The sequence below is a fragment of the Onychostruthus taczanowskii genome, unplaced genomic scaffold, assembly GCF_017590055.1.
Source record: "Onychostruthus taczanowskii isolate IOZ18803 unplaced genomic scaffold, ASM1759005v1 scaffold8, whole genome shotgun sequence".
NCBI lineage: Eukaryota > Metazoa > Chordata > Aves > Passeriformes > Passeridae > Onychostruthus > Onychostruthus taczanowskii.
The window spans coordinates 14,738,564-15,238,299 of NW_024505892.1; the positions used below are offsets into that span (position 1 = coordinate 14,738,564).

At 41.1% G+C, this 499,736-nt stretch overlaps 6 protein-coding genes across 14 annotated transcripts; 3 read left to right on the forward strand and 3 right to left on the reverse strand.

Moving 5' to 3' along the window:
* Positions 1 to 58,209: 58,209 nt before the first annotated feature.
* Positions 58,210 to 69,919, forward strand: FUCA2 (alpha-L-fucosidase 2). Its single transcript, XM_041423697.1, has 7 exons — positions 58,210 to 60,042; positions 62,526 to 62,713; positions 64,387 to 64,726; positions 65,343 to 65,553; positions 66,911 to 67,101; positions 68,233 to 68,341; positions 69,691 to 69,919. Exons 1-7 carry the CDS (start codon positions 59,840 to 59,842, stop codon positions 69,829 to 69,831), a joined length of 1,383 nt encoding a protein of 460 aa, XP_041279631.1. The 5' UTR covers positions 58,210 to 59,839; the 3' UTR covers positions 69,832 to 69,919.
* Positions 69,920 to 70,998: 1,079 nt separating this feature from the next.
* On the reverse strand, positions 70,999 to 91,765 carry PEX3 (peroxisomal biogenesis factor 3). The gene is made up of 12 exons (XM_041423698.1): positions 91,583 to 91,765; positions 83,484 to 83,615; positions 82,095 to 82,176; positions 78,492 to 78,535; positions 77,265 to 77,389; positions 75,864 to 75,930; positions 75,711 to 75,765; positions 75,290 to 75,446; positions 74,332 to 74,402; positions 73,412 to 73,534; positions 72,159 to 72,255; positions 70,999 to 71,785 (listed from the first exon to the last, which is right to left on the reverse strand). Exons 1-12 carry the CDS (start codon positions 91,653 to 91,655, stop codon positions 71,702 to 71,704), a joined length of 1,110 nt encoding a protein of 369 aa, XP_041279632.1. The 5' UTR covers positions 91,656 to 91,765; the 3' UTR covers positions 70,999 to 71,701.
* ADAT2 (adenosine deaminase tRNA specific 2) lies at positions 91,633 to 102,471 on the forward strand. The gene is made up of 6 exons (XM_041423699.1): positions 91,633 to 91,828; positions 91,984 to 92,088; positions 97,617 to 97,767; positions 98,304 to 98,410; positions 100,085 to 100,157; positions 100,273 to 102,471. The coding sequence occupies exons 1-6, from the start codon at positions 91,772 to 91,774 to the stop codon at positions 100,311 to 100,313; spliced, it is 534 nt and encodes a 177-aa protein (XP_041279633.1). The 5' UTR covers positions 91,633 to 91,771; the 3' UTR covers positions 100,314 to 102,471.
* Positions 102,472 to 133,392: 30,921 nt separating this feature from the next.
* Positions 133,393 to 255,908, reverse strand: AIG1 (androgen induced 1). 2 transcript variants are annotated; one of them, XM_041423998.1, is made up of 6 exons: positions 255,607 to 255,904; positions 219,488 to 219,643; positions 208,273 to 208,374; positions 146,791 to 146,906; positions 137,062 to 137,225; positions 133,393 to 134,034 (listed from the first exon to the last, which is right to left on the reverse strand). In XM_041423998.1, the coding sequence occupies exons 1-6, from the start codon at positions 255,745 to 255,747 to the stop codon at positions 133,997 to 133,999; spliced, it is 717 nt and encodes a 238-aa protein (XP_041279932.1). In that variant the 5' UTR covers positions 255,748 to 255,904; the 3' UTR covers positions 133,393 to 133,996. The 2 variants fall into 2 exon arrangements, with proteins under 2 accessions (XP_041279932.1, XP_041279933.1); XM_041423999.1 differs by lacking the exons at positions 133,393 to 134,034; positions 137,062 to 137,225; positions 146,791 to 146,906; positions 208,273 to 208,374; positions 219,488 to 219,643 and adding an exon at positions 255,063 to 255,194 and having other exon boundaries at positions 255,607 to 255,908.
* Positions 255,909 to 278,594: 22,686 nt separating this feature from the next.
* Positions 278,595 to 284,495, reverse strand: LOC121346173 (collagen alpha-1(I) chain-like). 2 transcript variants are annotated; one of them, XM_041423722.1, is made up of 2 exons: positions 283,301 to 284,495; positions 278,595 to 278,714 (listed from the first exon to the last, which is right to left on the reverse strand). In XM_041423722.1, the coding sequence occupies exon 1, from the start codon at positions 284,419 to 284,421 to the stop codon at positions 283,525 to 283,527; it is 897 nt and encodes a 298-aa protein (XP_041279656.1). In that variant the 5' UTR covers positions 284,422 to 284,495; the 3' UTR covers positions 278,595 to 278,714; positions 283,301 to 283,524. The 2 variants fall into 2 exon arrangements, with proteins under 2 accessions (XP_041279656.1, XP_041279657.1); XM_041423723.1 differs by lacking the exon at positions 278,595 to 278,714 and adding an exon at positions 281,250 to 281,280.
* On the forward strand, positions 282,748 to 418,675 carry HIVEP2 (HIVEP zinc finger 2). 7 transcript variants are annotated; one of them, XM_041423714.1, is made up of 12 exons: positions 282,748 to 283,014; positions 315,578 to 315,683; positions 344,641 to 344,702; positions 345,813 to 345,874; positions 367,521 to 367,618; positions 393,088 to 393,132; positions 394,385 to 400,007; positions 400,754 to 400,908; positions 406,025 to 406,200; positions 408,842 to 408,943; positions 409,456 to 410,366; positions 417,078 to 418,675. In XM_041423714.1, the coding sequence occupies exons 7-12, from the start codon at positions 394,596 to 394,598 to the stop codon at positions 417,894 to 417,896; spliced, it is 7,575 nt and encodes a 2,524-aa protein (XP_041279648.1). In that variant the 5' UTR covers positions 282,748 to 283,014; positions 315,578 to 315,683; positions 344,641 to 344,702; positions 345,813 to 345,874; positions 367,521 to 367,618; positions 393,088 to 393,132; positions 394,385 to 394,595; the 3' UTR covers positions 417,897 to 418,675. The 7 variants fall into 7 exon arrangements, with proteins under 7 accessions (XP_041279648.1, XP_041279654.1, XP_041279655.1 ...); XM_041423720.1 differs by lacking the exons at positions 345,813 to 345,874; positions 367,521 to 367,618; XM_041423716.1 differs by lacking the exons at positions 282,748 to 283,014; positions 344,641 to 344,702; positions 345,813 to 345,874 and having other exon boundaries at positions 315,652 to 315,683.
* The last annotated feature ends 81,061 nt before the right edge of the window (positions 418,676 to 499,736 follow it).

Consider the following 499,736-nt stretch of genomic DNA (forward strand, 5'->3'; position numbering starts at 1 on the left):
GACCTGGCTCATTTGGCTGTGGCTGAGATCTGGAAAAGTGCCCGACGCTCGCCACGCTCACAGGTACATAATCGAAGATAGGACTCTTAGTTTTGAAAGAAAGAAGATAGTCAAAGACAGCGATATCCAGACTGCTGTAACGGGTGACAAGAAGGGACAGAATCAATGGGAAAAACTTATGAGAAAGATGGGGGGAAACAGACGTTGCGCATATAGCTCCAGGGCAAAACGAACAAATTATTAATTTGTCTTCCTTAAAGCATAAGCATCATCCAAGCAGTGATACAAGCTTAATGCTAGGGCAAAGAAGTAACTGTTACCACTGGTGAAAAAATAAAATAAAAGCCCCCCAAAACCTGAGCACCTAATAGCTATTTCTATGCATATCTAGAAATAAGCAGGGAGATGGATATTTATATCAGGGGGACACTTAACCTCACCTAAAGAACATCTGTTAGCAAGACTTGGTGAAATACAATTTCCTAGTGGTCTGGAAATCCTAGAGGAAAATCCTAGAGGGGTTGAAGTGATGTCTGGCTATCTGATCTTTGCATGTGTTGGCACTGTGGTGGTGTTTCAAGGATGGACAAGTGTGTTAGTGTGGGGCCCATACCAAGGACACAAAAGGGGCACAAGAAGTTGTTGCTGCCTGTGTGGTAGGCAGAAGAATTGTGATTGCCAGCTAATACACAGAAAATACAACTAATGCTAGTCTTCATGTTTTGTATAGAAAATAGGTCCTGGTAAACAGCTCTTTTATTTCCTCATTTTAAATGATTATGCATTAAATTGCCAGAGGCTTGAGTGTAATGACTTCTGCTAGGTACTTGATTTAGTAAGAGAAAAAAAGTGAGTACAGCACAAAATTAATAAAGAACAAACAAATGAAGAGCTAAATGAAAAGCAGATCAATTGCCCAAGCAGCAGTAGCATTTGATGAAGATGTTGGTGAGCTTCAGGGAGGCTCTTCAGAGTTTTCATCAGGAATCTAGAGTATTTTTTCAAACAGCTTTAAAAAGACTAAATAAATCGCCACTGGCAGCAATTTTAGACAGTCAATATTAGCAGAGTGATAATGAGAACAAAGCAGTCACAGAGTTATCTGGATTATTTAACAAACTCAGGTCTTTCAAACAAGTTTTAATAGGGTCAAAATAAGAAAAAAGTCAGACTTGGAGGATGGAACAACACAACCTACATGGCTAAGGAATGTATCTTCGAAAGTCACTCCATACAGGAGCTTGGAGAAATTCAACATGAGCTCCTAGTGAGCTAGTACTGGTGGAAAAGGGATTGCTATGTACATACAGCTGTGCAAGTAGAAAAGGGTAGGTAGAAATCCCATTGCATCGCTGTGCTTTCTATCAGACAAAAAGAGCTGTCCCATATCCACTGTTGTTGTCTTTCCCTAAAAAAGATGCTGTGTGATGTGAGAGAGCTGGAAAGAGATCCACAGGATAAGATGGAAATCGCAGAAAGTGGTCTCCAACAAAAGGTGTGGGAAAAGCCAATGCACTTGGGAAAGACAGACATGTTGCATTTTAACTTAACAGTGCCCTTGCAAGGAAAGAACAGCACTGCAACACTCCTAGATGTTCAAGCACTGAAGGAAGGACTCTGTCTGACACCCCCAAATCCAGGTTCCATACAAAGCACAGCGCTGAAGACAACTTCGTGGGGCTTATGCAGAGAACCAGGCTAAACTGTGCAGTGGGAGCCAAGGGCAAGGTAGATGGACTAATGGTCCCTTTATCAACCCAAGGAAAGGCTTCCAGAAGGGCGGCTTATTGTATTAGACAGCTTCTGTCATTAATTTATCAGGACTTTTTTTGCATGCAATTTGGCATGCTCATTTTTCTTACCTTGAAAAGTTATTTTTAAAGGGTTTGTTTTGAGAAACTCGAGTTACCTCTTTGGAGTCACTTGTAAACAGGAACATAAAAGTTTTCCTGTCTGCCTCTGGTGAATCTCATTAATTTTATCAAAGGAAATTGTGTTCCCCTCCTGCGTAAAGGCCCAGTTTACAATGCAAAAGTGTATACCATCTGTCTGCAATGATTCACATGACGTAATGAAGTCCTCAAAGTCAATTCATGAGCTAAATAAATGAAATTTAGTTACCACATCCTTCATGTAATTGAAGTAGTTGCCAATTTCTTTTGGTTTAGTTGTTGTGTTTGTTTCTGGTTTTTTCTTCCTAAGTTAACTGATGGTGACGACTTTCTTTTCTATGAATGGTAAGGGAAACTGGGCTGTTGAAAGATATGTTACATTTCTCATATGCAGGGCTGTATTTATGTAACTGCCTCCACACAGAGGGGATTCTAACGTCCTACTGACATTCACACGTGAGCATCCACACAAAATACACACATTTAATATGTACTTGTCTGTAGACTTTAATTCTGCAGTACGATAGAAGTGTTCTCATCTGTGCATTAGATTTCTTGCCATGTTGATAGTTGGCATGTAGAACAGTTGAAAGTTTAAGGATATAACAAATTATTCTAGCAGAGATGTTAGATTACAATTATGTAGATAAAAAATGCTTCTATTTGGTATCCTTATTTTTAAGGGTGTAGATGATCCTATGATATCTTAAGCTGTATATTCCACTTTGCACCTAAACATCTAAGAAGACAAGACACACAAACAGACTTCTAAGCATTTTGCAGTATTTTAGTCTTCTGGGGTTTCTGGAAATCCACAATTGCAAGCAAAGCAAAAACAGGCAGGGGAAGATTAAAGTGAGAATTTCAGAATTAAAATTTCCATGATCACTTTATCCAAGGCTAGTTTTGTACTGAAGGAAATTTGCAAAAAGATGCTAAAATATGTGTGTCTTCCATCAGGTGGTGAAGCAGCAAGCTAATGGGTACAAGAGGTGCCAGTAGTCACGCCAGACTGTTCTGACACAGCAGCATCAATGGGGTTCCTGGAACCAGTGTCCCAGTTAGATTTGAGATTCCATTGTGAGTAATAATGTCTGATTGCTTCGTGCTACACACAAAGCTCTTCTCTTCTTGCCCGAAGTTACTGTGTTGAGTACTGTGGAGAGTGCTTCTAAAGAGACACACTGCTGACCCTCAAGAACTGAAATATTCCCCAAAAGGGAAAAAATTAGCTTCTTCCTGAATTTCAGAAGTATTTGTAAAACTAGAACGTCTCAATTGTTGAAATGGCTGGTACGAGATCTCTTCATGGAAGATGATGTAAAACTTCCAAATGTTGCCAAAGTCGGAGTGAGATAATACACACAATAATCTATCTCACATATGAAAGGGTAAATTCCTTCCCCTCAATAAAAGATCAAAGACAGGTCTATTTCAGTGTGTTTACTGTACTGGGATGGCAATAGATGACTTACAACTTCTAGGATGTTGTTGCCTGGTCTTTATAGTTCTGTAGGCTCATGTAAAAAGGCATTTTAGAAAGAGGAAATCGTATTACTATTCTCTCAATTACCAAGATTAATTTATGGCCCTAAAGATAACAGAAGCCATGAGGAGGGTCTGTCACATTTTATCCCAGGATTTGTAATGCAGGACTGGCAAATGTAACAGGAAAAGACTGTTTTCCAGGAGCTTAAGACAAACCAAGAGGATGACACTGAGTCCAGGGCAGAAATGATCCAAACAGGTAATTTCTTATGTGTTCCACCCACTCACAACTCCTGCCAGTGTGCAGAACTGCTGAAAGATGATCAGCACAGTGTCTGGTAGGCTGCAGAGCTGAATGATACAACAAACAAAGCAAAGGTCATGGCATGGAGCAAACACAAGCAAGAAGCTAGGTCACTTTTTTAGCCATGGTCACAGTAATGTTTGTAACAATGACATTGAATTTGTACCTACCTGTGGAGAACCTGCAGTTATTTGGGGAGGGTACCTCCAGTCTCTTTCCCTGAGACTGAAAATCAGCTGTGGTTGAGCAAAAAGCTAGCTGTGTTTTTTGTGAAACTGAATGCAGTTCTTAAACAGGCACCATCAAAACAAAACCACAGGTCATATTCATGGATTATACAAGCAGCGTATTGGGCATTTAGGCCATTTCCTTGTAATAACCAGAGACTTTTTCAATAACCCCAAAATATTCTCAAATTTTAAAATATTTAAAAATATTTTTATGTGTACTTTTTTTACTTTTAATGGTTTAGCAATGTTGTGCCTTCACCAGCGCCATTTATCATTTTCAGTGCCCAAGTGTAAGGGAAAAAAAAAAACTTGAAATCTTCCTTAAAAGAGAGGCTTTTGTTTTTGTGAGTGATCATCACCAGTCTTTCTCCCACAAAAATCCCCATTGCATACTGTCTACAAAGTGGAATGGAAGGCAGCTGTACAGAACTGAGAGAAGCTTCTGTAGTTCACTCTCTAAATTTGGAAGCTAAGGGTTCACAACTTTAGATCACAGGAGTGATCTATGCCAATGTGCATAACATGGGTTATTCTGATCTGGGTTATTTAATATGCAAATATAGGTTATTCTGATCAAAACACATAGCAAAATTTTTTTGGATGAGATTTGCTTGCTCACATTAAGATTGCACTGGGTGATGGGTAGCAAGACCGTCACCTATAGAAGATCTGAGGGGCTCAGACTTGTTTAGTATTCAACTCCTGTTTCAATGTCTGTTCTTATTTATCCTTACTAGATCTTTGTCATCAGAGGCAGGAAAAACAGCACAGTTGGGCAAACCCATTCCTGGTGATTTGGCACAGACAGATTTTCTTTCTGCTCACAAATTGTCTCCAAATAGGTTCTGCACTTGCAAACCAGTTTGCTACTCTAAATTATTCACCATAACTGTTTGCAAGCCAGTTTTGAACACTGGGAAGCAGGTAAAAAATTCATGGCAACAAGAGTTCAATAATTTATTACCCAGGCTGTGTGCTGGGTGCCCTCAGCCATGGGCATCTCTGTGCTCTCTGACTCAGGGGTTTTACCTGTGCCTGGAGGAAACTTGCATAAAAACACATCAATATGGTTTTAAATGGTTAGTAATGAATGCTTATGGATCTGCTTGTGTCGTTTTATCTTCTGATCTGTGACTTTCTTATGTTGCACCCTTTAACTTAACATTGTTCTTTCCCATATTAAGCAGCTGCTTAGCAAGTTGTTCTAGGAATGACTTCTACAGACTTGAAGAATGCAAGTACACTGAAAAATCTCCATTGTCATTTTAATAACAGATTGCAGTTTCTCTGGTACTGTACACACTGGACTTTTAAAGTATATTTACATACTGTGTGTGGTTGAAAGGCAGAAAATAGAAAGAAAATGGTCCCAACACAAATATTTAGTGAGTCGTGAAGAGCAGATTTACTTCTCTCCTGTGCATATTCCTCAGCTTCAGAAACTGCCCTACACCCCCACTGCTTTCTTCCTACATTTCCATTTCTACATGCTTCATCCCCTGCCAGTGCTGTTCCACAATATCTTTCAAAGGTGTTTTCTTTCCCTAATGTTCTTTAAAGGCAAATTCCAAAACTTTAAATCCCTCTGAGATTTTAGACCTTTGCCTCAATCACACACTTGCTGCTAATGTTTGTTTACTTTGCTTGTGATGATCTGGAGTCAGTTCCCTTGCTTCACTTCATTAAGCCTGGCCTATGCAGGAACCTTCATTTTCTCACAGACTCAGAGTATTTCACTAATTATTTGGAGTACTATTATGTTCACATCTATTGTTTCAAATATTATCAGCTGCCTAAAGACTTCTGATATAAGTAGTAGAAGTGATTTTGGAGAACTACTTGTGTAATATTATGAAAGTGAAACAAAGAGAGATTAATCAGACCCATCTGACAGAAGTGCTGGAGTTTTTAAATTTGAATTTACTGAAAATTAATAAGTTATAAGGAATGCGCGCTCTCCAGGACAAGACTCTTGCCTTCTTTTAAGAAGGGCTAAGTAGTGTTCACTTGATGCTGGAAAAAGCTACCTTGTGTCTTTGTTTAAAGCATCAAGGAGGAGCTGGCATACTGGATCACATGATGTCCCTAAGCCTAAATCAGATATTCCTGAAAAAAAGGTGAAGAACTCTCCAGTAGGTGACATGACATATTACCCAAAATCTGTAAGGTCACACTCTAACACTTAATAATATAATGCCACAGACCTGGTTTAAATTTTAAACCTTGAATTTTCAAAAACTCTTCTACATATTTATGACTGTTAGTTGCAAGAACTCTTGATATTAATGTACTTCATGCATGATAATTTCCTTTGTGCCTCATTCGACTCCTGCATCCCAGCACCTCCTGTTGTGTGGCAGTACTGTGACAGCACAGGACAGAATTTCCTTTCCAGGCAGAAAATAACCATCAGACATTTTCTAATCAACAGTGTGTTTGTCACCAGATTTCAATTTTGTCCAGGGTTCCAGATTTATGATGAAAGACAAAAAAGGACTACATTAGAAATTATAAATAGCATTCTGCCTGTCCTAGTTCAAGCCACTGGGGAAGAAGAAAACAGTGGCGTAACAATGACACGTTGGAGTGTAGAGTTCCTCAATAGTCAGGTTTCTGTTAGGTTTTCAGGTTTTCAAATTTTAGCTGCTGCTAAAATTTGTATCAGTAGCTACAATAAACAGAATGAACTGATACAAGTTGGCATGTCCCCAGCTGAGAAAATGAAGTAGGGCAGCTAAAGGCAGCTGGAGACCTATTCTTGCTGCAGGTCACCACCTTTCCTCCTCCACCTCTTCTCTCAAGGCCTGTTGCACCTTTCATTGTGTTCCCCATAGCAAAGGCACAGTACTGGAGGTCCCTAATTCATCTTTTCAAGGAAAGGCTGCTATGAGCTGGACCAATTCCCCTTGGGCATTTTGCATTTTTGCTCTCTCCCGTCTGGGCCAAACAGCAGCTTCTGGCTGCTCAGCAAAGCCCAGCTATCCAGGAGAATTCCTGTGCTCTCCAGCCTGTCCACTTGGGAGAGAGAAGCAGCCATGATACTGATTCAGCTGCACTAACCATTTTCCTTAGGAAAACACAGCTTTCTGCTCTTCAGGGCATGTGTGGTGGTTGCTGGCTGTGGCTTTTCCTCTGTGTTTCCAAGCTCCTTAATGAATCACTGCTTTCTGGCACTGAAGCAAAATAAACACATCGTTTTGGATGCCTTTGCCAAACGTATGTACACTTGGAGCAGGTTTTGAATGATAGAAAGCAAAAGGTTTAATGAAATGTGCAGGCTGCATAGTCAAAGTTTCAAAAGAGCCAGAAAATATGAAACTGAGGGTCACAACAGTATCATCAGTCCCCAAGTTGTTCAGATCTCGTGGATTTTCTGGAACACATGGAAGGGACTTACCAGTAATGTATCCACTACAACTCTCAATGGGAGAAAACAGTAACAGAAAGCAGCACCGGGGTGCAGGATCACTCATCAGCATGATGGTTAGATACCTGCCTCTTTCCTTTCCGTTCCCCTTCCCCTTTCCATTTTTCTTTTCTGCTTTTTAACCAATTCAGTGTAGCTACACGTAGCACAGCAGAGTTTTGCACAGATGCTTCCTAGCCTATGTGAAGGGGAAGAGACATCCAACAAAAAATTTGGCAGCCGTACTGAATGAAGTTTCTCATTTGCTCAAGCCAGTCGTGTGTACATACTTTGCTGTGCACTTTGGCCCTTTTGAACTGCATCAGCCTGCCCATGATTTCAACAAGATCCATGTGCTCTTGCTGACTTGAGTGAGAATTGAGAAAAAGTTTCGAAAATGTTTGGCACCAGTGTTCTTCTAGTTCCTCTCCACTCAATTAGATTTTAGAATGAATTCAAATGTATTGCTGGACTATAATTAGCTCTGAAGGACAGAAGTCCACTGAGGAATGGCTCTTTTCTTTTTAAATGGCCAACTGTAAAGACACTACCTTGAACAATATCCTGAATGTCAGCAAAGTTTTAAACCTGGACCCATGCCTCATTAACTGCCAAAAATCAGAATCATCTCTGCCTTTGGCAAATCAAAGTCCTTCCCTATGAAGCTGCTTTACTACAGAAATATCTGGACCAAAATGCAAGTTTCAACCTTCAGTTTCCTTTCCCTGTATGTTTCTACTACTGTGAAAATGTGGACTTTTTTTTCATCCTACTGGGAAAATGCATTTTTTCCACTCTCCCATGACTCAAAAACATCTGAAAGATTCTCCCTCCAAGCTGAAGAAAAAGAAGGGGGGAAAACTTCACCTTTTGGCAAAGATACAGATGGAAATTTTTGACTCAAAAGAGGATTTTCAAAATAAAATAAAAGAAGCATGTGAAAACAAGGGGTTATAGTGGAAACTATTTTCATAGCCAGCTCTAAAGTAAGCAGTGCCGTTCCAGAGACACATGGTACTGATGCAAACATTGGTTTGAAGCCAAAACCCCTAGCATGCTAGTGGAATCCGGAAACACTACAATATTAAATACACCTCAAAATATATGTCAGACATCTCCCCGTGTCTGTTCCACTTATTCTTCACAGCAAGATGCCATGCACTTAATTCATCAGTGGCTGCAGAGTAGCAGAATAAAGAGCTGGTGGTGGACATTCTTTCCTGCACCACACTCACCAGTCTTCTGGAAGACTTGGGCTTATTATTCCCATTTTGCAAATACTGAGCCAATATCCACTTTCCATCTGCAGCACTTACACAGCATCTATTATTATAGCATGTGAGCACCTCTTGCTGGTCCTAGGGAAGTGTTATTATCCCCAAGGTACCATTTCCATGTTTCATTTGGGGTGATGGTAGGAGGGAGTGTGCTACAAAAGGTGTGAGGGCATCCTGCTCAGCTGCACTCCTCATTGGCAGACTCTTTCTCCTATCTTTTGTCTGCTTCTTTCAGATGCTATAAAGCAGTTGTCCTGGCCCTGGACAGTTTTCTATCATGGAAAATCCCCTTTGTCTGCTCTGGTGAGACCCCACCTGGATTACTGTGACTCACTTAGCACATGGAAGACATGGACCTGTTCGAACAGTCCAGAGGAGAGCTACGTAGGTGATTACAGGAATGGAGCCCCCTCCTCTGAATACAGGCTGAGAAAGCTGGGGTCAGTCAACCTGGATAGGAGAAAGTTCAGGGACCTTATAGCACCTTCCAGTACATTAAAGGGGGCCTACAAAAGCCCTGAGAGGGACTTTTCACAAGAGTATGTGGAGATGGGACAAGAGGGGCGTGGCTTGAACCTGAAAGGAAGTAGGTTTTGATTCCATATTGGGAAGATGTCCAGGTGGGACACTGGAACAGGTAGCCTGGAGAGCTGTCATGTACATGTCCTGTCCCTGGAAATACTTAAGGCTGGACAGAGCTCTGAGCAACCTGATCCAGCTGAAGATGGCTCTGCTCATTGCAGGGGGGTTGGACTAAATTGCCTTTCAGAGGTCCTTTCCAGTCCAACCCATTCCATGGTTATTTTTGCACCTACCATGATTACAGCTGTGGTGCTGGACCTACATCTTTGCTGATCTGTAAGAAAGCCCACAACCAGTTACAAATGCCCAAAACAAAGGCATAAAATGAATCTCCTGCTCTTGTGCTGACTGTCTTTCTTGCAGATTTGAGGCTTTTGCTCTCAGTCCTTGCCTCTCAATGAAATACAAACACTAATTGATATTTTCCCCAGGAGTAGGGCTGGTGGAGCATCCCCCTTTCCACTTGTATTCCTTAGAGGTTTAACAGGGAAGTGATGTCTCCTCCCTGCCTGATCTGTCCTGGTCTGGGTGGCTGCAGAGGCACACCAGCACTAGCAGAGCACTGACTGGGGCTGTTTCTTCTCTGCCTGTCTGGCCCCAGCTCCCCACAAGGCTCTTCATAGACAGGATCCACAGGGGTCCCAAAGAGCAGCCAGAGGCAAGAAGTGGGGCTGGCAAAGCTCACAGCCTGCTCTGCCAGGGATTCATAGCACCTCTGGAAAGGGAATGTGCTCTGTGGGCGTTGGCCTTGGTACCTTGGCCCTGTACTTTGAGCAGCACTGTCAGAAAGGTGTGGCTGGTTCAAAGATACCATCAGATCCAATTTCATGCTGACATGCACACCATGCACCTCTCTCCTCTCCCAGGCACTTGTTTGGGGTTTTGTTTTGAACCTTCAGAATCAGCCACTTTCATTTTCCTAACTGGAGGTAGCTGTCTTGGCAGTAGGTTTTACACACCACTTGTTTCTAAAGCCACCCTTGATGTTGGGAAACACATCATCCCTTTTGAACTTCTGTATGACCAAGTGTGCATGGCTGTGCATAGGGAGGGCTAAAAAGGGTCGGGTTTGGCACTCTTGCCAGTGTGCTGTAGCAGAATTCTGGTCTGGAAACCTGCTGGCGTCTCCCTGCCGAGGGTTGCTTTTATGAGGCAGAGAGCCTGGTGAGCTTTGCCTCCAGCTCCTCCTACATGAGTGGCATTTGGTCTTTACATGGTGATTGTATAAATCAAGTGTCAACCTGTGAGTCTCATTTTGCTATTTAAATCCTTGTGTGTCATTCATTGACTTGCCGGTGGCCAGAGGAATGCTTTAACCACGCTGGTCCTGGGGGGTCTTTTTTGTCCTGATTTATTTTGGGTTCATTCAGTTGCAAACCCACACATAAGTAAACTAACACAATTGTATCGAATAAGCCATGAGTAGTTCTTGGGGAAAGTGCTTTTACTAAGACTAAACATCAATATTACACATTTTTTTCTCACTACTTTTTAATAGAGAAGATTGTTAATGCACCACATTTAGTCAGTTCAAATTAAAAAAAATCATTAAATTAAAATTCAGAAACATTAGAGCCAGATGGGCTACAGGGGCAAAAATACAGAGACTTTTAAAGCTAATGTAAATGTAATATTATTGTTTTCATCTACAATCCAGCTAAATTGGGCTGACAGAAGAAATGCCCAGGAAGAGAGCTTCTCTGTAAGGAAAATCCATTAAAAAAATAGTACATCAGAGGTTTTCATGGTGCTGTGGCTCACTGAATTACATTCCAGTATAGATACAGCAAAGCTGATGCGGGAGAGCCAGTAATAAGACCTTTACTGGTATGTCACCTACGAGGAGAAAAAGGACTTAATTTTACAGTGCTTTTTGCAAGTATTTAACTGCAGAAAACATTAACCCAAAAAGACCCCTTGTGAAAGGAAGAAAATGCACATTTCTGAAAGCACAACCTACTTGGGGAGCTCTTGTGGCCCTTTCCACGCTCCCTGGTAGCACTGGGAACCTGGCAACAATGCCAAACTCCCTCTAAAACCTCGTGTGGGTGTAAGGCACAGCCCATGCCATGCAGAAATGCCTTCATGTGCACTGCAGATAGCTTGTACTGGGCTCTCTGGGTGGAAGACAAATGCTTTTGATTTTGGGGTATGATCCTCAAAATCCAGCTTGGCATTATTTTCTGTAAAGTGACTTGGAGAACTGTGCTAGCTGGGGATAAAAGAAAAGGTACCCTGCATAAGACACCCACAAGCACTCCACTTCTCTTTTTAAACAGTTCCCCTTTCCAGAATACCTGAGACATTTCCTTGTATGTTAGCTGAGTGGCACAGTAAACAGTTGCTTCCCACAAAATCAGTAAGCAAGATTCTATATAGAGTCACACCTACACAGGTGATGGAGCAGGATGAGGGGCACTCCAAAGCATTCTCAAGCACAGATCCCACTCACTTAAATTGCTAAAATACAACACAAGGTGTCTTCAGGGTTTTCCCATGATCCAATTCACTTGAACTACTAAAATACAGCACAAGATGTCTTTAGGGTTTTCCCATGAACTGCACAGTAATTATGAACCAAAACCTTGACTCACACATGGTGATAAAACCCAGTGCCTGTAAATCTGTGAATGTAGCTGGCAGTCATAAAGTAAATTATGCAGAGCTCAGGTCAATGGTCCCTTCTGTGTTTATTCCTCTTATTAAATGGTCCATTGCTGGAGACAGACTGAGAACTTTCAGAATGTTTTACAATGTTTTTATGCGACCAAGAAGTGTGCCCTGTGCTTTCCATCCCCATTATCCTGACATGTTGAACATAAATCAGAGTGCAGTGTGCAGATTAACATTTGAGGAGAGCACAGAGCACTTTTTAGGTTTTTTAATAATGTATACAGAGAAAAAATGTCTTTCTTTCTGGAGTAGCCCTTAAGAGAGGTTACCTTTTGGTTAAGGGACAAAATATGGCCACCTTCATTTTGTGCGGTTGAATTTCACAAAAGTTCAATGTCCCAGTATGGGGATCCAGGCAGAGATCCATTCAATTCAGAGATCCAAGACAAAGGGTGGTTAAAATAACATTACATTGTCAGGGGTCAGATCCTTGCAGCTCAAGCTAATAAAAATCAGTTTTTTTAAAGGTACAGAGACTTAACCCTCAGCACTCAGCACTAACTCCTGGCCTCACACAGCAGGTTGTGTCTAAGTAAAATAATTCTTTAAGTGAATTGTATTTATGGTTATGCATAAATCCATGTATAGGTATGTGAAACTGATGCAAGTCAGTTGCATGCGCTCTCAGGTAAAAAAATCACAAATTTTCCTGAGTGGCCAACATCACTGAAAACCTTCTCAATGCATAGACATTTGTGTTAAACCATCCTATTAATCCTACAAAATTTTTAGAAGTCCGAATAGGAGTTCCAGCAGTGAGACTTCCTGCCATTCATATTTATGAACTGTAAGAAGTATAGAAAGGAAGACATATTAAAGATGTCTATTTACCAGTCTAATAGAAAAAAAAAATCTGCATTTTAAGGTATTTCATTATTAAACTAGTAAATGAAACACTTTAATAAAACTAGTAGCGTTATTAAACTAGTATGGTGCTAGTAACCTACTCAAATCTGGAATTTCCTTATAATATGATAAATATTAGGTGGTTTTATAAATAATTTGGCCCATCAAATTAAGTAATATGAGACAACTGGATCCACAATTCATGCAAGGCATTTTTTGTTTGTATAAGTTGTCTAGCAGCATTGGTTAACTGATGGACCATAGCACATAAGAAAAATGCATATATTTTCGAAAGTTTTTTCAGTCTTGTGTGTTAATTTTTACACTGAACATAATTTGTCTGACTGCAAACTGTTCCAAACAACATGACACTACGTAGGTCTCAGGTTATTGCTTGTTAGAAACTGAGTCAGTCTAAAGGACAAAAGACAACCCAGAATATGGGGGAGGGTGACCTTCTCCATGGACAGAACATTTCTGTGCACGGATCAGGAGGCTGCTGCCAACAGCCTGTACTGAACTGCCAAGCACAGTCACCATTCTGCTCCTCTCTGGGGCTGTTTCACTCACGGTTTTTCACTGACAATAAGTTTTATACCTAACATACTACAAATTTGCTGGTGCAGTAAAGACCTCTAATGCTCAAGCACATGTGCAATGCAGCAGCCACATAGGAGCTCTGGGACTCCTTGTTTTTCCCTGGCAAGGCACTCAATCAGCATTTGTAGCCTCAAATACCATGCAAGGCCCAGGTCATGAATTTTTCACACACACGAAAACCCTTTCCCCCCATTACAATTGCAATCAAGCCTTTATGAAAGCTCTACTATCTACATCAGGCTATGCATTTTTAGAGAAGAGATGTGTCAATATAATTGACAAGTTACAAAATAGCAGAAAAGAAAGCAAACATTGTGTGTTCTTAGGTATAAAATCCATTTCTTCCAGGAAGCTTCCATGTTTTGAGAGTTACAGCAAAGTTCCTCGTGCTCCATCATATCCAACTCTCTTTCTTGTGCATTTTTATCAACCCTTAGAAAGCCGGCATGTTTTATCACATTAGAATTCAATGTAAGAAACCTGAACACATGCTCATGCTTCACTGCTCAGTGGTTATTAGAATAATCTGCAGGAAATGACACCACAATAGGGCATTGTTTGTGAATGTGAGCAAAAGGTTACAAGGAAAGCCTGCACCCAGAGCTGACTCCTTGACTCCCATCCTCTTTGCTGTGATGAATGCACATGTTGTGTGTGGTGGCTATCTCCATCACAGCCAGTCTCTTCTGCATCCCAGGAGAGGAGAAGGTACAGCAAGAGAACATTTATCCTGAAAACACAGAGTAGCTGAACAGTGTGCTCAGTGAGAGGTGACCAGCTGTGGCATAGAGCAAACCTCAGGCTCCTCCTCACTGTAATATTTGAGTACCCCACAGTACCCAGCAAGCAGATCTGCAACAGGCATAATATAGGCACAGCTTTGTGAGAAATTATTTCCTATAATTCAAATTTGCTTGGATCTCTCAGTTCCACAGTCCTCAACCCTATCCTTCATTGCTGCCCAGCCACACAGGCACCACAATGACCTGTATACTGGAGCTTTCCTCAGTGGTAGCTAAACATCCCCCTGGGAGTACGACCACAGCAATGCCCTGCTAGCGCTCACACTGGTGGAGAAATAGTGCCCAGTCCCTTTTGAAGAGCCCTGGAGAGAAGACTCTGCTTGTTGAGGAGCCTTTTCAAGTGACATGGGGCTGTCCGAAGAAGGCATGCTTGGGGAACAAGCTTTTCTTCTCTCCTAGGGTCCCCATTCCCAAGAGATGACCTTAGATATCACAGTGGTGGGTAGTGAGTTGTCTGTCATCTGTGTTACAGGGACTCTATTTCCAGCCTAAATCCCACACAACACCATCATTTACATGGAAAGACCCTTTCTGTCCATCCATGCAATAGCTTGGGCAGGACATAGAACAGTTTAGGGGATGGTTCTTGACTCAATATTGTTTTCTGCTTGAAGGCATTAATTCCTGCTTCTCTGACTTTCCAGTGACAGAAATAGCCTGATCTTTTTGCTGCTATAGTACCAGTATTTCAGGACTTTTATCCTACCAGCTGGGATTAGGGGGAAATACTGGCTGTGTTTCTGCATGGAGAATAAAGTACTGTTAGCATAGTGGCATAGGGCTAGGCTCTTTTTTCTACTTCTTCTTCCAAAAAAAGCCCACAAAACCAGCAAAACAACCCCAAAACAAACAAAAACAAAACAAAAAGCCCAGCAAAACAACAACAACAACAACAAAACTTCTGCATTTTAAGTAGGTGCAGAGAAGGACAGATGAGGGCCCTCATCAGCAGGCTGTATTATCATATACATAGTCTATTTAAGGCAAAATGAACTCCTTGTTATTTTAGGCACTATGCAGTTTGCAGACACTGCCTGTGTGCTCCAACAACTGCGTTCACCCTCACCACAACCCACTCTGCTGCTTCCAGCTCTTTTGTCTCAGGAGGCCTCTTCTGGCAGGGGTGCCCTGTGGTGTAGGATTCTTAGCAGCCACACAGAGAATGACGTCAAAAACTGAGGATTTAAATTACTTGATTAAGAAATAAAAAAGTTAAGAAAACAATCTCTCTCTGGAGTACACAGAAGAAAGCCACAGCACCTGCACAAAGCAATGGCATTAAGACTGTAAAGTGTTGCCTTGTAGTTTGAAGAGCAGCACCAGGAACCTAGAAGTCAGGTTCAGCCACTGAAACCTTCCTGCCTGGTGTAACACCCAGGCAGTGTTTAACCATGGTTTCTCTGCAGCTGTGCAAGAGTTCCAGCTCCATTGCCAGGCTGACAGCAACACTGAGAAACAAGGACAGTGCCTGATTTCAGAGATGCTGGAATAATGCCAGAATCTACCCCTCCATTGGTGTGAGTGGATATAAAGGACTTAATTGGTTCTGGCTTACCCCCACCTGCCCCTCTCACGAGCAGTAACCACCTGAAAGAATTAAACATCTTTCATTTAACTACCTGCACTGAAAAGCAGTACAATGGACATAATTTCAGCAAGCTTTCCTGGTGCTGAGAAGGCAGGATAGCCAGGGCTCGTGTGTGCCAGCGATGCTGTTCTGTTGTGTTCTACAGGTGGCAATTAAGGCAGAAGCAGCAAGATCCAGGGGAAACAAAGCCTTTATTAAAACTGGAAGGAGAAATTCTGAGTGTTGATTAGGAAGCATCCTGCTGGAGGCTTTCTAACACCTGGGACCCCTCATTTCCAGCCTTCTTAGCAGTCTGTCTGATGCAAGTTGTGCAGTACTGTTTTTTTCTTGTGCTACTTACTAGTCACCTTTTTCAAACTTTAAATAGATTCAGCATCACCAATGACCAATATTTTAATCTTATATAGATACACACAGACATGTTAAAGTAGACATGTATTGTTGTTGCCAACAATACACCTCTACAGAGAGATCTTTGTGATATTTATTCATAGATGGGAACTAAGAGGTCCAAATTAGTATTGTTGAGTAAGAAGTCATGGAACAATGTGTAGGATTATTACAGTTAGAAAGCTGCAAAGGGATTTTAGGGCTAGGTGCAAAGGAGACTCAGAATTAAAAAAGTGTCTTTCACAGTAGCTCACATGGCATTGTTGCAAGGCTTCCTGAACCCTCCTCAGATTTTTGTGTTTCAAGGAAGACGTGGGACACGAAAGATTTCTTAATATCCCAGAAGCAGTCGCTCCAGTGCTCCAACTAGAGCAAGACAGTGCCTTTCAGTGTTGCAAATACATGTGAGGAGTGTCTCAGCGCTCTGAGACAGAGCTCATCAGCTGCACATGTGCCTCCAGCATAATGTTATTATGCAACTATTTTTGAAAATCACTGCCTCTCAACACTGAGCCTCCCAATATGTAACTATAATCTAATTAGTCTTGTCCCTGATTATATGGCCTTTCCTTCATCCATACTGAATGCATTAGTTTCTTACCTGAATATAATTTTGTATTTTCTTGCTTGTCAGCACCAGTAGCACCATACAGCTGGAGCAAAGGAGCAGTTCTTGCTGGATACCTCCTGAATCACACCCGATGAGTGAAAACAATTCCCAAAATACTCTTGTATTTTGAAACCTGGCATTTGGGCACAGAAGAACCCATTTGATACATAGTGTATGGGTTTTGCATCATTTTAGGTTCTACAATTCAGAACCAGGCCAAGCATCATTGCATGCAGCAAGATAGATGTATGAAACATTTCCCTTAAACCTGTTTTTCCTCCAACCCATGTTAATTGAAATTATTTGTATTCAATCCCTTAATTCTTTCTGGCTCAGTCTCTGTATCATGTGTTTCACTTTTTTGCCTGGGACTGATGTCAAACTCATTAGCTAATGCTTATGAGTCTACCTCATTTACTCTCTCTAAAAATTGTTGCAAGGCAAATTAACAATCATTTCTTCAAGAGCATCCAGTTGTCTCACAAGGGAGACCAAGGACCAAGGGGATACATCGTGAACCTTACCTGCTTAACTTCAGAATGTTTCTGAGCCCAGGCTGGGGCCTCCCTGCCTCCCTACCATACTTGCACCCCTCCTATACACACAGGAAAGATGCACCTAGCCCAGCATTCCACCTCTGAGAGTCTCTGAGCACTGCAAACTCTCTATAGGCTCCATGCAGTGGCTTCACCCATGCAAGTCAGTCCTCCACATGCTGAGGAGTGCGTGGGTGTGCTTGGGAATCATCTTTGTTCCTTTGTGTTTGCAGTGTCTCTTGACCTGCATAAAGCACATGATGCAGCCATCCATAAATATCATGAGAACACAGCTTGTTCTATAAATGAACACGTAATGGAATCTGATTTAGTATCATGAAATAGGAGGAAAATATTGGGAGCAAAGTGGAAATGTTCATATGCTTAAGAATGGTAAATGTCTTGGACTAGTCACCTTTGACAGAGCAAAAGCTGAAATAGGTTAAGAGCCACTTCTCAGCTATAGGAAATCCTTTCATACCTGTGTAAAGGATGTCTAATTTCTCACATTTGGGTCGAGCTGATGTGACCAGGGAGCTGGCAAGCAGGCAAATCATGGAGCATGGGAAAATTTTCTTTACTTTTTTCCTTAGCTGAGAAAAAGCCCAGTTGATACAGGTGTTTCCTTATAATTTTGTTTCTGTTCCTAGAAACCAAGCTACTTCTTGTATCTCCCCTACACCCCCTTCCAAATAGTATGTGACAGCCAACGGGTGATTCCTGTTGGAAGCAATCTAAATTAGCAATGCATACACTGAACTGACTCAGAAAAACCCTGGATTTGAGCACAGCAACCTACTTTCATGGCATCAGTTGCAGAACTGGAGCTCTGGTGCACAGTGCATAGCAAGATAAAGGGAAGTACAGGACGTAAGCACTCCAAATTCCTCTGCAAAGCCACGGGAAAGCTTTATGGTTGCCAAGCTACTAATATCGTCAAAATACTTTTTTCCTTTTTCATTCTGCCCAAAATACACTGTGACTGTGAAAATGAGGAGAAGGAAAAAAAATTAAAATAAAATAAAATAAAATAAAATAAAATAAAATAAAATAAACCCAGTCATGCAGATTCACACAGAGCATGCAGACCAGCATGAAAATGTGAAAGTGAAGGGGACCACAGTAGCTATAGGGACTAATCCAATATGGTAGCAGGCAATAGGTTCTTTGCTGTGGGAAGCACCACTTTTGCATCCTGTGGACACTTGGGTGCTTTCCTGGAAAGCTGTAAAATGCAAAGGTGTAAAAGACTAGTATGGCGTGCCAGAAGCAGAGAAAAGGAAAGCCTGAGGTCACAACTCCATCCAGCCTGTGCTGAGAAGTTTATTTGTGGTGCTTTTTCAGGCAAGCACTTATCAGCTGTCATGGTGGCAACCCCCTTCTCCAGTAGCAGTCTGATCAGTACGAGGTTGCACTTATTGCCCTGAGGGAAAAGCCTTAAAGACAGAGCAGAGGAAAAGCAGATCATGGCAAGAGACAGCAATGACACTAAAATGTAGTTAAATGCTGATCTGGGAAGGATTTTGGCTCCTGCTTTCACCTTGCTCACCCTGAGAGTGCTCCTTTGAAATGGATGCACATCCTATCTACATCTGAAAGTAGTACACAAAATTTAACATTTGGGACCATGTGCTCTACAAGGGGAAAAAAGCTGAATTTGCCCTCAGAATTTCAAATTTTGCTTAAAAAACCCTGAAGAAGTCTAGCTTTGTTTGCAAGCAGTGATGAGGGAACTTATGACGGTGTTCTTAAACCATAGCTGCACAAACTGCCCCCTTGGCTTAAGTGTCACATCACTGGCTTCTTCACCTGCAGCACAGAGTAAAGCAGTAGGCAGGCTACAACCTGAGAGAGGAAGGGGACCCCACAATCATCCTTCTTATTCCTCCCTGGGAGAAGATAACACCTTGGGAAATAACACTGACTCTACTACTTCTCCTCCAAAGAAAGACTCTAATGGTGCTGAGCAGTATGTCTGCTTTGCCAGTTTTATACCTCCCTGCTCTTCTTTGCAGCCAGGCTTCCTGAGATACAGTATAAGAGAATATACACAACACTTAGAGAACTTGAGGGTTTGCAAACACGACGGAAACTTGTGTGAAAACGAAGAGCTTTGTGTAGAGCTACTTCATCTCCTCTAGTATTTGAGTTAAAGAATTATCTTGGGATGACAACACCCACAGCTGAAACAAGGAACATTGATAGATATTACATTATTTTGGAGAAAAACCCATAGATGTAGCAAAGCAAATTGTTCATCTTCAGGGACCTCAAAATCTTGCTCAAGACTTCATCACATTTACTTTTGCCCTAGAACCCCCCACTTGCACGTTAAAAAAAAGTATTTTTTTCCCCACTACCTAGACTATCTAACCTCAGAAACTGCCAAGATACCCTCACATGGCACTGTGTAACCTTCCCCAGCTTCTAAATAAGACAGGAAATTCATCAGGGTGGGTGGCACATCCAAAACCAGGGCAGGGGTAGCTCTGAGTCCTGTCTGCATCAGTTAACAGCACAGTGGTGAAAGATCCTCCAGCCTGAACTAGAAGAGCTGTGTCCTGAGCAGGATGCTGTGCAGGTGGAAGACCCTGCATCCCCTCTCACCCCAGCTGGATCACCAGTCGTGGTCCAGCCCCCAGTGTTGATGTGGCTGTGCTGTTCACGTGCTCAGATTAATGTCTCTGGGCAAAAGGCACCACACCACACCAACGTGCTCAGAGGTGCCCAAGGACCTCCTGTCACCCAGAGCAGACATGGCTTTCACCAGGTACCAACGGAGAGAAGAAACACACAAAACACACCCCATTGCCGAGTTTTGCAGGAGGGCTGAGAAAAGCAGACTCTACCATGGCTTCCCATTTCCCTTTCCAACCCCAAAGCCATCATTGTTCCTAAATTCTGTGGTGCTTTATGCCTCTTGAAGCCACTCATGCCAAAGTAAACAGCTACTTCAACCTCTTGCGGGCTTCTGAAGCTGTTTTGTAGGAAATGCATGTTTATGCCTTACAGAAGGCATATAATACATTACAATCACTGTGCTAAGTGATACAAACTGGGGGATTTTAAAGTTACATTTGGCAACCTGCCCTCACTGTGCTCTAATTATTCCTTAATATCCCAATTTAAGGGCAGCATATTGGCCCCATTTATAAATTGCCTGGCTTTTATGAGTTTGTGTCACGGAATTAATGTTGAACTGTTTTCAGATTCCTTATTGAAAACTGCTGATTGTGTATTGCCTGACAAAGCAAAATGTCTCCATTACAATAATGATTTATTGTAAATATGGTAGTATTAAGGCTGACTATTCTGGGTATTAAAAATGCATGGAAAAAAACCATTGTAAAAAGTGTTATGTGAGCTGTCATAATTTGTCAGTTTAATATCTTTGTCATTTGCATTTCTCTTTAAAATGCCAAGAGCAATTAAACCTTATCTCACCAGTAGAAGATGCCAAATTCCACTTGAAATTAAACCAGAATAATGTGTCATGTTAGTTATTTTAATAGTATTAAAAAATAAAAACAGAAACAGAAAAGAGAAGAAAAAGGAGACATACAACAACTGCAGCTACAAAAAAAAGCAGCTAAAATAGATAGCCTGTTTCTGTGATAAAATCACAGTCATGAACTCCATGGGCTTCTTCCATCAACAAACCATTTTCTCTGACAGTAAGGCTATAACAAAGTCTTGCTGAACTATGATTTAAATGTCAATAAACAGCTCCCAGCAGCACAAATTTTATGCCTGAGATCGCCATATTTTCAGTTCATCTCTCCACATGGTTTCCAGGCAAGCCTCCATAATGAAATACCCCTTGTTTTTTGGACTGACTCAAGTCCCAGTGAGAAAGACAGAAGGGACTTGTGAGTCAGCAGGAGCTGGAGCTAGGACGAATTGATCACAACTTTGTCTCCTGTGGAAATACCAGCTGCTGTCATATTTCTGTTGGAACTACATTGTGCATGCCTTCTAACAATGGTCAAGCCATGGGTGGAAAAAAAATGTTTCTGGGATTGTCCCCCACTGTGCCTGCCTCTCTACAGAGACATAGGCTTGCCTTTATCATTGTCATGAAATATTCTGTTGCTTTTCAGAAATACATTTATAGGGGATTTCCCATAAAATAAGTTGTAAAATAAGCAATTTCTAGTAGTTACATTACAGGAAAGGTGCTGCGGAGAAAATTAAGATTAAGCAAATATTTGGCCCTGGCCAATTCAGTTTCTTGTAGACTTTTGCTTTCTTTGAAAATTGGATGTTAAGAGGGTCCTAATTCTTCACTCAAGTCCACTATTTGACTCGTATATTTCCAGCAATTCAGTACCTAATTGCTGATAAGCCTGGGTTAAGTTTGTCTCCTCTGGGAGGAAAGCAGACAATCGCCCCTTCTTGTTTTCTTTGCAGGAAGTGCTTGTGCTGGTACCACTGCCCCCAGGGTGCTTGGAGAGGATGCTTCTGTACAGGTATCCATACAAACTGAAGTAGTCTCAGCCTCCCAGAATCTGCAGTCAAGGTGCTAGGTCTGTCCAAATGGATGTGGCCATTTCCTTCTTCTTGCATCTCCAGCAGCGAATGGGACATCCCTCCTGGTGTGGAGCTGTGCCCAGAGTCAGGCACACACAGCTCCCTGGGTGTAGGACAACAAATCCAGTCGCGCAGTCTTCTCCAACATGCTCCCTCTCCCTGGGGCACGGAGTGGGGACACTCACTTTGACCTGGGGACCTCCACACTCACCCAGGGATGGCCAGGCCCCACTTGTCAGCAAGAATAATTAGACACAAACTCAGCAGTTTTATTCAGGATTTGCTCCTGTCTGCTGGGACAAGGTTGCTAGGTATTCTTATAGTCCTAAGCTACTTACATTTTCCAATTATACTTCAGGAAGAAGTCTTGTAAACGTTTTATGTGAAAATATAAAAAAGGCTTAAATAGTGAGACAAAGGGGGAAAAAATAGGGAAAGTAAGAATTTTTTTTGGTAAAATTCCATCCAGTCTACTTTTTGAGCCCAAAGAAATACCCCCACAATTCACCCCACAATTAAGTATCACCTTTCATAAAAGACTCACTGCTAGAGACACTGAATGATGGTGAAACAGCAGCAGACTAGATCCTTATTACCAGCTCTTTGGTCATGCAATCTTGCTTTCCCCCTTGTCACTCACTTCCAGCCCCCTCAGTTTTGGGGTTCAAAGCCCCTGCTGGGGCCCAGGCTGGTTTTCTTGGAACAATTTGTGCCAATGCCTCTTAACACAACCTTTCCTTGTCTGGACTGATTTCTTGTACTGTCAAAATAATTGGCTCCTGCAATTTTGGTTTCATCCTTGCTAGAAGCATATGGAGAAGTGCTGCCTCTCAAATTTGGATTACTACTCCTGTACACAGCACTTGCTTCTTCACCATAGGTGGCAGTGATGATCCAGAGTGCAGAAGAGAGGTCTGAAAGCAGCAGGCCAAAAACGCCACATGACCAGCAGATGTAAACATAAGGCATGAACTCAGAACCAGACAGTTTGATGCTTGCCAGCTTTTACCAGAAAAAAAGAACCATAAATTATTTGTAAGTAAAATCAGTGTTATACCATCTCTCTAAACCAGCTTGAGTTCATGCTGGTTCTCCATAAGAAGCACTGCAGCAACTGGAATCATTGCTTAAAATACCATGAGTGTGTGTCAGCACAGTGGAACCACAGCATTTCTAGCTAAAGAGAGCCATTTGAAGGAGGCTGGGTGGACTATCTCCACATTAGAAGATGCTCCATCATTTTAGTGCTACGTGGTGTTTGGCTACCTCTAGTGCAAGTTCTATGTAGTCATTCTATGTGCTATGTGTATAGAGACCTGAAAATAACACAGGGAGCAGCAGCATCACAAGGAAGTTTAATCCTCACAGAAATGTTTTCCAAGGTCATGGATTTATAAGCACACTGTGCCAACTCCTGGGTAAAGGGGCAATAAGCCATGAATAATATTCTAAAATTACAACAAGATGAAATTCAACTTTCCAGCAGACAGTGACCTGTGGCACACTAGAGTGTTCACTTCAGCCAGGGGCATAGGTGAAAATAGGAGGCAAATTAGAATACACGGTGTAGTATAAAGCAGCTGCTTATTGCTTTTTATTCTATTGTTCATGAGCAAACAATTTTGTGATCTATAGAACATGCCAAGTGGACCCAACAAAAGAAACATGGCATGGACAGGCCTATTTTCATAAGAGTGGGACAGAGAAAGGAGGTGCTGTTGTCCCTTTAAAAGACACCTTCACACTTGGGGAGAACATGGACAAAGTACCATCAAAGATCAAAACAGAAGCTGCCAAAGGATGTGACTGATTTTGCTGCTGGAGTTGGGAATTGTCTCAAGGGCTCACAAACCTGTGGTGACACTGCTGCCATCTCCATTGCAAGTGGTTTTTTGTTAATGGGTTTCCTAATTCATAGGGACAATCCAGACAGCTTAAGCCTTAAATGGCCAAAAGATTTCAGAGCCCTTTATGGGCAACAAATGAACCTTACAAATCACTGAGATTGTTATCTGGTCTAGTTCTGCACACAGATCAGCTCAGCTACATCAGAGGTTTTTGAACACTATGAATTGATGAGAAATCAGAATCATAAACTGAAATCCTCCTCCTAGTTTTATTCTTCTTCCTGTTTTTTTTTAACCTCTGTATTTTAGAAAGACGCCTTGAAATAACAGGTAAGACATAACAAAGTGTCTGTAACGTCAAATCCTCAACCAGCATTCAATCCCAGCAGTCTTACATTTAAAGAGTGATAAATAAGTTCTATCGACTTACAGAAAGACAAAAATGACCACTTACTTCAAAAGCAAGGGAATTTCCATCCTCAAATGGTTTCCTGTGTCTCTTACCCTTCCTGTCATGATGTCATGCAGATGGCCAAACTGATCACTTGCTATCCTCCCCATCCCACAGCATTTCAGGCTTCAAGTTAAAGTCTCACCTCAATGGAAAGCTCAAAGTTTCACTTTAGGTCAAATATAAAGTTTGATGTTGCTATTGGATATTCCTCAGAGATAGGCTGTACAACAGATGAGACCTCCAGTCCCTTTAAAACACATTTTTTACTGGAAGGCATAGCCTGCAGCCACAGCTGCAGAACCTACATAATTCAGGGTAACAATTAACCACAGCTAGCTCATTACTGCTAAAATAATACTTCAAGTGCAAAGAAGTCATATAAATCCCCAAGAAACATGAAACAAGGCCTCCTGGTTTTGCTCACTACTGGCATGGTATGCATGACACAGGACCTCACTACGGTGCCATTCACCCCCCTGAGATTCTTCCCCCGGCCTTTGGCACTTCTCATTGGCATTCTTCTTGGTAAGAATGAGTGTACAAGACTTGTCTGATTTAAGGTGAGATGCCTGTCCAAGCAGGACACAGCTGACTAGGAGCTCTGACTAGGGGAAAGAGATGTTGCTGATCTCACTCCTTAAAGGAAATCCCCCGAAAATGCATCACGTGGGAGCACTTCTGTTTCCACAGCTTCTTTCTTCCTTCTACTCCATGTTTCTTGCTGTTTTTATACTTGCTTTCCAGCCCCCTCCCCCCCGCTCCACCCCACAAGTTATTTCCAAACCTTCTTATTTTTCAAAAATGAGTTTTGTTACATCACTGCTGTCTCCAGGCTTGATGTGTTTGGCCCAAAGTAGATGTGTGCAGCAAAGCTGGAGCCCAGGACCTGCCAGTGGAGGCTGCTGGCTGTCCTCCCCTGCCCAGAGCAGCAGGCAGCCTTGCAGCTGAATACCTACAGACAGCCTGTCACAAACAACTGATGCCAAAATAGGCAAAAAAACCAACTAGAACTGTCCTGTTGTGCCCTACACAGATGGATGAATATTTTATTGTTATTCCAGGAAAGGCTTTTAAAAGAATACACGAGACAACAATTATGTGGAGTTGTCTCAGCACACCGAATAAAAGTAAGAACAATTTAACACTTAAAGGACAGGTCTTTTAAAATGAAAACATTGTTTCTAAACCCCACAAAATGGCATCAACCATAACAGCTAAAAGAGTACGCAGGTGACCTATTAGCAATACCGATCTTTTTAAATGACAGTTTTGGCCAGAGGAGAAGAGTGATGAATTACAGAGATATTTCTGTTATGCGGAGCAGAAGATGGAGTTTTGCCCAACAATTATCCATGGTCTGACTTTGAAAGTCTCTTCAGCAGCATGATGAATTTAATAACAGAGGCCTGATTCACTGACACTGCTACTAAATTGTTATTTCTAACACTCAGTAGCTAAAACACGCAGCTTTGCTAATATTCTGCCGTTCTGTATTGCCAGGAATAGCATCTCTCCAGGAAGAATTCGGGCAGGTATCCAGTTTATATACATCAGTGTGTTTACATTTTAGTTGGCAGACTGCTGAAGAACAAATTAATCAGGCAGTTTGGCTTAGGGATGCAAATAATCCTGCTGCTCTCTGATCTCATAAGTGTCCAGATGACACCACAAGGGTTTTCAGAGGTGCTCTCCCATCCCTCCAGATGTCAGAGGTACAGGCCAGGTATACAGGGCATTGAGCTGCACAGTCCCCACGCTGGCATCCCAATTAAGGATCATGAGCCCTAAACATTCCTCTGCAGACCTGGCTGTGTTTACCCAGCACCCTGTAGGCTCTTTGGAGATGGATAGATTCCCAACACCACCCAAAGCTGGAAGTGGCTGGACTCTTAGAAGAGCTGCCTGGAGAAGGGAGTGTGTCCATACCCCACATGGGGCTGAAGCCCTCTGAGGATTTGGAGCAAAATGACCACAGGCAGCAGGAAGATCACTGGAAACCATGGAAGAACCTGGATCACAGCCTTATCCTCTGCCGTAATGTCTTCAATATGGCTTAGTTCATCTGTTGTTGGGTTAGTTTGGGCTTTTTTTTTTTTTTTTACCAATTATATTTTTAGTTATTGTCCAAAAGGATTATTTTAACCAATTTTAAAATATTGGTATATAGGTTGTTTTCTAAAAATGGCAAGCATCAGTCACTGTTTCTGCATGAGAAAAAAAATCTGGAGCTATTCAGCAAACTAATGTTATAAGAAGTGTTGAGAATAGCTGGTAAGTTGTGCAGACATAAGTCTTACTTATTTTAACTTTTTGGAGATAGTAACCAATCTGGATTCTTCCTTAGGACAAAAAACAAGCAAACAAAACAACCAACCAACCAAACAATAACCCTTACAAACCCCCAAAGAAAAAAAACCCTCACACAAAGGAAAATCTGTTTCTATGGTTTTCAGACACTAGCTTCCCTCTTCATCCCCCCAAAACTGGCCTTTAAATAAGTATGACTCATTCTAGAACAGATTCTTATAGCTGGATTAAAGTGGTATCTCCATCAAGTCTTCAATAGTGTTAGTTGTTGATGCTGAAGAGTGTAAAAACCTGGAGAAATTAGCAGCTCTGCCTGCCAGGGTATCTCTTGCCCACAGACATTCTGTGTCAGAGAGAAGGAATCCTTCTCCTCCAGCAGAAAATTCTGCCTTGTCATGCAATATCAAGCTTAAGTCATTATCATTTATTAAGTTAAGGCTTCTTAAAAGCTAGCCAAAGCACCAAGTGCAAAGAGTATTGCTAATCTTATTTATTTCCAAAAATTAACATTTTACTAGGACCATGCCAGGTTTTTTATATGCTGGCAATGTAATTTTCCATGATGTTACATTTTAAATTCTAGAATTTTTAATTTATTTTTTTTTTTAAATCCTGGACTTTATAGAAATTAAGGCAGCAAGACCATTTTATCTGTTTGTCACAGAAGTTAATAATGATACTTGTGAGATGAGAATGACCTGGACAGCTTAGCAGACATAAGCAAGAGTTTTGCTTCTACTATTAAAAAAATCAAACCAAACAACCCACAACCTCCCCAAAATCACTGAAACCTACCGTAGAATAATACATACTGTAGAGGTGATTGTCACTTTTAAGGTCAATATTAGACAAATCTGATGAGCTGAGCAGGTTTCAAAGGGCACTGAATCTACTGCTGATTGTGTCTCCTAATATGTATTGCAGCAAGTAGTACTAATAAATCTGTGAGATCTTGACATGTTCAAGTTTCACAGCAGCCAAAGCAGCGCGCAAAATACCTGTCCCAAAAAGCTCTCTTTTTTCTCTGCCTCGTGATACAAGGTAATGCAAACGGGGAATGCAAATAATGCATTTCATCACCGATGTAATGATGTGTGCTCCCCCTTAGAAACCGTGAAGTGTATTATTTGGGATGAAAATGCATGATCTAAAGTAGGAACATCAAAGAAAATAAAAAGTGCAAATATATTCAGTATTTTATGCACCAAATATGAAAGAGAATAAGACATTATTCAGAGAAAACAGAGCTAGCTTAAAATAAGACAGATGGGAGCTAAACCTTATCTACTTTTTGTCAGCTTTATTAGTTACCTATCCACACCTATTTCAAACTGTGAGAGATATTTCTCTCTGAAGTACACACATTTTCCCTTCCTGCCACATTTCCTGCATATAGCTTCCAAAATAACACTGAATACCTTAAAAAGGCAGATCCTACATTACAGTTTAGGTACACATTTCCAGGAAACAGAGCAGAAAAAAAACCAGACTGTTAAGGGGTTAACAACTTAAGTGTGTCACATTTTAGACATAAAAATTTGCTTTAATAAAGGACATTTAAAAGGAAGAAGCCACAGAGGCTAAAGAAACACATCTCCTGCAGCGAGGGAGGATGCAAACGAACCCCGTAGCTCCACTAAGAATGAAGATCTGTTTTATTCCACTTACCGGTATTGTCCATTATTCCCTCTCGGTACTCAGAAAGCACAGTTCCCCAGAAAAGCAGCCGGCACAGTCTCAGGCTCACTAATGAAGCTGGCTGCCCTTCTCCTGGTTATTAGACCTTGCTGGCAGTCAGAGCATACTTCATGTACTGACTGCAGTAGACATCACCAGGAAATTTATATCTCCAAGGATGACAAACAGCCATTAGCTCCATTATAGGCTGATTAAGATTGTGTGAGCCTATCAAGTAGATACGTAAATCCCCCAGGGTTTTACATCTATGGGGGGAAAACAAAAGAACTCCTAGCCTATAATACTGAACATTTGTTTCTGAAAAGTAAAAGTAATGCCTGTCAGGAGAGGTTTAATGGGTAGGAAGGCAAAACCTTAAATACAAAAGGGATTTATTACTGAGCAAAAGGCTGTTATTTATCAGTGACGCAACAGCAAAAGTTTTAGGGGAAAAAAAAAGGGGGAGGAATCTGTGGCTGAGAAAGTGTTAGGTTAGGCTACAATTTAGCCATTAGCTTTGGCTGTGCTCTAAATCCTGCAAGTTCTGTGCCTGATGTTCTCTACATCAGGCGTTCTCCTTTTTGTGAGAAACACAGTAGATGTGCTTACCTGTGAATGCATATCAATATATTAATTGCCTGGAAACATTCATTATTATAGTGATCATAGCTGAATGTAAGGAAAGGGTGAAAAGTAACTACAGGGCTTTACTTCTTTTAAAGTCAAAGTAAAAAACACTGGATGATGGAGAGATTTGGCTCAGCAAAATCTGAGTGACATGCTGAAATGAAGAGGTATTAATTCTAAATTTCCCATATCACCTGAGACTCTGAAGAATAGGCTTTTCCTCCACAGAAGTAAACAAACAAACAAACAAACTCAGTTTAGACTAATAAAAATGTCCTTGTACCAGGATATTAGGGTTCCATCCCCTGTTTTGGAACTGATTTGCTGTGTAACCCTAAACCAGGCATTTTGTGCCACAGTGTTTGCTCGTTGGTGACAGGGGCACCATCACACACATGGCCTTTAGTGAAAGAGAATGCCACAAAGTACTGACACTTCATAAATGCTGCACAGTATTTTCTCAGTATTTGTACCTCCCATTAGATAATTCACTCCAATCCTCTTTATTGCAATGGGGAAGGAATACAGGTTTTTTATGTCTCCGTTATATTGACCCTCTGCCTCACAGCATAACATGAGCAACAAAATATATTTTCAATTCACCACACCTTAAATGTCCCTTTGACGTAATCTGTCTTCTAAAAATTTTAAATAAAAAGACTGTTTGCAGCCCTGATCTATTTACACTGATTAAGAAGGGGAAAGAATCAATGGCTGAGAGCTAAAGTCATCAGCAAGAATGGAGAATATCTACGGCACACTGGATATATTTTGTATTTCCAGAAAGTAAGCGCTTGGAGGGCTAAGGAGAGACTAAAGATTAGAGATCTGTCACACTTCATATTAAGCTTCTATTTATAAGTGGCTTATGAAGAGCTTATAAAAAATAGAAGTTAGCATAAGCATGTTGCATTAGTACATGTCACAGATAGCTACAACTACATAATACAAAGGGTTAAAGATGGCCAGTAAGGAGCTTATTCATTTGCTAGATCCTGTATCAGTTAATGACAATTGATTAATGTGCCAATTTGGGTAATTGGTTAATGTGCATTTGGTGAAATCTAGTTGCAGAGGAGCACTAAACTGGAGGCTGACCGTCTGATAAAGGCAATCACTTTTCTCCAGCTCCTCTGTGGGAAAGAGCTGCCTGTAGAGTGCTGGGTTCCTGCAGAAAAGAGAAAAAACACAGGCTCTTGGTGTGTCTTTAAAGCCCTGCGTGTCCTGGAGAGAGCTGGGGGATGTACTGCAGTGCTGGCAGAGTGCTCAGGAGAGAAAGGCAGAGGAGTGTGCCTTTGTGCTAGGATGATACTGCTCTACTATGGAGCCAACCAAGGGAACAGCAAGCTGCCTGTGTGAAAAGAAGAGATGGCTTAGTTTTGAGATGGGGCTCTGCAGAACTGCAAATCCTACAGGTGCCTGAGCTCAAACAGCACTGCAGGATGGTGACAAAGCCACTGCAGGGCAGGACAGATATCTTCAATCCCACCAAGTATGCAAATATCCTGTGCTGACTAAAACTAAGAGAGATTGGTTTTGGATCCAACTTGTTTGCTTTGAGTTTCACTGGAAGCTGGAAATGGGGAGCTCTGCACTTGAGAGGCCACCAGGCAGTGGTGCAGCTATAGGAAACCAGTCCTAATCCTGGTGTCTGCGGAATACAGGTGGGTAACTCCCCCTGCCAGAGACCCCAAAGGAAGATGCAAAGCTGCACCTACACAGACCTCAAGGAAGTGAAGAGCTCCAGACAGTGACTATTTCTATGTGCAGAGCAGTCCTAGTGTGAGTGCCATGGCTGAACCTCAGCTGCAGGTTGGGTGGGATTCATGGTGTCCTTCAGGGTGCTTGTCCCGCAGTCACACAGATGAGAAGACCTAGAGGAGCACACCACAGCTCCCTTCCTGCCCACATGCACAGGTTTCCTTCCAAGGATGCCCTGGAAGAGGAGAATATGTACCCAGGCCTAACATGCAATTCAGATTCACAGCTCCGAGTCAGCTAAGGATCAGGATTTTAAGGTGCTAGCTAGAGTATGGGAAGTCCCAATTGCAACAGCTTGATAAAGCATTGACTTTGGGTGCTTCATCATGGCTGTGTGACAGAACTGTTAATGAAATTAACTGTTATTGGAATTTATTAACTCTTGAAAACTAACTATAAATGGATTTTTCATATGGTGGAGCTATAGGAAATTTCACATGACCTGATGTAAATCTCCTCCATTTGAACTGAAAGTATCTCACCGGGAAACTTCAAAAAAGAGAAAGATTTACAGAGTATGTGAATTGGGGTGAATTTTTTTAAAAATGATAAGTAATTAGATTATTGCATAGAAATCAACAGATATATATGGTCAGATGCCATTGTTACAGGATTAAAGTGATGTTGGCCTGACTGAACATGGAAGAAGAGAAAGATTATAGATAATAGAAGGAATTCAACAAGGAGAATGTGATTGTTATTTAGAAGTAAAATATACACATATTCCAGGCATACATTTACTTAATTTGTGACTACAGATCAATCCCATCATAATACACAATTGCATGACACAAAAATTACTCTGTCTTTTTAAGGACAATTTTAGGTAAGGGCTAAGAAGATCAGATCTGCACAGATTCAAAGCTCTTTGTCTTGCAAAAATCTCACACTCCACAAGACTGTATCCTGGTTTTCTTCACCTGTGAGATGGTCCTGTTTAACAATCCATTTCAGCCATAGGCACTGAAGACCTGGGCGCAATTCCTTGTTCATCCTGACTTTGTGCAAGCTCCTCCAACATCTGACCGAGGAACATCTTGTACCATGCTGGCTTCCCACACCTCATCTGTGTGAGGATAAACACACTGGAGGTTGTGTGAGACCCCAGTGCAGAGCTAGGAGCCGATGAAGTCACTAACCCAGATAACCAGGGCCAACCCCTGGAGAAGAAAGCATTACAGAGTACATTAGTAGCACTACTAATTACACAGAACCCTAACGATCCTGCTCTCCAATATACCTGATGTACACAGCCTGCTGCAGCAATGACATTTCACTCCCAGGAAAATCAATGGGGATTCACAGAGGCACAGAAATCTGCCCAGGTAAGCAGCAAATAGAGAAACCAGGGTAAACAGAGACCTCAATGCCCAGACATCAAAAACACTTAGAGCTGACAAACCTGCAGAATCGATGGACAACTTCAGTTGTGGTGTTTCCAATAATGACAGAGATGCCTAAGAACACATTTAGAAAATGTGAAATCTGGCTCTGTTCAGTGCACATTTGTCACTGCAAAGATCTGATTCTGTGAGATGCCATTTTGGGCAAAATGTTTCACTTCCCTTTCACTGTGTCTGTTTCTTCCCACAGAGAAATCATCAGGCAGGTGTCTCTGGGATAAGCTACACTTGTTTTTAGATGCTGTGGGTTTGAGTAGTCATCATCAATACTCTAAATAGACAACTTCATGCAGTTCTTGTAAGTATCCACCAAGCTGCAGGGCAACAGCTGTGCTGAGTACAATGGGTCTGTAGCTCTCCAGAAGGTATTTCCTTCTCTGAAGGGCCTGTCCATCCACCAATGGCGAGGTGGTTTCACTGGGAGGGAAGGAAGGACACTTTGAGAAAGTAAGGGAATGACAGCAAAAGATCTGCACTCTGCTACAGACATATCCCAGTATTTCAGTCAGTAACAGAGATTGATGCTTGTCACAAAGTGGCTTTGAACTGCACCAAAATCTGGAATTAGTAACATGTCTATAAATACAAAGTTGCTAGATACACATTCTTCAGGCTTTATGTATATGAAAACCATCTCTGGCACATTCTTGAAAATTGCAAGGCAAAAGGGAAAACCTCTTGAGGATATGCTGGGCAGTACGCATGGAATAGGCTTCCCTGGGTAGGGGCTGAGGATTTGGCAAAGTGCAGAAGCAACCTCTAGCAGAAGCCTTCCCTAAGCCTCACTAACAATTCCCAGCATTGCTGGGAAAAGGTTTTGTCAAATGCCTTTTCCGTGCCTTAGAGAGGCAGAAGAGTTTGAGAGCAGGACAGTTAGAAGGACGCTCTTTTCCCAGGAAGAAGCTCCAGTTCAACCTGGAAACGTTGTTAATACCAGCTGTAAGTGCAGAGAGTGCTCTGTTTTGCTGAGCAAACAGCAGGAGCCTCTTGTTCCCCAGGAAGACTTTATCCTTGAACAGCCTGGGCAGATGCAGTGGTTCTGGCTCTTGCTGAAAGCTGCAAGGGGAGCAGCAACACCTCTGAAGTCAACAGATTTAAACTGAGAAAACAAGTAGAGTGTGGGATCCAGACAGCAATATGGGGTCGTTGTAGGAGGGGAGTTTCACAGCACAGATGGGTTTTCAGAGTGCAGGAAGGGGCTGGGCGTGTGCTGAGCTCAGTGCAGAGAGGGTGGCAGGGCTGAGGGAGAGGAGAGACAGGGGAAGTGGGAGGGGAAAGCAGGGACATGGGGACAGGTCAAGAAAGAGGTTTAAGGATATCATAAAGAGGGCAGCTCAGCAGGAGATAAAAGCACGGACAAGAAAAACATCTCTAAGTACTTCATTATTTAAGAAAATTGTAACTGTTTTGCTGAATCCTGGATTTTAGTGAATTCATGTCTACAAAGCAGCATAGTATGTGTTCAGTTTGAAATACCTGGAAAAATAAACACAAGGTTTTCCTCTTTAGCTTTCTCAACTCATTCCTTGACGGAGGATTTGCATGTGCCTAACTGCCTACCCAGCCCTGGAAATCTCAAGAGGATTTCTTGGATTTGGATATGCTTGAATGAATTTTGGCATGGCCAAAAGTAAATATATATTAACTATGTGCTGGTGTCACCATGAGCACAGCTGCATGGCTGGTGATGGGGGCCTCACAAACAAGATGTCTAATGGCTTCAAGCATTTTTACTACTATTAAACCAGCTCAAAATTATTGGCAGGCTGTCTGCCTTCAAAAAACAATTTCATCTACTCAGAGTCAGGTCTAATTGACATGCTGGTAAAAGTGCCTCAAGTCTCAGACTTGTCTGTGCTCCATCCTCCCTCGTAGGCAGCCATTACTTCTGCATCACTTGCCCTTCTTCCCTCGTCTTGCCCTCTCATGAGCGCACGTCCACACACAACCTAGGCTGTGGTTATTCCTCTGTGTCCTGCCCTTACTGTAAGGCAGTCCCTCAGACTGTGCCATGTACTAGGTTGTACAGAGCCAAGGGTGGCTGCTACAGAGGGAAGTTCTGTAGATCTGAAAGTGCCACACGTCTTCCACCAAACTGCCAAGCATTTGCTGTCAGAATCAAAATATGCCCTTCTGTTTGATTTTTACAGTCTCCCAAAATTGGAAATTACTTTGAAAAGCAAATGGCTGCCAAAGGGGTTAGGGCTATGATTTGGGAGGGTCCAGAAGATGTATTTTCCCCACTGTCACAGAAAACTGGGTAAGTGTTCCAGGTGAAAGGCTACAAGACCTGGGCAGCCATTTACAGTGCTTGGCGTGGGTGTTCATGCATTAATATAACATATTGCTCACATAAATGAATTCTGTCAAGCAAACTGAAATAACCTCTCTCCCTTTCTCTTTAAATATCACAAACAAATGCTTTGAAACAAGTTACTATTCCTATGGAAACAGAGATGAGCTCCAATCAAAACCTTACCTCATGGCATGGCCTTTGCTACCCAGACTGCTAAGCTAAATCAGGTATAGAAAACAGGGAAAATCCATTCAAAATAAAAACTTTTAAGTGTAATTTTAAGGTATCAGACTGCTATAATCCTCATTATTATATTATTATAACAAGGGATAAAATATTTGCTTCCACGTGTCAACAGAAATAGTTCCACACTCAAACTCCATCTTATGAGCTGTGGGCTTTTCACACCTGAGCCAGACAGTTAAAGAGCTGTTACAAAATGTTCTGACTTTGGAAATCTAGTAACATCTTTAACAGTTCTGAAACCATTATGATATTTGACCAGATCGAGTATTTGCCTCAGAACAGATTTGCTGCAAAGAGGCCAGGCTGCAGCTCTGCGTCCAGGGACAGCCAGTTTTGGATCCCATTTTCTCTGTCTCGGTCACCCTGAGGCTGCTGTGGCAACACCCCCATCTCAGCATTTGGCTTCATCAGAATGGTAATGCAAGCAAAAATACTTCAGCCTTCTACTGCAATGTGAAAAGTGAGTATACTTTTGAATCACTGGGGCCAGGGCACCAAGAAGAAACAAAATGCCTTTTACTCTGTCAGTGGAAGTTCCAATAAAAAACTGGTTGAAAACTGAGACTAAGCATGTTCAAGTAAAAACATGCATCTATTGCAACAGCAAATGTGATTAAATTACCAAGGCTATCAGTGGATTTTCTGTCTCTGGAGGTCATCACATCAGGACTAGATGTCTTCTGGATGAAACACAAATCACTGAGCTCAACAAAAGTGTTAATGGGCATAATTTAAGGGCTTGCATCACACAAGTCAGACCTAATAACCCCTCTAGCATTAGTGCCATGAATCCATGTAAAAAGGTCAGTTTTCATTATCCTTGCTTAAGTGAAATGTCAGACCTTTATCATGCCTAAATGACTGCATACAATAGATTTATAGAACATTTTACCCTGTTCCTTATCTTGGGACCTTATTCTTACCTTCTGCCTCCCACTTTTCCTCTTGTGTCATCTGCAGATTTTTCTGTTGCAATCTTATGTACAATAAAAAGAGAGGGAATGTAACCTCACTGAAAGGCACAAACATAGCTCTCATTCTATTTTCCCTTAAAATCTGCTAACAGATAATCCAGTAAAGAATAAAAAAGGAAAAACAATATATCCTGGTCTGAGGATCTGAAGGGATACCAACTTACAGTGAAGCCAACAGCAAAACTTCCACTTAGTCAGGCCAGGACTTTGGACATAAAACATGCAGCCACATTTATGTTAAAGATAGGGAAGATTCTGGGTGTTTCAGTTTGTTTTAAGTAGTGTGAGTGAAAATACGTCAATAAAGTCTTAGGCAATGGAATAGAAGACTGCATTTAAGAAATTTATTGGCATTTGTCTTAACCCTGTCTCCCAGCTGAAGTAAAATTTAGGCAAGAAGGAGCTAGATAATGATCGCTTAAATGTCAAATGCCACCCTTAGGAAAATGAACAAATAAATACCAAGGAAAAAAAAGGTTTTCAAACTCCAAAGGCTGACAAACAATTGCTAGTGTGCAGTGATGTGCTGTACATGATGCACTGTACATTTAGCCAGACAAACTTGACCGTCTCTTTGGAGGTCAATGTTTTGTAACTTGATTTGTGAGACACAAATCTGAGCAGACATAAACTGGAAACAGAGGACACACTTGACAAGATGCACTAGAGAGAGGTATAACTTCAGCTTGTTACCTTGCTGTCTCTTCCCTCCTGGCACTGCTAGTTATCATACAGATCTTGCCACTAACCTGTGTTGCTTTTGAACTCCATAGTGCACATTATTGAAGTAAAATCCATCATCCAGAAGTGACCATCAAATAAAGGACCACTTCTCAGTTGCAGTCAGATATTCTGCAATAGTTGGAAAGGAAAATGGCAGGAGAGCCTAACTAAAGCAGAGTGAAAAACACTGCTTGAGCATGATTTCCTAAATCACTTTAAAAATTATCTCTTTATTCATATTTATCTATTAATTTACTCTATATTTTACCATATTGGGACTGCATTCTCACTTAATTAATCACAACTTGTGTTCCACATAGAAGGGACTTGCTTTACATACCCATAGCCCAAGCAATGTTACGCACATGAGCAATCAGTATCTGTACAAGGTCTCATGGAATTATGTCTCAACTCTTCAAGCTCAGGGTTACTATTACTTCAGTCCATGGGTTTCCATGGAGTTGCAATGATTGCTTTTCTCCTTCACTGGCAGGAGCTCAAGCTGAATGGGCTGTGTAACTCTAAAGAGTGCCCAGCATGCCTGAGTGGCATCTGTCCATCTGTGTTCTGCCAGTAGAGGCCCCTGAAACAAAACATCTTTTTTTCCCATATCTATTTCTCCTGCTCTTTCCTGACTCAAAGGGAGAGATTTATGATTGAGAACTTTGTCTGCATCATCAACCCCCTCAAGGGATCCAGCTGGACTAGAATCACAGCTCCAGATATTGTACAAGGTGCCTCACACTCGCACCAAAGGATATTTCTTTTAAATGACTAACAGTCAGAGATTGACTTCACGTATTCAAGTGCAAAAAGTGTGGTGAATTGATTGCTGGTGTGTGTGCAATTTAACTCTTAGCACTCTGGTCAGTTACAGGAATGTCTGATCAATTTGACTTCTGCTCAGCTCCTGTCCTGAACTGCTTTAGGTATAGAGGACCACGTCAGCTTGTGCAGCTTAATGATATTCTAATACCAGCAACAAAACAGGTCCAAATGCACCTCAAAGGTACTGAAAGGATGGGTATATTTTAATTACTATAAAACACATATTTTACCTGCAGAAGCTCATTAACAACACCAGTTATTTTAATCTTATTTGGTAGCTAGTGTGCTTGCCAGAACTTACTGCAAAACATGTGTGACAAACACAGAGCCTAGCTGATATCAGCAAAGTACATCAGGAAAACTGGCAAGCTGGAGGTGTGCCACATGCAGGTGTTGGGAAAACATGCATTAGAAAGAGTTTGCTTCCACAGAATGAATAGACAAAGCAAATATTTTCCATTTCAGGATGTTACTGTGTCACCATAGGCTGTACTTTTGTTAGGTCACAGCTAGCCAGTAGAGCAGAAGTGAAACCCTGGAGTAGTTTCAGGTAATAATGCTAATAATTCAGCATCCCAAACCTTTTTATTCTGAGTCAAAACTCCAGCTGTACTCCACTGTAACATGGAGCCAGAGGATAAACTACTGTTTATACAACGACACGAAAACTTCCAGTGCTGGAAGGTGTACTACAATGAAATCAACAACTTGCTGTAAATCTGGTTCAGACTGCTTGGTTGCTTTGCACAGAAGATATGCTTTGCATATTTGGGGAAGAAAGGCAGGAAGACCAGAGAATTTGCCCAAAGACGCAAGAAGGAAGCCAGGGGAACATTAGAAATACACCCCAAGGAAAACCTATGAGCAAACACCAGCTGAAAAAGCCTGTGCTGCTAACACTGAAATTATGCCCTTTTGTTTGACTCTCGCTGTTTTTGGGAAACAGACTTGGTGTACTGACAGATGAAGAAATTGAAAACATTTCTGTTTCTATTATCAGTTTGTCATCCTAAGCAAAACAGCACATAAAGTTGTGTGAAAGTTCAAAAAGGGGTCAGATCCACATGGCAAATTGGTTTTTGAAGTTTCTCTCCATCCTTAGCTGTTACCCAAACCACCCTGTTTATTGTAACTTGCCTTTCACCTAGGCATCCCTTCCCAGGGTGTCATGCAAGGCCATTTAATCCCTTTTGTGGCAAGCAAGTCAGCACTCTTTTCCTGGAGTGGTAATAAGATGTAAAAAGAACTCCAAAGTGACATTTGTATGGCATGGTTCCTTTTCTTTTCCCCTTACAATAGCGCCCACTGGCAGTTGCAGTGCCTATTTTGTGCACAATCTGGGATGCTGCAATTACCTTCTGAACACAGGTCTTTCCATAAAAGCATCAACAAAGGGGTAGGAAAGGAAATTATGTGTCCTGCTTCATTTAGTTCTAAAAATAACAACATTTCATCAAGAACATGATGCTTGAATTTGCCTGGAGAGCATATTTAGATACGGCAGGGAAAGGTGCCCTCTTGAGAGCAAGAAGAAAAAGCTCACTAAAGCTGGTGGCTGAGTATTTCAGAGCTATGTTGCCCTTCTCTTTGCAAGGTGGTGAGAAGTTTAAGCTTCTTTCCTTCAATAAGAAAGAGAATATATAGAAGGATGCTGACAAAAAAAAGTATTTGAAATATTTTTATTTACCTTATTAATAGTGGTTTGATTATAAAATGCAATTAATTTGAAATAGCTAATTATTTTACTACTATTGTATTTTTCTTTTTTTACTGAGGTCAGCCTGGACAATGGGATTACAATGAAGATTGTATCCTCTTTGATTCCCCATTTTCCATCATGGTTTTAAAGCACAGGTGTGCTGTCTTTCAACAATTTCCTTCCTCCAATTTGCATTCAGTTTAGCAGTGTGGATAAATGGCACAATCATATGCAGCCTTAATCTCACAACTCTTCTGTTCTCTACTTCTTCTCTCAGGTCTGACAAGCCCCCCAAACTACAAGTATTTTGATGAAGCCTTGAAATGGTACATTACTTGTGGTAGTTTCAGCATTTCTCCAAAGCAGTTTTTCAAATATCTTTAAATCCTTTGCAAAAACTTAGTATTGGACATAAATGACTTGACAGTGACCAACTTCTCAAGTGCCTTGGAATTTCACCAGGATTTTGATAATGTTTTCTTTGTGCACCCTAGTTATATTAAAATCAAAATAAAGGAGGAGTATGTCAATTGACAGAAAGCTGTATTCCCTCTTTGCTTGTATTGGTCAAGGGCATTTTGACTCCCAGTGCTACCCTATCCAGTGCTTGTTCCTTTTCCTGGCTTGGCAATAGCTACAAAATTTGCAAGGATATTGTGTAGTCTTACATTCAAATCAGAACTGAAGCATTGAGTAAGAGCTGGGCCAGGGACTGCCCCATGAAAGATCCAGCAGGAGATGCCTTTTTGGACTGACAGAAAACTACAGATACATATTTTTGAGATCAATTTATCAAACTGTTGTACACCTACTTCATGAAGATAACATCTAGGCCATGTTTCCATGACAGTGATTTCTGAACTAGACCTGTCCACAAATACAGGACAAGTTTAATAATTACATTATATTTTATAAAGGAAGTGTCAATTGAAATAGATAAACATTAATGTGCTTAGCCAGAACAGGAAGATTCTCTGCTATATATCTCCCACAGCTTTTTAAGTCCAAATCAGGAATGAAACCCCTTTGTAAGTAGGCCAAACAGTTCATCTAAAAGGAAGAATTTGGGTATTATGTTTTTCTAAGGTTGCAACAAGCAATGTAGTAGACCACCCTATTGATTGTATCTTTAGGTCAATGTTTTATGTAAATCCAAACCAGATTAGAGCATAATTTTAAAATTAATTTAAAAACACAGATCAAAAAAATCAACCAATCAACAAAAAAGCCTAAACAAAACAAACAACCCAAAACAAAACAAGAACAAAAACCCCACACAAAATTAAAAAAACACACCAAAACCAACCAAACAAACAAAAAAAAACCCAACCAAAAAAACGTGTTTTTCGTCCTGACATAAGAGTATGATCAATTACACATTTCAAGACCTAGATGGAATTACACAATGCTATCTCCCCCAGAAGAATGAAGAATTTCTACTGCTCTATTCTAGCAACTGAGCCTGCCTCAAAGCTTTCAGAAAACCTGCAACAATCCCAGATATTCCTGAGCCACTGGAGCTAAAACACACCAAAAATTTCTTGTGGATGCTGTGCAGTGAAGGAGCTTCAGCTCCTTAGTCTTGCAGGTGCTGCAATGGATGCTCAGGCACGGCAGGAAGAGTGTGACAGCTCAAGACTTGTACTCACCTGGAACCTGGCTAAGAAAAGATATTTAAAGCCTTTTTAAAATTTTTCTAAGTTCCTCCCTCTCTCTCCTTATTCATCTGCATATATATGTGGGAGATGGCCAGGACTTACAGATGTAATTTTCCGACATGGATTACATTCTACCAAATGACACAGTCATTTTTCACTGAGTCACTTTTTATGATCGTTTCAGGCAGTATGGAATAAATAACAGATAAATGTTTTGGTAAGTGGGTAAGAGTGCTCTTTTCATGTTTCATTTGGTGATATGTTATGGGAAAACTGCTTTAGCTTACTTTTAGTCATCTATCTACTATCTCTAATCTTTATTATTTCATGTAGAAAAAATTTTCTGTTGCAGATGGACTGGTATACATGAAAACTTTGATGATATCTTTGATACTTATCAATTGTATATGAACCACTTAACATTACTGTGGGGTTATTTTTCATTAAATACAGTCTAAAAGTAAAAATCTACCAGGCCCTCCTCCTCCAAGAATAAAAGAAAATAAATTGAAAAAAGGAAAAAGGAAAACAAAAGATTTTCCCTGCCATAAAACTGTTTTGATGTTGGAAAGAATGAGTGGTGTCTCTCTTTTAGGCTTCTGGGGAAAGTCTTTCCAATGTTAGAATTTCCAGGCTGTGAGAAGGAATTACTATTTTCAGCCTCATTCAGTCTAGTCAAGGGATTCTGCATCTGCCCTTGGAGCTGCATACAGCAAATCTAAATGTCCACCAGGCCAGGAAGACATCAGGGTGCTTAAGTGCACAATGCTAATGGAGGCCTAGATGTATTTCTGAACACATTCTATATAGATCCAGCTGAATTTTGATTTAGAAAATAGTACTTCATGTTCTGCACACACAAAAGTTTTAGTCCAATTATTTTAATGATTTCTTTTTCAGAAGACTACGTAATAAAGGTGCAGCTCAGCCTGAGAGTCTGCCTTTGCAAACTGGCTGTGGGCTGGGGTCAAAGCACTCTGCACAAATACTGGAAAACCTGGTGCTAATTAAAGCCAGATTCCCTCATAGTGAATCAATATCCAAGTGTGCAACAGGCTGCTGGCAAAAACAAGAGCTTCTGTTAGTTCCCAAACAACACAGACAACAGACCTTGCTGCCCCACTCCTCAGCAGTTTCTTTGACAGATCAATGCAGAGCCCACAATCCCTGACCAAAGCACATCAGAATGAATACCGCAGGGAGATCCGATTTCCCCAGCACAACTGATAATGCCAAGCTTGCAGCATTACCTTGGCTGAGGGAAGAGCAACTGCTGATAATAATATTTTGTGTTGTTTAAATAGACTTTTATGGATTTAAAAAAAAAGGGGGGGGGGCATAAAGGAGCATTAGGAAATTTAAAACGCTGACACACCCCCATCCCATCCCATCCCATCCCATCCCATCCCATCCCATCCCACTCCAGCTTTGTGCCTTTAAAGACACTTAAGGCATAGAAACTAATGATGACCCTACTGTGACTCCTCTGGGAAGGAGCAGAAACCAGCAAAACCAGCTCGGGGCAATCTGCTGCTGATCACTCCCTACAAACAAGCCCATATTGCAGTCCTGTCTGCCGGCAGGTGCCTGATCCAGGCAAAAATCCAGCGCAGAGAGGCAGGTTGTGCAGCTCGGCATCACCACCGCTCCATCTAGCGTATGAGCCTCGCAGAGCAGCAGCTCCTCCCGGAGAGCTGAGCCTCTCCCCGGCAGCCCCGGCCGGGCAGCGGCTGCTGGAGGCACCCAGCCGGGCTGAGCAGGTGAGAGATGACGGGAGGCACAGCAAATGGGTCTGGAGGCACAGGGGGGATTTGGGAGCTCACGGTGTGAGGTATTCAGTGAGTGTGGCTGGGCTCAGGGGAAGCTCTTTGGGTGGGGACAAGACAAGATTACAGTAATTACATTAAGGGTGCTCTTAGCCCTGAAGTCCAATCAAAAATGAGTAAGGAAGATGTAACAAAACAGGAGGCATAAGGGGGTTAATTCTACTTTGTTGCTGGGCAGTATATTCTGGTTTGACCACATATTGATGAGCATAAGCATACTCACAAAACCCAAAAATCTTGGCTTTTCCACATTTGTCCCATTTCCCTCCTCCTGTAGGAAGGTCACTGAAGGTGTTGGGCCTTGTAGGACAGGAAATAGCACAAACAATAGCAGAAGAAAGCTCCATTACTTTACACCTTCATCACACAGGTTAAAAATGAAAAAGATTGCTCACATAAGTGATGCTTTCTTCAGGCAGTTACTACAATACAAACAAATTGTTTAAAGCCACCAACCTCGTCATTTGCTCTTTTCTGTCAATATTTTCAGATTCCTCCACAGTCCTGTTGGAAAATCTCAGTCCATGGACAATTGTCCTCATATGTATAGCAGAGCAGAGCTGGAACTGGTAAGAGTCCAGTCCTGCTGGCCACCACAGGCAGATGGACTCCTACAGTAATTGTTGCTAGATGGAGAGCATCCCTACTTTTCCCACACATGGTGGACATCATAATACAAAAGACCTGGAGAATAAAGAATTTCCACTGAACAGGAATCAGAGATGCTAAGCCAAAAGTTCATTTGTTGGAGATAAAGTGAAAGAAATAGAGCAGAATCAATGGATTTTTCTAGATAAAGAAATAATTTGCTCTGTTTGTGGACATAAGGACAGACTAACATGAAAAAAGGTATAAAACTTTTCAGTGAAGTAATTTCTTCTGTTTCTGATGGGGACCTTTTACATTTTAAACCATTTCAATTTTACTTTGCTATATGAGTCATCTTGATTTCTCCTGGCCCTTCCTACTCCTCTTGGTGCTACAATAAAAGGCCTAGCTGTGAGGAGGGAGATAGTACTGCTCACACCACAGAAGAAAAGCTAGTACACTCCTCTCTCCCACTCACATGCAGCAGAGGAAGCGAGTCACAGATAACCATGGACGTCATCTTTCTGTCCTTACCTGAGTAAAAAGGAGCCAAAGCAGGGCTCTCCTCCCATGAGGAGATCCTCTTCTCTGAAGGCTGGCTGCCTGCACACTCCCACATCACCAAGTGGACCTTCATAGGGCTTTCACAGGATAAAGGTAGAGGCTGCTGTGTGTTTTTACCTACTGTGGAATTGCTGTAGATGCTTTGTACTTGCTCTTTGTCTAATTTCCTTTGGAAAACAATCTCACATTTATTTTGATCCTTATTGACCCTGGTCAATCACAAAACCTGTTAATGCATCTCATCCCTGTTAATGCATCTTATCCCTGCTTACATCAGGATTTCCTTAAGAGGCTGGAATTGAAAAATACCAGTCTGCTCCCAAAGGGACTTTTGCCTTCTACAGGACTGTGATATTTAACTTCAGGTCACCTCATCTTTGTAAAGTGTTGTAAAGTATCCTTCCTGGGATAAAAGCTGCAGCAATCCATTCCAGCCCAAACCTTTGCTTTGACCCTTTGAAGTCAATAGCTGCACTGCCAACCACAAGTGCACCAAAATCACGAATCAAGCCTCCAGGAACATGGGGATGCAGTGGAAAGGATATTATAACTTCCCTTGGAGTAAAAAAAAGAACAGTAGTTTTTCTGCCTCTTTCTCCAAACCTCTGAATGCCCAGGCACGGGAGGATTGTTGTTCAACACCAAAGAAGTCCAGCAGCCATTGGAGGGAAAAAAACCTACAACTGAGAATGTGACTGTGAGAGCCAAACCAAAACAATGTTAAGCACTGGGAAGTCACAATGAAGTGACAAGGCCAGACCCATGGCAGCAGCCTTCACTGGCAGTGCACACCTGCATTCAAAGGGGGCTGCACAGCACCTGATGGTGATGCCTGGGTGGGATGCAGCCACAGGGATGGCTTGGCTGGAACTCTCTGGCTTAGCCTGGGTGGTATCCTCCACTGAAGGATGCTCGGTCTACTGGAATTGCTGCATCTCCTCCTGTTCTCAAAGCCAATGCATTTGCAGAGAGATCAAAAGGTCTGTATTATTTACTCACACTACCTCAAATCATACAAATGGGAGGGAAAGATGACAGCATAGATTCACAAGGGAAAGGAAAGGGGTGCCCAAGCCTTTCTCCTTCCATGCCAATCTCAAAGTGCGGTGCCTGTTTCCCTGTTCACAGCAAGGGTCCCTGTGGCCAGTCTTCAGCATTTCTCTTGGAGATACTCAAAATCTATCGAGCAGTTCCTTCCTTCCCTGTGGCTGTGTACCTGTATTTTCTAGCAGAGGAAGTAAGGCTCCATCATCTGATGTTTACATTTCAGTGGTTTAGAAAAATGTCATTTAAATGAACTGGACTGAACTGAAGCTGGGTAGCTATTTTTTCATACATACACACGTTATCCTACCCAAGAGTTCTTCATTGCCTATGTACAGGGCAGCCTTGGCATGCTCTTCTTCCTCGTGTGCTGTGAATTCCCAGCAGAAGAATCTACTGCAATTTTACAGAAAACAAAAACAAAAACGAAAACAAAAACAAAAACAAAAACAAAACAAACAAAAAAAAATCCAATAAAAACTGTCCTGCAGTTCTGTGGCAGCATTTATTTCAGTGCCTGCTACTCACATGACTCAGCCAGTGTTCAGTGCTATTATAGAAATGCCAGGGCTCAGAGAAATCCACTTCAGGATGTTACACCCCTCAGACTGGCACAGAGGGGAAGTATTTCATTAAAAGACAAACAAGGAATTTTGGTTCCTTGAACCATACCAGCCTTTATCCTACAGGAGTCTTCAGCATCAGAGTGAATCCCACAGACATCTGGCATCTACAAAATTCCATTTAACTTGGCTTCTGACTTTCCCCAGGTATAATTATTAGACTGGCCAAATTACAGGAATCCCAAATTGTCGCAAAAAAAGTCACTCTTGCAACTTTACTTCCATAGATTATGCTCACATTAACAAATGGATTTTAGGACTACTGCAAAGTGCATATATTTTGATAGCTGTTATTGACATGTAAAATGATTAGAATCAGAAAACATTTGAATGTATTTTTAAAAATCCAGTCGTTCTTATAAATGTGCATAATTTGAAGGATCTAACTCTGAGTCTGAGAGAGATGCATATTGCCATTTGCACAGTTCTTTCTGGATTGTTTTTACCCTCGACATTATTATGATAATCAATATTTGTATGAAGTTTTATCCAAAGATTTATCTCTTCATACATGATATGCATGTGGTTTAGTTTTCTGGGATTTATTTTCTCTGTGGGCCATATATAACTGAGACAAGTTCATTGAACCAGAAGTATGGAGTTCTAATAAATACTAGAATTCACTTCATTAATTAGCACTTTAATCAAAATCTCTTTGATATCTTTTCCTAAAAGAAGGTGATTGTCTTAGAAAGCAGACTAATCTTGTTTATTTAAAGTACTTCTCATTGTCAAAACCCCATTGCCTAGAATTCATCTAAATATTCTAAATATTCACCCAAAATCATCTAAATATATATTTATCTTAAGCTTAGGATAAAACTCTGTGTAACAGAACTCCTCATCCAAATACTAAGGGCGGATTTGGCTTTGCCCTTTCATTTTGCTTATCTAGTTGTCAATTATTTATTTGCTGCTTGGGAGAATTCCTTTCCATCTTTTCGCTTCTGTCTGCTTTTAAAGGAGGTAGAGAGGACACCCTGCCACTGAGGGTGGGTCATGGATGTGGCTCTTCCAACCACTAACAAAGCAAGATCCATCTTTATTTCCTTTGCCCAGCGAGTCTGGCAGATGGATGGCTTGTGCACGCAGTCCTCTGTCCCTCTGCTGTCATTCCTGACTTGGCCTAAATGCAGCAATAAAAAAACAAGCCAAAAAAATCCAAACAAAACACTCATGACTGTAAAAGACCCTGCTCATTGTTGCTGCAAAAAGTTTATTTTCATTTACTTTTTAGTATGTTTCCAGCTCTGGTTTTAAGTGCTTCCAGAATTTAAGGGAGAGCAACTTTCACTGTTCCTCCTGGGAGGCCATTCCCCAGCCCAATAAATCTCACTCCCAAGAAATTTTACACATCCCCTCCTGTGCTTACAGCACTTTTCCAATCTTGGCCTATCATGAGTGGAACAAATATCTTTTTCCCCACAGAGTTTATATAATAAAGCAATAAAGTTGCAAAAGCTGTGCACTCCACTGAGTTACTTCCACTCACCAGAAATTTATGGGATAACAACTTCTGTGTTGCCAGCAAGACATAATTTAAAATTTCAATAAATTACAAATTTTTACTGAAACGCAAAGCCATCAGAAACAGCCAATATTATTACAAACATCATAGAAGACATAGAAAAAGAAGCATGGAAATTCTTTAAACTGCTGACACCAAGATAAAGTCTGAGGGGTTGCTCTCCCCCTGTATTCAGTAGACTGGTTACAAAATCTTGCCAGCACTTACTCTGTGATGTTTTCTTTCTCTTTTTAAAAGACTAGTAACTGAGTTATTTCAGAAATTATAAAAAGAAGTGCTTTGGTTGCATTTAACTTAACCCAGCTTGAATTTAGAGTGATTTCAAAGTAACGCCTTAGCTGCTGGTAGGCAATCACCTTGCTATTTGAGATGGTGTGCCATCTTCCCTCACCCAAGGACTGGCAAACCTGTGGAGCTTCCTGGCACTGCCTCCACGGCAGGTGCTGAGTGAAGGGCAAAAAAAAAAAAAAATCCTCATGGAAATTTCAAGGGGGGAAACTTTCTTCCAGGATATGGTGATCATCAGGACAGCCATTTGATACAGTGCCAAAAAAGCAAAAAAGGGGCAGGCAGCACATCTGAAGTCCTGAAGTCCTTTGCCCCTGAAGCTGAAAGGAAGTCATTCACTCTGCTGATTCCCTCCAGGCCTGGAGTGCTGCACTGCAAGGGTGCAGCCTTCAGAGCTTCTTTCAGGTAGACCACTAAATGCTCTCATTTGCCATGTGGGCACAGATAAACATCTGCGCCACAGAGAGGCTTGTGGCTTGCAAGCTGAAATCACCTACAAAATTGCACACACGTTCACCAGTTTGCTTCAGGAAGGTCCCATTAGACAAATCCCAAGATGACCAGATAAATATGAGAAAGCTCTGAAAATTACTGCATCAATTTTTTTGAAATCTTTCCCCAAAACGATTTTTGCTATTTGTAGATCAAAAGCCATTGTTTATCTCAACTTCTGAAGAAAGGCAAAATTCATAGCAGATTTGTCTCCAAATACTTAAATAGCTGGGTGCCAGATTATTTTTTATTTGCTATTCACTAAAATAAACATGATGTGAAATTTGCCACTCGGTTTTGTTTGCAGGAAGGCATAACAGGAAGGTACCATGATTTTTTAAAAACTGTTAAGGGCTCAAAAGTCAGATGGCTGGAAGAAAGATGCCATGCCCCTGGGGAGGAGTAATTCTCTCTCTTGGCTCACTCCCAAGAATATAGAGTCAAGAGTCTACTCAGAAATAGAGGCAGAGGTACTATAAAACTAAGCAACAAAGGCAGCTTTGCCATGCTACATCCTTGGAACTGGAGCAGTTCTTACCCTGGTTTGGGATGTCCACTAGTACCTGATCAATTACTCTGGCTCTGGCTGTGCAAGCAAAATAACATATTTCAAATCCAACCCTTCTGAGCTTGCCAAAACTGCTTTAAATCAGAATAAAAATCAGAATTATGTCCTGCAGACTCTGCCTTTTTGTGCTACGCCTTGATATTACTAATCTTTTTTCAGATAAAAAGTCACAGTTTCATTGGTGGTTTAAACCACTAACATTTACTGGCAGCCCTGACACTGGGCAAGAGAGGACTTAAATTAAAAAGTGGCAAGCAGATGACTGCTAATTATCCTTTCACTCATAAAGTTTAAATATAGCTGCCTGTGTTTGAACACAAAGAAGGCCTGCAATTAGAGTACATTCAATTGCAAATACACCACAACCCCTCTTTACTGTGCTTGTTGAGGATGCAAAACAATACCTCAGTACCAATTCTACTTAGTGGCTGTAATTTTCTTCAGTAATGTGTGTATTAGTTAGTCACAGATATATGTTAAAAGCTGTGATTCTACCCCCAAAAACAAGAAAAGCAAACACATATGCTCTGGAGGGAGAGCTTTGCTCAACATGCTCTTTACAGTCTGGTTCTCTGATATATTCAACATCCTTATTCTGTCAAGAAGGCATTTGAACCTTTTGATATCCAATAATTTGTAAAGGAATCTGTCAGCGGTTACCCTTGCCTTGGAAGGGTGTGCACTTGATGGACAGGATCCCTTAGGATAATCACATTTCTGTGATGGGGAAATTATGGCACTTCTCTGCTGCTTCAATTCCTCTTCCTGATCCCCGAACTAGAAGGAAAATACCCCTACACCAAAAATCTGTATGATGAAAAGTTATGGAAACCTCAGTTAATTTTTTGAAGTGACAATTTACCATTTACAAATATTTTGTCTAATATTTCTCCTGAAAATTAAGAAATATGCCTGAAATCAGCATCTAAAGAAAAAAGGAAAAGTTGATTTTCACAAAACTCTTATTTTATCAGGAAAAAACTGTATTCAAGGAAACTTAAGTTAACTTAATAACTTTAAATAAAGTAAGGATGATGCCAGAGTCAATGTTTCCTGATCCTTGCCACTGTGCCAAGCTTTATCTCAGAAAAAGAAGCACTCTTTTTCTAAGAGCTCTGAAGCACTATTCCTTCATTCCTAATACTCAGCAACTCTTCCTTTTAGAATTTTTAGGAGATATTTTACCCTTTCCCAATGAATTCTTAACAGTGAAGGAATCTCTGCTTGGCCTGTACAAATTCTGACCTTTATCTCTCTGTGACAGACAGAAAATAAACTGTGTACTTACTTGATGTTATTAATTGCAGGTGATTGCATTATTATTTTACAAACTTAATGTCATTAATTGGAGGTTCCTAGTCCCTTCATATCTCAGTGCCTTAGACCCAGATGGGCAGGATACAATAACCTCACATGTGCCCAACCAGATTCTCAACAGAGAATCACCAAAGTGATGTGTAGGCTATCAACACAATATAAATGACATTAACTGGAAGCTATGGGGAATGCAGAAAAGAAGTTAGTGGGGAAGAAGGGAGTGAAAGACAGGGCAGAAGGTGAAAGCAAGAAAGAGATGAAAGGAGGAAAGATGAAAGGAAGAAAGGAATAAAGACTCTTATTTCCAGTATAGTTTGGGTAGGAGCTACCTGGTAAAGGTGTCAAGACAGAGCTACTGACTGATGCATCCATCTAGGTAGAAATAGTGTGTGGTGCCGTGCAAATTCCCCAAGTGGGACCACCACAATTTGTGTGTGATACTGAGGACATGCCTGATGTTAAACGGAAACAAAAAGCAACTGCTTTTTATGAGAGTCCAACCTCTCTAAACAAATTTTCTTCTGGGTACTGTAAATTGTACAAACATTAGAAAATGTGAGCCAAGCTACAATGCATATATTTAATTCAAAAAATCTGTTAAATGCTACATTGTCTGGAAAAAAAAATGGTAACAATATTATCATTATTTTGACAAGATTTTAAAAAATATTTTATCTTGTGTGAAGTGTCGCCACACTTCCATCTGTGGTTGAATGTTTCCTCTTCCACACTTCCCTCCCAGCCCCACTCTGCTAGGTCCTGTATTTCTCTGAATAGAGCCAAGCGTGAGAAATGTGAAGGGCAATGCAAGATGTGTCAGAAACATGTATGGAATGTGAGAGGAATGGGAGAGGGTACAAAAGTATCTCATCAGCAAAGGATGCAGTGGTTTAAGGTGCTCTTTAGCTCCTCTGTGGAGCGCTCCCTCCACCTGAGAGCGCGGCCGACTGCGGCTCTGCAGCTTCAGGCTGAATTAAAGCAGGGCCAACACTTCTGAGTCCATGATACTAAATACTTGATACTGATGAAATTTACTGATATTTCATGGTCTCAAAACTCAAAAATCAGGACAACATCTAAGGCACAAACAGAGTTTATACAGCACACCATCTTGAAAGTCCAGTTCTGCATCAAAACCTCACAATGGGGAACAAGTTTTCTCAGCTCCCCACCAAGGGAAGTATTGACTGCCTAAAAACTCTGCCTGCATTTCAGGAAAATCACAGTGCTTTCCACATGAGTGAAGAGCAAGGGTAGCCCTTGTTATAGTGGGGTTTAAGACTGACAATTTCAAAGATAAAGTGAGAAGTGAATGAACTCAGAACACTGATGTCAGGATTTTCTATTTTCTTCTGGATACTTTTCCTCTTGTGCCACTCGGTTTGTACCTGAGAAAAAACAATTTCTGCATTTGTTAAAAGTAGCAACATACTAGGTAAAATGCTAGGGGAAAAGGAAGAAAAATAAAGGATTATCACTAAAAATATATTTGCTTTACGATAAAGGCTATTCAATGAGAGTGAAAATTCAGAAACATAACTAGTATTGGTGTTATTGAAAGCTGAAATCTCACAGGATTTCTGGCACTGGAAAGATTATGATTTCAAAAAGCCTATTTTAATTTTTAAAAATAAATTCTTCACAAACCTTTAAAAAACCTGCTAATTTTCCCCAGCCTTTTGACCATAAGTTGTGTCTGCTTTTTCAGGAAACAATGGCAAAAAGAGAAGGACATGCAGGAGTGGGGTAGGAAAGAAAGATAAACTATTTATGCTAATGATGGATTTAGCTAATTAAACATTTGCTTTTAAAACCAAAACAAAAGCTTCTTTAGAACAAGTTGCTTACATTCAGTAAGAGAAGAAGAACAATATTTCTTCAGCTACTCTTTGAATCACTTCTTCAGCCTACATATTAGACATGTGGTCTGATATTAAGTGGTTACTTGCTAGGAGCCACAGAGCAGCAGGAAGTGCTAAATGCCAAAGGGCCTTGAGAAACTAAAACACACTCAGCAGCAAACCACTGAGCAGATCTCATCATCAGCTATTGGTCTAGAAGCTGCAAAATATGCATTAAATACTCTGCTGCAGTTGTTTGGAGTTGATTTTCTACTTAGCCAACCATGAAGATTATCATCATGTGTCATTTCTTTTTTTTTTTTTTTTTAAGCCTGAGCCCAAGTCTGAATATATTATTATAAAGCTTTTGTGTCAGAAACTATATAATGTGTAAATGACATTTAGAACACATGGTTTTTATTTGTAAACCATGGTATTCCCAGGGTTTCCCCTTTCATGCTTAATCAGGCTGGGCTAATAATAAGAACCTACTCCAGTTATTCTGCAAGAGTTGGTGGGGAATAATGTCTTTTAATCCAGTATAAAACAAGCAGGTTCTTATTTTGTGTATATTTTGGTATAAACTCACATTAGAAATGGCTGACTGTATTCTGACACATGCTTCTTCCCTATATGCCCATCTATTTTATAAACGGAACTGTTTTTCAGGCAGACTTGAACTTTGTCAGTGTATGCAGTACAAATGATTCCTAAATTTTTCCTCAGCATCATTCTGAAACTACAAGTTACATGTAAGGTTGACTAGGATGGGATTTAACATTATGACATGATGGCCTAAATTGATTATTACAAAGTAGCTGTTTCAGTTCTATAAGCATAAGTCAAATTTCATTTGGTTATGCTTGTTGCCTCTTCCTGATAGTTTGAATTTTAAAATTGATGCAAAAATATTAATGTGAACTTCAGACAGGATACACTAACTCTTGGTAATGACCTAGTCATGCTGAGTTGAGTTTCTAAATCCCTCCAAATTATTATTTGTCTTAACTTGTACTAATGATTTCTACCAAAAATTGTCTGCCTTGGACTTACTGCAAAATTCTGTACTTCAATTTATGTTGTAAACAAGTCCTGCTTAATATGATGGAGAATCATGTTTTTCCATAACTCCCATATTTTCATAACATGTATCAAAAGCAGCTGCTTTGTTTATCACGTTCTCCCACAGCATGAATATTCTCCCTCATCAACCCCATCTTAGGACTGAAAAACAGCATTTTCCTAGCTACCAGACAGCTTGGTAGGGCTCTTTGTCTGTATGGAAACAGGAATCTGTAGGTTTTTTGGGAAATACGAGTACAAGTGCAGAAGGAAATACAGGCCCATTTTAACAGCTACCTATTTACTCACCCAAAATTTACCTTTTCCCCTAGATTCCACACTCCCAGAAAATCAGGTCAGTGTCTAGAGCGTATTCTGGGTTTCACCCTTTCTATATGCTCAGATACCTTCAGCTGTCAAAAATGTGTCCTTTGCATCAACCAGAGAATTTTTTTCAATAAAAATAGAATCTGCCATTTGTTAAGTTTGAAAAGTGGGTTACTCTAATCATGAAAAGCTTAAGTATGTCCAAAAATCATAAATTTTCTTCTCATATAGCATCAGCCACTTTGATGCTCTGAGCACTACAAGAAAGCTTCCCCAGTTTTTCACTTAACTGGGGGATTTTAAGCAATCTTTGCACTCACCCTAATTTGGAGTTAGCAGCAGATGGCATCATAGATGTCACTTATTATCATTTTGAATAAATTAACCCACAAAAATAGCCAAAAGCATCCTGGGATGTACAAGTTTTGAGACAGGACTACCATTTGCAGTCAGGCTTCATTTTCTTCTTCAATGCAACCTCTGGGCTAAAGCCTGAGGTACTGATGAATTGCTGTCTGAATTCTTAGGTAGGTTTTTTTTGTCTGTCCTCAGAAGGGCTCAAAGAACCCCATGAGAGAATCAGAAAGTTGCGTGAGGAGCTCAGCCCTCCACCTAAAAGGTGAATTTCACACTAATGGAACAAATTATCTGAAACTTCTTGCTGCCAAAGAGCAAGACCTCAAGAGGAACTGCAACATTTCAAGAGCATCAATCCCAGAGCAGAGACATGGGTGGTTTTCTGACTTCTGATCTGAGCAGTAAAGTTCCCTTTTCACCAAGATGTACCTCACCACAGACCTCACCACCTTCGGAACAAAGTGCAAGGCTGTACAATAAAACCCACAACACTAAAAAGAGAGCGAACTGGAAACTGCACAGACATGCAGATCAATGCAGATAAAGAGCAGCACCGTAGCAGCAGAGACTGGTGCCTGAGGGCTGTCACAAAGAGAGCCACTGCCACTGCTTTGCCATCGGATGTGATGTGAAACAGCACCTCTTCCACCCTGCAACCCAGGACCCACAGCTCGTGCTGAGAGCTTCCTTCAGCCCCACAACCACCAAATCTAGGTTTTGGATGAGTTATGGGAAAGCACTTGAGCAGGGTCTTTTTTTTTCCAATTGCAGTTCCGTCCCCATCTGTGCTGGACACATTAAGAAACTCGACTAAATTGATCCACCTTTAAGGTGGGTTTAAATCTAGTCACTAAACATGGAAGACTGCTTAAAGGTACATAATTCAAGCAGCTTTCTGCAAGTGGCTCTGGTGTTGGCCTGAAATTTTAGAAGAGTAATTTTTTCCTTCACTCATCTCCTTCAGATGCTCTGACAGACCAGCCAGCTGTCAGCTGGGGCATACCACAATGTTAAAGTGATGCACAAGCTATGCCTGCCACAGAGGTTTTGAACTTTGCTAACATTACACTTTTTCAGGGTCTAAATCAAAATTCTAGATCATGCCACCCATACTTGTGGTGAGTATCACTTAATTCCTCCTAGAAGCTTACCACAAATAGAAAGGCCTGACAAAACAGTGGATGGAGGTGACAGCCCAGAAAGAGAAATGAAATCATCTTCTACCACTAGAACTAAAAGAAAAGGTCAGCTTTAAGAAGAAAATCCTGAAAACATATTGTCCTCACGTACTGGATGGCAGCTAATGAAGTGAGATGCTGTGAAGGGACACCAGGAAGTTGCTTGTGTCAGTGTGTAAGAGCAGCAGAAGAAGGAGTGGGGCTAAGAAAGCACAGGCAGCATAAACATGGGGACCACCTGAGCAGCCTCACTGCTCTATCAGGATACATACAGTACTGACCTAGAATAATAAACAGATAGATGCATTTCATGAACCACTGCCAAAGCTGCTTTATAAAAAGCCATTATATTTCCCCTAGCTAGAAGGGTCTCTAAAAATACTGCCTTTTAACAGATTCTGCATTGAGAATGGTGGATCAGGAGGTGGTAAAATAAATGACAGTGTGAACCTCTACAGGGGTACCAACCCATCACTGAAAGAGTGTGAGGAGAAAACATCTCAGCACAACTCATGTCAGGTTCTAGAAAATGAAAACAAGCATGCAGCAGAAGCTGCCAGCAGTTGCAAGTTATTCAGTCTTGGAACAGGCATAAAGCAAACATTTTGCAGGCAATTTAAAATGCAAATTGTTCTTCTATACATGCAGCTGTTGGAGCACAGGTAACATCATGTTAATCAAATGATATGGCTTTAATCAAATGATATGGCTAGAGAAAAAGGTAGAGGCAAAAATAATGACTCATATTGTTTCTTCACATTTCTGTCCCCATTACAGTTGTTCTCCAGGTTACTAGGGGAATGAAAAAGCAGGTTATTTTAATGGCACCTCAGTATACAACCCATTCTCTAACCACCATATTAAAAATTAAACAGCTTTGCATCTTTAATGCATACTTTCCTTTTTGAAGACAGAATCAACAGTTGTGTGGCCATATGTAAGTGTTTTTGTTGTGTCCAATGAGCAACTGGAAAAAAATATACAGGAAGCAGCAAGGGAGAAAATACACAATTAAAGAAAATATGACAAAAAAAAAAAAAAAACCAAAACAAAAAAAAAAAAACCAAAGAAAGCAACACTTGTTCCTTACTGGCAGGAAGCACATCCTCAAAATTAAAATAAAAAATCAAGTCAGGCAACAAGGATGCTAAAATGTCGTGTGTAAGAAACTACAAATAACAACACATCTTTGAAAACATTGTCATTTCACCTCCACTATATTTACCAGAATCTCATAATGAACCCATCTCGTTGTCAGGTGTCTTTGTAGTTAAACCACCAACAAACACAGTCTACATTGACATGGTCTCAGTCTTGTCAGCCTCTGTGGGGATCCCTGTGTGGGGATCTCTCTGGATCCAGGGGTGCTCACATCCAGTCACAGGGCATTGTTCATGCAGCATTCTCCAGGCGGTGCTGAAATACACCTTATTCCTAAAAGTAGTCCTTTGTGAAGCACTAGAACCTTCTCCCTCCTCCCTGTCCCAAATATCTTTCACCATAAATTTTAAGCAGAAAAAGGTAAAACAGAAAATTATACAGAAAATGGCACAGAGTTGTTTTTGCTAGCAGCCTCTGGCTCCATAAGCTGAATCTACTTGCTCCTATGTGACTAAGTAAATTTTCATTCCCTCTCTCCTCATCAGGCAGGCATAGCTGTATACCTGATCTTCCCCAAGCAAATGTTCTGCTTCATCTTAAGATTCCCTGAGGAACAAACATAAGAGAACATTGTGGTCCATTGCAGGCCCAACCATGCACTGCACTGTCCTGTGCTGCAGCAGAGCAGGTCCCTCAGTGCACTCTGGAGCTTCCCTGATGGTGTTTCACGGGTACCTCTGTGCAGCAGTGTGTGAGTGCATCCAAAATACCAACATCCCCAGGGTGTGTGTGCCTACAGACTTCTAGTCAACAGAGCAGGGCTGATTTGCAACTCGGCAAGAACATATTTTCAAAATGTGCTCAGCCCTATGGAGACCGGAATTTCATTTTCCTTAGTGCCCTACCTCTGGAGACACACTGAGTAAAGCACAGCCCAGCCACTTTGGTGGGTTTTGAGTCTCTGCACTGTAAATTAGGACCCTCACTTCCTCTTATTTTATACAGCAAAGCTTCTCCAAATCCTGCAGGAAGCCTACTCTGTCCCAAAGGGCCAGCTTCCACCCCCAGTCTTCCTGTGTGCACTAGCAGGGATTGACTCCTGAAGGAAGATGGTGGGATTCTGACTTACACATTGGCTTTTCTCACCTATTAAAATCTCTAAGCAGATAAAAGGGCACGAGGTAAAATTCTGACATGCAGTTGAAGTGTAATGTGTGAAGCAGCAAGGTGAGGGGTTTTGATGTCTTGGCAATACACCCTGAAGGTTTCCTGAGACTTTTCTGCCCTTGCAGTCGGAGATGCTTTGGCAAATGGATGTGCAGGCACGATGCTACCAGGATTCATTCATTCATGTGTGTGAACATGGGTATAAAAACTGGAACTCTCCAAACATCTTATCAAGGAGAAGATCAAGCACCACGTACCCCAGAAATCCACACCACTGGCCACCGAGAGTAGTCCTACATCTGGGAGAGCAGGACAGGCTATCGGCGAGGATGTCTTTCCCCAGATTCCCAAATTTAGCTCGGCTCCGAGGTGTCGGACACAAGGACCCTTCCCTCCCTCGCCCTTACCTGAGCCGCCCACGTTGGACCGCAGCAGGCAGGTCCTCCGGGAGGAGAAGGAGGAGATGTCGCTTTGGGAGCGGCCGCGGGGACCGGGCAAGGACCAGACGGGCAGCGGTGCTGTCCCGCTGCTCCCTGGCCTCTCATCCATCGTCGACGGGCAGCCGAGAACGGCAGGGAGGAGAGAAGAGGACGGAGAGAGGCGGCGAGGGAGGGGACAGGAAAAGTTTGCAGAGGAAGAGCCGCCCCTCTCCTCCGACCGCCCCGCCGGGACGCCGGCGGCGATTTTGGGTCTCTGGGAACATAAATTTTGTGTTTGCACAAGAGCAAAGCAAAGCGGGGGGCTGGGTGCGCAGATGCACCATCCCCCAGGGTGCCTTCATGCTCCCGCCATTGCCATCTCTCGGGGAAAATAAACGGAAAAAAAGGAAAACAGAATCGGTTAAAAAGAGCCGAGTAACCCACAGCACCACTTCTGTTTTGTGTAACAGGGTGCCCTCTCCCCCGCAAAGCCGGAAGGTTGCACAAGGCACCGCATCCCTGCAGAAGAGCCGCGAGAGACACGAGTCAAATATCCTCCACAACCATCAACTCCCTCCCCATCTTTCTTAAGGATTGGGTTGCATGTCAGAGACTTAACTAACTTCGGCAGGAAGGTACTGCCTTTCAGATCGGTCGCACAGACCTAGGCAGAAGCAAAATCAAGCTTCATGGTTTCGTTTCCTGGTGTTTTACAGAAACCCTTTTACAACAAGATGCATCTTTAAAAGGACATTTAATGCTCACACTGCTTCTTACAGGCAAGTCATATTACATTCTACCTTGAATAAAATCCTCTCTGCCCTGCAGCCACAATGACAAACACAGAAAAGACTGCGCCCTGTATTTTTAATGCATCCAGAGTTGCATTATCTAGTTATCCAATGTGAAATTTGCTTTCAGGGTGCATTTAACAACTACGACTCTCCAGGTCTGAATCAAAACCTATCAAGCCTGAAATTTGTCCACGTGAAATTCAGTTTCTGTTTTCTGCTTCCACCCAGGCAAGGGAGTGCCTTCATCTCAATGCCGAACCGGTGCAGTTCCCCGGGCTCAGGGGTTTTGTGATCTTCCCAGCAGTCACCCTCCGCATTAGTCGAAGCAATTGATCTGGCACAGGAGTCTCGTATGTCAGCCATTAGCCAGGTCGAAAGGTCTTTTCTGCTCAGCTTCCCTCAGGGGATTGCCTTCATTATTTCCTCTTCTTCTTCCCTCTGCTGACAGAGCAGCCTGCTCCTTCCCCAGCTTTCCCAGCGGGACTGTGCTGTGAGAGGGAGAGGCACGGGCTTCTCGCAGGGCAGGGCAGCGAGCTCCACGCTTACAGCCGCTCTCACGGGGCTCCATGGCCACACAGGCAGGAACGTTGTGCCCACGCTTGGAGAGCTTTTTGCAGCTGTGCACACCAGCCCTGTGTTATTTACAAAATCTGACAATCTGCTATTTTTATTATTCACCCTTTACAGCTTGCATCATTACAACTGTGATTGTACACCAAAGACCTTTTTCCCCAACAGGGATTTCTGTACCTGGGTGTGTGTGGGCTGGTGACATTTTCTGGACCTGTTTATGCCTTAATCAGAAGTGCACTCATCACTGCTGTTTACTGAAATGTTTGCCACTTTTCTTTCCCCCCCCTTTTTTTTTTTTTTTTTTTTTTTTTTTTTTTTTAAGAGATGTGTTCCAGATCAATATTGAAATACAGTCCCTGCTCCAAACCTCACCAAAGTTTATGGCAGGTCAGCGAGACTTGGCTCAGACCATGACTTTTTTAACATCATTTTTTCTTCCAAACATTTTGAGCTACAGAGCAATTGTAACTTTCTTACGCTGTACAGAATGTATACTTCAAAATTACCACATTAAGGAGCTGCTGAGTGTCTGCAATCCTTTGGTGCGATCAAAAAGGAGAACACGAAGAAATCGAAAGATAAACTAGAAAGGATACCATACAAGAAGTCAAAGGCATCTAAAGATTTCTTTTGAGAAGCAAAGTGACACCTAAAGTGGTGAGGGAAAAAGAAGACATAAAGTAGGTCAACGGTGAATGTAAAAGAGATATGAAGAGGCTCCTGTTGTAATATCAAAGTGCTTTGGTAAATCAGAGTAATGTGAACAGTCAGAAAGAATAATGTGCTGGAAATCACAAAATGTTTTTTATCTGCCTGCAACTTACATTAATCAAGGTATAGAAATGAAAATATTACAAAATCATGTTCATCTTGTTTTCACAGCCCTTTAAATATTTTAATTAGAGGTAGGTAACAGCTGTGGTTAATGGCTCTAGAAACTGGAGCTCTATTTCCATAGAACAGTAAAGTATGCGTCCTTTCCAGTTGGAGAGAGATTCATTCAGCTGCCTGCTCATTTATTTTTGACTGTTCTAATGAGATTGCCAAAGGAATTTCTCTTTGTGGTGCTGATTATAAAAAGTTAGTATTTGCTGATTAAACCAAATTATTTCACAAAGTCTGTCCCATGGCAGCTGGGGGCTGAAGTAAAACCAGAAAATTCAGGCATCAGGAAAGACTGGAGAAGCACCAGCGTGGGCAGCAAATTGCTGGAAGATGTATCTTTTAAAGGATGTGCCTGCCACCCCTGATCCGTAGCACAAACGCCAAGTGTCATCTACTGAGTTCAGGCAGCTTCTGCACAGGCCATGCTAATGATGGGAGAGAAATGTTTCCTTGACAGGCTTTGGGCCGCCTCTCTGCCCGGGATGCCTCCACGTCCAAGTCGGCTGGAAGGAGCTGCAGAGCGATGCTACACCCTGTTTTTCTTGGGAGGGCGAGGGAAGCTGAGCCTGTGGTCGGAGTAGGCGGGAAGGACAAACCCAGCAGGCTGCCGAGGTCACCTCTGGCTGCAGATCCAAGGCTCGGGCCCGGGTCCGGCAGCAGATCCAGCAGAGCCGTCCGGCCGCTCTCGGGCGAGGCCGACCGGGCGGGCGGGGGAGGAGCCGGCGGAGCGGGGGAAAGCACGGCGGGATGTCGGCCGAGGCAATAGCCAACTACTTCATTTTCTTAAAATCCTTAAAATCCAGAGGGCAGTTTGTGGTCGAGCAGCTAGATGGAGCGGCTCCCATGGGGAAGAGCCCCCGGGAGGCGGGCGGCGCGGGGGAGGAGCGAAGGGGCAGCGGTGCCGGCTGGGCGCCGCGGGGCCCGCCCTGCCCGTGTCCCGCTTCTTTTCCCTTCCTTTCCGCGGCCCGGCCCAACCCAGCCCGGCCGCGCAGCGCCGTGAGTCCCGTCCCACAGAGCCCCGTCCGGCCCCGCCGCCGCCGCCATGTCGGGCGCGGGCGGGCGCGCCGCGCTGGCGCTGCTGCTGCTGGGGCTGCCCGGGCTGCCGCAGGCCCGGCCTCGCTACGAGCCCACCTGGGGCTCGCTGGACGCCCGGCCACTGCCCGCCTGGTTTGACGAGGCGAAGTTCGGCGTCTTCATCCACTGGGGCGTGTTCTCGGTGCCCAGCTTCGGCAGCGAGTGGTTCTGGTGAGCTGCAGCCAGAGCGTTCTGCTCGCACCCGAAGCGCTGCGGCGGACGGGCCGTGCCGGCGGCCCCCGGGCTCCGCTGGGGAAGCAGCTCTCGGGGCAGGCGGGGATGGTGTGGTGTGCCCCTGTACAGCCCTGGTTTGGGTTGGAGGCCCTCGGCAGGCTGACCGTGGAGCTCAGGCGTGTGGGAAGAGCTCTGTGTCCGGCCGACCTCACGGACTCCATGGCGCAGTTTTCAGAGGAGGTGGAGTTTGAAGTGCTTCTGGTGTGTCTGAGCACCTGCCGAGCCCCAAAAACTGCTGAATACCTAGGCTGAAGTGACTAAATTAAGCAGAGAGCCGGTAGAGCTGAGAGAAGTGCCTTGCCCCACAGAGAGGTGGTTGGTGGAGGGGCCGAAAGACACCTCCCCAGGACCACCATGGAGGGATGGTGAAGGCGGTCTCCCAGGGTATTTCTGTTTGGGATCTCCCAGCCTCTGGAGCAGCCTTGTGCACCTGCTGGAGCGCTGTGGGGAGCCAGGAGCCCATCGCTACCCTTACTTGGCAAGCTGCCTTGCTGTTTTCTTGTGCACATTTTGTGCTGCTGATGGTTTTCTTTTTTTTTTTTTTTTTTTTTTTTTTTTTTTACCGTTATTACTATTATTCGAGAATGCTTTGCACTTAAGAGAATCTAAAGCTCTGATCCTTCAGATAATTTTAGTTCAATGAAATCTTTGTTCTGTGAGTGTTCACTGGTTCAGGCCCTTTGACTGTAAGCATGTTTTTGCTGTCACCTTTCCATGCTCTACCAAGTACTTCCTGTAAGACTTCAAGTGAGACACATTATTATTTACAATATGAAGATAAGGGTAGCTTTGTGGCAGAGCAACGGTGAACCTTAATTACAATATTTACAAAACAAACCAACATGTATCTAATCAAACCAATGTTTTCTGACACCTTTCTTTTCAGAATTAAGGTCAAGCGTTTCAGCAGGTTTTAATGCGGAGTACATTTACTAATAAAGTACTTTTAGAGAGGTGGGACAGAACTAGGTTTGGATTCAAGCCTCACTCAGAGTGCTGTGCTCTGATAGTGGTGTACAGGCTCAGGATGGAGCATTTCATTTTTGACCCCACAACTCTAATTGCTTGTTATATTTCTGTATTTTCCTATCCCATGGCAGGTGTGGGTCTAGAGCTGCTTCAGGGCCTTTGACAGCTTGTGCAGTCAGATGACTGAGGTCCTGTATTAGCAGCATCAAATGGAAGGTCACACACTGTGTTCACCCGTCCTGTGTGCCTTCCCTCAGAGCTCCACAGCTTTGGTAAGGATGTTTCTAGAACCTAATCCTGTCAGCATAGAAGTGTTCATGTTAGCAAACCATGTGGCTATGGGAGAGAAGCAAGGTTGTTACTTTTTAATTTAAGAAATTACATACTTTGAAGTCAGAGAGGTTTTTTGTTTGTTTTTATTTTTTAAAATTTGTTTGTTTTGCTTTATTGTTGTTATTTCCTCTGCTCCGGCTCTTTCAATGAGGAAAGCTGTCTCAGCCTCTTTCTTCTAAGTTTTTTTTTTCCTTTTGGCTGCCACAGATTGTGTTGGTTTATGCTGAAGTGTTTTTGGGAAGCTTACAACAATATTCACACTATGGTCTTAGAGAACTGAGGTCAGAGTCCAGCACAGGACAGGAGAGAGAAATTAATTTCAAACATTAAAATTCTGGCCTGTTTTATTCGTTCACTTACAATCTATTTTCATATAAGTCTAAATTTGACAAGAGGATTTTTGCTGCTTGGTTTCATTCATAGGAAGGTGAGAGGTGCATTTGTAAGTGTGTGGTGTTCTTGCAGGGGCAGGTTTTGGTTGGAGGATGTGCTTTCATCTAGCAGGGTGCCTTTGCTTGCAAGCCTCGGGTGTGCAGAGTCTGCAGTGACCTGGTCACAGCTCTCTCTGGCCCTGGGGTCATGGACATTGGGTCACTCAGCTGCAGATGTGTAGAGGGCTTGGGACTGTCAGAGAGGTAAAGCTGACGATCCCCGTATTTGTGAGTGGCAGGGTTTGCAATGTTGGGGGCAGAGCAGAAATGCCTGATGGCTGAGGTGTGAGACTTGAGGAGGTGAGACGTGCAAGTCCAGGAAAAATGCATTTCTTGTGCCTCCTGAGCTGCTTACACAGACTGTCTGTGGTCTCTAGTACAGTTTTGGGATTTGGGTATTGACCAAGACTTAATTTTTCCATTCTCAAAGTGTAGCTGCTTTTTTCATTGCTTCAGGTGAAATTCTGAGACCTTTCCAAAGTGGAGTGCAAAGATGTATAACATGGACAAATAAGATAGAAAAAAGGAAATCTTTGCTAATCAATACTCTTCTGGAGCAATTTCGTCTTATTGTCATGTACCTTCAATGCCTCTACCTCTCAGTGTTAAATAGGAGCTGATCATTTAAATTCTCTTTTCTTTATCTAAAAATGCATCAGCAGACATGCTTTGTTCTGTATTTTGTAGGTGGTACTGGCAGAAGGAAAAGAGAGAACCCTATGTGAAATTTATGGACACAAATTACCCACCTGGCTTCAGCTATGAAGATTTTGGTCCTCTGTTTACAGCAGAATTCTTTGATCCCAACCAGTGGGCAGATATTCTGAAGGCTTCAGGTGCAAAATATGTTGTCTTAACTTCAAAACATCATGAGGGTAAGTGGAAGCTTTGTGAATGTTAGTAATTGCTGCATTTCTGTCAAGAGATGTAAAAAGCATGTGGCTTTTCTACCTTCTAAGAGACATATAGAGAAAACCAGGCAGGCTTAGCTGCCCTACCACAGCCAAAGAGGAAACAAAAACTTCCCAAGAAATCTGCAGGTGTTTTCCTGACTCTTACACAAAAGCTGTAGCCATGGAGTATCTATTGCATAGGAGGAGCAATAGATTGTGCCACTGTTCTCTTGCTGTAGGTAAGACACCCCAAAGTGGTGCTGGCAGCTGAGCTTCCTGCAGTGGCCATAGTTTATTTTTTATTTCTGTGCAGTATGTTGCTGAAGGAACCATAAAAGTGAATTCTGCACTCTTTAACATTTGGAGAGGTGCAGGGAGCAGACAGTTAACAAACTTCTTTGGTTTCTCCAAGGAATTTAGGAATATGTTCCAGGAGTCAACTAGGATGGTATATCTCTTCCTGATGTAGTGTACAGAAGCCAAAACCTTGAACCAGATCTGTAGTTTTACAGGCACAATTTTTTTTTAGCACTGTAATTCTAAGGTACTTTGCAGAGAAAAGTAAAGAAAAAGAAAGCTTTTGGAAGGAAATACAGTAGCATAGAAAGTATAAAGCATTAAGATATTCTACAATACATCTAGTGAATGTTGTTGGTCTTTGTGGGATGTAGGTTTAAGGCTGGCAACTTGTGATGTGTCAATTTTAATCTCAGCTCTGACACACATAATTCTTGATCTTGAATTTCACTTGGGGTGAAATTCCAAGTGACTTCAAAAGAAGTCACTTCATTTAGTCTGTCCAGTAGCTTTGTGCACGAATTTTTGGTTGTTTAGTCAGTACAGTTGCATGTATCCAGTTCACGGAAATAGCACAAGATTGATTAGACAGTGAGTATAAAGGGGTTACAAGGTGAGAGTCGAGCTCCTCTGGCAGTGGTCTGAGTCTGTAGTGCAGTTTTATTTGTAAGTGGTTGTGCTGGACTGATGGATGTCTGAAAGGTCAAATCCCTTCTGATATTTAATCTTGATGTTTTAACAGCTGTTTCAGGAGTTTTTGCCTTCTCCTTATACATATACACAGCAGTTGATTGAGCTGTTGTAAATATCAAGGCAAACAAAAAGTGAACATTTGCATAAGATGGAAACAGAAAAGAGGAGAACAGTCTTTGAATGCAAATGATAGCTTGGACTTTCTGCAGCTGAGAAACAGTTCTATCTTTCACTTGCTGATTGTGTATTTACAGTTCACATTTGATGTAGATGCCTCAAAAGCTGGTGTATTTTTGGTTAATTTTGCAGTCGTAGAGTTAGAGAATGCCTTGTGTTGGAAGGGGTCTTAAAAGCCATCTAGTTTATTTAATTGGCATGTATGAATAGACTGAATAATTAAAGAGAAGGAATAATTCTCCTAAGCAGTACACAACTGGAAAATATAAATGTATATGTATAAAAAAATACATGGTGTTCTGATATTAAAACTTCTACCATTGTGCATAAACAGGTTATAGGCACACTTTGTACCATGACAGCAATATTATTACATATTTAATTTTTATTATTTTATTTTTTGCAACACTTCCAACCACTTTCCAGAAGGAACTGTAATGTCCTCTCTTCTTCTTTTCTTTCATACCTTCTGATTTTTCTCTTTTTAGGCTTTACTTTATGGGGGTCCAAATATTCTTGGAACTGGAATGCTGTTGATGTGGGACCAAAGCGAGATCTTGTTGCTGAACTAGCAGCATCTGTTAGAAACAGGACTGACTTGCATTTTGGGTTATACCATTCCCTGTTTGAATGGTTCAATCCTCTCTTCCTTGAGGATGCCACCAATGCCTTTAACACAAGCAAGTTTCCAACCAGCAAATCATTACCAGAACTCTATGAAATTGTGACCAAGTACCAGCCAGAAATAATTTGGTCTGATGGGGATGGAAATGCTCCAGATACTTACTGGAACAGCACTGGTTTCTTGGCTTGGCTGTATAATGACAGGTACATAATAATGCCGGTTCAGCTCCTTATTTGAAATTCTGCTGCGTCTAGTTTGTTTCATTTTCTGTTTGTTTTTTGGAACCTGCTACTTCTGCTTAAGAGGACTTTACAAAATATTAATTCTCCTGAAATATAGAATCCAGATTTTTCCTACAAGTATCAAAGCTGGTTTTAGAAAAAGACTGGTTTGTATTTTTAAAATACATTTGCAAATTAATCATTTAAGATGGTGTTGGCTATTCTGCTTAATCATAGTCTTCCCTAAGTATTTGCTGTTGCACAAAACCAAAGAATAGCAGGACAATTTGAGAATATGGATACATTGTTGCCATCACAGACTGAGCATCTGGCAGTAGTTATGAAGTGCAGAGTGATTTCTGGCAGAGCTCCTGTAAAAGTCTGGAGCTTATTTCCCCAAGAAATTCTGATCTGGAACTTTTATTAGCAAAGCATGAGAATAAAATTCCTGACATTGCACTTAATCTTATTGTAATAAATTAACAGTACAGAAGTCATCCAAAATGTTAGTTCCTGGGAGGGATGTGTGTGGGAAGGGATTACGCTGGCTGTGACCGCGTTTCATAGAATAAGAATAATAAAACTCCTCTTTTCCCAGCCCTGTCCAGGACACGGTAGTGACCAATGACCGCTGGGGAGCTGGCAGCATCTGCGCCCACGGCGGCTTCTACACGTGCAGCGACCGCTACAACCCCGGGCACCTCCTGCCCCGCAAGTGGGAGAACTGCATGACCATGGACCGCAGCTCCTGGGGCTACCGCAGGGACGCGCGCCTCCGGGACTACCTCCCCATCGAGGACTTGGTGAAGGTACCGCGGGCCACAGCAGCTGCTGCTGCCCCACGTTCTCTCTCCTGACTGTTACGTTGTGCTGTTTAACTGCTCGATTATGTATCTATTTTTGTGAATAAGATGATTTTAATTCAGTAGTGAATCTGTGAAACAATAAATAATTTTGTTAATTTCCAGCCTTAATGCTGGCAGGATGGAAAATCCATGTAATTTTTTATCTTTCTCTTAGTCATTTCTATAGAATTAATTTCTAGTAAAAATTCAGTCAGTGTCTCAGAAGCCATTTTCCGTGTGAGTAACTGGCCAAGGACTGATCTTCACAGTCTCATTATTACCTTTTCGACTAAGTTTCTCTGGTAACTGCACATGCAAGCTGATGAGAAGCAAACAGTTGCAGTTTCACAGCTTCTGTTTAGGAACTCCTGCTGGAAGGCTACATCTTTTCCCTGTACAGATAGAAACAGTTTATGACTCAGCAGTAGTTTTACTTTGTAGTGAGACACTTTCCTTACAGACATACAGGTAAACACTACCAGAAGCAGACAGCTGATATTATTAGAACATTGATTCTCTTACTAGGCTGAGGTATTAAAAAAGATCTGAAGCTTAGGAGACCGGAATGGAAGGAAGACGGATCAGTCTTCCAGAATAATGCATTCAGTTGCAGAATTCAGCCAGTAAGGGAAATATTGTTACTGTTGCTTAATATTGTTGCTGTTTCTAGTGCTGTCCTCACAAAAGACAATTTGAATTTGAAGTAACCTCTTTTCAGAGGCAAAAGGTTTGAATTAATTCAGCAACATGTCTGCAGATGTCTATTTCTCAGACTTATGCATCTCAGTCTGTGATCTCTGGAGGGCAGTGTGGATGTGAACACAAATTTTGTAGGCTTTGTAGGAGGCTTCCTTGTGTTTTACAGGTGGTTCTATAAAGTAGGAAAGGCATCAAACAGGAGGAAGGAGGAAGCTGCTTTTCTAAGATTCAATAAAGATGAAGTAGCAAGTATTTGCCTTATTCTGCTCTGGTGCAGAGAAGTCATCTCTCCTATTGGTAAAACCCTCAATATATTCTTGCAGAAGTTGAAATGCTAAAGAGTAGCAGAATCTGATTCTAATGTGGATTGAGGCAGACATGTTGGTGCAAGAAGATATTTGGGGCTGGTTTTGGACGTAAAAATTGACAGTAGAGCTTTGTTTTATGGGAGCTAAAATTTTGTATTAACTTCTGAGATGAATCCCAAAGTCTCAGCATGCAGCAGTAGCATAACTCTTGTGGTTCATCATTCTGAAGCAGTACAGCAGACTTCAGAAAGTGCTTCAAGTATGTGATGTCAGTTCTCATAACCATATGCTCTATGTGTTTAAAAACACTTCAGCAACTTGCAGAAACTGTGTCTTATGGAGGAAATCTCCTGATGAACATCGGGCCCACCCACGACGGCCGCATCGCTGTTGTGTTTGAGGAGCGCCTGAGGCAGGTGGGCTCTTGGCTGAAGGTCAATGGAGAGGCCATCTATGGAACGAAACCATGGAGAGCACAGAACGACACTGTCACACCTGGAGTCTGGTAAGTCTCCTGAACCAAAATGCAGGCTCTGGAAAGGAGTGCTAATGTTATGTGAAGCTTTGAAATCCCTAATGACTTGATGCTACAGAAATTACTGTCTTAGTTTGTGTGTGGTGAAGGAATGAATGCTTTTGTTAGTGCAAGTAATTGCATCTAAAATGTGTATAAAGCTGTAGGTGGAGACTAGTTTTGGGATGATGCTGAGGCTGAAAAGAAAGCTGCAAGCATTTCTTTGGTCGTCTTTTGCTTCTTGGTGTAGGCTAATCTGTTAGGTAATTCTGTTGGCTTCTAGCAGGCAACAGAAATGAAAAAAATCTGGAAATACAAGACTGCTATGAAGTGTTTATCTGAACAAAGGAATACTCAATGTCACTTGATGTTTAGATAGAAAGTGGGAAGATAACAGCAATTATTTGGTCGCTAAATACAGTCAGTCTCTGGCCTTCCCTCTGCCCTTTTTACTTGTAGCTTCTCTTAACACCTTCATGATCCATCAGGGGTTTGGTCTTGGCCCTCTTGTCTCAGATGGTGTTTGGCCATCTGGCTTTAGCCTGGAGATGCTGAACTGTTGACTGTTTAGTAAAATCCCTTCTAAGAGGAATAAAAAACTGTAACTAAATAGGAAGGAGGGAGGGATGTTTCAGAGGTATGCCACAAGATTTACAATGGCATAGTGATGAAAATAGTATTTTTAAAAACTAGCTATGCAAAGTGGAAACTCTGTTGCTCATACTATTATTAAATGCTTCTAGTCTGCATGTTAGTGTATAGATGGGAGTTACCATGTTTTCCTGAATGTAACAGTTATCTGTTAATGATTCCCCATCCTGCAAGTATCTCCTTCCTATATGGCTGAGTTGATACAGTGAACCAAAGCTACAACAGATATTTACCTCTGAATTCAGTTCTTTAATAGTTTTCATTACCTCTAGTTTGTTGAAACAAATTTTCAAGGAACAGCACTTTATTAAAGAGCATAATTCATCTGACCAGGTGGTTATGTGTGTGAAAATGCAATTAATCCTGACTTTTCTAATCCATTTTTCCAGTCTTGAAAGCACTCTTATGTATCACTTCTAAAGATTTACAAGGAAAAGCTGACATGCCTTTTTGGTCCCCATTTCCAACCAGGTACACTTTCACCCCTAAAGAAGGGAAAGTCAATGCTATCTTCCTTAACTGGCCAATCTCTGGGATTCTGGAGCTTGGTGAGCCACGGGCTAAGCTTGGAGAAACACAGGTAAAAGAGAGTGCACACACACACCCCTCCCTTCCTTCTAGGATGTGTCATATTCCATCTTGTTTATTTAAGTTTCTGGCATCTTTGGGAATGCATAGCTCTTAGGACAGAGTACTTTGGAAGAGAGTCAGCAAAATGTTTGTTTTCTTTCTGGGACCTCCTGGTCATAGTCCTCTCAGTGGTATGTTTCTTATCCAACAAAGTTAGACCGAGATGTTGCTGGGATATGTTTTATCTTGTAAAATAAGAATCACAAAGAGGCCAAGGAGCAGGGGAAAAAACTGTGCCACCCCTCCTGTTTCCTGTGTAGACTCCTAACTCAGCATGACTTTTCTTTAGAAGTGGCTGTCCTCATGACTTTGGTGATACCGGAGTTGCTGTAGTGGTGCAGTTGTTTGTCAAAGTCTTGCAGGAGGGGAATGTACACAGAGGTTTTTGTTGCCCAGAGAGGCTGGAGAGCAATCAGTGTTACCCTAGATGTGCATCTTATACCAAGTGGAGGTCAGAAGATGAGGACAGTGATAGCACACCTACACTGGCAAGTAGCAAGTAACCCAATGGAAGCAGAAGTTGGTATCAACTCTGTGCATTTAAGGAGAGATTCACTTTGGCTTAACTCTGCTCTGGTCTCACGCACTGCACATCCATTAGCTGCTGAACTGCATTAGGAGTGTTTCCTGGACTGCCCCCTCTGGTCTAGTTCCATATGAAAGTAGTCTGACTGGTGCCAAGACAGCTCTGTGATAGGGGAGAAGGAGTCATTTCAGAAGTGATGGAGATGCCTCTGGAATTTTAGGGGGGCAGGTAGACTCTGTGTGTACTAGAAAGTACTGTTCCCCAGCAGCAGAGACTGGTCTGCAGCCACTCCAGCAGGTCACCAGCTGCTGTAAGTGACAAGATCAACCTATTTGTGGTTTTTAGTTCTTCAGATCAGCTTTCTCTGAGATACCTGGCTGCCCTCTGTAACAAAGTCATGCTCATTCAAGACTAGAAGTTTCACCACGGGAAGCAGGCCGTTTGGGAACAGGAAATGCAAAGCTCTATACTGTGGCTGCTACATCTCTGCTTAGACCTAAATCCTACTCCAAATGCTTCCAAGAGGTGTTTATTCACTTTCTACAGCCCTAAGTCCTTCTCACAACCCAACATGAGTAGCTTTTTCACTTGCAAACTACTTACAAATGTTTTCCCTTTATCTTTAATAATTATCACTCATTTGTTGGTAAGTGGCATTTTTAGGATACTTGGTGAGTAAGGTAGCTATGGATCAATAATTATTTTGTCAATATTGCACTTATATGTACTTTGAAAAGGCGCTGTTCTGACTATAGTGTGTGTTTCTATTTTAGGTGAAGCTGGCTGGATACAGGGAGCTGCTGAAATGGGTTGCCCTGGGAGAAAAGGGAATGGTTATTGCTCTACCTCAATTGACTCCTCAGCAAATGCCATGTCAGTGGGGCTGGACCTTACAACTGACTCATGTAGACTGAGCCAATACTCTGCTGGAGTCCTGGCTAGCAGGGAGTGCTAATGCTTTGCTCTTTCCTATCACTGGTTTTAAACTTGTTTGACTGAGAAAGACCAATAAATTCATTTTTTCTATGAGAGGTGGGCTGTTATTAAAGGATGGACTGGAACAAACCTCACAAAGTCTAGCACTAGATAACCTCACTAGTCTAGCACTTGATCCTCTGCACAGAGTTTGTTTCTCTGAACTTGTGTGAAACACTGAGCAGCTACCCTTGACCTTTACACTTGGTTTAGTCAGTTTCTGGCCAAGTTATGTGAAGAATGAGGTGGGGGGAAACAGGCATAGATTTTCAGAGACAAAAGAAAGAATAAAGCTCAAGCCGGTAATCAAGGCACCTAAGTCAGTTGTACACCCTCTTTAATGCAAGAAATTTACCTTCCACAAAACTGCACAGTAAAACCTGACAGTTTTAGAGAAAATAATGTACTTTTTCCAGGTGTGTTTAGCTAGTGGCAGCTGGCAGTTTCAGCTGAATAGGGTAATGTCTGCAAGAAGCCTGTAAGGGTTAGGAATTCATCATAAATGCATACAGGCAATGCATATGTACATCATAACTTCTTATCATGGAAGTAATTAATTTTACATGTTCCTATTCTTGAGCAACTCCATCCATTATTGGGACACAGGTAAACTGGGAGAGGGTTGGGTTTTATATTTTGTATAATTTTACATGGCATAAAACTTGCCTCTTGTTTACAGCCTTTGTTTATACACAGTTACCAGGGTGCCTTCTGTGGCCTATTAAGCAAAATATATACTTCAGTGACTAACTCTTGAAAAAGAGAAATAATCAGGAGTTGCTAGGGATCTTCAGCTTTGGCAAAGAGACAACATTTTAAGCAGAGAGTAGACTGCATCCAACTTGAAAAATTTCCAAACTCATCATGTGTCATGATTTGTAGGGACAGACACACAAGGTGAAACTTGCAAAGAGGAGGACAACAAAAAGCATGAATTATTTCTGTTTCAGTGTAGAGATTGAAGGTTTATTTTCCCTGAGTAATGTTTGTGAGTGCAACATTAGTACTGTATAAGTTAAATTTATTCTTTCAACTCTGTCAGGATTTTGAGTTCATTTGATAGGTCAGGTTATTCTCTTCCCTAGTAATGTTAATACACACACAAATTATACATTAAAATATTTTATTACAATACAGACAATTGGGCTCAAAATTAATACAAATTAAGATAAAATATTTACAAGGTAATGTGTACAGTGTAGCTGTTTGAACAGCATAAACGAGAGTATGTCTAAAAAACCACATTCCTTTAGTATTAAGTAACAGAGAGAGCAGACTCCCAGCTTATTCAAGGGGAACATGCATCCATTGCTAAAGGCTTTCTGAAGAATGAGAGACTTTGGAGCAAGATTTGTAAAGTTAAGGGCAAAAATATTTACTTCATAGAAAGAAAAATCTGGGGGAAGAAGAAGAAAAAAGCATTACTTCATTTTGCTGCTCTGTGCTATTCTTAGATCACTATCATTAGTTCTTCCCCAAACTTACACAGCCCAGGCAAAAAAATGGCTTTTTTAGTAACTTGCTGTAATACTGCCACCAGATGCCTTTTAGATGCAATAAAAAATAATCCAAGGAATTACACAATTTAAATAGAAATATCTTCACTTACAATGTTTCTTTCAACAAGAACATTTTTAATGGGTGAAGTATGATTTGGTTAGAAGAAAATATGGGCTCACTCCCACCTTCCTCAGAGTGCTCTTTCTGCTGGTCTGCCACTCCTACACCATTATAAAATTAACCCAAGTCTCATCAGTAGTCACCAGAGATTTGTTATAAATACATCATCCATTTGTAAAAATGTGCAGGTCATTTCTCTAGTTGCTGAGGGGTACTAAAAGCTTCATAAACATTAGCAGCAAAATCTTTCACTTGTTCCATCATCAACAGGTCCTGGAAGAAATGTAAAATAAACTTCCTTAATCAAACACATTCCCCACTATTCTGCCTGTACTGCAGTACAGAATTCCTAAGAAAGGCACCTGGCACTCCCACAGGCACAGCTCGAACTTCTTGCTTTAGAAAGGTTTAGGAGCAGACCTGCAGGTAGAACCAAGGCCAAAAGTTTGTGCTTCTGCATGGTTCAGCAGAAGGAAGTTTTAGAAAAACTGTATTTTTGGAAGGTACCAATTGACAAAGTTTGTTACGGCAACTGTTTTCAATTTATTTTTTAAAGCCACTGAAATGAAACAAATCATTAAAAAGAAATTTACAACATTAATTTCAAGATTTTACTTGGGATACTGTAAATAAGGCAGATTCTTACCTGAACAAAGTGACTGGGTGTTTCACTGCATACTGAATGGATCTGTCCATTTATTATTGGAATTATCTTGGCTAAAGGAAGACTGACACTGGAAAGACTAGGAAAGAATAAAAAATACTGACCTGCTCAGACACAGATGAAGCCACTAAACTGTGACTATATAATTCTAAGTAATTAGAATTACTTAAAAAGTTAAGAATTGAAAGACTGCAAACTAAAAGGTATGGATGAAGGGTTTTTTCTCCATATCAAGGTTTTCCTTTAATATAGAGAAGTACCAATTCAATTCCAGTCCATGTTCCTATTGCAGTTTCACACTTGCTTCTCATGCAAGAGTATTATGGTTTAGTCAGAGTGATTGCATGTGTATGTAAGTACACAGGTCATAGACGTGCCTGTCTACAATTTCATTATTTCAAACTAAACCAGACTTAGGCAGATAGCCAAACTACAGACTCTGGGGTATTTTAAGTGATGTAAATAGTATATATTTAAATTAAAACATAACTCTCTGAAAGCCAAGTTACTATAATAAACACACATAAACCCAGTTATCATTCCAGGTTTTAATTTTAATATTTGAGAAAGATAATTTCAATTATTTGAACTCAGCTTTTGGATTTGTAATGCTCTCACCGCACTGCTTAAAACACAAGTTAACTTCAGTTTAAAAGCTATTTTTAAACATTCTTGTAGGAGGATGTAGAAAATCCTACATGTTACTGTATTTTATCTGCATACCAGTGAAACCTAAAGCTCCATGGCAGCTTTGGCTCCCTGTCACCGGAGGATCAAGGAAATGCCCATCCCCCTTCCCTGAGAACCACAGGAACTGATGGAGGCTGGGGTGCTTGGAGCTCATGGGCTGCAGGGGAGGGAGGGTTCTCCTTCTCACAGCCTCACTGGGCACATTGGTCAGGAGGTGAAACCTCCCAAGCCCAAAATGCAGCCTGCCTGTACTGTGCTCAGGCAAGAAGTGGGTACAGGTCATCTGATCTCTACTTCTAGGAATGCAAGTAAAGGTGGGAAAGAACATCACCCAATTCTAGTGATTTCATGGACGGGAGGAAACATGAATCCTCCTAGCTGCCTACTTGGCCACAGTGAGGAGAACCCAGTGATCCTTGAAGAAGCAGAAAAATATTTCCAGTAAAAGAACTCCAAGTAGGCAGGAAAATCAAGAGCCTTTTTGGAATTCACTATGAACCCAAAGCTTTACTGACAAAAGAACCACAACAAATGAAAACATTTACCTATTTACAGAGCTGTTTTGAGAAAGGTCCTTTTCAGTAGGTCTAAAGAATTCTGCCATATTGTCCAGCAGTCGACTGAATCCTCTATTTAAACATGTGCTCAAAACTGTACTGAAGTCTGGACTGAAAAGAAAGAATAATAGAAAAAAAGGTTTTATTCCTGGGTTTAGTTTTTTTGAAACTAAAAAGCCCTGTAAGTGTTCAGTGCTACAGGTGTGCCTCCCCTCATGGGTGATGTGTGAGCCAGACAAATGCCACTAGCACTGTCACCTCATGAAACACCAGCACCATCACCACTCTGTGCTAAGGTTACTAAAACCCCGTTAAACCTGAAGCATTCCTCACTTCTATTTCTTACTAAGCAATAACATAGAAGTGACTTAACCTTGAAGTGCTCCACATCCCTAGCAGCTAAAGTCTTAAGAATAGTTTGACATTTGTCTCAATTCCCTCATATCCTATTTTTATTACAGGAGCCTCACATTTACCAGCTCTCTGGTATATACATACAACCACCCTCAAAACCATGCATTAAAAATAAATTCCAGTAAGCCAAAACTGGTGTTCACTTTATCAAAGCAAGTAAATTCAATAAAATTACTCTCAATTTACCCTGCTTTAGCAGAAGAGAAGTACTCCTCTGTTCTTACATTACTACAGAGTGGGTAAGGAAGAGATAATAGGTCTGATTGCCAAGGACATCCTGGGTATCTCATTAAGACAGCATTATTTCTTTAAAAGTTTCAGAGCTCACAAATTTTGAAAATCCCAGCCTACAACTGATAAATAGAAAAATTTAATGCAGAATGGTCACATTTCTCAAATGAAAAGTTGGCAGCTTTTCGTATGGAAGTAATTGTCTTACATAAACAATAGTTTTGAAGAGGAGTTTAATGTGAATACAGCATATTTCTCTATACCTTTCTAGCATATCTCTAGTTTCATTCAGTAATTTAATTGTAGCAATGTCTCTTTCTGTGAGTCCACAGGCCTGGAAAAACCAAAGACAGATACTATTAGCAAGTGCCATCAGCAACCATAACAGCAGAAATAGGAAAGCTGAGTACCATGGAATTAAGTCAAGATAAAAGTACAAGTCAAATATAAAAGAAAATATTGTTGTAAATTAGAGTCTTTATAATTTATTTTTTAAATGGTCACTGTAGGACTTTTAACTAAAAACAATACTAGCTGGAAATACCAGACTGTTTGAGGAAGTAATTTTTCCAATTCTGACCTTCAGTACTCAAATCATCCCAGGGTATCAGATAAAGTTAAAGCAGTAAGTGCATGTAGCCACATGCTGAAGCCCAGGTTTCCTCATTACACCAGTGTAACACCAAGTGAAGAATGAGTTTTCTCCAGCCTGTGGTGTGGATGGAGAAAACACACCTTCACAAAATTCAAGAAATTAATGTTGCAACTGAGATTAGCTACACTTTTCTCTTGACTCCTGTTCATTTTTCAGCCCAAAGGACTCCAGCACAGCATTCTCTTGTGCATCAGCCGAGATGCTCCAACACTCCATGAATACTGCTGGTACACAAGTGTGGACAACACAATTTATCTTAGGGCTGAGTTAAGCTGTGCTGTGTCACAGCTTCATTCACAGGCTAAAGGCAGTAAATGGGATGCATTTCTGAGCACAAAGCTGACATTCTGAGGGTGAAACTTGTTTTCTATCAAATCTGAATAAAATACAACTGTGCCTAGGTTAAAATGATAAGGACATTTGATTTATGATGGAAGAGGCTTCGCCATTTATTGAAGACACAGATGTCATGGTATACTAGAGGACTGTTATGCACCCTTCCTTCTCCAAAAAAGCTCCAAAAAAAAAGCAGAATGAAAAAAGGTGAAAGGAACTGAGTCAAGTACCTGGCTGGCCAAAGGGTTTTCTTCATCTGGCATCAGATAATGACATAAGGGAGAATAAGATGCAATCTGATCTGAATCTTTATGTTCCACTACTTCCCTGATATCTTTAAGTTTCTGTTCCAGTTCCAGAAGAGACAGGGTCTGCTTAAGGGAAATACTGGAAAGGAAAATGATCACGGTTTTGATTGCAAAATAAGTAATGCTGCTTTCTCTTTCTACCAATAACATGTTTCCAAGTAACAAAATTCCAATCAGCTATGTGGGTTTGCACTGGCAGACACAGCCTGCTATAATAAAAGCATTGTTTTAAAAAAGTCAATATGCCTGCTTTTGTTTCCCAATTCTTATAAAACTCTTTATTTTGGGAACAGTCATCACAATAAAACTTAGGAGCTAACCATAGAGAAATGCAGGCTCTTACCTTCCAAAAACTTTATGCACAGCTTGTTTAACAATAGTTATTAACTCAGTCAGTCCTAAAAGGAAGAAAGTAAAAATTATTCTAATGATTTGTTCAAGTCCCAAAAAAAAGCAGAATTTTTTAAGTGTAGTTAGGTCTTAATAAGCACCATACCATCTCCTAAAAGGTGCTGAATGCTTGATAAATATTGCTGCTGGACTTCAGGGGGTGCTAGTGGCGTCTGTGGGGGGAAAAAAGCCAACAGGTCTGTAACATGTCAACAGTAGAGAACAATGCAAAAATAGTTTCAACAATCATTTCCCTAATCTTTTTAATGCTCTTCAGCAAACAGATTGCCCCACTCTCTTCAACTTTGTACTGACTCTTCCTGCCCATCAACCGTTGGATCTGTCATAAGTCTTCTGGAATTCTTTTCTTCAAACCTATACAGATTTCTCTTCCATCTTCAGTGGCACAGAAAAATCTTTCCCTTTTCATTCACCTAAAGGAAACTCTCTTAAAAACCTGCATTGCAGGTGAAACTGGACTCTCCACAACCCCAGAAATTAAATCTAGTGGAGTAAGTTATTTATGCTGAAATCTATTAAAAGTTTATGTGACAGAAAATAAGCTTTCAGAAACCAAGACAGGATTCCAGTTAGTCCCAAAGTAATGCCTCAGAGTTAGCCCTGTCAACCCACTTCTGTATGAGAAACTAACAGAGACGGAACATTTCTAGCTCAGACTCATTCTGCCCTTCTAAAACAGCTTTTTCAGGTTTTACAAAATGAAGCACTACCTCAGTCAACTCTGGCCTTCCTATTGAAAGCTCTTCTCCATCCTGCATTGACATGCTGTTCCTTGACTCTCAGCAGGAGCTATCACAGGGGGGCAGATGAGAACTAATCAGCTTGTATCCATTATTTTTAGATGAGCCATTCAGCAATTTGCAGGACCCACTCTCTACAACGGGCGTTTGCTTACTGTGGGAGTGATCTATTTTTACTGAGCAGTGATACACTATATCAACAGAAACCAGCTCTTCTACCTTGCTTGACCCCACCAACAGACATTTAGGTAGATGATCTTTTGGAGTGAAACCAAACAGTTAAAATTTCAAAGACAATATTTTTCTTCTTCAATCTCAGAAAAAGTTCAGTGGAGAAATTAATGTATGTACTAGGAAGACCTTATATTATATATACCTTTGCTTACACATCTTGAATCATTCATATGGTATTACCATTTCACAAAAAAATCAAAGCAAAGAAATAATTTCATGTTGGTGTTTAGACAGAAAGCAGCCTTCTTTAGGCAAGACAAATGCAGACAAAAGGCATTCTCCAATATTGCTGGTATTCAGGTAAGCAACAGTATCACATCATCCAAATTTAGATGCTATTAAAGGACATCAATATATCGTACTGCCAGTAATGCTCCTATGTATCCCACTCTTGCAAGGATCCTTGGTTTCATTCCAACAGCCCTAAGCTATGCCCATCTCATCTCACCAAATAATCCTTTCCCTTCCAAGGAAGTACAAGTCCTACCTTTGAAGCAAAGCAAGACACTTACTGTGCCATTCTTGCCGAGCGCGGCGTTATCCAGGTAGATGTAACCGCCAATGATGTTCAACTGGACCCGCAAGAGAACCACCAGCATGCAGGTGCTGTACACAGCCACAATGCTGCGTGTGAAACCTTGGGGAGACAGAAGAGAGGCACTGCCAAGTCTGGGAAATAAGGGTGAGTCAAGGGGAAAAAGTGCTCTCCAAGACTCAGAAGTGCTGATTACTTTTAAATATGCAGTCACATTTCTCTCACTTGTTATCATAACATGTTTGCACAACACATACCCAAGATGGTCATGAGTCTAACGTGCTGGATCTACATCGAAGTGTCCCATTTAAAGTCCTATATTAATATCACTTTACACACTACACAAGTTATTTTTGAGAAAATAAAAATCATACAAGTTGTTCCAAAAGGAAAATGTTTGGTGTCAAATCATCTTTCTTCATTAGGCCAGGAAATACTCAGTCTATATATTAGCCCTCATCATGCAATTCAGACACAACTGCAGCTTGTCAAAAGAGTTACTTAAGACAGAAGCAGCTAAGATCTAAAGAAGGAAAATGAAAATGAGCATCAGCTACCAGCCAGTAGGCAATGAAGGTGTATAGAATAAGCATCATTAACAGATACAGAATGGAAGAAAGGAGTCAGATCAAAAGTAGTTTCTGTAAAGGTGTTATGAAAAAGAGAAAAAAACAAAAGGAAGCAAAGAAGTAATGGTAGAATTTCACTGCATAATTATCTGAGTTTATTTTTTTCTTCGCTTCCACTGCTTCCATCAGCCAATAAATAAGATGATCCAAAGGCTTCACTACTATAGTGGTTCTCTCCAACAGGCTCAAAAAGAGGGAACTGCTGGATACATAAAGGCTGACCTACATTTCTGATTGAATTTCCACTACATTCACCATACAATTTTTGGGACTAGTTTCATTCTATTGCAATGACACAGAAAGGACACACAAAGTTTTATTGAGCAGAGCAGCAGAAAGGCCAACAGAATTCTGCATCTTGGTCTCTGAGCTTCTAACTTCCCATGGGGCTAAAAAAAGTTCCTTCATGAAAAGCCTTTGGGGGTGCAGGGACAGGGAGGGGGTTTGCCATGTGTGTTACACTATCTTCATATCTACTGAAACAACCCAGTGTAAAGTTTGTTTTAAATGGTGTGAAAGACATTATAAATCTACACTAAATAATTATCCAGATGTAATCTTTCATTTCCACTTACTTATTATCTTTAAATCCTCCCAGATTTCTAACTTGTTTGCTGGCCTGTGGGAAAAATAAATGGAAATATTAAGAATTGCATTTTACTTGGAAATTAACAAGTATGTTAAATGACATAGTAGTGCTCTAGGGCAAACTTATTTAGCTACCATGATTACTCAAATCATATCCAGGTCTATATCTCATTCAAGAAAGCAGTATATAAACCACACACTATAAAGGCACAGAAAAGATATTCAAACATTAATGTCTAAATGTAGCATTTAGTGATGCATGCAGTCAGAAGAAGCCACTGATGGTACAAAGTGGTCTTTTCTGGGGCCTTGAAATACTCTCTGTATTTAATGTTGACTCATTCAGTAGGACTTTCTGCTTGTAAAAAATGCAGGATCAGAATTTCATTGTCCTACTTTCTTGCAAGATTTACCATTGCCTGGTGTGTTTAAAGTTCATATTTGATCATCAAAACCAAAGAAATCACAACCATCCATGGAAAATAAGTCTTGCACCATCCACATCAATACATGTTGATTTTTTTTCTTTTGTTGAGGCGTGTTCACTTTTTGACCTGACCAGCTCCTAGAAATTTATATTCTGCAGTCAACAAAGCAAGACTGTAGAATGCATAGATACATCTGAACTGCCTGAAGTACACTGCATATTTATAACTACCATTCAGAGGTAATCTTAGCAATACAGCAGCAGTAGCAGGAATAAGAGCAAGCTAACCATCCAAAATTTTCACCAGCCATTCTCACCTGTTAAGCACTGTCAGTAAAGAATGGCTACTGTATGTCTAGTGTGGAAGATAGATACTGTAAAAGTCACTTAGGGAAACATTTAGTAATTTCTTAGGATCAGAATTAACATTTAAATATTTAGAACCAAGAGTTCAAATTAACCAATACTTTACAGTAACCCAGTTTATTTAAAAAAACCACCCAAACCCCAGCACTTCTCACCAGAAATCATTTCTCTTTACAGGCACAACATGTGCACTTTGGCATTAGTTTGAACATGCAGTCATTTACATAAATGAAAATTTTTATGTTCACCATTATCAAATAATGGAAATAAACTGATACAATAAACTATTAAATCTACAACTCTGAAAACTAAAGAGACATTAAATAAACAGTAGCTGAAAGAGATACATGGATCCATGGCAAACATAACCAACCCACATACTTTTTGCAAGCTACTCTATACAAGTTCTTAAAGCTTTGCTAAAACAAAACAAAGGAAGGACTTTGTAAAAAAATACTGTAATATTTCTATATATAAAAAGAATATAATGGAACTCAAAGCAACTTATCAGGGCTAAGTTCTTCATGCAGAATGAAGAGATACAGAGAAGCCAATATATCATCAGCCAACTACACTTGCACATACTACATCAAAACATTTTCTAGAGCTCCTGCTTACAACGTAAGGCAGCAGCCAGATAACAGTTAAAGTCTGCAAGTATTAAGCCTAATAGTAGAAATTCATTTTTCATCTCCTGCAATTCATCTCCTGCAATTTACTAAGACTCAGCTGCTACTCAAAACTCAACTTTTACTTCATAATTGTTTATTTGGAAGGCCATTCTTGCTATGGAAGCAAAGGGCAATGCAAACAGAAAACAGAGGTTTGGAATAAAGCTAAGTGCTGAAGAGGTTGGAGATGTGCAACATCTGCAAGGCTGCAGAAGGAGGGACTACACCTTATCCAATCACTGGGCTTTAAAAAGAGGAAGGACAGATCAAGCAAGAACATCTGTGGTCTTGACTGCTGTCCCTCTTCAAAAATTTCTCTGAAGGTCTGAAGACTTCAGCCTCCTTACACCCCCAGCGTACCACTGGCCACCTCAAATTTAAGGAAGTGAGTGGATTTTTACTTAAAGGAGATTACCTAAGGCATAATATGATGTGCAACATATGATAACATAGATCCATAACGTGTCATGTTAAGCCACAACACAAATTATGTGAGAAAACCAGTACATCTTCAGGGACATGAAAGAAAGGTAAATCTCCACATCTGCTCTTTTGTATAGTCAACAACAGCATTCAAGGGTCTGGAGCTGTTTGTTTGATCTTCTCAAATGGAAGTGGAAAGCAAAGAAATCTATACCTCCGTGCATAGCAGACCTTCTTCAAAGAATCACTTCAAAGTGGAGCGAGCTTTGATGGCTGATTCCATTATCTGTGCCTTCACAACCCCTTCCCTACATTTCAGTTAAAAACTTTCAAGCATCCAGTTAAAACTTCCTTGGTGTTAGTAAAATAAGAATTATTAAGACACAAATTCCACTAAATGGCTATCCATGCTTACAGAATGTTGCATGTAGCAAGCATTAAAAAAATTTTTGTTTTCACAAGTGCATACCAATGACAACAAAAAAGCCTATCTCTATTTTCAGTAGGATTGTTGGAACTCAGAGGTGCATCAATGTACCCCTACATTGTTTCAACTGGTCAGACAATTTAGAGACAGCAGGTGTATCTTGATAAAAGAATGCTTGTTACAGAGGACAAACTAAGGTATTATTTGTGTTCACCACTGAACAAAGGATTACAAATGGTTTCAGACTATTTGCTGCACAGTTCAGATGACATATCTGGTGATCTATAATTTTTCATTGAATAAGACTGCTATTATGACAAATACATTTATTTATCATAATAAAATTAATAAAATTTACTTTTCCCAATTTCTTGTTGTTTGGGGTAAATAATATTCAATAACAGTTGCAAATACCCAAAGTTTATTATAAAAACATCATTGAGGCTGCAATTCCCCCTTTAAATTAGGCTGCTCTGTTGTGGAAGTTTTTGGACTGAAAAAAGCAGTGATTGAACAGGTAACCTATTAAATGCTGGACAGCTGAAGCTATAATTGTATAAATAAACTAGCTGGAGGTAAACTAGAAAGGCAGTCTAGAGTGACTCAGAAATCCTGTGGTTAATTGCCTACATAACACTTTTACTCTGTGCCATATGCCAACCAATTTAGGTTTAAGATATTCTATTATGCACTTTATGTATTTAAAAACAGGCTATTTGTCCCTGCAGTTGTAAGGAATTCCGAGGTGTTTTCTGACAGGGAAGCATTTCTGTTAATGAATGACATGTCCCTATTTGTTCAACTTCAAAAATAAAATTTAAAAAACTGCTTCTCATCACTTACATGCACTTATAATCTCATCTTGGATACTTTCCACTACTACTCATGTCTGAACTTGGTAAGATTACATAAACATTTTTAAAAACACAGCATCAACAACTCAGTCATACTCAGTCATAATATACTGTTCTGTTTAAGAGAGAACTAGATCTTCCAGGTACTTTTATCTACCTATCTTATAACCATTTCAACAAAAAACAAGGCTCTCATTGCAGCACCTGAATGGAAATATTATTTCCTGTAATTCTTGGAAAATGCCATACCTATCAAAATACATGTAACATGACAAAATATTTACACAGTGATTTCAAAATACCTTAAGACTAATGATTCAATGGGAGACTAAACCAAAATTCTGCATACTTCCTACCTTATATAATTTGAAAAAACCTGTCATCAAAACAAGTGGAATTCGACACATTTAAGACAGTCTTACCTATTTTTAAGAAGAGATGTGAGACTCTCAGAGTTTAACTGATGCATTAAGGCATCCCTCAGTGTTGGAAGCATTGACAGTACTGTTATTAAAATGAAAAAAAAACAAACAACAAAACCTGTTAACATCAACCAAAAAAACATTATAAACCCATCCTCAGCTCACACTCAATAGCTGCTATAGGATGTACATCCCACTGCTCAACAGGCAACGCTGGGAGGACAAGCAAAATAGGAATCCCAGGGAGTACTCAGAAGGGCAATAACCTGTGTGCCTCTCAGGAGCTGGGGCACAATGCTGCCCTTATGTGACCGTGTGGTTTTACTGGCTCCAGCTGCAGATGAGTATTCACATCCTGCATATACATGCCTCCAACTCCCCAGAAGAAAATCTGGCAACAACCTACACTGCTGCATTTCTCCCAGTGAGAAGAAAAAGATCTGACGTTTGTTTTTTCTAACAAGAGAACCTGAGAAAGGTAGGTTACAAATGAGAGAAAGATAGTGGAAAAAAATCCTTTATTTTCAGAACAATGTCTGATCTGCTGTTACTTCACAGGAACAGGAAATGGAAAACATGACAAATACTAAGGACAAAGTATGAAAAATCTTGTCAGGAATGCATGCTGCCAAACATAAGATACTTTGTACAAAGAAGGACAAAGAAAAACCTAATCCTTGCAGTAAGATCACTCCCAGCAGTACAAAACGGAAAAGATGAAAATAAAATACCAACTGGTCAGGGTAAACAGGTTAGACTTAGAGCCACCCAAGAAGCCATTACAATCTTCAATGATTTATTTAATAAAAATAGTTTTGAATGGCCTGTATTTACTATGACAAGGAATTTGTTAAAATTCTTCTCTGTCATCACCTTTGCAAAAATCCTAAGGCTGGTGCAGTAAGAAGAAGTACTTTTGCTTTTTGCTCTCCAGCTAGTCAGGTACCTTCTAACTGTGTAGGGAACTGATGGGCTGATATACTTCTTATTAAAATTTGCCCACCAAGTTCTCCACGCAGCTTACTAACAATGTGATATAATTAATAAAATAATCCCGCTGTAAATTCAGTATTGTTGGAAGCTAAATGCTGTTTCACACCTCAATACCACATGCAGTTTAAGGCAAAAGGGTCCTGGAGTGACAAGAAATTGTAACCTGCATGTACACTTGTAGACTTATTGATGATAAAGGTTCAGATGCCCCCTAAAATCCCTTTAATCCTCTACTCTTCAGACTCTTTATTTGCAAAACAACTCCATTTATGCACCAGTAAAAATAGATTTTGAATTTATCTATATTTCTTATTCCTCTTCCATCCTGACAATATGTAGCATAAATCCCCAAATATCTCCCCCTTATCTAAACGAGTAGCTATTTCCTTATCTTACCTGTCATATTGCACGTCCTCTGATTACTCTCAAAATGGTACTGCCTTCGTGCTTGGGCAATGTACTCAGCTGCCTCTCGTTCCTGGATTTCTCTGATTTTCTTCTGCCCATATTTTCCCAGTAAATAGACTCCTAGAGAGAAATAGCCATATTAGAAGATGCTTTTAAAAAGTGAGAAAGGTCCTTTAACCCCTTTATTTGATTTTAAAGCATAAGGGCGCATAGTGGGTTTTTTTTTTGATATCGGGGTCTTGAATATTTTAATAAATATTGGCAAAGCAATACTCAGAAGGAATGTTTTCAAAATTAATTAAAATGTCAAGGATTATGACTTGAATCAGGAGAAGAAACTTTCCTGAGAAGAGGTATCTTGCCATTCATGGTACTACTGCAATGTGAACAACTAGTACTGGAGACTGAAACAAAAAGAGAAGCAATGCAGGGTAAGAAAAGAAAAGAAGAGAGAAAACCAGAAATGCATAGGTCTAGAGATGGATGAAAACTTAAATTTTTAAAAGATATATTTCTAAAATTAGTGGAAGTAAGAAATAAAATTCAAGTACTAAAGATCACATATGAGAAAAATGTTAATCAACACTTCCTCCATTTGGTCCTGAAACTTCTGTAGGAAGAACCTTATTTCAATGGGGCTTGACTGTGCCTCTTCTATTTTTACCACACCTGGTTCCTACTTTCCAGCCACACTCTTCTCTTGAGGGTCTGACCATCCCTCATCACTCTCACTATGAATCTTCATTTCCATTAAGACACACCACAAATCTTTGTTTTGCATTTTCACCTCTTCCAACATCCATCCATCCCTCTGAACTGCTTGTCCCATGCCACCAGGGGCTCAGGTATCTATCCAGGCTGCCCAAAGCCCTCTTCCTATCTTTCCTCATCTCTGCCCCCTTTCGTAAGCCTATTCCTCAAGATGCCACTACACCTGCTAGGCTTATCCTCAGCACCTTTGCCCACTGTAAGCTGCTTTCCATGCATTCCTCCCCCTCCACCCAGGGCTTCTTACAGCACCTACCACGTGTCAGGCTCATCTGCTGCCTCCTGTATCCAATGGCAGCAGCAGTTTCCTACTTAGGTGTGTACTCAGCGCTTCCCGTGTTCTCTCATGAAAGATTTGGAAGCGGCTCAGAGATAAGGGAGGAACAAACCCATGCACAAAGCTATTGTACAAGTTAATCATCTGCTGTCTGTGTGGACTAATACTTTAATTACTGAAGTTCCTCTTCAGAGAGCCAGCTCCAAATCTGTCAGGTCAATAACAGCACACAGAAGAAATGCAAGTAACAAATCCAGTATTTTTAATTTTTTTCCTCAAAGTACTTCCTAAAGTGGTAAACACAAAGTTTTCTTCAAAGTCCAATTTTCACACTTTGAAGCCAATATTGGAACAAATGAGGCATTTAACAGTTGCTGAAAGCTGAAAGTTTCAAAACTAATTTCATAAACCAAATATACAAAAACTAAAAAAAAGAAATCAAAAAACAAAAAAAACCCAACTGAAAACAAACACACAAACCCCATAAACAAACCCAAACTTCCCAAGATTTTGAATTCAGCTGCATTTTAGGTTATTAAAACCTTCCAAAATATTCCCCAAAACTATAATCAGTGTTTGAAAGGCCTGGTCAACTTTGTGCTCCAATGTTCATAGCTGTAAAAAAAAATTGAGTTATTTATACTGGCATTATGTTTGCTCACAGGCAACTGCAAGTCAGACCAGTCTGGAACAACCACAGTCACTTCCATTTCCCAAAAGCCTCATCAAACAGAAATGGGTAAGTCTCTCCCTCACTTCACAGCCTTTAGGCAGACTGCCCATTTGCTATATGAAATATTAACTTCATTAGATGCAAACTTAAATATTATGGGTCCATATACAAAAAATGCAATTCCACCAATTAATTGTTAATCAAAAAAGAGACTTTACAATCAAGATTATTTTCATCTAAAATGTTATCAATTCCTGCTGATGATATATATTTAGAATACAACTGTCAGGTTACTGATTTTTTTTTCAGCTAACACACTGAAACAGAAACAATTTTTTCAGCATTAGTGATCAATTCTTGAACACAAGATTTTTCCAATCATTTTACCCCACTATATTTTTCACATTCTATTAACATATAGTCATTTGTCCAAATTTCTACTTTTGTTTACTTTCCCTGCACCCCAAAATAAAACTTTTTTAACTCCAGGTTTTGTAGCAGAAAAGTCATAAGTGCAAAAAAGACCCTCCCCGAATGCAGACAGACATGAGTGTCACAGCAGACATGCAAACAGTTCAAGAAGGATGACGCGTGTGCCCTGGAGGGATGTACAGGAGCAGCAGCTCCGAGATGGAGACAGCGGATTGCTCAACACCGGCTTGTCAGGGCTGTGCGCCTACTCTGCGCTAAGAGCTGCCCTGGCCTGGGAGGGTACAGAGTTGCAGTAGCTGTCACCCAGGTTTAACAAGGAGTCTCCAGATAAAAACACTTGTCCAAAACAATGCAACACATCCTTCACACAATACGATGCAACATCGTTTCTCCATCCTTTCCCTGAATTAAGTATAACTTTGACCCACTGTTAACAGATGTTGCTTGATCCAGGATTATCCTCTCCTCTGGAATGTGATGCATTAACCAATGGAAAAGCTGCTGGGCACCACCCACCCGCCCACCTTAAGCAAACCCAGCACACAGCAGAAGCTTGAGGTCTGGTTGCCAGCAGCAGACTCTCTGTCACTAGCTGCAGGGCTGGTGAGCGCCTTTAAGTCACCTGGAGGACACAGCATGTCACTTGTGAAACTCAAGTCTCAGCTGTGACAATGAACTTCTGCCCACTGCACTCATTCCTGAGAACAGCAGTGGAGCCTCTGCAAGTCTCTGGCTTATGAGGCATTTCAAGGAGCTGCCAGCTGGAGGGTGGGCTTGCAGGGGTGTTTGCATTTTTCTTCAGGACAACCATGTGTATCTATATTAACATGTTGCATTAATTCAGAGGACTTGACAATAATACAGACTCTACGTCCAGACTCATTCTGGACTTAGAAGTCCAGAATAAATACATCACACAAAATCATAATGTGGAGTTGGAAGCACGACCAGAGAAAGCCACATCCAAAAACTGCCGTGATGTCGAGTCAGCTAACAAACCTGTAAAAAACTAAGCTGAGGTTTTAAAAGTCTCTTGTTATAAATATGCAAAGCCAATATAAGCTTTTTATAATAACTAATATAACTTAGTTGTACCGCTCAGTATAGGATAGGAGGTCTGCAAAAAGCTGCAGCAGCAAGATTTATTCATGTCTAATGAGCTAAACTGTTGCACAGATGGAACTTCATGCTGTATCTTCCCATACGTTTCATATAAACCCAGAAATTAAGAAAATTCAGAAATACTGAGGCCGTGCAGGAGATAATTCCTATGGAAACTTTTTTCTATCTTCGTCAAAATATGAACTACAGAAAATAATATAGTCCCAACACATCTGATTTGGAGGGTTCAGAAACAGATGAGTGATAAAAAAACCTCATCACCTGATGGCAGATCCTTCAAGAACAGGAACTTCAGTAAGGATCTCAAACCACAATTGATACTGTTTTACAACTGATCTAGAAAGTGAAATGTATTTACATACACACTGGCTGTCTGTGCTGCATTTGGCTGGGATGGAGTCAATTTTCTTCGCAGTAGCTGGGAACAGTGTTGGTAGTAGAGAGCTGTTTTTGTAGCTGCTGAACAGGCCTCACACAAAGCCAAGGCCTTTTCTGCCTCTCACACCACCCCATCAGCAAGGAGGCTGCAGGTCAGAAGGAGTGGGGAGCACACACAGCCAGGACAGCTGATCCCAGAAGGTCAAAGGGACATACCACATCATAGGATGTCATCTGAGCAGTAAAATTAGGGGAGAATACAGAGGGAGGGAGGAGCACTGTTCAGGGGTTGCTGAGCATTGGTCAGGCCTGATTCTCTCCCTCATCCCACCGAAGAAGTGGTGTGTGTGTGTGTGAATGGCACCCTGGTGCTTTAGCTGGGAAGCACCCTGGGGTCTACAGCACCTATATCCTGTGGAAGCAACACTTTGATTTGAGATAAATATGCTCTGATTTGTCTCCATATCCCTCTTTGGCTGTAGCACTGTATAGTCTCTTCCCACCTAAATGTACGTAATGCAAGAAGTTTACAAAGTCTGCAGGCTCTTACATGTTCACTCTAGTGGTCTCCAAGAGGTAGGGTATTTCTCACATCACAAAAGTTATGGCTTCCCTCTCCCTCAGCCCTTGCCTTTCTTCACAGGTGGATTGGAGGGCTGAGCAGAAAAATGGGATAGGTAATTAGGAGGCATCAAGTTTTCAGGAAGTCTCTTTCACAACCCTAAGTAACCTTTGCCCTCACTGCCATACTTACTTCAGAAAAGAAAAAAAAAAAAAAAAAAAAAAAAAAAAAAAAAAAAAAAAAAAAAAAAAGGGAAAATTTCAGTTTTAAGAATTGTATTATATAGAAATTGTGCTGACACACAGAAGCCTGAATCCTTCCAGGACACAAACAGCTCTGTAAGCTGTGGTTTGTCCTTATGTTCCAGCAAGCCATGCATCAAGGGACGTACAAGTGTCCTGTGGTGATTGAAAACCATCTTTAAAGCATGCAGGCACGAAAACCTTATTCTCTTGGTAACACTGAGTCTCACCAGAACACATTCAGTGCCCCTGTGCTTACTTACAAACCAACCCAACTTTCTCTTCTTTCTCACAGAGATTTCTGAACTGAAATGCTTTCTGCAAGCCAAAGGTTGCAACAGATTAAATTCAGCAATAATTAATGCACCACTGAAACCAGAACCATACATTCCAGACACACCCTGAGCTGGTTCTTCCACTGTAGCAACAGAATTTCAATGGTGAATCATTTTGCAATATCTACTGAAATCTACCTTGAATTCTGAGCACTGAGATAAAAACTACTTTAATCAAACTATCCAATAAACATGTGAACCTAATGTCCTTGCAGCTCCTTCATGTTCTCTCTCTCTCTACTTTCCATATTTCTAGTGGGTTTTATCCCAGACCACTAGATTTTGCTTGCTAGAAGAGATTTAAGTATTTTTAGTATGCAAAGTATCTTATATTGTTAAAGAAAGAACTCCTAAAGAAAGGGTTTGTACAGGGTCTTTGCTGAGGCCCTCTCAACCCCACTCTGTGGTTAAGGGGGAGTTACAAATATTTTTCAGTTGCTTTTCCCCTCAATTTGAGCTCTTATTTAATGAGATTTTTATCTCCATAAGCAGTAAAATCTGTTGGAGTGTTGGGATTGAGAGAAATTGCATGAAGAATGACAGCCACTGATAACACACATGGGATCCACTTCATAAAGAGAGAAAAAGTTATCGACCAACTCTGATTTTGGGGCAGTAATTCAGTAACACAACACTGATACAATACTGTATCAGTAACAACGTAGAAACTCTTCTGTACTGTCTAATGAATCATTAAATATTCACACTAATCTCTGACCATGTGCCAGTTAAGGCATTAAAATCACTAAATTTTGTGATGTCCCATTTTCCTTGTTATACCCTCCTTCCCAGAATATGCACCTGCAGCTCTTAAAAAAAACACCACAGAAATGTAGATTCCAGGCTCTGCTATTAAATCAGCAGATTTGGATGCTTTCCTTAAATCATTCAGCCACTCCCAAATATTCTGTCTTCATTTAAAAGCAGTGTGTAAAGTTGCATTCCATCTTTCAAGATTCAGCAGTATGTTTTGGCGAGTTCACCACAGATCTCAGAGCTTTGATTCACTGGTGGTGGCATTACTGTAGCTCGTGGGGTTTTTTTTAAGATCTGATCCATACCTATGAAGATGACCAAAGCACTCAAGATTCAGCTGCTGACCAGCTGTAAAGCAGCACTCTGCAGTAATTCACTCCAACTCCCTGCCTCCCTTAAAATACCATGGTGCAAAGTTGCTGCTGGTGGCAGCTAATGATGTTCACCTGCTGGTGCAAGCCCAGATTTACTTCAGTCTCAAATGCATAAAAAACAATTCTCTACAGTCCTCAAATACTACATGGCCTGAAGAAATAGATAATTGATCCATGCTGCAGAAAATGATAGCATAGTTTAACATTTTCAGTCAGAAGTTGACATGATTAGAGGAAGAGCATCTTGGTTGCTTTTCTTTGTTTGGTTTTTTTTTTTTTTTTTTTTTTTTTGTTTGGTTTGGTAATTCTTTAAATGACATTATTTTAGTCTATAATTATTACTTTAAGCGCACTTCATCCAGTCAGTAGCATTTTAGTGAAAGGGACACTGAGTTGTATATAAACAACACCAATCATAAGGAAAAAACTGCAAACTCAGTTATGCTAGGTTGTTTTGCAGGCTGGCAGAAGGCTGTTCATGCATGAGGAATTTAAGATTTCAGGCTATGAGAGCCACAAATTACCAGATACCTGCTTTCCCACTTGGGAATTGATCCATGTTTACCCACTGAAATTGGGAGAAGTGATTTTTTACTATCCCACCACTCTCACACAGACAGTTGAAGGGGAGAGAGAACATCTTCCAGGTGACAGCCTGGTGTGTGAAAGCATATTTGTTTACTTAACATGGTGGGCTGCAAGTGTGGTGGTAAACATGACAGTGTGCTGCACTCACAGAGCCACAAAACCTGCAGGTGAGAGGGTGAACTGGAGGAGCAGTCTGACCAGTACGGCACTAACCATCACCCAGCCTGTTATCATGGATTAATTGGCACTCTTTGGAAAACTCCAGAAGGAATGAATGATGAAAGAATGCAGACAACACAAGAACCACAGCAATCCAGAAGTAAATACAATTCATCTTCACAGGGGACTTCACCTGAATATGACAAAATATAGTACAAAAGCCCTGCAGCCCTCAGAACATTCAACTGTTCAGGCAAGTTCCAGTTCTGTGTCATCTACGCTGGATACAAGAACATTTGAAGACTGAGTGCACAAAGACATGGCTGTGCCTTTTGAGGAGTATCTAATCTCCAGCTGCACAACCATGCACTTCATCATTAAACAGAGAGACAGATTCATTGTGCTCTTTCAAATTTATTTCCTACTAAAAACAACCCAAAAATAACTTCAAGGGAAGGCGGAGCTTACTATACCATAACCACCCTACAGGTTCAACAAGAGCCTTAAGGGAGAAATTGCTTGAATAATTAATGCAAATCCTCTCTGTGAAAGTTTTGTGTCTGCAACTGATCTATATTTGTCCAGAGAAGGGCAACTACGCTGGTGAAGCTGCTATAAAGAGCGGCTGGTTGGGGGTGTTCAGCCTGGAGAAAAGTAGGCTCAGGGGGAACCTTATCACTCTCTACAAATACCTGAAAGGAAATTGTAGCCAGGTGGGGTCGGTCGCTTCTCCCAGGTAACAAGTGACAGAACAAGAGCACAAAGTCTTACCGTGCTCAGGGGAGGTTCAGGTATGACATTAGGGATTAGGCATTGGAATGGGCTGCCCAGGGAGGTGGTGGAGTTGCCGTCCCTGGAGGCGTGCAAGGAAAGACTGGACGTGGCACTGAGTGCCATGGTCTAACTGGCAAGGCGGTGTTCAGTCAAAGGTTTGACTCCTTGATCTTTTTTCCAACTTAGTTTGATTCTGTGATATTTGACGATTCACCTCAGTGCACAAGTCACATAGGAAAAGCGCAGGTTTTCAGCCTTCGTCCCAAAAACACCACCAGTGTCACCCACGCTTTGCGCGCTTCAGCGTTGTTTCAAAGTAACCCCAACACCCCCCGTAGGAGCATCCGGGCAGCCCGAGCTCCTGTCCTTTAGGGCTTAAGGGACGGCGCGAAGGTTCCCTCCCAGCCTCGGCGGACAGTCCTGCTGGCACCCGGGCTCTCCCGGCGGCGGGATCACTCCGGTGTCCCCCGGCGGGCGCAGGGCCGCGGCCCGGGGGCACAGCGCCTCCCCGCCTGCCCGCGGGGGGACACCGGGGCCCAGCGCCAGCTCCGAGGGGGCCGCTCCGGCGGGAGCTCCGCGGGGAGGCCCCACGGCCAGCACCGCGTTTCGCCCGTATCACCGCCCCCGCCCCTCGACCGGGCACTCACCGCCAAGGACGGTGCCAAGGACGAGGCATTTCTTCTTGTGCCGCTTAAGGAAACTCCAGAGCGACCGGAGCATCCTGCGAGCCCGGCCCGCCCCGGCCCGGCCGCCCCTCGGGTCCCCGCAGCGGCGGAAGGGGCGGAGGCGGCAGCGGCACCGCCCGCGGTGCCCCGGAACCAGCGCCCGGGCCCGATATGGCGGAGGCGGGGGAGGCGGCCGTGCTGGCGTGGATGGACCAGGCGCTAGAAGTGGTCAGTGCGGGCCGGGGCTCCCGCTGTCCCGCGGGGGAAACCTCGGGGAGCCGCGGGGCCCTCACGGCAGCGGGGAGGGGCCGGCGGAAGCTCCTCCCGCTGCCGTAACGCTGTCCTGTGCATCTCGTGAGCCTGTCTGTCCGTCTGTCCCGCAGGCTAAGGAGGCGCTGGAGAAAGGGGAGGTTCCCGTGGGCTGCCTGCTGGTCTACAACGGCGAGGTCATAGGCAGGGGCAGGAACGAGGTGAACGAGACGAAGAACGTGAGTCCCGCGGGCCGGGGACGCCGTGGCTTTGCCGGCCCTGCCCTGCGCCTGTCCCGTTGCTGGGTCTCCAGCGTGCTCCCCTAAAGTCATCGGGGATTAAGAGTGAAAATGAGTGTGCAGCCTCTCCTGATGAAGTTCTGTCCACAGGCTAGAACAATAAGATATTTCCTGTGCATTTTAGACCTGTTGCTACTTTAACCATCAAATTAGCTATAAGATATGGTGCTGAGAGACCCATTAATGCCAACAGCGATTTTGTACAAATGTAAATTGTGTATAAATTAATCTGACTGCAGGATCTGGCCGTAATTTATATTAGGTGTCTCAAATCTGAAAACATAATAAAAAGTTAAAATTAGTCTTCTAAGCTGAAAAAATGTAACAGTAAAGATGAATCATAATAGTAATTTGTGCTGCAGGACAATCTGTAATGTATCAAGAGGATTCTAATACAGCTTTAAGAAAGCCATGTGACAGAAAAGTTAGGTGTCTCATGTTACACCATGGTAAACACCATGGGGAAGCAGACACTTCTTGGGAAAATCATGCTAGAGATAGTAATATTCTGTAGAAATCACGTGTTAATGAACAGACAGGACATAATTGACAAGACTGGTAACAAAATCAACTTAAAAACGTCAGGGAAGCTTTCACGCATTTTTGGTGTCAGGGCTGTCTGAAGGTACATACTAAAATGCGAATAGCCTGATTTAAAAAAAAAAAATCAGCTGGATTTTGGAAACAGTAATCTGTCAATATCTCTGAAACCCAAGCTTTTTTGAATTGTTGCTCAGCTCAAGTTTCAGTTCTTTTGTGTCTCAATTTTCATAAATGTTTATATTATAGTGATTGGAAGTGCTGGGTACTTAGTGCTTCTAAATTTTTTATCAGATACATAATTGCTCCATGTAGTCTGAAAAAAAAAATCTAAGCTTGAAAGCAGTTCTTATTATGAAATGTGAATGTAGGAAATTGTTTTCAGTTTTCTCCTAACGATTTCTGGCATTATTTAGGGACCATCCTGGAGAAAAAAACCCAATGCTCTTGAGCCATTGAGGCAGTTCCAGCAGACATCATAAATTAAAACTAATTTATTGTCTCATCTTATACTGAAGGACTTCTCCAGAACATCGTTCCTCAGATGGCTAAAAAATGTCTGATTTCCAGTTTCAAACTTTTTATATTCTCCTTATATCTCCCTGTTCTTGTGCCAGCACCATCCATTATTTTACATAGCTTGGATGTATTTAAAGTCTTATTCCTTTTCAGCTTTGTTTTTCTCAAGCCAGCTGTTTAATTTCCTCTCAGAAGACAGGCTGACTTTCTGTGTTCATTAGAATAATTCTTTCACATAGCCGTTCCAGCTTTGATTCATTTGTTCTTGAATTCACTTAACCAGAACTCTTAAGAACACTTAACTGGAATTTTATTCCAGATGAACTTGTGCTTTGTTTGATTAAAATAGTACTTCACATTCTCCCTGGAAGAGAGTCCACCCATGTTTTCTGGAGATTCCTTGGTCTTCTATGCTGTTTTGTTATTCTTCGTTTGTTATTTTGAAATTTTTTTACTCCTGTCTAGAAGGCCATCTACCTCCTGAATGACACTCTCACCCTGTCACTTCTTGTGATGTCTTTCATCATAGAAAAGATACCACATCATCGGCTGTTTTCTGTTGAGGTTTTTCTAGTTAATGCCAGTGACACAACTGAAAACATTTAAGCCACATGATCTTTGAGTGTCTAGGGTAATGAGTTCCCTCCGGACAAATATTTCCCCTGTCAATGCAATGTCTCTTCTTTTCTTGCTCACCTTACATTCCTTGCATTAGGCTGTTTTCCCCACTCATAGGTTGTGCTGTGCCAGATGCACTGGAGATGTCCAGAGAGACTAATGTTTCTCTTGCCTAGAAAAACATTTGTCAAATAAAGTTTCTAGGTTAATTTAGTCTCAGCTATCTTAATGTCTTTTTGTTTAATTTACCTTTTATAAGGACTAGCCCTTTTAACACTACTTTTAAAGGTTTGTTATCTTCCCTGCTTTACTACTGTGACTCTTCTGGATCTATAGGTGTCAGGATTGTATGACACCTATGTTTCCTGGTTTTTATTGCAGTGACTCTGTTTGCTCTGAAGGTTTCACTCATGTAACACTCTGCCTTGATGCACTAAAGCGTTGCTATGAGACTGGCAACTTTTTAACATACTGACTTTTTAACTTCACAAAAACTTAGTTCCTGCTTTGAAGAAGTGATCATTTATCCAATTAGATCTTCAGTCCTTCTCTGCAATTCTGCCTTTGGTCAGGAATCAGCTTGCCTCTGAGCCTTTATTCAATAATTCAATAATTTCTGTCTTCAATTTTATTCAATAAATTCTGTCTTCTCCTTAAGCAGGTCTCTGCATCCTCTGATGTAATGGACTGAAGGTAGGAGCAGGTAGTGTCTTCTTTATGCCCTCTTTCATTATGTGCCTAAACTGCTCATTTTGGCAAAAAAAAATTTAGGTGCCAAAAACTCCGGTGTTTTCAGGCTATCTCTTGCCACCCTGCATATTTGTTTTTGTTTTGTTAGTTTGCTTGTTTTGGTTTGTTTGTTTGTGGGGGCTTTTTTTGTTTTAGTGTTTGTTTGGGGGTTTTTTGCCTGCCATGTCCACAGCAGAACACATTAATGTCAGAAATACTGCTGCTTACTCTGTGGAAGTTATTTGCAAAATTTCTGATCGTTGCATTCTTCTGGGAGAAGTTGCTTTTGGGAGAAGGGGGTTCGTCTACAGCTGTGTTTGGATTATTTTATTTTTTTAGGAGCATGGCTGAGGCATCAGCATTTCAAAATAGACGTGACACTACTTGTCTTCATTGGGCAACAGTGCAGCAAATGTCTGTGTAAGACATTGGGTTTAGACAGCCTGGTGATGTGCCAGTGCTGTGTTCCCTCTGGCAGCTCCCACACTTGCTTCTTCACAGTCTTGCCTCAGACCAACCTGAAAATTTTCTCCCTTACAGCATATGTGACGCTTCCCATCTAGAAATGGTTTTTTGGTGTCTTTATTCCAACATCTGATCAAATCATTCACTTCCCAGTAAAATGCTCTCTGTCTTAGGTGCTTTGTTGATGCACACAGACATCTCCTCTTTGTTCTGTCTGTTTGGGTCATTGTAGCAAGTGTCTTGCAGGCACAGTAGGGGATAACTGAAAATGAAGTATTGTTTGTGTAGCGAAACCACAAAATAACAGAGAAATTTGAGCTTTGGATCTCTTTACTCTCACTTGTAAATTATGGTCTAAAATTTAGAAAGTAAGCTTTTTAGGGCAGTCTGTGAAATGTTTGCCACAGTTTGGGGCACTGTCAAGGCTTTTACCCCACTGAGTCAGCTTTTTTCCCTTGATATACCATTTGCCACTCTGTAGCAATTCTCATTTTCCCTTGCTACTCTTAACCTGCTTTTGCTTTCTTGGCTTTAAAATAGTGTGAAATATTTGGCAAGTTAAGCTTATGAATTGAGTCAGTGATTCAAACTTACAATAATCCTTCTTGTCTGTTACTTTATACACAGCAAGTCAAAAAAGGCTATCTAGTCATAGCTTAATACAAAACAAAATCTTAAGACAGACCTAGAAGGTCAGTTTTTCCCTTTTATCTTGTCTTTAAGATGGACTTTTCATAGGTTGTGTAAGGAGGGGGCTCAGGAAACAAGTGTAAACCTTCCCCTTGCACATCTTTCCAGTTCTGAAAGTGAATAGCTTAGGGACTTCCAGAGTCCAAGACTATATCTGGATCATTGTTTCTGATAGCTATCCATGTACATATCCTCCATGAATTTGTCTAAACCTTTTTTGAACTCATTTATGTTTTTGGCTTCCATAGCATCCTGTGGCAATGAGTTTCACAATATAATTATGTAATTTATGAAACAATACTTCCTTTTGTTTGTTTTATATCTGCTGCCTGATAATTTCATTGGGTGCTCACTTGTTATGAGAAATAATAAATCACAGTTATAACTGTGATTTTTCCACATTTTTCTTGATTATTTTAGAAACCTCTATTGTAGTCCTCTTAGCTTGGAAAATTTAATGACTGTATCTCTTAAGAGCCACAGTCTAATTAGTCTCTTAAGTGGAGACTGTTCTGTAACTTGGATAATCCTTTCTCACCCTGAGGTGAACTTGTCCTGATGTTCCTGTGTGTTCAGGACATGACATGACCAAAACAGTGCATTTTTTTTGAGATATGGGTACACAGGTGTGTAGTAATGTTCCATATTAGTGTAATCTCGTTTGTGTAGCTGTCTTTCTATTACTGCAGAAGCTGGTAGGACCTGCAGCAGCTGCATGGCCTTTCTAGGAGTTTTTAAATGTTTTTGAACAGTATTAAACATAGCAGTAAGTTATGAGTCCTTTACCATGTATTGCAGAGCATCTCAGTGTTATCACCACAGATCTTCAAAGTGCTAAAATATTAACCCAAGTTCATGTTTTGAGAGGAAGCTATCAGGGGTCATATAAGGACATACAAAACAGAAGTACAAATACAATCTGGATTGATTAAGTCTTACTCTAATGCTTGTGTCAAAAACATCCTTTTTTCAGAATAGATATAAAAGGAAGGAAAAATCTAACAGTCTTAATTTAAATAAGCATGAGGGTCTAACTGAAGAGTCCTCTCAAAACTAGTACTTCTGAAATTTTTGCTGTGACATTTCATTGGTGTAACGCAGTGCTGCAGACATTTCAGAGTGGTACTGTGATATTACTGATTGTTTTGTTCTCTCTTCTATTAAAGTCTGTTCACTGACACTTCTGTTCAGGTTTTTGTGCCATAGATATTGAGATACTAATCATTCAGTTATCTTGAATAAAAAAAAGAGAAATTAATATTCCTTTGTCTTTTTGTAATCAGTCATATGCTGAAATCCCAGCCTATTACATGGGGACTTACTGTACATGTATCCCCAGGCAGAATTAAACCTGAGGCAAACTGAAAATGTTGTGCGTACAGAGCACACCAGGCAGTTGTAGAAACATGCTGAAATTGTTGCATGTTCACAGTGTATTCATTCCTTGTGAGCACAGGAATATTGTCAGAGAGAGGAAAAGATACCAGCGAGGAGCACTTTGTTAATATTTCCAGAGAAAGTAATCCAGCCTGTATTCTTGCTTTTGGAAGTAGAGCAGGCTATGGCTACATCAGTTGTGCCAGTGAGCTTTGCATGTCCCTTAGGCCTCAAGCAGATCTTTCATGTCTTGCCTCACTGTGCTGCCATTACTGAGAGAGGAGAACTTCTGAGCATCCTCTTCTGCCTTGGAAAAAGTAGAAGAAAAAACTGTCACTTGTAGATCTTGTGTGCTACACACAAAAGGTTGGGGTTAAATATTTTCTTTCTTGGATTGAGTATTTTTTTCTGCAGTCTGGGTGCTGTAAAATTTCTTTTGCAACTTGAACCAGCAAAGAGCATTATATTACTTCTATAACAAAAGTGAATAAATGCAAACTTTTAAGAAAATACTTATTTTTATCTTCTAGGCTACTCGACATGCAGAAATGGTGGCAATCGACCAGGTCCTTGACTGGTGCAAGCAACACAAGAGGGATTACAGGGAAGTGTTTCCGCAGCTGGTGCTGTACGTAACTGTAGAGCCCTGTATCATGTGTGCAGCTGCTCTGCGCTTGATGAGTATCCTTTCATGCTGACTCACCCTGGGAAACTCTGTAAAACCATTGCTCCTTCCACAGTGAGCCCACAAAGAAAGGCTGGGCAGTGTCAGGGAAAGCCAGGAGGGCTGGTTTGAGGGTCTGCACCCACCTCCATGCTGAACAGCAAGGGACTCGAGTGAAAGAGAGATGGTGCAGTTATGGCAAACAACTGTTAGAGATTAAAAAAACATTTCAGAGATGTTTGTTAGGATGTAAAATGAGCTAAGTGCAGTTCAGTGTTCAGTTTTGAATGTTGTGTCAATCAGTAAACCATGTCTTTGTATGTCCTGCTTTGGGATTCATGCTTCAGCCTTTCTGACAAAGGCTGGATGTGCATCTTCAGCAATACATCTTACATCATTCAAAAGTAAGTTCTGATTTTATGAGTGAGGAATTGTAGCTCATGCTAATTTAGTTTGAAGAGTACAAGCACATTTTAGGAAATCTGATGACTGCCTAGATCAGGCTTCTGTACTTCCTGCTTGCTTTTTGCTTAATACCTTGACTCACTCCCATAAATTCCACGTGTCGTGTATGGCTGTCGAAATGAGCGATTTGGAGGCTGTGGCTCCGTTTTGAGCATCTCGTCTGATGATATGGTGGACTCAGGAGACCCATTTGAAGTAGGCTGTAAAATGTTTCGCTTTGTTTTCCAGCTAGGGTACTGTGACTGGCTTTGCTACCAGGCTTTTAGAATGTTATGCATCACTTTAAGAGGACACAGATGGAAGATGATCAAAGTCAAGTAAACTTGGCCTAATCAGAAAATAATGTAAAAAACGTTAGGTCCTAAAAGAAAACTGAGGAAACCCTGATGACAGTATTAAATTATTTAAAAGGATGTGTCAAAGGGTAAGGGAAAGAATTATGCTTGTGGAACAAGGTAAGAATTAAATATATCTAAAATACATGTAATACTTAGAACAGTAAGTTCTACAGGAAGAGATCAGAGAAAATTATTTTAAGCTGCTGAGTGTACAAACACATAATCAATAAATATCAAGTAACAGCAACTTATAAAATTACTGGGTTTTAGCTGAGCCACTGGAAATGATTGTATTTTTGTTTTCAGTCTGTGTGTTTATGAGGTAAAATGTATTAGCTTAGACTTACTTTGTGTAGTTCAAATCCCAAAATAAATCTGAACTGCAACAGTAGCAGAGGGAATTCAGTTTAGGTATTAAGAAACTTTTTGAATAGTAGAGATACAGAAAGACTGAACAGTGTCTGGGGTGATTTAGGCATCTTTGTTATGTGAGAAAGGCTGGATAAGCATTCACTGGAGGTAGTGTATAAATAAATCTAGGTGCTTTACAACATGATACTACCTATGTGCCTATACCTACATGTAGAGAGTATTTATAGTATTTTATTTATTACATTATTCACAGCTGTACATGATCTTGCCTTATACAGTGATACTGATTCCTGGAGTTCTCTTCCACATTTCACATTAATGATTTAATGAATGCAAAAACAAATAAAGTATTTCAGCATTGTAAATAAGCACTAAAGGCTCAAGGCTCAAAGAATTTTAGTCAGGAAAACAATACTGTTTGGTACTCCAGTGTAAACATATTAGGCATCTTTCTGTCAGTGTGTCAGTGAGACCAACATCTGAATTAATTGGTGTAGTCAGTACTGGAAGAGTGTTCATTTGCTAACACTGGCATGTGGTATTTCATTATTTTATACATTCAGAAGACAGAAAGAAGTTTCTTGATGCTGTGAATCTTTTGTTTCTGTAGGCAACTGTGGAATGTATAGGAGTAAATACTTATTTTCTAGCATAGGTGGAGATTTATTTAGTGTGAGTGACATTTAAAAGCTTTGTCATTAGTGTTCATGGCATAGGAAAGTATTTTAGAAGGACCCAAAAGATCTGAAAGGTGACTGTTAGGAATAAAGAATAGATATCTGGATAAGTGTTTTCTGTCAGGAATCTTATCTGCAAATACCTAGATGTATCTCTTATGTTTCCAAGTGCTTGAGGAGTATAGGAGGCTGGAAACACATTAATACGAAAGAAATTGTAGATTGCATAAAAAATTTACATAATTTACTAAGAAAGTTTGTTTTACCTACTACTAAGTTATTAGGGAAATTACTTATTCTATTAAGCCACAACATAGTGTTTTTAAAATATATTAGGTATTAAACCTGAAAAGAAGATTTTTTTTTTACCCCTAAGTTGACAGTACAGTTGTTTAAAATTATTCTGTACTCAAGGCATTATTGTGAAGCATGGAATACGTTATTCTCAGATGTGCTCACTAACATCATTCTGATTTGAACAGTGCTCTTCTGGCTATCGTGCTGAAGAAGCAGTGGAATTGTTAAAAGCTTTTTACAGACAAGAAAATCCCAATGGTAGGTTTTACATTAATGCATCCATTTTGATCCCAGCCTAATTTAAAAGAATGTTGGCAGTGGAATTACTGTAATTCACTTCTGATGATTCTTTTCCTTTCCTGTTTCTTGGCAGCACCAAAATCCAAAGTACGGAAAAAGGATCGTCGTCAGTAGCCCTACCCTGGTGGGACACAGAAGCTTACCAAAAAATTATATGTAAAGGTTTCTTCAGCATGCTGCTTTTTTGAAATGTGCAGTTCAAACAAACTATCTTTAATTTTCTCAACAGAGTTTTTACTAATAGAATACTTAGTACCTGTTCCTGCATTTCTATATTTATGATTTCTTGTTATCATGACAAAACAAAAGAGTAAATGGCTGTTATTAGAAAGAGGAAAATTGGTGGTTCAAGTCCACTTGTTTACAGACAGACCCATTAAAATGGTGCTTTTGTACATCACATTCTAGAATATTTTTTTCCTTCTATGTGTGGAGAAGCAACTTGCTTTTCAATAGCAAATGTTTGCTTAGGCAAGCAAGTAACTCTTTTGGAAGGTTACATTTGTAAGTCCTTTACAGTGTGTGTGTATATTTATTCAAAAGGCATATAAAGGAATTGTACAGTCCTTAAAGACTTAGGACAATTGCAAATGTTTCCTCATTTTTTTCTACCTTAGCATAAGCTAGATTTTCAAAGGTAATTTTTGAAAGTCACATATCTGTGTAGACAGGGTCATACACACAATCACGTGTCTGTTTGTGTCTGCTGTTGCTTAACAAGGATAAACAAATATCACTTGGCTGCACAGCACCTTCATACAAAGTTGTGGAGAAACTCTCCACAACTCTCTTTAGACTGTCTACTCCTCTTGTGAATATCAGTATAAGAAATACTTTATTTTTAAGAATCCACTAAGAAGTTGTTCTGAGCTCCTAAATTCTAAAAATTATATACTAAATATATATATAATATATATATTATATATATAAAAATAATTATGTACTAAATTATAGTAACCAAAATTCGCAAATACAAGTGAAAACCTGGAAATGAAGTTGGTAATAACATGAATAAAATACATTTGAGACACTTATCTTTTCATAGTGCTGGTTGGCTTTGTCATTTCTGTGTACTTTGCTTGGCCATGCAGTAATTTATAATCCAGAAGAGGGCCTTCAAGTTCCACTAATGAATTAGAATACAAGTACGGTTCAATCTTGATTGTGTACCTCTTAGTGGATACTTACATGAAAGATGAAATTGTTAGTAGTTTATTTTATGCAGAAGAGTGTTCAAAATTTTGTAGCTATAAAAACTGAATACAGTTAATTTTTTTAGATATTTCAAATAAATACTTTCGAAATGTTTTTAAGGAGAATATTAAAAGCATTACTTTGTCACCATTGCTCTTAATAACTTTCAATTTGTATTTCATGTTTTTACTTAATGTTTACAAAATTAAATGGGAAAGAAGTGTTTTTACCATAATAGCTATTTTCAGAGTTTAGAAATTATATTTTTGCCTTAAGCCCTTTAACTGATGTCAGTAGCCTGTCCTATTCTCCTGACCATTACTTAGAGCTATCTTTGAGTCCTTGCCATTCCATAAACAAAAGTTATGACTGTGTTTGTAGATTTAATCTGCCTCAGAGCTCGAAGGGCTTGTGAACCAGACAGCTAAGCTGGAAAAGCTATTTAGGAAAAGACCATTTTGAATGACTGGGATGGCTTTATTGGAAAGAAACAGGCATGCTTGTGTTTATGGTATTTGGCTTGTGATAGAATATGGCAATTTATCACTATAGATATATTCACATCTCAGCTGGATCATGATTTTCTTATACCTTGAAGAAATCACTGAAGTCCAAATTAAAGACATCAGACATCTGGCTCATCACTGACATCAGTGACAGTAGGAATCAGAGCCTTCATTCTGTTTTGAACCAGGACCTAAATCTCTCAACATTGTTTCTATTTCAAAGGGGCTATGAACACTTTCCTTCCCCATTGCCTTCTTTCAAAGAAGGATGTTGTTATTGGAACATGTGTGACAGTAGGAGCCATGTAAATAAGTAGAAAGATTACTGGTAGTAGGACAAAACACATTTTAAAAGCTTTGTCCAATTTTTCAACCCTTAAGTTGGAACAGGATTTTTTTTGTCAATGGTAACCTGTCACTTAATAAACAGTTTGAGTCTTGTGCAAAGCCAAAAGAGGCTGAAGAGGATGAGAAAAATAAAAATTCCTTTTGAGAGCAATCAAGGCTAATAATGTGCATCTTGGAATAGAGGCATGGAAGAAAAATAGTGTAGCACAATAAAAACTGTCATTTTCCAGAAAGGTTATAAAGGATACTTCTGTTTACTGTAATGTGTAATCAAAAGAAAAATGGTCTAGTATTGAGGCAGATTTGGATGGGGGGAGGGGTTTGTTTTGACTCTTTTGGTTGGTTGGTTGGCTTTGTGTTATTTTACCATAATAATTAGCTTGAGGAGCAAACTGCTGAAAGATTACACTGGAAGAAAAATGGAACCCATTCACCTGAAAATCCTGCTACTTAGCCAAGTAAGAACAAATGCAGATACACAGGTATTTTTATAAAATAAACAAATCAGCTGCTGTGTGAACACCAGGCACTCCTCAGAGCCATGCAGCTGGCTGCTCCTTGCTCCCCAGGCAGTGCTCTCCTCCCTCCCTGCCAATGGCCACGCCACCGTGCAGCAGGAGCCCGGGAGGCTCCTCCTGTGCACTGCCCTTAGAGGTGTGCCTCAAGCAGGTGTCCCAGCCTGCTGTGCCACAGCTCTTCCTAACCATGACTTTTGACCTTGTCATCGTGTTTTAGAGTCACATTTGCAAACTTGAGAGATCCACAAGAAATTACAGAGCTCCTGGGTAGAAGGTTCTAAGTTCAGGCTCAGAGAAACCTCTCTGTGACTAAGCTCACACAGGGGCTGGAAAGAAGGCAAGAGGAAGCCATGACAATTATAATCTGATGAGCTGGCTGGTTTCAGTGCTTTGCATCAGAAAGTGAACTTAACAAAAGAATTAGAGAATACAGAAAGAATGTTAGGAACAGAATCAAACCGTTCTTGGAGGCTAATTCAATGAGAAGATGCTTGCTCATGGCTGCAGAAGCATAGGCTGGGTTTGGAACTGCTGCTACCAGGTGCAATCCAGCAGCAAATTGGGTTGCACATCCTGGAAGAAGTATTGCTGTCTGTTTGCCGGGGACCTGGTGTCAGGCTTTGGCTCTAGCTTTAGAGGAGTGTGAAGAGCAACAAATTTAATTGTTACTGACACCTGGAGAACTCAAGAACAGCAGCATATAAATGGTGCTATTCATTTTCACAGTGCTTTTATTTATTTTTATCTATTTGTTTGTTGGTTGCCACATAGCAGGACTCAAGAGCAGCAGTAAATAGATTCAGCTGGTTGGTTTATTTAAAGAAAGTTTAAATGCTTCACCATTTTCCCCTTGCTGCTTGATAAATAAGCGTTTGTGCTTCAGGGTTACATTTACTTTGGACTGCATTTTTGCCAGTTCATTACAGGTAAACATGATTTTATTTCAGCCTTTGGTTTGCTTGTCAATAGTCTGACATCAAAATATATTGAACCAGCTAGGAGGGTAGGAAGCAAAACAATACAGCTTTGTCTCTGCTAAACCGATTACAATTGACAATCCAAGGCTATAATAAATATGTCTTGTGACTTGCACACTAGAGGAGAGCCTGAATTTAAATTATAGCTTTGGGTTTTGAAATGCTCACTGATCCATTCCATTCCCATTAAGAGTGCCTTCCGCTCTGCAAAATTAAGTGATATCTTTACATGACAGTTTAATTTAATTAATTTGTTTTTCGATACGTACATTTATGGAGTTTCTCCATTAGGCTTTTGAAATGTCTGTAGGTCCTATGCATTAATGTAAATGCGCCATGGCCCATAATTACCTTTGGCAGGCTTAGGGCACTGATAAAAAGATTATATTTTTAAAAACTAAAGTCTTCAAACTTCCTCGGTGCTTGGCAGGAAATCTGTTTCTGTGTTTTATTTGGAGCAAGGCTGTGGAGCCTGCAGCCAACAACTCCAGTGTAGGCAGTAACTGTTACATTTTAGAAGAAAATGCATTTGAGGCTAAATGAGAGAAAGGGAGAGGACAACAATTAGTGCAAGAGTACTAGAAGCAGCTGTTTGTGTGTTTTGCCTTGTGGCTGCCAATATATACTCTTATCATTAAAGTGCATCTAGAAACAAGGTATTTTCTATGAAATTAGTTCACAAAACATGGATCTTTGTCTTTTTAAGAGGCTGCTCCAAAGTGAGTTTATCTTCCTTTTTCACAATAGCTCTGCACTAGCCAAGAATACTGGATTCTCCCTTTGCCTCCTCCTCCCTCCTTTCTAAAAATGAACTTTTCAGGAAAATATGGAATTCAGAGAAGTTTGAAGGAGAGCAGATGGCCAACAGTGATCCAATAGGATGTAAAACTTCAGTTAGGTAGTTGCTTGGCAGGCAAGTGCAAGCGAGCCTGTGATGTTTCCATAGTGATGTTTTCACATGGTGCCTTCCTTTTGTCTTTTAAAAATCTAAGTGATTTAAAAAAAGAAACAGGGGGCGTGGGGGTAGGGGAGGGGTGGGGAATAAAATAAAATTAAGGGCTCTGCCAAGGGCAGAAACTTGGGCTAATCTCTGATTTCTGCCTGAGCAGTGATATACTGTCCTCACTTGCTGTGGTGCCTGTGTGTGCTGTCTTGCTGGATAAAGCAGGAACAGCTTCTGAAATTAGGAGTGAGATTGTAGTGTTCTTGGAAGGGGCACTGATTTTTCTGGTGTCAGCATTTCACATTTACCTGTGGGGCAAGGTTTGCCATGGCACTTTAACCCTGAGAGCTTTCTCTGCATGCAAGGAGGCAGTGCAGTAAAAATGAACGCTTTCCATTACTCAATTCCTACTTTCTCCTTTCAAGCCTCAGAGGTAGCCATCACAGCCACATTAGTTTGGGAGGATATAAACAACAGCCATTGTCTGTGCAGTCACATTGCGAAAGAAAAACAAGGTTTGTAGGGAGGGGCAACGTCTTCTATTAAGCCAAATGACAGTCAGAAAAAAACAGGCAAGATTTTCAACATCCAGCCGTAGGGACACCGAGTTCAAAAGCTTGCCAACTTTTTCCACACAGTTAAAGTAAAATGAAGACAAGTAACTGTGTTCCATCTCCCTGCAAAACCTGTTTTTAGTGAAAGAAAAAAAAAAAAAAAAAAGGGGGCAATATGATTATTAGCTAGTTCGAGAAGGAGAGGTTTGGTAGGAGGCTGGACTCCTGGTAAACTTTAACTCTCCAGCAGAACCCTCCACTGCCTATGCACAGATGTGTCAGCACTTGTGCCAGCACTCCGTGAGGATCCAACACAATTTTCCCCTCTCAAAAGCTTCCCAGCAAGGTGCTGAATGCAGCAGCTCATTTGCTGAGCTCCTCACCCTTAAGCAAGCAAGTCTCTTCTGAGGAGAAGCAGATTCCTAGTGGGAATGCTGTGGGATGGGGGAGAGTGGTTCACAATGCCCATGGTGTATGAATCCCAGCATGAACTGCCCTTGATGCTGAGGTACAAGCAAACAAAGTCAGTTTATCCTGTGAACAAAGTTACCTCGGTGCCCTTCTGTGCTCTGCCTCACCTGTGCATTCAGAGCTGCTTGGCAAGGGAGCCCCCTGGTCCTGTATTGAGCAGCCTGCTATTGCCTGGCCCTGGAGACAGAAAATAAGTCCTTTCTGGAGACAGAAAATAAGTCCTTTTTTGCTCTCTGAAAGCTCTTTGCAGCCATGCTGTGCAGCACTTGCACTGGCAGCAGCCTGAATGAGTCGTTCAAAACTATACCTGTTTATTGCACTTTTAAATATTCCAATGTGTTCATCCTGTCAGGGTGCTCCATAAGGATCCTTGAGCTACCAGTAATAAGGGGGAGGGCTGAAGGCTCTCAGACATGGTAGCCACAAAACTTTGATTACTTATAAAGTAGGACACTTCAGAAGCATTTCTACTGCACGGGAAATCTGACATCTTTGGTGTGGGCAACTGCAGCTCAGGGAGAGTCAACCTATGGATTGATCTATAGATGCAGAGAGTCCTTGCAGTGCTGCTGTGCCACAGAGGACAGTTTGGAAATGGCACTGCAGCGGGTCGGAGCTGGGCAAAGCTCAGGCTCCTGCCCATCTTTACCTTCACCCTGTGCTATGGCTGTTCCCTCAGCACTCACTCACTTCAGCATATTGCGCTGGGAGTTTATCTGCTCGCTCCTGCGAGCCTTTGCTCTGCCTTTATCCTCTGCGACAGAGCTACAGAGCGCTCCGTTTGGAGCCCCCCGCCTGCTCCCTTCAGCTTTCAGACCACCCTCGGGCCCGCAGCCCTCAGCGCCTGCCGGCGTGCCGAGGCTGCAGCACACGCCGAGCTCCAAGGTATCCCTGTGTCCGCTCCTGTCACCAGCTGAACTCGGCTGTACCGCGGAACAGCCCCGCTGCTGTTCTCCCCTGGCGTATTTTCATTTTGTGCCCTCATCCCTCTCCTGCTGCCCCCTGGAAAGCAGCCAGGAGCTGCTCTGCATCGCAGTGGCAAGGAGCTTCTTCCCTCCTGCCTTTCTGCTGCTCCAGCTAGAATAATGCCAGCTACCAAGAAGGAATAACTCACAAGGAGCCTAATGAAACAGCAATCTGGCATTAAGACGTGTATATAGTTGCCATTTGTTAAATTGACAGATGACATTTGGAACATGCAGCCCCTATTCATTTTTTGAAGCTAAATACTCTCTTGAAATAAAGTTGTTGCCATTAGTGTTAAAGCTGATTTGCAGCCCAGACAGGGCCAGCTGTGCTTTTACACATTTCTGGGCACCAGGTCAGATTCCTAGCAGCTGTAAGAGTTCTTTTGTATTGAACTGGACAATTCATGAACAAGATACCCCAAATTACCTCAACCTCTACCTTTATTTCTCCCTTCCTACCTTTTCATGTAGAATTCCTTCTACAAGGGAAAAAACACGGTTTTGACAAACAGATTTTAATCAACTTTAATTTCATCATCTGCTACCTAGTCCCACTCGTCTACATTTTATGTGCCTATAATAACAAGGTGCCAAAGAGAAGTTCCAAACACCTTCAGCAGCAGTTCAAAATTTATTCTTAAACAACAAAAACTCAGCTTTCTTAGAGACAAATACCTCAGACACTGTATTTTAGGAACAGTTAAGAGTGTGAAGGGCTCAGCTCATCCAATTCAAAAAACATAGAAATCATGGTAAAGATGCAGTATTCCTTTACACCTTCAAATTGCTGTCAACACTTTCATGATGACTTCCATTTCCAGCTCCAGAAATACTCAGAAGAAATAGGTGCCCAAACTTTATTAAAGTTGTACTTTTAGACAAGAACTTGGCTGTTACCTCATACACTGCTTCATCAGTTTTATCAATAAAGGCCCAGAGAAGTCATCCGACATGTTTAATGTCTTTTCAGTGTCATTCCATTTTAACACTAGGATGTCATTCCACCACTACCACTTCAACTTATTTTTGCACACAAAAGAGCAAAAATTAAGCCTTCCAATACGCAGAAAAGCTGGTAATTATATGGCCTCTATTGGCTGAAGGGAGTGAAGCACCTTCCATGGGTGTATGCCAGCTAGAAGAGTGTAGAAGAGAGCAGAGCTCCACCTCACATCCCTTCAATGACTGACCCAAGGCTGGAAAAAGATAAAGTCTCTTGACAGGAGGCACTTTCTCCAGCTGCTAAGGCAAGAGAAGGTGAGAGCCTAGCCGGCAACCTTCTTATAATCACTCTGATTTGCCAGGAGGCACAGATTTCCTAGGAGTCACAGCCATACAGGAGCCACAAGAGGAGCAAGAGCCTGCAGAATGTTTGAGTCACAGGAATGTTTTCTTTCTTTAAATTTAAAAAAAATCTTAAATGATTTACATATGAATTGCTTCTAATGAGGACACATAAGATCAGTTTTCCAGCAGACTTTCAACAAGACCAAAATTAAGGGTACAATTACATGGCAGAATACTAGACTGAGATCTTCATGGATTTTATGTCAACAGTGAAGTCAGCCACTGCTGGTGGGTGGGAAGCAGCTCTCTTTAGGGATGTTGAGCTGGTTGATTTTCTGATTACTTCAGAGAATTTTAAAAATAGCAAATTATAATAACAGGCCTATAAGACTCTCTAGCAGCTTTCTGATTAATGTCAACCTCAAGCTATATGCTGAGTTCTTGTCCATAAGGTACACTGCTCAGACATTTTCTAGATGCTGTTTTAACCTGTGTCTTCTGAGTCACATTAGTCAGAAGAATTGGCCTGTAATTCAATTATTGAGAATGGTGCATTGGTGAGTTATTTCCTAGGAGAGAGAGTTAAGAAAACCCAACACTGCAATTAATGCTGAAATGGGACCCTTTTGCTTTGGCCTTTCAAAATTTTTGCCATATGTCAGAAGCCAAGTGAGACTGAGAGAGTTTAGAAAATTCTATTAGAAAGTCATCTTCACCCAGAACTTTCCCAGAGACCAGAGGTTTTATGACTCCTTTTTATTTCTTCCTCTGCTTTGGGACTACATAACTCTTCCCTAATTTTCTGAAGAATTACAGGTATTTCCAATTTACTTCAGAGACCTTGAGTCTGTTCAGCTGTTCAAGTGACTCAGACTAGTTAAGGGATTTTAGACTTCAAGAGAGATGTCTTTAAGGTCCACAGTGTTTGTAGCTTGTAGAGCAGATGACCATCAAGCAATCATATAACACCCTGTGCTTGCTTTCCTTCCTGAACTGTACACCCAGCACTTCACAGACCTTGGCTCTTAATAAGACAAATGGCTCTTATTTTCTGTTTTTCCCTATTTTCTAAGCAAAGGATTCTCTACTTTTAATTCCTATAGAATTGGAATTATGATCTGAGCCCAAATAAGCAAGAGACCCTCACTCTATTGCTTCTGCATAACCACACAGCTTGAAAATTTAGAACAGAAACATTTAGGACCTGAGCAGATTAAACAACAAAATCAGCAGTATAAGGGATTCTCAGGTGGAGTTCAGAGACTCTCCCAAACTAAAGCAAGAATTCTGGAAAGGTTTTTAAGTGCTATGAATCCAAAAGTACCATGAGGTGAAAAGCACAGCAAGTCCTGTGACCTACGCCTCCAACCTTCCTTCTGTACCACCATCTTCCAACTCCACTGGGCAACTTCTGGGTGCTTTGGGCCATCCACACTGTACAGATGAAGAGCAGGCCTTGCTGCCCCTCCTGGTGGGCTGAGATGTGTTCTGAGCATGCCTGGCTGATCCAGACAATCTGGGACACTAAGCTGGCAGTGCGCCTGTGCTTCTCCCTTCAGAGATGCAGCGCAGGTGCCCTGAGCTGTGCAGGTGGCACACGGAGTTTGAACAGGAATCAACTCGAGACCCCCCTTACAGACACCTGTGTGGGAGGACTCTGCTCCTCAGCAACGTGGCTGAACTGGGCTGAACCATTGCCTTAACTCTCTTCAGTTACTGCTCTCCAGGGATAGCATCTCATGCAACCCACGAAATATCTGTGATGCTTCTTTTTGGACTGTAGAGTGTGTTTGTCTTCTGTCTGACAAAACAAAAAGATCAGAAATAGAAGTGAATAGGAAAAAAATCACAGAATAGAAAAATTCTCATAAATGCAAAAGATAGGGCAAGTCAGAGTGCCACAATGCAAAATGCTAATATCCAACATCTCTGAAGCCTTGATCCTGTGAAATGTGTAGGACATACATGGGACTCTGCTTTACTCACAGGGAAAGAAAACAGTCCTATTTTCAATACATTGATTTTCTAACTTCCTTTTGCTAAAAACATATTTGTTTTTAAATTAATTATACTGGGAAAAGGCAAGAGAAACTGGATTTGGAGGAAAAATAAATTCCAATTGGAAAAAATGAATTGTGCACCTACAGAACATGGTGGACACCAGGTTTCTGCTCTTCAGATATTTCTGTAGCTGAAGGAGAACAAATGGGCTGAACTGGTTCTTCCCTTCATAGCGGGTTACACCAGAGGATCTGCACCCTTTATGCTCGAAAGTACAAAGCAAGACACAAGGAGATGTAAACATAATGAGCCACACAATCTACACACACCAGGTTTTACACTTCATCTTTAAAACATGCTGCATTTGGAAGACTTGAAGCCTGGCATGCCAAAGCTTGGGGTTGGGCTGGAGCAATCTTTCTGCTGTGGCAGGGCTAGCTGTTGAAAACTATGTCCAGCAAGCTCTGCTCTCCACCCCTTCTAGCCACTGCCTAGAAACTGGTGAGCTGGTGCCTGTGTTGGCAAAGTGGCTTTGCTACTGCAGGTCGACTCACAGTGGGAAACCCCCCCAGCTCTAAAATTCCCTTCTCTCACCCCACCGTTCCCTTCTCTCTCCCCGTAGAAGTCCTGCTGGCTCAATGTATCTTCAGCCCACTGGAGCCAGACATATTTCTGTGGCTGCATCCTCAGCTCCCTCCAGTGAGTGTCCGGCAGCCAGGCTGGGCTCTGGCGGTCCCACTGTGCCTGTTCTGCTCTGCACAGACCGGCCCAGAGCCTCAGAGGTTCTGACCACCACACATGTGTTTAGATTTATGAGCAATTCAGACTTGTGCTTGACTCATCTAGCAGACATACCTTTTGTTTCCACATTTTCAGTGTGTCCTACCTGGCCACAGTTCTCAGATCAGGCTGTTCCTGTGTTGCAGTATAATAAGCGAAGGCAGACGATCCAGTCCTCAGTGGTTTGGCCTGGAGAGATATAAATCACATTGTTGGGATTATTTCTTCACATGTTGTGTCATTTGCTGAACAATTAAGTGCGTGCTACTGAAGGATTAATAAGTGAGCCAAGGCTAAAGAACATAATGCAACTTCACAGGAGGAGATGACAATGCAATTTTTTAATACTGTATTATTATTTAATGTAAAACCAGCTGATGCAAAAATCAATTCCATGCTAAATTGTGTTTTCCTCTTTGATCCTTTTAAACTAATTTTAAAAAATGGGAAAGATACCAACTGCCCATAGACAATCTCTAAATAATTTGTTACAGACTGATGGTAAGTGGCACTCTCACAGACCCATATTTATATTAAAAAACCTCATATGTGTACATTATATAGACCATTAATTATAACAGCTGAAAGTAAAATAAATGTCATGACTGTACATCTACTTTACTATGCATTACATCTCATCTTGAGACAATGGTATTGTTATTCTAAGCTATATACCTCATAAAGTTAACACAAACAAACTGTACACATCAATATCAAAATCTAAATACCTACATACAAAACACGCACAATTACAAAAAAGTGTGTTATAAACTATATATAAATTAATAAAACCCATTTGTTTTAGGCCTTTTCTCAGTGTAATGCTATTTATCATGTTTTGGCAGGTAAATTAATAGATTCATTCACACTAAACTGCATTTCTTTCAATAAAGAGGAGTCTCTGGGGTGTGATTTTGGATGGTATGTTTATAATCTAGGGCAGCTCAACATTAAGACCACTGGAACCCAGAGTGGATAAAAAACCAATCAGACAGTTCAAAGGTTTGCACTCGTGGCTCTCTTTTCAGTAAGTGCATGAGGGCCAAAGGGTGCTGGTCCTTCCCAGCTCCCAGGGTGGAATCATGAGGAGCCCATCTCTGCAGCCAGCACTGGCTCTGGCAGCCCCTGCTTGATAGAACAGAGCAAATGTCTGTGTAACAGCATGTGGGTGACACGGACAGTGGGATCGAGGGCACCCCCAGTGAGTTTGCCAATGACACAAAGCTGTGCAGTGCAGCTGACAACAGAGAGAGGGGATGGCATCCAGAGGGACCTGGGCAGGCTTCAGAGTGGGACTGTGTGAGCCTCAGGAAGTTCAGTAAGGCCAAGTAGAAGGTCCAGCACCTGGGTCAGGGCAATCCCAACAGATACAGACTGGGCAGAGAATGGATTGAGAGCAGCCCTGAGGAGAAGGACTTGGGGGTGTTGGCAGAGATGTTCAACATGACCCAGCAATGTGCACTTGCAGCCCAGAGAGCCAACCTTGACCTGGGCTGCATCAAAACCAGCATGGCCAGCAAGGTGAGGGGAGGCGATTCTGCCCCTCTGCTCTGGTGAGGCATCACCTGGGCCCCCCAGCATAAGAAGGACATGAGACCTCTTGGAGCAAGTCCAGAGGAGGGTCACAAACATGAGGGTCATCAGAGAGCTGGGCATCTCTCCTGTGAAAACATGGTGAGAAAGGGGAGATTGTTCATTCTAGAGAAGAAAGAGAAGGCTCTGGGGAGACCTTAGAGCAGCTTTCCAGTATCTAAAGGGAGCTACACAACAGATGGAGAGGGATTTTTTGCAAGGGCATGTAGTGAGAGGACAATAGAGAATGGCTTGGGGTAGGTTTAAATCAGCTATTAGAAAGAAATTCTTTACTATGAGGGTGGTGAAGTACTGGAACATGGTGTCCAGAGAAATTGTGGATGCCCCATCCCAGGCTGGATGGGGCTCTGAGCAACCTGGTCTAGAGAAACACGTCCCTGCCCATGGCAGGAGGTTAGAACTAGATGATCTTTAAAGGTCCCCTGCAACCCAAACCATTCTACGATTGCATGAAATCACCGTTCCCTCCTGGCAGAGAGTGTTGCTCCCTTCATCTATGGAATATCCTCGGCTGCTGCCAGCACAATTACACTGCAGGAAAATCCTGTTCCAACTAATTTAGCCTTTGTTTACGCAGAAGAAAAAACTAAAAAGCTAGAAGGTAAAGGCTATTGAAATACCTGTATGGGAATTATTTTACATGAATAAAATACTTGGCATGTTTCTATGGGCACAACATCATACACAGGTCCTGAGAGAGTCCTTCACAGCAGGGAAGTGAGTGATTTCCTGAGGACCTTGTATGTGTTCACATAACTTTGTAGTGGGAAAGATGCTCGTCCATCATCATGTCCCATCACAATAATAAGGCAGGGTACAAGTAAATTGAACATGACACAGCATGTGGAACTGGGGAAAGCAAGCAGGCGGAGAAAACTAATAAGTGCCTTTTGTTTTCATGTTAAAAGATTACATGCAAAATGAGTTTTGAACCTGAGGTTGAAAACTGTTCCATATTCCATCTCTGTGGTCCCACTGTTTGTCTAGTTTACAAAGCTCCTTCTCACATACTTGCAATGTTTCTCATTTGGCTGCATTTTAAATTAGTATCTTCATATATAAATAAGCTAAACTAGGATATGCCTTATCATGTAACTGGCACAGTGAACTGGGGAATAAGCATGCTTGCCAAGTAGTACCAGGAGCACAGATCATGCTCCTGGCAACAGAGACTTTGGCTATTCATTGTGATGACACCTAGGAAAGGAATGATGCAATACAGAGCTCGAGGCTTTCATGAGTTGCCTCCGCCACCATCCCTCTCAGACAGGGTGAGAGATACTCAGTGTCTTCATTTGCTCCTCTGAATTACATCACAGTCAGTAACATATCATCTGAGGGGTTTGAGGCTAAACTCTTGTAAACCAGTTTTGATTCCTTCCATCATGTCTCTCATTAAGTGTAAAGCACCTCCAGGGAAAGGCAGCTGATTAAACAGATTCCTCAGTGACATAATGAATTTACAAAGCCCTCCAGTTTTGCTGGGGATGTTTTGGGATTAATATCTTCAGCCACCAAGGGCAAAGTCCACTGAGAGGGAAAATCTTTATTTCCTCTGCCTTGGGGCCTGAGAAACATTCCCCACCCAGCCTGGGGGCTGAGAGGGCTTCATTGTTGAGCACTGGAAGGGAGGAGAAGGGGCAGGGACATGGCTATCCATCCATCCGTCCCTCCAGCACAGCACACTCCTCCTGTCATCACACAGGAGGGGGTGGGGGTCACAGCCTCCTTGCTTTCCTTGGCAGCCCAGCTCCATCACCCTTCTCCCAGCAAAGCTCTCCAAGGCAAGCTCTGCTCACAGAGAGGTATTGCCTCCAGGCACAGGAAAGGAGTATGAGGCTTTTTCCAGCATTTAGATCCTGTTTTTAGTGTGACTCAGCTCTGCAGAGTCCATAAGGAAGACACGGGTTGTGCTTTATTAGCACTTAGGTTAATGTTTGGAAATAACAAGACTGATGGTTTTATCTGTTTAATCACTTGGTGCTGCCAAGAGCAACCATAAGCACAGCCCAATGGCGCATGAAGGGAGTACAGCCTGACATTAGTTTCCCACCACTAAAATCCAAACATTAGCACACAAGTTGTGTAGCAGGCTGGCAGGGGCAGGCAGCCAGATCACTGCTATTGCAGTGACTCAATGATTGTAATTTCTCTTCATGGAGATTTTGAACCTCCTTGCAATGGAAGGAAATAGGGACAGATTAGGTGGGCTGATTTTGAAGTTTGGAAGTCCATTTGTGTTTGCCCAGCTTTCCTATGCCCTCAGCTGAACTAGGTTACAGAGCTAAGGACTGAAAGACTTCTCTAGATTTCCCTGATATTATTTCATGTGTCTTTCAGTCCTCCCCCTCTTTTTTCTGAACTCCCCTCAGGTACATTCTTTAGCAAGCAGCAGCTGCAGTGCAGATTCCCCACATGTAACCAGGCAATGCTACTGAACTGCCATATGCAGCCAGCAGCAGCTGTAGCCATTCATCACTGAAAAGCAATCGGAGGGCTGGATCATGCGGTCAGCTGGCACCCAGACAACACTGGATGTGGCAGATGCCATCAGTGCAGAGTGCAGAATAAGAGACAACAGGAGTCAACAGACACAGGGATGTTTCCTTAACAGAGGATAGCTACCTCAGCTAGTGTTTATCACCATTCATCACTAAAAAAGTGCAGCTGTTAGACCCACTAATCCTTTGAAACATATGTGGAGCAGAGTGTGGCAAATTTTGGCAGAGTTACTCAGAACACCTCTCCTTCTGTACACAAAATCAAGGGGGAGAAAAGCCACTGAAATAATCACAGTGGCGTTGCGCTCCAAGTAAATCTTCCTTGGATGTGCAAAGCCACGCCTCAGCCACTGCTGGGAAGGCGTGTGGCTGCACAGACCATGGTCTGGCTGCCCAATGCTTCCAGGAGCAAGAGCTGCACTGCTGCCATGGCCCCACAGAGCTCAGAGCTGGCCACGTGAAGTGATTTTTGTAAAAGCTCCTTAGAAGCCACACAGGTGGGCTGTCATGTAGGGGACTGGCTAAAAGAGGGTCCGCAGGGCTGGCAAACCTCAAGGACCTGAGACTCTTAAAGCTTCCACATCAGATGCACTGCATCTGATTTCTTTCTCCTGTTTGTATTCTGTTGGTATTTACTCTTTCCAGTAAAAAAGGGCAGTAGCAGCCCATGCCCTAGACCACCTCATACATCTGAAGATGCTGTCAGGAGCTGCCCATAGCTTTAGCATGTCAGATCAACACTTTAAATCCTTTTTCATCTGCCAGAGCTATGCTGTTTGCTAGCACAAAAATAAGCAGAGCTTCAGCTCTGCCTACTCTTCCTGCTTTTCCTCAAATACATACCAGAAAAATAGCTGGAGCATAACTCCCACTCACTGTACAAGATCCAGACTTTAGCAGTCCTAAAACAAGCTTTTTCCTGTCCCAAGCCTATGCTAGAACTAGTCAAAATTTAACACTTGCAAGATCATAACATTTTTAGAGCAGAGGAGGTAAGGGTGGGAAATCCAAATAAGCCTGAACACACCCAAAACATGCTGCCACTTCCATAACTAACAGAATCCCACAATACTAAGCTAAAATAAAAATAGAATAGACTTATCAGCTCCTCTTTAACCCTAACCTCAATACCACCTCTGCTCCACAACTACATAGTTTCCCTCCAGGTTCACATTTTCAGCCTTGCCATCTTAATGAGAAACGCCTGCCAGCTGGATCCAGCTCCCAAAGCACAATCTGTAAAGAGGACAGGCACCTGGGGACCTACCTGCCTATCTCAGGAGAAGAATTTGGTTTGTCTTTCCAATCCCCCGCACTGCAGAGTCCTTTGAGGCTGCGATAAGGGAATGCCAGACCACCTGGCAGCAAGAGTAGATGAAAAGGGAGGGGACTGATGAAGTTGAGATGTGGGTGGTAGCCAGGTTGGAGGAAAGGGTTAGAATTAGAGAATTGTTTATCAGAAGGGATGTCTGAAATTATCAAGTTCAGCTGTTTACTGCCAAGTCCACCACTAAGCCACATCCCCAAGCACCACATCTACTTATCTTTTAAATACCTCCAGAGAGGGGACTTAATCACTTCTCTGTACAGCCCGTTCCAATGCTTAACAAGCATTTTAGTGAAGAAATTTTTTCCTAATATCTAATCTAAACCTCTCCTAGGGCGATTTGAGGCCATTTCCTCTCATCCTGTCTCTTGTTACCTGGGAGAAGAGGCTGACTCCTACCTGCTGCAACCTCCTTTACATCGTTCTAGAGAGTGATAAGATCTCCCCTGCACTTCCTTTTCTCCAGACTGAACACTCCCAGCTCCCTCAGCTGCTCCTCACAGGACTTGTGCTCCAGATGCTTCCCCAGCCCTTCTCTGGACATGCTCCAGCCCCTCAAGATCCTTCCTGTAGCGACAGGCCCAGAGCTGATCACAGGATTTGAGGTGCAGCCTCACCAGTGCCGAGTACAGGGGGACAATCCCTGCCCTGCTCCTGCTGGCCACACCATTGCTGATCCAGGCCAGGATGCCATCGGCCTTCTTGGCTACCTGGGCACAGCTGGCTCATGTTCAGCTGCTGTTGACCAGCACCCCCAGGTCCTTTTCTGCCAGGCTACTTTCCAGCCTCTCTTCCCCAGCCTGTAGCCCTGCCTGGTGTTGTGGTGACCCAAGGACAGGACCCAGCACTTGGCCTTACTGAACCTCGTACCACTGGTCCAGCCTGTCCAGATCCCTCTGCAGAGCCTTCCTGCCCTCCAGCAGACCAACACTCCCACCCAACTTGGTGTCTCAGTCCCCTCATCCACATCATCAATGCACACACTAAACTGGCCCCAACACTGATCCCTGGGGAACACCACAAGCGACAGATCGCCAGCTGGGTGCAACATCATTCACCAGCACTCCCTCGGTCCTGCCACCCAGCCTGCTTTTAACCCAGTGAACAGTGCACCAGACCGAGGCATGAGCAGCCAGTTTCTCCAGGAAAATGCTGTAGGAAATGGTGTCAAAGCATTTACTAAAGTCTAGGTAAACTTTATTCACAGCTTTCTCCTCAGCCACTAAGCAGGGTCACCTTATTGTAAACTTCAATTAGGTTGTTCAAGCAGGACCCACCTTTCATAAACCCACCCTGGCTGTGCCTAGGTTTCCCAGCTGTCCTATAGGTACCCTGTGATGGCACTCATAACCTGCTCTATAACCTTCTCTAGGACCAAGGTCAGACTTACAGGCCTGTAGTTCCCTCGATCCTCATCCCTACCATTCTTGTAGATAGATTTCATATTTGGTAGCTGGCACATCCTCAGTTAGCCAGGACTGCTAGTAAATGATGGAAAGTAGATTGGTAAGCACTTCTGTCAGCTCCCTCAGGACCCTTGGGTGGATCCCATCCAGCCCTATAAATTTGTGTGTATCTAAATCATGTTGCAGGTCACTGACCAATATCCCTTTGATCATGGGGGCTTCATTCTGTTCCCCACCCCTGTCTTCCAGCTCAGGGCACTGGGTGCCCCAACAACCACTGGTTGTATTAAAGACTAAGGCAAAGAAGGCATTAAACACCTCAATCTTCTTCTCACTCTGTCACTTCCCCTCACATTTAATAAAGGATGCAAATTCTCCTTAGCCCTCCTGTTTTTGAAGATGTATCTATACAAACATAATTTATTATCTTTTACTGCAATAGCCAGATTAATTTCTACTTGGGCTTTGGTCCTTCTCATTTTCTTCCTGCATAACCTCACAGCATCTCTGCAGTCCTCCTGAGTTTCTTGCCTCTTCTTCTAAGGTCATAAATGCTCTTTTCATCCCCAAATTCCAGCCAAAACTCTCTGTTCAGCCAAGCTGGTCTTCTTTCCCACCGGTTCATCTTTCAAGCCTACCCCCACACCTTTAGAATTTCCTTCTTGAACAATGTCCAGCCTTCCTGGACCCCTTTGCTCTTGAGGACTCACTGCCATGGGTCTCTGTCAACCAGTCTCCTAGACAGGTCAAAGTCTGCCTTTCAAAAACCCAGTGCCTTGTTGGCATTTACACAGATTCTTGTCCATAAACACTCAACCCTATTGTCACCATCAGTAAGCTTCAGAAAATCAAAACACTCCCTAACATACAGGCTTACTGCACTGTCCCTTCTTCCTTGCTTATTCCTTCTGATCTGTGCCCTCAAATATGAGAATCTAGTTTGCTCCCAAGCTTGAGAAGAGGATGTAGGGTGCTGGTGCCCATTTGGAAAGACCACCTTTTTTTTTTTTAATGTTTTTGTTTCTTCATTATACCTTTGATGTTTTTCCTCTTTCACTTGCTGCCTTTAAGTCACAGCTTGCTGGGAAAGGAAGGCTTCAGCTTCTCATGAAGTAAAGACTGTTCAGTCAAAGCCCAACTTTAAAAATACATTTTCTAAATATGCACTATTCACTGTTGTCCTCAGTGATTTGATTGGCAGAAATAAAAACTGCAAAAGTGGATCTTGTCAGTCATTCTTAAGGCTTCCTTAATATGGAAACAATCACCTGCCATTTAAACCATTTTCTGCAAGGGACACAGTGGGCTTAATGAAATGCACATACCTGCAGTCTCAACTTCTTTTTATTTTCTGGTAAAGTTTCTTTTGTGGGGATTGCAGATGTGCATGGGCAAGATAAGAGACCCTGTGATACCCAAAAACCCACCCTGGCCTAAATTCCATCATTTTCTGGAAATGCTCTGCATATCTGCACACTGACCCAGCTCTGAGTGTCTGCCTCATGAGATTCAAAGGACGAGGGCGACACAAGCCCTATGTCATGCAACTTGCTCACTTCAGACTCATCTTTCAGAAGTGGTGAACAACTGTTGCCGTAGCCCATGGGAATCCAGACTAGCTCTGTACACTCCAGTAGCCACAACAGGAGTGGGGGAACAGTGGGGGACTGGGGTTTCTCCACAGCTGAACTTGAAGAGCCACAAGCTCTACAGTGCACGGTGTTACAGCCACAGCAGGGACCACGTGAAGAAGGCAATTCTTTGTCTTCAGGTTCCACGGTGAAAGCTTATTCCAGGTGAAGAGCTAAGACAGAAGAGCCCCAAACACTTCAGTGCAAGGGGTTAAATACAGCTACAAACCAAGGGGTGGATACAGAAAATCAACAAATAGGGGGACTTCAAGGGTGGAGCAAGGAGATAACATCAACACTGTGGGACCTATCAGGATAGGGGGAGGAGAGGGAAAGTATTGGAATGTTACCAATATTGCTGAAGTGGAGGTGCCTTGGCTTGTCTGGCCCCTGCTGCTGAACCCAATAGTGGCAACTGTGGGTTCAGCACCTCTGGCTAGCTGTGAGTCGCAGCTGAGCACGCAGAGACAAGTCCGGGCACGCAAGAGCTCTGGTGGCAGCAGGATAGAACTTCTTGGAGCTTACTCTCGTAGAGGGTTTCTCCCCAGGGTTCCCTGTGCCGGAGAAGCTTTAGGGCGATGGTGATGGAAGGAGTTGATTCTGATGGAGGGTTTTAATCCAGGGATTTCATTCTGGCCCGTGGGCACCTGGATCTAGCAATAGCTCCAACAGAACTCTCAGCACGTGGTATCCTTGCCCTTTTAACCCGGGGGAGAGGGGGAGGGAAGGAATCCAAGGACCACCAATCAGGTACAGGGCGGGCAGGTCTCAGGTGAAAGGGACACCTGGATGGGCCAATGCCTCCCAGGGGTGGAGAGCATCTTTTGAATCTGCCCAATCACTCAATGGTCCTCTGGAATTCCTGGACTGATAGACAGTACCCAGCAGGATTCAGGGTGAGGGAAAGGAGAGGTGATTGACACACCTGGGGAAGGAAACTTCGGGGAGAAACCCGGGGTAACTGAGGCAAACCATGCCATCCCACCACAACAGGAAAGGTCACGCGGGCCAATGAAGCATGGTGGATTAGGGGATTTCCAAGTGGGTGTTTCAATCAGGGATTGGCCCAGGGGGTGAGTGGCAGGTGACACTCAGGGAAAAGGGCCAGGGTCGCCTTGACAGGCAGGGAAGTGACTAGGACAAAGGGAGGGGAATAGCTTGAGGGACAGCTTTAAGTGAGGGCACAATTTAGGAATAAACCAGCTTGGGGAAAACATGGGGGGCTAACAGGAAGAACCATTTAACAATAACTTAATGAAATAAACATAAACCGCAACAATCCATGGGACTGTTGGTACTCTGAGATACACAGAGACACTCAGCAACTTTTAAAGAAGACCAAGGTGGCCTGATACTGAGGTCCCAAATTATGTTTAGAGAATGGTTCCAGAACAATCAAAACCTTTTTTTTTTTTTTCATTAAAAGATCTCCTAAGGAAGAATTAAACTCATAGTGTTCTATGATAAATTTAGCTACAGAGTTTCTGGGACAAGATGTCCATAGAACAAGCATCTCTCATTTATCACCAGAACATCTCAATTCTGACCTGAAACACAAATTTGGTGCCACATGTAGCAATGTGTTTGTGGTCTGTTGCAAATGCCAACCAGCGAGGGAATATGTTGGTTTAAGGCACACAAGTAAAAAGCACAGCTTTTAAAAGCTCAGCTTCATTTTCCTTTGCTGGGAAAGGAAATAATTATTCTATTTATTTTGCTTTCAAGATGGGAATAGTAAATGTATTTCTCACCTCACTGAGAGGAAAAAAAAATCACACCCAATATGGTTAAGGTGCACCCCCTTTTACAGAGCAATGTGACAACCTTGCAACTTCAACACAATATTTTTTTCTTTAGCTCCTGCCTTCTGGATTTTTTCTTTTTAATGTGGTTTATTCTTGAGAGATCCCTCATGCATGAGCATCTTGGATTGTTTCCTACAGAACAGCAGAGCTCCTAAATAAAAGGAATGGGTAGGGCAGAAGTGAAGCTTGTTTCAAACAGGGCTTTAGAGGAGCTGATTTTGCTGCCATGTGGAGGCAAATATTTGGCCATGGAGAATGAACATCTTAAAATGAGCTATGCTTCAGGAGTGAGCAGATCAGTCCTTCCTAGAGGCCCATGGTAATTCATTTCTTGGATGATGTGAGCTGTGATTCTGCTGAGGCTGCTGCTTTGTTTGTTTGCTCTTGCAGTGAACATGTTGCAGTTGAGATCACCTTTTCCACAGCTCAGAGGCACCTTCTGGAAAGCCAGGGCCCAGATGAGCATTTTGATATTTGTGTCCCATGACCAAGGACAGGGCTCTGGGAGGAAAACTGGAGCACAGCAGATGTTCAGACCAGGAATGCACACAGCACTGCACCTTTTTGAGATGCTCTGTGACTCTTTTAGGGATGCTCCCTTGTTTTTCAGCTACTGGATGCTGTGACACAAATTTCTGTGTGTGTAGTGTGGCTTCCTATGACCGAAAGCCCTGTGAAAGGGGAGCCATTTGGGACAACTCCTGCACAAGTTTCCCCCACCCCTCTCCAGCTCCAGTGACAGCAACCTGTGTCTTCACACTGCTTCTTGGCCTCAGCTCTCTCACAGTAAAGTGATCCACAAAGTGAACATTAGAAGGCATTTTCTGAGCCAAGGGTTTTCCCCCAGCAGCTTGCAGAAAGGCCCATCTGCCTTTCTCAGGGCTGGTGTTGTCTCCATCCAGCCTCCACAGCTGTTTGCAGCTTTTGCTTTGACCACAGTGGTGCTGGTGATAGGAGAGAAAACCTGGCTCTAGGTAGAGATATGCTGAAAAAAAGTTGCATTACACGTAAGTCCTAAGACTTGTCTGACTGGACAAGGACTCCAAGGCACACAGTGGGATTGTTGTTCCCGGGGTGGTGAGACCTCAGTCGAGGTGCAGCCTGTTTCCTCCCTGGAGCAGCGATGGGAGTATGGCTCAGCTGGAGGCAGTGGGGCCAACACACCGCCCGGGCGGCCACACTGGGCACACAGTGGGTGAGTTAAGGACATACTTTCAGCCTTAATTCTGAGTTTCCTAGGTTTTGTCAGTTTAAGCCAGATTCCTAATGTTATTTTAATGCAGTTGTTTTGTGTGTGAATAATATGCTTTCTATGCCAAACCACAAGCCCTGGAACTAATATCTCATAAAAATGCCTAGAGTCCAAAGCTAATAGCTGTAATTCAGCTGATCAAGTGATGCCTAAAAAGTTCCGGATTAACGCTATTCTCCAAGGGGAAGTAAAATTAAACTCGCCTTCTGAGGGCTGGGTGCTGCTTTGCACAGCGCCTTAGCCTGGGCTGAGGGATGCAGCTTGCTGCAGACCCTGGCCACCCATGGCAGGGCTCAGTGCCCTGTGGGCAGAGTTGGAGGTGCCGACCGAAGGGGTGGGGGTGGGGGTGAGGGATTTGCATAATTTTTTCCCTTAAAAAAGCTCCCACCCTTCCATCAACACCGCACCCAGCGCTGTGTCACTACGGCTCCTGCTCGCACAGCCCTGATGCTGCGGACAGTGATTCGGACGCCAAGAAGGGGCGGCGGCCGGTCCCGCACTCCCAGGCGGGTGGTGGCTGGATGAGTGGCAGCTGAGGTGACATCAGGAGCTGTGCCTGCCAGGCACAGTGGGCAGGAGCTGGCGCTTGGCACGTGCCCCTTCCCCTCCCGAGGGGCTTGGATGAGGCAAGAGTGATTTGCAGAGAGGGGATGGAGGGGCAAAACTGTCCCTTGACGCTCTTTCCAGGCGGGGAATCGTGCCACAGGATGTCAGTGCAGCCTGTGAGAAAGGACTGTCGCCTCTCAAAAACACACAGGAAGATATCTTTCCCAGAATATCTTCTTTAGGAAACTTGCATCACAACAGCAAAGCAGAATGCTTATTTGGGAAAAGAAAATGAGATGTGGCCCCAAGTCAGCGCTTGCCTGTAGGCTCCGTAGCAGAAAGTTTGAGGAGGCACCAGAGGCAGCTGCTGGCTCGCAGCACCAAAGGCAGAGCTGGGTGGGCTGGGGGCCCAGCTGCTGTTCACTGCCTGTGCCGTGTCCTGCAGTACTGGAGCCGTGAGGTATCAGGGATTTTCCTGTTACAACACAAAGGGATCAGCTAGATTAGCTTCTGCAGAGGTGAGAAGGAAATGTGTCATGTTGACTGTTTATTTTGCTCTAATTGGACTCAGATCCTCTTTCTGAATAAATCTCGGTTTGCTCCATCTCCTGTGGTTTTTCATGGCTGTGAATGCAGAGGAGCTGTTCCAGTGATTCTCGGCTTCGGTGGGGAAAGCAAAGGGATCACACTGTGGTCACTAGAGGCAGGCAGCCTGCAAACAGCACGGCTGTTTCAGAAAGCTCCCATAATCACATCCCAGATGAGGCTTTGTGGTCATGGACAGCTTGTGGCAGCACGAGGTAAAAGCTGCTCTTTGAGCAGGGAATTTTAAGCTTTTCAATCTTTCAGACATGACATCTACAGCTGCTCTGGGCAAGCTGCAGCAGCACAACACTCTGACCTGGGGGCAATCCTGCCTGTAAGAAAGCAGCACATGCCGGTCCCCTTCAACAGAGAGAGCTGCACTGTCAGCAAATCTTCTGCACTTCATCATCCTTCCCTAGCTGGTGTAGAACTCTGTAAGAAAATTATCTTGGTCTGCTGTTTTTCTTGGCCTGCTTGCTCAGAAACACGGAAAGTACCTGCAGCAGGAGTGGCTTCTCAAGTTCGTCCCTTAAATCTCTGGAAACAAAATAGGCTCAGATGGAAAAGAAAGAAGAAAGAGCATAGTTTAAGAATCCTAGGTCTGGGCAGCTGCAAGTTGCTAATCGACCTCTCTGAGTTAATCCCTCTAAACCAGCAAATACTTTTCATTTCTGTGTCCCTTGCACTATGGAAACTTTTTGACATCTCTGTACTGGCCAATGTGGTTTGAATCCCTGCCTCTGAGTCACATGGGTATCAAAATCCTCAGACCAGCTGGACTAAGTAATGCTCTCTTGATGAGCACAGCAGAAACAAGACATAAAATAAATCATTAAGTCATTGACATTTTTGGGCGATCCAAATTATGTGTTACAGAGTCATATGCATTACAGAGTCAAGGCTTGATTTTGAAATTCTGCCACTTATTTCTTGTTCTTACAGGTGCAAATGTATGCTATATCAAGAAGACACATTTCTCTGGAGAGCATCTGCTCCTGCAGTTTCCAAAGATGTCCTGTATTTGCAAATGTCTCTTCTTATACATGAACCTGTGACTTGTCTGAGAGTTTTGTTGTCTTACTGGAATTGGACATTAAAAATTATCTTTTATTGTTCTTTTCGTCACACTGCTCTGTAAAGATTATTGTATTTTCTGTTGGCTTTGCTGTTCTTTAATTGATTACTGAAGGATCAAATCCAGATGCTGGGTACATTCTCTCTTTGAGGTGGGTATTGGAGTATTTTGGTATACAGATTGTCATCATTTTCAATGGCACCTTTGCCTTAATCATTTGCTCTTGCAGAGCTCATTTGTTTTAGTGCTTTTAGAACCCGTGGGAGGTGCTAAATAAACACTTCAAACTATAAAAAAAGGTACTGGTCAACTCTGAGTTGGTAAAATTAAGTAAAATACCCAGCATCACACAGGTAAGCAGAACAACTGTTTTTCTCTTCCTGTGTTGTCCTGATGCCCTGATTAATTTACAGCACATCAGATCAGGATTTTACATTCTGCCTACCTGCAGGATTTCTTACAGCAGTATCCATCCTGATTAAAAAAAAAAAAAAAAAAAACCAAAACCAAAAAACCACCAAAAAAACCTCAAGATAAAACCAATATGATCAACTAATTTGAAGGATTTTTTTTTTAAATATGGACAATACAGTCTGTTGCTGCTTATCTTTGGTTTCGGAGAGCCTGAGCAATCTTAGAAAATTTAGCCTGAATCAGACATGTAGAATTTCCTAGTGAGGAATATTCCAATCTACAAAATGAAACTTAGATTAAGGGAAAATAGCTGAAAACAGAGACTGCTACCAGAAAATATGATACAACATGGACATTGGCAGACACTGTAATACAGGAATCCCTGCATCTACTGAAGTTTGCCACCTCTACAACAAAGCTGCTTTGCTTCCACGAAGCAGTGCTTCAGGTTTTTAGGGAAAGAAGCAGACCAGAGCATTATTTCTAAGGGAAATCACAGGTGCAGTGGGAGAGCTGTCAGTAAAGGCATCCCTTTCCCATGGCAGTACCCACACAGCACAGTGGGAATGGCTCGATAGCAGAAGCAAGGACAGGATGGGCTCTAAGTGTCACCCAGTGAAAAAATTGGTAGAGGGCACTTAACAGGCTGCCAGTCCCTCTCCTGCTGTCCTGCCAGGGTGAAGCTTTAGTGAGAACAGGCTACTCCTCTGCAGACTGAAAGTAAAGATTAATTAATTACTCAATCCAGAACTTTATGAAAACAGCAAGATGACTTTTGGAAATGCAGAAAGACCCATCCGTCTGTTGCCTTCTTAGCAAGATGAAAATTGAAGGACACTGTATAAGCCGAGGGAAAACCCCAACACTCTCCAGCACAAAATTCAGTTAAATCTCTGCCCTCAGCAGCTTCCAAATCACATAAACATCAGGAATATTGGAGGGCTGGGGCACAGGGCCTTAAGAGGCCAGGGCAGAAAACAATGTTGTCTCCTTGCAAGAGAAGATATAAATAGTATTTAGCATCTTCAAGCAGGCAAGTTCATAAGTGAGCCTGCCTGACTGTGAACTGGCTTCTTCAACAACTTAGTATTCAGGAGACAGAAGAATTGCCATAGCAACATTCCCATCTTCTGACATGTATCATGCAGATCATGTAGTCAAGGCAGCGCAGCACCCTCTCACACATGTGCTCTGTGAACTTTTGTGTTCCTGACAATATTAAAGAGAGAACTGTGTCTCATGATTGACACACTTGCCTGTGTGTCTTTATGATTCCTTAAAAAATATATGGAAATGTTTCCCTTCCCCCATCCTCCTCCTTTGAACTGTTTTCTCTTTTCCATCCCACTGAAATGATGAGAACAGTGCCTGCCCCAGATCTGTAGATATATGTTTCTGACAGTAGTCCTACGCTATGCAAATGTGTAAACTGCAAAATGTAGAGGGCTTTAAAAAATTAAGTATATCCAGCAGAATCTAAATTCTGAGTGCTGAAAGGGACTAGAAATCTTTCGGTACCTGCATAATTAATGCTCTATTAAGCAAAGCCTTACATCTCTTTTCTTTTGGGTTTTATATTTATTTATTTTTTGCTTTGAGTTAGCCTGAAATCTCCAGACACACACATCAACCATTCCTATGGCACATGCCAGTATATATGCCACCCTGTGTGGGAGCTGAGCTCACAAGCAGATTAGAATACCTGTTTGCAGGCAGGGTCTGGCTAACCCCTGGGGTGGCTTTGGCTGTCCCACTGTAGGAAAAGCACTACATATCACACAGGGCTGAGCTGTGGGCCACTACAAACGGGATGCTGCAACACTGTGCAGTGACACCCATGTCTGTAACCCTGATAGCAGTGACAGCCAGATGCTTGACTTTACAAATGCTCTTGGTTTAATTGTGTGATAGGTCCATCCAGTGGACCTCTTTCCAAGGGGTCAGTATTGTGGCTCCTTTCAAAACCTCTGTAATGCTAGAAAGAGTTGCAATATAATTATACCAATGTATTTATGTGTGTCTCTAACTACAGCTATCCCACCAGTGGTTCTGACATTAAGAGTACCACAATATACTGTCACGTGCCTGCATACTGTCTCCTCAGACCTGGGATTTTACACACTCTGCCGTCCTTGGCAGGATGTCTATTGCACCATTTCTGCATACAGGTTGGCCTCAGTAAACTCCTTCTCCAAGGAAGGGGCTCAAAATCCTTAGCAGAAAGAGACCAAAACCCATTTTGACTGAGGGCTCTCTCTGGACTGTGTGCACCTAACTGGGGGCTACACCTGAGTGAGGTGTAATTTTCCTAACCAGGTTGTTTTATCCTCTCTTGGCTGTCTTCTTACACAACTCCTCAGAGCTGCCTAATAAGAATTCACTGCAAAATATTCCCACTGGATGGCAAAAGCTCCCATTGTTTGTGCCAAGGGGACTCCTTTGTACAACTGTCTTCTGGAGGCAGGTAACCTTTGGATGGTAAAAGCTTCTTCTTTCTGTCCTCTGCCTGCATTCCTGTCCTCTCCACCACTTTCCCCCAATGTTTAGAGTTACTGTACAAAGCTTGGTACCTTACGTGGTACCAAAGGAGCCAGGACCTCATCATGCCCCAGGCAGGGTGAATGTAATTATGTTGTGGTCAGTGGCTCAGCTAGGTTTACATCTCCAATGAGCCATCTCCTGAGCTTCACCCATGTTTGAAAGCCCTCCCTGCCTTGGTGTACTCCACACCTGCCCATTCCAAGATATGAAGATTCTAGAAATTCCTTCTTCATAACTTGCTCCATGGTAACTCTTGTCCAGAATACACACAGGTAGCTGAGGTCCTCCATTATTGTAATTTTGCTGCCTCACTAAGTATTGTGTGACTAAGTGCCTCGTCCTACTCTATGACTAATAGCACTCCTGTTAAGCCACTCCATTCTCTAGAGAAAGGTTTTTCAGCTTAATACCAGTCATAGTAGAAGGGTGACCTCCCTCTTTTATCCCGTTTCATCTGTCAGGTGTAAACTTCAGAGCCAAACTGAGAACCATTATTATAGTTGAACAACTTATTTTATTGTACATAGTAAAGAAACTAAGACAATTATATATAGACAGCTAGCCAGGCACTATTGTGCCTGCAGAAATGCAGGAACTACAGAGTCCTGCAGACACAGACTGTTCCTGTTGCTTCAGGCAGGGTGGCCAGTAGCTGACCAGGCTTATTCCCAGGAGAAAAGTAGGAGGACAAGGGTCAGTTTGGAGTTATGGTGGCATTACTGCCCCTGTCAAGAATGATATCTTCCACAGTGCCTGACTTCTTCCCATGTAAAGTAACTGCCCTTTAACATCCGACTGTCATCATTTGTTTCTGCAGAAGATCCTGTGTGTATACATGTGTATATATATGTGTTCATGTGCGTGTTGAACTTCTGTCTACACAATGCACATACAGAGGGGCCTATCTGCTTAATAGAAAGCAAAGAGAAATTCAGTCCTAGAACTGACTGCACTACAGCAATCTCTACATTTAGAATGCACACTGCAGAGATACTTCTCCAGCCTAATGGTAGATGTTTATTTTTTAATTCACAAGCTATATATAAAATGCTGAATTTGAATACCACGGCTAGTTACGACATTAATAACATGAAAAAGATCCTATTTCATTTCTGTCTCATTTTACACAACTCTGAGGAACAGCAGACACCTTCTCCAGTGGGCCACAAAGTCTGTGGCCTACCTTTCAAATTTCTGTACTGGCATTTATTGTGATGAGGTTCAAATCCCTTTACAGCTGTGGTCTGAACAACAAAGGGGCACTTAAGGGAATAAGACTACAACTTGCTCTTCTGGGTTACATTAAAACCCATTGATTTCCATCTGCTACTTGAACAAAACAGAGTGCATTTTTGATAAAAATAAAATTGCTCATTTTGGAGAATACACACTAAATATATTTCACGTTTGTGGTCTGCAAATTGGGCAGTTCTGTTCTTCCTAGTTACTTAAATAATACAAGCAAGAGGAAGTAGCTATGCTCAAAATGCGTATTTTCACTCTAAGCCCAAACCCCTGTCATGAAGTCATTAGAAGCACTACACAAAATGCCCCACCTGCCAGTCCACTTGCTCCCTCATTCAACAAATGCAATCAAAAGCACCAGTGCAAGTGCTGTGAGCTCAGGATGCGCCCAAGAACTTTTCTAAACAGACCTCAACAACTACATCCTTTTACTTTCCAGTTTAGTTTCATCTCTCTTTGTTCTTGCTTTAAAAAGAGAGAGATCATGGCTACTGTAGAGAGCTGACCAGCCAAACCTCCAGTTGTTCTTTTCTTCCCTGTGACTTTGGCAGCAGTCAAACTCCCAGGTTTCTGTCCTTCCCAGCAAGACCTGTGACCCCAGTTTAACCAGCTGGCCACAGCAGCAGGTGAAGCTCTGAACCACAGGAATATAGCACTGGGGTACCCTAGTGGAGATTACCTCCTCTTCTAGGATGCACTAGGCTTTGATCAGGAGCTTTCTTGTGCTGCTGTGGACAGAAGACACCTGTCACCAACATTTGACCCTACTCACATGAGAACAGAGAGCATTAAAAGATAGTATTAGTAGTACTTCTCTAAGTCTTCATTCAGAGGTGACCTCACCTGCACCTCTTCTATTGCTTGCTCCTTTACCAGGGCAGGAAAACCTGCCTTGGTGATGCTCGTCTGAGGCTGATGGTCTCTTCAGGACTATACATCAGCTCACGTTTTAGATGATGAATCTTTTCAGTGTTCAGTCTAATGGTATCTGAGTCTTCAGTGTTCAGTCTAATGGTATCTGAGTCTTCAAAGGCTACTGAAGTGCAAATCAGTGCAGACAGACCAATCCTTATAGAAAATAAAAGGCAAAGAATAAATTATTGTTAGGATTTGAAGTAGTAGTCTTTGAAAAGCAAATTCAATAGGAAAATGAACTGAGAAGTGCCTGAGTTGTACACTGCCACCACAAACTGTCCCCTGGAGCCTGCAGAATGGTGGGCCATTTGTCAGTCTACTCAGTGTCCAAGTGGCTTTGACATGCACTGGTGGTGATTTTGCTAATATCACTTCAGTGGGCAGAGAAGAAAAGACTAGGGAAAATTAGGGAAAATATTTGTAATTTTCCTTTAAAATAAGGCAATGGTTGCTATACAAAGACATCAAATTAGTTTTATCCCACACACGCCAAATCACAGACTGAAATAATTTAATCTGGACATTGTGGCACAAGTTTGCAAATTATGGCAAAGCCTTTGTAACAGAGTGGTATGGGAACTATGAATATGTATTTTTGGGGCAGCTACATACAGGCAGAAAGTAAGGATGAGCTTTCTAAAACCAAATAGGGGACATAGTCACAATGAAATTCATGACAACATGGTGGCTAGACTTTCTAACCAGCCTTTTTTTCTAACCCCCTATTTTATATTCTATTACTAAAAAAAGAGATTACTAAGTTTGAAAAGTTGGGTATTGAAGAGTGAGGTAATGTCAGAATTTAGGCCATCTGTTCAACCTTAATTTGGCCCCTTGTGAGTATGAATAATGATATTGCCTTTAATTAGATGATCACACAGTGTTTTTTCCTGTGCTTCATTCGTAACACTTGATGGATGGTGCTCACTGAATGATGAAACTGTATTTTGTTTTTTCCACATGGTTCAAGGTGTGGCAGCCTTCCTTATTTACTGCACACTGTGCTCTTCTCCGACAACAAAACTAATGATTCCTTCACAGAGTTTTAGTTTTCTATGTGGTTTATCAGTACAGCTACAACATAACAAACACTACTAATTTCATTTTATTGCAGTCCTCAAGGGAAAAACTAGAGTTTTTTTCACTTAGTTCATCTATCTCGAACCTATTCTCATTGCTCAGGTTGTCATCAAAGGTTGGCTTCCCTCATTTTCTATGCAGCTTTATTTGCATCAGCTCTGGGTAAGTATTGACAATACATGGGAAGCAAGTGGCTTCCCCATTCTGGTCTGTGTCTTGGGTAGTCAAGGCATGGAGAGGATCAACAGACCAGGGATGGCACAACTTTAATTATTCCCAAAGTTGATAATCACTCTGGAGAATTACCTGTGCACTACAGGGCAATGCAGGCTTACTATTTTTCCTAAAATTTGGACAAAGACAAATAGATATTCCCCATAAATTCAGAAATGCTGCAAACATAAATGCTGTCCTCAGGCTGAGTTCCACAGCAAAACTAGAGAAAAGTTTTCTGACTTTTTTTTTTAAATAGACTTTCACTGGGAAATAAATTACTTGTTCTGACAAAAAGCTTTCCACCAAAAAATTAGTTCCCCCAAGAGAAATACCTTTCAGGGACAATTTCAGCCAAGATGGTTGAAATTTGGCAAGTTTACAAGTGACTTTTATTTTAGTCATCATTCATCCATCATCTTTCTTAAGAATGATGGATTGTGTAATCCTAAAGGGAATGAACACAGTCTAGAAGAGTGCTCTCCGGGTACACAGGCCCCCAAGTTATTTATATCATGGTTCATACATCAGAGGCTGGATTTAATGCTCTAAAATGTTTTTGACTTTAAGTACGATGATTCAAAGCTCACAGGAGGTGGAGAACTTTTTGAGATGTGAGAAGACAAATGGAGTTCAAACCTTCTTGGAATACCATAAATTTTCTTAAACTAAATGGAACCCACCACGTTTTGTGTCACATATATTGCCTTTGGCTAACATTGCCAACCTCAGGGGCTTAACTGAGATCTGAGCTTGGTGTCTATTTTTTTCAGGTGTGGAACAGTCACAAATTCAGAGATATGAGGGATGACAACTTTAAACATGCCTATGCTATACCTCTGAAAGGGAGCTTTCTTTCACTTGGACACCTACCTATGGATTCATCTATGCAATCTTGATCTCTGACAGCTCTGTTCTCTTCATATTCTTACTACATTTCCTATATTACATATAATGACATGGTATTAGAAGAAAAATCTATCTTGAGCAGGTACAAAACTTGCTGAGAAGGAGGAATCTTTCCATCAATGTCAGTTTTTGAGATCTCAGACATTCAGTACTCAGTGGTGCCATATACACAGCAGACATGATCAGAGTGTGCTCTAGGAGAATGGGTACAGCTGTGTGGCATTTTGGCACTTCTTATTTTTACTTAACACATTCTTCCCATCAGAATGAATTCCAGAATTCTGCGAAGGAAACAATACCCGTGAAATAAAATTTAAAAAAAAATAAAAATGTCCTAAACTTAACAGCAGAGTATAGGTTATGCAAATTCTTCATATGACAGAAAGTCAACAGTATTTGTGCTTTGGGCTTCCTGCCCTAAGCCACGGTTGCTGCTGTTGGAAAGTACAGCCAGATCCCCCAGAACATTCATTGTCCACCACTGCTTTCATGTGCTACCACAGCTTTCAGAAGCAGTGATTTTAAACAGTTCCTAGCTCACTGAACATGACTGAATCCATGCCTACTTTCCTTCCTGAGTTTTAAAAGCCTATTGCAAGTAACATTGTGCACATGTAATGGGGAATTCAGGAGCAGATGAACATGATATCCTTAATGCAAGGCCACATGGCTATGGCCATTTGCTTCCAAATTCTACTGGTTTTGTGTGTCCTGTCCTCTCCCTCTGTAGGATCATTAGAGGAGCTCCTTCTTTATCTGGCCACTTATTTCCATGAAATTTCTAGTCATTTGCTTAGCTTTGAAATCTTTGCAACTCTTGATCAGCAAGTTAAAAATAATCTAGCAGATGGACAGACAAAGTATCATTACTGAGTCTTATTTTTGAAGGAAACAAACAAAAAGCACATTGTTGAACTTGTGCTGTTTTGTATGATAGTGTGTATATACATTCATTTAAAAAGTATTGTGGAGGCATGTAATGATCAGTTTTCCCCAGAACTGTTTCAGAACAGAAACATTGTTAAACAGTATTAAAACTCTGCACAAATCCTGTTACTAAAAACACATTAACACAATACATACTAAAAGTGCTCTGCATGTGTTAAAATAAATTACTGAATACACTAATGAAAAAATATGTGATATGAATACCAATACTTGGATTGTAAAGCTACTTTTAAATAAATATTCTTTTGCCAAAAATTATTCTGTTCACTTTATTTTAGTTCTAGACAATTTTTTCTGCCTACTAGAGATACTTCTTGATTGTCTAATAATTAAACAGAATCATGTTAAACTTAAACAATCACTAGTATTTTGCAATTGAATTCCTTATACAAACAGGCATACGCTTAACTTCAAAAATTTATTATGTGCCTTCCTGAGGTAAGACTTACATGCTCTCTCTTGTACAACACAAACAGCCCCCCTATTGAGAACTTACAACTTGAAAATGAAGGATTTGTTATTTTAATATGAAAATAAGAAGAAAAATCCTCATGTAGAAATGGTATCATCTACAGTTGACACTGGAAAACCTGAAAATGTATCATTCAAATGCCATCAAATCCATCTAACATTTCAAGAATCAGCATGAAATAACAGAAATGCAAGGATAATTTAATCTTTATTTAGGTCTTAAGATCTTAACACTGCAAGTAAGATTTCACGGGACTGGTAAAATTAATAACATAACAAATTTAAGGCAACTGTTACATAGTGTTACATTAATATTTCAGTCAGACCGAACTCTTCTGTAGATACATTAATGCAATTAACTTCTATGCTGTAATTTGAAATATATGGGATTGCTTTGTTTCCCTGTATTAGACCTAGCTGGTTAAACTTTTCTCAAACAGTACAGAGAATGGACTCATTGTTTTTCTTGGCAGAAGTAAAAAGATCTAAGGACTTAATGGTTAAATGACTTATTTGATTCAAGAAATGCATGTTGAGAATGCCTTGGAGATAAATATACGTCTTATATGTGTATGTCACATGCAAGCATGGAGAAATTGAAGGTTGAAACATTAATATTATTCTTAGCTAAAATCATTTCCCCCCCCTAGAAAATCCAAAAATATCCTTGCACTGAGAAGTGGGCCCATGAAATTTCCTCCTTTCCAAAAGATTCCTCTCCAGGCCAAACTCTGTTGGGGATGAGAAATCTTCCATGCAGCCATAAACAATCCTCTGTGTTGCCTCTTATGGTTCATTCCAATTTTGGCTTTTCTTTTCCTTCTTCAGTACCTGAAAACATACGAGAGCAGCTTTTAAAAACCTCTCAATGAATACAATGGAAGGCTTTGCTTAGAGAGGTTCCTCTAATGCATTAATCTTTCTTTTCCCTTTATCCATGTTGTTTCTCCTGAACTTGCTCACATGTTTCACCTCACCTGCTGTGAAGGAAAAGAGCAGCTGCACACCTGATGGCAGCTCTCTGTCCAGCAATGAGCTGCACAATCCTCCCTCCCTCACTCCCATTTTCAGATCAGCCTGACCCCCTGCCGCACGCCCAGCCTTTGACGTCTGCAGGGGTCTGGGAACACTTAGTTCCCTCACGTGCTCTGCTTACCTACTAGCAAACTAAAACAGATGCTACTATAGCTGAATCTAAGCAAACAACTTTGTTTGAAAGAAAATTTTAATAACTGTGTTTCAGAATTCAATAATTGAAAGCCCCTCTCCATTTCAACATTGGATTTTTAAATATTTGCAGGTGCATCTCCCTTTTTCAAAAGTACAAGAATGAATAAACAATTACTACTGAGAGGGTGCCTTTCTCTTCTTGTAGTGGCCATTTCTTTCAGTAATATCACGAGGGCTGAGTTGAGTGTTCAGCTCCTTAAAGAAATTATTCTAACTGCAGGACTCTTCTCTTTTCTATGCTGGGCCGGGCAGCAGACTGTGTTTTTTCTGGCAATGGAAACATTCAGCCATTTCATATGCCTGTTCCTGGACAATGAATTACTACTGGTATCCGACAAAAGTATTGTTCTTCTGACTAAGCCCTCTCTGCCAGACATCTCAAATACAAATATTTCTTTTGGAGGTTTTCAGGCCTGCTGCATGCTGGAAAAGAAAGACTTGTGATAACCAAAGGCAAAAAAGAAGCAATGCTTGAGAATGCTGAGAGGAAAATGCAGTCACAAGTAAAATCACCTGCTAGTGCAATATATGCACAGGCGGTAAGTACACTGTAAATCACTTTAAAACATAGTTAATGAATTCCAATATGGGAAACAATAAGATTCATCTGCACTTAGAAAGCACAACTGCAGAGCTGCCTTGAGAAAGAAACATCACCAAGACAAATGGGTCTGCATGTTGCTGGCAGACCAAGTGCAATGGCCCTGGGTGTTGCTGGCACAGCGGTGTAACGGGAGAGCCACAGTTGAAGTTTTAACAACCAAAACAAGAGACGGGGACCAAAAGATTACAGACAGTTTACAGTGTTGCTCCAGAGCCAATCTTATGTCTTCTGCTTTCTCCTAGAAGGAATTTCTCCAATAATTTTAAAAGCTGTTTTATTTGCTTTTTTGAAAGCACCTCTTTCCTTTCTTCTGAAGCACTCTACTGCAGATGCATCAAATAGTTTGGCAATAATGCAGATATCCTCAAAATTGTGGACAGGCGCTGGCTTGTACAAAGGGCAAATTTTTCCTTCCCTACCATGTTTGTGGTTTAACTTGGAAAAACTAACTGCAAATCATTTTGTCAGTAGTGAGGTTCTATTTAATGTATCTCCAGAGGCAAATAAAAAAACTCCAAACCCAAAACAACCCCTTCTCACCCCAGAAATCTTCTCATGGCAGACTGTTTTGATTTGCAGTCTTACTGCTCAAAAGCCCCTTTTAAGTGTACAGTTTTCAAATAATATTTTCCCAGGTCTCGCATGGTGACAGACTGTCATAATTTTACATCTCTGCTGCTTGTGGCGTTCCTGCCACACACTTTGGATTAAGTTTGTGCAAAGTGTTTCAAGCTCAGCAAACCAGCACGTGACTCACAGCATTTTCTGTTTTGCTAGTGCTTGAGCCACAAAGGACTTGGGATCAACATTCCTTATCTACATGAAAGAAATGATGGAGAGGACAATAATGCCAGGGTAAACCTTGAAAGGAGTTGGGAGAATGACGAAACTGAGTTAGCCCCTCTAGGGCAGCAGGCTGCAAGGAGCAGGGATTTTGTTATGTATTCTTTGGAATAGTGCAGGAGATTTTCCACCATCTACTTATTCATGCACTTGCTAAGAATATGTGATCCTTTACCACACTATTATTCTTCATACAGGACTTAGGTCAAGTGAAATTATTCCTTGCAGCTGCCTTTTTTGGAAACATCTTTCCTGAATTAACTTAAAGATGTTAAATAAATGTGAATTTGACATCAAACTGAGGACTGAATACCTGTCTTGAATACTATGACCAGTGATTGACGGTCCTAGAGGAAAAACAAAAAGGCATTTTACACCTGGATGCTAATATGGGCAAACAGAAAGTAAAACTGCTTTGAGCCTATAGCGTTAGATTCTACCTGGTATTAAAGGACTTTTTAAAGAGAGTTGTGTGTGCCATTAACTACCATGTGAATTTATTTCCCTCCAGCTGTGATTTGCCACAGCAGCTATTATGAATGTTGTTTGCTTATTTCATTTGATTTGATAAATGAAAACCATCTTTCATAGATAAAAGGAACCTACTTTTAATCTTGTGTTTGTCTTATTTTCCCTTTTCCTCTCCTCAGCAATGGGTGGCCTAGGCAGGATAGATGATGTAGAGTCTGCACAGTTAAGTTTACCCTGCACTAAAGTGATCTTTCATTCCTGTTATTTCACTGACAAGAACATGTTCATTTTCCCTGAGTAAATTTATATGGTGAGACAATACCTTATACCTGAAAATACTAAAAGTATATTTTCATTTCTCAGTATAAGCCTACCATTATTGGCATTCACACAGAATGATACCTTTTTCTAGCTGCATTTAATGGGTTCATCAGCTAATAAGTGGGTTGTAAACATCTCAGGTAATTGCCAAGAGCTCTTAAATTAGTACTGTAAGTTATAAAAGAGAATACATATTCATAGCTCATCAGGCTCTCCAGCAGACATTCTGTTCATCCGTCTGTTTTTAAGGGCAGGCAAGCAAGATGTTTCAGTGGAACTTCTGTCATTTTCCTTTGTTTTAGTCAGCTTAAAACTTCTACACTTTCAGAGAAACATACTCATGTCCTGATGGTGTATTTCACGAGATAATATTCCTAAAACATACTCACATTTTTGCGTATCCCAGATGTAGTTGTTCAGGACTTCTCCCACCAAGTAGAATACGTTAATTATTATGGTAACAGCTGCAAAGAAGATTATTTTGACACCTGGGCTGAGGTGCTCAAGAAGCGGGTACACCCACACTCCTGTAACGTGGTGAATCCAGCACACCCTGAAACAAAACAAAAATAATAAGCACTGACTCTTACAGATCTCTTTTACAAAAGTAGCTTGGCCTGTAAGCTTAGCTGCTGTAACCCAAAAAGCAATTATCTTAAAGGCCTGCAAGTTGCAGGTGAACTGGAGCATGTGGATGACATCCATCCCAAACAGACATCACAAATGATGAAACTATGGCTGATTTCCCACATTCTTACTGCTTTGCTTTCAATTTATTATGAGCAGTTGGCTCGTTTTCATTTCTGATGTAGGCAGGTATTTCTTTGCTCACTTATATTTCCGAGGAAACCCCTGTTTTGTGCCAAAGATGGAAACTGCAGCAGCCTCTGTTCCAAGCAGGTTCTTTATCCCAAAAGCATTCAGGGTTCTACAGGCTCTCCTACCATCTCTCTCTGCTTTCTGCAGTATCCTGCTTTCACTTCATACACATTTGTGTTTTTCTTTTGCTTTTCCTCGCTACACATGGTAATCAGTTTTTGGGCTTGCCAGTAGCATATGGTTTAGATTCTCTTTGAGAGAGTAATTTCTTCAGCAACTGTGTTTTAGATTGGTCCTCCTTTCAGTTACCTGCTATAATTTGGAATCTAGTAATTTTTCTCTAGGTAAGATACATATTTTTTTTAAAAGACCAAACAAAACCACACCTCAAAAGTAGTGCCCAGCCCCACAGCCAATATACAGTAAAGGAAAAGAATTGATGGTGGTTTGCTGGTGACACAGAGATTTTTAGCATTCAACTACAGAGGACATTGTTGGTACACTAACTCAAGAGACAGACCATCAGCTTTACTGCAGTGCAGCCTGAAGAAGCACTCCAGGTGTGTGGTTTTGCTGTGTGTGGCTGCAGTGGACACCTGTATCCTCTGATGGGAACACTTTTGTGTTGAGATCTGATGCTGTGAGTGGTGAAGTCAGAGCGAGCAGAAAGCCCATACATTCCAGTAGGTGGAAGTTAAGAAAAGCAAATACTGGCAAACAACTGAGCAAACATCTCAGAGGCTAACTGGGTAAAGTGCTCAGTGAAGGTAAGCCAGGGCTTTGCTGGGTTCTCTTCAAGACTGTAAATCTTTTCCTTTGTGACCTGAAAATTTGAGTGAAAAGCTCACGGTGAAGCACAGCTAGAACAGCTGCACACTCTTATAGATGGGGATTTCCATGTCCACATGATTTGATTCACTTGCTGATTTTTCTATTTGCTTAAGGAAGATTTTTGATCACTAGATCAACAGTCAAAGGCTCCTAAAGGGCAGAGATAGAGAAGTCCACAGAAAACTGTTACCATAAAATTCTGTCACACAGGGAGTACAGAATCCCTGTTTAACAATCACCCTGGAAATGTACATGGTTGTCACAGCTTCCCTCCTCCTTGGAAAAGCTTTTATTACAGCCCAACCCTTAACAGCTGGACACTTCACTTGGGAAACTACGTGTCAGTAAATTAATCTGCATGATCTAAATGCAATTAAACCCCCTTCTCCAAATCAGTTCACATATGGGAAATTATCTCTGTACTTTACAGTTATTTTCCCCAGTATTCTTCTGTGATAGAATTAACCTGACAAGATAAAATTATCTATGAAAAAACGAACGGTTCCTGCGTAACCCATGGTAACAGGGGACACCATGTTCCTTTTGATGAAAGAAAAAGATGAGAGAGTTGGGCTGAAGGTAGTGGGATGTCCCCTGGTAGCAGGTTTGCTTAGCAGGGAATGTCTATTACCACCTAACAATTTTCAGTTTCATTTACTTTTTTCAGTTTTCATTTGCTTTTTTTTCTAATGATCATTCTGTGTAAAACAAACTCCAAGGAAAAAGACTGAAAAAGAGCCAGTCTCTTTTTCCACTTATTTTCTCTGGTGTGATGAAACTTCCCAGGATTACAAAGTACCTTTACAGAGGGACTTTTCAAGGGACTTTCTTAACAGCATCTACGTAGCCAGCTTCATGAACCAAGTAGAAGTGGCTTTTACTAGAACACATTTATGCTAGAAAGAGGAAGCATTTTCTAAATCCAACCAATGAGTCACTGATGAGCTCCTGCATGTCAGCAATCTCTGGTTAGTTCAGGCTTTGCAGACAGCTCACACACTCTGCTCCCTGCTGCCCAGCACAGGAGCCCCTGCGTGGTGATGCTGCTCGTGCCTTCAGTGTTTGCCTGTCCCCAGGGTGGCCACACTGTCAAAACTGCTTTGAGCACAAGAGGGACCAAGCACCACTCTGGAGACAACAGTCACAAACTCACCTGATCCTTCTAAAAATGAGCTGCAGCACGCTGCTGGCTATGCTGGGGTGGAGCAATATTAGCCTCCTCTCCACTGAGCAGTGACACACTGACTGCTCCAGCATTGCCTGTACTACAAACTGGAGCAGCAAATGGACAACTGCTGCCATGGAAACCTCACCTGGTGGCCATTCCTAGTGGGTTTGCTCCTGCTGGAATACAGGCATTCTCGAGGCTGCACTATAAAGGGCTGATCAACCATTCGCATAAAGCTTCCACACAAGAGTGCTGATTGCCAACATTAATGAATGCCTTCAGTGTTGCCACTCCAGTAGCCATTACTCCTATCCAACCTCATTATTAGGTAAGCACAGGGAAGCATGCATTAAGATTTACTTAGGAGCGTAAAAACTAGATCAAATTGAAGACTTTGTTATTGAAAAGGTGTAAAAATGTGTTGTTTAGATAGAAATAAACTGAGGAGAAAAGGAAAAGGAGAAAAGGAGAAAAAGGAGAAAAAGAGGAGTAAAACTGGACTGGCTATTTCTGAGAAGATAAAATTAACCTGAACCTCCCTGTGATTTGGAACAGTAGCAGCTGTATGTAGACATAACTGTATATTTTCAATGAATGTGTTACAGGTCAGGGAGTTCATCTAGCCATTTGTTAGAAACAGTAAAAAGAGAAGGAACGGAAACATTCACACATTGTATTCAAATTAAAATGTCTGTTAAAAAAAAAGGGTTGTTTTTAGAAATTTTCTACCAGTTGGTGTAGAAATCAGGAAAAGCTATTTGAAAATGCACAGTATTGCTTGTTTTTAACAAATCTGTCAAAAAATGTGACTTTGTAGCTAGTTTTCACTTCTACTATACAGTAGATGTTGTATATCTCTCCTATCAAAGTAATCAGGAGAAAATAAAAAGTATGCAAGGAACATACATTTACATTTTTTCTTTGGATATAGATCTTTTGTTAATGAGGAAAACTAAGAACAAAAATTTGTTGGAACCTTGTGGTTTATGTGTATTCTGTCAGTTTAAATGATACAGCTGTAACAATAGCATGTGTAAGACCTTAGTCCTGGAGAATCAAGCTCAACAAGTGAGTATAATGGTAGCTGATAACCATGACACCTCATGAATTTTGTAATGGGAGATGTTGCAGAAGATGGTTGTTCCTTCATGGTGGCTGCTCTCAGCTATTATAGCTTGGCAGCACTTTGTGGTCTGGACTCTCAGAGAGAGTCTCCACCCATTTCCTGCCCAGCTTGAGTCCTTAATCATAATCTGTATTCATCAACAACCAGTACTATGAGTTCTGGAAAAAGGGGCTGCTAGATGAGGGGCTGTGTAACTTCTCAAGAGCAGCAAATGAAAGGACACAGAATAATAATGCATGACATAAAATGGGTGAAGAGCTTCCAGTTCTCTTCCTTGTGACAGAAGAATCACCTCAATGCAACTCAGAGACAAGAAATTCAAATCTGATACTGGAAATATCTTTCTGAATGATACCTAATTAATCTCTGGAATGTTCTACCCTACCTTTCAGTGATACATCACCAGCTATTCAAAAAAGTTTTGAAGTATGAATGTCTGGAAGCCTACTTAGTCCACCCATCTTCTCTAGGCCCTATCATGCAACTCTAGCAAGATTGTGAAATCAGGAGATTGTACAAGCAATAAGAATGCGCACAATTATGCCTAAGTTTAAAGAGTACAAGATGTATAAACTATCCAGACCAAAGGATCTAAGCACCTACGTTTTGACATAAATTTTGGAAGAAAACTCCCCCTTGAAAGCTGGTTGTTTCATAATGGTTTGCTAAGCTCTCCTGAAGCATCTGACATTAGCTCTACCTGGAGCGTGGGTACATGACAATTCTCATCTGTGAACGGCAGTTCCTTTCTGGTTACTTCTTGCAGCAGCAAATCCTCTCCCAGATCTTCAGTGCTCTTATTATTTCCAGTGACTGGCTCAAAGGAAGGCTGAATCCTTGGTTCCAGACAAATTGTAGAGGAGCTCCCAGTGGCTACTCTTTAGCAAACAGAACATGCGTATTTTGTACCCTTTATTTCATGATCTTTTCCAGGATCACTCTCTTCCTTTTCCACCAAGAGTGATAACTTTACCCAGAGCTATTAAAATGTGGAATGTCTTCCAAACAAGGTGATGATCTTAGAGCAGCTGAGGCATTCAAAACAAACAAACAAATAATTTGTGGTTGTAGTGCAGGTCCAATCTTGTGCTTTCAGGGACAGGAGCACAATGACCCACACTAAATTTGTTCTACTTTTGGTTTCTAATACTGATTTATGAGAGACACATCTTCAAAACGCCCCCCAAAACACAGGAGAGTTTGTTCTGCATCTAATCAGATTTCTTAAGATCTCAGCTATATTAAAATGCTGGACTTTTTATATTAAGAGCCAGCCAGACCTAATACACCTACACCAGGAATGTATATAGTTTAGGAATTTTAAAGACTAAAAGGTAAGTTCAATAAACAGTCATCATTTAGGAAATAACAGCAATCATCCATTCTTGTTCCATTTTCTTATTGCTGGATTCTTCTCCATTCATCTGAGTGGATGGACTACATGGGAATACATGGGTCACAGGACTGTGCTACTGGTGTGGCGTGGCTTATGCAGTCAGAAGCAGACAAGTCCTGAGAAACTGCAGCTGCAAATAATGTCACATCCAGAATGTACTCAGCATGACATGGTGCTGGCATCTGGGAGGAACAAAACTTAGCAGAAATTTGTGTTTATGTACAGGTAGCTACAATGACAGAAATTTAACAGATTCACTGCAAAGTGCTGTCATCTCTGGAAGTCATCTATTTTGATAAATAATTTTTCATTTTAAATATAGTAGTGGTTGCTATGCCTTCTTGAGCTATATTTTAAGGAGCTGCACAAGGAAGTGAGAACATATTACCGATGCTTGTCATCTGTGATTGTGCTGTTGCTTTGACTGAAACATTTGAGGATGTGGAGGTGGAGGCAAGCCAGAAAGCAACAGTCCAAAATGGCTATGTCAGACCTACCAGGCTGGGGATCCATACAGCCTTCTCTTGCTGAAGGCACTTCTGCCCTCCCACCCTCCTTCTGGGTCAGGTACAAGGGACGCTAATCCTCCCCTGGCCTATTTCTGCTGCTTCTGTTTCTTCCTACTCTTTACTCTTCGGGGCAGCTCCAGCTCCAACTCTCTTCTCCTTCTCTGTGTCGTCTCATCTATCATCCACTTCTACATCAGCCTTCCACTCCGATTTCAAAGTCTGTTTCTCTCTCCCTCTCCCAGCATTCCTCACTTACTTTCACGATTTCAGCTTTGAAGCTGCTGACCTGTGAGCTGTGTTTCCTTATCCACTTCTCTTTAAACCCATTATTTTAGTTAATTTCTTTTACTTGCCCCCAGAACATTTTACTCTTTTTTTTTCTCTAACCATGGACTCATCTGATCTTTATTGAACTTTTATCCCCAGTGCTCATTTCCAAAAGCATGCATGGTGCCCTTCCTACATACAAACCCTCAGCACAGCTTAGCAAAGCCCTGTTGTGTCTCTCCTGCTCCATTGGCACCACCAACCTCAAAAATCCTTCTGGTTTCTCAATCTTGTCCTTCTTTATCAACATGACTGTCAATTCTCACCAAGTTTCACACTCTTAACCCACCACCCCTCTCTTCTGAATGTCAAGGTTTGTCCTAGCAGTCTGTGCCAACATCTGCTCTTTCTGATCCTCCTCTCCTTCTATGGAGATTCGCTAGTGGAAATCCTACAGCAAGCCTGATAGAATCAATCTCAAATTCATTCCAAATCCTCAGTGTACATTCCTTTCTTAAATTTGTTCAAGAAGAATTCAGCAACTTACCCCATCTAAATGCTCTCCCTCAGCATATCTAAGGAACTCTCCTGAAGTCACTTCAAGAGAAACTTTATTTTCAAATCAAAGTTTAGAAGCTCTTTAAATAGATTTATAAAAGAATGAGAGAATGAATCAAGTCCAAGCTTGGCACATGTGGAGGCAGCTCCTAGTGGATTTGAGATAGCTATAAGAAAGTAGGTAAGTCTTTTGCTCCCAAACATGCAGCCCAGCATGACTACAGCAGTAGAGTCAGATTCTTAGGGTCTGTTTTTTTGGCATCTTGAAGTGCTCAAAAGTAGAGGGAAAAAGAAAACCATTTAAAATAAACGTATTTGTCTCAGTTTATTTTAGGGACATATTAGGCTCTGATATTAGTTACTATGAGGTCATTCTTGTTACAAGGAGCAACACATTTCTGGCTCTTTTCTGTTCCTTGACAACTAACTCCATACACTCATTGGCAGAATTTTCTGGTAGTACTGGCAAATGCTCTGGTTTTCTTAGCACTGTCTAGATTTAATAATTCAATACAAACTGTGACCTTTTCAAGCCATGCTAAATAAAGCCAATAGGCTTTTCCCATCTTATCCCATGGCCTCGATCCTGAAAGTCCATGTATGGTCTGCAACATGCAATGTAAGTCTGTGGATGCTCTGCCTGGGCACAGTTCCTTGCAAGCTCTCTCTCACAGAGAGTGCATGAGCTAAGTGTGCCTACTCAAAAACTCTTTGACTGAAGGGAGAGAATGCAAGAAAAATACAGAGAAAAACAGAAAAAGCTTTTACTCTTCAAGAAAGGATGTTTCTCAGAAAACAAATCTCTGAATCATGCTCAGGAGATATCAAGTTATTTAGCTATGTTCTTTCAATTTCAGTGATGCTACTCAGAATTGTTTGCCAGTTTTCTGATTTACCAATTATACATTAAAAAGCACTTGCTATTCTACCACCTCTTTCATACATGACAGATTCAGTCACATACAAAATAAAACAAGCTTTCCTCTACTTGGAGTTGAAAAAAGCATTCACAGAATCAAACCTAAACAACATCCTCCTGTATGTTCCTTTCCTGTAAAAAGTGCAACACAATACATAAAACATGTAGGATGGTAAGAAAGTTTCAGCTGAGATTGGAAGAGAATTCAAAATTCAAGAACAAAACATAGAGAACATCTGATTAGCGGCTGTCTTCACTTTATTCTGAGAGCTGCAGTGAAAACACTTCTGCTGAGGGAAAAACGGAATAGGCAAAATAACAAATTCTCAAGTGGCAGATCCCTAAATTCTAGTTAAAAATACATAAACCACAAAGTAAGCCTCAGAACAGGACCCACGGTCAACCCTAGGTACAAAGGAAGTTCCACCAGGCTGTATGGACCTAGGTAATTTGCAGGTCTAGTATCATTTTAATACACTGTGCTAACCTTGAGGGTGCTGCCAACAAGGACAACAAATCTGAATTCAGCAATTCCAAGCCCCCTGAGTGATTAAGGTCTCTACTGTAAAGTGGTCACTTGGCAACAGGAAAACAGTGGATTTAAGCTGTGAAAAGAAGCCACACCCTGAATGAGAGGGATGACAAACTCCTCACTTTTCATACTTTCTGGTATATTTTTCCAACCTGTGAATACGATATATCATATTGATGTAATGGGACCAAGATTTGGCTTGGAGCCTCAAGCACATCTTGGCTAGAGTCTTCAATAGCACCTGCAGGCTGAGGACATGCAGAACTTGCAAGTGATGGCACAGTGTAGACTTTGTCTGCCTCCACTAACCTGCAAAGGCCTCCTTCCATAACAGGAGACAGAGAAATGGGTTGTATGTGCATAATTTAGCAGGATGAACTTTTAAGATTGCCTCATCTCATTTAAAGAGAAATCACCACTTGGAAGATGGCAAATCACTTGAGAGTAGCCCTATCTGTTTTGGAAATAATATACGTGTAGGCAAAACCAATAAACAGCAAAAGCAAAGGGAGATAAACACAGTCTGTGCCTGGGTGATTTTAATGCAGTACTTATTTAATGCAGAATCTGCTTCTCCTGCTTTACTTGTCCTACAATTTTCTTTAACCTTGTAGCTGCAGGATACAGATGCACTGTAGTAGGTAGGATCAAGCCAGATGAGCATCACACTGATACTGTAACAGATTCTTAAAAGATTTTAAGACACATCTGGTTTGTTTTCACTTGTATAACTGGATTGTTTAAATTTTGAATTCTCATTAAATACTATTGCATGTGTCTACTTAGATGATTTTAGGAGGTGCCAGAGGAGGTCAAGCCATAGGTACCTGCCAATCTGTCTCCAGGCACCATTAGAGGAAGGTCAAGAACTATCACAGTTGAGCATTACTGTATATGGGTTAAGAATATAATCACTTTTTCCTGAGGGAATAATCATATGCCTTTTTGCGTGTGGCTGCTCTTATCTTACAATTACAAATATTATTCTTTTTTAAGAAGGGTATGTATGTTTATAAAAGCAAATGGCAGAATGTGGCTGTTGTCCTGGGACACAACATCCCATTTCAGCTGGATTAACAGCATTGTGTGATCACTGAGTGTGTGTGGATATGTATGAATAATGACCTCTCTTTCACTGGATCAAAGGGACAAATTGCATAGTTGAAGCAGTGTGATAGTACTGCCTCGAGACCATGTTACTCTCACATTAGTTTTATCTCTCTTGGTTGGCAGAAATTTTGGAAAATACCTTCTCAGCTGAGAGAAACATGTTGTGAAGTAAAAAGAAAGAATATGAAATGGGGGCCATGAAATGCAGAAAGGATAAAGGATAGATGGCATCAAAGGAGAAATATAAATAAAACAAAGGTTTAGTGAAAAATAAATACTAGGGTAACCAAAGTATATTAACTCTGTCATGCAAGTCAGGTGCTTAATTAGAAACTGCCTGAAGACTTATTTTAATGTTGTATAAGAAAGATTATTTCTGTTTTAGTTTAATTTCTCACCAACATTTGCATTTCTTAAACTTTAGAGTGTTTGGATTACTGACTTATTCTGTAATCAATTTTACAGAAAGAATTTATGAACCAGTAAAGAAAAAAGACAGTGTTCTACCTTTTCTCTTGCTGCTTAAATACTGATGCAGGAAATCATTTGCCTAGTCTCAATTTTATTTGATAGAACAAAAACCCCAAGCAATAAAACTAAGATCCAAGAAAAACATTTAGCTTGAAAAAAGGTTGAAAAATGTACCCTTGGAAAGACCACTGCTTACATGGGATTGTTCAACAAATTCCTGTTGTGTGAGGTTTGGCATATACTTTCTAAAAATATAAGCATCTGGGGAAACCAGACAAAGCCCAGGTCTTGGACCAAACGAGGCATGCGGCGTGAATCTGTTAGCGATTATATCCATAATGAAATATGTGCCCAAATTTAGCAGTACAAAACCCCCAATACAATGTGAAAACACAGCATGTACAGCCCTTACCATAAAATATAGCCAACAGCGAAGGTGCACACTGCAGCCAGTCCACAGCTCCTGCTGGGATACTGATGATGTGTTGTTCTCATCTCGATTAATACAAAGGGCAAAACTGTTGTGTGCTGGAAAAAAACCAAAACAATGTGGAAAAGCAGGTGATACAAATGGTTCTCTATATTTTAATTTCAATTCTACAATAAGCCACTTAATTGCAGACACCTGAAGACAATTCTTGATGGCTAGAAAGACAAGGTAAAGTAACTATAAAATTGATCAATAATCCAACCAGTATCATCTCTCTAATGTCCAATTGTTTGAGAGAGCAGAGGAAAACTGAGTAACCAGAATGTACTTTTGTTCAGGAATCCAAGGCAGATACTCAGTGAGTAAAAAGGAAATGTGTCATGAAGGGACACAGTTCCCAACCCCAGTCTGGCCCTGAAGTTACTCTGTGATCTCTGCCATGTCACTTCAGTTTTTGTGACCATTCTAGTTGGAAGGCAATAGATCTGGTTTTCAGAGACTAAGTACAAACAATGCCAAGTGAATGAATATAAATGGAGGTATTTAATGCTTCTGAGAATTAGGTTTAAATGTATCTCAATCTGGGGACTTGAAAACAGGGGACATATTTTAAAATTATAGCATCAATACCTCTGTTCCTCCATCTGCAAGACAAGCAATTACATTCAGAAAGGTGTTGTGAATCTTAATTTTTCAGTTGCACAAAATAGTTTTAGATTCCTAATTGAATCATATGAAAGCCAAAGCAGCAAAAACCATTTTCAGCCACTTGTCTTTATTTAGCTGCGAAACATCTTATTTTGTTATTTTCCCATACACATTCCCTATACTGCCCCTTCTGAGAAGGCCTGTTTATCCAATTAACGTCAGCAGCTTGAAAAACTGCATCCAGCCTGCCCCCAACATTCAATGTCTACATTTCAGAGTTCTGGCAAGGATGAAAATACACATAGGCAAAGAACAAATGTGCCAGGAAATAAACCCCATAATTTCTGAATATACAGCTCACTTAAGACCAGCATTAGTGGTGACTCCAGAAATATACCCTGCCTTGCCTCCATGGGGCCAAGATTTTGCTGGCACCTAAAGGGAATTACTTCAGTTGAGAGGTTAGCTCTAGGGTTTGGTAAGACTGACTGTGAATTCTTCTGCCCTCTCCACAAGAAGGCCTGGAGATGTAAGGATTGCAAGGGCAGCCTAAGTCCTAATGCAAATTCAGTCCTTCCCCAAGTGCTTCATCACCAGATGGAAAGGAAAGTTATGGCACACACTGGCCACATTCTGCTATCATGTAGTTCTGGGGGATGCTGGAGGGTTGGATTTCTAAGTTTACAATAATTACAATGTAAACCCACACTGATGTTCACCTGCGTGCAGATAGGAGAGGCATGGAGTAGAAATACGTTTGTGTAGATTACAGGTTAAACTGAGAAGAAACACAGTGGGGTCTAAGCCTTTAAAAACTGCAAAGACGAATGGTTTGAATGGAAAATGGTAAGATAATGGAAATGCTCCTGCTGAGAGATGTAACATAATTGAATTGGATATCTGCTCTGATTTTCAAGGCATTGGTAATTAATGACCAGCATTTGGAGAATGTCAGGTAGATAATACAGCAGTTAGGGGAGCTTTCAATTTCTTCATCTTTTAACAACTTGTTCCACCCCCATCCCTTTAAACTATATAAATCAGCATCAAGGGAATGCAGAGATGTTTTATAGCAGTGTGGTCTGCTATAAAGGTGCCCACCATTAGATGAGGAGGTCTATGAGCTGCAGAGGACCTTCAGAATCCATGATCAGGGACTGACAGCAAAGCAAGCCCTGGAGATTCACCTGCACATCTTGTGTCTGTATGGAAAAGGTCTCCAGGAAGAGAGAGATCAGTGCCTCACTCTGCAGAGCCCCCAAAGCAGAGCTGGAGGCTGTGCAGATGTCCCTGCCCTGCACTTATAACTTATTCAGAGAAAAAAAAAACCAGAAGAAAACAACAACTATTAATACCAAACTCCACCCTTGATACTCCTTGTACAATGTACTCTTGTAATCCAGTCACTTAGTTTTAACTCCACACTCCATGGATGATTGTTACAGAGCTTGTGAGCTCGGTTTCTCCATGTAAATGTTTACTGCTTTCGATACTGCTTGTTGATGAGTTCCTCATTGATGATAACAACTCAACAGCTTGCCAATTAAAAAGTAGTTAAAATAATTTCAGCAATCAAGCCTTAATCTTGAATACTCTTCTCCTTTCTCTCCTCCCAATTCTTGTGCTTATATAATAAAATAGGTTATTATTTTCCTAAATTCTCACTTCTGCTCTTCTCTAAATGTAACGGTGGAGAGAAAAGCAGATAATGAGCTGTGCCACTAAAACATTTCTGTACAAAATCCCATTAAAAGTACAGTGGAATTAGAAGTCTAAGGAGAAAATCAGAGATATGTATCTTTAATCTCAGTCTGTTAGAGCGAATGTCAATGCTACATGCAAACACTGAAGTTTTACAAATTTGGAGTATGAACATTGGCTTAAAATGCTTTTGTGAAAGTGCCACTCTAAAAAGCTGCTTCAGATCCTTTACCAAACCACAACCAAGACAAAATTTCCTTTCTCTACATTTCAGCTCCTCCAAAAACCTTGATTTAAAAAACATGAAATTCTGTAGTCTGGGATGCCTTCTATCCAACAGTCTCAGTTAAAACTCTACACTGAAGCATAGTGAAGATGATCAGGGGTCAAATGTGCTTGTAGTGGGATCCATCAGGGCTGGGTATTCTGCAGTGGGCCCAAGATTTCATATCCTCTAATATTTTTGCCACCTGATTTCTGAATAAACAGGCCAGTGGGAATCTGAGGCTTAGAGAGAAAATAGCATTGATATTTCCCTGACCTGCCTAAAGATCACGCTGTGCCGATCAAACATACCTGGCTGGTACCTCTGGGACTGATCCCTTTTACTGACTGGCACGCGGGGGGACAAAACCACATTTCTCGCCTTGTTTGCCAAAGTATCTCCTGGGGCTTGCTTACTTCAGAGAAGACTGAGGAAAGAGGAAGTTCAAACAACAAGGAGGTTTAAATAGTAAGGATGATTAGCTGCTCTAACAGCTTTCCAGTAGTTGCCATTTTGCACCATTAAAAGTTTTTTAAAAAAGAACAAATATATAATTCGAGTATAATGACTGGTATCATATTATAATAGTAGTAAACTATGCTGAACTACTAATTAATGCTATATTGATATATAGCACTTTTAATATGGACTAATTAGTTACAAGCAAAACTGTATTTTTACCTGGACATCCTATCTTCTCCCACTGAGACCAGCTGCTCCTGTGAGATAGTTTTTCCTGTACGACTGTGCTGACACAAAAGACTTGGCTGAGCACTGTTGTGGCCACACTGATGTGGGAGCACCACTTCCAGCGTCCCAGTAAGGCAACCCTTTCTGCACATATTCTCTGTGGTGACCACAGGCTCAGCCTCCAGCTCAGCCCAGGCAGCAGTGCGTGAGATATCAACCCCTGTATCATTAGCAGGAGGAGCTCTTAGACTTGAGTTTTTTCAGGGCTCAGTAACTGCATCTACTTGCAAAAAAATGCACGCTGTCAGCTTCTCCAGTTGTGACTGTGGTGCTAGCTGCAAGGTGTCCTCACAGCCACAAATCCTTTTTTCCTCTGGAGTGCCAAGACAGCAGCCCTCAGACCTATTATTCACCCCTCTCTGAAGGATTCATCTGCCAAGACCACTTTGTGGACTGAAGAGTTGACCATAAGCCCCCTTACCCAGCCACAGCATTGCCCTGCTCAGACCTCTCACTGCCTGCCCCTGCTGCAGGAAAGGTAAACCTTTTTGCTAGGAAGTGCTGGTCTCAGCAGAGTAGAAAGCTGCAACTTCCTCTTATTTTGTGTCTACCACATGGTATTGCTTTCCACGGACCCATACCAACAAGTGGTGAAGAAATACGGCTTGCCAAATCTCCAATTGCTAGAAAACAGAGAAACGAGCACAATGCACAGAGCCTGGATGAAATGTGCAGGAAGGTTATCATATGGAGAATCTGATCCACAAGAAACTGTGGAGACTAACTCCAAAGAAGCGACCTGTGAATGAAGCTGAATTAGCACACACTATAAAGCAAGCCATCCTGGGATCTCATAGGTGGAGTACTTCCTAGAGCCACTGTCACAGCATCCTGAGAGAAACTCTGCTCATTAATAACTCTTTCAAAGATATTACGAAAATATGTACCACTCCCCTCATATGGCATATATGTGCCTAATGACATTTGAGACCAGAAAATCACATTACAAATATGCACCACAGCTGAAGTGCTCGCTTGGGAAGCTGAACTTTGATGGAGGACTGTGCTTCCCCATGGTAGGTGTGCTCTGCAACAGTTACTTGGAAAAAAAAATTATGCAAAACAGGTACATTAACAATGAGTTCTGTAATAGTCTTTAGGCAATTAAGTGTTCATTCTTGAAAGCCTGATTATATATTTTATCTTTCAACCAGTAAGTGCTGCTTTTTATAACACTGGTTTCAACAGTACCTTACTTGGCCTTTTCTCCCTCCCTTAACTGTGTTTTAAATGGAATCTTAAAACTTTTCAAAAGGTGCTAAATTGACTGCTTTATGTATTGTATCATCAGCATAAACATGGCAGTGATGTCTTCCCAAATCATCCTCCTGATCTGCACTGACTGTCCAGAACTACCTTTATGACAAGGAGCTCAGTCTACCGAGGCATCTCAGATGCCCACGTAACTCCCAGAAGTTCTGTAGGAATGGTTAAACTGAGGATCAGAAAAATTGTGATTATAATTCACTTCAACCAACAGACTGTGACTCATTACTCAATTTGATCAGACTGAAAACTACAAGGTATAGGACATTTTAGCTCAGTGAAATACTGTGCACCTCTGAGGCCTACATCATGACATTCAGCCCAAGTTCTTAAGAGTCAGCAAAAGTCCAGTGACAAGAAAGGAGGCCTTGCAGTTTTGTTGTCAACCAACATTTTAACTGATGGACTGGGAGCCTTCTGGGAGTGCTGGTGTGTCCTGCAACAAGGAGGCTGCAGATAGGTTTTCACGCACAGAACTTGTGCAGCCCAGGACCTGGAGGGCTACATCTGCCACCCAAAGCCATGTCCATGTCAAAGCCTCTGCCCTGGCAAGGACAGCTGCTTCAACATCTGCTAGGGAAACTACCCTGCAGCACACTGCCTCTGTGCCTGAGACTTATGCAGGTGTAAATCTGGCAGTGTCCCCCTTCTTTACACCCTTCTGTGCAAACTGCTGCATTTTCTGGTTGCCTCTGCTTTCTTTTAAAATTTGCCTATAAAACATAGTTTCCATCAGCAGGATGTTATCCTTCCCCTTTTTCTTGTACTTGAACTCACAACAAGATTATGACGTTAAACAGCTGCTCCATGTCAAAATGAATGGAACAGTCTGTCTGCCACTCTTTCTTCCCTCTCAGGGGTTTGTGCAACACCTTGAGATAAAGAGAACAGAAACCAGCAGCAAACTGACCTATGCCTATTCCTCAATTTAAAATCACTGCTAGTGTGTTCATCCTGGAAACCAATACAAATAGGCCTAAAAATCCCGACAGTTGTAGTCATTGCCATTTGTAGAGTAACAGTAGCAATAAAGCTCATTTTTCTGCATGCTCCTAGCAGAGTACCATGGAAAACCAGATCAGGAACTAGTAAAATAGGGGCATGATTATGATTTACTCCTTGAGAAAATTCTGAGAAAGGAACAGCTGGCAAGAGAGTATTTATGTGCTGTCTGAAGGATGATACCTTCTACCAAGGCAGCCTAATCCATAAAGAGACCAGCAGGATATCAGATCTGGGTGCATAATAAATTGGAATCCTTGAGTGAGTCTGAGCCCTTATTAGACTGAAAGTGCTGGTAGCACTTTTCCTCTTACAAATGAGAAATTATGACTATTAAATGAGACATGCTGATGCACAGGATGCACTCCAAGGCAGCCACAGACGGCTCACTAATTGTTATGGTAGGTTGGAGGGAGGAAGAAGTATTATATGATCTAAACGAAGACCAGTACCTTATAATGCCACAAAACACACAAGAGCCAAAGATAACAATTTTCAATCAATATGAGAGTGTGGAGTTCTTTGAAAAGAAAATTAATACTTCCTCTTTTTAATGTTACCCCTTTTCCTTTTTTTCTGTAGAAAAACACAGTGGACATGGCATTCCTGACTTAAGAGGATTTGTATCACTTTATCCACACATACCTGACGTTGACAGCTTTGTTCTTGTTTCTTCAGACAAATGCAGTATATACTATATATTGAAATAGCAGTGTCAATCTGATCTCACCCTATGACTGTACTAGTGTCAGGAAGGTTATATATAGGTGTTTATCTATAGAATTTCCACAGTGCCAATCACTAAAGCACTTCAGTGCCTCAAAAGCGTTACTAAACACCCTCACAGCAGCCCTGATCTGTAGGAGCAGGATATCCTATCCTAATTTTGAATAAGGGCAAGACGGAGACAGCATGCCTCACTCAAGGTCACGTAGGGTAGCTATGGAGCAATGAAGAACCAAATCACATTCCTCAGTTCCATTCCTGGGTGTTAGCCTAAGACGAGCAAACATGTATAGAGAAATAACAAAAAATTTGGTATGAAAGCCAATCTAATCCTTCAAGTTTACAGCTTGAGACATCTTGGCCCTTTCAGCATCTATCAGTTGTTACCCTGATTGACCCCCTGTCCTGGTTCCCCTCTGCTTTTGGAGGCTTCTTCAGTTGCCTCCCTGTGAGCTGTCTGTCTCTCTTTCATCTCAGCTCCTGCTGCTCCAAGCTGCTTTCTTGCAGCTCCCATCCTTAATACCTTAACATGATACATAAAATCTTGGTACTTGGACTTGAAACAAGATGAGGGTAGGGACCAGACACAGATAAACAGTAAAAAACTGTGTAATACCAGTGCCATGTTGCTAAATGGAACAGTATTGCTACATGTTTCATTTTCTTTAACTTTTTAAATTCAACATAACTACTTTTAATGCTTTTCCTGTATGCAGATATCATTAAACGCATGCCAAGTGCAATGTCACATAAATCAACTCTCTCCTTTTGCTGGGATCCCTTAGCCAGGCTTTCTTGTTCATTCTGTGCCATGCCCAAACTCCCCAGTCTGCTCCTGCCAGCAGGCACTGCTTGACCCTTAGCAGACCTTTAAAATACAAGACAATCAACAAAGTCCTGGTTCTGTGCACTTGGCCACAGCTGAGCAAACCCTCAGACCCTAATTTACTTTCAACCTCAAGTCCTTATTTTTGCCATGAAATCCTTAGAAAAAACATGCTACTAACAACTTGGAATATACACACAGATATATCCTGTGCAAGGAGCACTCATTTATCACAGTGTTATGCAAAATAATTTTCCTACATATTTCTCTCAGTTTATTTGCTAGTTGAACCACCTGCCCTAGAATTTCTCAAGCTACTATTTGCAAAAAGGCTGATCTAGGCAAAGAAATATATTGTTGTCCCTTAAAATTATCCTTAAAATTAAGCACACACACACACACACACACACACACACACACACACACACAAACACACACATGCTCTTTTACACGCGTTACCAAGATTTAATTTGCATGAATGAATATTTGACTGTTTTTGCAGGTCATGCTGGAAAAGTGCTTGTAAGTCATTGAGCCTCATGTATTCCAAGCAAAAAAATTACTAAAGAGAGCTTGAAGATGTATTTTACCAATGGTTTAAATGAGATTACTCATATGGAAAATAGTATTCCTCTCCCTGAAAAGTGAACTCTTTCCATACTTGAAGGCCTGAGAAGGGAGAAAATAATTTGTATCAGTATGTTTTCTAAATGTCTTTAACTAACTCGAAAAGTTTATCAGTACATAAAATATTCTATATTAAATTCTAACATCTGGCAATCTCCCAGGACTAGTACTAAGGCTTTCACAGAGGAATATATTTTGGCTTCATGATAGCCAAAGTATCCTTTTTCCAACCTGAAAACATTGGACTCTGAATCTGCCAGTGGTCCAGGACCAAATATTGCTTGTCCTGGGCTTTGGGCCAGTATATCTGGGGAAAGAAATATCACATTTGGGAAAATAAAAAACCCCATTATTTCTCGGTTTCTTTTTCTAGTGGTGACTCTTTGATGCTATTCGGAAACCTAAAATCTTGGAAGTGGTTACTGAGGGACTGGATTTATTGGGTGTTGTGTAGGTGAGGTAGCCAAAGGTCAAACTTTGGTCTATCACATGGTGATTGTAACTATCTGCAATGTGGTTCCAACAATTTATCTCACAGATATTGTTATTATCTTTATTTCATTATTTCTTTACATTGTACATGCAAACTCCTTTAACAAATAGCTCTAGAGGATGTAAGCTCCTAAGAAAGCAGTAGCAGACTAAGGTGAAAATAGTCTTACTGCTGCACCCAACACTCTGTCTGTCTGCCCAGTTTTACTGGACGTGCATTGCCCTGAGTCTTCTAAACAGCACAAACTCCACTGCAAGGCAGAGGTGCATGCCTGTGCAGCAGCACAGGGCAAAGCTGTGTGACAGCAGGGGCACACGAGCAGCTACTACCAAGTCACCCAACAGATGGTGACGAGCCATGGCCAGGCACCAAGGCAGCTGCTGGTCTCACACTCTGTGCTCAGGATGCAGAAGGCCAAGGCTGGGTTTAGTGGCATCACAGATCACTAAGACCAGAAGTGACTAAGGCACTAGCATGTGCTGAGGTGCACAGAAGAGAGGGTATGTGTGGGGGTGTAGGGAAGCCAAGAGGCATGGACTGGGTTCCTGCATTGTTTGAAAGGCAGGTAGAATAACAGGTATGGTTAAAAAACTTATTGAGGGTGAGAACGAGTTTGTGGAGGAAGGCAGGGGAAGGAAGGAGATGCAGGCAGCCCTGCTTGTGGGTCTGCTAGAGCTGCTTCTCCTCTGCAAAGAAGGCACATGAGCAAACATGCCTGGGGAACATCCTGAATGAACACCTGCCATGAAAAGACACTGACATTCCCTACTTATTTTACCCACTGTATGACACACTTTATTTAGGAGATTCATTTTGATTCAAATGCAATTAGTTGTAAATGCTATTGTTCATCTTAAAACACCTGTTATTTTGATCGATAGTAAAAGCCGACACACCATAGTAAAGATAGCAATGTCGGGCACAAAGACATTACAAAATCTATAGCCTGACCCTTTAAAACCCAACTTGAACCATCAGATTTGACTTATGAGACTAGTAACAATAGTGCTTCATGCAAAAAGCATTAGGTTAAGGCTGGATCAGGCTAAGTTGCCAAACACATCCTGGCATAATTAATCAAGAATATTTCAAAAGCAGATCGCCTCCAAGAGGTTATTGATCTCCTGTCATGACACGTTTTCTTCATGAGGTGCTACAATGCTATGTATCTGAGATGTGCTGGCGTGTATTTTTCAGTGACTAAGCCTTGATCTATCTTCCTGGATTCCTGCCACTGGTGCACTGACATCTGCAACTACTCATGTTTGACAGTCTCATGCATGAGCTATGTGGCTTCCAACTTGGATGGGATTAGTATAGGAGACTTTCAGAATACTTCAAATGTAATTGAAAGCAGATAAATACAAGGGTCTCAAGAGTGTGGCATGCTTTTTACAAACGGAATCACATTAAATCATGTGTATAAATGCTTGGACTAAGAAAGATCTCAGTGCTAACCAGTATAGTATGCAAGAGAAAGTGTTTGTCCTTGCTCTTAAATATGTATGAATCCTGATAACGTCACTTCTTTCTAAAATCCAAATACAGGGCATGGCTGAAGTGCAGTTTAGACAAGCATAAAGGTACACATTTGGGGAGAAGGGCAGGAGAAGAGGAACATATTCAGAGACTGACAGGTGCTCTGCCTTTCACCCATGCCTGCACTAAGGCATTCATATCTTCTGTGAACCATCCCTGCCAACAGATGAGAGCTGAAAACAATATACATCATGTAACTACAGGTTATACTGTTATAGTGTCAAATAACAGTAAATTACAAGTGATGTTTTCTTTTAGAGCAAAATCCAACCTCATTCCTTACACAGAACACATTTCTATGTATCTGGGGTTTTTTTTCAGAAAATGTGGACATTGATATTGTAATCTGCAAATGTATTCTACACATATTTATTGAATACTATAAAATAGAAGATGCAAATAAAACTGATGTTAACACTGCTGTAAAGAGTTTATCTTTCACATTTCATTACTTTTTTAGACTCTGAACTCTGTAAACATAAGTAATCTTGCTTTGACACAGAGCTTGATAAGAAAAAACAAAAAAACCCCTTTCAGTGGGAAATGGCCTTTCTTGCTGTCAAATACCTTTTTGAGGATTACAGTGATGGGCAATATACAAACATGAGAGGACAGTGATACTGAACATACATAGTATCAAAGGGCTCCAAGATGATCAGGATGCAGTGGAGCTGTGACATCCACAGTATTAAACCTATGAGCTTCTCTGTGTTCTCTTGCAGACTCTGGCCTGATTTTTTCTCTTCAGTTTAATGTTGGTATGCCTGTTTCTGCTCTCTGCTTCACCTACTTGCAGCTCTGTCTCAAGCCAGGCTGATCTCACTGAGCTGTCAGTGACCTGCATGGCTTTTCTATTTTAAATGTGAAAAAGGAAGGAGAGCTGGGGAAAAAAAAGTGATTCTTCTCATCACACAGTAGCATTTTTCCTAGCAAGCAGAGGAGCAGAACAACAGCAGTCACCATGTTGCTGGGAGAGCAGTGTGTGCACAGCAGGGCTGCAATGAGATGAATGGCTTCTCACTCTGCTTGGTATCATAGATCCTATCATGGAGTAAAGTCCTCAAGAACTTCTGCTCCATCCTCCCAGACCAGGTCCAAGGTAGTTAAAGTGAAGTGACCCTTTGTTTCCTTTCCATGATGCTGATAAATGTGGCCTAAAAAATTCATTACTTTGGTGATAATTATAGTATCATAATGCATTTTTTTGGTACTAGAAATTTTATCTGTATTCCCCTGTTGCCACAGGGATTCCAGACAGAACTTCCTTTGCAGCACCTGCTCATAAAGCTGCGCTATCAGTCTTCTGTGAAGTTCTGTCATGTATACTCCAGCTGGTCTGAACTCTTCTGTGCTGTGGGATGGATGCCAGCACTGGGACAGAGGTCACCCACACATGCAAATGGTACATGGAAAATCTTCTTTAAACATAAGAAACACTTGGTTTTTTTACTCTGAAGGTGATCAAACACAGAAAGTGGTTGCCCAGAGAGGTTGTGGATTCTCCATCCTTGATGGTACTCAAAACCTGACTGGACACTATCCAAGGCCACTGGCTCCAGCTGACTGTGCCTGAGCAGGGGGCTTGGACAAAACAATCTTCATGGGTACCTTCCCACCTCAGCAATCCTTTGTTTCTATAACCCTAATGGCTTGACTGTTACGGTCACTGGCCTTTATAGCCAGTCTTTTCACCCTCTCAGTGTCTCTTGTACATCTCCTGGACAGTACTGGCTCTGAGAGAAATTGCTGCATCAGAAAAGGAAGGAGAGATGAACCAAGTTGACCTGCAGTATTTCTGCCCTCTGCCCTTCAGAAGTGTCTCTTGAATGCTTTCTCTCTTGAAGACTCTCGGCATTTTCTTAATAGAAATGTTACTCACCATTTTTTAACTGGGGAGCAGAAAGATGTCAAAAATCCCCAGTTCTACATGTTTGCCTCATTGTTAATGGTCACATTAGTGGTGTATGAATGAGAGTTTGAGCAGAAGATTATTAGGATTATTAGGAAATGCCTTTGAGGTGGGAATGGACTAACCAGTCACTAGATGTATTTCACAATGTTAGCTATAAAATTGTTCTGTTGCAGTCCCCAAGTGCAAGAATTGCAGCATAAACCCTTTTAAACAAGGAAGATCACTACAAATGTGTAACTGAAGAATAACTGTGATCCCAAGTTGCCTGAGAGTGATTGACCTTGTACTGGGGAATGGTGTCTTGTTGGGAATAGGAAAATGCACACTTAATTAGGATCACTTGAACTCCATAGCAGTGATATTTTCCACTGGGAAGATGCACTAAGCTAAGAGAAAGACCTGACAACCATCTCAAGTCCATCAGGCTGCAGTGTAGGTGTGGGAGCCAGCATGGTGGGCTAGATTGTACACAGGAAGCTGGGTGAGAGAAGGGAGACCTCCCAAACAGCAGGCTAGCTGAGAAAGGCTGGTTAGAGCCTCTCTCTCCAGAACTGGAGCTGCAGCCACCTCAGCTATGCTGGCTGAAGAATGACTGGCTGAGATTTGGGTCTGTGCCAAGCCAAGCCAACAAGGTATGAGGAGCCCATGGTGGAGACTGGAAGGATGGCAGCTACTCTCCTAGAACAGAGGAGGAGGAGTGAATTAATAGCACTGCAAAGGCAGGCCAAAAGAAGAGGAGACATACCTAATACTGTTGGTTTGTTGTACCTCCCCCCCACAAATAAGCCTGTATTTGCATTAAGACCTTGGAGCCACTGCTAGCTAGTAGTTAAGCACTGCTGCTCAGGGGCACCCACGTGTGTAATTCACTTCTGCAAGCTTCTAGGCAGGGTCTTGTGCCAGTGTTATTTTCAGCGAGAACACCTAAGTGATCAGAGCCGGCCTGTGTGAGTGGCAGCAGCGCTGGGCAGAGAGGGTACACAATGTACACACACGCGGCACTCTTGTTTCGCCTTTGCTGCTGCTGTTGCTGTAGGGCATTCTTAACAGGTTACTCAACTCTGTACTGGCACTTCTGCAGAAGGGACTTGGCAGTAGAGTAATTTTTGTATTTTAATTACTTGACCTATTGGACTGTCTTGTTGGGCAGGTTTCTTCAGCCCTATAACCAACTTCTTAATGAAGCTATTAAACAATAACTTCTTAATGAAGTTATTAAACAATAACTTCATTAAGAAGTTGGTTAACTATCAAACAAAATCAAAATAATAGGAAAAGCTTGCTGCTCTGCTGTAATGTCCACGGGCAGAGGAATCACTAAAAAAAGACTTAATATTACCTTATGGTCCTTAAATAAATCTTAAACTTTAAACAGCTATCTCTTACACGTTCTCCAGTGCATGAGACTGCTTTGTCATCTCAGGAATATCAATTACCACTTTACCATTTTACTGCAAAACAAAAGAGAAATAAACCAAAGAGAAATAAACCAAAACTCCAACTATTTAGCAAACTGGGACAAGAAGTGGAATGAGACACTTGACAATGCTATGGGACCAGCTGTTAGGATTACCAGATCATAATTCTTTGTAATGGTCTTATTAATTAAAATAACTTCTGACTGTCAGCATGCTTTATAAAAATTCCAATTGACACTTACAATACTTCTGTGAGACAGCAGGGAAGAGAAATAAAAGCATGTTATCAGATAAGATGTGCATACAGAGAAAGAAAAAAAACCATCTTGACTAAACCAAAGCAAAAGGCCAACAGTGAGGGATTGTGAACTGGAATGCAGGTGCTGGCAATGCCTTCCACTGGGCTCAGCCCACTATAACACTCCCTAGTCAGAAGGTCAAAGTCAGAACAATATTGGTGGGAAGTGCACAGCTACTTAGGGGCATCAGTGTACTGACCTCTTGCATTCATGGCAGCAGAAGAATATCATGTGGATAAAATCCAATAGTTTAGGCACCCAATCAAAGCCGATTATTTCAAAACTTTTAATTGAATGTGAGCATCTGCCTCTCTAAATGTCAATGTAAACAAGCTAGAGGGAACACAAAAAGGCCAGAGGAATACTTGGGCCATTGCCTGTTAAATTTATTCTTGTTCTGACCCCTCTCTTCTAGTGAAAGCAGAGAGCTACTGGGGGTTTAAAACCAGTGGACTTCAGCTTCAGGGCAACTTAGGTTCCATGAACCTGAGCCCAGGCTTAGCAGCATGCATCTTAGTGACTCATATGATTCAAGGATTGAGATTCAAGGATTCATGGCAAGTCTTCAGTTAGGCACATCTCAGAATGGAGAAAGGATGCAGCTCCCTGACTAGAGAGCCACAAACATCATCATAGTATTTGTGAAGGAGTTTCTATACTTTTTCCCATCTCCCCTTTCCAGGAAAAGTCAACACCACCTTTAGGAATAACCATGAGTCTACAGAAGCTAATAGAAACAGTATGTTTTAGAAACAGAACTGAGTTTTTGTAACTATAAATTATTTACATGCAGTGTGTCAGTGGCAGCACTAACACCTATGCCTTGATCCTTCAGGAAACCCCTACTGATCCTTCCTCTCTGCTGGAAGCTGAGACACAAGCTCCTATCCCAGGAAGAAGGACTGAAGGAGATCTCTACTGTACTTCCCCCAGGGTACTTCACACATGATGGACTATTTTGGCCAACAAGTGGAGAGGCCTTCTCACTCAGCATCTGGGAGAAGTCAACAGCCCTTTTGACCAGCAAACCCTTTCCTAAGTGTTGAGAATTGCAGAAAATAAACTGCTTACAGCTCTTTTTGTGGTGCAAGGGTTAATACAAAAATATTTTATTTCTGTGAAATGCAAACAATGTGGATTTAGTCCTTTTTTTTTTTTTAATTTTAAAGTGAAAACAACTCTACTTTTCCACTCCAAAATAAAAAAAAAATATTGAAGTATTTATTTGAGTCAATCAGAAACACCTTTTTGCATTAAGAAGTATAGAAACATAGAATATCCTGAATTGGAAAGGACCCACAAAGATCACTGAAGTCCAACTCCTAACCCTGCAAAGGACACCCCAAGGTCATACCATGTTCCTAAGAGCCTTGTTCAAACACTCCTTAACTCTGTCAGGCTTGGTGCTGTGGGCACTTCCCAGGGAAGCCTGTTCCAGTGCCCAACCATCCTCTCCATGAAGAACCTTTTCCTAATATCCAACTTAAACCTGCCCTAACACAACTTCATGCCATTCTCTTGGGTCCTGTCACTGGTCACCACAGAGATCAGGGCCTGCTCCTCCTCTTCCCCTCACCAGGGAGTTGTAAAGGAAATGAGGCCTCTCCTCAGTGTCCTCTTCCCCAGGCTGAACAAACCAAGTGATCTCAGCTACTCTTCCTATGGCTTCCCCTCAGTCCATCATCATGGGTGCTCCTGATCAGAAAGGTGTGAAGGCTAAAGGCAGCGATGTTGGTGCTGTGCCATAACTCCTTTGGCATAACTTTTCCAGCTCCTGTGTCCCTTGAGCTGAACTGCCTTTCTGAACTCTAACCCAAATCCTAACAATAATGGAACCTTGGTGCTAAGGCTGAGGTCTGTATCACCATGGGTGACCCAGATTAGAAAGGTGTGAAGGCAGAAATGTTGGTGCTCTGCAGTGATCCCTTTGGCATGACTTCTGCAGACACAGTATCCCTGGACCTTTACGATTTCTGAACTCTCTGAACCTTAACACTAACTGTAATGAAATCTTGGTGCTGCTTCTGAGATCTCCAGCACAACAGTGGCCCAGATTAGAAAAGTGGGGAGGCAAAAAATGATGGTGCCATGCTGTGATTCTTTTGGCATGACTTTTCCAGTCCCAGTGTTCACAAAGCAGACTTTCTGTCTCTGTGAACCATAACTTTTTTGAATTTGTGACCAGCCCTGGTGGTAATGTAATTGACCAATGATGTTGAAAAATGTCCCAATGTCTGCTAGAATTCCTTTAAGAAGAACAGATGCATGTAGTGGGACTGAAATATAGTTGAAATTGGAGGAAATATTTGGAAGATCTTGCTAAAAGTCATTTTTCATCAAGGCCATTAGCACTCTATTTGTCAAAGCATTCAGAAAGCCCCTTAATTTTGTTGGATTCATTGCTAATGCTGCTGCCTATGTTGGGACAGTAATAACCTCCCATTTAACAGGAAGCCACATTCTTTCATTTTGGGTGAGGATTTGTAAATGGCAGTCTATTCATTCATTTATCAATTCCAGATGTATTTAATAGCCCTTCAAACTGAAAGTGAGAAAACAAAAATTAGATTAATTGTAATATGGCAGAAGTCTTCAGTATTTGATACCACGCTTTCTGCCCTCTAAGGACTCTTAAATCACTTCAACTACTGTTTTGGTGCCTTGGTTGTACTGAGAGCAGGGAAACCTCCAGCCAACTTCATTCAGATAAGCCACCACGAGCTGGAATGTTCTTTCTCCTCCCACCTTTCACCTCTTTCTCTATAAAATCCCTTTTCCCCTTTCTGCTTCCAGCTTCACATTGCCTGGACGCTGCTCAGCTTCTCCCTTCTCTCTCCACCTGTGCTAAGCAGTGTGAATATGGGTGTTAACAAAGTCTTTATCAGTGGAAGATCTGTCTGGCTTTTGATAGGAAAGAAATTCCCTGTCCTATCTTTTTCTTCTTTATGCTCTGTTCTGGTATCACTCACAAGACAAGGTGGTGCTGCTTCATTCACAGCCACAGCAACTGTTTAAGGATGTTCTGGTTTAAAATGTGGAATGGGAGAAAAGAAATGACCCACATCATTGGTATTTTTAACATTGCAAAAATCTTTCAAGGATGGGAAAAAAAAAAAAAGGAAAGCAGTGGCAAAAACCTAGCCAACTGGACATCCAGAGCTCAGGGAACATGAGGGTAGGCAAGGTGCAGAGGTCACTAGAGACAATGCAATGCACTTCCTAAGTGCAAGTTCTTGTTATTAATGTGGTAAAAAATATTTATACTCTCTGCTTATTTCTCAGTGAGAGATGGGCAACTTACCTTGCATCTCAAGCAGATGTATGCATGGCAAAAGCACAGACAGGCGGAACAGAACAGATGGAGAACATGTGAGTCAAAGCACACTCCATGAACATATTGATATTACAGAAGTAGATAGGTAAAATACTTTTTTATTAAGTGCTCTTAGAAATTCCTTAGAAACCTATTCCTTTAGCATAAGATTCTTTCTTGTAAGGAAAAAAAAAATTTGCTTTACTGATTGTTTTTGTGCAGATATAAGTTTTGGGAATCAGACCTACTGATGGAAGCTCAGCGTTGCTAATGATATTTTTGGAGGATGCATGTATCTGCAGTTGGTTGACCTTGGCTGGACATCAGTTGCCCACCAAGCTGCTCTAGCATTCCCCTTCCCAGGGGGACAGGGGAGAGAAAACAAGATGGAAAACAACCTGTAGGTTGAGATAAAGCATTTTACTAAAGCAAAAGTTTTCACGTGCATAAGTAAAGGAGAAAAAAGTTTAATCTCTACTTCCTATTGGCAAGTGATGTTCAGCCACTTCCTAGGAAGCAGGTCTTCAGCACAGACAGGGGTTGCTATGGAAGGTGAACATTGTAAAATAACAAATGCTCCATATTCCTCCTCCCTCCCTTGGCTTTTATATGAGCTGACATCATATGGTATGGAACATCCCTTTGGTTAATTTGGCTCAGCTGGCCTGGTTGTGTCCCCTTCCAGGAACTTACCCCTAATGGGGGGGTAAACGTTAAACAGACAGTGCTGATGCTGTGCCAGTGCTGCTCAGGGAGATGTTTTGTATTTATATAATTCCTTCCATTTTCAGCCTAAGATACCAGCAATTTTGAAGTGTCATGCACCTTCAAAATAACACATTGTTTTCACCCATTAGCATGTGTCTGTGAGAACTACATGGATCTCCTTTAAATGCTGATGAAGTATTCTGGTTTCTTGAGGCACACCACCTCTTTGTAATATTTTCAGAAAGAAATCTATTGTAAGCTTTTCCTAAAGCCTACATGCAACTACCCAGTAAGTATATGTCTCCTTGCAGGTCAATTATTTTCAAGGTTTCCACTCAAAAGATTAAGTCCTCCAAGATTCACTAATTTCCCTCCTCTCTCTTTGCCATGTTTGAATTCTGACATTTGCTTGCTGAAAGGATGAATGAAGTCAAAAGCAATGCTGCTATATTTTATCTGTCTAAAGAATGACCAGCAAGGAGGCTTGCTTTATTTTCCTCAGAGCCACACTGCCATAGTATCATATGCATCTGCCCATGTCAGATAACTCTGAAGAGTCCACACACAAATGGAAATGATCTTTCCACTTCTTTGTCACAAATAATGTTTTTCACAATTACTGGATTACCTAAAACCACTTAGATAACCTTGGTGCTGTTTAGATACACAGGAAAATTTAGCATAACCAGGGTTTCTTTCCAAATGTTATTTTTTAACACTTCCTCCTAAGAATCCAAAACAACTTTTTGTTATTCATCTCACTAACCATTCATGGATGAATGACAATTACTGAATGTCTTAGAAACAACACCTTGAAAATGTCATTCAAATCAATTTTTCAACAGCATGAGAGGCTAGGAGGTAATTCACACTTCGTTTATAATAATATTCTATAAGAGGTACTGCAGTCATCTGCCTTCCTGCCACCTCCTCCAGAAGTAAAAGATTATAAATTCACTCTGATTTAGTGCAGCCAAATGTACCAGGCAGAGAAAAACACTGCAGACAGAATATGCAATTAAGACTGGTACATTATGAAAAAAGCCATCTCCATTATTGCCCCAAAACTAACTTGTCCTCCCAGTTGAGCAAAAGCATGGAAGAATTCTGTAAGGCAGAGCTGGAAAATGCCTTTCCTTCTTTAAGAGCATTTATCCATGGACAGCAACTCCAGAAGCATATAAGCCTGGTATCTTGAACCCTGCCTCTTTCTAATGAGAGAAGCTCAGAACCCTGCTTTGTCCTCCTAAATATCAGCTGCTTATTAAAATCCAGAGTTCCTCTTCCTAAAGTGGTGCAATATACCTTAGGGATCCACTGAACCCTGAATCCACAAGTATCAAGACATCATTATTCTAGCATTTGCTCATATCTAATTCTGTCATGATTCTAAAACTACCAGCAACTCAAGCCCCAAAGCCAGGACAAAGGAACTAGAGACCTTCTGGCTAAAAGATTGTTTCATCCTTTCAAAGGGCCACTGAGGAATGAGGAGATGCCACCTAAGAAGTTCATGCCACAATATCTGTCACACATCCAACACTTGAGATCAGTTTCTGCTGTTGGCACAACATCCCCAGACCCCTAAGCCAAAGCAACAACAGACTTGAACCACAGCTGAGGAATGTGTGAAGCAATGAAACCCAAACCATCTACTCTCAAAGTCTGCCTGTATTACTGAATGCAGATGTAAAAAAAAGTATTGCTACTGCTAAGCTAATTTCCACAGTATATTCTACATACACACAAAGATTAAGCCAGAGGAATAAAAATTACAGGAAATATTGCCTATTTCCCCTAAAAAGATATGCAGATCAGGCATCTTCCTGTAAGCCAGTTCCTTTCAGGCAAAACCTCTGATAAATCTTACAGTTAAGAGTGAATCCGCTTTTTAGTGTAACATTTGAACCCAAGCTCGTTGCTTCTGATGACTTCATATGAAGGATGCTGGCACCACACAGTCAAGGACACTAGGTTCAAACTTCTCTCAAGGTGGATGCTGCATAATCTCTCTTTCATTTGATGGACAGAACAGCATGTACTTGCCATGAGCCTTACAGGGCTGCTAGAAAGGCAGCAATTATTCTGCTGTCTTCTCCAGTTCTCCTGGTCAAAACAGTTTATCAGTCTGGCAGTCTGACCAGTGTTAGTGCCTCAAGCAGGGAATGATTCCTCTTCCTGTCCATCATACCTGGAAGCAACAAAGCTGTCTTGCAGGCCAAAAAGAAAAACCCTAACCTGTTTCAATCCTTCTGTTTTTCAGCATGTTCCAGAACAATATCTGATCTCTATCACGGGGTAAGAAACTCGTCACACGCTCACCCGATGTAATATCCTCTTCCCCACAGTTCACCTGCAATCACTGCTGAGCACAACCACCTCTCTGTGCAGCATCTCCCACATGATGGAAAGCAGAGAGAATGAACTTCTGTGAGGCCTAGTTCCTGGGCTGCTGCAGTGCCAAGCAGGTCCCACAGGCAGATCAGGGGACTTCAGAGACTGCCCACCCTGAGAATGAAGATGTGATGTTTTGGTATAATTTTTAAAGTGACTTCTTCATGTTGTTCACAGGTTTGAACCTTTCTGTTATCAAAGCAGCTGAAGATTTAACCTCCCTGTGGTGCTCCCTAGCAGCACTGCAGCTTTTGAGCTGATCACACATTGTCTGTCTGTCCCATTGAAGAACATTTCCTGTAAAAAAAATTTTTGGCACGGCTGCTTCATTCTCTGCCAGGAGCAGAAAGTCAATGCAGAGATTAGCAATCGATTTTCTAAGAAGTACCCCACAAATCAGGTCTCCTCTCTCTGTTTGCCTTCACATTTCTGCTGGAGCCTCTATAATTAATTTAAACAGATACAAGCACTTCTCCTCTTCTCCTTTTTGATGCGAGCTGTTCCAACATTCTGTGCAGCGAAGCTGCAGCAATTTCAAAGGCTTCCGCTCCCTGCGCAGAAGGGAGCAGCTGCAGGAACAGCTCTTTGAAGAGGAAATGGCACCCAATGGGACTGGCAGGCGGCTCCGAGCTGAGCTCAAAAAGCCCCCAAAGTCCTTGGGAGCATCTGAGGACATCAAAAGAGGAAAGAACTAGGCTGGGAGAAGCCTGAAGGATGACTTCCCCTCAACCCTGAAGTTTTTTTTTTAGTGCAAGCAGCAGGGCCTGAGAGGAAGAGTCTTCCTCATATTTGGCAAGATGATCCCGCTTATATTGAAAGACTGGAAGTAAGTGCTGAACACAATTTCAGTCCTGGATTATTCATTAAACTGTAAATGTATAAATATGTATACAAACACAAACATATCTAAAAAAATTCTGGATTCCTGTATATTGTTTAAAAAGCCATTATATTTCTATTAATGTAAGTAAGTATGCAACCATATTTCAAAATTACTATAAAGTACTCATGGGGCTTCACGCATGTTTAATTGGTTAACTGATAAACTCACTGATGTGATTTATCTCAGTGAAATGGTACTTTTTTATGATGATTGCCAGTACACTCTGTTATTTACAGCACAGAACACACTTTCCTACTGGCCCATTTAAGTGATTTATAGCAAATTCAATAGACAAAACAAAGAAATCTTTGTTTCATATATATGCATTTGTGTACAGGTACATACATACCGTCTCTGCCCTGAAGTGGGTAACATCACTGACTCACTGCTGAACTTTATAACTGATGGAAATTTCTAGTGCTGATTTAACATGCTTCAGGCCTAAAAGGACAGTATTCATTAAAGCCCTTTGGCCTGAGCAACTCCTGAAGGACTACTCCACCTGAGGGGTAGTTCAAACAGCAGCCAGTTTTTAGTGGCATGCTCACGAAAGCAGTATTACACCAAATGAATGTTCTTTTATGAAAGCTGCATCCTTCCCTAAGTATTTATGTATAAATAAATGCCATTTTACTACACTGCTACTGCGTGTAACCAACATGTTGTCTAGAAAAAGAACTGACACAACACATCCTGTAAATGCCTCTTCCTTGTCAGATTGCACTAATTATACACTGCATCAAACTTCTCCATCTTTGTCCTCCTAAACGGCAAATTCTGACTTTCCCAATCAATTTCACACTGCTCTTCTCTCTTCACTTTTCAATTTTACTTTTGGAACAACTTAAGTTCATGGACATACAAACCTGAGATAAGTGGTGCACAGAGCTACTGCACATATATTTATGCCCACACTTCTGCACATCCTTTGGCACAGATGTGGACAACCTTTATCTGAGACCATACTGAGTTTGCCAGGACAACCCTGCATCCTGGCAGGAATTGCCCTCAAACAATTTTTCTCTAAACAATTTTTCTCTATAAACAGGCTTGCTTGGCTATTAACATTAGGCCTTATTGTTCTGATATCGCCCAACAAATTATGATAAAACATTACACTGTGACTATTTTATTACATGTTGCAATTAATTGGCTAGTGAACTCCATTAAAAACACTTCTCTCTTCCTAAGTGTATAGGCTGCTTAACTGAGTTACTAGATGATGTGGAAAAATGTAAGAAACTAAGTTGAGATCAGTGGAATAATTGTAATTTCCACTTCTCTCTGAAGTGAAAGTTTTGTGGATACTCCTTGACACCTCATATCTTAGCTGTATTTTCAATGTCTGACAGGGTCAGCTGTTGAGAGACAAAAACTCTACAGCCAGTTGTTTATACTTCTGAAAACAAAATTAGAATGCAGAACAGGAAATAAACTGAAATGGTCTCATACTGGAATGGAATATAAACATTCTGCTTAATTAGGTCACTAAGCATATGTTTGTTTACTTGGATATTTTCTCTCTAGCAGTTCATCTCTGGGTAACACAACTATCTCACTGGAGAGTGTGGAATTCCCATGGCAGACAACATGAGGCTTGCAATTTGGGGGTCAGAAAAATATGCTTATTAGCATACTCCCACATAATGAAGGGAGTTAGAGTGTGAACAATACATGCCTCGCTGCCTTCTGTGTCAGGCTGGTGTCCACACAAAGGACAGCAGGGCCATTAGGGAGCTGGGTATAGCTCTCTGAATTTCTGCCTAACCCTGACTTACCTTCTTGACTGATTATGAAGCAGAGAATGGTATAGCTGCTAGTGATGCCTATTTCATAGACACGGAAAATCTTCCCTTCTTGCAAACCAAAGGGCAATATTGCCGCCTACATTCATCTCTATCACTCTGTAATTTTTTTATATTTTATTTTTATAATTTTCTTCTACATCCATCTATGCATTGCATTTCTTCTTTGTTTTACAGCTATTTGGAACATATACCTAGCCTTTTTGTCTTCAGAAGTACAAGCAGACTTCTGGTGGTACATGTAAAACCCAGGAATTTCTGTTTCTCTTTGCATTACAGGCCCAAGCCACAACTGAGACTAAAGGAAATCCTTCAGAGACAGTCCCACTGCAGCCTCGAGTCCACTCAAGCACTGTGGAGAGAGCAGATCCCCTCACTACCACCAACACCTCCTTTTATGGGCCTGTGTTGAAAGCAGGACAGGGCTTACAGAAAACCATGTGTGCTGTTCCCTCCAGACCACAGTTCCAGGGCATGGTGCTTTATGGACAGGCGTGTTTTACACAATGAGCCAGTATTTTCTGGACGTAGCACCTCGGCAGTTGTTCCTCCACTATCAGTCTCACGTCAGTTCCTGGGATGAGTTCTTCTGATTTCTCGATAGAGATTACTTACACCTGGATGGGAATGATGGGGTGTTGGCAGGGACACTGAGCAGATGAGAGGAGAGGGGAGAAACCTTGCCAGCCTTTGTGTGTACAACTGCTGAGTCAGTTCAACTGAATCAGAAATCCCCACCCCCACAAACACAGGTGCAGATGGCCATGTAAAAGTAATCTGAATTTGGCTGCTGCCCAAATTCCACATTCCTCTTGGCTCCACTGGAGCCTTTTTCCCACATGACCTCATCTCCCATACCCTTGCAGCGGACAGCCAGGCAAGCAAAGTGCAGTTTTTCCCAAAACATCCAGGAGTTTTTGCGGAAGTGGGAAGGAGATGGGAGTCCGATACAGGCCAGAGGAAGAGCATATAGGCATGCCTGGGTCTGGGCCTTTGACCCTCAGACCTCCCACACAGCCACTGAAGTCTGGAATCCAGATCCTTGGAACTACCAGGCTGCCTTTGTGTCCTTCCACTCCAGCAATAATGCACAGGCTGCAGGAAATCCTTCCATGCGAAGGACTCTGCCAGTGTAAAGCTGCTCTGCACGGAGCCTGGCAGTTCGTGCTCTGTCCCCCTCTAGGACAGGATTAGAGGGCATCAGGATGCCCTTGTGGGAGACTCAAGCTGCTGCAAACCAGCTTCAGCTGGTCTGGCCCCTGCCCCTCTCCGTACACAGCTCCAAGCAGCTGAGGACTGACATGCAGCTACGTGAACAACTCCAGTGCCAGCTGGAGGGCTGAGGGCTAATTCCCACACCCACCTCAACGCCTGAGTTAATACTGAGTACAGCTACAGCATATGGAGCTCACGGACTTACTGAAACACAGCCACTGAAGATTCAGAAAGTTAAGATTAAGCTACAAAAGCTTTATGCATACTCTTAACAACTGTGGAAGCTTTACCTGAAAGTGACAATATTCATCTGTCTGCAAAAAAAAGAGTAAACTCCTTATTTTAACTTAAATAATTAGCAAATCCACAGATTCACCACTTGCCAGGGAGACTAATGAAGCTAAAGCCAGTGGCAACGAAATACATCATGTCTGACCAAAGACTGCTTCCACGCTGTGTTTCAGTTTCCAGAATGAAGCCACTTTGTGTGCACAGCTAACAAACTTTGTAACTTGTCTGAGTTGATTTTGAGTGAGTCTTCAATCACTTTTCAGAAAAAGTGAAAGAAAATTGGTTGACTTTGAGTAAAGTAAAAGAGAGACAAAGCCTGGAGTAGTTCAGATAGCAAAAGTTTCAGAAATACACAAGCAGTTTCAAAAAGAAAACTGGACTAGAAATCATGATGCAACTTCACTGTAGGGACCAGTGCTTCAGCTGCTACAATTGGTAAAGGAAAATCAAAATCTGTAGCACTCAGATACGTATCATATTTCATGATGGATAGCTAAGAACCACCCATTCCTTCATCTCATGTTTAGCATATCCCATGTGTTAGGGCAAAAAATAAAAACTTGAGCAGTAGGCATGAGAATGACAACACCATCGGGAGCCTCCTGCTGTTGGAGGCTTTATTGAAGGGAACTTTGACTGTCAGCTTGGCCGAGCTTCAAATCTGCCCTAAATATGGTGCAACTGGCTGAGAAGAGCTGGGACAACAGGGTGAGAACGCTTGCCACCACAGAACTATCAACATAAGAGGGTGGCTACCTTCCTGTTTGCTGGGTTCTCACAGAGACTGATCAAAAAGGGAACGCTAACACAAACGGCACGCATTGAGTACAGCGTGTGCCAGGCTCAAGCAAGGCTGCTAATGCGGGGCAGAGGCTGCGGCTGCGTGCAGAGGGGGCACGGAGCAGCGCACAGGGGTTTGCACAGGCACCGGGGGGCTTGTGCTGGGAAGGAAAAAGTGAATTGCAAGTGGAATTCCCTTGTTAACAAGTTGTTAGGAGGTGCTATGCGCCTATTTAAATCTGAATTGTGCAAACAGTGGAAACAGAAAAGGAATGGTGAGCAAAGTTAGGATTGGCCATTAAATTTCCTGAACTGGCTAGGAAAAAGTCCTGTCTGGCATCTGAATATGCTGCAGGAAGCATTCTTGATGTTGTGTCTGTCTTTAGTCTCCTTTAGGGCTATTGCTATATGTCACAGAGCTTCTCACGGTAGCCATGAAGATGCTTCACAAAAGTGGAAAGCTTTATTCTTTCTGTCAGTCTCAATCATGGTCACTGCAACTCCCCGTGGCTGCAAACTGCTCCGCTCGAGCTCTGGGTTAGGCTCTAAGCTGTAATCATGCTGTGAACCTGGGACAAGGGAGGTGTGTGGGAAGGAAGAAACAAGAACAGAAGGAAATGACACTGCAAGAGCTGACAGCAGGATGGAAAAATGGAGATACACAAGGAATTTGTCCTTATAAGAAATGCAGAACAGAAAACTGTTGACATGACACCCTACACGAAACAGCTACATGAAATACTATTAGCATCTTTGGAGGTGTGCATGATCAGAACAGCAAGGAAGAAGAAATCCTGAATCTGAATCAGTCTCTGTCCCCAAAACACACAGATAATTAATTTCTGATTTTAAAAGCTGTAAGAGATCACTGATCGTTTGAGTCTTTTTCAGCATAATTGAAAACAAGTAAGGAAAAACCTAGCTTACAAATACCAGCAAGCCATGTTTGGGATGCTTTGTTTTTATTAGGATTTTTTTTAGAAAGAGCATTTAAGAAAACCCAACTACAGATTTGTGGCTCCATATGTACGGTAGAAAGAACATTTGGTTGCACTGTGGTCATCTCAGTGGTATTAATCTGCAGTCTCGTCATTCATTATTTATAACATCACTGTCTTTATGAAGTACCAGGTCACAATCACCATAAATCTCAGATACTTCACTTAAGTACTAAAATTTTAATCAGTCTTTAAGAGTGAAAAAGAAAGAGAAATTAAGTCACCCAAACAGGCAGAATAATCAGATTCTGTGGAAACATACAAGAGGACAAGAAGGTCACACCAAGAATTTTAGCTCTAATATGCTAAAATGTGAATAAAAGCTCTTGTGCATGCTTGTCAAAAGACCACATGCAACAGCTTGGCCAAAATGTAGGCAATTACCACAACCTTCTGTAGACCTGTAAAGTATTCCAGAAGTGAACCAACATTACTGATCTCAGCTAGTAAAATTCAGCCCTGCTCCTACTTCTACAAATTGTAGCAGTCCATACTCTCATTAGACAGCAAGAATTCAGGGCAAGGATCATCCTCTAGAATGTGCTTTGTACAGTGCCAAGCACAAAGGGTGGAGGACTCTAGCTGTCACACAATATAAATAACAGTGATTAATCTTTCTGATGCCTCCCAATTAGCTTGATTACCTGGCTTGATTCACTCGAGGTCTGTAACAGCTTCCATGGGCTGTCAGAAATCTTATTTCCTCAAGCTGTTGTTGTTGGTGAACAAGACATCAACACACCTGTCTCCTGAGAGGATGGATTTGAGACTAAGCACAACACAGTCTACCTTCTTCATGCCTGAAATCAAGCTGGCCTGAGCTGCTCTTAAGGTGATCACAAAGAATGGGAATCCAGGCTCTGTATCTGCAGCCAAGAATAGCTTATCTGTAGCTCAGGTGAGACTTATGCTTTGGGGGAAACATGATCCCCCAAATTGTGTTACACCTTCTCACTCACCCCAGCAAGGGACTGGAGGTTCTTTTTGCTCCCTGAGCACACTGGGGCATGTGCAGGAAACAGGTCCTGCTGCCCCTACTCAGCACTATACCATGTCCTTGGCACACTTGTTGGTGTAGCAATTTTAGGGAAGCAGATATTTTTAATTTCAAGAAAGGCTTTTCTCTATTAATCAATCCTGTCCACATTCTCATCAAGATCCAGACTCTCGCTACGTCTGGGACTCAAATGTCCCAGACATTTGGAACAAAAAGCAGTGCTTTCTTGCTCCAGCCATATTTATCTATTGTTTGTTTGCACAATGACCATGCCACCTCTTTTGTTTCTTTATAAGCCCACTGTCACAGCTTCATCAATCTACTACCTATTTCTACGTGCCCTTTTTTTTTTAAATTTGCATTTAGGAATTGTGCTTTTACCTGTATTGGACTAGAATTCAGCAATTTTTAGCTCGGGGCCAGGGTCTTTCCAGGTTTTATTTTTTTAGGCTACAGTCTAGCCATGTGGTTATTCATCATGTCCCCCTCCCTGCAGCTCTTACTTCCAAGAGCTAATGATTGCACTGAAACAGCACCCTCAGTCTAAGAGTACTGTTCTTTTCAGTAGAAAGAACAGGTTGGTGAGGAAAAAAGTAAAAATACAAAAAAAAATGGTATTATTTTGATACATTCTTCATGTCTGACTCTTTGACTGAAATGCTAACAAAGTCACTACTTACCATTGCAGGTCTAAGTTTTGAAAGGGTTGGTGTTTTTTCAGTAACCAGGATTTCACTGAGTAAATCCTTCATATAAAGACAGGATTCCCTTCTAATTCCTATATCACTTCAGTGCATGATTTTCTCCTCATCCCTTCCTGCCATTGTCCTTTAAACATACTTATGAAAAAATACTTGTGGAAAAATCACACTTGTCTTTGGCCTCCACTATTTTCCTCCTCTTCTGTCCAAAGCCCATGACCAAACCCCTCCTAATCATTGAGAAGGTTTCTAAAAGGTACAAATACTCAAAGAAAGACAGATACCCTTTCAAGTGCGTCACAAAATTAAATTGTAATCCACAGCAATTACACATATACTATCAACCTCAGCAAATTATTTAGCTGTGAGCTGTTTCAAATGCTTTCGTCTCACCCTCCAGCTAAAGCAGGGGAAAACCTATGAAATTAAATACTTGCAACTTCTAAAAAAAATGTCACATCTCCTCCTGTTGAAATGTGATCAGCCACTCAAAATGCAACTCCAAACACCTGCTGAACATTGGCAATGTGGGGTAGACATTACATTGTACGCTCTTGAAGAGTAAAGACTATAAATCTCTCCTACCTAGCCAGTGAGAAGCAATTCCCTGTCAGCAGATGCAGAAGAGGAGACATGAAGATAACCTTTCCCTATCTGTGTTGTCGAGGCTCCAAAGGCTGTAAATCTCTCCAGAGCAGCCACTACAGTGATGGTTCTGCATGTTGTGCTTGAAGAACAGTGACATTTCATCAGCTGCCTACAAGAGATGCAGAATCAATGGAGAAGAATTTTACAGTTTTCCAAGGGCACACAGGCTCAGGAAAACATACTGCTATTTCATCTGCTAAAGCTTTTGCACTGCCTATTCACAAGTTATTAGGAATTTCCCCTGTGCTTGTAATGGACTTATCCTGACACCTCTGTCACAGGTACCTTTGCTACTATCTCGCTATGCTGCCAAACCTCTGCTCAAATAAACAGGTCAATAAATGCACACTTCAGCTTCTTGCTTTCCTGGGCTTGCAATGAGGGCTTGCAATGATCTACTTCTCAAACTGGAAAATAGCAAAAGCCAAATGGCAGCATTTTAGGCCATATGCAGTCAAGCAAAGTCCACCTGAATCAGGACTGATGATAGCTGCTGCTTTGTTCTATGTCTGAAAGATTAATTTCCTAAGTTGCTAAGCATAGGATAGACTTTTCCAAAGCTGGGGTGTGAAGGGACCTCTGGAGATCCCCTAGTCCAAGCTTGATGTTCAGACAAGGTTTTACCAGTACAAATTGCAGCATCCAGCTGAATTTTGATTATCAGTGTGGATGGAGACTTCACAGCCTCTCTGGGCAGCCTGATCTAGTGTTCAGTAACCTTCACAGTAAAAAAGGTTTTTCTTATATGACCTTAGCTCAGTATACCATCTGAATATTTTTTCTCCCCACTCCAAGGAACTGTGAAGTTGCATACACATTTGAGAGAAACTTTCTGCAAAACAAAGTATGAGCAGGAGGGGTCAGTTCCCTGTCTTCCATAGATCATTGTGAAGTTTTTAAGACAAGAATTCACACCATAGGTTGCTGACTTTGAAAAGGGCTATTATCATATCTATATTCTAACTCACAGAGCAGAAGTTAAACATCACGAAGTCAAGCTACCTAAAAAGCCTACTTGACAGCAGTCACCTTTGTCTCTCTCTTTGCCAGTTTCCTGTGGTGGAAGAAGATTTATATATGATCTGATGATGCCACCTGTCTCTGAGTTTCTCGAGCAGGATGAAAATGATGCATTTAATTTACCCATCCTTTGGTACCTTAGTTCAGTACCTCAGTTCAGGACATCATACCCCAATGTCTATGTTCTGCACATCTGAAGAGGAACCAGGGCTTTCAAATGGGTATTAGCCACCAGAGATGGCCTTGCTGCCAGCCACCAGGGTCAGCGGGATTTTTCACCAGCTTGTCCATCACATTTCCACCCTTATCCTCTGAAGATATTTTTGCAGCATGCTGACTATTATCAGGACTGGATGAGGAATCTTCCACATCCTATCTAGCATTTTTTTCACTTACTGTGTGAACTTCAGGGGCTTGTTGCTCCATTTTATGATACTTAGATACACATTATGGGTCTTAGTTATGTTTCACGGTCAAATCAAACCAAACCACACCAAAGAGGTGGGACAGAAGTCTTCTGAAGTTTGGAAGCAAACCTCATGGCTATATACAGGATTACTGCTAAAGATCTAACTGATGTGATCTGTACACAGGTAGGGCTGTCTGTTTGAAGTTGTACTACCTGTGCCAACCATATTCTCTGCACCCTAAAAAATACCTAATTATGAAGAAAGCATAGGGACTAATGGGCTGACATGAACATAACCAACTGCCAAAGAGTACTTAAGGCAATGCTACAGGATAAGCTATGGTCAGGGAGGGACTTACAGGATTTTCTTTGGTAAAACCAAGAAGCAGACATGTTGGATAAGCCATAAAGAACAGAAATAAGACAGCTTCCAAAGTACAAACCACAATACTGTTTGCAAAGGTTGAAGGCATCTGGGGAGGATAGGATTCTTTTCCCTGAAATTTTATATCAAAATAAAAAAAAGTCAGCTGAAGACAGCCTTGTCTGTATCACAAAATTACTGCCCATTAATATGTATAAAATATCTCATAATTAAAAGATTAGGGCAGACAAAGACTAGTACATTTAAAGGAGCTTGATGCTAACCAGAACAACAGATGATGATACAAAGTTAAGGATGACAGTGCTACATGTCATGTCAAATTTAGCTCCTGTAAACTAACATGATAGTTAAAGGATGTTCACATATAGTTTCCAGAAGGAGGAGAGAAGAAAAGTCAGAAAAAACCTAGCTTAAGATGATTTCTGATGACTTTTTTACTGGAAGGACACAATCCGCCAGTTAAGACTATGGTAAAGAGAGAATGTAGTGTCTTGTAGAAATATTATCCCACTAAACAAACTTTACCTATACGCACAGACCTGGTGACAGCTATTGTGACAGAATAAATATAAATAGAGAAAATTGCCCCAGATTTCTACCACTTTTAAAAATTCTGGAAAATTCAACTGAGGGATGGACATAACTGAAGTAAAGCACAACATGCCAGTTTCTCAGTCCAAATAGCAGTTATTTCTGACTTCATGTGCTTTCACTATTTACTATTGCTGTTTGGATAAGGTTGTGTTCCGTACTGCTTTTCAAGTAGAGATTCCCAAAATTTCTAATTGCAATAGATACATTAATAGTGTGTCTTAGTAAAATAAAATAAAAAAAATTAAAACATCTAGCAGTAGGTTATTAACATCTGAGGTACAAAACTCAGTTAAAGAGCTGTACTTGTTAATCAATGGATACATGCTTTCATTACAGACAATTATACCTATGTCAGAGTCTTTAAGCAGAATTTATTAGATTCCTATGGTAATTGACATACAATAATACCATTATTAAATATATAATCAATTAAAGTATGTATATGAAAAACAGAGAAACAGTCTGACTCTATCCTCTAACAGTGTCTATTCATATTGAGAAAAAAAGGTGTGGGCAAACAGAGAAACAGTCTGATTTCCACAGTGTAAGTACAGCATTCACTCCTTAAGCAGGACAAAGTGGTCCTTAAGCACATCAAGTACTAGAAATGGGTATTAGGTAATAATTTCTGTCTTGGAGTATGGGTAGCAGCTTATTTCAGATAACAGCTTTTCACTGATAAATACAACAACTGTACCATTACCATCATGACAAAGTAGGAATGTAAAGGGAGGGCAAGACCTATGCTGGAGCAGAATTGAAACACTGCAGTGCCTAACCTTCTCTCAACAGGAAAGAGACATGTTTCAAGGCTGTCCATGTTGGGGCCAAGAACCCATACTGAAGGTGAGAGCAAAACTGCTGAACCGAATTTAAAGGTGACAGTAAGGACCCAGTGCCTCATCATACCCATGCTCTTGTCAGCATAAACCCAGAGCAAGTGCTGGCCTCAGAACATACAAACCCTTCACCTTTTGCACTACCTGGTCCCAACTAAAGCCACTGGTGTCAGTCTCCCAAAATATAATGCAGACTATGAGATGTATCTACACAGACACTCCATGTAACCCCAACTCTGCACAGGCAGTTTATGTTGGCAGAAAATTCCTTGACCAAAATAGGCTACAGTGACAAAAATACTTTTAGACTATAACCACATCCACTTTGGTATAGAAAGGAAGCAACACTGGGCAACCTAAACCAACACTGCCACAGCATCAAGAGTTTCATAAAGAGCCAGCTTTCACATATGTTAGCTATCACATTTCTTCTAAATCAGTCTCAGATGCAGATGATGGAAGGGGCTGGAAAATGGTGGCTGTAGAAGAAGAAAAGGACTTCATTATATTCTGTTGCAAATTATTTCCTTGCTGCAGTAGAAATGCTCCAGCAGCCTTGTCCATGTTCAGATTCTCCCACTGTCTGGCCACTACAGGTAAAAATGGGAGATCAAACTGGAGAATGTCATTTACACTCTCTTCTTTCTTTTTTTCTCAACAAGCTTTAGCTGGGGGCACTAGGGAAAGAACAAATGAAATAGAGGAGCTATAAAAACTACAATACTAACAGTAGCATTTTGTTAAAACTGCTTAGGAGAAAAGGTAAAGGGGAGCATTGATTTTACACTCTTCTTCATATTCCTTTCCCACACACCCTGTCTCCAAATACATGACACAGCAGAGCAGCATCAGTGAGCTCCAGCTCCCTTCTGGCTGCCACACAGCCCTGTACTGACGCACTTGAAACTCTTGCAGCTTGGTGAATTGCTCAAGGCTCAGGGAGGCAATGCAAGTCCTTAACAAGCACTAGGTATAGGACATTATAAAGGCAATGGTTTAAATGTACTGTATAGGTATGTTAAGTCCTATTTTCTTTTTCAGAAGATACAGAACTGCAATATTATGATCTCTCTTTGTAGAATTCTATGTGCTTCTCTTTTTTCAGATTCTTACACATTTTCAAAATCCTCTAATGCAGTTGATTTGAGGAAGAACTTGAAATGTGACAATTTTATCAATTAATTTAATCAATTATCAGGAGAAACTGCAAGTTAGACAAAGGTTTTTGTTCTTGTTGTGTTTTGATTGGTTTCTCTGTGTGGTTTTGTTTTCACACACGATGGGAATAAAATAACTTATTTCTATAATTGGCCAGCATTTCTCTATCACATCAGAAAATATTTTTGAAACCTGGATAAAGAGTGAGGGAGCGAATGACTAAATGTGCTCCACACACACACCCCCCCCCATAAAAATAAAAAAAGGTGTGGGCAAACCTTTTCATGCAATTTTATGAAAATATTAACCCTTGATAAAACACTATGCCAAAACAAAAGCAGCAATAATGTGGTTGATGTAAAAGGAATGGTTGAGTTGTTTAAGCATTAACTGATTCCATGCTTCCTGAGTATGGATGGTTTGGTTTCTGGGATAATAGCAATTTGGATAGTTATTTCATTATTTCATCTCAACTGGGTTTTTGAGGAAATGTTGGTTGATTTGTGGGTATGTTGTTCTTATTTACCAATGAAATACTATACTCAAATACAGCACAGAGTTCTTCCCATTTGTTTTATATAAAAATAATAACAATTCAGCTGTACTCCTGGAGGAGTAACTGAAAAACTCCTTCTAAGGGTTACTTTATCTTCCTTTTTTGTTCATGCTTCCAGTTTGTCAGCAACTGAAATAGTAATTAACTTGGACTGTCTGTTTTCTGTACCATAAATAGAACTTTTAAACAACCCTGAAAAGCCCTATTTTCTTTAGGTTACACAACATCTCAAAAAAAGCAAGTGACTGAAAACCACCACACAATGGATGTTAATGTTTTGAGTTCCAAGAGAAAGTCAGCTGCAGGACATCCATGTCTGTTTTTCAAGCCTCAGGCTGAATGAAAAGTCAGCACTTTTCACAGGTTTTTTAAACAAATGTATGACAGTGCTCTTTGCTTTTTCACTGCCTATGGAAGTGGTGGGTTATTCCTAGTCTTACAAACACCTTTGAAGGATCGTTGAGGACCCCACAAAGAATCTGCTTTCTTAGGGCTCAAAAAAGATGACAACAGACAAGTCTGCAGATAAGTCAGCCAAAATTACCAATCCATGTGATTGCTACTTTTAGAGACAAATGCATAAACTATTAAATAAATAAAATAAAGAAAAAGTCCTTGCTCATGCCCTCCCTCCAAATCTCTGCAGCTATAGTAGTTGTGCTGTTTCTTAGAGAGTTGGGACAGCATATTTCTTATTATTTTAACAAGAAGGAGAAAGCAGTAACATGACATCAATGGATATAAATGTGGTTGTAAGAGAAGTTTATTGTAGTTTAAGACTGTCAAAAATATCTTGTTTTATGAAAACATTTCTCCTTAGTTTCAGAAGGGTTGAATTATTATGCCTCATCATGTCTGATATATTTTGTTGAGGGAAAATACATTGAGAATAAGGAATCTGCCAGAAATATTAACCACAGTGTACTGCATTGAAGTACACAGTGAGATGTGATCTTATTTTGGGACACATCCTCTATTATTTGGACTAAAACAACCACGTACCACTGTCAAAAAGACAATGGAATATAACTGAGGAGGCTCTTTTGCAAAGGATCACATGAAGACAACATAAAATCATAAACCTATTATTAGAGTTTTGTCACTATGGGCTTTCTTGTACATAAGTTAATTTACTGCAATTTTTCTCCCTCCGTGGTTTCTCAAAAAAGTGGGGTGAAACCCGTGAAAGAAACCCCACATTTCTAAACTAGGAGATAAACAGCACACGACACTACAAAAACTCCAGTCTGGTTCTAATAGTTTAATAATCCCTTCCCCAGGGGAAAACTAACACTCTAAAAATACCAAAACACAAACAACACTCTGATCCAGCTTGGGTTAAAGATTTTTCTATTCATTTTAAATGTAGAAGAATCAGTTTAGGGAAACCACCTTTTTATGAAGTAAATGTTTAATAAACAGTAAAGAACATTCCCTGCTGGCACTACCTATGCAAATATACACTTAAGACTTCAGTATCTACACTATGCTGTCCTCACTACTGGGGACCTGACTGCCCTCTCCACTCCCATATCACAAGAAGCAGCTATGCAGCAAGTAATTTCATGAAGCTCTTTCTCATGACATTCTGGAAAATTATTCAGCTAATGGCTTGGTGGACAGGTCCAATTTTTTGCCTCATTGTCTGTGTTCTGACTCCAACTCTGTATAATATTTTGGAGAAAGTTCGCCTTCTTTGCACTGTGCCGAGTAAATATTTTGTCAGTTGTTAAGGATGAGCTACAAAGTAAGTCCCAGCAATGTATCCAAATTCAGCAGCAAGACTTGGAACCATATTAGAACTTTTTCCAGATTGTGATTTGTAATGTATTTCAGAAGCCAGAAGAAAACCAACCACTTGAACTATTATGGAAAGGCTGAATGAACCTTTTTCAGAGCTGTGAAAATGTTTTCCCCCACAGTTAAAAAAAATTAAAAATCATTAGTGCCAGGAGAAAGGGCTTGGTAATGAAGGGGGAAGTTTCCTTTCAGTGCAGCATGTTCTCCAAGGAAGAACCAAACTGTGACACCAAAGTGTCCATGTCAAAGACACATCCATGCCACCGGCTGGTGACCAGGAAAACACTTAAAAGAGGCTGCCCTCCATCCTGCCTCCACAGTGGAGCTACAGAGAAGGAGGCATAAATGAACACTAAACAAAGACTTGCTTCAGGAACATAATTATTTGATCTCTGCTGAAGCCAGGCAATTAGTAGAAATGATGATCACCGAAACTGAATTCCACTAATTAACTAAGTAAACATCCAGCTTATAAATTACTAAATAAAAAGAAGCAACTTGAACACAATATAGGGCACCACACACATCTATAACAATGTCATGGTAACCACTTGTTTATAATTCTAGTGTTATGTCTAACATAAAATGTCTTCAGCAATAATCTGGGGGGAGACCCCACAGACAGGTGCTGTTGTTTGGACCAATTAAGAAGAAAAATAAAAAAGCATCTTCCTTTCCAATAGAACAATCCTTCTTCATACGATTTTGGACTAAAATAATCTGTATCTTGAGGTTAGTATGCCAGAGATTCTGTCTCTCTTACACTATTATGACTGGTGCCAGAAAAATATTTTTTCTGTCTGCAAGGCAAAGTACAAAACACCCAAATTGGTGAAAAGAATGCAAAGGATGAAGAGGGTCACAAGGAATGCAGAGATAGAGCGAGAAGACAGAATCTGAAAAAATGATGCTGTATATCTGAATGTTTATCTGAGGAAATTTCTCTCCCTACCCCAGCTACAGAACACTGATATAAATGGCAAGCAGTTCCCTTCCCTTCCCTTCCCTTCCCTTCCCTTCCCTTCCCTCTGTCCTCTCCCTGCTTCCTCTGCTTCTCCATTTTTGGTGCTTTTTTTGAGGTAAAGACTTTATGTGGGAGAAATTAGTAGGCTTTTTATAGAGAAGAGAATACCACTTATTTAAGCAGGAAATTTTTTTGGACAGCATTTACAATCAAGCCCAGCTAATGGTTCTAGTCCCTGATTGACCTCTGCTACATCTGGCATGCTCACAGCAAAGAACACCAGTCCTTCAGGAAAAGCCATACCAGAAAGCTAGTAGAAGGCCAGAAGGATTTAATTTGTGTGTCAGCTACACTTTGCTATTGGCAGCAGCATCCAAAATGTCTCATCAAATCATGAGGCAATAAATTGAGGCATAAATTGATAACATCTACCAAGTTCAATTTATAAAAGAGTAATTCTTGACTATATTTACTATTTGCACTGAGAAGAACTTCTCCAGTTTTGTTTCTTTGGCACATTCATAAGCTACTATTCAGCTTCAGGGATATCACATCAAACAAACATAAACACTGGTTTCCCCTCCTCCAGACCAACACGTTTAAATCGATTTAGCCCATAAGTCCTTTATGTAGCATCCTCCCATTTGATTTTAGAACCTTCCTGTCACGGTCTTAGGCCAATGGCTCCTCTGTATCATCACTGTCTTCATCCCCACCCGCTGGGCTGGACATGTCCTCTGCACAGCTCTTCCCTGCCATTCCCTGAGCCTTGGCTCTCCTTTCCCTGCCATGTCACAGCTCTCTCCTCCTTGCTTCCCTTGCCTGTGTCCTCCCTATGCTCTTCTCCCTCACTCTTTTTCCTTTTCTTTTCCTCCAGATAACTGCTCACATATCAGTTTTTTCAAATTTATCAGAAGTGAAGCAGAAGTGACACAACCAGCAGAAGAAGCCACAACCAGGTGTTTGGTTGTGTCCTGCTTTTCTGATGCATCTTGTGCATTGGTGCCAAAGTGCAACCAGCCAAGCTTCAGAGAAACCCAGCCACTGGTCAGGCATGGAGATGCACGATGCACAGCTCTGTCAGTGCTGGACAGCAAGGAGAAATAGAAGACTTCTAGGGCAAGACTAGAGAAAAACAGTTGTGTGCCTCACCGCACATGCTGGCTTCTGGTATAAGAACAGCTTTTTGATCACCTTTTAAAAGCAGTCAAAACTACAGATAAAAAGGGAAAGAATAAGATTCTGAGCAGGCATTCCCTTTTTTTTACCCTTGTGTTCTTTTCTGGCTCAGAACTTTTACAAGTCCACTACAGACCAACAAGAGACCAGAAAGTTAACAGAGATGGAAGATCCACCTAGGCCTCATGGTACTTCAGCTCAGGACAAACCCCACTGGGTGCAGGGATAGAACAATGAAAATGAATTTCATTTCTGAAAATGCTAACCCAATTAAGTCACAGAATTACAGAATGGTTGGGGTTGGGAGGGACCTCTGGAGATCATGCAGTGAAATGACTCTGCTAAAGCAGGTTCATGTACAGCAGGCTGCAGAGGATCATATCCGGGCTGGTTTTGAATGTCTCCAGAGAAAGAGACTTCACAACTTCTCTGGGCAATGTGTCCAAATGCTCTGTTACCCTCAAAGTGACTGTGTAAGTGAAGGAGCTCTCCCTCACAATCAGATGGAATTTCCTGTATTTCAGTTTGGGTCTGCTGCCCCTTGTTTTGTTCCTGGACAGTGCTGGCTGGTCCTTTCATCTTGTCATCCACCCTTAAGATACTTGTGTGCATGTGCCCTCTCAATTATCTCTTCTCCAAGATAAACAGGCCCAGTTCCCTCAGCCTACTTCACAAGAGAGATGGTGCAGACTCCTAATAAGCTTCATCATCTTCTGATGGATCAGGGAATGAAGTTCTAAGAATGTACTTAAATACTTAAAAAATTATAGCTCACTTATACATATTTATTTTCAGATAAAGACAGCAATTATTCTTAAAAAGTAAGTACAGTCCAAATAAAAGTCATTGTTTCAACAGCAACAAAAAAGTTATTGCTCTCCTCAGCAGCCTCTCTCCATAAGGTATTCCATGTATTTAACAACTATAAAACTTCACTGAGGCCAAGTGAATGAGGGGACAGAGCAGTGACTGAGTGAGGAGACAGCAGCTAACAGGATCAGGAAATAAGGTATATGCCAGCAGAGAAGTATAACTATATAGACACAGTCCTCTGAGCTGCTCTGTTTGGCACCTGACCCAGAGGAATGCACAGCGTGCACACTCACCACTTATGTCCAATTTCAGCTATGAACATGCACTGCCTGTCCCTTCAGTTCTGCCCCATTTCTGAAAACTTGTCCTTTTCTTGGCACATGCCATGTTCAAGACACTTGGTTAGAAGCAATACACCACTTTTGGTGTATCTGGCAATTCAGACTGCAGTACATAATTTTTTAAGCCCAGATAATGTGACCAAGTTTCTGCAGTTTTGTTTACTGCAGTGAAATTCACACAGAAATCACACTGCATCTTGACAGCATGTAAGATGTCATATGATGAGGAAAGGCCTTGATAAGATAGGTAAATAGCAAACAACAATTCAGTTCAACTCCAGAAAAACATTTTAACATTTTGCTTAAAAAAATTAGTTATATGTAAAGTCTGTGAATGTGTTTCTTACGAAGCAAACCACTGGGCAATACCTTGCTGCACTGAAAGGAATGGCCTAACTTGTATCAGTGTCAAAGGGGTGAGGAAAGTTGCAAGACAGCCTTTAGAAAACCTAACACCTCTGTTGTTTCTCTGTTCTCTGGGACAAGTTGAACCCTTCAGAAGCATTTGCCCACAGCTCCTACACCTGTGAAGTATGTATTTCTTAATTTTTATTTTTTAGGTATCTTTCATATTGCCATCTTCCAAAGACCTAGTCAAGTCTACTTCTCCCAGTAATCTGGAAGGACTGGAGTGTTGTGATTCAAGCTTTGGCTACGTCTTTCATCTAGATATGCTCTTGATTTTGTTAGAAGATTGCATTTAGGAAAGCTGAGAAAAATTAAGTTAACAATGCCATGGACTTAAAAGAAAAATTACTTGTATAGCTATTTTCTGTCCTAAATCTTAAGAATTATACTGAATTTTAAAAATCTATGAAGGGAAACTGATGAATTTTTAATGATTTTATTCCTTTCAAAGTATAATTTAATATTGTTTCCAAAATTATCTTCCACAGAGTACTACAACCACACCAGTCCATGCTGATCAGAACACCATCTCACTGGCTGATCTGATCTCACTGAGAGAAAGGAAGCTTATAAAAAATGTTTTAAGACTAAACAGTACAACTAGTGCCAAGTTTCATTTGACTCACACTGTATGGAAGCTGAGGCCTAAATAGCCAATATTCTTCTCTGCCAGATGCCCATGTTCTCAAATTTAAATAGATTTTATATTTACCAGTAATACTTACAGTAATCACCAAGCTCTACTAAAGAAGACATGTAATAATTTGTATGAAACCATATGCTATATTTAAATTTCTCTTTAAAATGTATTAAGAAATATTTTGCAAAAAAATCAAATTCCTTATAAACAAAATGTAATCAGTATGGGTGTGTGTACCCAGATGTCTGTGTGTGAAAGAGATTTTGGAAACTAAACGCTCTAATTTCTCTTTTCTGAAAGGCCCTAGATTTTACAAGGTCAGAACAGGAACTTTCAAATAAAGGAAAAAAGCATGAATGCACAGAAGGAACTCACATCTGTTATGCTGCCATTCATAGTGCAATCCAAAAACAACACAAGGAGAGGCATGCAAACAACATAACAATTTTGGTGTCCTGGTGGGATTTTAAATAACCAGTAAATTTTTGGTTAAGAGCGAACTAGAAAAGGTATGAAAACTCAGCATATCCCAGATCTAGCCTCTATGTCTACATTCCTCTAAAGACGCTGCTGAAAAAAAGGACAGAAACCTCTGACATTTCTATTTCTCCTTCAAGAGGGAAGCAGAGAGTCTGTGAGTCTTCCTTGTCTCAGTTTGCAGGCTGTACAAGTGCACAATTATGTTTTAAGACAGAATAGGGAGGTACCAGAGGTCAGAAAATCCCTTTCCATGAGCTGTTTTAAACAAAGCAGAGCCATGGGACAACGGTGAGGAAAAGTGGTCTCAGGTGGAAGCCCATGGTTTAGGAAGAGTCCAGGTTGCACCTGAGATGCCCTAGAGCAAGGACCAGGACTTGCACAGGCTACATCCTCACTTGATCTCATCTAAATGGAATCCTGGAAAATGTAATCCCAATATCTGCTGGGATTTGCAGACATCCACAGAAAGACATATTTGGAAAGAGTTCAAGATAGATGCAGCTTCCTTTCTAGTAACTTAGGAAAATGTGAAAGAAATTAAAGACCACACTCATCTCCCCTGTAAGCAGGGAAAAAACTTTCTTGTTTTACCTGGTATGTCAAAGTCAAGGAGGCAGACATTAATTTAACTACAGCAACACTTGGTACAGTTTTAGCACAGTGAACAGGCCTTTTTATTTTGTTAAACCTACTAAAAGTGGTTTTACTTGCTTGTTTAGACTTTGCCTCTGGTCTTGTTTAGACTTAGAACTCCGCGGAGAAATGTCTCTTCAGAGAGAAGCTGTTTGTTTGCAAAACAACTTGATAGGCAAAACCCGTGGGGAAAATTGGCCTCTAACACATAGGAAAAACAAACAAGAGTGGTAATGGATTCAAAGGTTAATGTAGAGACAATGAAGAAATTAATTAGGTTAATGAACACATCCTGCTACCCACCCCTGCATCAAAATATGATGGCATAGCTGCACCCCAGCTCCGGGCCCATCCTCAAGAAGGATGAGAATCAGATACTGCAGACAGTGTGAGATGCAACACGTATGCAAGCTCCCAGAGTGTCACCCAGGAGAGGTGACACTTTCACCTGCCGGGCTGCAACACCGATACCTTGCAGACTCCTGCCTCCAGGCCGGGAGGGCCCTGCTGACAGCTGTTTTACTTCCATCTGTGCACAAACTCCAGAACTTTTCTCTGCAAGTGATGGAAACAATTCTTTTCAAACATGTGCATTGCTGTGCCCACTGTGATATGGCTGAACTACAGACCTCTGTGGAGGTGCAAGACTTATCCATTTCCCAACCCATCTTTATAACTGGATTTTCTCACACTAGCTCCTGAAAAGCTTAAAAGCAGCTAAATTAACTTCCCAGTGCAGCTTAAATTCAGGCAATATTTCTGAAGTGACTCTCCAACCTTCTTTTCCCCCATGTGGGATTTAACAAACTCCACCCAAAATTCCACAACACATCTGGCAAACAAGTTATTGTGACTGGCTTATTTAACATCATCCCTTCTGTACTTCCCTGTTACCTCCATAAACTACCTTGAAACTGTAAGATGCCATAAAAAACTGTTTATGTAAATTTAAAAAAATAATAACATTCTGCCAATAAATTCTATAACACGATACCAAAATCAAACCTCAAGGTAATTAAGGTATCCCCAAAGCTAAGGCTGAAAAAAGCATCACACTTAGAATAGTCACAAAATTGCATGTTGGAGTTAGAAAACATCTTTCAAAACAAATTTTTGACAGGAAATGTTGTTTGGTATAGCTGAAATTTTGTCATTTTGTTATTTTAAAAAATTGTCCATGCTTATAAACAATCTAAAAGATCCATCAGGCTACTTCAGTATGGCTGCACTGGTGGCGTTCTGCCTTCTCCCAGCAGTTCTCCAGAACAACGTAGACTTGGAAAAATTTACTTTTCAAGCACCTGACACAACAGTTCTGGGCTGTGGGTTTAGCTTCTGGCTCTCATAACAGTTTTTCCTTCTCTCAACCCAATCATGAAGTACCAGTATGAAGATGCTCTTCAGGTTTACACTAACTCAGAGGAAATTATGTTGTGACTTACAGATTTAAAATGTACAAAATAATGGAGAAAACCTGATCCTACAACAACAACGAAAAGCAACCAACCAAAGGAAAAAAAAAAAAGAAAAAGACAACCATTACAATTTTTTGCCTCCATTAATCATATAAAGATTAAATACAATCTATAAATGTATGAACAACTGGTGAATAATGGCTATGCAGACTGCTCGGTGTCTATAGAAGTGGTGTGTTTGGTTTTGTCAGTGGTGAGACCTTGGAAACCCTACCTGTTCTGCATTTATGAGTAGGTACAACATATTTTTGGTAAGCTCTATCATTCTATCCAAGTAAGAGAGAAACAAGATGCTGGCTTATTTCAGGCTGCATTAAAAAAAAAAAAAAAAAAAAAAAAAAAAAGAGAGGAATAATTAATACAAACTGACAGATAAACTAAAGTGCAGAGTTTGCTGCATGCAATTCCCTCACGTGGGAGATGTTTTTAGCATGCAACAAGAATAATGGACTGGGAGAGCCTTAAAATTAGTTTAAAGCAAAGGAACTGCATGCAGACATAAAGTGGCATCAACAAGTGACAAACTCACATCTGTCTGTAAAAGCAGCAATAGCAGCTGAAGCATTACAGCTGGTACTTAGGTCAACCACATGTAAACAGTTTACCATATATAACTCATTTTCTCTGTCAGGCATTACTCCTAAAATAAACAACACTGCTTTATTAAAGATTATTAGGTGGTGACCATCTTACCTTGCGTGTGTGCTGATTTGCTAGGGATGATCAAAATGACCTGCAAGGGGACATCAGACCCATGGATTCATGTAGCTCACAACGTAAGGATAGCTCAGGTGCCATCCATTAAAAGAGGGTATGGGAAGAGGGGTAATAAGAGATATTGGTGCCTGGGAGATTGTAGATCATCTCCTGAGATGACACTTTCAAGGGTCTTAACCTGATCAGCTTCTCCAAAAGGAGACATAAGATCTCTCCTCATATGGAAAACCATGATACAAGATGAGGGATAAAAGACTCTGTTAAAAGAGCAGTGGAAAGCATAACAAGCTGAAGCTGGACAAGACAGAAATTTGGAAAAGAATTAGCAGTGACAGAGAATAATGACAGGAGCAAGCTGCTAAGGAAAATAAGATTGCTATCTTTTCAGATCATGACCAAATGCCTTTCTGGAGACAAACTTCAGCTCAATGAATATTACTGGGGCTCACTACAGGTGCAAGTGAAAAGTTATGGTTTGTGTTAAGTAGAAGGTCAGACAAAAACATCTAATATTCTTTTCAGACCTTACATGCCATGGATGTCTGAGTTTGTCTGTATGTATTTTGCTGGTAGGTGAGGACTCACCCTCTTTCTGAGTCTGGATGAATCCTTGCCAACAATGAACGAGGAGTGTGTAGCTGTGGTTAGCATAATGCACAACCAACCTAATAACTTGCTCCTGACTGGGTATCAGCAAGCTCACAACAGAATCAAGTTGCATCTGTCTGCAAAATACCATCCGGACACACCTACCCCTAAGTTTGCAAGTTGACAAGCTACCCAACCTGGAGCATTTTTACAGATAAGGAGACAGGAGGCATGTCTGTGCCATGCCCTGAATCGTACTGCAAGGATTTCTGAGATAGCACCCATGGTGTTCACACTGGAGCTGGCAGCAGTACAGCCATCTCAGCCACCAAAAAAGCCTGGCCAAAGGGAAGACTAATTTGGATGCAGTGCCTTCAAGACCAGGAGCTGTACCACATGGGAACAGGCCAGGCCAAAGAAAACCCCAGTGATTACCCTGCCACAGGGTAGGTGGGCATTAGGTCCTCTTGCTGCATGTGGCACTAAGAGGCAAATTGTGTAATGGATTCTGTTCTTCTGGAGCAAGAATGAGGGCTCAAGATCAGCTCATTGGTCATAACTGGAGTTTAAGTGCCCTGAAAGGACAACATGCATTCCCTTCCATCAAACTCTCAGCACCTGCTTGGTGACCTGTCTCTTTTTTCTCAGTGTAAAATGAATGAAAGCAACTCCAAGTGCAAAACAAATGATGTAGTCACAGTTTTCTATGCTTGGAATCTAAAGAGTAGAAAAATGAACAAGGTGCTAAGAATATGCACTGGACATACAAAGCGGGCAAATAGTGATAATGGTGATAATATCATTGCCACCACATAGTTTGTCTTTACAGGAAATACAGCGAGCAACACACTGAAAGATCTTGGTTTCGCAGCACAGACCTCTGCACTGACAAGTAAAACACAGCTTGAGGAAAGAAGACAGAACATGGTCCTGAGGGAATAATGTTGTCCTAAAGGGCTTATGCCACAGGATTGAATGCTGTGAAGAAGTATTGAAGTAAAAGGGCAAACCAAAAGTGAAATTCAAATGTTTACTCTGCCCTCCTCTTTGTATCAGATACTCAATTTACTCAGTTGATAATTATGCTCTAATTAGTTGATAATCTCAGGTTTTATTGAATAAAAAAGGTTTTCCAGTCCTTCATGGTGTGAAGAAGAGCTTCAAACTGAGACCATAAGGATTAACCTATGAAGATACAATTCACAAACTTGCATAATTCTGGGCCTCTGCTATTTTTAATCCTGACCACTCATACCTTAATGTTTGCAAGCGTACACCTCAAAACCACTGACACCTGGTGAAGAGCCCCAAAACAATGATACCAGCATAGGATGCTCAGGATTAATCTCTATATTTCATGGAAAGAAATGCCCAAGTAGGACTGGTGCATGAGCAGTACAAGCGCAAGCATATGATGCATTCCAAAGGATAGCTCCTGAAAGCATCCTGAGTCACTGCTTTTGTGGGAGGATAGTTCCTTGAAAGAATAATGTCCATCTGGAGGGGCAGGGTAATTGGAAAGAGGCACTGGGGATAGGATTTAAACAGTATCACAGCTACTGGATATCAACTACAAAACATGGTAAACGTTTCAAAAACACTTAATAATTGCAAACCAGAAAACGTTAGCATTATAATAGTGTCCTTAAAGTTGAGTTTTTCTGTAATCATAGAGCCTTAAAAGTTGAAAACTCTCCTCTCTCTATTGTGTACCAGTATGATTTCCACAAACACATCACTTCAGTTGCTGTACTAGGAACAAAAACAGGATGGGTATTAGACATTGGAAACACTCCATCTGCGTTTACCACAAGGGTAGTTTTTCCCATGGATCATAAGAAGGGCAGACGGGCATTCCCTCGAGGCAAACAGAGATGTTTTCAGAACATTGTGCAACAGGAATACTCCTTGACAACATGTCTATAATATTATGTTCTAAATACAGCTTTCTGTACTGCACCTTAGGCTGTTTGGTGGTGGACATATTTTTCTGCCCATTCATTTTCCTTGAACTTGTGTAGAGACCAGCTGAGATAAACAGCCTTTTACAAGCAGGACATCTCATTTAGCCACAAAGATGTTCCTTACAAGTCAATAGGTCCATAAAATTTTCTGAAAAACTATCTGTGTATCATCATTACCCAGTTTCTCAATCAGCAAGGTGGAAAAGGTTATGATGAAAGAAATGCACTTAGTCACAGAGTATCTTGTGAGCAGACAGATTCCAACCCACTCCTTGTCCCAGCATCCAGTTTCCTTACAGAGCCTCTATGTGGCCAGAGTTTGACAAAGACGTGAAAAGTGAGACAGTGTCAAATGTCATCCAAGGCTTCCTTGTGGACAGACTTGCAAAAGAAAGGAAAGAAGAGTCTGTGTTCATTTCAGTCCCATAAGACTTCAGTCAACACACAGCGCATTTAAATGCCACCCCAGGAGGCAATTCCCCAAGCACTAAAAACAGGCAAACATCGATCCCTGCCTCGAGGAGCGTGCTAGAGAGCTCAGCTTGGCTCTCCCTGGGTAGCTCACCAGCCCCTTCTTTGCCCCTCTAGTAGCACAGCAGGTTTGGTAAATGCCCTGCCATGAAGACAGCAAGTGGAAGAAGATTGTCTCATGATCTGAGCAGCTAGCTTCCTTTTGCATCTCCATGAAATCCAGTTGCAGTAGCCCTCCTCACTGAGAAAATTTTTTTCTGTGCTGCTGATACTCCTTTCCATTTCACAATCTGGAGATTGTTAACCATATCCCATGGGGTCTGAGTTTTAGCAGTAAAAACACTCCAACAAATTCTAGTAAAACTGATTTATTTATATTAACTGGACACTGGATACCCAGATAATACTATATAGAATCATAGAATATCCTGAGTTGGAAGGAACCCATGGGGAACTATATTTTCCTTCCTTTTCACATTGACATTTAACCTTGACCTGTCCTTTGAAATCAATACTAAAGAAACCTCACATTTTAGTGGTTGGAAGTTCAGAACTGAAGAGGTCAGAAGACGAAAATAATTTAAGCACGACATCTCCTCTGCTTAGGAGTGCTTAAGTACATATGAGGGGTGGAAGTCCCAGCTAAAACTCAAACTTGATGCTGTGAGACTTCCCATCAGCTTATAGCAAACTCTCTTTCTGCAAAAGTCATAATTTTCTGCCATGGAAAGAATTATATTAGCAGACACTGAACACATTGCTTCATATCTTTTAAGGACAAAACACTGCAAGAGGGAAAAAGATACAATGCATATGCATTATGCAGCTACAGAAAAGAAGAGATAAATAAAGTGGGGGGAGTGCTGACTAGAGCTGTAAAAATGGTTTCAAGTTGCTAACATGGAGGAAAAATTACCTATGTATTGGATATAAAATTTACTACCTTTCCAGAAGGTTATGAATTTGATATCAAAGACTTATTTGGTGCAAGCACATTTCTGCACAATTATCTTTGTTTAACATTTGAGCCACTCTTTAGTGAAAGCCAAAAGGCTAAGTTAAATGTTCTTCAAAAGTAAACTACCACAAGTAGCTAAAGAAATCAAAATATTATATTTATTTTAAAAATCACCACTAACAGGGAGAACCAATTGCATAGCTGCAGAATGCTTTCCACTCCATTCAAACAGGAAAACCCCTCTTGCATTAGACCACCAATGTGCTCAAGTTGTGTGGCAGAGAAACAATCGTTGGAACTGAGAATGTGAGAATGAAGGAGATGATGGTTTGTATCAAACACTTGTTCTGTTATTTTATTTTCTCAGTTTAACTTAGTTTTGAGCCCATCACTGCAAAGGTACCAGCTATCAGAGCTTTTTGCTGTCCTCAGTGCTACATAAGTGTGCTCCATGAGGTGGCAGAAGACATAACCACTCCAAGGCCACTGCCTGAGGCTTGCCTCTGCTGCTGCTGCTGCTATGGTAGTGGAGCATGCTCTCACTCAGCCTCTGACAGGGAGCACGTATCATTTTGGGATTCATGTCATGGATAAAGGTGGTGTAGAGCAGGATGCAGAAAGGCTGTGCTTGGCTGCCTTGTATCTAATTTATGGATGGGTGAAGGAAGGCATGAAGTGTTAAGAGAATGCTGCAGACCACACAAGGCTGCAGCCGTGCTGTGGTGCAGCAAACTTAAACAATGCCTCTATTGTAAGCAAGTGCTGACTCCTGGGGAAAGCATTTATTGCCCAGAATTCATCATCAGGAAAATGAAAGAGAACAGGTTTTATTTGTACTGTAAATCTTGCACAGGACCAGAATACTTCACTGCAGTCAGAAGAAAATTGAATTCTGGTGTGGGATCTGACAAAGAGGCAATTTTGTTTTTGTAACTGAGACAAGTTGTATCTTTGAGATAAGGGAACCGATTAGCATTTTTGAAGAGTATTGTCATTCTCACTTCAGGAGGAAAAGGTATTGAAATCATAAGATGATGCAGAGGGTCCAGTACTGTAAGAAACTAGGTTTGAAGAATTTGAAGGCACCACAATTGAGCCTTCTGCCTCGTAGGCCAGTGCAGGAAAGCTGATGCAAGAGCTCCGAGAGCGAGTGAATGCCTGCCAAATTCCCACTAATTGGTAACAAGGATAGCTGAAGAAACTGGTCACTGAAAGGAAAAATAAAGCTTGAAACCTCAGACCAACTTCTTCAGGAGCAGAACTACTGCTAAAGAGAGTAGTAGATCCACGTGTGTGGATACATATAGGCTAATGCCTATAAATAGCTCCAAGCTGGCAGTGCTAGGGCAGGAGCAGAAGCCAGACTGTGGTAACAGCCAGCTTCACTATAGAAATTTTCATCTTAATGCCATCTTCCTTTATCCTATAGGAGATGCATTAAAAACAGGCCTGGATAGTATTTTAAAACTCTTATCAGGCTTTTAACAAGGTTTCATAAGGTTACATAAGAAATTTTTAAACTTTGTTCTAGAAATTCAGCTCAATCTCTATGCAACACTTATTAAAATCCTAGGTTTCACTGTTTATATGAAAATGCAACCTGAAATATGACTTTTACATTTAGTCTAGTAAGTGTTCTCTACAAAAGTAGCAATAGTGGTAAGGAACCTTATACTGAAATTCTGTAGATAAATTTGCCAGATTAAAGAAGCAAATATCCTTTACTCCTTTTGCTCCTGTTAATTTAAACCAATGGGCAATTTTAATCCTCCAGAATTAATGTCACACCTCTCAATTAAGAAAAGAATATATAAGCCTAAGTAAACTGTCTTTAATACTTTTGTAAAGTTTAATTCATTTGTTTGCTAAGTGATCTGAGATATCTGGAAAATTAAATACTATTTTCTTTTCCTAGCAAAGGTTAGACTACAGTTGGGAATTCTGCTGCAATAATACACGTGAGACTAGTTTTCATGAACATAACAGAAACACTAGATTCTCAAGTATATTTCATCTGCATGGAGTGCACTGAGTTATACTTACAAAAGTAAGAGAGAAAAGGAAAATCATAGCACTTTTCTACCCTTCTGAGATTGCTGGGGTTGACATTTCTTGCAAGAGTAAATGAGGATAGTCATGCTAGTCTAACATGTACTGACAGGAACTGGCAGGTCTGTGTCACCTGCGACCAAGGGACCAAGCAGGGGCTAGTTCTTTTAAAATGTTGTGCAGTTAAAACACTATCAGAGAATTTTCAATGCCAAGGAATTTTACATATTACTATTTATATTTTGAGATTGCAGTCACAGAATGTTCAGACTTGCCCTGCTCTGCCTAGCAATGTATAGGTGGGATCTTCCATGAACAAGTCAACTCGATAAAATACACTTTCAGGTTCACCACAGAGTTTTCTTCCTGACACTGTAAAACTTACCAAGAGGCTGTACAGTATTGTATTACATGGTAATGGTATTTCCAGAAAAAAAAAGAATTGCACATGAATAAGGCAATGAAAGTATGCAGGTAACCATGGCTACTGTTGTGAACTAAATAACATTTTTTATACAGCTGTGAATATTTGTATTACTGCCAGCTAAGCTGTAGAGTCCAGATTTGAGACAGAACTGGTAAACACTGAATTCTTGCCTGAAGAAAGGTACTTTCCAAAGTGGATCCAGGTCTCTACATTGTGCTGCTACTCATTCTGGTGTAACTTTGTCTAGTAAACATACACCTTATTACCCCAGTCAAAATTATCAAAATACAACTCCCCATGGCCACTTCTTACACTGCACTGTCAGTGACCCACTTTTGCACAAGCTATTTTATGTCTTAGGGGTATTTTTATTTCCTCTTATCCACAATCAAACTATTGACATAACTTCTGAAATAGCTTTGACTCCATAAATTAGTTTCATACTTTTGAAAGATCTTTAAAAAATTTGCAACTTCTCAGCTTTCCTTGATCTTGGTTAGTGGTAACACCCACTCGCCCCCTTCTGCCCCCTGTCCCCCACTTTGGTCCCAACAGCATTCCTGGACAACAAAAGAAAAAAACACTTCTAAAATGTCAGGGCAGGGGCACATGAGAGGGAGCTCTTCTCCTTTGGAATATTTTCAGTTTCCAAGTTCATCCTTCTTAAATCATCCTTCTGTTTATGTATCAGCGTCTCTCTTCTCAAATCAATCATTACGTGAGAAGGAATGGAAACCTAAGGGATTTTCCTCCTTACAGAGAAAAGGTACGCCCAAAATCAAATTATTTGGAATAAGTTGTCAATAGTTACTATACTAAAAGAAAACATAAACACAAAAGCAGTTGGTGAGGTGAACCTGTACTTCCAGTGATATAAACAAAATGAAAATAATGAAACGCCTATTGTAACTAAGTGAAGCAGGACTTAGAGCAAGATCACCCTATTCAAAAATTGAGTCACTTCTTCCTTCCAGTAGAGCCTAAGTTTGAAACCCAAGTGAATGCTCATTCATAGACTATGATTTGTTGTCTTTGCCTGGTTTGTAGAGTGAATAATTTCTTAACAAAAGTACTGACTAATGAAGCAAATGCAGATTCACTTTGCAGTTCAATCTCTAATAAACTGCATGTAGGTTCAGGCAAACCACAAATTCCATGTTTTCATTTCTCCTCTGTAACACAGGGAAAATACTAACTCTCTTCTGCCGCTCTTTACCTGTCCATTCATTTAGACTGAGAGAAATATAAGGTCTAAACATCTTTTGTTTCTATCAAAGGAGATCAGCATAGATAGAATGATAGATATTCTTTAAAATTGTATTATCTACCAATATAATAATTAACAGCTAAATGGCAATATATATATTAAGTATTTCTCTCTATGTGTGGTGTGTGTGGGGTTGGGTGTGAGCATATATATGCATATATACACACAAACACTACACATACACTATATATACAAACTATATACATACATGCATAATAAATATATTACTAAAGATTTGCTATATGTAATAATCCAAACAAACTGATGTCATGGAGAATAAAACTATGGGAGGCTCAGTAGCACAGTGTTCAGACAAACAACTGGGAGATTTAAAGACCCACAAGCTCTGGCGACAGTAGAGGCAGCAAGGGTGCAAAGCGGGGCATTCTTTTGGTTTCTACATGCGCAAAAATGCTGGAAAAAGAGAACTGTTCTGTAAAAACAGTGGTCACAAGAAACCAAATGAAGCTAAATTTCTGCATGTTGGGCTAAAATAAACTATGGATGCCATTTTCAATATACACTGGGTGCTTTAAACTTCTCTCTCAAGCTTTTTCTCAGTGAAGTACAGTACACACAATTATCACCTCCATATTCTATGGTTCTCTCCAGCTGACTACTATTAGCACCTCTTTATTTCAGCATTTGGTTTCCTCTACTTTGTTTTCTGTCTTCTCCTCCTTAACAACCTATATGGCTATCACTTTTTCTCTTAGCTTCTGACACTTGATTTTCTTTCTCCTTCAAATTCCCTCTTCTTTTCCATCTTTCATTCCTCTGCTTTAGGAGCAGAGACCAAAATACCATCCACCTTAGTCTCTGATCTAAGAATATGTATATTCATCTCCTAACATGATTTGCAGCTGTACAAATTTTTAAACAACTTGCAGCCAACAAAAATTTGTTTATTAATGGAGACATCAGTAAATCTGTGTGTTAGTAAAAAGACACTTTTAATGGATGTTTCCTTAGTAGAAAATTATATAATTTCCCATTCCTTTATTTTAAAAACTGCCTTAAAATAGGAAGTTCAGTAGACTGATGTGCATATTTCCTCTTTCTCATAAATAGTTCACTAAAAAAAATCTACATTACATATTGCATTTGCAAAAGAAGCCACAAAAATGTGCATTACAGTGACTCAGCAAGTTGGAACCCTGTATACTGGCTTTATAGAAAGCTGGTAAAGCTCAAAGTAACAGAATAAAAAGCTAAAAGCCCCAAGAAGCATATAAAATTTCTTCCTGTTGGAAATAAACTGAAAGATGTGATTTGACTGTTACAGTCATTTTTATAAAAAAGAATTTCCTTTCTAAGTATATTTGACTTTCTATAGCATGCCTCACATCAGCCTAGAATTTTTATGATATACCAGGAGCACTAAATTTGTACATAACCATGGGTAATGTTATTATTTGTAGTAGAGGCCACTCGTGCTGTGCAGCAGAATGGACAGTACCAACCCTAACTCTCAGTTGCATTTGCATCCATGAACCTCAGAGGAATCTGCAGCAGGCAATTCCTCTCTTCACTGTAGCCGAATGAACGGGATGCTGAGGCAAGTGAATGGGAAATCCCTCAGAGGTCTCAGCAAGCCCCAGCACGGTGAGGGGCAGAGGGCAGGCACAGGCAGCCTGGGCTGGCACAGCAGCCCAGCCCCGCCTGGGACACTTCACAGCCAGAATCAAGCACAGTACCATAAACCCTCTGGCAAACAGCAGTGTTTTTCCAGCTAGCATCACAAAGCCCCACAAAACACAGGCACAAGGTAATGAAGACATAAAAAATGCTTTTGATCTAACACAACATATTTTCCCCTCAGATTGTTTAGTGAAACAGATCTAGGAATAAAAATAGAAATATAAAAATGGGGTTTAAAAGCAGCCCTTCAAATATGCAGCATTCCTTGTTTTGAAGAGAAAGCAAGCTGTGAAGAGTCAAAGGGTATCAGTTAATAATGCAATGGAGATGGAAGAGCAAATCATGTATTGGCCACTAGTCTGCCTCTTGCCATTTTGAGACACTTCACACCATCTGCTATTTCTCCATGGTAAGAGTTGTTTCCTGCTCACATAACTCTGGTGTCAGAGGGAAGGAAAGGGTCACCTTAGTCAGACTCATGGTCTCTGACAGTAACAAGACACCTCTGAAAGGTTATGGCTTTTCCTGAGTAGGGCACCAGGATGGAACTTCGGTGTGTTACATAAAGGTCCAAAGGTAGAAGGGACAATTGTAGAACTGCATGACTAATGGCAATGGCTTACACATCTGTCAAAAACATTCTCTGTGCTACCTCCAGTTACTAAAAATGTACACTGTTTTTACTTCTTTGTATCTATGTGGGAAATTTTAAAATATGAGGATTGAACATAACAGGTTATGTTAAAGCTTAGTCTTCCATGAGCAGAGGTACCAAGGTTATCCCCAAATTCTTGATTTCTGCCTATCAGCATGTATAAAACATTAGTGCTGTGGCACTATTTCAACATATTAATCATCTGAATATGAAATTACTTCTGCAGAAATGCTGTCTGTTTCCAAATACAAAGACACACAGAAGACAGCATTTAACAAAGAAAAAAGCTACTTCTAAAAAGTGGTAATTTTTTACAAAAACAATGTCAAAATATTTCCTTGTATTAGTTTTCCTGAAGCAATAATGATCTGTGGATACAGGGAGAAGCAGTATTTTTTATTCCATCAACTTCAAGGGCTGGAAAAAGCATATAAGCTTTTGGGTTCAGATTCCCTTCCCCAGGTCTGCTGATTGTTCTGGTATTGTGTCCATGTGAAATAACCCACTTTCCAACAATGATAAATAGGTAAAAATCTGGTCACTAAGTTAGTACATATGCCTTCAATTGAAGGAAAAGCTGTCTGCCAAGCTTCAATCAAGTAGATCATAGGTCTGTGAAAAAAAAGAATCTAAAAGGATGGAATTCAGTTGCTATAGTGGCACATTAAACAAATAAATGAGATACCATGGAATGCTGCAAAATATTTGTGGTCTGATTAAGTCACATTTGCCACATGTGTGAACACTAACAGCACAGTTTAGTAAAGTGGGTACAATGTAGTACAGTCCCACTTTTACTATGCAAAGTCTAATTCTTATCTGGATGCTAATGGTAATCAATGTGTCCAAGGGTTCATAATACTGTATTTTACTGTAATCATAGGGCAAAACATAGTTCTTTAAATACATAAAGGTAGACAATAAATGTTTATTGAACTATTATACCTTCAAAGAGATATTTGCATTCTTCCTTGTGTTTGTGAGAACTGCTAAGGAGACAAAGCTCTTCATTGTGATAGCTTCCAGGATGCTCAGGTATGGAGTGTTTATTAGAGTACATAACTTGTAGCTGGCAGTTGACTTATTAAACCTTCATCAATAAAACCCATCCTCCTCCAATACATTAATTTTTCCTAGTGAAATGTTCTCTTTTCGTGATAAAAGACTTTGAATATACTCATTAGTAATCATAACAATGTATCCCGTAATGTTTGACTCTACTATCTGCCTATGTTCTCTTGAAAAAATTCAGGGAAGAAACCAGAAATCTATTCTGTTAAAAAGATAAAACAAATGTTTGATTTAGCAGAGAGAAGAAAGCACATATTTTTAACTGGAAATGCATACTACTTATTAATGCATTTTGCACTGATTTTAAAGTTGAACATTTATTTACATTTATAACCTGTAACTATATATCTGATAAATGGTGCAGTAGCACCTGAAAATGTACCATCTTAGGCACTACAGAGAGTTATGCACAGCTACAGCAGTGTCTATGGCAAGCAATATAAGCTGCACAAAAAGTGAATGTTAAAACAAAACCAGCATTCCTAATATTGTCAGAACTCTGTGACTGAACCAAATGCATGTCCATCCCCATCACTGCTGGTGTAACAGCAAACCTAGCAGTCCAGGGCCAAGCTCTACTTCTAGGAAACATAGCTCAGTACTCCGCACTCAGAGAAAGGCTAAGGCCCCTTTCACGTGCCCTTTTGGGGCTTTTTGTTGGTTATTTGCTTTGTGCCCATAGTAATCACTCTAACAAACATTTGTATGAGCAACTTCAGCTGAAAATCTGGCTTTAAGCTTTCATTATCAGTATTATTACTATCAGCATAATTACTACTTCCAGAGTTACACCTAGCTTTGGCTGTTAAAGCAGGGCAGTTTGAATACAGACAGAAGACCTCCTTACGACTGGTATTTCAAATGTGACCCTCTAGCTCACCTGCAACCCTCACCCTCAGCAAACTGTTTTAATATGCAATGCACTTCACACTTCACAGCTGATATGGCAAAAAAAAGCGTCTTTTCTAAACACAGGACTTTAGATTTGAGAGTTAAACAGGTGATCAAGATTATGTACAGCCTTGTCAGATAAAAATATAGACAGATGCAAAGACATCAATGTCATTCTACAGATGTTACACAGGAAGTTTTATATGAACACAGGCTTCATACTCTTGCGTGGTCGCGGGTGGTTTTAATCTTAAACTTTTTCCAAAGTTTTGAAGCTCCTGGCATGTCACTATGCAAATATTACTTTACTTGACCTGTAAACCTACATCCAATGGCAAGAGAAACAATTCTACTCCTCAGAGCAGCACCCATAAGCCATTTCCTTGCTCTCAATTCCTCAAACTAATACATCTCAGGGAATCCTACCCAGTGAAGACATGTAAGAAAACATACTCTCCATTTCTCTTTCTTACTGTTTATTTCCTTGCTTCTCTCTTCCTCCTCCTCCTCCCTGAAGTTCCCTTTACCATTTTGAGTCTCTTCCAGCATGTCTACATTATTCTGTGGCTCCTTTTTTATTCACTTGCCTCATCTGTTACTTTTCTTTTCTGTTTTTTTTCTTTAGGTAGGAACTGGAACAGCATCAGCTGACTATTTAATTAATCTCTTTCCTCCCGCCTGTCTTTTCCTTTCATTCAACCATCCTTCCCTAACCTCCCTTTGTGTGCTCTCTAACTCTCTCCCCTTCTCTCTTCCTTTGGTAGTAACTCCACAACCTGGTGTTGACACTAGATGCTCTCATGCTGTCTGCTAGCAGACTGAGTTATGTGACCTTGTGACAGAAGGTAGTTAAACTTCTTGAAAGAGATTTCTTCTGGGGATTTCAGCTCTCAGGCCTTTTATTTTCAATGTTCACGCCCAGAAAAGGGCTTGCAGGTTTTGCTGTTAAGTGCTCGAAGATGTTTTAAAAACGGTTCCTTGTTACTAAGGTTTAGGGATGTTTATATCAGGAGGAGCCTCCGTGGGGTTTCCTCCATATTAGTGGAAATAGCAAACAATCGGAAAAATTCAGCATCTGTGTCCAGTTAAAAAGCTGTCTTCACCTTACCCTGATGAGTGTTCTCTGGCAGATATGTAACATAGTTAAGGCCAGCCTCCCACTTCACAAAAACTGCTGTGCTGTTACTGTGTTAGGTAAAGGGGTTTTCCTAATGCCCCCAGAGGATGCCATTTAGACAACCAGGACTTCTTCACCCTAGCAGCCTATCTCAATTTTCAGGTGCTATACTATCACAGGTTTTGACATACCACCAATTTCCAAGCCCTTCACATAAGTAAGAGAAAATAAAAGAAAATCTTTTAAGCTGATGCTGCTTTTCTCCCCAGAGCAGGGAGATAATTGATACCACTGTAGTTACGCTCCAGTGGTGGAACTGGCAGATAATGAGGAGAGATAGCAGACGGAGCCATGTAACTGCAGCATAAACATGCAAAAAGTGTACAAATTCAACAACATTATTTTCATGGGTTTTGCAAATATCCTGAGTCCCCAGGCAACGAGCTTCAATTGCTATTCTCTCCATCAGATGTTTAAATAATAGCCATCTAGGAGTGGTTAGTCTGTTGGAAATTAAATTTAAAATTTTCCCTGATTTTTATCAGAAAACCTTGCAACTTATGTAGAAAGTGAGAATGCCTTCCTGAAGCACTGAAAATTTTATTCACACCTAACATATGAAAATATTGTAAATAAATTAAGAAGAGCACTTGAGTTGTACTATCCTTGAAACACATTTATTGGATTTAGAAAATAAATCCCAGAAAAATGTAAATATCTTCTAGGCAGAAGCATGAAGCATTAAGAAGGTGCACTAAATTTAAAAAGCAGAGCCCATCCATGGGATGTGCTGTGTTAGGAAAGCATCCACAGGAAGTATAATGCACTGTTTCAAATTAACAATTGCTGAAAAGGATTTTTAGGTCTACATGGAGAGAAACACCCTGATGAAAAACAGAGTCTCCTTGTTCACACATCAGAGTGACCACTGTGTATCACCTGACCAGTGATTAATGGAGAGATGGGTTTGTCAAATAACTCACCACTTTTGGACATTCCAATCTTTATGTTCAGGTTACTATGGATTTTGATTTTTGCATGCCTTTTCTACTGTTCTTGTTAAATCATCAAGGAAAAAATATTTACACCAGAGAACCAACTTTCATAAAATCACAGAATGATTTGGATTGGAAAGGACCTTAAAGATCACCCACTTCCAACCACCCTGCCATAGGGAGGGACCCCTTCCATTAGATCAGATTGCTCAGAGTTCCATCCAGCCAGGCCTTGAACACTTCAAGGCACCAGACATTCACAGCTTCTCTGGACACCTGTTCCAGTACTTCACAACCCTCACAGGAAAGAATCTCTTCCTAATGTCTCATTAACTAACCTGCCCTCTTTCAGTTTGAAGCCATTCTCCTGTCACTACATATCCTTGTCCTGTCATTATATATTCTTGTAAAAAGTCCATCCAGCTGTTGGTTGAAGTGGTTGAAGGACCACTTCAGGTGCTGAAAGACTGGAATAAAGTCACTCTGGAACCATCACTTCTCCAGGCTGAACAATGTCAACTCTCTCATCCTTTCCTCATAGAAAAGGTGTTACATCCCTCTAATCACCTTTGCGGCCCTCCTCCAGACTCACTCCAACAGGACTATGTCCTTTCCATCATTAAAACAAAAAGACACACAAGCCATGGACAAGGCTGCTAGGACAAACAATTGGAGAGGTGTTGGTGTGACTTTGTACCACTCTTTGGTCGGCTCAACTTTTCAGCTGAGTAGTCAGCGATAAGAGAGACAACTTGTGAAACAGAGATACATCTCTTGGACGGGCTCCTTCCTCTTCCTTCTCCTCTCCTTCCTCCAACTGCTATTTGTCCCAGTTTTTGTGCATTTTCTTGAATACTAGAACAGAAGGTAAGTCTTTCTAGAAATGCCTTTGTTTCCCATTTCCCGAAAGTAGCTTAAAAAATAACAGAGTACAAAACTGGAAGAGCTCATATAGACTGCAGTGGCAGAGAACCGAGACAATAATCATTTTTCCAACTCCACAGATGCAGAGCATATTTCTCTTTCCCCCTTCCTGACCTCTCCTCTAGGGTCTTCATATGAAGACATTACTTTGTTTCTGACCTCCAGAGCATTTCAACTCCTCAGTAAGTAATTTCTATCTCTGTATTTTGCTTTCCTTCCCACAAACAAAAGATGATTCACATTTTTAAAACAAATTTGAGACAGTGTCTGCAAAAACCAAAGAAGGACTCTCGCTGAAATGGTATGCTAACTTGGACAGATACTGCAGGGAGTCCTGCCATGTAACCTGGCTCAAAATCAGCAATGCTCAAGCATAAATTAATTCAGTCTACATATCTGTTTAAGTGGGCATTGGTTAGAATAAGGGCAACCTTTAGTTTTAAAGCCTGTGCTGAAGAGAATATAATTTCTGTTAAAGAGAATATAATTTCTGAAAAAATTATCCATGCATCAACCTACTCAAATGTGTTCCTTCAGATAATAAACAGAAATTAAATCCTTGTGTTGGTCAAATCAGCAGCAACCCTGCCATTGATTTCCATCATCATTTATCAAGTCATAGTGATTGGTTATGGATTAATGAACTGACTGAGATGATGCAATACATCAGTTTTATGGCACAGTATAACTCTGCTAGTGATACCTTTCACAAGTGTATGAATCTGCACATATGAAGTACTATCTGGTACCATATGACACCACTTTATACACAGATTTTCCCAAATACAGGAATTATATTTGTGGCTAATAGAGGGTGTGGGTATGGGGGTGTGTATATACATATTATATATATATATATATATATATATATATATATATATATATATATATATAATAGAAAGATGTTCTTGAAACTATATGCAATTTTATGCTGAATCAGTTCTGCATGGCAATAAGCCTCTCCTCTTTTTCTATGAAAATTTATAAAAAATATTAAAATTGAATTGGTAATGGGTCTGCATATTTCCAAGGTTCACTTCCCACATGTTTCCCATTTCTAGAAAGGAAGTTTTTCTATAATTCTTATTTTTTTTTTAATGTTGAAAAAGTGTTGCTATGAAGGACTGGTATCTCTGAGTATTAACAAGACATTACAGTGTGTTCAAGAATATAGGGGTTTAGATATGGACAGTGCTGTAACTGCAAAAAAAAAAGGATGGGAAAGGAGGAAAAGAAAAAGGAGAACTAATTACTATAAGCTTAAAAAGCAGCAGGCACCACAGTCCAAACCACTTCATCCTGGGCTAAGGCACTGAATCAGACGAGCTCTTCAAACAATTTCTTCACAGAGCCTTCAAGATAGTCACCTGAAAATGCTTCTAATGCTTCCAATACCAATACATGCCCATATTACTAATGGAAATATGATTGCTGTTCTTACACCCAGATTTCATGACTTTTACTCCTTTTCTCTGTATGGATTTTGCAGGTTGATGTCAACACTTGAGCAAGTTGTTACAGCTGATCATAATATAGTAGAAGGCTTTTTAATTGTGCAAATTTGTTTTTTAAAATTTTTTTTGGTGCTAAAAAAAATATTTTGGGGGAATTGCTGTGAAAAAATTCTGGATAGAGTGCTCACAGGTTAAGTAATGTTTGACCTCATATCCTTAGGAGCTGTACCAGATACTTTGTGGGAAGCTCACTCAAAAGTGGGATTAATCAGCAAGGCGACAGAAGCTAAATAAACCACCCCTCACTGACAGATGAGAGTCTCTTGTGTGAGTTTTGTTGTGCAAGGCTGGGCTTCAGCATGGCCACCCTTGCTTTCAGAATAGTTACCATTCCATGCGCACAACTGCTGTCAAAATATGCAGGAATACATGGGAATAAATGTTTATTTCAGTATAAAGAAATAGCCAGGGATACTGACTTTTCTAAACTATTCCCAGAGGTCCTACACTTTCACCAAGTGGGCCTCTATCATATTCTCTAAAATTTACCATGTCAAAATTTTAACTACTACTAAGTGAGGTGCAAGCATTCTCAAGGTAGTTTAATAACCCTTTCATACTATGATGAGCAATGCATCGGAATTAATTAGCATGAAAGCTGGTGAGGATAAAATGATAGATAAAACATCAGAAAGAATGTACTAAATGTGGTGAAAAGCCCCACAGCCATAAGCTTCCTTTGTGATCTAACTGAAGAACACTTGGATAAATGGAGACTGACACAGAAACCTATTCCTTTACAAAAGTCTTTCAAAAATGCTTTCAACAATATTTCAAGTTGGAAAAAAAAGTCTAAAATAGTTGGACACAATACATTTCAGTAAACTCTATGATGTCCAAAAACATCAAACAAAAGACCTCTTCACATATTTCACTAAGTATACATTTCTACAAAGCAACATGAGCTTGAGTTGCCTTTTATTTACAGCACAGAGAAGACTTCCTGAATACCTACGGCCTTTTGCTGCCAACTGCTTCACAATGTACAATCATGAAAAATGTTACGGATTAGGCACTTCCAGTATATGGAATGTCACCTGAAAGAAATGTCATCAGAGCTGGGACTGATCTGTTGCGGAGAAAAAATCAAGATGTGTATGGTTTAGCAGTGTTGCAGTGTTTGCGAGTTTTCAGTTTGTAACCTCAAAGCTCAAGGGAGGACAGCCTGAACAAACATGGCAGGAGTCATCAGACTCTATCCTCAGCTCTAGACACACATAATATCATGCTGTTCCTTTCAAAACATCACAAAACAGTACAGTATCTAGCAGAAGCTGATGCTCCTCTTGTCAGTAACAACTCTCATACCGCTCCTTTGACACAAACTGGGGAACAAATGAACAGCAGTGTCATCTGTCCCACTCCACAGCAGACCAATTTATCAAGCACAGCAATGGTGGACAAATCTTGATCTGCTGTGGTGATAAAGTGCCCACACCTGGAAGCATGAGCTCCGCTGTCATCTACTGATGAACAGCAGTGCCAAATGGTTTGTCACATCTTGATGAGGAAACAAAGTAATAAAGAAACATTTTGCACAAATGCAACTAGAGAAGCAAACACGACACTTTTCAGCTCCAAATGCTGCATCAACAGTGGAAAGTACCTGATGGCAAATTGTGGCCTTAACTTTCCCTTGGCATTTAAATATATAGTTGAGAGAAAGGATGTCTGACTTCACATAGCAGAGAGGGATTAAAAGGTCAGATTTCTTCTCAAGAAGCTACCTTTATGAATACCAATGCATCAATTTTAAAGCTTTGCATCGATACATATAATTCCACATTATTAAAAATATTCAGATAGAGGTTCTGCTACATAAGTTTGGTGTGCATGAGTTCTTTTTCTAAAAACACCCAAGTCCAATAAATAGAGATTTTTTGAAAAGCATTTTAACCAAAAGGTTTTAATCATGAATTATTCTTTGGTAGACTGGTAAAGAAACATTCACTTAAGTGTTTCTGTCATTTTAGAGCAAGATTTGTCAAATTCAGAAGTTCTATTTTATGGAACAATCTCTTACTCATGACCACGGTGACATTTCTCTGGGAAAGTTACCTTACATAGGAAAGAGCTGACCCCCACAACAAGCCTGGGATGTAGGACATGTAAGTTCAAATCTCCAGTTTCAACCTAATAAGGATTCAAATATGACTCCAGGAGACAAGGAAGGAAAGATGTTACTCTTCCTTGCAAATCACATTCCTCAATCACTTCTCAAGGGATTAGCACCAAGAGTATACAGAAGCATGCACAAAGAAATCAGTGTCTTACACTTTTGTTTATGCAAGGAAGTGTTTACATTACTTTACTCACCATTCCGTGATTTAGCCATGCTGGTATAAAATTATCAAGCAGCTTTGGGTAAACCAGTTCCCTGTCATAGATATAGATGCTCCAAAACATCATCACAACAAACTAAGGAGGAAAAAAAAAACAAGACATTTTTAAATATATGCTTCTGAAAAATTAGTTGCATTCTTTAGATAGCAAAATGGGTCACTTAGCAAAGGATTTAGGGATAGACATGGGCATTATTGTTCTTTCACCAAATACTGTTGTAATCAACAGTTTGAATCTGGATTACTCTTTGCATTCACTGAGGTTTTAACTTTTCTTCTTTTTTTTTTCTTTTCCTTAACTTTTAGCCAGGAAAAAAAAAATCCCATTTTTTGACTTACATGCCTATGGCCAAATTACAAGTGAATATTAGACTTTAGTAGCAGATGTGGCATATAAATAATGTTTCTCCACTAACAGGATAGAAAACAATGGAAAATCAGCTAAAGTATCACTTGGAATTCATACAACATATCAACATGAAACATTCACTCCTGAACAGAAGCCTGTAAATTCGTATTTGCACTTTTCTGTGTCAGCCATCAAGACAGCTTTTAAAAAAAAACCCAAAGAACCTTTAATGACTTTGAACACAATTCATGGACTGGGATCCACAGAGAAGAGGTCCAGTATCCTGCTCATTTGTCAATATGAAATTTGGCTTGGTTCTTCTCGGAGACTATTTACTAGGGGCCCAGAAAGTGACCATTATTTCCTGTAGACAGAAGACAGGACAAATGGATCAGATAGTTTACAGTAGGCTAAATTTTTGCCAAAGTGTTCACATATTCTTTCAAGTTATCTTGATGTCTGAAAGGCAAAGACAATACAAACCCACAAAAATGTACAGAAATAATAGTTTTAGCTTACCTTAGCTGTGGCAAGTAAGTATTTTTCCAATTAAAACACCACTGCTTTCTTACCTTGAATTTGAGTCATAGCTTTCTAGTAATAAAAAAGGCTTATTGTTCATAGCAGTAAAACCCAACACCTGGGCCAGAAGCTTTTCAATGACCATTTACAGGGGCTGTCTAAACAGTAATGCTAAATCCACGTTCAAAGATTGAGAGCCAAAAGATAGAACTTTCACTGAGATAGAAGGGAAGTATTCAGTTACGTCCAAACTCATGTAGCTTATGATCTTACAGCTCATTTATAGGATCAGTGAAAGAAATATGGGGTGAGCATAGCACATTCTGCAAATTACTAGCATGTATAATAGTGTAGGCATAAGTTAGTTCATTAGCCTCTGACTTTAGAAACGTAAAATTGAGGTTTGCAGTTAATCAATGGCACCTTGTTCTAACCACAGACATGCAGACTTCAGCCAGCCAGTTATGTGAATGAGCTGAACCAGTACACTGTTCCCTCAGTGCATACAGTACATAGTTTCTTGATTTCCAGCACAGTTGTCCATCTGTTACGACAGCTATCGGTGCCTGCTCAGAATAAGCTTGGACTATTTGACTAGTGCACAGAGGCCAGGAAAAAAAATAGGTTATGATGGACAGCCCAAAAAATATTGCAAGTATAAAGCACCCCACAAGAAATCTCTCTTCTGGGGCAGTTTTGGCATTGGCACAGCACAGCTCTTTACGCACCTGCTGACACGTAAGTGCCAAGATATGAATAGCTGAACAGCAGGAAAAATGGAAGCAAAGTATTCTCCTCTCTATAGGCTTCCTAGAAGTCATGTATTATCACAGTGGGTCTCTGAGAACCTGCTAAGATCAACTGGGGCATAAAAACATCTTCTCAGGCATATGAAGACCAAGATTGATAATGTTGTTTTTTTCCAAGGAAGTCTCAAAACAAGAAAAATCAACCTGTATTAGGTTGAACTGTATTACACTGAATAGAACAGAACTAGCATGTTTTGACATGTGATTTTTGTGTAGAGGAGAATAAAACAATAGACTTTGTCAAGGAGGTAAAGACAAGAAAAGAGGGGACATGCCATCTGTCCCTTAACCAAAGTCAGCCAATGGATGGAACAGGATCAGCCTAGCTGGTTGCAACCATCTGGAGCTACAGACGGCAAATGCTGCTTAGCAAAGCACTATCACAAGGCAGACATAAGGTAAAGGAAGTGCGCAAAACCAAACGTGTTACAGAACTAACCTGTCCCAGAGGATGACCTGATACAAGACTTAACACTACACCCTGGGGAAGATTCCTTCCAGTGTCTGAATGGTTCACCTTACTCTTCTTTACAATTAGTTCATTTGGATAAAATGAACTATAAAAATTAACTATTTTGATAAAAGGAATTATAATGAGGGCTTGCGACATAGTTACTTTGGCTGCTTCTGAATTTTTTTACTTTGATTAATGAGCAACTGTTGGTCTGGTTCTTTTAAGTCCCCTCTACTATGCTTACATTTTGCCACTGACAGACTTTTTATTTGGGCTAGGCTTTGTTAAAATCCCACATGATCACGTAGTGCCAGACCATGACACAACTGAGCTGCTTCTTTGCACAGCCTCTTGAAAAATCCTGGACCTGCAGGTCTTATGCTTTTTTAATACCCAAGGCAGCACACAGGAGAAATGAGACAACATTCTCAGGAGGTTAAATAACAAACTTTCATTCGCAAACTTTAGAAAATAAGGGCACTCAGCAAATTGTAAAGCAACATTCAATCAAAATCAAGCATTTCACAAGGCATTGGCTTAGTGAACTCCAATCTAAATTACTCAGATTTTGAGAAGAAGAAATGGGGGGAGGAAGAGAAAAAGATTAAAAATCATTGCTTGAATTCCAGTGTGATCTCAGCTACTGTGAAATCCTAACAGTGGGCTGTGACCACGTGCCTATGCTTTATCTGCCCTGGTCTCTCAGGGCATTCCCCTTTTTGTTGGGGCTTTTGCTGTCCCAGTGGCTAATAGCCATTGTGGGTCTGGGCTAGAGGCTTCGGGGCAGTGGGGGTGGAGCAGTGCACCTTTCCACCTATGCAGGACACACCCTGCCCGTCCCTTTGGTTGTTTTAAGTACAGGACACCAAGGCTCAAAACAATGACTGAGACCAGAACAATGGGAAAAAGGATCTTCTTCATCCATGGTGGCAGTAGTGGGATTCTAACCCAGCAGAGAGAGAGAGAAAAATAAGAAGAGGAAAAAGAGGAAAGTGTACAAGAAACCATACAGTGGACAATTGCTACTTCAATAATCAAAAATAGAAGTTCAGTCAGTATTGGGATTCCACCCTATGCAAGCCATCATCCCTCATCCTGTGAGTTCCAGAGATGGCAAGACAGATGCAAATCAGGGTCTAGGGGAAAGAGTTCATGAAACCAGACTTTCGGCTGCAGTGATTGGAAGAGTTCAGCAGACTGGTTGGCAATTGTCTTTACTTTTGCTTGTGCTGCTTAAAACAGCATTTTCTTATTGGTGAGGTTCAGCATTTCACATTTTCCTTGCCCATTTAGTAAGAATTTATCAAGGATTAGACAGTTTTATAAAATCATTTTTGATACTTGCTGGACTTCGAAATTGAGCTCCAAAATGGCATAATGAGTCCAATTTAAGATTCTCTATTGCAATGCAATTGTATACCTCACCAAAAAATAGAAAACTTAAGGATAAGGAAATTTTCAACAGTTAGGCTGCCTTACATTTTAGAGATGATAATCTTACAAACCCAGATATCAGTGTAACCCAAACACATTTCCTGTATTACCACCCTTATCCCTTCCACCTTTGTGGTTTCAGGGGGGCTCCCCAGAGGCCATATTACAGTCAATTATCTTATTACAATGCTAGAGATCCAAATGCCAGGATAAGGGGGAATATCAGGGTGTACCATGGGAAAGTTACATCAAGTGAAAGTTCTTAGTCTGGTTGCCTCAGGGGGGTTAAAGGTATAACAAACACTCGAGCCATTTCTATCTATTTGGCATATTTTTCTAGACAGGGTCCTGGGTTCAAACCAAATACCTTCCTAACTTACTAAACCCTTCACTGGTTTCCAAATCCGAAATCCTTTCTCCTGACATCTTGACCACTTAGGACTTCTTTGATAACAGCTGGAGAAAACTTTCCAGCTGCCCCCTCAGTCTCTGCCAACCCCCTTCTCTGTACGATCACACTTCATACATCGCTTTCCACTAGTACATGTGGTTCCTCTGGCATCAAACTACACTTCTTTCTCAGTTCAAAGGAATTTTATACCTTGTTCTGAGGAGGTAGGAAGGGGTATACAAATCTGATTTCATAATCATATGAAATCCTGCTGAGCTTCCAAGCTAAATTCAGGAAGGAATCTTTTCCACCTGCTGTGGCAACCAGAGAGGAGACACAAACAGCCCGAAACAATGCTTGTGACATTTATACACATACTGCAAAACTACTAAGGCAAAACAGATACGAATATAAATATCACAAAACATATTAAGATAAAAACATGTACAAACAATCACTGCAGCAAAGAACTGTGTAAATCTTCAGTCCTGTTGCCGCTTCATCTTCTCACAGTTACATCTTTGCATGGAATGCTTGTAGAAGGAGAGGCAAAAGAAAACTCAGTCCTACTTGGACCAGTTTTAAAAAGAAGGAATTATCCATCTGCTGTTAATTTTGTGTTCTCTGCCATGGGCATCTCTGGTCACCCATGCATGCATGTGCAGGGGGGTCTTAAAGACCAGCAGGACTTCCCTGATAGCTGGGAGGCCTACCAGTACTGGCTGACCAGGAGAATCTAGGGGGTTCCAGGGATCATCAGTCCTTTTGTTTCTGGAAGGTGTGGTAGAGACAAAATGCTGTAAGTCATGGACATCCACTTACTCTCCATGGGTCACTGACTTTGGTCATAGTGTCCCACAGTTGAGGCGCCTTTGGATCCTGAGGCTCAAAAACCATTTTAGGAGACCATTTGTCCTTTCTACTATCCCACTGGCTTGTGGATGTGGTGTAGGGGGCATGGAACACCCACGGTACCCCTTCAGTTTTTGCCTGTTCCTGGACTACTCCTGCTGTGAAGTGACTGCCATTATCTGATTGCATTGATTTTGGTTTAGGAAGGAAACTGAATCATAATTTTAATCCTTTTACAGTACTTTCCTCTGTAGACCATGTCACTGCTTTAGCCTGCACCTAACTTGACACTATTTGAACACCTATCAGCACATATTATTTTGCTCCCGATTTGTTAAAAGGACCAATGAAGTCTACCTGCCAAATTTCCCACAACTCCTTTCCCATCCTTAGCTGCAGGGTGGAAATGTGCAGGGGGCGTTTCTCCAGTCTGGGTGCAGCACTGGCTGCAGACAGAAATGACTGTTTCACAAGCTCTTTGGGTGACAGGCCATCCTCCACATACCACCTCTCTTAACAGGTCTTTCATCCCAGAGTGGCCATGCTTCACATGCAGCCATTCCAATAAATATCTCAATTTCTCTTCTTATTCTGCTTCCTTTTCCTCAGCTAAGACAGCCAACTGAGTGACAGTCTACTTGGTCATTTAAGATGTGAGCTGGATGATCCCTGCTCTCATGGGGTGCTACCCATCCAACTGATACCATTTTGGATCTTGCACTTTTCAGAATTTCTCCCCATTTCTCTTTCTGTCATACCAGCAGTCTTTATACGTGTATGTGCCAGTGGCTAATAGCCAGTCTGGGTCTGGATTAGAGGCTTCAGGGGGTATGGTATCATCCCACCTATGCAGAACTTGCCCTGCCCCTCTTCCACCCTTCCTTTAGTTGTTCTGGGCCAGTACTCATTTTACACAGGTCTCTCACACCTGTGTAAGCTTCAAACAGAACTCCAGCTCTTGTGCTCGTGTTGCCTTCCTTGTGGCACAATTCATCACTCTTGTGGAGACAGACATTGTACTACACTCACATGCCAGGCTGAACAGCCTGCTCATATGAAACAAAAATTTCAGAGAGCCCAATACTTTATTTTCCTTTGTTCCTAAGGCAAAATGGCACAAATATTACCCTTCCATTTCCTCTATAGACACACTCAAGGCTTTGAATTCCAGGAAGAAAACAGGCACCAGAAATTGTTTTTCACATTTCTTTTCACAGGAGCCTCCTAAGATTGACAGATTTGCAAAAATACCGCTGGACTAAACATAAAATTAAGCAATGTATAGAACAGAAAAGCCCCTCATTTGTGGCTTATCCTATGTAGAATCTGTAATGATTCTATCTGTCTGTAATGATTATCTATCTAGGGTGCAATCATTACAGACCAAAGGAACCTCAGACTTGCCAGAAGACCTTGGAATCTGGAAATATGGAATAGCTCACTTATTACAGGCATCTGAAAGACTACGGAACAAATACACAGCACCAGAAAAAAAAAATAAGGCTGAAAACAAACTGCAGTCTTCCCACTTAAGGAGGTATTCCTTGAGTGTTTGTCCTCTGTCTGAAGCTTCAGAGGACACAAGCACAGCATGTGGCTCTGTCAAGGGAAAAGTTTTAAAGGACAAGTTGGGAAATGGATGGTTATTCAAAAGAGAAATCAAGTGGCTTTGTCAAAACACTACAAATGGAAGCAAAGAGAAACTAAGAAAGTAAAGCCAACAAAAAGAATTGCACAATTCGCACTTTTACGCGAGTCCAACCAAGAAATGTTATGCAAACGAAGAATGAACCCAGTGGAACTTTATTTTCCTACACTATGTGTTTTTGGTTTTGGCTGGGCTGCACAGTTCAGTCATTTCCTGGATGGCTAATCACAAAGAAAAAAAACCCAACCCTTGTGATCCTGACTCAATTTGTTTTAAGTACAGTTAAAGGTAATCTTTCTGCCTATCTCCCAAGATGCTTGTGGTTAAGTGTGAGTATAAATATGTTGTTTGTGAACTTCTATGACAGTTAGAGGTATTACATCTAGAAGAAAAGTGGTGTTAAAGGCAGACCACAGTAGGTACAACTTGGCATGGTACTGTCTTTAGGTGGGATCAAGAGCTAGCACAATACACCAAAGGGATTTGAAAAGTGCCAGTGACAGGAATCACAAGGAGTGGGGGAAAAAATCCCAGGGAAAACCCCTCTCAGAGAATAGACTTCAGGGGGCAATTGTACCACTGCTTGCTAATTATCCCATCACCAGTCATCCTGTCACAACAGATGAGGGTAAAATCTAGAAGAGAGATTTTTGCATGGTTGAGTCAGTTATGGAAATAAAATTATGCTTATGGTCTGATCAAGCAACAAGGCAACTAGGAAACTGCAGCAAATGCCTACACATCTTTTCTTGGCATAAGATCACAGATCAGCATAACTGATGATCTACAGAAGGGTGATCAGCTTTCCTTTTGACTCTGCTATACAGAGAAACATGAAATAAGAAAGCATTCCTGATTTTCTCTCCTTTGTACCACAGGTTTTTAAACCTGTAAAAGTGTAACAGAAAAAAATGAGGTAATTCTGGTCAGTTTAGACTCAGATTCAAACATAGCTATTGATGCTACATGATATAAAATGTCTGTGGTAGAGTTTGTGATTTTCTAGGCAGCAATCTCTCTTTTGATATGCAACAAGATCGATTTTTGTCCTTCCTATTATTATTAAACACAGTCTTAAACAACCAGAAATGCGTGATTTATCTCTCCTTTCTTTTGTTTAGTACATATTACAAGAAACATATTGATAAAACCAAAACACTAATTAACCATAGAAACATGGCAACTTAATGATTTATGTCAAACAAATAGAAAAAAAGCAGGGATAAGCTAAACCATTGGTGTAATATTTGACTTTTAAGCATGTCTCACATTACTCTAGCAATGTAAATTCCTCTCAATATATATCTCCTCTACACAGATAAAGGGATGGCAAGTCCAAGTAATTATAGATGAAAATTGGTAATGAAGTTCTAAAATGCCTATGCAAGCAATTTTCTTCAGTGGATGGTTCCTAATCTCTTAGGCATTTGAATAGTACTGCAGGCTTATAATGAACTAAAAAAAAGGCTAGGAAGTGTTGCCCACAGGCTTTTTGTGGCCTAAGACTTTAGTGCATAGAAAAATAATCTATTGATTTCTGATTTGATTCTCTGAAGAGTCATGTTAAAAAGAGCAACAATAGGTAAACAGTAGCCATTATGTCCTTAGAAGAGGTTCATGTTTATTTCTTAACTCTCCTGTGAAATATAGGTTGGCAATTCAGTTTTATCAGAGCCCCTGAAGACACACAATGCATATCACAACACTGGACAGATGTGATTTGCTGCACAGATTTTTCAGGTTTTGATTTGTTTGCAAGATTTGATTTGTTGTGAAGCCACAAAAGGAGATTATTTACCCTTGGGCTGTTCTTCCCCTCCTTTGGAAGGTGGGAAGAATCTGGTGGTCAGACTTCGCAGATGGTTTGTATGTTTAGTTTTTCAGGAAGTCTTAAAAATGAAGAACTTTGTTACATTTTTTTTTTTCTCACATCACTGTTTAACTTGGGAGTGGATATCCCTTTTCTCATCTGTTTTTCAGAACAAGTCATCTCAAGGGCTCCAGTAAGCAGGAAATACAGAAAAAAATGTGGTGAATTGCTCTTGAAAAGCTGCAGTTATTAGGCTTTAAAATGTTCCCCTAGTATTTCCATTATTGCCTAAACATGCCCTGTGTAAAACACTGAGCAATAAAAATAATTTAGATGTTAAGGTAACTGGCAAGTACTTAATCATGACCACTACTGTTACATTAGAAACCCAAGTAAGACTTTACTCACATCTGCCCAATTTTTATATGTGAAGGTTCCCTCGTGTCACTACTGGAAACCACTGAGAAGCTCCATGGAGAGCTAGGTGGGTGAGTCTCAAGGAAAGAAAGTTTGCATTTACAATTTTTCTTTTTTCCTTTTTTTTTCTGGAGTGAGGAAGCTGTTAAAAGAATATGAGAAACAAGGGAACTTTTAACTTTTTTTCTGCAGACACTCCGGTGTTTAATAACTTCCTTCTAACAAGAACCTCCATCATAGCAAAATTTCACTATTTCTTCTACATAAATAGCTCTTCAGACAACAACATCTGCATTAGATGTTGGTTACTTTTGGGCCCTACACTCTTCCTATCTGTAATCCCACCAAAGCAGAGCCTGCAGTGACTAGCAGTCTCTCAGGCACTGACCAGGCTTTGGCAAGTGGTAACTGCAGTGTGGTGAGGTCTCTGCTGCTGGTGAGGATCAGGTTTCAGGAAGGACCTGAGAGCAGTGTAAAGTTATGAGGTGCTGCTGTTTGTCTCCCAGTAGCCAGGAGAAGAAATGACAACAAAACCAACCTTTTTAGGATTTCTTAGTAAGAGGTAAAGTGGTAAACAATTATTCCCCCTCGCCACACAAAGGTCACACTTGAAAATGGAGCATATCTGTACAATGAGCATGGCCATTCCTTACGATGTTTGTTTAAGACACAAGTTGTTCTTGTATGAAGCCCTTGGGAAAGCAGCTAACTCAGGTATGTGACATATCTCTTGGGAACTGCTAATTTGTAAATGTTGCAACAACACCTGTAGTGCAGGCAGTGGCTAACTGGGAGTCTTCATGTTCTGGTGGCAAGAGAAGCATCGCCTGAAAAGAAAACCTCAGAACTGCCAAGACAAAGTGAAGCTGAAATCCTCCAAGGCCTTGAGAAGTTTCAAGGTCAGGAGCATTGCAGGAGTGGAGGAGCATACAGGCAACAATATGGAACTAAAACAGTGTCAGGAAAGAATCCCTGAATCCTGAGAGGCCTGAGAGACCCAGGGAGAGTGTGCTTTGATGCATGTGAAGGAGTGCACTTCTAGAGTGAAAAAGGCACTTAAAATATTTAAACACAGACAAATAGTGTGAAATTGTTCTCCTTTTTCACTTCTACTATCAACACAGTAGGAAAAGCATCTGTTGCTACTCACAATCACAACTACTTCTAGCCCCCCATTTCCCTTAAAAATACAAATGCAACATAAATCTCTGCACCCATAAAATGCATATTTGCAAACTTGTATATCCACTAGCTGTATTACCTGATCCAATCTCCTCTACCATTGCTGGAAAACTGCAGTCTGCTACCCCAACATGAATTGTGGCAGCTCCAAAAAGGCAGCCCAGCAAGTACAATAAGGGAAGGCTACCAGCTGGGTTTTTATTAAAGAAGTACCTGCAGTGTTTCACACATGCTTTGCCTTTTGTAACTTTGCAAAAGCATTCGGTATTTCTTCACGTATTGTGAAATTCCACATAAATGGTGAAATGAAATTCTAATGAAGCATCGCTGAATATATGAAATTATAAGTGATAGATTGATATGTTAGCTGCTGTTAACTGACAGAAAGTGATCAGCTGTTGTGAAAGTACAGCTTTAAAGACCTCATACAGCTTTTCATACAGTCCATAAAAAAAATCTGCTTCTAGTAAATTTATTTTGAACTACTGTACAATGAAATAAGAAAAAAAAGAATTAAAGTTTGATCCTAAATTACAATAAAAGAAATAACTTTAATGAAATGTTCACATATTTTTGCATTGCAACCTAAGTTTGGAAATAGACTGACACAGATGACACTTCCATGTAAAAACTCATAAAATTTTGGATTTTTAGCAGCTTTATTAGCTATGTAAAGACACTGAACACTTCTTGCCATTGAAAGCGACGTGCAATGTCCCAGTGAAGCAAGAGTTGAACCAAAGAATACTTTTCTTTTGAAAAAACACATGTCAACCCCACATTTTCACATACCTTCCATGTCCTTTTTAACATTACTAACAAAACCCCTTTTTTTCTACCTCAATTATTCTGCCAGCTCTGAATCCCCTGTGGAATTAACAAGAAGCAACCTGGACTTTTGCTTCTCTTCTTGCCCATGTCAAAATGTCTTATAGCCCAGATTCCCTCAAGTCATTATGGAGTAAAACATGCCACAGTCAGCACTTTCACTGCTCCTGATGATGACATGTGGAGCAGAAAAAGTCTAAATTGAATCTCAAGATGCTGCTGGTACAATACACATATAAAATTACTTGTACAATCAAGTTCCTATTGTAACACGGCTTTTTAAAAATGAACCAAAAATTACTTCAGCAACACACTGTATATTCTGTTCCTTTACACCTGTGAAAAACAAGAGGGTAGTAAAATCATCTCTCCCATTTTTCCCTTTCTGTGTAGTCTTTTGTGTAATGATGGGAAAACCTTTCAGGAAAACATTCAATAAGTAACACTGCTCACCCAGTTTGCAAAGACATGCACAAATTAACACCGTGCTTACCACTCCCACAGGGAAAGCCAGAACAGCCATCATCCAGTCTCGGAGGGAAATGAGTTTTTTCAGCTGCCGCTCTTGCTCTTGACTGTCATTCCCTCTAGTGAGAAGACTGGACAGGTCAGTCAAGACACAAATCCCAAAGAAGACAGCCTGGATAACCTGCACAGAAGGGAAACACACTCTTGAACACATCTTAATCTTTCTGTGTTCCTTCTCCCATTTCTTCTTCTCTTGAACAGAGAAGACCAGCCCTTCAGCAGAGAGCAGGTCAGACACAGGCATACATGAGGAATATTGCCACAGAATTGACATGGGGAGTGGGAATACGTTAGTCCCTTAAATATGGGTAGAATTTATTCACATAAAAGCCACATGTGCTTCAAAGTCCTGCATGCACCTTGCTCCTAATCCATAGGGGGAATGCATGTGAGTGGAAGGACCATTCCAGAGGTGGCTTTCCACCCTCACCTCAGATATGTGCCACCTGCTGGACTGAAATGCAGCCACCCCTTCCTCTGTCACTCCATACAGCTCATCCCCAAAGCAATTGCCTCTGAGGCAGAAAAGTGAGGAATGCTCCCTGTGAGAAGAAGGGAAAGAAACAGAAATGACCTTTGTGACAGGAGGTCTGTTTTGGAGATTCTGCCTGCCCCAGACATTCCACCTAAAGGTGAAGGAAGTGCCTGAGACCTCCTGACAGTCACAGCACATGTCCCAGGTGTCAGCAAATCTATCTCTACTTCATCTCAGGTAGTGAATGATAGAACGAAAAAGCTGCAGGAGTTATTCACTTTCTTTTCCTGATGGCAAAATGTCATTTATCTATCTTTACCTTTTTTGCATTTACGTATTTGTGTGCAATATAAGATTATCTGTTATATTAAATCCTTTAGTTTAATCACCTGAACCCACTGATTTGGTTCAAACTTGACTCAATCTTAATGTGATCACTGAGTTTTTCTCCCTTAATTGGCTTAGTAAAACTGTAATAAGTTAGCTCAGGAATGCTCTTGCCTGAGGACTTGCACATCCTTTCTAGTACAGTTCAGAGGAAGTGCATGCAGCTTGTTTACTCCCCAAACTGGAAGCCTGGGTCACAAACCCACACACAACAGGTCATCTCAGGTAAAAAATTAACAAAAACATGGGCTTGGTTCCCAAATTAGACCATGATTAGTCAAAAAACATAAACACACATATGCTTAGAATTCATACTTCATGTATTTTAAAGCAAGCATGGAGTCCTAATTTAGAAGTCTTACTGTAAACTAAGTGTTCCACTGACTAGGAGTCTCTGACCAAGCAGAAGACTACTCATAGGAAATAAGAATAGCATATACCTAGATGCTGCAAAATACAATTATCTGCATACATCTTTGCAGAATTTACACTACATAAGGCAAGACAGGCAGGCAGGAAGGAAGGATGAACAGAGAGAAATACCAAACAGATGTTGGCTACCAGGAAGAAATCCAGAGATATGTAATGATTGGATGGAATAAAGTACACTTCCTTCCTCAACAATCTTTATATGACCCAAACACTTGTAAATTCTGGCTGTAAAGCTGTGAATGACAAACACTCAAATGGGCCCTGGATCTGCTTGCAATTCTGTTGCCATTGCTTTCTCCTCTCCAGGCTGTAGCTACACAGAATTTGCTTGATAAATAGATGAAGCAACATTACAAAACATTCCCTGAAGCCGTGAGATGTGACAGACTACTAGGGCTAGAGCTGTATATTGCGCTAGAAAAAGGTATTACTATTTCAAATGACTGCTTGGAAAAGTTACAATCTTCTACTTAATTTTTGAAAAGCCTTTTAAATGTAAGTTGGGGCTTCTTGGAGCTACTAAGAACTCCTAATGCACTTTTTCATATTATTTGTTTGAAACAAGCACTTAGTTGAAAAAAAATCTTCCCATACTCAGTTTTCCACCAAACAGATGGCCTATTTGGAGAGCTGAAATAGAAGAACTAATTATGCATTTACTTGACTTATGAGGAGATAGGATACCATCTACTATTCACTCAAGAGTGTGAATGCCAAACAAGACAGAGATGGGAAAAGAAGTATACCTAACAGTAATGAGATCAATCTGGGTGTTTAAAACTTTAGGCTGAGTACCAGGAAATATTTCCTAACAGTTAGCTCCGTCAGACCATGAAATAGTTTCTCAGAGGAAGTGGTGGAAGCCTCATGGCTTGAGTCACTCAAACCGATATTGGACAAAACACTCAATAATGTACTGCAGGGAACAGTATTATGCTGGCAGGGCTTGGAAGAGTGACTAATGGATTGTTTGCAGCTCTAACTACAATTCCCTGAAATGGTCCCTCTCCAAAGAAACACAGACTCAAACAATCACACACCCACTTTCCAAGGGAATTGAGATTGTACATCCACTAATCAATCACAAACTGAGCAACTTCTCTCCCTATTATCCTGCTATGAACACAGAGCTTCAAGAGAAAATGTAATGATATCATTGGGAATGAAATCCCAGTTAGGAGTGACAACTCCTGAAGGGAAATACCCAAAGATTTCAGAGGGTAGGTATGAAGCAGACTACTCTACAAAAACATTAACAAATAAAAATCCATACAGGCAAGAGAAAATTACATCTTTATTGAGAACATTCAGAGCCAATGAAAAAATGGTACAGTGTTCAGGGAGGAACATTTACAGCTTAGTCATACAAATAATGTACATACATTCACTCCATTCATTCTACTTCCTTTCCTTTCTAGAATGCACAAGAAAACTCTTCTGACACCTATCAACACCTGGGATTAGAGTTAGGACCTTCAGAGCTGCATGAGCCTCAGCAACATTAATTAAACAGTATCAGTAATGATTTACATCCTTTGTGGGTCTGGCATAGGAAAAGCACAGCATGCAGCTACTGGTGGCTTTTGATACGAAACAAACTTTTTAAGCCCATGCTCCTCAGTGTGAACAGTGTCTAACAGATGTGAAAAATTCACAGCAAGGAAACAGAAACTCCCTCCAAACAATGTTCTCCAAGGTGCCCTGGTGTTACCTCAGATTTCAAAAGAGAGACCTTATTTTGAAAATTTGCAGGTGGTAAATCTATACATGAAACATCCTCAAGCTGTTAAACAGCTGACTTTTTTTTTCACTTGGAAATGTAAGTAAGAACAGCATTTCAGAGGAAATACTTTCCAGTTTTCCCTCTAACTAGAGCTTGAAGGAAAAGAGTGATTTAGAAAATGACAAATTTGACAGAAAACAGACAGAGCTGCCCTATACCATGTAACAGTATAGACAGAATCAGAAACTTATGAGCAGAGTATGCAATCCCAAGAAAATAAGTGAACAGGTATAAAATACTGACTGCTGATCCTTTTTCTCCTAGAAGCTTAAAGGGGACACTGCCACTAGAGTTGTTACTGCAGTACCTTTAAACTATGATAATGTAATGACAAGTAGTAACAATGGCCACGTAAAGGATGTCAGCAAACAAAACTCAGAGCAGAGAAAACACTTGTTAAGTTGCTGTAGGAGACAAACAGCTATAAACATAAGATGAAACCAAGCAGCACAGAAACCTTCTCAAACACTGAGATATGTTGAACTACACAGAATAAACTAATTGTATGTGTCTATCTAGTACAAGAAAATAAAAACTTGCTTCAGTAGGACAGTTTTTTCACAAGGACTACAGCTAATGACCTCCTTGTACCACCCCTAATTTAACTTTTTAAGAGTCAAACAGAAAACTTATTTCCTCATAAACCAGGGCATGGAGACTTCCTTCTCCCCCATGCCATGAAACTCCATGGTGTGGACAAGATCTCTTGAGATTATGAAAATTCTGTTACTAGTTTCACCAAGGCAGAAAATCCCCCATTAAATTCACTGAATCTGGAATTTCATTCTCTTTCAAGTTCACTCTCATAATCAGAAGCACTCCTTAAAGCTCAGGGCAGAACTGGAAAAGTCTCTGCAAGCACTAATACCATTCAAGGGAAATTATTCCTCTACCTACCTGTGATTACCATTTTCGAGATTAACACCACTTACTTCATGTGACCCTCTATGAAATAGGCTGGCAAACAGACAGCACTGCCAGAATAAAACATGGGAGCAACACTCACAAAATCCACAAGAAATAACAAGAAAAAAGCACTAAGTAACCAAACATAACCCACATGATAGGATGACTAATTCACAGAAGGGTGTCAGGGAAGCCTTACTGATCCATGGGGGCAGGGAGTGGCAGGGGCGTAGTCAGGGCCCATCCCATCCTCAGCCAGTGGCACAGGGTCAGTCCCAGCCTCAGGGCATCAGGCACTCCCCTGGGGACAGGCCACCAGCTCGCAGGTGAGGGGACAGACATAACCTGACCCATCAAACCACTCAGGCTTGAGACACATGTTGTATTTCCACAAGAAGATGTTCTACCAACATGCAAAATCAAATTGCTGAAAGTTGTAATTTCTCTTGTATTTCAGATTTTACTATCTGTCACATAAAGAACATGATTTTCCTCTTCAAACAACAGAAAATTATTTATAACCTTGGAGTATCTATTACTGCCCACCACCACCTTAATTTTAGTTTCTCCAGCCTCTAGATATCATCACTTGCTGTAACAAATGTACTATGCTTCAGCAATTAAGATGACTGTTTCAAGTGGTGTTGAGTATTGGGCTGTTTGCAGGCATCTGTGGACAGCCTGCATCCTTAACAACAGCTCAGTTATCGGTAGTTGCAACATACAGAGGAAGTCCAGGATGACAGATGGAGAATAACAAGGTATTTTTAATAGAAAATGCTTCAAATGAAGTGATGGGTTGTAGCTGCTTAATAAATGTCACTGTTCTTGATTGCATGGAACTTCTGATTGTTCTTGCCCATTGCCATTCCACCACTACTCACAGGCACACTGCTTTATTCTTCTCACTTCTCTCCTGCTCGCTGTATCTTTGTCAGTCATGACAGCAAGCAGAAGCTGGACAACATTACAACATGTAATCTTTGTATCAGAGATGCTACAGACTTCAGATAAGAAAAAGGCAGATCTTTGTGTCTACAGACAAATGAAAGAAAGGCATAAAGAAAAAAATGCAAGAACCAAGAGCCTTTAAAATACTAAAATACAGTGTGATACATCTAACCATTAACCTACAATTGATTAGGGTGCAAGAACCATGAAAAAGCACTGTGCGCTACTCAGAATCATTATTTCTGTGCAAGGAATAGGGAAAAATACTTGTATTTCAAGGGTCAGAAATAAAAAATAAGCATCACCCCAGAAGATTCATTGACAGTAAGCTGAGGTAAACAGGCAGGCTTGTATCGCATCTTCTTCCATACGAGCTGCAAGAGTCATGGATGTTTTAGGTTGCTTTGCTTCTTAAACGGGTTTCAACATCATAGGTCACTTCAATGCAGAAAAGGATGAGCCCCTGGCCTATCAAAAGCCAGTAGTCTCAGAAAACAAATACATCATATACAGAAGAAAAATAACAGACAAGGCAATGAAAATACAGTAAGCCAAAGGAATAGTTAATGCAAATGCCATCTATTTTACTTTGAGTGGTTTACTGGTTAGGAACCTAGAAATAAGTATTTCTCCTATCCCTTCTTTCTCTTTTACTTACACAAATTAAAAGTAAAAAGTACACTAGTAAAACATGACAATTCTATCAGAAGAGACATTAGAATCTCAGTAACTGGATAAAGGGACAGCCTTAGAAATGTCCAGCTCTGTCCTCATCCAAGCTAATGACTCATATCTTCCTTTGCAGCCTTCGGGGGGGGACAGCTCTTCTATCCAGCATGTTGCACGTGAAAACTAGTCCTTAGTAGGAAATTTAACTTCATTTTCATGATTTAGTCATATGATATGAATCAGCTTATAAAACATGCCTAATCCCTTACTGTATTATGCAAATTCAGGGACTCCTTTAAATATAATCCTTTACATTCTACATAACCTCCTGTGGTCTCTTCTTTGAAACCCACCAGCATTGTCCAAATATAACCAAGGATGGGGTTTTAAACCACTGAGATTATATAGATATACAAAAGAATAAAATATACTAGAAAATGAATATGCGTGAAAGAAAAAATTGTTTGACTCTTGGGTCTAGTTTTTATAGATACTACACTGTTCAATTCCTAGTGCTTAAGCACCTATTATGAAGGTGTGGAATGGGGACCAAGCTGTGTAAGATAACAAGATCTTGTGTTTCCATGACAAGAGATGCCTTTTAAAATTATGCCTGTTGGAATACAAGATGTGTTTTAATCTGGACAGACAAAAAAAGCAACTCAACAGGCTCTTCCTTTCTCTTTTCATCTTCCCTCCACTTAGCCCAGGAAAATCCCTTACTCTGTTACTCTTACTTGAAAGGTTAACTCAGACCCAGTTTTAGCATTATTCTTGACTCTCACGTAAAGATTTCCAAAAATATGCAGTACAGTTCTTGGAGAATAATGTATTTGTGCTATCACAGTTTTAGAAGCAGTTTTTATAATACTTGAAGTACTTCTGTAAGGACAAATATTCCTTACTACAGCAAACTAAACTGAAATTTGGTGCACTAGCAAAAGTATTTGGAAATGCTATATTCTTTGACAGCAGCAGAAGCATCTTTATTCTTTTTATATGGGTGCAATACCACCAGAAAAAAATACAAAAAAAAAAATCCATAGTGGACAACCGAAGAATTCATTTTAAAGTGCTACTCTATCTCAGCTGAGTTGCATAGATGACATTTCTAACATGATCTCAGCATGACAGAGTGTATGCCATCTGGCTCAGAAGTGCTAACAGCCTGGAATCCACTGCCACGTATCGAATGAAGAGATGGAATGGACAATGTACTAAAGAAATATGAATAAAAATTTGAACAGATGCTGAGAAAGTCCTATATGTTCTCAAATCTTGTGCAATTATATCAGCTGTGTCATTCCTCTCCAACACCATGTCAGTTTTGTTCTTAGATGTTCATATATCTTACTTTGATCTTGGCTAACACACTCAAAGAAGCATGAAGCTCATTGTTGCAGTTCTTAAGAAATTATTATTCTATTTTTATCTTTATCTTTTAATTGTTTTGACTAAACTAATTTTCTAATAATCCCCATCTTCTTCCTTGCTCTCTTACATTGTCTATAGAAAAGCTGCCATTACTACTTATTGTATCCTGCTTATAAGACAGTGTAATTTCATTAAATTTATATAATCCATTCAGCAAACATGTATAATACAGTTTATTCAGAATAGATTACGATTTTATTAAGTTATATATTTTATGTTTTTCTTTGGCAAAGCTTAATCTTATTAGGATTATACACTGCTCAGAAAGTTATGTCATTATTTTGGCATAAATGATCATTTTACACATTTTAGCATGATAGGTACACTCTCTTCAGCAGTGCCCTTGCAGTTAAGGCAGGAAAAGCAGCCCTCTAGACAATGTTTGGGATAGCTAGCTAAGAAGGTAAGACTTGTTCTACAGCTGTCTGTGCTAAAACGAGCTTTAGGATAGGGTTTCCCATGGCTGGAAAGCCCCTAGCAGTTTGTAAATTAATTACCCTCAAAAGGAAACTACATTTTATTAAGTGCAAAATTTTATTTAAAAAATGGTTTGCTCAAAACCCCAGAAACTTCTGCATTGCACCGAATTTTTCATGTTTAGATATACACTTTGAATACTATTACAGAGAAGCAATTTTGACTGATGAAAGAGTAACCGATTTTGCTTTTAATTTCTTCCCTTTTTAATGAATAAGATAATAGCTGCCTTCTAAACTCCTGAATTTAGATAAGGCCATTACAAATGTATCTCAGCAACACGGGGACAGAGCTGGAAATGCAAATGAGAAAGTCACTATAATCTTCTGAGACACAGAGTGCTGTAGCTTAGGAAAAGTGAGCCCTCAGTGCTGTAGCTTAGGAAATAAAAGGTTTTAAAGGTCTGTTTCCTGAGCACTGTGAAAATTGTAATGAATGACTCCACACACCAATCCAGAAAGACAGGCTTTTACATGATATGCATCTAAGTTGGGCAATTCTCCTCCTCTCCAGGGAAGATAAGGGAAGGAGACACTGAGGGCTTTATCCCACTTCGTCATTCACCCAACAATACACAAATAAGTCAGTTGCAAACCCATATTGTGGAAAACAGCTCAAATCTCTGATCAAGCTCATCTTCAGCTTTTGCTTAAACTCTTCTTCCTTTGCACACTGCTGCAGTAGCTGAAGTATTATTTATGAATATACTTTTCCTGTCATAAGTTAAGTTATTACTAAGATAAGGATTTTCTGCAATTTAGACCACAGCAAAGGATGCTGCTATTCAAGCCCCACTTGAAAAAAAGACAGGACGCAATTTTGTACATTAATTATAAAGCAAGTCGTTCAGTGAAAGGTGATCTAACATGTTACACCATCCTCATAAACAAGACTATTCTTTACACAGCAATTCAAGCAATGCAACACTGTTCTAAAGAGTTGCATTTTGGGAGAAAAAAAATTCTCATTATCTCACATCTCTAAAGAAACCATGAGAAAACCCCTGATATAAACTAACTGCATTTAAATTAAAAATACAAGTGGGGGTTAAGCGTTCACTAGGTGTGTGGCATTCCAACCACAGATGATAACACTTCCCTGCTTTCATTGTCTTTCTCATGAATCAATCTCAGAGGAAATGAAGGATTTGTTTCCTGATTGCTGTTGGGGAAAGCAAGGCAGGGGGAAATGAGCTGGCCAAGGCAGCAAGGCACCCCAGGAGTGAACTCAGGTGCCTGACCCTAGGCAGTTCTCCAGGCATTGTATCAAGCTTATTTTGCATGCACCTAGACTCACTCTTACAGAAACAGCCATTTCCAATGCACACACATTTCATTACCTCCAAATGCAGCCATACTACTGTATGTATGTACTAACAGTGTAACTCCAAATATTTCTCCTCTTATGCAGCTTACAGTGATCAGTTTTCAAAGACCTTCTTTAGTGTACTGTGCCTTTAACAGTTAGATACTATAATTCTGACCAGCTGATCTATTTCTGCCAACAAACTAGAGTTGCCAAGGTCTCTAATACCTTTGGAGATCTTCTTGTCCATTATACCATTCCCACCTTCACTGCTCTTATATCATATTTCATACAGAAAATATTGATTTTGAACAACAGCAGTGGTAAATATATATTTTTAATTTTTCCCCTTGTTTTGCTCTGTATCAGTAAGTTTGATGTGCTGCAACTTCAATGTGGTGTACACTTGGCTTCTCAGCATCCCCGTAGGACAGGTCACAGAGTAGAAGAAGCACAACCACCTCATCTGCTACCTGGAGACTGTCTTTGGAAAGAATGGTCTGAAAAAGAAAACAGCATGGAACCATATCTTGCCTTATATGCTCATGAACACAGACACAGCTCAAACCTCTCCCACTCTTTCTGTCTTACTGTACCCACCTTTAACTGTTTCTTGAGTTTCCAAGAAACCTTTCAGACTTATCTGTTTGCTGTGCTTCTGGATTACTCACTACTTTTCACTTCATTTGCAAAAGAAAAAAGATATTAACTATATGGAAGTTTATATTTACATCCCCTTACATCTTAAGGGAAGCCACTTTACGACAACTACCTAATATCAAAGCAGATATGATATGATGTAAACCCATGAGATTTAGATATTCTCCATCAGCAATGAACGTATTTTTCAATCAGTAAGCACTACAAGTTCAATAATAGGCTGCCCTTTCTTCTAGAAGAAACAGAATGCTCAAACACCACCTGTTGTAACAAGTAAGAAAATAGCAAATCACTCCAGTAAAGAGACCTTTGCTGAAGTGTACTTCTGGTAACAGTGAGCACAGTGTTTTTGATTTTTCCATGGCAGGAAAAGCACTTTGTAGTAGCTTGTAAACATGGCAGCCTGGCATGAAAAAAAAAAAAAAGGCATCTGCACCTACCAAAGAACACAGACTACTAGTCAGCCAAGCAGGACACACCAGGAAATGCCCAAGCATCAACTGGCCTCTGCAAAACCTCTTGGTCCTCCCAACACTCCAGCCTCCATGCACCAGGCTGGTACATGCACGTGCACTCCGACCTAGCAGAGTAGCTGTAATTGTAACGCAGCTGGGGACAAGGGCTGTGCCCCTGCACATGCTGGGCGTGCTGAGTCACCAGGAACTCCCAGGGCAGTCCCGGGAACTCCCCAGCCAGTTTCTGTACAGATGAGATAATTGATTGATAGCTACTGGAACCCGCCCCGGGCCGTCCCAGCTCCACCAGAGGTCTGAGGCATCGATAAAAGAACTCCACAGGCAGTCCCAGTACATGTTAACAAGACAATCAACTGCATGTCAGAGACTTCGGAGGCAGGGAGCTCCCACCAGCCCTGGGAACAACCCAGGCATCTCCTGCTTTGCTCACATGAAGTAAATGGTGAACTAATGGACACTATTTGTCTACTGAGATACGTATATCATTGAACCAGACAACTTTTTGCACACAGATGAGATGATTTTAACTAGAAACTCATCATATATGCACTGGAGTGCTGACAAGGGGATGTAGGCCAGCTGGAGCAAACCAGAGGTTGGGAGGTTCTCATCCAAACGAGCTGAAAATGCTGCTACAAGGATACTTGTGATGGAGACTCCCAACATCACCTGGTTAGAAACTGGCCTTACTGTCACAACAGTGACAACAGCAGCACAAGATTGTTAGCTAATACGTAAACCAATGTGTGTGTGTAATATGAACCAGAAGAGTCTCTTAAGAAAATTAGTCTACCACCACATAAACTGGCCACAATGAAATGCCATGCAGATTTAGAACATTATCCTAGAGTATAAGAACAGTGGTCCAAGCAGTGGTCTGATTTTATGTAATGTACCTCTAATTCCAACTTGCAGAATACATACTCTTTTCCCAAAACATTTGGTAAATAAATGCTTGACAGTATTCTGCCCTGTTCTTCACAATACAAAAAACCAGCTGGTTACCCAGATAACGTATATAAACGTTGGAGGTTTTTAGGCCATGCCCATTTGTTTATAATCTGGCAGTAGCCCATTGCAGCACAAAGCCCAGACACCCCTGCAACAGAACAAGAACCTCTCCAGTTCAGGCCAGCTACAACCACCCAACAAGAAACTTCCCACTGGAGTCCCGGAGCAGAGCTGCTGAGCAACCCCTATCAGCATGCCCATCTTGAGACATTCACTTCTGACTAGCAGCGAGACTGGGTCATATTCAACCTGAAGCTTTCAATCAGCCAAGAATCCTGAATGTGTTACAAATTTTATATGACACAGCCTGACCAGGGCATTGGACCCTTCCATCCCCTTGTCATGAAATTCAACTCAATGACTCAATGCCAAATACTCAACACAGAGCTGAGCTGAGTCCACCTGGACTTTGAGCACCACAAGGGGCTGCTCTGTTTACACTTAGGAAAGCTGGGTTCGGATTATGCCTGTATCTACTAGGAGGTTCAGGTGCAACACTGCACAGGGCTTTTAGACACCTGGCTAAAGTGGAAACCACAGGTCTCACACAACACTAATTTCCAAAGAGCAGACCATAAAGTGAGATGAAAATAAAGCAAAAATAAACTGGATATAGTAAGGTAAATAAGTATGTCTGGAATCCCAACCTCTCCTGCAAGGCACATACATGCAGAATTCAAATTACCTCAGTCAATTTCTTGTGTGAGATGAGCACTCACAGCTTGATGCCCAAGAAGGGCTTTATGAGTCCAGCATTTAACTTTTGGGACTACTTACTGTAACATATGGTGGAAAGAAAAGACAAATTCTTGGTATCAACTTTTATGCAGTATCAGAGTGTATTATTTGCTAACAGATGCACCCTCTACACCCATTTCAACCCAAACTGAGCTTAAAGAATAATTCCTGTCTTCAAGAAGATATATGTTACTGACAATGTCAAAGAGTATTATGCCCAGCTTTCCTGGTAAGTTGTGCTAGTGTAGGAGAGAGCCCACAGACGTCGTGGGAACGTATACTGAGGTTCCGGCCCTGTGCCTGTATTTCTCTATAAAAATTATCTGCTAAAACACTTTATCTGGAGCAAGAAATAGGAATCAGAAACAAGGACTACTTCCTCCTGTTCCATTCTTCTCCACACAACATGCAAACTGTACAGCCACTACTCTAAGTACAGTTCTTTGTGAATGCTGTCTACCATCTTGCCACTAAAGTAATTGTTTTCTTGGTGCAAAAACCAATATATTTTAGAAGTCTCACTGCAGAGCTCATAAATATCACATTTCTTCACATGTTACTGAAACCTCAAGGAAAACACATGCTGGAGATGTTTTTCAAGTTCCAATTAATCAGTTTACTTTGTTCTTCCCGCTCCACTGATGGGAAGAAGCATGTGTGAACTCTGGCCATATACAAAGTTTGGCTGTCAAGATCAGCCATTTTACTTCTTTATTTCTATTTATAAATACAGTTAGGTATTACAAGAGCCAGACTATTTAGCCATGAAGACTGTCAAAAGAGATAATGTACTGTGTCTCACTGAATTACAAACTGGCCGGGTGCCTAGCCTATTGACTGCAAAAGTCCACTCCATTACAGCTCCGGCAATGTCTTCTATCTACTTCAAAAAGGTTTTTAAAAGCAGACAACTGTGAAATGACTATATGGATCACACAGATTATATTTTTTTCACTCCTTCTGTTGGTTATCTGTAATTATTGGTTACTAGTCCTGATGTCAACTCAGGAAGAGTAATACTTTACCAGAAAATCTAACTGATGACCTTCAGTATGAGATACAACTCAGCAGTAATCTCCCACAGTACCCACACAGATATGTGTTAACTTACTCTGCTGGAATTAGCATTCTGATAAATTGTTTTCCTTGTGTGTTTAGGGAGCCCATGTGCAGCCACAGTGTGATCAAAAGTAATATTACATTTCAAGAAACCAAGTCCTTAGTGGAGTAGCAGTTACAATAGAGTGATAGTTGTTATGAGAACCATGAAATTTTGTTTGAATCATTGCAGGCATTGCTTGTGTCTGCTTCCAAAATATCTAAAATAGATAACTAAAAAACAAAGGTAATAATACCTACAAGTATGGCAAATTGAATACAGGTAGGCAAACATCTTTTGAGTAGAAAACACTGAAAGAAAACAATAACCCAGAAAATGCACATTGACTCCAAGTTGGAATACCACAGCTTGCCTTTACATGAAATTGTATTATCTTTCAGAGGAAAATACAATTTAAATACTGGTTTGATTTATAAAATGCTTGGCATTCAATCATCAACTTGCATACATGCAGTGAAGTAAAAGCACATTGTGCTTCCCTGCAAAGGGTTGTCTTCTCAAGAAGCAGTGTTTATCCAGCTATGAACATAGTCAAAACATGTACTTCATCTAAAGCAAAATATTATATAGTATTGCAATAAAGTACTATTATAATTAATATGAAACTGCTACTTCAGGAATTGCCTGTCTATAATTATAACACCTGTATTAATGCCATGGTCAGCACGTTAATCCATAGTCAATTTGAAAAATAAGCACAAAATATCTACAGCAGAAATGGTCATATTTTAACCATGAGTTTATTGATCTTGTATGGTAAAAGGATAACTATCATATCATGATGTCCATATTTTAAATGTATTTAGCTGCAAAAAATCTGCATATCACAGTTTTACTATGGCATTATGATTGCTTCTCTACAGAAATTTTCCTACCCTTACTTTGTTTTTTGTCATTACCACTTCCCAGGTTTTCAGACTGAAGATGGAGAAAGTATTAGAGGGACTCTTTCCTCTCCAAACAACTCAAGATATCAGAGAAGGAACCTGAAAGGATCTAGTGTACTTCAGTTCTAAGTTTGCTTTCCCTTAATAGCCCTCAGTCAATTAGAAATTATTTTGCTGCTAAATACAGAGATAGCCAGCTTCAGATAGGACTTTCTTTTTGGTATTATCAGACGGTTTCTTTTGAAGAAAGCTGCAACTGATCAAAGAGATGATCTGTTTATTTCTTATGCAGCTCTTATTTAAATTATTCTAAATGTCATACAGAAAGGATTCTTTACATGGAACTGTCACAAACCAGCCTAAACCATATCAATGTACATTACTCAGCAGTGTAAACTGAGTAAACATCCATACATTGTAATAGTTCTATCGAGCTATGATTTTTTAAAAACCAACAAAAAATCATGAAGCAGAGACCAATAAATTGCTAACTATCTTTAATAAAATCTCAAAAACTATTAAGTCTGCTTCCCTGATTTTAATTTCTTTACTCTTATTAATGGTAATCTTTTTAAAGAACTAATAAGAGATTTTTCATATCTAATTTTTCATAGGTCAATGTATTTATTTACATCAAAAAGAGGAGTAAGATTTTCAACAGAGATGTTCCCTATCAGTGGCTATTTCATAAGAAGGTAAAATAGTACATCTGTTAACTTCACTGTTGCATAATAGCACAGGAGGAGTAACCAAGAGCAAAGTAGACAAATCCACAGCAATTTACGGTTTTGTAACCAAAACCAGCACTTTAAATTCAGCTTGAAAAAAATACAGGAAACTACTGTAGCTGGACAAAACAAAAAAAAGGCAATTTCCTTGTGGTAAGATATACTTAGTAAGCAGACTGCTACATTTTGCACTACTTGCCATTTTTGGATAAAGCTTCTGGTGAAGAAAACTGCAGCGAAATAAGGCCTAAAGCATTGATGCCATGTGAGCATTAGAAAAATGTGACACTGAACACAACCGCCTAGTCAACCACAGGCAGAAGAAAGGACTCCAGAGTTTGGGAAGGTAACCAGACTTGTAAGGGCCAAAACCAAGTAACAAAATGGCAATCACTTCCCCTAAAAAATGAAATCTTGTTTTTTGCTACACCCTTTATTTTTTGTTATACTAGAAAACAGTGACTAAAATGGTGCATTTATTTTATTTCTGTTAGATATGTATCATGACTGGTGATAGGCTGGAATATGCTAAAATATCTCCAAGCAGAATTCTGAACAGTTCTGAACTAAATAAATGATCTTAACTTCAGATGCATTGCAAATGCAAAGAAAAGCTTAAAACAACACATTACGTATTTAAATGGCATACTAAAGAAACTATACGTTTTCTGTAATAAGTAAAAATGTTTCTTTTCACTAATCTTTACAAGATTTTAGAGGTAGTAGATATTATCCTCCCACACCTCATTGTTATTCGCAGGTGAGTAGGAGGAAAACCAGTTTTCCTACTTTCTAACTCCCAGCTGGTTTCTCACTGAATTGATTTCTCTTCATTCTGTGTGAATGAAGTAGTTACTGAACTAACCTAATGAATAATAAGAAATACTTTCTCTGTATCTGCAGAGGAGAGCACTGTTGTCAAAAAAGCAATTCATACTGAAGGAAACTCTAACTCTGGTGCTTAACCATTACCTTTAAATAGTTCTGTGGTGTGGTTCCTGTTAAAAAGTTCAATAGCACAGTCTCCATCTAGATTTAACAAGAACTATTGAAAAATCTGGACATGTAGTACATGCTTATAAAAGTACCTGAAAATACGCTGTACTAGGATATGTGATGGATTATGAGCATTACACTATCACACATCCAGCAAACAGGATCATCACCAGTGAGATCCTTAGCAGACAATGTGATTGAGCAGTTCTGTACAACACAACAGAAAGAGACAGATGTGTAACTGTAGAAGAGTGGAGGTATCCAACTTACTAGTCGGAACTCAGGTGGATGAAGTCTGAGGAAACCTGGGTCAGTATTGAGCATGATCTGACTAAGGGATTGGACTAAATGACCTCATGGCTTACCTTACAACTTGAGCGATCCTATGATTACATTACATCTGGAAAGTGTTTAGTTGCATCAAGGATTGTGAAATCTCTTCACTGTTTGTGAAATTCACCTATCTTTTGAATTATTCCAGCTGATCACAAAATTTTAAACACTTCTGAACTATTTTCACAATCTACTGAAGGAATTTCCCTATGGCCATTACAAGTTTAAGCTTCACATGAGGATTGTGGTGAACTGACACTGTTTCAATAGTACTTAGTCTAGTATAAGTGTCACCCTGTTGGTAAGACTTAAAAAATGTTACTCAGAGGGTAAAAAAAAAGAGTCAGGGGGCATAGACCAACTGAAGATTTGAGTGTAAAGTTGTATACTAGACTATCATTAACTAAGAGGTACTCAGTAGCACCTGGTTGCTATTTTATATGCTTATGTGGAAACAATCAAAAAAATTCAAACCCCATCCAAGTTGTCGCCCATGTAAATCTGGAAATCATTCTGCAATTGCAACATCTGCACTTGACAGGTTCAACTCATCCATTAGAATAAAGAAGAGTTATCTGTGCATGTTTAAGCATGTGCCTTACTGATTGTTTCATTGTCATTTTCTGTCTAAACAGGTCAGGAAGTTTTTACATACACACTTACATACCAGAACTGCCTTTTAAGTCTATAGTGATGGTTCAAAATCTGTTTCTATCTCCATGAAACCGAAAGACATTGAAACAAATAGCTTAGTTTCTTCTATGTGATTTTACAGTCCACTGTTTTTCAGTAATACAAAGAATTCTTACTCATACCATGTCAGACTTCTGGTTTATATTAAAGGAATGCTATCCATTCTTTGGTGAGGTCTTCATTATGGATCCTGGATCCACCATGCAAGTGCCAGCAGCAAACTAACACCAATTCAGCTTTTAACCAAGATGCACAATGTTGATAAAAAAGTTATCACTTGAGTATCAGCCAGGCAAGCTGCATATGAAATGCAGCACTAATGTAATTTCTTGAAAAAGCTTATTAAAGTTTTGCAGGTAGTCTTTCCAACAGCTAATGGTATGCTACGAAAGGGCTTATCAACTGGGAGAATAATTTGAGTATTTGAATTCCCATAGGTGGTTACTCATATCTGTGTGCAATATAGACAAGACAATAACAAACTAGGAAGAAATTCTCTTTTCACTTAGTTGAGTCTTCTGTCAGTTAAAATATGAGAGGCAAAATACAGATGTAACCAAAGTTATTTTCTCTGCTGCTGGTAACAAGTGAACTGAAAACTTCAGTTTGTCTTGAGATATTGGAGTCTTCCAGTTTAATACCTTGGACATGTACACGCCTCAAAAGGAGTCTGCCATTCCTCACCATTGATCCTGAAAACTAGAGCTAGAACCCTGAACCTTAATGCCTGTTTAAGGCACCATAATTACATTTCTTTCAGCCTGCAGAGATAAATTCAGCTAAAAGAGAGAACAAGAACAAGGAGCCTGCAGTAGGACAACTCTTGCTACCTTTCCCCCTACAACAAGTTCAGTTCTATACAGACTACTTACACCCCACAAACAAGATTCAACCATTCTCATAACAGGTCCTGTTTGGGGGGAGGAGGGAGGGGGAGGGGGTGTCCTTCTCCTTTATTTGGCCCTGTAGTACACCCTGAATGGATCTCATGTGTATGCAGTGTTCTCTGAGCTTTCTATTTGTGCTGTATATGATGGGATAAAGTTAATTTCCTTCAGAGTAGCTAATACGGGACTATGTTTTAGATTAGTGCTGAAAAGTGTTGAAAATAGATGTTTACATTATTGCTGAGCAGTGCTTGCACCAAGTCCAGGCTTTTTCTGCCTCTCACACTGCGCCACCAGTGAGGAAGCTGGGGATGAACAAGAAGCTGGGAGGAGACACAGCCGGGACAGCTAATCCCAAGAGACCAAAGGGATATTCCATAGCATATGGTATCGTGCTCCTTACATAAAGTCGTGGGAAAAAGAAAGAAGAGGGGCATGTTTGGAGTGATGGCATCTGTCTTCCAGAGTAACCGTGATGTGTGAGAGAGCCCTGCTTTCCTGAAGATGGCTGAAGACCTGCCTGCCCAGGTAAAGCGGCAAACAAACTCGCTTTGCTTTGCTTGTGTGCACGGCTTTTCTTTTCCCATTGAACTGTCTTTACTTCAACCCACGGGTTTTCTCACTTTCACTGTCCTGATTCTCACCACCATCCCACCACAGGGGGATGAGCAAAGGCTGTATGTGGTGCTCTGGCCAGGGTTAAATCATGACAGTGCTCTACTACTGCTGGTGGTTATTGAACTTCATATGCAGCACAGTTTCTGAAAAAAGCTAATTTTTCTATTCATTTGGAGAATGAAAGCATAGAAGAAGACTACATGAAGGACTTTCAGATAAGCCACACTGGAGGGCCATAACAAATTCCTCTACATACTGTCAGGTAAAATTAAACTGCTGGTTTGTTTTCTTTTATTAATTTCTTCCTTGATGTTCAGAACATTTGATAAAATATCCTGCATATCAAGGCAAAAAATATTCACTAATGTAGTTTAAAAATACTGTATTACTGATTTACTTGAAGAAACTGCGAAGTAGAATTACAGCTAGTATTTCAGAAGAGTCTCTACAACCATTTAACATTTACAGGTAGGACTTTAAACTGATAAGGGAACCTACTAGAATTCACAGCCCAAGGTACAAAGCAGTGGAAAATCATATTTTACCTGCACACATCATCCAGGGAAGTAACAATAGCTAGTTTTATTGTCAATTTTATAGATTAACTGAAGCCCAGAGAATTTACTCCCTGTGATGACATCTTATAGCTCAGGCCATTCGGGAAGAAGACAGTCAAAACTCTTGACTGACCAAGACTCATTAAATAATCCTTTTGACCTTGATAGAAGTCAGTTGGCAGAAATTCTTCACTATTTGATTATTTCCCTCTCCTATAGACGTCTTTGGAATGCTCATACTTAAATATAGACATGCACACTTCTAAATAAACACCACTTACATTTGTCTCTTGCTGATAAAGCAATGCACAGATGATAATTCTATCATGGAAAAAAAATATTTTCAGTTACAGACCTTGACAAGAAGCTCAAAGATTTAAAGGAGTGCTTCAGTTAGCCGATTAAACAGGTATTTCTAAATGGTATCTGCTTCATGGAAGAAAGAAAGTTGGACGGACTCTGGATAAAGACTATGTCTTGAACTTTCTATTTCCTCTATGTCCACATACAAAGTGAAGACAAGATACAAGCACTACCAGATGATGTGTATTTGTATTGCTAAGATGTACATGGCAACACAAGGTGCAAACTAGAGGCCTTAAAACTGGATGAAGAATGCACAGAAATTCTAGCAGTAAAAAAAAGTTAATAAGTTACATCCTCATTTGGAAAAGAGTAGAAAATAATAAAATGAGCCTAATTTTCAAAGTAAAATTGTTAGAAGCAAATCTGGACTATGATTAAGAGAATATAAACACCTAAAATCCTTTTGCTGCCATGATTGTTTACTACTAATTAAGCAGATAATTTTTTCACACTCCATTTGCAGCAGCATCTTCTGTTTGAAGTGTTGTGAAGATGTTGTGTTTGTCCAACACAAACACTTGTAAATTTCACTTTTTGATGGTTCTACACTTTGATCAATTCAGTGCCTTTCATGACTTCAAGAAAACTGGATTTTAGAGACTTATAAAATTTCCTGAGAACTGGCCATGTGAAACATTTGATGACCTCTACCTTTGGCTCTTTACACTGTTGTCCACGTCACAGTTGAGGTGAGAAAAATAAAGCTGAGGAAAAGTCATAGCAAGCATAAATACCAATGTTGCTCCCTTTTGTGGCTATGGTTCTTTATAAAATACTTGGACATACTTCATGAATGGCAAAAGTCTGAAGCACAGTTTATTCACAGACCAACAAGAAAATGAAGAGGGAATGAAGGATGCTTATAACAGAAGTCTGATAGCTGTAAGCTTAAAGCTCAAATCAGATTAATGACTTAGGATGTAGACTTTCAACTGATAAAAATTTGGAAGTCACTGTCATATGATTACAGATTAAAATGGCAGCCACTCTCAAGATCAGGTGTATCTGGAAGCCATCCACTATATTAACTGATTTTCTGCAGAGGCAGATACACCTTATCAGAGTGTAAAAGCAAAGGCTCTGAGGATAGCACAGGACAAACCAAGCACTAGCACAAAGTAGAACACCCGACACTAAAACTGACTCTCTGATTCCAGAAGTTATTAGGGTTCATGCCTTCTCGATATTCTAACAAAAAACTTTCGATCTTCAAACTTTCTTTTTAGATCATTTGCTTTAAGTCAAAGAGCTTTTTGGGCCACATAGCTCAAAGAGATACTCAGGAATTATTCAGAGAATACTGATTTCAAGTTCTGGGATGGGAATGCAAGAAATGTATACATAATAAAACATGCTTAGAAAATATTCTTGTGAGAAAAAGAAAAAATCATGAACCCTTATTCTCCCCACAGAAAAGTGTTAATTAATGAGATGACTGAAAGCTGTGAACAAAAATCTAAAGAAAACGTAAAACCCAAAGGAGGTTGTGAATTAACTTGACACTATCCACTTCACTACATAAATGCAATACTTTTTGTTGTGTATGGCACAACCTCCTCTCTTTTATAATTGTAAGTACATATAGTCTCTCATGAATCACTAAACCTTTTGGCTAGGGTTGGCATTGCCTTTTGTCCTGAAACGAGGGGGTGCACTCCACAGCTATGAAAACTGGATCTCCTCACGGGCTGCCCCAGCTCAGCACCACAAGTTGCCTTTCCAAGCAGGGAGAGAAGGGCAGGCACCCAGGAACCAAGCAGCAGGCTGCCTGTAGGCAAGGTTTGGATGGAAGGCCTTAGCAATCTGTCCCCAACTGCCCCTGTTTCCCCACGAGGAAGAGGGTGAGCTGCACTGCCTTCAGCCAGGTCTCACCTGCAGCCACCCCTGAGCATCACTGCCAGCCAGTGACTACAGTAGCAACAAAACACGGCCCCGACACCCAAATGCCAGTCATACACAGGCTTAACCATTTACATAACCACGGACTACAAAATACACTAATAAATAAGGGCACACATGAAATTCAAGATCAGCAAGGCTGACAGGACAATGCATTCCTCTCCAAAGCATGCACATAGCTGCCTCAGCCCAGATCCATTCCAAGATGGATCCTTCGGGCAGAAGGGTCCAGTTCAGGAAATCAGGGACTTGATCCATGGGGATCCAGGACTGCCAAAATATGGATGATAAGTCTTTGCAACCTATTTCACTGCAAATTACTGATCCTTTACGAATTTTCAAACAAGTAATGACTATCGGGAGAAAAAAATCATCCAGCACAGTGAAGCAATAATCCATGGACATGAAACGCATTCCGTATTTCTCTCCTCATTCAACTCCGCAGCTACAAGAAGACTGTAGCACAGTAAACAAGCCTCCTCCTCCTCAACACACTTCAACTCATTCTTCCCACACACAGCTGCCACTATCATGCATATTTCAAAGTCTCCATCTGGGCTTGACAACTGTACCTTCCTTTCTTCCAGCCAACAGAAATACACGTCCTACTCAAACAGGCATGGATGATACTGCGCTGTTTATTTCAAAAAAGAAGCTGTTCCACAAGTAGGTCATGTGGGTGGAAGCCTTCATGCTAACCTACATGTTCACAGTGTAGGTTAGAGCTACCCTACATTCATTCTTCCCTCTTTCCAGCTAGAAATTGTCTTCAGGCAGCATGTGAGGACTCATGGTACTTGTCCAGGCTGCTGAATGCCTGGTTCTTCTGCATAAACACCTACTGTTCGCACAGGGATTAACTTCACAGTATACACCCAGCAGGTTAAACATTTCCCAGAGATTCTTCATTTATGCCACATATGCTACACAGTGCAGGTACACCTCCTTCTGTCCAGAATATGTCCATAATTCCAACAGCTGTTGCAGACTGAGGATGTCCTGAACTCAGCAGGCACACAGGCAGATCTCCAGTCTATGGCCCTCATCTTTTTCCTCTTAAGGTCAACTTGCCCTGCTGGAGCTATGCCTCTTGAAGTGCTGCTGCAGCAGTCACCCACTCTGCACCCACAGCAGCAGCCTACGTTCTACCATTTAAATAGCTGTGTCTCTTCCTTCCTCCCTCATCAGCAGCCTGTACTCAGATCACCCTTCCTGTACCATCAAATGCACTCGCCTACATCCAGCATGTAAACACGCACCCTGCCTCTCCTGTCTCTTGCTCTGCAGTGGCTGGGTAAGCACAGGCTGAAGACAGTGTCTCTTGCAACACCAAGAAGGGCCAAAGTTACCCCAGGCTGGCTCTTATCTTGGACAGCAGAAGAAGGTGGGGCCAAAGTGGAGTTAGGTTGCTCCTGATCTACCAAGGGGGAAGCACCTGGGTTTATTCACATGCCGTGGTAATGTCCACACATTTCCCATATCTTAGTGAACAGTAGCAGGAGCAGGTGAGACACCAGGCGAGACAGGGCAGACTGGAGGTGATGCTTAACAGCCCAGGCAGAGCAGGTTGAATAGCCTCCAGCCCCACCCTGCAAAAAACCCCGAAGGCTGAACAGGGGTGATCTGTGGGCAGCCTCTGCCCCACATCACCTCCTGAACCACCTGAGATTAACGTTTTACATACAGATTATGCAACAAAGGTAATTCCTAAAGGATTTTAATGATTTTATGTCCAGCCAATGTCCGTGTCTTGTCTGCTGTCTTTGTATTTGGTTCAAATCACACTTCTCTGCAGAGAGATGTGAGACTTAGTTAGCAAATATTTCTTAAGTGCTTTGAGATCTTATAATAAAAGGTACAATGGCACTACAAAGGAATTTTAGTAAGACGCTATCAGGAGATGTTAATTTTTTTTTGGAAGAACTCTATCTGTGTACTGCTTCTTTCTTGGAATAAGGAGAACAAAGGAGATGGTACACATGTAAACATCTCTAAAGAGAACAGACAAGATTGATCATTTAGAATGGTCAATTAGCTGTTCATACTATTTACCTGTGCTTTCTTTTGAGAAGACCACCAAGGAGAAAAACTGCAAAGCAAACTCCAGTGGAAAGATACTTTCAACCCAGCATACTCATTCATTTTAGGTCATATGGAAAAAGATGTGACCTAGATCTTCAGCCACTCTGCAGGCACTACCTGTCTTCCTACTTTAACAGCATTTCCAACAAACTGAGATATGGCCTTAATTTTCCTTAAACTGATCATACAGGTTTAAAATTTTTTCTTTGATATTTATCATAGTGCTTCAGAGGTCACCCAGGCATTTTATGCAGACTGCTAGTACACTTAATCATTTCAGTGTCTTCCTGCAGTAAATCAGAAGACATTATATTAATAAAAGATGGGTCTGTTCCAGGTCTGATTCAGAATGCTGAATCCTCATCTAACTGGCTTAGAAAGAGGCTTTAAAAAGGTCAGTTTACTCTATGGAATTCTGAGTATCAAGGATATGTCTTCTCTTACACAAGATATATACACTTGAGACCAGCACGAAGACACTGGAGTGATTCAGAATGAGTGCTCAAGGCTGTCTATACCACAGCCTAGCCAAAGAGACCTTGTCTGAAAATACACCACTAAGATACAGGCACACCATGCAAATAAGTATCTCATAAAACATGTTTGCCTCCATCACTACAGTTCTTTGTCTGGCAAATACTGTTTGGTCACATTCACTTAGCACAAGAAACAACACATGCAAAATACTAGGTCTGCAAGGCAAAGACTGGCCAGAAGAGAACTTATCTTGTACTGTAGTATTATTATTTGGTTTTGTCTTCAAAATACTTACTAATCCTTGTAATCAGGTTGTACACACTTTAAAAAAATAAATAAAAAATGAACAGAGAAAGCTTAAACAGTTGTTATTTTCTGGGCTTAGATTTATCACGTCCTCTTCTGACTCTCACTTTCAAATTTAAGTTTGCATTGACTATTCCACACAGCACAGGATTATTTCATAATTCCTACGAAATAAGGTAATATTTATGATTAAGTCATTACCACTGACAAAATATTCCTGAATAACAGTTTCTCACTGCAATGGCTGATTCCTTTGTAACATCGTTTTGTCCAAGTATTTCAATGAAGACAATCAAACGTCATGTTTTCACTTGATCAGTTCAACTGCTCTGAAACCATGATTTTTGAAATACTTTTTCTAAATCTTTTTCCTCACAAGAAATTGTGAGATTCATTTTTTTCTTCCCATCTGGAACAAATTCGTGATTTCTAAATTTACAATCATACCAGAAGAGGCATTAGGGAAAAAAAAAAAAAACCCCAGAAAAAAGCTTCCTTCAATATTTTATGTCTCATCTTACAATGTGCTGAAAAATCACATATTTCTAAGTCACATGCATATGTGGATGCTTTGTATCTCCCAGAACCTGGAGTCTGACCTCAACTCCTGTGTAAACCAGGCAGAACATGTGAATAATAGAGAGAGAATACCTTACCATCAGCTGTCAAAAGTAACATCAAAATACCCCTGTAGATCGAGATCTTTGCTACCTTTCCATTAGCTGTTGGAAGTAATATCAAAATACCCCTGTAGATCTGGACCTTTGAGAGATGCACTGACCTCCTGAGACATTTTATCACAAGGCAGTTGTAAACACCGGTTCTAGGGATGTGCTGCACAGGTAGGTCCTGTGGTAGGGCTGAACTCTGACAGAAGTGACATGGAGACCAAAGTGCACCCATCAGAACACAGCACCATGACTGCAGCCCAGCCCTGTGTTCAGCACAGGAAGGCTACCCAGACAGGATACACACTCTAGCTGGGTCATATGTTGAGCATTCCTTGTTCCAAACATCACTTGACATCCTGGCTGACGTATCTTAAAAGATATTGACTCTAAATCACCTAGTTCAATCAGAATTTCATTTGTATTGACCTGGATTACAGGCAACCTGATTTTACATGTCTGTATTTGTATGTGTCCACTGGGCATGTGTTCAGCCTTGCTTATGGTTGGAAATGGGGGAGTGGAGCCATGGCAGGCTCGTCTGCATCTGGTAACCCCTGACAAAAATGAGTATGTTTTCATGTGGGTTTGAGGAGGTTACCGCTGTGAAATGTACATTTCTCTCTTTCCTTACTCCTAAATTGCACCAGGTGTGTCTGCATACAGCCAAAATTTGCACCTACAAACAGGGTATAAGTACTTGTATATGTTCACATGAAAAAAAAAAAAAGAAGCTGCTTCTATTAACAGCTGAAAAGCTAAGCAACGTTCAAAAACATTTTTGTTCATTTCACTGAAGGTAGTAGATTTCAAACCTCACGATGATTGTTAAGAGACAAGTTTTCTTATTAGGAAATATACAATTTAAATAATTTCTGCACCTCATTTAAAACAAGTACATTACAAAAGACAAAGATGGAAAATGTCAGAATAAATACTTATTGCCGATTCTGTACATAATTTTGATTTTTCATATTAAATGTCAGTTTTTATCAAGGACCTGCTTCTGAATTGGAAATTTTATCATAAAAAAATTGAATGGCAGACTACCAAGAAATGACAAGATTTTAACACCATAATAAACATTAGGATCATGATCCATTATGCTTAACACTTACAGGCTTTTTTTTTCCTGTAACCAGGATGCTTAAAAACTTTTCAAAAACAGAAAGCAAAGCTAAGAGTCTTATGTAACAGCATAATTTCCAAACTGGTTTATTTAAGGTCACACCACACCAAGATCAAGTTTCTCTAATGGAAGATGGCTTATTTTTTATTGGTTTGGGTCTATACAAGGTGCTTTAAAAACACAAGAGAATGAATGACACTGAGTAGGTCTGGTATTTGGGGAGGACAGGGTGAGAACGCAGAATATATGAAATGAATGCACTGGGAGGAAAGACAGTATGTGTGAATGGTGGGGAAGGAGTGTAAGGAGTACGTGGGGTAAGAAAAGCAGCACTTGACAGGAAAACACAGGCTTCTGGAAGAGCACTGGGAGTGCAATTGGAACTGTGATGCAGAGCTGAAAGATCAAGGAGACTGCTGGGTTAGAAGATACTAGAACAGGGGAAGAGATATCAAACAGGGGAATTCCTGTAAGGAAAAAAAGGCAGAAAATATACTGATAGCTGGCAGCAACTTGTAACTGAGGAGCCTGACTGGGTGACAAGGGGCACAAATGGATCAGGGCAAAGGGACAGCACTTTCACTGACAAAGCCAGCAGTGGATGAAAAGAGTCATCCCTTGCACACCCTCAAGAACATTCATATTTTGCTTTTATGTTCCAGGTCGAATTTAGAAATTAAGAAGTTCAGATCCCACTGGTCCGAATCCTCAAAGTAACAAGAGGTCCCTCCACGCTTTTATAAAATGCATTGTCATAAAATACATCTCATCATTTGAAATCAGCCTTGTAATTAACAGGGAACAAAACAGCTTTGACGTATTTTGGTAATATTTGGTAATAATTGTAAGTAGCTTCTGCCTCAAACCATGACAAAAAGAAAAAAAACTTAGCCTGAAATGACATATACTTTAAAGCAAAGAACACAATCTATGGAAAACCAGAGGTGTCTAGCTTCTGAAATTATACTGGCAATGAGTAAAGGAGATTTGAATGCTAATCTTCTGTAATAATATATTAGAATTAGAAAGATCATTAACTCCTTAATAAATGCAGGAATATCCCATTCTAGCCATGGTAGGTCATGAAACAGCTAACCCAAAAGCTGTCTGCTCTCTCCTGTCCTCTACAGTCGACACTGAAAAACTTGAACAGCATCTTGAAAGTTGTAATCTTTGACCTATTGTTCATTAATTGGTCACCTAAACTGACTTCAGTAGTAGCAGACCAATTTACCCTGAGATGTGCACAGCATATGGAGAGGCTGTGGAACAGAGTAGCTTTTATGACAGTTTGGTATTTTTAAATTACATGCAGCATAGGTAAGTAACTGTTATAACAAACATACATGAAGATGTGTACCCAAACCTGAACACGCCAAACCCCTTCCAGCCTCCTGAATGTCCAGTTTAGAAGTACAGTGCCATGCAGTTATACACAGCAGAGGTTTCCACTGTGACTCACAGTGGCTTTCTTGGGACTCACTTCCTGGGACCTACTGGAATGCAGACAATTGTGTCTACTGCACAGTCCTTGGAACATAGATAGAACAAGTAAACCCAGGTTAAGAAAGTTTTCACAGCACGGAGTCTCCGTTTGTTTGTAAGCCTAAGTGAACAGCAAATGGGGACCTCTGCATCTGTCAGCGCATATGGCTTCCAACTAGGGACAAGCTTTGCAAGCGCCCTGCGCTGAGTAGAGCATGCTAAGCCAAACACGTATGTGCAGAGAAGTGGTGCTGTGGCACCAGTGCCCCCAGCCTGTGTGGGGAGACTGTGTGGTGTGTGGGAGGAAGAAATGACAGAGAGGAAAAGGAAAGGAGGGAAGTCTGAGGGAGCTAACACATGCTGGTTTAGCCAAGAAATACCAGCCACCCTGCATCTCCACCCTTTGCTTTCCCTCACTTTGTCCTCATAGCCGGCAGTCAAATACCTAAATACCAGTTTGTCACAACACGAGACTGGTCGGCACGGTGCACTCTGTCACCTACGCGCCCCAGGTACAAAGTGCTGTCATGTCCGATTCCTTTTCTCCCTCACTTCCCTACTTCCTTTCTTTACACGGCTGAGCCTGCGCAAGCACTGGCCATAAACAACTTGTGTCTTCCCTATGGGCAAGGGCCCCACTGCCGTGCCTCAGGATCAGCCACTTGCCCCAACATCAGCTGTCTGAAATGCTACCACCAATTTCACAGGCACGTGTTTAAGCACCTCCCAGGGAAAACATTCCTTTTGTATTCTTGCATTTCACCAATTCATATAGCAGCAGTTCAAGTCAGCAGTTTCTTTTTCTTCCTTTTGCATCTGATCAAGTACATTTAGGAACACATGCCACCTGTACTTTGCATGTGGAACTCCCACTTGTGCTGAATTCTAATAATATTAGCAATAATAATAAATAACGATTTATTACTTATGTGCTGCCAGGACCAGAAGGCTTCAAGACACATTATAAAATATGCACAAACATAGGGAAGAAAAAAGTAAATTTGCCCTCAGGTACACAAACCCCTAGGTTTAAAAAAATATACAAATACAGACAGGACTGCCTGAAACCAAAAACGAGCCAATCAATCCCTAATAGATTAAAATTTAAATTCTCAGCTAGGTCCCACCCTGCAAAAGCAGCTCAAAGAGTGTGAAGAGTCTGGCAGCATTTGTAGAGTTAAGATTCAGCCTCTTAAATTGTTTCAGTTGGACCAATTAATTGCAAAAACCCACTACCCCTTGTGCGTTGCTTTACAAGTAAGGAAGGAATTAGTGAGGGATTTTACATCCTGCTCTCTTGCACATTCTATTCTACTTTACCAGGACACCAAAAATGCAGCAATACTAGTTTTGTTTTAGGCTACACTGCAGAGTCCTCATGCACTTTAAAACAACTAACCTGACAGACAACTGCAGCAAAAACACCTGAACCATGTCAGCTACACACAGATTAAAGTGGAAATTATTCTACAACTGCACCTTTTGGCATGTTTGTTTGGAAAACCTACTGTAAAGTGGATGCTTGTATGGGCAGTGGCAAGACAGGATGTTCAGGGAATGCAACTAGAGGCATTCAAATGGTACTTTGAAACTCCCAGGGGAAAATTGGGATTTAGCTATGTTGCCAGAAGAAGCCTTCATACAAATGAAAATCAGGTTCTTATTTTCCCTTAGCATTTCACATAAGCTTAGCCTGTTTTCAACCAACAGAATCCCTAAAATTTGCAGCACAAAAGCAATTTTGCAATATTAAAAAAGAAACCAAAAACTTAATCACAGTTCTAATTGGGAGAGGGGCTTGTTTTTAAGTCTTACCAACACATGCTTATAAATTTTAACTTAGAGTTTCTTCCTGTCTGAAAAGTCTGGAAGGTTTATTTAAGCTTCTAACAGGTTTTTTTTTCTTCAGAGTTGGGTTAACTTTTCCATCCACTAAAGTTAAACACAGCTTTTTCAGTGGTAGCATATTTAACTATACTGAGTTGAAAAAATCTTGCATTATACATAGTAAGAGTAATGGAACAAAGCCTGCAAAGCTTTGAAGACTAATAACAAATTCAGAACCTTGGAAAATCCAATACGAGGAAAATGTAATTACACATTTACATTTAATGTAAATAAATGCTGGCAAGTAAGGCAAAATTTGAAAAAACTTTCATTGGAAGGATGAAAGCTTTTCATAGTCACTCATTCAAAGAGTTGCTCTACAAAATAAGTCAATTGTCAATTTTGTTTCTACCTTTCATGCCATATTTATCTATATATACATACATATAGTGGAACATCAAGATGAGAAGACTAGGCCTCAGATTCAAATACTTTAAAAATCCCAAAAACCTACACTGAAAAGACTTTGATGTTTTGCATGAGTGTTTTGCAAGCAATAACATCACTTTTATTTCAAATACAGAAATATCCAATGTGAATTTGCTTATACACCAATATTTATTTCACTCTTGAATTCTGCAGAAAGCATACTAACCTGTCACTGGTGGTGATCTTTTATACATTTACTGTCTGGAATTGCATTAGCAATTAGAGCTCCAAATGACAAGAAATTCTCCACCCACAATGAGCTCCACCCAACATCAGAGACTATATTAAAGTAGCACAATTAGAAAAATGTTTTCTAAATATTGCATTAGGATATACAGGCCCCCACAAAAGCTATTATTAGATATGGAAGGTTGCAGCACAGAAAATACTTCATGTAATAGAAAGAATCTAAGATTTTTTTTATTGGTTTGTTCAGGCAAATACACACTCAGCATAATCCTTCACAATGAATCTCATATATTGTGTTCAACTGACTGCAGAATTGCCTATTTTTTCTTCATTACATTCTATTGTTTTACTTTATTCAAATCTTCAAACTTATAACTGTGGAATATGAAGGTTTTGTATTTCATAGAGGCTTTTTTTTTACTCATAGGCCAACTTCAGATCTGTTGTACAGTCGTATATTATGATATATTCTTTCTCAGCCTAAGGACAAAGCAAGCAACTACCCACATGGCAATATACCCAACAAGTCCTTGTACATCCTAATGTTCATGTAACTGCAAAAAACCAAGTGTTATTTGATTTTTATTACAAATATATTTATTTATAAATTTTAGAACACTAAGTTTGCAATTTTCTATATTAGTTAAGAATACTATTTGATAGGTTATATAGATCTTTACTACAACTTAAGAAGGTCAATCTTCCAGAATCTATTTCTTGTATAAACTTACATGGCTGCATTACCATAACACAAATATAAGGTCAAAAATACATTGATTAAATAATTTTTAAATACTTATATTCACAATGGATTAGGACAGCTCATAACCCAAATGACTTCACGAGGAACACTAATATAGAACACTAGACATGTTGTCCTTATTTAAACTGTTTAAAACAATTTTGCCATATGAAGGCATATAAGATTATCTGAATTATCCTTACCACTGTAATAAAATTTTAAACAATTCAACTGTTAGACAATTTAACTTTTTCAAAGGGCAACCAAAAGACTACTAAACCAATTTGTTGAAGTTGTCATCATTTGAAACTGTTCTGGCAAAACTCTACAGACTGTACACTCTGTAAGACACAGCACTGCTGCGTATCACTTACCCACTCCAAGTTCTAAAATAATATTACTGACATTAGTTAAATCTATCATCACGGAAAGTGATCCCAATTTTTCCTCTCTTCCCCTCTCCTGCTTTACACTGCCAACCCTACTGCCAACACAAATAGTTCAAGATAGCCATAACTTCCCTGAGAATTCCCAAATTAAATGTACATCATACTTAAGTCCAGTTGTAAAATAGAGGCAGACTAATACAATGTGAAAACACAACACTTCAATGTAGTGCTCAAATTCCACTCAATTTGTAATAGCGCTACCAACAGCAAATGGAAAACACGGATCTATGAATAAAGAAGGTTGACACTATTACATTTTTATTACTGCATCAACAGCACTATACATTACTCTTATCCAGACATGTTTACAACCCAAGAGTGAAAAAAAGCTCTGAAATACTTAAAAGGCTCTCCTACCTATATTGTTACCTTTTCTCTCAAATACCTTAAATATCATTAAGAAACCCCATCTTGTTATTCCTTAAAAAACAATCCTTTTCTATGTACACTGATAAATTCTCCATTGACTGTATTCTCTGGAACACCACAGAGGTTTTTAGATATGATGTTTAATTACTACAGAGAATAATGCATAGTAATATTTTACTGGTTTACTTCTGGAATCTTTCCACTCAAAAGTCATAAAACACTTGCATATCAGGCTAACTTTACAAATTATGAAAAAGGACATCATAAGGTGAAATTTATTGTACTAAGGAAAATCCTGTAAAAGAGTCAGAGTTATATTCCATAGAGTGTGGAATGTGTTTTCACTTTTGTCCTCTGCTTGTGGCAAGTGGAATCCATACAGTTAGCAACAAAACTCACTCAATTTCAAATAATACACCAATGGTATCGTTTGTTACTCCTTAATTCTGAAACTTTTGGCCTCTAGTATTTTCTGGTCCTTTTATTTCCTATCAGCTCAACTAAATCCAAATTGGGCACAACTGACCAAAAATTTTTAGCTGTGCTTTGTTAAACTGCTACCATTTTTTGTTGTCCAGTAACTGTATCTCATATAACTTAATAACTAATAAACTAATTAAGTAAATTATAAGTCTAAGAGCTTGAGTTTCCAGTCCTGTTGATAACATGGTCCTCTGAAAGTTTTCAGAGACAAGGATATAAGTTCTGATCACTTATTTGAACTTAATCAAACTAAATCTAAAGATGTTTTCTGAAAAAAACCACAGCATTTACTGGCAAAAAATTTGTGCTGAGAACAGAGCACATACCTATTTTTTGTAGAACTCAATCTGCCAGGCAATGTATAAAAAGTTCACACAGACATCCTGCTATTTCTTTCAAGAGAATAATAAATGTATAACGTCAGGCAGATTTATATATGAGCAAAATCTGTTCCTCTCTAGTTTTGGCTGTGCTGAATCAAGTAATAGGAATACCCAGGTTAATATTCTGATATTCAAAATGGGACTATTAATTTTGTGATGATTAATCATAAAACATAACACTTGAGACTGCTTCCAAAAATTTGGCCTTGCATTTTGTCTCTGTAACTACCCTGTGCTGCCTATCAGGGAGATCTTATAATCTTATTATATCTTATAATCTTAAGATTACAAAATACAAAACCAAAATCCCATAAATTTGTTAATATGTATGCACTTGTATCTTGGTTTACTCTACTTTCTTTGAGGAGTAAGGTTTCCAAAGAGACTGCACAATGAAAACTAGAACTATTTAGACCAGCACATCCCTTACTAAGGAGGTACATACTTACAACTCTAAGTTACTTTTCTGCTAATTATTACCAAACCCAAACATAAAAAGTATATTTGGTCTTCTTTTGACACCCACAGGCTCTCCACTTTATTCCAGAAGACAAATTCTATTTAATTTTGCCTCCTCTCCCAAAAAAAGTAAGAGATCCAAGAGAAACTGAAGAAAAAAATGCAATAGCAAATTTTAAATGAGTTGGTGCAATGGATTCCTCAACAAATGTGTATTTATAAAGGCAGGTGTGTGATTGCAGTGTATGCAGGATGACCAAGTATTATTATCTTTAACCCAGCTACTTCAAGTACCTATACAACGCATGAGGAAAATTTCTGAGGGATTTATATGAGATGACAAACTTGTTGCAAAGAATCAGCTTTGCTGGCATCATTTCCGGCCTATAAATTTCAGCTATGAGGCTCAACAATGTATTTGTGGGATACAGCACAGGACAGCGCTGTCCTGCAGCATTCCACTATTAAAGCACAAAATTGTGTATCTGAGCTAAACAAAGGCAGCTATACAAGAAATTTTAGGCCCATTTCTTGAAATATCCCATCTGAATCCAATTCTTTGTCGTTTTCACAGCAACTAACCTCAGGGCTTGGTTTGTGTTTTGAGTTTAAATGAAAGCAACACTCAGTTTTGAACTAGCCTGAATATTCAGTTTCATAATTCCATCTGCTGGGCCCACCAACTGATTTTGGCAGCAACTTTTTACCTCTGTATACCTTGGTTTTCCACTCTATACATGACAAAGAAAACATTACTGTCTTTTCTGTATGGGCTTTTGAATACATAGGTACTGGGCAGGTATCTTTACTACCTTTTGAAAAAGCAGGGTAAGTATGTACCACTTCTATATATGAAGAAGAAAGGCTGAAGTGGAGATATTACTGTTAGTAGCAACAGTCGGGAGCATCTTGAATGTAATGTCAAAATATACTGCCTGTGCATTGCTTCATAAACCAGAAAAATACTCCACTGTCACAGGTGTTCTAGGGAATCTTGCCATCAGACTTGCAACTGCAAAAAAATAGTAAGTCATCAAAATGACAGCAGTTAAAATTCTTTGGTCGCACTTGTTTCTTTCCTAATTCAAGGATAGAAGAGATTAGGGATGAACATTGGTATCCAAAACACTACTTAGATATGAACATCCAAAATACTTTGGATCAACATGGACATTACATTTGTATTAAAAAACTTCCTCATAATGCTCAACTTGAGTGAACAGTGTGAGGGCTCAAAGTCTCCTGTTCAAGCCACTGCATACACTTAAAATGTTTTATTGCCCCATGTTTTAGAGTCTAAACTACCAGATTTTCATAATTCAGTTCAAAAGTATAATACCTGCTGATAACTGTAAATCATTTCTCACAGCACCTCTACAAAACTGGCTACTTAAGACACCAAGAGATTTACGGATGCTGAGACTGGAACAAACATCCCTTTGCAAATGGATAGTTGGAAAAAATTCCAAATTACTTTTCAGATTAAAGGAACAAACTGACTTTTCTCGAAAACTGGTAGCAGTTTTTGGAAGCAGAAAGAACTTCTACGTGCTTCTGTGATGTCAAAGATGAAATCTCTGTTTGTGGAGGTACAATCTGTAGCAAGAACACATGTCTGCCAAGACTCTGGCATTGATGATATTTTGTCTAGACAGCCTTTGAATGTGACTGACACAGGAACAGTGCACATGGCTGAGCAAACTGAAACTTATGGAAGAGCTTTTCAAGACTTAGTCAAGACACAGGATTTTGGAAATGTGCCTAACATCCTCCAACTATGCCTCCTGGTACCCTCCTCGGGAATCTAACTGGTTTTGTTTGGTCAAATCTCCTAGCTGTCCCAGGGAACAGAAAGATACATTTGCTTACACAAGATACTGGCAGGGCCATTTGGACATAAAGAAATATCATCAGCAAGTGGAGAGCTCTGCATGCTGGCTAGTCACTGAGAAAGGCATTCAAGTGATGGAATTGTGTGTTACTTTGAAGGACTGAACACTGTAAGAAATGGCTAAATCTTTTCTCAAGTACTGGGCTTGACTATGAGAAACACATGACAACTATTAGCTAAAGGACAGAAATAACTAGCTGCAGTTGATAACTATTCTAGCTGTTTTAGAAAGCACTACATACTTACCATGACCTTTTGAGCCCTGACAGAAGTAGCCTGGACCATGTACATGCTTTGATGGAAAAGTCCACATGAACTTGCCATTTACAAGGCTATAATTCTTGGGAAATGATGACTATCATTTACAGTTAAATTTTCACTGTGTGACACCCTTGGTTGACTTAGTCCTCAAGCAACTGTCAGGGCCAGGAGAAAAGAGAAAAAGGTGAAGGAGACTCAAAGAGATTATCAGCTTTTAGCTTTGGCTGGTTCACTTCCAGTTCAACTGAAGTCAACAGCTACCCCCCTAACTTACTGGGATTTTATTTTAACTTCTATTAACCAATATTACAGACAGTACTGTTCAGCAACCCAAAAGGTAAAAAACACAGATTCTAGTTTGTCCTCCAGAGAACCATCAAGCCTTAAGACACTAATTTAGAGTTGCAGCAAAAGCACTAGTTACTGCTGTGGAACCTCAGAGCTCCAGCAAATTTTTGCACCTGCAAAAAAAAATTACCCTGGCTAAGTGAAAAATACAGCAGATGCTTCTCCTCTGCAAATAAAATACAGACCTCAGTGAACCTTAACTTAAACCTGATACAGAAATTTGCACATTTGACCTGCTTGGCTATGAGTGTTTGAGTCTTTGGTCTCCAAGCCCACAAACTCAACCTACTGAGTCAGTACCATGCGTGTAGGCAATATATTGCAGCAGTACTTGTGAATCTACAATGAAGTTCTGAGAGAGGTGTTATCACTGGGAGGCACTGAAATACTTGCATTTTGGGACTTTTCAGTGAGTTGGAACCCCAAAATTTCTCACCTAGTTACACCGTGGATAAAAAGAAAAAAAAAGTACTTTGATCTAGGTACTAGGTGTAAGTTGGCTATCATATTTCTGAACCAGAAACGGAGTTTCTCCTCCCATCTCCTCTCTTCCTCCCGCCCTCTCTCCTCCCACCTGCACTAAAGGAGCACTTGTTGTGGGGGCAGTACGCCTAGGAAGCTGAGATTAAAAATAGACCTGACTAGCACCTGGTGCTCTCCAGCAGGCCAGCATGCTGGTGACTCTTACAGATCTGGACCCTTATGAAGAAATATGATGAAATGACATGTCTTTTATTTCATACACTCGTTTATGGATTTGCAACCAAAACTAGCTGGATCTGGCAAGTTGGAGTTGCCTGGCTCTTTTTGCATCACGGACATTCTTGCACCTGGCACGGATGGATTCCTAAGAAGGGCCAAAAGGAGCAAGACATATATTTTATTTTGACAGCACACGGGAGCCAGATGCTGTGCCAGCAGGTTCTGGTGTTCACTGTCGGCCATTAGAAAAGGCGAAACACATCAGCAGCACTGGGACGGGTGGTAGCCGTCAGGCGCACCTTCCCCACGGCCGCTTGCACGCAGCAGCCGCTCGGCTTTGTCCGTGCCTGTCTCCGTTCAAACCACCCGGCTCCGCGGTGTCCGGCTGGCTCCTCTCACGGCCGGCCCCGCAGCCCCACCATGTCGCCGCCCCGCTTTAAGGTCACCGCATGGCGAAGCCGTCGAGCGCCGGGGGCCGCGATGCACCCGGGCCGCGGCCGCTCCACGGGCAGCCCGAGGGAGGGGGCAGGGCCACGGCCGCCGCCGGGGGCACTTACCAGGTCTATGAAGGTCAGAAATTTCCAGCTGCCTCCATAGGTCTGATGCGCGGGCATGTCAATGGCCTTGTAATTGCACAGGATGGAGCAATAGGACAGGAGGATGGCGGCGTGCAGCACCTGGCAGGGCACCAGCGCCATGTTTGCGGCGCGGGGTGCGCCTCCGTGTGCCTGTGCCTGTGTCCCAGTGCCCCGCGTGTGTGTGTCCGTGTGGCCCGGTGTGTGTGTGTATCCCTGTGTGTGTGTGCGCGCCGTGCGGGCGGGACGCCGAGCGCCCCCGCGGCCCCGGCCGGGGCGGAGCGCAGGGCGGGCTCGGCGCGCTCCCGAGCCTCAGCTCCGCGTCCGGGCCGGGCCGGAGGAGGCCGGGCCGTTGCCGAGGGAGGGGAGGGACGCCAGTCTGAGCACGAGTTAATTGCAGAACCCGGCTGCCCGCCGGTTTTCAAGCGAGAGCTACAATGAGTCAGCAGTTACGGGCGGTAACTGCCTGGCTCCGAGGAACGCTGCGTCTCGTGTGGGCCCCGGGGCGACCCCCCCGCGGCCCGAGCTGCCAGTGGGCGGGAGCGGGGCCGGGGACGCCCGGGAGAGGCCGCGGAGGGGGTGCGGCTCTGGCTGAGCGGCCTGTCTCCCGCTCCAGGGCTCCCTTCGTGTGTCCGTGCCCCGCTTGTGTACGTACCCTTCGTGTGTCCACACAGCGGCCCCGCCGGGCAAAGCGTTTGTTTTGCCCTCTGTGTTCCTGAACCTTCCACTCATTGCACACAGACGTTTGCTAGAAGTGGGCTCTCCAATGCTTACAAGCCTGTGAGATGGGAACCTCCTGATCCGTGGGTTGAAATGAAGTACCAGCATTGTAAGGCATGATGCCCTGGAACATCGTACTAAGGGACTGGAGCATGTCTTACAAGGAAAGGCTCAGGGAGCTGGGCCTGTTCAGCCTCGAGAATTGATGACTGAGGGGACCTCATCAACGTCTGGGAGTATCTTAAGGGAGGGTGTCAAGAGGATGTATTCAGGCTCTGCTCAGTGGTGCCCAGCAGTAAGACAGGAGGCAAGATGCAGAAACTGATGCGCAGGAAGTTCCACCAGAATTTGAGGGAGAACTTTACTGTGTGAGTGACTGTGCACTGGAACAGAGTTGCCCAGAGAGGTTGTGGATTCTCCCTGATGGGAGATGTTTGAGAATCATCTGGACGCAATGCTCTGTGCCATGTGCTCTAGGATGATCCTGCTTGAGCAGGGAGGTTGGACCAGATGATCCACTGTAGTACTTCCAACCTGACACATTCTGTGATTCTGTCCTGTCAGCAGAGGTTTGATCACCGCAGGGATCCTCGATATTAGGAGAAATCAAGGGGGGCTCATGTTTTGGACTCCTACACCTTAAAAAAGAAAGCTCTCAAGGCACTTGATTGCGGGGTAAATATTAAATTGCTCCACTATCTGGAAAAGTTATTTTAAAGGGAAAAAAACCCCACAAGTAGCGATGTCTGGGCTTGGATAGACAAATCACTTCTATAAAAACCATCTCCATACATCTGTCTTAGGAAATAAATATTTGAACAATAAGGTGCTTTATCATAGTTAAGCTACTGGAAGGCAAAAAGAGTCTATGATTGTGCAATGCATTCCCTGCTTCTATTCCACTAAGTAAAGTCAAAGCCTTTTCATCTGATATCAACTGTGCTCGAGTTCTGCAAAAATGAAGGGCTTTTAGGAGAACACATGCTAGCAGCTATCCTCAATGAATTTAGCACTGTTCAAGGTTTCTCCTTATGCAGAGGAGTTGTATGTCATATGTATGAATGTGTAAAGAATCCTCTAGAAACACGAAGCATGAATTTAGCACCACATGCTTGAGGTAATCTTATCCATCAGTTCACAGACCCAGCAAGCACATTTGGCTTGTTTTTGGGCACATTACCCGTGTTTGTGGCATGTGTTTTAGTCTTGCAGGCTAAAAGTCTTGCAGTCTCCCTAAGGTCTCAAGGTGCAGTGTGAGAGTCACCTGAGTGTAATGTAGTGGTCTGGAGAACAACAGGAGACCAGCCCAGTGACATTATCAGTATGACCCAACAGAAGGGAGTCTGTAAAACAGCATAGTTGCTGGTGGGGGCCTGATGTCTGTTCTGTATGCATGCAGGAAGATTCACTTCTCTGGACCTGTGAATATTCATTAGTGGCTGAGGGTGCATTAAGTGAATCCTGGAGCACATCTTCTGTTTTGCTTTATTCAAAAGGAGTCCAGCTTGCTTTCTGAAACTGTGTCAAGCTGCAAAAGCTCTCAAAGGAAAGTTAGTCTGTGCAGAACTCTACAGCGTTGTGATCAGCCTCTTGACAGCAAGAGTTTGGGGCTGTGTAAGCCTTAGGCAGCCCATCCCCTAGTTTTCTCCTGCACCACCTCCTACAGTATACAGGAACTCACTCCTTTGGTCATCTCTCTGTCAATAATGAGGCACTGCAGACACTAACACTCACTGAACATTACATGGCAGCCACCTTTAGCAATTTGCATTTTTGTTGTCTGTAGGTTAAACAGTCTCCATTGTTACAGCAGCCCAAAATTTTTTTAAAACTGAAAAACCACCCAGGCATTTTGGAGCCCCATTTGAATGTTCTTCAGTTTTACTCTTCACTCTTCAACAGACATCTCAGCAAGGCTCACAGAAAATCTTAACCTCGTTAGAAAAGCTTTAACTAAGCCTTGTAAGTCAAGGTGAAAGTCTAAATGAAGCAGAATGTTGTACATTATAACAGTCTTGTTCCCCTTTTTTTGTGAAGAAAATCTCAAGGCAGGCTAACTATCATGCCAGGCTCAGCCAAAAACTCTTCTTTATTAGTCTTTAGTCAATAATTCTTCTTTATTATGTGTTTCTAATTCCTACATTTGAAAGGAAGCATGAGAACATTGTGGGTGGGTCCTTTGAGCCTGTGTCCTTTCTAAATGAGTATCTGTTGACTTTCTGTACAGTATTCTAATAAGGACTAGATTAGACTGGAGGCTGTCATTAATCTGTATGTGCTGCTATGGATTTCATCCTCTGTTTATTGAGAAACAAGCAGCATAGTCTTTTGTGACTGTTGTTGGTCTGCAAATGATTTTATTTTCCTTTGGATTTGGTCTTAAATATTTTCCAGCAAAGTAAAATTTATAAGTTTACTGCTTTGACCTTTACATTGCCGCATGAATGAAACTTTTTGGTACTCTGGTAGCATGTTTACATTTCAGGTTTTGGATTAAATGCTTAAATCTTTGTTAGGTGGATTTTAACCATGCAAAGTCAGATATTCAGGGCTACCCTGTCATTTTTCAGATTCCAGTGATTAAATACTTGTTTGTATGTAAATTGTGAAAAGACTCAATTTTCATAAGCCACATACTGTGAATTTACTTGAAAGTGGGATTTTGACACAGGTCATAATTGTCATTCAGTTGAGAGGAGAGATGGCATTAGAAAGGAGAAAGACTTCAAAGCGCTGGTGTGTCTGGGATGGGAGGGCTGTCTACTACAGGGGAGGAAGCAAGATGCCTAAAAACCTGTCAGAGAACTGAGTGGGAAAAAAAAAAAAGCTCGGGGTGGGGGGGTGTTCCCATCCAATTATATAAAATGAGTAGCATGGTGTTCTTTCTACTTGGCACCTTGACAGAATAAAACATAACATCTTGGAGTCCAAGTTTTGATCTTTTGTAGGCAGACTAGCAAATAAGAATGTTGAAGGAATATTTGGTGGATTTGTCTTTTCTTTTTTTATATATATATTTTTTTTTTGTTGGGGTAGTTTGTTTTGTTTTGTTTTTTGTTTTGCTTGGGGTTTTTTTTGATGGCTTTGGGTTTTGTTTGCTTTCCATTTTTTAAACAAATGACATTTGAATTTCTGAACAGCATTTTATTTTGTGAATATCAAAAGCTATTGGTGAATTATCTGGGAGAGAGGCCCACAATGGGCCTTTCTTTAATTGCTTTAAATGCAGATTAGTTGTCTACAAGGAATTATGCCACAAACACTTCCCTCCAAAGCAATGATAATAATAATAATAATGATAATAATAATGAAATAATGATAATAATAATGAAAAAAAATAATAACAAATGCTTTTACTTGTAGGAAGTTGGTAATACAGCCTCAACACAATGTGCTCATGATGATGCACCTGATACTGCAATTTCTAATATCTGAGGCATAGAGTACAAACTGTGCCAAGGTAAGTACTTGGATGTGTGGGAGTGTGACTCTCACATAAGCAGACATGTGAAAATTAAGCTTTCTTGTGAGGAACATAAGTGAAATTACTGAAACAATGCAAGTTAAAAATCAAGAGGAAATTGTTGAAAAACCTTCTCAGTGCCTAAGAGAAGAGTTTTTAGAAATGCTCTCAGTTAATGTATGTGTTTAATATGTAGCTCTTCAGTTGAATGAAGTACCACTTGAGGAGGAAATGGCCTCATGTATCAGGGGAGGATTCAACTCAAAATGTTTGGTAAAGACAGATGCTGTAACTAGGCCTGTTATTAAAAGTACTAATAAAGTTTAAGCAACATTTTATTTCTTCATTTACTTTGAATAAAGCTATAAATTAACTATATAATAAAGATTGAAGGATGGAGGAAAAAAGATAATAAAAATTAAAAGACTGCATTCATACCTGGTATAAAGAGCAAAGTGTCTAGATTTATGGAACTGCTTCGTTTTCCGATGACTGATTATTGCCAATTTACCTTCACATTTAGCTTTAAGAACTACAATGAAGTTACTAATTTGGCATATTTTGTGCTGCATATTGTACTGTATATCTGTCTATATGTATTTAACAATGGAGAAAAAAGCTGGAGCAGAGATAACCAGGAGATTAGTGAAACAAAGCTTGGGGTACGTGGAAATTGAGTTACCCTCTCTGTAAGTTAGACTTGGCTTTATCCTGAAAAAACATGAACTTTCTTGCTATAAAGATGAAATGAGTGAAAAAACTCGCTATGTTCATTTTCCCTCTTAGATTATAGTGCCCCAAAGGGATGATTTTATAAAAAAAAAACAACCTTATTGTACAGATCAGGAATTTTGAATGTGATGCAGGGACTGTGTAAGCAGATTAGTTTTCTCCACATTTGGATCAAAGAGTTTGTATGTAACAAAGCTGTTTCTCGGTTAGGATTGAATATCTCAGTTTCATATACTTTCTGTTGAGTACATCAGAGAGTGTTAGGGCAGAAAGGGAAGTCAGGTACCAGGCCCTGAGGCACAGAAGTGTGCTACTGACTGGGAGTATTCCATCTGCCCACAGATCATATGGCCCTCTGTAAACCGGAGCAAATATTCTCCTGCTGTAGCATGCAGTCCCACAGAAGGATGTGGCTTTTGGGAAATGGTTAGGAACATGCAGTGCACAGTTATAAATTATCTGCTGTCCTGTTTTAAGAACTTATCCCTTACACTACATCTAGCTATTGTCAAGTTCTTGGAATGAGCTGGATATTAGCACCATGCTCTAACCAACTGAGCTAATCTTGGGGTCAAAAGATTCACAGAATATTCTGAGTTGGAAGGGACCCACAAGGATCACCAAGTCCTGCTCTTAAGTAAATGGCTCATACAGGGGTTGAACCCATAACCTTGCTGTTAATTAACCTTGGTGGATATGCACTGTTGTTTAGGAATACCAGTGAGCAGTAAAAAAACAGAACTGTTTGCCATGGGGAAATATGAGTCAGCTTCTAATTCATTAAAAATGCACAAATGAAGACAAACCAATTTTCCACAAATAATTGTAACACCAAAAAAATTAACCCTGTGTGGAACTGCACACTAAGGATCTGCCTTCTCTTCTTTTGATAGAAGTCAATCCTGGCACAAGAATTTTTACTAGTTACCATTGAAACACATGAAATCCCATCTGAATGTAAGAAAATGCTGTTTACCCTCAGACTGGTTGCTCATGGGAGCAGGTTGCTTAGATAGACTGTGGATTCTACATCTGTGGCGGTATTTAAAACCCATTTAGACATGATCCTGGGCAATCTGGTGTAGTTGACCCCAGTTGAGCAGGGGGATTCAACAATATGTTCTCAAAAGGTCCCTTCCAACCTCAACAAGTTGATGTGATGTGTTAGTGTAAATGGAGATACATTTGCATTTACACTTAGTGACTAACGCATAGCTCACCAAGTCAACCTGCACTTTCTAGATTAAAAGTTGTTAATTTGTAATTTTAACAATTAATTTAAATTGCAAATTGTAATTATTAGTTTAAATTCTTAGATTTAACATTGACAATAAATTAAATTGTTGATTCTTAAAATAATTTCTCTGATGTTAAAATAATTTCTCTGATGTCAAAATAATTTCTCTTAAATCCCCTAAGTACATCACTGTGCTACCTCCTCTGAACACCTGACCAAAGGAGTTACTAAGATAAGAAGGAATGGGAGTGGTGCTCCACACCACTTTTGTAGCATTGCTTGCATAAAAAAAGTTATATAATTGCTAAGTTGTGCTGGAGACTTTACATGTATATTTTATTAATTGAATTGGAACAAATCTCTACCCTGAAATTGCCCATCAGAAGTTGTAGACTTATTTGTTTGCACCATGTCTGTACCCCAAATTCCTATTCATAATTCTGGACTAGTAAAACCTTATGTCTTGTGTCCTGACTGGAAGTTCATCTCAGCAATTAGTTCTTAATTTATTTTGAAATTATAAATATGTAACTTTACTTCACCCAGTTACATCCTGGACTTCTGAGGAAACATGAAATACTAAAAAATACAGAATCTTCTTAAACAAACAATGTTATTTTTTCTGTGACAACCAACTCATAGGCAGTACTGGAAAATAGAGTAAACATAAAATATCTTCTATTGTGAATGACAAAATTGTCTGGTTCAGCTGCAGTAAGATTTAGCTGATAAGGGAGGGTGGTAATACACATCTAACACAACAGCCAGACAGAGAGGGTGTTTCATTCAGTAGCAGAGAGACAGCAGTGGCTAGCAAGGACAGGAGTGGCTAAATATCCATCTCAAAGACTTGGCATGCCCAGTTTTTTCAACTGGTTTTGCTTTGATGCTTTTGCAGAAGCTTGTATTGTGTTTGGGCTGCCAAGCAAACCTGGAGGTGCCTCCCATCATCTGCTAGCCCCCGTGCAGGGAATGCTGATCGTTGCCAATTCCTCCTCTCTTGATAGGAATGACTCTCAGCAGAATGCCACACTTCCGGCTTTCTGCTTTCTGCCAGACAATACAGCAGCAACCAAGCTCTTTCTGTCACCAGCTGGAAGCTCTTTTTCTATCTAATTTTTTATTCTAGTGCTCATCCTCAAAATGTCTTTCACACAACTTGTGGAAACTGTCATTTTTCAATGTGTGTCCTTCCCATTGATACAATCTGCTGCTGAAGGCCCACATTTCTCTGGGCTAACAGTGGCAGGAGGTCTCCATCTTACTGTGATGATATTGCACTACAGATGGTTCTGTAGGATGGTTTTCCTGGATACTGATGCTTTTTTGTTTCATTTTGTTTTATTTTTCTTGTCTGTTTATCAAAAACATTTCATACTCTGGAAAATAAGAACAACATCAAGAAATCTTCGGGTAAGGTATCTTCATGCCTCTGGAACATCCTTTTTTTTCCTGCCTTTTTAGTTCATGGCTATGCTGATGGATTAAACTCCTTCCCCGTTCACTAATTTACACTCTTCCAGCCTTCTTTCAAATCTTGTTCTCAGACACACAAAGCCACTGTGGAAATGGTAGACAGAAAACTATTCCTGTAATTTCCTCACTTATTAATCTGCCAGGTATCTGCATCTCCATAACTAAAACCTCTCTTAAAATGATCTTGAAAAAAAATCTACAATAGAAACCTCAAAATAGAAGTAAAAAGGGAAGGAAACACACATATTGATGTGACACAAAAAGTGAATTGCAAACTGAGTTTAGGGAAACAACCATGAATAACTTTCTCCACTGTTTGTTCAGCTTTGTATGTTTTTATAGTCTGATGGTCATTTGAGATTAATTGCAGAGGATGGAAAGATAATGTGTGTTAAAGGAGAAAATGAAGGGAGAAGCAGGAGGTTGAGACCAACCTGCAGAAAGAAACGAGTAATTGCATATTTGAGCTCTTAGGTAAATCGCCACAAATGCAAATGGGAATAAATGAACACACTGAAATTACTTCAGACTTTCTTACAAATACCTTTTTTCATGTTATGATTATTGCTACCCACTGGCTAAAACAAAAATAAAAATTAGAACAGTTTAAAACTATTCAAGATAAATCATGGGAATTTCTCTACAAGTGAATGAGATAATCATAATCCTTGTTTTCCTGGATGACAGCAGTGTAGCACAATGTTCATAACCACTGCAGAGGACACACTGGAAAAATAGGTGTTTGCAAAGAAAAACTAGTACTTAATATCCATGGGAAATGTTTGGCTGCCAGAGCTCCCGCCCATGAAGCTCAAATTCACTAGCCACAAGTCACTTTGCCTTTTTTTTCTGTTTATAGAAGGAACACAATTGTGTCCATTTCACATATGCATCATGGAGAGACAGCAGTTAAAGCAGATGTGGAGCAGCATTACTATAAGTCTTAGCAGTATAGTTACTAGCTAATAAAGTGCAATTGAATGAACCAGGAGAGGTTGAATTAGGATGTCTTTGCTGGAAGTAACCCTGGAAACTGTAAATATGATAATTAAGATACCTTTGAAAGCCTTTAGGTGCCTTTTTGGAGTACATTAACTGGTAAATCTGACTATTTATGCTAGTAATGTACAACTGCTAGGGATAATTAAAAATGCACAGGACTGCAAATTTTTAACCAAAATATTCATGTGAATGAGGGAGAAGAAATCCTGTTTATGAACATTTTACAAAAATTACAATCTATTCTCAAGCATCTGCAAGCCTTGCATGAACTTATGCAGCCAGTGGCCTAGCAGCTTTATAATTTATGAGCAGCCCAGATGGCACACTGTGATTCAGAACACAGTCTAAATCTTTGTAATACTCCATTTAATTTTGGCTGATTTAGATTAATCGTGAAACTGTCCTCTATGTTTTCTTAACCTAGGCAATTCTGGGTTTGAGAGGGTTTTGTATTTTGGTTTTGTTTGTTTGGTTTTTTGTTGTTGGCATCTTAATATAACATATATCCTTCTTGGCATCTTAATATAACATATATCCTTCTTATCAGAGTAAATTATATCATGGATATTTCCAGAAATGATTGGAGATAGGGATTTTTAAAATTTCAGACATTTCTGATGGCAGCTGAGGAAATTTTATGTTTTTCACTTTGTCACAGAAAACATATCCAAATGTGTCTATTTTCCTTGTAAGGGATTCACTGCAGGACAACAGTTTGATGCTTATGACCAGTTATGATGGATTCACATGGACGAAGTACACAGGTTTCTTTCAGGGCCAGCATATCTAGTTAAAAACCTTATCAACTGCAAGATATAATAATTTGTCTCTTGGGAATTCCTGGTCTGTGGTGAGGATAGGGTGTAATGCAGATGAATGCAAATAGCTAACATTTAGCATTAGTATAAATTTTAAATGGTTACGTAAGTATCTAGGAACAAAATTCTCTTAATGTAGAAGTCATCTTTTTAAGATGTTTAATATAGTAGGAACACTTAAGGGCTTCTTTTTCACTTATTTGATATCATTCTTCTATCCTTCCTTAACAAATTAGCATGCCTAAAAAACCTTGTGCTACTTTTATTAGAATTAATCTCTAAGTTTCCTGATTCAATAAACCATCTAATTTTTTTTTCCAATTTTAATACTGTCAGTAGGTCTCAGGTGAAAATTTGACGCTTCTTCTTCTGAATGTAATGATGCAGCTTCCACTGATAATGATACATGATCAATCCTGAGCTCATGTAACTTACTCAAGGCCAGTGTTCTGGTATCATTAAAACATTAAAAACAATGCATAGAGTATGGTTTGTATGCCACAACTGGAACATAGTACATGGTGAGTAACAGAATTATTTTCTCAGTGTGAGCAGATATTCTTCATTTTCACTAATGTACCAGTAAGTATAAAGGGAAAATAAATGAGCAGAATATTAAAGCAAAACAAAAAGCATCTCAGAATGAAGAGTATGCATGTAAATGAAAGCATGTGATAGTGGCAGGAAGTGATTACATCCTAAGTCCTCTACCTTTTTTTCCAGATTTTGCATTATTCTTTAAACTCTAAAATTATAGTGATGGATTACATAATTTTCGTAAAAGCAAAGCAAAACCCACCGTTATTAGTTTGAGCAGATATACCCGTGGAGTTTGTTACCATTTGCTAATTTTCAATTCACTTATTAAGATCATCTCTCATTTTTTAATTTTCAGTAATTAGTGTCATTCTAGTTGTGAAAGCACCTCTGCAGTCTAGACAGTACATACTCATTTATGTGATAAATAATGGATAAATACTGAGTGTGCCATTAGCCGTTAATGCAGTAGATTGATTCCCTGCAGCACACACTCTCCATCCTTGTTTTAGCACTTATGCCACCTGTCTCTTGCACTTACTGTATGATGCTTCAATAATGTGAATGGGGTTCCCTGATCATTCTTAATTTAGCTCGTTTTGTCATCTCATAAGTAGGCAGGCATTGCTTTGACAGATGTGCAAATCCAAAGGTGCCTCACTACTGCCTTTATGATAGTTGTCATTACCCTGCCCAATGTTTTTAGCACAATGCTGATTGCATGAGGGTGACTGGATATAACCAGGTTTTTTTCCCACAAATTTCCATTTTAACATATCATTACTCTTGGATTTTACCAATATTACTGAACGGGACTGCCTTGATCTGTCTGGTCTCTGCTGCTGAACCAAATAGTGGGACCTTTGGAGTTTTGCACCCCAGAGTCGCTCTGGCTAGCTATGAGCACATGGGGACAAGTCCAGGCATGTCCCGAGCTCCAGCGCTTAGGGATGGAACTTGCTGTTGAAGAGGGTCACTCCTCAGGCCTCCCTGAGCTGGAGAAACCTTTAAGGCGATGGTGAAAGAAGGAGTGGGTCCCGATGGAGAGTTTTTAATTCACATTTTTTATTCTGGGCCGCATAGCCTCTGAATCCTGCAACAACTCCAACAGAACTCCCGACCTCGTGGTGTGCTCACCCTTTTACCTGGGCAGAGGGCCAGGGGAGGGGACCCAGGGAGCACCAACCAGGCACAGGGGGAGGGGGTCTCAGGTGAGAGGGACACGTGGGTGGGCCAATGGCCCCCAGGGGGTGGAGAGCATCCTTTGAACCTGCCAATCACTTGATGCTGTCTGGAATTTCTGGGTTGATAGACAGTGCCCAGCAGGGGTCAAGGGTGGGGAAAGGAGGGGTGACTGACACCTGGGGAAGGACGCGGATAACTGAGGCAAGCCATGACATCACACCGCAACAACTACTGCTTTGGCAATGTGGCTGAGACAAAGATGGTTTACTTCAAGTCCCTGCTCCCATTTCCTTCAGCTTTAGGAACACGGATCCAAACAGAATTAAATCAAATAGACAGATACCCGTAAATCACCAGGGCAGGCTGGCATTCAACCAAGATTTTGAAGGAACTCAAATGTGAAATTGCAGAACTGCTGGCCAAGTTGTCTAACAAATCTATAGAAACAGCCACTGTGCCAGACTGCCAGTGAAACTTTCACTTATAGGTAGAAATTTGTGATTGTAATTCATCAGTACATAAGGAAAATTATGTAGTGATCAACAGTTTACATATAGATTTGTTTTCAAATATGTGTCTATAGTTTACATATAGATTTGTTGCAAATATATATCTATAGTTCATTGAAATAAAATTCTTCCGTTGTACGTTCTATCAATCTAATTAATGATTTATTTGTCCTTACATAATGCCTTTGTTTTTACTTTGATGCTCCTAAGAGCCTTCTTACTTTTGATAGCCCATTGCATTTAATCTTTATATGGGTAATACAATATTCAAGTGCTGCTATCCTGTTTTGCATGGTTCCTTCACTTCCTGGTGTTCAAAGTGAGAGGTCTGTGGCTGCAAGTGGATAGCAAATTGCCATCAAACTGTTGGTCTGCAAGGGCATATGCAAATAACTCAAATGTGAAAAACCTTTTTTACGTGACCTGAAACACTATACTGTGGGAAAGATGGGTAAAAGAGAGCAGAGAAAGAATGGACACAAGAAACTGAAAGGGTAACATTTCTCCCCAAATAATCCAGGAGTTAAAGAAATCATGAAGTATATGAGAAAGTTTGTTTAAGTTCTGCCCAGTAGCAATTATAATCTGCAACTTCCACTTCTTGTTCTCTCTTACATCTTAGAGGATATGTTTGGGTGGGGAAGGATTCTAATTATTTTTGGCGACTATATATTTTGCATAAATAATAAAATACTTTATTTTGGAGATTAATGTTCAGATTTCATCTCTGAAGCAGGACTGAGGACTATTGTGACACTGGCTGCTGACAGCTTGTTTTATTCAAAGGAAAAAGGGTCATCTGTAGAAAATTTGACTGTTCTGCTTAGCCTTTAAGGCGCTCATGAGATGATGGTGAGGGAGCAAGTCTGATTCTACTCTCTACCACATGCCATGTTAGCCACGTTCATCACTTGCATTAAGCCAGGGAGCAAAGATTTGGGTTCTCATTAATAATGTCTTCCTTGGTTAAGAGGAGTCCCCAGACAGGCCAGGGGAATTGATAGGTGACACTATCTCCTCCCTTGGTAATAAAAACCTTGTCCAGAGGAAGTTTCTCTTCTCATGAAAATGTAGACTGGATAAACTGGAAAATATGCCACATCAAAGCTGTTGACAGCACCAAGAGCAAAATTTCTATCTGTTCAGATGAGCCAGAAGGTCCCTAGTCTGGTTGCAGCAAAGTTCTGCAAAAGATGTTTCCTCACCATCAGGTCAGGCCTGTGTCCAGCTGGCTGTGTCTGCCCCAGCCTGGATTGCTTCTCTCTCGACTATGGTCCTGCATGCCTGGCTGATAGCCTGGCTTCCCCCAGAGCAGCTCCTCTTCCATAGGAGTCTGGGCTTGAAGTGAGCCTCAGAGTAAGTCACAGGGTACAAGATCCTTCCTGTAAATCAGGAGAAAGTCAGTGGTCCCACTGTCCCCTCAGCTTTCTCCCTTTCAAGAGGGAAGAGGTACAGGACTACACTGTGAAGCACAGTTCAGCCTCACAGAAACCTCACTGAAAGCTTCTGCTTAGCCTCACAGAAACCTCACTGAAGGAAATCAGGGAGGATATTAAGCTTTGCTGCATAGATCATAAAGCATATTTAAATAATGTAATTCAATTGCTCACTGAATATGCTTTTGCTTTAAAAGAAGACTAAAAGAGGAACAGTAAATGAAGTAAGCATGTCTCTGTATTAATAAATGCATAAACTGCTTTGGCTGTAGTGAAAACAGCCAAAAATTATCAGAGTGCAAGCCTGTTTAGTTTAACCAGCAAAAACTTTCTTCGAAGGACTGTCAGAAAAGTATTCACTCCTGTTTAATCTGTTAATTTTGTAGGAGAAAGCTACATCTCTTATCCTCAAATTAAATTTATATACCCATGCATAAGGGAGAAACAGTGAGCCTGAGAGATGCTCTGTGATTTAAAATTCAGTAGATTTTGCTTCTGATTACATTAGGTTATTTCCTTCTTGAATTTCAAAGACTTTAAGCAACTGAGTCATGCTATGTTGGAAAATCACACAAAACAATCTGACTTTCAGATGAATGATTGTTATGGCTGAACCTTGGAAAAAGGAGTAGAGGCCAGCTTAAAATACTAGGCGTATCTTATTGTCAGCTTTATAACGCTGAGCTACGTTCACTCTACTTTTCTTGGCAGGTTTTTGCATTCAGGAGAGCAAAGTTGTTTCAGGCTGAAAAATAACAACTGTTCATGTCCTTCAAATAACACATCCCATGTATCTTTACTGTCAACTAATCAGATTCATGTATATAAGTTATTGCCCTGTCAGTTTGTCAGAAAAGACCCAGTCATATATTTTCTTACTTCAGGCGAAAATCACAACAGCTTCAAGAAAAATCTTGTGCTGAGTACCAAGATGTATCAGATAACAGAAAAATGGAAGCAACAGGAAAATGAAAGCAACACAGCCCCCTTCTTCCCATCCCAGCCCATCAATGCTGCAACTTAGTTTACCCCAGTTGACTCCTGATATCCTGTGAACTTGGGTATTTGTTCTGGTTCCTTGCCCATAATCCCACCATTGGAGTAAGTTACTGGACTGAGACTGGGGACCAGTTAAACTTGATGCTGATCCTACCAAATTCATTTCCAATGGCATTTAAAAAGTTCAAAGCAGTGATAAAAATCTCCTGTCAGTGGGATTCAAACAGCTTATCCCACATTTGTCCCTGTGAAAGCATAGCTCTACAGCATGAAGAAGAGCGCTGGGAAATAATTTATCTGTATATCTCAAAATATGTATGGGATGCAATTGCTGACAATGACAGCAATTGCTTAACATCTGACTTCTGATAAATAGAATCAAGTTCTTGATTCTACTTGCTGTCCTATTTGCCAACCCCATCAAACTATTTGGTGGAGAGGCACCAAAAGAGGAGACATTGTATCCACTCTATAAAAAAGGTCACAGAGACCATCAGGGAGGTCTGCTCTTGCTGATTTTCTTGCCCACCAGTGCAAAGTGAAGTAATCTTTTACCTTCAGCTTCCCATCTATAAAAGAGGTCAATTTTCTTGCTTATACAGGAGACTGGGAAGAATAAATGTCTTAGAACCAGTCACATGCTGCAGCAGGAGTAACTGCAATAAAGAGACAGCCTCCATTGGCAAAGCCTTTGGGGAAGCCTAGAGTTCCTTTTAACTGACCCCTACATTTTACCATGCATTACACCTACATATACACAATATTTAGCATATGCAGCATTTACAAGAAATATCAGGTTTTTAAAATAGTCAGGCAAATAATTTAAAATTAATGGACAAAACCCCATACCCATGTCCTTAGGAATAAAAGTTACACATTTCGGTTAAATAGTTCAAACTCCCTACCTCTCTTCTTAAAATTCTTCTTAGTAAATCCGTGACTTTATTCTGTCACTTCTAAATAGCTAAAGTATTTTTGAGGGTCAGTCTTAATCCTAGTCTGTCCCAACAGACCAGCACACCCAGTGTGCTGTGCTCAGCCAGTGCTAGCAGGGCTCCAGCTCCATGGGAACAATGAAAACAAGTTAGTCTTGTCCTCTGGAATATCCATTCAGCATCCTGGTTTTTTTTTTTTTTCAAGTATTTTAAATCTTGTCTTCATTGCTGTTTCCTTTAACATAAATTCTGTAAAATTTTTTCTGAAGGAAAACATACATAGTCAAGTTTCATATTGATTAGGAATTATCTAACTGATGGAACTGTGATATGGCAGAAAATGCCTTTTGCCCTCTAAAGGGAGAAAAAAAATATTGATCACAGAGCCTATGAAACCGTTCTAACTATTCTAAAATGTTTAGCTGTTCTACATGTTATGAAAGTCAGTTTATCAGAATTATAAATAACAGTACAGCCCACTAAAAGTCAGATTAATGCATAGAAATCCCAAAAGCATTCCATCAAGGAGTACAGTCATTTGGGTAGATAGCTTTAGTCAGTTTATTACTAACCTGATTGGACACTCAAGATACTTACAATGGATTTAATTTCATAATAATAAATTATTGCTTATGCTAATGGTGCTGTCCAGATTAATAGGTTTTAAATGGTTAGAGCTGTTTTATTGTCTCATCCTGACTAATGAACTGGTCTGTATCTGCACTGTACATTGAATGATGGAGACCAATATCTTGAACAGTATCATACAGTGGTATCAGTACAGAATATCACAACATTTTTTTCCTTATACATTGAAAGGTAAAGTCGAATTTTATGAAAGATTATGAACGATGCAAGTGTGCAACAGAAACTGTAAATAGCTAACAGAACACTGGGAAATTGGTTTAAGTTCCTCACCACTCCTCACTCAAACCATCTGTCAGGCACTTCTCCAGTAAAACAAGAAAAAAAAACCCGAACACAATTTTTAGAAATGTTTGTTCTGCAAATGCAAATTAATACTTTTTAATTTCTTTCAAATCATGTAGAAGGATATATATCTGACATGGACATATGGTGACTATTTAACCACTTCAAAAAAAGGTTGCAAAGGCCCAGACAGGCCATCCAAGATGAGTTTGAATTCTCTTTAGCTTTGCTAAAAGAGGAGTGGAGTGGCTGAGGACACACAGAGTATGGTTTGACAAGTGTCTTCAGCTTGCGTCCAGTTCACATGCATGTGCAGAAAAAGCCAGTCTTGCCCTCTCCCTACCTGCTCTTTTCCTCCAGCCCCCATTGCAAGCGCATTGCTGATGCTGCTGACAGTACAGCTCCCACAAGTTCTAGTGCTAGGAGAGGAGAGGTGGTGGAACAACAGGGCTGGGGACATTGGGAAGGAGAGGTTCACATCTCTCAGTGACACCACAGACTTATATCACTTTAAGCAGCTTGTGAAACTTCACTGCAGAGCCCCAGCTCAGCAAGATGCTCAAATATGTGCCTAACTTGAGGCACACAGGCTATTGATAAGAAGATACTGAAACATATGCTTTATTTTTAAACATATTATTAAGAGCTTCCTGAATTGAGCTAATTTCCTTCTCAGTATTTCTCTTGCCATCAAGCATAACTTTATTTTTTCACTTCCTGCCAATATGTACTGCATTTCCCTCTGCACATTGCCAGCCAGCCCTCAACTTGCTGGTTGGCATATTTTCATTCTCTTAGGTAGAGTGTGTGTGTGGTGCCACACTATTTTGGGAAGGCATTAAAGATACAGGGCAATAAAGATACAAATCCTCAGGGATGATCCCTGCTTCATTGACTACTATAGCAATAGCTTTGTTGTCTTCTGTATTGTAGGAGTCCCATATAAAATTAAAGACAACCTAAACATCTTTAAATAAGTTTGGATTCAGATTTCCATACTAACCTGATCTGTTATCAGAACCTAGGGTATGGAGGAAAAATCTAGTTCTGCACTGTTTCTCATTGCTGTCCTGTCTCCTGTGGCCTTGGAGAGGAAAACAAGGGATATAAAAAAGCTTGTGAGTACTGCACTGTAAGTCAGCTAGTATGTCTAAGACAGTGTAAGTAAAGATCCCAAACTGTAGACAAGTTGAGTTCAGCAGCTACCTGATTTGTTGGCCCTCAAATATTTCTTTACCAGAAGATTTTATTCATGATTTCACTAACAGCATTTCACTGAAGCAAAACTCGAACTCTTCTGTTTTCTCAGTACTTACAAGTTTGTCAGGCATTCCACAGACCTTCTTCTTCAGTTGCGGGATCTTGAACAGTACAGAGTATGTGGGCAATATCTTATTATAGTAATGTAGATGGCTAATAACTATCAATCTCTGAAGTTCTGATGGGATGATAATAGATGACCTGCACTGAAGAGGACTGGCCAATCTCTTCGTTTGATTTCAGTGATTCTCCCCCCCCCCCCCCCCCCCCCCATGCGAGGTCCTACTTCTCATTGTATCTTGCTGCTAGAATATTTTTCACATTGTATCTTTTGACCAAAATCAGAGTTAAATTGCACCTCAGAACATCTGTTGCCTACAATTATCAACTATCTTTAGCCATATTTTGGTTTGTACACAGAAGCTGAAGATGCAATTTTGATCTTTTGAAAGAAAAGAATTTCACCTAAAGTATTTAACAGATTTTTGCACCTACCTGCAGAAGAGAAGTTTGTTTTTAATTTATTGTATGGCTGTGAGTGCCTATTGCTCATAGCATGGAGGGTTATCTAGTGCCAACTTTTCTGCAGTTTCAAAAGTTTCTGGATTGTTGAAATATAATTACAGTTTAAGTGAAGATTGGAATGGAACTTTGAATTTGCTGTTTTATTAATTTCTACAGTCCACAGACCTTGAGCCAGGAACACTGCTGGCCATGCTGTAAGCCCAGGAGTGAATCTCTTTTTGTACATATTGGTATCCACCAACATACTTTTCCCAGGCTTCATGCTAGTTCCTTGCCAAAACATTGTAATTGCACTGACAATTTCCATTCTTAGTTTTTGGGTAAATATGCTTCTTAAACAGTCTGACAATGTACTTATTGACCAAGAATACAATTTGACTCTTTCCCCTCGCCCCCCACAATCCCAGCAGTGATGACACATACTAAGATTACAACTGAAAACATCCAATGAATGTAACCTGTTTGAATTTAATAGTGTCCATCCACTTCAAAAATCCCAAAGTTTTCAAAAAGTAAGAAAACCATGTACTTGCATACTCATAGTCAGATAGGCATGGGACCAAATTGAATGTCTTCTCCTGGAGGTGTGCAAGAAATGTCAATGTCTGCGAGTAACGATGGAGAGAGCACAGGATTGTGAAGTCTAGGACACTTAAGCATTTGTTTAACTGTAAGCCCAAGACAACACCACTGAAATCACTAGGTTTATTCCTGCACTTAACAGTAATTTATGCCTTTACACACCAGCTTGACTTCAGACTTGTCTGTACTATACTGACTATGCAATTTTACTCAGCTCCAATTGATCAGAATCATTGTGCAGCCCTTAGTGGGTCTTAAGTGATATTAGACATTTCATTAGAGAAACACTGTTTCCATTACCATTTACAATTTGAGCATTTTAAAACTGTCATTAAAATATGTAGCTTTAGAACATACTTTTTTTCATATATGTAGCAGATGGCTACTTACTGGCAACTGGTCATGTATTAATTTTCAGAAACCTGTTTCCTGAATATGATTAATGACTCACATCTCCTTCATATCTCTTTATTCCAGATGAAGGGTGTATGGATTCTGAAATTCAAGACATGTGCTGAACACCTAATTGGGCTGCCAATGGCTCAAAAATATTATAAGTTCAAAAACTCAGGTAATACAAAGTTTGATCCCTGGGTATTTCACATTTACACACCTGTGGTATTCAGGAAATAGAGTTTATATTGATATTTTAGCTATTAGAATTGGTTACATTATGACAAATCAGTAATTTGTTGGAGATCTTTAATGCATTTAGGCTTTTAAAGCAGAAAATACAACATGCTCTGCAATGTCTCTTCCATTATGAAGAAGAAAAATAATTCAAGGATGAACTGAAATTTTCTCCATACAGTCTTTGAAATTGAAAATAATTTTAAAAGCCCAAATTTTGTCAGACATTTGCAGAGAGGCCATTTGTGACTGGAAAAACCCCCTGAAACAACCCACCATAAATTAGTAAGAAGATAAGAGCTACCATTATTTCAGCCAGATAAGAACTCCATGTAATTTGTTGTCCTCAAAGTGTGGCCAGTTACACCACTTAGGAAAAGAATTTCCTCTTTTATCTCCTATAGTTTTTCTATGATACACCTACTTCTGCCAGGCAATGAGTGGTTTAGGGACCGACCCCTAAGCATCTGCACATATATGAGCTTTTTTAATAGCCAGTAAGGGACTATGTCACAGCTAATGAGGTGAATCTTGTTTTCAAGACATTCCTAGTCTGGCACCCCACAGCATTCTTCTGCCATGCACTGGGTTAAGTAAGTGGGGGTTTTTGCCTGTTAAATCTGCTGAACCTCCTCATTTTCTTGATGGGAAAGAAGAAAGATGGGAAAGATGGCACCAAGTTATTTTTCAGATTGTGCCTGAGCAGAAGAGTATTTGGTGTGTGCCACCTGTATCTATACAGGTGCAAAACTTTTTTATCCCTTTTGTTTCTGAATTATTCCTGAAACGGTGCTTTCATTGGTCACTGGGCTGATAGTTTTGCTGGACTGTCTGCGATGACTTCCAGAACTTTTTAAACTGACAGTTGGTTTAGACATGATTGTGAATCTAGAGTTAGATTTCTCCCTGTTTTGTGCTTGCTGACAGTGAATTTTATTTTCCTTACACGTAGTACATATGTGAAATCTCGAATGGTCCAGTTTCAGGTATTACAAAGATTTTAATGTATTGTATGACAAGTTGGTTAAGACTGACAAAACTGGTAGAAACACTTCAAACTTTTATTTTACACATCCTCAAACTGTGAATCCATTAAGATATTTATTCTAAACCACATTATTTTATTTCTTACATTCCAGCAGAAGTTTTGATGACATTCTTACTGAGAATTTTTGAGAACAATATTTCTTAGGAACTAATCAGCCCAATACAGAAATGTGAGAAACTTTACAGGCATACATTACCTGTTAATTTCAGTGAATCACAATTTTAGAACTTTTGATCATCTACTGTAATGCACATAACAGAACTTGTATTGTTGACTCAAAAGTGAAAGGCTCTGATGAACCTCAATGCTGAAAATTTTTTAGTTAAGCAGCTGCATAGATATTTATAAAATAAATTTGTCTTAAATTATTTATTTATGATCCACTATTAAAACACTTGAAACAACACTGACATCTGTTTCAACTTTTTTGGTAGTCAAAATCATGCAGTAGTGTGCATGAATAACTCAGTGGTGTGAGACTCAGGTAACCAAAGGACACTCTCTAGGTGCGTCAAACAGCAAGTTATGACAACAGCTGTGTAAAGTTTGCTTTGAGCTTGTTCAACCAAATGATTATTTGAACAAAGCCCACCCACCATCAGAGGCAGCTACTGCCTGGCAGTGAAGCTGTTCACTCATTTATTAAAAATGCCTAACTAACACCTAAACAGCAAATACCATGCATGTCAGTGCTGCCAACTCATCTGCGTGTTTTACTAATCATCTACAAGTCTAGTGTTTTCTTATATTTGTAGTGATAATTCTTGATATTTATCTCATTTCTAGCAAAAAGTGACAATGTAGGAGTAACTGCTTTCAGACAGATGATTTATCAAATTATGCTGCTTACACATGAATTGTATGGAATCAGTCTGGATTACATTTGCTCATGTCCATATTCATGACCTTCCAGTTGCTGAGTTTACAAACTTTCATAAACCAAAGATTAATTTCTAATTAAATTCAGTAGTCTGAAGGCCTGGAAAGTTCAGAAATGGGAAGGAACTTAAGAAAATCCAAGACATATAGAAAGTGGCTGAGGTCCTTCAGTAGGTGGCACACTTCCCTCTCAGTCAGTTGAGAAGGAAAGTATTTGCAGGATGCTTGGGGCGCTTGCCTGTGGGAAGATTCCAGGGATGCAAAAACCAGGAAGGTAGCCAATGTGGTTAGGAAGGTTCCCATGGCATGTGCCAGAGGAGTTATGGAGATAGGATAATGTGGTGAAATTCTACATAGCTGCAAGTTAGTCAATGCAATTTTTCTCATCCAAAGTGCCCCCTGCCATTTTGAGATATCTTCTTTACTCTGTTTTCAAGTTGCCACTAATCACTGTTAAGAGCGGTCTGCCCCTCTGCTCTCTCCAGCCCATACATGAAATTCTCTATTCATGAAGCACTGGAGGTTTCTTTGAATTGGAAGGTGATGTAAAAGAGTTGCCTGTTTGAGAAGAATGCTAAATGAAAGGCTATCAGGGCTAATGGGAATAAAAATAGGTAAGCTTTTAGAAAATTAAGTCACTTAATAGTTCAGGTTATATATAACTCAGAAGTTGCTAAATCATGCCATGCTTTTGGCAGGCTCTTACTTCAGTTGTTCCTATAAAAAATGGGGCAGGGTGAGGGGGAGAACTGAGTCCTGTATACAAAATCTGCAGGAGCTAATACTTTGTATTTAACAAGAAATAATCAGTGCTTAGTAACATGTTCCACTTGTCAACAAGGCAAAATATTTTTTCCAAATCCCTAAAAGTTTTTCAAAAACTTAATTGGGTTGTGATGTTAAAAAGGACAAGCAAAGTGAACTTACAAGCTTTATTTATCTCACATGAGAAGTGCACATAATCCCTTGCCTGAGTTTCGAGTCAGCAGTGTAGATTTTCCTATTCAGCTAGTCAATTAGCTATGAAAAAAAATTAAAATGAGTAAAAGAAATCAAATTTTATTAAAAAAAATTTCCCAGGATTCATGGGCTTTAAAAAAATGTTCCCATGAAAGGGCATAATTTCAGAAAATTCTGCCTTTTTCATTTTTTCGCCCTTTTCCAAGGTCAAGTGATGACATGTTATTATCAAGTTGTTGATGCACACAGCATGTTAGTTCTGCATCTGGAAATACTTTATTTGGAGAAAATAACTTTTTTTTTTTTTTTTTTTTTTTTTTTTTTTTTTTTTAAGGAAATCTCAAGATAGCAGAAAAATATTTTTCCTTCAGGAAATACAGCCATTTGTTCATTACCAGGCAAACAGGACTCCCCTTCCTTTGGGCCCTCTGCCAGAGTTATTTACACACAGGCTTGTTCAAGCTAACCACCTTGGCTTCGTGCTCCTTCACACCATTTGATACTGTATGAGATTGGAGCTGTTGTGGATAAAGAAGTGCTTCACTGTGACTCCTTTGTGTTCTGTGGAGGAGTCACGGGCACACTCCCCCATGAGGAAAGATTACCCTTGTTTACGTGGGAGAGTAGACAAACAAGATACAGCAGCCTGGATTCAAGGAACACATAGGAAGAGGTGTTGAGAGGGTGAAATGGCAGTGTCTTTTTCTCTCATATGATAAGATGGCACTTGAGCAAAAGGAAAGCAATGTGTAGAAATGAGAAAGTGGAATGCTGTGGCTGGAAATGCATTTTATGCTATTAAATGACTAAATGATATGTGAAACTCATAGCTGCTAGTTATCTCTAAGAAGAGCTTGAGATGGTCAGTAGAAGGTAAGTATCTCTTAAAATAATAAAAAACCTCAGTTACCTGAATTATTACTGCTCTTCAAATGGATTTTGTGATGTATTTGACACCCTAAGTAATGTCAGAGGCAAATGCAGCCCTTTTAGTACTCTTGCCAATTCTTCTGATCCATCTGCGTCTCCCTTCTTTCTCTTGGTCCTTGCTGGCCCCAGAGCCACTGGGTGTGCCCTCTCAGGCTCTCCTTGGCAGGAACTGGTGGCTGGAACCCTCACTCTCACAGGCCATTCATCATCCAGCACCCAGCTCAGGGCCCTTCTCTCTCCAATGAGCAGAGAAACAGCAGGTCAGAAAAATGAGAGAAGGAGTATGGCAGGAAGCTCCTGTATAAATAAGGACAATCTGTTTTAAACATCATTGGTAGGAAACTTCTAGTATTTATTGATCAGGAAAGCCATTCACAGGCAGTTTCACATAGATTTTCTAATTTAATCAAAACTTAAGAAAGAGGATCTAAACAGCAAAATAACATCACTAATTTTGTTTTGCACACCTACCCTCTGAGACTTTCAGAAAATTGGATACATTTGGTCCATTTTGGTTTACACTGCTCACAATGAAATCAGTAAAGAGGTATCAATGCCTTATATAAAGGAATTATCCCTTTTGCTGCAGTTCTATCTGTAACAACTTTGTGAAGAATAGTAATGAGCTTGTGGGTACAGGTTTGGGGACGAAGTAATTTTTTCTTAAGAAAGGACGAATTCTTTTAAAATCATTAGCTATTTTAGGAATGAATGGTTGTTTAACATTTCAATTCAACTGCACTATTATAGAAAAATTATGTAATGCTTTCTATTATCTACTTTGAGAACCGCACAGTTTACAAAACTGATGGATTCTGTGTGCTCTGAGATTAAACCAAATTTTCAGAATAATTTATAGCATTTAATAATCTGTGAACATCATTGGTGAATATTATCACTGTATGTTGTGTTTGCTGTGAGCTGCAGCTGTGATGGCCAGGGTGCTTTCCAAGCATCAAGAATGACTTATTTTTTGATGAATCTGCAAAATCTATATTTAAATAACACCTATAAATCTTACATCTGAGAGCTCCCTTAGTTATCTTCTTTGTTAGAGTGATAGTTTTATTAAATGCTGGGTGTAAACACAGAAAAAAAAAAATCTAGAGGGAAATGATAGGATGGTATGAAACAAGGACATCACTATTAAGTTATGTTGTTGCCACGAGTAGGCGAGAGAAAATGATTCAGATGTCTGATGCCTCTCTGCAGAGTCACTGGCAGGAGTCTGGGAGGAAAACTACCCTGCATCCCAGCTGCAGTCCCCTGTGGGACAGTGCTCCTGCCTCATGCTCCCTGTGGGAGGGGAGAGGAGCATCAGTTGGGGATGAAGGGTCAGTCTGTACTCAGTTACACCCACTCTCCTACCATGTGCGCAAAGAAGGAGAGGGCTGAAGGAGCCCTGTGAGGATCTCTGTGCCTCTTTGCCTAGGGAGGTCTCCTCCAAGCTAAGGACCCTTGCAGCTGCAAGTTGTGCAGCTTGTCAAAACCCGCTCTGGGACTTGAGCCAGACAAATTTTGTAGAACAGTGAGGGTCTCTGAGCACAGGTATAGCTTCACTCTCTCCCCTGGAAGCACTGAAGTGCCGAAGTGTTGTAGCTCCAGCACATACCTTGTAAAGCCACAGTGAAGGAAATGGCTGTGGCTCACATGGTGCAATACTTAGAGAATGTGGGAAAGCACACACAGTATAGCTTCTTGAGGTAACCAATATAATTGGAGAAAGACCCTTATTTTGAAAGGCATTATGGAGAAGCATTTTTTTAGTTTGCTTTGAGACTGATTGTAAATAAACTCCTATTTTGAACACTGAATCTTGTTGCAGTACCTTCTGTGGGCTGGTCTCTGTGACAATAAAAATGAACTTCTGAAGTCTTGTGAGAGGGAGGAGAGAGGATGACAATGCTGGGCATATACAAAGAAGTCAAAGTTGCTGGTCAGGAGCCTGCAGCCTCCCAGAGGGGAAGGTACTGGCACCCCCATCATTTGGGGGCATAGATAAATGCTGCTGTTGTAGAAAACAGCAGGATGGGAAAACTTCATTTTGAAACAAATCCTAAGCACTCCCATTTCCCATTGACTTATTCTGACATGAATCAAATAAAGATCACAAGGCCAAAGTCAATATGTTTGCTCAGACAGAATAATTCCAGTCAAACTATACTCAGTGTCAGGAATGACAGTATCACTTACACCGAAATCGGGAAAACAAAGACAGACATGCTCACAGACCCAACAAGGAGCAAAACCTTCTTTGTTCAGCCCTCTCTCAACATGTATAGAACATGCTTGTAAGAGCAAGTCTTATTTGTAAAAGAAGTCATAATTTATCATGAAATTATGGTCACATGATATTGTGCTTATATAACTTGAGGGAAACCCCAAGAAATCCCAAGACTCTCCTGCACCTCCTGGATTGAGCAAAATGAAGCACGAGGAATCTGACCCAGAGATCACCAAAATTAACAGGGGCCAAGGACCACAGTAGCATGAAAAGATTTTTATTAAGAGATTCTATGCCCTTCTGTGTCCCTGTATTGCCAGCTCTGAGTACTGAATTGTTATTAGTCTCTAAAAGATGCAGGAACAATTTAAAATTCTTAGTTACTAAAATTATGAAATAATGGTTTTATTTACTCTGGCATCTGCCATAAGAACCATTATTTTCAGGACTTATGTATAAACTTTTTCCTTTTCATCCATGAGACCGATTTTTTTCTTGATTTCAGTCAAAAGAATAATCTCAGATGCCAAGTATGACTTTCGATGTCACCGTGACGGTGCTGCGAGTTGGCATCACTTCGAATCAACTTCCAGTAGCCTGTAAACGCGGCTGAATGGATTCCCCAAAAGAAAATTTACTCTGAAAAGTAAGTGAAGACATGCTGTCAAAAACCCAGCGGGCGCCGGTGCCACGGCAAAGCCAAACCAGGCGAGGCCAGGCAAGGGACCCCCGCACTGCCGGAGCGGCCGGGAGAGGGAACCAGCCGGTTGAGCTTCACTCTCCGAGCAGCCGTGGCAAATCTCAGGGATACAAAAGCCGTTCCCCGGAATCGCGCTCAGGCTTAACTAACTCAAAGACCGTGTGAGCGGCAGGACCCGGGGCGTGTGTCGGTGCGGGACCAAGGCTGGGTCCTGCTTCGGCGAAGGTTCCGAAAACCGGCGGTGGGTTCCCGACCACCGCGGAAGGGCGGTGGGATGTCTCAAGGAAGCACGGGCACTTCCTCGCCCGGCCGGGAGGGTATTTCCCCTGCAGCGCCTCCCTGCCCCGGGGCCGGGGGTTGCTGCGGGAGAGCGACCCCGCCGCCGGCCCCGGCCCGGCCGATCCCCGCCGCGCCGCCCCGGGAGCTGCGGGCCCTCATTGGCCGCGGGCAGCCCCGTGAGCGGCGGCGGGGGGGTGCGAGCCCCGTTACCCGGCGCGGCGGCCGCCCGTGTCCCCCCTGCCGTCCTCCCGGCGGCGCGGGTCGCTGCCGGGGCCGGCGCATCGCTCCGCTCGGCCGCGGCGCTGGCGGCGAGCGGGTGTTGCAGTAAATGCGTATGTCTGCGGCACAGCCCGGGGCGGCGCGGCGGGCTCCCTGCCCTCCGGGGCGGCGGCGAGCCCCGCCGGGCCGGCCCGATGCGCGCCCCTCCTCCGGGGCCACGTGCTGAGGGGTGAGCGAGGGTCGGGGTGGTCCCCGCCCGGGGGAGACCCGGGTTCGGCTGTGAAGCCGGGGCCGGCGGCCGGCACGGGGAGCCCCGGCGGTGTATTGTTCTCCTTGACAGATAACGTGATCTCGGCCAGGCGAGAGCGAGCGGGTGGAGGGGTCGGGGGAGGGAGAGAAAGGAAGCGGAGGGAGGGGAGGGGGCAGGAGGATCCCGCGTCCTCGGAGGAAATTCTCAGGCCGGGAGGACGCGCGGCTTGCGCACGGCAAGTCGGGACTGGCTCTCCTGGGAGTTCCCTCGGCGGGGAGGGGGAGGGGAGCGGCGATCTCCGCCGACGGGGAGAGGCCGCGGCTTCGCCCTGCGAGGCCCTGCCTCCTCGGTGCGCGCCCTCCTCAGCGCGGAGCTCCCGCGGCTCCCGCCCCGCGCAGCTCCCAGGGCGGGCAGAGCCCAGCACCGCGCCCGGGAGCGCTCCCGCCGCCGCGCGGGGGGACCCGGTGACGTCACGGGCGGCGCGCTCCCCGCGCTCGCTCCGCGCTCGCCGCCCTGTAACTTCTGTTCTGGGAAGTGGTGCCAGGAATAGCCCGGCGGAGCCGCCTGCAGCGCGGAGCGCTCCCTCCCTCCGCGGCCAGGGCGGGCTGCGGCTCCCGGGCCTCCGCCTCTCCCCCGTGCAACACCAGCCCCTCCGCCACTGTCAGGGAGATGGTGATGAGCCTTTCCAAAAAGAGGGAGAGGAATGACCTGCCTTAAGATAAACGCGTGAAGCGGGCGCCCCTTGGCCGCTGGAATATCTCTGTCTGTCTTTATATATAAAGAAGCACCGCGAGCCGCCTCACTCCGGGCGAGCCCTTAGCAAAGGAGCAACACGAGCGCCCGGCGGGATCAGCAGCAGCAGCAACAACAACAACAACAAGGGCACCGGGCTTCTTTCCCTCCTTCCTCCTCGGTGATTTCCCAGGTGAGCAGCACCGGCTGCTGCGGGCAGCCCCCTCCTCCCTACCCGCCGCTCATTCCCTGTCACCGGCACCAGCTGACAGCCGCGCCGGGGCGGCGGGGCTCGGGTGCGGGGCGCCGCGGGGCTGGGGTCGGGCCGCGGCAGGCAGGGCGCTCCGCGGAGCGGGGGGGTCTGTGCCGGCGCTCCGAGTGCCGCCCGGGGCTGCGGGGGTAAATGGAGGGCAAGGCGGCGGGAGGGCGCCGGCGGGGGAAGCCGGCGGGGCTGTAAAACCGCCGGACCGGTAAGTCACCTCTGTGGCGGCGGCTCCGGGCGCTGGCAGGCACCGGCACCGTCCCCCGGGCACCACGGCCGGCGACCCTTCCTGCTGAGCCGGCGCAGGAGGGGGACACGGCTGGGACAGGCCTTTGTCGGTGACACGCCGTTAGGAAATGTGGGGAATACCCGGCTTGTAAGTGTATGCAGATGAGAAGGCTGCCTTGCGTAATCCCCTCCTGCGGCGGGGAATGGGCATGGTCACCGCCGGGTAGAGGCGCCCGCGGGGGGGGCCGACCCGACGGGGCACTCATCGCGGCCTCCGGCGCCCCGGGAGCGGATGGGGGGGCACCAAGGCAGGGGGGGCGCCCGGGGCCACCCGGCGCGGCGGAGGGCAGGGCGCTGGAGGTAGCGGAGGGAGGGGATGTGCCCGGGCTGCCAGCGCGTCCCCGCGAGGGTGCCGGACAGGGGGAAGTGCGAGTGTGTGCGGGGACACCCGGCACCGCGCCGGGGTGCGTGTGCGGGAGTGCGTGTGCGCGCTGCGCCGCGGTGACTGTTCCCTGAAGTGGGTGGGACGTTGGCCCGTTCCGGGAATGTTCCATGACGTGTAAACGCCACAGGAAGGGGGTTAACGAGGGGCTCGGCCGGGGCCGCCGCCGGGTCCCTCCCTTTCTCCCTCCCTCCGTCCCCCCGCCCGCCGGCGGGGCTGCCGCGGGGGCCGGCGGGGGCACGATCCCTTATGTAATGCGGGGTACGTGTGCGGCCGGCGGGGATTATGTAAGCGGCACATCCGCGCCTGTCGCATAGGCTATCGCATAGGATACAGCACCGCACGCCGGCTCCGCGCCGGGAGGCGGGCAGGGGCGGCGAGCTGCCCCGCAGCGTCCCCGCCGTGTCCCCGCCGCCGGGGTCAAGCGGCGCGGGGGAGGCGGGGGAAAGCCCCGGGTTATCCCGGGTCATGCCCCGCAGCCCGCCCCGACCTTCCTGCCCGGGGCTGGCGCGCCGCACGGCCTTCCCCTCGTGAGAGGGAGCCCGGGGCGGAGGGGACGGAGGGTGGTGGTGTCCCCAGGAACTCCGGCCGCGGGTGGAAGCCGATGGGAGGCCCCGCCGCCCCAGCACGCCTGGCCCGGGGTCCCGGCCGGCTGCCGGCCAGCACATCTTGTCTCCGTGGGCAGGCGGCCGGGGCTCGCCCCGGGACAACGATAAACCTCCTCAGAGCTTAATTTCCCGGAAAAGGGTTCTGTTTTTCTTATTAGTTGGCATTAATGGTCAAACTTTTTTTTTTTTAAGGTTTTTTTTTTAAGGTTTTTTTTTTTTTTTTTTTTTTTTTTTTTTTTTTTGCCGAAAAAAAAAAAANAGTTTTTTTTTTTTTTTTTTTTTTTTTTTTTATATGATAGCTGCAGAAATGAAACTTCTGCTGAAACACTAAAGTATTGGGGTTTTTAAAGCAATAATTCTTAAAAACCTTTTTAAACTAAAGTAATCGAAATACTAATGAGTTTCAGCAGAAATATTTAGCTAAATAGTTTCTCTTGTCTCGTTTTAAATTGAAGCCTACTTTAATATTAAATCTGTCTGGGTTTGTGTTATTAAATAATAGAGGGGGCACTAAACGTTTTTTGCTGACTTAGTCAAGGGTGTCACTTTTTTTTTTTCTTCTAATGAATTTATACTGAGAGCTATTACGAGAGAAGTAAACAAAGTGGTCAGGGTGGCAGAAGAGAAGCATTGCTGGCGAGGTCTGTATTTCTCTGCTTCCCGGAGCTGCGGGTGCAGGCGTGTGTTCGTGCATCTCCCAGCGCAAGGGGGCTCCGGTCATCATCGGCAGGAGTTCTGGGGACACCGGGTAATTGGAGTAATTACTAGATTAAAGGAACTACTGGTCTAACGAGGTACAAATTCAGTGGGCCCAGTTTTAAGTTCTGTTGTTGTTGTGGATTACCACTGACTAGCAGAGGAGTTTGATCCTCAGGTTATCAGGACTCGGTGTGGAATCCTCAATATTTTGATAGTGAAGATGATATACAGACATGCTCAAAAAGTGCATCTGTTTTTCAAAGATAGGAGAGTCTCTGCCTGTTGGATTTGCAGCACGTGGGCATATTTAGGTAGATGCAGTGTACCCTGGGGTTTATATTTATTTATACTTAGGTGTTAAATCTTTCCTGATCCTTCCACTCAGGAGATGTTTCTGAAACTTCAGGTATGGATTATCTGAAACTTTCTTCATTATGTTTTTTGCTTTGTCTCATTTCTCAAAAAATTAAGTATTGTAGAATAGGCTGGGAGGGTTTTTTCATGTGAGTTTTAAGAAGTCACTACTGCCATCTGCAAATGTATTGAAGATTCCTGTGGTTTTCAGCTGTGCAAAGGCGGCAGTGATATGGTACGAGATCAGTGTGCCATTATTTTGTTGATTGAATAATCTGCATTTTTAATGCAGATTTTGTATCTGTTGTGTTGATGTTATTTTCCAATGGCTGTTGGGCACAGCAGTTCTATGCGTCCTGACTGAAGTGACTTCTTCAAACCTCACTGCTGTGGATTAGGATAGAATCGAGCAGCACTTGTCCCAAAGCACAAATGTAGAGGACTTTTAATTGTGTGTCTAAGTCCAATTGTGTGGCAACAGTGCAGAATGCTTCTTTATAAAGGCAGATTATTAGATTCTCAAGTGACTAGATTGCCTCATATGTGAGATCTGTTTACAAACCTTCTTGTTACTATGAAGACAAAACAGAGAGCCATATGCATTCATGTGGTCCTTGCTGAATAATGGTACATGTGTCTACTTGAGTGTTTGGCAGTATATCATGTTTAGTTTATGTGGTGGCACCCTACAAGGCTATTCCTTTTTGACTTTTAACTATTTCTAATACCACTGGCTGTACTCACTTGTGTGTGTAAATTTATGAGCCCGGTCTGCATGTTTGTAACTAAGCTGGATGTTTCTAAAGCAGGACATTTCTTGTTGAGCATTTTGCCAAATTTCTTTGCTTATTTATTTATTTAGGTGCTTTTTAAAAAAGAATAAAGGTGAATTGGATTTAAACACAAGTGAAAGTAGTGAGTACCATTTTGTATGTCCCTCTGCTCATCATTTTTGGTCAACAGCAGGGGCAGTTACTGTTACTGCTTTTGTAATTTAACCATATTGGGTAAAGTAGTGGGAATATAGGAGCTGTGTGCCTGGCAGAAGTGGTTTACTTAGTGAAATACTGCAATACTTACCCATCAAAGAGAAGAATGCTTGCTATTTAAGAGTATTCCTGTATACAAGTCATCGTAATGTATAAGTCACAGTAATAGGACTTGGGTAATGAAATATGGCTTCCATCCTTCAAATTTGAGTGTGAGCTTATAATAAGCTGTGGTTGGTTATATTGATAGTTATCTGTACAGCTCAGCAAGTACTACCTGCTTGTAGTTGATTCTGCCCAAGGATTGCAGGTAAATCACCAGAGCTGAGTACTGACTTCCTTAGTCCTATCACAAATCAGGCCCATGAAAAGTTGGTTCTTCATGTCAGTGGTCTTCACACAGGGTAAAGAGAAAATGTTTTATCCATTTTACCTCAGACTGTCAGTATGTGGTTTTAAATTATTGGTCCAACACGTTTCTTCATCCAAGCAGGAGGAGTGCATAATTATTATTATTCTTACGGGTTAAAGGCTTCAGGAAGAGTTAATTGTTAATACTTTTGGGAGCTGAACAGGAGTGTTGAGTGCAGAGGCTGCATACCTTTGTTATTTGAAAAAGGTCTGATAAGTTACGAGGAAACTGCTTTAAAAATTCTTTTTTTTTTTTTTAAAGAGGCAGGTTATTTTTTCTCAAGATTTCTTAAACAGCATCTCTGAAGCAGTATGCTACAGATTAAATATTTTTGAAGTTATTTGGCTTTCTTCTGTAGTTTAACCATTTGTTTGTTGGATTTTTTTTTGTTTGGTTGAGTGTTTTGGTTTTTTGTTTTTTCTTTTCCCCTTCAATAGACTATCTAGCAGTTGCTAAAGAAGTGAAGAAGCAGCAAGGGGAAGTGTAAGCTAGATGGAAAATGGAGAATGGTAGTTTTCACATATTCAGTCACCAGTTTGGGATGCTACATTTAAATAAAGCAGCGCAGAATTATGATAGAACAATGAAAGTTTCAAGCTGGTTGTGCAGCTTGAATGTGCCATTCTGATACGAAATAGCAGCTTTGTACAGCCTTCTTTCTCAACTGGGTGCTTAAAAATTTTTGTAAGATTTTGCAATGACTCCCCTATTTCAGCAGAAAATATTAAAAAGCAGTTCATTGCAGCCATATTTTTAATTCTCAAGTGAAATTAGGACTTGTGAAAATGCTGGTCTGACAGCCTGAGAGAAAAAATCCACTGTAAATAGAAATATTAGAAGATTTTCCATGACAACCAAGTAGCAAACTCCTGTTTAGACTTCAAGAAATCATTAGTGAAATTAAAGAATATGTTAATGTCTGGAAAAATCTGGGGTTTTTAAAATTTTTTTTCTTTTTACAAAAATAGCAAGTGGGAGGTACCATGGACGTCTTATTTCACCATTCTGCTTTGTTCACAGATGAAACAATTGGCTTTACCCTCCCTACTCACTTGTAGTAGGTTGTCCCCAGTAAGGTTGTCCCTGAGAACTCTCTTTCCAAAGCTGTGAGCTGTGGAAAAGGTGGGGGAGGATATAGGTAGGGGGAACAATCTTATACAGTGTTTCAAAATCCCCAGTGTAGAATAAGACATTCAAGTACCAAATGCAATTTTGTCTGTCAGGAATCGCTTGCCTTTTTTTATTGTCTTGTGATTAAATTCTTACCGTCATTGATATGGTCTAAACATAAAAGCTTCTTCTTGCTCTGAGGAAGTATTGTGGATTTTGGGTGTTTGTTTTCATTTGTCTTTCAGGCACATTCTGTACATCTGCAAAATGGTCACTGTGTTCTCTGTATGCCAGGGTACCGCAGTGGGGTGTGGACCACTCTGGTTTTGGTCACAGTATTGCTTATGTTTCCATATTTCCTTGTTCTGCCCTGGATGTGTCTCTTTTATTGTTTTTTTGAACCTGGATATCGCCTTTTACTTGAATAAGCAAAAACCTGTGCATGCTTTTTCCCCCCTTCTCTTTCTCTGGATGGGAGTCTCAGGGCATACCTACCCAAAAGTGTACCTGCCACCTGAGTGGTTTTCTGAAAGTAATGCAGTGCTTAAATATGGATTTAATTATCTGATGTAAATTCCCCTGGTACATGGTTATACTGATATGACCAGTTTGTACAGTGATAGTATCCCCTTTTTCTGGGTTTGTTTATGCACATTCTATCGCTGTCAGTGTAAACTTGGTCTCAGCAGAAAAGTTCCTTCTAAGTATGACATGGTAACCACGGGTAATGTAATAATGTAGTAGGTAATGAGTTTATGGCCACTTCATGTACACAGGGGTTTGTTTTGTTGCACCTCAATTTGTCTTTTACAGAAAATTATTTTCTTAGTTTTTTCTTTTTTTTCTTTTTCTGGTAGTTGATAGTTCTGCCCTAATACACTTACAGAGTCTGAAAAATGCAACTCATGTATAAGAAATTTGATCCTGCACACTCAAAAAAAGAATAGTAAAGAATACATCTGTTTTTAAATGAGAAAGTTTACTTAATTGCTACTGAAGTAACTTGTAATAAACTGCTGCAGCTCTGGCTAAAATACTTGATTTATGTAAGGTGCAAAAAAGGTGGGGAAAAGAATATACAGTCTTTTTTGAAAGGCTTAGCTTAACTGCTGTTTTGTCATACAGGAGAAATTCAAGGTTTGACTGCTACAGAAAGTTTCTCTCTCGGGTAGTAGTTTATTGGAAATTCCATACAAAGAAAAGCAGTTAGGTAATTTGCATGTATAGTTTGGTTTAATAGAACAGTGAAAACTAGAGGAGCGAACGTGAATTGATATTACAGTGTCAGGTGGCATTTAAAAAGTAATGCAATAAAATAGAGTTTGACCCTCTTCATAAGAAAATACTTAAAAAAATGAAGCAGAAAAATTCCAAGTTGTTTTCTGTAATTTATGGTGAAGTTTAGACTTTCGTGGCTACAGAGAATAGTGTTGCTAAAGAAATGTCAAAAGCTGAAAGAAAATTCTAACTGCACAGTGTATGATATGATACATCAGAGGATTTAGTTGAAATAATATTATTTATTGAGCAAGATTTCCATAGAGCAACATCTGTGCTTAGGCAGAAAGGAGCTCTAAGTTTAAAAAATCTAATGGCACAGGATCAGGGTTATCAAAATTAGTCTTATTAGACAGTAGGGTTTTTTTTTACATGTTGGTGTGTTTTTTTTGTCATTTTTATTTTTTAAGTAAGATAAAAGTCCCAGTTCTCTGTATTTGTGTATTTTGTGTTTGTGGCTTGCATTAAAAGAAAACATGTGTAGTATCAAGAAAGACTAGTATGAAAAAATAACCGAGGTTACCCTTCCTTGACAACAAGACGTGACACTATTTAGTTAGAGCAAAAACTACTCAGTTTAGACCAAAGTCAGTATTCAACAGAGACGTAAGTTGCTGGCATCTATTACCAGTCTTCACAGGTCAGTGTAGTTCATTTTGTGTGTAGTGTGCTTACAAAAGTTATAGAAGTATGTGGAGTTTTATGTTGCTTGTCTCTCAAAGACAGCTAAAATAAATAGTTCAGTTAGCTGAAAAATAATACTCTTATTTGCTCTTAACTGTTGTCAGTTTTTCTGAGGACTGGATTTGATTTTCTTTCTTTCTGCACAAACCTCAGCAATGAAGGAGATGCCCTAGAGCATCGTGCAGGCCCGTGGTTCACTGACACCTCTGCACGCTGATAGTGTTCAGCTGAGTCCTGTGTGACACCTGTGAAACAATGATTCATCTTGAGAGCTGAATTTCTAAAACTGCTTTTTTAGAAAAGAAAATCAAGTACAATTCGTGGTCTTCTGTAACAATAGAAATGGACAATTTTTTGTTTTTTCCCATTGAAAATCAGTTATGTTTATGAATGCAATTTCTGAAACTGTTTATGAAAAGCCTTTTAAGTGCATTTGTCTGAAGTAAAATAGTTCTTTAGTGAAAAAGGCATTTATCTTTGGCAGGACATTCATAGACTCCTACAGCCAGATTCCTCGTCCTGTGTAAGTCAATAAAAGTTTCTACAGTTTGGTAAAAATAGGATTAAACTGTCAACTGTGAGACTATAAAGTTGGACACCTTCCCCCTGTCTTGATATGATAATCTGTTTTGATCACCAGGTGAGGCTGTAATGCTAGGCTCTTTGAGTAAAGAGATTTTGCTTTAAAATCTCTTCAAAGTTATGTGAATTTACCAACATTCGTAGTAAATTTATGTCAAACAAAACTTGCAGTCTGTTCCATTATTTTATGCTTGGTCCTGCAATAGTAGCAAAATCCCTTTAAAAGTTAGTGAATATTTTCACAGAGCTGCTTGGCTAGAATATTTGATTTCTTAAGGTTTAAATAATGGATAAGCTACAAGTATTTAATTTGTGAGGTACAGTTGAATTTTGATACAGGCTTAGCAAGATGTTACTGATACATCTGAAGAAATTTGTGGTAAGTGTAAGGGTAGGAGTAGTTTATATAGTACGCTTAGGAGAAAATGATGTTAGTGAAACAAAAACTGACTGAAAGGTATTTGTTTTAGACTGATACCAAATACAGTGTTGCTACCTCTGCAGCTGCTTTTTATAGTGGAAAATATTGGGATCAAGAGGACGGTGAAGTTGGTCCAGTCATGTTTGATATGTCATATATTTTTAATCTCTGATTTACCTAATTACTAATTAAATACACAAATTGTGCTCATCTTTGACCTAATTTATTGTAGTGAGTAATGTTAATTATTGGTGAAGAACTTTATAGTCAGCCACGCATTAGTAAAACTACTACATGATTTGGAGTAATTAGTAGGGCAATTTTGAGTCAGCTGTTTTTTTTCTAAACAAGTAAGGCTGTAAATTGGAGCTGATATAGAATAATATGACAGCACCTTTCTTTGGTCTGACAGGACTTTGGTCTGTGAAATGTAGGGAGGCAAAAGGATGACATACAATACATTCGTTTTCTCTGCTTTGTTTTTTAGCTCAGCTCATATAGTTGTTAATTGATTCTATTAAATTAGTGATCTCTTCATGGAAAAAAATTCAACCACTCTGTTCATTACCTACGAACAGGCTTGAAGGAGTGGTGAGAAAGTAATAGAGAAATGAATGGAAACATATCAGGTGTTCCAAATTTTTCTTTTGGAGCAAGGACAGGATGTGTTTACATGTCACCTTGGAAATGCTTGTTTTGCTTCTGGGTTGTAGAGATTTCCTCGTGCAAGGCTGATAGACCCAAACCGTCCACGATGGGAGGCTGGACTGGACACATTCACTTTTTTTTTTTTCCAGTATCCATGCCACGTCACTCATATCTTCCCTTTAAAGTTCTGTCTTCCTCCTTGATTTTTTCTCCTGCTTTAGCACCATCTCTGAGGTTACTTTTGGCATGTTTGGGTCCTTTGCACTGCCCCTCATTTTCTCCCAGGCTGTTTTCTTACAGTCACTAAATGTCCCAATTTTCTGGGTTTTTTTGGGTTTTTTCAGGTGCATTTCATTTGGTCCTATCTCCTTCCCAGAGTGTTTGTAAGTCTTTCTTTTCTGGGTCTCAAGATTTCATTTCCCTTCCCGAAAGGAAATGAAATGTACAGGAGGAACCTTTGCTTTAGTTTTGGTGTATGTCCTCTGTGTGATGCTTTATATGGTGTGTCTGGGGTCTTTGCTCATTCTTCTGTAGGAAGAGTGAGGTAGCCCAGATCACCCTGTGCATGGCAGGAAAGAGAAGGACACATGGGACGATGGAGTTCCTTTATGCACACCTCTTCAAAACTTCATTGTAGCTTATTTTCCACAAATGGAGTGAATATGAGAGAAACCTTTTAATTTCCTTTCTCTTTCTCACTCGCAACCTTGTTAATTATAGAAGAAACCAGAGATGTTAAATGTACAATTTTGGATGTATGCTGGTTGAGGATGAGGCTTTGAGGGGAAGATCAATAAGATGGGGAGGGGAGGTTTGAATGTGACTGACAGTGGATTATAATTCCCTACTGGAAGTTATTTTCATCAGGTCGAGTTCCCTCTAACCTACAGAATTTTAGTAATGCAGTCTGTCCCATCTCAAGTCATACAAGCATGTGTCGCTGAGTTAAGATCCTATGGAAGGCACATTCAAGGATGCAGTGGTAACATCCCCTAACTTCCAACTTTGACATCTCCACAGGTAGCTTGCACACAGAATATGATGCTTCTTATCTAGCTCAGTGCTTGAAGGTATTTAGTTTTACATTTGCTTATGCATGGTTTTGATTTAATTTCTTTGCAATATCATTTAATCCCCATCAGTAGTTCAACCCACTTAACTAACAAGCAGGGGAATAAATGAAACTAATTTTGACTTTCTTTTTTTCAGTCAAGTGGGTTGTCTGGTGAGCCAAAAGTGTAATAAATACATTTGATGGCTGTTTACAGATTCACACACTAGAAAACAGCCGTGTTTCAGTTTCCTTGCCTAATTCAGATGGTGTCACATGCAGGTGATGGGATTACACTTGCCTTTTTATCTTAGCCAAAAAAGCATTTTTTGGCTCCTGTTTTGATGCTTTCCCATAAAAATGAACATATTACAGAAGAAAATGGAGAGGGTTTGCTACATTGTGTGAAGAAATATTTAAGAATGCATGTCTAGGTATATACATCTAGAGTCAGGTATGTATATGTGATCATAGCTTTTACCTCTAGTCATGTCCTGTCTCCTTCATAGAACAATATACCTGGATTAATTTCATGAGAGCTCATGGTTGGAGGTCTGGCTTGTTTGTCACTGGGAGGAAGATTTGTCCTGGATTCCAGGTTCAACTTGTGCTGTTGGTTAACTATCAAAGAAAGTCTTTTAAATAAATAAATTTATTTGAGTTATTTATGTATGACTGTTAGCATTTATTTCACAAATGTCTATGCAGATGCATTTCTAAAATGTTATGCACTGTTCCTGGTGCTCTGCTGCTAGGAGGATACAGCAGGGTCAGTGAGCGAGCATGGCCCATTTAGCTGCCTGTGACTGACTCAAGGTCGTGTCTTGCTGGACCCCATAAAGATGTTTGCCTTTAAGCTGAAGCACTTTGAATTCCTTTTACATCCTGGTGTTTCTGAAGGACGTGGTCACATCACTCTGTGCTCAGAAGGTGGAAGGGTCATTCCCCAGGCCCTGTCATCGCTTGCCTTGAGCAGGGTGCTCGCTGAGCCTTGCTGCTCTGGTGGGACACCCACCTCCACACTGCGGCTGAGCTGGTGCTGCCAGCTCTCACGGCTGTGGGAGAGTGACCAGAGAGTCAACCATGCAAATACATGATGGAAATCAAAGCTAGCCTAAAAAGCACTTGCATCGTGCCAACACGGATCTTGTTGCTGGAGCTTCACTTTCTCTGGAGCCAACACAAAACTGTCTTGCCCTCATCTCACGGTTTTCTAATCAGTGCCCCATATCTGAGAAGATGGCACCAAACTGTGCCTGGCACAGCTTGTGACACCATGTGAACTACCTTGTCTCTTGTGAATGTAATGAAAATTCTGTCATTTGGGATTGTGTCCTGACCAATAAAAGTGCAGAATGGGAAGTTATTGATTTTGATTTTGATTATTTTTTCATGAGGTCAGGATTTTGCATCAGCTGTAGACAGGACTTATACTGCTGAAATAGTACTCCTCATGGCTGTCCAAGCCTATAAATGGAAACCTTCAGCATGCAAGGTTTGCTTTTCATCGAATATAGTAACACTAGGTGAGACTGTTGGAAAAACTGTCTACATGGAATCAGCCTCTGGATACTTCAGGTAGAGAAGACCTACAATGAAAGGCCCTCTCAGCAGAAATGATCTTTACATTGCCAGATGGTATAAGGTATTTTAGAAAAAAAAGTTGTGCATTATGTACCCCAAGGTGCTTTCACTGTGATTTGAATATAAAGTACATGAAGTTGGAGGTGAAAGTGCTGCAACTGACTGGCTTAGAGCTGTGGTTTTAGCTTTTTTTGGTTATTATTTGTAGTTATAACCCAGCTGAAAAAGAAACTTGTTTGGAGCCAGGGCTGTATGTTGTCCTGTGTGCTTCTCTCCACAGTGAAATCCCATTATTTGGTTTTGGAATTATTAAGATGTGAGAAACTTGCATTTAATTTCAGTTTGTGTATGATGACGTGTTTTGTTTTATTTTTTCTTAATGAGGTCTGATGCCTGCTTATTTCAAGTGGCATAATTTCAAAGTTTGGTTTTTTTTTTTTTTTTGTCTGTTTGTGGTATGGTTCAGCATAAAAAGAAAGATAAAGCAATATATAAAAAGGTTTGCATGGTTCTAGTGTCGTGTTTCATTTTGGTGTATTTATTTCACCTGCACTATGTATCTCCTTCTTCATCTGCAGCCCAGTAGCGCCAAACTGAATTAGGTTATTGTTGTGGTACACCAGTTTAGTTGTTCTCTCGCACTGGGTTATTGGGAATTTGCACAGAATAGTTTTGTTTTGCACTGTATAGCTTATGTTATGTCATGTGGTTTGTTACCCCTTTTTTTTTCCACCACATGGTCAATCCCTCACCTGTCCCGGTACCACCTGGTGGTCCCTCCCCTGGGTTACCCCTCCCTTTGCCACTCCTCACTGGTATCCCATTGGCTGTGGACCTCTCCCTCTGTCCCCATCCCGGGGGGTATAAAAGCTCCCTGCTGCCAGGGAACCCTCTTTTCTCCCATGGGTTTGTCCGCCTGATGCTTGCCTTGGAATAAAGGACAACGTTTCCCATGTGGAGGAGAGCGCGTCTCTAATCTTTTACTTTCGTCTATGAAGTATCGTGTGGGCAAGGGTCTATAGCTAGCCGGAGTGGACTCTTAACAGCCCAGGAAACACGTTTCTTCAGGTTATCCTTGATAATGGAGTTTTTCTTTGCAGTTCCCTATTTTTGGATGTAATTTAAAATAAAATCTTGCACCTCATCTGATGGGTGGATTAGGGGGGAGATGAGTTTTTTGGTTTTTTTTAAACAGTACAAACAAAATAAAAAAGGAAGAGGAAAAAGCCTGGTTCAACGAAAGCTTATGACATGGCTCTAGAATGCATAACCCTGGACAAAAAGGGCCAGTTATTGGAGTAGTTCTTGAGTAACCTAATTGTTTGATAAGGATCCTTGCCTTGATCTGTTTAAGTTGTTGTTGGCTGTTGGAAATATTCCATTTCTAAATTTGTGCCTTATTGCATACCCTAAGGTATGTGTACAACCCACTGTAATTGCACAGTTTATTATTTTATTAATGAGAGCTGTGATAATGTGTTGGCTCACAAATTCCCTCCAGTCTGGGTACGGTCTCCTAATTGCCCAGGGTTCTGCCATTCCATTTGTTCTGGGATTGGTGACAGGGAACACAAGCAGATTCTCTGTAAGCATGGTTTACAAAACTCAGACCTTGCCCTAAAGCCTGGGTTTGGTGTGATAATGCAACCAAAGTCTGGAAAGGCCGGATGCATTTTTTAACACACACATAATGAATAACAATAGAAGCGGCGGCAGGAAATTCTTACTACATAATCCTGAGTACCTGAGACTTTGCCAGCTGGAAGGAGAGGGCTGCACACCTTACTTGGCCTTCTTAACCATAACAGAGCACCCCTTAGCGCTTCTTTGATCTGGGTCTCTCCTGCCTGCCTCTTTGCCCAAGTGGCTGGAAGACGCTCGCTTTATTTGCTGTAAGGCACACAACAGTGAGCAAGCACCTGGCATGCAGCAGCAGCTCCTGTTTTTCATGTGCCTCAGGGGCAGCAGGCATGCTAGGGTGCCTGTTCCCATGTTCTGGAAGCTATTTCTGTTTGCTGATCCTAGATCCACAGCACAAGAGAAGGGAACAGCAGCAGTGGAGGTGTGGTCTGTGGAGTAGACGGGGAAATCCAGTTTACTGTGTCTGTAACTCTGGAGACAAAACTTTCCCGTAAAAGCCCACAGCAAAACACCACATCCTCAAACAGCTAGCGCTTGCTCTGCAGCACGGCCCAGCTTTCCTGGTAGGCTGTGAACCTCTGACCCTGGCTTTGCAACATTTGGGGAGCTCTCGGAGGACCTTGTGGCAGCTCGGGTAACCCACAGCACAGGGGGATGGCGATTCCCACTGAGCGTATTGCAGGCTGCCTCCTTACTGTGGTGGCTGGTACAGTTTTCCACAGCTTCTGAAACTGCTCATTACAGAACTTGGCTCTTCTACAAGGGCTTTTCTTAGCTGTAGCCCCTGTGGCTTGATGCAGCATGCTTTTCTGGAGGAACAGATGGTATATTGCGTAGAAACTTACTGTATTTTTGTATCACTGGTTTGTATTTATTTATATTGCTCTTCATCTTCCTCTCTCTTTTTTTTAAGGTGTGCATATAGGCCAAGTGCAGAACTTGGAATCAGTACTGGGTTTGCCTTGGGTATATTCAACTTTATATTTGTGTAGAAGTGCAGTGTTTTGCATTGAGTAGAGTGTGCTCTCTGAAGTTTTAGGGAACAGATTTTCATCATGTGGATTGAAATTAGTTCAAAATACTGCAAGGGGAAAAAAGCATTTTCCCCTTAGAAGTAAGAAGACCTTTAAAAGAAAGAGTCAGTATCTTCTTAAACAAGCTTTGTACTCACTGAAGTGCGGTTTACTTTTTTAAGTCAGTAGATGTGTTTTCTGTATCTAATCTTTGTTTTTTTAATTGATATCATCTGGTCAATTTGAGTGAAAATGCTATTCCCATAAGAAAAATATTTATTCTAAATATTATTGTTGCCTAGGATCTTGTTGAATTAATGGGATACAGAAGCAGTCAAGTTGATTTGATATTTTAAAGATTTTTTAAAGTGTTTTCTCTTTGTTTCCATGAAGGCAGTTTAAATAAGTATTTTAACAATTGCTTTTGGTTTCTGGAAATTAGGTTACTTATTGTTGAAAACTTCAGGTTCTTAAACATGGGTTTCAGATCTGCTTTGTCTTGATTAGATATTTGAAATAAAATAGAAATACTTGGTACCACAAAATAAGGGCTTGCCGTTTCCCCCAGTTAGCTTCCAGGACTTAATGTGTTTTGCCCAAAGAATCTCCATAAGCCATTGCTTATAAAAGATAATTACAATCACAGGGTTTTGGTACCACTTAGCCAAATCACTTAATATATTAACTTCTAATGTGAATATAGATATAATTATATATTTAGATGTCTACATATTGTTTTGTATCTAAACACCCAGATGTGCAGAAGTGTGTATGTAAATGTATATAGACACACCACAGACACAAATAGACTCCCACAGTTTGTCTCTGGACATTCACACACATTTGCACTACCTGGGATCATCCCATTTCAAGTTTAGTATTTTCATTCTAAACCAAATCCTTACCATATAACTGGAATGTTTGTCTTGGCAATGTAGCATTTTCCCAGTAGCTTCTGAATGGGAGGGAGGCTGTGCCTGAAGACCCTCTCAGGTACCTGGCATGAGGGACCAGTGCTGGTGGCAGTGTCCTGCTGGGGCAGGAGAGCATGGTATGGGGCAGCTGAGTGCAGTAAATGAGAAGACGAAATGCTGGGGAATACTCTCGGAATTTCTAGTTGCTGCCACTGCCTTGGTGGTTGGATCGTGCCCTTCAGCAATGGGCAGACTCTCCTGCATTCTGTATAGCTGTATTTATGCTGAACACCAGGTTACAGTGAAAACAAGCCCTCCCTGCCCCCACTTCTGTTTTTTGCCACACGTATTTTGAAGACAAATAATGACCTGCTATCAGGTGTTTTGGCAGCTTGGACTTTATCATCTTTGTTTGCCTTGTTTTCAGTATAAAATTGGTGTGCAGGATATTTTAATCATCTGCTTATAGGATTGTTTGAGAGAATTCCCGTAGTGATGTGACAATTGAAAAATTCAAGATAATGGCTTTTTCACTTGCACTTCTCTTCAAATGGAAGTGAAAGAATTATAAAAACCTTGTGCATAATTTGAATTCCCAAGTGATACACGATAGTGGCTTTGTTAAAAGTATTGCCTGGATGGGTTGCAAAGAGCAAAAGTGTAACTGAGTTGGTGGGGATCGCTAAAGGTGTTAGATACTTTGTAAGTAGCCAACTTTAAGAGTTGTTTTCCACGTGTATTTGTACCTACCACAAGCAGTATCTGTTCTGGAGTGAAAAGGCAAGTGTTTTCATCAGCGTAGCCAGGGCGCTGTCAGTGAGGCCAGGTCACAGTTTGCATCTGTCTCTTTGCTGTAAGTTTCAACCATTTAGTGAATAAAGCCCAATACAACACATACAGCTCTTTAAAAAATATTAGGGTCATATTTGGATATTGCAGAGAGCATATTCCACTTTCTCACCTCAAACCATGGCAGAGATGGCTTAATACTCTTTGTCAACTAATGGGTCAGTGAGATGTAATTACCTGAAAATTAACTCTCAGGACATGGATGAGTTTGTGAATCCACTGCTATTCCTTGTTATATTCTGTGTCTTTAGCAGACACTCTTGCAACAGGCAGCCGTAGATGTGTGGCAAAAGCCTGTTGTGATATGGCACGGTGGTGCCTGGTGGTTACTCAGCCTGGCCCTGTGCTGCTGCTGTGCCATGCACCAGCTGTCTCAGTATGGTCAGAAGTACAAATTGTTGGTGCATTTCCTTCATTCTTGGACGTGGGTCTAAAAACAGTTGGCCAAATTTGTTCTGAGTGAGCGTGGTACCAAGTGGTTGGATTTCAGAAAGTCAAATGGCTCTTATATGTGTTGTTTAGGATGCTGTGCACGGTGGGAACTTTCTTATGGTACTTTTGAAGGTTCACCCTCTTTTTCCTTCTCTCAAGAGATTGTCACTTACTTACACCCACTGCTTGTTCCAGCAACCACAGTTTTAAGGGTGACATTCTGATCACTTCACTCTGACTGGGCTAATCCAAACTGTCTTTGCTGCAGTTGATGCCTGTGTACTGCAGATCACTGTCAACACCAAAGACTTATTTTTCTGCTTATTTTTTTTTTTATATTGAAAAGAGTCCTGATTATTAGTGCCAGACTGACAACCTTCAGGATTAGGTTTTCAAGATAATGTCAGAACAAGAAGCAGTAGATGATTTTTCATGCTACCTGGCAATGAATCCTAGAGATAAGTTACCTTTGAAAAATTTACCTTTAAGGGAAAGGGTAGAAAACAACCAAACCATCTTGTGTCCTTGTAGAATAGTGTGTTTGAAAATATATCCAAAATGTTTTGTTTATAAATTATTAAAATACTATATCTCACCTTATTTTAGTAAAAATGATCAGGTTTGGTTAGCTAGTGACACTGCTTATGTCCCATGAAAGATACAGTATATCCAAGATGTACTGGTGATTCCCTAGTTTCAGCTCTATTATGCTGAATTGCTGGGGCTGAAAACTGGCTTCAGTTCCCAGCGTGACCACAGGGTAGTTATTGCAGAAATAAGGCAAAAATACTCTCTTCAGCTAGTGATGATGGTATGAGAATTCAGAAGAGCATTTTCCAAACTCCTTGTAACCCTTTTCACTGAGGTTTGTTAAGTACCTCTATTTGAAAAAAAAACTTCTATCAAGTGGAGCACTGCTACCCGTCACATTCGATGTATGCTGGGACATGCTTATTGTGGAATGACTGCATTTATCACTGTGTTTTGAGGCGTTGTTCAGAGACTGTCAAAAATGGGTCTAGAATGTGTCTCGTGAGTGAGTGTACTGTAAGCCTGTGCACCCCTCTGCTCCAGGAGAGGATCAGCTATAACCGAAGCATTTCCTGCAGGTAGTTGTTCAGACTGCACTTTAAAGCTTCCAGTGGCTGGTGGAGACTCTGAAACCTCCTGAAATTCTGACAAGAATTTCATTTGGATTCTTGTCAATGCTTTCCATTTAAAAAGTATTTGTAATACTTAGCTTAAGAAGGTAGTAATGGTGGGTTGGACTGCAATCCAGATTGACCCTGTGCTTGCCAGCTATACTGATTTTCTTACATTTAGATGGACAGCCTGGCTGGCAATCAGTTACCAAATGTTGGACGTCCACATGCCACTATCCAACTCCTGCATCCTCACTGTTTTCCTTAAGGTGGGACCTTACCTGCTTCAGAAGGACAGAGGAAAATTTGGAAAGAAGCCTCTGTATTCACTCTGCCAGGATGTTGGCCATATCTGACAAGGGAATCTGGGAGTTTTACCCACTGGTTGTGCCTCCGATGCATTTACAAAACATGATTTACTTCATGGGATCCAAAGCAATGTAAGGCTTGATTTCCAGATGCTTGCAAAAGTATGGGCTGCAGAAGTACATTTTGATATTGTAGTAATATTTCATTCTACTTCTATATTGCAGTAATATTCTTACACAAGCTGTACAAGAAAAACAAGAGCAGCACGGCTCTGGAGCAAATATTGTTTCTAGTCACATACGATACTTTGCAGCTGACTGCTTAGCTGTTTTGCTATGCAAGTGCAGAGAACACTGTTAGCAATAAAGCCACTGCTGGTTTCTCCTCCCAAACCTCCCTCCTTGCGGTGCATTGGAAATGACTGAACTTTGGCCCTCAATCTGCTGACACCCTGAGGGAGCGTAAGTGTAATGACGTCTTTGCTTGTTTCAGCTGCACAACAGGAAACGCTCGTGGCCTCCCCTTCTTCCTGCTCTGAGAAAGTGCTGCTGCCTTTTTTTTTTTCTTTTTTTTTTTCCCTCCCTTCCCCTGCAGTCGAATGGGCTGAGACCTAGTTTCAGGTCTGGGCTTGGCAGCCAGCTGGTGCTCGCACAGGCCCCCACTGCTGCTGCCTCCTGCCCGGGGCAGCCAGTCGCCTCCCTATTGCTCTGCTGGGGTGGTGATGCCAGAAACACGAGCTTTGTAATTTTCTTTTTATTTTTCCTTTTTTTTACCTCCTGGAGAAGTGACTGAGAAGAGCATACAGTTATGTGGCAATGGCTTGCTCCATGGAGCGTGTCACTGGACACGGCTGAGCTGCAAAGACCAGGATGGTCAGGTGATGATTTGCCTTGGAGAGACCGTAGCACTGCCTTAATGCAGAGACACACTGTCAGGTGGGCATTGAGGGATCCTGGAATATGGTCCCAATAGTGCTGAATAATGCTGAATACTGGGCCTGAACAGATTTCATTGCCTTGCTGCAGTACAGAGGCTGGCTTCATGCAGAGCATTGACAGGAAGCCTGTTTAACTCTCTCTGGCTGCTGCTTTTACAATTCGTAACCAGAGCCGGGATATGAGTAAAAATGGTTATTTGCAAAACACAAGCATTTTGCTGCTAGCTCAGGGAGGATGATTTTATCTCAGCATAGTCATCCAGAACATTAAAGCAATACAGCATTTTTGTGAGTGAAATTGACTGATTCAGTATCCAGCTGTTATTCTGTAGTGACTGGGGAGGGAGTGTGTCACTTTTGAAAAATAAAACACGCATGTACTAGGGAGTTTGCATATAGTGGCGTGAGAAGTGGCACTGAGTAGTCCAAAGTACAGGATCCTGAATTTGAAAGATTTAATTAACTTTGGATGTAAACAGTGCTGGTGCAGTGGCTTATTCATTTGTTTAAAGTTGCATAGGCATATTATTTGAGAAGCAGCTTTTGTCTGGGTTCTGTAATAAGTGACTTCTGGATTTACCTCATTAATCTTTCGTACTACCTAGCTGCATAACTGTTGTTTTTAACAAGCTGGAGTTATGTAACATGAATCATGCCTGGCAAGATGCTTGCTAGCAGGAAAAAGAAGATAGGCAGAGAAATAACGGTACTCAACCTTTTGCGGAATAGGATATGCTTGGGTTTTGAGATGACATGCTGTATGTTGGTACTCCCAGCTGTACAGACAAGGTCCAGCTATTCATTAGGAGGATGTGTCTTGAAACAAAGTCTTGGGATGGGAATGTTTGACAGACAGAAGAGTGAATTTGCTCAAGCATGAGCAGTTCATGGAGGGTTCTGTATATGTGTACACCAAATTCCCCCCACCCCAACCCCCGCCTTCCTTTTCCTCTGGGATAGTAAATGGGAAAATTCCCTTAAATGGGCCCGATTTCACATGTAAAATATCAGGAATATCAGGAATTTCCTTGTAAAATACAAGGAAAATATCTTGATGAGCTGTGATTGCCCCTGTAAAGTGTTATATAAATCTTTTTCCTTCCTTTTTTTAATATGCCCTTATAGTATCATTAGGAATGTGTGCAGTGCAACAGTCTCAAGAGATTTTACAACCAGTTTATAGAAAGGAGAGGCAAGTGATTATATGAATGCATTAGAATAAAAGCAATTGATTTTAAGCTAATTTTTCCTTTAATAATATTTCCTTGACAGTTTTCTCTGCTGTTACTTAGGCTTGATCTTCAAAGTCATGCTGAGTTGTTAAGCCTGGGATGACTTCTTGCTTTAGTGGCATGTATACAGATGTTAAATAATAATGTCAGGAGATAAAGGTGCAACAACATCAGGTCTTCAGGTAAGGATTAGAAGTAGTAACTATTTTGGAAGGGAATGGTTTAGTGCTCCTAAATTCCCCTTCAAACTCCTGCTCCCTCTCATTTTGACTAAATAATTTTGTATTTTTCCTTTTTTTTAATCTATAAATGAAACATCTGTAAACTGTGGCATAGGGTTATAAACTCCTGTATTTTTAAACTTCTTTGTTATTAAGAACAGATGGACAAAAAAGAGTGCTGATGTGGATGGTCTCCTGCACTGCCCTGTGTACATGAACACAGTGGCTGGTGGTGCCTTGGCACAGGTAGCAGCTGAGATGTTACCGTGACAAGCAGCCTCTGTAAGCTGCTGCTGTAGCCAGCCCAGTGCTGATAACCTCAGCACAGAGACAGGGGATGAACCAGCACAGACGGAAATGAGTGTTTTCTCACACTGGAGGCCATCCAGGTCATGGCCAAGGGATGTCAAAAAGGAGCTATAAGGAAGTGAACCATGTTGCTCTTGGTATGTCCTTATTTTCCAAACAAATGAAGGATTTCTCTTGGACTGTCAGTACAACATCCTTCAGAAGAAACTTGCTTTTTTATGAAAACCTAAAAAAAATTCAGTCTTCTGGAGAATTTTCGTTTATTGTGCTGAATTGACTTGGTTTCATATAGTCACGTTACTGTTAGAGCAGCAGAAGCTTAGAGCTGGGAATCTAAACAGTGGCACATGAGGGCACCAAGACTTTGTAGGTGGAGAAAGACATTTTCCTGAACCTTCATGATGAAAACCAAAATGAGAGTTCATCAAATGCTTTCTGTTTCTGTCAACTCCAATATTTGTTGCTTTTGACTCTGTAGTGGGGTTTGTCTAACTAATGTTATGTCCTTTCTGTAATTCCATGATTTACTTGGTATAGATGAACATTGTGTGGGGACATAGCATAAAATTGTTGAAATTTTTGTTGGTGCACTTTGCTGTTATGGCTGCTTAGGAGGATTTGAGTGTCCTTTACTTGGGTGCACTTTACTTGAGTTTCCCTTACCCTTTTGGATGAGAAGTCCTTGTGGCTTTGTTAAGAGCCATGGCTTGTAAAGCCAGGAGGGTCAGAGTGAGCATCACGGGACCCATGGGAGTTTCCACCCCGTGTTTTGGCAGGGCCCATGAGATGAGCACGGCTGCAGAGGAGGTTGTTGTGGCTCTCTGCTGCCCGATCTTGTCAGGGGAGAGCCTGTGCCTGCTGGCTTTTGCTGGGGGGCAGCCAGGGGTGGGCTGAGGGCTGTTGGGGGGCAAGCTGGGGGATGAACCGGCGGGTGAGCTGGGCTTTGCAGGCACAGGACAGTGCCATGGCAGATGAGCACAGCTGTGAGGAGTGAGTGTTGTTCACCATGTGCTGTGGGAGGTGTGGGCTGGCTTTGATTCTGGTGCAATTTCTGTTGCAGGGGTGAGTGAGCAGAGTAGGGTAAGCATGTGGCTGCTGGATGGAAGAAAGTAAATTGCCCCGAGTGGCACTGATGCACGGACAAAGAGGGGGTGTATCTCTGTGCATGAGCAGGCAGTGGCTTGCTCAGGGGTAAACTTTCACATCCTGGGGTCTTTGAATAGATCTTCAGAGGTTACTACTCCAGGTCACAAGGCTATGCACACAGGGGTTTCTTGCCCTTCAAGTTGCTGTGCACAATTTCATTTTCCTTGCTTTTGTGTATCTTGTTCTTTCAAACCCTTAAGCGTTGTCAGGTTATCAAGTTGTTTCCATGTTGTGGCAAAACTTGAAACAATTGCCAACCCAGTTTCACCATTTTTGCCTGTTAAAAAGGGTGAAATTTAATTTGCACTAATTATTTAACCAAATGAGATACTCAGCATGAAAATGACCAGGTGCAAATTAAGATGAAATAAATAAAGGAAAAAATATGCTATGCATTACATTTTTCATATTAAGCATTCTATTTGTATTTCATTACCAGTCCATCTGCGAGAAGATTTTTCTTAGCAGATTGAAGCATTTAAAAAAAAACTCGAACAAATTTACAGGAAGTCTGATACAAATAAAGAATAGATTAAGATGGGAGAGTTTTAAACAAGTCTTCTCATTATTGCAGACTTATTTTCTTTTAACTCTGGGTTGTACTGTGTGCCTTGGTGTGGTGTCTGGAGCCATCCAAAGGCCACCCTTTTTCCACGTTGTGTTGCTGCAACACAACCTCTGCAGAACTACTGTGTGTGTAAAATTGGACCCTAGGTAATACTGAAATTTATATAATACGTAGCCTAAGTGGGTGTGTGGTCTTAGCTCCTTGTCACAGGAATGGATTTGAGAGCGTTAGCCTGGTTCTTGTGATTGTGCTTGTTGCAGTCCTGCTGCCCATTGTGAACCTGCCACTGCTTTGAGGGAGGCAGATCACAAGTCATGATGGTTTCACTATTGTCGGGATGCGAAGCAAAAGCTTTTGTTCAGTTGTAGCCGAGGCTGGCCATGGGATTGTGTTAATTACACCATCAGTCTTACCAAGGCTAGTTCAACACCCTGGTGGTGTTGCCATGGTGCATGTTTCTTTGGAAGCACCAAACAACACCCTTCTCTATTGTAGAGAACAGGTTTCACCCTGCAAAAATATGTGTCCTGTCTTTCTTTACCTTTGCAGGCCCTGGTTTTGAACCTTCCCAAACTTCAGAGATGTTTGTCGCAAGGTTTACTTCAAGAGTGGAATTGTTTTTTTTTTGAATGCATCATGCAAGATTTCGTTTATCTGCATGGAGCATGCTTCCTTGTGCAGTTGCTTTCCACAGTGCAGTGCTTGTAGATTAAAATCCTTTCTGTTGTGCTTGTGCCAGTTCAATTCCTCCTGCAGCAAGTCTATTTTCCTGGCATACTGCAGTAAGGTGCCTGGTTGCAATAGTGAGAAAGAAATTTTTTTGTTTCTGCTGACATGTCATTCTTGCAGATTCAGAATGGTAATGACAGGGTTTTTTTTTGTAACCATTTTGCAAAGAAACTCTGAAAACTAGAATAACACTCCCTACTTCAATGTATACTTTATTCCATCTGAAAAACTGCTTTAAATGCATGTGTTTGCACTTGGAATTTGAATGCTTTGCATCAAAACTGGCAATGACAACGTCATACGCAGGGAGTAGACCTTTGAGTTTATGGTGGTGGCATGTTTTACTGTGTGTGACGTGTGATCACACAAGCTCAGCAGTACACAGCTGACTTGGTGTATTTACTCTAATCCTCTACCCAAGGAAGTACAGTCTAGTGGCTGGCAGGCTGGGTGGGGACAGTATCCACAGCTTCAATTTCTGGTTCTGCTACACAATTCATGAGTTTGGGGCAAGATTCACACCACCTCACAGTGATTTTCATATGAGTTATATTCATCAATGTGAGTGAGGCACAGCAGTGTCACTATTGTGCAGTGTTCTCTTCATGTCAGTTCCACTTCCTTGTCTTACATTCATGTCCTGTAGACAGATGCTGTGTTCTGCCATTGATCCATAGGGAGCCAATAGGGTTTTGTGTAAAACTGACTGCAGGGTTTGAACCTTACTTTTTTGTTTTTGTTTTTGTCTGTTTTTAAGTGACCATTCTCAGAGTGACCAATAGTTGTGCCATTTACTGTGAGCGCCTCTGCTCATACTATTTATGGTATTAAACACAGAAGTCATTGCAAAAGTCAGGCTACATGTGGCTTTGGAGTCCAGTTCCATGTCCTTTACTTAAGAGGAAAAATAGCCTAACTAAGGTGCAGTCAGCAGCCAAGGCATGAGAGAAATGCAGCACAAATATCTGCCCGATGAATCTGGTGTTTCATTAGCAAAGCCGCTAAGAGAAACTTTAGTTTCAGGCAGATTCCTAAGCTGTGGTGAAAGCACTGGGTCCTACACACTCTCCTGAAGTTAAGTATATGGTTATATACTTTGTGAATAAGAATGGCTTATTGAGCTGGAGCCAGCATGGGGAATTTTGGGACTCCTGCTGTTCTGCTTACAGTATTTTGCAGGAGAATTTAAGGGTGTAGAATGACACCAACTGGATTCACAGCACAATCTGCTCCTGTTCCCGTGAACTCCAAATTATTTTCCTTCTCACATGCAAAGTTGTATCGAGAGCTGCATTTAAAAACCCATCTGTTGTCCATATTATATCAATATGAAGAAAAATTTTAGACTTCTAAAATATTCTGGTTATGTGTTCCATCCTGCTGTCATTTGTCTTTCAACTACAAGCCATTTCTTTTAGTTGCACTTACTCAAATCTTTTCCCTCACACCAGCAGATGAAACTCCGAGTTACTAAACTGCAGAGATGGAAGCAGGATGCTCCAAACTGGTAGTGGAAAGAAATGACCACTTTCAGAATATGATGCTCTTGATAGCCTAAAATAAATAAAGAAGTATAATATTCGTTTTCTTATCAAGTATGGGAATGAGTAATAAATTACTTCAAAAGTTGTTTCATCATATTTTTCATCACACAGTATATTTGAAGTATCATCAACATCTAGATGTGTTTTGATATAATTCATGACACAAATACATACAGTAAAATACAGCCTTTTAAGTTTTTTTTTGTTAGGTTTTTTTTTTTGTTTTGTTTTGTTTAGTTTTTACTGCAAAACAAGATTACAATTTCAGTGCTACTTGTTATAATTTTATAATTCACCTGCTGCTGATGTGACTTTCCTGTGTTGCAGTGGCAGTAGCATGAATGCAATGATTGGCAGACACTGCTTGTTGAGAGGACAGCAGTGAAGTTCATCAGTGGTGTTTATTTTGGTTTTGTTGTGACATTTTGCTGAAACAGCCAACTGTGACAGAAGAAGAGAGACTATATTTTATTATTGCAGGTTTGGAATTTTGTCTTTGCAACTGTAATGCGTACTCAGGGGTGTGTGTATGTATGTGTATTTTCTTCTGCAAAAGCTACCAGGTTTTCCTCTCACCATTTTAAAGCACTATCTTCATGCTGAGGGCTTCAGGATTTTTCAGATGCTGCTGTGTGTCCTCCCTGGAAAATTCCATGGGAGACACTTGGACGATGGGAGCTTTGTAGGCTTTTCCTAGTGAGGTACAGACCACAGATACAAACTGTCTGTCTCATGACAGTTGAGTAGCTGGGCCAGTGTACTCCAGTGGGTGAATTTGCTTCCTTTCCCACTTTTATTTAGCTATATGGATGCACCTGTAGTTGTGAACTTCAGCTTTTGACACTGTTTTGCATCTCTGTACATCTGTTTTATATGCAAGCTTTGCTCTCTGACTCAACATGGAAGATTTTCCCCTTAACATGAATGCTGACCATCTCTCTCCTATCTAAGCATAAGTTAGAATTGGAAGGACCTTCTGGCAACTGAGTAATTTTGAGACTGCTACCTCTTTGTTGAATGTCTTTAGAGAAATTATTAAGAGGAGGCGGATAGACACAGGCATGACATCACACACAGTTTGTGATTGCAGGGTTTTTTTTTACATAGGAAACAAAGTTACAAAAGAGATGTTGGGAGGAAGGTTGAATTAATTCCTTTGAGAATACTTTCTGGATAGGAAGCTATATGGAAATAGTAATCGTGTAATGTAAGTGATATTTTAGAATCGTGTAATGTAAGTGATTTTTTTATTACCATGACTTTTATTGTCTGTGTGGTAATATCTAAAGTCTTCTACGAAGATGTAGCCTTCCTTGTCTTTACATCTTCAAACTCCCTGAATTTACAGTATAAATACCTGACAGATGAGGAGAGGAAAGAAATGTTATCACAGGGATCAAAGATGGAGACAGATTGTGTGATGCCCTCCATGGTCAGATAAGAAATCACTGGTGGCTAAGAACTCAGTCTGTTTCTCAAGTCCTATGATCTGGTGGCACTCCCAGCACCATACATCACTTAGCATCACAGAGGTAAATCTGTGTGCCTTTGTGCACTGTGTTAAACCATGTTAAACCTTCAGCAACCCTCTTTCCCCTGAAGCTTTTGACATATTTAGTTTATTACATATATCTTTGCATTGCAATTCAGTCCTAAACTTGTTTTATTCTTAAGTTTAAAGGTCCCATCTGACATAAAGCACATTGATTTTGTGGATGATTTATGGAATAATGTCAGATGCCACTGTTTAAAAAAATGTTACTGCCTTGCAAAAGTGAATGTCTTGTTTTCTTTGTTTAGTAACATATTCAAAACACTTGAAAGGAAGTTTTGGAATAAGGAGATTTCTACCCTGGGGGAGTAGTATCCTGTGCTTTCGTTAGGTCATGTCAGGCCATTGTTTTGCTTTTCTTATCATAAAGATCTTGTGTCTTTATTTGTGCTCAGCTGTGGACTTGAGTTTCCTGGAAGAGAATGAAATAATTAAGAAATAATACTACAAAATCATATGTTCTCTGTAGCTATGCTTGTTTAGTTGAAGAGAGTTCTGATCTGTAGCTATGCAGAATAATAGGTGGTGTAGATACTTCCCAGTAATAAGTGGTATCTTGTATCTGTGCTTCTCATTGTAGCTGAAAAGAAATAGGATTCTTCCGTGTGAAAAAAACAGAGAAATTCAGGGTCGCCTGTCAAATGGCTAGTTAAACTGGGATCTCCTGACTGGTAAAACTGGGATTTTCATCCATGACTGCCAGCTGAGACTCTCGGTGGCTTTTTCTCTACCGGTGGATGACACGGTGGCAGGGTATGGGAAAGGGCGTGTTTAATTTATTGCTGTAGATGCAGGCACTGGGGAGGATGGCTGCATGCACAGGGTGGTTTATCAGCAGAAGTCATTAAAGTAGGGTGATTAATGTGGTGCCAGAGAAGGGCATGCAGTATGTTGTGCTTGCACTTAAAATCTGTGAGCTGCCACACAATGTCACGCAGCCTAAATACAGTCCGGGTGAGAGGAGTCACAGGAGGAAGAAGGGCACTGCCAGCCTAAATTAAGATCTCATATTGCTGTGCACTTTTGTCAGGGGATGGAAGAACACCTCCTTAATGACTTGCTAATGGGATGGATGAAGCTTGTTTGGTACATCTGTCTTGCTTGGTAAATCTGGCTTGGTTCTGGTGTGACAGAGCTGAGATACTAGTATAAGTGATGTGAGCAATAGCTTTCCTGGTCACACCCTGGGATGCATGTGCCTGCTTTGACAATAAGCAGAATTTCTAGCACTGACAGTGAGATGCCTATCTCCAGAACTAAATTTATCAATACAAGGAGGCATGAGAAGGCAAGGCTTGTTACATCCTGTATTCATAGGACTTTTCCTTTGAATGTGTTGTTCTATTTCCTCCAAGTGTTCCTTGGGGAAACAATTTGGATTTAGTATGCATTTTACCATTGATTCTTCATTCGTCACTATGTGCTGCTAGATTTTTGCCACAGTTTGTATTTACCTTTATTTGCTGTCAGACACCACCACTCTGCTTGCAGGCTGCACTGTCGCGTGCAGGTTCAGTACACGTAGAGAAATCCTGGTAGAGCAGAGCAGTGGTGCTGTGGGTGACCCCATAAAACACACACCAGCAGCCAGCAGATGTGTCAGCCTGCCCGGTGAGCACAGAATCTGCCCCCTGCACAGACCTCGTTCTTCCAACCAGGGAAGAACATGCTCTCTTATAAACAAAAATAAATAAATTGTACCTAGGGTATCGTAGTCTTTCCAGGGAGCAGCTCTGACTGAGAGAAACTGGAGAAAAAGTTCCTGGCAGAGGTTATAGACCAAGGTTCTCTTCTTCATGTAAGTGGCAACAGCAGAAGGAGGATGAAGCTGCACAGCCATATGAATAAACTTGCAGAATCTGAAACTGGCACTTCTGGCTCGTCTATCACATACCATCCTTTTATAGTGTGAGATGAAATGTCCAGCACCAAGTTTCAGCTGCCCTCAGCAGACATGCCATTACCTTCTGTCTCAGTGCACAGCCGTAATCTCATCCTGAAAAATAAGATTTTACCTTCCACTTACCCTTCTGGAGACAGCTTGTCAGAGCAACATGGTACTGCAAACTTATCCTGCTTAATGTCAGCTAATTAAATTTGTTTTTGAATATAGTACTAAGCCAATTTAATTCTGTCTTTCAGAGCCTGCAGAGACAGTTGTGACTTTCAGATGGGTCTCTGTCTCTGATTAGTGATCAAATCTCTTTGTGTTTTCTAGACTGACTCTGTCTGTATTTTTCTGCGTGTCTCTCACCAGTACTTGGATGTTATATCTCAGTGGGATATGGGGTGGAATGGGGTGTTTTTCCCTGTGCTTTCATATTCCCAGCATCTTCTGTGTAATTTGTCAACATTCCCTGTTCAATGACTTTTGATCTCTGAAATGAGTTTCGTTACTGTGGCTGGAATAGAAATAGGAATTATGTAATAGAAATAGGAATTATGTGAAATTCTCCTGGTGTTAGGTCTCCTTATTTTAGAGGTTGTTTTTCAAAAGTGTTGATCTTTGTAGGGATGATGATTGGAGTGACCTTCTAACTCTGAGGTCATATACCCGCCTCTGGATGATCATTCACATCACAGTCCAAGTCACAGTCCAAGTGCAACAGCCTCCAGTAATGTTTACTGTCTGTCACTCTCAATATATTTTGTTATCACAAACATTCATGAAAATAAGGGGCAGAATTTAAAAAATAATAAAAAAACCCAGATTAGTCTAAAAGAGAGAAAGGTCAAAGCAAGTCATAGAGTGACAAAGTAACAAAGAATAATGTACTTGATTAATTAAGTGGTGCTGGTGGAATATATTATGCCAGGGACAGTCCAACAAGTATTTTTTAATTTTAGAGGCTTTCTCTGCAGGTTATCAAAGTCAAAGAAAAAGTAATTTGTCTGGAGATTTTCATGCTTTATTTTCTGTACAGCTCTGGCACGCCCCTCACTCCTTTTGTGCAGCTTTGTGCCAGGGACTGCTTCCAATTTCCGGTTCCTGAATTCCCCAGTGCTGTTGGGCAGCAGATTGCTGTGCATCACCGCGGAACTCCCTACTGCAGTTTAGCCCCTGTCTGCAGCTGCATCTCCTTTCTCTCATTCCCTTCCCACTTGCCCTGCCACTTGTTGATGTGACCTGTTTGTGTTCGCACAGATGTGACAGAGGCAGAGCTGAATAGGCACTGTCAGCAGTGTAATTCCCGGTTACTGAGAAACCACTGCTTCAGTTTTCCTCCCAGAGTGCAGCTGCAGTGTGTGTGGAGACATGGATTGGGGGAAAGCCTGTGTCATTGTCAAGCACTGTGCCTCTTCTGGATGGAGAAGAGAGCTTCAGTCTGCATGGATGTCAGTCTGATATATTTTACTGTCACTCCATCCATCCATCCATCCATCCATCCATCCATCCATCCATCCATCCAATTTTTGCATTGCATAGTAAAGCAGAAGAGTGCAGTTGTGTCTGTAATGCGGCTTCTGATGACAGAGAGAACAAAATACCAACTTTCTCACCTTTACTGAAATGATACTGAAGTTGTAAAACAGAAAACAGGTGCCAGGAAAGTAATACTTGAGTCTTAGATTTATTGAGAGGAAAGGACAGAAAATTTTTTTTCGGATCATTAATTACATATTTTTATTTAACTTTAAACTCTATTTTTCTGAAAGGCTATTAAGAGGTATATTTTTTTGAAATTAAAAGCTATGTTTTTAAATTAAATTAATAATAAAATATATTGTATTATATGTATCTGGAGAGCTTTGAGGCTTGATACCTCCTGACCTGGGTTTAGTAAAGAGTTTGATGCTTGTATATAATCAGTCTAAGCATTTGGTTTGGCTGCTTTGTCTATTTCTTAAGTCCTCATTCATTCTTGAAATTAGCATGGGGAAAAAGAATTCTTAAAAACCTGGTAAGTCCTAGAGCACAACAGTGTGTTTATAGGGACTTTCTAAATACTTGTAGTTGTTAGGCCTCTGTAGCTCTGTTGGTGTGACTTCACTGTGTGCATTGATATGAATATTTGTAATACAAAAGATTGCATATTTGCTTCTTCGGTGCTGTACTTTGTTGTAAGAAAGGAGTAACTTTGGGGCAATGGAGTAACTTACCTGTGGTTTAGTATGTATAAATGCAGTTTTAGGATAGTCTTGAGACATATAGACTCAGTTTTAAGAAGTGATGGCACATGTGTGGAATTAAGTTGGATGCAAAAATTTAATTTCAGCTTCCATTAATTTTTTTAACTGGGCCTAATATTACATTTTCTTAAAACATTGCTTGTGTAAATGAAGGTTTTAATTGATAGCACTAGAGATTATCACTGTCAAGCTTTAGAAAATAAACAGTTTGGACAAGAACTGTATTCATTTTCATACAGTTTCTCTTTCTTTAGAGTCTGTATTGATTTGTATATTTAGGTGCCAGTCTTTCTCCCACTGAGATTTTAAGCACTGGGTCCCCAGCGTATTTCTGGCAACACGATTTCCATGAATGCTAGAACCACGTACTTAAATGCCTCCCATATAATTTCCATTTCCATTTCATTTTGCAATGGCTTCCATGCTTCTGCTTCACCTAGAAACACTTTGCTTTTGCCTTAAAGAAGCTTTTCTAGGACTTGCAATTTTTAGATGAATTTTTGGGACTTTGGTGATTGTTTCTCACCATAGGTAAGGAGTTAGGAGGCCTCTGACAGAAAGATCTTTGTAAAAGATCTTGAAAGTTGTCATGATCATGAATAATTACATCATTTCTTAGCTGTTGCTCATTAGTGCCTCTGGCTCCACTAGAAGTGGTTTGTTTTGAGCAGTTTTGGCTTTCTTCTACACGGTCTCTGAGATCCCTCCCATCTCAACTATGACCAGAGAGACAGCAGCTCTGAAATGAGGCATAACTGGTGGCCTTGAAAATCTGGACCTGACCAAGGAAGAGCATAAAGACTCCGTGAAGAAATCTGAGCAAAAGGGAATCAAATGGAGAATTACAAACTGATTTCCTACAGGACACTGGGGAGCAGAAAGCCAAAGGTAGCTGGTGACAGCTGCCAACATGAGTTAGGTTTGAACTGATTCACTAGAGATGATAGACTGTGTTTCTCTTCGTTCCATGTGTGCTGTATATTTCTGTTCATGATGTAGCTATTGGTGATCATTCTTTTCAAATCATATGGTGATTTAGAACTTTGAAATGAAAGTATTCGTGAGAGTTTTCACTTTCTAACGCTGCTGTTAAAAAGAAAAAGAAAGAAAATGTTTAAATTATTCACCTGAAAAGTCCTGGTAGTTTCAAGGTAAATGATTAGGTGCAGTCATTAGGGACAGATTATTAAATGACTCCAAATAAATCTGCAAGCAGAAGAAGAAGGTGTTGCATGTCTTACTGTGTTCTTCTGTTGAAGGCAGTTGGCTGTGTTTATCCTTCTGTGGGGGGTATGTCACGAATTACTTCTCTGGGAAGGAAGATTGTTTTTAAAGGCTTCAACAGGTTGAGAAGTTTTGCTTTTGTAGGTAATTACTGGGAGAATTGTTGGGAAAGAAAATTTCAGCAGTTCCAGAGAACAGATCTATCTGAGGCAGCCATCCAGTGCTGCCTTGGGGCAGTCACTGCTCCCCTGTTTTCCTCACTGCTGCTGGGTCCATGCTGTGGCTCAGCAGCTCACCTCAGCATCTGGCATTCAAGCGTGCCTGTGCCCACAAATAGGTGCACTGCTCTGTTGGTGTTAATACTGTTTCAGAGCAGGCCAACTTCAGATATTGCATTGTAGCATCATGCCCATGGGCAGTACACCGCCCTTCACCTGGAATTTTCTGTTGTTGTTTTGGACCCATGGATTATGTTCTTTGCAACTTAGTCTTTGCATGGTTTTACACTTGTTATTGAAAACCAAATGCAGGATATAGAAGACGCTGACTTGCTTAGGTGGCAGCAAATGAAGGTGTACATGATACTAGTGAACTGTGAGGTGTTGAGGCTTCTCACTGAAGTGTAATAAAGGCAAGAGCCAAGCCACTTTGGAGGCATGAAGACCAAAGAAGTATTAGAGTAATTTAGAAAATAAAAATTATGCCTAAAATCTAAATTCTTGAAAATTCTTTGTTATTTACCAGGCTTTCTTCTTGAAAACCACTTACTCTAGGACAAGATACAGCTTGTAGAGTAGGAGAAAGATCAGCTTCTGTTTGGGGAGGCTTGATTAAGAAATTGGGTAGTTTGTTTGTTGCAGAGTGTCTTGTCATTGCAGATAGCATTGCTAATGCAAGCTCATTTTCCATCTCTGCACTGGTTACCTACCAGAATATTTAAAAACAGACTCACCCATCAGGTGGTTTTAAATTATCAAATGATTATAAATAAGGTCATTGTAGTGACCAGTGGGAAGTAAATACTTTCTTAAGATCCCTTAATCTCAAGAAAACAGATTACAAGAGAGCTCCAGTGTTGCGTCTACTGCCAAACCACCAGTTTACAATGTTAGGGGGAAAAAAAAAAGGGAAGATAAAGCCAAACTGGCAATGCACTGGTGTACTGGTGGAAGGAATTACATGCTTTTCAAGGACCCGTCAAATGGGAAATCTGAAGTTCTGTATCTGTCCACCCGACAGTAACAGCTTCTGCTTTAATATTGAAAATTAGTTTTCAGTGCTTTGATAGTATGCCTAAAATATGGTCTGGAGAAGTGGGCCAAAACAGTTTGGCTACAGCAGGACACTTTGCTTGCCACTGTGAATGGCAAAATGTTTTCTGTGAGCCTGGAAAAAGCACGGACCCTGTTAATGCACAGGATGAATGTGTGAAATGCACAAATGCATTGGCAGAGCTTGCTGCAAACCTGTGAATGTGATGAACTTAGCATCTGGATTTCTTATACTTTCAGGTGGGACCCTCTTCTGACATGTGATCTACCCTGAGCTACTTTGACTCCTACGATGACAATGTTATCACTGCCACATCTCTGGGAACCAGTTATTCACAAGTACACGGTATGTGAATGTCTGCATCTTGCATTAACCACTGCTTGTTGGAACAGCACAGAAACAATAACAAGAAGGTGCTAAAAGTCATTGAATTGAATGTTAAGCCACATGTACAACCAGTTACACGGACCTGTTCCAGCAGATGTTTATCTGCTAGGCCTGGTCTGTATGCAGAGTAGTGAACTGTTTTAACTTGAACATGTATTTATTCACAGATACTGGTGGAAGCATTCTACCAGTGTTTCCTTTGGACGAGATTATATTGGTACAGTGACGATGATTATTCTCTCTCTCAAAAAGGAGGGAGTGATAGCAGTAGCCTGAAGGGTTCTGTACTTTAACTGTATTGTTCTGTACTTTAACTGTATTGCTGCACTTTTTTTTTGCATTTGGGAAAGGACTTTAATTGCTTTTTTCTTAATTCCATTTTCAATTTCTGGTCAGTCTAAATTAGATTAATTTCACACACCAGTGAGTCCCTAAATACGTGTAAATTAACTCCATTTTACCAAACTCAACCAGATGATGGCAGTTATTCCCTTGATGTTTGTCTTTACATCACCCACCATCTTTGACCAAGATTTCAATAGGAAGTAAATTCATATTTTAGCCTGTTTTCCTCAGCCTGTATAAGGAAATGGAGACTGAGATCCACATCTGGTGAAGGGAGGCTATTCAATTTATGACCTACAAGGCAAAAATTCTAAGGTCACTCATAGCTGGCAAGTTTTTCTTTTCTATGATTCTGGCTTGGTATTTTTAACACACACTCAGTAAGACCTAGTAAGTCCTGTAAGACTGTGGCAAAATGGTTTTATGAGAGTGATTACACTGTTGTTTTAGGTTCTAAAGCAGTTCAGAGCATACCACATAGCTCTTGGCATGGAACATCTTCATCTGACTTATGGCCCCAATGCAACTTCCATCAAAGCTGGCTGAAAAAATTTCTTTATGCTGATGGGAGTGGAATTTAACACCTTCTGTTAAAGTAACGTTCCCTGCTTGGATTTTTTTTTTTACTTCTTAGCAATTTCTTAGATACGAACGTAAAACAGAATTACAGGGAAATGGATAGACAAAATAATGACAACTCAATTAGTGAAATGCTTGTTAGATGTGGTAAGGAGAGATGACTGTTTGCTCTAAAAGTATATATCTGGGTTTAATGCACTGTACTTTTATGTGTCATTTTGAAGACACTGTCAGAAATATGGATGGTCCACTGCTACAGCAGTGATGCGAGAGAGGGAAAGCAGGGCAGAAGTCTTACAGAGAGCAGGAAGAGAAAGATCGTTCTTCGTGGATCAGTGCAGGGTGTTTTGGGAAAGCAGTTCCCAACTTGGGTTGCCTGTGTGTTGGTGGGTGAAGGTTTCCACATCTGGCTGGACAGTTCAAAGAGAAGCTCTCAGAGGTGACATCTACCGCTGAAGTGAGAGGGCATTGCACTTGCTTCTGCTGGCAGGGCTTAGCATGCCTCTTTAGCCACTCTCGGTAGTCTCTGCTGGCCAAACACCATTAACATGACCCTTTGCAGACTGTATTTGTTCAGATGCCTCTTCTGTTGTCCACACCTAAGCATCTTTTCAGGAGGGATACAGGAATAAGAATTTCTGTTGCTTATGTTTCTTGTGAGTTGATTTATTTTCAAACATTCAGAATAATTTGTTGGTATGTGTTCTGGTAAATAAGTTTTGGTGTGTGTGTAAGAGTTAGTAATGGAAAGCTGGTTTGAAGAAGATGAGTTTCATGTCCTGCAGGGGCAGACGTCTGGAAAGGACCCAGCAGACCAGCTGGTCTGCTTTCCTGCCATCACAGGTTATCACATCATGAAAAGCATGAATGCGTCTTGGTTGACATTTTCACTTTTCTGGTGGAGTGTGGCTTTTTGGGGACCTCTTGGAGTGCCAAGGGCAGGTGGTGGGGAGAGGCAGCTGTCGGAGTGGAGACCACTTGCAGATCTCTGTGTTCCCCAGCACAAAGGGCGAGCAGCCATCTCACAGCTGTACTTTTAATGAGCTGTAGGGCAAGGGAGACTGTGTCTTGCACCTCGTGAAGCTTCTGGTACACAGCAATAACCTTCACGGATTTGCCATCTACACACATCAAAATGAAATTTCCTTTGACCGGTGAACACGGGAGTCAAAAGGAAGTGAAGGTTTTCATGTTTATTTTTCCTTTTGGCTGATATTTTGGTTCTCCTCTTTTGCCAGTTCTCATATAGCATTGCAAACATTTCAGGAAGCTAATCTGCAGGAGCACAGCTCATAAAAGACTGACCTGCCAGAGGACGAGGCTCTGCTTATTACAGAAAAGCTTCTGAGACAGTGACAGGTGAAAAGATTGCACACTTCCACAGGAAATTAAATTTGATGTAATATAGTGAAAGAATGACAAAATGGAAAGGGTATATATAACATATTTGTGATTATTAAGCAGTAGAAAAATGAAAACTTGAGATCCAATAAAGTGCATGTAATTTAGATATGGATAGAAAATTCCCAATAGTTTTTTTAAACTTTGGACCTCCACTTTGATTTGCCTTCTCTCAGTGTTGTTATTTCAATGTGGAAAATCATTAACTTCTTAGAATCATAGAATAACTTCAGTTGGAAAGGGCTTTTAAAGACCATCTAGTTCCAACACCCCTGCCATGGACAGGGACACTTTCCACTAGACCAGGTTGCTCAGAGCACCATCCAGCCTGGCCTGGAACATTTCCAGGGATGGGACACCCACAGCTGCTTTGGGCAACCAGTGTCTTGTAAAATTATGTTAACTTTTAGGCACATTAGATTATAAAACATTTAAATCAAGTTTCAGAGCAGTCCTATAGTATCCAGGTAGATTGCATTCTTCAGCAGAAGGTGAGTATGTGACACCAGACTGGGAGAGGCAAGAGCTTCCTTCTTTGCTTTGTCCTTTTCCCTTGTGGATGTGAAGTGCCAGCAGAGGGAGAAGCTTTTCTTCCCTGTCTGCCAAGGCTTGTTGCTGAGGTGTGGTGTGGTGCTCCATGGTCTGTGGAAGCCCTAGCTCTGTCCTAGCTACTACCTGCAGAGTGGCAGGTGCCAGGGAGACCCACTGGGGTTGTTCAGGTGACATACGTGGTTCGTACTGAGGTCCTTGCTGCTAACCCAAGGCACAGGGCAGGTGATGTATCTCCTTTTCCTCTCCTCCTTGGGGTCAGTGTAGGTGCTGCAGTGAGCCTGACTCTCTCCTGGCCAACTGCTTCACAGCAACACTTAGGTTTTCTTTCAGGGGGGATGGTAATACCCTTAATAATTTTACACCTTAATAATTTTTCCTTTAAGATCTGATTACCTGCAATTGGAAAGAATAAGCAGGACTCTGGCAGGTTTAACTTTATTAACCATTATAAATCCTTTCCTTTTTGACTCTAATCAGTCTCTGGAGTCCTTTTAATTCTCTTGACATTGCGCTGGCCTTTCATCACAGCTCAATATACATTTTCCTGTCACTAGAAAAGTGATGGCGAGAGCCTTACGTAAACTGGCGGTCATGGACGCAGCGATGGGGATGTGCGACTGTCAGACGTGTGCTGACCGTGGAAGGAGGAGAGGGAGCTTCTGCTGCCAGCACAGCTCTGCCTCTGCGGAGGGCAGAAGGGGGTACCCGAAAACACAGGCACTCACAGGGTCTCATGTGCGCTGCTAGCACCTGGGGCGGGGAATCAGCTGCCTTGACAGACAGAGACACAGAGACAGCAGTGCTTTTGTGCCTTATTTTGGCTAGTGGGCGCCAGGAGCCAGCCCTGGCTCAGAAAGCCCCTCTGTGAGCAGCCCCCAGCCCATGTCCCTGGGGCAGTGAGTGGCCGGAGCCTGCCAGTGGCCGGCATGCTGGCCCAGCCGCCAGAAATGGGGGAGCTGGGAGTGGCACGGGGACCGGTCAAACCTGCAGGGGTGGGGGTGCTGGGTGAATGGGGCTTTTCTGAGCTGGGTACGCTGCTAAAAGGATGGAGTGTTACCAGGTGGTCAGGGGGCAGGCACCAAAGCAACAAATGGTGCCTTCATAAAGTCTCTGCTTGGGTTATTGCCTCTCTGTCCAGCCTGTGCACAAAATCCTTCGGAAACCAAGAGGGGAATTCCCCGGTCGGTAGTCTGTCTGTCTCTCTGCTGTCCAGGAATTCATGGGAAGGAGAAGGCATCCCAAGAATCTGCCCCAGTGTGCAGGGACAGTAAATTCCCTCTTGTTTTTCCATATACACAAGTCAGCAAGTTTCTTCAGCAAATGCTTTAATTTTAAGCTTAATACTATGCAAATATTTAACTTGGGACAAAAAAAGCCTCAAGCTGGCTTCAGACCATGGACTGGCTTCCAGTTGTTTCTGCAGGTAAAGATCCAATGTTTACAACATGAATGGCTATTTGTTTGTTTGTTTATTTATTTACTATGGTAATATTTTTGATAATCAAGTTGGATATTTCTGTACTCTGCTTTTGCTTTCAACATAAAAATCTACGTATTTGCAATTTGTGTACAGGCATTTTCAGAAGCTTTGGCAAAAGGCTTAGATCTGCTGAAGGTAATCACTGTAGGCTGAATCTTTAGTATGACACAGAATTGTACTGACTTTGTTTTTTCTCTAACTGAAGTGCCCAAAGCTGTGCTCACCACTGATATCTCACCAGCCTAGGCTGTTAAAGAAAGGTATTGAAAGATTTGGTCCCTACTGCAGGATCTTTATAGTGTAATTTGTTTATTCAGACAAATGGATACAAATACAAATATTCAGGAGCATCAAGAGCATTGGCAACACATAGGTTTATTAGGTTTAAAAAGTCTGCTTAAATGACATCTTGAAAGATAACACTTTTCTGTATCCATGTGTATTTCATACATCTGTGCTTTCTGCAGCCCCTCTCTCGGCTGCTGCAGGCCTGACAGCAGCCTCCTATTAAAGAGGGAAAGACCACAGTCTTGTGGCCCTTCTGTAATGTGCTCAGCCTGTGAGCTGTAGAGTTCATGAAGACGAGAATAGCTATGTCAAATGTGTTTCATTTGCATGTGGCAAGATAGAAAAAGCAAACTCTATGTGAAGACGAGCAGGCAAGGAAGACACTGAATGCCTTAAATACGAAGGGAGTTAATGCTATGCAGTGATTTTGCTTCTGTTATAGGAAGTGTAAGAACAGTATGCTTCCAAAGCATAAATACAGCATAAGTACATCGCCATCCAAACTGCAAAGGTTTCAGTTCCATGGCAACACGGAGGGCCCGACTGTGCTGAAGGTGGATGTATTAATGCATTCAGAGTGAGGGGTTGGGACTGAGCTGGGCAAAAATAAAATGCACCTACATTTTTCCCGTTAACTTATTTATATATAAAGTAAAGCCTTTGTTCTTAGAAAATCAAAGTAATATGAATACACCTGCTCCCCCCCACCCCCCATTCTGTCTGATTCTTCTTTACAGACATTTTTCTCAGGCAAAAGGCAAATGAAGAACCTGGGTTTTTTGAGGGTTTTTTGTAATACTGTAAGTGCAGCAGCACTTGAATGTTGCAAGAAAATTATATTAATCCCTGAGGTGGTTGTATATCCCTAGAGAAACACTTGGGATGGGGGTGGAGGGACATATTGTTTCCAAGATGTACTGCTTTACAGCACAGAGTGAAGCAGTGGGTGGTTGGTTGGTTTTTGTTTGTTTGGTGGTTTTTTAATTATTAATATTTTTTTCCTTGATCCTTTTGATCTGCCCTCTTTCTGCCTTTCTCTGCATCTACTTCCAGTTTCCCCTACCTCCCCTGGCTGAGGAGCAGGAAACAAGACTTAGCTCTGTTTCCTGACATCCAAAGAAATATAAAAGTACAAAGAAATTGTGTATTTTGTTTTCCCAGCTGACTTGGATTCACAGACCTGCACTAGAAAGGCACCTGCTCCCAGAGAGGGTCAGGAGTCACCCTCCAGAACAACTGGGCAATTGTCCAGGGAATAACTGAGAGCTGATTGTTACGTGAATTTTGTTTGATCTGCTTGGTTGACTGCAGGAATGTAGGATGGGACATTGTGATAAATTGATTTTTCTCAGAGTGAAGAACTACCTCAGGCTGATCCTGCCAGCTGTGCTGATGGGTGGATGAATTGCAGATTTGCAGGGTTTAAAGTCAGACTGGGCAGTAGGAGAACCTCCAGATGTTGATACTTGTGAGGCTAACAGCAGTGCTAATCTGGCATGGAAGAGCTGACAGAAGTGGCAAGTTAAACTGGATTTACAGCTGCTCTGTATTGCTAAAACAGGCAAAGCAGCCCGAACATCCCAGTGCGTCTAGCCTAGAGATTTCAGGAAGGTTTCTCTGTCTAACTGGGGATGAATATAGCTCTGCAGCTGGAAGTTGCTGTGCAAGAAGAAAGCAGTTGACCAACTTCCAACTGTGAATATACTGTGCAAGAGGAGAGGAGGAATAAAATTAATCTCTCTTTTAATCTGTGTTCTTTTCTTCCTTTTTTTTTAGATTTGGTTTGGGATTTTTTTTTTTTTTTTTTTTGTTTTTTTTGTTTTTTGTTTTTTGTTTAAGGGACAATAGCAGCAGGAATATATTTTTTCTTAAAAACAAGCCTTGCTTGCATTGCAGTGGGAACCTTGAGTTTGAGATTCTGCTTGGAGGAAATTTCACCCTCTTCAGGAGACCAGTGTAATGTGGGTAAATCTTTCCTAAGGGAATAAATAGCACTGAAGTGATCCTGTCTCAGCATTCCACAAAGGGGTGGATTTCACCCTCCAGGCAGTAGAGCTGCAAAGTAAGAAGGTGTCATTTTAAAATGTTCTCTTTCTTAGGGAGGGCAGCACTGGTAAGACCAGGTCCCTTGCTAATGCTGAACTTGACATTTTTGACATCCTCACAATTTTGCTGTTGTTTTTGTGGCTTCTGATTTCTGCACAGCCCTCAAAACAAGGAAGCTCATTAAAACAAGATGTAGCTCATTAAATACTGGCATATGCTTCCCAAATTATGTCACACCTTCATTTTCCTGAGTTTTGACAAAGGAACTATGTATGCAGTTCTAAAATGAAGAGGAGGAATCACTCCAGTCAACAAGGTAGCAAGAGAGCCGAAGGATTCCTTTGTAGGTGTCCCTACCTGGTATAACCCTGCAAACAGCCCAGCTGCTATTTGTCAGCACCTTCCCAGGGGAGCGCCTCAGTCAGCTTGGCAAGAAGGATGAGGAGAAAGCACCAAGAGGAACATCAAAGAAAGAAGAAAAGGAGGAGAGAAATCAAGGATGGGAAGAGTAAGGAAACAGAGCAAAGGCAGAAGGGTGATCAGAGAAGAAATGGGGCTGGGAAGAGCACAGCAAACAAAGAGATGCTCCTCTGGTGCCTATGAGGGAAAAGCTGGTGTAAGCTGGTGGAAAAGATGTAATGTAGACAAAACCAAACCAAACAAAAAACAGTGCAAGAAAATTAAAATGCACAAAGTGGAGAAGGTACCAGAGGGAGGAGAATTCAGATTGACGTGAAGAGGACATAAAATACATGAATGAATTTCATACCATGGTCCAGCCTATTTTAAATGGTAATTGCTGAGTTTGTAGCACCAGGAGCTTGTGACCTTCTTCTTATGGAGGTTTTGGGGGCTGGTGAGGAGCAGTAGGGCCATATTGGGAGGCTGCTGCAGGCACCAGAAAGGGTAGTTGGAGGCAGATCTCTTCTGTACACCATGTCTGGAAGCCTAAAGCCAGTATGAATATCCCCAAGGAAAACTGCTCATCCTGCATCTGAAGACTCAAAGTCATAAAAATGTGCCTGCTTCTCTCTGAAGGTATCTGAGGGAGGGTTGTTGCCATGCAGGCAGGGGTAAGGGCTCCCTCTAGATCCCTCTTCCAGTTGTTCAAGCTATCTAGGCTACCAGAAATAAAGAGCTGAATGGAAATTTTAGTTCTGGCTGTGCAAAAGAAGCTTCTGAATGAATTCTGCATCAAATAATGAATGCCTTCTTTCCTCCTCCTCTCCACCTACCTTGTTCCTAAACATTAACATTTCATGTCAGTTGAGCTAAGTTCGGTGTCAGACTCAGAGGATCCTGCTGAAAAATACACCCCTGTTTTGTGGCAAGCCAGAGAAGATGAGAGGCTTGTGGTGTTTTTCCTTCTCAAGCTCAAGCTCTGCTGGGAAAAACAGCTAAGGCTGTGTGAAGCTGTCTTCTTCCCACTCTCCTAAACTTCGCTCCTAAAAATGCTGCTCTCTCAACAGCTTTGCTGCCTCTCTGAAGGAGGCATGGCTTGGCCCACTTAGTGCCATCGCTTGCCAGGGGATGTTTTCTGAGATTGTGGTGACTTCCATCTTGATAGGAGGCTGAAGAAGATTGCTGTGGAACCACTCACTGGCATCGCTAGCTGTGTCATTTGAAAATGGTTACTTAAGCACAAAAGGGAGGAAAGAGATCAGAAATTATGAGATTTAAACCCTGTCCAAAGCTCCAAACCTCCAAATAATTTCTGCCATTTCTGCTTCTTCTTTTCTAAAGACTAAGGTGGTATTTGCTTTATATTTTTAAACTTTTCTTGAGAACCACCAAGGTGAAAAACATCCTCTCTCTGAAATAGGTTGTTTTGTGGGCAGTGGTACCAGTGTGTGCCAGGCTGAGGCTCAAACCCTGCCTGACCACCACAGTGGCCATGAAACACCCAAGGGCTGAGCTTGGGGCATCAGTCTAGAATTCCTCCTCAGAGCCACTTACCAATTTTCTCCAGACATTTTGGAATGTCAGTACTGAAATGCAGGAAGATAACAAATGTTTGCAGAGGTGGAGAAATATTCATTCAAAACAGTAGGTTTGTTGTTCAGGAAGAGGAACTCGTCTCTCAGATACTCTGCAGTATGTGGTAGTATCTAATGTTAAAAGCGTGGGGACAGGAGAGACATGGAGACCTTAATAATTTTTCCTATTATAGAGAAAGTGAGCGGTGAAAGGCACAAGAAGGAGATGTTGGTGAAAACAGACCTTTTGACAGTGAGTGCTGTCTTGCTGCTTTTGGTGGAATGAGTGGGGATGCTCCTGTATCTCACTATAGTGATGCAGAGATGTGCTGATACTTGCTTATTTTGATCAGGGCTGAAAAGAAGAGACAAAAAAATTACATGTGGCTTTGGAGTGCTGTAATACACCTGAAATCAAAGCCGGTGTGATGTGGAAATTATGATGGCTGATGTTTGTGTAAGCCCAAATCTCTCAACCTGTACCTGAATAAACTGCTCAGTTGTTAGAGGAACACCATTCTTCCCGCAGATGCCATATGAACAGGACAACCATTTCTGCACAACATGAGGAGTTTTTTCCCTTCTCTCACCTTGTTGTCCAGTCTAGCAATTAGGAATCAAATTTAACCCCCAGTGTTTGTTTCAGGCCCTCTGAGTCTTTAATTCTTTGCCAGCAGCAAAACAACTATTTTTGATAGGCACGCTTGTTGTTTTTTAATTTGTTTATAATCAGTTTTCTAGGAGGTTGCTTTGATGTGGGAGGAACTGGATTCTTTGGGTGCAAATAGTTGCTCTTGACTCTCTTAGTCATTAAAAGATGTTTTCCACATTAATGTGCCTTTACTTTTGAGGGCAAATGTCAAGCATCTTCTGATACCAGAAACATGAAATGTGTGTCTGCCTAAAGAGGAACCATTTGCTAATCTGCGTCATATGAGGGCAGGAGAGATTAAGACCAGCCCAAGCTTTCTCCAGCTTCCTGGGGAGAGGCCAAACAACCCCTGGGCCCTCTGGCTGCCCACACCAGCCCCAGGACCTGAGACCCCACAGGTGCTGGTTTCAGCTATTGACCTACATCCCCGCTGAAACGGCTTCAAGCTAAAAGATGTCACTGTTCTTTTCCAAAAAGAGCGTGTCTCTTTTTTCTTGGGCTTTTTTCTTTTAAATAAATTCCCTTGCCACCTTTTTGTATTTTCCAACTGCAGCTCTTTTAAGGCTCCCTGCCTCTGCAGTTTTTGCCTTTGTATAGGTTATTTTTGGAAACTGGGGAACCAGGAGGAGGGAGGAAATTTAAGGGAGTTAACTGCAGTAGAAGAAGAAAGCTCTTTCCCTTGGTGTGCTCTTTCTTCCCCGTCCTTTCTTCTCATGACCTCTGTGGTCTGACTCCCGTTGCATTGCTCATTCCAAGGCAAGCTGTGGCTGACCCTCTTTGTGCCCAGCGAGCAGCTCCTTCCCATGCGCTGCTGCTTTGCAAGCTGTGCTCGCTTCTTCCTCCCTGCAGTGGCTGCTGCTTCTCTGCTGCTTTTCTGGGTCAACCAGTTGGCCAAAAAGTGGGTAGGTGGTCAAGCAGAGTTTTGGGAGCTGTGAAACACTGGAGGCACTTGGGAAGTTATGTGCCATAGGGTAAAGTGTATGCAGAGAAGAATCTGTTCCCTTAATTGTTTCCTCAGGGCAGCAACCCCATCAAGGTGGTTGGCTTTTTCTTGAAATGCCAGTGGGTTTTTTACATTAGAAGTGTCACATGCTGACTGCCAAAATTTGCAAGGAAAAACCCAAATTCTCTGAAAGCCTGGGGAAGAGCAACTGAAACCTGACCTGGCAGAGAGACTAGGAGCTCACCTTTTGGATCTGGTGCATGGGGCAGGCAGTGGTGAGCACAGACCCCCCAGAGTGCCTGAACTCTTCTGAACAGGAACAATAAATTCTCCACAAAAAAGTATGGAGAAATTTTCTGTGAAGAAGCAACCAAGGACTCTTTTTCCTGTCTAGGTTTTCTGAAATTACTAATGCATAGAAAGTCATTGACCATACAGTAAGTCAGGCTGCCCTTTTGCTGAGACAGTATCTGGATAATTGAGATGCCTGTGATTACCCAGGAAAACTTGCTGATGTTTACACTGCTGTCAGGTATTGAAGTCACACCATAATATTTGTTTTGGTATCTTGAAATAGGTTTTAAAATATATTGACATCACAGCACAAAGTGGGAATTTGCCTAATTTTTTCTGTGGTTATGAAAATGCCTAAATAGCAGTGTAGCACAGTAAATGTTGAACATTAAAAGCAGGGTTTATGAGTGTATAATTAGAGGACATTGGTAGAGAAGGAAATAACTTGGGTTTGATAGGAGTATGGTAGAAATCGAAGCAGGGGATGGTGATAGACTCAGAGCATTAACATGATGACTTAAAGGGATGGATTTGGGTCAGCATCATACCAAGAGTTGGTATGGAGGAAGACTTTGATCCTAAATAAATAAATTTGAAAAAAGATTATTCTGTATAAGAAGCTGCACAACTGATGCAAAAAGCCAGCAAATGTGAAGAGAATGAAATCAAAAGAACATGAAGTACTGTCTTAAAATACATGGAAATGGAGGGAGTTTTACTATCATGCTATTGCAGAGATCAATTAAAATGTGCAGAATAGTTATGCAAAATGTTTGCTGTAGGGAAGTAGCTGTTTTCCACAGATTCTAGGAACGAGTACTGGCATGCTGCTGACAGTGATTTATTTTCACCCAGCCCTGGTGCTTGTGTCTGGCACTCAATGAAATCTTCCAGGGTAAATTATTTATTTAATTAGGAATGGCCACAGTTGCACTGAGAAACTGGCAGCACAGCAGCAGGAAGTCTGTCAGAGATTGCATCTAACTTCTTACAGATAGGCTGCTTATATATGCTTTCATTAATTTATATAATAAATAATTGTATGTTGGCATTTTTGTTAATTAGCAACAGTTCCTAGTCTGACTGTGGTGAGTGTGCTGCTATGCATTGTAGAAATCTAATTTCTCGATTAAATAACCCAGAGGCTTGTGTAGCAAGCTAAGACATCAGATTGTTGCTAACTGAACTTTTGAACTCTTCACAGGAAAAGGAGATGTCAGTAAGAGAAGAGTCATATTAATCAGTGCGTAAGCTGGAGCAACCCAAAAACTTTCATTTCAGTAGGAATTCCCATAAGAGCAAGGAGAGATATCTCCCCTCTTCTTATGCCAAGTTGGCAAGATAATGCTTTTTTTCATAGTTTAACATATTCCAGAGATAAGAGATAAGAGCTGGTGGTTTGAGGGAGTCCAGGAAGAGAGGAATTTGGGTATAACTAACAAGCAAAACTGTCTTTTGAGGAGAAATCCCTGAAGAGTCTTTATGAGATGTCATTTCTGTGTTGTTTAAGAAATATAAAAGATGAAGCAATGTGATTTGGTGATTTTACTTTTTTCAATAAATGGGATTTTTAAGAATGCTTTATGAGTTTGATCCTTGCATTCTTTCCTTGATTGTTGAGCAATACGAAAAAACCTCTCAAGAAGAAACCACCTCTTCTAGAGGAAACTACTCATGGATTTAATCTGTGCAGTTTGCCACAAAGGGAAAAGAATGGACAAAGTTTTGAAAAATATCACAAATAGGCATTTCTGAAACATCAGGCATACTTGGGTTTCAAGGGGCCTAGTGAGCAGAGCTCAATACACCTTCTGGGCTGATCTCCCCTTTTGGCAGGTACTGCTGGCAGGGACCAGCCAGGAGGCTGCAGCCAAGCTGGGTCTCTCTCCTTTGCGTAGAGTGCTTTGGACATTCTCCTTTCTTCCCCCTGCAGTTCCTTCAAGGCCCTACTGGCTCTCTGAAGTTGTCTACATCAATGTCTGAAGTGCCTCTCAGCTTTGAGAGGTCAGCTTTGCTTTTCCTTGGCCTGGATTCTCCAGTGCTGCCAAAGCTGAAAGCAAGTGTGCAGGTGGCTGGAGATTGAGGAAAGGTTTCCCACCGTCCTGGCTGTTGTTTCATGTCCCAGAGGGGCTGCTCCTGCTACCTGCCCTCAGCAGCCCACCCTGGGCTGGTTTGGACATGTTGGATAGCCAGGGATTTCTGATGGGTGGGCACCTTGGATTGGCTCCCCGTGGGCACAGGCAAACTCTAGAGCTGGCAGGAGCACACAGCTGGCATTGAGAGGAGGAAGCAAAGTGGCATCCTCCCCTCTTGGGTGGCAGCTTACCACTGGCCTGACCTCAGTGAAGCATGAAACTTCATCCTCAAGGGCAGGTCAGATCCTGTGCATGTGAGGTCGTTAACACTTAAATACGATCCTACGTTATCACAGTGCTCAGGGATGGAGAAAGTGAAGACAGTGGAGTTTCCTATGCTGCCCTTTCACACTCCCCAGTTTTGGTGATCCCTAGTCACTATCTCTGTGTTTCCCTTTCCAGATGGGGTTGGAAATGGTACACATTCTGAATTGATCTTTTATTGTCAGTACCTGTGGATGAAGATTGTTTTTACTGATTTGCAATCAAACATCAAACTGAAATAAATGTCATTTCAGAATAGTCTCTTTGCAGTCACTGTCTTTATTTTTGCTTTACGGTATCTCTGAGGTACTCCTAATTCTGTGCACTGGAATTACAGAGTCACAAAATGGTTTGGGTTGAAAGGGACCTTTAAAGATTATCTAGTTCCAGCCCCACTACCATGGGCAGGGGCCCCTTCCACTAAACCAGATTGCACAGACACCCATCCAGTCTGGCTTTGACCACTTCCAGGGATGGGGCATCCACATCTTCTCTGGGAAACCTATTCCTGTGCTTCACCATCCTCACAATTAGGAATTTTTTCTTTATGTCTAATCTAAACCTACCCTCTTGCAGTTCAAAACTGTTGCCCCTTGTCCTATCACCTCAGGCCCTGGTAAGAAGTCCCTCTCTTGTAGGTCCTCTGAAGGTACTGTAAGGCTGCTGTAAGGTCTCCCCAGAGCTTTCTTTTTCTTCTTCAGGCTGAATACCCCCAAGTTTCACAACCTGGCTTCACAGGAGAGGTGCTTCAGCTCTCTAATCATCTTTGTGGCCCTTTCTGGCTCCACTCCAGCAGGTCTGTGTTTGACTTGTCATTGTCAACAGAGCTGCATATGCTATCCAGGTGGGGTCTCACAGGAGCCCAGTAAAGGGACAGAATTATGTCCTTTGACCTGCTGGCCATGCTGCTTTTGCTGCAGCTCTGGATGCACTTGCCTTTTTGCACTGCAAGTGCACTTTGCTGGGTCATATCTAGTTTCTCATCTAACAGTGTATTGGGTTTGTGTAGCAAGGTTTTGGTAGCAGGGAACTGCAGCTGTGGCTTCTGTGAGAAGCTGCCAGAAGCTTCCCCTGTGTTTAATGGAGCCAGTGTCAGCAGGCTCCTGGATGGACATGCTGCTGGCCAAGGCTGGGCCCATCAGCAACAGAGGTGACACCTCTGGAATAACAGATTTAAGAAGGAAAAAAAAGTTACTGCACAGCAGCAGTTGCATCCAGAGAAGAGCAGGGAGAGAACGTGTGAGAGCAACAGCCCTGCAGACACCAAGGCCTGTGAGGAAGGAAGGGCAGGAGGTGCTCCAGGCTCCAGGGCACAGATTCTTGGGGTGCAGACCATGGTGAGGCAGCTGTATCCCTGCAGCCCATGGAGGTCCACTGTGGATCAGGTACCCACCTGCAGCCCATGCAGGACCCCACACTGGAGCATGGGGATGCCTGAAAGAGGCTGTGACCCCACGGGAAGCTTGTGCTCTCCCTCATGGGAGGGACCTCACATTGGAGCAGGGAAATGAGCATGAGGAGTCCTCCTCCTGAGGAGGAAGGAGCAGCAGTGAACACAACCTCATCCCCATTCCCCTGCACTGCTGGCAGAGGAGGTAGAGAGAGTTTGGTTTTATTTCTCATTATTCTACTGGGTTTTTTTTGTTTGTTTGTTTGTTTGTTTGTTTGTTTGTTTGTTTGTTTGTTTGTTTGTTTGTTTGTTTGTTTGTTTGTTTTTTGTTTTTTTTTTTTTTTAAGAAATTTGACTTCTTTACCCACATTGAGTCTGTTTTGTCTGTAATGGTAAGTGGTGAGTGATCTCCTCCATCCTCATCTCTTTTGTTGTGTTTTTTCTCCCGTGTCCATTTGAGGGAGTGACAGAGCAGCTGTGGTGGCCTGTTAAGTCAACCCATCACACAATACCTCCAAGTCCTCCACAGGGCTGCTCTCAAACCATTTATTCCCTGTCTGTCCTGATACTGGGGGTTGCCCCAGCCCATGTGCAGGTCCTTGCCCTTGTCCATATTGAATTTAATGAAGTTCACACTGGCCCACTACAGATGGCATCCCTTCCACCAAGTGTGTCAGTTGCACCACTGAGCTTGGTGTCCCCTGCCAGCTTGCTAAGGGTGTACTCAATTCCACTGTGTCATTAATTAAGACATTGAACAGAATTAGTCCCAATAGGTTCCACGAGGAACACTACTTGATGCAGCTCCATTTGGACATTGAGAGGTTGACTGCAACTCCCTGGGTATGGCCATCCAGCCAGTTCCCTTTCTATTGAATGGTCCAGCCATCAAATCCTTATCTCCCCAATGTAGAGAGACAGAGATGTTGTGTGAGACTGTATCAGAGACCTTAAAGAAGGCAAGATAATGACAACAGTTTCTCTTTCCTTCCACCAGTGCAGTCAGTGTAGAATAATATATGGAATAAATCTGTCATGTTTTGATGATTAACGTTATTTGGTCACTTCAGCTCAAGTGACATACATACAATGTGAATAAACCACTGAGACTAGTGTTGTTTTTCATTGCCATGTTCTAGAAATACTTTAAAGGAATTTAGGTAAAGAATAGATCTTAAAGTATTTTTATTTATTATCTTGAAATAGGGTTGTACACAGACAAGGTTATTGCTATCAAATGCTAGCTTCTTATTTCAAGAAAACTTGGTTTCAGGTGCTCAGCAATAACTTTCTTTAGTTATATGTCTTGATTTGCTTTAAAACTTTGATATAAACTCTGTAATTTACTGTTAACTATGCTACCAATGTAACTAGCTTAGGCTATATCAAAGGTAGTGTTAATTTGAAATTTAACTTTAAGCATACTTATTTCCACAGATAAAAATGTTGGTTTTTTTGTTAAATATCTAAAATAAGCACAAGTCCCACCACCATCATCCATTGGTACTCATCTTAGATTTTTTCAGGGATACTTGAATGCAAGGGGAGGTAAGAGAGTCCTGCTTCCAAATAAAGAAAAAAAATCAATATGTAGTCTCAGAAGCCTGTGCTTCTATAATATTTCAATCTTTTTTTTTTCAATTATAATCAATATTACCTGTTTTACCAATGCTAGCAGTCAGAGAAAGGCCCTAAGACATTGATGGGCAGACCAACTGAGAATAGCATGGACTATATTTATGTTTCTGACATCAGTGTCCTGGTTTATCTAATGTTGTATGATATAGTGACTAAATGGACCATACTGTCCCATCCTCAGTGAGCCAATATTTTCTAATACTGCCCCTTGTTTCAAAAATCATAGAAATTTCAAATAAAAATTTGCTAATGTGAGGTGTTCTCTTACCGTGTTTGGAAATATCATAATCTCTTTACTTTTCATAAAGAATATTCCTACACTACATTAATGTATATTCAGAATTGGATGTTCCTGGGCCAGTAAGGGATAATTCATCATCTTCCTGTTTCAAACACAAGATTTTTAAAACTGTCATGAAGTTTTGTGATAATAGGACATCTCTACACTCTTTAAGACTTATTTAAATGGCTGTACTTAGTTACCATTGTAACATGATTCCTGTTCTGTCTTTCACCTGTTTTCATTATATTTTCTCTGTATTGAAAAGTGACACATTTTTTACTACTAGAAAAAGCAAAAGCTGCTCCTACCAGATCCTAATTTTTCCACCATATCTCCTTTTATACTGGAGATACCACCTTCACTGCCCATCTGTCACATTACCACATCTGTACCTATTCTTTTCGAGGGTTTGCTGTGTTCTTTTATGTTTCAAGAAATCAGGCTTTTGAAAAGTCTACTGCCTTACAGAAAAGAAGTTGCACAAACCAGCCTTGTTCTAGGTCTCCCAGAACTGGCAGAACCAACAGCTGGTTGAAAAAAAAGAAAACAACCCAGAAAAAAGAACCAAAACCAAAATTTTCACTTTCCAAATGGTGTAAAATGCCTTTTTTATGTGAACAAAGGGTTTTGACTGTTCTGTGTTCAAATAAGCTCTTCATCTTTTAATTGATGTAGAGATTAGGATTACAACCGCTTAATGAGTATTGACTGTGTCTGTAGCATCCTTTTCCTAGAGGTGTATGTGAAAGGAACATTAGCTGTAATATTTAGTAAGGTGTTAGAGAAATGGAGCCCTAGGACCCTTCCAAAATGCCTGGCCACTGTGATTAACCCATTCTGTCTTCCAACAGGCAGATGGCACACGGGAAGTTAACTTTCCAAAGATAGCTGGAAATTGCAGGATCAGCCTGATGCTTCCCACACATTTAAGCAGTTTCTGCTTTGCAATTGCTGTTCAAACTCAGAAATACACAGTATGTGCTGCAGCTTCCTTTTTCCCAATCAAGGTTCAAATGGACCTTTCCAGGATTATGAAGGCAACCCTAAAAGTTAGTCTGTCTCACAGTATTTATTTTGAGCTTCAGATGCTGATCTCCCTTCTATGTTTAATTTGATTAATGGTTAATAGGGCCATCCAGAGTTCTCCACAGAGGTTTATGGCTTTAATTAAATGCACAGAGACAGCCAGCTCCAGCCAACCTCTGCCTCTTTTAGCTGGACGAGGAGGAAGAGGACAGAGCTTTAACCCTGCTTTCCACACAGACTCCTGTTCTCTCGCATCCTTTGGGCAGCCGGTGGCCTCTGGTGTGGCTTAGAGCAGATGCACTCACTCAGAGGTGCCAAAGAGCTGTTCCAGCAGCTGCCAGGCAGCTGCCTGCCTCCACAGGGTCAGCGTTTCCTGAGACAGCTCTTCCTCAGCAGGGGTTTTCCTCCAGCCAGGAGAGATCTCCTCTTTGGGATTTGGACACTGTTTTGTTGACGTCACCTGTCATATTGGAGGCGGTGTTCAAAGTATGTATTAGTATCCCTGCCTCGTGGCTTTCCCAGCTTGGAGATGTGCTCCAGCTGTGTCCTTGCTGGACAGGGACATGCAGCTGTAGGGAGATGAGGCCCTGTACCTCAGTGGTACCCGATGCAGCCTCCAGGAGAGGGCTGGAGGCAGAGGGGATGGGAACAGGGAGGGTGGAGCGGGGAGTCCGTCCCTTTGACAGACATCAGAGTGAAAGGAGAGGAAAGCTCTCCCTGCTCGCCAAGGCTTGTGTGATGGCAGAAGGGAGACACTGGGCTCTGAGCTGTGAAATTGTCTGATCCATCACCAACTAACTCAGAATGTGTGGCAGAACACAATGAAATACTTATGAGCTTTTTGAGGCTCCTGACGGAGGGGAATTGCACTGCTTCTGAATGGGTGAGGGGATTCCTGTGGTTCCTGCAGAATTGCAGCTTGTATTTTCCCAAGGAATGTGCAGACTTGCTACAAAGTATATTTAGGTGCTTCACCGGTGCTTGGTAAGGTGATATTGAACAGAGTTATACCTTTTCTGTTTTTCATAGCATTTATGCTATTTAAAGAGCTCCTACAGTTGAGAGCACTAAGGGATTTGAGTGTTTTGATTCCTGTATCTTCTGTAGGAAGTGGCTTGTTTTATTCCAGGGCACTGCATTTTGGGGGCAGCAGTGAAAGACCCGGGAATGTCAGGAGAAAAGAGACTGCTGCTTGGTGTCTGCAGGAAATTGGTGAGGAAAATCAGCTAGAGGGCACCAATATTTCTTCTTAGGGCTGTTAAATTAGGACATGTGGACTGGCAGCATATGGATGCATGAGAGAAACATGAGGGCTTTACGAAACAGTTGTGCTAAAAATAATTTTTGGTGTTATTTTTAATAATGTTATCACAGATGAAGAAAGTGAGGTAGAAGTTCACAGCCTGAGACAATTCCTTCTCCTGCTTTACAACATAAACACTATAAATCCTTGAGTGTTTGTTTGGCTAGGTAATGCTTTCCAAAAGTATGTCAATAAAATAGGCATCAGAGCCATAAAATATTTTCCTATATTTAGAGTCTAAACGTGCAATAAAAACTCAGTAAACTTTAGACTCCTAAGCACCAAAATTGCTTTTAAAAAGGGGGGTTGGATATTAAAATCAAATATTTTAAAAAATAAAGATTTTAATATTGCCAAAAATGCACAAGTCAGTGTTTCGTGCTCAGCGGTGTTAGTAGGCTCAGCTATAGCCTAGTAAGTTTTATTGCTGTCTGGGCATGAGAAGGATCCTGAAACTGTTGAAGGGGGCAGGAGTATTGTAGGATTATCAGTTGATTGGTTAATTTAGAGGATTATGTTTTTAATGCCAAAAAATCCAGCTGCACAGAATTGCAGAATAATTTAGGCTCAAAGGGATTTCTGGGGATCCTCTTTCTAGCCCCTGCTCAAAACGGGTGCACGGTACGTGGTTTTTGCATGTTGCAATAATTTACCTTTACATGGTTTTGATTTGTGCAAGAAAGATTAACTGTTTGGGTATTTTTGGTTTTGTGTAGTACAGAGCCAAATACCAAAGAAGGATAAAAATTAAGGCAGAAGTTGATCCAGATAGCATTTAAGCAGCACCAAAATAGCCCATATGATTTTGCATATATTGTGTTGGGGTTTTTTTTGATAAAGAAACATTGCTCTAGGCTAGCACGAGGGGCTTAGTTTAAACATTTGTGAATTAATTTTAAATTTTTCTTTTCATTGCTGGCTAATATGCAGGAGGAATTGGTAAATATTGAGAGCAAAGGCTATACAGCATTATTTAGCCAGTGGTTCTGTTTAGACTTAATCGCTATAATGCAGTGTTAAAATTTACAAAACAGCTTGTAATTGCAGTAGCTTATTTAAACCAGCTATTTGTGGTTATGTCTGCTGAGGAAACTTAAACTTCAACGTTCCCCAGCCATCTAATAGCAGCAAATTGACTGCGGGTCTCTTGAAGGAATATCTAAATGTAGGCTGTTGAATAATCCCTTTGGGGGCCCTATAACTATTTTTGTGCCTGGATATGCGTCATCAGTGGGTATTTTCTCTGGTGACTAGCTTACATCAGTAGGTCTCCTACCATACGCTCTATCAGTGAGTGACTTATGATTGATGGGAGTCACGGCTGCTGTTTAGCTTTTATCTGTGACCTCAAATAATGGACAACAGGAATTTCCAGGCAGTTAAATTCCTTGAATGACTGAAGACACGGGATGGCTCTGCTGATAAACGCAGGTAGTGCCCAGATCCTGGGTGTTCACCGGGGGCTGGGGCGGGGAGGAAGGAGAGGGGGTTCCTCGGCTGCCAGGCGGTGAATCCGGCGCCGACGAGGAGCCGCGAGTGGCGCGTCCCCGCACGCCGGGATCGCCGGGCGGCCGGGATGCTCCCGTTCTGCCGCCTCTCCAGCCCCCCGTGCCCGCCGCTGGCACTGGCCGTGCCATGTGTTTAGCTGGCTGATCTTTAGGGCAGTTTTTCCGTTCGTTTGAAACCAGGGAGACGCGCGGTTCGCAGCTCTGTGGAGGGAAACGCTGTGGAATTTTCAGCTGCAGTCTGGTTGGTTTTTAACCCTTTTTATTACCATCAGTGGATTTATTGGCATGCTTCACCCAGGTGCTGCCTGGGCTAAATCTGAAGGTGCAGTAGGCTACGTGGTCTTAAGGTTAAGTTGCACCTGCCACAGTGACCCACTGAGCACACAGCCTTAGTTCATTTCCTGGTGTTCAGTACTTCATTTTAAGGAAATAAGGACTGCAGATACTGAGTTATCTCCTCTTTCTATGTACTTCATTTTAAGGAAATAAGGACATTTTAAGGAAATAACTGAGTTATCTCCTCTTTCTATGTCCATTCTGCCTTTCTGTCTGACATGCGAAATGGGGCTGCAAGACAGCTACAAGATTTTCTGTGTTACCTGTGATGAATTTAGCAGCTTGAGTCAGCCCTACGGCGAGGCACTTTGTCATTTATTCTTCTTTCCCTCCTGTTCTTCTTGTCTCAATCCCTTTGATAAAGCAATGATGGGAAACAGGAGATTGGCTGTCTGTGAACTTGTGCACAGAAATCTCTCAAGTGCTTCTCCTGGCAACCAGGGAGTAAAAATGACAGATATAGATGCTCCCAGTGTGATTGAGGATTAAAAAAAAAAATCCTTAATGCTGTTTATCGTGTGGCATTGTTTGGCTGAGGGAGGATAGCAGCTGGATCCAAATTCCTTCTCACCACTTCTTCCTGTTGGCAGGTGGCCTTCTGCACAGGCTGGGCTTGCAAACTCTCACGCGGGTCTTACTTATTTCAGTGCCTGCTATTGTTTTCCATTCAGGTGACAGCAGATTGGGTTTTGTGCGAGATTTTGAGACTTGAAAAGTTTCAGAGGAAAACAGGAGCTTTGTTTGAACTCGCCTGTGTGCTCCCTCCTCCGCATGTACTAGCCCAGAGGTCGCAGTTAATGAATGAAACCAGGCTTCCTGCAGAAGCCAGTTAACCCCTGTCTGTGCCTTCGCTGACACAGCGCTTACAGGTGCGCACTCCATGGCGTGGATGCCCTCGCATCCTCGTGTGTACCTCTCTGCTGCCTTCAGACAGATCCAACACATGCACTGGGTCTGAAGTAAATTTTCTCATCTGCTCTGGCTAGTTGAGTGCTGGTTAAGAATTGCATTCGGCAGAAGCAGTAGGAAGAGAAGCTGCAGTTAAAAAGAGGCTTGGAAAATCAAGAGGGGGAGAGGAGGGAATGGAAGGGTCTTCACTGAACTGTGATTTACGAGTATACTCTTATTGTTGAGTTTGTTTTTTTTCAGTTGCTTTAGTAACGTTTTGGGATTCATGACAAACTGGTTATATAATTCAAAATCTGTAAAAGGTTGAGCACAAAAATGTTTGATGAATCTTGAGTCATTTGCATTAAAAATCAGTGGATTTTCCTAGGGTGTGCTTTGCAAATGTAAAGCTTGTTAACTGGTTGATGGTACTATATGTGTCATTTACCTCAGCTTTCTAGGAATCAAAATGCCTAGCTCCACAGTAATATCTTTTGGCTAATATTGACCTCATTTGCCCCCATTTTTAGGGGTATCATGTTTTAGGATAGTGATAGTATTTTAGGGTAGCTTTCATTTACAGTATTTGTGCAAAAGCTCAGCATTACCACCTTTCTAGAAAGACTCTTCAAACCTTCAGAACATTTCCAGAAAGGGTTGCCGTTTTCTAAGAAAAAGTGCTGGCAAGTTGCCTGCCGTTTCCTGATGCTTGGCACTGAGGCCAAGGCAGAGGGATGAAATCCAAACTGGCATGTGGCAGGGTGTGTAGGTACCTCCCTGTGTGCTGTGACAGAGATGTCGCGCTGGGGACAAACTTAATTTAGGTGCTGACCCTGCAGCGAAGTCACGCCCCGTGGATGCCTGGGTCTGTGTGCCTACACCCTGTTGCTTTCAGTGACTAAGTGCAGGCACTGAGTTCTGCTGGCACAGCTTGAATTGAGGAATGATGACCACAGTAGCTAAAGCCTTGTTTTTCCACAAGAGCCTTCATTTATTCAATGTCCGCCTTTAAAATCTTGAAAGTCTCCCTGCACAGTGGCTAACCAGATATTCATCTGTTCAGTTAAAATAATTAGGTGTTGTGAGCAAGGGATACTGCACACTCACCGAAAGTCAGAGTATTCACTGCTGCATCTTGTAATATCTCCATCGGCAAAGCTCTTCCTCCTCCAGCAAAGCGTGTTGGTGTTTCAGTGTGCAGCTAGTTCCCAGTGGGCACAGGACTGTAATTACCATACCTGGGAGGCAAAAACGGAGACTGAACCTGACACAGGAATACTGGGGCTTCATTCTGAAATCTGTTTTAAGGTTAAATGCAATTCTTTTCTCTTCCATCTCTCCCACCTGTTAAATCTATGACTGTACACTCTGTACAGCTGCTGTAGTGCTGGGTATTTGTTGAGGGTCATGAGTTGGTATTTAATAGTCTTGTATCATTTTTACATAAAGTACTCTCAGAGCTTAAATACTCTTGAGTGTAAAGAGGTGCTCTGGGATAGAAAGAAGAGAAAAAAATCAGAAAGCTCACCTTGCCATGGCCCACTGTTTTGACAGCACTATTTTGTTTGAAGAGTGACTGTATGGAGCAGGCAGTGCTGTTCATTCATTAGTGAAATCATAAACATAAGTAAATATACATTATTAGTGTGAGCTAGCTGTACTCTGTAAAAATACTCTGAAATATGAGGCAAAGTGTGATTTGACATTTTCAGGGGACATGGTATATTTTGTTTGTTTTCATTCAAAATCATCTATTATAGTCATAAATACTTGATCTCTCAAGGTGATCTTTATGTTTCCATAAAGTCCAGTTGAAATCAGTGAACCAGTTCCCAGATGCTTGGAAACTGCAGTTTTGGTCAGGTTTTGTGAGCAATAGTTTGTATAGTTTCATTGGTTTGTTTGGGGTTTTACTCCTTTGGGTATCATGGAAGAAATAAAGGTTAGACATCACTTCATTTAGGCATTACTTTTACATTAAGGAAAAATAAGGAGTTACTCATAAACATTGCTCACATTTGTAGTGATAGAATAACAAAAGCAAAGAGGAAGGAAAATAATGCGTGGAAATAATACAGGAAAAATGCAGTGTAAAGTTGGAACAGTGAAAAAAGCTACTTCATTTTTGTGAATATGATTTTTTAAATCCACTTGGTCCAGTGAATGAAGAGCCTTCCATGTTTTTGATGTTACTGTATACAGTAATGTGAGTGAATGGAGTGAGGTACACTTCAGCTCTTCCTGTGTGTTCTGTGCTTGATAACTTTGGTCCTGAGACTTTTAGTCATCAGCTCAGTCTTCCCTGCAAGTGGCCAGCGCCTTTAATAAGATTAAAGTTGGAGATCTAGGACTAGGTTGTCAGTAATTTCATAGATTTATAAATGTTAGCCTGGCATCAAACAGTTAATGTGAATGGAATCCACCTGTTTGTTGGCAGGTGGGCAGAAGAGAGAAGGAATATACTGCAGGTGAAGGCAGACAGGAAGGTACCTCCTTTATGTTGGTAGTTTGGCACCAACTCCTGTAAACTGCGGCAAAGCCTTTTCTTGGTCTCGTTTCCTATATCTACATGGAGCAGTAGTTCTTCTAGTGATTTTTGCTCTTGGAAGTATTTCTCTTTAGTGTCACAAAGTGAGCATTTTTCCTGCAGGACCTCAAACAGCTCAACAAGTGGTGAGCTGCCAGTGACTCAGCCCAGCATCCCTGTCCATCTGCTTGCAGCCACCAGCACTCCCTACCAGCTGCCTGTTCTCAGATGAAAAGCCAGGCATGAATCTTGAGACAGGAGTGGCTAATGGACAGGGTTATCCTGGATAAAGAGGTCCCGTACTCCAAGGAGACAGTGAGGGAAGAAGCTTCTTTCTAAGCCAAGTTACTTTTTTTCTGAGTCACATCCTGGCCTTTTGCACATCCTGGCTTGGAAACTTGCTCTAAAGGAGGCGAGAAAGAGATACCACACACTGACATCCCCAGGAGCCTTGATAATGTCAGGACACCTGATGGTACAGCAGCACTTCAAAAATGGCACTGTCATGAAGGATTTACATGCTACTTCAATAGCTAATATCACAAGGACATTACAAGGTACTTACTCAAGATTGCTGAGGAGTTTGCCAAGTGTCTGTAGTTTCATGACATGACTTTGTCCCTCTGCAGACAGGCCTTTAGCATTGAGGAGTTTTCCAAAAACTCAACCAGTCTTTCTCAAGTACAATTTCCAGTTGATACGGAATAGTTAAAAATAATAACAACTAGGTAAAAATAATAACACCTAAGTTAAAAAATTAAATCCCTTACCAGGTAGTCATTTTGTTTTCACAAACTTATTCCAACATCCTCAAGGATGGACTCTCATTTCTTCTTGCACACTTATTTGTCCTTTTGGGTTGTGAAGTGAATGAATGTTTGGGGATTGCTCTGTGTGCTGCTTGGGACCATCTGTGTTCAGGGAGAGAGAAGGTATAAAGTCAGTCCATGGTCATGACATCTTCTGTCCCTTGCTTGGGAGGTAGGATAACAATCTGCAGTGTGAAACTCCTTTCTCTCCTTCAAGGAATTCTATTTCTTTATACAAAGGCCAGCCAGACATCCTAATCTGGAAGTGTGCAATTTGGGAATAGAAACAACTAAGAAACAGAAAACTCATTAAACCCTCTTTCACTAATATGCAGGGAAAAGTGATAGTAACCAAATTTTCTCAGTCTAACCAAATCATGGAGCATCACATTGACTAAAGAAAATAGTGCTTTGCTGTTATTTCTCCATTCTCCATAAAGCTCAGATCACCTAGAAGGGAATGTCTCAAAGAGGTATGAAGTAGTAAAATTATGCAAATGAGCAAAAGGAGCATTAGTTTAACTACTAGGAAAAAGTCATTATGGTGGAAGTCTGTTCTCTTGATAGAAGGTAGAGGACCTGATTAGTTTGAGCAACTAAAAAGTGAACTGGACAAAATGCTGAAAAATATACTTCATAGATTTTTCTTACTTAGATACAATGTGATCTAATAGACTTTGGTCATTTCCCTTTTGAGGTAATTTCTGGGATTCTAAGGTCACCTTTTAAAAATGGTCATTTTCTTGTCTATCTCACTGCAAATCTTCTTTGTGAAATTTTTTGTCAGTTTTACCACAGAGGGAGGCATTTGCAGTAATCCAGCATGGTGGTATTTTGAATACTCCAAGCATTTCTCATGGCCATATCTTGCTCCATTGTAAAATTCTCAGAATACTTGATGGGAGTTTTGCATTAAATTGTAAGGTATTTTTATCCAGCTGCTCTTTAGAGGCCCAAGTCATATCCATGCTCTATTCCCATGGCAGCCTTCTTCCATTTTCTTTACAGGAAATAATAGTCATGCCTACCACACTGTAACTAAAATATTCAGACACATGAATCTTTTTCTTGACTTCCTATAAAAATGTCATTTGTAGCTGTATTTTGTTTGTTCTGGTTTGACTATAGTATAAACAAGAGTTTATTAAAACATTAGCTCTAAGTTACAGTTCTTTTTTGAGACTGCCAGGTCTTACAAAAAATATTACTGAAACTGCAGGGCAAAACCACATATTAACAGAAAAATGAATAATGAGTCTGTTTTCATATGGATTTTTTAAAAAGTACAGCTTGTAGTTGAACTAAATGTACTATTTCCTCCACTTCAGTCAGGAAGTTCTCATAGGCTTTTAACAGTGCCGCCAAAAAATTAATGCTTCAGCTGTTTAACAGATATCAAAAGCCAGTTTGACAATTGTAATCTCTTCCAGGAATTCCCTTTCCCATTTTCTCTCCCAATAAAAACAGATAACAAGATGCTTATATAGTAGAAATGGAAAGTCAGAGCTATTTTATGAAGCGTTGTGCATTTCTTCCAGCCTTAGGAGATGAGGCATGACATCTCCACGACAGGGTAGGAAATGCAGGCACTCTGTTGTGTAAGTAGCATTTGCTTCAAGGATTAGCTGCTTGCCAAGATAGCACAGATTTAAATGTTTCCTAAGCCATTTCTGAGTTTTTACGTAACATGGCAGTGACAGGAGAGCCGTGGAGATGGCTGGGTAGGGACTCGAAGCAGTGACCAAGGAAAGACAAAACCAAAGGAAGCAGAGAAATATGCTCCATGTGCCAGGATCAGCTGACATGGCAGAACTGGAGGCAAGGGAAAGCAGCACCAGCCAGGCTTCTCTAGGATTTCTGTCCTCACTTTTAACATGCAACAAGATGAGACAAACTGAAAGGAGATGCCACTTGAACTTTTGTTCTGAAGCATCTCAAAAAGGCACTGAAACATAGACTCAAAGGTCAGAAGTGTTCCGTTTTCTGGAACAAATTCCCAGGACAGCTGTTAATACTACTCTGTCTTTTAAGGCTAATCTTTAATAGTATTCAGTGATACCTATTAAGAAATATATAGTATTACTGTGGCTGTGGTGAGGAACAGTTTGTTCTTTAACAAGAGAAAGGAGATTCTGTGTTAGGAAGAGTGAAATAATTAAAGAGGTTGCCAATAAAAAAAGCCACTGTGTTTGCAGAGGGTGCCCTTGTGTTCAGCAAATGCCAATTAGAGAACTGTCACTTTATGTGTACCATGGGTTATTACTGCACAAACTGTTGTACAATTACGCACTGGGTCAGAAGGGCAAGTTACCTTCACCTCACAGCCATTATTTTAAAGCAAACACAAATACCAGGCACACAAACATCAGGCGCTGTGGCAGTAAAGTAATGACTCTTTGAAAATGCAGATTAAAGAAAAAAGAGTCCATGTAAAAAGCCTTGGCATTGTGGAAAATAATTTTTACCATATCTGCATTACATAGATTAGAAACATCATCTTTATATAATGGTGAAGCACACACTTCCTTCCACCACTTGAAATACAGTTTATATGCTGTTATGTTGTTCTGAAGTTTAGAAATACAAAGAGACTATACAGAATATACATTTTTTCAGTTACCTTCTTTAATACTGAAATGTTTGTAGTCCACATGCCCTTGTAAATGAGTTTGTGCACTTCCTTCTGTTGTGCTACCAATGGTCTGATGTCACCATCATCTGATGCACTCTGCTCTCAGCTCTTGTGTGGATGTGACTGACTTTAGTAAATGGAATAAAGGACAGTTCTGCAAGTCACCTTGTGCAAGACATGTCCTTGGGTATTTATTACTTGCACTTCTTTGTAGGTGTTTTATGTGGTATTTTATTTTGCATATTTTGCCTGAAGCTTCACTGGATTCCAATCTAAATAGGCAGAATGAGCTGGGGATGCTGTAGCCATCCTGGGTACACATGGGATAGCTGTGCTGTATGTGGATTCATAAGTTTTGCTCTAAGGCTATCAAGTTTGCCTTCTTTTCTAATGTGGTTGCCATCTGTGCTTGTTCTGGCTTCTCCCTGGGTCGTAAGAAAGAACACAGTTCAGCAGGGATTGTGTTACCACCAGTGGCCTGAACCTTTGTGCTCGCTTGACCTCATACCTCTAGGAAGCTCAGCTGGCAAACATAGCACAGACCTTTGTGGCAACACCCTCTGGGAGCGTGGGCAGCCGCTAAGGTTACCCTGCTTCCATATATGCCGAGGTATTTTCATTGACATGCTCTTTTCACGGGTTGGAAATCACTGTGCCTTTAAAGCACCAGCTTTCCCTCCAGCGAAAGCACCGTGCTCACCCGAGGACCTGCTCGAACCCAGCATCTGCTGGGGCAGGACGGGGTGGCAGAAGTTAAATGGAGAGCGTTAGTTTGAAAAATGTTATGAGGTCACCATCCTTTTAAATTGGTTTACACAGATGGCTGTCTGGTTTGTTGCTTTGTCCTTGCTTATAGTAACTGTTTATGGAAAAACGAATTGCTTTGCAGAAGGAGGTCCAAAAGCTCATGCTGTTGTTTCCCTCACTGGAGATCTTCTTGTTTTTATGGGCATACAAAGATTTGGCCTGAAATAGAGATTAATTAGGAAGCATAGTGAATAATTAACTGTTTGACTTATTGCTAAGCTCTGTAGTCACTGGGTTAGAAATGATTTCCCCAACTGCAGGAGATAAGAGAAGGTTATTCCTGGTTTCTCAATGTCCATATTGTTAGGGCTTTGTGCTGTGTATACTCTGACATCAGCTGATACCTACGCAAGCTGGGTCCAGCTTCTCATCCAAACCACTTCCTGGGGTTTTCTCGGGTAATGGCAGTGATTCAGAAGACACCACAGTGCCTCAGAAAGCCATTTTTTACACATTGCACCCAGACTGTGTGACCCTGAAGAAACAGAGTTCTTAGGAAAGAGTTTTCTTCTTAATAATACCCACTTTTTTGTTTGTTCTGCATTCAGATTTGGATGGGCGTTGCTTGGCTTGTGTCCTACTGACCTGTTCACAGACTCACTTTCTGTTTTGTGGAAGATGTAGGGATATGATGTACACATATGCATGAGGCAGAAGCCTGAGGCCAGTCTCCAGGTGAAGATGCTGATTTTGCATCCAAAATTGTTCCTACCTGAAAAATACTTCTAAAAAAACCCAACAAAGTAATAGACAGGATTATTGAAAAAAAAAAACCAAATCAAATCTAAATAATGGTGCTCTGCACTTTTGCAGGACTGTCTACTTAAGAAGCTGAGAGTGAGTTAGGAACATTGATGAAGCCTCTATTCTGTGAGGTGGGTATGTGTTTTTTATTATGATTTTGAAAAAGCATAAAAAAATCAAACCATTTGCTGGAGTCCAGCCACAGAACTATTTAAGAGCTGGGAATAGAGTCCAGAAATTTTCTGCCATGGCACATGTTCCAATCAACAATTGCAAATAAGGATTTTGCCCTTCTCTGAAGGAAGTGATGAGTTTTTGCGTTCTGTTAGTGTTTCAAGTGGCTCTTTTGATTTTTGATTTCTGACTAATGGAATAAGTGACTCTCACAGACACTTTCGCTCCTCTGCTCTTGTGGTGGCCTTAGATCAAAGTTTGGGGAGATAACAGTCTGTAATAGGGGAACCAGTGGATATCAGACGTGTCCACTGGATCCAAGCCAAACATAATCTGGGGCTCAGAAATGTTCTGTGTGTTTCATTACTTTTTCATTTTTTAGCATTCTGTCATGGTCAGATGCACCAGCAGTCTTTTAATAAATCCCCTTCCGTATTCAGACTTGCAGCTCAGGTTTGCAGGCCCATGGGGGCTGGATTATTTGAATAAATCTGAGAAGTGAAACTGAACATTTGTAGGTGCAGCAATTACAGGCAGCCAGTCTAGTGAATCCTGTAATTTTGATAACGTTTTTTATTACAAGACGCTGCATGCAAGCCATCAGCTCCCTTGCCCTCTGCATCAGCAGCTCAGATGTGGACCCTCAATGCTTCCTTGTGCCAAAGCTGGTTGCCCACGCCTGCTCAAGCATCCCCATTCCTGGGGAGCCTGTCCTGGGCAGTGACCTGGAGAATCTACCTCTCTTGGGTTCTTGGTTATTTGTACCACTTTCCCTTCTGGCATCATGAGGTAAACCCTGTTGAGTGGGCTTCTGCCTCCTGCTTCATGCCATTGGGATCCTGGATTTGTGACAAGAAATTAAGTCGGGGTTGGAATTTCCTTTAAACTGCAGTTCGTTTTTAAAAGCCGATTTTGGAATAAATTACTCTGACAATAAGTACCAAAATATGTATTGATAAAATATGAATTTATGCATGTCAGCATTTATCTCTTTTGTATCTATTCACAAATACATACCAAAAATTGAATGTAGCTCCATATGGCTCCCAATCTCTTCCCTCCTCCAGCTGTCAGCTTCTCCTCACCTGGATGACTAAATGAGAGCAGAGTGCTGGGCCATGAACTGAAGGTGGGTGTAGCAGAAAAGCTATATTGAATGTGTTTTCTCTGGGACATCACTGTGGCTCCTCAAGTGCCTCTCAGTTTGGATGGAAAATGCATTAAAAAGGTGATGCAGTTTGGTGCCAATCTTAGTTTCACACTCTGAAAAAGGAATGAAAATGATGTGAGATCTTCGGGAGGGAAAACACCCATTTCTTCTGCCCTAAGGCGTCTGGAGGCGAAAGGCTCAGGTTCCCTGTGCCGCTGCAGGATGGGTGGTGGGATGGCACAGCTTGCTGCCTCACTGCTCACATCGGTGTTTTGGTGTCAACCAACTCCTCAAAGCCTCCAAAATGGGAAAATTATGATCCAGTACTAAGTGTTGTCGCCATTAAACAATGATCGTAAAGTTACAGGGTTACTTCGGCTTCTGGTGCTGGGTAGGCAGGAACCCAAGTGGGCTTCTTCTGTTGCTGATGTTTTTCGTAAGGGAGCTGAAATGATCACAGCTGATTGGGAGTTTTTTTCCAAGATTGCTTTCTGCCACTTCCTTTAGAAACCAAACATGAGCCCACAGCTTTCTGTCCTGTTGGAACATTGAGTTTTGTTGTCAAATTCAGAGCAGTTAGATGAAATTTTAAAGATATCTAGAGGACTAAAAAGACAAAGAAACAGCTAAGGAGGAACAGAAGACAAAAGTGGTTGAAAGAAAATTTAGATGACAGAAGGTTCTGAAATACTTTACCTCTCCTCTAACTGGGACAAAACCTTGACAACTCTTAAGCAGTAAGACATCTTACTTCAGAACATTTAAAATGTTGCTTCAGTTTTATTTTGCATATTTTTATGTCATGAAGGTATTCCAACTCATCAAGTAGCAAAATACTGTCAAAACTTTAATACTGAAGCATCTTGTTGTATCACAAGGCCTATTGTTTTCATTTGTCTTCATTTAAGCCAGGGACAAAGTTTTTATATTTTATTGAACTTTTCATTTCTATCAAGTCAGTATGTTTTTCTTTCAGGAAACCCCAGTATGAAAAGTTTGGATGAGTAACAGTTTTAGAATTTTTTTCAATTCTTACTATTCAGTTTCCCTTTCTAAAATAAGTAAAACGTGCCTTCTTTTATTGTCTATAATCCCCACAAATCCCTAGAATTACGTATTTTTGAAATCATAGGATTTCAGCACAGATAGGACTGACTTTCAATTTCTGTGAGAATGTTTACAGTTGAATGGTCTCAGGAACAAAACTGAAGCTTTTTTACGTGTATGTTTTGTGAATGCAAAACTTGCACACACTCTGAGCTGTGAACCAAAAAGCTTCAGATTGAGCCAGCAGAGAGGAAGGAATTAGTCTGCTATACAGCAAAAGGAAGTATTTGCTGTGTTATTGAAGCACATGGCCTTTTGCCATCTTTGATAAAGTATTTAAGGGTTGTGCACCCAAAGTCTGCTGCCCTCTTGACCCATCATTCATCACTGGCTGTAGATGAGGTAGATGAGATGCAGCTCCATAGGAGAGCCATTGTTTCAGCCCTGCACAGTTCCTCAGAGAACGGAAGCTGCAGACAAAGCGGCTCCCTGTGATTCACCACGCTGCTCAGCCTCCTGGTGTTCTTTCTTTTACCTGAACCTTTTCAGGTCCTGCTCTGTGCTGGCCAAGGTGGACAGGCAGCCACACTGCTGGAGGAAGCTGTGGGATTGATCCGCTTTCCACTCAGCTTCTACTGGGCGCAAATGAGATGAGCGTCTGGGATTTTTTTTCTGTATTGAAAAGGAGAAGCAGATACAATTATCACAGCATTTGCCTTGGCAATGCATTCAAATTTATTCCCCTTTTGACTATTCAACACTCTTGATAGATGATGCTTAAAATGTGGAATTGCCCATAATTTTTCTAGCACACTCTGAATTGCCCAGTCTTTTTTTTTTCCTCTCTGTAAGCAGTTCTGGTTACAGAGAAGCCAGCATTCCCAGTAAGTATGCTAAGAATGTGGAGTTATACTTTGTACTGCTAAATTAACAGACAGGAATAGTCACACCAAACCAGATTCAGCTCCCAGATGGGAAAGCGTCTCCTCTAGACAAAATTTTAATGACTTTTTTACATGAGAAATTTTTACCAATGTAGCATACTGCATGATTTAAAACAAATGCTATCATCTTTCTCTGTCGGTGATAGGTAACTTGTAGAAAATACAGCTTTCTTTGTAATGACCAACCAGGGCTTGGGAATGTCTGGACATTTAGGTAGGCTAACTAAGCAGGTTAACTGATATTTTATTATCTTAAACTATTTAAATTTTAAAAGATAATTTTTAGTTTAGCAAATTTTTTGAGCACTAATTTTAAGGATCTGATTCTTACTTGTTTGTTATATATGCAATCCTCTTAGCTTTTACATTCCTGTAAGTAACAGGAGAATGAGTCCTAGATGGCATAACAACAATATCTGATGAGTTAACTTGGATTGTTGTAGGATGTGGTGCGAAATATTCTCAGACATTTCTGCCTCCTGACTAGGAAGGGTCTGTTCATGAGATGATGGAATCCATGCTCTTTGTCAGTTTGCCTGTGTCAGCTGGAATATTGTAGGAGATTTTGGCCCCCTGCAAATTTTAACAATGACTGTGTTATGATGAAGTGATGCAGAAGTTTTATGATTTGTTTAAAAGAAGAGAAAGGGTCTTCCACTTCTTGTGAATACTTGACCTAGAGACACTGCAGTAGGCAGCCTGCCTTGTCCTTGGAACTCCTTTATGTTTCTGCCATGAAGTCAAGTGAGATGTGCAAATGCTGGAAGGAAAAGTTAAAAGCTGTGTACATGGGCATTTGGACAGAAATATAGTTTTCTGTACTTGTACCAGACACTTTAAATACCCTACCTCCCAGTCACTGCAGCTGTTCAGCCACTGAGGAGATACTTTAGATGTCATTACCTTGTGCTGTTCTCCAGTTCATGGTATTTCTAATTTTGAGTGCACTGTACTACCCTATTTCTGTTTATAAATCTTTTAAGTGTGCACATTAAAAAAGTAATTAAATTGTCATTATAATTTATAGTATGCCTGAAGTCAATCACCTAATTAAATGGAAAAAGCAGAGAGGTAGTAGGTTCATAAGCATTTATTAAGTACTACAGTATTAATTATGCAGGACTTTTGAATCAAGCAAAAGAGGAAGGAATGGAAACACCAGTCTAAAAAGGCTTTCCATTGCTGGCCTTCTCGATTTAATAATGTGAGATACCCCCCAACCCCCAGTTGGCAGGACAACACTAATGCTTTCTTTTTGTTAATTTTTAATGAAATTATGATGGGATTTTTTTAATTGCAACCACTTGCAGTATTTTCCTGTAATATTTTTGAAAGCATAATTTGTCCCCATGCAAAGGCCTATAAATACATGAGTAGAATTGAAGATGCATTTAGAGTTATGGTTTAGGGTGGACTGCGCAGGAGCAGACTCTTGGTCGTCACTCCTCAGCATCTTAGGCAGGGAGTGGAGCCTGTGCTGGTCCCAGTGGCTTGGGGGCCACTGGAAGTAGGGGCTGAGCCCAAAGGGGCCAGCTGTGAGTGCCACTAGGAGAGGGCAGGGATATGTAGGGACAGCATGGATGTGACAAGGTTTGCACTTTCTCTGCAGCTGTTCTCTCACCTCCAGCTGCAAATCTGTGTCACTTGTCTGGCAGTGGAGGGCATGAAATGCTGGCTCACCCTGCGGGGCTGGGGTCAGGAGGAGGCTCTGTAAGGTGGCAGACTGTGGGCTGAGCCCTAGGAATGGAAGTGCATTTTATTAGTGAGCTTGTGAAACAGGGCTGTCTCACTATGGCAGGTTGGCACTTTGCTGCATTAGATTAACTGCCTGGAGCAGGCAGATGAACAGAAGCCCTAAAGTCAGGATTTCTTCTCTTTTGCTAGTTTGTTAAAAAATTAAAAACTTTGGTAACACACACACTGAAATAAATTTGCCTGCATTCCATGTTGTTCCCAGGATTTTCATTTCATCCTCAGTGACACTTACACCCGAACATTAGTCATGGAAACCTCTCTTTTAGATAGCAGGGGGGTCTAATCCATCAGCCCAGGCCCTGAGCCCTGGCTGCACTGAAGCAGACTGCAGGTTTTAGGGGAGAGAGAGGCTGAGCAGGCAGAGGCAGCTGCTGTGAGCACTGCAGTGGTCCATGATCTCCTGCTGATCCATCGGCCCGCACTGAACAAAGCCCAGCTGGTTCTTGGGAACCAGGCAAACATCAGTAACAAACCAGGACAAGCCCCAGTAAGGGGTTTGACAAAATCCAAGGTATGCTTTGCAACTCAGTTGGATATTGATGGTAAGGGATACAGTGGAATCCTTGGAAAGGAACACCTATACTTTTTCACTGCAAGAACTTTTAAGCAACAAAAGCTGGTTCACTAGAGATGGGGCCTTTAAAAGACCTTTAGATCACAGGTCTTTAAAAGAAAAGATGACCAAAATACCCACTACTGTATAAATGGACAAGTAGAGATTTACCTACTTGCCCTGTCATTATCAAATTGATTTAACACATTTGGAACCTAAGTGCACAGTATCAGTTTATCTTGCAGTATATTAAATAGGAAGTCGTTGGCAAAACCTAATCACAACATAAGGGCAGCATCTGAAAGTTTGGCTTCACTTACCTGAAAAGTGAAGAACCAGGTCAATAGCTCTTTTTCTGAAAGAAATTGAGATGATGTGATTTGAATATAAATCCCTGCTGAAGACCATTTCTTTTCACAGTCTTTAATAGGCTGAACTGAACTGACAGCAAAAATGACAAAAAAAAAGGCTATACTGAACTATCAGAAGATTTACTTTGTGTAGGTGTGTATGTTTTATACAAAAAAAACATTGAGTCTGTTTGGCCATAAGCACTGCAGGATTGTGTACCATCTTCTTCAGTACAAAGGTTAAGAGGATTGTACACTAAGGCCAGGTCCAGCAGCTGAGGTTGCAGCTTCCCTTCTCCTTGTCCCACACACCCCCTGATTTACAGGCTGGCATGTCTTCCTGGAGGGGGACCTGTGGTTACGCCTCTTAAACTGTTTATTTCTGGAATTAGTGTTTCAAACAGATATAACTGGAATTCCCTTTTCAACAAAGACAAATTGTTTTACCTTATATGGGGAAAATGAAATTATTGACAGCTCTTCATCTCAGAGCTCATAATAACCCTATAATGAGCACAGTCATTATGCTTCAGGTTAGCACTGCAGCAGTGTTATATAAGGAATGTAACTTGACAGCTTTCTGGGGGAAATAATTATATATATAATATATATAATATATATATCAAAGATAGTGGCCTAACCAAGGTCTCAGATGACATAATATAAGTTGGGTTATATAATTCATTTTATGGTCAATAAGCCTGTCTTCTGAGCTGCATGTTGGGAAACGTAATGCTTGTCTGTTTGTATCAGAGTTTACAGCCCTCTCTTTAATACAGAAATTGCTTGTGCCATGCCATTGTAATCTGTTTTCAGCTTCTCATGCTGGCACTAGGCAAAGGCAGTCCCAGCAGTGGTGTCCTCTCTTTGTTGAAACAGTGAAAAACTAGGAAACCCAAACCTTCCATGTGTTGATTCTGAAAACAAGTTGGATGAGTCTTACATTGCAGCCGTTTGAAGTAACAGTGGAGCAAAGCCCTTCAGATGCACTCTGACAATTTTTGTGTCTAAACAGAGGAAACTAAGTCCCCTCTTCATGTGTCTTTAGCACTTTAGGCATGCATTTTCATTGGGAAAACAGACTTGTTTTATATTACAGGCAGATAATTGATTTTAAGTCCCAGATATATGATACAAGATTACACCAAATGAATGCTGATTTTTAAATTCACAGACGTGGAAATTGCATTTTCTCAGGTATCAAAACCAGCATAGGTGTTCTGTCACAGATGAAGAGCTCGACCACCCCAGTCTGTCTTTATGGGATGCTCAGACATCACTCAGAGGGATCTGTGTTAGGCACTGGCAGAGGTGGGACAGATGGATGTTTGGTGGCACGTGCCTTGCACACACAGGAGTGACTCCAGGTGGCTCAGCCAAAGACTCCTGTAAGCAGGAGGAGGTCACCAGCTTCTCCTGTGCTCCTGCACCTCCTCTGTGTTGGGAGCACAGGTGTGTCACATATATCAGGTGAAGGGTATTACTTAAAAATCAAAGTTGCTTGTGCTGCTACTGGCATTTAGTATGGCCTCAACAGCCTCCAGATGTTCTGTGCAAATGTTCAGGTAATCTTGGTGCTGATCTTGGCTTCATTCTGAGCAATCCCTAATGGAGGTGATACAAGTTTATGGAGAGAGGTAACACTCTTGGTTGGTGTTTGGGTGGAAGTTCTCTGGAATTACAGGACACATACTGAAGAAGAGCGGTATTAAATTCCAGCTATTTAATTAATGTGAGTATTGATCTTTTATGTGGGATTTTCTTGAGGTATCTCTTCAGAGAACAATATTAAATTGGAAAGAACAAATGCCACTAGAAAGCAGGGAGTTGTGCAATGACATATTTTCAACTTCAAGCCTCATAAATTAAATTCCTAACTAGACTTGGTGCAAATATTTCAAATCCTCTTCAGTCACAAAATCAAAGAGCCAAAGAGCAACCTCAGTTCACAGGACTCTTCAGGAAGATGGAGAACCCAAAGTCAAGCTGAAAGTGTGTTTGAGAGAACAAATCTAGGTACATTGGGTCTGGAGAGAGCCTAAGTGAGAGCTTTGGGTACAAGGGCTGGAATGAAAAGGGCAAGATCTTTCCATATGTTGCTGAAAAGAAATTGGGGTGAAATACTGTGGTTAAACTACAGCAGGGAGTACTTTGCTCTAGACTGTTCAATACTGGAAAGGGATTACTACTGTACAACATTTAGGTCAGTGGAACAAAGTGCCATGGGAGGGTGTGGGGTCAGTCACAGCTAGACTAGGTAAGTGACTATTATAGGTGACCGAGGATGACCCATTTAGAGGTGGCTTCCATCCCAAATGTTTCTGTGATTTTTGTTTTCTTCATATTCAGCTCTTGTCAGACTGACTTGTTCTTCCAGTTGGTATGTAAATTATTATAGCCCTATTGACAAAGAAGCCCTCTGCATGTAAGATAAAAATAAGACCAATATTGCTTTGCATTTATTGCAGATGTAAAATGCCAAATAATTATTACATTAATTATACATTACAATACATAATACAGTGTGTTTGTGGATAATCTCTGGAAATTGGTATTAAAATAAAATACCTTATAAATATTTAGGCTATACTTAAAACATTTGGCTTTTTTCCTTAGGATTATACTTTTCTTTTTTTTTTTCACATCAATTTCTCCATATTTTAAAGATAGGCAATGTCTAGCATTTTAGAGAATAATTTCACACAGGAGGTGAGACACAATCTGTGTCCCCATGACCACATGAGTTACATCTGTCCTGCTACAAATGTCTGTGGTGGTGCAGGTTTCCAGGGAAGGGTTTAGAGGGCTTACAGATCAGTAAGCTGCATGTGTTCGTATGTGTGTGCATACCATTAAGTAATGGAGTGAGAGTCTTACCCAACAGTGACAGTAGCCAGTGGAATTTTTAAATGAAGACATGGTTCTTCTATGCCAGATTATGTTTTCTTTCATGACACTACATAGTTCAAAAGCAGGCTCTGGTGTTAGTTAAAATTGGTGCATGGGCAAAGATTGACTTTCATCCACAGGAGCAACATGATGTATAGTTAATCACACCTGGCACGGAAGAGCATTTCTCTTTGGTCTCAATCTAGATTCCATTGACTTTTATGATATTTGGATCAAGTTTTCTAATCATGTTGCTGTGATGATCTGCAAACCCACTGAGGACTTCCTTGCTCATTGCCAGGACTAGTTGTAATGAAATGGTATGGAAAGCATTGGAACATAGGTGCCAAAACCTACATTGGCAGTTCAAGTTAAGAATTTCTTTGACTTGTCAGAATGAAAGAAATGAAGTAGCCCCAGCAAAGTTAATTCTGACTCCATTTACTTATCCTCTTTTAATCACATTTGAAACTGCTGTAGGATTGGTGTATTAGCAAGCAGTCCTTAGAGAAGTGGTGAGCAGTGTCCTAAGGTCATGCAAGGTTCATCAGGCTCTGCCTGGAGCCTCTTCCTGGGATCTCGTTATTCTGCTTGTCTCCCATGAAGAGTCCTGACAGAAAAAAAATAGCTTCTTTTCTTTGAGTGCATGCTCTTCTATCAAGAAGCAGTAAGCAGTGTAAGCAGTATATGGTAGCCACAAATGTTCTAGACCAGTGCAATAATGGTTTGAGACATAATTGACTAAATTTTAATATATCTGTTGTAACTCCTTGAACCAAAAATGATGGTATTAATCTCTGGAAATGCTCGAGTGGGAATTTGAATAATTCTTTGGAGATGTAAAATTACGTAGGTATTTATTTTGTCCTTTTTCCCCCCTACCTTATCACTTTTCTTAACCATTCATTGTGTCTGAATTTCTGAGTGATCACTGTGGGTTGCTATGTCTTTTATTCTTCAGGAGAAGCCTTTAGTTTGATTTCTTATGTTTCTTAGTAGTGGCATTATGTTTTCCTGGTAGAAGCATTTTTTTGGGCCTTATGTGTTGATTCTGTTATCCAAAAGCATTTTTTAAGTCCCATGCACTTTTCTTGTCTCCTTTCCTAGGGTGGTTTTTCCTTGGATGGAACTTCTACATTCAGAGTGGCCTCTCACCATTTTTCTGGTTTTACTAATTTTTGAGCTGGAGCTCTTACATAAAATCAAACCTCGAAGGTTTAAGGGTATGGGTCTTGGTCAAATTGTCATCTTACACTCCTTAGTCTTGACTTGCAGCCGCACCAAAGCTCAGCTGAATGCAGCAGAGAAAGCAAAGGTAGCCTAAAAACCTGTTTTTCCATTTCTCTGTTTCCTGGGGCAACCAGGCCTTGAAGATACCATATGTTAACATGAAACATCCTCAGAAACCAGGTTTAGCTAATCCCTGCCAGTCTCTTTAAACCAGGCAGTCTCTTTCTGCCATTTAGTGTTATGGTATCTGTTTGAGCTGGCACCTAGCTTTTGGAATACAGGCATCAAATTTAGTGGAGGCTCTGCTCACTTGCATTATCATTTGTGTTTCAAAGGTCAGTAATTTTTTTCTTAAAATATATTGTTTTTTAATGAGTTTTCTGGGCACAGTAAAAATAAGCAATTTAGAGAGGGATGGATCTAGTACACTATTCAGAGTCTGCATTTTGTTCTTTCTTGTCTTGACTATCACAAAATTATATTCAAGGGGGGTACTTTGTCTACAACAACATTCAAGAGCTTTGAAAATTCAGGATAAAAGCTGTGTGTCTTCCCTGAAGAAATGAGTCCTCTGTCAAGTACCATATCATAGATAATTTTCATTTAGGGCTTTAAGTTCAGTAGCATGTCTGGTAAGCTTATTTCTTCAGCCATTACCTTAGTGATGCAACAAGTTAAACTTTTCCATCTTGCCTTTTCCATAACTCTTCATGTATGCTCCAGATCTCAGACAGTGGACAGGAATTGCAAGGGACTGCACAGGTTAAGGATGACCCTCTGCCCATGGATCATCATTGCTTACAGGCTGGAGATCACTACCCCACCACCCTGCTTGTCAGAAGAGCTGTGGAAGTGCTCTGCTTCTTACTCCAGCGAAGCCATCTGGGTTGGCTTTGGTTGAAGGTCAGTGGAGGGCTCACAGTGAATGAGGTAGAAATGTGAGCCTTCAGCCAGCATGGAACAAGTAGGGACAGAAGGACCTTCAGCTTCCATAGCTAGAGCAAGACGTGCTGTCATAGCTCTTAGCCAACAACATTTTCCTTTAAATGACGTGCTGGGATCACTTGGATAGCTACAAGCTTTTGTATCATGTTTTCCTACATGACGCTGAGGAAAAAGTCTTGATACTCTTACGGAAAAGTATACCAGAACCTGCCTTGTAACTGTCCTTGCAGGGGCTTTCCACTGGCCTCCAAAACCTAGCCTTTTATCTGAGATTATTCTCCAGGCTGTTGATTACATTTTTCAGAGCTGCAGTGTTCTCAGTGATGATTGCGTCAGGACTATCAGTTGTTATTTCCAAGTCCTCAATTTTCTTTTCAACCTCCTGCTGTTTTAATCCCAAACCTTTCAGCTTCCTGTCTATGGAAACCATAGTAGCCTGGAGTAAGTCCAGCCTTCCAGAAATAGGAAGTTTTGTATGTTTTACAAAAAAATTTAGATAATACTGGGTGGCCAATGACAGCAGCTGTAGACATCGTCAAAACAAAGGCAGGTAAGCAGGTATGCCCTTTAACAGGATGAAAACTGAGTATGCTGCCAGATCCTTTGCTGGTCCTAATTTCTTCAAAGGCATGTTAAAGTCACTTATGAAAATCACAGACAACAGTCTTAAAATCTTAAATCACTTAAATGATTGTGACCAGTAGGTCATACCATATATCACACCTGGAAAACAACTTTTCACATGGCCCCTGAAAGCCTTCTAATAAAATTATTTTTAAAATACATCTTAAATCAGTTGTTTTCATCATCTTGGTGAATTTGGTTGTTTTCTTAAACTGCCCACATAGTACCAGGCACTTGGTTTGGCATAATTTTCCCCCCATGTCTCTGCACATCATGGTCCTCCCTTCTTCATCCTGGGAGAAGGCTGTGCCTGCAGCAGGCAGCAGCTCCAGGCCCACTGTCTGCTTCCCCCTTCCTGTGGCTCTGGAAAAGGGTGCTTAGCCCAGGTTCAGCCTCACTGATGGGGGCAGGGCCAGGTGGGTGAGCCTTCTACAGAATGGGGGTGGAGCAGGAGCTGGGGTCAGTCATAGGAGTGCTGGAAACTTCTTTTGCTTGTGGAAATACCGTAACCTTTCTGATAAGGGCACGTGTGGTGAGACATTTTATCTCTGCGTTTCTGCAGAAGTGCATGAGAAGGTAAGATTTCCAATGGGGGCAGAAGCCAGTATTGAAGCCTTTAAAAAGGACTTCTTACTCCAGTCAAATGAAGAACATGCCTGTTTTACAGATTTTTGCTGTCTCTGCTGTCTTGGCCAAAGGTATAAAGAGGCATGATCCTTGACTTGATCTCTTAAAACACACAAAAGCTCTCGATGTGGATACACTTAGAACAAACCTTTACTTTTACTGAAACACTTTTAGTGTGTTGTATGAGGGAAGATGGACCTCAGGAAAAAGCTGTGCCAGCAAATAACATAACTTTGCTGGTACGAACGAAGGCTGTGCTGGGAACACTGTCAGTACAGTGCGCTGGGACAGCTGCACCAGCAGAGCTATCCTATTCTGGATACAGCCTTGTCTTCTGTTCCAGTTTGTCATGCATGATTTATCTTTCTGTCACCTCTTCAGAACCCTAGGCACCTCTCGGCATAAAAAGAAATTAAAACACAATACAGATGAGTCTGCTCTGTATTGGAGTCTTGACCTTTAATATATCAGGTTTTCGTAGTGCGGCTTTTCCAGCAAATAGGCTGTTCTACAAGAACAGAGGTGCTTTAGTGGGCTGCAGAGGTCCTACCTTAGCCATGCTTCAGTTTTATTTGCTCCCACCTACCAGCTCTCAAGCTGCCTGAAATGCCTTTGAGAGTAGGTAAGGTTTTCAGATTGCCTGCTAGATCATGACCATGAACTCCAGCAGACAAGCAAGGCAAAAAAATTATCATTAAAAATCAGAGAAAACAGCCTAGCAACCCGACTATTAGAAGGATTGCTTAATGTTTCATCCTGTTTTGCCAGTTTAATTTTTATAAGCCTTTGGGGTTTATGTTTTTCCCGTTGGTGCTCTCATTACATTTTCCTTCCCTTATTAAAGAAAGTGTTTGCACCTTACTCTGTGTCTGCAGATTCCTTGTGAACAGACTGGTACATTGCTCCAATAGCAGCTTTGCAGTCAGACCCCTTAGATCAATAAACCATCTTAGTTGTTGAGTATACCAGATCTGAATTTTAAAGATTCACAGTCACACTTGAAATACCTGATGTAAATTTGAAGAGGCATCTGAAGAATTGCTGTACATTGCAGTCATAAAGCTTTGCCAGTGTTACCTTTTTACCAGATCACTGTTTGGGTTCGGTCTCATGTTTTTCTCTGCAACTATTCATGGTGGTGGTGTTAGTTTTTTTCTCCAAGAGACAGACAACTATGTCTTTAGAGAAACAAAACAACTGTGTCAACAGATGGGAGAGAAAATACTGTGTCTGAAATAGTGCTAGGAATAAACCATGTTAAAAATAGGTAGTCTTGCCACAAGTGTTTCTTTGGCCAATGTGGAAATCCTTCTTTCCCATACTTGCATGTTATCAAAACTGTACTAAAATCCTGCTAGAAAAGCTGCCAAATAAACCTACAAAAACATTGCTACAACAATAACTACCCTTTTCCTGCCTAATTGTGAGAGTCATGCTAGTAAAAGAGAAAGACTAAGGAAGTAGTGCTACCATGGGAGAGCTCTGAACAGTGCCAGGGACTGACCCCTGGCCAGCAGCAACTAAAACACAGCTCTTTCACTTGTGGCTATAGATTTTATTGATGTGACCTTCCTCTCCCCTCCCAACAGTCCTAGCACAACACCAGAGGATTGTCAGAATTTTGCCCTTTCTTAGAAGTGCTTCTGCATTCCTAGGCTTGCAGAAAAATAATTTTCCTGTCCCACAAAATACCTGTGGAAAACCCACAGCAGTTCAGCTGACAAGCTGAGGTTTTTTTAAAAGAAAACTTGTTTCCTCTCCAAAACTGGAAAGCAAACTGAACTACTCTTAAATGTGACTTTTACCAGCAGAATTACAGCTGCAGTTTAGACTTTGCATTTCTGCTTTCCATCTCTTGTCTCGCTTATTTTTGCTGTTTGTCTCCTTGCTTTCAATTGTCTTTTCTGTGTCTCAATTCATCTAATTTTTGTGGCCAACCAGCCGGTTCAGCATTATCACTGTCCTAATGGCTGTAAAGAGGGCAGAGAAGCCCTTCACTAAATGAGTTTTTTTTCCACAATGCCTCTGTGCTTTCTTTGGTCCATTTTTGTTCGTGCTTGGTGCTCCATGTTGTGTCATCTGGGAAGAGAGATGATGTTTGCATAATGTGTATTTTTCTGGAGTTAATTTCTGAAAATATTTGTATAGTTGGCAGCACCTTTGGGGCAGGGACAGATTGCAGTCTCAAACACAGAACAAGTCAGTGTGTTGACAGCAGCTGGAGGAGCGGAAGAACAGGTAGAGCCCTCAGCGCTCCCTTCCCCACATTCCCCACAGCCTTTTTCTATGGGGACTCGCTTGGGAGCTTGGCAGAAAGCAGCCTCAGGCAGCAGAGCATAGTTTAGGGCAGCCCCATGGTATTTGTAATTGATTCTGATAGCTGCAAAGGTACATAAGGCTCCTTCATCTGGGGAGAAGGGCAGAGGCAGGCAAATGGTGCAGCCTGCTGCTGGGCATAAATTCCCCATGACTGGGTCCAGCCCTGCTCTTTGCAACAGGCTTTTCCTTTCCCACTTGTCTGCAGTCAAGGAATGCTCCTGGGGATCTGTGCTTGACTGGAAGTTGTCTTTGTTAGATTAATGATGCTTGTGAAGACTGAAAGAAATTTAAAGGAAAAGAATAGGTTTCAGATGATGGTAGAGTCTGCCCTGTTACTTCAGTCCATCAAGGGAAGACCCACATTCCTTATCAAAGTAGTGTGTTTATTATCCTCACTCTTATCTTGTTGCCACGTGAGGAAAATGTAAATGAAGACATGAAATGCCCATTTATTTCACTCTTTTTCCAGCAGAGAATTTCCCAATTCACTCTGTGTAAAGACTCAGTGAGGTTTATCAACAATTTATGTACAGAACTTCCTATCACAGCTTCTTATCTCTTTTTTTTTTTTGTGTTGATTCCTGCCTCTGTGGTCCCTGCAATCCATGGGTAGTATGTATATGTATATATATCTATGTCCACTGCAAGGATATGTCCCATGGCCTTTTAAAAATTTGTTTTTGTTTAAGTGATCTATGGATGAGTTAAAAAGACTAGTACTCTACATGCATGAGTGACATTCTGATTAACAGCTGAATTCTACCTTCTTCCAGCCTGATTGTGCCACATCCTCACTCTGCAAAAAACCGACATTCAAAAAGATGCATGCTACCTATTCACTTTTGACTTGAGCACATGCTTTGCTTTGCTGAATTAACTTTACTGATTAGAGATGGAATTAAGTGACTTGCTTAAATGACTTGCTTAGCTGTGAATGAGGTTGCATAATTTCTCTGCTGGAGCTTTCCTCCCAAATCAGTGAGAGTAGGCTCAGGGCACAATGACAGAGAGGTGATGCAGTTGTAACAGGCAGGATAAGTCAATTAAGAATCATGCCCTTTGTATTGTAAAATGACATTTTGCTTTTTCATTACTGCCAGTTTCAAACTGTGGTTGTGAATTGTAGTCAAGTGAATATGGTTTCATGGGGCAAGAATAGCAAAATATTTTTGCGTCAGCTATAGGAATATAGCTAAGAGTTCTTGCATAGCAGTGTCAAAGCTAACTGCTGTTGCACTGCCTTGTTTTTCAGACTCTTTCATTCTTGTGTTGGACACAAAAATCATTAGAAAATATTCACTGGCAGCATTTAATAGCATATATTTAGAATGTGAAATAAAGAAGCCAGACATTAGTGATGCACCATAATCTATTAGCAATTTGTTTAACTCCACTCCTCCACACATGCAAGAAAATAAAATAGAAGTTATTCAAATAAAATTGATATTTTAAAAAAATCTTCACATTTATGATTATGCGGGGTTTTTTTCCTTAAAACACCACCTATTTTTCTTTTTCTGAAAGTCAGGGGTGATCACAAAATGCAAAAAATTGCAAACAAAACTAAGGAGAAGTTCAAGTTAGCTGTGGAGCCAAAAGTGTGATTCAGTAGCTGAAAATATCTCTGCGCTTCATGCATCAAACTCAAACACTGTGCTTTGGCAACGCCCCCTGGATTAGAAGCGGAGTTTGAGGTCATTCCTCCTCCAGCCTGCCATGTATGGAGAGGGCCCACGCTCATGACAAATTACTGACTTACTGAGCACACCCCAAGAGCAGAGCGACATCAGTGCACAGGGACCTTGCCTCGCTGAGGACAACCAAAGTCATCACTGCTGCCTTTCTCTTGGTAGTCTTAAGACCTGGAGGACCAGAGTGGAGGGACTGGGAGAGAGGACACTTGGAACAGCCCCTCTCTAGATGTGCCAATAACAAAGGATAGTGAGGCAGATTCCTTGTAAAGAGGTCGCATGATGTCCAGCAGAAGTGCTATAAAAGTGTGTGCTCAGAGATGGTTTGGTGGCCCGTTCAGATTTTCAAGACAAATGATCAGCTGCCAGTGATGGTGTTACACTGGGGCTGCCAACCTGAAACAACAGTTGTGTAATCCTGTGCTTTGCAAGCTGTCTCTGCAACTGTCCGAGACTGATCTCAGCTTATCTGGTCTGAATTCAGAGTGCCTTGAGTGAGGTCTATACTTTTAATTAACACCAGACTCACTGAGCTCTTAGTCTTATTTCACAGGGAGCCTCGGTTAGATTTTGCAGGTAACAACCAAAACTCTGTAAACAGACCCTAAGTCCCTAGATTATTTCCCTTGCTGACAAAACTCTCTTGCTCACAGACATCCCACTTCCCTCCTGTTATCCTGCATGGCTCACCCAGTTGCCAGCTTCTTAGGGACAAATTAGCTTTCACCTACTGCTGAGATGGTCCAGCACTATGGCCGTTACTCTGCCATGGGCTTGATGTTGGTCTTTCCACGGAGATGGAGATAGTTTTGACAGCTGAAGTGATTGCCATGGTCTAGTGGGATGCTTGCTATATTGTAGCCTACCTGCTTAGTGGCCTTAATGTCTGCTTAGTGCCTCTGCCTCAGTTTCTTCATTGTGCACCTTGCTGCTTTGGATTTCCCCAATGCATGGGTGTCGTAGCAGGGTAGTCATTCAAAGAGAGAATGGAAGCCAAGGCCACTCAGTGTGGGAGGTTTCTCATGATGATTTTGCCAAAGTCTGTTTTGCCAAAGAGCATGTTTGGCTCCCATAGAGCATGAGCTTTACCTAGAATCCTATCTTGGGCTTGGCTGAGATGTGATGTTTTCATTTTCCCTGCCTACTCTCGGAGGATCGCCAGATGTACTCCCATCTTCCTGCCAGCTGCCTGCACAAACAGCCCTCTTGGCAGCAGCAGGCCAGGCAAATGGGTTGAGCAATGTGTGTTTGAGGACACTGTGTCAATTGTCAGCTTGACCATTGTCTAAAAGCATCAGGCCTGGTGAGTGAGGGTGCTGGTCTCAGCTGGCAGTGTCTAAACCATTATTTGCAGTGAGGTTATGGACCTATACTTAGGGGGATGTGCTCTTGCTAATTTAGCTCCTGGCTGAAGTGAAAAAAAGTAACCCAAAATCATAATTTCAGAGGCAGCGGCTAAATAAGCTCCTGTGCAGCCTGGGGTCTGAAGACAAAGGAGATAACACAGGGAGGATCCCAAGAAGAAATTAGGTTCTTGGTTTTAATAAAGTGAATTACCTATGTGTAAAGTAAACAAAGTTCATAGATGTTCCTTTTAGTTAAAATTTGTTTGGATTGCAGAACCTGAGAGACAATAAAACAAGCTCCATTAACACACATGCATTAGTAAATATGTCTGGTTTTGTTTAAATAATATGTACAAATATGCAGATATGGATATATACATATATTTATGTAGATAAACACATATATATGCTCATAAATTTATGCATGTACAAATTTGAACAAACTGAAATTTTACAAAGATTTCTTGATGCTCTTTGCATTGAGATCTGCAACATGGTGTTATCAGGATACCAAAATTAAGAAAAGCTCTCCATAAAAAAAAATTTAAATGGGCTACCATGCTCCTATTGAGAAAATCGTGGAAAACAAAAGAAGCATATATACTGAAAAATAAAGCAGCCTTCAAATCTCTTGCTGATTTAATAATGAAGACAAAAATGTTTACAGCATAGCAACATTTGATTAAAAAAATGAATTATATACCTTTTACTTTGGAAGTAGATGAAGATTTGATCTGTTAATTTTATCTAACTGGTTGTAGGCAAACATATGTGTGCAGTATCCGGACCTTCTAGAATGACCTGAAATTAAGAGGGCAAAAGGAGAGTTGCTTTAAGTATTTTAATTCATCTATTCAAAGGTGATTTGTGTGAACACATTAAGAAGACCAGTAAACTAATGGGAATAATTTTCTTCCACTTTTTCCTAATTCAATTGCATATGGTGTGATTGCATTTGATCAAGGCATGAACATCATTTCACAGATGAATGTCTTCTGGCATTGATCATATGAAGTCAATTTAAAGTATGACATTGCTTTTACCTTCCTCACATCAGAAGATTTTTTTCCTTCTAGTCTTAGCTGCCATAGCTATCAAATTCTGTGTATAATAAATTGTGCTTTGTTTAGAGAGCAATAGCTTAGAGAAAAAGTTCTGTGATTGAGATTGATGCCTGGAACTTAATGTTTCATAGCTGCAATCAAGCAAATTTTAGACTTATTTCTCCCATAACAGATGATAATTCACAGAGTTCTATGGACCTTCTGTGTTTGAAAGGGAGAAAAGGAGCAAAAAGAGATAAATGAGAAAATTAAAAATTTGAAATATTAGAAAATCCACTCTGACTGGCTTCACACTCTCTACATATTACAGAAGTTTTTATGGTCAATTCATTGCATTAAGTAAGAAAACATCTATAAAGAGGGAACTCATGCAAGATGTTTGGAGTGGGAGATTTGCATATAGCCCCACTGTTGTGAGTTACCCACCATGAATCCAAGTTGCTTGTTGATGCACTGCTGAAGTATGCACATTTTTCTACCAATATTGCCTAGCTCTTCTTTAGTACAAATTATTCTGTATAAATCCTAGAACCTGGCTGCAACTTAATGATACCTTACAGACCTGGTCAAAGTGAGGCTTTAGGTAAATTCCCAAACTGTGGTAAGTTACAGACTGTGCTGGAATCTGTGTGCTGCAAACCAGTTAAGGAGTAACATGGGCATGACTTTATTTGCCCTTTGTACTCTTGAAGCAATTTCACCTATTAAGTGTACTATTTCAGAATCTTTGAATAATTAGCAGTAAAATATTATCCAATTGCTTTCCAAAAATTTTAGTTTCTGATTAAAATACACATGAGATTTCTGACTTTTTTTTTGCTTTGGAAGGTGCACAGGAATCTCCCTGTCAACGCCCTACCCTCAACTGACCTTACAGTGTCAGTTTAACAAATATATAAGAAGTGATATAAAGCAAAGATTTTGCTGTTGATCTATGACATTACTTAATTCTTACAGTCAGATGATATTGATGTCTCTGTTACATTTTTGTGTCACCACTGAAGGTGTAGTTTTATGACTAGAAAATGGTTACAGGGGTTGCCAAGGCTGCTAGGAATCTTTCAAAAGCAGATGGTGTAAGAGTCATTATCAGGGCACTTCGGCCTGTGTTTCCAGGTCCTGTGTAAAAAGCTATTCTCAGAGTGTTTGAGAGGCAAAGTTCAAATTGAAAAAGCTCTTCCAAACAGTGAGACATGCTGTGATTTTCATACTCTCATTTCCCTTTTGATGAGCTTGTCTATTCATAGTCCCAACAGCTGTCAAACAACTGCAGAAGAGATTAGGAGAGTCATGACCAGGTGTGACCAAATAGAATCACAGAATCCTTTAGGTTGGAAGTCCAGCTGTTAACCCAGCACTGCCAAGTCCATGACTAAGCCTCGTCCCCAAATGCCACATCTGCATGTCTTTTAAATCAATTTTCTAAGTTCCTGGTTTTACTATCCAAACAATAACTGTCGAGCTTTAATTAGGCAGCAAAATCCTGTTTGATGACATGTGCATTATCTGAGCTTGTTAGAGACTCTGCAGATTGATTCCTTCAGACCATGTCCTGTTTGCCAGAACCAGTGCTGCTATGAGATGCTAAGTTAGTAAGGAGATTCATTAGCACTGCCAGGACAAAACCCTGCTGTCCTTAAGCAGATCATGGTTTGGAGAATATTTTGCCTCCTTGTAAGTAATGATTAAGTTTCTTAAATACTCAGAAACTGATCCAGCCGGAATTGAATGGATCAGATGCTACAGTATTCTTTGAAGAACCATGTTGAAAACCGGGAGGTTACCACAGCAAGAGGGAAGATATTGGATCACATCAGTTTTGAGCTAAAATAAGTTAGGGTAAAATGGAATATAGTGTTCCTCATGGATTTCAATTTAAATCCTCTCTATAAAGCTAGAGCAGCAGAAGTGTGATTTTGTTCTATAAATGACATCTTTCACTTACGGCTTTATTTTTTTTTTCTTGAAAGTATCCTCTGCTTCTGCCAGGGTGCCATAGGGAGGATTGAGTATAAATGAGAATAAAAACCCTTGTCTTTAGGTTGCAGATAGGATAAACAAGTTCATGATGCATATTAATTAGAAATAACTGTGTATGTGTAGCCAGCATCACTAAAACCACTTCAGCCTGTGAAACTACAGGGGGATCTGCTTTAGGGCTGGAAGGTATCCATGCCACACCAGGAGGAGGAGGCTACAATCCAGAGTACTCCTAGATCCGAATGAAGAATGGGAGAATAAGGACTCATGACTTCTTTACTGCTTTGCTTTGGTTTTTTGCCTGGGACATTTTTCAGGTCAATTGTAAAAGTAGCAATTGAAATGCTGGCCCTGCTAATACAGAGTTTTGCCCTTGAGCCATGCCAAGGTTTCACCAACAGATTAAAACCATATTAGGCCCTTGTCTGTTCAAAGGTTCAAAAGTGGTTCCTGGCTTCACACGCAGATCATTTCCTAGAAAGCTGTAGATTGGTGTGATAAAGTGCCAGGGGCTGCAGCCAGAGCATGTGTTATTTTATATACTCAGATGCCTGTATAGACCGCTGTTGATATTGCTGGTCAATAACACATTATCATTTACTATTTGTTTTTGTTGCTGGTAGCAAACATTGCAGGGAAAAACAGCATCAGCGTGTCCATTTTATTGCCAGCCAGTTCCAGGCTTGCTTTACCTTTCAGCTTTTGGCACGCTGTTTCCACTAGCTCCCATCTGTGCCCTGCTAGCAGTGGAAGCACCCTGTGTTGCCCACCCCACGGAGGACAGGTTCCCTGCTGGAAACAGAGGGAAGTTTGCTTTGGCTTCAGGGTATGGTATGGTCAGACCACAGGCACAAATCTGCAAGTTAGGTGTGCTAAGTTTGAGATTTTCATGTTCAAGTCCTCTGACATGCTCCTCTACATGATGTATAAGGCCTTGAGGAGAATGTACCTTCTTCTGCTGTAGTGACCTGATCACCTGAGACAGCAGCCAGCCAGAGCCCAGTGACACAGCCAGGGCAAAAGAGCAGGAGAAGGGGGGACATGAGCTGCACTTCTTGCTGGGACCCTGTGCAGCCCTGGGCTGCTGCCCTGGGCAGGAGCACATCCACCTGGGATACTCATACGTGTTGCCTACCCATCACATCACCTGGGATCTCACATGTGGGTATTCAGGGATGCAGGGAAGCCTGAAAGAAAATGCCATGAGCAAAATGCATGATGTGGTTGTCTGTGTGTTCACAGCAGTCTTTGTAAAATCAGAGCAGCCAGGCCCATTGGAGTACATTGTTCACTGAATACAAGATCACTGAAGGTTTGTTGCCTGAGTAGTAACAAGGAGGGCATTTCAGTCAGCTCCTCTGTGTACAAATTAGATCTGAGTCTCCAGTTCCTGGTGCCTTGTCTGTATGCCCCATTTAGGGGTATTCAATAACCCACTCCCTGCAAGGTGTAAGCAAAGTAGCCTGTGGCTGTCTGACGTGTCTAACACATTAATGAACGTATCTCCTGGTGCTCTGTGCCTTGGATGCACATACACTCCTGCACACATGCCGGTCTTTTGTATGCAAAAAGTGCTTTCTTTGTGGTCTTTCTCAGAGTGCCATCACATGTAAAAAAGAAATTTAAGGATCATGACTGTTTTTCACAGTGTATGCTAATAACTTACTTTCTAAAACATACTAGTATCATACGGAAAAGGGAATTCCTAGAGGCGAGCTTGCTTTTAAAGCACAGTGCTAAATAGGAAAGAAGCAGAATGAAAGATAATCACATTGCTCTGATTCAAGAACAGGAAAGTGTTTGCATTTAATTAAAAATTATGTGCTCTTAAGTTTAGGATTTGGGCATGATGTTTTCAAAATTGCACATAAATTAGGCAGAACACTTGGAATGACAAGGCCTAAACGTAAAGATACTACAAATACAATTAATGGTTTGTGTTTACCCTGCTTTTTGTATATATCATGTTTGAAAATACATCATTGTATGCACCTACTGGCCTGTAAGTCTGTTGTTTTCACTTTGACATGCATTAGTTGATGTGTATTCTAGCCCACAGTAAGTTGGAAACCACAGGAGAGCGACTGATTGCAGGTGCCACATTGCTCTGAAGACAGCAAGAAGGACTGTGTGACAATCTCTGAAGTTCTTAACGTGTGTTGATGTAGCCAACACCATAAAGTCAGTCAGGTTATAAAATCAAACAGCAGGCTGAATTGATCACAGTCGTTAAAAATCTTTAATATTTGTTTTCCAAATAGGTGGAAGAGAGAGGCAACAGCCATATTTGCTGGAGTAGTGAACCAAATTGCTTTGACTGGAACCATTACTCACTTGCACCTTTGATGGCAGCAGCCAGGTAGGAGAGCAAAGGAAGGGTGGTTTTGCATGAGCTGAGGGAGCGGGTCTGAGAGCACAATGAAAAGGCTTCATGTGGAAGTCACTCACATTTAAATCCTGATTATGTGTCTTTTTGTTACAACTGAGGCCAGCTTTTGCCGAAATTAGAGACATTTTTGTTTTGGGGCAGGTTTTTGTTAATTTGGAAGTGATGTCTTTGCTTTGTCCACATATTTGGTTTTCCATTTTCCCTTCTCATATGCAATTCTTGTATCAAGTATCTAGGGTCTCCACTTCTTGAACTAAACAAGCAGAAATGTGTGCTTGTAAAAATACAAGAAGGTATGGTGGGTGAGGTTTTTATATCTGAAATGTCTGGGGGGTTTTATTTACTTTGTCCTAAAATATAAGTTGGTGATTTATGCTTGGCAATCTTGTAATTTCAAGTGCACCACGGACAGTACTGTTCAAGGTTTAATTTTTCCTCTGGGTCTTGAACACTTGGGCATGTAGAAAATGCAGTTATGAAAGTGCTAATGTTGTTGTATGCAATAACACCCAAGCTTAAAGTTAGTGGAACCCCAACAGAGGTCTTACCATGGCATCAGATAGTTCAGAAGATAATTTATCTTGTCAAGAAAAGGTCCATTTTAAGCTACTGATTGCAGCACCATGTTTATTAGGGTTGGTAGTCCCAAGCTGGTCAGTTTTCATATTCATGGTCTCCAAAACTGTGCCTGTGTGCAGTGCACAAAGTTACTTTTGCTATAGGAGATCTGAAGCACTGAAAAGCTCCTCTTCTCTCATCTTTTCTGTACAGATACATCCTTGATGGTCAAAGAATTGTTAGCCCTTAGAATTTAAGCTTGAAAGAGTAAAAGGTTAAGGAAAGTTTGATCTCTCTCAGTGAGTTTCTTTTTTTCTTTTTTTTTAATTATCCATATTTGTCTTCAGTCATAGAAGCTAGGCGTATAAGGAAGATCCTGGAGATTGTCATGTGATATCATGAGCATAGGAGAAGGTGTTCAAAGAAAACACAGCACATATTTTGAGATAATCCCACCAGATTTTTCAGAATTATATAAAAAATTGTTGTTGGACCTATGTTTCATTCTATATATGAATTCAGTGAAAGAAGGGGTTAAATTGAGAAGGGCAATCCCTTGCACCTTTGCTCAACTCTGGAACTGATCCCAAATACTCTGCAGTCCAGGATGGTGCTATATGGGATATCTCTTCTTATGGATCCCTCTCAAGGTCCCTGCAGTGGTAGTCGTGGCTATCTGCGTGGTTCTCTTTCCCCTCTGCAGTCTCTGAGAGCAGCTGAGATGTTTCTGCACAGCCTGGGATCAGAGTTGGGTGGGCGAGGGGGTGTGAACTGATGGCTGTCAGCAGGGCTGTTACCCCACCAGAGGTCCTGTGGAATTTCTGTTTAAAGTTCAGCAGGAAAATAAACTGTCCTCATGCACCCCTGAGCTGTGTTGCCAGTTTGGAAAGCATTAACAGCGTGTGAAATTTATAAGGAGGAGTAATGGAACACTGCTGGAGTATGGAAACCTGGCCATGTCCTGACTCACCAGGCAGGATTTAAGTGGAAAACGGAGAACTTTGGCATACAAGGGTATGGCGGCCATCCTCTGAAATGGGGTTTTAGCATGCAGCTTTCAGGTTTTGCTAGCATGCAATTTAACGGCACTTGTGTGCATTGGGCCCTTTTTCCTGTGGATCTTGTACACTGAGAACTCTCCCCGAGAATGTGTCAGCCGAATAATAGCACACTTCACTTTTTGTTTGGAACAATTAAATTTTAGAATAGATGCTCTCAATTAACGTGGTTCAAACCGGTGTTGTTGTAACTATGATGATATGTACCACTACCTCGTGTGCTAAGGATATTAAGGCAAGCACTTAATACTGGTAGGGTAGTAAATAGGCTGTGTGAGCCAATAAAAGGATCCCGTGAAGAAATGGAACCCTATTATTGCCCACTTTGCAGGTGAAAGCTTGCAGTCTGATTCCACCTCTAGGCACGGGGTGGTAGGAAGGCTCATTTTCTCCAAGGACCAGAGCATGCAACGTTGCCAAACCAGCAGTCGCAGGCGTCCTTCAGGGAATGTTTCCTGCAGCAAGATTGCAAGCTGTGGTGTGGAGGACTAGCTGCTTTATTTTGGCAAGGAATCCTTTGAAGATACTGGTCCTGATTCTCTACTGCCTGGAACCTTTTGCTATTTATACCTGGGTAAAGTGAATGCCGAGCGAGCATAAAATACCACTATGCTAGTGCTAAAGGAGCTGTTATCCACTTTGCCCAAATATAAATGACTATGCAAAGGGTGAAGCAAGTTCAAGGTCTCTCTTTTTGTTGTGACATTGCCCCTAGATCCTGCTGCTCGTTGCTGACAGTGTGAATAGAACGAGGTTGAATCTTCTGTAGGTTTCAGCTCGAGATGTGCAAACTCGGATAAGTGAGAGCACTTGCTTCTGTAGCGAGTAGCCAGAGAGGCAAAACGTGTTTTCTTCTTTCCCGTCCGGGAGGCGGCCGAGCAGGGTGGCTGGACAGCAAATGAATTCCCCGGCAGCCTATGCCAGGGTGGGGGGGGGGATGAGGCACAAGGTCCAGAGGAGGCAGGAATGGGCACGGCGCTCTCCAGCCTCACAGCTGCCGAGCACCACAGGCCGCTCTGGCGAGGCAGCGGGCGCGGGGCTCCGGCGCTGCGGCGGGGCCGGGAGGGATGGGGAAGGAAAAAAGGAAAAAAAAGGAAAAAAGGAAAAAGGAAAAAAGGAAAAGGCGCGCCCGGCGCAGCCGCCGCTGCCAGCCCCGGCCCTCAGGCAGCTGCGGCACCTTCTGCCGGCGGCGGGGCCGCGTTTGTCTCCTCCTCGTTTCAGAGCGTCCCCACCCCCAAAAAACCGGAACCAACCCCCAGAGCCATAAAAATCAGCGCTGGCTTAATGAAATCTAACAGCTCCCTTTCCCCCCCGCCACGCAATCTGTGGCCCGTGCGCTGACATCCCGCCGGCTGGAAGGACACGGTCCTTGAAATGCTCTGGCACCGCGAGCTGCTGCTTTCGAGCTCGAGCAGAGACAGATAAGGATGTTGTGAAGGAGAAATTTGGCGTTGCATATTATAAAACCGAATCCTTAAAGAACCTGCGTACTTTTGGCAGTATTTCATATGTCGTAAATAGAACCCATATATATTCATGCGTATTTTAAGCAGAATATACTGTACTGCAATTTCTGCCATCTAAGCAGGTATCTTGGTAGAGTAATTTAAAAACATAGCTGTTTGGTTTATTTTTTTCGTAGCCAGCAGTGCACCAATTAAATAACCAGGCCAGCATTCTGTGTTAGGCATGCTGGCCCAGGGGAGGGATAGGGGGTCATAGCAGCATGAACACTTGAATCACTGAACCCCCCCACTTGATGGCATCAATTTTATTTAACTTCAGAGACACATATATACCTATTTGCATCTATATTTCCCTCTGTCTAAAAATATCTTAAAGTTATAGATTTGAGGCTTGCAGCTTCAATTAACACATGGAGTGAACAACTGCAGTTTTAAATTTGCCAGTGACATGTATGCAGAATTATTGTTACATATGATGCTACAGTAACCCTAAATAATTTCAAAATATAAGCAGGGTGCTATACTACAATGTCAGTCTTTAAAAGTAATCCTATGAACCTGGCTGTGTTTCAAACAAAATCTGAAGAATTTACATTTTTGAAAAACTACAGTCCAGTGCCCTGTGCAAATCCGTGTGAGTGGAGTCTCTTGCTCACTGACACTTTGCTAAAAAGTTCTGAGACTGCAAAGTTGCAGACAGTTGGGAAGCTCAGATCCACACTAGCAGTTACCTCCAGATGGCTGCACTTTCATTTGGTACTAAGCCTTCTAGCATCTCAGCGTTTGCATGTTTGGGATGGTGATGTGTACTCTTCCACTTGTTTTTGCCAGAAAATGTACAGGGCATTGTATGATAGGTTTTGACACATGGTATAGCTCAAGAGGTGGGAAAGAGAGCGTGGGGAGAGAGAAGGGACAAGGAAAAGAGGAAGACAGGAAAAGAAAGGAACAAAAAAATGCAGCAAGAGAAGTTTATGTCAGTGTAATGAATTCAGCCTGACTGGCAAATACAATCTGACTGCAAGTTGTGAATTTCATTGAATTTGATCCAAGAAAGACACAGCTGAGCAATCTGCAGGAAGCAATCTTTTCCTAGAAGTATGCAGCTCCAAACTGTACAAATTCTTCCACTGGTCGTAAAATGTCTGTCTGCCACTGAACCTGTGCAATCAGATACTTTTGAGGAGAAAGTGTGGTACTGAAACAGTCAACTGAAGAATAAGGAAAAATATCAGTAAATGTAGAGTTTTGAAAGAAGAAAACCTATATAATTTGAAGTTGGCCAATGAAGCCTTAGTGATAAGGACAGTTAATCATTCTGGTGCAGCTGTTTCCTGACATTTCTGCAAAATGTTGTGGAAAAATTAATGAAGGTTTGTTCAGTAATGGTTTCGAGCTTGGCTAGTGGAAAATATGACAGTATTTCCATCGTCAATTAAGAACAAGCAAGGCCTTTTTTTTTTCCGTAGGGGAAGTGGTATGCAGTTGGTACTGCACAGGAAACTGTAGACTTGACAGCAGCTGTGTGATAGCAACAGGTATGCAGAGAACATGGGGAAGGGCCCAGGCCTTCTTCTCTTATCACATGTACTTCAGTGTAGTGGAAGTAGCTCTGTCATATACTGGAAATACGGGATACTTATGCTATCTGCCATGTGGGGTATTCCTTCGAGTGTCTGGCTTTGAAAATAAATGCTCTTCTTGTCACTTCAGTAACAAAGCTTGCATTAATAAGGTTTTCATTGCAATTTTATTACTGTGACATCAGAAAATACTAATTCCTTCAGGTGGAGAGGATTTTTTTGCCTATCTCTGAAATTCAAGTTACTTGCCATTCAGCCTCGGGGTGTCTGGTTGTGGTAGCCATGCAGCGAGCCTTGGTGAGCACATCTGGGTGCAGTGCTGCCTGGGTGAGGAGCAGCAGTGAGGCTGGAGGGGAACTCACTGGCCTCGCGTGCAGTACGGACACGGGCTGTGTGTCATGCGTGTGTGTGGGGTGTTGCAGATAGCCAAGAAAGCATGTGGAAACACGAGCATGGCCAGAGGGTGCATTCCTGATGCCGATCAGCGTAGCTGAAGGTCACTGCAGCAGCTGAGCAGTGGCCTTTGTCCAGTTCTTCACCTTGTAGCCCGCAGACCCTGGCAGGCAGCCAGCTGCCAAAAGCCTCCTCCAATGGCACCTTGGGGTTGCTGTTCCTGCCAAAGCTCAACTGTGCTTGAGCTCCTCCAGCCCAGTTCAGTTTGGGGTATGTTGGATCCTCTCTGCGCTTGACTAGGCTGTATGGGACGGAAGGTGATTGGGAAAGAGACAATTTCACTCCTGAGAATAAAGTATGAAGAACAGTCCTGTACAGCCACTAGAATTAACTTTTTTAATCAAAGGGTTCTAAATTTTATTTTGTGTGAAAAATGTATTCATGTGAAATGTCCAGGTCTGGTACAGAAACACTGTAAATCACTACAAATATTTAGGTGAATGATTTAGGTGCTCAGTACCTTTCTAGTACCTAACTGGATTGTGAGGTTTTGTACATGCCTGCCTCCTCTAATAGCTTTTTTCTTCCTCTGACTTTCTGAGATACTTTGAGCCCTACCATAAATATGATTTCTAGCCTGTTTACACAGTATGATGATTCATGCTGAAGTGTTGGATAGAAGATGCATTATAATGAATGGTTTATGCTTTCCTAATATCATTCTGTAAAGGTGACGCTTACTCAATGCTCCACCTGCAAATTTAGAAGACCCTTAGCAAGCTTGCTAAAAATGTTTGTCTTGCTCTCTGTAATGGTGCCTGTAGGGTGTACAGTTCTTACTGACAGGTTTAAGCCAGTGTAAAACAGGTAATAATGACAGATTTGTATCCATGATTTGTGACTGTTCACATAAGCACATAAAAGTCAGCACCAAGTTCTCTCTCCCTCATGTAGTCCACTGCGAGAAGCTTCATTTTAGATTCTCCCAAGCCTGCAATCCCTAGTGCAGGTAAACCAACTGTTGCTGGAGTCAGTGACAGCTTTACCAGTATCAGAGTTATCAGAGCATTGAAGACAGCCCATATAAGATCCTCTGGTTAGTTTTGATTTGGGACATTAAAAGGTTAGTCCTGCAAGCACACCCCCATCAACAACCACGTGCATGCTGCCCCTGCAGTCAGTACACTCGTGCCCGCAGTGAGACTGCTTGTGTGCTGCAGGGTGTGCTCGGGAGTAAAGGAAAAACGAGGGCTTTGCTTTTGCATTTTATCTGATGTGGGAAATCTGAGGGTGCTGGGTCAAACATGAGCTGCTTTTAAACTTCTCAGCATGAGGGCTGTGCCTACAGCTGCTTAGGAATTTCCCATAAAAACAATTTGTCAATTGAAAGCGGAATTTCCACAAGAACAAGTTTTCCACTGGAAAATTTCCATATTGCTATTTTTATTTTTTTGTTTTCCCATGGAAATCTCTGAACTAAATACTTCCCTTTAAGTCACTTCACTCCATGAAGAAGATCTTTGTTTAGCTGATCTGAGCTAAAATGTTTTCAGTTGCCGTTAAGTTGCCTGTTATGTTTCTCATCTCATTATGAATGGCAGTACAAAAATTTTAGGCTTAAGAAGTTCCTGTGGGCAGATCACCTTGACAGTCTTCATGTCCCACAGCGGGTTGTAGTCACTTATGTGAAAAAGTCTGCTCACTACTGGAAAAACAATGTCAAAGTGAAACAGATTCTAAAATAGAGGCCCCAAACCCTGCGAAACCAGAGGAGCCATGTTCATTTGTGAGCCTATATCTTTGCTGTTTAAACTCAGTTTCCCAGAGTTTTGAGTATATTATACTGGCTATTTAATGTGTCTGTGGGGGTTGTAAAACTCTTGGGCTCCATTTGAGATTAATAGGGAATAAAAAGTATGTTTAAGTGATTGTAAAATTGACTAGGGATGAAGGACTTCCGCTTGTCTTGTTTTAATTCCTTTCCTGGTAGCCCCTACTGAGCTGAGACATTACTGGAGGTGACTGGACACCTCGTGCTGAGCATATGGGAAGGGAGAAGAATGCTGCTGACACCAAGGTGTTCATCGTATCACACAGTGACCTCTTATGGATGGATGAGCATTAAAAAAGAATGAATACCACTTCTACTCTTTAAACTAACAGTTTGAATAGTACCAATATTTGTAGTAGGTGCTGGGTTCTCCTTGTGGTACTGCATCTCCAGATATCTCTGAATCTTTTTCTGTGTCTTGCTGTCTCTCATCCATTCTTTATCCTGTTCTCATTGACACATGGAGCAAGTTCTCGTCACAGCACTAAAACTTTGGTTATATTACATGGCGACCAGCTGGCAGTTTTGGTGATCGTGACTGGTGGCACGCACAGAGTACTAGCCCCTGTTGTCCCCGAGGGAAATGTCCCCCAGGAGGAAATGGGCTGTACCAGAAAGTGAGCTGTGTGACAGCCACTGCACCAGAGGAAGCTCTCTATCTACATGAGCCTGAAGGCAGGTGCAGATTTTTTTCACCTGGTGCACGCAGGAAGCAGCATGGCTGATGTCTGACTTTCCCTTAGGCAGCCTCCCCTGCGCTTCTCAGAAAGGCATGGGAGTTGTAGTTAAATATTACAGTCTACATTTTACTTGCTCACAGACTGAACAGGAGCTAAGTAACTTTAACCATTAGCTCCATTTTAGGTATCTCTTCCACTGGATGAAGGGCAGTTGACTCTCAATCATATCTTCCAAATGAACAACTTGGAGTGAAATCCTGGGCTACCTTTACCTGCAGGAAAGCATGGTGCCAGCACACATCTAAAGCATCCTCCTCTGTCCCTTTTTCTGCCCCTCTCATAGGATTCTCTTGAGTTCCTATTTCCCCTTACTCTGTCACTGATTTGTTTTGACCCTCATAATTTTTGCTGGGGTAGCCTAAATTAGATTTCTGAGTGCTGACTGTTGGATCTGAACCTTCCTCCTTCTGGGAGGATAGGACTGACAGCTTATGGAGAACTTGTTTGACTGTGAAATCAGGAAGGGTTTTTGAGAGCTGCCTTAGTCATTTATCCTGCCAGCATCCCCATTCTTACCAGATGTTGCTGGGAGCCCTCCCAGCCCCAAACCCTTCTGCTTCCCCACTGCTTAGCTTCCCCAGTGGTGCTGAAGACAAAGGTGACAGATCTGAATAGAAAGAAGAAGGGACACATAAGGACTGGTCATTAATTCTTTTTTTTAATATGTCAGCGGTTGCCTTTAGGTGATAAATTGCTGGCATTCAAGGAAACACCAAATAGGCCTTCTGTGCTAACAGCAAAGACCTAATTGCACCGAAAGTTGAACACAGTTTCAAAGAACACAATAGATTGCCATCATTTCCACCTGTGTGTTGTTCTTTGGGAAAAACAACAAAGCCCACCTCACTTGTAGTCCCCTATACTAAAAAGGAAGGTTTTCTTCCCGTATAATTGAAACTGGAGTTTTCATTCACCTGAAGAATCTGAAGACTAACTGAAGGAATGATCACAGCAATTATTCACACTGTTTGGCAAGGAAAAAAAAACAATTGGCAAAACCTACATTTGTGACAATCAGTTGTATTTCACAGTTGCATTGCAAAGGCCTTGGTTCTAAATATAAGATAGGCAGAAATTGTTCTGTTTAATGTGTCCTAAAATTATCCAGCACAGAAATACTTTAAGGAAGTGTAAAAATGAATTCTCAATTTCTCAAAAGGCAGCTTAAAGGGGAAGGCATGCTGATGTGGAAGTATTGAATAAATGCCATCTCAGTAACAATTTTACCAAATGTAGGGAAGAGTCTTACACGTCATGTCCTTGTTATAAGATTCATGGAGAAAATACTCCTACTCAGATAGAAATTTGCTGTAAACAGCTCTCTTGCTCTCTTGTTAGAGTAGATGTACTTTTGAAGATGCAGTGGCTCTTAGAAGGAAGAAAGCATGTTGTGCAATAATCTGACCTTACGTTGCATAGACACTTCCAGTTTTGGAATGTGAAATGTCTGAAACTGGGAGTGGGTGGACAAGAGGTGGAGCCAGTCAGGAGCCTGGGTGGCTGCGTTTCTGAGAAACTCTCTTCTGCTGGTGAGTACTGCTAATTCACCAAGTGCACGCCTAAAGCCCTGAATAGTGCTAAGTTGAACCACTAAACAATATCAAGTTTCAAATGGACATGGAGCTATAGGGTGATATTTTGGAAGTTAATTGTATGAAACCTCATTGAAAACAAGGCTGAATTCTTTCAGACCTGAAACCACAGCCTCCCAAAATGCGTCAGAGACTCTTGATGCTGCAGCGAGGTCAGCTTCCCTCCCCCCCTACCTGTGAGTCAGGACAATTCTATTATAGGAAGTTTTTATTGGAGGCTCTCGATGAAGAGGTAGACAACATGCAGATGGTGAGGACACACTGGGACAGAGTTTGGATCCTGTGCCTGCATAAGTGGTGACCAACAGGCAACCAACAGGTCAGAAGAGCATTTTTTCTGGAGAACAGTGGGATACTAAGGAAAGAATAGTATTTGAGCAAGAGGTAGGTTTGACTGATTTCACCTTCTGTCTAATTAAAACCTGGATTCAGAGTCCACTCAAGCTGGCATTGTATCGATTTCTCAAGGGGGACAAATACTGAGTCTCTTGTAGACTTAATGCCCTCAGTGCTTGTCTGCAGTTCCTTCCATATCTACTTTAGCTGAAAATCACAGAAAAATAATTCTAGAGCAGCTCAGTTCACTGTTGAAAGAAAAAAGAAACCAAGGAGGAAGCAGAATGTATTTGACAGGTGGGAATTTCAGAGGTGTTATCTTGATTTTCAGTCAAGGCAGACACTTTTTAAAATAGAAACTTCCTGTGGGGTAGTCATCCACTTACTCTTTCCTTTTCTATAAATCCAGACCTGCTTATGGGTGGATCAACACCACTGGGACTTAAAAATATCTGTGAGCAATGCTGCCCCATTTATATTAGCAGGCCTATGACTTTTTCTCTGTTGTTTGTTATTGATGTTATTACCTGGACTGCTTTAGCAGAGGGTTAGCATAGATGAAATTCCTACAACAAGCAGTATTTTGACAACTTGGACTGTGTGTGACAACTTGGTTTTAGATGTGCTCTTCTTTTAATGCTGGCAGATGATCTGTGCTTTCCGGACTCACTGCTACTGGAGATGAAGTATCTTACAGCAGTCTGTGATTAAAAGGATACCTCTAGTAATAATTTGCTCAATGAGAACTTTTATTATTTCTATGTGAAATTGCTAGCAGCAGGTAAGAGATCCTGGAAACCAGCTGTAGTTATTTAATTTGTAACCTGTCAGAAAAGAAGGTTTTGGTTTCCACTTCTGATGAGCACCTTGAGTGAAAAGCAAAACATGCAAAGGGCTGACTTACCTGAGCCCTCAGTGCAATGGGTAGTTCTGCATTTGAGTGATTCTCCTGAGAGCACCCCATGTGGAGTCTTTCACTTTATTGAAGGTTTCTGTTGTCCTGATTTGATCCACTTCTCAATTCATTGGTGGAATATTTCTATTAACTTTCCCACAAGCTAATTCAGACTGCATAAAAAGGGGAAAAAAGAAAAGATTCAGACTTGAATCCATGGGTGGTGCATTTTATAAGCAACTTCATCAATGCTTTGTTCCTAGAGATGTAAACAACCTTTTCTTTAAAAAATGAAAAGCAACTGGATGCACTTCTGGTGTCCCTCTGACTGCCAAGCATTCACTAGTAAACACTCAGGCAAATGGACCTCTTCATGCAGATGTGTCTGGGCCTGTATGTGGACCTATTCGTATGTGGAGTTTGAGTTGGAGAAAATAAGGTGCTCTTGATAAACTTGCTGAGGCAGTTATCTGCCTGAGATTACGTTTGTGTTTTTCATCCAGCAAGTTTTAAGTCTAAAGATGGTTGTGATGGAAAAAGCATAAAGCAAGGCTTTATGGTTTATGGTTTACCTGAGCTTTATGATGAGGAGGGGATAGACAAACTTAAGGCAAACTTAAGCAGAGCAGTGTGGTCTCCCAAAAGGGGGGTAGAACTGCCCCAGACAGAGAATGCTCCCGAAAATTTTGATGGCACTAGCTGCCACATTACCCTTTAGTGTCATTTAGCAAATTATTTCCCTGTTGGATAAGATGGAAGTAAGCTTCCTTTGCTGTCTGCCTGATTGCCTGCTGTCCAAACCTGCTCTGACCAGTCAGCAAAAAATGTGAGTGCCTTTGACTTCCACTGGCCTTTTTCCTGGCCTTGCTCTGCCCTTTGCTCTTTCTGGCAAGGTCCTGTTACAGCTAGACCTCAGGATAGCAGCCTAAGTGCCAACAACTTCTAGCTGTCATGTGAAACTGCAATTTGGTTCACATCAGTTCTGTTCTTTCTCTAAGCAGTATGTACAGAATATAAAAGTTCATATCCTATCTTATGATTAGATTTGACATCCTTGAACAGATCAAGGAGAAAAATGAATTGTTACCCTGAAAAAAGTTGTGAAGAAAAATATCAGAGTGATGGCTTTTTGCTTTTAAGTTTTCCTGATCAGAACTCAGAGGCTGAATTTTGGATCAAACAGCCGTAGCGATTTTGCAATCAAATACTCCCAGCTTGTGAAGATGCAAACAGCCGCTCCTCCAGCTTGCTCTAATGAACCAGCAGCTCTTTGTTGATGGTAGCAAAGCAATTAGGCTCCCTGTTACGCAGTTGCATCTGAGCAATTTGGTTTATTTTACTCAAGGAGACCTCACCAATCCACAATTAAAGTGGCATTTTCATCTCTCACTTAGGGGTTGAGAAAACGCTTTTGGAGGTCTTTGTTCCTTTGATGAGCTTGGGAGAGGAACAAAATCAAGCAAAGTTTTTTTGTGGCAGGAGTTGGGTCGTGACTGAGATAGTTGGCTACTTCATTATAGCAAACACGTAGGTGGCCATTCTCATGTTTTGAGATCCAAGAGAGGAGCTCTGACTTGACTGACATCTTTGAGGGGAGTGGAGTCAATCTTTTGCAGAAGGAGGGTCAGGTCAGCTGTGCCATATGCAGCACTCACTGACAGTGAGCCCTTTCCTCTCAGCTCCTTTGAAGTTACAGTCTCTATCTTTTTGGCAGGATCAGATCCAAGTGGTGAGATGGCCCTGAGTTCGGGCAACTTAAAATGTCTGTAATTTTTTGCACTTGTTTGATTGTGGTATTTATAGCTCATTTTTACTGGTGCTTTCTTTTCAGTGTAACAGTTACCAGCAGACTTCCTTGCTGGTAACTGGTTCCACTCTGAAGGAAAGACTGGATGTAATTTGGAGAATCGTTAGGGTGAGATCAGTTCTTGAAACCTGAGTCAAGTTAATGATGAAACCTGAGTTTTGTTAATAATACATTGTAATTATCACTTCCAGCAGAGCAGATTCCTCATATTTCTCATCTTTTTAGCTTGAGGATCCTAGTTACTGTGATATTGCTTGGGTCTACAAGAGGAAGATACCTGGTCTCCACCACAAGATTTCCACTTGAGCTTTTCCAAGTAGAGCAGTGCGTCTGCAGATGTTGGTGCATTACACAAGCTGAGGTGAAGAGGGGCCAAGAGGAGGATACATGATCAAGAGATGAAACAGCAGAACGTTAATAATAAAAGACACCTAATTGGATGTGCCCTTTTGCCCAGCAACAAGGACATATGTCAGTGCACAGAAGGCACCAGGCTCGTGGCAACCTGCTCCCACCTCCTACAGGTCTTCCTGAGGACAAAATTGCATTATGAGCCAAGCCACTTGCCTGCTGCAGTTGGCAATAAAGCATTAATCCTAACCCTTTGTAGACTGCATCTATGCTTGCACCTCCGAGATGCTGGGCCAGATTGGAGAGGTGACATAAATCATGGTGTGCCTTATGTGTTGGTGAGTGGGAGGGGAGCGCACACTGGGGAAAATGACACCGTGCAGGGGTGGGAGGGAGAAGGCTGTGGCAGGAAAAGCAACCTGCAGCAGGATGTAGGATGATGTGCGATAGTGCAGACTCTGCTTAATGCCGTATTTCCTTACTGCCTCCTGGAGTTCCTGTTGCAGCCTCCCCTGCTCTCCTGTGCTGGTGCCCACTGCCTCCATTTGTCCATGGTGTGCTTTAACCTACTGTAGGCTTTCATTTTGTGGGAAATGCCATTGTGGAACTCCTGTCCCATCTGAAGTGCAGGACACCACTGCATCCAGCCTCCCACCCCACCTATGCTATCTGAAGGTTCACCACATTGTGAAGGTGTGAGTAAGGGACTTACTTTAGAGCAAGGTGAAATGGCCTTAAGTTGCAACAAGGGAGGTTTAGTTTGGGTATTAGGAAAACTTTCTTCATAGCACTGGAACAGGCTGCTGGAACAGGGAATTGGTGGAGTCACCATTCCTGGAAGTATTTAAAGTCTTGTGGATGTGGCACTTAGGGACATGGTTTAGTGGTGGACTTAACAGTGTTAAGTTAATGGCTGGGCTCAATGATATCAACAGTCTTTTCCAATCTAAATGATTCTGTGATTCTACATTTGGGACAAGAAGGTTCCAGCACTCATAGTTTAAAAACTGGCCAAGGAGAAAGCCTATGGCAGGAACTTACCAAAAAAAGAGATTTCATTCCCTGACTTTGGAATTTCAGTCTATTTTACAGAATTTTAGAAAATACAATGTAACAGTAAGTGTTATGTTTTCTTAATACACTTTTCTGTGGTTTTCTTAGTTTAATCTTCTCCTTTGTATGTTTCTTTAAATAGGTGCAATCTTAAAATTTAGGTAATATATTACTGTTCCTTAGACAGAATTCCTGTTCCAGATTTGAGTGGGGAGGTACACTGAGGCTATGATCACTGTACTTTTAACTTTATAACTTAAGATCCACAAAGTGGTTGAGAATATGTGGTCCTGTTTCCTATTAGCTTTATGGAAATATATTGCCAGAACATGGTCTTCAGTATTTAAACCTACTAATAATTATTTTTGCATTCATGTTTCCTCTAATATAAAAACATCTATTCTTCATTTCAGATGAAAATTAAATTGTCTGAAGAATAGTATCGTCAACTGATTTGTCTTACATCATCATGTTTATCTATTCTAGTAGAAAAATCAGTGATTATTAAATTTACCGCTAAGGCAAAGAATGAAAATACAAAACTATGATGCTGCACAAAGAGTGTTCTTGCATCAATGGGAATTAATCACAGCATATCAAGAAAAGAACATGGTCTCAATTTCCCACTGTAGTTAATGTTAAAAATTTAATCTTATTAACTTCAATTACTTTTTGTTTAATGTTAAAATCAGAGGAAAATAAAAATTCTAATTTCAGAATAGTCATTTGGATTGAGTCTTGCATGTGAAGTTGGCAGCGTTACAGTGGACTTTTTTATCTTGTCGTAAATGAGAGAAAAGTCCGGTTAAAAACCTGTATGTTTTTGTTTAGCCCAGTAGAAGTGATGGGCGATATTTGGAGGCACACAGGAAGGCTGCACAATAATGAAACAAACTCCTCTTGTGCACATCAGCCAAACGAGTCATGATATCAAATAGAAAAAGCAAAATTGTGGGAGAGACCATTTCCTTGCACAGCTCATATAGAGCTCTAGTCAGCACTAGGAATTTGGCATGAGTGTTGCTCCCAGTAGTGGTATTCCAGTCACAGGCTTTAAATAGTTGCAGATGTTCTCAGGGGGACTGGGGAGATTGTCCCTGCCTTCCATTTGGGAAGCAGGTAGTGAAGCACATGGCCTGCAGGAGCACGGAGCTTCCCTGGAAGGAGGCTTGGCAGAACACCCCTGAACACCTCAGCTGAGTGTAGCTGTGGCTCATCCTGTTGCAGTCAAACCCCCAGGAGGCGCAGGGCTCCTGTCAGGAGGAGCAGTGGGATGGTTCGTGTGGCAGCCCAAGCAAGGCTTGCCGGCACCGGCAGTAGGCCAAGCCCTCCTGTTCTTGGCCAAGGCCAAGAAATGGCAGTAGCTGATGGGTCTCTTCCTGGCATGTCCTTTGTGCCAGGGAGGGGCTGTGCGCCAGCCCTGGGCAGGTGTGGCATGCAGGACTGCTGGCCAGGCACAGGACCTGCCCCTTGCCTTCACCTCCTGCTGCTCCCCGGAGTTTGCTGGTACAGCTCTGGTTTTGCCTCAGTCTATTCCCATAGTTCAATGGGTTGTTTATTGGGATGTCTTAATAGAAAGCTTCCGACTATTTGTTATGGGATGTCAGGATGTAAAAGCCGCATGGAAGATTTGCCTGGTCTTCTCACCTTTATTCTTGATATAATGTCGATGAAAAGGGAATGATTTCAGAATCTGAATTTTACCCCCTTCGTGTTCTCAAGTTTCTCAAGTTAGAAACAGGAAGCTGTTTTGCATAAAGGTAAGATTGTGTTTTTAACAAGAAAAGTTGGTGTTAGACAGACTAAATATACCCACACAGTCATACTCAGTGGGTAGTCCTAGCTATTTTTAGGCTTTATTTGTGCCTCTCTTTATTTGTTGGGTTTTTTTTAGTGACATCTCCACTGTACCTTCAGCTCGTAGAGAGGCACCACTTCCTGCACTGGTATGAAACTGGCAATTACAGCCAGCCTTGTCAGGTGTCATTTATCAGATGTTGCAGAGGGCTGGTTTCAGCAAAGGAAGAACAAAGCTTAATAAAAAGAGAGAGAGGCAGAAGCATTCTCTTAATAATTTGCCCTTTGCAACAGCAGACCCTTATCAGATCACCCACACTCATCTGGCTGCTGACGCTGTACTTGCTTCATTAGTACGAGCTATTTTTACACCTTTTGTGACTTTTGAGGAACCGAGTGGGCCTGCTGGCTTGTAGTGATTCACCATCTCCAGGCGAACAGGGTGTCCTCAAACCCTGTCAGTGGGGGAGGAAGGGAAAAGTAAGGGGAAGAGTTCAATTGAATGAGAAGTTGATTAAGTGGATTATTTATCTTAGGTGGTCTGAGTGATAAAACATTGCAATGTGTCTTAAGGAAAATAGCCCTATTTGTTTTTGGCTGGCACTGCAACATTTCAGATTGTTGGGAGCTATCCCACGGAACATTCAGTAATAATTAGTTCAAGTCTAGTTTAGCAAACATGCATGCTTGCATATTGTACTCTACGTGGTCATTTTTCTGTCTATAAAGGGAATGTTGAGGGCTAGACATGGAGATGTTTGAGAGCTGAACTTGATCTTTAAAGGTCTCTTCCAACTCAAAACACTGGGTTGCATGTTGGTGATTCTTTCTTTTGTGTGTTGTGTCGCTGGTGTATCGCAAGCACCTAAGGTACTTTTGGGCCAGACTGTTAGGTGATTTCTCTTTCACTTCTGATAATGGAAAGAAAAACTAAATTTGGTGAAATGAGCCAGGCAGGATACAGGAGAAGGAGAACCCTGTATGAAGTTGTCTGGGTTTTTTTTTAAAGCTGAGCAACATTTGCTTTCCCTTTTGATGGATCTTCAAGAGATAAGGTCCTCTCGGAACCTGTTGAGCTCTTGTCTGGTGGCTGAAATTAGGATTGCTGCCCTCTACTTCAGCTTCTCGGGAATAGGAGGACAGGAGTAATTTGATGTTCAATCATTTCATATTGCAGGTTTCCTTGGAGTATTTTCAAAAGTTAGTGGTATGTGGGACACGTATGTAAAACGTTAAGATGCTGTGGTGATGCACCCTGATCTGACCTTGTCTGGTAAAAAGTCATCATGAAATCATGAAACAGTGTCTTTCCTGAAAAATGTTTTGGGTTTTATTATGTTGTGCTTGTTGAAATCTGTAACTTAGCTGTCAGCTTGGTCTGTGCCTTAAAATGGCAACAGCTCTATAATAACAGAGGTTTTAAATGCAGTCTCAGGCATTTTGTTAGACATTTATCTTTTCAGAAGTGTTTGCTTATGAGAATGATGGTAAGGTTAATAAACACAGCTGAGTTGTGTTTTGTAGAAAGAAACTTAAGTGCAAAGAGTGAAATTTCATGTATAACTACAAAATGCAGCAAAAGGCATATGCATATTTTACTGAATTTTTAAGTGTTATTCTGATGCAATTGAATGGTATACATACTGACTTTCAGTGCTTCATACAGTAAAAAAAAAGAACAAAGTACTGTGAAATATAACCAGAATAATTTTAAAGAGGTTTTTTTTATTATTCTTTTCCTCTTCAGGCCATCCTGAGGGTTGTAAAGAAAGCAGCATTATTAAATGTGCAGTGTAATTAATGTATCCTACATTACCTTTATAGTGATCGGAATCTTTCTGCAGTGCTCGGTGACTGGATTTGCTACACCAAAATGCCTGTATTGAGTCATTAGTCAAAATGAAACATTTTGGCTGCTGAGTAGTGACTGTTGTGGCATCTAAGCAATATTTAGGATTGGAGTCTTAGTAGCTGATCTCAGCTGAACTCTTACAAAGTATTCAGGATGGATTGAAATAAAACTGCTGTGAAGACCCATTCTACTTTGGGGGCAAAAAGTGGAAAAAAAATAGTAAGAACATACTGCTGATGTTTAGCATGTGTCTCTTTTTGTTTTGACACGTGATGACCACAGAGCTTAGTAAACAAAGACAGGTTTTAAAATAAGCTTGTATAATAATTGGTGTGAGTGAAAAAACAAGTGCAAGCTCAGGTACTATAAATGTCTTCATATGTAATTCTTCCAGGGCGAGAGTTTCAGTCTGAGGCAGCGCATTTGCTCATTCAAAAAGGTGTTTGAAAGACACTGATATTTTAATGTGAAATGAAAGTGGTTTCTTCTGACATGGTGCGAAAGGAGGCATGACTGTTCACAAAATCTGCCGCGGTTGCATAATTAGGATTGTGTAACTTTTTAACTTGAAAAACCTCGCTTCCCAGAAAACTCAGTTATATTTTCCCTCTGAGGTGAAAATGCTAGGCTAAGGCCTGGTATTTGCCTAGTATTTCCTTTTGGCATGAGAAGAATAATACTTTGTACCTAAAAATGTTGCAATATTTACTCAAATTTTGATTTTTTTTTTTTTCCTGGGAAAACCTGGGGGAAAGCTGTGTGATATCTTAACAGAGCTTTACCAGTACAGCTGTGTTCTCCCCAGCAGCTGCCCATTTGCAATTCTTGTGTAAAAATGATGAGGCATTTCAGCCTTTGCATGTCTTTCAGTTAGGAAAATTCTTATATCCGACAACTTTAACAGTTTGAACTCTCCAGTGAAAATGTTCTTACCCTTCCTACTGTAGATGATGTTTTATAAGTCTGTAAATGACTACAAACCACATCTGCATGGGAATCTTGCTTTTTGCATACACTTTGTCCTTACCAAGTGCTGCTAACTTCATAGTTTACTTAGTCTGTCCTTTATTGGGTGTGAAATTTCCCTTTCCGATTAACACGTTCCTTTGTGTTGAACTGAGAAAAAAATTCTTTAATATCAATAATTTTCACCAGTTCTTGCAAATGCAAAACTTCCATTGCAATCCCAGTGGCATTACATAGCATCATTGGTTAGCATCCGAGCTTTTGCTTTGCAGAAGTTTTTAGCCCTTTCTGGGCAGGGCCAAAGCTCCATTTCCTTTCTACATAGTGAAAAGTAATTCTGCAAATGGTGATTTGACACTTCTATGGTTTGGCACAGTGTCCTTATGTTTAACTGCTGTGGCTCAGAAGAAAGTGAGATAAAGCTGAGTTTCTGCTGACAGACTAGTCCAAGAATTAAGAGCTCATGAGTATCTCAGCACTGTTTTGGATACTCCTGTACATTGTTAATGTGTATTTAGTGAATACTATTGCTTACTACTTAATTCACCCTTGAGAGACACTCATTCTTCTGCAGATAGCACCAATGGGATTAGCCATTATATAAACCTTGTTTCAGCCATCAAAATGGTGTTTAAAGAGGACCGTGGTGGGCATTGGTTTGTGACTGTTCTCTGCATGGGAGCTGTTCTCACTCTTATAAATCACTGTATACTACAGTTCGAAAGAAAATGGGGAGTGGGGGTGGGGGTATGGGCAGGGCAAAACAATTGTGGTATTTTTGTTGCCTTCTGAAATTTTAATAATCCTGGAAGTACTGCCTGTCAGATCTGCTGTTGCTCTGCCATTACATTTTAAGGTCCACATGGGAAATTATTGGTATTTTATTAAACTGTTTTCATTTTTTAACTTGTTCCCCAAGGAAATAAGTACCAGTGAGCAATGATTAGCAGTTTATATAGTTCTCTTGTTTAGTTCATACCTGAATAATCCCAATCCTCTGCTTTTGTACAGAGACAGATTCAGGATGTCCATGTCAGAAGGCAGTCAGACAGAACAGGTAGATTTTGCGTTATCTGACATGCTCTGTCAGACTCTTGAGGTTCACAGCAAGATTAGGCAACCAGAAACAAAATATTTACCTGATCCGTTAAAAGCAGTGGGATCAGAGGGATCAATTAACTGATAATTGGTTGACATGATTGTTTGACTTGTTGGCTATTTTGGCATCTCTTTGACAGCAGGGTTTTGTTCAGTTCAAGGAGAAGAATAGAGATTTGTTTTCAAATCCCTACCTATAAAGGAAGCATTTAAGATTAATTTGGCTCCTGCATAGTTTTCTCTCTCTCTTTTTTTTTTTTTTTTTTTTTTTTTTTTTTTTTTTTTTTAAATACTCATCTTGTGGAAATAACTGTTCAACTGGTCTTTGGCAACTAGAGCTTTTTTAATACATTTCCCCATCTGATAATAATGTGTACATTGTGTATGATGCTAAAAAAGGAAATAGTGATATACTTTTAAGTGAGAAATCCTTGTCATTATAGTTAAAAGGTCAGTGTTAAAGCATTTCTACTCTAGACTTCCTATATGGCTTGTTAAAAATTTGAAGTTAAGGTTTTTGTTTGGTGCTGTTTTTCTACAGAGAGCAGCAGTTTAAAATTATATTTGAGATACTTAACATAGCAAAACCTGAATGTTTTGCTGCAGCTTGTACTCAAAGCATTTATGGTACAAACCAGCATCTCTTAATGAAAATCACCCATCTTTTCTTACTATTATGTAATTGAACATTTCTTTATATTATGTTACATTTCTGTATGTTACAATTCTCTCTGTAGACATCTTAGAGGTGTTGACTTAGTTTATTTTCACCTTGTGGCAAATAACTTCAGATATTTTGTATGTAGGATGTAAAAGCCTAAACCTAAATGGTCTGATTCTGTTTGTTTTTATGAGGAATAAATCTGGAATGATGTCCTTGGATTTGCAGCTCATTGCTTCAGATTCATGCCAGGTTAATGTAGAGCAGAATTTTGCTCTCTTTCTTGTTGGTATAATTTGTCTCCTTTCAGGCTCTTTGAGTCAAATCTTGTAATGAGAGGCTCTTGTTTCATAGCTGATTTTTCTCTTAGTGTGTGCCTGACCTCTGACTCAGGGTCACATTCAGAGTCTAAGTCTTCATCACAGCAAATACACATAGACATTTATATGAAATGTCTGAACAGGTCTAAGATCCTGCACTTCAGGTTATCAGGTGTTAGGGAACAACAGATTTGATTACTTGATTGTTTTCTTAGTTGGTGTCAGCTTGATTGTTTTCTTAGTTGTGCTTTTAAAGTACCTTCTTCAACATACTCTCATAATGGTCTCAGGTAATATTTTGAATTATATGAAATAATTAAGGTGAATTTGGTAAAAGCATAAAATTAATTAAATACGCAATACTACTACAGTTGTTTAAAATGTTTTAGATGCCAATTCTCAATGGCTGAGATTCTAGAACAGTTCTCAAAGTAAAGCAAGATACAGTTGAAGCACTGAAATAATAATGGCACAAATAAAAATGCCAGGTTTTACACCACTTCTAGTTTTACACGCACAAAACTGTCCCTTGAAACCAGCAACTACCAGGGACACAAATGTGCCCTCATGAGGACAAAAGCCTGAATTTGTTGTTTGGACACAGTGAGGTTGCAGTCTGCCCTTGATGTATCTGTAACAGGATCCTCTCAGTTCCTGGCTTCTTGGGGAATCCATGCGAGCACAATATAGCAATGGAGAACAGATCCTGCCCTGTAGCTTGACCTCAAGTAAACTCAGTACAGTTTGTTAGATCATTGTGTACTGCCTGCACTTGCTGAGCAGTGCTTGGGTTTGTATTGGTTGGTACTTTTAAATGACATTTGAAAAAGTATATAGTAATAATTAGTTCAGCTGCCCAAATTTAAAAAAAGGAAAAAGCCATCAAAAAAACCACCCCAAAAAAACCCACCCAAAAAACCCTGAAAATCCAACCAAACCCATAAGTACTAGTCTAAGTGTTTCATGGTTTTGCCAAAACTATGGCTCTCTGGCTGATTTTGGAGAGTGACAATACATTCAATAAAGCACTGGAATCCAGAGGGCACGCAGAACATCTGAGGTGAAATTAAATTAACAAATTAGAGTAGTATCTTCAAACCTGAAGAAGTAACAACAAGAGGGATAACATAAAAAGTGGTAGATTAAAATAAATGCATCTAACCTGTTTTAAAACCTGTTTGATTTGCATGTGCAAAATGATGTCTTACAACTCCTGCCAAACTGGAGCGAAAGCACAAGCATGCTCCCATTCCCCAGTAATTCAGACTTTGCCCAGTGTCAGTTGGTCATCTCTTTTTCTTCATTTGTGTAAAATGCCAAAACTATACACCCCAAGGACTGCATTCTTTTTGTTCTGTTGCCACATAACATCCTCAGCCCATGAATGAATATATAACCTTGGAAAGAAGGAGGAACAAATGCTTATCTATCTTCATACCAGTTAAACCCTTCAGTTCAGAGGTGCACACTGGATGTTGGTTGAGAGGTCTTCTTCAGGCTTAGCCCACCTATGACTTTGCCTATGCGGGTGAAACTATAAATCCATGTTTTACTAGGGATCTCAGTCTTTTTTTATTTTCACTGGGATATCAGCACCAAGCAGTTCTTTGGGGAATCTCATTAGTAAGACAGAGGGAAGCATGTAGGACAGCAATCTGAAAGTATGCTGCCTTTCTTCCTGAAAGGCCAAGGCAATTTTCTTCTCAGTTGCAGGTGGGGAAGAGTTAGAGGTGGCCTCTCTAGTAAGGCTGCTGGGCTTATCCCAGACGTAAACTAGACTTGCCTAATAAGGGTCTTGGCAGAGGTCTGTGCATGAGTGTCAGGATTTCATAGGAGCCACTGCAGTTTTTCTGTGCTAACACTTGCCCTATAGAATACAAATTCTTCAGGGCCAGTTACTGTGGTTTTAGCCAGCTTTGTGCTGGCAGAGCTGGACAAAAAAGATTTAAAACAAGGCTGGATCTGACCCTTAGTCCTTATGCTAGAGTCAATATTTATTCTGTATGGTGCACTCAGGATTTAGCCTGGAAGACATAAGCTTCCAATTTGTTCACTTGCAAGAACTGTAATATGAGCTACAAATTGAGAAGCAGTAAAAGTAATATCTTGCCAAATTTTATTTTAAAGCTGTTGAGTGTAACCATTTTAATGGTCTGAAAAAAAGAGGAAGAAAAAAAGAAAAGAAGGAATAATCTTGGAGCTCTGCAGTCAATCAGATACACATCCCCTGCATACAGCTCACGAAGGCACTCTCATTAAAAAAGGAGCAAAAGGATAATGTTCCTTTCTAGAAAGTTTTCAAAGTCTTGATTTAGTAGGTGCATCTGACATAAATACAGCTCCTGGTTTCCAAGTAATCTTCTCATGTTCAAAGTTTTCATGGAAGTGAAATGTCCTGTTTTGAAGCAGGCGGATAGCACAGCTAATGTGACTAGGGGAGCTGGCTCTTGGGCCACATTCCTGTCAGGAAACCTGGCTTGGCCACCAGCCAGGAAGGACTTTGCAGCTCCTGTCAAACAATGTGCTCGGTGCAACTCCCATACGGCTTCTGATCCGGGTAGGTGGGCTACTCTTACTCACTCCAGCAGAGCTGAGCCGTGCCAAAGGCATTAAAAAAATTGTGCCCTTATGTCATCCTTTGTTCCTTGGTTTTAAATAGGTAGCACTCTAAATATAATGAGTTTCTGCCTATCGAACAGTATGTATTTGATGGAAAGCAATATTTAAAAGTGTAATTACAATTTTTTCTAAAGGAGAAACATTAATCACTTGGAAAAATTGAAGCATTCTGTTGGTTTAAGCTAGGCTGTGGATGCAGCCAGATGAGATGGAGTTTTGACTGGATGAAACAGAAACAATGCCAACTAGCTTTGCAGTGTCTTACATTTCTCCAGGTAGGCCAGTCTCCCATTAGGGAGGGGAAAAAGAACAAGAGAAGTAATATTAAAGCCATCTTTGACACAGCACTGATGGCAGCTCAAACCAAACCGGAAATTATTATGTTCCTTCTGGAAAAGGATTTCTTTTTCCCAGGAGAGTGGCTCTTGCCATACTTAAACCATCAATAATCCCTGTAATTAGTCTCTACGTGTTTCATAGTGGAGGTTGAAAAATTGTATAGAATGTTCTGATGTTGCAGGCCTGAAGAAGGGCTTTAACTCTGTAACGGAGTTCTCAGTCCAGAACAGAAAAGTTTTGGATGTATATTAGCATCATCTTTTGCTGAAATAAAGCCATTGCTGTCACATTGCTGTGACTGTCAGATTTCTTCTATAAAGGTGCTCTCAGTAAAAGAAGTGTGAAAAGAAAGGATACTCCCATCTTCTAGAAATTTCTCCTTCACCATTTGCAAAATTGCCTAATAAGGAGAAGAGTATTTTTCTTTGAAGATGGAAAATACCTTTTTGTTCTCTCAGTAAGGAACATTCACTCCTGCCCCTCTTTCTGCTTTCTCAAGCCACACATTTTCCTTTACATCTGTGCTCATATATTGGCATCATTAGCTACCTGGGATTCAGTGTAGCTCAGCTGCTGGAACTGCTGGGCCATTTACCTGCCATTTCCTCATGAGCCCCTGCCGAGCTGCTCTGCAGTAACCACTTCTGGTATAATGTAACTCGTGCACAAGGATTTCTTTTTCCATTTGGACTGACACTTTTTATTTGAGGAAGCGGATTGGGAAATTAAAAAAAAAAAAAAGTTGGATTTCATTTTTCTTTTTTATTTTAGAGAATTAGAAAACAGACTTATTTAAAGATGCCATTAGCACATCAAAACTAAATGACATTATGATCTAAAACATTCTGGATTGCATTTGATAACTTGCTGTTATTTTGTACTACAGGGGATTTCTCTATAGTTAAAAGAAATAGTTGACTACACCAACATTCCATCAGTTATTGCTGGCCTAACTACTGACATATTATTTGTGCTACTAATGATTAATTCATAACAGGTGGCATGGTACTGATTCTATTTGTGTCAAGTTATCAGGCTTTGCTATTGTCCATTTGTTCTTGGAAAGTGTTATTAATTACAAAGAACTAAAAAAGATTTTTCAATATTTTGTTGGGTTTTTTTTTCTTTTATAAGATGTTATTTTTTATAATTTTTGGTGTAATTCAATGGAAAAAAACATGAGCACTCTAGCTTCTTTGTGATAGTTGCTAATTGAGGATCATTACAATAGTCTGTATCACCTACTCTGAAGCTAATGTTCCAGCTGTTTCTAAAGATCTGTTTTTTAGAGATGCTCTGACTTCTGGCATAAATAAAAGCAATAGAGAAATGCTGCCATTATTGCTTTTGTTGTCAAAATTGAACATAGATCCTTTTTAATGAAACAAAAGCAGAAATCTTTTTGAAGAGAGATTTGTCGAAAACTGAAAGGGAGAGTCCTCCTTTTGTGGGTCTTAAGGCAATAAGATGATGCTCAGGCTCCCTCTTCTCTGAGCTGGTCTTTTCAACAATACAGAGCAGCCTGCAATGTGGTGACAGTCAGAGAGGTGGCAAATCATGGCAGTCAGAGAGGTCTTTTCTGTAAGTTTCTTCTCTGAGAAAGCAGCCATATATTCTATAGTACTATCATACAGGTATTAACTAATTTGGACACCTACTCCTGTTTCACTACATTTTCTTCTCCCTGAGTGGTGACACCCTGACCAGGACTTTTTGCTGGTCCCTGAAACATTTAATGAGAGGCCTGGAGTCTAAAAGTATTAGCTGAAGAGAGGCATTGAAAGGGGATTTGCCAAGGGGATTCAGGGATAATCCAGGCTTAACAAAGGCATAGGAATGAAGAGGTACACTGGCAGCTCTCTTTTCACTGATTCAGAAAGGTGAGACTTTATTAGTTTAGACTTGCTGTTATTCATCTACACATTAGAAACCTAAGTCCTTTAAAACTATTCATGCTTATAGTCTTCAAATGTAATTACTCAGACCTCTAAGTCACGACATGAAATTTTCTAGTGGATGGGTAAATGAAATTTTCAGACCTCTACTGTAAAGAATAGAAGATTTTCATCATCATCTATACCTAATATCAAAAATTTCTTATAATTGTATTTTTTTTCCCCACAGGGATTTTGAAGCTAGTCATGCCTGTTAGATGTTTAGAAGATGCAGGTAATTACTTTATACTGAAAAAAAAAATCTGAAGTGCTATTACTTGTGTGTTTTCATGCACTTAGCTATTGTTTCTTTAAGCCAAATTCATTTTCTCCACTGTAAGAATGAGAAGTATTCCAGTATCTATAATACTGATGTTTTTACTCTTTTCCTTGCTAAAGTTAAATTATGGCTGTCTGTATAATTCACACTATTTTATCCAGAAACTGTCTTGTGTTTGGATAACATGAAAACGGTGAGGGAAAATTTTACTTCAAATTCAAATGCTGTACTTTTGTATGGAAATCATACCTCTGAGCTTTTGGTCTTTTTAATGGAACTGTGGAAATCTATTGTGTTTAAACATTAAAAATGCATGTATACCTGGATGGAATTGTTTCAACAGTGAAATCTAAAATGCTAGTCACATAAGCACAGTCTCTAATACATCCTTTACATCTAGCAAGACATTCTCACTAGAATTTAGCATAGTGATTTGAAGATGGAGTTGGGGAAAGGTACCAGTAGTGCTGTGTTTGAAATGCTTCTTTGATGTCTCTTTTTTGACTCTTTAAAAGTAGTTTAGAATGGCAAGCAGCACCTTCTTATAAAACCAGTTAGATGATCTAAGGTAAGAAGTACCTCACTTCAGCAGTTTTTTAACAATATTCAGTATATACCCCAAGCTGACTAGTTAGAAATAAGCATCTCCATAGTGGAGGGCCTTGTGCATGGACAGCCTCTGTGTCAGAAGCACCTGTCATGATATGGAAAGATTTCTTCACTGATCAACCTACTTTGACTCGAGAGGAAGGCCAGGTGACTAAAGTGCATGTCTGAACCGTAAGTGAGTAATACTGGATAAGGTAATTCTCACTCACAGTGTTAGGCTTCTATTTTCAGCAGTGATTTGCTGAAAGAGCTTTGAAAGTATGTGGTGGACTTTTTGAGATCAAGTCTTTAACCTGTCCCCTGAAAGCCTTCCAAAACTACTGTTTCATTTGGAAACTGTAGGTCTTTATTTTCCAATCCTAGAGCTGCTATTGAGTAGTGATTATGCTTGTGTGCAGTCCCTAGAGCCAGTCTTTACTGTTTCTGCTCACAAAAGGGAGTTTAGTGAAATGTAGTTACTTTTACTCAAGTCCCTCTGTAATTTCCATGTAAGGCTAAATAGAAGTGCAGCTGACTACAACGATGTTGTTTAGCATGTCTATACTAACTGGTGTGTGTGGGTTTGTTTTGGTTTTTTTTATTTTATATTTCTGTACAGGTAGCTGTGTCACCATGGAAGAGATGAAGAGAGCTTTGCTGTAGGAGATCACAAGTATCTCTGGATCATTCTGCATCTCAGTATTTAATAACCACGGAACATGTCCAAATGCTATAACAAGTCTTTGCAAATGTATAATAAACTGTTTAGGAAAGTTCATGCCATGAAATGAACTGTGTAATACTCTCATTAGTGTACAGACACAAATCTAATGCCTATAGACTACTGCGTGGAAAGTTCCAAAGAGAAAGAAAAGTCTGTGACCTTGCAACAGCCCTGGAAAAATGGGAGCAACAAGACTTTGAAAAGCACAGCTTTGGGCACACTCCATGTGTCTGCACAGCTTTCAAGTGAAATAGCACTTAAGACCTTGTGTAACAAAATGGACTCTGGGGACACAGCTATAGGGCAAAAAGCTACCTCAAGGTCTGGAGAAATTGCTAAAGTACCAAGTCGATGGAGGCAAGAACATTCAGCTGTTATTAAGATGAGCACTTTTGGCAGTCAAGAAGTACAGCGGCAACCACAAATAGATCACGAGCAAGTAGGAAACACGGCATCAGCACAACTTTTTAGTTCTGAGAAACTGGTATCATCAAATGAAGCTGCACAGCAAGTCACAGAGAAGCAATATCCACAGCATCGTCCAAGCCCTTACTCATGTCAGCATTCACTTTCCTTTCCACAGCATTCGTTGCCACAAGGCTTCTTGCACAACATAAAGCCACATCAGAGCTTGGAAGGCCCTCCATGGCAGTTTCCCAGCCACTTGCAATCAGTTGCCTCAGAGGACTTGTTTCCTTTTCATATGCATAGCCATAGTGGAGGTTTCTCCAGGAAGAAGATTTCAAGTTTGAACCCTGCATACAGCCAATATTCACAGAAATCTTTAGAACAATCAGAAGATGCTCACAAAAAAGAGCACAAACCCAAAAAGCCTGGCAAGTACATTTGTCCTTACTGTAATCGGGCCTGTGCCAAACCTAGTGTACTTAAAAAGCATATTAGGTCTCATACTGGTGAGCGACCATACCCTTGTGTCCCTTGTGGTTTCTCCTTCAAGACGAAAAGCAACCTTTACAAACACAGGAAGTCACATGCCCATGCAATTAAGGCAGGGTTGGTACCTTTCACAGAGTCAGCAGTCTCTAAATTGGACCTCGATGCCAGTTACATCGATGTGGAAGCTGAAATACATTCAGATGGAGAGCAGAGCACAGACACGGATGAGGAGACCTCACTCCTGGTGGAAGGGTCTGACAAACTGAGCCCCGTCTCACAGCTCCCACTGGACATTGCTAGCAGGAGTGCTTTCCACTCCTCCATGGAGGAGTCCTTGGTAGGGCCAATGAAAGTCCCCATTTTGATTATCCCTAAAAGTGGGATTCAGTTACCCAGTGAGAGTTCACCATATATTAGCTCTGATATGTTGCAAACCCCATCCTTAAATACGAAGTCTGATGACTCTCATACAGTTAAACAGCGACTTGCACTAAGACTGTCAGAGAAAAAAGGACAGGATTCTGAGCAGTCATTAAACCTCCTGAGCCCACACAGTAAGGGAAGCACTGACTCTGGCTATTTTTCCCGCTCAGAAAGTGCTGAGCAGCAAATTAGCCCACCAAATACTAATGCAAAGTCTTACGAAGAAATAATTTTTGGGAAGTTCTATAGGATTAATCAAAGAACAGCACTAACTGTAGCCACAACAAATCAGGAACACAGTTTAATGGGTAGAAAGGGCAAAACAGACCCATCACCTCTTTCAAATAACAGATTAGATATCAAGATGCTTGAGGAACATATTTCTCACCTGACTCCAAATAAAGAGGAACTCATTGACTCCAATAATTTGAGCACTATTAAATCTACACAAGTTTATCCAGGCAGCAATACAGAATGTAGACAATCCCAGACCACATCATCCATCAAAAGTGAATCCAGCTTGTACCAAGTCAGTCAGCAGGGTGATGTGCCTGTCCTTCTAGAACCCCCAGTAGATTCTTCTCCTCTTATTAGAAGTAACTCCATGCCAACCTCTTCTGCAAACAGCCTAAGTATTCCCCCATCTCTGAGAGGAAGCCATTCATTTGATGAGAAGATGACTGGCTCTGATGATGTATTTTATCCCGGGACAGTGGGAATATCCCACCAAAGAATGTTGAGAAGGCAGGCTGCCTTTGAACTGCCATCTGTACAGGAGGGACACTCAGATTCAGATTATCATGGAAGACAAGGGAAAAATATTATTATTGCTTCGAGCAGACAGACAGCAGGTGACAAAGGACCACCCTTAAAAGAGAAGAAAGGAGACAAGACCTTTTATGACTATGATGCCAGTGGAAAGCACTACAGAAAGTGGGAAGAATTTGAAGCTCAGAAGCAGAACTACAGGGACTCACCATCCTTAAGTGGGATGAACAAAGGGGGAGAGTTTTTTATTGATGCACTTGGACAATCTCAGTCAGTGCCATCCTTGCTTGGAACTACTTTTGAAAACAGAAAGCGCAGGAAAGAGGAGAGTGTTGGAGATGAGGAAGACAGTCCTATGATTTGCAGCAGTACAATCAGCACCCCTGGGGGAATTCAACCTTTGGACTTTGATCCCAAATCCCAAATTCAGGAAGTGCCAAGAAGTGGATTTGCCCTTCAGGGTCTGGAAAATGCTCCCCATTGCCACGCAGAACGTTTTGAAATGTGCAGGCCTTACTTGCAGTCTGGAAGTCCAGCAGCTTCTTTGGAAGACTCATCCCTTTCTGCAGAGCAAGAAAAGACTGCAGAGTCACTGGTTAGAAAGCCCCCAGGAAATGTCATCTCTGTCATTCAGCACACAAATTCATTGAGTAGGCCAAACTCATTTGAAAGGTCTGAATCTACAGAACATATTGCATGCCAGCAGGAAAAGATGTATTCACCATCTGAAACATGCGAGAGTGAGATTTGTGAGTCCCCGATGAGCCCAGACCGAGCTCCACAAATGGAAAATGTTGACACCAGTAAGCCATCCCCATCCCAGCAGCCTCAGCCGTGTCATATCCAGCCCAGGTTGGTTCGCCAGCACAACATACAGGTACCTGAAATTCGTGTCACGGAGGAGCCAGATAAGCCTGAAAAAGATAAAGAAGTGCAAAGTAAAGAGCAGGAGAGACCCACTGAAGAATTCCAGTGGCCCCAGAGAAGTGAAACCCTTTCTCAACTTCCAGCTGAAAAGCTACCACCCAAAAAGAAGCGTTTAAGACTGGCTGACATGGAGCACTCCTCTGGGGAATCCAGCTTTGAGTCTACAGGTACAAGTCTCTCTCGCAGCCCTAGCCAAGAAAGTAATTTGTCCCACAGTTCAAGTTTTTCAATGTCCTTTGAAAGAGAAGAGAATATGAAGTTCATCACACCTTCCAAACAAGATGAATTTGGAAAACAGTCTGAGTTTTTAACAGTTCCAGCAGGTGCTTACTCACTTTCCGTCCCTGGGCATCACCATCAGAGGGAAATGAGACGCTGCTCATCTGAACAGATGCCCTGTCCTCATGCTGCTGAAATCCCAGAGATCCGAAGTAAATCCTTTGATTATGGGAACTTGTCTCATGCCTCTTCAGCTGGAACACCTACTGTGGCATTGTCTCCATCCCGAGAAAGGAAGAAATGCTTCTTGGTTCGCCAAGCTTCCTTCAGTGGTTTTCCAGAGATTTCTCAGACTGATCAGAGCACAGAACAAAGTATAAAGCAGGAGCAGATGGAGCATTCACAGGTTGGTCTTCGCTCTTCCCAGCTTGTCTGGCATCACTCCCCTTCCGCTGTACTTCAGCCCATTCAGGTGGATGACTCTGGAAAACAGGCTATTGGCTCTTGTGCTCAGCTTAGTAATAGCTCATCCCACCTTGCCCAGCAACACGTTCTTGTTGCAGACAGCCCGGAAATGTTAAGGACTCCCTTAATCCAACAAGCACCTTATATTCCTAACAAACATCCATCAGAGCAGCAGCAGCTATTTGCACATCAGGAAAAAGTCCCATTTCCCCCTATTCATAGCACCTTGTTTCAGTTCCCTTATCCAGCTGTCTGCATGGTTCATTTACCACCATCTCAGCAGCCTATCTTGTGGCAGTCCTGCACAGAACCTCTGCACTTCCAGCATCAATTTGTACAACAGCTGCAGAAATCTTATGTCAAACAGGCTTTCCAAATAGATGTACCTCCAAGTTATCACCTGGAACATGCACCTGAGCTTATTGGAAAGAAAGCAGCTGATTATGTGCATGCTAAAGAGCAAGCATACCAGCATTACTCAGGAACATCTGGGTCGTATTCAAAAAATACTCTTGCTAAGTACCAGTCAGACCATAGCATTAAGCCAACAGATACCTCCTCTGAGCAGCATCTTCAGACAGATTTTGACTCCCCAAGTGATGGATCTGTGCAGTCTTTGCCAGGAACAGTTGTTCCCGTCAGGATACAAACCCACGTGCCATCATATGGTAGTGTCATGTACACAAGCATTTCCCAGATTCTTGGACAGAGCAACAGTCCTGCAATTGTAATATGTAAAGTTGATGAGACAGTTTCTCAAAGAACATTGGCAACTAATGCAACCATGCAAGGAATTGGATTTAACATAGCTCAGATGTTGGGTCATCATGGAGGACTAGAAAAATATCCCTTGTGGAAAGTGCCGCAGACACTTCCGCTTGGACTGGAGCCACCAATTCCCTTGTGTTTGCCTTCCACTTCTGACATGGCTTCTACCTTGGGAGGAAGCAAACGAATGCTTTCCCCTGCCAGCAGCTTGGACCTCTTCGTGGAGACCAAGCAGCAGAAACGAGTCAAAGAAGAAAAAATGTATGGGCAGATAGTTGAGGAACTAAGTGCAGTTGAGTTGACTAACTCAGATATAAAGAAAGATTTTCCAAGAATGCAGAAGCCTCAACTAGTAAGGCAGAGCTGTGCTACTGAGCCAAAAGAAAGTCTGCCATCCATGTCATCCTCTTCATCGCTGTCATCCTCAGCGTCTCAAGATTTCCCACCTGTCAGCATGGCAGGAGCTGATGCATTCCCACTGAGCAGAGAGAAACTTTCCAGTTTTGATTCTGCATCCCCGGGACAGAAGTCCAGTGGCCCATCTGAAGGAAGAGACTCACCAGAAGAGTTGGATGTGGATGAAACAGCCTCAGATATGAGCATGAGTCCACAGAGGTCTTCATTGCCACCAGGAGAAATTCAGGCAGAAGACCAACTGAAACATCAAAAATTACCTCTTGGGATGTTAGTCCAGATGTCATCTAATACTGTTGGGAAAGTCACAGCCTCAACCATTCTCCTGACAGACGTAGCAGATTTTCAACAGATCCTTCAGTTTCCAAGTCTGCGTACTACAACTACTGTGAGCTGGTGTTTCTTAAACTATACGAAACCCAATTACACTCAGCAACCAACCCTCAGAGCTTCTGTTTATGCTTCATGGTGTATAAGTTCATGTAACCCAAACCCATCTGGGCTAAGTACAAAGACCACTTTAGCACTTTTAAGGTCCAAGCAAAAAAACACCACGGAAATCTACACTCTGGCTGCTATGCACAGACCTGGAGCTGGTAAACTGACATCATCAAGTGCATGGAAGCAGTTTGCTCAGGTAAATAAGAAATTTTAATAAAATTAAATTCATATATGTTTATGTGAGAAATTTCTAGTAAACTATAAAACGTGAGTTAATTTTTTTTTAAGTTTCCCTATTGGGAAATCAGCCAGTGACATCTTCCCAAGACAACTTTGGAGCCTCAGTTTATCCTTCTGCAAGCTCTGCTACTGCTGCTGTCTCTGTCTCTGTTTCTATTTTCAAAATCAGATGTAAAAAATGAGGCTTTTAAAGCCCTCCATTCATGTGTGCCAGAGCCTGATACATTATCTCCTTATATTTTGCCCTTTGTTTTTCCTGATAAACAGTGTCAGACACAAACATCCACATGTGTTTGTAAAAAAAGATTAAGATAAAATTGAGTAAGGATCTTCAGATCCATTTAATGTCTTTTACATATTGACTCTCCCTCATGGGTTAAGCATTTGCTAATGGTGCCAGGGAAAATTCTGTAATGGCAATAAATTACCTTCTGAGGCTTTTCCCTACCTATTTTCCATGATTTTTTTTCCCTTGAGGAAAGATACAGTATTGTCTTTTCTGTCAAGACTCTCATAAAAATTTGTCCATGTTGCCTCCTCTTCTATTCTCTGTCAAATTGAATGGGACAGATTAATTCATCATATAGAGTTGGACCAAAATGAGAGTTTGGCTTTGACCTGGTATATTAAAAGTATTTGAAATGAAGTGTGCGTTTGTTGTATGCTCCAGAAGTAACACCCTTCCTTGACTTTGTTCTGCAGATGAAACACGAGCCATTCTTCTTGTTTGGCAGCAAGCTTGAAAAGAAAGTAGTGGGGAATATTATAAAAGAAAGAGTAAAAGGAGACATTCATGGAGATAAAGACATTACATCCAAACAAACTGAGCCGATACGAATTAAAATCTTTGAAGGAGGGTAAGAAAATATAACTGGAAATTTCAAGCTCAGCCTGTCATTTTAAAGACATTTGAAAATGAATATGAATGAATTAGAATGTGAACAGTCTCCTGTATTCTTGCCATGTCCTGTAGCTCCCCAGTCTCTTCTTTTTTGTGTATTTGTCAGTCTTAAAATGCACCGCAGGGTACTTGGATACTCACTTTGGGCTCTACTTTGCTATTAAGACAATTGTTTTCCATCTGTGTGAGAGCACTCACTCGAAATTGTTACTTTAATTCCTTAAGTCATTAGGAAGTGGATGAACTGTTAACATTTTGATATTTTCTGTGCCATTTCTTTGTATTTAATGACTTCCATGAGGATGCATTCCATTTTTAGACACTGTGTACTTCCACTCAGTTGAATGGGTTGACCAGGTGTGCTTAGTGTTATTCTTGTAATATTATTATTTACTGAGGTTGGATTTTGGAGATAAAATGTAAGATGCCAATGAAATCTATGGTATCTAAGGCTAATCCATAGATCTGTCTTGTATGGTTGATAAAATAATGTTTAATTTTACTATGGCAATCTATCACTCAAGTGATAACAGAAACAAATAACAAAGAGAGGAAAGCCAATTAAGATTGTTTTGAGGCTCAAGAAACTTGTTAAGAAAATAAATTAAATAGACACTTGTTTGTCTCTGCAGTATTCTCTAAAATGGAAGATATTGTTGGTTTCTTTTACAGAATTCTGACACAATGCAATTAGTTTGCCAGTTTTCAGTTGTGCATAGTCAGGTGGCTAAACAAGATGTGGTTTCCAGTCTTACCAAACTCAGATGGTCCCACAGCACTGTTTTATTGGGGTAACTAAATAGGTCAGGAGGGAGATGTGAGAAATTCATACATCCATTTCCTTCTCCTGTCAGTTTGTACCCTTTAAAATCTCAGTTCTCCTTCATTGATGTTGTGGTTTATCTATGATTGAATAATCTCCATGAAATTACCATTCCCATTTCTCTGTAGTCTGCAGCACTGGAGGAGTATAGCCTACATCTTGCCTGAAAGACTTAAAAGGTTATTTTGGAGGTTTTTTTAGATGTGCTGGCCCAGACACCCTCATCCTGACTGTTCTCTGTAGCTGTACCTTGTCCTAGTACCTAAGCCATTAGACTGGCTTTACAAGAGTGACCCAAATTCAGTGGTAAGCCTAAGTTTACAAGAAATTTAAAGAGCTGGTGCTTCAACTCACTCCCGCTTTGAAGTATAAAATCGCCTCCCACTATGTACCATTTCTGAATTTGGATGACCCAGCTGAGGATAGTCTGCCTTGATGTAAGCTACCTGATGAGAGGTCAGAAGAGCAAAAGTGTGTTAAAGAAAGCAACTTAGAGGAGGATTCACATGAGTGTGAGCTGCAGCAAATCATTCTGTAAAAAACTTCTACTATCTAATACTGACATCAATAAATTTTGTGTGTTACTTGCACTACCTTAAGTTTTCCTGTACACCAATAAGGTTTATGAAACTATTTGAGTAAAATCATATAATTCACACTTCACTTAGTAATGTCTCCTAGTAATACTTGGCTATGTGTAGATACCCTTTGAGTAAAACAAAGCATGAGAAACCTTGATGTGCACATCAGTTTCTGGAGTGGGGAGAACAAATAGTCTGTGCAATAGACTGGGACTTCCTCAATAGAAACATATGAACTGCAAAACTGCAGCAAATGAGGTGATGCAGTAAGGTCCGCTCCTTACTCACGCATCATAACTTCATGGTACATTTCACAAGAATTATTTGTGGTAGAATAGATTCATTCTTTCCATTCTAGACATTCATTTGGCTATTTTTTAAATTGTTGTAATATACCTTAGATATTATTGTCATGTCCTGCACTGTTTTCTGTCCTGGTTATTGAATTTTTCCTTCTCTTCAAGTTATTGTCTATCACACTTAAAGCTAGCTATTATCTATAACTTCTTAAAGCTAGTTTTTGACATGGGTGGGTTTCTGTGCTTGCTTCTTCTTGGCTGTTTGTTGAGCTATTTTGTTCTCTCTTCAAGCACACCTTCATCTCCTCTGAGCATGTAGTGCAATGAACTATATAGAAATATAGTCTGTTGTCTTCATGTCACATTTTCTCCCCTGGACAGACAAGCATGGATGGTCATATATATTTCAGCAGGATATTTTTATTTTGGATTTTGGTTTTCATGGGGAATGGGTTTACTTAGGCTTTGTGATTGGTTTTGTTTCATAGGTGTGAAGAAGGTAATTAGCTGAGAAAGATCTGTGGTTGTCCACTTTTGATTTGTGTGAAAGCCTGTCCACCTGACAGGCAAGTGGAGCTCTGCAGCTGCCTTGTGCCAGTGGGGTGCCATTCATGTGGCAGCTAGGCAAAAAGCAGATAGCTGGGGCTGGGGATGAGTAAGAAGCTGAAGGAGAAGAATCAGAATTGAGGCAAAAAGTAGATCATGGAATCATTGAGTTGTTACAGTTGTAAGAGACCTCTAAGATCGAGTCCAAATGTCAGCCAGTACCACCAGATGTCACAGCACATCACCACCTCACCGCAGAAAACCCATCAAGAGCATTTTGTAAGCATCGTAGCAGAGGGAGTTTGGAAGGAAGAAACTAAACACTGCATTGTTACCACTGGCAGGTGGCTTGATTCAAGTGAAATTATCAGAATCATAAAATCTGCTTTCCATCATCTGACTGCAGATGTGGCTGATGGGATATGAAGCAGTATTTCTCAAAGAAAAACAATAATTTAAGTTCAGTCCTTGCTGCAGTACAGTTAGTCACTAATGGTGTGCAAAGAAAGAAGGGAGAAGACAAGCATGCCTGCTCCTCTGACACCTAGTTTAATGACACTATCAACTGGCAGCAAGAATTCACAATTTGCTTATGTTTGTACTTTCATATCTATCAGTAATAGACTGTAATTGAAGAACCCAAATAAAATAACATTTTGGATAGAAATTGCAGGACTCTGAGACTTGCTAATGCTTTTTGACTCAAGAGTCCCATCCTAGTCAAACTCAGAGCAGCAGTGGCCAAAGTCCCTACATGGACATTACATAGTAGGAAGGGGGAAATTACTCAAAGCTTTGAGAGAGGCACAAGTTAACAGTAAGATCAAATATTTCTGAGGTCTAAAAGGTAATCACCGTGACTCTGACTTCTGGTCTTTTAGTTTTTGCACCAGCCCTTCTTTAAATGTCAAGTTTGTGTGTGTCATTTCTCTTACAGTCATTGTTATGATGAAGCATACTTAAAGAGTCAAGGTCACTTGTGGCCAAAAACCATCTATATGAATGATGAAGAGACACATGTTTTATCATTGTCTTTGTGTCCAGTGGGATCTGACAGGTGACAGAAGCCAGTGGAATGAGGTCAAGCAGAAGAAGAGCAGAGATGGAGCAACAGAAAAGCACATGTAATAGCACAGCATTTATCTTACCAGTATCAATCAGATGGTAGACTCCATCCCAGCAAAGTCAGACTGTAAGGAAAGATGAAGAGAAGATAAAATAGCAATACTTCACATAATAATGGGCTCTTTTTTTTTTTTTGTCTGTGGGAGAAAGCTTGGAGGAAGTTGATGAAGCAGTGGATAGAGAGATGACTAGCAGTCATTGGCATGTGCATATGAAGGAGAACCTGGGAAATGGGGCAGCCAAGATCCCAAAAATATTGTACAGAAAACCTGCTAAAGAGATGACTAAATATTATGTTGCATTAGATTATTCCAGTTTTGTCCATGCTGCCAGGGACAATGAAGGATATGGGAGAGGTACAACTTAGTTTGGAAATGAGATGAAAAAAACCTGAATTTAGGCATCTGCATTTGAAAGAGGAGCTAATGTGTTTAAAAGATAAGAAGATGAACTTGAGAACAGGACACTGCTTTATGTTTTTCTAAAATATTAACTTCAAAATTTATATTACCCATGATATAGCTAAACATATGGGAAAGTGTTCATCTAAGAACAGCACACTTGAAAAATGTTCCAGCTCTGTAACCCAAAAATTGCCACTTTTTTTCTTGTGGAGTTATCATCACATGAACAGAATCTTTCACACAGCCCCTTTTTTATTTAAAGTACTGAATGTCAGTACCAACGATATTTTGTGGGTTGTGCATCCACAGAGTGACTGAAATTACTTTGTGCTGCTTAGGATGAGGGCAATGGAGGACAGAGGGCAGAAGAAATATTATTTCTCAGTTCTTGCACTTCCTGGATTTTACTTTGAATGAATGAGGACGGAATTCTTCCCCAAAGGAATGCAGCCTTCAAACCTCAGAACAGCCTGAGTAGATTCCCTAGACTCCTTTAGAGTTCAGTATTAACAATTTAGCATGATAATAAAGACAATGTATGGCTTTACATAGATTTCCATATCTTATTTATTTTCTAACTACACACTATGTGATCAGAAAAAAAAAAAAATAGAAAGCTTATGTCTGTGTGTCAGTTCTATGCCATGATAAGAAAAACTTCAGTAATAGCTTTCTTCAAAGTATCCGTGTTTGACATGTACCATTTTATTTCTGAAGCATCACATACCTGAGTGAAATCAACTCCGTGTCTCTTTGGGGAGCAGTTTATCTTCGGGAATGTCAGGCATATGTAATGTGAATTAATATATCCTTGCTTGTCATCCGTGTTCCCTTTATGCTTAATGGGAAGAAACGGGCATTTCCAGGATGCGATTTATCTGATCCCAAGGGATAAATACACTAACATAGTCAAATGAACCGTGCTGCAAAACAACGCTGTTTTCAGTGGTGGTAAATGTCTGTGCTGTACAAGACTACAATGAGCTGAAATCCAACCTGCAGGCTTATATTTGGAGTTGTGTCTATAGGGATGGTTGTTCATTGGTTTCTTGACAAGGTGCTTATACTGTTCTCGTACTGCAACCTGTTGGTCTCATGTTGTTTAAATACATTGGGACCAGTACATTCTCTGAAAGCCAAATACTTCATGAGTTCCATACTAAAAATTCAGTAGTTCCTTTGGACTTCTGTCTGAGTTTGCATTGATTATGAGGATCAGATGCATAGAAGTGATGTTTGTACATGTATCAGACCTAAAGTCTGTATGACTTAAATGCTTGCTGTCTTCCCACAGGTATAAATCAAATGAGGATTATGTCTATGTCAGAGGTCGTGGCCGAGGAAAGTACATTTGTGAAGAATGTGGTATTCGCTGTAAAAAGCCAAGCATGCTCAAAAAACATATCCGCACTCACACTGATGTCCGGCCTTATGTATGCAAGCTGTGCAATTTTGCCTTCAAAACTAAAGGTACTTGACCTTTTTTGCTGAACTCTTGCCACTTCTGGAGCTATTTTGCCCTCTGGAATCCAATCAGCCATTGCAATCAGGGAAAGTATTTTCTTCAGAATAAAATTGTTGTGTTTATATATACAGGACTGTATAAGAGAGTTTGTTCTCTTCTGTTTAATTGATCCAGGGATTTTGTAAGACTCTGAGACTCCTTGGATAACTTCATTAAGATCTAGAGGGTCTTGGCTGGTCCTTCTGTCTGCAGAGAAAATGTAGTAGCGTAAGATCCACCCTGAAAAATAATACTCTGCCAACATTGTTACATGATGCAAATTTTAATTGCAGCAACACTTAAATGCTACCAGGAGACCATACTTCTTATGACATAATGTAGAAGCAGAGCATCAGCTGCTGAGGAATACATGCCTTTACAGGCTTTACAGTGGGTCAGTTTCAAGTTTATAAATAATATATGTCTCCTAGATGGGCCAGTCCATCCACTGTGGCATTAATTATGAATAGAGATCTGATAGCTTCTGTTCACATGTATTTATCAGCACAGAAAAAAGCTTCCATTTGTCACCCTGTGGCCACAGATAATGGTATTCTTTGGAATTCAGATTCGTGATGCAACCATCTCCTTGAAAAAAATAAATCCTTTCCTTGGTATCATTTCTTTGTAGCACAGCCTAAATGAGCCTTACATTCTCAGTTTCTTAGCTTCCCTTTGGCAGACAAAGGAATGGATTCTAGTCTCAGTGCAGTGAAACTTAACTCAAAGGGGGAGAAAGGAAGCTGAAGGAAAATTCTCCCAAGATCCCTCTGCAGCTTCATGGCTGTTTTGAGGATTGAGAATTGTAATAGTTTCCATGACTCCAGCAGTTCTTCCTGTGCCAAAGATGGGAACAGCTGATGGATGGTAGTAGACCCATCAGCCTAATTTAAGATGGGAACATTCATGGGCATGTAGAGACAAAGACAAGGAGCTGCTTGTTTGTAGTCCCAGCAGACCATCTGGTGAGCTGCTCTCATATCATTGCTTACATTTGACATTGCTGAAGGAATGGGTCTTGGGTGGGGACTTGAAGTACATGACAGTATTGTGGTTTTGTAGCTGTGTTCAGAGTGGACATTCCAAGAAGAAGAGGTGGCATGGTAAAAAATAAAAAAGAGCTGTGTCTGGCATTTCTGACAAAGAAGAAGAAACATGGAGGAGGTGGTTTGCTATTGCACAGGAAGGCCATGAGTAGCAGGAGACTAGGTTAGCCTTCGAAGTATAAGAAGTGTTTAACTGGTGCATTACTGATTATAAGCAGTTGTCAGCCTCATAACCACTGTTGCTGCTTTGCTGAGAGCAGTAGGAGACAAACTTTCAGAGGTACCTAGGTTTTCAGTTTTTCTGAGCATTTAGCCATCCAGAAGCATCAATGGCCAAGTTAGATTTTTCATGCAGTGCACAGGCTCAAGAAACTCCTAGTGAGAAGGGAATTATTTAAACTAGCTGGAGCTGAAAGTCAGACAAGAAGAGCGTTGTGAATTTCTAAGCACACCTGCGCTATTCAGCAGAAGAGTGTGTGTTCCTCACCCAAGGTGGCATGTACCACAACACCATCTGGAGATGCTGGTTGGGGTCCTAGAAGCAGCATAAATGCATTTCCAGAGGACTTTCCTGGAGCTAAGAAGCACCATGACTTGATAGTGGGTTGGGTTTGCTTGTGCCATGCTTTCCCTTTTGGGTGTAGCAAAGGAGGCTGAAGTGGCAAATGGATTAGAGCGATATTCTCCTGCTTGTGCTTTGTGCTCAAAATTCTTTGTCATGAAGTGTCTCTTGGGGCCAATCTCAAACCATTTTTTTAATCTATGAAAAAACAGACCAAGACATGCACTCCAGAAAGTCAATAGTCTAGTGTTAGATTGCTCCCTCAGGGGAATAGGAGATTTGCTTTCAAATCTCTGCTGTGTCTGGTTTAGATCCTTACTCTAAATCTGGGAGCTGAATCTGAATTTCCCACATCCCAGGTGGATGCTGTAAGCACAGCTCCTCTCAGTTCAGAGACTGCAGCTAGATGGTAAACTTGCATAGAGAAGTCTCCTATAACTGTCTTCTTTTTTTTTTTTTTTTTTTTTTTTTTTTTTTTTTTTTTTTTTTTTTTTTTTTTGGTTTCTGTGGGGTACTTTTGCTTCCAAATACTCCAAATACATGGAGCATTTGGAAACCATGTGTGAGGTAAATGGGAGAGCCCTTACCTGGAAAGTGTGCCACTGTGTAAATAAGAGCATGAGCCCTGAACGGCTGCTGTGCTGTGGACTTACTTTGATGTCTAGGCAATCTGTACATATCATGAACAGTGAGTCCAGGAACAGATAACATTCAAAAGTGAGTTTTGTAGGGGTGACTAAATATCATGTGGAAAATTGGAGAGATGCCTATGTACCTCTCAGGCCCCCCTTAGTTTATTTGAATTTTTTATTTTCTAAATATAAGAAAACCTACTCTCATTAAAACAGTCACTGAGGCCAGTGGTCTTTATGAGTCAGCCCTGTCTGTTGTGGTGTTTTTTAAAGCTAAACCCTATTATCATAAATGGAGTTAAAATACATCAAAACTTTAAGAGTGATCTTTTGTTGTCTGTTAATTTCATTAATCTCTGATCCATAGGAAATCTGACAAAACATATGAAGTCTAAAGCACACATGAAAAAATGCTTGGAGCTTGGAGTATCAATGACATCTGTAGATGATGCTGAAACTGAAGAAGCAGGTATGTCGAAATGATTTAATTTAGTTGGAATGGCCTCATTCCAACAAAAGTACGGAAAGTATGGAGTCTGCAAATTACTCACTGCACTTTAGCACAGTGATGGGCATGGAAAAATATATTACGAGTATTTGGGGCATTTTTAAATTGAGAGTTAGCATTTTAATAAACAGGAAGTAAAAAAGGAAAAATCCTATTTAGTTGTCTGGGTTATACTTTTTTACGTGAAGAGGCTCTAGAAATAAAAGTATGGCCTGTCGTCCTCTGTCTCATATGAGGTTCCCAATAGTGAAGTTGCAAGGTAGTATAGAATGAATTTGCTTTCATACTTCAAGTATAGAATTTTAGATATTATTTTGAAAAAAAGATGGTTTTAGTCAATGAGGAATGGCTTTATGCAGCCATGCCAGATGAAGAGCATCCAGCGATGGCATTGAGTGTGCTGGGTGGGGAATGGTTGTGGTGTGAGAGGTGGGATATATGCTAATCATTTGGACTTGCTGTGGTTGTTTCAGAAAATATGGAGGACATGCAGCAGGAAGCAGAGAAGAGCAGCAACCTGGCAGGGCTGTCAGCAGAGCACCAGTTTTCTGACGCAGAGGAATCGGATGGCGAGGATGGCGACGACAATGATGATGATGATGAAGATGAGGATGATTTTGATGATACTCAGGGAGACTCGACACCAAAAACCAGATCAAGAAGCACCAGCCCACAGCCCCCTCGGTTCTCCTCCCTGTCAGTGAACTCGGCTGGGGCATCTCAGGGGGCTTCCCCAGAGGGCTCCCTTTCAGTGGGACACTCTTCCCTCATCAGTTACTTGGTCACCTTACCTAGCATTCAGGTTACTCAGCTTATAACACCAAGTGACTCCTGTGACGACACACAAATGACAGAATACCAGAGGTTTTTCCAGAGTAAGAGTACGGATTCAGAGCCCGATAAAGACAGATTGGACATACCCAGCAGCATGGATGAGGATTACACGCTTTCGTTAGATCCCAGTTCTTCTCCGAGGGACCTCTCACCTTCCAGCCGACAATCGTCACCTGGCTACGATTCTTCACCCTACAGAGATAACTCACCAAAGAGGTATTTAATGCCAAAAGGGGATTTGTCACCCAGAAGACATCTGTCACCCCGACGAGATATTTCACCCATGAGGCACCTTTCCCCGCGGAAGGAGGCTGTGCTGAGGAGAGAGTTATCGCCAAGACGGGACGTGTCACCAAGACGTCACCTATCGCCGAGGAGACCAATGTCACCAGGGAAAGATGTGTCTGTTCGAAGAGATTTGTCTCCCAGGCGAGAGAGGAGATATATGGCCTCTGTTAGAGCGGCATCTCCCCGGAGGGGCTTGTACCATAATCCAGCATTGTCCATGGGTCAATATTTACAGTCTGAATCTATTCCAGTGGGACATTCAGTAAGTATGAGAGAATATTTTCATTCCTCTTGTCAAAAACTGTGCTCTTACTGAATTTGAGCATTTCAAAAATCTTTGCAGCTTTGTAGAAGAAGAAGGCATAAACTTTGAGTTTTGGTGGGAAGTCCTGGAACAAATGCAAGAAATTTGGAATAGACAGAGACCAAGTCAGGATGCTGATTCATTTAGATGCACTAGAGTCAGCCTAAGGGGCAAGTGTTCACTTGGTAGAACCCTGAGTAGCTCCATGAACTTCAATGAAATTAGGCTGGTTTGCATTTTCTGCCTCCATATTCATTACACACACACATATATATATATGTGTGTGTGTGTGTGTGTGTATGTATGTATATGTATATATACAGATATAATTTAAAAGTTTTTAAATTGTCCAGAAAGCTTACAAAGTTTTCTGAGGTTTCCTTCTGCACTGTAAAAGATCTTGTACTTCCTGGACTCTCAGGTGAGATCCAGCCAAAATCAAGGCTTAATGCCCTGTTCTTGTGGTATGGTGCCCATCACTGAGTATTGTTTAATGGAATAAAAATGCGAAGATAATGGAACCTTTTAGAAAAGCAAAGTACACACTGAAATCATGATCTGTGCCTGGAATTTAAAGGATATTATTGTGTGAGAGGAGCAGGCAGCTGTATGCCCCACAGAAAGTGCCGCAGCCGTTTGGGTGGAAATATGCAAAATTTGCGCAGCTGCTGTTTGTGCTCTTCCCTTTTAGTAAATCAGCTCTAAGAAACTGCCAGATTGGCACTTTTGACCAGCCCTAGCATTCACAAAGCACTGCTTCCACAAATATATTACATCTTCAGAGTTAAGGAATGGCCTTGCTAAGTGTGAATTTACTTATTTATTTAATGTGCTTTCCTTGCCATGTTGCTATTGTGGCTGCTCTCTCACTGTGTGCCTGTGGGTTGAACCCACATGGGTTCAACCTGGGCAAGCTGTGACAGTCTCAGGTTACCTCAGAGCTCCTTGCTCCCTGCTCTTCTCCTGGCTGGCCTCTTCTACCTGCTTCTCCATTCCCAGTCTTGTTGGCTCTCCATGTAGTCTTTGCAGTGTTTCTCTGTGGAGGAGAAGAATTGAACCCTGAGCTCATACAGTCAGCATTTCTTAGCTCTGGTGTGATTTTCTCTGTAAAGTCAGGCTGATGTGTTATCTGCTCACAGGAAAGGAGTGAAGGATGCACCTGGACAAAGATGATTGGAGCAGAGATGGACAAAAAGAGCTGAGATGCTGCCAGCCTGGCAGATCCAAAAGTGATTTCCCAGCATTTTGGGAGTATAAGGGAAAGCTGCAACTTGAGTGGCCATATTTATTTATAGGAGAGAGCAACACAGGTGCTTCTCCCACATCTTAGACATTGCCCCATGACCTAGTAAGTTGTTTAGGAGAGCATTTGAGAGGGTGACTGATTGATTAAATGGTCCTTGAGAAAGGGCACGCTGAAACCCTGCTGAACTCTCACAGAAATGATCGCTGCACAGCTGAGAGAGGATACAAATCCCACCAGCAGTTCGACTGACTACGTGAGGAAGCACAAGTGGGTGAAGAGTCACCAGTTTAGCTAGTCATGATGTCTTAGTATCAAATGAATGGGATCATATGGGATTCTACAGCTGACATTGTGCAGGGTGCCCCAGTCCCTCATGTCCCACATGATACACACTGGCATCCTGTAGTAAAGATTTTAGATGTGCAATGATGCTAGCAAAAGCGTATTTTAACAGTAATCCTTGACCATCTGACAGTTCTTGCTGTAATATTTATCTTACGCATTATGCACACCTTGCAGCAAGGCATTTAGCACATTGGAAGTACTCTCTTAGCACTTCTCACTCCTTCTTTTGAAAAGTCCACCATGCCAGGTGGACTTCTAATGCTTACCTTGTTTTTGAGGTAGAGCCAGGCATGTGGTGAAAAACACAATGTAAAAGACCACTTGTCTTACAGAAAGCATCAGTAACTTGACGGCATGTTGAGTGTTTGAGAGAGAAGGCCAGACCTCAGTAGAGTCACTGCAATCTGAATACAGGAGGCATCACTGGAAGCATTTTTTAAATGAAAAAAATGACAGGTGAGGATGATTGCCCATTACAACAAATGACTGCAAGGAAGGAAAGATGCATTCCTTGTCACTTGATGCCTTTCTGGAAAATGTACTTTAGCCAAACATTAGACAAGCTTAAGTGAAACACAAGTTATTATACTCAGCATGTGGGAAGACAAATAGCACCTGAGCTTGCTATAAATGAAAGCTGTCAGAGAAGAAAAAGGAATAAAGGTTGTTTTTCACTTTTTAGATTAGTGAAATCCAGCAAACCAGAACATCATTAGCAGCTGCATTGGTGATGCTCATGATGGCTTACAATCCTTAAAGTACTTTAAGAGCTGCACTGGGTTCCCAGTCCTTGCAGGAGTAAGGACAGTTTTGTGCTTCTAGTTCCTGCAGTTCCCAGAAGAGGCCAGTTTTCTTTCTTCTCAACTGAAATTGATGTATTTGCTCTAGTATCCTTGGTCAGTGCTGGTCTAGTTGCTCTTCATCTTGCTTCCTCTTGAATGTCCATGCACTTTGGTGGTCTCACACAAAAGGCTTGTAAAGTGCTCCGGCAGTGAAAGCACCATATAGAAGGCAATTATAATTATTTGTTTAGGAAGTAGAAAAGAGCATGGTGAAAGTAAATATTTTTTTAGAGTGTATAAAAATACAGGAAAATACACACTTTTTTTGCCTTTGGCAACCAATAGCAGGATACACTCTTGCAACAGAATACTCTCTCTGAAGCAGCCTAAGTCTCCAGTGTATGCTGGGTCACACTTGGCTTTGACTAGTTAAATTGATGTCTTTAAAATTAATGCCAGATATCTTCTGCTCTCTAAATACATAATAAATAAATAAATTTGGGATCTTCTCTTCTGTCAATAGCAGCGGTTTCTTTCCTTATTGAGGAAGCTGATGCCATTTTCAAAGGGCTCAGATTCTTCTTCCCAGTCATCTTCTCCCAGTCCTGAGTGAAAGAGAAGTAATAGGAAGGCTTCATTTGTTCACCCTGAGTGAATCTCTTGTAGCATTTTAGTTTGGATCAGGCATATATCTCTGTTGTCACATATTTTGTGCTTTGACTCACATTTTCAGATCAGTCTTGGAGTAAGGGACCTGGATTGTTGTCAGATGGAATTAAACTGAAACTAATTAAACTGCACTAGGAGGGCAGTAGGTGCCCTTGAACTGTGAATGGCCATCCAAGTGACTGCAAAGAGGCACATAGGGCTAATCTGAAGCAACTTTCCCTTCCAAACCCACAACACTTGCATTGTGAATATGAGATTCATCACAAAGAGTTTTCACTCCATTCCTGCTTTTCCCAACCCTTAGTACACCCTGCTACTTCCTAGTGCAGACCAGAACCTTTGCCTCTTCTTCCAGTCCCAGGAACACGAGATCGACATGGTACCTTGCTGTGAGTGGTACACACTTATCTCTCACAACCAATTTAGGTTCTAGGCAGTAGTGGATTTTGCTTCTGTTGCCATCTTGTTGCTCATCTCATTCATTTTGAAGTCTGAAGCCTGTCTTGATATATTAGGCACCTCTGTGACCTCTTGAAAATTGATAGGATTTAAGGTCCTTTGATCATCCCGAACATGGATATTAAATCACTTCCCAAACACTCACCACTTTATCATCTTGAGTGAAGTGCATTCCTGTACAGAGAGCCAGAAACTTCTGAATTCCAGGTAAACTGTAAATAGGTTCACTGGTGCATCTGGGTTACTGTGGTGCATTCTGTGTTGGGCTGCAAATTGAGCTGATCCTGAAAGTGAGGACCGCATGGAGTTGGTAATGTGCTCTGTTACTGATTTTCACTATGGAGTTCAGTGTTTTCTTGTTTTTAACTTTAAAAACCTTCAAGTACATTATGACATGCTAATCACAGAGACTGTTTTCCACCCAACACGTTTTTGCAAGCTGTGGTCTGAGGCTGCCCAGAGGATGTCTGTGAAGGGTGCTTGGCTTTGAAATGTGATCTTCCTCTTAATCTCACACAGCCTGATTTGGGTGATGTACTAGATACAGGGTAAACCCTATCTCATCCCTGAGGCATTCTGGGGGACTTGTGAAGCTGGATATGGCTTTGCTCAGGGGTGTGATGTGGCAGTCTAGCTTTGTGACCAGGTCAGAGCATTTAGTCAAGAGCTGCTACAGAATACTGTTGGTTGGGAAATTATATGTTACCTGGAGTTGAAGGGAAATATGCTAAACTGTAACAAATGAGAATTAATAGGAAATGAACTGGATTCCCATTACCTGACAAGAGAGAAGACCTCAGCTCACAGGACTGGCAGCAACCCATTCTGACTACGCTGCAAAGAGATGCCATGACTTCCTGCTCTGTGCTCTGTGATCAAATACTTGCCCTGTCACCTGCAGAAAGTCTTTAGATTTTCTGGATGCTTGTTGAAAAGAGACAGTATTTCTCTGTGAATGTGTGTGTCTGCTTGTAGGAATGAAAATGCTAAATATTGATAATGGCAATAAAAATCAGGGTTAGAGGTAGGAACTAGTGATTGTAACCATTTATGTTAACTGTTTCCAAACTCACCTGCCAGGGCTAGAAAAAAATAATCCAGTATGTGCCCAGCCAGGCTTGGAAAGTATCTAGTGACATGCACACACTGTCACTGTCTGTGTTAAAATCAGGCATATGAGACATATCTTGGATGATGCTGCGGATCTTGAAGCACACAGCAGCTTCTGTCATGTTAGCCACCTCTATCCAGCAAGGACAGACTATTGCTCTATTCCCTTAAGAAACTCTGGCAGGGTAAAACATGAAACCAATGTCTTTCTCAATTAGAGATTTGTGAGTGACTAGGTTTATTCTTTGATGAGCTTTACTCATTTTTTTTTCTCAATTTCCCTTAGCCCAAGTTCACATCAGATGTAATAGTAATAAATGTCATGGTGTAGGAAACGTCCAAAAGGACAATATGACTGAGAAACTGGTTGACAGACCAAAGATGGAAAAAAATAGAGGGCAAGTGGCTGTGCAGAGGTGAAGTTAGTGATAGGAAGGACTGACAGGGTAGGTGAACTGTCTTGTGGCTTGGCAGTTGCAGTGTATTTTGTAGTTTTCCCCATTCAGCAATATAATGTGCTGCCACTGTGCTTTCTTATGACAGTTTCTCTTTTATGAGACTCAAGTGTCTCACTTTCTGAATAGGAAAATTCCCAACATAGATTAGTCTCTGAATAATATCTCTGAAGTTTGAGTCTGATGATTATGGGTCACCCTTTCCTGTCTCAACATTGATTTATATTAAACAGGACAAAGCATCTGAGCACAGTGAAATTGAGCCCTTGGGTAGCACAGAAACTGAATATTTAATTGCCCCCTAAACCAGCTCCCTAGGATGGGATCAAGAGGTTGCTTAATGCCTTGAGAGCTAGGATTTCCCAGCAGTGAAGTGCTGCCACTTCAGTGCATTGGCATTTAGCAGCACAATCCTCGGGCTGCCACACCAAGGCTGTGGTAGCATTACAGCTCTGGGGCAATTGATCCATGTTTGGTCAATTTACAGAGCAGAGATGTGCATTTTCATTCATATAATTTCATATGAGAGTCCCTGAGAGATGTGTGGCCAAATCCCACATATAATTATGAAAATATTATCCTGCACTTCTGTCATCATTACTCTTCTGGTCAGCAACAAATGATACTTAATCATCAGATAGCAAACAAATTTTAAAACTTAGGAATGAAAATAAAAAGGAACCCAAAAGTCCAGGGCATATTTAATACTGAGTGGAGATGGAGCTATTTATTCTTTCAAGGCAGGAAGTAATGGGAAGGCAGTGAAAATGTCAGTATTGCGAGATTGGCTTTTATTAGCTGTCACAAAATCCCCCATTCTTCTCAATCCCATTATGAGTGGGTGAGTCTCCCTGGGACAGAATCATCACTTCTGCTCACAGCTGATGTCTGTGCTTTTGTTATTATTTATTGTTTACACTGCAGATAAGCCAGAGGGGTGCTCCATTGTCTCAATGACTAAAAACATTTGTGTCTTCATCACACAGAGACACTTGAACTTGCATGGAAATACCCATCTGCTTTCACCAAGGATTGGGTAAAGCTCCCAGGGAGCAAGTGCATTCTGTGGGGCTCAAGAGCAGATTTTTCAGAAGGCAGTAAATACATACATGCTGTCAGATATTCCCTGTTACGCCAAGCAGTGTGCTGAGCAGGGGTTGTTCAGATGTGTACTTTTCTGCAATAAAGTTTAAATACCAGCATAATTTTCCAAAAGAGAGGGTAAGATGGATCTCCTGGCTAAATTTCTCCTGGGGAATGAAAATCTATCTACCCCAAATTCTGTTCAAAGTTTCAGTTGGATATAATACCCTCCACTTCCTGACCTAAATTGCTGCATTGTGTTGCTGAACTCTCTTAACTAGCCACTGCCTTCCACCTCAGAGGCATGAGCCCTGTAGGGCTGAGCTAAGCAAAACCTCCTCTGTTGTTTGGATATGCAATTAGTGGAGTTTTCCAAATGCTTTGGGATCCATCTGGATGAAAGGTGCTTCGTGAATGGGAGGCTGTGTTAGACAGGAAAGCAGATAGGTGGTTTGGCAGCCAGACAAGAATTCTGACAGTAGCAGTGCTGACATCTCTTTTGTTTTTGTTCTGGTTACAGAGGAGGGGGTTGTCTCAGGCACCTTACTTCAACATATATGGAGAAAAAGGAGGCATGGAGCACCGCAGGTCTAGCCTGTTCCCTGAAGGTCCGAGCGACTACGTCTTCAGTCACCTTCCACTACACTCCCAGCAGCAGATCCGAGCACCTATCCCCATGATGCCTATTGGGGGTATCCAGATGGTCCATTCAGTCCCCGTGGCCCTTTCAGGTTTACATTCTCCGTCCACTCTGGCCCTGCAGAGGGAGGTCTCTGAGGAGAAGCAAAGAGGAGCTGCGGAAGCCCTCTCGACAGAACCGTACAGCATTTCTAAGCACCATGAGAAACGTACCTCTCCGCACAGCTTGCACCCCGCTGCTCCCCCCAGCGCCCCCTCCTCGCCGCTGCTGTTGCTGGCTCAGAGCACATCCGAGGACAGTGTCGTGGCTACTGAGAGGGAGCAGGAGGAGAACATACAGACTTGTACAAAAGCCATAGCCTCTCTGCGAATCGCCACAGAAGAAGCCGTTCTGCACGGGGCGGAGCAGCTGCAGAGGCCTTCTGAGCCTCACCAGAAACCCTTAGAAAGTGCACATTTTAGCATTAAACACTTTAGTGGATCTGAGCCGGGCCAGCCCTGTGCCTCAGCCACCCATCCTGACTTGCACGGTGGTGAACAGGACAGTTTTGGTACATCACAGACTGCGCCAGCCCATCCCACCTTTTACAGCAAGAGCTTTGTGGATGTCCAGCAGCTGGGCTTTCACAGCAGGAGCGAGCCCCCATCAAGCACACAGGAAAGGAAAGATCCGTCATCTGAGAAGAGCAAGCCGCATTGATCTGAGATGCATGGAGACTTTCACCCATACATTTACCCCACTTTTTTTTTTCTAGAGATAGAAAAAGTATTCAAATTTACAGCATGCCTGTTCTAAGTTACAGTAGTTTGCTATTATATATACTTTTGTTATATCAAAAGAATTAGATAAAGTAACAAGTCATCATGAGCCTGACCAAAACTAAATTTGAAATTCTTATTGGGTCTGGTACTTTTAAATTGTACAGATGTTTGTGCCTTTTCTTTACTTTGCTTATATTCTTATAAGCATTTTTTTAGCAGTAATTTGTACATATTTTAGAATTTGTGTATCTGCTTTGTAATAAATGTAATTTCTTTCCTTTTTTGGACACTTGGATCTAAATGATGTAAAACAGAACAGCATCAATATATGTGAGGTTGCACTAAAACATATTTTTATATGATTAAAACTGAACAGCTTTTATGTACAGCTCTGATTCTGTAATACTAATATTTATTTACTTTGTTTCATAAATTGTAAATTTTTTTCTTAATGTTGTGGATTGCTTTTCTATGTGAAGCATGGGATTTACTGTTGCGTAATTAGAACAAAATGTATATTGTAAAACAAGATATTTAAACTAGAGTATCTTATATTATTCTGCACTTATGCATTAGTTAAAAAAAAAAAAGATAAAAGATGTATCAGTCAGTTCTTAACTCTTGTAATTTTTTTTGTCTCTTGTTTGCCGGATTGACTATAACTTAAGTGCTGATTGTGATTTTAAACTGATAGTACCGTAAAGCATTAAAGTAAAACAATGTGCTATTGTGAGTTTTTTCAAAGCTTTATAAAACAGTTATAAATATATTAAAAGTATTTGGTCTTATGTGAACATGTTGATCTATATACTCCTTAAAAAGCTATGGGAAAACATTCCACCCCATGTAAATATGTGCATCACTGGTGCCATCTGTGTAGCTCACCGGGACCAGCAGGGTTTGCCGTGCTGGTGCTTCCAGGAGCGGGCCGGGGCACTGCTGCCTGCCAGAGGGCAGAGTCCAGCAGCGTCCTGGCCCACTGCCTGGCCTCCAGCAGCAGGGTGGCAAGGCCCCTACGGCCACTTGGGGCTGGGAGAGGAGCTGGCCTGCTGGCTGGACACACGGCGCCCTGCAGTCCCCTGCTCCCGAGGGCTGACCGAGGGGCGTAGGTGTCATGGAGAAGTGTCCTGGAGTGTCACAGAGGGGTTTGGAGAGGAGAAAAAGGTGTTTCCTTGCACTTGAACTCCACAGCTGGCCACTCCCTACTGCAATACCTGTGCCAGCTTCGGGGGAGGCTCCCGTTCTGTCCTGTTCCGTCCTGTCCTGTGGATGGAGGTGTGTGGCCCTGCCGGCAAGGCAGAGAGCACCGCCGCCCTGGCCTCTTCTGAAATGGGTTTCATGGGCAAGAAAGTCACAGTCTTCCAGTGTAGGGTCTCCACCTGGGCAAGGTTTGCTCCAGAGGGAAGGGAGGAGGAGCCCGGGCTTGTGTTTGAGCACGTGTGGTGGGTTACCACTACCACCAGCAGCATGCGTGCCTGCACGCACGCACACACACACACACTCAAACACACGCATGCATACGCACAGATGAAAGAAACCAACGACCTGGATTATATTTTGTGCTATTTAGTGGATTATAAATCTGTGAAAACAAGTTTGTATATTGAAAATACATCTAAGGAGTGTTCTTTAAAAAGAAATAAATATACAGTTACATGCATGAGGTGTCTAGTTTTCATGTGTTCTTTGAATTTTCCAAGTTTATTGGTGTCCCAGCATTCTATACAAGAAGCAACCTTAAAAATGTGAGTGGTAGTGAAAAATGTGGACCATCTATTGGCTTTCTCGCATATTATCAAACTGAGCCAGTTTATTTCTCCACTAATACTGTGTGGGGGCAGAGCCACAGGTGGCATGTTGTCATAGTTCTAGCATGATGGCATGTGATTAGTGTAATACCATAATGGACGGTGACCACTTCTAAACATTAAAGCTTAACTTCCAGTACCCATTGCAATGTTCTGCCTTTATTCCAGATCATTGTGGCAACCTTGCATGTGTCAGAAAACTGGCTCATCTCAGACTGGAGAGAGGAGAAACAGTATATGTAGTTGGAGATGAGCAGCCTGTTGGATCATGCTTCCATAAAAAAAGGAGAACTCAATTATACATTTTAAATAAACAAGCTCCATCTGATAAAAGCCTCTCTCCTCCTGGGCTTCATGGCTGCATTGAGAACAAAATGCTCTGCACAATGATCAGCTAATCAGGTAATCATAGATATTTTATTAAAAGGGAGCCAAGCAACCCCTGATGGTAAATGCTCTATTAACATTGCCTTTGTAAGCAACCCTCTTACTGTGGGAGTTACCTCTGACTTGTTTGATTATTTTAATTAATTTGCAGCTGCAATTTGCCATCCACCTTCTCAGCCTTGGGGCATTTTGTTTTTTATAATCGGTGAGCAAGTATGACTGAAATTACATGTGATATTTTTGGGTTGCAATGGAGCAATGCTGAAGAGGTTTCAGGTACTTACAATCTTAATTGTATTTTCTTAATGAGATAATGTGTATACAGTGCTTTGAGAAAAAACATATCCCCATACAAGGCATAGGCATCAGTGATGACTTTTCATGCTTTGTAAAGGGTGTGGAGGAGAAATGGCAAACATGCCTGACAAAATTTTCCCAGGCATGAGCAATTTTCACAATCAACTGTGCAAGAACAGCAACGGGGACTGGGGGGGCAAATAATTCCGTGAGTGCTCTGCCTGCACTTCCCAGTGCAGCCCCTCCAAGCTGCCTGCGGAGATGATGGTGTGGGGCTATTTGTGCCCCGCTGTGATGAGCCTACGGCTTCAGCCTCCGTGCTGGGAGGATGCAGCTGCACGGCTCCCTGCCGGGAATGTTGGTCTCCGGGCAGGACTGGAGTTGCCTGTGTGAGGCAGCCCCTCTGAGGGTGATGGGGAGAGGGTTCCTCCACAATACTCGGTGCAGTGGATGCAGGGAGGGCTCTTCGGACCAAAAAGTGTAACCCTGAGCTCTCTGATGTAAACGTTCTGTGTTTTTAAAATGGGGGAAAATAAGAGATTTAACAGGGCACTCTAGAAGAAACTGCAGAACTGAACAAGGATACTTACATGCAATGTGCTAAAAAAATTCTACATCAGGAATATAATTACCTATTATATTATTCAGGGAGGTTATAATTTTCTATGAAGATCCATATGTCTTTTCTGTAAAGCACAAGGGAAATACAGATGCTCTGGCAAGCTCTCTTAATTTTCTTCTCTCAGAATACTGTCACTAGAGTTGCTTGAGGACTTACTCGCGTCAGCAAGACAGAGGGTGTATCAGTCTCATATAACTGCCTGCACAATCCTCTCACAAAGCTTTAGATTCTGACTCAGGATAGTAACTCTATCGTATGCTAAATACTCCTGTGTGGACTTCTCTGCTACAGGACACACTGCCAGTAGTGGATAATAATTAGCACCGATAAAGGGCATCATTAACTATAGCAGACCCAAATGAAGTCAAGGGACTTAAGTACAAAAATTTCAATTCAAGGAATCTGCACTCAACTCCCATGTAACCCTAGAGGCATCTCAATTTACAAAGTGCCCTGCCTTGTTTGAAGCTGTTTCCTGCTTTTGGACATGAGGTGAACTCCTCTTCTTGGAACTGCTTCACGCCTCTTCCCCTCCCACATTGACCTGGACACCAGAAGGTGTGTGTTTCTTGCTGAGATCCTCCAAGGGACCTGCCCTACTGAGTGGGTCTTTGAAAATACCTGACATATGATGAAATATGCTTCCCTCTTGAATTATACTTGTGGCAAGTGCTGTCACCGCCTCTTACAGATTAGTTTAATGATTTGGTCCCTATTTATGGGTATCTAAAAAAAGCCCAAACCACCCCAAATCTGTGCTGAAACTGGCTAAATCAACACCTCCAGTCTCCTAGGAGAGTGCCGTAAAATGCCCCAAAAGAAGTTTTTTGTTTTCTGCTGAAGTTCTCCTGCTGTGAAACAAAATGTTCAGGATTCACTGGATCATCATTACTGTAGGCTACTGTCCCCAAGAGGAAGGGCTGTTGGATGTGCCCTGCCCAGTCAGAAGAGAGCTGCCTGGAAAGCTGGTGAGTAGAGTGGTGTGACAGAGACTTAGAATGACAAGGACTGAGTTCAAGCAGCTCCCTGCCTGAAGTTTTCTAGACAGCTTGGAGAGCACATTTTCCAAACATGCTTTCTACTTAGCATCCACCTCCTGTCTGAGGTGGCTGACGCTCCTATGTCCAATGAAGGTGGGCCAAAACTTAAAATTCTGGGCTTCAGAACGAGGAACAAATCCCAAAAGTTAGGTGTTACAGTGCCTGAATCCTTTATTAGGTTTTGCCTTAAATAGCTCATGGAGAACAAGCCTTATTGATTTATTTCATTGTCCAGTGGAACAAGTCAATGGAAGTTATCCTTTTAAGTCATTCAGCCACCCCTGAAAATCTCAATCGATATTCTCTAAAGAATGTCCTTAAAGTAAATCCAGGATATTCAATGCAAAACCCGCACAGCACATCATATATTTTAGTCTAATCACTATTTTGGTGGGGGTTTTTTTTCAGTTAAGATGCCTGCATGGAAAAATCAGTCTGTATACTAATTGAGTTTATTACAGTGACAATGTTCCTGTGCCCTTTTCTCAAACACAGATTACACACACTAAACACAGACCCTGAACATATGCTTACTGTAAGGTCAATTTAAGATGAAAATGCTGGATAGCTTGACTTGTTCTGCAGTTATTCTTGGGGTCTTTACATATGCTACATCTGTCACGTGTGTTTGCAACTATCTTTAATATGCCTGCTTTTAACTGGCTTTGGAACCACTGAGAGCACCAGGAATGTGGGAGACAGCTTTCATTGCGAAATGTTTGGCTTTTGCCCCTGTGATGATGCCTACATGAGATATAATAAGCCGATTTGTTGTGTGTACATAAGTCTTTTCCAAGTGATTGTGCTTGGTGACAGAAATTCTTTCTAAGAGTTTCTTTAATTTGTTGGTATAGAGGTGGCCTGTACATATGTGTAGGGCTTTAGTAGGCATATGATAGAAGTTAAGGAATTATCTCTACCTTTTCATACAAGATAATCTTAAGTGGAGGCAGAACTGAATGAAACTCATTCTTGGGAGCAAAAAGACCATGAGCCACAAGAATCCCCATAAAAGATGAACTGGCATTCAGGACTATTGTCTCTCCATTTTGGCAAGAGTCTGCACAAGGTGCCTTGGTGTCATTTTCCCTGAGCTTTAAGAAATATGGATGGTCTTCTATTGCACTGTACATTGCTGTATATATTGCAAAATCATGTCCTACAGGCGAGACTCTCACCTGTGGCACATTAGGCACCAGTGCACCTCTGCTGTAGGGCAGCCAAGGGACTCTGGGAGCCTAACACCTCCAAGGTCTGTTCAAGCATGCAAACAGCCTACAAGATCTGCTTGCAGGCTGGACTGCAGGCTGGTGGGAGCAGTGGTAGAAGAAAACAGCTTTCTGAAAACCAGAAAAATTTTCTGCTCTAGTGAGTTTCCTTGCTTTTCTGCATTGTATGAATATTCATTCTGAAGCTGACATGTTGAGGGGAGGCTTGGTCAGCAGGAGGCTTAATAAAAAAAAAAAAAAGCCAAACAATATTGCTTTATAAACTGCCTTTTCGGATACCTTCCTGATGAGTGACATCTCTGAACTGACAGGAGCGCTGCAAAGCGAAACAGCCGGGATGAATATGCATGGCAGCACACAGCCCCATGAGCACCCAGTGAGCTGGAGAAAGCCAGTGGAGGCAGATCCAGCTCTGCATTGAAGAAAAGCATTTCTTTTTCCCCATCTCCTGCCAGAATATAAGAAGAGGCTGACACCCTGCTATAGAAACTAATGGAGTTTCCACATTCATTTTAACAGCAGGAGGTGTAGTCTCTGAAGGCTTGTTTCCATGAGGTGATGAGAAATCTCGCTGCTTAAGTTGCATAGGAATGTCAGAATACTTGGCATTTTGCCGTTTCAACCTCTTTCATTCCCATCTGTTCCTAGAGAAGCAAAGGTCTTTGCCTGGTTCAGCTGTGCTCTGCCAGGGCTTCGGGAGGCAGCTCTGGGCCATGGGAGGAGGTGGTCCCTGAATGTCTTTGTTTCTGGTATAAACACCCTGAATCCTCTGAGCACGTTAGCCCATTAGCAGTAGTCTGCAAGGCAAAGGAAGGCTTGAGTAGAACCTGTGTGCTTATTCTTCCTAAACAGATATACACTTAAAATCTCTAAGGGGTTACTTTGAAAGAGCGACTCTTGGAAAAGCCAGGTTTTCTGAAGAGCTGGACTTTGACTGAGGCACTTAGATGAAGTGGTCAGAGTTTTCAGAAGTGCTGAAAACTGTTATCAGCAGAAACCGCTGGTTTCTGGCCACATGTGAAAATCTGGCCCTTAAAAACTTAATGACTAACTTAATGATGCCTGGCACTTCACCTCCATTTGTTATTTTCCACAATCTTTCTTTCCACCACAACATCTTTATTTAGCCAGAATAAAAAGGAGGAAAAAACCAAATTAATGAAACAATGAGCAATATTCATGGCTGAAATACCCTGTTCCTTTTTACTGCCAAGAAAAATGTAAATGATAAAGCAGACCAGTTTTGTGACAAAGTTTTTCCCCTCCATTTCATTTTTCTTGATGACATTTTAACACAGGGGGCTGGCACAGTGTGACATCTTGGACTAATTATTAATCTTTCAGAAATTTTCCTTGGACATACAAAAGAGAGAGGGTCTTTTAACTCTGGGGAAAAAAGGTGAAAGTCAGAAAGTCAAAGGGATGGAGTACTGCAGGGAGCAGTCGTCCTCTGGCAGAAGATGAGCTAAATAGTCTAATGGTTTTTTCCATCCGCATTTCCTCTGGCCCTACTGTGAGCAGAGGGATTCAGATCCAGCTGATCTGTCAGGGTGGGGGGTGAAGGGAACTGGGTGATATTATAAGCCAAGTCCATCAGTTAACACAGGCAGTAGGAAGAAGCTGAGGAGGATAATGCCCCTGTGGTGTTGCCCCTGCTCTGCAGGATCCTGTGAAACGTTTTTGCTGGCTCTCTGCAGAGCTGGATTCCTGCCAGACCACGGGAGCAAAGGATCAGCCACTGTCTAGAGCATTGCCTTGCACTAACCTGCTGCATTTCCATGCAGAAATCCAAGAGAGAGTTAATGCTGTGTTGGGCAGCCTAAGCTTTGGCTTGGTTTGCTCTCTGGCTGCTACTGCACAGCTGGGGGCTGCCCTTGGCCACTGCTATGAAAGCCACTGGTGGGGCAGTGCTGGCTGGGGCTCTCAGCTGAGTGGGGCAGGTCAGGGAGCTGGTGGAGGCTCCGGAGATGCTAGCCTTTGAGGCCAGTGCTCTGGCTGGTCAGTGTCCCAGGAGCTCCCAAAAAGCACATGGAAATTCTGTATCCTGGAGCTTGCAAAGTTTCCTGGCTCCTGCAGTCTTTATTTTCCAGGAAAGGGGACAAGCTAAACCCTCTGATGGTTTGGTTTCTGTTTTTTCAAATTTAAGGTATTCAAAATAATGCTGATGGTGTGAAACATTGCTCCTCCCTGGGGAATATGAGACAGGAACCAAAAATATGTTGTCACAATGCACACTACTTGAGAATTTCATCATATTAAAAAGAGCAGTGAACAAGAAATTCCCTGGCTCTTTTAAATAGACAGGATAGAGTCTCTTTCCTTCTCTAACTTAAGTCTGTTTGCTCCAGAAACTTCGGCTGTGATGACAGTTTAGTCATCTGTATTCTGCATGTTTAATGGGATGCCAGCTCCTGAGTTTACACACAAGTTTTGTGATAGACCGTCTGTTTCAGCAGAAATTACTGCTTTCAGCTTGGTGCTTGGGGTGCTAAAATTATCAGTGTCTGAGGTGTGTTGACCCTGGCTGGACACCAGGTGCCCACCAATGCCACTCTGTCACTCCCCTCCGTAGCTGGGCAGGGGAGAGAAGTTATGATGGAAGGTTGTGGGTTGAGATAAGGACAGGGAGAGATCACTCACCAGTTACGGCCAAAACAGACTCAACTTGGGGAAATAGTTTTTATTACCAATAAAATCAGAGTAAGGTACTGAGAAATAAAATTGGATCCTGAAAACACTTCTCCCGACCCCTCCCTTTTCACCAGGCTCAATTTACTCCCCATCTACTCCCCATTTAATCTCCCCGAGTGGTGCAGGGGGATGGGAAATGAGGGCTGTGATCAGTTCACCACACACTATCTCTGCTGTTCCTTGCTCCTCATGGGGACCACTCCTCACACTCTTCCTCATCTCCAGTGTGGATCCACAGGGTGCAGTCCCTCAGGAACAGGCTTCTTCAGTGCTCATGCTCTGTGGGGTTGCAGGTCTGGCCAGCAAACCTGCTCCAGCATGGGCTCCTCTCTCCATGGGTCCACAGGTCCTCTCAGGAGCCTGTTCCACAGTGTGCCTCCCAAAGGGTCACAGCCACATTCAGGCATGCCCCTGTTCCAGCATGGGGTCCTCCATGGGCTGCAGGTGGATCTCTGCTCCACCATGGACCTCCACGGGCTGCAGGTGGATCTCTGCTCCACCATGGACCTCCATGGGCTGCAGAGGCACAGCTGCTTCCCCATGGTCTGCAGCTGTGCTGCAGGGGAATCTGTGTTCAGGCACCTGGAGCACCTCCTGCCCCTGCTTCCTCACTGGCCTTGGTGTCTGCAGAGCTGTTTCTCTCACATATTCCATCTCTGCCCTTCTCCAGCTTCAGCTGGACAGGTTTTTTTCCCTTAAATCTGTTATCCCAGAGGCAGTACCACTGTTGCTGATGGGCTCAGCCTTGACCAGCAGCACCTCTGTCTTGGAGCCCACTGGCATTGGCTCCATTGGACAGAGGGGAAGCTTCCAGCAGCTTCTTACAGAAGGCAGCCCTGTTCCCCCTTCTGCTACCAAAATCTTGCCTTGTGGATCCAATTCCTGTCCCAGTGTTCTAAATAGATGATGCACAATGTGACATCTGAAGAGAAGAGCTCAGAGGGTGCCACATTTTCCAAAAAAATTGCCATAATTCAAATGCTATAGCATCTGCAGTTGGAGTGAAGGCTGATGCAGGGGAAGAGGAAACCTTTTTGCATTATAACAAATAAAATGCTACCATGGAGTTTGAAGGTGCAAATCAGGCTATAACAAAACATGAGTGTGCATGCTTTCAACACCAAAATGACTTACTGGCTGCTAATTAAATCTCAGTGCAAATAGGATTTCATTTTTATTTTTTTGATGGAAAAAGTGGTTTTGTTACATTTACTTGGCTGACAGCCAGGAATACAGCTCAATACGAATCAAGCAAATTTAAAGGCCTTCTGCAGCAACATATGGCTTGTTTGGGAAGTATGAGTCATAAATGGAACCAGATGAAAAAAAAAAAAAAAGTTATAAGAAGGTAGGAACTGTCCTCAGACAGATGCTACTATTGTTATTTCTGATGTTTCCACCTCATTGTAAAAAATGTTCACATGCATATTGGTGAGCAATTTTTTTTTTTCACTATGGATTGCTGCCTGTTTCAAAGCTCTTCAGTGGCACAGGTCCACTCAGTCTGCTCGTGCAGCTACTTCATACCTTACCCAAGCTGTTTTCTTCTTGCGAGTTATTAAAACACAGCTCCCAGTACTGTTTGTTTCTCCTCCTGGTTTCAGGGTGTTTCTTAACATATGCAGGGTTGGCCTTTAGTTTGTTCTCCAAGTCCTGTGTAAATACAGGCTAATAGAAGTATGTCCTTGCCTAGGAAGAAACCCTACGGATGCTTTGTAACCACACCCTGTGCATATCTGCGGGGAGGGCGTGTGTGCATATGCCTGTACACACTCAGCCAACCCAAGTGCCAAGAAAATGACAACCAACAGGGGAGGGGAGCCATCAGGGGCTGTCTTCTGCCAAGAGCTTCGACAGCCAGCAGCGAGGCAGCAGGTAAACATGGGGACAACCAGAGCAGTGATGGGGGGTGAGCAGCCTGGGTGCATTTTGGCACCATTAGTAGGCTTCCCAGCTTTGCCTGGTGGCTGCTGCTGTAGGACTGCTGTCAAGGGCTTTCTGAAACCACAAAAAGAACTACCTGCCTGTACACCCATTGCTGTGTTGAGTGCCCAGAGTGAAGGTGTGCCTCTAGCCCATAAGTTTCTAAGAGTTTGACTCTTGAGCCCTAAATACCATTTTATTTTTGCCAGTCATATTGCACGTATTCCTGTTGTTTTTCTCCTAATTTTTCCAGCCCTTCACTACCCATTTCTCATAAAGTATGTAAAGAACTTTGTCCAAATTTAAATCATCAAGATCCCCTTCCTTTCCACATAAAATCCTCTCATACTGCAGGCAAAGCAGATTCTCTGTGTTTCCCAGCTGGGAAAAGCCTAACTAGCCTGGTCTAAAAGGAAGTAATATCTTACGTGCTCAAGTCCTGTAGAAGAAAATGGCCTCACACCCTTGAACAGTGACACAATTCACATGGTGCAGGTGCAAACACCAGGTGGTAAGGTAGGCTGTAAATCAATCTCCTTCACTCAGTGGTGGACACCAGATGATGACTAAACAGTGAACACCCCACTGGAACATGTTGTCCTGTTGCATGTGTTCTCCCAGCCCGGCTCTTCCTGCACCCCAGTGCCAATGCCCCTCCAGTGTAGGCCTGTTTGCACAGCTCCTACAACAACAGGGCAATAGAGGGATCTCCTGTGGTGAGCCCTGATGTATCTCTTCAGTGGTGTAATCCTGTGTAGTAATGAACAAGGCCCTTGAAGAACTTGCAAGCCACCGACTTTGTGCTGTGGCCTCTTCCAGCAGGATTTACAAGAGCTGCCCAGAGCCTTGTTCATGTCCCCCACCTGGAAAGTCAGCACTTAAACCACAGCTTGAACCACTGCCCTTTTCTTGGCAGGCATTCTTTGTCCTTAGAAAAAAGGCTATTGTATTGACTAAGTGGCTATCTGATATCACAGCATCTCACCTTATTTGATCTGCAAGGTTGGTGAGTCACCTGCTTCTCTAAGTGGAAATGTGTTTGGTGTCAGTGGCTATAGCCTGCCCAAAATGTCCAGTCACAGTCATGCCAGCTCCAGCCTCTCTCACTGCAGTTCAAGCTACTGCCCAGCTACAGCATAATCTGGCATATGAGAAGGATGACTGAGCTGAAGAGGGAGAACTGGCTCTACTCATAACTTGCTTGCTCCCTCTTACCTTAGTAAAAAGTCAAACTACAGGCAAACATGACCTCCCAGGGCTTGCATTACAACATATGTGCAACCCTTTGCACTTAGGAATTCAGATTGCATATCTGAGTTGGAAATATTATTTCCTTCTTTTGTACCTTGTTTCTGCTAATGTCGGGAATCATGACAGAAAAGAATTGGGTATCAATAATTTTTAAAGTGATATCAAGGAGTGAAGCTGAGGAGAAAGTTACTTGTAAGGCTGTTGCTTTCTATTAAAAGAAATCCTCTGGGAAGGTAGAGGGAATTTCAGAATACTGCATTGGCCTCTGGGAAGAACAAGAACCTGTCACCTTGGCTGGGGACACAATGAAACAGGATGTGTAAGCTGAATGGACAAAAATTTATACCCATGCTAAAACCAACCTCATGACACACAATACTACTTAAAAGCAGATAGATTTTGCAACTCTTCTCATGCTGATGACATCAATGGGATTACTTAAGTGAATGGGTGTTTATTAACCATGAACAAGAGCTGTGCTATGTAGCATCAAATGCACCCCAGTTGGGCTGGAGGTTTGGGACTTCATGTTCATGACTAATTCTTGGTGCTTGCTAAGAAGAGCTGGGAGTGCCAGCAAAGGAGCTTCCAGCTCCTGGGGGAAAGGCTTAACTTTCTGTGCATTAATTGTATTAGTCTTGCTCATTGTGAAGGAAAAACTGAGCTCTCCATCATACCCTCCAAAGGCTTCCTACCTCAGGAAGAACTGTGGGAGGTTTTGTGTGCAAATGCTCCATAAGAAGAAAAGACCAAGAGAATGGAAAAAATTCTGTCTATATAGCAAACTCCCACAGAGAGAAATTTCAAGGGGGTTGGTCCTACCAAGAGAGAAGTATGTGCTTAACACACCCAGAGAGGCCCCATTGATTAAATATGTTTAAAATCATCACATGGTCTGTGCCCTAACTTGTAAGCTCTTTTAGTCACAGATTTTGTCTGCCTCTTTGGCCAAGATTTTGTTTCAGACAGAGCATCCTTCCAAGCACAACACTTGTGGCAGTGTAATGGGTAACCCTATTTCTTAAGCACAGGAAACCCAGCAGTTTTTCCATGCTCGAGGGTTAGATAACCCTTTAGCATGCACTGGAGTCTAAATTTACTCATGGAGAATGTGTCCTGGCCCCTGGGGAGACTGAGCCTGTCCCTAGTACACAAGCAGCTCCCTAGAGTTCCTCATCACTGCTGGTGTAGATCCAATAACAGAGATACCCTGATTTAATTCTACAGAGGATTTGGCTTTTAATTTTGCATGGTTTTCATGAACAGCTGGATGGAAAAAGAAATGCCTGAAGCTGAGTTTTGCTTTGACTTTCTGAGGTTTCCAGGTGAGTACAAAATGTATTAAGAGCAATCAAAACCAGATTGTACTTTTGCAGACCAAATATATATGTCCTTAGACTATATGTGGCTACAAAAAACCGTAGACAGTTGTATTTAGAAGTCTATTTGTTCCACCTCACTGCATATGCACTCGTGATGATGAGTTGCTATCATAACCCTCAGAGCTGCACACTCACAGTGCCACAGCAAGCTTAAGCTTTTTAAATAGTTTCCTGTTGTCTTAGCGGTACAATTTTTCACGGTTGCCCCTCATCACCAGTCTAGCGACAGCTTACTGACAGCTGACAACAACATGGAAGGAAAATCCACCAGTTTTGGCCTGCTTGTTCCCATCAGCACAGAAATCTGGAAGCTGTTCCAGGTGGCCTGGGGGGACAAAGCCCCAGGCAACAAACTCCCAGGCCAGAGGAAGGCTTGAAAAAAGGACAGAGTTCACAGTTTCCCAAGAGCCAGGGGTAGGTCCCTTGTTTTTTTAAAGAGCAAATTAATAACAAAAAGAGGGAGAGACAATAGTAAAGGAAACAGCAAACAGCCCTAAAAAGGCTAGAAGTATCTTTTCTTATAGCAGGTTACACTTCCTATTACATGATCATTTTGTGATGTTCGCATTTGGATATCTGTCCCTCCCAGGAACAATGAAATTACAGCAGGTCTATGTGGAAACCAAGTTCAAATAGCCAAACTTTAAAAGAGGTATTTTAATAAAAAGCTGTATATGAGCACCTGGCTGCTGCTGAGAATGAGGCCAGGTAGAACATATGAAAGCAACTTCTAACTTGTAATGAATGAATTGCTTTTTGGAATCTTTGGGTATATTGAATGTTCCTGAAGGAAGTCAACTGCTCAAAACCAAGAAAACATCCAAGCCTTTGCTTAGAATGTTTAATTTAAGACTCTTACCCACTAGTGGAAGAATTAAAATTTCAAAGATAAAACGAGATCTGTGCAACAGGAGCAAACTAGAAAATTCAGCCTTTAGTTTTATGTATTCTGAGTGAGAAGATTAATTAATTTAAAAGAATATTCTAAAGTATCCATGTCATGGGTAACAGGTGTAAGTCTTTGCTCTCCCATGGAATTCTTGATATCGTGGGAGGATAGGTTGCTTCCATGGTACGGAATATTTATTTTGCTGGATTCTTCTCTGCATTGTACTTGTGGCACATTAATACCCAGTGCACTCTAATGAACCAAGTGAGGTCTATTAGTCAGGACATACAAGAGATTAAGTACTGTAATATTTCTTTATGCTGGAGGCAGCTGGTGTCTTGTGTCTGTTGTGATGATTTGGGGGGGTTTGTCTAAGAAAAGTTTACAGCTTACGGATTTTGTAAATTTGTGTGATATGGAAAACTCTGTTGCATCAGAAGGCTGATCCTTGTGTCGCTTCTACCTTTCACCCTCTGACTCGGAGTGGCTAGCGTTCCTAGGAGGAGCTGGCACAGGGCTTGCATTGATCATTAGTGATGCCCTGCAATGCACACATGCTGAGCAATGGCAAGTCAGACTGGTTCATTCTGCATAACTCAGTTTGGCAATGCTGTCACCTGGCAAGGGACTGTTGTCATCAAACTAGCTGAATCAGAAACCAGTCTGAGAAAGGAGGGAGAATTTACCCTCTTTGAATCATGGTAAGGCTCGATCAGCTCATACAGCTGAGGAACAGCCTGCAGGAGGAAATCGTTAAGACAGGGAAATCCCAGCACTGTTAAGAGCACATGAATTACCAAGGATATCCAAGAGACTGCATGGGACAAGAGGCTAGGGACAAAAGCTGTTTAGTGAAGATGTTTATCCTTGGAATTTAATTGAAGCTTAAATAAAAGGTAAACAAAAGCCCAGGAAAATTATGTGTAGGTATCTGCTAATTTCTGCATGTTTGGTTACACAACATATCTGTGTTCATGAAGAGTTAATACATAAACCAGAATGTTTGTTTCTCCCCTAAAACTCTGGGAAAGTGAAACTCTGTGAGGTCTGTCTGGACCCCAGGAAAACATAGTTTTCTTGTAGGTCTCACTTCTCATGAAACAGTGCTGGGTGGAATATTATCCATTTTAGCATGGATTTGCAGGATAAACAGACTCTGGACAGCTATTAGGCATGGAGCTAGATTTTGCCTTTCAGAGCAAAGGCAGTGGGAGTAGGATGGGTGGAGTTGCCATGCATATGTGCAATGCACCAGTGGATCCCTGCAGTGGCCCAGTGCAGGTGGAAGGAGCCCCTGCTCAGACAGCAGCTCATCACTGCAAACTTGGCAAGGGCAACTTTCAATCAAATAAACATGAGGGAAAGGAGGATCAAAAATTAGGATGTCATATGGTGAAGACTTTATTTTTGAATTTATATCTGCTCAGTAAATGGAAATTGGCAATACTTCAGAAACTTGAAGCAAGTGGATCAATTGGGTGTAATGAGGAAAAGAAAGAGCATAAAAGGACTTCCATAAGGTTGAGGATGTTTGCAACAGAACATCCCAAAAGTTTAGTGAAGACTACTTGAGGGAATTGTACCTCAATAGAATGGGCAAAGAAAGATGATGTGAGATACTCTGAGAATGAGAATTTGAGGACAGAAATGTAGTAACAACACCTGGGAATTGCACAGGAATATGAGTACTGGCTTACCTATGACATAACTATAGTGACAAGTGTCATGCAGAGCAATACTGGAAGATAAGAGACTCAGAAAAATTAGTCTTAGGTGCAGAATGTCACATGGAGTTGTGCAGCTGTTCAGATCTGGGGAAATTTAGAAAGTGAAGTTTTGAAGTTAGAAAAATAATGCTTAAATAACTGGGACAGCAGATTCCTTTGCTGTTGATTCATGTCCTAATGCCAGAAAAGAGGACTTCTATGTGAAAACATTAAGCAAATAGTTTGTAAGCAAATGGTCTGCTGTGGTAAAATGGCTTTGCCTCAGAAAGCAGAAGATATGATTAACTGTATATTGAAATAGTATTCTAGCAAAGAGTGGAAAAAGAAAAAAAGCAGTCGTCAACTGAATTGGATTTTGAAGTCTAGGTTAGGATGAATTTTAAATTTTAACTATCAGAGGTTCTCACTGGTTATGGATTCCTACTTGTTTCTGCAATATCTTGGATCCACACAAACATTTTATGTGCTTTATAAAAGAAAACTATGACAAACCCAAAAGAAAAAGCGAGTCAGTAGATTTGATGGATCACCATTTATAAGACAGCCACAAAGTTTAAAGAGATAAAAATGTCTCCCTTCGAAATAGGAAGTGGCCTAACTTCACCCTGTCCCTCAGCTTCCCTCAGCATTCTGGTTAAAATGTCCCCATTGACCATGACCTCGATGCAGCCACTTAATGATTTGCCTTCACATAAAGAACTGTGTAAAATACAGGCAGGGTAAAGAGCATTGGCAGAGCAGAGGTGATGTTTGTGTTACAGGAAAGGATCCATGTAAGACAAGAGTGGCCCTTGTGCAGCCGTATCTCATGGGATCATCAATGGATCATGGCTTTGCTTTGTTTTGGTTTGGTTTTGATCTGTGTAAACCTTTGCTTGAGGCAGAAGTAGGCAATCAATACTTGCTGTCAGCAGCCAATTACTTAAAAAGTGGTTGGAAGTTTTCCACGAAGGAGACAAGACACTCTGAGGGTAATGAAATTTTTGACCAGATCTGATAAAGGCATTTGCAGAGATGGTTTTGAAACTGCATTTATTCCATGAGTTTACAAGGAATTGGCAGCCCACCCACTGCAGCCTCTCACCAGATGGGGGAAAAGTTCATTAAGGCTTATCTGTCTTCAGGGTGAACCACTGTGGTTTTGGGACGGGGCACATCCCACTTCTTCTCATAAGTTACAAGACTTTCAGGATTGCTCCCTCCCCATTCAGTGAAACAGATCTTTGCACCTTCTTTGTGAAGGAAACAGTCTGTGCTCAGGAGACACTTGGCTTTTGCCAGCCAGTCATCCTAGCCGGAGCTCCCTGCGTGGCTCCAGGCACTGACTTCTCAGGGCAAAGCAGAGCCCCTACAGGGTGCCCGTGGTTAGGTTGGCTTGCCAAAGCCTGTTTAATAAGTGTGTTACACCAAGGAATGCATTTCCTTGAATGCACTCCCAAGGTCTCTACCCTAGGAGGAAAGGATTTTCCCCAGCCACATGAATGCCCTTGAGATGCAATTACCTGGTGTTGCCAGGCCAACAGTGCAGCCTACTGGCCATTTCGCTCTCATTAGCTCTTTGAGTTTCCAGCAAAATTCAGTCTCCAGCGGGAACCTCATCAGATCCATGCAGACATGCTTGGTTTCAATACAACGTGTTTTTACCAGCAGAGCCATAATACTCACTGAGGGTGGCTTAAATACCTTTGACTTGTGGCAGATCCCATATATCTTCATAGAGAATTTGCAGTTACTATAGCAAAATATGTCACTTAAGCTGCTTTAAGTTATTTCTTGGAATTTCCTTTGATTTATTCATGGCTGGAGGATTTGCAATTCAGAGTTTTGGCCGCTTGTCAACAGTTTCTCTAAGGGAGAGATGCATTCCACAACCTTTAAATAGGCTGGGACCATCTTGTCAGATGTGTTTCCTACATCTGACCACATTCCTTATGCCTACAGTTAACAAAATTTTCTTGCAATTGCTTCCACTTTCTAGGCTATTTTTTTTTTCCTTAGAGCTTGGGTTAAAAAAAAAAAAGTTAATCAAGTACAGGAGCATATGGGACAGGTTTTAAAAAAAAAGATAATTCTTAATTTACAACCAAGGAAAACAATTATTCTCTGACACAATAATTCATTGTCTTTTTTGTGGCTTAGGGTCAACACTCCTTCTCTAGGTAAAAATTTTTCTTTCCGGTAGTCCTTTGACAGTGTGTTTATCAAAAAATGACATAATCATGAAAAAAATAATGTGAAACACGATGTTATTTTCAATGGAAATTACTGCATTCCTGAAATTTGGCTTGGGTTAAATGTAACTGTTCATACTGATCAGAAAACATACGTAAAAAATGTTTCAGCAGTGCTTATATTCATAATGGTGTCCTCCTCCATTAACCTAGCATTTAATTATGTTGCTACTCATTAACTGTTGTGTAAATAAGAATATAAATATATCTCAGTTCTTGTGCTTGTTTCTTGAAATATAATTTCATCTCGATTTGTTTTTAGAAATAGTAATAAAAAAACAACATAATTTCATTTTCAGAGATTCTGTCTCTGTGCCCAGGAATTGTGAAGGAACTTGGTGAGGACATAATCCTAAATCTCTTAGAACACCTCCAGCAAAAGCACGTTTATCCAAACAAAGAGGTTCCTGACCCAGCCAAGCACTTAGATGCTCATTTAGCTTCAAGCCTCTGCCTAAGTGGCTCACTGAGCTGTCTTCCCCCTCCTCTGAAGGATGCTGGATGGAGCCGGGGGAGTAGCAGGCATAATTTTTTGAGTCAAGAAATTTTAACACACTGTGGAGGAGGAGAAATGTGGGAGGAATATGAACTGATTTCAACTTATCAGCCCCACAGAAATGAGAAATGAAGTCTGAAATTGTGCTGCTCCTTTCCCTTGCTAACAAAAGAGAGAGCATCCCTCTGCATCCTCCTTGCCTGTCAAGAGCACTCTGGGCCCATCTCAGCCCCCATTTCTTCCTCTGCGTTGAGTACACACACAGGCCATCCAGTTTGTTTATTATTCAGATTTTTTTGTTTTATTTCCATTAATTTATCTGTTTATTAGATTTTTTTTTTCCCCCCTGTGCAGACATACAGGAATTGAAATAGTGAAGTAACCTTTGGACTTGAAAATGTATGGAGGCAAAATAGGCAGTTGGTACCATTGGAAATCACCCTGTAATTACAACCTGAAACACTTGTTGTGATTGGGCTTTGGCTTGCAGGAGCTAGCATAACCCCCTAGGCTGAAAGATAAAGGTCTGCTGACGTTAAATGAGGGTTGCAAATTAATGTAATGAATGACTTTTAATAATAACCTTTTGGAGGTGGTTCAGTGTTGTTAGCAATAACTCACAGAATCACAGAGTCATTAAGGATGGAAAAGACCTTCAAGATCATCAAGTCCAACCTTTGACCAAACACCACCATGTCAACTGAACCATTGCACTCAGAGCCATGTCCCATTGCTTCTTGAACACCTCCAGGAAGGTCTCCATGACCTTCCTGGGCAGCCCATTCCAATACCTCACCACCCTTTCAGTTAAGGATCTTCCTGATGTCCAACCTGAACCTCTCCTAGAGCATCTTAAGGCCATTACATCTTGTCCTGTCTCTGGTCACCTGGGAGAAGTGACGGATCCCCACCTGGCTACAGCTTCCTTTCAGGTGGTTGTAGAGAATGATAAGGTCTCCCCTGAGCTTCCTTTCACCCAGGCTAAACAACCCCAGCTCGCTCAGCCACTTGTCACAGGACTGACTCTCTAGGCCTTTCAGTGGTCCTGATGAGGGTTTGCTGTGCCAGCCTGAAGGACGGGGACAGGTACCATCAGGGAAAGTAAGTGGGAGTGGGAGTGTCCTCAGTTTTTCAGAAAATCTCCATATTCTGTGTGTGGTTGCTGTCAGTCCTTTCACGACTCGTAATTTCAAGGTCAGAGCTTCCTAACTTTATCTCCAGAGATGCGAACAGAGCGACTTTAGCCAGTGTCATATTGTTAGGTCCGACCTTATTAAGGCATACCCTGAATCCTGAGGGTGAACCTATCTCATCCCTTTAACAGCCAGGGGAAAAGATGTGATGGTCAGCAGCTGTAACTGTGTTTCAAGGCCAAATGTATCTCTTTTAAGGTTCTTCTTCAGGAGAGGTGTCTTCCTCTGCTCAGACCCCAAAAAGCTGCAAAGGAAAATGATGACAGGAACCAGAGAAAGCAATAACAGAGAGCAGTAAAGAGGGAAGAGAATGGAAAAGCAGAAAATAGTCTCTCCTGGGTGTGCTCAGGACCTCTTTTAATTATTTGGCACTTGGCTTAAATTTAAATATACCCGAGGCATTGTATGCAAGAAGGGACTGGATGCCTTACTCGGCAAGGTGAGCACAGTGTTTGTGGCTACAGTAAAGGGGGAAGGAAAAATATAGCCCAGACTGAAGCAGTAGATAGAAAAACCCTCAGACATCCTCCTTACACTGATTAGTATCTTGAGTCATTGCCTTTGAGGGAGGTGAGAGTTTCCTCAGTATGGTGGAATTAGATGAGCTCCTTTAATGAGGTTAGATACCAGAGGCATTGCGCAGTACTGTGAAGTTCCCTGAGGGGAAAAAAATAGAAGGATACCTTTTCCCTGCTGAGAACTGAGGTCTAACTGGGGGTAATCAGTGTTAAAACAGTAGGCTTTGGGAGCTACTGAAGCTACCCTACCTATGGCAGCTGGAAGTGGCAGCTAGAGATGGGAAGAGCTGCGATGCTGTGTGGCTGTTCTGCTGCCCATCAGTTCTGCCTCTAGACGCTTTGGCACACCTCAGGCTCAGGGTCTGTCACTGAAGGGTCTGTCCCTGTCCTGCCTGTCGGAGGCTGGCCCTGCACCAGCTGCCAGGCGGCCAGCGGCGGTGGCTTGGCAGCGAAGCCTCTGCGACGGGCGGCCAAGGCATGGGAGGTAACGCTAATGCAATCTGAAACCTCCCCCAGACAGCAAGGCGGGCAGGCAGAGGGGAATGAGGACACAGGCAAACAAAAAAAAAAATAAAAAAAAAAGGGAAAGAAATCAGGCTGTCTCTTTATCTCCTTTCAACAGACATCTGTTACACAATGTGTGTCTTTCTGCTGCTTTATATAGCATGCCTTAAGTTTTCCTGCTTCCTGCAAGCGCTGGCTGGGACAAGGCATTGAGATGAAGCAAGCGTCGGCTGTGCTTCAGGAGTTAAACTCACCGAAGGAAAGGTGAAAGTGTAGCCTACACAAACCCCATGACTGCTGACCTCTGTCCTGTGACTAATGGAAAAACCCCCAGTCTAGCTGTTCCGGCTTAGAAGCCACTTGTGCCCAGGCTGGGTCCCAGGGGACTTAGTGAGTTTCAACACCAGAGGCAGGGCTGGTTGCTCTGAATAGCACTGTCAGAGCTAAGAAAGCAGAGCTGTCCACTTTGCAGCTAAACCTGTTGAGCACCCTCAACTACCAGCTGGACAAACAGGCTGTTGCCAGCTTCAGGTGGCCACTGTGGAGGGCTGACCCCTAAACCAAAGCATCATTTGTCAGGCTGCTTCACTGAAAATCTTTTTAAAGTATTCAACAACAGCAACAGAGGAGGGTAAGATTGGAGATTTCACTTTGCCTAGAGTGACCTAATAGCACTCAGGTTGAGTTTTGCTTTTTGATTTTTTTAAATTTAATTCTATCTCAAGAATTTGCAGCTCTTAGTGTATTTTTTGTATTAGTTTGGAGTGTTTTTAGAAGCTTAAGATTCTCTTCATTACCACCTTTCCCTTTTTGAAAGTGCCAGACTCTTTTTGCACAAAATACGTATTAATAGACTCAGGGCTGCTGTAGTGATAATAAAACAAAAATGCAGTGCAACTAGCACCCTGCTGCAGAGGAGCAGTGCATCCAGTCACCAAACCTGTCTAACCAAACCAAAGGGGCTCTCAGGAGCCCTCTCCTGCTCCTGCCTGCAACAGAGCTCAAACCATCAGCAGATGCCCCAAGGGTAACCAGTCCAGCTGAAGCTTCAAAGAAATTTAGCTACAACACTGTAGCCAAAGAGCTGAGATCCAAATTTAGTTTTGGACCTTTTGAAAGCACAGAATGAAGTGTTTCGGTTCTGAGTTCTTGGTAGCTGCAAATCTGAAGAAGTGCAAAGCTCAATGAAGTTCTTGGCAACGGGGGGGGGGGGGAGGTTAGCCAAGTTAGTCCTGGGACAGCAAATGTGGAGGTACCACAACTTCCAGTGCAAACAGCCCTAAGCTTTTCTTTGGTGAAGTGAACATATCTCCGGTCCCTTTAATGCATTCATCGCCCCTACTACCTTTCAAGATAATAGCTATGAATGCCTCCTTTGTTACAAGGCACATGCTGCCCTGTGCGTGTGGGAGGTGGGTGTTACGATAGGCATCATACAGCAGTATTCTGCTATTCTAATAAATGAGCTTCTGCTGGAAGTGACATTACTTGAGTGTAAAACCAGGCATATCTGTCTCCTTAGTAAGATACAGGGTATTTTGTGGGGGTGTGAAGTAATTTTCTTTGAATAATTGAATTAATTAATTACAAGTTACATAAATGTATAAAGCTCCAAATGCCCATAGTATCTGTGTACCATTCACAGAACTCTATGCAATATTTTCTTCTGATTACATGAACACGCTATTCTGAATATGCCAAACAACCTTCCTTTCTCCTTTTTTATAGTTCCCTGAGAACTACTTCTGTAACACCCATGAGATGTGAAGAACAACCAGAGACCTCCTACAGGGAACAATCTGCCACCAGAAGAGCTGTGCATTTCACTGATTTTTTTTGGCTCAGATGCCAACTCACATCCTCATTCTAAGACCAAAAAAAAATCCTCTTAAAAATTGTAAAAACTTCATTTCTTGGTGAAGCAAAATCTCAGAACATCTAAAGTTTTCAAAAGATTTTGATTGAGGTCCTTGCAGACCAAAAAAAGGAATGCTAGATTCACAAAAGCTGCTATGGGAGGATATATTACCCAGTGGCCTCCAGCATGCATCAAACTTTAGGAGAACAAGTCCAGTGTCCATCTCTGAAGAAATCTGAGCAACAGGACAGTGTTTTCATTAGCAGCCTGCAAGCTGATTGTGCATGTGAAAGGCTTGAAGCACTGCTCCTTGGTCTCTCCTGATGAGACAGCCACTCTCTGTGCAGCATTTTACATTCACTGCCACATGCTCTAGAAGCCAGACAGCCACTTCCCAGAAGCATGAATCATTTTCGCATTTGTTTTCTCCTTCAGCTCCTGTCAAGTGCTTTATTCCAAGCAGAATGACTTTAAATGGAATACCTAAGGAGATTCAGCAACTGGATAGGGATTTGCAGGACATTCTCTGCAAGGTTCGTCTGCCTCTAAAGGATGCGCCAGAGTTTTGAGTGCTCCCCAGCACAGTGTCCAAGCCATCAGGAAATCCTGTGCCCCAGGTAGCACCTTGGGAGCACCTCCAGGTGCTGAGATCAAGAGTGAGAATAATGTCCAGGGGACTGGGACACTCACCTGGGAAGTGAAGCCACACTGCAGAGTGCGCAGGGCTGAAACTTGACATCTTGTATTGTCCAAGGTTTGAATCTGAACAGAACAATCCATGCTTGTGGACAGATGTGGCTGAGGTGGAGCTGGGGTGCAACTACTCCTTTTCCATTCCCAAGGCTCTTTCTTCCCAGAGCTTACAAAACAGGACCATTAAGCAAAGATGGCTACTTTTGTTTGAGGGGTCTTCAGATGAACTCTAGGAACCCAAACAAGAATCTTGTTCAGGTTTGTTGAGGAAAGTGAGAAATTGCCAGGAACGCTGATGATATGAAGCCCCACACTCTTCCTTTATTCTGCTCTTAGCTGTGTGGAATAAGTGCAGTATGAAAGAAATACAAGCTTGCAATACCAAGCTGTGTATCAATAATTTTTTGTTGCTCTCTGGGCTGTAGAAATAGTAATGATTTAGCTTTAACCACTCAATTTTTTTTCTCAAGTTCTTTTTTTGACATTCTTTTCTTTTTTTTTCCTCTTAGTTTAAAAGCACAGAATTTTTCCAAGATCCTCTGGAAATTTCCAAGATGTAGTGTTTTGCTTTGGGCTTCAGTGGTGCCACTTGTGACAATGTTTAGATTTTTATTTCAATTGCACCTCTGAGTCACAGAGCCACATTTCTTCCTTCTTTTCTTTCCCTTTAGAAAAATGTTTCAAATCCCTCCCTGTAAAAGTGCTTTGGCAATAATAATAACTAGAATCTTAACAATTAATGGAGCTGTTTCAGTGTCTCTACTAGGAAACTTATATTCACTGGTTTTGATTATGGTTTGGAAATAAGCAGGTATGAATGCACGATGCTGTTTGCTTGTGACTTTGTCTTCTGGCATATTTTAAAGTCATAATGTCCCTGGTGCTGGCTGTCCAAAAACAGTGCAATTTCATCCCTTCAGGTGGTTCTGATGATACCAAAGGTCACTCAGCTGCCTAATAAAGTCAGTGAAATATGGAATAAACCAGTCAGTAGCCCGGGGAAGTACCCCTTTCTGTGTGGCTTCGCGTTCCTTGGCAATTTTATATGCCTGCATACATTATCCTTGTAAGTGTGATCTGATGTGTAGGTGGTCTCTATTTCTGACACATTACATTTATCTGCATCTCTGGAGAAGCTTAAAAAGTCAAGCCTTTTTCACAGTCAGAATATTACCATGAATATGATGTATTCTGGGGACTGCATTCTGCATCCCAAGCATTCAGCTAATCAGAGCTGCAGCTCCAGCTGGCCTTATTTTGCCAGTGAAACAAAGTGGAGCTATATAGGGAGAACACGTGAAGGCGTGCTGTAAATTTTTATGAGCCTGAGAATGGAATGACCACATTGCTCAAGACTCATCAGCAGAGAGCTATGAAAGGCTTAACCAAAATAAGTGGCAATTAAAACTTTATGGTGTTTCACATTGTCATGTGTTTGTGTCCTGTGTGTAATTTTTATCTCTTGTTTACACCTGCACTGGTCAAACTGAGGACAGTACATGTTACTGTACAGTCACCCAAAAGGCATGGTTTCATTTAGTTTGTTCATGGGTCTTCCTTGAAGCTACTTGGAGGTTTTATGTGTTATTTTGAAACACAGGGAGGTGTGCAGCCAGGAAGGAGCTGTGTGGTGGTATTGCCTTCTTCCTTCTGTGCTGCACAGTGAGCTGCTCTGTGCCAAGTACTGACAGTGCTGTAGTCTATAGCTCTTCATAGGAACTCTTATCCTCCAGGAACTATACTTTGTAGATGCCATGGAAACTGAAATATATCAGTGGTAGTTAACACTGTATAACAAGAGATGAAATACAGATGCTTGCAATGGCCAGAGGGTGTATTTGTTGGACATCTCCTCGAACCAAAACTAGATGTAAACATACTTTTGAGCTTTGTGTCTGACCCTAACCTTCCTTGGTTTCAACCTACTTCCAGGTTTGGTTTTGTTTTTTTTTTCGTTTGCTTTGTTTTTGTTTTTTGTTTCTTTGATTGTTTTTTGTTTTCTTTTAGGTTTTTTGTATTTTTTTTTTCCACTCCTGAAAGGCCAGAGGTGGCCTCTCTGGTTCTCCTGGCAATGCCTCTCTGGTTCTTCTGGCAGTACCTCTCTGGTATCCTGGCAGAGACCATGGAAGGTCAGGACAGGCAGAGAGGAAGGGGGAAGGTGCCAGCTCAGTACATCAGGGAGGAAGAGGGTAGAAAAATCACCTCAGTATGGACATGAGAGCAGGAAGCAGGGCAAGACAGAGTTAAAGAGCTGGGACTGCAGAATCAGATTTAAAAAATACAGCACATAGTCTTGAGACCTAAATTCTGAATCCCAAGCTGAAAAAACACTGAGTTACTCAGCCTCATTCACATAATGGGAAAATCTTCCACTTTGAAAAGCCATGCCTCTGTCATTAATACCAGGCATCTCCCTCCCCGTTTCTGGCCTTAACATGTTCACCGGTGTTACCCTGGAATCCTGCAAGATGTTACTTTAGAGATAAGCCTGTCCCCAGGGAATCATAGAAAACACAGATGGAAAACACCTCAAGAGATAATCTATCCCCTGTTGTTGCCCCGGGTAATGGAAGGCAAATTACATGTATGGGCTGGGGCGTGGGGAGATGGGTGCATGGGCAGGGTTTATTTGCTGGAAAGCTGTGAAGAAACATGCTGGGAGAACAGTGAGGTAATGGGAATGGCGTTGCATCCAGATGATATTGGAAACTGCCAGGTACAAATGAGGTACTTTGTAGTGACAACGGAGAGGCAACAATGCAGGTTAATGACTACGCTCTAAGTGTTCTCATCCACATGATTCAGGGCCATGTAGGCATCCTGAGCTGACTGGGACGTTCTTCATTGCACATCTGTATCCGTGGTGGGACAGCAGTAAGGATTAGGAGGGCTGCAGCAGGACTGGAGCTGCACATGCTGTGCTGTTAGTGCAATTGGTGTTGAGCAATGCTGCCCTTCCCAGTGGCAGCACTGATGGATCCAGCTTGGTTGCTTTACAGGGTCAATCATTTGCAGTAATCAGCTCAGTAGTTGAGCAAGGTAAGAATCAAACTGACCTCTTCAAGAATCCTGACTATTTCAGACATCAAAATACATTCTGCAGCGCTAAAAATGTGTTTTCAGACATTGGGTGCCAGGTTCCCACCCTGTGAATTGCAAAATTTCAAAGTGCTGTTTTTTATCCATCTAGAGTAATGGGGAAATGAGGAGAACTAATGGGAAACCCGAGACTTAACTGAGTAAGGTACAGAGTTAGGGTCTATAAAAGTGCCAAAAGTCAATAAGGGAAAGTTCGGAGGGAAAGGTCACCAAGGACGTTGAAGAGCTCCCCCTCCGTTGGAATGGAAAAGTCACAAGCAAACCCCTCCAAGAAGAGCTTCAGCATTTTTTCAGATAAAATCCTGCCAGGTGATTAAATAAATAAATAGATATTTCTGCAGAGCCCAAGGAAAAGAGATTGCAAGGCACATAACAGCGCCATTCGTCATCGGGCAGTGCTGGGGGCGGCGAAATTTGGTCCTTCCATGCCACCTAGTGTAGGAAGCTGAGCAGCTCCCTGCTCTTGGCAGCAGCTCCTGGACCTGTCCATCCAGCCAGGCTGGGCTCCGCAAGCAAGCGTGATTAGCAGGAAATTAAGTGAGGATCAGAAATCTGTCACTGTATAAACCATCCCACCAATGCGGGTAAAAACCTGCTCCCAGTGCAACATGGCACTGAGTGATGCTGGTTGCTTGGCTGGTTTGTGTCATGGAACACTCAAAGGTTTCAGAGACAACGGTGTATCTTGTGTTTTGACATGTGTTAGGTGAAAGACAGTAAGGTTACCCAACTTGCAGCTCTCGACACACTAAGAAGAAAAAGATAGCATGGGATATTTTCATTCTGACTCTTAGTAAGGTGGTTTGAGTCTTCATTTCTGTGACTAAAACTGTACATTGGGTAAGTGGTTATTAGGTAAAGTTGGATGTTTGGTTTTGTTTTTTAATTTGTTAGGTTTGTTTGTTTGTTTTCAACAGGATAGAGAAATTTCTGGGTTTTGGCTGATTTGTGTAAGGAGAAAAACCATTTTGTTTCCATTAATAGTTGCTCCAAAACATGCCAATGGATAAAAAAGGGTCCAAAGTTGTGGTGAGCTGTCTAATTTCTAAACATAGATATGCTTCAGCTGAGTGGTTAGGAATACTTTTCTCTAGTGCCAGTTACCGGTGTAACTAAAAGACTAGAGGCTAAACCAAGGACTCTTGACCTTGCTTTGAAATATTCAGTACTGGCTTGTCTTTGACACAGAAGAGCAGATTAGGTGGGAGAAAATTTTGATAGCCTTTGATGCTCCCAGAAAATCTATACCATCTCATTAGACTTGTTCAAAACTGCTTCTTAACAGATTGCAGTGTCAGTCCAGGATGTTACCAATCCCAGAATAACCAGATAGCTATATATATATATATATTTATATATATATATGTATTTCACCCAACACCCATGGACAAGGGCACCTGCGTGCTGGCAGATTGTCCTACGCGTAAGATGTGAAGGGTGTTTATAAGCAAGTTTTGAGAGTCATAGTTGCTAGCCTTGATATATAAAGAATGAGTGATCTCAGCAGGATTTAAAAAAAGACAGTTACCTTGAATAACTGTGCTGGAGCCAGCATCAAACATAGGAGGAAGTAGTTAATGTTTAGTTTTGGACTTAATAAATATATAATTTTTTTTCCCCTCAGCTTTCTAGTTCTTATTTTATCACTTTGTTTATTCCATCTAGAAAAATTGGTTTGACTCATCCAGTCACTATATTGCTGGAGTTGATAAACACTATTGCCTCCAAACAGAAACGATTCAGGCTTAAGAGGAGATCTGTGCCCTTCTTCCACCCTGGCTCCTGCTAGATGCCCTCACCTGTGTACAGGCTTCTGTGTTCCCACATGCCTTTACTGCAGAGCAAGTAAGGTTTTATGTGGTGTGTAAACAAGGAAATCCCTAGAAGCAAAAGAGCACCTCAGAAGTTCAGCTTGCGTGACGGCAAAATGATGACATGTAACCACAGCACTGATAAGGGCTGCATGTCTGTTGTGTGTTGAGAAATGGGTGAAACACAGCACAGGGGAGGAAGAGATGGAATGTCATCATATGCTTTCCATTTGCTCCAGCATAAAAAAAGGATAGTGTTTCTACTCTTTCCAAGGCAATGTGATGTATGTGTCTGGTTCCATTATTAAAAAAAAGATTAAAATGATTTGAAATATGTTTCAGGGTTAAAAAAAAAAAGAAGTGGATGTTGGCCATTTTGAGTAATCAGCCAATCTCTTGGCCTTCCTGTTTTTTCCTTTGCTTGGAACTCCCACATATCTCTAGTTAACAGAACTCCCAAAGATGAGTGATGTTTAAATATTTAAAATCCTTCTTTTTCAACATTTTTCTAGTCTAATTATTGATCCCACAATGTTTAGTATCCAGGAAGCAATCCTAAGTTCCTGAAATGAAAACCACCTTCCAAAAGCCAGGCTTTTAAAAGATGAGTCATTGGCTGGCACTTGAGCATTTTTTTGGCACTTAGCTTAAAAGTAAGAGGTTTTGAGGACAGTTTCTGCATGTGAGAAAGTAAAACAGAGATAAAATCAAATAAAAAAGTGCTTGGCATGCAGCCTGCCAACTTTCAGAGAAGAGTGTAATAAAATCACAGTGTCCAGGCTGAAAGTGGGGGCACTCTTGTATTTGATACTTAACTCTTTCCTGAGTGGCCTGTAATTACCATCCTGTATTTGTCTGAAGCCAGGACTGCATTTTTCTCTTTCTCAGAGTGTGTCTTTTTGCTGCTGAAGCTCTGGGGTCTACATGGGCTTTGCTCGGGGAGTTGGGGAAGGCGGAGGGGGCTTGGAGACCAAGTTCTCAGCATCCTCATTTAGCTCCCTGCAGAAGCTGCTAATCCATACCAGGACTGCTGTCCTTGAGGCAAATGCTGGATTAGTGGAAGATATTTCATAACTGCTGCACCTGAGGCTTGCCCTACTCTTTGTTCCCTTAGGCAAAACCTGGAGCAAGGAAACAAAGGGTAGGCAAACTGGTATGATTGTCAGCTAAAGTGCTCTAAACATCTGCCTGTAAATAAACATCCTTTCCCTATTGTTTTCAACATCTTCCTCCAGAGAACTGTAGTCCACTTTGAGGGAGGACTGCAGGTTCAGGTCAGCAAAGATTAATATTAAATAGAGGGAGAATAGAGAAGGCAAGAGTTGGGATATATACCTCCCTGTAGTGAACGAAATGCCAATAGAAATGAGTGTTTTATCAGCATGGTGAGTGGAATCTATTAACCCTTGGAGATGGAAGGTGTGTTGGTCTCATGCATAGAGGGCCTGTAGCACAGAGGGCAGTGCTGCAAATTCATGGGTCTCTTGCCAGGCCTATAGCACAGTTGTGTGCTCCATTGTTCCTGCCATGAGTAAATGGGGAGTAATTTCAGTGAAGCAAGAGAATTGAGGGTTGATAATTCTAAAGTGTTTTTTAGATTTCTTACACTTTTTCTCATGCTACCTTAACTTTGCAACTTCCCATTTTCAGCCTGCCCCTCCACAATGTTCTGCAATGGCTAAGCTTTATTTGTTTTTTTTCAGGTTTTATAATTGAATGTATAAAGCCTCTGTTGCTGTGTTTGTGGAATCTCTTTGACAAACTGCAGAATGATGATTACTGGGGCTGTGTACTTATGTGAACACTTGGACATGGAACCGTGTAGCAGAGACAGGTAGATAGAGTTCTCTTAGACTCAGGAAATATTTTTCAAGCAGGAAGTATAACCAGCCAACCTGGAACAACCATGGGCTAGCAGCAGCATCTCCTGCATGATGACGTGACTCATGTCTGTGGTGGGTAACCTGTCACAATGCGCTCATTCCCAATGCCAAGTAAAACCCCCATGAAATCCAATGGAGTTACAGGATTGAGGGAAGAAATGTTCTATGCACCTGATCATTACAGACCTCCACAATCCAAGGAAGTGCTTTGAAAAGTGCAGCTGCAGGAAGCAGGTGTGAGCCTCAGTGCCTGTGGCTGTTCACATCATGGCTGCAGCGGGGAAAGGCCTGGCCTGCAGCTGAGGAGAGAAACTGGGCTTTCCTCTGGAAGGCAGCTTCCCATGGCTCCCTGCCAAGGAGGCTGCACCGAGTAACCCTGAGCATTGGCCCTTTGCCCCTGTATTCCCCTGCTGCGGTCAGTCCGGGCAGCAGGATAGGAGGGTGCCGTGTGATTTAAGTTGAGAGGAAGGGAGCAGATAAGGACACAGAGTAATGAAATGAGTAGATGGAGTCAGGGGAAGTGGGAAGCTGACCTAAGGACTGAGGAATGTCATTGGGGATGGAGGGGTGGGGACATGTGGACTTGGCAAAGAAACTGGGAGGGGAAGCCAGGAAGAGAGGGTGTGGAGAAGCTGAGATTAGATGGGGACCAGAGAGAAAGTCTTATTCTGGGGTTGGGCTTGTCTCAGGTTTGCGAAGAGAACAAGGATCCAGAAACCTGGCAAATGGATCATGGCACTGGTCAGGAAAAGGATCAGGAAATAGAGCAGGAGGAAAAAGTTGAAGGGCGTTGTACGGGGACGGAACAGAGACAGAAAACTCTGCACCCACTCGAGTGTGCTCCAGCCTCCAGAGCTGGAATGGGACCCAAGAGGACTGTGTGCATCCCCCACCACTGTCTGCAAATACCTTTCAGACCTATTGTTTGAGCCAAGATACAAGAGCATGCTTTCAGCTTCTTTTATGGAACCTCTTTGAGAATTTGGCTGAAAAGGTGTAGAATAACTTTACTAGGCAGGGTGAAAAGTGAAGTCAGGAAAGTGAGCCATGATATATGCAAACAGATTTGTGGGGTTTTTTTCTGCCTTGCCATGATGTATTTTAAAGTAAAAATTATGGCCAAAATATTTGTCATCAATTCCTTAATTTGCCATGTAATTAATCCATTAGTCTATACATTTCAGCAAATATTTGAGTAGATTAATTTTAGAAAGATATAAAATAGAAAAAGCACACTATTAAATAAACTTAAATGTGTTCTTTTGCTTTATCTTACCAATTTTTACTATTCTTAAATAATTAAAAAATTGTAGCAGATTTTTTTTCTTATCAAAATATCTAGGAGCTGGCACAGATGAAAACAGTCGATCAAGACATGCTTGAATATCACCATGCATTTCACGATGATAAAATGTGGTAGTCCCTGTGATTTTTAAATCCTTTGGTCAGGTAATGAAAGGAAACATGATCTAAAGTTGTCTTATCACAAGTGTATTTAGCAGTGCAATGTAGTGCATCAACTTGGTCCTGTGGAAGCAAATATAGCTCCTCAGTTTCCAGTTAATTTATAGAAAGAAAGAGCTCAGGCAGAGGAATACTCTGCCACAATTAACATTGCTATGACGAAGTTTGCATCTAATTTCAAAATGAAAACCATTTTACTACAAAACAGTTTTTACATTTTTCAAATATTCCTGATGAAGCTTCAGTGCAGTCAAAAATAATCATCAGCCAAGTAATTATTTTTCTTCCGTTTTATTTAAGGAGTGTAATTAAGTGCAGTCTTTGGGTGAGATAAGGACAAAATTTCATTTTGATTTATTGTTAAGGTTTTTTTCTCAGCTTGGTGTTAATGTAGGTTCTGCACTGGAAGCAAGTATGATCAGCCTGCTGAGGATGCATTCAGCCTCCCTTACATTTATGTGATAAACAAATGAAAAAAGGTATCTCTGTATAATGAGACGCTGCTTCTGTCACTCGCAGCGATGCCTTGCACTGTCATCCCCTACACTTCACTGTCTGCAGTGGGAGCAAAGGGAGGTTGTTGGTCCCATGCAATTCCACACTAATCTGGGATCCTTCAGCTGCCTTCAAAACTGGAAGCCACATAGATGTGCCTGCACTGTACTAACAGAACTGTGTGGATTGGCAGGACTCCAGCGAGATTTTTGGTATTGTACTTTGCTGGGCGCTTCTACTGACTTACCTAGAATTTGCTTCAGTATTTCTAACACTGCCTAGTGCAGAGAAATGGAAAATGTGATGGCTTCTGTTAATTAATTCCACATTGAAACGCAAGCCCATGAGAGGACTTAAAATTCTCAGCCTCTGGTGAGAGAGCACAGGATACTGATACACTTGCTCTTTTCTGATTGCCCATTACGGATGGCCTTTCTAATACAGCCTTGAGACTTTTTCTTTTTTTCGTTTTTTAAAAATACAATGTGATGTTGCTAAAAGCTATTTAATGAAAATAAAACCTTTTCCAGGACAGGTACCCATATGAACAACCCCTTTTCCTTTCCGTTCTTCATATTTTTACCACATGTATTAGCTGTGCAGTTTTTAAGGTTCTCATCCAGAAAAGTACTTGAGCAGGTGCTTAATTTTAAGCATATGCTTAAACGCTTTTCTCTCTTAAACCCTTATTCTTGGCTTCCACTAGGACTGCTGAAAAGGGTGATAAATGCATGGAAGTTTCTGTGATGTAGAAAGCTGTCTATTAGTAACTCCAGAGAAACCACCAAGTGATTCCACATGGACCACCAAACCGTCTTCAGAGTCTAATGATTTTCATTTGCTCTGTCAGTCTAGGGTAGCCTCAAGATGAAAAGTTATGTATTATTTTTCCAGCTCCCCGAGCTATTCAATCCTTCTTCCATCATTTGTTTAATACATTCCTCATATGCTACTCTGGTCTCCTGACACCCAGGCTGTTCCTGGGAACAGCTGAATTCCCACATGAGGGGAAACATATTTTCATATGTTTTTGGGTATTTCAAAAGTGTTATTTTATTTAATAGATTTAAAATATTTAGGCCCCCACCCTTCCACCACCCCTTTGGCATGCTTTTAGTGGGTGTCCCAAGAGACTGTAAAGCAGAAATGAGAAAAACTACAATGGCACAGAAAAACATGCTTTTTGTAGGAGTTCAAGGTGACATACAGTCAAGAAATATTTGCAAATAAACTGAACTTAGTTTCCTCTCAGGAGGAGATTGACTCTTCACCTCTCTGTCTGTTTTCAAAACTGCTTTTACTGTTTTACTTTTAAGAGCTAATAAAAAAATACAGAACCCGACTCTCCTCTTGCATCAATTTTAGATTGGCAATGTCAGGGTTATTGTACTCCATTTCCTACAGAGCTCCATTAAAATGTCAGCACTACATCAAGAAGGAGAACCATGCCCATGTTACCTGAAGAATTCAGTCCTACTGGCATTTTGGGAACCCCTTCAAGGTGCAGGTTAGAGGTATCTCTTTAACACAGAAGTGTTAGTCCTGCATGAAATTGAAATGGGAACAGAAGATGATGGGCTAAGTTTTAAAACTACATGAAGAATGTATGGGAAGAAAAGAAAGTAAACTCATGAGGTCAGTTTGTGTTCCCAGTCACGCCCCTTTATCTTGCTGAAGGCTCTGAAGTTGCAGGGGACAGATGCCAGTTACTCTATGAAGCTCTAAAGAAATAACAGTTTTGGAGTGAAACACTAGCACAGATGAATGCAGTGGGGATTATCTCTTGCTTCTTGTATGAGAGGATTTAAGTGAAGTGCCGATGCTGTGGGGTGCAACAGTCATGTTTCATATGAAGACCAATGTTCTTCTTGCCCATCCCAATCAGGTGAAGCCATCACAGTCTAGTAACCAATAGATCCCTGGAAGAGCAGTGTTGTTTAGCAGCCATAGTGTTCCATGGCTGTGAAGCTTCAGGAGAGAGTGAAGTAACCCAACATGCACTGTGGAGAACAAAAGTAACACAGAGCATTGAAATAAACAATCTTTTTAATAGGAACAGCATGGAATCATGCGTTGTTCACTAACTTATGCTCCTTGGGATTTCAGCATTCTGCATATCCAGGGAATGCAGTGTGGTGACCCCCAGCATCCAGTTTCCAAAAAGAGTGCAAATCTCTGCAAATTAGAGAAAACATGACAGAGCCAGAATTCTGCTTTGCATATTTCCTCCCCTTCTCCTCCTATCTATGTCACCAAGCGTTTCCTATTAACACTTCTCCTTTATCCTACGCAGTGCCAGTACTGGAATGAGTCACTGCTGGAGAAGGGCTTGTTTGATGGCAAAGGCAAAGCAGCAGCATTACTAACAGTTTCAAAACAATAGGGAATACTCGAATGTACAAAAAAGGAAGCACTAAAGTTTTGCTGTGTGAGACTGGCACTGGCTTACTGTCAACTCATTAGGCAGCATCCTGAGCAATGACGAAGGAATATATTTGAAAATACATTTAGGACTGTTTTGCAAGCATCAGATTTTTTACACTCCATGTGAGCTTTCCCCTTCTTTCCTACTGGGTTATTGTGCTAAGAGTATTTGTAGTTAAGACTGCTGATTACCCCAGCAAGAAAACAACTTTTTTTTTTTTTTTTTTTTTTTTTGTGAGTACTTCTGAGGTTTTGAAATTTGATTTTGGTCCACATGTGGTGGAATAAAAATTGCAATTTCAGAGTATTTTTGGGAATAACAAATTGCTAAGAGAAGAATCAGGAGAGAGAAAACAGCAAAAAGATGAATCAGGCATTAATCTGACATATGGGAAAACAACAGCTGGGACATCTCCTGCTAAGGTGAGGACCTTATAAATTACACTTTCAGCTATTCTGCATTCTTCTCTGATAGCCTCTAGGAAATCTTTCTGATTCACAAACATTCTGTGTTTGGCAGAATGTCAATTCTGGAAATAAAAACATCACTGCATGTACTTGGATTAGCTGTATTGAGAGCCCAAGAGCCAACTTTAAGAAATTAGATCTGGAGGAATGGAAAGTTAAAAGATCTTCAAATCCTAATCTTATGCTCCCTTTGGAGGAATCTGCGTCTAAATAACATTGATTGGACAATAAATAGTTTCGTGAGAAAGTGTTAGCAGTGTAACACTTTACTCTAGGAAGCACGAATGGTATCCCAAGACTGTCTGCAATGAAAAATGTGAGCCTGGTCTCCACACAGCATCTCTCATTAACAAATTGGTATTTTTCTGTCTGACCACTCATGTGGCTTTAGAAAAAGCCATAGGCCCATCATAGAAGATAGCTATTGCAAGAAGTTTCATATCTTGGAGAACAAAAGTGAGGCAGGTCAAATTGAAAACAATAATTTGGGGTCCTGCCAAATCCTGCTTTCCCTTTTCAGGTGAGACTTCCACTACTGTGGCTACACCTAAATCTTATAAATTGTCTCAAAAATCCGAGAAACTTAAAAAATTTCAATTGACATTCAGAATAAATTGCCAAGAAAGGAAATTGAAGCAAGAAGCATAAATAATCTTAGGAGTCACCTTGGCTTATTTATGACCAAAATATGAGGTGAGGAATACAATGAAAAGCAAGAAAGAGTAAGAGACATTCAGCAAAAGAAAGATAGACATACCAAGATAGCTAGACTTTTTCCCGTTGTTTAACAGTTCTGTGCCTTAATCACAACCTAGAAACAGCATAGGCCTCACTCAAGATCATAAACACCTTCCCTACATGGTCTAATTCTATAAAAACTGTAGTTTTGCACAATATCTTCTAATCGCAAACAGATGCAGCATCAATTCCAGGCTTAGCAAGATACAGTATCAATCTATTCAGAAACATTTAGGAACTTTTCAGGTATAAGTGATCCAAAAGTGGCCTAAACAGTGGGTTTCATCCTGCATCCTTTGCACCTTTTGCGTCTTTGCATCCTGATGCTGGCCCAAAGTGGCGAGTTGTTGCCAGGTTGGGTCTAGAAGCTGCTGTGCAAGTGCAGCACTGTGGCGCCAAAGGGGAGCTGGGGCTGCTCTCCACAGGTACCCTGCTTGCTTCTGTTGTGGACTCAGCTGGCATCAAGTCAGGGCTCTATATATTGTGTGTATTATTGTGCTGTGTAGACTTGAACAGTCCTATAGGACCATGTCTGCTGGTTTAACTTAACGCAAAATTTGAATTGTGAATGCATCCCCAGAAGCGCAACTTTTAGTGTCTTCTGGCATCGACTTCTGGTCCTGGAAGACAAAAGTATTTCTGGCCCCAGTTAAAGAGAACAGTATTAAAAATTGGCTCTTCTGCACACAAAGATGCTTAGACATTGAAACAAGCTTTTGAAAAAGCCTCTTTGTGCTTGTGTATAAGTGTGGAGTTTCCAGGGCAGGAAAAGACCAGAAGGGTAATCCTGTGGATTTCATCTTCAGGCTTCTCATGTCTGAGACATGTAAGAAGGAGGTGGTGGCTGTCACCATGGCTCTGCAGTGTTTGGGACAGAAAGGCTGGTACAGGTGGGCTGCTGCTTCACTGACAGAGGCTATAAAGTCCCCTTCTTTCCCAACCAGACCTCTTATTTGGTGAGGTCTAACGAGTGAATGAAGACATTTTCTCCTTTGTTCTCCTTGATTCTGAGTGACACACAGAAATGTACCACATCATCTCTTTTACTTCAGATAATTTTACAGGCTTATATAATTTATTAGTAGAATTTTTATGTCAGAGCTTCAAAGGTCATAATACTTACCAGAGAGTTTCTTGCTGTTATAACCTGTGCATTGATATCATTGCAAATCCCTTCTGCACACAAGGCCCTTAATGCGAGCAGAGTGGCATTTTTAACTCAAATTAGTGGGCTCACAGGGGACCATTAGCTACAGTTTATGAGCTCAGCTCCCCAGTTGCTAATCCAATCTCCATGCATGGCAGGGCAGTCACTGGGTAGTAGAGGTGGGACTGCACAGAGTGCTCTCCCTTCAACCTGGCAGAAGCATGAACTGCAAGGCAGGAGTCTGGTTCTGCAAAGGAGCTATGGTCGTGGCAACAGAGTCAACCAGCACACCAGCAGGAGTTCAGATGTTATTTCTGTGTGAAGGATTCAGCCAAAATTACGCTTTTGTGTACAGGAGGTGCTCAGCGGGTGGCCTTCTCCAAAGTTTTGAGATACTTAGTTTGAAACAGCTATGATTCTTCCATTTTTGATTTATACATTTGTGTTTAAAAGTCTCTTTAACACCTCCTCAACCTATCTGCATTTCTGTTGCCTCTGAAAAGCATGTGCAGCGCACCAGCAGTAGTCCCACTGGGGACAGACCCACCATCAGCTCCAGAGCAGATGTGGCAGACTGGAGTAGAGAGTGACTGTGTGGGTAACAGAGCTTTCACTAGTCCCAGCTCTCAAAGACTGACGGCCTGTTTCTGTCACAAAATTCAAATCAACAAGCTGACCTGTGAATCAGAGTCTAGGTATCTGTTGTTTACTCCCTTTGAAAGTCAAGTAGGCAACTTCTAGCTTAGGCCACATCCAGATATTCTAAATTCCACCAGCGGGCTTGCCTGGTGCTTCCTACTGACTGAACCTAGGTAAGTCTGGGCAGTTTCATTGACACATCATTCTGGGGTTCTTGGCCTTTTCAACAGACTGGAGATTGTGATTAGGTGGTATATAATTCTTCCTAGGCCAGGTTTGAGAATGGTGATATTGGGAAGTAGAGTCTTTATTGTAGTGTAAATTCCCCTTAGTTCACTCTCTATAATTTTCTGCCCTGAATTTCTAAAGGCACAGTACTGAAAATCAGGCTAAAAATCCCCAATACAGAGCAAAAAGAAGGACTTGTTGACTGGTGTCTTTATGGAAGCTGAGATAATAGGTAATTTTTTGGCTACCCTGAAAGGGAAGACCTGCTTAGGTTGCAGGACCACAATTTCACCTGTTTTCTCCAAGTTGCTTGTTCAAGGGCTTTCAACTTAAGTTCTGGTCTGGAGAAATGAACAACAGAGTGTTTTATACCTGGAAAACAGAGTGGGTTCATGGTCATAACCTAATGAGTTTCCCATGTTTTTCATCCAGAATGTTTTTACCCAGTTATGTTTTAACTAAGCACCAGAAAAATACTTGGAATGGAGTAAGGTTTCAATACTGATAGCTTTTCAAGACTGAGTAAAACTAGTTTTTCGTCAGAATGTGGAAGGGAGTGCAAAAAAGGGCATTGCTGGGCCAGAGGGCTATCAGCTGAGCAGCAAGATGTGAGATGTTAAACTGAACAAGTCGTGTGTCCACCTACTGGGGAACTTGTATTTTCTCCCTTGACAAAAAGAAACCACAAGTTTGTGTTTAAAATTTTGATTAACAATGCATTGAATAGAGTCCTACCACCACCATAAGTAGATCTACAAGGAGTCTGCAAAGATGCATCACCAGCCAGTGCCTTATATACACTTGCACCAGCACCAGTCCTGCCAGCAGGAAGTTTTCCCTCCACCTGTTTTTAATAAGACCATTCAAATCCCAGCACAAGAAACCTGACAGAGATCATTTACATATAATTGTTAGAGAAATTTTCCAAGTCAGTCAGCAGGTGATTCATCTTGTGAAGCACTAGAGAATGTCAGCTAACACTTTTGCATGCAAGTTGTATGTGAAAAAGAATCAAAAGGGAAGTACTTGAACACTACGGACTTCCAATGTATTTTATTTTCCCTCCTAGCAATTACTGAGAAATGCAGATTAAGTTGTTTTCCTTTGGCCCACATCTTGCCATCAGGTTCCAGAATATCTGAGCATACCTTATTAAGATTAGCTATATTCAGAGCACTGCCCAGATTGGGTTAAATGAGCCTCAAGACAAGTCCCTAGAAACTGATTCAAGGAATGTAATCTCAGCCAGCTTTTCAGAAATGCCAATATGTTTAACAGATGTATAGTCTTTCAGAGTTAAGCTCTTCTGAGCTACAGTCTAATGCTGATGTATCAGAGGTTTATAGCTGGTTTTTGCCACTGCAAATCTCTGGCTTAGATGGATTTCATTGGAAAAAGTCAGTCATATGCACTAGAAAATCAAGATCTTGGACACTGCTTAGTCCACCTCCTGCAAAAGCATCACCTCCATTCTCACAGAAAAGTAGATTCCAAAACTGAGTTTCAGAGGCATTTGAATGCCAAATGATGTTTTCCAAAAGATCTTTTGATCTGTAAATACCCAAAAGTAGCTTAAAAGTCTCATCCCTTGTGACTATGTAATTATATTAGAGAATATAAATTTGGCAATGACCTAAGTTAAATATTTTAAAGACATACTTCCCCTCTAGATGAGTTTTCCATGTTGAACTTTATTTCAGTTAATTGTAGATGTAGACAGAAATATTGGAGTTGTTCCTATGAAGAAGGAAAATATGCTGAATATGGGAATGCATTTCAGACTGAAAGGGCCTGACTATAGGATTTCAAGTCCTGGATCAGGGTTTTCAGTTATCTCAGTTGATACTAAATGACATGTGAATCTTCCTGCAAGAGGATTACGTAACAAGCCATTTTAAATAGAGAAGATTTTTGTTGAATTGAGAGTTACTTTTGACTTAATTTACCAGATACAGCAGCCATGCCACATAACTGGAAGCAGTTACTAGGAAGGTACAGGAGATAAATCTGGCAAGTTTTCTCTACATATGTCAGATCTGTTCTTATGTTAATTGTTTGACTAGAGAGTGGGAGTTCTGTGTCTTTTAGAAGCATTGATTTTTTTTCTCCAAGTGAAAAACAAGGTCACAAAGAAGAAACTGCCTCTTTTCCTTGTCTTGCACTCTCTTCTTGCGCTGATTTGGGAATTTGGATGCTGTTGCCTGGCTACTTTTATAAATCTGTCCTAAACTAAGGCATTTATGTTTGAATTTTTGTTCAATGAATCATTTCACTAGCTCTCCCCAAAATCTTGAATTAGCTCTGTGTGAAGAAAGATTTGAAAGCATTTGCACTGGTGGGGGCAGGGAGGATAAGAAGAGGTGAAAATGTGCTTTATATGCCTGCTCAAAAATGTTAAAGCTGCTCATTGGGTCAGTAAGTTCAGTTAAGCTCCTTCCTAAATTCTGCTGGATATCAGATAGCAGGATTTAGCCCTTATTCTAGTAAAGCTTCACAGTGGTGGTCTTCCACTGCTTGAATGCAACATAAATACAGTTTTTTGCTTCAAGCTTTATCTATGTGTCCCTGTGAAGCTGATTTATGGGAGTAAGAACCAAAGAAATATGGAAACTGTTGATGTGGGTTTATCAAGGTGTGCTGAAACCCTTGTATCTAAAATTAACTATCCTGAGTGATTCACTTATTTTCCATTGAGTGTTTCATGATGTCACAATATAAATCAAATGCTCATTGTAAGGAGTAACTGGTTGCCAGATGACAAATAACATTGAGAATCTTAAATTTTGTTTCTCCATGAAACATTTTGAAACCTTAAATGATCTTGTTACTAGCAAGGGTAACAAAATTCTTGGGAAAAAAAAATGATCATTATGATTTGCAAGTGTTGGTCTCACTAAGATTTTTCTGCAGACAAGCTCTGACCTTGGAAAGAGGCAGAATACCTTCCTCTGCTGGCTGCTGACAACCCCAGAGACTGTGAAACTGCTTTTTGTTCCAGGCTCCTCCGCACCACTGTGGGGAGGTTGCTTAGAGCCACTGCCTGAGCTCTGGTGCTTGCATGGGCTCTGGGGGCCCCACACTCCCACAGCAAGCTGCAGGGTGAGAATGGTCTCCACCCTGGCAGACCCTGCACTTTCAAGGTGTCCTGCATGCTTCTGTGTCCTTTCTGCCTTCAGTGAAGTGGTGGGGAGGACATTTCCATGGAGGGACCTAGGCTACTGACAGGCCAGAGCCGGCATATCTCTGCTCTGCTACATCACCCTGAGCAGAACCCCTCTAGTTTCACTGATAGTGGTGCCCTCTTGGTCTTCGAATTTGCCAGTAAAACTCGTACTTCAGCACTGGCACAGTTCTGATTTCATGTCTAAAAAGTCTCTTTTTTCAGCATTTCTCCCATCGATGAAGGCAGATTCCTTCATAGTATCTTTGTTTCCACTCCCTACACATATCTCCTGTAGGTATAACATATGCTCATAAAACCAGATGGAAGTGGGACATATAAACAGCAGTCACTCAGCAGTGGCTGCTCATGCCAGTTTCAGTGGAACACAGTGTAAGGATTACATTTATATTGTCCTGATTCCCTACATAAAACCATTCTTTGCTTCTGGCATCAGCCTCTTATGTAAAGTCAGAGAAGCTGCACCAGTTTGCACTTAGCTGAAGGTCCTTATCTATCTATGAATCTTCAAAAATCTCTCCTTCCTGGGGGGAAGGAGATGAGGGGAAAGAGCACTTGGCTATACCAAGTGAAAGGCTGTTCCGGTCTGGTGAGAATGCCAAGAGGCAGCATTAGTGGTTATGTTACTTTTCCTAGCGCAGGTGTTAATCTTGGCGTTGGAGAGAGCTAGCAGAGCAGAATGAGTCCTGGGCTCCTGCGATGCAATGACATTTCTTTAAATGATCTGTTTACTTAGGTTGAAAAATTACAAACTGACAAAACTGGAAACAGGTTTTCCATTGATCCACGAAACAGTTACAGCAAGGAAGAAGGAAGAACAGAGGTCCCTGCTAATCCCCTTTCCCCAGTTCCCTCCAGCCAGCAACTCACTTCTAAAAGAGTTTCTCTTGTAGGTCATTAAACTGGCTTTTGATCTGACAATGCCTCTCATGCTACAATTGCATAGTCTGTGTCCACAATAATGAATTGAACTTATTTTAAATCCACCAAGAACTTGTCACTTGGTGCATTGCCACTTACCTGGCTTGGATTGGACTCTTGATTTTTAATGAAAAATCATCCATCTTCCTTTTTCTTCAATGAGAGAAACATCATGGAAATGTCTTATTATAGCAGAGAATCATCAGCTTGTATCTCAGATCTGCTTACTCCTAACAAAAGCAATCTTTCCCTCACCATCCTGAACATACTGACAAACTAGCAGAAAAGACCAAAAGCAACTTCTCTTGGAATGTGGCTACTTTAGGAATTGCACCACATGTAATTTGGATCACTTCATTGTCCAAGTTGGCCTTGTGGAGGAGACCATTTCTTTGAATCATCTTCACAGTGATTTTCTGCAAAAAGAAACAAAATGAACTTGTTTACATGTTTGCCAACTTTAGGCACTTTTCTGGCAGTTTTCTGAAGTACTGAGGTGAGCAGCACACTTTTAATATAGTCGTGTCTCTTGGTCCCAACCAGGACATGGTTAATTTTTGCATTAGGCAGGAGGGGTCATGGCTAGCATTTGGAGGTCATTCTATACCCCCTCACAATGTTTTTGGAGGATGGGGGAAAGGAAGTCTCCTCCTTGGAGAAGGGGTCCCTTCCTGGACACATAGGATGGTGAAGGGAGTGGTCAGGTATTGCCAGGGATGAAAACTCATGTGTGAATCATTTGTTTCTTTTACACTCTTTTATTAGTATTTTTGCTGTTACTGTTTGGGATTTTTTTAAATCTCATTGCTCTTTCTAGTACTTGTTCTTATTTCAACCTGTGATCCTTAGCTTTTGTGAGTCCCTCCTGCTTCAGGGGACAGGGAGGGCAGAGGGGGCTGTGAGTGAGTGGCACATGGTTTGGAGTACCTCTGTGGGAACACTAAACTAGGGAGTACCATTCCAAAACCACAAGAATATGCTAGGAAAATATTCAGCATCAAGGACCAGGGATTCATTACCTCTGTGTACTGCATGCAGCATTTTGGCACACTGAAGACAAAAGAAACATTTTAATTCTAGTATATTTATTGGTATTTATATATCTTTTTTAGTATGGCAACACAAGTCTGCATGTAAGACTGTAGATGCAATTATATCCATTGAACTTTAGCTTTTAGTTTAGATCAGAGTTCTTGTATCCTGATCTGTCCTTTTAGATGACCTGATGTGAACATTGCTGAAGTCTGTGGCTTTGAGTTATGCTCACATAACAGAAACAAGAAATCCCCTTGGGTATTCTAACTGCAAAGAAAGAGAGAAAATACCTTACATGCTTTTAAAACAAACAGTTGGCAATTAACAACAGCAATAATAATAGATTTTACCTCTGTTTGAGGTAGTATTGGTTTTAGCTAACCAGATGAGATGTATCAATTTAGGTAAGAAACATTAAAACTACTTTAAGTCATCCAAAAATTACTTCAGATCTATACAGTGTAATTACCTTAGAGCAAGAGATTATCCTTCATTCACCTTCAATAAAACCAACTCTTTTCTTATTCTTCAGGTAGTTCAATTTAAATATGGAATATTGTGCTGATTTTGGCTGGGTTAGGGTTAATTTTCTTCCCAGTGGCAGGTATGGGGCTGTGTTTTGGATTTGTGCTGAATGCACGGTTGACAATATAAAGTTGTTTTTGTTACTGCTGAGCAGGGCTTAAACAGTGCCAAGATCTTTTCTTTTTTTAGTACTGCCACACTGGTGAGGAGGCTGGAAGTGCATGGGAAGTTGAAAGCAGACACAGCTGGGACATCTGACCCCAACTGACCGATATTCCATACCATAAGACATCATGTTCAGTATATAAAGTGTGGGGAAGAAGGAGGAAGGGGAGGAAATTTGGACTGATGGCATTTCTCTTCCCAAATTCTAAATGTTATTTCTTTTTCAAGTCTTCCTGGAGACCTGTTATGTCTTCCATAAAGTTTTCACTTTTGGTGACAGAGGAGAGTGAAGATATCCAGATTGTTTGGTTGTCTTATTTTCTTCAGAAGTATTGGTAGAAAAGAAAATGCGATGGTTTATATTTGTGCTGAACAAATTCTTTACCTTCTGTCATAAAGAGTTCACTGACACCAGGACTAAGGTGAGGGCATTACAGTTGAAAGCATCATTGGTAAGTGAATATAATTTTAAGTTCTGCAGCAATCACCACCTGTCCATAAACTGCACAACATATGTGGATTCAGTGTAGCTGAGATTTTCTTGATTTGCTACTTCTTTCCTGTCTTTGCCCTTTTCATTCACTCTGCAAACTATTCATGCTTTCAGAAGCAAAAAATTATTCCCCCTCACCTGCACTGAAAGTTATTAATTTTTTTGTTTAATGAATCTTTTTAGAGATGTTTCTGTAGACCCTTACTAGGACCCTGGATGTTATCTACTATATCTGTAAATCTTTCACATAAACAACAAATTAAAGGGATCTGTTTGGTGCTATGAAGTTTTCTTCTCTAATCAATGCAAAGAAGATTTCTTCATCTCTTTCATCCACTTCCTACGAACAGAATGGATTTTTTTAAAATTTGAAAATATGAAATCCAGTCTCAGAAAAAAGCTACTTGGGCTACTCTACCTATTAGAACAAGAATGGAATAATCTGAGAGCAGATTCAGCACTTAGTTGACTGTCCTGTATTTGATGATGGGGATGGATTACAGAGGAGTAGGTGTCAGGATCATTTGATTTTTATGTCCTCTTACAGTTCAATGGCATCTGCATCTGCTTATCTGTGAGAAAAACTGGAACCAAAGACTTTTAAAGAAATAACTGACCCAACATGTTATAAACCACATGCAACATGGATTATTCACAAATAAATCATCCTGCAGAATTAAAACACTGACAGCAAAGTCCAGGAACCTCACTCCGTAGCAGAACTGAATACAGAAAATACCGAAAATATTTTTTTATATGGAATGATGACAGTTTACACAAAGGCAAAATTATATCATCAAGTTTTAGCATATACTTTGGTGTGAATCAAAGGACTGTGCTCCTCAGAAAATGGATGGCAAACTGTTTCATGGGGAAGTGTTCCAGGGACTGGTCTGGCAGAGACACAGGCATCTCCCGAGGCTTGATAGTGAAATTTGTATGGCACTTTCTGCTCCTTGCCCCCGCTTCCACCCACCCTGCACCTGTAGTCTTTGCCAAAGGATGTAACTTGCTCTTATTTAGCTGTTTCACTTGCCTTTATGATCTGAGAACACTCTCCCAGCCTGGAGCAGCTGTGAAAACTTAGAATAGCAGCTGTGGGACTTCATGCTTCAAAAGGAATTGGCATTGGTGCAATGATCATGTTTTGTACTCACTTGGTCCTTTTAAAATCACCTAGCCTTTTTATCTAAATAAAATCATGTGATCCTTGGGAACTGTAAACATCTCAAAGACAATCTTCTGTTCAGCATTCTCACCTAGGTCCATTTATTCCTCTGCTTATCATGTTTTTTCTTCAAGCTTTTTCCTCATTGTCTTACATAGGTATCAGTTATCGTCTTCCACTTTGTTTTCAAGCAGGCCTTTTGAATGAATGTTGCCAACTTTCCCTTGGTGTCCAGAGTATTTATGAAGTGTTTTAGAAGTCCAGCAGAGAAAAGCAGTGAGACACTCCAAGTTAAATGACAAAAGGATTATGCCAAACTTGTTTTGAATACAGCCCAAGGCACAAAATGCAAAAGGATTAGTTCAGGTACCAACAGCTCATACTGTGGTGTTTTGTGTGGGTTGGCTTTTGGACTGTGTGCTACTGTTAGACAAGTACTGTAACAAATTAGGAAACCATTTTCTGCCAGAACAGTGTGAAGTCTAAAGCCATGCATTGACTTCTTCCAACTTAAGATTTCTTTTTTATTATGTTTTTGTGTGTGAGTGAAAGAGAAGGTAGATGAGCAGGTGCTCTGTGGCTTTAATGTTCGGGTTTGAGAAGCATATATGTGCTGCATACAGTGGGGCTGGAGAGTGTAAATAAAGGAGATGAGAGAAAGTGGATTCAAAGCACAAGGCTGGGAACTCAATTAAAATGATACAAGTGAGGGTGAGTAAAATGGAATCAGTAAGTAATAGAACAATATATATTATTGTGTTTGTTGTTCCTGAACAGAGTGTGTCTATGTGAAACATACCTGGCACAAAAACACGCAGAAAGGGCACTTGAAGCTCCTTGCACCATTCAAGGAGCAAGATGTACCAAATGAGAGACACAGGCAGTGCCCCAGCTGTGGCTGCCACATCACTGTCAGGGTGCAAACACTGCCCTTGCAGGGGAAGCAGCTGGGGAATGGTGTGCAGGACCTTACATGTGACGTTCTTGTGTTGTCTAAATATGCCTAGTGAGACACGGAGCAAAATGCAAAATGCTTTTCATGCATGAAGTCTAAACTGCTGTATGTACCTCTTCCCCAGCTTTCTCCCCACTGGCACTCAGAGGAACTCAGGTCTGGAGCTGTGGATCTGCATTGTGAGGCAGTGCTCAAGACATCTCCGGGAAGAGGAAGAGGGCCTGATGGCCATCAGATGCTCTTTGAAGGAGCTGGTGCTTTAAATGAGTTTATTCATAGTTAAACATTTCACATGAATTACTCAAGAGAACTTGTTTGTTAGAGGCAGGTGGTGACTAATCATCTCTTAGCCCACCTTTACCACATTCAAGAGTTGTCAGAAAGCTGACAAGCAGAAAAATGTCTTAGTAACTCATCATCATAACAAGCTGACATGGGAGGCACCGACCCCCGCTGCAGCTGGATTTAAATGGGAAAAATAGGGCTTCCAAGTTCCTTTTCCTTGTCCTTGGAGCTTCATTACTTAGGTAATGGCAAAAATATGTTCCTCACATGGTGAAACTAATACATATCTAATTCTCCTTCCCCACTCAGAATTAATCATAACTTACAAATTCAGAACTTCTTTTCTAAACGCTTGTTTTGCTGTTGCAGCTGAGTTTAGAGATTTAGAGAGTCTTCCTTCAAGGTCCCCTGAAGTGCCTTATGTACTGCCTGCCAGCAGAACAAACAAAACAGACTCCTGTGTTACAAGTCAAAATTGCAAGTAGCAAGAAATGGCTAAGTGTTAGAGTGTTCTCCAGCCTGGAGCAGATGCTGGGGTGCCCTATATTCCATAGCTTCCAGGCAGTCAGTAGAGAAGCTCTGAGCTGGCTGGGATATAACCTGAGGAATGATACAGCCATTTTTTTCATCCTCAAAGTGAAGAGAGGCCAAAAGGCAGAATAAAGCTGCTTTTATGTCCCTTCTGCTGAGATAGGGATGGCAGTAGCTTGGGTGAGCAGAAAGAACTAGCTTAAAATACAGCAGATGCTGGTTTTAAGCCTTAAAAAGAAAAATAAAAGGAAAATTAGTTGTGCAATGAGGAAAATATACTGCAGCTGGAAGAGAGAACACTGCAGGGATGAAAGGAAGCTAGGTATCCTTTGAGATGGCAGATGTACTACCAAATATTTATTTCTTTTAAATATTTTCTTAAGTCTTTAAAGTAAGGTAGTAGCTTATATTGTTTCCTTTGGCAGCTTATTCTAGCCATGAGCTTCTCTGTGTAATGAAATTCCACCTACAGTAAATCTTCTGAGTGCCTGGCTGTTCCTGAAGTTTAACTCTTCCAAGTCTAGTTCCCTGCTTATCTGCCTGCTCTGTACTGTGTTAATTCCAATGTACTGTGAGATTGACATCAACAGTCTTGTCCCAGATGTCCTGGGCTGTCAACAGGATGAACTAAGCAACACACTTTCTACGATTCCCTTATTTATCCACTTGGTTTGATCACTGAAAATCTCAGTCTTTATTTCAGCCTAAAAACTCATTATTTTGACCTGGAGAACCTCTCCTTGTAAATTCAGTGTATTTGTCACAGCTTGAATCTATGCAGTTTGAGCCCTGGATGATCCCAGTGGTCTGGAATCCCACCAGCTGGACTACTGTCCTGGTCAGTGGTCTTCAGGCTGGACTGGACTGGCTGTGGGTCCCTGTGAAGGGACTAGAAAACTTGTCTGAGGGAGGTGGGTTTGTTTAATCTCTAGATTAAACATCACTCATCACTCTCTAAGGCTCCCTGAAAGCCAGATCGGGGTTGGTCTCTCCTGCTGCTCCTGCAGTGAGAGGACTGGAGGAAATGGCCTTAACCTGAGGCAGGGGAGATTCAAATTAGATATTAGACAAAGTTGAGGTGGTCTGGCATTGGAATAGGTTGGTCAGGGAGGTGGTAGAGTCAGCATCCCTGGAAGAGTGTAAAGGGTGTCTGCATCTGGCACAGGGTGATATGGTTTAGTGGTTTAGGGGCTACAGTGGCAATGCTGATCTTTGATCTTTGATCTTAAAGTTCTCTTCCAACCCTAATGATTCTATGCTTCATTCAGTGAGATGCTAAGAAATCTAGCATCACTGTAGTGCCTGGATATATGGAAAATATCTAACATAACTAGGAAAAGGGAGAGAGGGGCTGTTGTCCTTTCCAGGGTGACTTCTCTGATTCCTAGCTATCAGAGGCCAGCTGAACCTTGGTGACTTATTTAGCAGGTCAGCCACCATTTCTGAGCAGTCCTGCCTCATTTCATGTTGACCACATGCTTGTAGCCAAAGCTGCAACTCTTTCTCCTGACAGCAGTCAGTGATCCAATGCCTATGTTGAAGTGAGAAATGGGAAACAAACTGGAGCTTAAGGAGAACATTTGATTGTATATGGAAAGCATTTTTTGGGGGGCATAATGTTTCAATCTATTCATTCTTAACTTGCTTTTCTCCAGCAGGAGCTGCTGAGCTTATTTTAACCAACATCCCTCTTTGATTCAGCCTAACTGTTCGGAATTCCTCTACTCTCTTGCCATTGACTAAAACACTAAAAAGCAAGCTGTTGTAAGGGAACAAAAAGGTATGTGTGGATTCTGGCACCAAAGCTTTGGTCTGTATATGTAGATAGTGGAAGACGCTTAGTTCACTGGGACTTAGATGCTTAAATGCCTTTCAGAATCAGAGCTTTATTGGGAAATTATGTAAGCTTAATTATTTCTTTTTCCCCGTATCCTTCCCTTTTACAATCCATTTAATTCAGATGGTAAACATGTTGTGAAAAGAAGCAACATGCCTTTTAAACATTCTGACTGCTTAATATATGAACAGTTGTGATAGATAAATAAATAATTAGTCCAGGTCACTGCATATGACACCGGTTTGCTGACTGGCTGAAAAGAGGGGGCTAGAAATGGCAAAGAAGAGGCTGTATGCATAAGAAGAGGCTGTTTCTTTCCTACAACAGAATAAAAACCAGACATTAACTCATTTATATTGACAGAATCCAAATATTGGCTTATTTTATATGTAGAAGAACTTTTCCTTCTGTGTGATATTCTAGTTTTTCTCTTAGGAGCTGGGAGCATTACATAACCATCAAACAATATTCTACACACTGTGTTAAATTTCCTAAACCTGCAAGGAGGAATGTGTCACCAGCCAGAGAGATGTCACTTCGGCTGACTGCTGAGTCCTTTGGAATAGACGCTACTCCCCTTCGTGCATATTCATGGTGAAATGGTTTAACAGGACAAAGTGATTTATTTCAGTAGACATAGCTGCTTGGGTAAATGAAAAAACATTTGTTCTCTCCACTAGATTTATTAAGCTACAAACAAACTATGGCTATTCAAATGAGTTCTGAGCTATAAGTACCTGGGAGCATCTAGCACTGTGTACCTGGGTACCCAATCTGTCATAGCTGCATTAGCTGAGGGATGATATGGGTCTGCCTTACTGCAGAGATGCCCAACATGTTTGGTTTGTGTCCAGTATCTTGGTTTGCATGATTATACAAATCTCTGTGCCAAAACAATGCACCCTCAGTAAACATAATTATTCTATTGCTTTTCTCCTTTTACTCTCTGAATTTAAATTACTGCTTCTACTGTGGTACTGAACAACTAATGCTGTGTAGTGGATCTCACCTTACAGATTGCTATCAATTGTAAAATTCTTTCTATATTTTACAGGCAGAAAAATTAAACACTGAAGAGGGTGACTGAGTTTCAGACTCTGAATCTGTGTTTGCATGTCACCATCCTGTTCTTGGCTCAGTTTAATCACAAAGTTGAAGCCATGGGTGACATTATACTTCTTTGCATGGAAACTGAAAAAGAAGTTTTGGAACTTAATTTACAGAAAACAGCTCTGAGTTTGGGAGATGGATGAGTTTCCCTTGGGTCCACTGTCACCATAAACTGTTAGTGACACACAAATATCATCATCCAAAAATATATTTGGTCTTGAAATAAGATGTTTGTCCCATCAGTGGAGATGATTAAACTGTTGGATGGCTTAGCAAGGCAGTTCATAAATTTGTCTTCTATTATAACAGTATTTAAAATAGGTTTTAAAGTTTTTAAAATAATTACTTTCAGGAAGACATCTCTGTCCAGCAGCTGGACAACCTCTTACAACCTGGGTATGCAACGGTCAGATGATCATTGTAACATGGGCTGTCATTTCTAGTATGAGAAAAAATCCCAGAAAATTAACCTAAATTAACCTAATTAAGTTGCATTATTGATTGTCCCTGAAGTCCATAACCCATTAAGTATATATTGGCAAGTCTTTCTCTGGACTTACAGATTGATACTAACTAAAACTGAGCAAGCTTAGCATATATATATGTATGTTTATATTCATACTTGTTTATAGCACATAATAAATAGGAGCTAATTTCATTTGCTCATCTTACATGAAGAAGTACTGAAATATCAGACACACAGCTCTGGCTTAAGCCCAGCTGTCAAATAAGAGCCACACAGCCTCAATGCTCCCCTCTCCTCGCTCCCTTCCCTGGTGGAATGGGGTTTAGAATCTAAAGTAAAACTTTTATATTGAGATGGGAAAACTTTAACAATTGAAAACAAAGTAAAAAAATAGTATTGGAAAAGCAAAACCATACAGTTGCTTACCATCCACTGACCGATGCCATGTCCCATTCCAAAACCCAGATCATATCCTCTTCCAGGTAACTCCCCCAATTTATGTAATGGGTATGACACTCTGTGATGTGCAACATCCCTTTGGCCAGTTTTGGTCACCTGTCCTTGCTATGGCCTCTCCCAGTTTTTTGATTTGTTGTACCTCCTCACTGTCATGAGCATGAGAAATAAAAAAAAAATATTCCTTGACTTAGGATAAACACAACTGAGACAAAACCAAAACTTCAGTGTGTTATCAACATGATTCTCATTCTAAATCCAAAACAGAGCACTGTACCATCTACTATAAGAAGGAATTAAATCTATCCCAGCTGAAACCAGGACACACAGAGACCTTCATAATCAGTATTTTTCTGGAAAATTTTAAAAGCAGATGTGTGAAAGTGCAAAATGCATAAATCATCTCTAACAAATCCAAAGAAAGACTGCTAATTTTTTTTAAAAACACCTTATAAGCTCAGAGGTGACATAAAGGCTAAGTTAAGCCAATTAATGCAAGTGCTTTGTTTTTAAATTGAATGGGAGCTTTGTTCCTAATTTAATGTGACACAGAAAAAAATCTCTAATCAGATAAAAACGGTAGCTAGAAGAAATACATACATGATCTTTAATGTGATACAAACTGAAGAAGAAAAAAATTTAGCTAACGATATCTTTTCTGACCTGAATCAGTGAATCAATAAGCACTATAAAGCATAGGAAGTGCAAACTAATTTTTAAACTATATGGATCAGGTTATGTTTCAATAAACAGTTTCCTTAGTTCTCCCTCTTGCACTCCTGCTGGTTTTATTTTCCAGATGCATTCCCTTAGTAATTATTTTGGTCTGTATTTACTGCATTTTGCTCAGCGAGACAGTCCCTGGCTGTATGCCTACCAGATAATGTGGTAAGTTCTATTACATGGCAGAGGTTTTGAATTTGCAGTGTGTATATACATAGACATATACATAAACACACACACACACATATATATATATATACACATACTACACATACATATACATACATATATATATATGTTTTTTTCTCCCCTGAACGGGAAAGATGCAGTGATCATTGACTCCATCAATATTGATCATTACCATATTGTCTTTGTTGTTGTTACACATTATATGGACAGTCTTTTACTGAACTGAGTTCTGTGAATCTTATTATTGTACCAGAATCACCAGAAAATTTTGATTTAGGTGGAACTGGAAGCACCGTGAGCCATCTGCCTTTGAAGCTGACATTTGATTGTACTTAATATTTCTTATGTCCTGTAGAATTGAAGGACTTGTAACTTAAAAAAAATTCTTTCAATAATCAGCAAGAAATTTCTGCATTATTTGCTGCGCAGAATTTGCAATTAGGCCATAGGCTCCTAAGTCCCAGATAGCTCCTTTTGAAAGAATAGTAAAATACCAAAAACACAATAGCTGAAGTATTAAGTATCTCTTTGGATTACAGCATCCATTTCTCTGAATCACACACAGATGGTTCAATGAAAAAGAAAGTCCACGTTTATTCTGGCAGGAATCCTGGTCACTGTCAAGGAAATACTATCCTCAAAAGAAAAAAAGATGTTTTAGATGAAAATTCCCAAAAGACTGACTCTTAGTTTTGACATCACCATAGATTCAGAAATTAAATAATTTAAAAACTAGTTCACGTATCTTATGGAGTCATACTGTAATGCCAGATATTTTTAGTACTCCATGAGGATTCTTGCCTCGTGCTGAGTTGTACTGCATCTTTGTGTTCAGAGACAAGAGCAGAGCATCCTGCACAAGGAAAGGGCACATGATTTCATAAGAAGATGCAGAGTACAGAGCGACAGAGGGTGAGGTGCAGACTCTTTGTTCACGCCATTCTTTGTTTCCGTGGGCTTTGCAGGAACTCACTGAAGGGATACGTGGTTAATACCCTGCGGGGCATTACAGGGCAGCTCAGGAGAAATGTTTCTTATAGATAAACAGCCAAGGATTTTTTTCATACCAGTCACAGACATTAAAAAAAAGGATATTATACAAAGATTTTTTTTTAAATAAATGGCTGTAGATGATAGGTTATAGAGAGGCTGGACAGAAAGAAAGGAGATCAGCAGGATACCTGGATGTCAGCATTATGACGTCTGAAGGCCCATCTGGTATCTATGCAATGGAGTAAAAGGAGATGTCTGGTAATCGGGGTTTTGAGGTATATTTAGAAAGCAGAATATTTATATATATAATATATATTCAGAAAGCAGAGAGGAGATTCTGAGTAGGGATAGGGAATGCAGAAGAATCAGTCATGGAGAGAGAAGGAGGGGAAGGGGTGGCCAGAGACTTCTGCATCAGGAAATGGTTTAGCAGAGCTGTCTTTGAGGCAGAGCTTCTTTGCTGTCAGTGGGGGAAAAACAACAAAAAGCCCAGCCTCATTCTTACAGTTGTTTTTTTTCTATTTCATCTGTTCTTGTCTTCAATACTGAAAATTAATTCACTCACTTGAATTAATTACAGAAAAAGTAAAGAAACAAACTTTTATGTATTTCTGATGTGTTTGACAGGAATGTTTCATCCTCCAGATTTTCATTTGAGAGTAGAATCAGAAGTGGTAGAAATCTCAGCAAAGGGTTGTCTTTGTTAAATTTCTAATGTCTTTTTCTCTTTTTCAAGAAATGAAATGTGCAGGAAAATTGGATAATCTTTCAGCTGTTTGGATGGTTGCTTGAAGCAAATCCAGCCCCCAAACCTTTCAAGACTTCTTTGCTGCAAATGCATATTGACAAACAGACAGCCAAATGCCACAGAAATAGGCTCTGGTAATGCATGTAATTGAATTATAATACCAGAAGAGTGCTAAAAAAGAGGGCCAAAATAAATAATATAATCAGTCTAAAATGTGTAATCTGTTTTTTAATCAAAATTACTCTACAAGAAAAGCCTATTCCTTCATCCTTGTGTGAACTCCTATGAGTATGTTACTCATACTCTTCCATATTCTTGGACACAAACTTTGTAAGTCAGAGTCAGATTTGTGGACTCAGATTCTCATTTGATCTACTTAGACTTGTCTGGCTAATTAAGTAATGCTCTTGAGATGGACAAACTTCAAATAGAAAAAGGAGAAAAGTTTAATACAGGAGATAACATTAACTTTCTATTAACAAAACCTACAGTACTCATAACACACCCACAGGACATGAAAAAATGACATTTTGTTCCTTCTTTTCACCCTGTCCAATCAAAACCTATTTTAAGAGAGACCAGCAAAGAAAATGTATAATTTCAAATCCCAGCACATGAAAGCACATTCACTTTGGCAGTGAAGGGGGTCCTTAATGCCTTATTCTTACCAAACCATCCTCTGCCATGTCAGGTGGTTGAGAAGTATTGCTTCCTGAATTAAAAAAAACCTGATTCTTTGCTTTGAGACAAAAAGGTGGGATTTTATCTGACAATGAGTATTGTCAAAAGAGGGGGTTATTTTGCACTTTGCCAGGCCTGAGCATTTAGATGACTCTCTGCAAATGGATATCCCAGTCAGTGTGTAAAATAAAACTGGTTTCAGGACACTGTTTTCACTTTGTGTGATCAGAATCTGCCTACTGTAGAAAGGCAGGAAATAGAAAAGACTGAGATATCATATTTTCTCTACATCCTTAGAATAAACGGGGTTTTTTTTTGTTTACTGGAGACATTTTTATAAGTGTATCCTTCTTAAGAGTATTTCTGGAGAAGTGTAAAATCAGTGAGGTGAGATGAATTCCTCAAAATTAGAAAAGTCCACAAGACCAGATTACCAAACCTTTGTACTGAATATCAGCTCATTAAAGGATTCATAATCTCTAGATACATTCCCACAACATATAGGCCCAATTTTTTTTTTCTGCTCCAATCTCTTTTAGGAGGGCAATGGATGAGGATGTTTTGATAACTGGCAATTATCAGTGCAATGAAATAAGCTTCCAAAATATCACGAGGTTTCTGTGCTGGGGATAAGGCAAGATTCTTTAAGTGAAATGAAAGGACTCTGAAATTACACACTGAAAAATCAATATATTGTTTTGATTTGCTTGAAAAAACATTTTGTAAAAGGGTCTTAATTTTTCAAGTCCCATGACCACAGCTGAAACACATAAACTAAAAAGAAGAGCTAGAAAGAGATAAATCTTCATAGAAATCATAACTTTCTCATGCCATTATTGCTGCTCCTTAGCAAAACCATGCAGTCATTTTCTATTCATTTAGAATTCAGTCAAGTAGGATCAATTCAGGCTTTGCTTGTCTGTATCCTGTGATGTAATTCCAGCTAATGAAGCTGCAAAGTATAAAATCTGGCTTCAGCCAGCAAGACCATTACAATGCTCTTCCTTCTGTTCTGACCTTTCAGTGTCTAAGGCAGTGAGGGTTGCCTGTTACCAGCACTTGTGGCAACCTGTTGAGTGCTAGTACGGTTATGGCTCTGCTGCTAGGAATCATCTAGATAACGTTATCTAAGCAAATAATTTATTTCAAATGAGAAAACTTCATTAGAAACAGTAAGACTGCCATGCCAAGCATGCAAAATTTAGGAAATGGTAGAACTAAGATGAACCATGCAGCTTCAATTCAAGTCCCTAATATGTGACAGGTTATGGTTGCTTTAGAAGGTTGTCAGAAGCTCATACAGGATTTTCCCGTTGATGTGCTCTGCAATGGAATCCTAGTAAGTATCCTAGATTGTTCTCCCTCTGCTAAAGTGTGTGCAAAGCTCAGGAAGACACAATCTTAATGTCAGACTGTACATTTCCTAGAAGATTTCTGCTAAATGTGCTTAAGAAAATCAGTGCCTCAGAAAGACTGATCAATCTCCCTCTTGCCATACACGAACACAGTCAGACATGCAGCCAGGTAAGATTTACAAGATTTGTAAGATGTGTGTTGTGACCATCATGTCTTTACAAGGCTTGTGCAAGGCAGAGGCACCAAACTCCTTGTGCAGTTCCTATGGCATTCTCCTAGCCACAGAAATTGAGCCACCCTGGGAGAAGTGGCCCCTTCACTTTGTCCAGCTTTGCAGTGCAACACGGTCAGTCCCCTTCAGGCTGCCTTCCGTGTAGCGCAGTTGGTTCTTGAGAGCCAATGTTATGACCAAATTTGGGCTAGATTCGGGGGTCAGCCTGATATCTTCTCTATGTAGTTTGTGTCATAGCAAAAAGGTGCTCAAAAATTCTAGACTGCACAGCGTGGCTGAGCACAAGATTTATTAGAAAAAGAAAAGGACAAAGAAAACAAGTATGCCTCCCAAATGTGATACAAGCATCAAGCATTCCTTGGGACAAGCAGGGGAATAGAATAGGTGAAAATGGTTTAATCTGCATTGCAAATAGAAAAGTCAAGGCCTGGAATAAAGAAATCTGCCAAAAATTATACAGAAATCCAAGGCCAAATGGGAATTAGGAGTTTTCATCTCTTATTTCTGTGTTTATTCTTCTTAACCAAGCATCTTGTTGTTATTCACATATTGTCCTTTATTTTTCAGCACCAGTGCTCAGCCTTGACAGAGAGCTTGACAGAGGCACTTGGCAGTCAGCTGGAATCAGTCAGGCACAAATAATTGCCTTGTGAACATGTGGCATTTTCTTGCCCCATTCAGTTCAGCACTGTAAATCAGAGCATCTGCACAGTGACCTGCTGTGTATATTACTGTGGGCCAGGTCAAAATTCTGCATTGGTAGCTTGGCTTTATGCAGCTCTGTTTGCTATTGCACTTTTTCAACTGGCTATGCAAAGACAGTAAGATATACTTTATCAAGCAATAATGCAGAATGCACTTTCAGTAAAAATGAAAGAATTTAAAAATGGAAATATTGCCCCTGGGTATAAAAAGAAGGAGCAGCCATCTCAAATCAACCCCCCCAAAAAAATGCAAACTTCAGCAGTAATCCAAACATCACTTCCAGGAGAAAATCACAATTACCTTGAAGTGAAGGTTATAACTTTGGTTGCATTCTACTGCAATAGACAGAATTCTACCACTAGTATCTACATTTATGCAAGGAATTTACTGGAAAGCTTGCCTGGAGTAGAGAAAAGAGAACAGAAAATTGTGGAAGGTGAACACGAGAAATTGCTGGAGAACAGTTTGTTTTGTTCCAGCTCAAAACATGTGACTTGGTGCAGTGGCTGTTCAAGACCCACATCAACTGCCCATTGCATAAATTCTCATCATGTTGAGTTATTTAATGATTTAGCTTGCCAGTCTAACTTTTTACAGATGAGGCAGCAGAAAATGCATTTTTGTTTTCTTTTCTCTGACTCAACAGTCCACATTTATATCTGCTGGAAGACCAAAGAATCACCTGTTACTTAGATTTCACTTGCTTTTGACAGATATTATAACCCAGCTGTATTTTCTAATCATCTCTGAGTATGCATTATGTTTTCTCAGGGTAATTTCCATTTCCTTCTGGTGTTGTTTTTGTTTGTTTGTTTGTTTGTTTGCTTGATTTTTTACAATGCTCAGTGAGACACAGCAATCAATAATCTCACGGAAATTGCTCAGAAGATTAAAATGCTAAACAATTTTTCATACACATTCCCCTTCTGGAGCAAACATCTTAAACCACAAAATTATCGCTCTGAAGCACAATGCCAGTAGGCTCAGATGGCTTCTCCTAGCATTTACACTTTTTAAAATCTGCAGTAACTCCATGGAAATCAGAAGAGTTCCTTTGCAGTGAGTGGGATTTTACACAGTGAAGTTAGACAGGAAGCTCTGGTATTCAGAGATATACTTTGGTAGCGTACACCCAGAGAGGTTCAGCCAGGGGAAGTTCCCACCATCCAGGTTTTCCATTGGCAGTGGCAAGTGTTTTTCGGAAACCTGTGCTCAGTTTTTTTGCATTTCCTTCCAGTGAGCCAGCTCACTCAGAAAGTTGTTTGGAGGGAAATTGCAGTGGTACATGGTTGTTAAATATTATTTTATCACATTTATCTGTCCCATATGTCTTCTATGACTTTTTCATTTGATTGCGCTATTGCTGGCTAATCAATAATTTTTATATCACTCCTCACCAGTCTCTTAATTTCTGGGAAGAAAAGAGACATGCAGATCCATTATCTTGGAAGTCTTAGATTTACTAAAGAATTTTCAAAACAGGTCCTCCAAATAGGCATTGATGTCTTGACAGCAGCAATCACTTCAGCAACAATCACTTCAAAAAACCCCAAACAAACCAATACTATCACAAAACCACCGAACACTTTGTTATTTATCAAATAAATTTTCCTCAAACCTCAAATAAACTCACATAACACCTCAAATAACAAACATACTTGGTTATTTATCAAATAAATTTTCCTCAAACCACAGATCAGGAATCACATGGCAGATTGTGGTGTACAAAACCAAATACTTGGACAGGTAAAGATGTAATGTCATATTTTCTAAGTTTGAGGGGATAGATCAAATTTGTTTTTCTGGGTCTTTAGGCCTGGTCCTTTTCACTCATTTTGCTAAAAGTTCATTCTTCTAGGGAGGAATTTCCTCTAGAAAACTTTCTCTTGTGGCTCATCATTATTTTAAGTAGTTGGCCAAAAGGAGAGGGTTGTTTTTTTCCAAATGTGGATTTTCCAGCTAGTGGGAAACTCTGTGGGCATGCAAGTACCTATCTCCATGGCAGAGTGCCTGAGGGCCCTGGTACTGCTGATTATCCTAGTGCCACAGGTCCTGGAAATTCTCTTTGTTTTCCCATCAGGTCCACCTGTGGGGTACTTGTATAATATGATGACATTCATTAGTGTCTTCCTAGAAGGAGATCTTTGGAAGTGAGATCAAATAAATGTTCTGTGCACAAACACACAAGTGGCTTTTGATACTGGTAAATTGATCCATGTAGTAAAGTGACATTCAAACTGATAATAACTAAAATTATTCCAAACAGATAAAAATCAATTTACATTATGTGTGAACTTGCAAACCAGAAAAGGTCCAAGATTTTATTATCTGGCAACTTTACATCCAATTTTTCAATCTGTCTACGCTCTTTTTAGCAGAGTGGGCATTTTCCTTTCTTTTAACATACTTATGTAACCATAACCCTGAACCTGTCCAGAATTGTAATGTCAATGTTCAAAATGCGATAGACATCTGCTCTTGAAGAAGAAAATTACTTACAACTCTTTCTCTCAATTTTTGCAATCAGATATTTCACTCTAGTTCAGACAGTGAGATTCTGTATTGTTTATTCTTTTAATATTGATTAATATATTTCTAGCAGTTTGAAATTTTCAATTGAAAAGAATGATAGGAAGCTAATATGATGCAAACCAAAATATTTATTAATAGCATTTTCCTATTTTAACATTTAAAAAAAACCAGCAGAACCAAATTATTGTAGGCTTTTAAATCCTCAGTCTGTTAATTTTCAGTTGAAAGAAATCTTAGCTCTGAGGACCTCTATGACATTCTTAAAAGCTGATCCAATCTCCTATGCAGTCAATGGAAGAGCATCAAATGCCTTTATCAACTCTGGATCAGTTTCCAAAAACTTTTATTTGTATAAAATATTGAATGCTAAATTTCTCTCTTGTACCTTGGACCCTTTATGTCAGTAGGACATTTCAGAAGAAACCTTTATTACTTTCCAGCAGGGTTGGAAGTCTATCATGGCCTATACTATAAAGCAGCACCTATGGTAATATTGAATTAAGCAGAAGCTCAAATGAGTAACCAGAAAGTTACTCATCTTCCTTGATTTTAGTTTAAGGATTATGTGATTTTAAGGATTTTATCTTTAAATTATGCCTGTTTGAAGATTACTTTTAAGGATTTCTTTGGTGAAGATTTGTGAGATTTTTTACAACATATTAGACCTTTTGAATCAGCCATGTTCCATGGCAAACATAATTTCTAGAAGCACCCCCACTCCTTGCTTTTATTATCCAATTAATGTTAATTAATCAGTAGAATATGAGGGATGATGCAGACAAAACAACACTGTTTGCCAGATAAAATTTAATGCACAAGTCACTGGAAGATTTCTCTGTTTAGTGGTGATACATATGACAACTAATAATTCAAAAAGCCAATATCCTAAAATAGAAGATTTTCTTATCAAAACTGCCATGGATTCCTGTGTCTATTGATTCTTTAGATATTTACATAGAAAAGAATACATTGAGATAAACCAAGTCTAATTATGATATGACATTTTGTGACACTGTGATACCTCACAGTCATCTAAGACTGTGACTCAGAAACTAATGTTTCTCTGTATCTCAAAGTCTGGCATTCAGGAAGTCCAGAGCTGTGCAATCATACGTGGAAATTTAGTTTATGACTGGAGGTACAAATTCCTTTGGTTTAGAATCATTTTTCAATGTTCAATGCCTGGAACTCAGAAGCCCACTCTAGATTAGAGATGTTTTCAACCCATCCTCATTTTAGAACAGATGTTCCAGGATTGTTTATTGAATAAGGAGGTCTTGTAATTTGTTTACCTGAAATACTTCTATTCATTAAAAACATGAAAACCTGCCATTTTATAAAAGCATCATCAAACAAACTTCAAGGTGTTATTTTCATAAATAATTCTGGTTTCTTATTATGCACTGCTTATCATGTAACTTATGGCTGGCTGAAGTGGTCCAGATTCTCCAGGCCTAAATAGCATCCCAACAGTTTAAACTCTGGCACATCACGACTATCTGATTTTAAAGCTTATCCTATGTACGACATTGCATGGGATGTTTGTGTAAATGCCTGCATCTTATCTATGGAAACTCACCAGAAGTCCTGTTTCTGCTTTGCTGGAGAAGGCAAGCTGCAGGCTGTGAGCACTCCAGGTCAAGAGATATCCCTGCCCTTCATTACTTCCATATTTCCAACCTCTAACAACACTGTACAGGGTCAGTCTCCTCTATCCATTTTGTGCTATTGTGCCGTGAAGGATTGTTTCTCTCTTCAGCTAAAATCATAGCATTTCTTTCTTACTTTTGTTTTTGTAAGGTTTTGTTTTGTAATTCCTTTAAGAAGCAAAGAGATTACTCTTCATTACGTGTGTGCTAAACCTAGCAATAAAAGTTATAACCCAAAATTTCTAACAAGTACCTATCATTATAATGATTATTAGAGTTGCATAGCTTTGCATTGCTAGCAATAAGTATTTTTGTGGCTTTCCAGGAACTTGCTCCTCATGCAAGTTTTTCGCCATGTTAGTGCATCATGCTTAATGATGTCTGGAACAATGAAGCATAGTGCATATGATAATAATGCTAAGTTCTTTTACAGAGCAACCTCACATTAATTTTAAAAGAAACTTTAGCCATTTAGGGACTCCAGAGTTAGGCTAACAATATTTAATGAGCTTTGTTCCAAAGTCTTCCTGATATCATCAGCAATTCTGGTTTATGGTTGAGGATGCAAATAAATAGAAGGGAAATATTTTCCAGAGCCATTAAAAATGGTAGGTAAGAATAAAAACACAGCTGTGGGGAAATAAGGTGATTTTTTTATCAAAGTATATTTTATCAGATTTTCTCAGCTTTCATGCTACTGCAATGAGCATGAAGTTATACGAATTACTTAAAAATGTAAGTTTGAAAGCTGACTTTTAACTTCAGTAGTACATTGCTTACCAAATTTTTTCCTCATTCAAAGGCATGAAATGGCATTAATTTGCTGTTGTCCATTGCAATGGTGATCATCACTGCTTGTGATTAAATATGTATTGTAAGTAATTAATTGAAAAATAAGCATTCGATAAGACATTCTGGAATACTGTAAATATTGTATTAAGTGTATGAATTTACTATCCAATGCCTTGGTGGACAATTTGAGAAGTGAGGTGGGGAATTGCATTTCATTTATAAAAGTACAAAAATGTGCAAGAAATCGTCATTGTGTTCTCAAGTGTTGCTTACATTTTTGTGGGGGATGCAGAAGGAATTAATCAAATTGTACAACCAGTCAGGATATGAGTGCTGGATAAATATAGACCATGGATGTGGTGGTATGACATCATCGCTAGCGACGTCTTGCATCACGAAAACCAAAGTCTAAATAGGAACAGCAATTTCTCATCTTGCTTTCAGATGACATCAAAGGTCCATGGGAAATTTGTTTTCATCAGCATGTTCTTCACTGATGGCAGTAGGAAAAACATTTATTTGTCTAGAAAAGACAAATAAACTTTTCAAGTACTGAATATCCTTAATTTTTTTTAATTTTAAACTTCTTCAACATATGTTTTGCATTCTGATGCATTAGAGACCTCAAAATCATTACATCACATCTTTTCATGCTTTCATTACAGTCCTGTCACACAGCCTTCCCTCCCTGCCCCTTGAGAAGGTTTTGCTTGCATCTAACTGCAGCTGAGACCTTGCCTCTAACATCAAGCATGAGGTAAAGCCTTTACAGGGACACTATGGCCATCACAGAGTGTGAAAGATGTTCATGGGACCCTCAGTTTGTAAGTGAAAGCTTGAATATTATCTCAGCTCCCTGACAGTCATTCTATTGGAGTGGATTTCCAGGAGAAGGCCTAGGGGAATAGAGGTGACAACTGTAGGGCAGAGTGAGAAGAAAGCACAGACCAGACTGCTGACAGCAGTAGCAGAGAACATCTCTGTCCCTCCTCACTCCCTGTCAATCCTCAGCTCCCTGTGCTGAAACTAAACCAGTGGTCATGAGTGGAGCTGCAACCCATGACAGTAGCCAGAGACTGAGAGAAGGCAAATGGAACAAGGGAACAGATTGGAGAAAAAGAAAAAAGGAGGGAGGCAGTGACACATAAACCACTTTGATAGGTTGCATGGGGAGGGCGTAGGATCACATACAGAACCTCAAACTTCCCAGTCTGGGCCAACAGGAGGATAGCTCACATGGAAGCTGAATTCAGATGAAGAAAAATGGTCTTCACTTTGTCCAAGCCAAGAGAACCTTGAAGCACAGCCCCATGTTTCCCAGGTGCTTTAACTGCCAAAATGAATTTGCTTGCAAGATACCCATGGCCAGAATTAGCCTTCTGTGGGTCCTAGAACACCTGGGGATGGGTTGGGTGCTGGGAAGCTCAATATGGCCAAGGATGTGGGAGCACTACATTGCCCAGGGGCAGATATTTAGAGACTGTGGTAGTAACTAGCAAAAGCTAAGGAAGTGCAACATGACAGACTGAGTCACTGCTTTTTCTCTATGTGTCAGTGCCACCTGCAAATACATCTTATCTTTTCTCAGAGCAACTGAAAAAGATTTTTCATGGACTGTTCAGCATTTTCCTGCATAAAAATGGAGGTATCCCTGATTTGTTTGTATCTAAATGTTTTACTTTATTTTTTTTATTAACTCTAAAAACACGCTGTAGAAGAATACAGTAATGTATAGGATTCTAAGTCACAAAGCAGGGTTTGGTCCTTCAAATCAGCTAAATGCTGTTATACAGTCTATCCTAAGCCTCCCCTTCCCTTCTCCAATTGAGTTTATTTCTCTTTTATGTGCAATGGGTAAGAAAAAAAGCACAAATATGTCTTCTTCCTGTCTATTTTTCTCATTTTCTTCAAGTTGGGTACCGCAGTGTTTGAAAATTCTTTTCAGGGATGGAATTTTCATGATGTATGTTGAACATGTAGCAAATATATCTATAGCCCTAGATTGAACTGTGAGGCATCAAGAAGAATGATTTACTATCAAAGGGCCTAAAGTTATTATTATTATTGCCACTTTGGAGAAAAATAAGCTCTGCTTATGCAAGTGTTTAAATTGACCAAGCAATTACTTTTAATGCCTTTATTCCTATTCCTCTCTCAAAAATATTTGATGGAAACTGGTAGTTTCATTTCACTCAAATAAGCACCAGATTCCTTCAGGGAAAAGATTGGCTCTAGGCAGATGCTCTGCTTAGCCAACTTCGTTTCTTTGGAGGGAAAAGAAAAAGATGTCAACACAAGCACAAGTCTGTGATTGATGAGATGTTTTAGGGCATGGGGGAATATTTCCAAATTTAATATGGTTTTTCCCTTTAATGATGAAGAAAATCAGGTGGATCCTGAAAGCTTATTTAACTTACATAAACTTACTTATTTGCTGGCCCGCTAAAGGCTAGACCTTGGCCGAGGATAAAGCAAATTAAAAGAAAATACTTCTTCTGTTGAGTTAGCGATATTTTACTTTTAACTTAGTTTTCAAAAGGCATTATTTGCATTAGTATAGAGATGGCCTTATAAATATGAAAAAGTGTGTGGGTAACGAGTCCTTGAACATAGTGTGTTTGGGGTTTTTTTGACCAGTTAGTCTAGCACAAAACTGACAACTCCTGTGGGCAATGTCAGCTCGGAGACCGGTGGTAACCACGACTCAGTGGTGCCAGTGCCCAACACTTTGTGTATTTTCTTGGAAAAACAGGATTAATTTTCTAAGAACAACTGAGCACTTTAACCAATTGTGATGGATTCTTTTAGAGGATAGGTCTCTCCTGTTAGACTTGTTTCCTTGTGATTAGTAAGATTCATTAGAAAAATGGATTTGAACCCTGACAGTTGTCACTCATGTCAGTTCGTATTTGTACAGACAAATTTATAACATTGTCATAGAAGAAACACATTTTCCCTTAGAATTTACATGTGTACAGAAGGAAAAAAGAAAGGATTTTATGCCATCCCAGTACTGTCCCTTCTCATCTAGACAATCCTGTGAAGTCTTTCTCAGAGGACTTTCTCAATTCTTAATAATCTACCTCCTTTTCCATGTATTTGACTGATTTATTCAATCATCCTTTAGGAAGATATTATTTTTAGGAGGTTTTTTCCATTTGATTAGTTAAAAAATTACAGCTGTAAAATTATTGAGGTTTTGCCTACCCTTTTGTACTTAAAGCCTCATTCAAAGTGAAATCTTTTGGAAAGATCAGAAATTATTCCTCTACTGTATTTCCTGTCTGGGTTTCGATTTTATCTAAGTTCTCTTTTTAATGTTGCAATAATTCTTATAGTACATTAGATTTCATTGGGAAGAAGTAAAAGAATAAAAAAAATGTTTTCTTTGCTCTGCATCTCTAGTGAATGATGTTGATTTTCGACTTTCTCATTTTTATCTCACTTATAGACCTGTAAGGTTTCTTCTGTTTCATGACAGGGTAACGTCCTAAGAGGGCACAGAAGGGATGCTGCCTTGGCTCATGGCAGTTACAGGACGGAGGAGGAATGAGGAGGGACCATGCTACCAGGAGCACCTGTGACAAGTCGAGCTAGTTTGTACTATAACTCTTAGAACATGATGGGCAAGTGGTCTTTCAGCTGTGAGTCTGTGCTCCAAACACAGTCTCTTCGAGAACAGGCAAGGTTCAGCTCAAGCCTGAAGATCCCAAAGAGGATGGATTGTTTAAGTCTGAAAGGTCTTCATGTGAGAGACATGACAGGTCACACGCTACTTCCAGCCAAGCCCTGGATCACTGTGTTTGACTTCCAGCTTGTTGCCCAGAGTCTCTTTGACTAAGGAGAATAATTTCCTCATAACCACATGGTGGTATTGGGTTACCTGTTCTGCCAGTAACACCTTGCAGTCCCACCTTAGAAAGAATTGGTTTTACCTTTTAGTATCTCTTGAAAGGCAGAGTTGTCCCTTTCTTTTACAGAAGGGTGTTCAGCAAAGGTGTCAGCAAACTGCAAAAGTCCTGTCTGTGGGCGTGGTTTCAGTAAAGCCCCTTGTTAAATATGGAGCTCTCCCTAGACACTTCTCTGCAGCCAAATACTTAAATATTCAAATAAATATATTTAATGACTCGACGGTTCTCTTCTTCACTGGTGTGAATTTTCCTTTACGTGCCAGAGAGCTAACAGGAGAGCCAAGTGGCTTGAATCATGATAACCATGTTGCCAGTAAAAGGCAAGCTCTATGTTTTGATTGGCAAAAGCACTAAGGAACATACCAGCTGTGAGTTATGTCTTCTCCCCAAGTAAGGGGGTTTTCAGGGCAGTAAAAAATAAATCCAAATTATCGTGGACTGGGGATGATAAGGAAGTTGAGGAAAATAGTGAAAAGAGCTGAGGAAAGTCCAGAACGAGCCCCCCTGCATTCAAAATTATGCATTTTTGTCATTTATAGTCAAGCTGCAGACTGCTCTACACACACCTCTGAGGAAGAGGGAGGGGATGAACCTGAATGAGGACAAAGGCTCAGGAAAACCTCCATCCATTCTCCCGACACAGCCAATATTAGATTTTCTAAAGAAGAGTGTGCATGTGGGGGAAAGTTGTAATTAGCACTCTTAGTAAACTATGGAAATCTTAGTTAAAGCATGGAAACTGGAGCTAGAAAGATCCTGTTAATCCATCTAATTCACACTTTTCACTCCAGGAAGGCTCTCTCATGATATTTCTAGTGACTCATCTAGCCTCACTTAAATTCATATCTATGAGGCTATTACTTCCTCTTGCTGTTTAGGAATCATAATCATGGAAAGTGGGAATCCAGGCTTAATTTCTAAGAAATGAAATTTATTGCATCAGAATGCATAGTTCAGCTCCAGCAGAATACTCCCTTTTCCTTTGTCATTTAAAAATGAAGTGTTTTTTTTTTTCTCCTGCTCCTCAAATGGCTTCATTTTTCACTATCTCTTACCTGAAATACTCCTTAAAATGTGCCTAGATCATGTTATTTTTGGATAGGCTGTTGCAAGTCTCCTTCAGTACCCAATCAGCTGTGGGACACCTACGGGGCAGGATCAGTAGCAGATCTTGATGGGCACAGACTTCATTGACATCATAGATAATGCTGAGGCTGGAGTGGCAGCATGTATCGATTATATATAGATTTTTAGGGGTGTGATGCTAAATGCCTGCTCTGCCTGGGGTACCTTGTAGCCACAAACAAAAAGCAATTAGATTAGAAAAGAGAAGGTCATTAAACCATTTTTCTCCAGATGCCATGAGGTAACAGCCATGGAGAGAAGGCTGGCCAGACATGGTGAGGAACCCAGAGATGAACAGCTGCTATGCATCCATTGCAGCCAGCTGCTGGCTGGCTGATGCTGTCTGTGCATCGAGGCACAGCCTGAAGGAAGGGAGGATCCCAGAAAAAGACATGATGCCTTTTCCTTTCATTGCCTGGAGAATGCCTTAGACATAAACAATAAGAAAGACTGTCAAAGCAGAAAACCCCAAATATTTTTCAGGTCAGGCTGCTATGCAAATCATAGCAGAATTTCTTGGAGGTATTTCCATTTCAGGTTTTTGAGTGAAGAAGGACAGATTTTACAGATCACCAGGACTAGATACTCTTGGTGCCATGAATTCTGAAGAATCTCAAACATAACATTACTAAACTACTGCACATGGGAATATTGTGTAGTTTAAATCTTCCACAATACCAAAGAAAGAAAAGCTGACAAAGATAACTTCAGTCACTGAAGAGTGGTCTTGGAATGTGTACACAAGTGGGTCAAATTTTTCATTCTGGAAAATCAGTAAAAAAGCTTGAAACAGATATTTGATAATAAATACATGATTTTGATAATACATTACAAAAAGGAACAGGCAGTATACATATTATCAAGGCAGTTATGCCTCACAGAGCTGTAGAGTCCTTAATAAGCAATATATGTGGATCCATGTAGTATATATGGACTTTCTACAAGTTTTCAGCAAGATCATTAGCCAAGTTAAAAACCCTAAAAACTCTTTAAAACTCCCCCCAACTAGGAAAGAAGCCCCTTTGGGGGAAATAACTGCTAAAAGATAGAGAATGAAAACTTTTAGCAATGGAATGAGGTTACTAATGCAGCCCCATGACAGATACATTACTGCAAGGCTGCACTGTTAAATATACCCATACAAGATTTGTGAGCACAACAGAGGTGGTGAAGCCTGAAGGTGATTTGGGATGGTCAGGGGAAAGATGACAGTAAGAAACTGGAGTGTGATATCACAGTATGGGGCAACAGAGGAATAAAATTATAGATTAAATATAATGTAGAGTACTGCACAGAGAGTATGGAGAGAAGGGGCAGTCCCTTTTGATATCGCTTGTTTTTTTCCCAAAGCACCTGTACGTACCTTCTGTTGGTCAGACAAGAGATGGATGAATAGTTAGTCTGGCATTTTGTTGTGATTAGAAATTTTAATGGAAAAATCGGGAAGAGACGCAGAATTCATGAAGCCACTTTAAATGTTTTCTGCTTTCTTAATCCCTCTCCACTGGTGAATTTAATCTTAAAATGTTTCAACCATGGCTACAGTAATACTGACAATATACATAAACACAGGCCAATACATATAAATTGTAAAGCAGAGGAAACTCAGATGTGTTGCAAAGGTAATAAGATTTGGAATAGAAGCTTATATAAATACTTTAATGCTTCTGTTTTACATAAGACAAAAAAAATATGGTTTAAGTCTCTTGAGAATTCACTTCTGAACTTGTGAAACATAGGCAAAATATTATGTTTTGGACAAGAAATGAATTTTAATACTGGCATGGCTAAATCTAGCATAAATGATTATATTTTATTTATGCAAATAAGAAGCTTTAACCTTTTCTCTTAGTCTTTTTTTTTTTCCCTCACAGTACTCTTATGTGTTTCTCTACAGATGTTGTATTGCAGTCGTATTTAGTATATACCCTTGCTCTTCAGGAAGTTCCTTTCTGTGCTATTTGAGAAAGATCAAGGTTCTCTGGAGGGCAAGAGTGAAAAACATAATCATCAGTGCCCTTTCAGGGCCTTTCAGTCTGATGCTGTCAATCTGTCATACACCAAAACTCATCTGGTCGTGGCCTTTATGCACCAGCACTGACGGTGAAAGGACAAGGGGTGGGGGAGAACCTCAGTCCTCACTCAGGGCTGTCTTCTAGAAAAATCCCAGCTTTCCCTTTCCCTGTGTTGTAGCCCATGCACAGTGCTGGGTGGAAAGGTGACATCAAAGAATCATATCTACCCTCAGAGACAGAGAATTTCTAGCTTCTCCCTTGGACCACGCTCTGCACATGAAAAGCCACAGTAGAAGAGATACTCTTTACTCTGGCTGGCAGTACCATGAAGTGACGGTCACTTTCTCTCCTGTTTCTTTTTTTAGAGGAGATTTTTACCTCTCCTCCATACTCTTCCCCTAAATAACATCAGTTCTATACTGGAATGTGCTGCACATGTTTGAAAAGCATTACCAGGAGCTAAAGTGTTGCCAGCATTTTGCAATCCTTGGGTGGCAGTGAGGGGAACCCGGTCTATTGCTGAAACAGAACCTCTGGAAAGGGAGAATAAACCAGAAAATTGTTTCTGTCTGGTGGACTAGAAGAAAAAAAATCTATGTAAAGAATTCCACTTAATAAACTGTAAATTTTACTTGCAGTCTATTGAGCCCAGATATGCATGTTCTTTCTATTACAGCTCATGAACTCACAACTGGAATTTGCTTTTTATAAAAGAATAAAAGAATAAAAGATGCAGTGAGCCAGCCCATAAAGCCATTTTGTACTCTAAAATTATATTAAAATTGGAATTTTTAAACTTATGTAGAAGCATTACTGTGTTAAATTCTCTGAAATGAAGTATTTTCAACATAGAAGTTAAACAAAAAGAAACACCAGTAGTTTAGGGCAGGAAATTACAAATTGAAGCACTAAGTTTAAAAGGGATTATGGCTAATGCAAAGTGGACCTTTCACTTAGCACTTCTTTGTTTCTTAGCACTATTCTGGCAACTAGGCAGCAGGAGACAGTTACATTATTTGTGGCTATAAAATGCTATGAGCAATAAAGTCATGTTACAGGACTATCAAGTTAAGAAATCAAACCTTGTGAGGAGCCTGTTTATATCATTAGACTTGCTCCTGCCCCAACAAATGTGATAGAGAAATGAAAACAAGAACGAACTCCCTAAAGTGGGGGAAAAGCAGAGTGTCAAGGCCACAAATTATCTTCAGTTCTTCCAGTCTTGGGTCTGAGCTGGTTTGTTTTCTGAGAGAAGAAGAAACAGGTCTGGACTCCAGCAAGAAAAGAGCACTGGGTCCTCAAAATCTGTTGAGAATCTTTGGGTCCAAACGGGTAAACACAAAAGAAACCACAGCTTTCCCAGGCTGGGATCCAGCACTGATTCCCACACCTTGACCTCCCAAGTGACTCATAAAGGAAAAGTAGCAAGTAGAGAGAGACTAGAACCAAGGCAGAATTAGCAGAGAGGTAGAAATGGGGGAGTTAGCACTCCTACAGCTGTATTGGTTGCCCCATGTAGGTGCATGTCCAGTCACTGGAGCTTGTGGGGCTAATTTTGACCTAACCTGAGATCTTATGGCACTACTGTTACACTGCAATCAGTTTGGTGTGTTGCAAGACCACAGTGAGACCCTAAGTTAACTGCTTAAGGGCTTAAGGTTTTGAGCAAATTTGCTACAAGTAGTTACAGACACTAGGAGAAGACCTCTTGCAGGGACAAATATTTTAGCCTGCAGCTGCATCAGTTATCATTCAAGGCAAAGGGTTCAGGCTGTCTGAGCGAAAATGTGTTTCTTTGCAACAATTCATACCTTAATTCTTTAGAATTCTTTACAGGACTGGGAAAGAAGCAGCATGCAAGATAAATAAAGTGGCAAAAAGATTATGGGAAGAACCCATGGTTATTAACTGAAACAGTTCAGCACAGACTAATTCCACCAGTATGACTATGTTGATTTATGCCAGCTGAAGCTGAGATTGTTTGTTTGCTTGTCTTAATTGCATTTAAAAAGTAAAGCATTCATTTCTAATTCTCATGTTTGCAGAGAAGTGCTTGAAAACGTAAGTGCATCTAATTGTTCAAAGAAGCAGAATGCAATTAGAAGACAACCTAGTGGTATTATTATTTAATCTTGTGGTACTTAGAGAAAATTATTCCTATTTTTGATCAGACTATTTTGAGAATCTGATTGGAGTTTTGTATAATAGTAATTTCCCCTCATTTTTTTGATGTGCCTCTCAAACAGTGTCAAAAAGCAGTAAACATTACTTAAGGTAAGCAATCTTTAGCTTAAAGATTAGGCAAGTTTGACAGAATCAGATCTAATGAATGTAGTAAGTGAATTATGCTCTGCTTATCTGGAGAAATTGATTGGTTGCATCTTGTACAAGTTCCTAAGAATTTTTGACCCTAGAATTTGCAAATATTTTTCACAGAATTTCACACCAAAATATTTGAAATCACTTTTGACCTAATGACCAGAAAGAAAATAACTGAAATGACAAATCAAAACATTGATATTTATTGCAAACTTTTAATTCTTTTCAGGAGGATGCTTATCCAAGCAATTTAACGTTGTAGAACGTGCTAGTTTGGCCATACTAGAGACTGAATTCTCCATTCACCAGAAAGATACAGGGCAAGAAGAAGCACATACAGACAACCAAACCTTTTTTTACTTTTATGGCTTAAGTGGTATCCTGCCAATGTTCATTGAGTTACTGCTTTTGCTGCTGAGTCAGACTGTAGCAAATGTCTATTTCCTATGGATGTTTTTTCTGGCTCCTGTCCTGGTTTCAGCTAGGGTAGAGTTAATTTCTTCTCAGTAGCTGTTGCAGCAGCCATGTTTTGAATTTGGAATGAGGATGGTGTTGATTACCACTGTTAAGAAGGAGAAGCAATTATTTTCTCATCCTGCTCAAAGAATGTAAACCTGAAAATGGGTGAACTCAATGAAGAGCTTGGATGCGAGGTGGGGAGCACAGCAGCTTTGCTCTGCACCTCTGTGTATCATGCTGCCATGGGAAGCCTGTCTTCTGCACAGAGCACTCTACCTGGTATGCTAAAAAGCCCCAGACACCATACAAATATAGAAGAACAATCAGTGAAGTGTCAAAAATTGTTACAGATGAGCAATAATATCACAAAGACATCTAAAACTTATTTGCCTATTATTCTTAGAGAAAAAGTAACAGAAAAAAAAGAAAGAAAAAGAAAAAGAAAAAGAAGAAAAAGAAACAAAAAAAGAGAAAAGGCTAAAACTCTGAGGTAGTTATAGGCCCCTTGAAATCACAGCCAGGTGCTCAAGAACTGGGGGGCCTTGCAGTTGCAACTAATCAGGCATTTCTGCTGCAGCTATTTATTATTCAGTTCCTCCATATGGATTTCTTTTTCCCCTGCTTTTTCTTGAGGATGTTCCAATTTTTCTGAGCCCAACGATTATTCAACAGGAGGAAGAAGCTAGAGGGTTGACTCACCCCCTCAACACCAAACAGCAGTGCCCCAAGGAACGGCCTACAAGTCAAAAGCTGTTTTGGGGTGACAAGTTTGAAGTGTGACTTGCAGGTCACACTGCTACAAGAGCTAGGTGCCTTCCCTGCAGCCCTTGTGCTATGTGGAAATCAGATGCAGGCAGTGGTTTTGCAGATGTGTTAGGAATCGACTTTTGCATGTACAACACGTAAACTCAGTAACTCTGCAGATACTAGGTAAGACAAAATTCATACAAGCAAAGAGCCATATGAAATGCTATAAAATAGATAAGACTGCTCAGGAAGCTGCCTGAGGGCATGGCAGGAGGCAGAGGTAGCTCTGAGAGGAGGCAGAGGCAGCTCTGAGACTGAATACTGCAGCCTTACTTGTTCAGTCAAAGGACAGTAAAATTATTATTTTGGATTCAGCCATACACTCCAGCCTGCAATGTCCTCAGTTGTTGGATCTCTGCACTGAGTTCAGAAAAAACTTCTGCTAGTGCCTTAAGTTATTAGATCCTCTGGTGGAAATACACATTTAAATGGATTTTCCCTCTATTAGGCAGGAAAAATTTACAGAAAGGGAAAAATGTGTTATCCTCAGCACTGCTTGCTGTCCAGTGGCACTGCTCAGGCACAGAAGGGCTTCTCTGAACTCAGGAAAGCACAGGCTTGAAATCAATGTGGAACAAATAGTGATTTCTGACAAAAAATGAAATATTGTTTTGATCACTATTTCCCATAGTGGTTTTCTTTTCAGAAACATAAATACGTAAAAGGAAAACATCTGTCAGTGTCTGTGGGTTTTTGTATATACAGTTTTTGTTTGAAATTGAAAAGGGATGCTGAAGAATAAAAAAATATATCATTTGTTAACATATTCCAGTAAAAAATTTCAAGACCTTTCCAGCATTTTCTCTTGCTTCTTTTTAATGTCTTGTTTGCTCTACAGCTTATGCACCAATTTATCCTAGTCTTCACCTGGACTTGAAGCCAATCATACCAGACAGAAATTTCACATTTGGCATGTGACAGATTTCCTAGGAAAAGCTTTGGTCAAGGATTGGGATCTCTTTACAGTCCTGGGTGAATCTTAGTGGCTTTTGCCTCGCTTTTGCTCTAATGTGTTTTCATGAACTGCTGCATACAGAAGTTGAACTGGGCTTATTGAGCCAAGCGTGTGGCAGCCCTTTTCACAGAGAGGAAACAAAGCAAAGAAAGATAAAACTTCCACTTTTTCATTTCTGACACTTCTGTGGCTACAGAAGGAAAAGGAGCACAGGCAGAGCTACAGCTGCAACCAGCAGCACGGCTTCTGGTGGCAAAGCCTTCCCACATGGCTTATCACCACTTACCCCGTATCTGCTTATCACTGACTATTCCTCCACACTTCCAGACAGGATTTTTCCCTAACTGTTTCAGTCCCTCGGGCCTGAGGTGGCTTATTTTTAATCATTTGCTCACGCCCGAGCAGCCGCAGCTCCCCGCAGGCCCGGGGCTGCGCGGCGGGCCGCCATGGCCGCGCTAGGCCGCCTGCATGGCCGCGCTAGGCCGCGTGCCTGCCCGCGGGCGGCTCCGTGCCCTCGGCCGCAGCTGCCGCCGGTGCCGGCTAAGAATAGAGCCCCGCTCCCGAGTCAGCCCCGAGCTGCTGCCCGAGCAGCACGGCGAGCGAGGGACGTGCTGAGGGTCACGGATGGAGCCTGGGGCTGGGATAACGAGCAGGAGGATCTGAGGGTGCCGGCGGGGCGCTCGGAGAGCAGCGTCTCCTTTCTGCTTTCTGTCTGCCTCCAAGCGCCCGTGTGCTCGGAGTGCCGGCGCGCACCGGGAGATCCACGGGAAGTTTGAGGACAAGATGAGAGTTGGAATAATGATCTTGCACAAACTGAGCTTTGCCTAGCGCCGCTGTCAGGAGGGACATTTTGTTTCAGCGGCATAGCAACCAACCGTAAGATGAAAAGGGCCAGGAATGAGAGGGAAAGGCGAGACGGTGTCCCGCTCTGTAATGCAGTTTCCTGGCGGGGGAAATCCTGTGCTGCTCTGGGAAGGCTCCCACTGAGCAGGTTGAGCTTGGTCCATGGGACTCTGGATTTATCAGTGCTCTATTGCCCTGGTAATGCCGTGGCACCTGTCCCTTGACAGGCTCCATTTGGTCCCAGAGTGCAGCAGCTCTCCCAAATCTCCAGTAAGGATTTACACAAATCAGGCTACACAGGAAATAGCTCCCTTCTCCCTCACTTCCCGTTTTACAGGAGAAAGGTGGCTCAGAGGAGTGCACTGGCAGGTCCCTTCCCCAGAGGCCAGGCCATGTGCCAAGCCCCTCACCAATACAAATTGTCCCAGCAGGTCCATGCTCAGGCCTGGACATCTCATTGTAAGTCTGATGAGTGACCCAGTCTGCCTGGTGTGGTGTCATAGGAGGCACCTGTCACCTGTCACAGGACCTGCTGTCCTGGGACAGCCTTTGGGACCAGGTGTGGGATGGCTTTTACATCAGGGTTACACGTTTTCAAGAGATAAATGATGCAACTTACTCCTGCTTTTTGCCTTGATTTTTCAGTTTTGGCTCATTCCTGAGTCTTTATTACAAATTTGATATTGGTTTAAGGTATCTGACAGTTTCTTGCAATTGATGCATTAATGAGGACAAGAGGAGATGGTTGATTTACCTTTCAGTAAGCATACTTGCAGATGTTTTCATATCTCAGACAGAGGAGTGCAAGATGTGCTGTTCATTCTCTCTCACGCTGTAACTGATCAGATGCAATTCCCTTTTCCTTACTCAGGACTTTCATCTAAAACTCCACCGCCATAAACCTGGAAGCAGCATTCCTTCTGCAGATAAAAGTATGATAAATCCAATATCATAAAGGATTTTTTTTTTCTCGCACAAAAAAAGTTCAGGTATTTTTAAACACTACATATGTGTTATCCAATGGTCTTGAAAGTTGATATTCTGCCTTTTAAAAATGATAATTTCATTTAAATTCAGAGATCTTTCGACTACAAAGGGTGCAAATAGCAAATAGTATTTCCTCATTCATCTACCCTGAAATAATTTATTCTTATGAACAAAATCATCCCAAAGACAAGCAATCCTTTATTGTTTTTTATACCACAAGTACACCCAGATTCACAGGCACAAGAAAAAGGCATCAGTAGCATATGTTTTTTAAACCACAAGTACACCCAGATTCACAGGCACAAGAAAAAGGCATCAGTAGCATGTCACACTTGATAAATCAGTGCATTCAGGTCCTGAGCACAATACTCTGCTACAGCAATTCAGTGTGCATCAGCTGAGTGAGGGCTCAATTCTTAACTTGTCACAACTGAAAGGTGAAACATTTTTGAGAAAAAGAGGTGGATGAAGAACCTTCGCATTGGCAGCCCTAATGACTCAGGAGGATAGGGTGAATTTCTTAAATGACAATAACTTCATAGTGAGTCTGAGCCCCAAGATTTATGAAGAGGGCAGTCTGAGTGCTTGAGAAAAGATCCAGCTTTGTAGGTATGAGAGGCCAGCCAAGGACAAAACACGTGGTGAAGCATCCACCCACGGCTTTAAGCTTCTGCTGCCTCTACAGTGAAAATACCTGCCATGGAACTACTCCAACTTAAAAATTATCACTGTGCACTGAACAGATCCTGATAAAATGTTAAAGTGGATAATCAATAGTAATTATTTGTGCATTTTTGTTGCAATAGATGGGCAAGTTCTGGGGAGCCACAGCACTAATGCCCCACCCATGGCAGAAACCCCAAAAGTGTATAGTGAGGCTGTGTGCAATACTGGGCTCTGGCTGTATCAGTATCTGGGGAAGGTAAGAGAGCTCTGATCAACCTGAGTGATGCTGCTGTTCCTCATCCTCTTACATAGTGTGGCTTAAGAAATAAATCTCAAGTGTAGGACAGAAGAGTTAAAGCATACTGGTCCTGATTTAGCTGATATGAGAAAAACTATTTTTGTGAGTTTCCTACCATACGTGTGGGTGTTGGTTTAGTGGATCCTGTCCATCCCAAACCAGACAAATGAAACTGTACAAGACAAACAACCTTTGTTTCCTGAACTCAGGCACTTAGTCATCAGTAATTAATTACTGCAGGTAAATGAGCCAAAACACTTCATAAAGCAATATTTTTTTTTGTTTCTCAGCTATTGCGTCTGCTGCTTTTCCACAACCACCTTAATATTAAAATGCTTCTCTTGGCATTGTGCCAGCCATGGGAGAAACAAGCTGGTTGAAGTATCCACATGCCAATCACAGTCGTGGGGTTACTCTACACACATTGAAATGTCTGGTTTATGGGAATAAGCTACTGCAGCTCCTATCATCAGGCAGCCAAATCTGTCGTGATTTGTGTGCACCAAGACAATTCAAGGTTTGTGTGCATAAAAATCCTGTTAGGCAGAGATTGAGATCTAAGGAGGAAGGACTCTCTGCCAAAGGGAGATTTATTTTCCTGTGGTATGAAAAAAAAAAAAATCACTGAGATATTAAAAATAATGTAATTTTAATAAAAAAATTAATTTTAATAAAAAATCACTGAGATATTTAATTAAATATCTCAGTGTGTGGAGCTGAGTTGATACATTTATTTGCAAATATCCTGGATAACTATCTGTTAGTTTCTGTGGCTTGACATTGGGACAATTCAAGCTAGTGTTTTGCTTTTGTGATGTACTGTGTACACAGTGGTTCAGAAAAAAAAAAAAGCAGAGAACAGACACACGACCCATTTTTCAGACCTGTCTGGGATGTGTGTATGTGCTGTATGTGCAATTTGTGTTATTCTTATATCTTTCCCATCCCTGACTACCTGCTGAAATGGCTGGTTAAACAGGAAGCACTGCAGCAGACTCTGTGACTGCATGCTCAAGTGTTTGAGAAGTTAATTCCTACATCAAAGACAACTTTTGAGTCAACTCAATAGTTTGAGTCAAACTTCTTCATGTGAACGTTATCCCTGAAGCTTCTTTCTCACCTTCTTTTCTTAACCTAGCCAAAAGAAAACACTGAAATGTCTTTTGCAGCATCTTCAGTAATGGATTTATTTCTTTTAACTGGAAAGAACAGGTCTCTTGATTTTCCTGGCAGAGTCAAAAAAGGTGACGGCTGCCATGCTCACAGAGGCAACTGCATGAATTCGTTGCAAAGGTTAAAAAGTAAGACAAATACCTAAAGCCTTGGCACAGATTTAACCTGGTACATAAAGGTGTCAGAGAGAAGCCCTAGTTTCTAGTGAAAACAGCCCACAGAAGCCTGTACTGGACATTAATCTGAAGGAAAATGGAACTAGAAAGGTTCTCAAGGGGGTGTCCATTATTCCTCCCTGTTTAAAATCTCTGTCAAAATCAACCCTGAGATACATATACCCAAAACCCTAACCCAGAGGTTAGCCAACCCACCTCCAAAAGGGACCAGGGCTCAGAGGTGATGTGGCAAAGGTGCCTGCACCTGCTCCTCCAGCACACGTGCAGGTCACTGCTGCACCACAGCACTGTGCCAGTGCCAGGCTGCTGGAGAGCTGGGAGATGTTGCTGTGTGGCCATCTCTGCTTTACCCTACAGAGGGTGTTTCTGTAAGCAAAGGGACAGGCGCTGTTGCTGCACTGGGCATAGTCTGGCAACTGGAGTGGTTATTGGCAGTGTGGGAGTGTGATGGCTGTGGGGTCCTTGATCAGAAGGGTGAAGCTACTTGGTGGATGTTGATATGGGCAAAGGGGTTGATATGGGCAAAAATGCGAGGATGAATAAGACAGGAGAGAGGGTAGTGGTGAATTTACTGTGGGAGCACCTTCCTCCTCAAATGGTGTGCTGTGGTGTTAAAAATAGCTCCATGTAATTAAGGAGGATCATCACAGGGCAGGAGGTTGTCTCTGTGTCACCTGATACTGCTGTCAGTGTTGATGGTGGCATCCACATGCGTGGGTATAGGAAGCCCAGGTTCAGCCTGTTCTTAGACATCTCCAATGACAGAGGGTCTTCTCCTGAAAGTCTTCCGGTGCTTCACTAGCATGTATCCTGCACCTGTGCCTTGTTCAGGAGGCAATTCATAGACTGTCTTTGGATTAGTCCCCAAGAGATGTCTAGTCTGATTGCAGTGAGAGGGTCTCCTTGCATGAATGTAGGAAACTTCATATACTACATGTGGTAGGATAAAATATGATTGGGGGATTGCCTCTTTGCTTTGAACTATAGCATACTTCAGTTTGGCGAAAGCAAGAGACAAAGTCCCAACTTCGAAAGACACTGAAAAATCAATGAAAATAAAAGAGCAGGATGTGTTAAAATCAGCTGGCTGTAACCCAGCAGCAGTATCCAACAGTCACACTTGCAGGGACAGGCTGCTTCTGCCTGTGCTGATCTTTTTCTGGTTGATCTTTTCTGCAATGAAATGTGCATTTGGCTTTTCTGTCAGTTCTGCCCAGCCACATCAGGAGTACCGTGACAGATTCACGTCACCATACCTCCATCTGAAACTGGTGCACAGATCTGGAGGATCTAATCTAGCAAAAAAAATATATAAGTTTCTCACCTCTGGTAAAAGCTGCCACCTAACCATAGCAAAGAATAGGGAATGCTTTGGATGGCAATTTTAAGCCCCAGTCTGCCTGAAGCAATTTTAAGCCTGCTAACATGTGAGAAGTATTAGCTGCACTGCTACAAATCTTGCTCCACAGTTACCACCATCTCTAGGGTACACCAAAGAAAGGTGGAAGTCCAGCAATGCAGCAGCATTGCTGTCCATCCCCTTGATCTGTCCTTCCCGCAGAGCTCAGCCTGGGCTTGTGCAAACAGAACTTCTGTGAGAGCTCTTTCAGTTTCACTCTGCATGAAAAACCACAGTATTTCAGCCCCTGTAAAGCTTTACAAATGCTATTTTTCTATGCTTGCCCTCCTTTTTTGGAGTATCCTCACTGTCCTATACAGTAGATTGTGGTTCTGTGACCCAGGCAGTTCAGCATAATCCCCAGATTACCCTGTACCTTGGCTAATTCTAGAAAATGATTGTATCTGAGCAATGAGATGTTTGCAGTATTCTGAGAGGTATACTGACATGTCTGCATTCCTGGGAAGTGTGCATTAGCTGTAGGGAGGACTGAGAAATTTTGGGGAGCTCCTGCTGGTTCCTGCCTTGTTTAGAGCTGTGCTCATGTAAGGACACCAGATGATGATGCACCAGGAACACAGCTGTGCTGTGACTCCAAACTTGTGCTACACCAACACCACGAGTCTTTGGAGAAATGATGGTGTAACAACATCTGTCACACTAATCTTCTGCTCTGCTGTGTACACCAAGTCCTGACCCTTCATGGGACTCCCTTCTGACTGCTGCTTCTTCCCACAGCCACAGCAGCCAAGCTCCAAAAAAAGTAAGTGAGGCTTGAGCCAGCCATGTCCTTCCCTGCCTTCCCTGCTCCATCTCCCCCAGGCAACTTCTTTCTCCATAGCTTGGTGCTGGTACAGTGTGCATTCAGAGGGACATGCCAGTGAGAGTCCAGGGACAAGCCAGAATTGCAGATACGACATTTTAATTTTGACAGGGTGCCATTTTCTAATGGAGCATCTTTGTGGTCAGTCCTGCCTAGGACGGCATGGCCATGGGGCAGCTGTACAGCTGGGTCTGTAGCCCAGCAGTTCTGCACCTTTCTAGAGCTGACTGGGTAATATGTGCCATGGGGAAGGAGTATGTGAACAGAGGATCCAGCTGACAGCAGATCTGTTCCTATACCCTTGATGGAAAAAGTGGTAGGGAGGTATGGACCTGCGTGCCACTGTCAACAGAGAGCTATTGGGGTTTCTTCCTCCCTGGACAATTATGCATACAGTGAATTTCTGAGTCACAGGCTGACATTACAGCAGATCAAATTGTTTGCCCAATATAGGAATAAGCCAGTGTACAAGCCTGAAATGGTGAGCTGGTTCTGTTTGCTCAGCTGACAGAAGTGTAGCAGTTGCTAATTGCATTGCATCCCCTCAAAGCAAAAAAGGAGAAAATGTAACAACCAGCGAGAGAGAATACAGAGAGACTCTGTATTGCTCTTTCCACTAAATATGCCCAAATGCAGGCAGACAGCTCTCTCCCCTCACTTCCCTGAGTGCAGAGTGTTTGCTTTATCTGGTGATGTAACTGATTGCTAAATAATAGACAAACCTGGTATGAACTCTCCTACTTATTTCTGCGCGGGTGCACATATGGAGGAATCTTTCTGCATTTTTCACTGGATTTTAACAGATTTATAACTAGAAATATGCCACTGCCCTCTGCTGGAAAAGCAGGAGCCAGACAACAGGAAAAGAAAACCAGAGTGGAATCTTGTAAATGCATAATATTATTGCATTTAGTGCACTTGGTGCTGGAGACCCATGAAATGCAGCAGGACAGGGACAGTTGGAGTCCTCTGACCACTAGACAGAGCAGGATCCACTCCCCTATCATGGCTGTCTTTCCCCCACACTTTGGAGGGCTCCCAGACTGGGAAGAACCTGGCAGTGGAGGAAAACATCGGACCAGAGTTAGCAGCATTTGCTTTTTCTCCTACTCTTCATGCATGGAATACAGTTCAGATTTTTGAGAACCCTTTTCTACCTAAAGATATGGTTTTTAAGAACTCCTAGTAGGATAGTTGGGATAAAAAATGCCCAGTTCAGACTATCTGTTACAAGCTAAAGAATCAAACTGGCATTTATTTTGTAAGGTAGATCACTCAACACACCTTGAGAAAACTGTGTCACTCAAAGTGCCATGGTTAAGCACAGATGGTTGTGGCTAAGTAATCCATATGGACAGCACCACAATGTGCACTCCTCACGAGTACCAAAACTGTTCTCAAGTGAGAACAACAGCAGCATTGGCTTTGAGCGAGCAGATGCTTCTGAGGAAGGGCTATCCTTCCGGTAAAGGTTTCCAGGAGATTTATTTAGCCACTTGTGGTATGGTGCTTATCAGTCTGATTTCTCATCATGAGTGGAATTAGCTTCTCTCTGAACTACAGAAATATTATTCTAGGTTAGTCTTCAAGCATGGAAATGATGGAATTGTGGCCTTGAAGAACCATGACAGAGTTTTAACTTAAAGCTGGTTAGTTTACATTGACAAATGCACAAACAGCCATGGTGGTATGTCCTACCTACTCCAATGGCCTTGTCTCCATTGTTGGTCAGGGTGACACAACCTGGGCAAGAGTCAAGAAATCATGTGAAAAGTGTAAGGAGGCCTTGGCAACTACCTTTTCCCTTCTTTTAGTTTCAGTTTCCTTTTCTCTAGCACACCAGTAAATGATTTTCCTGAGGATGGAAGTTCCAGGACATCTGACAAATAAATGGACAGAGTAACCAGAGACTGGCTAAGTGAATGGTGAAGGGGAAAACTGCCTTGGCACAACAGCAGCGGGAGTGCTGGGCATGAAAGGTCTGCTCCACAGACTGGTTTGCATGATTGACTTCCCTGGCATCAACTTCCAAGCCCTTTGCCTAATTTGCTGACCCATATGTGGGTTTACATGTTGACATCACACAGCAAATGCATAAAAACTTCTTATAATGACTCCATGAATGACACATTGCTGCCCTGTAACTCGGTAGCTGTCCCTGAAGTTACATAGATGTGTCTGATTATAGCTCAGCCTTTCAAAAGTCATAAAATGAAGTGGCATTTTATGTAACTCAATGGGTTACAGTAGGAAGCTGTTAACAGTAGAGGATTAAAATAAAATTGTTCTTGGTATTTAAAAAGTGATGAAATGAGGAGAAAAATAAATCCACCCCCAAACACTGCAAATCACTCCTTACAAGTTTGGCATCTGCCAAGATTCTACTTGGCAAAAAAACCTGGGCTCCTTTCCTCAGAGGGTCCTCCCACACTCTCCGAGGCATAAAGCCCGAGGGCAGTGTTCACTGTCCACAGGCACACCCAGACACTGTACACAGGTGCACCCAGCAGCCTCATTATTAAATGCCACTTCTCCCATGGGTTTTTTTAATGCTTTCTAAAAGATATCACTCATATAAATCCTCGTTTTCTGTGATGAGACTTAAATGCAGGGGAGCAGATCTGACACATTTCAGTGTATTTCCCTTCTTCATTTCAGCATATTTCCCTCTTCTTTAGAGATAAGCTAGTAAAGGTAGGCCATTAGTGTGTGACATTTATTGTTTATACATTAGTGTGTATTAATCAAGTGATTGGCTGAATCAAAATTTTGAGCAGTGATCAAAGTATTATAAGTTGAATGAAATTATTGATAATGAGGGACTACATCCAGCTGGAGAGAAACATACAGAAAGGAATAACTCCTGAGTTTTAAATTATTCATTTGTATTACTTTAAAATATCAGCCCCGCATATTTCCTTTAATTTCCTTTTATTTCCTTTAATTTCTATGACACAAC

Excerpts from the sequence above, each read along its gene's own strand:
- FUCA2 (XM_041423697.1), top strand. The coding sequence starts at position 59,840 with ATGTCGGGCGCGGGCGGGCGCGCCGCGCTGGCGCTGCTGCTGCTGGGG. Across the intron at positions 60,043-62,525 it reads TTCGGCAGCGAGTGGTTCTG|GTGGTACTGGCAGAAGGAAA; the intron begins GTGAGCTGCAGC and ends TGTATTTTGTAG. Across the intron at positions 68,342-69,690 it reads CTAAGCTTGGAGAAACACAG|GTGAAGCTGGCTGGATACAG; the intron begins GTAAAAGAGAGT and ends TTTCTATTTTAG.
- PEX3 (XM_041423698.1), bottom strand. The coding sequence starts at position 91,655 with ATGCTCCGGTCGCTCTGGAGTTTCCTTAAGCGGCACAAGAAGAAATGC. Across the intron at positions 82,177-83,483 it reads GAGGACGTGCAATATGACAG|TACTGTCAATGCTTCCAACA; the intron begins GTAAGATAAGGA and ends TTTTAATAACAG. Across the intron at positions 72,256-73,411 it reads CAAAACAGCTCTGTAAATAG|TCTTTCCAGTGTCAGTCTTC; the intron begins GTAAATGTTTTC and ends ATTCTTTCCTAG.
- ADAT2 (XM_041423699.1), top strand. The coding sequence starts at position 91,772 with ATGGCGGAGGCGGGGGAGGCGGCCGTGCTGGCGTGGATGGACCAGGCG. Across the intron at positions 98,411-100,084 it reads ACTCAGGAGACCCATTTGAA|TGCTCTTCTGGCTATCGTGC; the intron begins GTAGGCTGTAAA and ends TGATTTGAACAG. Across the intron at positions 100,158-100,272 it reads CAGACAAGAAAATCCCAATG|CACCAAAATCCAAAGTACGG; the intron begins GTAGGTTTTACA and ends GTTTCTTGGCAG.
- AIG1 (XM_041423998.1), bottom strand. The coding sequence starts at position 255,747 with ATGGCGCTGGTGCCCTGCCAGGTGCTGCACGCCGCCATCCTCCTGTCC. Across the intron at positions 208,375-219,487 it reads TGGCTTTCCCTGTGGGAGTG|TTTGTTGTGATGATGTTTTG; the intron begins GTAAGCACGGTG and ends TTTCCTCCTTAG. Across the intron at positions 134,035-137,061 it reads CATCTGGGATACGCAAAAAT|GTACTGAAGAAGGAAAAGAA; the intron begins GTGAGTATGTTT and ends GTATGTTTTCAG.
- LOC121346173 (XM_041423722.1), bottom strand. The coding sequence starts at position 284,421 with ATGTGCTGGCCGGCAGCCGGCCGGGACCCCGGGCCAGGCGTGCTGGGG.
- HIVEP2 (XM_041423714.1), top strand. The coding sequence starts at position 394,596 with ATGCCTATAGACTACTGCGTGGAAAGTTCCAAAGAGAAAGAAAAGTCT. Across the intron at positions 406,201-408,841 it reads TTTTGCCTTCAAAACTAAAG|GAAATCTGACAAAACATATG; the intron begins GTACTTGACCTT and ends TCTGATCCATAG. Across the intron at positions 408,944-409,455 it reads TGCTGAAACTGAAGAAGCAG|AAAATATGGAGGACATGCAG; the intron begins GTATGTCGAAAT and ends TGGTTGTTTCAG.